The sequence below is a fragment of the Cavia porcellus genome, unplaced genomic scaffold (assembly GCF_034190915.1).
Source record: "Cavia porcellus strain 051 isolate PalLab524CR breed Dunkin Hartley unplaced genomic scaffold, mCavPor4.1 scaffold_18, whole genome shotgun sequence".
Lineage (NCBI taxonomy): Eukaryota > Metazoa > Chordata > Mammalia > Rodentia > Caviidae > Cavia > Cavia porcellus.
This window is the reverse complement of record NW_026947501.1, coordinates 37,965,127-38,500,790: the sequence shown is the minus strand read 5'-3', so window position 1 is coordinate 38,500,790 and position 535,664 is coordinate 37,965,127. Positions and strand designations below refer to the sequence as shown.

The following is a 535,664-nucleotide window of genomic DNA, read 5'->3' as shown; positions in this document are numbered from 1 at the left end:
ATCTCTTTGGATCTGTTTTATGTATTCTAGATTTTGTTTATATTCTTCATCAAAGGTTTCTCTTCCTTTTCTGAGTTCCTCCGTTCTTCCATCTGTGTTCTCTTGGGAGTGGCTTATCATTTCTTTAATTAATCTTTTTATATCTTGCCTCACTTGGATCAGAAGTACAGTTTTAAATTCATCTATGAGGTCATGAAGGTATTTCTTTGTGTCTGCTGATGCTGTGTCTAATATTGCATGATTACTACACTGGTTCTCTTCTGTATTTACCTCTCCTGGGCTTATTTTTCCAGGGTCAGTGGCTGGAGGTTTTTTAAAAATTTTTCTCTCGTGTCATATTTCTGGTTTCTTTCAGACAGGTGTGTCCGGGGGGGGGGGGTCTCTGGCCCTCTCTGTATTGCTCAGTGTCTTTCCAAAGCATGCTGACTGGGGTTTTGCTGCATTCCCGATTTGCTGTTATCTGAGGTATCTTAAACTCCCTCCCGGGGGCTTGGGATGGTGTGGGGACACTCACCCCAGGCCTCCCAGTCCAGAGTTCAGGGAGCAGGCAGGTAGACCCAATTCCCTGAAGCTGGTTGAGCACAGCAGGAAACTGGAAAGTTCTAGTTCTGTATTTTTGATTATTGTCTGAAGAGGTGTTTTCAGAAGCAGATTTTCTGGATTCCATTCATGGCTCCGTGGGGACCTGGCCGCAAGGGCCTTGTGGCAACGAAGACACTCACCCACCCAGGGACCTCGGGATGCTCTGGCAGCAGGGGCCTGATCAGCACCAGCACCGTCAGCTCGGGGTCTCATGCAAGCAGTGAGAGCAAAGGCAATGATGTGTTCCAGCAGGCCCAGTCCCATGCCCATGGTGCCACAACGTGCCCTCCTCCTCGTGTCCTTTGGGACGTGGCCCAAATCTGGGGAGGGAGCGGAGGTGGCGGTGGTGATGGTGGCAGCGGCAGTGGTGGCAGGGGCAGGGGCAGCCCGTGGGCATGGAGTCACTCCATTCTGTTGGGAGCTGCGTCTGTGATAGCTCGCCTTGCGCGGCGGACGTGCGGCCTGTGGTAAAGAGCAAAGCCTGAGGTAGATTACCCCTCCCATCGAATATGTTAGTTTCCTGCTTACCGCGTAAACAACCCGCTCAACAATATAGTCTGCCTGGCAACTGATGATGTTAGCCAATCAGCTTGCCTTGCTTACTTTAACATGATTGGACACTGTACCCGTATATATACCGGTGCCACCCCTGGGCGGAAGAAGAAGCCAGGTAGAAGCCCAGAAGTAAAAGCCCAAAAGGAGCCGCGGAGAGCGGACCGGTAGAGGCTTTGGGGCAGACTGAAGCACAAAAGGAGCCGCAGGGAGCGGACCAGAGGAGGCTTCAGCTGGGAGAACCCAGGGCAGGCTGTACGGAGAAGGAAAATAAAAAGAAAAGGTTGTCCACTACCAGACTTTGTCGTGTGTCCTTCCTGCCGGCCAGGAGCGGACATCGACACCATTCCCCCAGCCTCTGGCAGGCCCGTGGCAACAGAATCAGAGGCGGCAGCTAGAGCACAGTGGCCTGGGGATGGCCTGTCTCTGTGCACTGAGGCGCTCAGGGCTACATGGTGGTACTGCCAGTGAGGACTGAATGTTTGATTGGTTCTTCTACCTTAGTTTCTTCTTGGGATGAGAGAATTCCTCTCCCTCTGTTTGGGGCTCCCCATGCTGTATTATGTTGAATTCTAAGTTGACTATCTCAGGGAGCCTCTGTAGCCGGCTGTTATCTATCCGACTCTAGCATATTGTTTGAGGCTGTCAAAAGACAGTAAAAAGCAGGGAATATAGCTCGGTGGTAGAGTTCTTGCCTTGAATGCAGTAGGCCCTGGGTTCTATCCCCAGCACTACCAAAATAAACAAGACACCGTTCTTCATTCAAAAGACAGTGAAGACCTGGGTATCTGTTTCTACAATCTGAAGACCCTCCCCCTTCTCCCATTTTAAATTCCCTCAAGGTTCTGTGTTTATGTCTGGGAATTTCTTCTCCCTTTGGACTTATGGAATACTTTTCTTTTTACTGTATCATATGCCTTCCTTGAGACAGAAATTAACTTCCTTAACATCTTCAAGCCTTAGTTTCCTTATCTGCAAAATAGATCTAATAACAGCCTTGTTCTAAAAGATCTGGTATCAGATTGAAACATGAAGCCTTAGGACGATTCCTGGTACAGATATAGTAAACACATGAACCTAGCATGTCTTGCATGTATTTAAATGTTTGGGGGCTGGGATCAAAGGAGAATAACATGATAAGAAACAAAAGAAGCATGTGAATTCAAATTTCAATGCCCATAAATAAGGTTTTATTGGAACAAGGCCATTCACATTTACTAACAGTCTATGGCTGCTATCAGATTACATTAGGCAAAATGGGCACCTGTGACAGAGGTGCTACCGCCCACAAAGGCTAAACTATTTATTATCTGGTCTTGAATAGAAAGCTGGTCCCTATGTAGGCTGGTCCCTATGTAGACTGAGACTCGTAAAGGACTCTTTACGTCCAGATTGAACAACCTTACCTCAAAGGCAGACGAAAGGGGTTAGGCACAGTAATCCTCTTTCATTTAGCATGTTTTGAAGACTCATCCATTTTTAAAAGGTATGTCATTCCTTTTTATGTACAATTTTGCTTTGTATGGCCCAATAATTCATTTGTCCATTCATATGTTTTTAGAACTTTGGGTTATTTCTACCTGTGGTTATGATGAATAATGTGGTCATGAGCATTGTGTATAAGTTTTGGTCTAGATGTATATTTGTTTTTCTCTTGTGTACATATCTAGGTGTAGAATTTCTTGGTTAAATGTTAACTGTATGCATAATTGTTTGAGGAAATATAAGACAGTTTTCCAAAAAGATAGTATCATTTAACTTTCCTACGTACAGTAAATGAAGGTTCCAATTTCTTTTTTTAATTTTTACTTTTACTAGTACGTTTGCAATGCATAATGATTACATTCATTGTGGGGGGTTGGCTCATGTATATAACACACCTTAATTCTTTTTATGCTTCCTTTTCCTCTTGACCCTGCCTCTCTTCCTCCATCTCTTGATCTCCTTCTCATATACAAAAGATTTATCCTGCTATCTTCTATTATCTAACTTTTATTTTGTAAGGATAGACTAGGCTAGTGTTTTTGATCTCTAGTTTTCAAGGCTGGTTATTTCTTACTTAGGTCTTATTCTGAGAGAAACACAGTAATCTAAGATTAAATGGAGCTAGTGAGAAATCAGAAGACAGCACAAAAGGCATAAAAAAAGTTTTTACAGAAAAAAATAGAAAAAGCTTTCCTTCTATAGGGGAAGAATTGAACTTAAAGATAAATGAAACATATAAGAACCCCAAGGGCCATGCTCAATCACAAACACCCAGAAATCCAACACAGGGACCAACTCTTTAAAATTGTCAAGAAAAAGCAACAAATCACTTGTAAAGATAAACCCATTGGAATTACAGCAGACTTCTTAACACAAATGTTAAAATCCAGAAGAACTTGGAGTGAAGTTTTTCAAGCCATAAAGATAACAACTTTGAACCAGACTTATAAATAACTCACAAAGCTTTCAAAATTCATGGAGAAATAAGGTATTTTCATGGCAAACAGCACCTTAAGCTATGCAAAACCTCCAAACAGCAGGGATATACTAGAAAAAGACAATGAAACTAACAAAGCCAAAAATCTAATAGAATGGATATACCAGGCAGATGAGCATTTAAAGAGAAAGAAGAGGAGGAGAAAAGGAACTCTGCAACAGGAAGACAGTGAAATGATAAGAATAAGCCAATATCTTTCAGTAAATACTATCAATGTGAATCTAAAGACACACATTCTATAATGGATCAAGACATAAAACTCAGTGATACGCAGTATACAAGAAATATTTTTAGTTTAAACAATATACAAGTTAAAACTCAAAAGATGGAAAAAATATTCCATGTAACAGCAACCTAGAAAAATACAAGAGTAGCTATCCTAATTAAAGACAAGGTGGATTTCGAGTCAAAACCATCAGAAGAGTCAAAGAAGCTTATTATATGTTGGTTAAAGAAACAATTCAATACAAAGAGAAAACAATTATAAACATATGCAACAAACACACCAACTTTGAAAAACAAATACTACTGGATATTAAAGATGAGATAAACATCAAAACAATTATAATTGGGGTCTCTAATATACCACTGTAACAACTAGCTCGATTAGATTTAAAAAATCAAGAAAGAAATACTGGAGTAGACCAAATCTTCAAACAAATGAAGAAATATCAAAATTGACCAAATCTTAATAGATGTCTACAGAGCGTTCCACACAACAACAACTGATTACAGATCCTTTAAAGTAACACAGGGGACTTTCTCCAAAATAGACCACATACTAGCTCATAAAACATGCTTTAATAAATGCAAAAATATCAGAATTATTATATGCATAATAATTCTAGTAATACAATGAAACTAGAAATCAATGTCAAAAGAAACCACAGAAATTATGAAAACACATGGAGATTAATAATCAATAGATCACAGAAGAAATTAAACAGTTCCTAGAATAATGTCAACGTATAAGACCTATGGAACATAGTAAACTCAGTCATAAGAGGAAAATTAATAACTATGAATGCCCATGTCAGAAAACCAGAGCAAGCCCAAAAAGGTAATCTAATGATATACCTCAACATTCTAGAAAAATAAGAACAATCCCAATCCAAGCTTGAATAAGGAAGGAAATCATGAAGATCAGACAAGAAATTAATGAAATAGAATCTAAAAAAATACGAAGAACCAATGAATAATGAATTCAGTGTGAAAGAAATTAAGAAAACAATACCATTCACAATAGTATCAAGAAAAATTAAATAGGAGTTGACTTAAGGAAATGAAAGAACTCTACAATGAAAATTACATCACTCTTAAAAAGGAAATCCAGGGTGCTGGGGATTTAGCTCAACGGCATAAGTGCCTGCCTTGTAAGCAGGCAGTCGTGAGTTCGATCCCTGGTACCGATAAAAAAAAGAAAAAAGGAAAAAGACAAAAAAAAAAAAAAAAGGAAATCCAGATGGACATCAGAAAATGGAAACATATCCTCTGTTTCTGAATAGGCAACACCAAATAATCAAGATGGCTATACTTCTAAGACTGATATATAGTTTAACACAATTGCAATCAGAAATCAAATACCAACAATACTACTGTGGCTGCAGAGCAAATAGAAGCTCGTCTACTTCATTGGTGTAAACTAGTACAACCACTATGGAAATTGGTATGGAGGTTTCTCAAAAACCAAAACTGGAAATTTCACTTGACCCAGATTTTTCTCTTATAGATATTTTCCCAAAAGTTAAAGACATCATGTTACAATGATATACACATACTTGATATACACATACTCATGTTTATAGCAGTACAAGTTACAATATCTAAATCTTGGAAGCAGCCAATGTGTCTGTCAACAGATAAATGTATAAAGAAATTGTGTGTTTATACAGAATGGAGTACTATGTACTCTGCCATAAGGAAAGATAAACTTGAGTCTGTTGTAGGAAATTGAATGCACCTGGAGACCATAATGCTTTGTGAAATAAATCATAAATATTTCATGGTTTCTCTTATATGAGAAACTAATTATCTATCTATCTATCTATATCTCAAACTACAAGAAAAATAATTTGCATATGAGAAGGAGATCAAGAGATGGAGAAAGTGGGGAAGAATGGGAGAAGAAAGGGACACAAAAAGAATTGAGATGTGTTATGTAAATGTACCAATTGCCAACAGTGAGTGTAATCATTATGTATTGCAAACATGTACTAATAAAAATAATTTTAAAAGAAAGAAAGAAAGGTTTCTGCTTGTTTTTGGGTTCCCACTGAATGGACATTATTTTCCATCCTTTGATTTTTTTTTAACTAAATATTTTTCTTGTGTACCACATACCAGCTGGGTTTGTTTTTGGATCCAATCTACCAATCTATGTCTTTTGACTGGGGAGCTGAGACTGTTCGCATTGAGAAGTATTGTCGAACGGTATTGACTTATTCCTATCATTGCATTATTTCCCTGTTGCTGATTCTTTTTTTTTTTTTTTGAGGGTTCTGATTTTTTAAAAATCCTCAACAACACAAAATATTCATCTGCACTTTGATCCTAGCAATCCTAGTGAATGTGAAGTGGTATTTTACTGTAAGTTTGATTTGCATTTCTGTGATTACTGATTTTAGCTTGTTTTACTAATGCTGCTGGGACTTTTGTATCTTTTTTTAAAACATAAGATACATTTTGAAATTGCATTGTCTTCATTGTTGAGCTGTAAGAATTCTTTATACATTCTAGTATAAGTCAGCTATCAAGTATATGATTTACAAATATTTTCTTCAGTTCTGGGGTTTTAGTTTAATGTTTTTAATGGTGCCTTTTGAAACACATAAGCTTTTTCTCTTTAATGAGATTCAACTTACTTTTTATTAAGAATCCATTGCCAATTCACAAGTCATGAAGATCTACATCTACATTCTCTTCTAAGAGTTCTAAGATTTTTTTTTTTTTAGTTTCTTAAAGTCTTTACTCTTGCATTTGGGTCTTTGGTCCATTTGCAGGATTTTTGTTTTGTTTTGGTAAAGGACAGGCAGAAGCTGGATTAAACCTAGAGACTTGTGCTTTCTAGCCATGCACTCTACCACTCACTTATTCTCTCAGGTTGATTGAGTTAATTTTTATATATGGTGCAAGATTAGCAACCAGCTTTATTGTTTTTCATCTTGTCTGTAACCATTTGTTTAAAAGATTATTTTTTCTCCCGAAAATTGTTTTGCTAATTTTGTCAAAAATCAGTTGGCATTAAAGATATGGTTTTATTTATGAATGCTTGATTGTATTTCATCAATCTTTGCGTCAAACTACATTGTCTTGCTTAGTTTTGCTTTGTAGTGAGTTTTGAAATAGGAAACTTTGAGTCCTTCTTCCTCATTCCCTTTTTCAAGATTTATTTGACTATTTTAAGTCCCTTGTGATTCTACTTGAATTTGAGAATCAGGTTGTCAATTTTTACAAAAAATTACCCTGGGATTCTGCTAGTGATTGAATTGAATCTGTTGATAAATTTGAGTATTGTTGCAAACAATATTATCTTCCAATTCATGTACATGGCTGTTTTTCCATCTGTGTAAATCTTTTTTGATTTCTTTCAACAATGATATATAGTTTTCAGACTGTAAACACTGTGCATCTTTTGTTAAGTTTATCCCAAAGTGCTTTATTATTTTTCAATACTATGTTAAATAAATTGGTTTTTGTTTCATTTTGGATTGTTCACTGCCAGCATATTAAAGTACAGTTAATCTTTCTATTTATTTTATATCTTGCAGTCATGGTACATTTGATTATTCTAATAAACTTTTGATGGATGCTTTGGAATTTTTTTACATAAGATTATGTCCCTTGTAAACAGAAATAGTTTTATTTCTTTTCCAATTTGGATGACTTTTACATTAGTGACATTTCCTTCCCATCACAGAACATAATACCTGACACCACAATTTAAAGAAGGAGAGGTTTAATCTGGCTCACAATTTGAGGGTTCAGTCCATGACTGGCTCCAAGGCAGAAACATCATGATGAAAGGCATGGAAGAGGAAAGCCGTACACCTCATGACAGGCAGGAAGCTGAGAATGAAAGAGGAAGCCAGTAAAGGGGCACACACATACCTAGGGACACAGTCAGTTTTGGCACCTCTTCCAATCCACCTCCTAACAGTACATTCACCTACCAACTCATCAGTGGATGAATTCACTGATGAACATAGCAGCCGCATGAGCCAGTCACCTTCCAGAGCTCCACCCCAGAACCCATGAGAAGATGCGGTAGCTGCTTCCTAGACCCAGTCTGTGCCAGACCAGGATCCCTGCGTGAGGAGAGGGTGAAGCTGCCCACTGGGCCCACCATGCCCACCATGCCCACACACCTCCTCACTATGGCAACCACAGGGCTGCGGGACTCTGGTTACACTTCCTCAGCATGTCATCTTGGGGACACCAGGCTGTCTGGTCATGACCATCCAAGGATAATCATGTGAGAGTACAGGGCCAGGTGTCATTTGGCTCATCAGAGAAAATCTGTCTAAAAGAAGTCCATATAACCACCTCCTTTTCTTTATCAAATGGCTTCATGGATCCCTTTTGCTCTGATTCATACCAAAGCTGTCCTTCTCAACCAAAGCAAGAAAGGATCCTACATGACTCAGTCCCAGAACGCCATTTTTACATCACCAAAAGGTAAAGAAAACCTCATGAACGGCAATCATAGAGACTTGGAGAGCATCGCTGATGTCTGCTCTAATGGGGACCTCCCTGAAGTCAAACTGGTGAACCTTCTGGAGGAGCAGCTGCTCCAGTACAAGCTGAGGGTCGACTCACTCCTGTACAAGAACCAGGACGGGGTGCAGTCACCACTCAGCCACAGCATGCATCTGATACCCTCTCCCCAGTGCTTACTGAAGGGACTTTCTGATACGTGATTCTAGGCACAGACAGGGTTGAACAGGTGCCCAGAACATACAATGACATCTACACGGTTACACATCTCCTAGCAGAGAGAGATCATGACCTAGAGCTAGCTGCTCGAATTGGGCAAGTTGTCTTAAAGCAGAATCATGTCTTATCTAAGCAGAATGAACCCTGGAGGAGCAGTTGGGGCAAGACTTTGATCAAGTTAATCAGCTGCAGCTTGAGCTGTCCAAGAAAGAAGAGTTACTTTGAATCATCTCCATTGCTTCTGGAGAGTGAAATGGATTCCAGCTGTTCTACACCTCTTCGATTCAATGAGTTTATCTCACTGGTTTACTGCAGTTGGAAATGCTTCAAGATAAGCTCAAGGAACTGGAAGAAGAGAATAGGGCCCTTTGGTCCAAAGCTTGTAGTAGCAAGATGGAAAATTTTACCAGTGAAGAGTAGGAACAGCAGCTTGTCAGCAACTGTGTTAAAGAATTCCATGAAACAAATGCTCAGATGTGCAGAATGACTGAAGAATTGTCAGGGAAGAGTGATGAACTGACTTAATACCAAGAAGAGATCTCTCCACGATCTCAAATCATGGCTCTTCAGCACAAACTTAAAGAACATGTGATTGAGAAGGAAGAGCTAAGACTTCACCCACAAGCATCTAAAGATGCCCAGTGACCACTGACAATGGAGCTGCATGAGTTACAAGACAGGAACATGGAGTGTCTGGGGATGTTACACAAATCCCAGGAAGAAATAAAAGAACTTTGTAGTAGGTCTGGCCCTGATGCTTCTTTGTGCTTCTCCCAGTCCTATGGACTTTTTACTGGGGAATCTTTGCCAGCTGAGATTGAAAGAACAATGCATAACAAGTTGACTTTGGATGAGGAGTCTTCTCTCTTTAAACAAAGAGCCCAACAGAGGCATGTGTTTGATACCATCAAGGTTGCCACTGACACCCAAGGCCACTCTTTCCACTCCCAGCTCTGCTACCCATCCCAGAGTCCAACCATTCCAGTGTCATCACGACAACAAAACCTTTTGAATCTGGTGTACAGCAGTCAGAGGACGGAACACTGCCAGGCCATGGGAGTAACTACAGGAGGTTCCGATGGCTCTCAGCCCACGAGCTGACCAGGACCCACTGGAGACAGTGATCTGACTCACTGCGTTGTCTCAGCCTGCATCGGCAGAACTACTTCAGTGAGAAGCAGTTCTTTGCTGAAGAGTGGGAACGGAAGATCCAAGTTCTGGCTGACCAGAAAGAAAGGGTTAGTGGTTGTGACAGCCCCCCAGAGAGCCTTGCCACCCTGCCCGCTAACCAGTCAGAGACCACAGACCTCAGCAGTGCCAGTTGCCTTCAAGGATTTATGCTGGAAAAATTACAAATAGTCAAGCCCCTTGAAGAATCACAAACACTACTCCTTGCTCAACCAAATTTGGGGACCATTCTTGACACAAGACCAGGTGTCATTACTACAGGTGTTGCCCAGTTGCCCATGGATGCTACCATTTATCACATCTCAGATTTAGAGGAGGTTGAAGATGAAGGAACCACTTTTCAGGTTCAGCAGCCTATTCAGATGGAGCAGAAACCACAGGTTTTTAGCTCAGTGGCAGGGATCTTCCTGCCACCCACCAGTTCAGCAGATGAACCTGTTACAGTTGCAACCGCAAACCCAGGCAAGTGTCTGTCATGCATGAACTCGACATTCACCTTCACCACCTGTAGGATATTACTCAGGTTACCCATAGCTCAGGTTTCCTTCGCTGGCCTGTGGCAGCAGTGGCAGTGCCTTATCCAGCCCAGCTGGGCACTCCCCAGCCCTGTCCAACCGGCTCAGTGTGGGGGAGTCCATCACCAACTGACAAGACTCTATCACAACCTTCAGCAGTACTGTGAGCCTGGCTAGACTCCTGCAAGAGCAGGGCATCTCTGCTAAACTGTACCATAGCCCAGTTTCCAAGAAGCCCCTTCTCCAGCCACTCCCCAAAACTCTGGCCACACCTTCCACACCACCAAATTCCCTGTCTCACTCACCGTGCCCCTCTCCATACCCCTTGAGCTCCGAGTGCATCTGTCTGAAAACTTCTTGGCTTCTCAACCAGCTGAGACGTTCCTCCAAGAAATGTATGGTTTCAGACCTTCCCGAAACTCTCCTGATGTGGGGCAGCTGAAGATTAACCTGGTGGACAGGCTCAAGAGGCTAGGCATAGCCAGAATGGTCAAGGCACAGGAGAATGAGAAAAGCTGGGAGGCAGAAGTTCAGAAAGCAGACTCTGCTGTGTGTTTAAATTCACGTAGCACCTTATTGGGTGGGCTGAGGAGAAATCAGGGTCTCCCAGTCACAAGGGGAGCTTCGGTGTCCTACTGTGCATACTCTCACCCAGAGTGAGCATCATGAAGGAGGACTGAGGCTCTGTGTGAACTGACCTCCTGTACAGGGCAGCACAGGCAGGGCATTGTGGTCTGACTGGAGAGAAAGGGAATGTTGCAGAAGGTTGTGGATGTGGAGAGAAGAGTGGGGAGGGCCGGGAACACAGTCAGGATGAGGTCCTCAGGGACAGAGGCTGGAAAACTGAGAGTGTAAATGGATGGGCCCCGAGTGTCTGGAGGCAGAAAAACAAAAGGTTCAGCGCCCTCCTTCAGTCCTGCTTTCTTGTCTTGAAAATAAAAACTGAGCAGAGACTAAATTCCAAATATTGAAATCTAAAAAAAAAGAACCCATGAGACCGTTATAGCTCTAATCCATGACACTTTTAGTTTCTCATTCTTGCCTAATTGCCTGGCTAGAATCTCTGCTACAGAGCTGAACAGAAGTGATGAAAATAGGAATCCTTGCGCTGTTCCTGACATCAGGGGGAAACACGCAGTGTTTCACCAGAAAGTTCTCAAATTTTCTTCCATATGCTTTCCTTAGTAACTATGACATTAACTGTAGGTTGTTGTGAGGTGTTCTTTATCAGATTAAGTTCCCTTGTATTCTTAGTTTTTTGGTGTTTTTACCATGAAAAAGTTTTGAGACTTTAGTCAAATGCTTTTCTGTGTTTACCAAGATAACCAGGTTGCTTTTGCTTTTTGCTATTGATACAACATATTACAATAATTGATTTGGGGGTGTTAAACAACCTTTCCTTCCTGAGATAAATGTTACTTGCTCATGGCATAAAATTCTTCTTAGATGCTACTAGTTTATGTTGGATGGCATTTTGTTGAGCACTTTTTGTGCCCAAAATCATAAAAGATCAATAGTTTTCTTTCTTGTGGTATTTTTGTTTGGGTTAGAAATCAGGATAATACTGGTTTTATAAAACAAGTCAGGAATATTCTCTCCTCTTCTATTTTTGGGAAGGGTTTGAAGACAAGATGTTAATTTCTGTGCATGCATTTGTGAGTGCATGCTGCTAAGAATCAAACCCAAGGCCTAGTGCATGGAAGGCAAGCTTGCTAGCTTTAAGATGCACCCCTAATTTCTGATATTAAGTTTTAAAAAACATTTGGTAGAATTAAAAAGAGTAGTTATCTGGGCCTGGGCTTTTATGTGTAGTCTTGATTACTAATTCAATTTCTTGTTACAAGCCTATTAAAATCATCTAGTTTGGGGTTTTTTTTTTTTTTTTTTAGTCCATTTTGATAGCTTATTTTCCCAGAAATGTGTCCTTTTCATCTAAGTAATCTGAAATGTTGACATACAATAGTTTATAGAATCCCTTTTTTATTCTTTTTACTTATGAGTTGTCAGAAATAATCTCTCAGCCAGGTGTGCTGGTGCAAAATTATAATCTTAGCACTCGGGAGGTTGAAGGAGGAGGATCAGCGCAAGCTTGAAACCAGTCTGGGTTACAAAGTGAGCTCAAGGCCAGCCTGAAATGCATAGTGAGACCATCTCAGAAAAACTAATAACAACAATGACACTAATAATAATCTTTCATGTATGACATTAATCATTAGAGTCTTCTTTCTTTTTTCCTTGATTAATATAGCTGAAAGTTGTCAGTTTTCTTCATGTTTCAAACAACCAAATTAAGTCATGACTGTTTTTTCTATATTTTTTCTATTCCCTATGTCATTCATTTCTGTTCAAATTTTCAGTATTTTCCTCCTTACACTTTTAGGCCATTTTGGTCCTCTTTTTAGTATCTTAAGATAGAACATGAGGTTACAATTTTAGTTCTTTCTTACAACTATGCACTTCCTTCTAGGTACTATTTTAGTAACATCCCATAAGTTATGGGGTGCTGCTTCTTAGGGGATACATCTGTCAGGAATGAGAATTCAGGCAGGGCTCCTTGGTTCTCTCTTTTCATGACCATATCCTGATATTAGTTTCCTGAATTGTCAGCTGATATATCCTGGGGTAATTTTCTTCAAAACTAAGCCAAGAGCATTCAGCTCCTTCAAAGGAGAGTTCCTAAATTCTTTCACATCTGTTCTGATTTCAGGCAAGTTGCTCCCCACTGTTTCCCTCTACTATTCTTTCAGGAAAGCCGACTGGATTCTAGTTATACTATATGTCCAGTGGGTCAATAATCTTCCAAAACAATACTGTTTTTGAGATTGGCTTGCACTTCATACTTTATTACAAATAAATGCAGTTCCTTAAGAAGAAAACAGAGCTGGGCGTGGTGGCATGCTCCTGTAATCCCAGCACTCGGGAGATTGAGGCAATAGGATCTTTGCAAGTTCAAAACCAGCCTGGGCTACAAAGTGAGCTCAAGGCCAGTCTGAGCAGCACATCAAGTGCTTGTCTTAAGAAGAAGAAGAGGCTTCTGGTAAAGATGGCGGATAGATAAGAGCAAAATACAGAGGCTCCCTGAGGTAGACAACTCAGATGCCAAAATAACACAGCATGGGGAGTCCTGGACAGAGGGACGACATTTTTCCACAGGAAAGGGGCACCAACGGGACGACATTTTGGAATCGGGCAGGACTGGCAAGAACAAGGAACAGCAGTGATTTCAGTTAGTTGTCCCCTTCCCAAATGAGATTAGTGGGGTATGCTTGGCCTGGGTCACGCTTCTGGCTGAGACCCAATAATTTGTCCCAAACTAACTCCTTACACACGGTGCACACTAATGCAGTGAAGGCCTCTAATTAGGCACACTAATGCTGTGACTGACTCAGAGGGGAGGAGCCAGCATAGGCTGCCCCTGTTTGCACCTCAATAACACACTGGAGTGGGCAGGATCACCTAGCCAGCACACTTCAGAAGAACTGTAACCAACAAGGAAAGGGACTGGGACCACCCCTATGTGCCTGTATGGAAGAAACAAAAAATATGAGAAGAGGAAGCAACAAGAAAAAGTCCCCAGGCCCCAACCCTGAAAACATTGATCCAGGGGAGGTAAATGTTGGGAGCAGGAGCCAGGGGTCCGGCAGTAAACGGGTGTGGGCAACCACACACTGAAGCTGAACCTCAATCAGTTCCTCATCCTACAGTGACCTCAGCCTTCTAGACAAAGCATCGCGCTGATATTAACCTGGGAAAAGCTTCATAACATAAACAATAGAAGTTTCTCATGGGCCCAAGAACATGTTTACCTCCTGGGCTGCACAACATAGAAGTTTCTCACGGGCCCAGGAGCATGTTTACCTTTGCTGTGTGCACAAGAAAGTGTCCTAAAGTGACTTGTACTGCTCTTTGTTTTGAAACATTATAAAAACTCTGTAGTTCTTCAATAAATCGCCTTTTGCCTCCTGAGCAACTGGTCTCCCTGTGTCTTCAGTCTCTCGCCTGACTCCTTCCCCGCGCTGGCCGCGGCACCTGGCACTTGGCGCCCAACGTGGGGCTTGGCGCCCAAACTTGGGGCTTGGAATATAAGCATTCGGAGCGTTTTTCCAGTGGAAGGAAAATCGGGAGTTCCGAGAAGACCGCTGCTACTAGGACCCGGGTAAGTGAAAAGTAAAAGTAGCAGGGAGTGGCATATACACAGGGATTGAAAATGGGTAACTCCCCGTCATCAGAACGGGAACTTTTTAAACAAGTTATTTCCTCTTTGTTAAAGAGTAGGGGCATTCCTGTAGCTAAGCTTCAAATTCATCGGTTTGTTGATTTTGTGCATCAGGTTTGCCCCTGGTTTCCCGAACAGGGAACGGTTAATGTTGAGACTTAGAAAACAGTAGGAAAAAAGATTAAAGATTATTATTGTGCTTGGGGTCCTGAGAAGGTTCCTGTAGATGTGTTTCCGATTTGGACTCTAATTAAGGACTGTTTAAAAGGAGACTCTGAGTCTAGTAAATGGGAAAAAAGAACTCGAGACAAGTTTTATAAGAAAAACCAAATCTTCAGAAAATGTGGCATCCTCCTTATACCCCCACCCCCGCCCTCTGCTCTGCCAGACAACTTCATCTCCTCTCTCCCTTATCTTAGACCATTGGCCCGAGCTTTGAGAGTGAGCTCACAATCTTTCTCTCCAGGTTAAAAAGGACATGATTAATGATGGTACAGCTGAGAAAAAAAAAAAATGCCCTCTCCTTGGTTGCCTGTTTAAACTTGTTACTAACTTAGGGGCTTGTTGCCCATTTCTGTTGCAGGATCCATATGGCTTATTAGATTCAAGGTTCATAATAAGAAAAATTATTTCCTTTAGCTGACCAAACTATGCAAGAAGCTCCCTTTGTTTGTGTCTTTAATGTTGTGGCACCTTGTTTAATATATAAGTCTTCAACTGATTGCTTGCAACCTCAGCATGCCTTTTAAAAGGAGTATTTTTTTCTCTCTGATGAAAATGTAAACATGTACACATATATATGTATATCCATGGTTATTAAAAATCATATCAACTTTACCAAGTAAAAACCAGATGGTACTATATTTGAGCCTGTTAAAAGGTTACAGTTTTGTTTTTAAAACACAACATTTTTATGTGGTAAAAAGACATAAAATAATTAAATATGATTTAGGCTACTAAAAGGTGACTTTAAGGGTTTTGTTGTGAGTTTTAATGTTGTCTAAAAAGCGAGAGAAAAGGTAATTGACTGGTGATAGTAAAAAGGAGGGACAAAGAAAGTGATTCGTCTTCAAGTAAAATGTCTGGCTGTGCCAGAATATAAAAAAAGATAAAACTTAGAGATATATTGTAAGTTATAGAAAGCTCGAGATGATATAAATTTTATTTGTCTTGGTTATAGTACTGAAAACAGCAGGTTTGATAACAATACCGCATTTTGCTCATTATCCTTTTTTTGGGTCATTAAAACACCTACACGTCACCATAGACACCTTTTCTCATTACATGCTTGTTTCACCAATGACTGCAGAAACTGCCACCCATGTAATACAACACCTACTATATTGGTTCTCTATCCTGGGCATTCCTCAATCCATTAAAACTGATAATGGCCCAGCATATATTAGTAAACCCTTTGCCAAATTCTGTCAGACTTTCCATATTAAATATGTTACTGGACTGCCTTATAATCCTCAAGGACAAAGAATTGTTAAACGTGCTAATCTCTCACTAAAAAACACATTAAAGAAATTAAAAAGGGGGAGATGGTATAAGTATTCTCCCAAAACCCTTCTTAACCATGCTCTTTACGTTCTTAATTTTTTAACTTTTGATGCTTCCAATAGATCTGCAGCTGAGAGACATTGGTCTCCTGATTTGCCCTCCAAGCCAATGGTTTATTGGAAAGACCCGTTAACTAATCTATTACATGGCCCTGACCCAGTATTGATATGGGGAAGAGGGTATGTTTGTGTTTTTCCCACAGACGCTGATACACCCAGGTGGATCCCAAAACGCTGTGTATGACATGCCCAAGAGCAAGATAAAAAAATTGCGCAGGACGATGCTTCGACTAACTATGACCCCGAGGATGAGAACAACGACCAAAAGACCTCCTGCGACAAGAGATAAAACTGCTGTTTTTGGCTCAACTGTTAAGCATTATTTGGGTTTTGCATACATTTTGTATGCCTGTGTGGGCAGATAATTATTGGGCATTTGTACCTAATCCTCCTTTGTTGCACCCTATGTCATGGGGCGACAACGATGATATTACTGTTTATGTAAATAATACTCGTATCTTAAGTTTTCCTTCTTCCACTCATATACAACCTATCTCTATTGTATATAATTATACTGGAATGTCTGCTTCATTACCCCTATGTTTTTCTAAAACAAATAAGAAGTGTACATTAATAGAAAGATACTCTGATTGGGATGGAAACTTTACGAATGGAATGCACTGGGGAGTAGATATGATATATATATTTTGCAACAGCAGTGAAACTAGAGTGGGAAAACGTAATCCCCCTGAGCATATTCCAAAATGTAGACAAAAATACCCAAGCAAAAGTATATATGGACTCTCACGGCATTTGTGCCATCATAATTATACTATATGTTACAAAGATCTGTGTGATTAGAGCTCTAGCATTTATCACCATGATAACAATTTTTCCATACTTTGTGAAAACTGTTGTTGGGCAAATGAGAAATGTGCGTTTGGACTTAAAACGTTTTAAGTTAAAATCAACTGCTAATAAAATTCCCATGCGACGCTTTGTCTAAGAAATAAGGGGGATATGTTGGGAGCAGGAGCCAGGGGTCTGGCAGTAAACGGGTGTGGGCAACCACACACTGAAGCTGAACCTCAATCAGTTCCTCATCCTACAGTGACCTCAGCCTTCTAGACAAAGCATCGCGCTGATATTAACCTGGGAAAAGCTTCATAACATAAACAATAGAAGTTTCTCATGGGCCCAAGAACATGTTTACCTCCTGGGCTGCACAACATAGAAGTTTCTCACGGGCCCAGGAGCATGTTTACCTTTGCTGTGTGCACAAGAAAGTGTCCTAAAGTGACTTGTACTGCTCTTTGTTTTGAAACATTATAAAAACTCTGTAGTTCTTCAATAAATCGCCTTTTGCCTCCTGAGCAACTGGTCTCCCTGTGTCTTCAGTCTCTCGCCTGACTCCTTCCCCGCGCTGGCCGCGGCACCTGGCAGGTAAATACAAAAGAGATTGAGGACAGCAAACATGCAATATCAGACATGGCATCAATGAACATAAAGAGATATCTTCAGGACCTCATAGATGAGTTTAAAAGTGAAATATTTAACCAAATAAAGCAAAATATAAGTAGATTAATAAAAGAAATGCTAAGCACCTCTCAAAATGACACAGACAGAAGAATGGAGGAGCATAAAAAAAGAAGAGAAACATTTGATGAAGAATATAAAGAAAACATAGAATACATGAAGCAGGTTCAAAGAAATTACCAGGAAACAAAAAACTCCATTGAAAGCTGGCAAATGCTTGAAAGAAATTAAGGATAGACTATCAAAACTAGAAGACAGGTTTGCAATATGGGATCATGAAAGGAAAAATTTCTTAAAAATAACAAGGAAACGGGCAGTAATAATAGAAAGGCTAGAAGACAAGAGGATCTATAATTTAAGACTAAAGAGTGTGAATAAAAAAGCAGGGGTACAAATAAAGGAGCTACAAAGGCTATTCACAGAAATAATTAAGGAAAACTTCCCAAACATAGGAAAAGAAAATGATATTCAGATGTATGAGGCATACAGAACTCCAGCTACCTACAACCAAAACCGAGTTATACCCAGGCATATAATAATCAAGATCCCAGAAATTCAATATAAGAACAGAATATTAAAAGCCATCAGAGAAAAGAACCCGATCACCTATAAAGGAAAACACATCAAAATCATGGCAGACTTCTTGACACAGACCATCAAATTAAAGAAGAGCTTGGAGCAAAGTATTCCAAGCCCTGAAAGAAAATAACCTCCAGCCTAGATTGATACCCTGAAAAACTGTCTCTAGAAATTAATGGAGAAACAACATGCTTCCAAGACAAAGAGGAACTGGTGGAATTTGTGACCACCAATCCAACTCTACAGAGAATACTGAAGGACATTCTAGAGAGAGAGAAACATACCAGGATTCCAGGAACAGTGGCAGAGAGGCCTCAATGAATGGAGCAGAAAGTGGAATGAAGAAGAAAAGCAGACAACTAATGGCAGAAAAAGAGCACAACAGAAAAGAGCCAGAGAAGGTAGGCTATAATCTCTAATATAGATGGCCTTGATGCACTAAAATAAAAAAGAGAGAGAAACACAGGCAGAGTAGATCAGGAGGTCGGGTCCACCAAGATGATCTTTCTAGGAAATATAATTAACCTGAAAAAGGGTTTATGGACCGAAAATCAAATATGAGAAAACTGCTCTATGTGACAGGGAACCAGAGAGTAACAGGGGCAACTCGACCAGTATTTGTGGATAGGATGGAAAGACAGGCTTTAATAGGTAAAGGAATACAACTAGAGATCAAGTCCAGATGGAAGAAGGTTCAAAACCACTTAGGTAAATAGCAGATTGCCCCCCGCAATCTAAAAACTGAGGGTGTTGGTGAGACCCAAAAATGCACAGTGCACCCTGGGAGAGTGAAAGGGGAGGAATAGTTTTTAAAAAGATGGCAGAAGATATTGTTAATAGTGTATGAGGATTTAAAACCCACATTACTCGCACTGCTCTCCTTAGATAAATTTTATTCTGTTCCAGTTTGTTTATTTGCACTAGATCTGAAGGCACAGAAGCTATCCCAAAAATAACAGGATATAGTATAGTAATCATCTTTAATTTCCTATTAACTTAATCTGGAGCCCTGTATAACTTATACTGTTTTATCATGACTGATCTTAGTTAAATCTGGTTTGTCTGATTGCTATTTGGTATTGACAGATATTATTCAAAACTGTTATGATTGATAGTAGCAAGTCTGAGAGTATAGGCAACTATACTGAAGATGACAAGATTCACTACAATACCCATTCTGGTTTGATTACCAGTTTTTAAAGTTTTACACTATCTACAAAGTTGAGTTTTTATTAATATTATGAACTGCTATATTCAATTATACTATGTCTGATGATATAGACAATTCTATTGAAGATAACAAGAGACAACACAGTAACCATTGTAGTATATTCATTATGTGTTTATAGGAATATGTTTTGTTTTGTCTTGCTTTGTTTTGTTTCTCCCTCTAATATAGAAAGGATAGAAATACATGTTAAGACTCAAGCTTGCGTAAAACCTATAAACAATTTATGAGCGCTGATCTGATGACACATGATGAAATGAACAAATACTTTGAAGAAAAAAAAGACACTACAGTACCCAGTGCTGATCCCATAGTGTTATGATGTAAAATCCAGCAATACTATTATTCTTTGTTCGGAGTGATTTTAGCCTGCTTTGGTTTGCTGAATCTCAACATAAATAAAGATATGGATAACTGTATGTATGTTTAAGTGTATAAGATTGATAACCATATTATTAAGTTTTTGTTGTATAGTTGAACAGAACTGTTTGCAGTCTCGCTGTTTGAATCCCCACTTCGTATGTTTCACTTTTGTATCTTGAACAACTATTTGTAAGAGGACAATCATCAACTAGTGATTTCTTACTGTTTCTTTTTTCTTTGAAAGTATGTATTATTTGTGCCCATTTTCTGTTTTGGTTAGTCTTTCTTTAAATAAAATTTTAAAAATCCAAAGAAGAAGAGGAGAAGGAGGAGGAGGAGGAGGAAGAAGAAGAGGAGGAAGAAATAATGAGGAGCTATGTATCTTGTGGTTTGTTTTTCCTCCTGGCGTGGGGAGGATCTCTGGATCCTCCAGAGCTGGAGTTGGAGACAACACCGCTCTTCTTTCTGAGTGACATCCCATTTAGCAGCCAAGCTTTTGGAGGAGGTAAGCCAGTACTGCAGATATTCTTGGCTTATTTATCCTGTCGTGAAATTACTGCCATATAAATTGGGACAAGAACAAATGGCTTAGTTTGGTCCCAGTAGTCTCAGTGGTGTCACACCCAAGGCAAAACCTCCTCCCCATGAGTGGGAGGTGGGATAGAAGCTAAAACCCTCCACTGGCCAGCCATGTTTACCCGGGACAGGTAGCTAGAGCCAGATGAGAAGTGTTGATGTCCTGCCCGTCTTAGGAAGATATTGCTATAGTTGAGAGGTGGAGAGAGGAGCTGTGCCCTTGGATAAACAAGCCTAGAGTGGAGGATTCATCTCGTTGAGCTGAGAAAGTGGAGGCGTAGGGCCTGTGTGGACTTCAGTATACTCTTGTTCTTTGTGCTGAATTTTAATATTTTTCTTGAATAAATACTTCTTTATTTGCTATATGTCTTTGGGATCACTACCAGAGGTTTTAAGGTGTTGGGTTTTTAAAAAAATAATTTTCACCACTTTCACTGAGGAGCAGGTCCACAGAACTCCCCAGGCTCTCATGCCAGGAAGCCTCCTCTCCTGGCCTGTTTTTGTGTTCCCAGGCCAGTGAGCCATCTTGAGATAGAGAATGGGAAGGAGATATCAGACCCAAAGCCACACAGCTCCCATTGGCGGAGGGCCAGTCTCGAGAGAAAGAGTCAGCTGTGAGCTATTAGGAGTCAGCTCCACAGCAGCTGTGGGTTGGACATCTTTACCACTTAGCATCTGAGTGGGCAAGAACAGAGGTCCACTGAATTTTACTTAGAATCAACACTAAGGTGATCCAAGGTACCCACTCACAAGGTCATGGGAGCATAGGCTTCACATGGAAAATGTCTCCTTAAATTTTGTTCCTTAGGTGCCTGCTCTAGGTTGGATTTTAAGTATCCCCCAAGGATCATGTGCTAAAGGCTTGGGCCCTGGCATGGTGTTTTGAGAACATAGTGAATTTTTTAACTGGTCAGGCTTACTGGGAGACTTGTGGGCCACTGCGGACAACGAAGGGGATTGTGGGACCCTGGTTCCTTTCTTTCTTTCTTTTGCTCCATTCCCATAAAGTGAATACTGTAATTTTGCTCTGCGTGATGTACTGGCTTTGCAACAAATCCAAATGCATTATCCCATCTGATCATGGATAGGAAAGTTCCTAAAATAGGAGCCAAAATAAATCTTTTCTCTTCATATGTGGTCCAAGTGGTTGTTATAATGATGGAAAACTAGAGTGGTGGTAGTGATACAGGATGTGTGATATAACACTGCCAAATAATCCACATAATGTAAGGAAAATATTATAACTCCCAACCTGCTAGATGTCTAAAATCGTGTTCTCCAAAAGTGAGGGATGAGTTCTAGAAACACCAGAAGTTTAGAGTAGGAAGATTTTATGGAGAGAAAGAAGGCTTCTGTCTAAGAGTGACAGAAGGAGGCCTAGAAAGTGGGATGTCCACGTACCCTGCTTCTCAAGGGTATTTTATTGAGCAAATCCACAAAGTGAGGTGGTATCAAGGAGGGACAGAACTATAATCAATAGGATTACAATAAGATTAGTCACATAGGAAATATTAATCCAACGTAAAATCACACGATGGATCTGAGACGGGACAAAAGTACAATGAACCAATTAAGATTACGACAAGTATAGTCACTTAGGTAATAATGCTTAAATGGGGATCATATTGGGAAGCAAATCACACTGCAAGTGCACATGGGATGGACAAGGACCTTCTTAGAAGGGCTAGGTTAAGGAAATTTAGAATGTTTAGAATATCAATCACTACTGTAAGTCCCTAGAGGAAGTGTGGGGATGTAATCAGTCCTCTTCTTGAAGCCTGGCTTTCAGTGAATGTGCTTCCACAGTAGTCTCCAACACTGACCTTTTGAGGGCTCAGCCCTGTCTGACTGGCTACAATTTTTTTAAATAATTTAGCTGTTTATAATAGTAGCAAGGTAGAGAAGGACAAATGAGTCAAAAATGGTGAGGGAAATCCAACAGGTCTCAGTAAGTGCTTGGAAAAGGAGGACATAAAAGAAGGGCCTGAGGTGATTTAAGTAGGCTGGGGGACCTAGTCACAAAATGAGAGAACAGGGAGAGGAAGCAGTTTGGGGGCGAGCTCTAATCCAGACAGGAAAGGATGAGCTGCTGGGACTCTTTGGCCATCTAAGATGGAACTAGGGGAGAAGATGTGCTGGGGGGCCCATCATCCCTGGAGGTAATGCCTGGACAATAATGAGTGTGATCACCAAGTGCAAAAGTGCAAGTTTGAGAAACACTACACTAGATGCTCTTGAAGGCAGGCTGCAGTTGTGGCCTCTACCTTATAGACTTACTGTGAAAAGGAAGTTTGGCAATTGACTACATACACTCAACATAAATGCATTTACTCATTTGTTTAATTAGCATTTATTAAATGCCAAGTATGCCTGGGGGCTAAATATGCCAGCACAAGTCAGATCCTAACCCTGCTTTTGTGAAGTAATAGTCTGGGAAATAAGTAAGAGGTAAGAAAAAGTAGTCCATAAAGAAACCAGTGCAATGCCTCATGCATTATAATGGAGGTGTTTGCAGGGTGTTACTGATGCATGGGAGTTTGAGGAATTGGTTATCGGAGGAGTCACCAGTGGGATAAAAGGCATGGATATGGTTAATGGAGCAATCAAAGGATGTGTCATTTCAGGGCCAGAGCTAGGATGAGGTGAGGCTTTGTTAGTCAGCTCCCCATCACTGTAACAACTACCCGAGATGGGATCTTTCCCATTGTATCGTCACTTCAGTGTACTGAGGCCACATCTGCTTCTACTTGGTCTTGGGTCATCTGAGAATATAACAAAAGCCTAGGATCACAAATTTCTTCCTCTGAAAGCATCACTAGTGAACTTTTTGGCTGTTAGATTATATCTAGTAGATCTATATTATGGTATTAATATCAGCAGACATTAATACGAGCACTTACAGGCATTTCTTTCTTCCATTAGAATGAAAGAATCTCTCTGTACTCTGGAGTAGTCAGGAGACATGGCATAAGTTCTCTTAGTCCAAAACCCTGGCTAAAATTCTGTTAGTCCCCCTAAAGGGACTAAAGATTCAGCTCAGTGACACGAGTGCCTGCTTGGCAAGTATGAGGTTATGAATTTGATCCCTGGTACAAACAATCAACCAAAAAATTTTTGGTAGTCCCTCTTTACAAGGATAATATAAAATGAATGAGAAAAATGTTCATGACTTGGATGTTCATTAAGATGTAAAACCACCGCATTTGTTGAAAAGAATTGGATCAAACATTTTTTTGAAACTTCTAATTAAGCGATTTGTTTATACTATCAAAAGACAGACTGTTCTAATTGGCAAAAGACAACACAGTACTGAAACTATCATAATAAAATTCAAAACAAAATACTGACTTGCACCTGAATTATTTTGCTCACTTATGTTCATCTCACAGCAAACTCTAGAACGAAAGAATCCATATAGCAGATAATCATGTGCAACATTTGCCTGTAACAGCAGCTTCTTCACCTGGGAAACTGTTCCTGTTCCCCAGTACATAAGTCTGCATCTGTGGGGTTTGCACTCTGGTAATAGTCAAAGTGGGTGGCACAAATGGGGCATTAATTCTCAAAGGCATGGTGATTGGGCCAGGAATGGTCACATGACCTAAGCCTGGCCAATCAGAGTTTTGCTGTGGAATATTTCTCATTAAAATTTAGAAAAGAGCCCTATTTCTTGTCTGGTGGCACACTGTAGAGATGTACAGCTGAAACTTCCCATGTCATGACTCCTACCTCATAAAGGAACCAGTTTAAGAGGCAATGCTAGCAAAAAGACAGACACAGATTTACACACAGAAATAGTCTTGGCAGAGTATAGACCCTGGATCCAGCTGAACCTGAGGCCAAATTTATTCCTCCCCTTTCTGTGGTATTTCTCCCTGAGCCAAGACATTTCCTCTGTGTACCTATGCTAGTTTGAAGAGCCTTGACTGGTAAATCCTCAAGGGTAACCGCCATATTTTGTATTGATTTGTGCTTTGTGGCATCTAGAATGAGCAGAGTGTTTGATGACAACCTGCTGATGGATTAAAAACTAATATATAAAATGATTATCTGAATCAAATTTAACTGATTCATTTCCTTGAAATCTCTAACTGAATGCAAGTATACTTAGGTCACTCGCACACATAAACAGACTTACTTTGATAGTCTCCTTTCAGCAGACTGCAAGTGTGTGCACACACACTCACACACACACCCACTTACGTGCAGTCATGCAAATACAATATTCTGGGGACACAGAAAAATCTTTGAAAGTCAAATTACTCAAGGTCAAGTTATTTAGGGAATAGATTTAGTATTATCTGCAATATAGGGAAGAAAAGTGATACTTTTCAGCAGCTCTCTATGCTTTGTATTGTAATATACTTCCTTCCATGGCTTCTTGAAAAACCCCACCGGGTAGGCATTGTTAACCCCATTCCACAAATGAGGAAGTTGACTGTAGAAGTGAAACTCAAAGCTGACATCTGTTCCCTAGAACTGGAATTTAGAACCAAGCCTGGCCCCAGGCTCCTTAAACCATGCTGCCTCCTTGTGGACTACAGATTCCTCCTGGGGCAAAACAGAAAGCACAATAATCCATTTCTTGGAACACACCCAAGCTTTCTAGAATCAAGAGAGTTGTGCAAATCCAGGACATTCATCCATGTGGAGACAGATGATCACTTGTTCGTAAGTGGAAGATAGCATTGGTGACCTGGTGGCTGATTTGCTTTGTGAGGGCCCTGGGGGCACGGATAATGAGGGACACAGAAAAGAAGACAGTTGTCAAGGACGGCGGGAGGACTGTGGTCATAGGGCCAATGGGTGCAGGCAAAGAAGGAGAGATGGGGGACCAGGTCGTTTGCTGAAGCCCTAACCAGGTCCCAGGGCTCTTGGCTCACCTATTGATGGCAATTGTGCACTCAGACTGTCTCAATCCAATGCTTAGCACAAGACAACTTCTATGTTTCTGGGTGAACTATGAAACTAAGAGAGATGTATTAGATAGCATTGGAAGACTAGTAATCCCCTGACTGCCCCTTAAATTCTCCCAAAATCCATAGGAAGATGAAGGTAGCATCTCAGTGTTGCAACACCATGGAAAACTAAGAACAACATGTTTTCAGTAGACAGATGAATTGGGATCTGACTCCGAGGCAGGCAGGTTTGGCCTTTTACAGAAAAAACCCAGGCTATGGTATCTGACATTTACCCCAGCTGGGTCTCATGAATACTGTATTTAAGAAAGCAAGGTTGATCCTTCTATTCAGGTTATATCCTCTAGCACATCCACGCAAGGCAGAGGCAAACAAATCTAGCATTTACCCCTCTAAATCCCTTGAATATTTCTTAATATGCATTGCGCAGTTTGTTTATGTGTGCCCTGCCTTTGTGCTTCATTTCTATCATGCTTGCATTCCACATTTACGGAAGTAGGTGCTGCCAATCCCGGGGAGCTTGACAACAAGTGAGTGCGCTGTGTGTGTACGCCAGGAGGCTGGGAGGAAGCCCATACACACACAGACATTCAGGAAAGTTGATTCTGCGAGTTGAGAATCGTCTGTGGGAAAAACCCAAAGGAACCCACAGAAGCTCACATCAGGAATATTCCAGAGAACCAGAAAACCATGGAGAGGACTATGAGAAAGGTGTCACATCAGAAGCCCACAGTTTCCTTGGGAAAGAGGGGTACAGGCATGGAACTGAGAAATCAATGGGGTCCACACTGTGGAGATTGGGACCTCGAGCCACCTACTTTCACACACTGTGTGATCCCATCCTGCTTGTTTGATGTGGAGCAAAGAGAAAGACAACATTGGACCTAAAACAAAATAATGAATAGGGAAAAGGAGACAGCATTACAGAGAAGTCATAGGAAGGCAAAGACTAAGAAGCAGATCGTACGCATATATTGGTCACTGGTACGTGGTGTATACTGCATGTTAGAGGCCAATGCCATGGCCTCCTAGCTGAACAGAGTGACCATACACAAACCTTCTCACCCTTTAATGAATCCAGATAAATCTGGGTGATGTGTGGCGCATGATTCAACCAGCGAATTCTATAAACATAAGCCCTTGCTACATTCCCTGTACCACAGCATGAGTTCCATGATCAGAGACAAGTTAATGTGAGTTAGCAGAGTGCTGAGTAAGACAGTTTGTAGATCTATGTATAGAGATGCAGTCGAAAACATGTCATTAGACAAAAATGGTCCAATATAATCAACCCAAGACATAAGGGCTGGCTGCCCCTTCAAGGGAAAGTGTAATAATAAAGCCTGAAATCTGCTACTGAGACATCACTACAGATCCCTGCACATTAATGGAATAATAAAGGAAATGTTGTGAACTCTATACCCATAAACTGAATCAAAAGGACCAATTTTACCAATTTTTTGGGAAAGTACAATTGGGTGAAAATCACACAAGAGGAAATAGATGATCTGAACAGGCCTATAACAAGTTAAAAATTGAGCCAGGTGTGGTTGTGTACACCTATAATCTCAACAGCTAGGGGGCTGAGACAGGACAAGTGCCATGAGTTTGAGGCTAGGTTGGGGTACATAGTGAGCTCAGGTCTGAGCTACATGGGAGATCCTGTCTCAAAGCAAAACAAAACAAAACACACATGTGTACAAAATGAGTAAAAAGTGGGATCAATAATTAATGATCTTTCTTTTTATGCAAATGTGATGATTTAATGATTATTGTTATAGCCTAGTTCTAACCCTTGTGCCTCATTTCTGTTTTGTATGCACCGCTCAGCCCCCTCTTTCCCTTCCTATCTTTCTAGGTTGTTTCAGTTTCCTGAGAAAGCTGTAAAAGCCTTAGGTGTCAGTTTCCTGTAACCCCCTCCCCTACCCCTCATCCTGCTATCTGTAATAAAATGTGCTGTTGTTTAAGAAATGCTTAACTTCAAGGAAATTACAGGAAGTTCTATAAGGCCCAGATGCTATCTAACTGTGTCAGGGATTACAACATTCCTGTGGTTTTTAGCTTTAAAAGCTTAATCCCTCAGCTGTGAGGTGCACAGTCTCCAAATTGGCTCCAAATTGGCTCCCGGGGATTGCGTTGCCAAGGCCTGGCCTAAAATACAGCCTTTGCTCTCCAAATTTTAATTTCTTGCTTCTTTGGGTTTGATTCTGGGGTCCGAGCTATCACAACTATAAGCAAGACAAAGCAATAAAACTGTGCTTCGTTGCAGTCTGGGAACAATGAAATATTTAGCTACAATTTCCCATAGAAACATGGAACAATATTCATATAGAATAAACAGCCTCACAAGTAACTGATGGGTGATGAACACACACCAAGTCCAGCCAAAGCAGAACACAAACTGAGAATTGTTGGGGTTATTCATATTTTAAGTTAACATACTTGCTGTATTCAAAAATTCCTGAAGTAGGTCATGATAAATTGCTTCTAGTTATAGATATTACAAAGATGGCATATTCCATTAACTGTTGTGATTTTTTTTTTTTTGAGACAAGGTGTCGCTATGGAGTTCAGACTGTCCTGAGACTCTCTATGTAGCCCAGGATGGCCTCAAACTCCTGGCAATCCTCCTGCCTCAGCATCCTGAGTGCTAGGATTACAGGCATGAGCCACCAGGTCCGACTCCATTAACTGTTAAAATAATTCCTACATTTGAATTAATGATCTTTCAAAACAGAAATCATCAGTCTATGGGATTTATTGGTGAATTCTACCAAAGACTTAAAGGGAAAACATAATACCAATACTCTAAAGTCTCTCCTGGAAGACAGAATCAGAGGGAACACTTCCTTATTTAGCCTATGAGACCAGCAGCAACCTAATAATAAAGCCAGACAAAGACATTAAAAGAAAATAGGACTACAGATAACAATTTCTCATGAACATGGAGCAAAAGTTTTTAGCAGAATATTAACAAATTGAGCCTAACAATGTAGAACAGGATTATGTACCTTGACCAAGTAGGATTTATACAAGTATGCAAGGCTGGTTTAACATTCAAAAATCAATTAATATATTTTATTACTTCAGTAGGCTACAGGAGAAAAATACATGATTATATCAATAGATGCAGAAAAAACATTTGACAACCCTCAATACCTATTTCCTGATAAAAACTCAGGCTGGGTGTGGTGGCACATTCCTGTAATTCCAGCACTTGGGAAGCTGAGGCTGGAGGATTATTGCAAATTCCAGGCCAGCCTGGCTTACAAAGTGAGTTCAAGGCCTGCCTGGACTGCATCATGAAATTCCATCTCAAAACAAAACAAATGAAAAACACCTCAGCAAATTAGGAATAGAAGGGAATTTTCTCAATTTGATAAAGGATACCTACAAATATTGTAAAACTATCATACTTAAAACACTGTAAAACTGTCACATGTAAAACTATCATACTTAAAACACTGTAAAATTGTCACATCAAATGTAATGATGAATAAGGCAAGGATGTTGCCTTTTACCTCTCCTTTTTGACATTGTTTAGGAAGTTGAACCAGTCAATTCTTACTAGAGAAACAAATTGAATGTGAAATATATCAATACAACGCCAGGTGTGGCAGCGCACGCCTGTAATCCCAGCACTCAAGAAACTGAGGCAGGATTACCACGAGTTCAAGGCCAACCTGAGGTACATAGCTCAAACTACACACTGAGATCCTGTCTCAGAAAAACAAATGATACATAAATGTATGAGAATTTATAAGACAGACTTACCATAGCCATGTGTGGAAGTGTGCAAAAGGGCTGTTTGTGAGCTGTATATCTGAAGAACACAATCAAAGGTCCAAAGCCTGGAGCTCACCGTAACATCCTCACAAGTCCTTGTGAGGAGGCCAAAAAGTCTGCAAGGAAAGGCTTACAAATATGTGCCAGGGGGGCTGGGGATTTAATTCAGCGGCATAAGCACCTGCCTTGCAAGCAGGCGGTTGTGAGTTCGATCCCTGGTACCGGAAAAAAGGAAAAAAAAAAAAAAACACAAATATGGAAAGGTGAAGGCAAATCTCCGCCTTCCTTCCCTTTCATTCCATCCACCGGTGGGCCTATTGTTTGCAGCAACTCACATGCAGGGTGAGGCATCTGTCTTCAGTAAATCCCTTCAGCTACATCCAGAACTACGCTGATCCAATTTAGCTGAGCTTCTCTTACTCAAGGTGACACCACCTGTGGGTTATCACAGTATGCAACATCAACAGTGATCCCCGATGTAAACTATGGCCTTTGAAGGTAATGTGTTCATAAAGTTCACCAGTTGTGTCCCTGTCCCACTGTGGTATGGGTCGTCAGCAGTGAGAGATTCATAGGAAACACGTATGCGAGAAATCTCTGTACTTTCTGCTCAGTTTTGTATGAATCTAAAACTAACTTAAAAATAAAAGACTGCCTTCCACAAACAATAATCTACTTTTAAGAGGGGTCAGGTCGGAAACAGAGTTGTGTGATCAAATAAATACGTATCTGAAACAAAAATTAGTCCATGGCTATCAGTCTCAGCCTGCTAAACTTATTTTCCTAAAAGAAACTTAATTTTGGCTCCAAGACTTCATTCTTCCCACATAATCCATCTCAGATTCTCTTGGGTCTCTCTTCCTGCTGCCTCATAGGTGAGGCCAAGGAGCCCTGAAAACCAGACTGCGGGGGGTGTCGCTCTACTGCATGCCATCACAGTGGCCACTGTCTTCGTTTCCGTCCAGGCCAGCAGTATTTTTAAGTATGGTGACCTTTGGGTCTGAAGTCATGTGCGGAACTCAGAAATCTTTGCTGATTTTGAGAACGCCCTAGGGCTCCCCCTGCAGGACAGTGTGAGACAATGCTGTGAGATAACAGGAAGGAAAAGAGGCGGAGCTCCGGGGCTCTGGGGTGTCCAGATAGCTAAGTCCTTTTCCTCGTTGCTGAGATACAGTACCCGACCCTCGAAACTTGAAGGAGAGGTTTATTCTGGCTCACAGTTACAGGCTCCAAGGCAGAAACAGCGTGGCAGAGGGGCATCGCGGAGGGAAAGCTGCTCACACCATGGTGCACAGGAAACAGAGAGGGAAGGAAACCCCAGGGACGGAAACACCCTGCCAGGCCAGCTCCCAGTGACCCGCCACTTTCCACCACGCCCCACCTCTTAAGGTCACATCCATCAGTCTCACCCCTATGACTCAATAAATTTCAAAAAACCCTGCCTCCGAGCATATGAGGGTGTGGAGGGAGGGATCATTCTTGGTTTAAACCATGACACCAAATATCCCTGTCTGTTCTGTGCACGTTTAACCACTGTCAAATGGGATAATCAAATTAAGATTTTTACTTCCTCTCCAGTTGTCTTTTGCTCCGTAGCCAGAGAGAACATTCATGCCCTCTTACCCATGTGTGGTGGAGGCCACACTGGTTAATTTAAAATACCCCTCAATCAGCTTTCCCATTACTCTCACTGTTCATTATTTCCTCACTGACGTCTGCCATGAAGTCGCTGGTCTTGCACCTGATTCTTAAAAAGAGGAAGGATTTGAGCTGGATATGGTGGCACATGCCTGAAGTCCCAGCACTCTGGGAGGCTGAGGCAGGACAATTGTATTTTTGAGCCTAGCCTGGACAATTCAGCAAATTAGACCTTGTCTCAAAGCAAAAAATAAAAAATAACTGATTTGGTCATATAGGGACTTATTGAGACTTTCTTATAAAAATGCAATTCTTTTTTTGTTTTTGGTGGTCCTAAGGTTATACCCTAGACCTTGGGCCAAAGGTTTAGCTCAGCGGCATAAGCACCTGCCTGGCAAGTGTGAGGTAGTGAGTTTGATTCTTAGTACCAAAAAACAACAAAAACCCAAGGCCTTGCGTATACTAGGGAAGTGTTTGTCCACTGAGTTATATCCCTAGCCCTCTTTTATTTTAAGATAGGGTTTTATGAAGTTTCCCAGGCTGAGGGGCAGAACCTTGGGGGGACTCAAGTTGGCCTGACTGCTGGGTTCAAAGCCATTCAGACTAACTCATTCTGGTGGAGCAAGGCATCCCCATGGAAACCGATCCAGAGTCCCTGGAAGATCTGGATGCTAAACACAAATGGGCGGCCTGCTCTGCACCCCTGAAAACGCAGAGCTTGCATGACCAGCCGTGTGGTGCTCCCTGTTCCAGTGGACCTGGCTGCCAAGGCAAGCCCTGCGTTTTTAGGAAGATGACTCGATACTGAACTGGACCAGGATGCTCACTTGGAAATTTCACCGGGAAATGGCCAAGACATGTGCATCTCTTGAGTCTGTGCTCCCAGACAATGCGGGAGGACATTTGCAGTTAGGAGCGGGGCCTCACCTTCCCTAGTGCAGAGACTGAGATGAGAATGTGATGAAATGATCTGGAGTCACTTGGGGTTCGAATTGGAAGCCAGGCCTCTATAATTCAAAGCCTTTGTTTGTTGAAAGAGCAAAGAAACAAGATTCCCAGAGCCCACTAGACATCCCACTCAAGCTACCCTTGGAAGCAGTGTGCCCTGGCAAACCTGTATGACACCTAGAGGTCCCTCTGTAAGGAAGGAGGTTCTGTGGCAGTTTTTGACCCAGCCAACACTACTTGACAGCAGACAGCAATGTGCTTTAATTTTGGGGAACAGATTGGCTACAAGACCTTCTTGGTTGAACCCCTCAATGGGGCTTCCAAGGTTATAACTTACAAATATGTGCAAACAAAGCCAGGTAGCCCTGACCATGTCCACTGGGACAGTGACAGAGCCATGGAAGATTTCATTTAGTGCTGAGAGGAGTCAGATGAGCTGCTGAATGAGGACCCAGATGACAGCTGTCCTGTATCAAGATCATGGAGTGGGGCAGAGCTAAGCTGTGAACCGTGTAGCTGCCCACACGCAGAGCCAGATTGTTTATTACCTCATGAACATCTGCATGACGCCCACTTCATCACCCTCTGCCAGCCTGGGGAGAGACAGCGCACATCAAGAGCCAGATTGGCAGGAAGCCAGGTGTTCCCCGTGGGGTTGGGAGTTTGCCAGAAGTCTGGCTCTGTTCATGAGTGACCAGGACACCACAGCTCTGAAGAGCTGCACAAGCCAGATGCAGAAGACGCCCCTGATGGCTAAGGTGTGCCTTGTGGGCTGTGGAGGTCCTCGTCTGTGAGGAGATGAGAGGAAGCTCAGGCCCATTATCTGCTGGAGTCTGCTCTGCACTGCCTGCCCGGGCACCCCAAAAGGATTTGAGGATTTGGTGCAGTGACTGGAGTCTGTCATTGTGGAACTGCACAGGAAAAGGATGTGCTGATCATCTGTCACCAGGCCGTGACGTGCTGCGTCTCAGCCTGATGAGATGGCAGAACAGCTGCCCTACCTCAAGTGTCCTGAAGCACTCAGGCCTGAAGCTCACTTGTGGCTTAGCGTTCTAAAGTGAGGTCCATATTCCTGGATGTGGCAGCTGGGAACATGCCCGGAGACAGCCCTCAAAACGTGGACATCTGTCAGCCTTCAGAGGAGGCCCTTGTCACAGTTCCTACTCACCAGTAACCGTGTCTTGTCCACTGCTGTGCCTGGGCAGGTGTAGACCTCTGTGAACGAGGTCATCCCAACCCCCATGGTGGGTGCAGCTGCCACTGTGCAGGAACATTCTCAGACCCTCCAGCCCAGCCCACCTGCCTTCTTGTTGACAGCAACAGGTTTAGGTACAGCAGCTGACCTTGCACAAGGAACCACCACCCCAGACATCCCTGATCCACAGGGTGAAGTTGCCAGGCCCCCGGCCCCTCGGTTGCAGCTCTCAGATGGTCACTGTCTCCAGGCCAGCTGGCTTGTGATATGAGCAACTTAAATGTGAAATGGAAACTGAGATGCTGTGGCCCAGGTTGGACCAGGAGACCCCCATGCAGGGCCTGTCTTTTCTCTCCTCTTGACGGCTCTTTATTGAGTCAGTGACCAGGTCATCCTGAGACCCTGAGTTTCTGCCACCTTAATCAAGGAGGGAAGGACTGAAGAGTGGCAGCCACTGTCCAGCTTCTTGGGCTGTGTCACCCATTCTTGTGGACACTCATGAAAGCAGCATGCTGGCTTTGCTGAGGAAACCCATGGGAAGGGCAGCATTTGGGGTCTCTCCTCAGCTGTGTGTGCAGTGTAACTGGGAGCGCTGGTGGCCAATACCAACTGCTCTCACAGCAAAGCCATTCACAGACAGGGCATTTGTTACCTCCCTCGTGCACACTGTGAAGTATTCTGGGAGGCCAGGTCTCCCTTTCCCAGGAGAGATATGAGTTACCTTCCCAGCCGTACACCTTGGTGGCCAGGGAAAGGCTGCCACATGTCTATGGCTGCCTTTGTCCATGCAGGAGTGTTCACTGGTGGCAGACACATTCACTACGAGTGGTTCAGAGACACCTGCTGTGGTCTTGTAAACCATGTCCTGGAACTTGCTGGTCTCTATGTGTGGGACTGAGGAAGGGAGAGGACTGAATCCAGAAGTAGCCCCTGACTAAGAGAGGATCTCTCTAGCCATGCTGCAGCTTTGATTTGCATGCAGGGAAGCCAGGTAGAAACAGCTTTATGATGTCTACCGTCTGCCATGGCTCTGAGTTCTTTTGAGGCCAGGCTGTGGATTCACAGCTGGCCAACAGACTGACAGCCCATAGTGAAGCCAGAAAGTGTCTAGACCTGCAGTCAGTACCCTGCTGCCCACAAGTGGCCTTGCGGAAGTCAAGCCCCTGGATGCCAAGCCCACTGTGTCCCCAGCACAGTGCCTGTGCCTGGCAGAGCAGCCTGCCTCTTATAGCTTCCTGGGGTTTACAGTTTATAGGAGCCATCTGTCCCTGAGAAAAGCCAGTGTCCCTGCCACTGGCCAGTGGTCTCTCATCTTCCTGTGTTGTAGCAGCTGTGGACAGACACAGGCAGAGATGTCTGAGATGGGGCTGAGGCAGGACCCTCCTCCTGGACTCACCTTTTGTCGGGGTCCCAAGTCCTGACCCAGGCCCAGAGGACCATCCATTGCCTTTGGAATGTGAGGCCATAGCCTTTGTGGTCCTCAGTGTTTGGGTGCCACCTAGACATATTCACTTGTTGGCTATAGTGGGTCCCTTTGGTTAGTGGCTTTGCAAATACATCTAGATGTCACCTGAGGCAAGACACAGGCCCTTTTCGTCTGTGTACCCCAAGGAGCCAGGAGCTGCTGGATTCAGCTGTGAAACAGGACTGGAATAGGGCAAAGTCTGAGGGTAGGGGCAGTGCATTGCGGCAGACAGAGGAACTGTCTGCCCTGAGGCACATACCCTGCCGGATTCCATGTCTTAGCAAGGACAGGTGAAAGGATGGAAGGACAGGTAGCAAGGACAAGGAAAAGAGGTTTCCCTGCTTTTCCGGGAAGGAATGGCGTTGGTCATAGGCACACCCTGCACCATGTCCAACATTCTTTGCAATAATTTTTTTTTGTCTTTTTCATTTTTTATCGGTACCGGGGATCAAACTCACGACTGCCTGCTTGCAAGGCAGGTGCTTATGCCGCTGAGCTAAATCCCCAGCCCCGCGATAAATATTTTTTTTAAATTCCCTCTGCCCCCAAAATGTTCAGGCTGACCTTGAATTTGCAATCCTGCTTCAGCCTCACAAGTAGGTGTGTCACTATGCTCACCACCGCAATTCTTTTTTATATTTATTTTTATTTTGTTTTTGGTACCAGGGCTCAAACTCACGACCTCATGCTTGCCAGGCAGGTCCTTATGCTGCTGAGCTAAATCCCCAGCCCCAGTGCTTTTTTATTATATTAGAAGCTGTTGAAGTGGATATGGATTCATTTGCTTTAATATCAGGCATGAATTTATCTTTATGTAGCTTGTATATCTTTCCTATGACTGTGTTGTTTTTTTTTAATTTTTTTTTTTTTTTTTTTTTGTGTGTGTGTGTTCTGTTTTTAAAAAAAAAACAACAGGATTCTGCAATATTGATCTGGCAAGTGAAAAAGAATCTCTCCTTATTTCAGTGATTGTTTCAGATAGAACAGAGATTGAAATGAACTGCAGGTCTCTGGTGGAGGAGGAGGAGGGGGAGAGACACGGGCGGCCAGTAAATAAACTGTGGAATGCCCCGCTGTCTGCCGTCAGGAACAGGTTTTATGAAGACCTCGCTATCGCACGGCTGCCTGTTTTTTTCTCCAACTCCTCTTGCACAAAGGAAGGAAAGATTTGAGAGATACGGGAAGAGGAAATGAAACGGGCAGAAAAGACCCTGCCCTCCCCCCACTCCTGAGCGCTGTCGGTCCACAGTCAAAGGTCTGTGCGCCTAGCGAGGAATCATGTAAGCTTCCAGAATTTAAGCTTTGGAATTCCGGCGGTGCACGGGTCCCTTAAAATGGGCTTTTTCTTTTTCTTTGAATTATAACGGTAACCTATGTTGAGTGGAAAAAACTTAGAAAATATAGGCCAGTAGAGAAAAAAATTAATCACTACCCAGAGATATACATTATCACCATCATCTCCTATTTTATTGCCTACCCAAACATCCTTCTTTATTTTAACTGAATCAGGAGTATACCACAGGCACATTATTTGAATTCTTTTCACATTTGAATGTATCCCATTAAAATGATCTGAATTATCACAAAATACATAGTCCATCTTGTAAAGATGCCGTGATTTATTTCACTTCATGGTATCACACTTGCAAGCATTTTCTCTCCTTTCTTATAAACAACATGGCAAGAAAAAATTGTTTACATTTGCTTACCCTAGGTTCCTTGTAAGAATGGAATCTTACGTCAAAGAGCATAAATTTCTAGGAAATCTTTAGTACATGCAAGACTGGCTGCCCATAAAGCCTCTACTACCTGCCTGAACCCCAATTTTTAACAAATTTTAAGTTGTGCAAAGTGTCAGAGTTCCGAACATTCTAAGGTAGTCAGGGGGTGTGCTACTTATCAATTCGTCATTTTTCAGCTCCAAATTCACCCTTTTTGCCTGCTCCTTGAGAACTGGGCTGGGATCTTTATTTTTCCTTTCCCGGTGACGCTAAAGTTTGGCCAGTAGAGGACGCTAGAGAGACACACTGCAGGGGAAAGTTTATCTCCATGCCTTCTTCCAGTGAACTTCCTTTTGCAAGGGGTTCCTGCAGTAAGCAGAGCTCCCCCATCCCAGGCTCCCTGGCACCCCATTGTGGCAGTTTTACAGTGGCAGGCCTCCAGAGACACCTCTCCAAGAGCAGCTTGCCCCAGCACTCTAGAGAGAGTGCTATACCAGCAGCTTTCCAGCAGCTTCCGGAACAGACTCAGCAACTGCTAGTGATTGTATGTCACACTGCGTGTGAGCCACATGCGGTCACAGCTCAGGCTTTTGAAAGGCGATTGTTTTACGGTGATTGACTTTCGGCTGATTTGCTGTTAAGGGGTGTGGCCTGATGGAGGAGACTGGTCGTTGGGGGCATGGCCTGGAAGAGTGCATCTCTCTCTGGGCTGCACCCAAAGCCAGCTGCTTCCTGTTTGCCCTTAGTAAGCAGCTTTCCTCCGCTGTGCTCTCTGCCTTGCTGCTTCTGCCTTGGAGCCAGCCATGAACTGCACCTGAGCCACCGGGAGCCAAAATAAACCTCTCTTGCTTTAAAGTGTGAGGTAGGGTATTTTGTCCCAGAAATAAGGCAAGTGACTAAGACAACAACTCTGTCGTCCTGTTGGCTGTGATGGCCCTAGGAATATCAGATCTGCTATCTCTGTGTTCTGTCGAGTTCTCTTTGCTTTGCTAATCAATCTGTTGTCACTCCAATCCACTATCAGAGTTGGTTATTTATTTTATTTATTTATTTATTTATTTATTGTGGTGCAGGGGGTCAAATCCACAGCCTCTTCCTTTCTAGACAAGTGTTGTAGCACTGATATATAGTCCACAGTAAATTCTCTGTAGCTAACTTTCCCTATTCAGTTCACTGTGTAGTGTCTTCTGCTTGGGCCCTCACTGATCCATAGTCCTGAGCTCAGAGAAGATTGATTGAAAATTGATTAAACTGACCTCCCAAACCAGCCTGGATCTCAGCTTTAACCCAGACCCAAATATACTATGTTGCAGTGTTAAGTAATTGAAAGTCTGACAAGTTTTCCTTTAAGCATTCCATTTGCACAGCTTTTATTGACACTCATTTAGGAGGCACAGTATAGATGTTTCAGAGCGATCCCTTCTTCCTCTTTCCTGGGAGCCTCCCTTGAGCACCCACCAAGTTCAGTCGAGTTCTCCTGCATTTCCTCTCTCCCCTTGTTAATGTCTCTCCAGACCCCTCTTCTTATTTCAAGTGTCGGATATCCCCAAAAACACACAGCAACAATTCTTGCTGTCTCTGGATAATTCTCTTTTCTTGCTCCTCTACTCCATACCAGTGGCATTTGGATTAACAGTCCCCAGCCATGACCTCGGGTGGTTAGTGACCTAGTGAACTAATGAGGATCATTTATTTTGCCTTTCCTGTTATCACTGAGAACCACCAGCACATGAAGCTGCCCAATTTGTGTGGTAAATAAAGGCTATCAGTGGTAACAGCTGCTTGGATCTGCTGAGTATAAAAGAAAACCCTCAATTTAAGGAGTAGGATTGTTACTAAGTCCTAATAAATTCTCCTTCACCACTTGCTGGACTTTACCCACATCTTTCAAGATCCAAATCACACATCGCTGTTTCGGGGATTCTTCCTGCCAGCTTATCTGTGGGAATGAAGCTCTCTGTCTCTGCACCTTTGTTGTGTTTATCTCTTGGCTGTGGTGCAGCTCACAGTAGGCTGGGCTGACACTCTTTCCTGTTAGGAGTTTTGAACTCTTGTTACAAAGTTGCTATATCGTTTTCATTTTTGTGTTGATTCATAATAAGTTCTAGCTGATGAATGCTACGTTGTTATGTTCACAGCAATAAAATCAGTAGCATGCGATAAATATGTGGAGGAAAATAAGCAGATTAAACGAACACTAGATAAGTGGTTCTCAAACTTCCCCTGTTAGAGTTCTGAGGAGGGCTTATTAAAACATGCATTCCTAGGCCCCATCTGTACAGTTCTGATTCAGTACATCTGGTGTGGGAATCCTAAAATTAAATTCCTCCCTAGGACACAGGTGATGCTGAATTGGCTGATTGGGGCCACACTTTGAGATCCCTTAAGGTAGCCCCCACTTCCATCTCAAATTCCCTGCATTGTGCTTCTGCACCCCCAGGTCTGAGCAAACGTGCACAGATCACTTATACCTAGAGCAGCATCTGGGGTAGACTCAGATTGGTGGAAAGACATTCAATCATTCAAACTCCGTGTTTCTTTCATAATTTCAATTTTATACCCAAATTAGGACCCTGTTGGACACCAGTAGCCCCAAGAGGGCTCTTCCCCCCAAGTTTAACACTCTCAGAGCTGGACAGAAGCAATTTCACCTCTCCTGTTTGCCTCCGATGGGCCCAGGCCTGAACATGATACCAAGACGTCAGCTGGCCAGCACCAGGGACTTTCCTCCACAATGCCAGCTTCTGCGGGCACCTCCTTGGCTCTGAAATTGTTGCCGAGTCATTCTAGGTCCCTGCATGGGATCAGTGCTAGGTTTGAACTTGAGTTTCACTTGAGGGCATCACTGAGTTGCTATCTGTTCAGCAGGACCTGAAGGATAGACTTAGAAGGATATTCTAAGCCCCCTGCACCCTCTCCACCCCCAGCTACTTTTCTGTGTCTTCCCCATTGGTTCCCCCAGGGGGCGCACCCGCCCCAGCCCGGAATTCAAAGGAGTCCCCCTGAGGGCTTTCCCATGGCACCATGGCTCTCCAGGGGGGACATTGAGCAGCCCTGTCTGGCTTCTCAGTGGAATAGATGGACAGCAGGGTTCAGGGGCTTGGAAGAGGCTGCCTGCTGGAGTTGAATTGCTGGGTCCAAATCCTTTCTTGACTCCATACTCCTGTGTGATCTTGGGCAAAGGACTCAGTATCTCTGAGATCTTGGAGAAACTACAGGATTTGTGTGAAGATGTAGCGATAACATTCCTTTAAAGCACCTTCCACCAGCCTACTACATGATACTGTTCTGTTAGTTACTATCATTATGCTTGGATAGACCGACTTCCATTGCAGTTGTGTTTTCTCATCTGATGGAGGCACCTTGGCAGCGCCACTGCACAGGCTTTTGCAGTTAGAGGAAAGGTGGGGGCAGATGTGGAGGGGGCAGACTAATCTGAGAGCGGGCGAGGAAGAAAAGGAAGCGCAGTGCATTCTGTGTGCCACTTGCTTTAAGCACACTGCTTGACATGATTCTCAGATTTAAACAAAAGAAATACAAGAATCTTAAGGCTGATTTCCAGGTGGGGAAGGAGGTGAAGGGAGGTTAAATAACCTGCCGAAGGACTGAAGGTAGCAGAGCTGGGGTTGAACCTAGGAGCGGAAGGCTGGGCTGGTTTTCCCACTAGCTTGTTTGGAAGCCAGGAACCTGGAGAAGAACAGAGGGAGTTCAAAAAGGAGAGGCATTTGATCAGGAGTCTGCATCTCAGAGGACGCTGTCATCTGTCAGCTGTACCCCAGAGGTCCCTTACAGGCAGTGGCAAGGGCCAAGACTCCAAGATCATCACAGCCCCAGAAGCCACCTCCCTCTGGCCCTGAAATTATATTCCAGCCCTCCTGACTTTTGACCATTACCAAATCTCTCTTGGACTGGGCTACGAATGGACATGTCACTTGATTGGGGCAAAGTCTAATGGTCTGATGGCAGAATGTCTGTCTCTCTTCTAGGTCTGCCAATAAGCAGTTTTGAAGCTCTGAGCAAGTTGCTTACATGCGTGGGTCTCAGTGTCTTTATGTGTAAAACGAAGAAATAATAATCCCTCTGAGAATTCTTCTGCACTCAGATAGGCTGTGTTTGTGAGGTTCTCAGCATAGTATGTGGCATAAAGGAAGCGTAAAACTGGGGTCATGAGTGTGTATGCAACAGTGTCTTCTTGGCTTTGCCCTCCTGTGAGTCAGTCTGAAGCCTAGAAGAGTCCTTTCCTGTCTCTGGTCATCAGCGGCTTCCTCCTCTCTAAAGTCACAGAAGAGCGTTTGGCTGGCTCTCGTTGCCAGCAAGTTCTGTGCTCTTAGCATGCACTGAATGCTGTAACACTCCTGACCACCCTTGGAGACAGGTGCTGTGCTACACTATTCTTGTTTCTCAGGGATTCCAAAGAAGCTTAGAAAGGTAGAGATGTGCCTAATGTCACAAGGCTATAGGTGACAGAGCTGGGAATCAGAGTTATTTCTTCAGGCACAATCCCATGGTGAAGTCCTCTGGGTAAAAGAGCCCTATGAAGCTCAGCTCGGTTGGGCTCTGGGGAAGCAGGGACCTCCTGCTTTTTCTGTGTTCCACCCCCAGAATCCCTAAGGAGCCTCCAGTTCAGGAGACCATGGTGCACTTTCCCGATGCTTTTCACAGTATTTTATTGTATTACTCATACACAGTTGTCCCTCAGCCTCCATCAGGGCTTGGCTTGGGACTTCCTGTGGATACCCAAATCCATAGACACGCAAGTCTCTTAAATGCAATGTTGCAGTATCTGTGTATAACCCACACCCGGCCTCCTCTATATCTGAAATCATCTCTTGCTTACTTCTAGTATTCAATGCAGTGTAATGTTAGGGAGGTAACTGCTATAGTGTATTGCTTAAAGACAATGGCAAGGAAAAAAGACTGTGATGTTCACTACTGACGCAGTTTTTTTCCAAATATTTTTAAACCTGGGTTTAGCTGAGTCTCTGGATGCCAGGCTGTCACACAGATAACCCACACTGTGCTGTGGCCCCTAGCTCCACTCTCCCTGGCAGTCCCTGGCTGTAGAATAAACTATATCGGCTCCTGAATCTCTACTTTCTTTTTAGACAGTTATTCCATCTGCAAGGCTCTGGATCGCTGCTCCACTCATTTAAATAAGAATGGCAATATCTCATGTTTGCAGAGAGCTTACTGGAGGCTAGACACGTGAGGGAAAATCCTCTCACATTAGCTCATTTGGGCTTCAGAACAAATGTTTTTGAGATCAGAACTATGTTTGTCTGTTTTATAGATTTCTCTAGCACTGTATGTTGCTTCTACTATATCACATCCTAAGCACACACTATCTTAGCACGGTTGTTTTCACCCTTCTTTTTACATGCACGTGTCTCATCTGGCCTTCTCCTTTACTCAGCACCTTGACCTCGAACATGTTATTTAAGTCAAAAGGCCTGGTGTGAGATTTTAAAATGAGACTAAGTGCACAGCACAGCCTGATATGCAAAGTGCTCCATACATAGTACTTTTTAATATCACCTTATTAATAAGACCTGACATATAGCCTCCAAATGCTGTTTGTCTCCTGATTATCTCCCAAGCACCGACTTTGTATGCATTTTGCAGAATTCTTCCCTATAGTGCACGATAGCTGCATGTTTGGACTCGGGTCTTTTCTGCTCTAGAAATGTACAGGGCAGCCTGGCTGCCCATGCCTGGACTCTGTGTAGGGTTATTGTTAGGCAACTCTGTTATGTGAGTTTGCTTGGTCTGCCACAGCAAATTACTATGAGCTGTGTGGCTTAAACCACTGCGAGTGAGGAGGTCAGAAGTTCAAAATTAAGGTGCTGACAAAGTTGCACCTACAGGAGGCTCTGAAGGAGAAACTACCCCAGGCCTCGGTCCTAGATTCTGATGATTGCCTTCTCGGCTCTTACCTGTATTGCTCCAGTCTCTCTTGCCATCACCTCATGGCTGCCTCCCCCCACCAAGGACTGAATCCAGGGTCTACTGCATACTAGGCAAGCGCTACCCGGGAGCAAGTGTCCCCACCCTCCTCTGGCTTCTTACAAGACCAATTATGTGAATTAGGGCCCAGCCTGATCCAGTTATGAGCTCACCTCATTTTTGCTCACTGCATTTCAAAGACTTTATTTCTGTGTTAGGGCCCAGTCTGAGGTCCTGGGTAGGTATGGCCCCCTGGGGAGGTCATTCAGCCTGCTACTCCCTTAGCTCCCAGCCCACCAGAGGGGCCTTAGGGTTGCTACTGTCCCTAAAGTATGACCGTGCCCCTCTCTGGGGAAAGAGATATACAGTCTTCAAGGCTAAGCCTGGGCTTACATTCAAAGAAACACAGTTTCTCTCTCAATAGCATATCTTACTAGGCTAGAACACCATGTTCTAATTGAACTGAGTCTTTATCCACAGGGTAGAGAAGGAGAACAGAGTGTTATTAGGGAGAAGTATAAAAAAAACCACAGTACAATACATTTGGCCTTGGTTTGAGACATTCCTACCAAATCTCACAGTGCTGACCTGCAGGTCTCCCAATTTTTTCTGAGAAAACAATGGAGAGTGATATGGCTGGATCTAGACATCCCCTCAAAGTCATTGTGGGGCTTTGCAGAGGTGGCTGAAAAGTGTAACTCTGGGATTAAGGGGGTGATGCTGGGATTAAGGCTATGTAATCCCTAAGTCAGCCCACAGATTGGTTTGCATAGTTCTGGGAAGGCGCTCCCTGCGCATGAGTGCTATCTGCCCTAAGGGCGAGTAGCCTGGATAAAACACGAGAGACAGAAAGAGGGCTGCTGTACTTGCTTGTCACTTGTCACTTGTGCTGCTGCTTTGCTTCTTCAGTATTTTGCTGCCTTCTGCCCAGCCCAAGCTCTCTCCCCTCTGCCACTCCACCCTGCCAGGAAACCAGCGAACTATGGGCTGAACCATCTAACAACTGTGAGCCACATAAGCCTTTTCTCCTTTAACCTTGGGTTACTGGGTGTTTTGTCTCAGCAATGAGAAAAGCAACAAAGAGAGGTGGCACTCAGGGATATTTTTAAAGTTCACCAAGTCCCGCAATAGAGGCAGTCATTTTTAAATTCATTCAGATGCAGTATCTTAGTCTGTTCTGGCTGTGATAGCAAAACATCATAGCTTGTGTGGCTCACAAACAACAGAAATTTGTGTCACAATTCTGGAGGCTGAATCCAAGATCAAGGTGACATCAGATTCAGTGTCTGCAGAGAGCCAATTCTCAATTTTTTCACCATGTCTTCCCCACGTGGTGCAAGGGGCAGAGGGCATCCCTGGGCTTTCTTTTAAAGTGTCCTTGTCACTAATTACCTTCCAAAGGCCCTGCGTCCTATTACCTCAGCATAGGGGTTGCAGCATATGAACCGAGGCATGCAGCACTTGGGTAAAATGTAAAGCAGGGTGTCATGGCTGGAAAGATTCTAAAACTCTGGGGGAACAAATATTCCCCTCTGTTATCCAAAGCAGCATGATTATATTTGTGAGATTGTTGTTCTAGTTTTGGAGCATAGGAAACGAAACAAACCAGCTATGCCATCTTTAGCACACAGTCAGTCTTTTATTCTAAAAAACTGAGCTCCTGGTAGGTGCAGGTACTGGGGACACATTGTCCCACCTAGGGAGCTCAATATCACAAATGCATGACCATAGTGAGGCCTGCACCATGGGGCCTCAGAGGACAGACAGACACTACCCAGGGTTGGGGGTAGAGAGAGGTTTTCCAGAAGGGAAAATAGCTCACAAGGTGAATGGGTGGGGTATGTGAGCGGTCCCACGAGTGACACCGTTCTCCACTGACCAGACGCTGGCAGGGAGAGGGGCGATCTGACCCCTGGTAAACCAGAAGGCAGAACAATCATAGTCAAGTTGTAGCAGAAGCTGTTGGCGATTTTGTCCTGCAGCCCCCAGCCCACAGCCTCCAGGGCTGTGGACGCCTGGGACTAAGCTTTGGAGCTAAATCAGGAAGGAAGACTGGGGACAGAGAGAAGGGGTCAGACCGGTCTCCTCCTGTCTCTCAGGAATGCTTCTTAGTCTAGGACACTGCGGGTGTTAGATTGTTGTAAAGTTAACTGAGCCAGGCTGCAGAATGACCCAGAGTGTGGTCCCGAGGTAGCATGGAAGATGTAAAGATAGGTAGAACACAGATAAGAAAGTTGTAATTTTGAAATTGTACTTTCAAGAAAACTATAGTGACAGTTCTTTATTTTATTTTATTTTGACCTTGCCAGCTTTCTCTTCCAGGTTGCTCACTCCTGAATTCCTAGGAGTCTTAACGACACATCAAGTTGCCATTAAGTGCCAGTAGCTCAGCAGGACAGTGCCTGCCTGGCAAGCATGAGGTCTTGAGTTCAATTTCCAAAAAGAATTTTTTAATTAAAAAAATAAAAATATAGTAAGTCTATACATTGGGCCCCTGATTTCTCCTGTAAACTGGCCCCATTTTTAAAAAATAAATTTAGGCATGCATGAATATATAAACTCTCAAATTCCATAGATTTTCTGCCTCAGGGAAATAGCCCTATTCATTGGGTGCTGTATCTCTTAAACTTCAAACACGAGCACAGGGTTTGCATGCTGACCTGCCCCACTGAGGTCACCCCACTCGTGGGTGACCTGACAGACTCTAGGAGCACACATCTTAGATCAGCCATCTTGAGGGTACACCCAAAACTGTATAAACACCCCTGGCGGCAATCATGGTGTGTCTCAGTCCTGTCCACATGCTTTTCTGAGCCTGTGCTTATTTAATTCTGCCTAATAGATCTATTTATGCCTCGCACTGACATGTCCTGGAATCTCTTTCTGTGACAAACCACGAAACTACTCCATAGGGAGAGGGTGAGTTGTGGTTCCCATCCCATCTTTGGGGGACCTCCTCAGACCCCATCGGGTGACAATTCTATCTGTCTGCTCAGTTGCCCTACCATCACTCTCCACCTCCGTTACACAACCTCTCCTGCTCCCTGCCACTTGAACTTTGGTGGCAGAAGCACAGTTCATTGACATGACCTCAGAATCCCTTGCAGGGCTCAGTGGAACGTACCTTTCAGGTTACACCTCAGGATTACCTTTGAACTTCCATGAGTCCTGGGCATGTCTACTTTTTGTAGCCCCCTGTTTCCAATATTAAAAATTGTATTTTACTGCACTACTGTACCAAAACACAATTTGGGTTAGATTATGTTCATATTTCCCCTTCTCATTAAAAAATATTAAAACATTTTCATAGATCCCTAAAATAGAGCTGTGCCTCTGTGCCTGGTGCAAAGGTCAGCCCTTGCTACCTGTGGACAGCTGGGCCAAGAGGAGCTGGGGGATTTGCATTGAACAAATTGCAAATTGCTGATCACGCTTAGAGGAAGAAAGAGAGTTGTGTGTTCTGAAATCACCTCAAATATTAAAAAGCAAGTTCAGGTCTCAGGACACAGGAGTGGTTGACCTCAGACTTCCTCACCCTGAGTCATGGGGTGTGCTGTTGGGATGAGAGCTGCCAAGGGGGGTAAGTAGAGGCAGAACAGAAGGTGGAAGGAACCAGATACACACCGGCGATTTCAGAACATGAACAGGAGCAGGACTCCAAATATTGTTGGGGTTGTCTTTCAGAGGCTCATGAAGGCTTTGAGTTTACACCCCAAAATATGCACTGTGCATACCTTACCCAACACACAGAATTTTGGGTGCATGTATCCCAGGTTAATACCCTCAGGTCCACAGGGCTTCCTGTCCTCTTAGAAAAAAGAAATAATACACCATTACGGTATCCCTTGGACCCTATAAACTCCTGCCTCCTCGAATCCTGAATCAGGCTGCAATATGTAGCTGATATGAGGGTTCGCCAGAGGTTATTGGCGCCTGCTGGGACCTGACCGCTGTGGGCAGCCCAGTCTCCATGGAGAAATGCATTCCTGCATCCACAACAAGCTTCCGAAGGACTCTGGCAGCACAGCTGATTGTGTCATTGAGGTTGGTCGTCCTGATGGTAATCCACATTAATGAGTATGACTGTAAAAGCAGACAAAGCAGCCTTTTCTTATGGCCCTGGCTCTGGAGTAAGTGCTTCCTCCTCTGAATCCAAGTGTCCCGCAAGCCAGGCCCCAGGTCCTGGCCAGCCAGGACTCATCACAACAGCAGGCTCCGGGTGGATTATTTTTTGGGAGTTATTCACCAGCTTCCTCTGGGCAAATCTGTTTCTGTGTTAGGCTTTAATTAATTCTGAATCAAAATAACTAGGGAAAAAAATCTCTCCAGTTTACCAATTAGAGAAAACAAACTAGAAATTAAACTAATCATTAAAGCCAAAATTTCAAGTTACACACACAGCTGACTTAGAATATTACTCTTAATCTTGTCTTAACTAAATCAACCAAAAATATAAAAACAAATGAATATTTAGTTAAAAGAATAGTACCTGTCTATTGAATGAAAAGTACAGAAATAGCCAGTATAAATATTAACAAATGTATATGTAAATATTGGATACTTACATACAGTATTTCTATTACATAAAATATTTATATGTATTTATTTACATATGTTTTATGTAACACGTACAGTAAAACCTAGGATTACAAGTAACTTGTTCTGTGAGTGTTCCACAAGATAAGGAAATATTTCTACTAAACTTTAACTTTATAAAGGAGTGATACCTTACAATACAAATAGTATGCGGTGTCAAACATCACGTGATCACAGCTAAGCCAATGGTTCCTCTCCCTGCCCCTGTGGGATTACAGGTGATTATTTTCCCACAATGAGAGGTGATGGTGGAAAAAAAGGTGGAGGAATCCTTTACTTCAAATGAGATTGGGCAAAGGTGTAAAATGTGGCGAACAATGCAAAATTTTGTGGAAAAGCACCACCCAAATAAGACTATAGCAGTGTGAGTGAAGAATCTGTTTAGTGACAAAGAAAAATCACATTTTCCCACAGTCCTCAAAAGGAGGCAAAAGCAAGTGTCACTGGATAGGTTCCTTGTTAAATCTGCATGTGAAGAAAAAGATTCCGCTGAGCCAATAGATAGCAGTAATTCTGTTAGTGACAATGAAAGTCGCCCTACACAGTAGCCTGGCTCTCTCTTGTCTCCCTCACACTAACAACATAGGTTTTCAAAGGTAGTGCAGGTTAATTTCTTTACTCTTTGTATTTTTAACTTTCTGTATTCTTTGTATTATGTCACAGTACTGTAATTAGTCATTTTGTATGAATATTTTTGGGTTGTGGGACAAATCATCTGAGTTTCCATTATTTTTTTTATGGGGAAATTCACTTGGATGTACAAGTGCTTTGGATTACAAGCATGTTTCTGGAATGAATGATGCTTACTAGCCAAGGTTTTAATAGCATTAGATAGACATAGTTATAGATGTAGGTGTAGATAGAGACGAAGCTAGACATATCCTTGATATTTTGATTCTTCTTTGTTTTTGTTTTCTGTGGCTGTGGCAGGGAAGCAATCGGTATTTAATAGTGTTTCCTTTGTGCTCACTCTGGTGCTACCTGCCTTGTATCTGTTATACCCTCATGTTACTTCACTATGTTTTGTTTTGTCTTATAAATAACTTTGTGGGAGATCACTATTTGGTGGTCCAAAAGCTACAGTTTTGTACTGTAATTCTTCTGGGATGGACTGTTTTTCCTGAACAACCTACACTTCGTGTCGCTTGAAGTCAGGGCCATGAACCAGGCTTCCTCTAGACTGGGAATTCTTGGCTTGCACAAACAGCACAGTTTTCACATTTGGGGGGAGAATGACTTGTTTTTCCGGACTTCTCAGCCAGGTCTACAGGAACAATGTTGCTGTGGGGAAGTGTGAACTTCCGTCACGTTTCTCAGCGGGACATTGCCCATGAAATCTAATCAACATGCTCCAGGCTCTCAATCAGGACGCTGGGCCTTGGGACAGGTGGGGTGACAGTGAGTGCTGGTCCAGCCCCGCTTTGTGTAGTGAATGTAGAACTTAGATGGTCACCATCAAGATCGCAGATGCTCTTGAAGGATATCAGGAAGCTAAAAAGAGGTTGGGGCAGAATCTGGGGTTGGGGAAAAGAAGAGCCTCTTTTTAGGGCTTCATATGGGAGGAAGGTCTTCTCAGGGAGGCAGAAGTTCTGCTGAGGCTGCCTTAGCGGAAGGGGAGTCGGGCTGCTGGATCCATCTTACCTTCTATCCTCTATGTGGCCACCACTTCCATACAGATGTAAATATCAGAAAGGCAGAGGAAGAGAAAGAGCAGGACAGGTTGATTTGGGTAGAGAAATCCAGAGTAGTGAAGCAGGCATGATCTGGGAACTCATCACCTGTATTCGTTCATTCATTCATTCATTCAACAAGTCTATATGGAACTTCTGTTGCTATGGCAAACAGAAATACCAAAATGACACCCAGGATCTGGGGGCAGATTTCTTTTGTGTCAATGGGTGCTGATCAAGGTCATTCCCAAAATATCAGGCCCTGATCTCTGGGAGTCTAGTGCTTTTATATGCTGTATGAACAGGAAGTATAAAGGTGAGACAGAACACACTGGCATTTTTTCCAATTTAGCTAGCAGGGTGAGATCATTGGTAACAAGGTTAGTTTAACGGTCATATAATCATCAGTTACAGTCAGATGTACTGCATGTTCAGTTACACTCTCATGGTTACAGGGATCAAGAAAGTAATCGTGAAGCAGTTACAGAGCTGGGCAGTTTCGAAAGAACTAAGTTTTATTTAATTTTAAAAGTAGAATATATTTATTGAAAGAAAGAAAGTTTCTGTCTGAGAGACTGAAGGGGTCCCAAGTAGGTTGCTCAGAACTAAGTTTTAAAAAGAACAACTTCTCTTGTACAGTTTTTCCCTTTCACTGTCACCATAAAACCATAAACCCACAAGCCAGAAAACATCGATGATAAGCCTGGGCCCTAGGATTTTCCAGTATACTGAAAGATGTGTAACTAATACAAACCTTCCAACTGCACCCGAACTCCTGGAGAAGTGAAGTAGGGAATTGATTAGATTGGGTCTGGATAGGGTTTTGTGAGATGTTGAAGAAGCCAGGGAGATGAGGGAAGGATCTTTCTGACTCTGACCACTGCCCGAGTAAGCACAAGGTGGATACAGCTGAGCTGTATGACAGAGAGCAAGCTTTTTGTCTCAGTTACTTTTTTCCTCTGGTTATTGAGACAAAGTACCTGATGTCCAAAGTTAGGGAAGGGAAGGTTTATTTCTTACAATTTTGGAGGCTTCAGTCCGTACTCAGTTGGCTCCAAGTGGCAGGATGGCATGGTGGGCCACTGTTCATGGACACTGCAAACAGCAAATGGGAACCAGGCAAAAGAGAAAGACATGCCTTCTTCCTGCCATTACACTGTATGCTGGCTCCATCCCTGGGTAGGTGTAGCACTCATACTGCCAATCCAAGTGCTAGACAATGAGCCAATCACAAACACTAGATTTGGCCACATCCATGATTGCATGAGGTTGAGGGGGCCACTGATATAAACCATGACATATTAAAGGGTGTATGCTGTGGATTCCAGTTCCAATCTTCCCTTACTCTTTCTGTGTTCACCTACTGAGTGCTTACTCTGCTCAGGCACTCTTTAGGTATGAAGGACTCAGCAATGAACAAATAAAAAAAGGCAAAGGGCGGGCTGGGGATTTAGCTCAGCGGCATAAGCGCCTGCCTTGCAAGCATGCAGTCATGAGTTCAATCCCCGGTACCAAAGAAAAGAAAAAAGGAAAAAGGCAAAAATCTCTGTTCTTCTATGCTTATATTCTAGAAGGAGGACAAAAAGTAAATAAAATACATAAACAAAGTACATTCTCTTCTCCTTATTCTCAGTAATTAGTTCTAAGAAATCACTACAAACACTGAATTAACAAATATTAAGCCTCTGATTCTAGGGGAAACACAGAGTTATGTTGCTGTGAGCCTCTGATCATTATATTTTGCTCAATGGTTAACACAGCACCTTGCTTTATGAGTGTATCTGTTAGACACCTTGTTTAGTATGTATCACTGATTCATTAACAATTGAATTTGCCACATTGAATTTCAGTGTTTGTAGTGATGTCTGAGTGAAGCTCACCTAATAACACAAGGTTTCTCCATAAGGCACATTATGATCTTTTTTCACTTAGGAATAATTATATACACAGCACTTGGACACTAGACTCAGGACTGTCTTTAACAATAAAATTACCAACATAAAGCTCAGATATTCAGTAAAAGAAAGGGAGAAAGAGGATGCAAGGACAGTGGAAAAAACACCTAATTACAGTATAAGAAGTAAAGCAAAAAAGGTAGAACTTTATTTTGTTCAGTGTCAGCTACTAATGTATGCAACAGGGGACTCAAAATTTTCACAGCTCTGCACATGTCTGGGCCATTAGGCCAAACCTGAGGTTGGAGTGACTCCAAAAATAGGAACTGGAGAGTTCCCATATGGGAGTGGCCCCAACCATTCCAGAGATGGGTGCAGTTGGGATTCTGGAGAAAGAAGCATTAACCTCCAAAGATGACAGAGCCAAAATGTTAATTAGGCAAACTTAGTAGAGTGCTGCAGTGTGTCGTTAGGTGGACAAGCAGAGAAAGCGATGTCCTACCTAGGTATGTCTGCAGCCCGGGCCCAGAGCATGGCATTTATGTATGCATTGTAAGGAATTTGACCCAGAGCCAAGAGATAGTTTCTTCCAATGTTTGGGGCAACAGCCTGAACACCTGTAACCATGCCTGGGAATGTTCAAGGCTCCCACTTGGGTTCAAGCCTACAGCTATCAGGGTACTCTGTGGTCTTAGTTTAGATAAGAAAAAAAGTTGGGGGCTGGTTCTGGGAGACCTTAAAGTTTGCAAATAACTAAAAAGTTCTGCATGTGTGGCTTTTGGGGTTACAAATACATTTTAGCCAGTAGGCAAATTCTCAAATACAAAACCTGTGAACAATGAGAATTGACTATATGTAGCGTATCACTGGTGCCAAGTTAGGAAGGATGATAAGGCTTCCCCCAGAGGCTGTCAGAGCTGTGTGTGGTTTGGGGGTCTGTGCTGTGAGCATCTGGTTCCTCTCCCAGAGAATAAGCACCAGGGCTTTCTATGGCATCATGGGCTGTTGGTGAATACTCTTTCCCTCCAGGGGTCCCATCAGCCAAAAAGCCTTTGATGTGAGCAGCAGGCCTTTACACATCTCTCTACCCACATCTGTGATCCTAGTTTTTTTTTTCCCTAATTCAGGAATAAAGAAGCATTTCATGGGGAGGGTGATAACTGTATTGAGCACTTTTCAGAGCAGTCTCACACAAGCATCACTATAATATTACAAAGAAAGACACAGGTAGTTTTTATTTTACAAATGGAAAACAAAGCCCTGAAGTGCAGAGAGACTAACTTGCCATGAGGATACTGGAATGTTGGTTGATCTTTTGAAGCCTAGGCTGGAGGGCGGTGCAGGACACTGTCCTGTCTCAGACTAGTTGCTGTCTGGTTGGGTGAAGCAGTATTGTACCCACAGTTTTCATATGATCTGCAGAATACAGTCCTTTTTTGATTTCACTCAGAAGACATTTATGCATTCACTCAACAAGTATTTATCTAGTATTTTCTAGATTCCAGGGAGCATTCTAGGTTCTGAGGCTACAGTAGTGAACCAAACAAAAATATATCCTTGCCAGATAATAGCAAATTGGGGAGGGCAGCAAAAAACTCAAGTCAGCATGCTTCAGAAAGGCCCTAAGCAATAAGGAGAGGGCCAGAGACTCCCTGGACACTCCAGTCTGAAAGAAACCAGAAACACGACAAGAGATAGAAATAAAAAAAAAACTCTCCAGATGCCAAATGTGAGAAAATAAGCCCAGGAGAAGTAAACACAGAAGAGAATCAGCACAGTAACCATCCAATACTAGACACAGCATCAGCCAAAATAAAGAAATACCTTCATGACCTCATAGAAGAATTTAAAACTGTACTCCTGATCCAAGTGAGGCAAGATATAAAGAAGTTAATTAAAGAAATGATAAGCCCCGCCCAAGAGAACACAGATGGAAGAACTGAGGAAATCAGAAAAGAAAGAGAAACTTCTGAAGAAGAATTTAAACATAACCTAGAATACATGAAACAGATCCAAAGAGATTACCAGGAAACTAAAAACTCTCTTGAACATTGGCAAAATGCCTTGACAGAAACTAAAGTTAGCCTTTTGAAACTTGAAGAGAGATTTATGATATATGATCATGAAAGAAAAGACCTCTTAAAAATAATGAGGAACCAGAAAGAAATAATTCAAAGGCTAGAAGATGACAAACGGATACATAACTTAAGAATAAAGCACGTGAGCGAGGAAGCAGGAGCAACCAAAAATGAAATACAAAGAATATTCACAGATATATTAAAGGAAAACTTCCCAAGTATAGGAAAAAAAAATGATATCCAGATAAAAGAGGCATACAGAACACCAGCCACCTACAACCAAAACAGATCTACACCCTGACATATAATAATCAAGATTCCAGAAATCCACCAAAAGAACAGAATACTAAAAGCAGCCAGGGAAAAGAAGCAGATAATCTACAATGGAAAAATTATCAAAATAACATCAGACTTATCAACACAAACTCTCAAATCAAGAAGGGAATAGGGAGAAATATTCCAAGTCCTGAAAGAAAATAATTTACAACCAAGACTCATAAACCCAGAAAAACTCTCTCTCAAAATTAATGGAGAAATAAGATGCTTCCAAGACAAGGAGGAACTGTGGGAGTTCATGGCCACCAACCCAACCCTACAGAGAGTGTTGAAGGACATTCCAGAGAAAGAGAGGAAGGGATACCAGGATTCCAGCAACAGTGGCAGAGAGGCCTCAGTGAATGGGGCAGACAGTGGAATGAGGGAATAAGGTGGACAAATTATAGCAGTAAAGTGAGGTATCAGACATGAGGCAGAGATGGTAAGCTATAATCTCTTAGTATAGATAGCTTTGATACACTATAAAAAAGGCAGAGGTCATTGTTAATAGTGTACCAGGATTTAAAAGACACAGAATTTAATTTGTTCCAATCTTTCCACTCATATCAGATTTGAGGGCACAGACATCTGATCCAAAAATAGCAGGTTACACCATGGTAACTATCCTTAATTTCCTATTAACTTAAACTGAAATCCTGTATTGCTTACATTGTCTTACTATGACTGATCTTATTTGAATCTGATTTGTTAGACCATGGTTTTGGCTTGACTGATTTTATTTGAATTTGATATGCTTGATAGTATCAAGTCTTAAGAGTAGAGGCAACTACTTTGAAGATGAAAGATGTAAAAGATATCCATACTGGTTTTGATTAGTAACAGTTCTCAAGTCCTACAGTGTTTTCAAAGTTGTATTTTTATAAAAATAGCTATGTAATACTATGCTTTACTATATTAAGCTGATGATGTGCACAAGTCTATTGAAAATAACAAGAGAAAGCATAGTAACTACGGTAGATCACCTAATATTGTGGTCTTATGTGTCTTTTTCATTGCATGCTTTTCTAGGAATTTGTTTTGCTGTCTTGTTATGATTTTTCCCTATAATACAGAGAGGATAGATATACATGTAGAAATTCACACATGGTAAGATTTTTTAAAACTATTTACGGGAACAGATTATATAATGCAAGATGTAATGAACAGATACTCTGAAGAAGAGACACTAAGAAACCCAGTGCTAATTCTGTAGCATTATGATATAAAATCTAGCAATACTATTATTCACTGATCAGAGTGATATTAGTCTAGTCTCTTAAGTTCAATTTCAGCATATGTAAAAATAAGTACAGCTACTAAGAAGAGAATGAGAGACACTATGGTAGTTATTATTGTCTTCCCCAATGTCAGATCTTGAAGACCTAAAAAGCCTTCATCATCCTGTAATGATTTGATTAGTGCGGTATATATTTAATGTGCGTGAAGATGGGAACAACTCTTTGGAAGAAACTAGAGACAATTAGATAAACAGTGAAGATCTCCAGTGGACTTGCTTTGAAATCTGTATTTCTTTAAATTGTTTCTTTTTGAACTGTTAGGTTCCATTTTTATATGTTTAATCTTACCCTCTTTAAGATAAAAAAACGAGTGTATAGGACTGATAACCATATTACAAAGTTTTTTGAGACCATTGAGCAGAACTGTTCTCAGTGTCACTATTTGAATGTCACTTTACATACTTTAATTTTGTAATCTGAACAACTACTTCTAAGATGACAATATGTAACTTATAAACTGGTGATTTCTTACCATTTATTTTTCTGTAATTCTGTATTATTTCTACCCTTTTTTATCTCCATGTTTGTTTGTTTCTTTCTCTTTAAATAATACATATATCCTTGCTTTATGGAGTTTACTTTTTAGTGACAAGTGATAAATAAGACTATTAATTAAAAATGATGGCCCACTGTGGCAGCTGCCTCTTTGGGCTGCCTATGGTGGTAGCCTGGTCTAGAGGAAAGAACATGGAAGACTGTTGGGATCCACAACTGCCCCTGGCTGGCTAATTGACCATGGTCTGCATCATCACATTTATGATCCTAAATGTGTACAGGCCAAGGAAATTAGGGACAGGGTGTGACCAACATGTTCACAATTCCCTTTTTAAGTATTATGAAATATTTCACACATACCAAAAAATAGAGGAAAACATAATGAACTTGTGCTCCTACCTTCCAGCTTTAAGATAAGCAACTGCAAATTCAGAGCGGATTTATAATGTATCAACCTGGCTGGGCTAACTATGTTCCCGAGAACTCCCTTCCCTGTGTTTCTGCTTGAGGGAAGGGATGCAAAATGTTTTTTCTAAGGTTTGGGGAACAGAGCGGATGCAACAGTTGCTTTAATTTGATACGTGGAAGGCCAGGGCAGGTGCTTCTATTGCATACTCTTGTTTCTCTGCTCATCCTGTTGGTGGGGAAGCATCCAGGCCTGTAGCTGCCCCATCCTGCCCTGCTTTTACTGTCCGAGGTTATGACTGCTGAGCTAGGTGTGTGTCTAACTCTGTGACAAAGGCACCTGCTTCTTTTGGGCACCCTGTGTTAAATGCAGAGGTGGTGAGTGATGGACACAGCTTCCCATCCATCCTTGGGGGATTCGTTCCATGCTTGTGAATTCCACCTTGTCCTCATTCTTCCCCACTTCACACTTCTTTTCCTGCTCTGAAGACTTCTAGCTCCAGCATCAAAGAAAAGAAGACAATGGCATTCCTGAAATTGTTTAACCAGCTGCCATATTGTGTAAGGTCAAATCTTATAACAAAGAAATATAGAGATGAATGGATTGATTGATAATCTTCTAGTAGTGTTGCATCCCTAGCTGGTAGACCCTGTATTAGTCAGCTTTCCCACTGTTGAGACCAAATTCTTGACACACAATTTAAAGGAGGAGATGGTTTACTTGGCTCACGATTTGAGAGAAGTCAGTCCCGGGTCATGTGACTCCAAAGCAGAAATATTGTGATGGAAGAGAATGATGGAGCAAAGCTACTCACTTCCCTGCAATTGGGAAACGAGAGCAGGGAAAGAGGGAGGAACCAGGGGCTAAATATATTACCTAAGGTCACACCTCCATGATCCACCTAGACACACCCTGGTGTGCTTTACTAATCCCCTGGACAGCTCCCAAGGCAGCCAAGTTGGTGACCCAGTTTGACTGTCACATATCTTATGTGCTTTTATCTGATTACATATGCCTCCATCTCCTGCCCAGAGGTGAAGGATTAAAATTTAGTATTTCTCATTCCTGTATAAAGTATAGACAGTGTTGCTCATTATTAACTTAAAAGTTTGATAAACAATAACCTGAGCCTCTCTACTCCCTCAATTATTAATTCTCAGATCTAGTGCCCCAAAGTGTTTTCTTTTTTATTTTTAAGCATTTATATACAAGGTAAGCACATTTTTTTTTGACAGGGTCTCGCTGTATAGCCCAGGGAGGCCTCAAACTTGCAGTGATCCTCTGTCTCAGCTGCCTGAGTGCTGGGATTACAAATGTGCATGCCTATATCTGGCCTTAAGTAAACAATTTAAGTTTTATTGATCTACCAGTTTTTTAAGAAAGTTAAACTTTAAGATAATACCTCATTTATGTTTGACATATTGTATACAGATCATGCAGAATATGACTGTGAAGAGATACAATTAGTTCATGACCCCCAAAATGTGCTAATATACCAAATCATCTTGATAAATATATATAAAATTCTTGTGAAGATAATGAGGACCATCTGGTTCTTCGAGAACACTTCCTAGAGTGATTCAAGGCACAAAATGCAAACCCTGACATGAATATACTCATTTTATATTTTGTACCTCTGGTACAGCCCATCAGAGAACAGGCTTCATGACTGTGATAAAACTAAATGTTTTTATGAGATTTTATTTCTCAGGTGAATAAAAGCACAGACTTATAAATGTTGGGTTTCATTTCTTCAAAACAGAAGAATACAAACCAAGTACTTTATTTAAAAAAGCAAACACAAAAGATTGGTGTAAATCCAAAAGGGTGTTTTTTGGGGTTTTTGTTTTTTTTGGTTTTTTTTTTGGTACTGGGGATCGAACTCATGACTGTGTACTTGCAAGGCAGACACTTATGTCTCTGAGCTAGATCCCCATCCCAATCCAAAAGGTTTAAATGCTTTCATTTTAGATAATCCATTTAAGAACCTATCCAAGTTTGTTCCTAGGAGCTAACATATCACTTGTTTCTATGAAGGAAAATGAATTGTAAAAATTGGCATGGTTTTTTAGTATTTCAAATCTCACCTTATATAAAAATCTAGAAAGATCCATAATATTCAATAGCTTTAAAAGATAAACTAAAAGGCTGTTTGTTGTAATTAACTTTACGAATGTTGGCCAGGCCTGTTTAATATAAAACCACTCTGTAATTTCTTATAAAATAACAAATGAGGACTAGATGTAGGAGGTATAGAAGGGGAAAGAGAATTTTAAAAGCCCTCTTTGATAAACTTTCACTTCAGAATCATCAAAAAGCAACCACTTCTCTTCATACTCCTCTAACCTTGCACTACAGGAAATTTTGTTCTCAAAGCCATTCATGTCAATTCGTGTTCCAAAAGTGTTTTCTGCAGTTACCCCTGGTGACCCAAAGGAATACATGCACCCCCAAAACTCCCTGTCCACTAAAGTTCCCGTACAGCACTTGCAGTATCCTTCCCCTCTTGTCCTTAGGCCCTGAGAGAGCCGTACCATGCCCACTGCTAGTGATGTCATAGATCACTATGATGTCCCTAAAGATCACTAGGACTATGTCAAAAGAGCTGTCTCCTAAGCTTCTGGTTCGTTCAAACACGTGCTGAAGCAAAGCTGGTCCTGTCTGGGGATGTCAGAGAGGTCCTCTCATCAGTCCCCAACGCGGCATGTCATCTCATGCCCAGAGGAGTCCAACCTGTGCCCAGAATCCTCTAATAGTCTCATTAAATCAGAACCTTCCTCTTGTCTCTTCCAGCTCTCCGACCTTACAAACAATATTCCTCTCCCCACGAACCAATCCAAACCAGACAAAAGCTACTCCATCACTGTGCAAAGGCCATCTTTCAAGGACAGTGCCTTCTCGATCTATTCATAGCTAAATACCCTCATCCATCTTGACATTAAAGGCATCAAGAGAGACAGAAGGAAGGCGGCAGCTACAGGGGGTGAGAGTACCGTCCCAGCCAGGGCTCTTCATGCTGCATGTTACAGTAATGTTTACATCTTCCCTAAGAAGGGTGTGTGAAAATTTGCTCTTTCTTTAGGAAATGGAACAATCTATCCCTGTCATTTTTATCAAGCCAGTGAAAATATGCACCAAAATTCATTCATTCAACATGGACTGATCCCAACCAAGGTTCCCATCCTAATTGAGGTGCTAGGAATCCATCGTTGTGTAGAACCAACCCTTGTATGGGTTCTGTTCCAGACTTTCACATGGCCTTTCCCTGTGCCTTGGGGCTTCCTTAGAGCATGGTGACCATGGGAAAGCCACTTCTTTTGAGTCCAGCAGCTTACTGTTCAAAGGTCCAGAATACATCACTTCCTCTAAAATACTAATAGAACCAGTCACATCCGCTCCCCATTTCCACAGAATGGGATTCCACATCTTCATGGAAGGTGAGTCAAAGAACTTGCAGAATTTGGACTGGAGATGTAGCTTAGTGGCATAAGTGCCTGCATGGTGGGTGCAAGGTCTTGAGTTCAATCCCCTGAACAAAAAAATAAAAGAAAAAGAAAGAAAGAAAAAAGAATTTATAGCATTTGCATCAGTGGTGATATTGTATCACATTGAGTCTTCACAACATCATAAGATATGTGTCACTATCCCCATTTGACAAGTGAAAAAAATTAGATTTTAAAGATCAAGGAATTTATCATAGCAAAGTCCTGACCTGGATATCTACTTCCCTGCGTGTTCCTGAGCTCAAGGCCTTCCAACCTAAGTCAATGAAACAGTAGCCCACACCCTCCTTCCTGAGGTGAAGGAGGTCCAGAAGCCCAGCCCTGCTTGAAGAGAGGCCAGGTACCTGCTTTTCTCCATGGCTAACCCTTGCTAGGACCCCTGGCTTTGATTCCTGTTCCTGGACTCTTGCAGTTCCTCATGGGCTCAATCCTGAGTTCTACCTCTCTGAGTTTTAACATCAGTTTGCCTTCATGGACTTTGCCCTCCTTGTCCCTCTACCTTTTACAGGACAAGCAGGCTATCTAGATCTGCATCCCAATGTGGGCCCAATGTGTGAATCCTCCCAATGTGTGACCTACCTGGATCTATGCTGGTCTGGCCCATAGCTTGAGGGGTTTGGGCAACCTGTGACATTCAGGGAGGTGTCACTTGCTATCTGTTACTGCTTGGTGGTGTTTCCACTTGCCAGCACATTAGCAGAGACCCCAGGGAGCCAGAGACCCTAAAAGACCAAGAGGAACTCATTGCGAACACTCAGGAGTTTGATCTCCGAGTGACTAAGTTTGTTCCTCCTTCCTCTCCCCCAGACTTGAGACTGTCCCTGCCATCAGCGCTTGGATGAATTTTCTAAGTGTGGCCAGAAACCCATGGAAGGCCTGAGACTACTGTTTGAGGTTTGACTTTCTCTGGCACCGTTCCCTTTTCACTGTATGATTCTCCCACTCCTTTCCTCTCTCCTCTTCCTCCACCTCCTCCTTCTTTCTCTGCTTCTCCTTCTCTTTCTCTTTCTCCTTTTCCTTCTTTATGCTCATCTATACCATTTGATTTCTCCTCTCCCTTCCTCCTACCCTACCTACCTGCCTCCTTTGGTTTCTTCTATAGCTGCCAGTAGTTCTCAAAGAAGTTATTTTTCCTAACCACTTCTCTGAACTTGGAAGTGAGAACCGGCAGTGGGTTCCAGGGCATCAGAAGGAAGGGGTCAGCGCAGTTGTTGCAGGGGCTAAGGCCCAATATTGGGAAGCAGTCTTATTAGTATGAAGGTGGGTGCATTCTAGTCCTGAGGACGTGTGGCCTGATGCTGCTGGGTCCCCTCTTAGCCATGATACTTGTAGTCCCAAGGAGGTGGCCCAGCAATGTGTACCACTGAGCTGTTAAACCTTCAACTTCCACCTGGACTTATTGTTTATTTGCGTTTGTGGAGGTGGGGGTTGAACCCAGGCCTTGCACATGCTAAGCGCTGAGCTGTACCCCCACCTCCCGGACTTAGTGTACCATGAGAGAAGTGAATTCCTGTTGGCTGGGTGTGCTGATACACCAAAGGCAGTGATGACACGATCCATATTAAAAGTAATCGGACGAAACTAGAATGTGGCAATTGGCTCCCTAGAACTGTAACTTCGAAGTTAATTACGAATGCAAATATTTTCTGGGACAAGAAAGGAAAGCATAATCATATGTTTTAAAAGCTTGGGGAAAAAAGCTAAAAAGTATCATTAAAGCCAGAAAAAATTATCATAATATTTGTATTCACCATCAAATATTCCTTCATATTATTTTCCCCTACCTTTTCTATGTGCATGGTCTTTCATCTACAGTTGACCAAGTTTTTGCCTTGCCATGTAGTTATGCAGAGGATAGGGACGTGGGGCAGAATGCTAAATCCTAGCATGGCTGACTGAAATATGTTTCTCTTTACTTAGACTTGGAATTCATGAAACACCACCCCACGCATAGATACAGTGCACTTATGATGGTCTACACTGCATTACTGTGTATGTTGCTGAAAGAAGAGACCCATTTTGATGAGATATTGATAAGACTGAATCTTCTACCTAGAATTGTTCCTTTCTTTTTTTTTTTTTTTTTGTTTTTTGTTTTTTGTACTGGGGATTGAACTCACGACTTCACATTTACCAGGCAAGCACTTGTACCGCTGAGCTAAATCCACAGCCCTTAGAATTGCTCCTGCTGGTAAGTGGAAGAGCAGTTATAGACTAGATTTGACCCCAAGCATTTCAGCCCTTGTTTCTCTTCCACTTTCCAAAGAGTCCCAAGGCCAAGGCCACCCAACACAATCACAGCATGATACAATCTTTAGCCCTGTAGCTTTTGTTATGAAGCTGGGGGAGTTGGGCAATAGAAGTATTTTTAGAAGTCCTTCCTTCTCTGGGAGTAGCCATAGCTTAAATAGACACGGGAACCACCCCAACTCCACAGACACAGCCCACCAAACCCTAATAAACACAGTCCTAATTCAGTTTCTTTAACTAGCACCCTGAAAGGCCTTCAGACTCTTTGATAACATTCAACACAATGAGAAGTATAACCAGGTCAGAAAAAGCAGCTGCCTTAAACAGATTTTAGTTAAAATATGTTACCTTTCAAAATACAAGATAATAAGAAACAAGGAAATAGATCTTTACAAAAAGAAAGGGGACCATGCGATGGCCAGATGAGGGAGGAAGCAGGGGAAGAGGATGGGGAAAAAGGATTAAGATGTGATATGTTACTTGTACCAACTCCTTGTGTTGAATATAATCATATATTGCAAACGTACTGGTAAAAATAAAATTAAAAACTGTTTTACTTTTGGGTATTTCATATGCACATTTATGCATGTTGAGTTAGGATAAAAGAAATAAAGATAGGTAAAGGAAACAAAAAACAATTACGCTTTTCAAAATTGTACTTTTAAGGAAACTTAGCTTCAAGGCATGGTCAGAATTACCCAAGGCTACAGTGCCTTTTTTATCCTTAGGCCTGTTTTTCCCATCTAGATCTCCTGCTCCGCAATTCCTAAAAGTTTTAAGGATGCCATGGGTCTGTAAATTGAGCCTCTGCTTTCCTTTTAAATTCCTTAACTCTATGGGCTCCTCCCTCAGGGAAGGAGCACTATTAATTGTGTAGCAGACCTCTAAACTACAAACACATGCAAATGGTTTGCAACACACTGACAGAGACCTGGCAGATATTAAGAATCCTAGATTTATCTTGAGACCACTCCAACCCCTTTCTGGGCATAGGCTTCTATCTTGTGCCTCTCACTGTTTGATGACGGTTAATGAAGCTACTTTTTGTGGGGGTGTGAGTTTAGGACCCCATCTCTTTGAGGGGACCTCCCTAGGCCCCACCCAGTGACAGTATGACCATACTGCTCGCATCCTTGCCAGTGCATAGTTCAGTGCCTGAAAACTTAGCTTTATCTTCATGGTTAAATCACCTCTGGGTCCAGCGGGATCTTATGCTGAATCTCCTTATTAGCATCCATGTGGCAAGGCAAAAATTTGTTTCCAGTAAAAATTGTTGATATGCTCCCATGATGGCCTAAGACAATGCATTTTTCCTCAGGTGTAGATTAGATTAGTTTTATATTTTTGCTCATTTCCAGTTGAAACTTTGGAAATGATTTGATCATAGTATACAAAAAAATACAGACTGTGAACCCTAGAACCACACAGAGGGTGGCAGTGCTCACACTGTGAGTCCCAAAGGAACTGAGATCCACGGAGGACACAGTGGAGCTACATTTCCTGTATCAACCATGCGGGCCATTTCTCAAAGCCTAAAAGGAGGAAGGGCAGACAGAACCTGGAACCATACGCTATTTCCGTCTCCCTCTCCCCACTTTCTCTCCTTAGTATGCAGAACTGAATGAAATTATTCATCATGAGATGAGACATAGCTATACTATATGCAACCCATATAAGCTTTCAAAATTGGAATATAATTTAGCATTAAGCATCAAAACTTCTAAAACAATGTACAACCCTAAAAATTAAATTTCCAAGAATTTACCCTAACAAAATCATTGTGGATATATTAAAAATGTAGCTACCAATGTGTTCATTGCTGGATTTTTTTTTAATGAGTAAGAATTAGAGAAAGGGTTGAGGGGGTTGGTAGAATGCTCACCCAATATGCATAAGACCTGGGTTCAGTCTCTAACAATACAAGACACAAACACGTAAAAAAAAAAAAAAAGGAAATCATATAAATGTTCAATTAATTATTATACATTCACAAAATGGAATGGCATGTATTGATTAAAATGGCAATGTAAAGATATATGTAAGATCAGGGCTGTAGATAAAGCTGAGTATTATGAGCCTTCCCGAGCATGCACGAGACCCTGGATTCATTTTCCAGCACTGAAAAGCAAAATACAGAAAAGAAATGAGCCAAACCTACTTGAAGAAAAACATTTAAATTCTATCAAGAAGATAAAAGACAATTTGAGTAAATCAAAATAAATATCTTCCTTTTGGATAGAAAGATAAATATCCAAATGATGGAAATTCTTATTGAACTAAGTGACTAATTTAGTGTCATTCCAATTAAAAATACAATTAATTAGTGTAAATGACAAGAATAACCAGAAAAATTCTGAAGTGAAAAGACCAGCCCTGCTCAATAACAGAATATATCTTTAATGCCTGCAATAATAAAACTGCTAGATAGTAACTCATGATTGCATGTACAGAGCAAAGTCCAGAAATAGATTCTGATAGGATAAGGAACAGGGCACTGTACATAACCGAGATGGCCTTTCAAAGTAAGAAAGATGATGGTCAGTTGTTCAGTTAACATTGTTGGGCAACCAGCTCACCTGTACACTGAAATAAATCCTACATAGGCTGTGAACTAAGGGACATAAATTAAAACCACAAAAGCAGGAAACATGAGGGGATTTTTTAAATTTTTAAATTTTCTAAAACTAAAAAGTATACATTGTTAGTGCAGGGAACTCTTATTTTTCAATATATAAAGATTTAAAAGAAAATCAGTAAGAAAAAGACAAAAATGTGGTTATCTATAACTACAAAGTTTCACCTATCATTTTAGAAACATATTTTTAAACATTTTTACTTAGTTTTATTGAGTTGTAATTTACTTTTTTTGGGTCTTTTTGAGACAAGGTCTCACTGTGTGCTCAGGCTGGCCTTGAGCACTTTGTAGCTCAGGCTGGTCTTGAACTTGCAACAACCCACCCACCTCAGCCTCCTGAGTGCTGGGATTACAGGAGTGTGCCATCACTCTTGGCTACAATTTATGTTTTAAAATTCACCATTTTAAGTCTGAAGTTTGATGAGTTCAGTTAGGACACTACAGTTAGGACATAGAATGCTTCCATCACCCAGAAAAGTTCCCTCTTATCCTTTGTAGTCAATCCCTGTTTCACCTGTGACATCTGAGAACCACTGATATCCTTTTGGTTACTAAGACTTTGTCTTTTCCACATCAGGAGACAGGGCCTTACCTGACCTCAGCTTTCATCGCTACAAGTATCAGTAGTTTATTCCTTTTATTGCTATATAGTATTCCATTGCATGGACATACCACAACGTGTTTATCCACTCACCAATTGATGAATACTTGGATTGTTTCCAATTTAGGAGCCATTATGAATAAACAAGTTTGCATGGGAATGTGTTTTCATTTCTCTTGGGTGAATATCTAAAGGGTGGAATTTCTAAATCATGTATAAATATGTTTCATTATAAAGAAACTGCCAGACTATTTTTCCAAAGTAGGTGTATCATTTTGTATTCCTACTGTGTTAATTAGCTTTCCATCATGATGGCAACACTTGAGATAATCAATTTATAAAGAAAACAGGATTAGTTTGGCCCATAGATTGATTGTCCCCACTGCCTTTGTGCCTATATTAGGATAGCATATCATGGCAGGGAAAATGGTTGAACAAAGTCATTCACTGCATGATCAGGGAGCAAAAAAGAGAGAAGATAAGTGGGCATGGTGGCACACACCTTTAATTCCAGCACTCTGGGAGTCTGAGGCAGGAGGATTCCAAGTACAAGCCCAACCAGAGCAACTTACTTGATTTAGTGAGACCCTATCTCAAAATAAACACAAAAAGGTCTGGGGATGTAGCTCAGTGCAAAGGCCCTGCATTTAACCTCCAGAGCCACAAAGAAAAGAGGAGGTGGAACCCAGTGCTCTCCTTAAGAGCAAATACCCGGTGACCTGGGACGGCCCTTGAGGCCCTACCTGTTGACACCCCTCCCCACAGCTCCTTCCTCTCCGATTCTCTGCTTCACAAATCCTGGCCACTCTGGCTCTCCTGAGCTCAGACCTCTGCCTCCTGTGTTCTGTGGAGCTGCTGCGTCCTGTCTGGGTTCTGCATCCCTGCAGCGATGCCCAGAAATTGTTTTGGACCAAGAAGCTGGGACAGTCTTACGAGGTACCTCATTTGTTTCTCTTCTCTTCACAGTCTTGTGCTGCTTTTTATTTGATGCTTGAAATTAGTTTCTTAAAAAATTTTTTTTGTTCTTTCCAACATTCTTTTCAATGTTCAATATTCACCATAAGAAGCTATTTCCCATGACAATGTATGCTTTGTGGATCAAAGTGGAGCACTTTTTTTATTTTCAGGTTTTTGTTTTGTTTTGTTTGGAGATGGAGTCTCATTATGCAGTTCAGGCTGGCCTTGAACTCACTTTGTAGCACAGGCTGATCTCAAACTCACAACAATCCTCCTGCCTCAGCCTCCTGAGTGCTGGGATTAGAGGCATGTGCCACCACGCCCAGCTATTTTCAGTTTTTAAAATCCTGAGAAAAAGCTTTGGCCCAGCTTATGTCTGGTGATTGTCCATGAGGCAATCTAGGAAATGAAGACATGCAAGAAAAATCACGATCGCTAAGGTCGGAATGTATGAAATGTATTACCCAGTATGAAATGGAGCTGTTCTTCAGAGGAAGGAGACAAAAACAGAAGAGGCCTGGACTGTAACAGTTGTCATGGAAAAGACCTCCAGGCCAGCCAACTGATAGGGCTGTGAGAACCCCATTGTCTACAAGGCTGAGTTCATCCCTCCACAGTGTTCCCAGCCTCAAGGACAACCAGGGGGGTCCAGGATGGAGAGATTCACATGTATAACAGTTTCACTGACAGAGATAGCAGTAAAAAGCAACTTTCTCTTCTCCCTCTTCTTTTCCCTTCCCCGCCCATCCATCAATCCTGTTGTGTGGAACAAGTCCTTTGCCACCTCTGAGTGAAACCTAGAGTTGGTCCTAGTAGTATTTTAGCCCATCCTTCTAGACCTCCAAACATTTTAACCCCTTGGATTTCAGTAACTAGAATCCAATTCTGGCCAGGTATGGTGGTGCAAAACTGTAATTCTATCGAATTGGGAGGCTGAGGCAGGAAGATCACAATTTCAAGACCAGCCTGGCAACTTAGAGACTAAAATAAAGTGTAAAAGGGGGCTGCCAAGTATGTAACTCACTGGTAGAGCCCTCGCTTAGCATGCATGAGACCATGGGTTCAAGCCACAGAACAATGACAACAGTAATAATCTATAAAGTCTAGTTCTGTGCAATAGTCAAACCTGAGAATTTACAGGTAAAACTTAGCCTGCCTGTATGAGGCATGCCTCAGGAGGGACGTGGCACAGGGCCATTTATGCTTTGTCCCTTGCGGACCTTTCTGAACAACCAGGCAGCCACCCCCCTCTCCCCGCCCACCAGATGGCTAAATGTTTTCTGACCTCTCCAGGAACATAGTGGAAGCCATGGGGGAGTGGCAGGAGGTCTCAGGCCCCTCTTGCTCCCTGCAATCCTGACCTGGCTTCAGGGTTCTCTCTGCCGGGTGAATATTCCAAGACTTCCCTGCCAGCCTTGTTTTAGCTATGTTACTGTAAGCAGGGAGAGCCTGGAGAGAATCTGATGGGTTTTGTTTTGCTCACCATTCCCTGGGGATAGCACATCACATGCAGAGCCACTCAGGGGACCCACAAGGCAGATGGAGAGAGGATTTGGGGCAAGCATCAGCACTGTGGTTTCTGAGGGAAGAAAGGGATGAAGTCATGGAAGTGAGTCTGACTCGCAAATAAAGAGGTCTTAGAAATGTATTCTCCAAGACTTCCTGTTCCTTTTTGATATTTAGGAACACCTGTACTGTAGCTAAAATGCTCCATCAAAGTGGAGCTGTCAAGGCCTCTCCCTTAGGCCGCAGGCTCTTTAGATTTAAATAAGGGAACCTGTATGTTTTAACCTTTTGAGGAAAAATGTAACATTAGCTCAGGGAGGAAAGAATGATGACAAGGGGGGGGGGGGAGACTGGGCCTTCCTATGCAGTTCAGGCTGGCTTTGAACGCACTACCAGCCAAGGACGTTCTTGCATGCTCAGTGATCCTCCTGCCTCAGCTTCCCTAGCGCTGGTAGGATTATGGGCACATGCCATGGCGCCCAGCTGGTTTTCTTGTTAGTGCAGTATTTTATGACCGTCCAGCATGCATTGTGCAGAAGTGTGTTGTCAAAGAAGTTTGGGTGCTGAGAATTTTAAGCGCTGTGTAAGCACAGAGAAAACAAAGGCTTTCCAAGGTGGCAGAGGGGAGGGCTGTGCGGGAGAACACTTCAAGGGGAGCAAAGCTGAGTCCTTGGCTGGGGTGCACACTTTAAGGAGCCCCTAACATTCAGTCATCCGGATAAATACTAGTTAATCTGCTATTTTAAGAATACATCACAATGTTTGGCTGTACAAATATCCCATCGTCTTAGGCCCAGTATGGGGCAGCGGGGCACCTATGCAACAGGGGCTTCCAGCCCCGGCAGTTGAGTCAGGCCTGCAGGTGCAGGGCAGGAGGTGAGGTGTGGAGCATACTCAGGGGAGAGGAAAAGGCACAAAGTCCAAGATGCCCACATAGAGGAGGGCTGGAGGGATATGTGGGGAATGGGGTGCCGATGGGGTCGTAGGCAGAGACCAGACCGTGGAGAGGGCCTCCAAGGTTGTCAGTAGGGAGACGCCTGCCCCGCTTTCTTACACAGCCATGCTGGCTGAGGGGCGGACTGCAGAGGTCAGGTCTGGAGACAGGTAAGTCCCTCCGAGGCTAGCACATTATTTAAGTGAAGGTCGACAGCATACACTAAGGTCCAGACCTGGGTTTCCCCGCTGTCACATCCAGGGTGGGGCGCCACCCAGGTCACCGCCTGAACAACCGTGGCCCAGCAGGGTTCCGTTCCAAGGGCCAGGTCAGCAGCGAGCGCGGAGCACGCGCCCGGATTCCGGCGGGGGCCAGGGACGAGCCGGGCGGGGCGGGTCCCGCGGCCGCCCTGAGCCGCTCGCCGCCCAATCGCCGCGGGCCCGCCGGGCCCCGGGGGGCTGGGGCGCCGGAGCGAGCGCGACTGCGCCGACGCACGAGCGCGGGGCCGGGCGGCGGGCGCGCTCAGTCTGGCGGCGGCGGCCGTGCGCGGACGGACGTGCCCGGAGCCCGCACCGCCCGCACCGAGCCGCGCCGCCCGCCCCGGCCGCGCCCGCCCGCCCGCCCGCGCGCCATGGTGTCATGGATCATCTCCAGGCTGGTGGTGTAAGTGGCCTCGTCCCCGGGCCCCTCGGTCCCCTCTCCCCCCCGGCAGGGGCTGCGCGCCCCTCAGCGCCCTGCTCTGCGCTGGGCTATTAATACCCGGCGGCGGCGCTAAATTTAGCAGGTACAGTAGCCGCGGAGGACGCCGGCGGCGGGGCGCGGGGCGCGCGGCTGCCGGCCTGGGGCGTCGCGGGCGCGGGCGGCAGCTGGCGGTGACCCGGCCGGGGCGCGGGGGGCCCCGCGAGGGCTGGGGCGCACGGGGACCCAGCTGGGGGCTGCGCCTCGCCGCGCCCCGGCCGCTTTGTTCCCGGGTGGGACGGACCTGCCCAGGCCCCACGGGGCGCGCCGCGGGGACACGCGTCAGGCTCCTTGGGGAGAAGCGCTGGGGTCGCCCGTCGCCGCGCCGTGCCACCTCCCCTTTGTCAGGTGAAAACCACAGCCGAGCTCGGGGCGCTGCCTGGAGGGGTCAGCTCCCAGACTCGTGGAGGGAGCAATGGAGGCGGGGCTCCCGGTGGGGGTGGGCCACGAATACTCCTTTTTAGGTGTCTTAAATCTGCAGCGGCTGAGGCAGGTGGGGCAGAGGACGAGTGTGAACCTCGGGGTGGACACCTGGGGCCGCCAGGTCTGATTCCTTTTGAGGGGTTTGAGAGACCGGGCAGGTATCTCTGGGAATGCACGGGAAACGTCCAAGTGACAGACCCTGGGGCGGTGGCGGTGACATCTCCCGACCTGTGCAGGAGAGCAAAGTCATCCGGGGTGAGGCCCGTGGGAAGTCCTTGGGGATGGGCGCGGGGGACTTTTTTTGTCTTCCTTCCCAGCCTCACCCACCTGGATCAGGACAGACTTGCCACCGGCTGGGGAGGGCAGGGCTGAAATGGTCTGGGAGGCCGCGGTGAGGGGCACGTGCCTCGGCTTTTTCTTTGTCTGAGAAAGAGGGGCTGTGGACTCACTCCCGCGGATGGTGCGGCACCACTCCCCACGTTTTGACACATCGCTCTTCTCCTTCCCTTCTTTATGGGTTGTCTGAGAGCAGTCAGCATTGTCTCCAAGCCACCATTCTGGGCTTTCCTCCCAAAGCCTGTGTCTGTGCCTGTCAGCCCTGAGTCATTCCATGAAGTCCCCCTACCCCCAGCTGTTGCCAACTGCTGGGGGTTCGCACTGTACCTTGAGGTGACATCTTAAATATTTAGAAGACGCCTGCTGGCCAAGCTGGCAGGAGGCGTACAGGGAGCACTGCCACGCCCTGCCACGCCTCACACCTGACCAAAGACTGCCTTTTTTCAGGGTGGTATTTTCTCTCCTCAGTAGCTCTGTAATCTTTGAATTTGCCAGTGGCCTCTGGAGGTCTCTAAAGGTGGGCAGGAGAGGTCAGTTGTCCTGCCTGGTAGATTTTTCTCTATATAGGTTCTACTGGGCTGGGAGCAAGGCCTTCTGGTCCAGGATCATATGATCATCCTCAGTTCAATTAGCACCCCCTTTCTGTAGGAGATGTTGAAGGGTACAAGGGTGGAGGCATGTTTGAGAGGGATTTCAGCCACTTGCTGTTACTTTTTTATTTTTTATTTTTTTGTCTTTTGAAGACAGAGATTCACTATGCAGTCAGACTGGCCTTGAACTCACTTTGTAGCCCAAGCTGCCCTCAGAACTCAGGGTAAACCTCCTGTCTCAGCCTCTTGAGTGCTGGGATTACAGGTATACACCCCCATGCTCAGCCTCTGTTACTTCTGAAACAACCACACTGTAGAATACAGACTTCAGAGAATGCACATAAGAATTACCCTTGTGAGGCTGGGTGAGGTGGTACAAGCCTGTGATGCCAGTACTCAGAGGCTGAGGTAGGAGGATCACAGTGAGGTTGAGGCCAGGCTGGGCTACATAGTAAGTTCAAGGCTGAGGCCAGCCTGCACTATATAGTGAGACCCTGTTTCAACACAAACAACAATAACAACAAAAAAGAATTACCCTTCTGGTCAACCCAACACCCTCTGGCCTAAGGGAATGTTGGTGGGACTTGGGGTTGTTAGGTCCACTGTTCACTCCCAAAGGTCAAGAGTACCACCTATCCATCTAGTCCCAATTTGCTATAGAAACCTGGCACAGTTATGAATTTTTTTTTTGTCTTTTTCCTTTTTATCAGTACCGGGGATCGAACTCATGAGTGCCTGCTTGCAAGGCAGGCGCTTATGCCGCTGAGCTAAACCTCCAGCCCTCAGTTATGAATTATTAACATGGCTCTTAACAAGCAGTGCCTACTTCATATAAACAATGCCTGTTCATTTTAGGATACTTAGAGAATATAAATACAGATAGTCCTCATTTAACAACTCATCTGTTAAACAATTGTTAGGACTTATGACCCACATTTAGCCTTGTACCCCTAGGAACAAGAGTGGCAGTGTGGCCCTACACTGGCTTCGTCTACAGTTCAGCACTGTTATTTTTGCTGATTGTACTGTGCAGTATGGTACGATAGTTTTATGTTCTGTTATATATTACGGTACTACAGGTAAGAATTATGCAAATAAAAGCAAAGTCATGAAGTTAGAATTTCCTTTGATCCTTTCTTCCTTCTGAATATTATAATGTACATACAATGTGCTCATTTAGTAACCAATTCGCTTAACAACTAGTCCTAGGAAAGTGACTTTCATTAAATGAAGAATGTCTGTAGTCAGACTGGAAATCATCCCCATTATCAGCACACAGAGATACTTAGTTAATGATAATTTTGAGGGCTGTATTTTTTCAGGAAGTTTTCTTTTATGCATATATGCACATATATCAATCTTTACAATTCAGGGATATTATTGATTCAAAATTTAACCTAGTACCCAGGAATCCTCAGATCAGAGGACTATTTTGTGGAGGGGGGGATTATTGTGTTTGCAGTCAGAAAACCCTTGGTTCACATCCTCTATCTGCCTCTTGCCCATAGATCCCAGTTCATAACTGGGGTCACAAAGGATCTTGGTTCGCCTGCTAACTAACTTGGTGTTGGCTGTTGTGAAGATTTCAGTGACACAGAATGTGGGAATTACCAAGCACTGTGGAGGGCACTGTCACTGAAGACTCCTTTTTGTGCCCCCCGGGTACAATGCAGGAGGACATAAGCACTTAGGAAAGGGATCTCAGAGCTAATCTGCTCTCGTAGTTTTCCAAGAGGGTTCCCAGAGGGCCAGTAACCTGAGTGTGTGGGTTGTAGACTCCCAGCTATGTGTCACCATGGATGGCTTGTAGTTTGTTTTATATATTGAGTTCTAGATAAAATATAATTTGACAAATATGAGTTTTATTGCTAATAAAAACCACTGATCTAGTCACACCCTCCCATGTGTAAAACTGCAGAGAGCGTTTGCCTGGCCCAAGGACACCTATGAGCTGGCAAAGAAGTCTCTGGACTTCTCGTCCAATGTTCTTTCTACCTGTGAGACCGCTGACAGTTTATACTGCATCGACATCTCTCAGACTCCCAAGCCCTCCAGTATGAGAGCACCCTAGGATTTTGTCCATAGGTCCTGTTTCCTGTTAGCAACCCTTTCAAGCTCTTGTAAGCTTCTGGCACATCAAAGAATGTTTAAGGAAGACCTATTGCTGTGTTCTGAGGATGGGCAGGGAGTGTCTTCCTGTCTTTGTGGCCCCAGACATCCAAGCAGAGGCATTAGGGCAAGCTGCTGGCACCAGGGACAGCCAGCCAATGCTTGCAGGTGTTTCTGCTGCGACTGCTGTGTTTTTAGGGCAGCAGTGTGGCTTGATTGTTCCCCATCCCCTTGCTCCCTCCCAAGATTTTTTTTTAAAGCTACCTGCTACCTAAGTCCACTCAGTAAAAGTTGGTTACAGAGAAGATCAGAAACCCTCGGGTTGAGCAGAGAAACTGGCCAGTATTGCACCCTAGGGATAGCGATCTCTGGGGACCCCGACAGGCTTGGTAAAACTCAGAGATCCTCCTTACTTGCCAGCCAACCTCCTCCTAACTCTCTTGGCTCAGCCTGTGAAAAAGTAAGAGAGCATAGTAGCAAAGTAGACTTTGTTGGATGGAACCTAATTAATATCGGCACAGGGCACAAGGGCTCATTTAGGAACTGCCTTCTTGCCTCTTTTAAAATCTTTTTTTTTTCTGTACAAGTAAGTTAAAGCCTATGCATACATGAATTTCATCCTGGGGAGAATTTGTTTGTGTGCACTCCGAGGGAAGGGGGACACAGAGGTTTTCTATGACTTCTTGGGAGAAGAGGCCACTTATTTCAAGGAACAAGTGTTACCTCATTGTCGCCGAGCTGTTTTTGGCCCAGGTCCAGGGTGCTGTGTGAATGGATTCAGAGCTTCCCAAGCTTCAGTTCACTGTGAGGGAAAAAGAGAGTCTTAATTCAGTATAATTTTCTGGATAACTCCAAGGAAAAAAATAATTTCCACATGGCATGTCTTTTAAAAAGATGCTTCTGAGCACATGCGCATGGTGACAATGGCAAGTGAGTCTTAGTGGCGTGGCTGAGGATCTGGCTCTATCCCTGGAATGGGATTTGGAGCATGACGTCTCACCATCCTGGGTCAGGGACGTAAAAGTGGAGGAGACTGGAAGGAATGTGGATTGTCCTCAAGATGTTCCCTGACTCTTGCAAAACAAATGCAAAAAAAAAAAAAAAAAAAAACACCAAATGGAGAGACCATAAATCCTTAAACATAAGCTTGCCCTTCTTTGGGGCCTGCAGTGGAACTGGAGAAAACGACCCAGTTAATAGAGGGTTCAGGTAAGGTGAGGATTTATTTCCTAGCGCTGCAGCGTGTTACACTGTGAGAGCCACAGTCGAAGAGAATCATGAGAAGAAAGATGTTGCGGGGGAGGGGAGGGAGCAAGTGTGCTTGGATTCTAGTTCCAACACTGTTTTCCCACTGGCAGAGTCTGGGGCAACTCATGCTCCCCACCCACCCTGGGACCCCTGCTCCTGTCTGAGAGATAAGATGCTGGTGGGCATCACCTGTGAACTCTGTTGGCTCCGAGGGTTGGTGTTCCTGAGGTCCTGAGGTCCCTCCCTTCCCCACCTTTCTCTGAAAACCACATTTATTTATAAACAGGAGGAGTTGCCTCAAGGAAGTTGGATTTCACTACTGCTTAGCTGCTGTATTTCTTTGTTCGCTAATCCTGCCTGCCTGCTGAGAAGAAGCTTCTCCCCACTGTGTCTTATTTGAGGTTAGCTGAGAAGTGAGGGTCTCACCTGGTTATTATTGGGGCAGCCCCTCCTTCCTGCTGCAAAAAGCCATCTTCTTGGTGTCATTTGGGGGTGGAAGAGTTCTGGGAATTGAGAGAAAGAAAGAGAAAAGCCCTCATTTGCCACCTAAGGAGCTGGCATTTTGGATTGTGTGTGTGTGTGTGTGTGTGTGTGTGTGTGTGTTTCTAGGGGAACTCCTGGCCCTAGGGAAAGGGAAGATTTGCAAGTGCAGTAGCTGGAGCACATGGTGCCTTTGGAATTTCATGGCCAAGGAGGAGCCAGCTGGTTACCGAACCCCTCCAAGAGCAGAGAGGGTTGTATTGGGGCTCTAAGGATAGTTTCACTCTTCCTTCTGGGTCTTGGGAATCCCCTGAGGGACTGGAAGATAGGTAGTTCGGCATATGTTATTTGTTCTGGACTTCGGAATCTCATCTGTTTTCACACAGAACTACATTGTTTTCCTCTGAAGTTTTTCAGTTATGCCCTTTCCTGGGAATACACAGAAAAGGAACATGTAGATAAAGGACCAGATATTTGGTGTACTGTGAGGATGTTGGAAGGAATCTCGATAGATAATTTGGTTTAGCCTTTCAAGCGTGGTGGAGGCACCTAGAACAGGGATCACACATGAATTTCACTTCTTGTGACCCGGCTGAGGCTGCCTGGGACACTGGCCCCCACCCCATGAAGCTGGGTTAGGCTCAGTGAGGAAGATGTGGCGGGGCTCACCTGTCGGTTCTGTGTGTTCGCTCTCCCAGACTCAGCCCATTCCCAATCAGAAAAGGTGTGCCCCACTGTGAGACCAAGGAGATCAGTCCACAGAAAACACCCATCGCCCGTTAACATCTCCTCCCCTCTGTTAAGCTGGGATTCAGTCACCTGGCAGATCTATACCGGAGGTATCTCCTGCCGCCAGCACAGGGAGCTGTCCAGCCCAGGGGCTGTCTATTCCGAACCCTTTCCTTTTAGGATGGTCATACACTGCCTATAGCTTCCCTTTTCCTTTGTCCCCGGCCTGTCACAGCTCAGTTGAGTTCTGCAGCAGGCATTCTGTTGTGTACTCTTCTACACATCCCCGTGGAGGGGACGGTCCTGCCCACTTCCACGGGGCATTTCCCTGCACACACCTTGGCTCACCACGGCCCTCTCCAGCGTTGCTTCTTTTGGAGCTGAAAGAGAAAAGCTGCCTCTATGAGAAAGCTGTGGAAGTGGGGCTGCTGGTGGCTGCCAGCCTGCTGGCCCCTGGAGAAGGTTTATTGGCAGAAGTGGGGTCTGCAGAGACCGGTGATGGCAGAGAGCAGATGGCGTAAAGAGTCTGGATCCTAGTTACTCAGGCCCTAGTTCCTGCTGCTCCTCCTTTGATGCTCTGAACTATCCCATATCCTAGAATGAAAGTGCTATACTATTACTAATATTTGTTGTAGGGTTTTTATTTTGGAGGTGGTTTTTTTTTTTTTTTTTTTTGAGACAGGGTATCGCTATGTGGTTCAAACTGGCTTAAACTCATTATATAGCCCAGGCTGGCCTCAAACTTGTGCTGAACCTCCAGCCTCAGCCTCCCAAGTGCTATGTTGTACAGTTAAGATGAATTGGACATGCCATGACAACGCCCACTTCCATTGGCTTGGGACAACAAAGGTGTGTTTCTTATCTGATGTTCTTTCTCATTCACTCTGGTTTGGGAAGGGTCTCAGTTCAGCATAATTACTCAAAGTCTCAAACTGATACCATCTCCTTTCTCTTAGGGTGGTGTCACTGCAGGGTGTGACATCAGGATTGAAGTGTTAAGGAGAGAGAACTGGACAGCTACTCATTGGCTGTTAGTTACCAGAAATGATAATGAGATGTCCGCTCTGCTTCCTTTTGATTGGCTAGACCAGAACTCAAGTGGTGGAGTATTACCCTCCTCCCTGAGAGCCATAACAGCTACAACCTGTGCTGAACGAATGATTTCTGGTCATTTTGCCAATCTAGAAGTAAGTGGGATTCTTAGGTAAATAGCAGGTCCCCCCCCCCACAAACACACACAATTTAAAATCAAAGGTCTTGGTGAGACCCAAAAATGCACAGTGTACCCTGGGGAAGTGAAAGGGGAGGGAGAGTCTTAAAAAAGATGGCAGAAGATACTGTTAGTAGTGTTATCAGGATTTAAAATCCACATTACTTGCACCACTCTGCTTAGATAGATTTTGTTCTTTTTTGATAGATTTTATTCTGTCCCAGTTTGTCTACTTGCATTAGATTTGAGGTCACAGACAGCTATCCCCAAAGTATCAGGATATAGCACAGTAATCCTCTTTAATTTCCTATTATCTTAATCTGGATCCCTGTATGACTTATACTCTTTTATCATGACTGATATTAGTTAAATATGGTTTGTTTGATTGCTGTTTGGTATCGACAGATTTTATTCAAAACTGATATGATTGATAGTATCAAGTCTGAGAGTATAGGCAACTACACTGAAGATGACAAGACTCTACGATTCTGGTTTGATAACTGCCTTTTTTTGAAGTTTTATACTATATACAATTGTGTTTTTATTAATACTGATATATTCAATTATACTATGTCTGATGATACAGCCAACTCTATTGGAGATAACAAGAGACAACACAGGAACCATGGTAGAACTCTGTACAATGGTCTTATATGTTTTTTGTCTCATGTGTTTATAGGAATATGTTTTGTTTTGTCTCATTTTGTTTTGTTTCTCCCTCTAATATAGAAAGGATAGAAATAAATGGTAAGACTCATGCATGTGTAGAATCTATAAACAGTTTATGAGAACTGATCTTATGACACATGATGAAATGAACAGATACTCTGAAGAAAAAGAGACACTAAAATACCCAGTGCTGATCCTGGAGTGTCATAATGTGAAACCCAGCAATAGTATTATTCTTTGTTCAGAGTGATTTTAGCCTGCTTGGGCTTATTCAATGTCAACATAATTGAAGATGTGAATAACTGTATGTATGTTTAAGTGTATAGGATTCATAACCATATTTCTAAGTTTTTGTTGGATAGTTGAACAGAATGGGTTGCAGTCTCACTGTTTGAATCCCCACTTTATATGTTCCACTTTTGTATCTTGAGTAACTATTTATAAGGGGACAATCTGTAATCATCGACTAGTGATTTCTTACTGTTTATTTTTTTCTTTGAAAGTATGTATTATTTGTACCCATTTTCTGTTTTGTTTAGTCTTTCTTTAAATAAAAATTTTTAAAAAGTAAGTGGGATTATCCTCCCCAAATGCAAGATTCCTAACCTATTCTTTTACCGATTCACATTAGAAACATTTCTCACCGCCCTTTTATTTCCTTTTCTTTGTAAGCCAAAAGGAATGAGATCTTCAGTCTGAGGCATGGTTAGGGATTGTAAAGAACTGGTGCCGGTCCTTGGCTAACGTACCTGGCAGGGCCCTGTGATTTCCGTGGCCTCCAGCTGCATTCCTCCACAGAGCCACCCACAGGGCCCCTAATGTAAAGGTTTTTGTGGCATCATCCTATTGTGTCTTCTCATACTGTGGTGTGTGCTTTCACTGCTCCTTAAAGATCTTAGCTCTGCGTGTGCAGTAAGTGCTTACTGTGTGCATCCTGGATTGTGTATGAGTTAGGACCTCACTTCTACAAGAGCATGGGCATCCCTGGAATCCCTGCAGTCGGGAATGCAGAATTCTAGGCCCCATCCAAGTCCTATTAAATAGGCATTTTAACAAGATCCCTGTTAAGCTTGAGAAGGGGTGGGTTAGGAGACAGGGTAATCATTTCAATCTGAGCAGGTTCTGCCACTCAGAGGACAGTGGGTTACAACCTGCCTGGGGAAAAGGCTGATGAGAGCTGGCCTGGAGATACTGGGGTCTTGCAGTGGCTTCCCAAGAACATGGAAAGACTCTCTCATGTGTACATGAACTGAGAGCTACTAGTCCACATGTATCCCTCCTGAGGAGGTTACAGGATCCCATGGGATTGGCGAACATTTCAGGCCAGCCCCCATGAACTAGGCAATTCATGTAGAAGTCCTCTTAGCTCTGTCTTCAAAGTCCTGTCCCACCCAGCCATGACTTCCACCTTCATGACCACCACCTCCTCTGACCTAAAATTATGATTCATTTGGACCATTTCAAAACCCTCCTGTTTCCCCTGCTTCATTTCTGTCTTTTGATGTTTTATTTAAATGTCCTGTTTGGATGTGGCTTCTGTGGGTCCCCCAAAGGTTCGTGTGTGAGAATATGGTATGATAGTGTTGGGAGATGGAGAGCTAGGGCAGTTTGGGAAGTCCTCAAGTCAGAAGAAAGTGTTGGATTCCATTCCTCTCTGAGTTCCTTGGCAATGTGATCTCTTTTTCTCATTTTTCCACCATTGCTGTGCATCATGAGATGACACAGCCATGTGAATCCTTGCTAAAATCTGTGCAGTGCTGCTTGGACTTTCAGCCTCCAAACCTGTGAGCTAAATAAAATTCTTTTCTCTATATAGGTATCCTTCCTCAAGTAATTCATTATAGTAACAGTACACCAACTAATACAAAATATAAGATGTCACTTCTTTCCCTTGCTCTTTAAAACCTGCCCGAAGGCTCCCATCCCATGAAGGATGTAATTCAGATTCCTTACCATTCTCAACAAGGTTCAACAGCATTTGGTCACACTCTTGAGTCTCCCCTTTTTTTCCTTCTCTTCGACTCATCACTATTCCTGGAAGACAATAAGCTTGCCCCACACAAGAGCTTTTGCACTGGCTAGTGCCTCAGCTATGACATGTTCTTCCAGATTGTCCCTTCTTTCTGTTAGGTCTCTGCTCACATACCCCCTCTTCAGGAGAAGCCTTTTCCGAGCCCTTCTCCAAAACCCACCCCTCCCATCACTGCCTATTCCTTATTGTTCCCTGAAACGATGCTTTAATTTGTTAATTTGCTCATAGTCACTCTCTACTAGCATTTGGTTTCCATGACTTTTGACACTTGACTTGTTCCCTGCTGTTTTCCCAGGACCTAGAACAATTCTAAGTATGTAGTAATGGTTTAAAAATCTTTGTCGAATGAATGCATGATTTCATGTTCCCTTTGGAGTTAAAAGATAATTCCCCAAACCTCAATCTTGTAGAAACTTGTTAAATGGTGGTAATAAATAACCACCTTAAACCTCAATTTTCCTGTCCGTAAGATGAAAGACATAATCTTTGTCCTTGGAAATATGAAAAAATAGTCTGAAAACCTCCCTTAATAAAACTAAATTTTAAAAATTTCTGAGAATCTTGGATTTTTCAAGTAATTAAGTTACCAAGAAACAAAACAGGGAACCATTTTGCAAAAAAATAAGCTAGACTGTAGCAAACTGGAAATTTATCTTAAAACATAACCATTTTATGTTCTGTGGTGGATCTGACTTAATTATTCCTTCAATATGCATCATACAGAGTTGGCTCAGAAACCACGAATGCATACTTCAAAATTATAAAATGTATGAGGAAACAATTCCCGTAAGCAGGAACTCACAAGTAATACAGACAACACAATTAGCCTTCAGTTAATCAACCATGTGTGTTGTGTTGGTTGATTTTCCATCACGGTGACAAATACCAACATAATCAAGTCAAAAGGAGGAGGGGGATTATTTTGGCTTACAGTTTTGGAGGTTTCAGTCCATGGTCAGCCTGTTGCCTTCCAGCTGTTGGTGAAGAGCAAATTGTAATGGGGGTCTGTTCACCTCATGGTGGCCTGGAAGCAGAGAGAGGAATGGACCAGGATCCAGCCATCCTCCCCAAAGAGATACCCCCAGTGATCTAGTCCCCAACTCTTAAAGATTTTACCACCTTCCACTAACACTATAGCAAGAGCCCCAGCTTTTAACAGGTTCACAGCAGGGCCATAATTTGTAGGTCTCGCTGCCAGGCAGCTCTGAATCACTGGTGCTACATGTATGTCTATCCCATTGTGGTACTGCTGGGGGGGGGTGTCAAGCCACGGGAACATGTTAAAATGTGGGCTTTTGGGTAACATTCAAGATCCAAACTGTAGCAAGTAGTTAGTTAGGACTTCCATCCTTGCCCAAGAGTGATTTATTGATTCATCCATTACTTGATTGATTTATTCACTGAATCTCTACCCATTTACTCACCGTTTGCTTTATGCCAGGCACTAGTTTGGCACAATAAAGATGAATAAATTATGATTCCAACTTGGGAAGTTTATGAAGCCCTATAGCCAATGAGTGGAAAACTGGGATGTGAACTCAGGCATCGCTCCTGCCAAACCAGTGCTCTTCCCAGTGGGTGTGGGTTTCATGTGAGTTTGTGAATGACTTTTCTGGCTTCGCTTGGAAATTGCAAGAAGGAATCTTTTCACAGAGGAAGTGATGCATCTGACCTCGGAAGGGATTAAACCACTGCAGCGCCTCCCTACCAGGGAGCGTTGGGCAGAGGAGAGGATGCACTAATGGGAGCACAATCTGGAACAAATCGAGCACCTTTACTCACTGTTAGTCTCCTATCACTGTTGGAACAGTTACCGCTTCAGTCATTTAAAGTAACATAATGTGTTCTTTACGTTCAGTAAGCACAGAGTCTGAGATGACTCTGATGAGCCTAACATCAAGGTGTTGGCAAGGTTGATGATTACATCTAGAAAGTGTGGAGGGAGACTCTGTTACTTGCTTCCTCCAGCTTCTGGTGACTGTGGGTGTTCATGACTTGTAGCTGTATCACCCCAACTTCTGCTTCCACGGCCACATATCCCCTCTTCTAAGGACATTTATGGTCCCCATAAATTATCCAGGATAATTTCCCCCTCTTGAAATCCTTGATTTGGTCACATTTGCAGAGCCTCTCTTGCCATGGAAGAAACACTCACAGGTCCCAAGGATTTGCTGGCTGCTTTTGGAGGTCATTACTTAATCTTTCTGTGATTATAGGACCTGCAGACACAGGGGAGCAGAGTTTGTCAAAGAACAATCTAAAAAAAGGGAGGCTTAAGGGAACAATCCACTGTTCTTTTTTGTCTTCATATCTGGACTCTCTCTGATATACAAAAAATTTTTTTTAAGTCTTTATAAAAGACTAAGAAGAAAAAATGGTTAGAGGACAATAGATAATAATCCAATGAGTGGTCATTTATTTACTGCTCACCTTAAGAACTAGAACCTTACCATTCTTGTGTGTATATGCTACATTTATTTATGACTTGAACTCTTGGACATCTGGGCAGCTTCTGGACTTTTTTCCTTTTCTCTTCTGCTCTTGGAAAGCATGCTGCATTGAACACTTGTACATGTTACGTGGTGCAGTGTACACAGTGACTCCAGGATTGGAGTGACTCAGGCCTACGGTACCTTCGTCTTCAGTTTAATCAAATAACCTAAGTTAAGCTTCCGTGGACAGATGGCCCCCATTTGATTTTCACGAATTGTTTCCCAAAATGGCTTTCCTTCAGCAATGCATATGATTTCAGTTGCACTGTATCCTAACCATCACTTGATAGTGTCACACTAGCATTTTTACCAGCCTGGTGGGTAGGGAACAGAATCTCATTGTGGTTAATTTGCATTGCTCTGAATACTAATGAGGCTGAACATCTTTTCATGTGTTTATTGGCCATTCATGTTCTGTCTTCCATGGAATGCCTGTTTAGGTCTCGCCAACATTTCTCTCATTCTTATCTCACTGATTTGAGTAAGTCTTTCAATTTTCTAGATGCTACCCTGCTGTCCCTTATGTGTTACAAATGCCTTCTTCCATCTGCAGTTTATAGTCTCATTTTCTTTATAGTGTATTTTGATGAACAGAAGCCTTTAGTATTAATACAGTGATTTATCCATTTTTTTAAACTTATACTTTGTGCCGTTTGTGTCCTAAGAAGCCACTCCTCTTTGAAATCATAGAGTTTTTCTTCTGCATCACTCTTGGGAGTGTGACATTTTTCCAGTCACATTTAATTTCCTAATCCATCTTTAAATTGATTTTGGTATATGATATGAAGCAGCCATCCAAAAAATTTTTTTTCTTTTTCTCTGGTATGAAAACCTCAATTGTCCCAGCACCATTCATGAGAAAGTTCATCTTTCCTCCACAGCTCTGCAGTGCCCAGCCCTGTCAGAAACCCAGTATCCATACTGCATGATTCTGCTCTGGGCATGTCACCCCGTACTACTGAGCACTTAGCCAATCCTGAACTGTTTTAAGTTCCAAAACTTTAGCAACTGTCTTGATTCACTCTCTTGCTTGTTCTTAGTGTTTTAGGGGTTTCCCCTTCCACGTGTATGTTTAGGATCACCTTAGAATTGTGTTATGATACAAATACACACAAAGATTCATTGGAATAGCCCCGAATCTATGAAACGATAAAAAAAATTATACTGTTAAGCTACTGAGTGTGGCAGCCCATATGCATGGTATCTATTTCTCTTTACACAAGTCTTCTTGAATGACTTTCAATAAAATTTTATAAATTTTGCTCCAAACATCATGCACTTCGTTTGTTAGATTTATTACCAGATATTTGATACTGGTTGGTGCCAGTTTATTTAGTGTCTTAATACAAGTTTCCTCTTCTGTTTATGAAGGAATGCAGCCGGGTGAGTCTCCTAGGTTTCCAGTCATCGTGTCATCTGAGAACAGTGCAGCACTGTCTCTTACTATTCTGTATCCCTCCCGCTCCGCTAAGTACCCTACTGGGGCTCCCTGGGATCCCCATGCGTGATGAGTGAAAGTGGTAGGGGTAGAACATGTCAGCATTTCCCCCTGTGGGGCTTGCTGTGGGGTTTTCAGAAATGCACTTTATCACTTTGAAGTGATAGTTTGCTAATAGTTATATATATATATAAAATATATATATGGAAAGATATTGTATTTTATCTCCTGCTTCTAGTGAGATCCTCTTCAGTCTGTAAAGTGGCAAATTGCGTTAATTAATTTTGTTGTTAAATCCACCTTGCCTTCCTGGATTAACTCTAGAGTAGTTTGTGTAAGACTGAATTTCTTTCTTGAATGGATAATAACTCCCCAGTAAAATCAGCAGGCCCAGTTACTTTTTCTGAGGGAGGATTATCAACTACTGATTCCATTTAATCGTTACAGAGTTTCTCTCCTTCTGAGTCAATATTATTTTATGATTCACTCGTGGTTGAGCTTACTGACAGCTGACCCTATTGCTTCTGCACCCGACTCTTTTTCTCCTCCCTGCTCGCACTTAGCCGCTGTGTTAGATTTTTTTACTCTGTCTTCCATAGCTCTGCATTTATTCCTTCTTCTGTCACTTGCTGCATTATGGATAATTTTCTGCATTTCTGTCTCCTCAGTCGAATCTAATCAGCTGCTGAACATATCTGTTGGTTTTAAATTTTTAATTATTGTATTTTAGAAACTCTATTTAGTTCTATGCCAAAACAGCTTGGCCCATCTTATATGATATCTGTTCATTCTGTATATTTTAAATCCACTTTTAGTCCTTTCAAGATAAAATATTTATGTATTCTGATTCTGTGAGTCTGGTAATTCTAGCATCTAAAATATATTTTGAAGGACAGTTCAGCCATCTCTTGTTTCTCTTGTCTCTCAGTCAAGGTTCATTGTGTGTTTTGTAAATTTGTGTTTTCACTCGGAGCTTATATTCCTCAGGACATTATCTATAGGAATTCTTTGGGCCTGATTTTTAGGTGAGTTCTCCGAAGATTTGCCTGGTATGGTACCAAACCACTAGAAAGCAAATTCCTGAGGCCTGCCCCGGCCTTCCGTACTAGGGATTGAACCTTCACACTGAGCTTTATCACCAGATTCTTTTAAAATTTTGAGACAGGTCTTGCTATGTTGCCGAGGTGGGGCTTGAATTTGCAATCTTCCTGCCTCAGCCTCTAGAGTGCTGGGATTACAGGCATGTGCTATCACAATCTAGTGATAGATTTTTATTTGACCACTCAGATAATGTAAATTGGACTGTCAACTTACACGAGTAGAGCAGTTACAGATTCTCAAGAAATACTGTTTTCTTTCTATTTTGGTTTGTTTCCGATACCTTCAGGAACGCTTATCTACTTCCCCCTTTTACAGGTGGTGCAGTTCTTTTGCATCTTAAGACCAGTAGTAGTTCCCTAGGGTGGTTCTGATAAAGTACATCAGATGACAGAAGTTCCTGCTCAGTGAGGCGGCAGGCCAGCCTCAGTCTGGAGGCTCTAGCAGAGCGTCTGCCATGCCCTTCTCTGTGCTTCTGGTGGTTGCCTCCTCGCCCTTCCTTGGCTCGTAGATGTGTCACTGCTGTCTCTGCTACCATTGTCCCAAGGCAGTCTCCTTCTGTGCGTGTTCCTCTTCTAAGGACACCCATTCTTTGGGTGATGGCTCACCCTGATGACTTCATCTTGACTTGATTACATCTCCAAAGATCCTGTTTCCATGTAAGGTCACAGTCATAGATAGAGGGGTTAGGACTTCCACGTATCTTCTGGAGGGATGTTTAATGCATAACAAGGTCCAGGTTTTCTAGAAGGACACCCCAAGGTAATATTACTCAAAGCATGATCTGGGAACCTGCAATGTCACGTGGAAATGTATTAGGAATGTAAGTTCTCAGACCCCCAGATCTGCTGGATGAGAGCCCTTGATGGTGACGCATGAGAAGCTGTATATGAAAAATCTGTCCAGGCTTCTTATGCAGACTACCATTTAAGAAGCTTTGTTTTCACCCTTGATCCCCATTGTGAACCAAAGTTCAAAGTGTCAGTTTAGCAAGTACTCTTCAGTAACTTTTCTGGGGCTCTGCTTTGACTTGCTTTTGGCTTCGTGTTACCCTTACATTGACATTGTACATCAATATGTTAGAAAAATCTTTGCACTGATTCTATTCTCAAGTTTAAAAATCTTTGAAATTCACAGGCAAGTTGAAAGAACAGTATAATGAGTACCTACATTCCTCTGAGTGTGCCAACCTCCCTCTCTCTTTCTGTATAAATACACTCATTTCCCTCTTGCCAAACCATCTGCAAGTAGGCTGCAGACATCACACCACTGCACCCTGAATAGTTCAGAATGTCGTGCAAGGCCAAGATTATCCTCCTGTGCCAGTGGGTCTGAAATGAGTTTGCCTTGGATCCTTTTTAATTTTAATTAAAAAAATCAAAAGCCTCAACCATCTTTTATGTGGCTTATATCTTTCAGCATTTGCCATATTAAAAATAATGGAGACATTTCAGAATATGTACTTAGTAATTTAAAAATTACAATAAAAATCTATTATGTGTTAAATAACACATTTTTATGAAAAGAAACTCTTTCCAAGAATGACAACAAAAAAGCAGCCAGGAGAAGGCATCATGCATTTTTGTACTTTTAAAAAAAACTTTAATTCTATTGGTACATTTTAGATATACATAATGATAGCTTTCCTGATAGAGAATTTGTACCTGTATATGATATTGCTTCTTCTTTTTTTCCTATTCCCCTCCCCTTCCTTCAGTCCTCCTCCTCCTCTCCTTATTTACAAAAGCTTTGCTTCCATTTTTTTCTTTCTCAGATAAGATTCTTTCATGTCAAGGTTACTTATAATACCTGTCAAGGCTAAAGCAGGAGATCACAAGTTCAAGCCTAGCCTGGGCAACTTAGTGATTCATCAAGACCCTGTGTCAAACAAAACGAAACAAAACAAAACAAGACAAAAGTTCCTCCCCCCACAAAAAAAGGTTAATTATAATGTGACATCAGACACCTTATTAATAAACGTTGATTAATAAACTCCATTACAGTTAGTCATGCCTTTGGTGATGATTTTGTAACATCATGCATTGGTCATTTGGAAACTATCAGTTCTCTTGTGTTAAATGAAGATCTTATAAGTGTTGACATGTTTTGTTTTACGATATCAAAAGTAAAGTTTGTTCATATCGCTTCTAGTTTCCTCACAAACGTCTGAAGTGTGGGAACACTGTCACGTTCATGACAGTGGATACTAACATCATAAAATTTCAATTTTTGCTTGTAATCTCAAATCATTAGCCACAAACACCCTCTGGAGGTAGTGGGTTAATTTGCTCATTTTCTGGAAAACACTTGCCGTATACCCAAGTCTTTTGTCAGTCCTTCAGCGACAGCAGTGTTCCATGAAGGAAGGGCTAATGTGGCACACAGCTCGGCGATGCCAGTGCTGTCCTCAAGGTGGTCATCGTACCGTGTGTGCAGCAGCAGTGCTTTCTGTGTGTTTCCCCTGTCATTGCAGAATATTAAGAGCACCTGTAATCAAGTGTCATGGTTAATTAAGGTGATGCCTTGACTGCAGCATCCCTGAGATTCTTTAATGGAAAGGGACCTTTTCTCCTTCTGAGTCACAGTGACGAATACAGGAACTGCTGGTAGAGTTTGGAGCCCTGCTTTGTGCAAAGTAGCAGAAGCAGTTTTATCCTTCTCTGTTTTTGCACCATCAGAGCAAATGTAACAGAGTCAAAAGCAGATGTCTTAGTATTATTGAAGTTGTCCTGATCTCTTGGACCCTTTAAAAGGGTCCTGGGTGCCCCTGGGAGTTCATACTTTAGGAATCATTCACTATTATAAAACCATTTCAAAGTGAGCTCAAGGCCAGCCTGAATTGTATAGTGAGACCCTGTTTCAAACAAAGGGGAAAAAAAACCCCAAATACAATACCATTTCCACATTTAAGAAAACCAACTCTAACTCCACAACTTCATCCAATATATGGCCTGGAGGCAAACCATCCTTATATGAAAGGTATTTTGTTACCATTTTTTTCCTTGTCTCTGTTTGAATCTAGTTAAAGTTCATGCATAGACTTAGACTGTTACTACTTCTGACCAACTCAGAACAGTGGGTTTGGTGGAGAGCCGCAGGCTGACTGTAAGGCAGAAGGTTGTGGATTTGTCAGACTTGTCCTGGTGCCTAGACTCAGATGCAACTGTGGTGGCTAGAACATCACGTACATGATGAGGGGCTGTCAGGAAGACATTCTGAGTGTCAGGCCACCTCACATTGGTGACAAACACCTAGCAAAGATTTTTAAATACATAAGGGTAAGGTGTTTTCAGTAGGAGGTTTAGTCAGTGTATCTGATGCTGTTGGAAACCATGATCTTCTGAGTCTCCATTATTGAGATTTACAGTTATATCGTAACTCCTCTTTGCTGCATTATGTAACTTAATCATCTCAAATGGTACTGGCTTCAGATGAGGCTTGATCTAGCCACTTAGAATTGGCATCAGGGCAGCAGGTCCCCTGCTCTGTCCTCCACAACCCTTGGTGCCTGTTTTCTGTGAAGGTCTGCTCACCTTACAAATAAGAGAGATGGTTTCCAGCAGCTTCTGTGGGCTTGAATTCCTCATTTGTGTCTAGTCTGTAGAAGGCATGTAGAATGTAGCTCCTGTGGAAGATGAATAGCTTCTTGTGCTGAGTGTTTAGCAAGCATATTGTTTTTCTGCTTTTGGTCAGAAGCCTTTCACCAAGCCAGTTCCTCAGAGGGATGGGATTGCCATCTGACCTAAACCAGCCAGGACTAAGGCATAAATATATACAGCTTTTCCAAGCACAGGGGTTCTGTGGGACTAGAGAACATTTGGAAGCCAACTGGACGACCAAAGAAGGCTTTAGCACCTGTAATATCAGGTGCTACCCCTTTCCTGAGTGCCTACTTTGTGCTGGGTATTGTGCTATGCTGTTGCTTATTCACTCAGCATTAGGCTTTAGGCTTTAATGTCATTAGGCTTTAATGAGCTATTGCTGTGGGCCAAGTACAAGTCACCAGGGGAAGCAGAGGGAGTCATTGCTGTCATGGTGTTTTCCATGTGAAGTTCTGCAGTTTCTTCCATATTGCACTATGACAAGCCAGGCATGGCTGTCCTCTTCCCAGATGATAACACTGAAAGCCAGGCCTTTCTAGTAGCCATCCCCATGCCATCTAGTAAGTTAGTGGTGACCCCAGATGCAACATCACCTCCTGGCATAGGACTGGGTAGGGCCCAAGAGTGTCCCAACTCTATGCCTGGTGAACTGTGACACTGGCTCAGGCTGTGCTTAGGGCCTCCCAAAGGGAGCAGGGGTTGCACCTGCCAGTGGGCATGTTCCCAATGGCTTGCACCATCCTGGGCTCAGAGCTCAGTAGGCCTTCCAGAGATGCAGGAGCCTGCAGGGTCTCTAATCTTTATGGTGAGGAGCTGTTGAGGCACAGGAGCCCAAAGAGGATTCTTGGGACCTGCTTCCCTGTGCACAGGTGGGGGAAAGAGCAGGTAAGGAGTGCAGGATTGGCTGGGGAGTTGTTACCAGGGATTCTGCTTACACAGGGCCAAGAGGAAGAATTTCAGTTGCTGTTGGAGAAGCCCTTGCCTGACTTCCTTTGTGACAGTTTAGCCCTGTTGCTGGGTCTCTTGTCCTGGTCAGCTTGGCCCCAGCCAGCCTGCTTGGCCCCAGCCAGCCTGCTTAGCCACCTGGACCTGCCTCATCTCAGTAGAAGCTGGGATCCAAAGTCCTAAGTTCAGCCCGAGCCACCCCAGCCCTGCAGTGTCCTTGGAGACATGACAGGCTCAGCACTTCCCCAGGGCAGCTCATCCAGCTTAATGAGGTGCTGGGTGGGGAGGTGGTTTCCCTGTGGGGCCTGGGCAAATTCCCCAGCTGACATAGATGCCTAGGCAGCCGAGCTGCTGTCACTGGGCTGGGAGTAGATGAGGTCAGGTGCAGTTGGGCATGCAGGGCACCGGGCAAGGAGCTTCAAGGCTGGGTGAAGTCACTTGGGGTGGGGGCTCTGGTCCCAGGAGGGGAATTTGGAAAGGTTTCGTAGGTAGATTGACAGCACCAGTTGCTGTGGGTTAGTCTTTCCTTTATGCTACTTGGCAGTGTGCAAACTGCTTTCACCTGTAGTTTGGAATCCAAGGTCATGAATGTGGTGGCTCCTGTGCAAAACCAGCCTGTGGGTGCTTGTTGGGCTTGCAGTGTTTTAGATTTGAATGAGTTACCAGCTTTAAGGATGGCTCCATGGGGCATCCGAATCCAAATATTTGGATTCTTTTCAATCTGAAGATCTGGCACCACATGGTGATTGCAGCTGGATGGTATCAGCCAAGCTGTGAGGCGGCTGTCTCTGGGGCATACGTGCTCCCTGATCCATTCAGCCTCCCCCTGGCCCAGCTACTGAAGGCTGCTGGTGGCTACTGTGTCTCCTCTTACAACTGGTCTCTTCGTCGCTGGCCTGGCCCTTGATTCTGTATTTCCAGAGCAATCTGGAGAGGCAGGCGTCAGCATCCCTGTTTTGCAGTGAGGTTACCAAGGCTCAAACTGGTTTGAGCATGTTACACAGGGAAATAGTCACAGTCTGATTCCGTCATGGCCAAGCCACTTAAGAACTCGATGATGTGCCCTGGATGAGCCCAGTTTTTCCATTCATAAAATGAAGGGTTGGGGTTCTAGTAGTATGCGGCTCAGCATGAGAAGCAGATGGAGTCCAGAGGAGCTAGGAGAGAAGGAAAGAAAGGGAGGAGGATGGCTGAGCAACATAACTGCGAGGTACAGGAACCTTTAGAAGGATCTCTGATAGTTTGATTTAACCCCTTTATTTTTCTTTTCCTCCTCCTCCTCCTTCTTTTTACAGTACCAGAGATTGAACACAGCCCCTTCACAGTGAACTACAGCCCCAGCTCTTTTTATTTCGAGACAGGGTCACTCTAACTCACTAACTTTGCTAGGCTAGCCTTGAACTCATGATCTACCTGTCTCCTCAAGTAGCTGGAATTAGCAGCATGTGCCATCTCAGCTAGCTCCAGGTGCTTTTTGTGTGTGTGATATAAACTCTGTCTGTATCCTCGGATGTTCCATAAAATTGATTGTTCACATTAAGAAAAAAGTGAGGGGGAGTAGCTAAAAGCTCAGCGTTGTTCCCACCTGCAGTGACATCTGCCGTTCTGAGGAGTCCTTGGCAGTAGGCAGCAGAGGGACACAGTATCTGCCGCATAAACATAAAAATAAACACTTCTATCAGCACAGCTGTACTGTATGTCAGCTGTGGCATTAGCAGCGTGTGTACATTGTTTCACTTAACCCTGACAGTAGCCCCTTGGGGTAGCTTTTTCCATTTTTCAGGTAAGCATTCTGAGGTTTAGAAAGGTTACAGAATGTGCCCAGCTTTTAAACATCAGAGGGAGGACTCCAATTTGATTATCTGCCTTCTGTCTTTATGTTAGCTTGAGCTTTGCTACAAGATCTCTGTCAAAGGATCGTTCCCAGTGTAAGGGTGATAGATTTGCCCCTGCAAGCAAGAAGAATCATGAACGTGCAGAAGTCTATGGGCTAGATTAGTTGGTCTGGCTGTGTGGAGAACTAAATGATCTTCCAAGCGCATTTGGGATTTCCTTCTATGGGACAAGAGGCCCACTCCAGGCAGTTTGAGGTTAGATGCACAGATGAGAATGTGCCAGCTGCATTTGAAAGACTAGCGGCTTGGATGGAAAATTAGTGTAGCATCATCTTGGGATTTCAGTTTGAAGGTAGATCTTAAGACCAAAGTATAGAGCTTTGCTTTTGGACAAGGGCCAGCCAGTGAAGGTTTTTACAGGAGAGGGAATGGGAAAGCAGTGTGTCTGTTGTCAAGCTTGAAATAACAGGGACTGAACCAGTGTCTTGGCTGAGGGAATGAAAAAAGAGGGCTGAACTGGTAAAGTAGCAGAACGTAAATAATTGATGGTACTTGAACCCCCACGAGTGTAAATCGGAAGGGATTTTGGAAGTCGTGTGGTCCTGTCGTGTCCCCGTGTCAGGGCTCCTGTTGGGGGATGGGTTTTTCAGCTGTACATTAGGTCACTACAGCGCCCGAGCAGGGCAGAGCATCTCGTGGGCAGTTAGCCTCCAAAGCCAGCACCGAGGGAGGAGGTGCTCAGCGCCTGTACGGGGTTGCATCGGAGTCCCCTGACCCCCACAATTCATGTCTATCCAGAACCTCAGAACATGACCTTATATGGAAATAGGGTCTTTACGAACGTTCATCGGGTTAGGGTTAGTTCATATTGGATTAGGGCCAGCCCTATCTGAGTGACTGGTGTGCTTGTAAGCAGAAGGAAATTTGGGCACAGACTGAGTCCTGTAAGAGAACACCATGTGACAGCTGAGGCAGAGGCAGAGTGGTGCCTCCAGAGGCTAAGCAGTGCCAAGGGTTGCTGGCAACCTTGCAAGACTAGGGAGAGGCCAGGGAGGATGAGGGAGGCCCTGCCGAACTGTAGTTTCAGATTTGTAGCCTCTAGAACAGTAAGGGAATAAATGTCTTTGTTTTAAGCAGCGGGCTGTTGCTACTTTGTTATTGCAGCCTTTGGAAACTGCAGCATCCCTCACCTTGAAACACTGCAGACCCTGAAGACCGCCCTCTTGCAAGAGGAAATAAGAACAGCTTGGCACGATTTGTCCAGTACAGGCTCCCCACGCTTGTGTGTTTCCTTTTTAGTGCTCACACTCATTTTAATAATACGACCTAAAATTTGCACAGCTGTTCAGGCTCCTCCATAATGTAATCCTGTTTTTCACTTGTCTCCACCGTTTCACTGTTGAGTCATCGCTACTCCTTCCTGAATGCCAGCGCCTCTCCTTTTTCCTCAGCTGTGTGTAGTCTGTCTGTCTTTAATGCCAGCATTTTCTTCCCTGGACCATTTTACTCTAGTGTAGATTTTTTTTTTTAAGATAGTGTCTTGCTAAGTCACTTAGTCCCCAGGCTGGGCTGAAACTTATAACCCTCCTGTCTCTGTCTCCCAGAGAGCTGGGATTGCAGGCATGCATCACCACACCCGGCTCTAATGTGGATTCTTTGTTCTTCAACCTCAAAGCACACACTGCTAGTGCTCGTCTGTTATTGATCAGCATCCTACACAATGGCCTAGAGACATTTTATATGCTTTCATATTTCTTAATTCATTAATTTTTAAAAACTACCATTTCTGTCTTGCCTCTTAGATTCATGTCTCAGTTCCTTGAAGGCGGACAGCCTCGTTTCTGCTTCCTTTTCTCCTCTGTACATTTGCACATTGTTATTGAAAGAAGATGATCTTTCTGGTCTGAGAAAGATTACAAATAAAAAAGAAGGACTTGGAGGGCAATCTCCTGGACCTTTGCGGTGAATGGTGTTCTGCACCTAGAAGGGAACACTATGTTTACATATATCCTTGGAGTACAAGTTTTTTCCATTTTTGTTCTAGCAGTTTCAGCCTTATTTAAAGTCACAACTGAATCATGAGCACCGTCCAGGTGATGGGCTACGGAGGAAATCATGGCAAATGAGGCAGACAGGACCTTTATCTTCAATGTGTTCAGTTTTGTGGAAAATACTGACCAAGAAGTTACTATTTCTTGACCTGATTTTCTGTGACTTTACATTCAGATGGCAATGTACAAATGGACCTGCTGATCAGAATTGGCTCCTGGCAGCCGTGTTTATACCGCCTGACTCACCCTCTCCACTTTGGCTGTGACCGATTGGAGCAGAGGTGGACCACTGACACAAGCTGAACCAATCATATTTCTCCTCTCCTGGAAACATAGATGCAAGATTCAGAGGCAGCCAATTGCTGCAGACTGAATTGTGTTCTCCCCATTCCAGTTCACATTTTGGAGCCTTAACTCCGAACGTGCTGGTATTGGAGGTGGGAAATTTGGGAGATGTAGGAAGTTACAAGGGTGGGACCTCTATAATGGGATTAGTGTTTTGATAGGAAAAAATACCAGAGAACTTGCTCTCTACTCTTTTCCACCATGGGGGACACAGCAAAAGACTGCAATCTGCAAGCCAGGAAAAGAGCCCTCACTGGAACCTGACTGGGCCAGCAACCTGATCTCAATCTTCCAGCCTCTGGAAGTGTAGGGGAATGCATTTCTGCTGTTTAAGATTCTGGATCTGTAGTACTTTGTATGGCAGCTAGAGCTGGCTAATGTTGCAGTTATTCAAGAGGATGTGAGGTGTAAGAAGCAGGAGGCAGGAGACACGGAATCTGTGTGGACTGAAGAGCAATCCACATGGGGAGCATGTGGGCTGTGATTTCTTTCTCATCTGGCCTTGAAGTCTCTCTTGATAAGGTTATGAGCGGAGTCAGCCTCTGTAGGAGAGCCTTGACCCTGGGCAGCTTAGGTTTGTCAGTCAGGTAGGATGCAGTGAGGCGGTGAGGCCAAAATGCACAAAACAGAAGAAATTTATTACTGAAGTGAGGGGTGCCAGTGAGGGCTCAACAGGAAGTCTAGAGACTGCCAGAAATTTAAATGATGGGTGCAGGTAGAGGGCAGCACAGAGAGAAACCGCCTGTGGGACTGTGCCTTTAGTAAGGCCCATGGGGTTAGTCCGTATGCTTTCCTGTGGGGATTATGGTTGTTGGCTAAAGAAATTGCATGTCAAAGAGGAACTTACTTATCTGACTCTGGGGTTGACTCTCTTGGGTTTTAATCGTGGTCAGCAGCTCTTGGATCTGTTCAATTTGGGGATCAGTAAAATGAGGAGCCAAGCAGGCTGCCCAGTGCCACACAGGGAGGAGTTTTAATCGGGCCAAAGGTGAATGGGCACAACTGAGTTTCAAATACAGACAAGGCCTAAACATAGATGCCAAAGCAGCAACTCTGTTAATCAAATTTATTACAGTATGAAAAGTGGGTCAGCAGAGGAGGAGGAATAAGAGAGACCTGCAGAGAACGGTCAGCTGGCAGAAACGCTGCCTGGCTGCACTAGGACCCTCCAGGCCCTGGTTCTCCGTGCTTACGGGCCAGCGGCCCTTGCGTCCGTGCACTGGTTTGGTGGCCTCTCTCTTGCTTCCACAAGCTTAAGTCCATCTCTGTTACCTACAACCAAAATACCCTCAAGGAAGTGAGGACGACCTGGCTGTGACATCTGTCATTCCATTGGTGGCCAGGGTTGATTCGGCTGATCTGGCTGACTAGGTGGGCGTCCCCTTCCTCCCTCTCTGCTCCATGTGTTTCCCTCCCGAAGCTGTGTGCCTGGTCAGAGAGGATGACCACCCCCGACAGAGGAGGACCATTTTCTCTGTTAAGGGTATAGGAGCAGCTGTGCTCCCCGGCTAGAACCTCCAAACAAGCTCTCAAAAAAACTTCTACCAAGACCTTTGCCAGTGTAAAAGAGAGGAAGCCAGAGCACAGAAGCCAGGAGACGAAAGCCAGTGCTCACAAAGCAGCCAGGTCTTCCAACCAGTACGCTGCACTGTGGCCTAAGGCTGTCACTGTGAGCTGGGGAAACAGGCCCAGGGTAGCCTGGAACCACACGGGAAGTGGTGTCATTCCTCTCCCACCGGCCCTATAAAACGTGCTCTGCATTCTGTCATTCTTGAAAGTGCCTTTGCAACATCCAGTGTGTCTGTCCCTTTTCTCTGTAATCCTGCAGAGTAACAAGGCCACCACCACTTACATTGTTGCTTTTGGATCCTGCATCTAAGAGATTCTTAGCAGTGTCCCTTGGCCAGCAACCAAGACCTCCCCATGCCTTTGTGTGTTCTTTGCATCTGTCTTCCTTTTGTTCTTGTAATCAGACCCACGTTTATCTCTCGAGAACAGGTGTTCTCCCGTGAGTCCTGTGGCAGGGGTGCCTGCCACCCATGCCCGGTTTGGTTCCTATAGTTATTTTAAGATACGGTTTTAAAATGAGTTCATTGACTGAAAGATACATAAAAATAGAAGTTACCGGTATTTCCAGCCATCCTACCCTAACTGCCAGTAACATTATGGACAATCTTCCAAGCAGTTTTCTCCTTGTGAACTTAATTTGTGAACATATATAGTTGTAATGTCCATATTAAGAACTTTTTGTTCCACCTTCCCCCTTAACATGGTACTACAATTTTGTCCAGCTTCACATAGTTTGTAAGTAGCATCTTTAAGACTTTATTCATTTTTGTAAGTTGAACATGATTTAACATAAATCCCGCTGTGCAGGAAATAAGAATAGAAAGCATAAGCTCCGTGCCCCAATTTGTTAGACATTTAAGTTGTTTCTGATTTTCCTTTTTGTGACTGTAGGTGTTAGTACAGTCTTTACTGTGTTTCCTTTTGTGCGTGGGAGTTTTTCTGAATGGTAGGTTCTGTAAAGTAGAATTATGGACAATCAGGTGTGGCTCTTTTAGGGAACATTTTTGTATACTTCATCAGATTCCATTTCAGACAGGGAATGCTGATTTACCCCCACACCCTTGCCAGCAGTGAGAAACCTGTCAGAATTTCAGTCCTAACCTCTGAGTAAGTAACATGTGTGAGAACAGAGCACGAGTTCTATTAGTGTTCCCTGAGGTCTATTAGGAGAGCAACTCCCAGCCACCATTTGTAGATTAAGTAACACTCACCAGGGGGGAGGGAAATGTGTTTTGTTCTTACATTTGATAAGTAGCTCTTTGCTTCCAGTATATGGACACATATTGGTTGTGTGATACTACAGACAGTTCTGTGTAGAAATCCTTTGGTTATTGTCCCTAATTTTTTGGATGGATGAGAAAAGACAAGGTAAAGTTTAAGCAAACTGGAAAGGTTTCGCTGTGATCATGCTTTTCTAGTAAAAAGTGGGAAAGTGGGGAACTTAATTGTCTTCAGGAAAATGTTTTGTGTTCTCTGTGTTTGGGTTAAAGAGGCCTTTGTTTTTGAGCCGGGGGATGGGAAAAGGACTCTACTTGGGCACCGAGGAGATTTGGAAGGTTACGAGTGTACAGAATGAACACAGTGCTGACTAAGTTAGGATACATGTGGCCTCTGGATTGGTAGATATGAGCCAGATTGCAAGATCCTGGGAAATTAAGCCCAGGAGTCTAGAAAATATTTAGTAGATTGGTAAAATCATTCAAAAGCAGTGAGCAGGAGGAATGCAAAAGGGTAAAACAGTTAGTATAATAGTTGGGAGATTTTAAAGATTAAGTTTAAGTTAAATGTATACTTCTCATCTGTTGTAGCAATCCATTCCTAAGCATTTACCCAGGAGAAGCAAAAACATATCTACAGCAGCACAGATTTACACCGATGTTCTTTGCAGCCTTGGTCCTGACAGTCTCAGGTTCTGAGCAGGACGATGGCCTGAGGAGGAGGAAGACTGTACTGCAGGACTGGATCTGGCAGAAATGGGCAGGGTGGACCCAAAGAAGGTGCCTGTCTGGGACACCTTCACAGTCCCCCAGGCGTGAAACAAAGAGACCAGGGTTGTGGAAGGCTTTATGAAAGGGCTGGCTGACCAGAAAAGTTCCTACAGGGGAACAGAACGAGGCGCGAAACCTGCTTGATGGAGGTGCCAAGGGAGAGAAAGAAGAGACCAACAGACGAGCGGCAGATGGTGGTGTCACAGATGGACAGAGCGGGCTGGGGGCTCCACAGTGTGCTCCTTGGAGCTTTGTTATTCCCCAGCTCCCCTCAGACCTGCTGAAGTGCACACTCTGGGGATGGGCCCAACTGGCTGTGTCTTTGCAAGACCACCTGCTGATTCCCATGCACCCTCAAGTTTGAGAGATGTCAGAATAGGAAAATTAGTGTACGCTGAAGGTGTGTGATCCGAGAGGAAACATCCAGCGCGGGCTTTGGACATGGGGAACTGGAGTTCAGGGCCAGGAGTGGTTGGGCTGATGTGGGTGCCCGCATTTGCTCAGCCAGTGCAGAGCAGAGGGTAGGGGCAGTGCCCTGGTGAGGAAATGGGCACAGAGAAAGGTAAGGCCTTGAGGCTGTTGTGTGCGATCCCTCTGACTGAAAGTAATAGAAGCTCACGCCAGCAGCCCAGGCAGGAGAAGGCATTGTAGACATCGATCTCTTTGTGAGCTTTTGGCCAGATGTGGCCACTCTGCAGCTGCTTTCCCATTTGTGTTTTAAGTAACTTGCACATATCTCATCTCTGATTCTAAATTCCTGGGGCAGAAAATTTACAAGACCCAGATTGGCCCAATCTTGGTCTCCCAGGCAATGGAGGTGGGAGTAGCTGGCCCTTCTAAGAGAAGGACCTTGCTAGAATACAATGATTGCATCTTTGCTAGCATGAACTGTGGGAACAATAGTCTTTGTTTGCCTTTCATAATGAACTTGACAGAGGCCTCCAGCTCTGACACGGCTGCTTCCGGAGAGAAGGAGGTGCTGCTGCTGCGTGGGTTTGGGTGTGCTGATTACTAGAAAATCTTATTTTTAGGGAAGAGCTTGTTGGTGCAGAGAAGACCAAAGGAAACATTGCTTTTTTTCTTCTGGGGGTGGGAGGATAGAGGACCTTTGAAGTTGTCGCACACCGTGAGAGTTGGCAACTGCAAAGGAAACAGAGTTCGAGCCACTGAATCCAAAGAATATGTTCTTGGCTCAGGGGAAAGGGAGAATATTTCTCCTGTGTTCCTTCCTCTTAGCCAGAGTAAACTCATCTTTCACGAAGTTAGTGCTCAGCTGAATTTGTATGGACTCATCTTTCCTGGCCATGAAATCTGGGGCTTGGTTGCTAATGGTTTTACGGGAACTCTTCCTCTATTTTACTGGGATGTTTATGAGTCCTCAGAGACCACAAGAGCATATGTGTGAATGGACCTCCCTGCATTCCCTGAGGAGAACTCAGCTCATTGGTTTCCTTCAGTCTTGGTTGTAAACTGTTTCTCTAACCTCTTCTCTACATCTGAGCCACTCATTCTTTGTCCATATGTCCATCCATCCACCTGTCCATCCATGTTTACTACATACCTACTATGAGCCAGCCATTGTACTAAGAGGCAGTGTCCATCCTACTGCCTTTGCAGGCACCAGCTTACCACCTTCTCTCCCCGCTCCCTTTGGATGGATACTGGCAGAATGTGCTCTGGGGAGTGAGGGCCCCCAGGTAGAGGCCCGGCCTCTACCTACTCCTGCTGCAGGCAGCCACCTGTAGCCCAAAGCCAAGGTGCTCCATCAGGTCTCTGGATTTGCGCATGCTATTTTCGCTTCCCAGGAAGCCTCCCTACCCTCATTTTCTTCCTCAGTCAAAGCCCTAATTATGTTTTAAGATCTACCAAAGCATCACCTGCCTGGAAACATCACAGGTTTAGAAGTCTAGCTGCCTGAACTGTCAGGTCTGCTCATAGGTATGCAGCTGGACTTGGAGTCTGTGAGGCCCGGGACTGTCACATTCATCTGTGTACCACTCCAGTGATAGATAAAGGATCAGATGCCACTGTGGTCAAGAAGATAGAAAAGGAGAGATAAAAAGAAATCACTAATAATTCTATTATCCAAAAATGCATTTTGGAGGAGATCTTAAGGATATTTTGAGCACACAGACCCATACAAAAATCTGTGCAGTTAAGGTTACTGTGTATCTTGCTTTTCCAATTAACATTAATTTATTAACACTTTCTTATAGTCTGCAGGAGTGCTAAGGTAAGAGTTTAGTGACCATATCATGTTGCATAGCGAATTCCTTCTTTATTGTTAACCATTTATATTCTATTTGATTTTGCCATTTAAAAAAAAGCCCACCATGGAGCACATTTATGCCTTAATCTTTGTTTGCCTCTGATTTGTTTTGGATGTATTCCCAGGAGTACAATTACTGGGTCAGAGGAACTGTAATGTGTCAGACTTCATGGCAGTTTGCCCTCTCACAGATTGTGCCAGGCTCTGCTCCCATCCACACTGTTTTTGGGGAGGGGGAGTAATTCTGGGAATCGAACCTAGGCTGTTGTACATGCTAGGCAAATGTTCTATCACTGAGCTATATCCCCAACAAAAGCAAGCAAACAGAAACCCAAAAGAACAACAATAAACAAACAAAACCCCAAGCACCACTGGCCCCCTGCTTGGCAGTAGTTTCAAGACAGTCGCGAGGGTATGGAGAAAAAGACTTGTTGTGAGCACCCCAGGAGTGGACGGGAGGTTGCCCTTCAGGTCCCAGCCCCGCTGCCCTTTTCCAGGCAGGATGCTGGTGCCGGGAGCCTCCTGGAGTCACTGCACAGCTTGGTGGAGCAGGGAGGAAGCCGCTTGCTCGGAAGAGCACCCCATTAGCCACACATCCATTAATGAGGGACCAGGCTCAAAAGCCAGGCTGGTTTTATGAAGCCTCCTGGGAATTAGAGGAAAAGGTGATGTGGATGAAGCATTTGTTGCTGTCAAAATCAGGGGAGGTCACGGCTGTGCATTCATCTGCATAAGGCTGCTTGGCCACTTAAACCTAGAAGCAAATGTGGTGCTGAGAGATGAGTCATTTGCCTGAGAGCCCCTTGGATCTGTGCGTCTGTAGAAGCATTGCAAATGCTCTTGCTTATTTTTGCCAACACTGACATCTATGGAATGTCTATGGAAAGGTAAATGCAAAGTGTCATTTGGAGGACACTTTGGAAAATAAAGTATAACAGCACTAGTCACATTTTTATTTTCTAGGATGGATTTTGTTTTTTATTTTAAAAAATCAAAACAGAAAAAAAGGGGCTGGGGGTTTAGCTCAGCGGCATAAGAGCCTGCCTTGCAAGCAGGTAGTCGTGAGTTCAATCCCTGGTACCGATAAAAAGGAAAAAGACAAAACAAAAACAAACAAACAAAAAAAAAAAACCAGAAAAAAGGCTGGAAATGATACAGAATGTCAAAAAATAACATTAAGAAATCACTAGTTGATATATTACACATTGTTGTCTTAGAAGTAGTTGTTCAACTTACAAAATCAAAGCATAAAAAATGAACAGACAGGACTTGCGGAGAACATGGCAATAGATAACAACAGCTACAGACGCTCTTTGAGATAGCCAACTTAGAATCCAGGAATGGTGTGATGTGGGGAATCCTAAGCAGGGGGTGATATTCCCTGCTGACCCAGGAATGAACTAAGCTGAGAGAAACCAACTGGAAATGCAATCCCATTGCTATGACCAGAACAGATAAAATCTCAGCACTGAAGCTGGAACCCACGCCTCTGGAAACCATGGTTTGAATTTCCTGCCACTGCTGCTGCATCTGAATCCACACAGCAGGGATAGAGACTCGAAAGCTCTGAGAGCAGGAATTGGCGAACTGAATTGAGAGTGGAACTGGCGGGGAGCCCTGCATCGACCTGTGGTGAGTGAGAGGAGTGGGGACCTCTCCATAGATAAGGAGGCTCCAACAGAGGACATTCTGGGACCGGGCAGACTAGCCAGAACAGGACACTGCAGTGACTTCAGTCGCATATTCCCCTGTCAAGCAGGATTGGTGGGGAGCACCTGACCTGTGTGACACCGCGGACTAAGACCCAGTGGCTAGCCCAAACCAAGTCCCTGTGCCTGGCGTGCACCCTAGCAGTGAAGCCTTCAGTAGATTGACCTGGAGGGGCGGGCCCAGCAGAGGCTGCCCAGGTCTGTGTCTCCCTAGTACACTGCAGTGGGGGGGAACACCTAGCTGGCATGATTCAAACAAACTGTAACCCACAAAGAAAGAAACTGGGCCTCCTATATGTGCCTGTGTGGAAGGAACAAAAAATATGAGAAGAGGAGGCAACAAAGGGTCCTTGGTCCCCAATCCTGAGAACACTGATTCAGGAAAGGTAAATGCAAAGGAGAATGAGGACAGAAAACATGCAGTATCAGACATGGCACCAATACACATAAAGCAATATCTCTGGAGCCTCATAAACGAGTCCAAAGGGAAGTATTTAACGAAATAAAGCAAGGTATAAGTAGAATAATTAGAGAAATGCTAAGCACCTCACAAGAAAAAACAGATGGTGAAATGGAAGAACAGAAAAAAAGGAGAGAATTGTTTGATGGAGAAAATAGAGAAAACATAGAATACATGAAGCAGGTTCAAAGAGATTACCAGGAAACTAAAACTCTATTGAATGCTGGCATAACATCTTGAAAGAAACTAAGAATAGATTATCTCAACTTGAGGACAGATTTGTAAAGTGGGAGCATGAAATGAAAAACTTCTTAAAAATAACAAGGAAAAAACAGCAATAATACAAAGGCTAGAAGATAAGAGGATCTATAACTTAAGAATTAGGAAAAGGTAAAGATACTCAGATGTATGAGGCATACATAGAGGACTCCAGCCACCTACAACCCAAACAGAACTACACCCAGGCATATAATAATCAAAATTCCAGAAATCCAATATAAGAACAGAATATTAAAAGCCATCAGAGACAAGAAACATATCACTTACAAGGGAATACCCATCAGAATTACAGCAGACTTCTCAGCACAAACCATCAAATCACGAAGAGCATGGGGTGAAATAATTCAATCTTTGAAAGATAACCTCCAGCCAAGATTGATATATCCTGTACAACTGTCCCTAGAAATTAATGGAGAAACAAGGTGCTTCCAGGATAAAGAGGAACTAGTGGAATTTGCAACCACCAATTCAACTCTACAGAGAATACTGCAGGACATTGTAAAAGAGAAAAATACCAAGATTCCAAAAACAGTAACAGAGAGACCACAATGAATGGAGCAGAAAGCGAAATGAAGAAGACAAACTGACAACTAATGACAGAAAAAGAGCTCAACAAAAAGGAGGCAGAGAAGGTTGGACATAATTTCTAATATAGATGGTCTAGATACACTAACTTCAGGGAAAAAATAGAGAATAGCAGGCAGAGTGGATCAAGAGATAGGGTCCACCAAGAGGCTCTTTATAGGAAATGTAATTAGCTTGAAGAAGGTTATATGGACCAAAATCAAACATGAGAAAATGGAACTCGATGTGATAGGGAACCAGAGAGTAATAGGGGTAACTAGACCAGTATATATGGATAGGTTGAACAGACAGGCTTTAATAAATGAAGAAATATAACTAGAAATCCAGCCCAGGAGTGAGAAAGTTCAGAAACACAAGTAAATAGCAGGTTGTCCCCCCAATACAAAACTGTGAGTGTTGGGGAGACCCAAAAATACACAGTTCATTCTGGGGGAGTAAAAGGGAGGAACAGTCCTAAAAAAAAAATAGCTAATAGTGTATCAGGAATTAAAACCCCTATTACTCGCACCACTCTGCTTGGTTGGAACTCATTCTGTCCTAGTTTGTATACAAGCACTGGATCTGAGGGGCACAGACCGCTGTCCATAGCATAGGGGACATCTTTAATTCCCTATTAACTCAATCAGGATCCATGTATGACTTATACTGTTATTTCATGATTAATCTTAGTTAAATCTGATTTGTTTGATTGCTGCTTATTATTGACAGATTTTATTCAAAACCTGTAAGGTTGATGGCAACAAGTTGAGGAGTACAGACAACTATACTAAAAATGACAATGATTCACTACGATGTCCCTTTGATTTGATTACTACCTGTTTTTGTAGCTCTACACTATCTATAAAGTTGTATTTCTGTTAATTCTGTTATGTATTGATATGCTCAACTATACTTTATCTGATGATATAGCCAATTCTGTTGATAACAAGAAACAGCACAGTGACCAGGATAGAACTCCTTATACAGCAGATTTATCTGTCTTTTTAGTTTTATATGTCGATAGGAAAAAGTTTAGTTCTGTCCTGCTTTGTTATGTTTTTCCCTCTAACATAGAAAGGTTAGAAATACATGTTAAGACTCAAGCTTATATAAAACCTATAAACAGTTTATGAGCACTGAGCTGATGACACATGATGAAATGAACAAAAACTTTGAAAGAAAGAAGGTGGCACTGCAGTACCCAGCCCTGATTCCGGAGTGTTATGATGTGAAATCCAGCAATACTATTAATCTTTGTTCAGAAGGATTTTAATCTAATATGCTCTGTTAAGTCTCAACATAAATGAAGATATGGATAAACGCGTACATGTCTAAGTGTATAAGATTGATAGCCATAATACTTAGTTTTTGTTGGATAGTTGAATAGAACTGTTTGCTGTCTCCCTGGTTGAAATCCCATGTACATGTTCCACTTGTGTACCTTGAACACCTATTTATAGGGGGACAATATGTATACATCAGCTAGTGATTTATTACCATTTCTTTTCTTTGAAAATATGTACTATTTCTGCCCGTTTTCTATGTTGTTTTGTCTTTCTTTAAATGAAAAAAATCATAAAAAAAAATAAACAAACAGTGACAGCACAAACTATTCTGTTTCATGTGGAGTTTTTTTAAATTCTGTTTTGAAATTGATTTTACATCATTACTTAATAAATTAAAAAATGAATTAGATTAGATGGGAAATTACTCTCTGGTATTATCTTGCTGATCATTTTAAAATTTTGTTTCATTTCATTCTTGAAATGGTAATTGCTGTTACTTCTTATTTTTGTGGACAAGGAAACTGAAACTTAGAAGAGCTTCGTGACTTGACCAAAGTCATAAAGCCAACGTGTAGTCGAAGTGAGATGAGAATCTCTGTCTGTATCCAGGGCCCACATGCTGCCCAATATTCAGCATGCTGTTTCATTGCAGGTCTGGCAGGAGCTGCACAGAAGCTGGGTGCCATTTCCACGCCAAGGGGAGGGAGGACCATGTGTCCCTGGGAAAGCCTGTTGTGAACCTGCTGTGGTTTCTGCTATCCGTGGTGTGCTTGTGGTGTGCTTGGAGGGACTTTCCAGAGAATGTGGATTTAAAAGGTGGCCTGTTCTCAGCTTCTCTGGTCTTGGATGGTCTATAGGGAAATAGAGAAAAGGAGACCACTTTGGCTAAAGAGGTAGAGTTGGGCTGGACTGGGGAGTGGGAGCTCGCAGGTAACAGGTTCTGGTCAGTAGAATAAAGAGCTCCTTCGAGTAGTCACAGGAAGCCAGCCTTTTTTGGGTGACAGCGGGTTCATGTATATCACAGCACCCCAAAGCAAGCTGAGCTTTTGCTGGGCGGACCAGATTACCAGCAAGGTCCCTGTGCCCATGTCAGTCTGGCCCGAGGTGGCTGCCTCTGCTGCAGATACTACCTAGGGTTTTTAGGTACAAAGGTTGGAGGGACAGGCAATACTGTATTAATACACATTTTTTAAAAGACACATCCAGTATGCTAGTTTTTAAATTACTGTTATTGATAAATAATAGGATTGTGCATGATTTTGATTCTTGTTTTTCTTTTTTGTGTTTAACATTTTTTCTACAATAAACATACATAAGTTGTTTATGGTAACAGTAAGCAAGTTAAACCTGGGGTTTAACGAGGTCAGTATTTATTGATTGTCTACTCCAGATGGCATTGTCTATATAAGAGAAACAAAACATAGTCCCTGCCCTTAAGGAACTTAGTCTGTTGGGGAGGGGATGCGGTAGTCACACATGGTTTGGTCTGAGAGGAGGCTGTGTAAAGTGCCAGGTGCACAGAAGGTGCGTGTGCGCAGTAGAATCCTCCCCTTAGGGAGCTCAGGGAAGGGTTTCACGAAGAGTAGCCTTGGATCTAGGCATAAAACAAAGACTATTTGTCCAAGGTGGACATTCTCGGTATCCAGAGACATTTTGGGTTCTCACACCCAGGAGTAGGGGAAGTGCAACTGACACCCAGCGGGTAGAGCCCACTGCGTGGTGCTGAGCTCCCACAGTGCTCACGATGAGCAGTTCCCTGGTCTCGATGTCTCTAATGCTAGGGCTTTTGGTGCAGTGCTTACACAGGACTGCAGTAGACAGAAGCAGGGGTAGAACACTTCCTGCCCAGGCATGGAGGCTGAGCATGGTAGGGAAACACATGTGGACGTGGGAATTAGTAGAGGACGCATGTGCCTGGTGGAGCAGCTGCAATAAGATGCCAGAGGTCTTGGATCCCAAGGGAAGCTGTTTCTCTGTGGGCAGCAGAGAGCCATGGAAGTATCCTGAGCAGTGAAATTGCTCCATCAAGAAAGCTGTCAGTTCTTACTACTCTGGCTTTGTTTCCTTGCTTGCCCCTCTGCATAGCTACAGCGATTAAGAACACCTGCTGTTTTCCTGTGTGCCTTCCCCAGTCTCTCTACTCTTTGGCTCCCACCATTCAAAGGAAAGCTCTGTCAGCACTTTCCCTTGCTGACCCAGGATGCCCATCTGCCGGTGACAAAGGGATGCAGCAAAATCTATCGCCTTTGGACCCGTTACTTCCTGCTGCAGTTTCCAGGAAGCTAGTGTAGCAAGGGTGACTGTCCACGACTGCTCCCCTGGCCTTGTTTGGGTGTTTTCTGTCATCCTCCTGCTATCTCAGGATACAGAGTGAAATGTGGAGGGGCCAGGCATGCTCTACAATGTCCACACAGTGGAAAGAGCTGAGCAGAGGCCATAGCTGGACCCAGATCAGACGGAAGTGTTGGGGTAACAATGCCTGGGCTAGGAGGGGAAGGCGCCACAGATCTCAAACATGGTGCTTTCCTCTGTCAGTCATTGTAGGCTCCCCAGCAATGACATAGTGCTGGATACCTGCTGTGTTACAGGTTGAATGTCCCTCATCTGAAATGCATGGGATAAGAAGTATTTCAGATTTAGATTTTTTTCTTCAGATTTTGGAATATTTGCATATATATAATGAGATACCTTGGGGGTTGGACCCAAGTCTAAACACAAAACTTATTTATGTTCTATAGACATCTTATATAGAGACAGCCTGAGGATAATTTTATAGGTTATTTTTAGCCCCCTTGCAATTTGATTGTCACCTGTCACTTGAGATCCAGTGTGGAATTTTCTATTTGAGGCACTTAGAAAGTTTTCAGAAAGTTTTGAGTCTTGCATGATTTCAGACTTTTGGATTAGAGATGCTCAATCTGTAGTAAGCACTAAGTAAATGTTTTCTGAGTAAAAGAATGAAGAGACTTGGGGCTGAGGATATAACTCAATGTCACAAGTGCCTGCCTGGAAAGTGCAGGGTCCTGAGTTTGATTCCTGGTACCCACCCCCGACAAAAAAATGAGGAGATCCAGGTCTAGGGAGGAAGTGAGGTAGCCCACGATCATCCAGCCTCTTAAGGGTCAGAGCTGAGCCTAGAATCAGAGTTTCTGACCCCAGTGGCCTGTCCCAGTGTCACATCTCTCTTCCATGCCCAGGGACCCAGTGTCGCTATCCTAGGTTCTGGCCAGGTGCCTTTAGCCAACATTCTGCTCTCCAAATCCCTGGTGTTCCTTGGATTCACTGTTCCCCAATCAAGTAAACCGGTCAACCCTAAAAAATGGCTTTCCCTTCCTACCTGCTGCCAGTGGTCAAGGAGCCTTAAATTCCTCTGTACTAAATATTGGAGACTTCTGGTCATTTTCCTTATAGACCTGGGATATCTTTAGTGATGCCTTCACCTTGAGAGGCAAAGTGTGGTGGGGATGGGAAGGTGGAGGTCAGACCCTCCATAGGGCTGAAGTTTTACCAAATTATTCCATTTATAGCAAGTCCCCTTTTTTTTTTTTTTTGGTGAGATATATAAAGAGAGGGGGTATTGTGATAGTGTGTTATTTAGTTTCTCTCTTTATTTTGGGACGAACCCAGTCTGAACCTCAGGTGTCCTCTGAGACCACACCACTTCCATCAGAGCCTTTGAGAAGAGGCATTTCCCTGATGATGCAGTCCTAGAACCAGTGAATCTGGGGTAGGATACTCTTATAAGCCGCCAAGGAGGCCTCCACCCCGCAAAAAGCCACATCAGACCCCAGTGAGAATCTGCCTTGTAGACAGTGGTTGCTTTTGGTCTCACAGCCATGTAACATTCCTGGATTTTGTAGGAACAAGGGCTTGACACAACCTCCATCCCAGAGTGGTCGGATAACTCCCACATTGACTCCTGTGTCAACGTGGTAGGACACCATGGCCTGTATTCTCTCTCAAAGCCTCTTCATAGGAAGAACATTTTTTTAAGCATTTCTGTTTTCAAGGTCTTTTCTGATATCGTGTCCCATTTGACCCCCTGTTTTGCAGGGGGCTAAAACAACTCAGCCTCTTGGGTACCTGTCCAAGGACGCAGTTCTGCTCAGCAGTGCTGAGGTCCCTGAGGTTCAAGGGCTTCTATCTTTTTGTGGTGCTATAAATGCTTCTGGGACTTCACAGCCAGGCAAGATGAAGGCCACGTCAACTATTCACACATGTGGCCGGCTCATGGCAGGGAAAGACTCGGGATGTTGACAGAAGGAAATAGAGAGGGAGGTTTGTGATGCGGTGCTTACCAGCAGAGGGCCTTTGGTGAAGGCTGCACAAGGCACATGGTACACACAGCCACAAGAGACCCCAGCGCGCAGGTAGGACCACAACATAGCGGGATGGACATGGTCCTCATGTTTCTGTTTGTTTTTAGCAGAACCCCAGTTGTGCCACTGAGCGCACCTTGTCGAGTAAGCCTGTGTGGCAGGTGACCTTATTTTAAATAAACCAGTCCTCGAGGTGACTGAAGATTTCCTAGCAAAACTGAGGATTCACGCTTATAGGATAATACGTGCGTAGCCAGGCATGCATACCTGTGACCCCAGCTGCTGGAGAGGCAGTGGTAGAAGGTCATAAATTCAAGACCAGCCTGGGTAGTGTAGCAAGGCTTTGTCTCAAAGAAGAAAATGAAAGGAGCTGAGGGTGTAGCACAGTGATAATACACTGCTAGGTTCAATTCCCAGTACTATAAAACACAAACAATGACAGTGAAAGAGACAATGTATGGCCAAAATACTGAATTTTGTCCAATCAAAAAAGTTAACAAGAGGCTGGGGATTTAGCTCAGCGGCATAAGCGCCTGCCTTGCAAGCAGGCAGTCGTGAGTTCGATCCCGGGTACCGATAAAAAAGGAAAAAGACAAAAAAAAAAAAAAAAAAAAAAAAGTTAACACACCTGTGATTTTTGTCCCCACGCTTTGAAATCTCATATTCTAGTTCCAGGATTGGTTCATTATTATGTCCCCTGTGAAGCAGGGATCAGTGTTGTGCCCACTGTTGTGGAGGCTATATACGTGTTTTGTATGCCTGTAAATTGCTTAAAGCTGTGGTGAGCACTTGGCAATTGGCAATGGTTACTCTGTGGTCAAAAGCTGTTTTTTTCAAAATGGGATGGTTTTCTTCCTGGCGTTGATTCTCTGGAGAACAGGAAATGCCTGGTTACTCTCTTTCGCCTGCCCATGTTTTGGCCATTTAAGAGTCCCAATTGGAAAGAAGGCGTATTGTTATCATTCTAAAATTTCTTACATCCCTGTTCTCAAAGCCTGTTCTTTCTGATGTTCTGTGTTGAAGGTTTTCATTTTTCTCTCCTTTGTAATGTAGTCTTATCCTTGCTCTTCAGATCTGTAAATGCAAATGACATAATTGTTAATTTTTCCTCTGTAGTGGTCAGGAGGGATATCTGTTTTCTAAACAAGGCAAAGTGCTTATTATATGCCAACCTCTTATCTGCTAAGCAGTGCTCTGACACGCTTCATGGAGCATACTTTGTAGTCCCAAAGATTGCCCTTCAGAGCATCAAAAATAAAATTATTACCCAGATGGGGGCCTCTGCTTCTCTGACAGGGAAAGGGTTATGCATGGTGTAGGGGCCCTAGGACTTGTGTGGCCAGCATGGTGCAGACATTGGCTCCCTGGTGTCCTCCCAAGGAAGCAGGAAGTGGCAAGCCTCCTTCTACCTCCTTTGTAGGGCAGATGTGCCAGCCATGCTTAGGCAGCTGTCCCTGTGTTTGTCTGCTAACTGCTCTGCACTTGTTTATTATTAAGATGTGCTACAAACTCTCCTTGCAAAATTTGGATTTTGCTTCCTGAAGAAGCCCTGGCCGGTTTCCAGATTGTTTTTCATGGGGTTTTAGTCTAACCAGGGTGGCATTCTGGACACAGCCAAACTTCCTTTTCCTTCCGACAATCTTTGTTCTTCCATGAGCAGGTGAGACAGTCTGAGGTCTGGACATGATTTGCTTTCCGCTAATTCCTCCCTCCCCTTCGGGCTAGGTGACAGCAGTGCTTTTGTTAGCTGCCCTGAGCCTTTCTGCTAATTAACTCAGTGGCCTAGAGTCATGCATGGTAAGTTCTTACAAGCCACACAATTGTTTATGACCAAGTCCACCTCAGATCTGTTGTATAAAAAATAAATACATAAATATCGGTTGCTAGACCATTCCTTTCTTTTATGAAGGAGGGTTCCTGAGGTGTGAATGCATGCTCAGCAAATGCTCTATCACTGAGCCGCACGCTGGCCTCAACAGGCACATTTTAATTGGGTGCCTTCCGACTAGAACGGAATATGCAGCAAGTTCTTTTTCTCTAGCATCGGAACCATTTCAAAACTGTTTAAATTGCCTGTGAACTTGCACTCATCGTAAATGTCAGTGCAGTACTGTGTATTCACAGTGTTGCAGAATCAGTCTCCAGCATCTTTTCATTTTGTGAAATGGAAATTGAAAGTCTATACCTATTAATCAACTTCCTATTTTCCCTTTCCTGAAACGCCTAGCAGCCACCATTCCACTTTCTGTTTCTGTGAATTTGACTCACCTAGGTAGTTGGTGGACTTACCTGAAGTGATCCTTTCATAAATGGAATCACTCAAGGTTTGACTTTTGTGACTGGCTTATTTCACTTAGCATAATGTCTTGTAGTTCATCCATGTTGTTTCATGTGTCAGAATTTCCTTTATTTTTTAAAGCCTGGATAATAGTCATTCATGCATGTATTCTACATTTTCTTTATCCAGTCATCCACTGATGGACATTTAAAGTGCTTCCATCTTAACTGTTGTGAATAATGCTGATGTGAACATAATTGTGCAAATATCTCTTTGAGACAGAATCATTTTTACATTCAGTTACATCGCTGTATTAACCTGACTGGTTTTAAGAGATGAGGAAATCAGTAATGCTGCCTTCTGGAGGAGGCTCATGGAGCAGTATTTTTTTCATGTGGTACCATAGGACTGTAAGCAGGATGGATGCAGCCTCATGCAAAGGAGTGGAAAGATCTGGGCAGGTGTGTCTGGCTGATGGATACCGAGTCACAGATCCCTATCTCTGCTATAAGAGAAGCTGGGAAATTGAGCAGTGAACATTTTAGCTTCAGGTGCATAAGGTGAAAACTTCCCAACATGACACAATGAGGGTCACTGCTGTGCTGGGAGCCAGAAAGATGCCAAATGCCTGTCATACTTAGTTACTTTTCTCAGTGCTGAGACAATACCTGACATCCAAAGTTAAAGGAGGAAAGGTTTATTTAGCTCGGTTTGTAGCGGTTTAGTTCATAGTCAGCGGCTTCCAAGACAGGATGGCATGGTAGAGGGACATCACAGAGGAGAAACATTTCATGGCAGGCAGAAGGCAGCAGAGAGCTGAGGCGGCAGTAGCAGCAGCAGCAGCAGCAGCAGACACCTACCTCTCCCTTTTATCCCTTCCAGGCTACCTGCTCTTCAGGTGATGCCATCCACTCCTAGGATGGGCCTTTCCAATATCCACACCCAGAACTAAGCCAAACCAATCCGTGGACTGATTTAGTAATCACACCCCCTTGATCCCAGCATCACACACCCTAGATCAATCCACTTCTGAAAAGCCCCACCTGTGGCTGCATGAAGCTTTGGGGGCACATCAGCTTACCAGAATCTAGAATTTTCACGTTCCATGCCATCTCAGCTTCCTTGTCTGCCTATAATGGCTTGGCATACTGAAAGATCAGGCCATGACATGTGTGGGAGTGGTGGCTATATAGGTTACAAATTCCTGGTGCTCGTGTGGTTACTGGGAACCTCAGACAACCTCTGTGCTGTCATCCACGCTGGTTCCACTTCATGAGTCATCTTTACCTCTCTCTGCCAGAGCTCTAGGATTCTACTCCTTCAGAGGCCTCTATTCTTACTTCCTTGGTCTCTCTTATACTTGTGTTCAGGGTTCATGAACGAGGTTTCCAGGGGCATGAATTGGTGGTGGGAGTGGTGGTTCAAAAAAGGTCATTATTTTTTCTTTTCATGATGCTGGGGATCGAACCTTTGTACTTGCTAAGCAGGTGTGCATCTACACTCTCTATCCCCAATCCCAAATCATAGCAGTTTTAGTGAACACTTTGTTGGGACCCTTCTGAGGGCACATGCAGTTGAGGAGCCCTGTAGATGAAGCTTTATTTGCTTGTCTCACCCTCTGTGCCCAGCCTTGGAGATACCGAGGCAGAGAAGGCACAGGCCTGCCATCAGGGAGCTCAGAGTTTAACCACAGGCTCCTCGGGCTAATTGCCAAGGTCTTGCCTTCCGTACTTTGCCCACTCACCATTGCCCCACCACCCATCTTGTTCTGACGCACCCAGCATCCCTGCCACATCTAACTCCCTGAGGATCAAACCTCTGAGCTTCTTGATGTAACAGATTGGATTGGGAGGGACAAAGAGTCTGAAGTTGGCTCACCCCCTCAGCAGCTCAGTGGCCTTGTGTAGCATCTGGCTCAAAATAGGGTCTGGTTAAATGAATGTTGGATAAATGAATGAATGGGTAAATGAATGAATTTAACTTCCTGAAATCTCAAGTCTCTTCTATGTAACAGGCGATAACGGCCCTTTCATCTTCTGCTGTGGGGTCAGCGCCTGATACAGCAGCATGTCCTTGTGGGTAAGACTTGTCCTGTTCCTGTGGCCTTCCCTGGAGCTCCTTGCTACCGGCTCTGGATGGGCTCATGTACACTTTACAGACCTCGATCCACACAGAGTACAACACCAGCTCCTGCCATGAGGGAGGTATGGGGCACCCGCTGAGCACACAAGTCCCCAGAAACCGCTGTAGAAAACCTGCTTACCCACCCCGCACAGTCTAGTTCAGAGAGCTCCTCACACTCGTCCTCCACCACTTCCTTATGATGCCCTACGAAGGCCCACCAGACCCGTCCTCTCCCCAGACATTAACCTTGCGGGGGTTGTATTGGCCACATTTCCCCTGGCTAGATAAACTGTCACTGTAATTTAAGGGAAGACAGCTTTATTTTGGTTCACAGTTTCCGAGGTTTCAGTCCATGGTTGACTGATGCCAAAGCAGAGGGCATAGTGGAGCAGAGTTGCCCACTTCGTGGTGACTGGGAATCAGAACACAGGGGAACAGTGACAGAGAGGAAGGGTCCAGGGACCAGATCAAAGTCTATGACCCACTCAGACACAGGCAGAAGTGTGCTGTAGTGATCCCCTAGGTAGCCCTCAAGCCAATCAAATTGACACCAGATTAATTGTCATAGGGGCTCTAAAGGAAGTCTGTCAGAAGGAGAAAATCACAACTCTTTTAGCAAGAGACCCCCAGTTAGGCTTCTGGTTGTCAGTTTTCAAAAGGGAGCACAGACTAGAAGCTAGAAGGCCTCAGAGCAGTCAATAAAATGAATCTGTTCTTGTCTCTGAAACAGACTCAACAGAGCTCAGCATGATGAGTGTTCTGAGTTAGTTATTTGCCGAATTTCCTGTTCACTGGCTCCCTTTCCTACCACGGGACCCGAGACACACAGTTGGCACTCAACAGATACTTAATCCTTAAATTTTTTTTGGTTAAAAGAACTAATATTGGAAGCTACTATTTCTGTAGGAAAATAGTGGGGAAGGGAACTTAATAGTTGACAGTCATCTCAGATCTCTGGGATTTTACCTCTTTGTCTATAATCTCCTCTTTTAAATTACATGATGGGTTTTGAAAGTCGGTATTTTTGGTCTCCAAACTCACGAAAACTGATGATTGAACAGTTGAGAACCATGCCTGCCTTCCCACAGCCAATCACTGATAGACGTGAACTCAGACCAACCCTGACGTCTAAGCCCAGTCCCTTAAGTATGGAGCTTAGCAGCAGAAATTGAAAATTTACAGAATGTTGGTTTCCTGCTCACATCTGGTTTTTCTAAATTGGGTTTGGGAGCATTTCTGTAATGCAATTTAAATTGATTGTTTTGCAGTACACGTTGCACACAGCTCTCACTAAACACTAAAATCCCCTCTCTGTGCAGAGAAGCTGCCTGGGTGGAGAATGATCATACCTTGGAGGCAGGAGGACCGTGTTTGGTCTGGTTGGATGGGGCAAGGCCCTTGGCAGATCCAGTACTACTCATAGGCTCAGTGCCTTTTCATTTGTGGGTAGGGAAGATAACCCTCTGAAGGGTTGCCGCCAATCAAATGCACAAGTAAGTGAAGCGTTCATTAGCTCAGAAAGAGTTAGGAATGTGTTAATTGTCCCAGATCTGCCAAGAAGAGCAGAAATTTGAAACACAATGGGAAAAGAAAAACTACAGAGAGAGGCTGGAAGAATCACACTCCAAGGTGAGCAAAAAGGTTTGCAGTTTATTTCTGTTCTGTTAGGATCAGCTCTGACTGAAAAAGAAGCTTGTCTGAGTGAATGGCTTATGTTTCTGGAAGCCCATAATTATACTGTCACCTGGCGCCAGTAAATGCGTAATGCAGGGTCAGAGTGGAATTCTGCTGGGCAAAGAAGTTGGCAACGTTCTCTCTCGGTCTCTTCTATCCTCATTCATTCAGCAGCGGAGGCCATGCCCTGCAGAATCAGGAGGGCAGAGGATCACAGCAATGGAGTGACACCGAACTGGGCTTAAGTCTGGTCTCCTTGCCTATGTAATTGTGAAAGTCAGCTATATAATTTCACTAACCAGTTGCCTTGCCTGTGTTAGGAAGAAAACAATAATAAACTGTCTCCCATGAGGGTGAAAGATGATAATGCTATTAGATAAGTTTGTACACTATGAACAGTTCCTTGTTCATAGTGAGCACACAATAAATAGTAGGTTACCAGTCTGACATAATCTCCAGGGAGCCAAATACCGGTGGACCCGTTCGGCTGTTTTCCCTTTTTTCTCTGGTCATGCTGTAAACAGAAGCCCAAGAGCTGGACCCACAACAACCAAGGCCCAAGTGGTTTGCTGTGCCATGGGAACCTTGAGTATCTGAGCAGCTCTGCCCAGCTTCTGCTTCTGGGGACTCATCTTTTGAATGAGTCTCTTCCCTGTGGCAGCATGGCGAAGGGCAGTTTCTCTAGTATGCTCTGAACTCAGGCTCAGAAGTGCATCTGTGACCATCCTTTCAGGGCTCAAGTACTCTTGGGCCTTGGAGATGAACTATGGTTTTTGTGAATTCTTGTTTTGTTAAACCAGGGCCCTCTGACATCAGAATATACTGGTCGTCTCAGAGCTTGGAGTTGGAGAGTGAAGCCCAGGCCAGCTTTATCCCTTTTTGGAGATACATACAAAAACACAGCTCACTTAACAAGTATGAATTCCTCCAAGTGCTTCTGTATCATTAAAGACAAGATTTATTGAGATTAAATTCACACTTACTGGTTCAAGTTTTTGAGTTTGTTTTAATAGTGAGTTTGGCAAATACATGCTATTGTAGGACCACCACAATCAGAGCACAAGGCAGCCCCTCTGCTCTCCCAAATTCCCTCATACTCCTTTGTGGTCGGCCCCTCTTTCTACAACTAACCTTAGCAACTATGGGTATGGATTTTGTCTGTATGCAGTTTCCTTTTTCAGAATAGCTGCATTAGTTTTACTCCTGCTAGACACAGTATCCAGTATTCACAATTTAGAGGAGAAAGGTTTAGTGTAGTTCATGGTTTGGGAGGAATCAGTGCATTGTTGGCTGGTTCCAAGACAGGAACATCGTGGTGAAAGCATGTAACAAAACAAAGCTACTTAGTTTATGGTGGGCTGGGAGCACAGCCTCACCAGAGAGGAAGGGACCACATATAGTACCCAAGACCACACCTCTGTGACCCACCCAGGCACACTCAGGAGCTTGCTCTGCCAATGTGCTAAGAGTTTCTTCCTCTAATGAAGCTGACAAATCAAGATTAACAGTCACAATAACATGAAAATGAGTCATGTTACATGTTGTTGGGTATGATGCACACACCTGCTATGGGTTTTTGAGTTTGCTTTGTTTACTCACATGTAATGCATGTGAGACTCCAAATGCTTTTAATTGCAACAAGGTTAATAGTTCTGAGATGCTTGTGGAAAATCAGTAGCAGTTCTGTATACCATCAGTGATCAATAGAAATTTTTTTGAGACAGAGCCTCATTATGTAGTTCAGGCTGGCCTTGAACTCAAGATTATTCTCTACCTCAGCCTTCTGAGTGCTGTGATTACAATTATGCACCACCACATCTGGCTAAGGAATCAAATTTTTAAAACGCACAGTAACACCAAAAACAAAAACAAATTGAAGTTCCTAAAAATAAATAAGACAATATATAGTTATGGAAAAATTTACAACACATCATGAAAAGATGTTAGAGAAGACATAAAGGTACAGTGTCTCAAAAAAAAAAGAAAAAAAAAGAGGAAAGAAAAGAGGAGGAGTTGGGTGTGATGGCACACACCTGTAATCCCAGCAGTTGGGAGGCTGAGGCAGGAGGCTCACAGGAGTTTGAGGCCAGCCTGGGCTGTATAGTGAGACTTGTTTCAAAAAACAAAACAAAAAAAGAGGGAGAGAGGCAGTGTGAAAAAAAATGGAAGAGACAAAGTTCATGCAGAAAACCTGATGTTCCTATCAAATCTGAATAGATTTTTCACAGAATTTGGTGACTTGTCACTGAAAATCATATTGGAAAACAAAGGGCCCAAGAGAGTTTTAAGAATGTTAGGATTTATTGTAAACCTATGATCATCAATATGTTAGTTATTATTAAGGCATTATGACATGTATGTAGTTAGTAGATCAGCCAAATAGAGTTGAGAATAATACCTATGATGTCAGAAAAGTACACATGCAGGAGTAACCCTGCACACCGTGGGGAAGATTCACTATATACGCCTTCGACAATTGGGATGCATACGGAAGAGAATAAAATAAATTCCTAGCCTATATCATACAGAAAGATAAAGTAGAAGCATAATTTTGACCTACAAATTCAATTGTGCTTTAAAGAAGGCCTCAAGGGACCTTGAGTGGTGTGGTGGCACACACCCATAAACCCAGCATTTAGGAGGCTGAGGCAGGAGGATCACATCAAATTTGAGTTCAGACTGTGCTACATAGTGAGTTCAAAGACAGCCAGAACTCCATAGCAAGGCCCCGTCTCAAAAAACAAAATAAATAATAAGGCCTCAGATCACACAACGAGATATGTATAAGAGTGTTTGACATAGTCCTGTTTGTAATACAGGAAAATTGGAAGTAATCAAAACATATGCCAGCAGAGTAGATAAGTTATGATATATTCATATAGTGAAATGGAGCAGAGTGATTTATCAGGAACCCTGTCAAGAGTCCCGATTGGCTTAAGGGGATGGCGAGAAAAATAAAGAACAGGTAATTTTAGTAATTCATGATTGGCCGGGAAGTTAGTGGCTCCCAGTGGGTCCTCCCTTCACCCTCCAAACAGCCACTATTTATGCTGTGTGTACAGTGACAGGCGAGGCTAGTGAAAGACTCAATTCAGCGGAAGACTCAGACCCAAGAAGGCACAGATGATCGAAAGCTGAGAAGGATCTTGTCCTGGAATATAATCCTGGGATGACTGAAGAAGGTGTAAGTGATCTTATGCTTGGAAGAGTCAGTGGGGAATCTCAGATGGGTACCAGTAACCCCAAACTCCATTTTATACCATAGGGTAATATGCAAAATTAGCTGTTGGGTATTTGTGGTTCCCAACAGTGATTAAAAATGAACTGGCAGGCCAAATATCAACGTGAATCAAATTTTAACAACATAAGGTTGATGAGGTGCCAGGGATTTAGATCAGAGGTACAAGCACCTGCCTGGCAAGCGTGAGGTTGTGAGTTCAATCCCCAGTTCCCCATCTCCAAAAAAATGTGATGGAAAGAACATATTGCAGTGGAATCCATCTAGTGTGAGTCCTTTCAGCGGATGCTCAAACAGGTAAAGCTGTGCTTTTTTCTCTTTATGAATAGCTTATGTAATGAATGAAACATGATGAGAAGGGTAAATTCCACTTGTGGCAAGAGTGACTTTTGGGGAAGAGGGAAAAGACCTAAGGGACTTCAAATAGATCTGGCATGTTTTAAAGACCTTCCCTTATTTAACACAGTGACAGGCAAGGTGGGGTGGCACACACTTGTAATCCTGCACTCTGGGAGGCTGATGCAGTAAGACTGCGGTGAGCTCAGAGGCCACCTGGGGCTACATGGTGATTTCAAGACCAGCCTAAACTATATAGCAAGACCCTATTCCCCCACCCCAAAAAAAAAACACAAAATTCAACAAACAAGCCAAAACAAAACAATGGCACATGTTGTGGAATGCCAAAAGGAATGCAAGGGCAAGATAGCAGTCTGCTACTAGGATAGCAGGTCCCACAGTCTGTGATCAATTTTCATAAAAAGATGATACAGGACCAAAGATTTAGCTCAGCAGCATTAGTGCCTGTCTGGCAACTGCGAGGTTGTAAGTTTGAACCCTGGTACCAAAAAAAAAATTTACTTACAGCCTTTTAGAATAACTTCAAAAAGCAAAAATGCTAAATCGCACACACACACACACATTTGTACTAGGAATCAAACTCATGACTTGTTTGTGCCAGGCAGGCACTATCTCCCTGGCTAAATTACGTATTTTTATTATGAACAGAAAGCACAACGATATAGTTAGTGTAAATGTCAACACCTTTCAATGCTCAGAAGAAACACTGTGCCTTCAAAAATCTGAAGAATTTAAATTTTGAGTTCATTTTCTTGGATATAGCAAAATATTTTTTAAAAAACTGAAGCTGGGTGTGGTGGTGCACACCTATAACCACTATGAGTTCAAGACCATTCTGGGCTTCAACATAAGCTCAAGGCCATCCTGAATAGTGAGACCCTGTCTCAGAAAGACAAACCAAGCAAACAAACAAGCAAACAAAAAAACCCTGAAATGAAGCACACACATACTGAGAAGTTCACAGGACATATGTGTACACTTTAATATACATTTATAATTGCAGCACATGCCTGGGAAGACTCTGCCCAGGTCAAGAAGTTGAACATCCCAGAACCCTCCCAGAGAGCACTGTTCTTTCAGTGTAGTTTGTCATATAAGGATATAAAACACTGTGTAAATTAGGCTTGTTATTTCCACGGACATTTAAAAAATACTGCTAGCCTTGATTTTTTTCTTTTAAATTTCAACATAATTTGGACCTGGGAAGTGTTGATTTCACTCTCGGGTGCCTGAGAAGACTTGGAAAGTGCTGGTTTGTTTTGTGGTTTGCTGAAGCCTTGGCCACAGTTAGCAGCTGCAGCGCCAGAGCTTGTAGCTGAGCCCTTGCCCAGCGCTCACTGCCTGCAGCCCTCCTTGGCAAGGCGTGTGCTTAGCAAGCGGTCTCTCTCTTCTCTCGGTCAGAGCTCCAGGCACTTGCTTCAGAATGTTTTCCTGATCCTGGCCTGACATTTTAGACTGTCTTCCTCAGTGTGAGCATTTGCTGTATTTTCTGGGACATTGTGTCTTTGTTAAACTCTTAAGGCAAACTGTCCAGAGACATGCCCTGGCCCAAGGACCAGCATTTCTCCAGAGCGACGTTGTTAACTTTAGGGGTGGGATCATTCTTTGTTGTGAGGCTGTTTAGCAGTGTCCCTGGCCACTACCCACAGATGCCCATAGCACCCTCTCAGTTGTGACACCAGAGCATCTAGACACTGCCCAGATGTGTCATTGGGAGCCACCACACTGAAGCATGGTATTCATGTGAGCCTGGTGATCCCTTCTGGGTGCCACAGCAGGGAAAGAGGTTGGGTAGGGTGGCTGGATGAAGACCCCCTAATCAAGAAGAGTGAAGGACAAAAACACGAGGCACGGGGCAGGCTGATAAGAGTTTGGGGGGAGGGGTTCCGAGAACATATAAGGATATGGGGGTGCACAGTGCCCTGGGAGGCTGAGCTGGGAGGCAGCACTCGGCCTCCCTCTGCCCTGCAGTGTTCACTGACCTTGTTGCCCTCCTAACTATGTTACCACTTCCCCACTCTGCTCTGGAGAGGCTTGTGTGAGTCTAGCAGGTGGGTTAAGCTCTTCAAAAAGAAATCGCAATTTTTTGATTAATTACTGAACATACGTTTGCCAACCACTGCGCTGAGCAGGGACTGACCGGGGCACAGGTGCCCACTAAGTAACCAACACTCTGTGGTCTCCATGGGGAGACAGCCGCAGGGCGAGTGGGCAGGAAACCCTTGGAGGACTGAGAACTTCAGGTGGCCGGGCAGATCCACACTCAGGCTCCAGCTGGGGTGTCTTTTGAGCAAGTGAATGATGCCACTAAGCCTTGGTGTCCCAGGCTGTAAACAGGGTATTAAGATGATGGAAGAGGATTAGTACAAAGTGTATTAGCCTGTAAAACACTAATAATAGCATTTTTAAAGGTTTTATTACTCCTCTTTATGGGGGGGGGGACAGGGTCTAACTTTGTAATTCAGGCTGGCCTTAGCTCACTATGTAGCCGAGGCTGGCCTCAAACTCTTAAGTGATCACCCTGCCTCAGCCTCCTGGTGCTGGGATTGCAGCCACTGGACCTGGCATCACTGCTGCTTCTGCATAAAGGGTATGACAGACTTAAAGAACAGCCAGAGACGTCTAAGGAAGAAGTGATCAGAGATTTCATTGAAGTGGCTTTTTTCAGATGGGTCTTAAAGGATTAGTGAGGAAGGTTGTCAGCCTAGGGAGAGATCACCTGCCAGAGTCCAGCAGCAGAAAGAGCAGCCATAGGTCACTAGCAGTCATAGGTCACTAGCAGGCTGGCTCACGCGGGGCAGTCACTGGCCCTGTGAGCCGGTGTGAGGAGCAGGGGAGGCAGGCAGGTGGGGCAGCAAAGAAGGGCCCTGTGAGGGGCTTTTGGTCTGAGCTGGCCTACTACTAAGCCCCTCCGGCCAGGGCCTGCTTCATTCGTTATTTCTTTTCTCTGAGGTACATAAATAAAAACTAATCCTTTTAATCCTAATCTCTTCTCCAGGGAAGTGGATGCTAAGTGTTACTGAGTTTATTAGAGACTCCCGTCTTACAAGAGACTGACATGAATTGGAGACTGAAATGCAGATTTGTTTATAGTAGGACCCTGTGTAGTTTGGTTTGGTTTTTGTTTTGTTGTCTTGCGGATTGAACTCAGCTTTTGCACTGGGCTACATCCCCTACCCTTTTTATTTTTTTATTTGCTTATTTTGAGGTAGAGTCTAAATTGCTAAATTGCCCTGGATGGGCTTGAACTTGCCATCTGCCTGCCTCAGCCTCCCAGAGTGCTGGATTATAGGTATGTGCTGACCAGCTGAGCCTGTTTTTAAATAGGTGCCAGGTGGCGGGGACACTAGCAACCAGTTCGCTTCAGAAGAGTCCAGCAGATTGAGCCCAAGCTTCCCTGTCTGGATGCCCTGATGTTCACCAGCTGTGTGACATCAGGGAATGTCCTGGCCTATTAGGGTTCACAGGGGACCAATCAGTTGGCTGCCAGATTCCTCTTCAGCTGCTTGCAGGCTGCCTCCAGGTGGAGGCTGAAAACCAGTCTGCAGACTCGGTTAATAACCAGGGTGTCTGTGCCCAAGGAGTAGCGTGTTTATTTCCCTGGAGCTGACAACTTTGTTTCTGAGGCTTGGCAGATTCAGCCTGGTGCTGTCTGGCAACCACCACAGCCACGACTTCGGTCCCAAAGTCACGAGTGTTCCCGGGATGGCGCTGACTTAATGTCTCCACACCCCGCTGCTTTATGCAGCAAACTCGCACTTACTGAGCACTTCCTACGAATGAGACAGATGCCAGCCCTGCGCTGTGGAACTTGCTGTGTTGTGCGAGAGGCAGAGCCAAGACCATCAGTCGAAACGGAAGATGCAGGGCCCTGGGCTGGCAGGAAACAGGGAGAGAAGCCTAATCCAAGGCAGAGCAAAAGTCAGGAGGGGCCTCAGCCTGGAAGGAAGTCTCCCTGATTCAAGGATGCTCAGGTCTGGGCGGGCCGAGAGGCAGGCTGGAATGCCCAGGAGACGACCCTCACCACAGTGCTGGCACCTGAACCCACAGAACATCCTTAGCCCGTGCTCCCCAGCCTGCCTGCTGCCTTGGCACTGCTGTCTACCTCGCTTGCTTAAATTTCCTCCCTCCCACCCCCATCCTACTTTTCCCCTTTCCTTTCAGCCTGCCCTTGTCCCCTGTGCTGGCTTATCGTGATCACCTCTGCCTTCCTAGAGAACAGGCTTACTCTCTAAGGCAGTGGGCGATGGGGAAAGGAAGCCAGGCTTGGGGAAGGCCGATGTGGCACCTGCTTTACTTCTTCATGGTCATGAGTTAGACAAGTAGGTAGCTCTGAGCACGACGGTCCCATCTGTATAAGGGACTCCCTCTGTCGAGGCAGTCTGACTGGGGTGAGGCCTAGAAGGTGCTTAAGTCAGGCTTATGTGAACCAGGAGTTTGCATATTTCTTTCTCCCATGTCAAAACTGACTCGGTTCAGTTAATTTTGTTTTCTTGGTTAATTTGACTGTCAACTTGATTGGCTTAAGAGACACATAGGAGATTAGAAGAACATACTTCTGGGCATATTCAGGGGGTCAAGAGAGCATGATTTTGGGGGACTGTATCTGCTTCCTCTCTGCCCTTCCTCTCTGACTCTTCCCTTCTTCTGCTTCCTGGCTGCCATGAAGTGAACAGAGTTCCTTGACTGTGCCCTCTGCCATGATGTTTCTGCCCTGGAGCCTGCTCACCATGGACTGAAACCTCCAAAACCATTAGCCAAAATAAAGCATTCCTCCTTTAAGTGGTGGGTGTGAGGTATTTTGTCCCAGCAATGCAAACCTGGTGTTCCTGGCAACAGTGCTCATGGTAAAGGTGTTTTCCAGCTCTTGATAAAATTGCATGTGTAAAGAGAGTTCTCTGTTTGACTTCTAACAGCCCTGACTTTGGGCATCTTTGGTGTGATGTCTTTTTCTAACCAGGCAGGCAGACTCCTTGCTGGGACCCCAGAGGCACTCTGTGGCTTGTCTCAGGGGTGCAGGCTCCTGTGAGGCCTAGACCAGGGTGGCTCCTGCAGTGAACTGGTCAGCTGGTCAACTCAGTAACCTCATCAGTCAAGCAAAGGAATTAAGCCCTTCTGGGCACAGCATTCTGTCCATTCATTTAAAAATGCCTGTTGATGGCTACTACATGATGGGTGACTGGGAAGACCGATTGAGCAAAGAAGATCCATTCTCTGCACTTACAGCCTGTTACAAGAACCCATGATAAAATGCACCCTGTGCTTTGAAAGAGTAGTGGGGAGGTTTGCCTTGTCTGGGAGGTCAGGGAAGGCTTCTAAAGTGAAGGAGTCATTCTGGGAGTGGGAGCTGATGGCCAAACAAGCGCTAACTAAACAAAAAACAGGGACAGGAGATTCCAAAAGGGGACAAGATGGAGAGGAAGAGGGCAGGCAGAGCTATGTCATGCCATGTCCCTAGAGGCAGGTCTGAGAGTCCAGGTGTTTACTGGCCCTGTGTAGCACTGAGGAAGGTCACTAAGCTGATACTCTGGCTTCTGTGTTTGACGCAGAGAGGAGCAGGGTATGGATGTGTTGATGGGAGAGGGTGTTAGCTTGCCCAGATTTACAATTTGAGGAGTTTGTTCTGCTCGCAGGATGCTGAAGTTGCATCTGAGTGGGCAGGCTTGGTGGAGGACCAGCAGCTGGAGGGAAAGTTGACCTTTGACTTCGGGGTCTCTGCTGCTCAGCTGGGCTGGGCTAGGCTGCCCCTTTCACCTCAGTTTTGGTATCCGTGACACCAGGCACTGTTGGAAAGAAGTGGGGCGGTATCGGGAAATGGGGGTTGCCAAGGACAACCCAGGCATGAGCAGGAAACATTCAGAGTGTTCATAAAGATGAATCGTTCCCACAGCAGCGTTTTCTGCGGCTTGGAGAACCGCTCCTGGCGTCAGAGGCAGACATTTTCCACCAAACAGGATGAATGAAAATCACATTTCTCCTTTTTCCTGTCTCTCCTCTAGGCTTATATTTGGCACCCTTTACCCTGCGTATTACTCTTACAAGGCTGTGAAGTCGAAGGACATTAAAGAATATGTAAGTAGAGCTGTTTATCTTGGAGGGGGTGACAGATGGGGGGAGGAGCCAGCCCCACAAGGGGGGTGCCCTCCTTGGTGAGGACACTGGTAGCTGGCAGACTTCTTCCCATGAGGCTTTCCGGGAGTCCAGTCCTGTCTACATCCATCCTCTGTCTAGATCTTGAATGCTGAAGTGAGAAAAGCACTGAGGGCTACAGCGAGAGGAAATGGCATCTGGGATTGGGGGTCCCGCCCTGCCACATGCCATGTGTGTAGAACACTCTGCCAACCTGAAAGCGTTGTCCCTGGAGCAGCCTGGGCTCGTGGGTGGGTTCACAGGTCCTAGAGTCCAGCAGACCTGGGTTTGGTCCTGACCCTACTTACTCTGTGATTCCAGTTCTTTATGGTTCCAGCCCTGTTGCTGCTGAAGCTTTGAGAGCAGGGGCTGTTCTTCTGCAGCTCCTTACAGGGGGCTGAGCACAGGGAAGGGCCTGGGAGAGCTCCCTGGCTACCATGGGTGACAGCAGCCCCCAGCACCATCCTTGGATGTGCTGGCCACCTTCAGCAGGAGGTCCATAAGCCACCTGCGGTTGACAAAGCCATGCTGTAGTGAGGAATGAGAAGGGCGCCCTCCCCCATGCAGGACACTCACCCAGGAAAAAGGGCAAACGAGGTAGATTTTGGCATAAAGGGATTGAGGTCAAGCTGCGGCTCTGACATTGGAACCTCCAAGAGCCTTAGTGTCTTCATCTGAACAGTAGCAACAACCCATCTGTCTTATGCAGAAAGCAAGTCTGAGGTAGGTAAAGAAGTGATTCAAGTGGTGCATGATGGCTCCTGCCTGTAATCCCCAGCAATCAGAGAGCTGTGGTAGGAGGATCCCAAGTTCAAATCCACCCTGGGCAGCTTAATGACTTACTAAGACCCTGTCTCAAAATAAGACTTAAAAAAGCTGAAGTTGTAGCTTTGTGCAGAGGCCCTGCGTTCAGTTTCCAGTAATACACACAGACACACTCAGAGCGGGCTCTGAAAGTCTTCATTGTCTTAGACTTCCTAAGCAGCCTTGATGGCAGCACCAGACACCTGCAAACCACCTGCCTCTTCCTCCTGAGCTTCCTAGAACTAGGTGATTCAGCTTCATTCTTTTTTGTGCTTCTCAGCAGGGGCCAGAAGGGGTGATTTCTGCCCTAGAAACCCTGCCCCTGCATGAGCATCTGTGTGCACTATAAATAGCTGAAAGTTGCAATGCAGAACCTCCTGGGTCTCCATTGACTTGGCCCAGGGTAGTGCCTTAGGCCACTTCTTCCGGCCCTGCCTCAGGCAAGCCCTTCTGCCTCCAGCACAGGGCGAGGGCTGACCCTTCACTTTGCAGAGGCTGAAAATTCTCTTAGCTCGGGATCAAACCCTGGAGAATTATTTGTGCTGCCTAGACTCACAGGGGCCTGGTTCATGACTGGGTGGCAGTTGGTTAATTGAGAGCCAGCCTGTCGCTGACGAGCAGGGCAGCTGTTAGCGCTGGCTGGGGAGCCACTTGCTGGCTCTCCTGGGGGAAGCTGCAGAGTTGAGATTAGCAGGTTTCTGGGTGAAAATGGAATGGGAAGGAAGGAGCTGAGTAACAGCGGGGGTATTCTGTCTGTACTCACACTCCTGTCACACATGATCACACACAGTGCCACAGCACTTTCACACTGTCACGGTCATGCACTCACATGTGTTCACACTTACATGTTGTCACACACACTGTCTTACACACTCACACACTCCTGCTTGGTCTTGTTTTGTTTTGTTTTTTGTTTTTCTTTCAGTCTTTTTGACCTGTAGCCCCATTTGTCCAAGAGAGAAATCTAAGACTTTCCTTTGAATTTCCTCTCTCACCACCCAGCTCCACACACTGGGTTGGTGACTGTATCTCTTCACCTCTATCCCTTCATGATCTTTCACCTCAGGTCTCTTCCTGCTGTGTTGCTACTCTCTGAAATGTGCTCCTTCCACTATGGTGTCAGTCTTGTTTTGTTTTGTTTTGTTTGCACAGTGGCCTTTGTGCTGGGTGCATCTCCAGTCCTTTTTAAAATTCTTAAAAAATTTTTGGAGAGTCTCATTAAGTTGCTGGGTTATCCAGGCTAGGTTTCAACTAGCAATCCTCCTACTACAGCCTGCCAGAGTGCTGGGATTACCACCACATCTGGCTTGGTTTCTTACTGTCATTGTAATAATTTATCATGGTCTCGGTGGCATGTAAACAACACAAATGCATTGTCTTACAACTGTGCAGGTCAGAAGCCCACCGGGTCTCCCTGGGCTAACATCAGGTGGGGATGTGTTTCCTGTGGAGGCTCTGAAGTAGATTCCATTTTCTGCACTCCTGGGTATATATCCTGTCCTCTTTCTTCAAAGCCAGTGTAATTCCATCTCTCTAGCATATTTCCATTGTCACTTCTGGCTCTCACCCAGTTGGGAGAGATTCTTCCCTTTGAAGGATGCATGGGATTATGTTGGTCCAGGATGATCTCCCTACATGAAGGTCTTTAATTTATAAACTTTGCAAAGTTCCATTTACTTGTACCATATGAGAATTAGGACGTGGACGTCCTTAGAAACCATCATCGTCCTTAGAAACCATCATCACTATATCTAACTGGCCCCTGCCAGTCCCGCCTTTCCTACTGTGTTATCCATATAACATCCAGAGATCTTTTAAGGACAGAAATCAGTTAATCTCATTTCCTCTGGATCCTTTAATGGCCTAAAGATTGAGGCCAAAGTCCTTTATCCAGGATTTAACACCCTTCTTCATCTTATTTCTGCTTGCAAGCTGCTTCTCTGCGGGTTTTTAGTGATCTCGGTCTCGGTACCTAGGGAGTAGTCACTGGCCCAGCAGCAACATCACTGGCAGCTTCTTAGCCTCCACCCCCACACCCATGAAATGATATTTTTAGCAAGACCGCCAATTTAAAAAACATCTCTCTTAATATTAGTCTTAAGATTCTTGTATCTGTCTGGCGTTGTTGTGCATGTCAAGGTTTTGAGATGAAAACTTAAACAGAAAGGAGGTTACAGGGAATTGTAGAATTAGTTAGAAGACTGGAGAAAGACACTCAGAAATTGGAGAAGACCCCAGAAGGCTGAATGGGGTAAAAGCGACACTCAGGCCTCAGGAAGGATCTGGTTAGGCTGTTAGGGACAGCGGCTACTAGCTGCATCTACATCTTCCCAGAATATTCAAATCCTGGAGAAGAGCACCTGATTCTTCCAAACCCAGGTGACAGGTTTTGCCTCCTATTGAGACCCTCAGTGCTGGGAGGTTCCCTCAATCTAGAAGGCTCTACATGCTGACTATTCAAAGAAAAAAAACAACAATCACAGTTAACTTGCCTAAAACCTACATGTGCCATTTGAAGCTTTTACCTGTATTTTGGTTTTAAAAAACAAACTTCCAAACAAGAATTCTATAGGACTCACTCACTTGTTAAATTCAGATTTCTTTGGTTACTGAGCCTCACACCAGGTCCAGCATCTCTGGTTGTGACAGACTCCAGGCTCGGTGTTCAGCATTCTATACAAGAATTGTCAAGCAAACTGTTGTCACTAGCCTGTTATATCAAGGGAAAAGAGAATACATTAAGATACAATTACTGAAAATACTTAAGTTTACATACCACAGAAAAGAAGAAAATATGGATAAAAGGTAAAGTCTCTTCATAACAGTACTTACATCTTTTGTTGAGCTAATTTTGAGACAGGGTAAATCATAACTTACATAAGTAAAAAAATATGTTGAAGATTTACTTAACATATTAATGAACAAGGAAACCAGTAAGAAGTTAAAAGAATAGTTCAAAGGAAACTCCAAACAACAGACCCTTAGACAATCTAGAATGTTGAAATTAAGTTGTTAATTGATTTCTTGGTGAAATGGACCACGTGTTTTAGTTACTTGTTGCTGTGACAAAATACCTAACACCTAAAGTTATGGGGGAAAGGTTAATTTAGCTTGCAGTTTGTAGAGGTTTCAGTCCATATTGGCTGAGTCTAAGGCAGAGGTGCCTGCCAGGAGAGCCTCACAGAGGAGAAACAGTTTATTATGGCAGCAGAAGATAGCAAAAGTAATGAGACACAGAGAGACAGAGACAGAGAAAGACAGAACGAAAGAACAAACAAGCCTCTTTCAGTCCTTTATGTTGTATCAGGCCACCTACCGTAGGGCAGGTGTAGCACTCACACCTTTAATCCCGGCATTGGACCGTGGATGAATCACAAACTCTAGATTCAGCTACCTCTGAAAAGCCCGCCCACCCATGACTCCAGGAGACTTTGGTGCATAGGTGGAGAAACATCTAGACACAAGCCATAACAGGGTGTCAATTATACCTCCACTAGATAAACTCATTGCAGCTCTATGGACAAAACCATTTTCATTTCAGTCAGTTTTCTAAAACTTATAAGGTTGTAACGTAGCACAAGGACAGTGAAAAACAAGGCACCCATAGAATCAAGATAATTCAGAAGTCTGTGCTGGACACCTACCATTCCATAGATGCACATTTTTTAAAATTTTCCTGATACTTTCCTCTTTTACTACCCAATCCGTGCTCCTTCAGAAAGAGCTTTAGTGAGTGGGTTCCTTATTCAGTGATGTGGCCCAAATCTGGATTCTTTTTTTTTTTTTTTTTTGTCGTTTTCGTTTTTATTGGTACCAGGGATTGAACTCACGACTGTCTGCTTGCAAGGCAGGTCGTTATGCCGCTGAGCTAAATCTCCAGCCCCCTAAATCTGGATTCTTAAGGATCTGAGGCCTTGGCAGTCTTGTCTCTGTAGGGCTCTGGAACTGATCCATTGACTTCTACCTTTGTACACAACAGTGCTAGGACCCCCTGAAACCCACAGTTTCCATCTACCTTCCTTCTTGATACCTTGTGTGGCAGTAACCTTGGTTCCTCTTCATAATCATGATTATTCACCCCAACAAAGCAGATATGTCTGTTTATTATCTGTGCCCTAGTATGCGTATCTTGAATGGCCTTATCACAGCTTTCCTTTCGTTGAAACATTTTGTAGCCCTTGGGATACACACCCATTAGTAAGGTACTAAAATTCATTAAAAAGCAGAGATCAAAGATTTGGGAATGAGAAGCAGGAATGTTGTGTGTTAGGCCAGTGATTCTCAAATTAAAACATGTATTTGAATCAGGATCTCATTAAAATGCTGATTCGGATCCAGTAGGTCTGGGATGAGTCTGAATATTCTGCATTTCTAACACATTCCCAGGTGCTGTCCGTGCAGCGGGTCCATGGGCTGTACTTCGAGTTGCAAGGAACTGGCATTGAGTTTAATTTCCTTCATTCTTGTACCTTTAGATTCTAAGAAGCAGTGCTCTTTTTTGGTCACTAACTCAGAGGAGAAACTACATCTATCTGGTTCTCTTCCTGAGGGTGAGAAGCAGTGTAGTGTGAGATACATCAAGATGAGAATAGCAGTCCCGAGTCCCCAACTTACTGTGTGGCTCCAAGAACCCAGGGGATGGGAAAAAGCAAGTCCATATGCAGAACAGTGAATATTCTGGAGAAAAGCCATCTTTAGAGAAGGGGTCTGGTGTCACAGACCTTTTCCCAAAAGCTACCTGCTACTTTGAGTTATGGTAGCGTCTTAGACACACTTGGTGGCTGCTGCTGGCATCTTGGTCTCTTGGTGGTCAGGGCAAGGCCTGCAAGAGGGATTCCTCCTTGCTGAGCCCTTATGCTATCCCTGCCACTTCCACATGGCTGTTTGGTGCACGAGCAATTAAACACACACTGTTAAGCCTGAAGAAAGAGGCTGGCTGACATCCACGGGCCTGGTTGTCTCATCTGCCTGGTTACTGTGAGCCTCTGCTGTGAGACCTTTTGGCAAGCATGAGCTTGGGCCACAAATATCTTCATTCTCTGGGCCCGCTGGCGTCATTCCCAGGCTGTCTCCACACTATCTCAGCCTCAACCCTGTGCAAGCCTCACCCTCTGTCTGACTTTTGCTGGAGTTTTAAAGGTACCTGGATTTGTTTTACTCAGGAGAGGTAAGGCACAAACAACGAAAATGACATGAAGTATGCAGTTTGTGCTCAGTGCTCCCCAGGAAGCAGGGCCATGTGGGAAACAGCAAAGCCAGCCAAGAGGCAGAGCCCATGGGGCCCAGCTGTGGCTTCTGCGGGAAAGGTAAAGAGACAGCAGGCAGACAGATTTGGGGTCAGCTAGTTTGAATGATTTCAGCAGGCCCTGGCTACCTCCAACAGCTCTGTTCCTTGGCTGGGGAGATCCTGGCTGGGTAAAAATATTGGTTTGACCTGGACAGTCCCCCAAAGGGGTCGAAGCCTCCAGGCTGGCTATTTGCATATGAATGGGGTGCTTCTGCAGGAGTAGGAGAAATCTTGCCATCTCTAGGAACTGGCCAGCCCTGGGACCGGTGTCAGTCCCCTGTCAGTGAGGCTTCAGATGTCAGGGCATCAAGAATACAGAAAATAAGTCAGGGATACAGCTCCATGCACAGTGCCTACCTGGCAAGTGCAAGGTTATGAATTCAAGTCCTGGTACAGGAAAAAAAAAAAAAGAAGAAGAATACAGAAAATCAGTAAATGTAGTTACTCCACCTGGTGACAGTGTAAATGCATTACTGAGAGCATTTCTTCCCCTAGACTAAGTGCACTGCTCCTCCTCTTCACTCTCCCGGGAGACCCCAGCTGTATTACCAGCTATCCACTGTGCTCTCACCAGCAGTCGGTGCTCATCTGTGAACCAGGCTCGGAGCTCTTCTTTCTCAGTCATTTAGAACAGGGAAGTCCCTGTGAGTCCAAGCAGGGCCAGATGCGTGAGGAGTGTGAAAGGCTCAGGAAACGTTAGTGTGCCTGGTTAGAGGAGAGACTGGGAGGATGGTGAGGTTGCAGGCGTGGCTCAAAGTGCTCCATCCACAGCTCACAGTGCGGCATCTCACAGGCTCCACAAGCCCCAGAAGCAGGGTCTAATGGACCAAGGAGTCCGGCAGCCGCTGAGGTCCCTGGACGGCCTCCAGCTCTACTTCTCACCGTAATTCCCAGGGCCACAGCTCCTCCTGTCTCCTCAGTCTGGGATGCTGCCCCTGACTTGTCCAGAGGAACTTCCCAGGCCGCTGGCAACTTCCTGTTCCATACCCACCACTGAACCTGACCTCTCAAATAGTCCTAGCCCTCTCTTTGCCTCTCTTAATTCTCAGGGAAAGCACTGGGCTTCTCCTCCCCCATCCTGCAGTTTGCACAGAATTCCTCAAACTTGGACATGCTATTTCAAACCTTGGTAAAAATAGCTGTCATTTGGTTTCTATAAGGCCTGCCAGTGAAAAACATTTCCTGGTAATTTTAGATGAATATGGTTTCCATCTCCAAGTTGCCAGTATTCCATTTACCTTCTTAGGCTCCATGAGTCATCCTCAGATCGTTTTTTTTAGGGTGAAAGTATTTTAAAGTGAAGGAGTACAGGATGGAACCGTCTCTAGCCTAACACTTCAAGCTCTAGCTGTGCTGTGGCTCCATCTGTCTGTGGCCCCTCACTCCCTCCTGAGCCTTTCCAGGGAGCTTGGGCATTCTTCTCCCTTTGGCTGTCAGGCTGCCCTCATGGGCCCAAACTCTTCTTCCTAGATTGGCCCTTTCTTCTTTCTTCTTGTATCTATGCAGCCTTCTACTCCATGGGTACTTGGGAGCACTGCTTGCCTCTCGAGATATCCAACGCTGTCTTTGCTCCTCAAAAACCACCTGGACAGTAGTTTCAAAAGTATATTCCTTCTTGGCCCTTTTGAAACTACCTTTTCTTTCCCAGTTATTTTTTTTTAATTTTATTTAAGGAGAAAAGAAAAAAAAAACAGTGAAAGGGTACAAGTTATACAGATTTACAGAAGAAAAAAAATGAACAGTAGGAAATCACTAGTTAATGGATTACATATTGCCATCTTAGAAATAATTGTTCAAGTCACAAGATTAAAGCTTGTAGAGTGGACATTCCAACAGTGATACTGCAAACAGTTCTGTTCAATGATCCAATAAAACTCTGTGATATCATTTTCTATCTTATACACTTAAATATACATGCAGTTATATAGTTTAGAGCACTTTCTTTTCCTCTATTTTGTACAATGACTATTACACATTTTGGGTTTCATTGCTCACACGGTTCTTATTGCTTTTTTGGAAGAGAGTAAAACCAAATGTGACATAACAGAACAGAATCGGTCAAGTCAAAAGGGTGGACATAATAGATAATATAAAAACATAATACAAGGTGATCAACAATGGTTACCGTAATGCCTCCCGCTATCTCTAATAGAATTGCCTATATCGTTAGTTATAATACAATTGAACAAAACAGTAAAGAACAAAACCGACAAAACCAAAACATTGGAGACATTGTAGGTCTTCAAAAGTAGATAAAAGTTAATGAGAATGGGCGTTATAATGAATCTCATTATCTTCACAGCTGATGCCTAAACTTTCGAACCTGATACTATCCAGCAAAACAGAATAGGGGAACATTAGTCAAAAACAAGATGGTGAGAGTAATACAGGGCTTCAAATCGAGATAATAGAAAGTCAAAATGGGTTACTATATTATATCCTGCTATTTTTTTCCCTTTAATTAAACGGATAAAAATAAAAAAGTAAATAATGGAGTGGAGATTGAGAAAAAAAGAGGGCATAACAGCGAAACAGCGCAGATCAAAACATAACCATTTAAGCAGAATAGTGTTTCACCACCAGATAATTCCGACCCAAAAGTAGTTACCATATTGACTCTTTCCTTGAAGTCCTTGAGTACAACTTCGTATACTATAGCATTAAGTATATCAAAACAATGTAAAACCATTTAAGAGAATGACAGCATTACAGAGTATTTAGAATCGACTAACAGAAAATGAACAATGGTTTCTGTATATTCTCCTTGTCTTTAAAAGGTTTTTGCTTATACTATCGTACATAATAAAATCCAATAAGATACAACCTGTTTAGACCATTGGAGACAGAAGAACAAAAGCTAGATGAGACTTCAAAACAAGATGATACTAAATCAGTATTACCTATTAAGATGTCATTTTCTCCAAAATAGCTGTTCCTATCATCCAATCTTCTCTGTCTCATTTCTGTTGAGCTCTTTTTCTGTCAGTAGCTGTCAGTTTGTCTTCTTCATTTTGTTCTCTGCTCCATTCGTTGTGGCCTCCCCGCCACTATTTCTGGGTTCTTTGTATTTTTCTTTTTTTAGAATATCCTGCAATACTTTCTGTAGAGTTGAATTGGTGGTTGCAAATTTCCCCAGTTCCTCTTTATCCTGGAAGCACCTTGTTTTTCCGTCAATTTCCAGGGACAGTTGTGCAGGATATCTCAATCTTGGCTGGAGATTATTATCTTTCAAAGCTTGAATTATTTCCCCCCACGCTCTTCGTGATTTGATGGTTTGTGCAGAGAAATCTGCTGTAATTCTGATGGGTGTTCCCTTGTAAGTGGTCTGTTTCTTGTCTCTTACAGCTTTTAATATTCTGTTCTTGTATTGAATTTCTGGAATTTTTATTATTATATGCCTGGGTGTTTCTCTGTTTGGGTTGTAGGTGGCTGGGGTCCTGTATGCCTCATACATCTGAGTATCTTTACCTTTTGCTAAATTAGGAAAATTCTCCTGGGTTATTTCTGTGAGTAGCTTTTGTAGTTCACTTGTTTGTATCCCTACTTCTTCTTTTATGTTCTTAATCCTTAAGTTATGGCTCCTCTTATCATCTTCTTGTCTTTGTATTATTGCTGTTTGTTTCTTTGTTATTTTTAAGAAGTTTTTCATTTCATTCTCCCATATTACAAGTCTGCCCTCCAGTTCAGATAGTCTGTCCTTAGTTTCTTTCAAGCTGTTATGCCAGTCTTCCATAGACTTCTTAATTTCTTGATAGTCCCTTTGAACCTGCTTCACGTACTCTATGCTTTCTCTGTTTTCTCCATCAAACAATTCTCCCCTCTTTTTCTGTTCTTCCATTCCACCATCTGTTTTTTCCTGGGTGGTGCTTAGCATTTCTCTAACTATTCTGCATACTTCTAGCTTTAGGTCGTTGATAACTTCATTCCTGAATTGGTCTATGAGGCTCTCTATATGGCGCTTAATGTATATTGGTGCAGTGTCCACTATTGCCTGTTTCTCAGAATTGGGGGCCGAGGAGCCTTTCTTGTTGCTGCCTTTTCCCATATTCTCTGCTCCTTATATATGCAAGCTTACATAGGAGGCCCAGCTTCCCTGCCTGTCAGCCACAGCCTGATCGAATTGCGCTGGCTAGGTGTTCCCGCCCACCACTGCGCACCAGGGAGTTACAGATGAGGCAGCCTACGCAGGAGTCGCCCCTCTGGGCCACCGTCAGGCTCTGGGATCTGGGTTGGGCCAGCCTACCGAGTCCGCCAGCAGCGTCACGCAGGCCAGGCACTTTTCACCAATCCCGTCCGAGAGGGAATGTGTGGCTGGAGTCGCCACCGCGCCCTGCTCCTGCAGGACTGCCCGAGCCCAGAAAGTCCTCCGCTGGAGTCAAACTGTGGTAGGGGGTCAGTTTCTCTCACTCACCTCACCACAATTCAGTGCACGCCTCCCTGTCCGTCCTGTTTTCGACTCCGTTCGCAGACTCCCGTTCACAGAGCTTCTGCGCGTCTCTCTCCTTGCCGATCCGACGTAGAGGCAGCCAGCCGCGGCGCGACGGGAAACCCAAATCACGGCTTCCAATGGCGCGGGGTCCAGTCTCCACACCAAGGCTTTTCTGTTCCTGTTTTAGCACCAGGACTGCATTCCAAGTTGGTTTCTCTCAGCCCAGTTTGTTCCTGAGTCAGTAGAGCATATCTCTACCGGCTTATGTCTCCTTAGTCCGCACCATTCCTGACTTCTGAGCCGAGCCTTTCAGAGAGCCTCCGGTAGTTGCTGTTATCTGTCCGCCATGTTCTCCCGGAACTTCTTTCCCAGTTATAATGCCAACATTCTAATGCAGTCATTCTGGACGTGTTCATTCAGTACTTGCTATGTTAGTACTAGGAACTGGTCTGAGTCCTAGAGATACAATGATGTGCGAGAAGAACTGGTCTCCGCCCTGAAGGAGCTCATGATTTAGTCAGAAAAGCAGAGGAGTAAACAGGTACTTTTAAAGCAGTTTAGGGCCAAGGATATAGCTCAGTGGTACAGCACCTGCCTGCACATCCAAGGTCCTGAGTTCAAAAAAAGAAAATGTAGGGGCTGGGGATTTAGCTCAGAGGCATAAGCGCCTGCCTTGCAAGCAGGCAGTCGTGAGTTTGATCCCCGGTACCGAAAAAAAAGACAAAAAAAAAATGTGGTAGGTGTTAGGATAGGGACTATGTATGACATTGTTAGAGGAAGAAAAGGAGACGGTACTGACCTGAACTTTGGACACTTCCTGAGGAAGTGATGTTGATTTAGGCTGAGACCTGGCGGCTGAAATCTGGAGACAAGAGAAGACACTTTGTTCAGAAAACTGAAATCAGTTCATTATAGCTGGGGTGAAAAAATGAGAGAGAGTAGTTACACGGAGGTCACTTGGAGAGAATTAAAGGCTGGTTCCTACAAGGCTTTGGAAGCCAATTTAGGAAATTTCGGTTTTATCTTAACAACAGGGAAGTATTGAAGATTTTAACTAGGAAAGAGACTTTTTGCATTTGAAATAAGATCACTTTGACTGGAATAGGAAGGACAAATTGGGAGGGCGACAGAGGTCTGGGGCCCAAGATGAGGCAGTAGCTCTAATGTAGACAGGACATGTGGTGGAGACTGCTCTGTTTAAGTTTCCTTCTCTATAGGATTTTTTTCCCTCTCAATTTCCAGCAGTTCTCGAAAGTGTCCAAATCCACTCTCTAGTTTTCTCGGTGAATAAAGGTTAAATCCCTTCTGACCTGGGCCTGCTTTTTCATTGCTTTCTATTGCCTTCAAGCAATTGTTTGGAAATATTTTGTTGAGACTTTCCCATTACCAGCAAGAGGGTTTCTCCAGTACCAGCTATTACACCATTACTGGACGTGGAAGGAACACACTAAGGAACCTGGACTTTATTCTGCATGCTGGAAGATTTTAAATGGGGGAACAGTAGTCTGATGAGTTTGTAACTGGGGAGGGTAGAATGGGGATGACCCATAGCAGTGGTCACAAACCCCTGGCTCAGGGCCTCAGTGGGCTGTTTGTATCATTGAAGTCTCTGAAAGGTTTGCCATCACTGACCTGTAGGATAGGTCAACAAGGGAAAACCAGGAGCCACAGGAAGCAATTAGATCATTGCAGTGGCTCAAGAGAGATGGCACATAGAAGTGAGAGACATTGGAATGGAAGAAGAGGGTCACATAGGAGAAATTTAATGAAAGAATTCTCCTCCCAGTAGCCCTGGGGGCTTCCCACAAGAAACTGCCTGCCATTCCATCCCAGAGATTCTGGCCTGGTGAAAGGTCATCCCACGGTGTGTCTCTGTGGAAGCTCTGAGCACTTCTTAGATGTCAGTCTAGGAAAACGACTGAGTTTGTATCTCTCTGGACCTGCAGCTCTCCCTACCTCACCCAGAGCTGTGGAAAGCCATTCAGGGTCTGATTTGACCTTGAGCCTGATCATTTCTGAAAGGCCCAATTGTTGTCAGCCCCAAGGTGTGGGAAAGAGTAGAGAAAGGGTTACACACGCAGGTGACTCTGCCCAGACCTGCCTCAGCATCCGCTGCCTGGACCTGCTCTGCTTGATGTCAGGCAGCTGGTTGTCCTTGACTGTTTCCATCCACTAGCTGTGTGCTTTCTCCTTCCATAGGTCAAATGGATGATGTACTGGATTATATTTGCACTTTTCACCACAGCAGAGACATTCACAGACATCTTCCTTTGCTGGTAAGTACTCCAGGGTGATTTGGCCTAGTGTGAGGGGAGGGGAAGGGCTGAAGCCTCACACCACACCTCTGGCCACAGATGGAGGGATGTGATTTGAAGTATTTCTCATAAACCGTCTATAAAAGTTACTCTGCAAGTGTGGGCTGAATCCCTGCCTTCCTGACCCCTCACATGGATGCCTTGCTGCTCCCTTATCTGGTCCCCTTAGCCAGAGACAGTGAGGGTTTTATGGGTGTGGGTGGGTAAGCGTTCTTAACCCTTCCCCTATAGGCCTGAGCTTGGCCTCCTCTGAAGGGAGGGGGCTCTACAGGACCCTTCCCTGCCTGCTTCAGCTCCTAACTCTTCAGCCATCCCCATCCCCTACTTTTTACCCCTTCATAGGACAGTTCCCTCTTGTGGTCAGTTTTTAAAAAACATTGTACCCTGGTAGAAACAGAGATTAAATATGGCCATAGGCTAGATAGCGTGGTGACTTGCTTTGCAATTTAGGAAGGTGATTTTATTTAAATGACATTTTAAAACATTATAAAATAATATATACATGCAAAATGCAAGTGAAGCAATTTGCTAAAACTAAGACTAGGGGCTGGAGTAGCTCAGTTGTAAGAGAATGTGCTTTGTGGGGCCTGGGCTCGATCCCGAATTCCACCAAAAAAAAATCTTCCCCAGACCCAAAGTCCCCTTCCCATTGCCAGAAGTACCACCGTGGAAAGTTGCTTGTGCTTTTTTCTAGAAATGTTCTGTAAACATTAATCGTATGTATTGTGGATGGTATCATCCTATGAACAACTCGTAAAGGACAGAACGTTGAGGTGTTATATTGTCGGGGTGGGGACACTACAACTTCCCTGTGTCCCCTGATGCTGTGCATGTGCCCGGAAAGCTATGGAGGAAATGGGGGTGCCTGGGGCCTTTTCCCAGAGGAAATTCCTGGAGGTTGTGGTTCTTCAAGGATGGCTTAGTGTGGAATGAGCGGGCCCTGTGCCCCTCTCAGGTGAAGGCTGGCCTGTTTAGGTGGGCTGGAAGCAGATTTCATTGGTGGCAGTTGCTTTGGGAAAGCAAGAGCCCCAAGACCTGTAGGAAACATGGCTCTAAGGAGCTCAGTTTAGAACACCTTGGGATCCCTGGCAAGGGCCGGTCTAAGACACAAGATTTTCGCTCCCTAACATACATTTCAGTGAGAGATTTGGGGGCTTTAAATGGAGGAAATGGCTTTAAACCATTTAAACTTTCTGTCAAAGGTCACATAGTAACTATTTTTTTTTTTTTTTTTTTGTCTTTTTCGTTTTTATCGGTACCGGGGATCGAACTCACGACTGCCTGCTTGCAAGGCAGGCGCTTATGCTGCTGAGCTAAATCCCCAGCCCCACATAATAACTATTTTGAGCTCACAGGACCATGAATTTTTGTTGCAGCCAGTCTGCTATCATAGCATGAAAACAGCCATAGACAATACCTAAGTGTGTGGGTGTAGCAGTGTGCCAATAAAACTTTATTTATAAAAACAAGTAACAGACTGGGTTTGGCCTGTGGGCCATGGGTTATGAGGGCTCCTGGGTCCTTTCTAGCAAACAACAGACACTACCCCTGACTAACTTAAGGAAAAGAAGAGAAAGCAGTGAGGCTTTGTCAGGAGCTAGTTGGAGTAACTCAGAATGGAAAGAAAAGCCAAAAATATTAAACTCTGGAAGGGGAGAAGAAGGACACTTCAGGCCCCTTTCCACTGAAGCTTAAAGACTCTGCTTCTGCCCATTGGCAGTTGACCCCTCAATACTGTTTATGCTGAAGTTGTAGCCTTCCCAATTCCAAATTACTAATCTACAAATTGCTTAGTATCTACTACTTGATACTTCCTTAGTAGCACTAAGTACTTAGCTCTGATCTAGAGAACACATAGTATAAACAGGTTCAGCAGGGCTGCCCATTGCCCATTTGTATCTAGGAGGAAAGAAAGGGGCAGGGAGAAACTTCCAGAGAATGTGGCCTAAGAGATATCTTGTGTATATGCGCTTGCAGAACCTACATGCGCTGTTCTCCATAGACACTGGGTACCCAGTCAGGGCTGCATCTCTGAGTAGCATAGGAGAGAAAATCACCCAGGGCATTTCCAACATGTGTGAGGTGCAGGTGCTCGAGTGCCTCTGTCTCTCTTCCTGCATCTCATCCTTCCTTCTGTCCTGAAGTAGGTGGTCCCCATCTCTTCCTGTCCTGTCTTCTGTGCTGGTGACTGAACAGTGGTGTTCTCGTTTCTCAGGTGCTGTGTGCATGTCTTTCCTCCCTCCCCCTCTTTCACATCTTCCTGCTTCTCTGGTTTTGATGTAGACCTTTCCCTCCTGTGTAACCAAGAGCTCTCTTCCCACAATGCAGAGGTGAGGACACTTCCCACCTGTTCTCTGAGTCTTGAGATCTCAAGAGCAGATACCAGAGTCATTTACCCCGTACTCCAAGGAGAACTGGCTTCCCAGGGAGCTTCTCTCTTGGCCCACAAACGCATTCTACAGTCACTTCGACTTCCTCCTCTCTGAAGACCATTTCCTCATTTGACTGCAGAGGACTGGGGCTCTCACTGGCCAGTCTTGTTGAGGGCCTGCTGAGGTTTAAGTGATACCAGGCAAATGGTAACAAAGACCCTGAAGTTGATGTTTGCAAGCAGCCAAAAGAAAACTGAGGTAGAGGTAAAGCCCTTGTCACCTACTGGAACTTTTGTTCATGGGTCCATTGTAGCATGTGGCATTGTTCATGGGGTCAACACTGTTTGTCTAGGTCTCTCACTCCGTAAGGTCGAGGTCATATCTAACCCAGCTTGGGTATCCCTCCAGTCTTCAGCATGTACCTTTTAATTTGTAGTTCTTCAGCAGGATTTCCCAACAGAATCAATGAATTAATCAATGAACAATGGATAGATCAATAAGCCAAGTATCTAAGAGTAGGCAAGTGAAGAAGGAAGGAAGGAAAGGAAAAGAAAGAAAGATGAAATAGAAAATATAGTGATTGTTAATGGTAGGAGATTCCAGTTTTGCTTTCAAAAACCCTCAAAAGGATCCTGTTTTTGCCAGATTACTCATCTATAATCTTAGCACTATGTGAGGCAGAGTCAGGAGGATCACAAGTTCATGCCCAGCCTTAGGAATTTAGGAAGACCCTGTCTGATTTACTCACTTCCCTTGTTGCTGGAACAAAATACCCAACACTTGCAACTTGAAGGAGAGGTTTATTTTGGTTCAATTTTAGAAGTTTTGATCCCTGCGTGGTCACCTGGCTGCACGCAGAAGCAGCATGGTTGAAGGGTCTTCCTCATGGTGACCAGGAAGTAGACAGTGAAGGGAGGAGCCAGGAGAGAGATAAACCCTTGCAGGTCACAGTCCCAGGAACCTGCCTCTTCAGATGGGACCCCACCTCCTGACAGCAGGTCAGCTGGATCACCCTGTAGTCCAATCACCTTCCAAAAAGCCCCACTTCTGAGTGCATGAAGCTTTGGGGGGACATCCATATATGAACCATAATACTGTTTCAAAACTAAAACTAGTAAAGGACTGGACATACATCTCAATGTGAAGGCTATGGGTTCAATTCCTCATTGGGGGGGGGAATAAAAGAATCTATTTTTAACCAAAGGCCTGGAAAGGCTGGAAACTAGCAGGCTCTGATGGCTTATATGTTATGTTCTGGATATTTGTGCCACCTTTCCGGCTGATGAACAAATCAATTTTTTGGTGATTCTCCTATCACAAGGGTTGACATCTTCCACTTGAAATGCCTTCAGTGTAAGCTCCATTGTCTAGGGTAAACAGGGGGCAGGGAGTAGCACTCTCTCTTCCAGTCTAGAGCTATTCAGAGACGGCACCCAATGGCAGGCAGGCTGTTCACCCCAAATGAAGTCTGCCCTCAGAATTTGTCACTGGAGCATCTGGTAAGACATGGCTGGAGAAATGAACCCAGAAGATTGGCAGGCAGGAAGATTTTCCTGTCATCCTGACTAGGGCACACTGAAAGAAGCTCAGGGAACAGGATGGTCTATAGCAGACTTGCCAGAAAGGAAAGGGGGCCTGGGTGACCCGAAGAATCACTCAGAATGAATATGCAAGTGCACCCACAGCCCTCATTGCACAGCCTGGGCAGAGGCTCTTTCGGTAACCTGCCTCTTCAGATGGACCCCACCTCCTGAGAGCAGGTCAGCTGTATCATCCCTATAATCTCTATAAAGTCCCTATAAAGGGACTAGGGGCTCTTATTCATGTTTGCACAGAGGTTCCACCTCTGTCTATGTTTAAAATGCACACAGAATTTCTACTCCTGGGGCATTTATTTGGCAGATGCATTTGCACACATGTGTAAAGAAACACACTGAGAGTGTCTTTTGCAACTCAGCTTAGTTCCCAAAGATTGTGACCCTCATGAATATTCATGGAGCCCCGGGAGATGCCTACACACCCACGTGCAGCCATTAAGAGAGGAGGCAGCTCTGAGCGCTGGTGTGAGACAGTCCCTGAGGCCCACAGTGGATTGTGTGTGTTGGGGGAAGCAAAGGGCAGGAGGGGGTGAACAGAATGCTGCTGTGTCTCTGGGGGGCAGTTAGGGGAGTTGTATGCATCTAGATAATTGTATGTGCCTGGCTCCAGTCCATTCTGGAAGGGTGTAGCAACCACTGATAATATCTAGGCTTTTAGAAAAGGGCCCCATGGTCAGGGGTAGGAAGAAGACTCTGCTGTATGCATTTTTTAAAACTATGTGCATGCATGACCTTTTTTTAAAATGTAAAAATACCTCTTTTACATAATGAATGAAAGAACTGCAGTGCGACAGATGCCCCTGGAATTGTCAGTGTATCTTGTGCTGGTTTCTGAGCTTGCTAGATTCATCTGCTTTCCCCTCAGGACTGGCAAGCACTTGTTTTCAAAACAGAAGTTCCTCCATTATTAATCACCAGTGTTTCCCTGTGGGACAATCAAGCCTCTATTCTTCCAGCCCCTCTCTTTTCTGCCTGTGACACATTAAACAATCTTGCCACCAAAAGTGCCCCCTGGTTGCTGAGAAACCCTTAAGGACAGTCAGCCAGAGGCAGAAAGCTGAGGACTGAGACCTTCCTAAGGGAAGGAGGATTTGGTAGAGCTGCTGATTTGGGAGTCATGTGGGCATTCAAGGACCTGGAATTGCTGGCTAGAAATTGCTCCTTTTCATTTCTGGCTCCTTATCTGGAGAGGATAAATTTTTCTGATTTCTCTGATGTGCACAGGTGACCTTTTCTCTCATAGCATCGTGTTTTAAGGATGCCTGGGTTTGTTTGAGTCAGGTGTGGAAAGAGATGCAGCCATGGAAATACCTATCAAGAAGGAAGAAATTAAGCTTCATGTGATGGTTGATACCTGTAATCCCAGCACTTGGGAGGCTGAGACAGGAGGATCACTGCATGCTCAAGGCTACTCAGTACTACGTAGTGAATTTAGGGCCAGCCAGAACTATGTAGTGAGATTATCTTAAACAAAAAAAAAAAAAAAAAAGAAGAAGAGATTTTTTATATCTTCAGATTCCTAGAAACCAGAAGCAATTGCCACAGCATGCAAGGCCTTGGGGAAACCCCAGGGAGGGTCAGCAGGTAGAAGGAGGAAATGGGGCCAACAGGCTTTTTTGTGGTTTCCACAGGAAGGAATGGGCAAGGCAGGGTTGGCCGGCTTGGGGTTGACTGCTTATGGTAATTTTGAGGACTCTGGGATATAAGAGCTTGTCTGTGACTGTCTGTGACTGTCTGGTCCTGGTCCTGGGGTGACTGAAGTGCATGGATGGTGCCCTTGAGCATAAGATCCCAGAAGACAGTGACTGGAGTGTGGGCTATGGACTTTTAGGTTTGTGTAGGAAGCGTAGGCTTGAGGGTGAATTTTTCTGTCTCAAAGAATTGGCTCAATTGGCTGAGGAGGTGAATGGCGTTGGAATCCAGACCAAGCTCTGCTTGCCATGCTGTGTGCCTGTATTCACTGCGTTTAGTGCAAAGACTGACTTTAAAGTCTGTGCAAAGACACTCTGTGTGCCAGCAGAGCCCCACTACAACGCTGTCCTTGTAACACACAATGCATGGTGGGGAGGCCAGCTGAGACCACCAGGCTTGTGCAAAGGCAACATGGCATGAAATTTACTGAGTCTGGGTGCAGGCAGACAGAGAGCGATAAGGCCATCTTCAGGGATCAGAGAAGAGGACCCTTTTTATAAGGCTTGAAAGAAGATAGGGGACATTAGGCAGGAAGATTTTAATAAGCATCTGTGGTCAGAGTTCTCTGGAGGTATTGCATCTCAGCAGGCCAAGTCCTAGAAGTGGTCAGTGTAAATTTTCAAGGGCTCCAGATGTCCCCAGATGTCTGCAGACACACCAGGACCTGCAGAATTCCTTGTCCTGTCTTACCTTCTTTAACCAGTGCTTGTTGATGACAGCTTTGGTGCTGAGCTGAGTTCCCTCCTGGGAGTAGTGCTTCTGCTGGCAAGCAGGTTGGGGGCTGGGAGAGTCAGGTTGGATTGGAGGCCTGCAGTCCTCAGGTTGCTGTTCTACTCGGGTGTGATTATTGTATCAATCTGTTTCTGTGGCTGGAGCCCGAGGTTCAGGAATGTCAGAATCTTGTCTGTTTTTGGATGCTCTAAGAAGGAAGAGCATCACTGGCTCCACTGTTATCTGCCCAGCGCCTGGCACAAGCTGGCATGTATAGTTGCTGGGCGAATGTTCATGGTACAAAGAAATGACTGGGCTGAAGGATGCATAGGACTTTAGAATCGGATGTTACCTGCACCCTATATCCTTTTGGTAGCAAAAAAATCAAGATGTTTTTGCCTGACATTGACTTGAGTAGCGTGAAGAACGTTCTCCTTTGGGAAGAGGTGGTCTCATGTCCCTATCTGGGTCAGAAAGAGCCAAAAAGGACTGGCTTTTACTTTCAGATTGGAGATGGTTTGTCAACTCTTCCCTGTGTGACTCCCCTGGGTGCTTGAGCTTCTGGCCACAGGGAAGGGGTGAACAACTGGCTGGCAGCCTGGACCTGGCCTTCTGAGGCTGCAGGCTGCAGATGGAGCCAAGAATCAACCTCAGCCCAGCCCGCTGGACCTGCCAGCTGCTGCCAGGTCCACAGGGTGATGGATGGGCTGAACCTTTATTCCTGATGTGCTTGGGCAACAGAAGAAAACTCGAGCCAACTTTCAGGGAGAGGCCATGGTGGTGCTGTGTGTGCTCGTCTGCATGTGCGCCTGTGCACGCGCACAGCTTTCCCTGCTGGACAGGAGGAAGCTGGGAGCTCTGCGGTGGTGCGTGGGCAGGAGAGGCGTCTGTGCCAAGCCTGGGTCTTGTCCTTAAGGGAGCCAGGGTAATGTTGCTAAGGAGCTAATGGGATGCGTATTTTCTTATCTCTCCAGGTTTCCATTCTATTATGAACTAAAAATAGCGTTTGTAGCCTGGCTGCTATCTCCCTACACAAAAGGCTCCAGCCTCCTGTACAGGAAGTTTGTACACCCCACGCTGTCTTCAAAAGAAAAGGTAATTGATGTTGCTTTGCCTTTCATTCCTCGCAGCAAGTGAAAGATTAAAAAAAAAGTGATAAATAAAAATGATTGTTGTATCACAGGAGATCCTGGATTGGCCTTTATTATCTCAACAATTTGTTGCTTCTAATGTTTTTGTTCTTTTTAAGTGGTGCTGGGCCTCTCACATGCTGTGTGCATGCTCTATTACTGAAATAGATCCCCAGCCCTCGTTTGTGTGGCACTGAGGACCAAGTTCAGGGAATGCTGAGCTGCATCCCCAGTTCTTTTTTTATTTTGAGGCGAAGTCTCGCTAACTTGCATTAGTAGTCCTCTCATACCAGCTTCCCAGTAGCTGGGTTACAGGCATGTGCCATCATGTCTGGCCCTCAGCCACTTTTAACTGTATTTTTTTTAACACAATGTATTTTTTTTTAGAAATAGTGGTGAAATATGTATTATAAAATATTTATATAATTTCAACAAAGAAAAAATTCACTCAATTCAATTTCCAAAACTGGATTTCCTCTTACCATCCTTAGCCCCTATCCTTTTGTAGAGATGATTTTATGTAGGTCATTTAAAAGTTTACGTAGAATCTTTTTTAAAGTGTATTATAGGTATTGGTGTGCATTTGGTTTTGGTTTTCTTTTCTTTTTTTTTTTTGTCTTTTTCATTTTTATCGGTACCAGGGATCAAACTCACGACTGCCTACTTGCAACGCAGGTGCTTATGCGGCTGAGCTAAATCCCCAGCCCCTGAGCTAAATCCCCAGCCCCGGTTTTGGTTTTCTTGAGCCAGAGTTTCACTGTGTAGCCAGGCTGGCCTTAAACTCACTATGTACTTAAGGCAGGCCTCTGTTGAAGTTTTCTGGCTCAATAAAGGAGCAGAATATAAGAAAAAGTAAAAGTGCCTTTTTATTTAAAGACATGGAGAGGAGCCCACAACCAGTAAGGGTTTGGCTTTCTCCTCTGACCGGGTATGGGGGTGTGGGGTATATGCGACTTTTGACTGGATGTGGTATGTGGGGCAGGCATTGATGATGTGCAAGGAGCTAATTGGAGTTTTCTTCATGCACATGGGGAAAGGAAGGAGGAAGCTGTAATCAGGGAAGGAGGAGGAAGTGGCCATTGGGGTAAGCATCCCTGATTTGGCCTTCCACCATGTTGGACTACCAGCATAATGTCCTGTAATTTATTCTAGGGCACAACTCTTTCAGCCTTGAACTCATGATCCTCTTCCTTCAGCACCCTGTGTGTGCTGGAATTGCAGGCATATGCCACCAAGCCTGTCTACATAGGATCTTTTTTTAAAAAAACTTGACATAGCTGGGTGTAGTGGTGCATGCCTATAATCTCAGCACTTGGGAGGCTGAGGCAAGAGAATCCCCTTGAGTTCAAGGCCAACCTGGACAACATAGTGAGTTCAAGGCCAGCCTAAACTGAACAATAGGGTGAGACCCTGTTTCAAAAAACAAACCAACTTGACATCAATCACAAAGCCTAAAAAATAAATGAAAATCTGTCTTCTGAGATCTTAAACATGTTTGCACACAGTCCTTTCTACTTGTCTTCATAATAGCCTAAAAGAAAGACCATAGCAGCCTTACTGCTGTTTAGATTATCTACATTTTTTTCTGTCACAGGCAGTTCTGCAGCACACACCACCTTGCTTGGAGTTTAGTTCCTTCCTTTGATTATCTTAGAATAAATTTCCAAGAGTACAGTGATTGTGTCAAATGATTCCAACATTGTACAATTCATTATTTATATTATTTTCTATTCTGATTGTATAGCAGAATTCTTCAAAATAAAATGACAGTGTTATAGGTGACCCACAGCTCTCTCTGCCTCAGAGTGGGGAGCCAGAGGACAAACTTCTGTCTTGACCTGGTTATCAAATCCTGCTCTTCTTCCTCGCTCACCCCCAGTGCTGGCCTCCCCTGAAGCCTTTACTGTAACTTCCATTGAGGTGGAAGTGATCCCTCTTGAAAGCTGCCAAGAATCACTTCCGGAGTCAGGCAGGCATTAGAGGGCTTCCTGCTGCAGCTTCCCGCAGAGGCCTTGCACAGGGAACCCTGCACACCTCACCGTACAGGAAGTGCACCAGTGTGCTGACCCTCAGAGGAGACCGAGGCCAAATGCCTTTGTCTCACTGGACTCTGCAAAACAGCTGCTTTCCCAAAAAGATGAGGACAACAGAACAAACCCGCACAAGCCGAGTAAACCAGATTTGATCCCAAGTTGAACTAAGCCAGTACTGTGCTTGGTTGGTCCCCAAAAGTAGATCTCAATCTTGTTTTTCTTCTTCACCTTTACCTTGTTGTATGATACCGAGTGATTCTAATTTTATTTTAATATTGTTAAATGATTTCCTTTATCAACAAATTGAATGGCCATTTCTTTCTGCTTTCTAATCCCTACCACTGATATATATGTATATCAATGTGAGGCATGATATATGATTGATATATATACATTGATATATATGTGAGGCAATATTGAATTATAGAATTTAATAACCAAACTTTAGAGCTGCAAGGGTCCCAGTCCTTGAAGACTAGGAAGATGGCAGTGGTTATCACTGACTGAAACCAGCTATGATGTGAGATGCTTTCCTGAAATGACCTCCCTTAACTTGCATATGCTGCAAGTTAGTATCATCATTATCCTCATTATCTGGAAGATAAAACTGTGTAGAGAGGCCAGCAGTGCCAAGGTGTGATGGCCAGTTTGTGACAGACCTGAGCTAGAAGCTCGGTTCTTGGCATCTGTCGGCCCTAGGTTCTTTCAGTGTCTTACAGAGCAGCTGTGCACAGAATGCCAGGATTGTCTCTCTCCCTGCAAGTTAGAGGCTTTTAGAAATAATCCCAGTGCTTGCTGCTGGGTCATTAAATTGCTGTTTTTTTCAGAAGTCCTTTTCCACCCCACCCGCCATGTCTCTTCTGTCTCTCTCCACCCACCTCTCTACACACGCATACTCCAAGTGTCTGACTTTTCAGGCCCAGTGAGAATCTGAGATTAGGCCACCTGCCAAGGGCAGCACTCAGCAGAAGGGAAAGAGAACACAGATTCATTTGAACCTGCCAACTCAGTGTGCCTGTCCTGTTCCTTTGACAGGAAATCGATGATTGCTTGGTCCAAGCAAAAGACCGGAGTTATGATGCCCTTGTGCACTTCGGGAAGCGGGGCTTGAATGTGGCGGCCACAGCGGCTGTGATGGCTGCTTCCAAGGTACGGGGCTGGGCTCTGACTTCCCTGGCTGTGTGGGCACCTCCCTTCCTGCTGTGCACCCTGCTTGTCACCTGCGCAGCTCTCATGGGTTAGACTGGGGGCCACTCAGGGGCTCCTTATCTTTCTGGGAGTCTCTTTGAAAATGTGATGGATAAAATGGTGACACTTGCCCCCGAACATTCATGTCAGTTTCCCCTCCCTCTGTCTCATACCCGCACATGTGCGCACGATATGTACACCCACAGGTTCCCATGGCCCCTGAAGCTGCCGTGTGGGTTCAAGGCTAAAAACCTCTAAGCTACTTGGAGCAGAGGCCTGAGAGACAGAGAAGGACGTGGAGGGAGAGGAGGGCATCTCTATCTAGCTCTTTTTAGAAATCCTCCTAGTTTGTCCTTAGCTTCTTCTCACATCACACTGTCTTTGCCTCAGGCCTGAACAATTTAACTGGTCAACATTTCCTCTAGCATAAATTCAGTAGGTCGCCCTAGCGTTGCCTGGTGGCAGCACCCTCCCGGGAATCCAGCTGTGGGGTGGTGGTCTGCAGTCAGCTGGGAGTGGAAGAAGGCAGTTTCACTGGGAGAAGACAGTAATTGGAAGGTCAGACTTGTTGGCAAAGTGATAAGTCCTGGGTGGCGATGCCAGAGCTTGGGGACAGAAGTGGCAGAGCTGTGAAAGGGTTTGGAAGATGACAGTCAATACAGGTCTGGGCACACAGACCCTCAGAGGAGACCGAGGCCAAATGCCTTTGTCTCACTGGACTCTGCAAAACAGCTGCTTTCCCAAAAAGATGAGGACAACAGAACAAACCCGCACAAGCCGAGTAAACCAGATTTGATCCCAAGTTGAACTAAGCCAGTACTGTGCTTGGTTGGTCCCCAAAAGTAGATCTCAATCTTGTTTTTCTTCTTCACCTTTACCTTGTTGTATGATACCGAGTGGGCTTTGAGTGAATGTGAGATGGGGAGTGCTGGAAGCCAGCTGGAACAGGGAATCAAGCTGTGTTCCTGTACACTAAGTCAGGGTGCACGCTAGGAACATTTCTAGGACTCCCCACCCAGGGCTTTGCAGTTGTCTCAAAAGCACCTCTGCTTGAAGTCAGGGAGTGCTGCAGGCAGAGACAGGGAGGGAGGGGAGGAGAACCAAGGATTCAGCCACTGGATTCAGCCGGGTCTGCCCACCTTGGTGTAAGAGCTGCTGGCAAAATGCTGGATCTCAGCATCTTTAGGAGGGAAATTCCACTGTGTTTCCTGAGGAGATCTGTCAAGATTTATAAAGAGCAGTGAATCCCAAAAACCTCCTATTTCCAATGCAACTATTGTATGCTCTTATTTTTAAATGGAAAGAAAATGCCATTACATTCTAAATAGGGCCAACTATACAACATAAAGCTACAGAAACCAGCTTGGTGTCCCTCTCTCTGTCCTATCTTCGCTACCTCGGAAGCCTGCAGGATGATGAGTACTGCTCCTCCCTCCGTTGATGCAGGAATTTAAACGTGGTGTATTTGTCTGAGTGTGGTACCATCGCCTCACTGCTCAGCATGATGCGCAAGAAGTTCATTCTCCCTGTCACTTGGACAGGGTGTTGCTTTTCCAGGACAGCCTTGAGCTGGATCCTCCAGAGCCCCAGAGGGGCAGTTACTGCCTGCCCCTCTGCCCTCCTGGGAAAGCCCACGGGGCCAAGACTTCTCCACCTTGAAACAGCCAAAACCTGGAGGAAGCTCAGACAGCCTGAAACTCACCTCAGGAAGTAACAGCTCATTAGCTCTTCCATTTGGGCTAAAGTACCAAACCGTCTGCTTTCTGTTGAATTTGGTTTCAGATGAGAAAATTTTCTTCTTGTAGGCTTTGCTTTTTTTCTGGAGAGAAAAAAATCTTCCCTTCCAAAAATAATGCCATTTCCTTTGAAACAGACTTGTACTATTTAAAAAAAAGAAAAAAATGGTAAACCCAAAATTTTTAGCCAGGCCGATGGGGTGTGCATCAATGGTTTCCATAGCAACAGTAGATCACACCAAGCAGGATCAGACGATGATGACTCACCAGTGGATCCAGATCTGGTTTTCAAGGCCAAACCACCTGAGAAGCTTTGTATTTTTTTAAGAGATTCTCTGATGTGCTGAATCAGAATCTCAGGCAGTGAGCCCATGGGGTCTCTATTTTTAACAATTTTCCAGGTGATTTTTTTTAAATGGCCAGCTCTGTACTGTTCACTGCCAGAGGCCGCAGGCAGAGCCGAGAGCACAGGTCATTAGACTTTAAACTGTTAGTTTCAGTACCTTTCCTGGGATGCAGATTTAACGCCTCAGAAGCCAAGCCTTGAAAATAGTAAAAGCAGTTTGTGTGTGTATTGCCCTGAAACTGAATGCTAGTTGAAAAACACGCTCATGTATCACTTACTAAGGGGGAATAAGTTCTATAAATTTACTATTAGACAATTAATTGTGTCACTGCAGGAGCATCAGAGTAAATGTACACAGCCCACATGGTACGGCCTGCTATGTGCCTAGGCTGGGTGGCAGATCCTCTCGTGTGTGTCCATTGGTGACCAAAACATCTTTCGTGGCACATGACTGTCCTGTAGTGGAACTATAGATTCTTCTAGCAGACTTCATTCTTCCCTTACTCTTCTGCTTGCTTTTCCATCCTTTGATGGTTCTCAGGAAGATACATAGAGCTTAAATGGAAGGACCACACTAACAGTTAATCTTTTGAAAATTAAGATTGATCTCTGAGCTTCTTTCCCTAATAAATTATTTGCAGAGTTCATTTTGTTTTGTTTTGCTTTGCAGTACTGGGGATTGAAGCCTTACACATGCTAAGCAAGTGCCATACCACCGAGGTACATCCTCAGACTTTTAAAAATTTTATTTTGAGACAAAGTCTGGATAAATTGCCCAGGCTGGCCTCAAACTTGTGATCCTCTTGCCTCAGGCTTCTGGGTTGCTGAGATTAGAAGTGTGTGCTCCTGGTCAAATACAAATTCTTATTATTGTTTTATTTTAGAAACTGGAAAAACCAAAACTAAAAAATTAGACTTCAGAAATCTCTCCCCAGGGCAGTTTTCCTCATTCCACCTTTCCGGTTTCTCAAGGTCTCCATCTCTGTCCCCCGGAAGTGATCCACCTTTTATCTAGGGGCCCTGGTCACTTGGCTGTCTCTGCTCCTCCATGTTCCCTGTCTTCCAACCGGTGATTCCAACCAGAAGGAAAACAGCCCCAGGCCTGAGCGTGGCCTTGCAAATCTCACTCTTAACCTAACGCTCTTGAAGCCCATTTGTTCTGTCAAACACATTCTCACTTGAAAGAGAGACACTAGTCAGAAGTAACAACAAAGTATTACAACCCCAGGCCTGCAGGCCGCCTTCCTACCTGTGAAATTTCAACTTTGCACTAGGTCTCTTCCACTTCCTCATTCTTAGATCTGGCCCAAGCCAACCTTGCTTTATCTCATAACTCAAAAAGCAGTGTTGCTTTAATTCTGAAGATCCTACAACAGTTATAATAGTACCTACCTTATTACTAAAGGCACCGATTGAAGAGAGCTGCTCAAAATAAAACTGCAGTCTGTGAGTTATAGATCCTCTCCCACAGATGGATTTCAGGTGTGGGTATGCAGGGGCACTCTCCCCATCCAGTATTCCCCTATTTGATTGTTAGCTTCTTGAAATGATGGGCTCTGGCTTCTTTTCCTTTGTTTCTTGTTTAAAGATAAATAGAAACAGAACAGTGCTTAGTTGTATAATACTTTGCCACTCATAAACCTGAGTGATGTGAAGTGTACTCATTTTGGTTCCTTCAGTCTTGCTCTGTCCAGCATGGCAACCACTTGCTACTTGTGGCTAGATGCAACTTAATCAAAATCAAGTAGGTCCTAAAGTTCAGCTTTCTCTGTTATTCTAACCCCACTTCCAAGTCCTGAGCAGACATCGTGACTGGAAGTCGACACAGACAGCACACTGCCTACATTAGAAGAAAGTTCCATTGGCCAGCTCTGCCCTAAGTGCCTTGTTAACACTCAGGGCTTCTTCTTTGCCTTACTGTCATCCCTTCACCTGTAGCTGCTTAGCTTTGACTAGACATCTGCCCCATCACCGAGTTCCTTGGGAGCCCTTTTAAGGCTCACCAGGAAAACAGGGTACTACAAACTTATCACATAGCGGTGGCTATGCTGTGGCTCCCATTTCTTCACCAGTACCACAATGGCATGCATCTTAGTTGTTACTAAGTGACCTCACAACTTTTCTGACTTTCCCATATTCAGGCATTTTGCCTGCAATTATGGTGTGTTGCCACTAGAGGGTAGTCAAAACTTGGCAGTTACCAAATACAGTGTCTGAAAAGATAAGCACACTCTTAATGAGAGATAAATTGTTTTCCTGTTCATTATTTACTCCTACTCAATTTTGTCTTTAAGAGGAAAGGGCTATAAGATAGTTCAACATAAAATGTAAAAAAGGAAGTCCTGTCCCTCTTATCCTCATTGCTTATCCATCAGTGCTTTGCCTGAACATCTAGCTTCAGAATAACGCTGCTTTCAATCCACCATAAAACTTTATTTTTGGAGTCAGACACTCATTCCAGGAAGTACATAAACCCAGTCATTTGGAGGCTTCTAACCTGATTGAGATCACTTGCTTTGTCTTGGTTTCCTTTCTAGTAAAAACCCACCTGTTTATAATTCTGTGTAAATAAAGATAAATATTATTGTTTTGTTTTGTTTTTACCTATAAAACCTCTTGGAATGGGCTAGAGATGTTGCACTTGCCTAGCATGTGTGAGGCTCCAGGTTTAATCCCTAGCACCACAAAATGGTGATTATAGAAATACCTCCTTGATGAACAGTGCTTGGGAATTATCTCCATTTCTGAGGAAGAAGAGGACATGAATGTCTACTCCCTATGTCTTCTGAATCTATAGGGCTAAGGACTCCAAGAAGTCAGTGCTTGTCCCTCCACCCCAAGAGGCTACTTCCTGGCCACCATGCTACCTCAGTCCAGTCAGCCATTTTTACTTCTGTTTCAGTGAGACTGTGGGACCTAATATTAATCTTCAGAATTCACTACAGCAACCAGTTTTAAACACCAAGGTTGTGCAAGAGTGATGGCCAACCTGCTGAAAACTGGGAAAGTGATCCTCACCCTCCAGTCTCCCACGCAACTGCTCATATCCTGGCTGGGCTTTTCAAAACATGTCTAAAGCAGAGGGCTGGGGATTTAGCTCAGTGGCATAAACACTTGCCTGAGAAGTACAAAGTCATGAGTTCAATCCCCAGTACCAAAAAAAAAGTCTAAGCAAAACTGAGCAAGACTTTTCACCGGTGTGGTTTTCCACACTCTCCTTTATCATCCTGTGCCCTGCCATTCTGGAGTTGGCACTGCCTGGTGTCCCCTCATCTCTCTTGCAGGTGCTGGGCTATAGGCCTGTGCCACCATGCCTGGCTGTCCCACCTTCCGATACTAAGAAAATCTCCATCGTCTCAGATGCTCAAGCCACAAATCTCTGTCCCTCCTGATGCTCCAGATTTTCTCCTCGTACTCAACTCCTGACCACGTGGCATCCCATTCCTCCTCTCAGGCCTTCTTCCCCTCAGCCTTCCTTCTAGCTTAGACTGCTGCAGTCGCTATGCAAGCACCGACTGCTCTTCCCCTTCTTGTGTGAGGCCCGAGCAGTGCAGCCCTGATCCCAGCTTTCCGGTCTTGCCTCCCTTGCTTCCCAGCTCTTCAGGGACTATGCCCACAGTACCACTTTCTTGCTGCAACTTGGAGTACTATTTATGGAAATTTATCTTTCTGCACTCTGCCTTAGTTCTTGTCTTTGCTTCATTGGCCTCTGTTTTGACCTCTTTGGAATGCTGCTCACCCTCAAGGTCAATTGCTGCCTCTTCCATGAAGCCTTCTGTGATCCCAGATAGACCTGGTCCCTCTCCCACCGTGGCCTTCCAATGGCACTGTGTTGCTGCCATTTATATTTGTGTCATATGTGTCCCTAGTAGGTAAGTGCTCAATGAGTGTTAAAGGACTGGAGTACGTATTTTTAGCTGCCATCTGGTAGAGAGATGCTCAGCGTCAAATCTATCCTAAGCATGGGTTTGGAAATGAGCAGACCTGGTGGACAAGTGCAGCTCCTTTCTGTGGAACCTCAGCTCTCCCCTACACCACAGAGATGACAGTTGTACCTGCCACAGAATGGTTATCAAGTGATGCGCCTAAAGAATTTACTTTAGAAGCCAAGTGTGGTAGTATAGGCCTGCCATCCCAGCCACTCTGGAGGCTGAGGCAGGAGGATTGCAAGTTCAAGGCCAGACTATACACTTTAGCGAGACCCTGCCCCAAAATAAAAAGAGAAAAAAGGCTGGGGGATGTGGCTCAGTTGTAGAGCACTTAACTAGCATGCAGAGGCCCTGGGTTCAATCCCTAGTACTGCCTACCTCCAAAACAGCTCACAATAAATACTGCTTAAAGATCACCCACTCTAGTCCGACCTCAGTTTGCTTTTTAAGGGTGATTATGATCTTTTCACTGTCAGACAGAGAAAAACCAAGTCAGACGCTGGCACTTTGAGGCTGTTTACCAGCACACTGTTTGGGAGAGGAGGCTGAGTGTCCTCTCTCTTCTTGGTTCCCTCACATGGACTCTATGTGAGCCATTCTCTCACCCCAGGCTTCGGGTTCCTCACTGCTCTGTCCTGACTTTCCACATAATTCTTCTTCCTCCTCTTCAGCCCAGCAGTTGGGGTCCCTCAGGGTTAAACAGGTGAGCACCTCCCCCCAACCATCAAGAGAGCAGACAGGTCCTATGGGGCTGGAACCTCACCTTGTGGAGGAAACTGGGCCCAGGGATGTTGAGTGACTTGCCCAGGGTCACACAGCTGTCTGTTGCTGAGCTGAATTCAGAGTGAGGGTCTCTGGTTCACGTCCAGTGCTCCTTGCATCCCTCCAAGCATCCCACACACCTGTATATACCCTGGCAGGCACTTCTTCCTCTTTTCCACTTCAGTTACAAAACCAGGCCCCATGCTTGTTTGGCCACTTTGTGGCAAACCCTGTGGAAGTACAGTGGCACAAGAGACTCCTGGCTAATGCCACCAAGACAGGGTCTCTATTGACTTTAAAGCAAGGCGAGGACAACACTAAAAGGCAGATATCAAAAACACCATGAGTTAGAGTTTCTATATGATCTGGAGGCTGACTTGGGCTCATGAGCTGTTTTTACAAATAAAGTTTTATTGGAACACAGGAAAAAGTGTAGTTTCCTTAAAGCCCTACACATCTGATACCTTGGAGATGTTTGTGCATGTCAGGAGGACAGTGGCCCCTGACTCTTCACAGACTTGTCCTGTGCTCGCCCATCCCTAGTTTTTTCTCTTTTTGATTGTCCCTTTGCAGCAGGGCCTCTCCTGCATCCTGCTTCCCCCAGGAAGAGGGCTCTGCCACCATGTTATCCTCCCTTGGGGCCTCTGAAGGAGCAGATGCCGCTGCAGCGGAGCTTCCAGCAGGGGCATGGCCCTAACTTCTGCCACTGCTGTGTGTAGAAGATCTGTCCTAGTGAACCCAAAGCCCCATCTGTTGGGTGATGCCTGACTCAGATGCCCAGGCTGGCCTGGGTCACAGATCTGACCTCCCTGAGCGCTGTCACCATTCAGCAAGGCCCCCTCACTTCACAGCGCCTCCTCCTCCCTCCTCAGCAGCTTCCGGGGCGCCTCACCAGCCTGCTCCAGCCCTGATGCACCTAGCCAGCAGCCCTGACCCTGTCTCCCAGAAAGGGCCCTGCAGGGCAGGAGACCAGGGCAGTCTTCATTCCAGGCCGCCCTGCTGCCGACTGAGAAGACTGCCCAGTTCTCAGTGTGTGCCACAAAATGCTTCTAGAATGTTCTCCTTCTAAAATCCTGTTCTCCACATTGCTTATTACTCAGAAACTCTGTGAAGTACTGTTGTGTTTGCTGTTTGTTTTTGGTTTTTGTCAACAACCCCTAGGTTTCCCACCAAAGCCTCTTCCCCTCGGTGGCACTTACCCAAACACACCTTGAGTTTTCTGTGTTCACACCTTGCCTGAGCCACTCTCTGGCAGCCCTGAGCCTCCCTTTTCTCTGTGAGGCCTCCTCTGCCTGTTCAGCTAACCACGCTGTCCCCGACCTGCACTGTTGCACATTGTGTCGTCTTTGTCACTTGTTGCCTTGTACACATTTTTGCTTTGATGACCCAGCTAGGCTGTGAGCTCCACAGAAGCAGGAGCCATGTCATGCGTATCTCCGTTCTTCAGTGGGATGTCAGACAGAGCTTTGCAAGCATTTCATTGGGGTTTGTGAGTGAATAAAAATAAATACATGAGTAAGCTGGTGAAGGCAAGATGTGAGGACGCACGACTCCTTCAGTCCCCGATTGCTGGCTCGGTGCCCACAACTTGTTTTTCTCTTGTCCTCCTCTCCCTTTATCAGGTGGCTCGCCTCTTTCATTTTGCCTCCTCTTTGGACCTCAGAGAAGGGCAGGTAACCCCGCCGAGAGGCATGACTAACTCCAAACTGATCCAGAATGGTGGAGAGGCCAGGCAGCCGCTTCTACCCTGCAGCCCCGGGGGTGGCTCGGAGGCAGGTGTCTCTCCCACCTTGACCCCTGTGTGAGCGCATGTGTAGCCCCACGCGGGGCGCATGGAGCAGCTCCTACCTCCCCAGCCTTCCAGAGCCTCCTGGTGTCTCATCTGGAGCATCTAATGTGTGACTAACTGGGTGGGGCTTTTCCTTGTCTTTAGTGCCTGGAGCACGAACTGAACTTGATTGTCAATGCTGTCACGGGACAACTCTTGTCTTTCTCTCTGATTTGTTTGTTACTACAATTCCATTGCCATAAACATGGCCCCAGTCGGTCGTGTAGAGCATGTTGATAAGAAGCCTGCCTGGCCTTGGTGTGGAGCATGTGTGGCCGCTGAGGCTAACTGCCCGTGAGCTGGGGACGAGGAGGTGTTGAGACGGGACCACTAACTTGTGGATTTCTGGGGAAAAGTGGTTATGCTGGCGGCTTTGTTGTCAGGTGCCTGACTCACTAAAAATTTTGGCCTAGTGTACTGTCATTGTCAGCAGCAGCAGGCATTAGACAGTGTGCAAAGTGAGATGGGCTAAAATCCACGCCTCCCAACTCTTCCTGTGACTCATCAAGGGCTTACGATACTCTGCTTCTGGAAATTCCATATCTTCCCTCTCCATTCTGTTTGAGTTTTTGAAAACATCTCCAGTGTCATTTTTTGATTTAGATGGCATTTGTCAGCATCATACAACTCCTGTATTCACCCAATAGGGTCTTCAGGGTGACTTCAGAGAGTGCTGTGGTGTTACTGATAATTATATTGTCCTGACTTCTTAAGGTAACGTGCAGTCCTGGTGCAGCATGCTGAAAGAGCGACAGAGGGCCTATAGTGAAGAGCAAGGGTCACTCCTGCCTTCCAGGACACCCCGAGAAGGCAGGCACTTGGAGCAGATGCTAGCACACATGGCTGTACTCCATCTCCAGAGCTCGCTAAGATGCAGAGACCCGCTCTAGAGTGGAATGAGGTGGCAGCACCCGGTGGTGACAAATACTAAGAAAAACACTTTCCTTTTCACCTGGTCCCCGCCTTGACCCACCAGACCCTCCAAGGCCAGTTCAAGGGCAGTCGGTCTTCCCCGGGACACCTTGCTCCTCACATGAGTGCCCTCTGTCCTTGGCACCCTGTACCCCTCTGACATTTCTCACATACTCCTGTTGGACACATCCCAAGGCTCCATTCAGCAGGATGCTCCCTCAGGTCTGCAACTCTGGCTGAAGCATCTGGGTGGGTTGGATGAAGGTCTCCTGCTGCTGTTCTCAGGCAGCTGAGATGGTGACAGATTCATTTATCCAACTCTGTGAACCTCTAGTAGAGTGGTAGATCCCAGGCAGCAATGGTAAGGAAACAGGCTTCTGGGGAGACAAACCAAAAGCGAAGCCAACCGCTAAGGGTGACTGTGTGGAGCACCACAAAGACTCACAGGTGCACTGAGAGCATATTTCAGGAAGTCACGGTGGTTAGAGAAAGCTGCTCTGGGCTGTGCAGTCTTACTCAATTGAATCTAAATGCTGAGGTTTCTAAGGCATAATGGTCTTGTTTTAAACTGATACTGGGGATTGAACCCAAGGTCTTTGCATTGAGCTACATCTCCCCAGCACTTTTTAAAATTTATTTTGAGTCAGGATCTGCTAAGGCTGGGCTCAAACTTGTGATTCAGCTGCCTCAGCCTCCTGGGGTGGTGGGGTGATATCATTATCTTAAGTATCACTAAGGAAGAAGATATTGGCAGTGAAATTAGATCACCATGTGTTTTCACTTAGAGTGTTTACTACTTCTCATTGAAACGCTTAGTCGTGTGTGTGTGTGTGTGTGTGTGTGTGTGTGTCACTTTGGCACACACAATTAGAAAGAGCACAATAAGTGGGTTAAAGTCCTCCTAACCTCACTCTTCTCTGACAGAGTGGTCTTCTGAGCCACTTTTCAGCTCATCTTAACCATTTATAGCCATGCTGTACCATTCTCTGCTCCTTCCTGTGCCTTGCTAATGGGGAGCTATTTCTAGAACTTTCTTTTAAGGTGCTGAGACCCATCCTGTCAGTTCTGATGCTGCCATTTTCGTTGTTGTAACAGAAGGTGTCAGTGGAATGTGTTAGACAAGCAGGACTCATATTCCTTCCTCCTGTGGTTGCTAAGGGGTTTGTAGCCCCAGAGGCTTCCATTGCCCAGCCGTGCCATGGGGCATGACGGCCAGGTGCATTCTTGTGTGGACAGTGATGACCGGGGGGGGGGCGATGGTAGCAGTTGTAAGATCATCCAGTTGCAGAGATGAAAATGCATGTGTTCTTGGAGCATCATTTACAAGAAGTCTCAGGCTAAGCGGGAGGTGTCATTATTCCAGGGACCTAGTGATATCGAGGCTCTGTGTTTCTCTTGCTCAATAAATGTCAGTTCCAGGCCTCTGAGCCACACAGAAAGCAGAGAACAAGGTCAGGCCTTTCTCCTCCTACACATCAGGAAAGTAACTTTTCCAGAAATCTCTCTACAGATTTCCTCATACATCCCTTTAGCCAGAATTGCAACTAAGGCCTTCTGTAGTTGCATAGAAGGTTGGGAAATAATGTTTTTTTCATCATCATTCTAAGAATGGAGTTGGGAATGACTTTCTTTTTTTTTTTTTATTTAAGGAGAAAAGAAAAAAAAAACAGTGAAAGGGTACAAGTTATACAGATTTACAGAAGAAAAAAATGAACAGTAGGAAATCATTAGTTAATGGATTACATATTGCCATCTTAGAAATAATTATTCAAGTCACAAAATTAAAGCTTGTAGAGTGGACATTCCAACAATGATACTGCAATCAGTTCTGTTCAATGATCCAATAAAACTCTGTGATATCATTTTCTATGTTATACACTTAAATATACATGCAGTTATATAGTTTAGAGCACTTTCTTTTCCTCTCTTTTGTACAATGACTATTACACATTTTGGGTTTCATTGCTCCCACGGTTCTGGGAATGACTTTCCCAGTGGGTCCCATTGTGGTCAAGTACACTGGGGATACACGGAATTAAATAACCTGGAACACTGAAGGACTCTCAGAGCTTTGAGCAGTAGGCTCATTAATTTGAGGATATAGCATAGAGCTTTTCCAGACTTAGGGAACCCACTCCATGTTTATTTTCCCAAAGTAAGGATAACTAGGTTGATCCCAAAAGTCAGCGGTCCAGAATAAGTGAACGAAGGTTTTCTGGAGCAGAGCTGAAGAAGAGGGTAGACTGAGGTTTGCGGGAACTAAAATAGAATGAGCTTTCGAGTAGAGGCAGAGCGTGGCTGAGAGGTTTACCAATGAGGGAGACATATTGATTTTAAACATCTGCGACTGTTTTGACAGAGAAGGGCTAATTTGTTTGCAAGACTCTTTATTTCCATGCCACTGTGACTGACTCCGACACGGACTAGATGGGAAGTGAGCTATTATTATCTCCTCTTTCCTAACCCTGCCACTTCCAGTCTTCCTGATGCTAGTGATATTAGAACTGGGAGTGAAACAGAGCCCTTTGCTAATGCAGACGCCGTGATGCCCGCTGCTGCTTCCTCTCAGGCGCACTGCTGAGCGCTGGCAGGAACTGGCAGATGACACGGATGGACCGAGTCCCTGACCGTTTTATTTGTACTTGCAGTCATGAAGCCCCTCCTGGTCCTTTTGGATAAAAGCGATCTTTTCCGTTTTCTGATTTCAGCAGCCACTTAGTGGCAATATCCTCTTCGTCACCATGGTTGGCGTTTTTTGACATTCCTCTGTCTCTGGCTCTGTAATGGGTATTTATCTGAAGGGCATAATTTCACCGCATCCTCAGCACCATCCTGCCAGCTGGGTGATCTTCTGCAGATGAGTGTAGAGGTGCGAGAGGCTAAGGTCGCCTGGCTGCTAAATGACAGGAGCGGAATGTAAATCTAGGCCTGACTTGAGAGCCATAGTTCTTATGTTTATCTTCTGTAGCTTTCGGTATGGCACTTCTGTGTTGTCATTTATACTCTTGTCTTCTCGTGTTTTGTCAGAAATTGAGCCACGTGTTTCTGTTCCCTGATAACACCTAGTGCAATGCATTGCCCACAGGAAGTGCTTGATAAATCATTGTTGAACAGATTAGTAAACAAACGGGAAGACAAATAAAAGAACATGTCAGTGAATGGTTTGCCTGATTGTTAACCTCACGTTCAATTCCTCGGTTATAATAATCAGACTGTTTTCTCACACTTTTCAGCCTCATGGTTTGTTCTTCCAAATTCTAGATGTCAGGCTGGGCATGTGGCTCAGTGGTAGCATCTGCCTAGCACACAAAAGGCCCCAGATTCAATGCCCAGCACCACAAATATAGCTAGAGTCTAGATGTCTTGTAAAATGTTCCTGAGTAAGATGACCATGGGTAACTCACTGGCTGTTAGATTTAGAAGGGATACGATAGGGCGGGGCAGGGTGTGCGGCTGATCCAGCCTTCCTTTTCTTGGCAAAGACCCCCCACCTGGTGTTGATTTCTGGATGTGAGGCCTGGATGCTCACCTGGATGCTGGGGACTATTGCTCCCCAGCAATCTAGAGCAGTATCTGAGGCAATGAGGGTGATTTCTGTTTTTTTTTTTTTTTTTTTCACATAATGTCCTCCAAACACTCCTTTGCCTATGTTTATAATCATAATATATATATATGTATGTGTGTGTGATTATTTACTTTTCTCTTGTTATTGTTAGCTTCCTGGGGCATGGTTTATATCTTCGGAACATTGGGAACTTAGCTACTTCATATCAAAATGCTTCTTTGCTGCATCTGACTTTTCTTCTAATCCTTCTTGCGAGCCCCTTTTGTTTGGCCCTTTTCTCCAACTCCTTTCGCTTGAGCCTTTTCCCATCTGGAGCTGTCACTTTTGTGGATTGCTGTGCTTGTGAGTCTACCACTTCACTTTCATTACTATTATTATTAGGTAAAATGAGAAGCCTCTCCCAAGCCGGCTTCCCTCCTATGAAAGCCTCAGCCAAAGCCCTTTGGGTCCTTGCTTGTCTCATCATCCAACCCACCAGCCTGGATCCGGTTTCAGCTCCTCTGATCACCTCTGTGCTGATTTGCTGGTTCTGTTAAGTCACTGGGCCTTGTTGTCCCCAAGCCCTCCAGACTTCTAGGGCTACTCTTTCATTATCCAAACAAAACACGCCTCCCACTGCTGGTGTCCCCTGTGGCTGTGGTCCCCACTTCTGCCCCTGGTATCTGAGAGCAGGCTGCATCCTCCTCCCACCCCCAAATCTGAACATGCCAGAGTGCACAAATTCGTCTGGTGGTTACTTGCCTGTCACTTCTTGCTTCAAATCCCAGCCAGTTCTCAGGGATCCCAGCCTCCCGCCAGCCCCAGTTCCTATCCCCAAACGTGAGTCTCTCCCACCCTGAGGCACACTCAGACCTAGCTGCCTCCTAGGCTTTCCCTGTGATCCTTGCTGTTCGCCAGATTCTCCCCAGCAGGCAGCCAAGAGCTTCTCTTTCATGTGTACAGTGCATTTATCTTGCTTTCTTCAACAAAAGAGCAGCCCTCGCCCGCGATTAATCCTGTGCCCCACCCCCAAGAATATGACATGGTTAAATCTGCAGCAGGGATTTTTTTAAGTATCGTTTTTCCTTCCCTGATTCATTACCTTTTAGGTATTTTATGAAACCCAAATGTGCCAACATAAATGTGCCTTTATAAACAGGAACAGCTGTACAGATAGAAGAAAGGACAGCTAAAAGAAGGGACAGTCACACATTACAAAATACTGTCTATATTTTATATCCTTTGAAGAGTTAGGACTGAGCACAGAATGTTAGGTTTTGATTTTCTGACCAGATTCTTACATACTGGGGATGAGGAAAATGAAGCCATATATGGATTTTTACTTATGTAAAGCCAGGAAGCAGCCAGTGGTCTCTAGTGTAAGCTCAGCGGCAGTCACCCCCTGACCCTGGACCGCCTGGGGCTCCAGCTCATCATGGGGTGTCTGAAGGAGAAGCCTCGAGCCTGAGGAGCAGTGGCTGAGCTCCCTGCGGGGTGGGTTGGAAGCTCCAGGGCCTGGGTCCCCTCACTGTGTCCAGCAGTACCTCTAATCTTGATTTCCACCTCAGCAACCCTCAGAACAAGGGCTCCTCGGCCTTTGTCTGTCCCCACTGCTGTCCACAACCCTGTGCCAGGCCTCTGACGTGTGCCCTCCTGTGTTGTGTCCAGGGACAGGGTGCCTTATCAGAGAGACTCCGGAGCTTCAGCATGCAGGACCTCACTACCATCAGGGGAGACGGTGCCCCTGCTCCCACAGGTCCCCCTCCACCCGGGGCTGGGCGGGCCAGCGGCAAACACGGCCAGCCTAAGATGTCCAGGAGTGCTTCTGAGAGCGCTGGCAGCTCAGGTAGGTGTCTCTTCCCCTCCACTCACCTGCCCCTGTTCCTCGCTTTCATTGAGAGGCACTCAACTTGGCCCTTGCCCAGGGACCTGCCACTACCAGAGATGTCCATCAGATCCTGTCAGCTGAGGGGCAGAGTGTCACTCAGGCCAGGAAGCTGGCCTGGGGACTTCGAAGTGGAGGCTCCACCTGACTGCCTGGAGAATTGGGGTGCTTGAGTGGCAGTGCCTGGGCCAGCCCCTGAGGCACCAGGCACAGCTGGAGCTGGGCGGTGGGTGCCTTCTTTGTTCTCTTCCTCTCTGGCTCCACCTTCGGGGCCTTTCCTGTTTTGACTACCCCTAACAGGCCTTCTTCTGCCTAGCCATTCCCTGTCCTCTCTCTCACTCTTATGTCTGCTCCTCTTCCCTGACCACCCACTCATCGTGCACACCAACAGCCCCCACAGACCCTACAAGGGGTCTCTGAGGTTTAGGTCTGTGGGTGCCACACCTGTACCTCTAATGTCTAATTTCAATTTTTTCACACCTGTCATGAGGCTGTTCATGTGGGAACCAATCTGGGGGAAGCTCGTTCAACATACAGAGCTCCTGGGCCAATCCCCAGAGGCCTCAGTAAGTCTGGGATGAGACCTAGATGTGTGATGCTGTTAAGGTGCAGCTGTGTTGGGGACCCAGTAGCATCTGATTCTCAGCATGGGTTTTAGGCTCACAGCAAATTAGGGAGTGGACTTGAATTGGGAACAGGGACCAGGGAGTCACAGCTGAGCAGTGCTGCTGCTGACAGGGATGATGGAGGTGTGGAGGACACTGCTGGTCTGCTGCCGAGGGGGAGAGTGGGACATGGGCCAGCCTTTTGGGATCTGTGGATGTGTCCCTGCTGACCACCCTGCCTGGACTCTGACAGTATGCTCCGAGGTGCAGCTTGCAGGGGAACCTCTGCCCTGAGCCACAGGTCCCAAAAGACCCCACCTGACTTGGGGTGGGGGAGCATGACCCACGTCTCCCTGAGAATGGTGATGCACACTCAGAGCCAAGCACCCATGGTGTCTGTGTTCCTGCCCTTTTCAGGAATGTTCCTTTTGTCCTCCTGTAGGTTTGATAAGTATAGTTTTTAGTGGGAGTTGTTTTAACCCCAATAGGTAGGTAGGGCCAGGGAGGTAGAGGCTTGGCTGTGGGGGTGAGGCAGGGCTTGTCTCTCTTTTTCTTTTTTCTTCTTTTCTTTCTTTCTTTTTTTTTTTTTTTTTTTTTTTTTTTTTTTTTTTTTGAGACGGTCTTGCTATGTAGTCCAGGCTATTTTCAAATTCATGATGATATCCCTGCCTCAGCTTCCCAAGTGCTGGAATTACAGACATGTACCACTATGCTACTGAGCCTCAAATGAGAGCTGTCACTTGGAAGGAAAAAGGGCCCTATTCTGTGAGGCCCATAGGGCAGAGTAAGAACCAAGGGACAAAGTATGCACTCTGTAGTCCTGCGAGCTGGGCAAGCTCTTCTAGCTCAGATTCCTTATCAGTACCTAGGGTGTCATCATCTGTAGGGATCAGCTAGAATAAGCTGGATAAAAGTACTCAGTGTGGTGCCTGGCACCAGTATATAGTAGCTACTATTGGTCTTGTTGTTATTTATCACACCCAAGAAAGCACTTTGTGATACTGAAAGTGTCCAGGAGAAAAATGGACTGAGTTGTGAAATAGTGAGATCCCAGACATTTGAAGGGCCCAAGCCAAAGCTGAATGGCCGGGCTGCAGACAGGGACCCCTGCTTTGGCTGGGAAGTGACCTAGTGGCCCAGCAGTCACTTCTCTCTGAGAGTCTATCTTGCCATTGTAGAGGAGGTACTAGAAGGGGAGGCAGGCTCAGGGAAGTCATGCCCTAGGCCAAGGCCACAGAGGCCCAGAATCTAGGCCTGCTGCTGAGATTCCCCTTGGAAATTTATCTAGGGCAGCCTCAGAATCGGGAATGTGAGAGGCCTGGCAGGATGTTGGGAATGTCTCCTGGGCCTTGATAGCTTCCAGGCCCAGCACCAGGAAAGAAGTTCAGATGATTTGCTTTGGCATTCGCTATGCCACCTCTATTAGGAGAGGGGTGACATCTCTGCCACACTACTCCTTCCCTAGGCAACTGGAAGGGCTTCAGTGTGGGGCTGAGAGACCCAGCCATGTTGGAGTGTGGCCAGCCATGCTCGGCCCTTGCCCTTGACTTCAACACCTGTGAATTCTACAAGGTGGAGGAAGGAGGTGCTGGGCCAGCAGGGAGGCCAGGGGTGGGTCAGCACTCTCCCCAGCTGTTCTGAGGGCCAAAATAAAGGCGTCTCAGGAAGAAATACAGATGAAAGGTGGCCCAGGCCTCGGTGTGCAGAACAGAGTGCTGTCACTCCCTGAGCGAGGTCAGGGTGCCCAGGAAGAAGTCCATTAGAGGAGGCCCTGACATCCAGTGTTGCTGTGCCCTCCCCCACTCCAAGGCTGGCAGCGTGGACCTCAGGTGCCAGACTGGTCAGATCGGGGAGTGTCAGAGCAGGGGAGCGGCTGGGCTTCTGGCTTAGGGAGGTAACACTGGGCTGTGGAGATGCCATATTTGTCCTTCCTGGGCCTACACTCAGCTTCAGAACTTTTCTTAGGACAGTGTGCCCTAGACAGTCACCCCAGGGATTCAACCTTGATGTGGAGACTGTCCCAGTTCTCTTCAGTTTTTGCCTTTGGTTAAAGGATCCCATAATCCCTGTTCAGCCTATGTCTTGGGGTTGTGTGACAGCAAATGAGACCATTTACAAACTCTGGACAGGTGTCACACATTGAAGACAGCCCGGGAGTGACAGGTACAAGGTGGTGGCTGCAGCCCCAGAGTTCTGCACAGCTGTGAGAACCCACAGATTAAACTGGCACACAGATGCATCCCAAAGGCTGGTGCCTCCTGAGAAAAGTACAAAACAATGCAATTTTATGTGACAATTTATGTAAAATAAAAATCTATGACCATCATGCAAAGTAACACTGTGGATTCACAAGAACACATCTAAACAAAAATATGCACACTTGGATATTAAAATCGCTGCCCTTTGAGGAGGGAGGAAGCATGAGCCACAATGTGCCAGGATGAAAGTCACACATATGCACATCAGAAGGGAGGAGGTGCCCATGAAACGGGGAGGGCCATTTGCTGAGAGCTGAGAAGGAAGATCACTCAGCCCTCTGCCTCTTGGAGAAAGAAAGAAAGAAGCAAGCAGAGAAAGAAAGGAGAAAGCAAGCACATAAAGTATTCCTGCATGCTCCTAGCAAGTGGACGCAGGTCCTCTGCCCACCCTGCAGCTGCCCCAAAGCACACACACCTGGAACACAGAGGCCCCGGAGTGCAGTCTGAGGAGGATGCAAGGTCTGGGCATTGGAGTGGGGCTGGACATTGCCCCTGCCCCTGGCCCTCTCATCTGCTTGGAGTTTTCCCCGTGCCTCAAAGAGTGAGGGCAGGCAGGGAATGACATTGCCCTGCCTGCAGAGTGAACTGAGAGGGACATGCACACCATATACTGAATGTCTAGCATTGACCACCAGAAAGAGTTAAAAGATTGATTGTGGCCACGCATGGATCTGGAGTCACTCAGCCTGCATTTAGTGAACACCTACTACCTACCAAGGCCCAGGTGCACCACAACCAATAGTGTAGGCAGGAAGTAGCCAGTTAGGCCTTTGGCCCAACACCCTGACACTGGACATTTTCCTGTTTGGGGGTCCATGTGAGGCCTGAACCCAAAGGCCCAGAAAAGAAGCTTCTGGGAGGGGAGGTGTTGGAGCTGTTTCGTAGAGGAAACTCCTGTTCCATGCCCTACCCTCCCTTCAGCTGCACAATGCCAGGCCTGACCTTTGTGGACCAGAGGAGGGTATTTTCTAGATAGCACCTGAAAAGAAGTGGAAAATGAGATAATCCAGCCCCACCTTGGGGGTCTCTGCTGAGACCCACTTCCCTGGGAGCACTCTATCTAACATCCAGGGATTCCCACAGTGCCCAAGGACCTCCCTATTTACCAGGGCTGGGGGGATATCACTGATGGTGCCCCACCCCATTCCCACAGTGTGCACCTGCTGCTCCACCTGCCGGACCCGAAAAGGTGAGTAGGTAGCCAGCCTCTTCACGGCCTGCTGGACTTGCCACAGACTGAGGCTCTAACCCATAGCTATCACCTGACCTTGGGCTCCCTTTCAGCTGCATGGTTGGGTGGGAGGGCACAGGAGACTAATTCCTTAAAACAGCACACACAGTGCCTTCCAGGTCCTAGCTAGAAATCTGGGAGCGGCTTGACCTCTCAGAAGGCTGCAGTCAAGCTGTGCACCAGCGCTTGAGTGATCTTGGAGGATCCATTGCAAGGTGCCCCTCATTGTTCTTAGCTGAGGCCCTCAGTTCTTTTTTTTTTTTTTTTTTTTTGGTCTTTTTCGTTTTTATCGGTACCAGGGATCGAACTCAGGACTGCCTGCTGGCAAGGCAGGCGCTTATGCCGCTGAGCTAAATCCCCAGCCCCGAGGCCCTCAGTTCTTATCACAAGTGCCTCTCCTCGAATGCTTGAGCATCCTTGCAACATGGCAGGCAGCCTGGTCCAGAGTGATCTAGAAGACAGAGGGCAGGCAGGAAAGCACAGTATCTTTCATAAACTTGACTCTCAAGTCCTACCCACTGCTTCTCCATTACTCTTATTTGTTGGAAGCAAATTATCAATCCAGCCCACATTCAAAGGGAGGAGCATTATCTCCACCTCTTGAAGGAAAGAATATCAAAGGTTGTGTTCTGGACAATGAGAACAAAAACTTGCCAAGATCCTCTGAAGTCATGAAGCCCTGCGTTTCTAGAGGGTTCTGGCATTGGTGCAGCCGAGGGAGCCCTGGTTTTGCTTTGCCACTTATTAGCCGTGCAACTTCGTGTGAACCACTAACTATTCTGAGCTCAGGTTCTTCATCTAAAAATGGAGATAAAGGTTCCTGCTTTCCTGCCTCACTGCACTGTGGTGAAAATGACTGTGAAGGGCTTTCTGGAGGATTCCTGTTATTATCGCCTAGAGAAAGCAGGACAGCTCAGGGAGAGAGGTGGAGTGTGGGTTTTCCACTTTGGGACAGGGCCTCCTGCTGCTGTCCATTCAGCCTGTGTGAGGGATGGCGTGATGGGGCCATGGCACCCCTGATATTGGCCATGTTATTTTCTCATGACCTGTTTGTTTCTCCTGTGTGTCTGACCTCAATTGGGTCAATGAAACCATCCTCAGGGGACCTTTCCTGGCTCCCCTATGGAGGAGCTGCCTTTGGCTTGGAAGGTAGAGAGGTCATCTTGGTCTACAGCTTGCTGGTGATGTGAGGAAGAGAGGAAGCCCAGGATGGCCTGTAACCCTAGCTCTGTGCCACTGTGACATGGTATGTGTCTCTCACATGGCTGGCCAGCAGGGGGATTTAGACTCCATTAGAAGTGTCCTGTTTTCCCTCATACCTTCATTTTTAAAGCTTCTCAATGCTAAGCTTTTTAAGGTCACAGAAAACCCCGGGGTTTTGGAAGCTATAAGACTGAGGAGAGCCAACAGAGGAGCACTGTGCATGGTTGGAAACCAGTTCTAGCCTGGTGTGACTAGCTTGGTGTCCCTGGGGGCCTCCCAGCTCATATCAAAAACAGAGGGTCCTCATGCAGCTGTTTCCTGTGCCAGATGTGAGGACTGGGGTCTGAAGGACAGGCTGGTTCCCAGGAAACAACTGTGCCATCCCAGTGGTCCAAGTTGGGCCTGGTTGCTGTTGTCTGTTCACCCTTTAACATTTCAGATCTGAACTCTGTGCTTCTCTCATTCTGGGATATTGTCATCTGGGGGACCAGGAAGGGTAAAGGTGACCTCCACTCCACTCTCCTCCTGCACTTCAGGAAGCCCTCACCTGCCATAATACCTGGTGGTTTAGTAACCAGAGGCTTCCTTCAGGACATGGAGATATAATTGCAGGGATTTCCATTTTGAGGGGCTGCCACGGCAGGTTGCACGCACAGATTGTGTCTGGGAATTGTGGCCCCTTATTCCAGAGGGATAGAGGTTTGTTTAGGAGCAGGCAGCAGTGGGGCTCAGTGAAAGTCTTGGCCCCAGCCTCCCTTCTCTACCTGTCCACGGGCCCTCTTCATGCTCAACGCCCTGGGGTGCTTACTCCTTGCTCCCTAGTGTACCAATGCACAACAGCCTTTCCTTCTGTAGCCTTGGGACAGTCCCTCCTCTCTAGGCCTCGGGAAGGTGGCAGCGTTGGGCTGGATGCCTTCAGCATCCTTTGGACTCTGACAGCTTTTGTAGTGAAGAGTGCTGGACAGGGAGGAGGTGGCAGATGGTGTTGGGGAAGGTTCATCTGAGACCTGGGGCTGAAGCCCAACTCTCAATCAGCGATGCCACCAGGGAGGGTTTTAAGGAATCACAGCTGATCTCTTCCCGGGTACCTGAAATGGTATCACACGGTGGGGCTTCTCAGGCCAGATCGTATAGAAAGGTGGTCCCGGAACTGAAAGGGAAATTTCCCAGGGGTGTAAATCCAGGTCTTAATGCAGGATGGGGCTGATAAAAGGAAAAGTGGCCATCCTGGAGGCTAATGAGTGTGTCACAAGGCAGCACCCCCACCTCGTGGCAGTAGGAGCCGAGACTCCAAGGAGCAGCATGTGTTGGGCAGAGCCTCTGTCCTAAGCTGCATGTGTCAGATACCGGGAGAACACTCCGCCCACACACACACACACCTGTGCCCGGTTCCTGCTTGCCTATCCATGGATTCCGTTTTTGCCTGCATGTGTCTCTGCCTCACTTTCTCTGTGCTTCAGTTATTATCTGTCTCTACCACCTTTCCTCCTGTTTTCTCTCCTATCTTGATGGAACTTGGAACTGAACTTACAGTCACTGCCTATAATTAGTTAGAAGAGATGCTGCTCCTTTCAAAACCAAGGATGTGGAGCATAATTTTAAAAAATAGTTATCCAAGAGGTGAAGAGGATGATCAGAAATATGACTGTGAATTTGAATGAGCATGAGTAGCACTTTTTGAGCGTGGCCCTGGCAGTCCAGTCTCTGCTCTGAGCACAGCACACAGAGCAAAGCGCCATCTGAGGTTCAGCATGTGGGCAGCAGCAGCTATGTGTGTGTGTGTGTGTGTGTGTGTGTGTGTGTGTGTGTGTTAGTACATGAGTGCACTCACACACTCACATGTGTAGATTTCATCCTTGAGGACCCTTCCCTAACAGAATGTTCTCTCTTCTCTCCTCGGTGGCTGCTGGGGACACGGATGTAAGTGTTCCGGACAGGCATGCTCTTGTGACGCGCTTGCTGCCTTCTCTTACTAACTGGTGTGTGCTGTGATGGATCTGCTAACCCGGAGGTGTTGTGCTGCACTGTGGGGGGGTGCAGCCCAGGGCTTCAAGCAGGAGGCTCTGGTCAGTCCTTTAAAGGGCTTAGATGCTGTGGCTGTTTTCTCCTCCTCGGCCCACCCCGGAGAGAAGAGGAGGGGCCCTGCCTGGCCTGCTGTGCTGTGTAGACTGGTTTCTAACACACAGGCCGGCTCCCCTGCCCTTTCCTGGAACTTTCCAGCCTCAGGCCCCTTGCTGCCAGCTCTGTGGCCTCAAGGCTTTGGCTCCGGGCATCCAGTGTTTGAGAAGACCTGGGGCCCTGGCCTTGCGTGGGAGACCCTGCTCCATGCAGGTTGTCTCTGGGGCCACCAGGGAACTAGGATTCAGAGAGTAATGCCTCTCAGGCCTGTGGTCAGGGTCACACATTCTATGCAGATGTGCAGGGACAGGAGCATTGCTGTGTTTCCCACCCTGCTGTGCCTCATCCTGGTCTGGCACTGCCTCAGTGGGACTGAGTTCTGTGGGGTTTTTTCTCATTCATTTCTTCCCCATTCCAATAAATACTTACGTGTGTGTGTAAATACACACAAAACAGTGAATCAAAGTAAGGAAAATGAAGCCTGGTGCAGGGTGGTGAAGGTTAGAAGACAGTTTAAAATGCGGGCCATTGAGGTGTGGATGGTCAAAGATGCTGGGCTTCCCCCAACCTCTGCAGAGACAGAGATGCCATCAGTTAAGAGGCGCAGGCAACAACAGCTGCCCTGAGGCTCAGAGGCCAGGCTTGTCCAAAGCACTTAATACTCTCGAGGACCCTGAGTGTATTATAGGTAGTATTGGCAAAACGTTTAGGGGACACAGTGACCAGGGGGTTCATCCCTTTAGGACACTGTCTCTGTGGCTTCCATCCAAAGCCTCTTCTGATGAGATGGAAGTTACCCACACTAGCCCCCCTCCCCCCACTGGCCCCCAGCCGCTGTTCAAGTGAGTGCTAGTTTTCTATTCCTGCTTGGACATCTACTGCCCTTTGACTCCGAGGGGTCCCAAGGGTTACTTCGTTTTGATCCTGTCATCCTGGCTCAGGGACGCAGTAGAAGATACCCATGAGATCTTTGGGTTTCAGTTGGAGGCAGTGATAATTGTTTTGGTGATGTGTTAATTCACAGTTCAGCCTCAGTGTATCCAGACTGAGTACAGACCCCCTGAGGACTGTGTAGGGACTCAGGGCACCTCTGACCCACAGTGGTCATTGCAGGGAAAGCCCTGGAGCAGAATTTATGGGAACAGCGTGTGAAGGTGCAGAGGCACAGACCAGCTGGTTCCCCAGGATGTGGTTTTCTGCCTGGGGGAGAGAGGTCAGGCCACTTCTGCAGTTTCTACCTCAGTCTGGGAACCGTGGGTTCTGGGCAGTCCTGTCTCTTCTTGCTCTTGTCAGGCAGGGGCTCTTGTATCTGCATCCAGAGGAGTTTCCTGGTTGGTGTCAGGCTGTGACTTGGGGTGAGAGCTGAGGTCTCTGAGATGACCCTATGGTTCCCACTCAGTGCACCAAGGGAGTAGCCACTGTGTGCCCAGCCCTGAGTCAGGCACTCTGAGGGAGTCAGGGAGCCAGGGCCAATGATGATGCTTTCTGTTAGGCTGAGGCAGGAGACTGACAGGAGAACCGAGGCAGGTAACACAGGCCTTCCGCTACAGACTCCAAGGACGGTGGGGTCTCAGGGTGGGAGATCAGGGAGCGCGACAGTCTTGAGACATCTCCCTTGGGCTGCAGAGTTTGTGCTCAACAAAGTCCTAAAGTCTGCCAATTTTGCAAGAGAAGGGACTAGAGAGGAATCTAAACTTGGAGTAGGCAGGCCACGGGGTGCATGGAGTGCAAACAGTCCAAGGATTAATGGTATTAGGCCCTTACTAAGTTGCTGTCTGAGCTGAGCCCACCCCTGCCTGCTGCTCTGATTCAAAGGCTTGATTAAGGCAGCTGCGCTCTCATGCTTCCCCCTGCTGGCTGCCGGGGGGTAAGGCAGCATAAGCCGGTAAAGCCACTCAAAAGCAGGGTTTAATTGTCAGCTTGCTGCACACCCCTGGCTGTCAGGTCATGACAGAGCATGTTTGGTGACTGATCGTGTTTTCAGGGAATCCAGGAAACGCTGGAGTTTTTAATCTGCAGAGCTCAGGGTAGAGAGACCAGATGATCTGAGCTCTACTTTCTGTGATTCTACATAAAAACAATATGGGAAGCATTGAAAAATGTTTCTGTGGATGTCAGATAAGCTGGGCATAGCAGAGGATATTTTATATCTCTACTAAGATAGGGCTGCCTGGCCAGATAATATGCACTAGACTGTGTATTCAGCGAGAGGAATTAATTCTGGGAGCTTTTCCTGAGGTTTTATTCAAAGCAGACTGAAATGAATCTTGCTTTTATGTTCTTGGAAGGAGGGGCCACATTCGATTTCTGCTTCCACAGGCTCCCCTGCTTTTCTAGGACTGGCCTTTGAAAGGAGAAAATCTGCACAGCTCTGCTCAGTGTTATCCCTTAAGGCTTCCTTAAGCCCTCTTGTCTCTTAAAAGAGTGTTGGAGCTGACCTGGGGGTGGTGAAACCTCGCAGCGGGCATTGACAGGCACTGTCAGGGACCAGCTTTGGTGCCTCCCTTGCTGAGGATCAGCTCCAGCAAGGACCAGAGCCAGTGCTGTGCAGCTGCCTGGGATGTTGAAATCGGCCTTTGGTGGGATGGTGGGGTTTGGATCTCTCAGGTCTGATTCTTGCACCAACTCAGGAGGCAGAAGGCCAGGGCCAGTTCATATTTGTACACCACACACAGATTTGTGTGGGCTACTTTACTTTAGAAAGAAATGTGACTGGAAAGAAAAAGCGATGGGAGGTGAACACACAAATGTCACGCACTGTCAACATTGCTCTGTATGTATAATACAGAAAATCATGCACTTCGCCCCCTGAGATCTCCCTGCCCCCGGAGCATCCTGGTGTGGGGTCACAAGTCTAAGCTGCAGGGTTTGACCCTGATCAGTCAGGGCAGCTGCTTTTCCCAGGGAAGCGGTGCCCTACCCGCCTTGGTAGCTGTTTGGTGGGTTCCGAGCCTAAGGTACTGTGCATGGTGCCTGGTGAGTCTTACAGCTGCACTGGCACAACCCTGACCCCCTCCCTGCAGGAATCCCCAGACATGGGGGCTCGGCTGTCCTAACAGGCCTGGCTTCTTGTGCCGTGTGCCTAACCCTGCCTTTCCTGCCCTTCCTTGCTCCTTTCAACACTGAACCCCCCTTGCTGTACTTTGTTTCCTCTGTGTAGATTGTAAATGGACATTAAGTGGTTGAGGGAGATGTGAATGAGGGTGGTGTGAAGGCCTGGGAGCCCCACCAGGTCCAAAACCCATTGGCGTTTTCTGACGAGGAGGAGGAGGAAGACCTGCTGGATTTCATGTACAAGTATAAGGCACCGAGAAGAACGGAGTTTCCCCTGGAGGTACACAGTGTCTGGGGCTGTGGGCTGCGAAGCATGTATTTGCCTAGGGGCTTTGCCCTGGCGATCTGGGAGTCTCAGGTGGCACCTTTCAGGAGTACCCAACATCTCCTAAGTGCTGGGGTAAAAACTCCCTCCATCAAACAGGCAGGATAAACCAGGTAGCATCCAGCTACCTGCTGAGATGGAGGTCAGGCAGAGAGACTACAGATTTCATTTAGAAATAGAGTGGTATGGCATCTAGATTTTGATTTACTTCTCCAAGCGTGACACGTTTTTATAAATGAGGTTTGTTCACCACTGTTTCTCCAAAGGCATAGCACTGTGCCTGGTACAAAGCAGCTATTCACAAAATGTTATTGGAGGGCAAGGCCCTTTTAAATTGTCAAAAACAATAGACTTGACCTAGACACCACAGCCAGTTGTGGCTGTGGATGTGGTTTTGGCAGCAGGATGGCTAAGCCCCCTGATGCAAGTGGCGTCTCAGCTGACCCCAGGGACTTTTTCTCTGCTCCATTGGTCTTTTCTCCTGGTCCCCATTTGCAATCCTGCAGCCTGAAGGTCCATCTGAGCAAGCTAGGACTGACGTGTCCATAAAATTCAGGCCCCCATGAGGTCAGATGATGAGAGGGCAGCATTTTGTTCATAGCAGACTCTCAGTTCCAGTCAGCTGCCTGCGCAGCAGTCTTGTGTGAATCAGTTGTGGAGTTATTGGGAGCCCACCCGGGGTCTGGCCTCCTCACGGGGTGAGATCCCTGCATAAAACACCTAGGGCTTTGGGATTATGGTTTTGGCTTTGTTTTAAAGTTGCAGACTGCTTCACTGTTTACTGTAACTGCCACGAGGCAGATTACTAAAAAGCTGCTTCTAGTTTATGCTCAGACAGGGCTCCTAAACATTTCCCAGCAGTGAGGCTCCACCTGTGGGCTTGTTATCAGGGCCTGAGCTTGTTCTCTCATGCGTTCGCTTCTTTCCTTCTTTTTAAAAACAACTTTATTTTCATCTTTTGTACTTCTGGGGACTGAGCCTCCACACTGAGCTCCATTCCCAGCCCACTTTTTATTTTGAGACAGGGTCCCATTAATAAGTTGGGGACTTCCTACCTGAGCTTCCCAGAGTGCTGGGATTACAGGTGTGTATCACTGTACCTGCTGGCATTTCCCAGCTGTCACTGGGAGGCGTTAGTGGGTGGGACATGGGCCTGCTCTCTGGAAGTTCAGTGGAGTCAACCAAGAATCTTATGGGGAGACTGAGCAGAGGATCCCCCACCACACACACACACACACACCTGTGGGTGCAAAAGCTTCTGCTACATGGCACACATGCATGCTGCCAAAGGACAGAGTTGGTGAGGAGGCCTCACCTCAGTGTGGGAGTCCTGAGCAGAAGCCATTGTGAGCTAGGTGCTCAGGGGGACTGATGTTCAAGGCAAGAGGGAGCAAAGTGCTCCCAGTCAGAAGGAACAGCAGTGTGAAAGGACGGTGTGGAGAAGTTTTCCTTGCAGACTAACAGGGATGCCATGGAGGACAGGTCGAGGCTACCTGTGTGAACACCTTACAGTGCTATGCAAGGTTCCCCTATGACTATCGTAGCAATCCTCCTGTGATTTGGGTACCCCACAGAAGGAGGGATACCTTGCAAGTCATTTGTGGGAAAGGTGAGGGAACCCTTGATACTTACAAATGGTCTTGCCTTTGTGGTGTGGTTTGCTGTGCCCCCAGGGGTTCCTACCTCCTTCCTATATGGGGACTGGAAGTTTAAAGCACATACCATGAAACAGGAGGCCAGTTCCCAAAGAGAAGAACAGAGACCAGGGAAGAGGTGGCAGGCTCTTCTCTCTGCTGAGTCACTCCAGTTACTGACTCAGTAAGTGGAACAAGAAAGATGTGTCACTCTGCCACCCTTCCCTTAGGACACGAGGCAAGCAGAGGTTGTGTCGGCTTCTCAGTGGGCTCAGCTTCACAGTGTGCGTGGGGGATGCTGTGGAGACTCAGAGGAGCTCCAGTCCCTTGCTAAGTGCATCTGGCCAAAGGAGCTGAATGTCATCACACTGGATGACCCCTTCCCCCAGGTGCTGTCCTCAGCAGGCCACATTCATGGATGCCTTTTTCCTTTTTTTTTTTTCCTACCAGGCACCGCCTAGACTCCTTCGATCTCGCTTCAAGAAGAAAAGTACCTCATCCTCAGCCGCTGAAACCACGTGAGTGAGAATGAGCCAACAGCACCGGATCCACAGAATGTTCCTCCTCTGCCTTAAAGAGCTAGTCACTAATAACAAAATCCGCAGGCTGGGTGTGCTTTGAGTGTGTGCAGCCTCACAGACATGCCTTTTCTCGCTCCCCTCTTCCACCATTAAGAATTTGTTTGCCCCCTTCTCTTTAGTTTGCTGGGGAGAGGCTAAAGGGAAAGGTGGGGGTGGGGTGACCTTTGAGTCTTCTGAGGTTAGTGATGTTCCATAATTGGATCGTTATTACAGACAGCATTGTGTTTAGAAACGGAAGAGAAATCACTCCTTTGCTGCTGACATGTACATTTGTAATCTATATGTTGCATACTTAGTTTTTAGTCCTGTAAATGCAAACATTTTTTTAAAAAACATTTTTTGTTTTTGGTACTAATCCTTTGGACTATGGTGTACATATTTATGGCTTTTGGCTTAATATAATGAACTTGCAAGGGCTGCCAGAGGTTCTAAGTGAGAAAACTGCGAAAAAGAATGTGTGTATAAAAATTTTTTTGACTCTAGACAATGTCTCCAATGTGCTTATAAAGCTTCCAAATCCAGCTCCAGTAAAGCATCTGTTTTCCCGCAGGAAGATGGTGTCTGCATTTTTCTAATGGTTGAGTAGTAGACAGGCTGGAGGAGTCAGGAGTAGAGATATTTAGCATCAGGGGTGAGTGCTAGTGAGAGATCAGGAAGACATGCAAGCTCATCTCCCCCTTGGGGTCAGGGTTAGGAGCCGAGCCTTGCCAAGGGCGTTAACTCTGCTTTGGGCAGGTGGCTCACTATTGGCAAAACTTGGGAATGGGGACTCAGGGCTGTTAGCAGAATCTTGAGTATTTCAAGTCTTGCCACATGACTCTCCCTCAGCGTGATCCGTGCTGCGGCTAATTTCCTCAGGTAGAGAAGCCTGAAGTCTGAGCACCTTGTTTTATAGAACACTAAGCAAAAAGAAACAAAACACGCCTACAAAAAGCTAGAACTATGCTTTGTTCAGGTATGTTCTGAAAGACATGAGACACATTTAGAACAACCCAAAGGGTGGGTTCTGACAGGTATTAGAGGATGAGACTTTTAGAGATAACCAGCTGCTCAGCCCAAACCTTGTTCTCTCTCCATATGTGAATGGGATAGACGCATGCTCACGGGCGCTTGGGTCGTTGAATGTTTTCTATCAGCCAGGATTACTTAGCAGGGAAAGAAAGGGCTGAGGGGACCCCCTGCTATTAAGGGTTTTATTTAAGAACAGAATCTGGTTTAGATGGATCTGTAGTTTGAGGTAGCTCCCCTCCCTCTGAGAGCTGAGCCAAAAGGTAGGACTAGTGTATTGTGCTTAGAGTTGGTGTTTCCTTCCAGTGTACTGCATGCAGTGGTCACTACCCAGTACTCATATTGGATTGTGTTTGTTCGTAGATATGCCCCACCAACTGTAGAGAAGTAGTGTTATATACCACTTAGAACTCACCGTCCACTAAAAGCAGGCAGGCCCAATTAAAATTGTCCCATTACAGAGCTGAGTGAACATGCATTGGTGGCCTTTGCTCATGACACATTAGCTAGATCTCCGCCTTCTTACAAAGGGTTTTTATTGAAGTTGATAGTTGCCAGATAAAGATAGTGGAATCCCTTCTTCCCACACTTCCTGTTAAAATGATTTTGTAATTTACAAAAGGATTTAGGAAAAGAGATCTAAAAGCAAATTGAGAGGGCAAATATAGACTATCGGTTATCTATGCCCCATGCCAATACCTGAACCCGTTAGAGAGGACAGAAATCCTATTACTCTTCAAGCTCACTGAATAGTTCCAGAAAAAGAAAAACATGCTTCTTAAAATGTATTTACTATTAGTTGAGCATACCCAGAAACAAGTGCAAAAAAAGCTTAAGAGAAGCAGCTTTATAGTAAACTTTTGTTTTGCCAAAATAATGAATGCCTTTAATAGCAGAGTTCAAAATCCTGTATTTTTACTTCACAATGGAAAGTTGTAACAAGTCCATGCGAATCAAATTTGCACTCAACTATGCCAAAAGGAAAACACTCTATTCTCAGACATGCTGTATTAAGATTTAAAAACATAAGGTATATTCAAACTGCTGTCTTAATGTAAATGTAACTTTTTCATTCAAGTGTTGTCTAGGGGGTTGGTTTCTCTCCTGAAGACACTCACTGTACAACTGAAAGCAGCTGTCACATTTCTGGCAAAATGTGTTTACTTATCCAACCAGCTGTATATTTGTATATGGATAGACATAAAATGTGAATGCCTATCAGTGTACACATAGTGGTGTGGTGTTCTGTCTAGAGGATATAACTGAATTATTTTACTTTGCTCACTTACAGATACAGGCTGTTTACAAAATGCTAGCTCGAAAGTCTGTAATTTCCATGTTTAGTCCCTTGCCACGGAGCACCTGTTCATTTCTGACGAGGTGAGGCGTGGTCCTGGGCTGATCACCTGGAGCGCTTAGTCATGATCCCTCCTGGCTCTGTGTGAATAGCTTGCTTACTTGGCTGACCTGGGAAATGTGTGTCCTTTGTGGTAACCGTCCATGTGTTTGTGCTAAGAGTGCTTGTCAACCACGGCCGTCATTGTTCACCTCGCACAGTATTTGAAATGGCAAAGGATGGGTCTCCTCCTCTAACAGTGTACACTCTAGGAGCTGCTGTTCTTCTTGATCATGACTGTGCACATTTCCTCTAGTTTATTTCTGAAGTCTATAGAATGATCTGTTATCAAATAGTATACTGGACTGTGCATCAAAGGGATGTAAAACTACAGTATTCCAAAGGCTGAAGTTCTGCTGTTTTGTTATAATGCCTGATATACATCTTGAATAAAGTCTTAACATTTTTCTTTTAAAGAATCTTTGTTATGTTGGACTCATGAGAGAAAAGCAAATACTTTTTTCAGAAATGTAGGAGCTGGATATGGTGGTATACTCCTATAAACCCAGAACTCTGGGAGACTGAGGCCAGAAGATTGTAAGTATGAGCCCAGCAACAGTCTGTCTCAAAATATAATAATATAAATAAATAAGGAAGCTGGTACTGTGGCACACTGTTATAATCCCACCATTTAAGGAAGTTGAGGCAGGAGGTTTGCAGGTTCAAGCCCTGCCTGGGTAAATAAGTGAACACTGTCTCAAAACAAAACAAAACAACCACCACCACAACCAAAAAAGAGAAAAAGGACCAGCAATAGTAAGGATTAGAAATTAAATTCCCAGTGGCTAACCTGTCTGGAAATTCAACCCCATGCTTATTGCAAAGAATAATTGGGTGGCAAGGCCATCATAGGTGGCAGGAGTACCCTTCCCTTAACCCTACTGTAGCCCTTGCCTTTAAATACAAGCAGGGGACAGGAGTGGTGGTGCATGCCTGTGATCACTGTGAGTTCGATGCCAGCTTGGACTACATAGTGAGATCTTGTCTCAAAAAGACCAATAAGTAAATAAATAAATAAATAAAGCAAGCAGGTACACTTGGGCTCCATGGGGGGAGAAGGGAACAAAGACTTTGAAACATCAAAATTGGACACATTTCCTTTGCTTTCCTGCTCCTATATTCTAAATTTTTGACACAAGGACTATAAAATAAAGCAGCAGCAGAAAAAAAGCAGATTCAGAGGCTAGAAAGCAGGAAGAAATGGGGGAAAAGGCTTCAAATCCATTTTCTTAATTTACTGAGCCAGGCGCAGTGTCAACAGAGCTGAGATTAACAAGGTTGAGTCAGCAAATACCCGGACAGCTAAATTATACAATGTAAAAGCTGGATTGGTACAGTGTTATGAATTATTTAGAATCCACAGTGCTGGAGAGGGGAGGAGAAGAGAATGGAGATGTGTTGCGTGCATGTGCCAACGCCCCACCATGACTGTGATCACTGTGTGCTGCACGTGTGTACTAATAAAAATGACAAAATCATAGTGCGAAGTTACAGCCACTTGTAGGCGTAGGTATACTATTTTCATATGTTGTTAGAATACTGAAGGAAACACACAGGCTTGCAAGAGTTCTACTGGGATTCTGAGATGTAGTAGCTGTACTTTAAATTAGGTATAAATGGTATCTCCTTTTTAAAGTTAGTAAAAGGATTAGTATTTTGTAGCTATGTGTGTAGTTTTATAGATATGCTGGGGCAGAGTAAGTATTCAATAAATTATATACTTGGATAAACTATCCATCTACTTTTCAAATTATACATATACTTGAACATCATTTAGGTATTCTTTCACTTAATAAAAGCTATTTTATGGTCAAGCCCTCCTACCCACAAACAGGAATGAGTTATGCATGGAAGTCCTTTTCCCCTCTTGCCCATCAGCCTGTCTCTAGATGCCAAGGCCCTGGTTGCCAGCCCTCATCTCTGCCCTTTCTGGCCCTGGACTAGAAATCAGGGTGCTCTGAGGCCTCTGTAACAGGTCCTGTGGGAAAGTGTCCTCTTGTTCAGCTTCTACAGATGCAAGTTCATCCCATCACTACAGATGAGATGGAGGGCGGGAACCAGGCAAATGAGGAGAAACGTAGGAGCCTTACAAGTGGTGGCCTCTGCCATCCCAGAAGTGTGAAAAAAAGGAAAGCCCATCAAAAACAGAATGCCATTCCACATGCCAGGCTCCTACCTCATCTCAAATCAAATGCCATTCTGTATTAATGGGTGCCAGTAACAGACATGTACTCAGCTTTCTGGTTTTAGAACATTCTATTGTTTCTTCTTTTCCATTTAATGAACACACACTGCTTTCAAGGAATACCCTAATATTCATAAGCCACGGAATTTCACCTTGGTTATCTTATTCTATTAACAACAGAGGAATTTCATTTTACCCCCACCAACTATAAAATTAAATGACTTAAAGTAGAAATCGATATTCTGTTTAACAATGGTTTTCAACCAGGCAAAGTGCACCCGATTTCCCAGATGATTCTGATGGCACAACTGAGAACCACTGCCCTCGACTCTAAGCATTACTGCTCCTCTCCTCTTCAAATAAAAAGTGCTCAACTCTTGCATCATTTCTAAAATAACTGAAATGACTTTTCCCCTTTAGTTTCTATAATACATTTTTAGAAAATCTGATAAAGTCCTTACAAATGAAAATATGAAATCTCAAATGGATACATTAATATTTAAGAACTACAGTGTCTTTCAAAACTTGAGTATCTTTGTGTAGCCTCTTCTGTTTCAATGAAGAACATACTGTAAAGTTACTTCATTTACTCTTCTATTAAAAAAAAAATCCTGGGCCTGGGATTTAGCTCAATGGCATAAGCACCCACCTTGCAAGTGCGTGGTTGTGAGTTTGATCCATGGTACCAAAAAATAAAATAAAATAAAAAAAAAATCCTGTTCCAATCAACTAAATGAGAATTGCCATGAACACAGTGAATCTAGTTATACTGGATGCTAAGAGTATTCCTAGTCTGTGGTCACCTCTAAGCAAAACTGCTCACAGAACTATTTTTTGCTGCACATAAACCTGTTGAAGTGGGTCAGGGTGGGCTCCTGACCTAAGAACAGCCAATGTCCACGCTGGATGGTGGCACCTGGGGTAAAAATGGAAGCTGGTCCAGTTACAGACTCTTGCCACTTCAAAATAGGACACAGGACCTGAGGGTCATGATGGAGAAAAGAATCTCAATGGTGTAAACCAAACCTGTTATGATGGAACAGAAACTATGTAAACAAAAGCTGTGAAGTAGAGAGGCTGGTGAGTAGCCAATAGTCAATAATCTAAGAGAAGCTTGGTAGAACCTGAGCCTTAAAGATCCACGACCTCTTGCTGAGAAGCAACATCTGGTCTGGTCTGCTCTGAGGTCTGGGGCAAGGTGTGGCCAGGAGGCCAAGCTGGAGAGCTGGTTCCTGAGTTCCCAGGCACAATACTACAGTGTCACACTGTCTGAGCTAACTTTTCATGTTTCTCCTCACTTGAGATTTCTTGCACTAAATAAGTCTAACTGGGACAACTGTTTGTTAAAAATAACGTACAACTTCAAACCTCTAATTTCTTGACCAAATCTGGGATCCCAGAAAGTTAAAACTTTCGTAAGTCGAACATTAATACTCTATGTCTACATATCAGCTAGTAAAATTTATTGTTTTATACTTAGTCATTTTTGCAAAGACATCTTATACACAAAGATACAGATTCAATAACAATTAAAAACTTCTGATCTATACTTTCAGGTTTGTTCGATCGTGGTACTTCTGATAAGGATCATCAACATACCAGTTGCGCCTCTTCCAGAAGGATGTCGTCATTTTATCTAAGAGTTTACTCTGGGTTTTATTGCAGAACACAAATTCCCTCAAGCGTTTCTTTCTTGCAGCTGTCTTTTTCCATAATTTTTTCTTATAACCAGACTGTGAAATAATATTACAAACACATTTAAAACATGGTATTATGTGGGAAACAATAGATTACTATCATAACTCGTGGTTTACAGGCTCAATGGGAACAGGAACAAGACTTTGCAAACATCTCAATGAGTGGTTAGAAAAAGCATGCGTAGTTTGAAAAAGAAGTATTAATAGATAATTTAATATCTTGGAAAATAAAGCTAAATAAATCTGTGTGGTTAGTGAAGTAAAAGATGATATAATTAATCAGTAGCTAATTATGTATGTGTCATCTCTTCAGCAATTTTCCACAGCACTAGTCTCATTTTCTTTCTTTCTTTTTTTTTTTTTAGTCTCATTTTCTAGATTACCCAGCTATTCACTGTTATCTCTCCCAATGTGGAGGGCGGTCAAGGACGCACCAGCGAGGGTGGTAACATTCATTTCTTGTTAAGGGACTGAGTGTTACAAGGGCTGAGAGGCACAGTTCTCAAATGTATGGCTTCACTTATTCTTTTCACGCACTAGGGACTGGTATTTGTAGGAGATACTTGTCTAAGGAATAATGATTATATAAAACTATTATTAGGAATGGTAAAGGAAAGTTAACCCATTTAATTAGTCCTGAACTTCCATATACACTACCTATGATTATTAATTTTTATTTTGAAAGACAATTAAATATAAAAAGTATCATCAACCAGGCATGGTGGTACATGGCTATGATCCTAGTACTCTGGAGGCTGCAGTTGAAAGATCGCCATGAGTTCGAAGCCAGCCTGGACTATAAAATGAACTGAAGCCCAGATCAAGAGCAAGAACCTGTCTCAAAAAAAAAAAAAAAAAAAAAAAACAATAATCATAGCCTATTAAAACTAGAAGAGCCCTTAGGGGGCACCTCAGTAAATGCCTGGCTAAAACCACACAGTAAGTTATAGGGGAGGTGAGAATAGAAACCAGGTTACTGGTTAAAGCCCTTGGTTCCTCTCCAGCCAAGGCTCATTATGTTACAACAGCTGGATAAAATCACAGCTCTCCACTTCTAGCCTGCCAGCCAAACTAGGTCCCTGCAGATCTCTGACTCATAGATCTAATTTGCTGCCCAGGATCCTTTAAAGATTACTCTGTGGAATGGAAACACTGTGAAAACGCTGGAATGGTTTTAGATAATTCCTAGTTTCAAAAATGGAAGAAGGGAATAAATAAAAAAGTAAAAACATTTGGGTTAAACTATGCCTCAAAAAATATAGTACCTCTGGATTTTTCTACATTAGTATAAATTAACCGTTTTTTGCTTTTGTCTTAAGATCAGGTTGTGACGAAGGAAGCCATTTGGCATGTAGTATACTTTTGGGGGCACTAAACCAATGCAAGATGTAATGATTGGGGGAATGATCAAGTCCTTTAGGGGAACATGAGAGTTCCATGGGGCCCCAGGAAAGGGACATGGAAAGGATGGTAAAGAAAACTCCCCTTTTTATATAGGATCACACAAGAACCTGGAAATAAATGGTATGATACAAAGGGAGGATGTATTTCTTTTCTTTTGTACTGGGGATTAAACTCATGACCTTGCATTTGCCAAGCAGGCACTTACACCACTGAGCTAAACCCCCAGCCCCGAGGATGTATTTGTAATGGTCCAAAATACACAAATTCAAAAATACAACAATTATGACTTCAGTTCAACTGCTGTTGACTAGGGGAGGAAACAACAGGGTGCCATGTCAGTGGAGAACTGAAGGTCATTTACATGAGAGGTGATAATTCTTTCAATCTTGTAAAAAGTAAGTGAACCTGACTTAGAGTGAAGACATCTGCCACTGTAATATTTTGTTATGAACGCTTACAGGTTTTTTTTTTTCCCCTAGCAATACTGGGGACTGAACTCGGGGATCCCCTATCATCAAGCTATATCCCAGTCCTTTTTATTTTTTCAGACAGGGTCTCACTAAGTTGCCCAGTCTGGCCAATCATCCTGCCTCAGCCTCTGAGTGTAGGACTTACAGGCATGTGCCACCACATCCAACTTATATGGAGTCACTTACACAAAGAGATGCCTATCAAGCTGATAATTATGCACAGCTCTAAGAACTACTATACTGGTAAGATGAGGAGAAGACATACCATGAATTGGCTCACTGAATTGTACTGTATTTTCCTTATTTTTATATTTTAATAAACTAATGAGTTCTGGGCATTAAACCTAGGGCCTTGCACATGCTCAGGAAGCATTCTACTAAGCTATAGCCTGACCCTTTTTATTTTTGACGTGGGATGTCACTCAGTTGTTCAAGCTGGCCTTGAATGTGCAATCCTCCTGCCTCAGCCTCCTGAATAGATGGGATTTCAAGTTAATGCCATACTGCCCAGCTTCTGCTGCATTTTAATCTCCACTCATGGTGATTTTTTGATTAGGTAACAGTATGAAAACTCACCTTTCTCCTGAGCCAAAGGCCAGAGTGAAGTCGAAGAAACCGATAGATAACAGCTTTCACAGTCTTTCTCTTGCCTTTTCGTGCGCTGTAGTATGTTACAGTTCTGACTGGCACTGTCAGGACGCTGGGAAGCAAGGGAGCCACTCTGAAATGTATCGTAAGAATTAACCAGCAGTCCGACTGATTAAAGGAGAAGACCTATTTCTACACAGTACTTAGAATTGAATAAGGCTGCCCCACTGGAACACAGGTAACTTTTATAACACTGCTTCAAACGTCCTAAGATGCTATGCACACATGAGAGCAGCAACGGCGACCAACTGCAGGCCCTCTCAGAACCACCTGGTGCTCGTCCAGGGGCAGTTTCCAGGGTGTACAAAGAGCTGGTTCAACGTCCGCACTAACACATAAATAACTACACAAAACCCAACCCCCATCCCTATGGATTTATCTTATTGTTTTAATCATCTGATTTCTTATCTTTGTGTCTTTTCTACAACTACAGTGCTGGGCACCTGGGGTGCTTAACTGAGCATCTGGTGACTGACCAGAGACCACACACAGCCTCGCCTTGTAAGCTGAGCATGCTGTCCTTTCTCTACTTTGCCCGACAGCTTCCACTGAGGAAACCACATACACGACATCAGAAGTGTCCTCTGGGGCTGGGGGTGTAGCTCACTGGCACGGCACTTGCCTAGCAGGCACAACACCCTAGGTTCCATCCCAGTACTGCAAAATAAGACAAACAAACCAAAAAAAGAGCAAAGCTCTGTTTGGCAGTTCCTGCTAGTGGCATCCAGATACATGGATGTCGGTCTTACTTTCCCGTTCCGACAGCACCACTGCAGACAGACTAAGCTGTGTAACAACCTGCCAGGTGGGCAAAGAATATTACCTAAGATATCTTGTCTTGTAGGCATGAATATTTTATTTACTTAATTATTTATGGTTTCCTTAGCTAGATTGTTTCTCAGTATACAGGCTGGCCTGGAACTTGTTATATAGCTCAGCATTTTCTTAAATTTAGGATCCTCTTGCTTCACCCTCCCAGGTACTAGGATTAGAGGTGTGAACCACCACACTTGGCATGAATACTTTTATCTATGCTACGCTATTCCAATGCTGGGGAAGTTCTCTACCACTGAGTTACACCCTCATCCCAGGTATGAGTATTTTAGAATTTTATCTAAGCATCATATTTATTGAAAGGAACTCTACCTATTAAGGATTGTTGTGGTATATCCACATGTCAGATTTCTGACAGATGTGACAAACCGGGGAGCAGAAGAAACAACTGGTGTGTGAGTAAGACTAAAATGTCCAGTGGACAGCGTGGAATTAAGACAGACATTCTTGGCATAGTTTCGAAAGGCTGAAGATGCCAAAACATTCACAGATCGTAAGATTCCTGTAAAGATACAGAGAAACACATATATTTAATGATATTCCAAAATATGCATTGGCATTTAAAATTAATGTATGAAAGCAAACAAGTATTAAATATAATTAAAATGTCCTGAGCATGAGATTTCCCTATGGAGCTTTCTGCCATAGATAAACTTAATTGAGGTAAAGCTTACAAACCATAAAATTAATCATGTTATGAGGTTCAATTCAATGACATTTAAGATATTTAGAGATTATATAACTACCATCAAAATGCAGTCTGATGTGTCATGGCTCTATATCCAGGGCTGGGGGACAAGGTTTACACGTGTAAATTAATTCCCATGTCAGATCTTATACTCAGGGCAGTGGCAGGTCAGAGACCTAAAAGCACAAACCTTTCCTAGAAAGACAATCAAGGAGCAAGAGGAGGATCCACAAAGACAGCAGAAGAGGTATTCGAGTTCTCTTCTCGAATATGGACAGGCCCTTCGAGGAGAAAGAAGAGGAGGAAGAAGAGGAGGAGGAAGAGGAGGAGGAGGAAGACACTGGAGAGCATGAGCCACATTAACAAAGGTCTAGGACAGTGTTGGAGACTCTATAGCACACGTGCTGCAGTGGGCTGTTTGTTACCATTGAAAGCTCTAACCAGTTCACCATTACAGGTCCAGGGGCTGCCACTTGTGCATACATGGGGCAAGAGACAGAGGCTGTGCACTGCCTGCCTAACTGTAGCAGAGATGCCTAGGAAGGAGCAGGGAGACATGAGGCAGGGCAGGTGAAAGGCAGGGATGCGTAGACTGCATGTGGTCCTCTTTATCCGTCCTTCCTGCTGTGCACTGCTCAAGTCAGTCAGAACATGCAAGTAGACCCAGAGTTCCCTGAGTGATCTCGATTTTAGTGTAGGACTCAAGAATGCATGTTAGAAAAAAAAGTTGCAGCCTGAGTGTGGTGGTGCACATCTGTAATCCCAGCACTCAGGAGGCTGAGGCAGGAGGATCACCAAGCATTCAAGGCCAACCTGGGCTACAAAGTGAGTTCAAGGCCAGCCTGAATGGCACAGTGAAACCCTGTCTCAAAAAAAAAAAAAAAAGAAAAATCTATGAATGAAATGTCCTAAATCTGTAATGTGACGATGGTTGCCTATCTTGAACTGTACATACAAAATGAAGAACATTACGGCACATAAATTCTACCTCAATAAAACTGTATTTTATAAAAATAGCTGCACCCAAGTATGATGCATAGGCCAGAGGACTGTCCGCTGCATTGATTTCGCCTACCAACTGGGCAGTGTGGTGCTGATGTGATGGGCCAAGGGTCACACTGTTTAGGTTCACATTCTACCTCTACTACCCAGCAGTCTGTCTACAGGCAAGTTACTTAACTTCCCCATGCCCCAGTTTCCTCAAATTCAAGTTCAGTCAATTATGGAGAGTAAATGAGAGTTAATGAGATGAAACATTACAGTGCTTGAAGAGTCCTGGGCACAGGGAAAATATTTAATGAACTCTAACAGAGTTGAGGAATGCCTAGCAAACATGGCACAGGCAAGCACCACATAATACGGAGTATTTTTTAGACCAGGATCATTAGGTGACTTCTTCACCATGAGGACAGCTTAGAGTGTACCTGCACAAACTGAGGCAGCACAATCTACTACATGTGCAAGGCTATTTGTTAACAATCACAGCCGTGTGTGGTCCTTCCTCCACTGAAATGTCATCACTCAGCACATGACTGCGTGCGTTAGCAGGTGGCAGTGAAGACTGCAACTTTGCTTTGCTATTATCCATCAAAGACAATAATCTTCAAACTGAAAAGGTAGCAAAAACATTAGTGGGTTAGCTGAAATCCAACATTCAGAAAAATTGATGACAGCCCTTAATGTTGGCCCCTTGGAAATCGAATTCTCTATCCAATCCTGGAATTCAAGTAACTGGATGTAAATAACATATTTCAAAGAACTAAAAAGATTTGTAGATGTGATACAAGGCAGGAGATAATCTTTGAAAAAAATCAGTGAACTAAAGAGGAGGACTGTAGAAGAAAATATTTCAGTTTAGTATAGAACACACAAATCAGTAAACCACAGGTTCATGTATAGAAAGTAAGGTTAGAACACATAGTAATAAATCCACAGGGAAAAAGTCAAGTAAGTTTCTTTAAAAGAACCAATTTAGTTTCTTTTTCTTCCCTCCCTCCAAGTAGGAGCCAGTTGTTCTTTATTGTGTGCAGTGTGTGTTTGTTTGTTTGAGACATGGTCTCCTCATTCAGTTCAGGCTGGTCCTAAATACCCTCTATAGCCCAGGATGGCAATCCTTCTGCCTCAGCCTCTTCAGTGAGGGGATCACAGGCATGGACCACCTTGCCCAGCCCAGTTGTTCTTTTAAAAGAGCCAATTTGGGCTAATGTGCTATCTCAATATAAGTGGCTCTCTTGCACAGCATACTTCTTCTATTTTTTTTTCTTTCTTTTTTTTTTTTTTTGTCTTTTTCGTTTTTATCGGTACCAGGGATCGAACTCACAACTGCCTGCTTGCAAGGCAGGCGCTTATGCCGCTGAGCTAAATCCCCAGCCACAGCATACTTCTTTTCCTACTTTTATTTGTCCCAAATTCACTCTGGAGAGCCTATTTTTTTCCTGTCTTTCATAAACATAAAAGTCTTATTAAAAAATAAAAGAACAGTATGCTGGGATTACTGTGGTCCTTGTACTGTTCTGTATTGTACTGTACTGGAATCCCAGCATTTACAAGGCTGAGGCAGGGTTGCAAATTTGAGCACAGCCTGAGCTACATAGTGTGACCTTGTCTCAAAAAACAAAAGAAATTTCTTTCTCTGAATTAACTTTCTTCCCCGCTTTTTATAGAAATGGCATCTATGAGACTGACCTCAAAATCCTGTGTTCAAGCCATCCTCCTGCTTCAGCCTCCTGAATAGCTGGGACTACAGATTTGCACCATCATGCACGGTTCTGTTTCTTTTTTTTTTTAACAAGCACTATAGCCTATCCTAGCCATGTTACAGTCTGAGTTTTTAAAAAAGTCTCTTTATATTCTAAAGAAATAAAGAATTGCAGGCAGTATAATAGTACAGTGGGTAAATTCTACATTGGCCAAAAACTATCCCCAAATTAACTGTGACTCACCTGGTTAAACTCTTCCATTTTGTTCCCATTTTTATGAAGGTTCTGAAGCTGTTTGCAGCATGTTTATTAATCTGTACACACACAAAAAAATAAACTATGCCTCAAAACAAATTACAAGTGGAAAAAAATAAATAAATAAACTATGCCAGGTGTGGTGGTATACAGGCATAATCCCAGCACCCGAGAGGCTGAACCAGGAGGATCACAGTGAATTTGAGGCCAGCCTAGGCTACATGGTTAGTTTAAGGCCAGCCTGAATTGCACAGAGACTCTATCACAAAAAAGGGGCTGGGGATTTAGCTCAGCGGCATAAGCGCCTGCCTTGCAAGCAGGCAGTCCTGAGTTCGATTCCCGGTACCGATAAAAAGGAAAAAGACCAAAAAAAAAAAGATATTAAAAAAGAAAAAAATAATAAAACACACTGAGTCAATAAAATAATGATTACTTGAACAACAGGAAAGAGGAACCTGGCTTAGGAGCAGCAGTTCACGGGGAAATGACTTGGCCAGCTTTATCTTACCTGGTCTTCAGAAGAGTAACGAGTAACCATGCCAGTAACATGTCTGTTAAACCTAGTGCAGTCTAACTGTGAATAAAAGTGCCGTGTACAAGTTAAGAGAAGCAACTGACTGTTCTTTTACTTCTCTGACCCACTGGGGCATTTCACACAGACAGGTCATCACTAAACCACTCTTGCTATGGAGACATAGATGTTTTTGCAAAAAAAGCAATACAAAACCAGCTTTGAAGGAAAAAGAGGCAGAGGGAATTGAACATGTGAAGGTAAAAAGCCAAACCAGTTTAGCATACATAGAGGAATTACAAAAATCATTGCATGGCATAAATCACTGGACTGGAAGATGTGAGCTGCACTGGTTGGGAGTGGGAGGTGGGGGTAAGCTTGAAAGGAGCCAGGCCAGGGGTCTATAAGCTTTTGATTCTGTATACCCTAAAAGAACCTCCCAAGATTATACAGTATATCCTTTCTCAAATTCTTATATAAAATCTAAAATGCTAAGTGGTAGAGTGTAGGAGTAGCACTGTAAGGCAGTGGATTCTGTCCTAAGCACTAAACAGAAAGAACAAAAATGGTAAAATATTAAATAGCCTAAATTGCTTTAAAAAAAGTTTCTAATATATTTAAAATACTGTATTTAAAAAGCCATCAAAAAAACTACCACATCATTTTTTTAAAATGTGTTCATTCAATGGCATCTAAACATAGTGAGTGATATGATTTATATCACCTATATAAGAAATACGAGGGGCTGGGGATTTAGCTCAGCGGCATAAGCACCTGCCTGCCAAGTGTAAGGTCGAGAGTTCAATCCCCGGTACCAAAAATATATATGTATGTATATATATATGGATTATGAATAAAAATTTCTTTTCATTAAAAGATACAGGATGGTGGCACACATCTATAGTCCCAGCACTCTGGAGGCTGAAGCAGAAGAGAGAGTTTGAGGCCAGCCTGGGCAACACAGTGGTTCACGGCCAGTCTGAACAAAACAGACCTTGTTTCAAACAAAATAAAACAAACAAACATTCCAAATAAAATATAAAAGACAGGTCAGGGTGGGAGAAGATACTGGACATGCATGAACAAAAAACATACATATTCAGAATTTATAAGGAACTATAAATCAATAAAACCCAATAGAAACATAAGCAAAATATTTATGTAGATCTTTTATAGAAGAAATTCAAAACTAAGTGTGGTGGTGCATACCTGTAATCCTAGCACTCTGGAGGCTGAGGCAGGAGGGTTGCAAGTTTGAGCTCAGCCTAGGCAATTTAGCAAAACCCTGTCTCAAAATTAAAAGACGTGGAGGGAGAGGTGTTTAGAATGTACCTCAATGCAAAGCCCTGGGTTCAACCCCTAGTGCTGAAAATAAATCTCAAAAATGCTAATGCATACGTGTAAATGTACTAACACTCATTACTAATCAAAGAAACACGTATTTAAACCTCAATGAGATACCACTACATAACCATCAGACTGACAAAATCTTGTAGAAGTGATGATACTAAGTGTTGAATAACTAAACAAGTGCATCACTTTGGAAAACTTTAGCAGTATCAGGCAGTTCTAAATATACACATACTCTTTATCCCGCAACACCACAGTTAGTATTAATTTTTTTTTTGTACTGGGGATCGAACTCATGACGTCGAGCTTGCCAGGCAGGCCTTGGGTGTTTGTGCTGCGGAGCTAAACTCCCAGCCCCCACAGTTAGTTTTATACTGTATGCACTCCTTAGAAACACTCTTGTACTCAAGCACCACAAGCTCAATCAGCTATGTCCATAAGGACCCTCAAACTGGATACATCCACTTGTCTACCATTAATGGAGAATTACAGAATGGGCACATGAAAGTTTATACTATGGAATAAGAAAATATTACAGGTACAAGCAAAATGAATAAACCTCACGAAGTAAAACAAGCCATATAATTTAAAAAGTGAATATAGCATCCATATTTGGGGAAGTAGGAAATTTTGGAGAGACGTACAGGAGTGGGGAGAAACGGCGTGTTTTGTTTGGGTTTTAATTACATAGGTTTGCTTTCCAGTCGTTAAACCACTCATATACATTACATGCATTTTTCTTTATAGATATTATGTTTTGTGCACACAAAAATATCCCACATACAAAAGTTCTTCCCTTGAACACTAGGAAAAAATTACATGGTTGCTTTTTTTATTTCTTGACACTATTTACGTTAAAAATACTTTACTGATCACCTACCACACTGGATATTTTTAACTTTTGCCACAAATCCTGCTTTCACTTCTGTATCTCCCAATTAAGAAATCTTATACTCCCCCTTTTACTGAACGCTATAGTTACAAACCAGTAACGACTCTCAAGCTTACAATGTCCTAGGCAGTACGCAAGACATTTTTCGCGTCTGAGCTCTTTTAACCTCTAGCTAGGCGATACTGTGTCCATTTTACGGCTGCAGAATCTAAACTTCAATTAAAGAAATTAAATGACTCTGAGGGTCAAGAGTCACAAATGGCGGGTTTAATGTGAACGTTAGAAATTTGCCGCTTTGTGTGACTATCTCGCCTCCGCCACCCCCGTCTCTGGTCTGTTTGCTGGGGAGAGGGAGAGCTCATAAATAAGTGGAGAACGTGAGACAGTCACGGCCCCAAATGAAATTAGAAGCCCATTAACCCGATTATATTTTTCCTGTTATCTTCCAGACCAAACATTCCCTCCATTAAACACCACTTTTCCACCCCGTGAAGGCATACATGGAGCACATTGCTCTGCACTGACCTGTAGCTCTCGCGGCCCTCGCTAAAACGGAGGCTGCCATCTTGTGACCCTGACCTACGGTGGCCGCCGGGGGTGTAAAACCTCCGCAGCAAAAGAGACTAAAGAAAAAACAGCCGGGGCGGAGTCAGGGGTGGGGAAAAGAATAAAGGCGTGGTCAATTCAATCCTCACTGAATGCCTGCGTAGGCTTAGGTTATGTTCTGTCCTTGCCACTATCAAGCAGCTGCCCGGAACCCTAAGCATATAGGATGTGTGTGGGCCGGGCGAGTATCCTCCTGCCCCATCCCTCCAATTAGTCAGGATTGATTATAGGAATGCATCACACGCCCTGCTTTTTTTGTGTGCTAGCCTGGAACTCCTGGGCTCAAGCAATCTTTCTGCCTCAGCATCCTGAATGGTGGCCACTGCAAGTATCTGGTTCCTAAAATATTCATGATCATGTGCTTGAAAGGTCTATTTAAAGTACACAGAACATTGTTAAGATTTTTTGTTATTAAGCTTATTTCAGAAAATAATACTGCTTATCCTTTAAAAAGCTGGAAGATACTACGATAAATGAACAAGGGAAAAAATAGCAGTATTAAAAATCTTTTGTTGTCTTTGTTCTGTTGTTTGAGACAGGGTCTCTCTATGTAGTTCAGACTAGTCTTGAACTGAGTATATAGCCCAGGGTGGCCTCGAATTTATAACCTCCTGCCTCAACCTCCAGAGTGCTGGGATCACAGGCATTATGCCACCATGCCCAATGAAAAAGTTCGGAAAAAACCCTGCTTGCCAATAATAATCAAATGAATGGCAATAGAGTAAGGATCACACACACACACACACACACACACACACCCCACACATTTTTTACATTTTTTTCTAGTGTTGACTGAATCAAGGGCTTTGTGTGTGCTAAGCATGTTCTGTACCACTGAGCTATACTCGAAACTCTCTGTCTCTCTCTCTCTGTCTCTGTCTCTCTCTCTCTCTCTATATATATATATATATATATTCCTCATTCAGTAGGACAAAATCTCAACTCTACATGAATAATTATATATATATATATATATATATATATATATATATATACACATACACATTTTTTTTTGTCTTTTTGATTCAGGGTCTTGCCCTGAAGTTCAGGCTGGCCTCGGGCTTACTTTGTAATAGCCCAGGCTGGTCTTGAATTTGCAACAATCCTCTTGCCTCAGCCTCTCAAGTGCTGGGATTACAAGAGTGCACCACCACTCTCAGCCTAATTCTATATTCTTTATTTTATTCTTAGAATCAGTAATCACACATACTTTTTCTGATGTTCATTCAAATAGAGAAAAACAACAAAACACACTACCAATCATATTCTAAAATCTCTGTAAGGTCCACCCAGAGACAGTCCATGAATTACAATATACAACATTTATTTAATAGCTGAAATAAGTAAGCATCATTTTTCGGGGGCATGTTTTGGGGACTTTGAATTTTCCATATTCCTGTCTCAGCCTTTCAAGTGCTGGGATTACAGATGTGTGTCACCACAGCAGGAATTCACACTTAGGAAGATAAGTACAGAACAATTAAGACAAGACTGAAAAAGATTCTTTGGGGCAAATCAAAACTAAGGAGAAGAGGGCTGGTGGTGTTACCCCAATTCCAACTACACGGGAGGGTGAGGCAGGCTGAGACAGGTTGAGGCAGCAGGAATAGCAACTTCACTGCCAGCCTGGGCAATTTAGCAAGAACTTGCAAGAGAAAGAAATGAAGAGAGTCAAGATGTGGTTGTGACATACCTCGGTGTGAGAAATAAGAATGCTCGTTGGCATTGAGAAATTCAAGGATAATGTATTAGAAAAACCATCACCAGCATCATGGCAGGGATGGGACCAGATTGCTGAAATTATTATTATTTTTATTAAATTGTACTGGGGATCGAACTCACGACTGCCTGCTTGCAAGGCAGGCACTTATGCCGCTGAGCTAAATCCCCAGCTCCAAGATTGCTGAAATTAATTATTAGAGAGTAGATGGGAACGATAAGAAAGAGCACTATGTTACTACTAAAACACTCTGAAAAGCAAGGATATATACCAACACACTTATCTGATTTTAGATTTTCAAATACATTTCTTTATTTTACAAATGAGAATAGTAGTGCGGTCAACCTCTGGAGAGATTACAACATTGTGATAATCACCTAGTTAGGACTTGAAAGTACTTTGCAAACACAATAGACAACATACAATTTATCTGATCTCTATTATATTGCGATACGTTACTAACCATATTTATTCTGGAGTTTACATAGCATATGTTCGTTATCTTCGGGTTTTATTATAGATTCAGTAGATACTGTAAAGTGTTTCTGAATTGACTTCCATCTTTCTACTCATACCACAAATTGCGGTCAAATTTTTTCTAAAATAAAAGAGAGAGCCAGGGGTATGTATAGCTCAGTGGCACAGCGCCTGCCTGGCAAGTGCAACGTCCTGAGTTCGATTCCCAGGACCAAAAGATTAAAATAAAACAGAAAGCACGTGGTATAGTCGGGAAGGAATGTAAGTCGTGGAGCCTGAAAGATCTGGGTTCCTAACCACGCTCTAATGTCACTAGACACAGAAATGACACATTCCGCACAATGGTCCCTCCCTAACTCCAATAAGGGTAAATTCCCCTGAAAAAGGTCTGTCAAACAAAACATGCAGACGTCTCCACTGTTCACATAACTTGTCCCAATCGACTCCTTCCTACAAACTATCCAGCGGAAAGAGACGGGTAAGATGCCTTTTTGCTTTAATTCTCCTAACAATCACATTTAATGTAGTTTTTGTGTGATTGAAGCCCACATAGTCCCTTTTCTTTCAGTTCACCTACTAACCCCAATTCGAGTTAAGAGACCCGGAAGGCAACTCGGAAGAAGAATCCACCCTTCCGCTTCTTTCTAACCAATGGTCTCAGGTTTGAGAATCTACAGTCTGGGCGGGGCCCACTCTCTGGTACGCAGGGTCGGAGGCGAAAGATGGAGGTCGCGCGTGCGCAGTGGCATTGGCTTTCCTTCCGGTGCGCCCAGCGCAGAGGCCGTAAGGACGGGAGTACGTACTCACGCACGCACGTCCTTCTTTCGCGCCGGCCGTGGCAGTTCCCGTGTACGCCAGCAACGCTGTTCATTCTGTCAAGATGCTACGGGCTTGTCATTTGCAGGGCGTGACCGCTGCGGCCCAGGTGAGCGCGGGGATTCCTGATGAAAGTGCATGAAGAGGCTAACTGGGGACAGCCAAAAGAAAATGGGGACGATTTTGGCGCTGTCTAGGCCCAGGGGCAAAGATATATGTCTGAGGAGCCCGGGGCGGGCCAGGTTAGCTCCCCACTCGGAAGTTCGCTGAGCTGGGATACTTGCGGGTTACTGCTGGAGCCTGCTGAGGTATCGAGAGGTAGCGGGGAGGCGCGGCCTCGGTGACTTGTCATCCATTCAGCACGGCGATGCCCGCGGCGGGGACCAATCCTGGCTGCTGTCCTCCGAGCCGTTGGTTGGGCGCGAGTTGAATTTCCAATGGTGAAGGTCGTGGCGGGAGAACTACAATTCCCAGCAGGACGCACGGAGCCTCAGCCTGTTATATCTTTAATAAGGAGGTGCTCGGACTGCTTAAGAGAGTCCGCATTTTAGGGGTCAAGGTTGTAATTAACTAGGAGGGGCTTTCTTTTCATAGCTGAGCGCACTTTGCACCATCCTGACTCCAAAAAGCAAAATACTTTACGTTTATGGAGCTTAAACCCTTGGTACTTGAAGCAGGGCAAGAGTCATGACCTTGTGCTCATTCGTAAGATTAGCCTGAGACTCTGTCTCCTGGTGCTGGCACAGCTGTGGCTGACATTCAGGGAGGCCTCTAGACACCAGCTTTTTTGTTCATTTTAATCTTGCAGAACTGTCAAAATAACTTGCTAAATTTGACAAAAATCTATTTACTTTGCTCAAGATTTTTAGAAAATTTATATTTTGAGACACTGTTGTATTCCAAAACAGACAGAGACTAGAGTAGTATTCTCCCCACCCCCAGGTTTGCTTCTCTGCCATTTACTGGGGAAGGATAATGAGCCTTTTCTCTAAGGAAACCATATTGGAATCCATATTGATTTACTATTGTAATGTAAGGAATACCACACATCCAGCAGCTTAGAACAGTGCACACTGATTATTTTACAATTTCTGTAGGGTAGAAGTTTAGACCTGAATGTGTAGGTTCTCTGCTTAGAGTTACAACAAGGATACGAACATATTTGCCATGGTGTGGTTCTCGTTTGTAGATCAAGGTCTTTGTCCAAGCTCATACAGTTCTCGTAGGACTGACGTACCAGTTTTATTGCAGTCTATCGCCAGCCACTGCTGTCAGTTTCTGGTGGCTGCCAGCAGTTTCTTGCCCTAAGGCCCTCAGAGGTCATTTGTAGGACAAATAGTTGCTTTCTTGCGCTACTGGGAGCTTGTCTGTCACTTCAAAATCTCTTACTTTCCTGTCTCTGATCTCTAGACCCAAGAGGTAAATTATGCGATTATGTTACATTCAATTAATTAGAGTCACCTATTTTGGGATCCTCATTAGAAAATCTAAAAAACTAATTAAATAACACAGTATGAATTCTTTTCTAGCTCACAACCAAGCTTCCTGAAATTGTCTTACAGAATTCATTAGTCTGTTCTCACCATCTCAAATCATTTTATAGCATTTGATATTGCTACTTTATAAAATCTTTTACATTTTGGCTTTCCTCCAAAGTAGGAATCTATAGTATCTCAGACCTCATTTACCCTTTATTTCTCATTTTTTATTACTGAGTCTGCTTTTTTACCTCTAAATATTCCCCTTCTGATTTTTATATATACTTTTAGCTAGAATTATATCCACTCAAAATTTATTCCCTAGCCATATGACTCTTTAGCCTCCTCTTTTTAGCCTTGCACCTATATTTCTAGTCCAGTCTTTTTTTTTTTGAGACTGAGTATTGCTATGTGCCCTAGGTTGGCAGAGCCTTTTACTCTTTTACTTGCAGTCTTCCTGCCTCAGTGCTGCGATTAGACAATATGCCTGCCACCCTGACCAACTTGTACTTTTCTACATTCTTACTCAATTTTATTGTTATACAGATTATGTAATTTAGTCAAGTCCCATCTTAAATTTTTTCCTGCATTTACTATTTCTCAAAATTTTTCACATAGTGGTTAGTAAATGCTATTTATTTATTTATTCAAGGCAGGGTTTTGCTTATATAGTACACATTGGCCTTGAACTCACTATGTAGCCCCGGCTACCCTGGCTGTTGTGGTGATCCTCCTGCCTCAGCTCCAAGGTGTTGCAATTACAGGTGTGTGCCACCATGCCCACTTGTTTTTGGTTTTTGTGGTATTGGAAATCAGACTCAGGTGTTAGAAATCAAACTCAGGACCTTGCACTTGTCAAGCAGACACTGTGCCATTGAGCTATATCCCCAGCCATTTTTAAATTTTTTTGAGACAGGGTTTGTCTATGTAGATGTAGATCAGTCCTTTAAATCACTGTGTAGCCTAGGCTGTCTTGAACTTGTGGTGGATCCTCCTAACTCAGCCTTCAGAGTGCTGGAATTATAGGCATGTGCCACCACGCCTGGCTTTAATTAAATCTTAAATACATACATATCATGTCCTGCTCTTCAGTGACATCTCATCACATAAACTCTTGCCATACCCACCAGGTCTTTATAGTTTGACTCTTTAAGTTTTACTTTTCTTCCTTACTCTGTTCTTCTGGTATCTCCAGCATATGCCTCACTGCATTTTGATTTGGTGTTTAACTTCCTACACATTTTTGGTTAGTACATTCCCTTCCTGCTGGTGTTTTCTCAAATATTACTTTCTTGCCAGAGAGGCCTTATGAAACATAGACTTAAGGCCACTTTCTCCTTCCTTGCATCATTGTCTGTACATGGTATTAGTAGATTTTAGTACTACCTGACATTATAATGTCTATTTATTATGTTTCCCACATTTAAAATGTGTGCTTCAGAAGGAACGTGTCCATATTGTTCATTTCTGTATTTGCAGTACTGAAAGTCCCTTGCTCCTAGTAGATGCTCAACTAGGGGTATATTTGTGATGTGTTTGAGTGACAGAATGAGTGTGTTCTATGAATTAGGTGCATATGGCCTTCCTTTAGGCCCTTCATAGATTTTGGTACCTTTCTTATTGTATTACTCAGGATTCTCCAGAGAAACAGAATCAGTGGGATTTCTTTTAAGTTATGAAGTTGCCAAGTCCAAGATCTCCAGTGTGGGCCGGCACACTCAAGACCCAGGAGAGCCAGTGGTGCCGTTTTAGTTCAGAGGCGAGTAGCCTGGAGTCTTGGGAGAGCAGCTGGCATACTTCGCTTCTGAAGGCAATGTGCTGGAGAATTCCTTTCTCCTTTTTGTATTCAGTCCTTCAGCTGATTGGACGGATACCGGTTTAAATGTTAATCATATCCAAAACACCTGCCAGCTTGACACAAAATTAACCACAGAGATACTATCTATTTACTCTTTAAGTAGAGTAAAAATGTGTTATTCTTACTCTTTTTCCAGAAAGATGCTGCAGAACTTTGATCCTTTGGGTTTATTTTTTCCTAGACCCAGTGTAGTGTCACTGAACCCAATCTTTTGAGGCAGGCATTGGGTTTGGAGGACTTAGGCTTTCAGCCTTGCCTTGTCTTCTTCTGAACTGCAGACTTGGGAATAGTTATTTGCATATGTAGTAGACTTTCTGTTTTTACCTTCAAAGGAGAGGAAGAAACATTATTCTTAAAGGTCAACCAAACAAGCTTATTTAACTAAAGACCAAGTTCGATATCCTGGCTAATTTAGGATTGCCTCCTGCTGTAATAATGTGTGTGTGTGTGTGTGTGTGTGTGTGTGTGTGTGTGTGTGTGTTTGTGTACACTTGTGCACGTGCTGGCTTTTAACCACATATGCTAGTAATTTTGTAATTATACAGCCTGCTGTTTGTACCTACCACCTATGTAGAAACCCTTTTTTCCCCTCCCCCCTCCTAGAGATCTTTTCTTTATTCTCATTTTTGTATCTCTAGATCAGTGGCTTAGACACCATTTGGAAACACGTTTTATGTAATTCAGTATACTTAAGTGAGAATATATAAAATCTATTCACACATATTTACAGGAAAATCTAAAGTATCAAGTTGTCTCTTTTGTCATACTGATTAGCATCTGCCATTTCAATAACTGAAGAGCATTTTTTCTCTTTGATATAGAATATGATTATGTGGACAGATAATGCTGCATTAATATCAGATTTACTGAACTTTTGTGGGATATGCTTTTTAACCTAAATATGGGCTTCTTTTTTTTTTTTTTTTTTTTTTTGTCTTTTTGCTTTTTATTGGTACCAGGGATCGAACTCACGACTGCCTGCTTGCGAGGCAGGCGCTTATGCCGCTGAGCTAAATCCCCAGCCCCAATATGGGCTTCTTGTAAAAGATGTTAAGAGAAAAAGTTGTATTGTTGCATATTCTGTATTTCAAATGTGGAAATCACCATCGATTTTGAGTGTCTTTTGTTTATATTGAAGAAATCCTTATGATAAAATCCACCAAACCTTGTCAATTAGAGGAATCAGTAATCTAACTAAGAACCTCCAGATAAGGTTCATATGAGGAGACTTCCGTTACAGTCTGCATTTCTAGGTTGCAATGCTGGATTATGGTTTCTTTGTAAATGTTCACTTTAGTTTGGTAGAGCTAGAAAATGGATAGTCTGTATGAGAACATTACATGGGAATTTTATGTTTTTTCATGCTTTTTTGGTTGTTAAAATTGTTTCTGCAGGTTAGAAGCAGCAATGTACCTTATAACATTTATTGCAAGATAATATGACAAGACAAATTGTTTTGAAACAGTATTTTTCTTTCTATACCATAGTCATTTTTAAATAAAAAATGATTCCAGAACTAAGAAGTGGATAATATTTTATGCATTAAAGTTGGATATTTAGGTTATGTATAATTCAGAGGTATATAACTTGGTGCTTGAGAGAACTCTGGAAGCATGCTTCGTGTTTGGCAGTACTTCTTACATATAGCACCAGTATACAGGCAACAAAAGATAAAACTTCATTAAAATTTAACTTTTGTGCATCAAAGAATGCTCAGAAGAGTAAAACGAATGAGAGAAAATATTTTCAAATAATATATCTGACAAAGTTCTAGTATCTTGAATATGTCAGGAACTGTGATAACTCATAACTAAAAGACAACTCAAAAAATGGGAAAGGACTTGTAAGTGGCCAAGAAGCATATGGAAAAACTCTCAAAGTCCTTTGACATTAGGAAAATGCAAATCAAAAGTACAATGAGATTTCCAGTTCACACTCACTAGATGCTTATAATATAAACACAAAAAAGTGTTGATGAAGACAGAAATTGGAATCCTCCAACGTTGATGGGAATGTATAATTGTGCAACTGCTATGGAAAACAATTTGGCTGTTCTTCAGAAATTTAAATATAGAATTGCTGTATGATCCTGAAAGCCCTCTCCCCTACAAAGAATTGGAAATGAAAAACTGTTAGATGAATGTTCATAACAGCCCTATCAACAATAGCTGAATGGTGGACAATCCAAATGACCATCATCACATTAAAACATAGTATATCTATATAATAGAGTGTTACACTCAGTCATAAACATACAAACTTACATTCATTTACAAACCTGACTTACAAGGTATATTTGTTTATGTGTTCCAGTGTGGATGAACATGAACAAAAAGTAACTTGAGTTTTCTTTTTGGGTAGATGAAAATGTCCTAGAGTCAGTAATGAAGGTTGTATAGCACTGTGGAGTATTAAATAACAGTGAATGGTTAAATTGTGAGGTTTATGTTTAGGGATTTTTGGGGGGGGCGGGGCACTGGGATTGAACTCACAACCACGTGCTTGCAAGGCAGGCGCTTATACCGCTGAGCTAAATCCCCAGCCCATGTTTAGAGAATTTTGCCACACAAAGAAGAAAGCCTGCCATAGATATTTATAGATTGCCACAAATATACAGACAGAGCTTCTCTCTCTCTTTCTCTCTTTCTCTGTCTCTCTCTCTGTATCTCTCTCTCCCCCCTTTCTTCCCCCAAATTTGAACAGGTTTCCCTTAGCCAAAGACAGACACTAATGACTTTTCAAACACAGAGCAGTTGCACCTGATTTAAGTCTACTGAAAGTGTTTCTGTCTGTGAATTGAAGATACTAGTTTGATTAGCTATAGCTACCATGAGCTTAGGGTAAAGCAATATTACTTATTTCCTCACTTAGTTCTTGGGTTTGACTGGGTTCAGTTGGGCAACTCTTAACTTATTGGCCCTCATAGTTTGCATTCCGCTCTTGGCTGAAGCTAATGTCACCTCCAAGTCTTTGTTACTGTCATGCCTTGCAGTTGATACTGACTATAGCTGACACCTTAAGAATGACTGTTGGCTGAAAACCTTCATGTGGCATCTTTGTGTGTCTGGGCTTCCTCACAGTTTGCTAGTGGTTTCTGAGAGTATGTGTGATGAGAGGCAAGTAAATTATGAAAGTCTTTTTTGAGGATGCAGGATTCGAGATAGAGTCTCATTATGTAGTTCAGGCTAGTCTTGAACTTAGCGTGTAGCTTAGGCTGGCCTTGAGCTCAAGGTGATCCACCTGCCTTGGTGTCCTGAGTGCTGGAATTACAGGCATACACCACCATGCCTGGCCTAAAGCCTTGTTTAATACAAAAGTATATAGAACTCATTTTTGACGGAAGTGGCAAGTTTCTGAAAGACCATTTGGTACAGAAATATTGTTGCTGCTGATTTTTGTTCAGCCCTCCAACTGTAACAACTACAAACTTTCTCAGAACCCTCTGAAATTTTGTCTCATTACAGCATCAGGATTGGAACCAGGATCTTGCCATATAAATCACATCCTTGAATATGACCCATTGGGGATATCTTCTTAGGTCTTTCCTTTTTGATGGTGTTGCATTAAATTGAAAGCATTTTTTCCTTGAGTGGTACAAAAAAGTTTTTGTCTTATTATTTGATGAGAAAAGATAACATAAAATTTACACTTAATGTAGTAGTTAAAACATTGAGTTCTTAGTGTGTGAGTAAATAGATCAGTGGGTCAAAATAGGAAATTTAAGTTCATTTAAGAATTTACAGTTGAGCGTAACCTGAACTCACAGCAACATAGCAGCCCTAGGTGCCTTGGGCAGGCAGAAGGAGACTACATGACCAGCAGGGTATGCTGAGGACATTGAAGGTGCTACTGACCATGGTCATGGGATTGGCAGCTGTCTTACCCAGCAGTGGACCAACAGAGGCTTTGTGACAGTGATCAGAAACTTTGAGAGGCAAACTTAGAAAAAAAAAACATTCATCTGTTAGTCCAGATTTTCTTTTTTTTTTTTTCCAGAACCAGGGATCAAACTCTCAATCTTGCACTTGCCAGGCAGGCACTTACACTGCTGAGCTAAATCCCTGGCTCATTCATCTTTTGAGAGAACAGATTATTCTGATTGAACAACTTGAAGCAGGAAAAAAAAAATGATTAGAATGTGAATACTCATGGGATAAGCCACACAGAGATAGAGTGGCGAGTAGGTGTATTGATACAGAATAACTTAATGAGACCTGTAGGCTTCTTTTTATCACCATCTTTTTTTCATTTTCTTTCTTTCTTTTTTTTTTTTTTTTGTATCAGGCATCAAACTCATGACCTTGAGCTTGCTAGGCAAAAACCTGTGCTACTAAACTATATCCTCAGCCCTTGTCACTGTCCTTTTAAGCTTTACCAGATAAAAGGCAACAGGTCCTATATATTAAGTTATTTCAGAGAAAGGTGGAAAGGTGAAAGCAGGAGAGGGGGAGCGAAAAACCCTTGTATCTGAATAAAAAGGTGGGCAGATGCTGTTCTGAAGTTTTTGTCGATGTGATCCTGGTAGAGACCCCTTTAAACTCAGGGTGCAGAGTTTAGGATTGCTAACAAAAGTGCTTCTGAACTTGTGAGAAGGAAAAAATGGATAGTAAACATCCACTCAAACAGTTTGATAGACAGACACAATGATAAATCCGCAAAAACATCCACCGTAGAAGGATTAGGGAGAATGGAGGGAAAGTCTCCTGATTATTGGATCTGAGAATTGAGCATCAGTGGACCTAAAACCAGAGTGAGGATTCCATCAACTTTAAGGAAGAAGCTATGTTGTGAATGGAGGAGTAGCCCTCTTCTGTGACGAGTGCCAAAAATGGATACTGGCCAAGGAGCTTCTCAGTTTTTCTTTGATTTGTCAATTCTTACATGAGGAGTTCTTTTTCCAAACTGAAAGAAACCACAAATATAAAGGTGACCTAAATGAAATGATAATTAATATAGTTATTACTACTTCACTACAAATTTATATAAATTTACTATAAATTTATATAAAACACATTTGCATTGATAAAAATTGCTGACCTTTATCAAATTAAATTCTTGAGAGTAAAAATTCCCAATAAAAATGGAAAAAATGGAATAGATTTTAGTCTGTTAAAGGTAGCATTTCAAATTATTGGAAAAAATGGGTTGGTTTATAAGTTAGGGACAACCTAACACAACCGAAGACATATGGGGGGGAAAGTTGAATTTATACCTCACACTTTACACTAGTTTCAAAGATTTAAGTAGTTCTCCCTCTGTATTAAGTCCCTTATTTTTATGAAATGGTATACTGTTTATAATCTGTATATCCTCTTCTGTACTTTGTCACCTTTGGATACTAGTAATATGTAGTACAGTATAAGTAAGTGTTGTTATACTGTATTGATAAGGAAAAATGTCTGTGTTCAGTGTGGATGAAATTTTGTTTTTTCTTTTCAAATATTTTCAGTGTGCAGTCAACTGATTGAATCCATGGAGTTGGAAGCTGTAGAGATGGAGGGTATACTATAGTTTAAAAAAGTAAGCATAAGTCATGAAAGTAGAAGAAAAGATAGGCATGGTGGTGCATGTCTGTATCCCAAGTATCCGGGAGGCTGAGGTAGGAGGATTGTGGCAAGTTCAAGGCCAGTGTGGGCTACATAGTGACAGGTCCAGCCTGAACTACATAGTGAAACCATGTCTTAAAAGGAGAAAAAAAAGGAGAAAAGAAACCCATGAAAGATTGTTTTATAATCTGAATGTGACCCTGTAAAAACTGTAGAAGACAAATTTGACTGTGTTAAAGTACATTTGTCTTGCATGGCATAAGCTACTGTAAACAGAGGTAAAAAGAAGGTCACAAACTAGACAAAAACATTTGTAGTGTACAAACATATGGCTAATTTCATATGTAAATAGCACTTTGACCAAAGGATATGAACAAGATTAATCTAATTTTTAAAACTGAGCAATGGTTACACTTTTATTATATAAATGAAGTTATGATTAGAATGACTATTTTCAACTTTTAGATTGTCAGTGATAAAAACTTGGTAACTGTTGGAGAAAATAAAAAATATACTCTCATTACTATGGGACAGTATTTGGCAAATTTTACTTTTAAAGATTGACCTCAAGATCATATATTTACAGTATTATTGTAACAAAAATTTAGACAGAACCTCAGTGTTCATCAGTAGGGGCTGGTTATCACTACATTAAGAGCTATACAACAAGATACCGTATTGCTGTAAAATCTATGAAAAGGCCTTTCATATACTGGTATACAGTGATTTAAAATGTATTATTCTTAGGCGCTGGGGATTTAGCTCAGTGGCATAAGTACCTGCCTTGCAGGCAGGTGGTCATGAGTTCAATCCCCGGTACCAAAAAAAATTAAAATAAAATAAAATATATTATTCTTAGAGCTGGATGTGGTGGCACATACCTGAAGTCGTACATCTCAGGAGGCTGAGATAGAATGTTTACCATGAGTTTGAGGCCAGCCTGGGCTACATAGTTCAAGATCAACCTGAATTACATAGTGAAACCCACCTCAGAAACCAAAATAAAATAAAATATATTATTTTTGAATGAACCTTAGTGTTACATATTGTGACATCTGTGTAAAAGTGGGGAGGCTGAGGCCAGTGTGCTTCTTTAGTCTAGAGGGACTTTACACAAAGTCCCTCTGGATAAATAAACAGTATCATCAGTTGCCTTTGGAGAGGGGAACTGGGTTGCTGGGGAACAGACCTTTAATAGAGACTTTACTCTACTTGTATTTAAACCTTTTGAATATCGATTTTAAATTTCAAGTTTTAACTTTAATATTTCCCATCAGATAAAGTATATTTAATTCAAAGGAGCAAAGTCAAGAAAGTATAAGATGGATAATAAAACAGGCTAAAATTATTGATGTAAATTAGTGATCTGAAACTCTAGCACTGGATTTAACTTCATATATGGAATCGGTTATTAAGCTTACTCTTCCAGTTAGCTACTTATCCATTGTTAACAGTGCCTTTGCTTGTGCCCCAAAAACCTGTTTTTACTCTGAAATGTTTAAAAATATGACCTTCAGTGGCTGTGTGTGGTGGTGCATGCCTGTAATCCCAGCATTTGGTAGTCTGAGGCAGGAGGATTGCTGTGAGCTCAAAGCCAGCCTATGCTGCATAACATATAGTGAGTCCCTAGTTTTTCCTCCCTGAGTTACAAAGTAGACTTAAAACTAGATGCAGCTCTGTTTACAGTTTTATATCACCAGCATAGAATAGGAGTGAAACACCCTTTTTTGATAAACATAGTTCAGAAATGTTGAGAATTCTGCATGTTAGGTGATAATTGAAATAACTTAAAAAACAAGTATATCTACTTTATATGTTTTAAGATGTCTTTTTTTGTCCTTTTTAAAATGTTCTAATACATTCATTAGATATTTGCCTCTAGGTTTTGGCAAATGAGCCATAAATTGCAACTAACTCTACAGTAATTTCATGTGATCATATGATATTTTATTGAAGCTAAAAATATTTTTAAAAGGAAATTTATGATTTTGTGATATTTAGGTACTTTTTTTTCCTTTTTAACAGACAGGTACTCACCATGCGGTAGAGGCTTGTCTGGAGTTTTTAGACTGAAATAGTTTTCCTGCCTCAGTCTGCTGAGTAACTGGGACTGTGACACACCACTCAGCCTGGCTTTTAGATACAGTTTCATTAAGGAACATAGAGAAAGCATTTTTCCCCTTGATTTGCTGCAATCGAGTTTTCTAAATGGTATTAACATATTTTATGCCTAGGGGTGTAGCTCAGTGGGAGAATGCTTGTCTAGCATGCATGTGCAAGGCTCTGTATTTAATTCCTAACACACACAAAAGAAATTACTTATGGATTCAATAGTATGAGTTTTTAAATTGATATAAATAATTTTAAGTTTATCAAACCTTCCCCCAAATAGTATTTAAATGCTTATTTGTTTGCTTAATTTAAGAGACCATATATTGGTTAGAAACATTTGGGTTTGTGTTTCATTTTGATTAAAACAAATTGTGAAGCATATCCTCCCCCCCATCCCGGTCATTTTGCTTTAATCATAGACTTACGTGAAGATACTTTCTGTACTTGAGCATTTACAAGATCAGTTACATTTTTTTCTAAAAGTCTTGGTTTTTAGTCTGGTGATACACTAGCATAAACTAAAACTTGACTTTTAGATGAATACTGTAGGGTTCTCTGGCTACATAGTTTACAAATGGAATACTCAGTTTTCTAGTATTAAGCTAAGCTTAGATCTTTTTCATGAGTGGATTCATATGTATTCTATGCTATATTTTAGCTAGGTTCTGGGGGTGATTTTTCAGATGTCTAAATTGCATTTACAAAGTAAACTGCATAAAATAGATATTTTATGCTATTTATTTTTTTCTGGCCAATTAAGAAACCATATAGCAAATCTCAATGATTTCAAAGAAGTAACTGTCATACATAACACTAAAAAATTGACTACTAATTGGTCAGTCTGATATCCTCTTTTTAAAATATTAAAAGTAATTTTAATGTGAGTCTTAGGGTATAAGAAGCATAGCTGTTTTTAAGAATCTATAAATATGTTTCATAGTAAATTGATCCTGAAAGTAAAATATTATGTTTAATGATAACATTTATAATAAAAATATTATATTAGCATCTCTAAAAGCTTTCCAGATTTCTTTTAAGTGTTTTGTTCTGTTCGTTTGGTTTTTAGTACTAAAGATTGAACCCAAAGCATTTTTACTTTTTAAGGCAAGCTATCACTAAGTTACCTGGGCTGGACTCAAACTTGCAGTCATCCTACCTCAAACTTCAGTCATTGTCCCAACATGCTGGGATTACAGGTGAATCTCCATGCCCATCTAACTAAAATTGGTTTTTCTGTTTTCTGCTTCTTTAGAGTTGTTTCTGTGGGAAGTTTGTCCTCCGTCCATTGCGACCATGTCGTAGATACTCTACTTCAAGGAGTTCTGGGTATGTAGTATGATTTTGTGGAACCAAGCTTTTTACGAGTGCTGCTAAGGGTGTGTGTGTGTGTGTGTGTGTGTGTGTGTGTGTGTGTTCTTTGAATATGGAAATAGCTGCCTAAAACATTTTATTAAGGAATACAGCACTACTGCTTTATTCCTGGTATTCCTTTGTGGTCTGTACCAGTGATCAATTTGTGAGATATCTCACATCACAAGAAGCGATGTATAGTACAGTAAGGGACTTTGAGAGAAAAGAAAGCAAGTTCACATTCACATAACCTTCAGTATAATACATTGTTGTACTTGTTGTGTTTTATTAGTGATTGTTGTTAGTCTCTTAACTGTGCTTAATTTGTAAATTGAACTTTACTATAGATATGTATGCATAGAAAAACATAGCATATAGAGTTTGGTACTGTTTACACTTTTAGGCATCTAATTGGAGGTCTTGGAATATAGCCCCTTACATAAGGAGGAACTACTGTACATGTACAACAGTTTTGATATAATATCTTAGGAGCACCTTCTGGAGCATTATTTATCTGTCAGTACAAATCTGGTAATTTTTTTGCTTTTTGGTAATTGTATGGCATCCAAGGCAGAACCCTGGCTCCACCAAATGCTATCTTTTATTCTGTGACAATAGATTTATATCCAGGACTCAGCATGGTATGACTTTATAAAGCTTTTGTTCTGTTTGATATTTTATTATCTTTTGTAAAGGTTTACTTTATTTTACTTACGAAATGCTTACTTAAGGAAGAATAACCTAGAAAGTTAGTGATAGTTCTTTTTTTGGGATTCAGAGTGAATATAATTATAAACATTTTTGATTTATTATTTCTATCCTCGGTACTGTCTTTTAAAAAACATATCCATAAATATTTTCTTTTGCACACATGGTAAAAATACATCAGGGAAAAGGGAAAGGTGGTATGCAGCTGTGGTAGTAAACGTGGCAGTTGTGATCTGAGTCAGTAGTAAAAGTAGTAGAAACTCCAGACCTTTCAGAGTCTTTCATTGGTCCAGGAAAGTAGGTGACAGGAGAACCAAAAACTGTAAGTGTGTTTCTCCTTTCTTTCACTTAGGGTGACTGCTGGCAAAATTGCTGGAGCTGGCCTTCTGTTTGTTGGTGGCGGTATTGGTGGCACAATTCTGTACGCCAAATGGGATTCCCATTTCCGGGAAAGTGTAGAGAAAACTATACCTTACTCTGACAAACTCTTTGAGATGGTCCTTGGTTGTGCACCTTATAATGTTCCATCGCCAAAGAAGTCGGTAAGAGTTTTAAACAGTATTTTGGTTTATTCTGTGTAATACTTTTTTTTCCTTTTTTTTTTGGTACTGGGAATCAAACTCATGACCTCACCCCTGCCAGGCAGGCATTTAGGCTGCTGAGCTAAATCTCCAGTTGTGTAATACTTTTAAATGCAAGTTGTTTTCATCTTGAAAATACTATACATGTATAATTCAGTGCAACTTGGCAGATGTATGTTGTATTCTCTTCAAATCAAACTGACAGTAATCTGTATATGTAGACTCTTGAGTCTTTGTAGGATTTCTGTCACTCAGCAGTGGGTGCTGTCAGTTAAGGCTACCTTGTGTGTTACATGAAGTAAATGAAGGAAGCATGTTTGGCAGAGGTTATCATGGTTCCTTGTGGACTATGGAGCACAGATGTAGTGGTGTGTTAGCCCATACCACTGCAGCTATCAAGTTCTGACTCAGAACACTAAAAACATAACCCAATAGTTAGTAATGGCTCCTTTAGATCATAAAACAAAGTCAAAGAATTTGCAGCCACATGCTGATTGGCTGACAGGAATATCTCCTAAGATTCCTGGAACTTTATGGATGTTCTTCAGGGTTTTTTCCTCCTCACAAGGCTTGAATATTTTTTTTAACTCACGTTACATTTGTTTTTCATTTAAACATACCTCCTTGTGAAAAACACACACACATGCACAAAAGGGTATAGATTTTGTGCTTCTTGGCATTTCTTTATTCTATGAAGATGGTCATGACCAATCAGTTCATTCTTAGAAACTACGTCAATTTTTGCTTTCCAGTATCTAACATGACCTAGATAGCAAGACTATTACAAAGATAGTGTTTGGGAAACAATGTTCTCCGACTTCCTCTCACCTTTGTCTAGCCTAACCAGACTTTTTCAGAATGTTTCTGGCTTCTCTTCTATCTACATCATTTTTTAAAAATTTTTATTTTGAAGGTAGTAAAATACAACAGGACAAGATAGAATAAAGTCAAGTGTAGTGAAAGTCATATAGAACTTCACAGCAGGTTACCGGGATAACAGTAATACGATCACAGTGTATCTCATTATCTTCACGATAGTTGTTCTTTCAATCATGTATATCAAAATAAAGTTAAATACAGAACATTATAGAACTTATCAAAACAGAATATTGAATACAGCAGTGCCATTAATCAGAATAAAGCAAAACAATAATAAAAATATTTGCCTTCAAAGAGATGGTAGAAGGAAATCCCCCCTTATTGGCTATGGTCAACCTCCCAAGAGATGCTTAGATCTCTGGTTCCCATTTGCTAACAGGGGGCAGGGGAAGTAGGGTAGGGGAAATGGGATGTTTGACTCTCACCCTGTGCACCAGTAGGCTCACTATTGCTTAGCAGAGAGGCAGACTGGTTGCTTGGTTTCCCAGCATCCTAAGATCCAACATGGCGTGGATCTCAGGAGACACTGGTGGTTCTCCCCCTGGAGGGGCCGCAGCCTGCCACACCACAGCCGCTTACCAGGGAGGGGAGCTGCTTGCTTGGTTTCCCAGTGCCCTAAGTTCCAACATGGCGCAGATCTCAGGAGACACTGGTGGTTCTCCCCCTGGAGGGGCCACAGCTTGCCACACCACAGCAGCTTACCAGGGAGGGGAGCTGCTTGCTTGGTTTCCCAGCATCCTAAGTTCCAACATGGCGCAGCTCTCAGGAGACACTGGTGGTTCTCCCCCTGGGGCAGCTGCAGCCTGCCACAGCACAGCTGCTTACCAGGGAGGGGAGCTGCTTGCCTGGTTTCCCAGCATCCTAAGTTCCAACATGGCGTGGATCTCAGGAGTAGCTGGTGATTCTTCCCCTGGGGTGGCTGCTGTTTCCTATGTCATTTATTTTTGCAGATTTTTTTTTTTTTTTTTTTTTTTGGTACTGGGGATCGAATTCATGATCTAGTACTTACCAGGCATGCGCTTATGCCGCTGAGCTAAATCCCCAGCCCATCATTTATTTTTTTATATGAACTTTAAAATGTGTATAGTGGGGCTGGGGGTTTAGCTCAGCGGCATAAGCGCGTGCCTTGCAAGCAGGCAGTCATGACTTCGATCCCTGGTACCAATAAAAAGGAAAAAGACAAAAAAAAAAAATGTGTATAGTGACTGAGGGAAACTTTTTTTTTAATGAGACAGGGTTTTGTTATGCAGTTTAGGCTGGCTTGAACTCAAGGCAATCCGCCTGCCTCAGCCTCCCAAATGCTGGAATTATAGGTGTATATACTATGCCTGGCAAAAGAGACAATTTTGCAGTTGTGTCATCAAAGAGTAGAATTGTGTGGGTTCATTCTAAAATCTTAGGTCTATTTTAAGTTGTATGACCTATGGAAAATAGCTGGAAATTGTTCCAGGAGCATGGAATCTGGATGCAGTATAGAGCAATGTACTTTCCTTCCTCAACATTATTTCAAGTGAGGGTCTTTGTAGATGAATTCTTTATCTGAGATAGCTTTGGCCTCTCCTCACTTCATTGATATCTTGCAGAATACTTTCACTTGCATAACTCGATATACCTAGTCCCTCCTACCTCAAAATTTAATAGTCCTCACAATTTGCCTTTTGTGTGTGTTTGGGGGCGGGGGCTGTATGAATCCAGAATCCAGGATACTACACATGCTAAGCATGAGTTATACCAATGAGGTATACTCCCAGCTCCCTGAATTTGCTTGCTTTTTTAAAAAAAAATGGATCACTTCATAAATTTGCATGTTATCTTTGTGCAGAGGCAAGGCTAATCTCTATCATTCCCGTTTAGTATGTGTGCTACCAACTTGAGCAACAGATTTGCTATCTTCTAATCTAGACCCATTGTTTTCTTCTACCCCCAACCAAAGTCTTTCCCATCTTCCTCCCAGATCTCTTCTCCAAGTGAATTAAGCCATCTCCATAGCAGTACTAGAGAATATTGTAAAATCGGCACTGCATGTTTTCATGATACCACTTACTGGGAACTTCTAACCTTTTGCTATTGTTTAGCCATATAGTGGAAAAGATAGAGAGACTTTAAATATTGTCCTACATGCTGAATAAAGAAAGTAAATCCAGCAGTGGTTGAATGTCAGTCTAAGAACTTGCCACGGGGTTCCTTTATTGCTACAGTTTGTCTTTTTGCCAGTTCTTCAGTTGACACATGGTGCCTGTGGCAATCAAGCTTTTATTTACTTTTCCAGTCTTTTGTTTTAGCTTTATACCTGTGGTCTTTGTTACAGATATGCCTTGTATGTACCTTTCATTCAGTCAACAAGTAAATCAAGTGGTTACTATGTTCCAGGCACTGATTTAAGTGTCTTGGTTAGTGTGTAAGCCCAGTATTTGGGAGCTGGGGCAGGACTGTTGTGAGTTCGAGATCAGCTTGGGCTGCAAAGTAAGCTCAAGGCCAGCCTCAACTGCACAGTGAGATCCTGTCTCAAAAAAAGTCTTAATTAAAGCATGGAAATAACAAAGACTTGTACCACTTTCCCCATAGTGTTCTTTTTCACAGAAATGACTTACTTTTCTTTGCTTGCTGATGTTCTCTACCAAGGCCTGCATCCTTTTGGTACACAGATCTGTGTGAACGGTCTCACCTCTGAGTTTATAATAATAGTATTTTATTTAACATTTATTTAGCCTTCTCTACTTTAGCATATTATGACCAACTTTTTACTTTCAAAAGCTGTACATTTTATTTCATGGTAACTCTTTTAGTGCCAATATGATTACTTACCATAGTTTTTTTTGGCAGCCATGAAATAAGACTTCCCTAAATGAATGCAAATGTTATATTTTTATATGGAACTTAATAAGATATAAAATGTTATTTCTTTTAAATATATGTCCTTTTGCTCAGTTTCTACTAAATGCTTATATTTGAGAGAAATGATCTTTTTATGTATACACACATTTATAACTCTAGTTACAATACTAATGGATTTTTCTAGTGGGTGAAGAACCAGATAAGATGATTTTAAAGTTGATACTGAAGAATTAATGATGTGTAAAACTAGCCAAGATAATTTTGAAAAAGTGTTGGGATTGGGAGGGGTCACAAGAGACAACAGATACCAATTTTATAATAATGCTACTTTTAGTAAGATTTTGACAGAAATAAAAGAGAAAAACTGGATTTGGAAACGGATCATACATATATATTTTATGAGAATATAAATTGCTAGAACTTTATGTAAAAAATGATCTGTTAATGTCTGATAAAACTATACAACCCTAGGCTGTATAGTATAGCTCAGTAGTAGAGTGCTTGCCCCCCATGGGTGAGGTCCTGGATTCAGTCCTTACCATTGCAGAAAAAGGAAAGGAAGGAAGGAAAGAAAAAATGTAGTGCTAAAATATGGGTTCTTCCAGTAAAAATTTTGGACTTCATTTTTCTAGTAACAGTGGCTTCTCGTACTACAATTAGTAAAATGCATGTTGATAACTTTATGTTAAAAGTCCTAGCTTTTTTTTTTTGGTACCAGGGATTAAACTCATGACCTCACACTTGCCAGGCAGGTGCTTGTGCCACTGAGCTAAATTGGCCAAAGTCTGAGTTTTAAAAAGTATTACTGTATACTGCCTTTAAAAAAAATGTTATTGTGTCTTAATGTTACATGTTTTTATTTACAAAGATTCCGTCCGGTCCATTAAAAATCTCTAGTGTATCAGAGGTAATGAAAGAATCTAAACAGCCTGCCTCACAACTCCAAAAACAGAAAGGAGACACAACAGCTTCAACAACAGGTAATCATATCAGAACCATTCTTTTAACATCATAGGCAAGGAATCATTCTAATGCACTTGAACCCACAGTAAAGAGGAGGAGCTGTCTCTGTGAAGGACTGTTCTGGTCCTCAGCTCATCCCCTGGGGAAATAGTATTTTCACCTGTCCTTGTGGGTCTCGTTTTAGGGGTTGAGTGGGACACGGAGCTGGGCTTTTTGTAAGTAGCAGTTGAGGGTAGCAGCAAGACTTTCCCAGACTCTTTTTATTCCACCTTTTTTACTAGTTTTTTCCTCCTTTCTTCTTTCTTAATAGTGAAAGTGTTTTTGTATGTTCCTACCCTAGGTTATGGCACCTGCCTAACTGTTCAGGTTGAACTTGAACTTGTGTTTATCTTTTGTTATTTTTGTCTTTGATTAAATCTCCTGACTTGCATTCAGCACATATTCAGCCAATGTCTGTTACCTGTGTCAGACATTCACTGGGGACCTAACAATACAAAACAGTTTTTTAAAAACTGCTGCCCGGGGGTTTAGCTCAGCAGCGGAAGTGCCTGCGTGGCAAATGTGAGGTCATGAGTTCGGTCCCCGGCACCAAAAAACAAAACAAACAAAAAACTCTCTGCTAATACTCCTTGGTGGGACGAAGCAGGGACATCATGTAAAAATAAGTAAAATGAATATAGGATATCAGATGGTGTGGGAGGGAATATTGCAGTTTTACATGGAGTAGATAAGGAAACTTTGCCCAGCATTTGAACAAATCCTAGAAAGAGAGAATGGAGTAAGTCATGCAAAAGGCTGGTAGGACCGAGGATCCCAGCCGATGGATTACTTAGTGCAAAAGCGTAGGATGTTGGAGCAGAGTACAACTAAAGCTAGGGTGGAGTGAAGGAGGAGGAGAACAGTGGCAGATGTGGTCAGAGGGAGTGGAGAGCATGCCGTGGCAGTCCTTGAAAGAATTTTGTTTTATATTCTGAGTGGTACTGGGCCAAGAGAGGCAGCGGACTTTTGTTTTAATGAGATCACTGATTGTTGCCAGTAGATAAAAGACAAAAGGCAGAAGCAGGTAATGGGTGTTGTGATAATCCAAACTTGTCTCTTAAATGGCACCGTCAGTTTCCTTGTTACCTCCCCCCATTTCATCTCCACAGTTGTCTTTGTCTTCATCAACACTTGTGCTTATAAATTTGTAAGCTCTTGACTTTTAACCTTCTTTTTAAAAAGATGGTATTAAATGATTTTTTTAAAGCAAGTTCTAGTCTTTGTATATTTACCATCTTCACTGTGAACTTTGTTTTAAAGCTTTCATTTCTGCTCACATGTCTTCTTTCATCAGCACAATTAAAAATTTTTTAGTTTCTTTCTTTTGCATATCTTCTTACTGGTGCTGTTTTTCCTTTGTTATTCTTTTTCCATGTTATATAAATCTAATGTCTACTTCATGAACATTAAGATTAAGCACTGTTAACTTAAAGTCTTGCATGAGCTTAACAGGGGTTAAGATACAGAAGATGCTTATAACACTTCTTTTGCTTGTGCTTTCCCCACCATTGTTTATATGTGTTTGCAAATGCAGTGGACAGTGTTCTGTTTGTGTGCTTCTCAAACATGTCATGGTGCATGTATTTGTGTTTCTAAGTAGTCAGGTGTGAAGTGGACAGTACCTGTAGATTCTTGTGTTTTTGTTAACCAAGGAAAGTATCATACCATGAGTAACATATATTTGTAGCACCTACAGAGGCAGCTCAAATTATTTCTGCAGCAGGTGATACACTTTCGGTCCCAGCCCCTGTGGTTCAACATGAGGAGTCTATAAAAGCTGATCGCCCTGAAGTTGGAGGAAAACCCACACCTGTAACTTCAGGTAGTTGAATTACCGTATTTACATTTGTTGTATTACAGGTGGTATGCTCAGCCACACTAGTTAATGCCCAGGGCAGTGATGGCAAACCTTTGGAATGTGCGCCATATCAGACTGTATGTATCACTGAAACCTCTAAAAGATTTGCCGTCACTGGCCTAGGTAGTACTTAGATACAATGTGTAAGTACACATACATTTATTCTGGTTTTAAGTCTTCAGGTTTGCTTCAGAAGTTTATAAAATTTATGTCTGAGTAAATCTTTTCAAAGAGTTTAACAGCTGATCCTTTATTCCTTCATTTTGGAATCATTATGAGTGATGATGTGGTTTTAGAATCTTTAACAGCAGAATGATCTGTGTTGATGTAACAGATTATGTTCCTGTTAGCTGTTAAAATTTTGTGCTGAAATTTGATTTCCTCTTATTTATAGAGGAAGCATCCTCATCCTCTATAAGGGAACGACCGCCTGAAGAAGTTGCAGCTCGCCTTGCACAACAGGAAAAACAAGAACAAGTTAAGATTGAGTGTATGTAAATCAAACAGCTTCTTTAGTCCTTCTGGTCATCTCAGCTACTCCCTTAAACCATTAGGACAAGTGTCTGTCTTCTATCAGCTGACTGTTGCTCTTATTTCTTTAGTGTTGTCGCTCTGCTCATTATCATCACATCATTTTTATTCTTTCCATCTGAACTACTTTTACCTAGGTGACAAGCACTGCTCGTGCTGCACAGTTGATGAACATTCCACGTAATGCATACACTTTCTCTATTATTCTAATATGGTAGCACTGAAAAGTCTTTATGGGAAACAGAGTCTGTGGGGACAGAGATTGAGTTGTTTTCGTTTTAGTGTCTTACTCTTGTAAATTTATCTGTGCAAGTCCCATGGCGCACAGGCTGATTCACCACCAGCCTCTGGTTTCTCCTCTACTGGTGGTCTTATCTGACATTGGTGAGAGATTAAGTATTCCTCATCTTGCTGGTTTTCAGCTAACAAGCATATGCCTGTTCTAGAGATGGTGTAGTGTAGTGTATACTTTCTGTTTTAAATTATGAATGATTTGTCTTGTCTCTCAAAGGAACATTACTTATATTTGTCTGTCTTTTTGCCTTGAGTGGCTCCTGTGTCCTACAGTGTAATGGTTCTACCTACTCTGAGGGGCAACTGTTGCTAGAAAAGTATGAAAGGGTGTAGGGGACAGACTGCTGTAATTGAAGGGCACTATTTTCGCTCTAATTTGGGGTATCTTGTTTTTGGGGGGTTTTGAGTATCTTTCAATGTGTTTTTTTCTTTTTGTTTTTACTTTTCTCCCTTTATCATGTGCACACCTTGAATTAACTTACAACTTTGAGTTGGGTATGTCTGCTGGTTTATTTGCCCCTCTCTTCGGTACAGTTCTTTCATGTGATTTTGACTGTTTTCTTCTAAACTTTACTTTGAAAAGATACGTTTGTAGTAATTTTTATTGAATGTCAGAATCCAGTGACCAGACCTCTGGGGAGGTGAGGCAGCAGGTTGCCTGCCAGCGGTGCACTTTCAGTGGGCTCTGTAAAGTGGCTCTCTACTGTTTGCACTTGGATGTCCAGCATTGTCACAGCAAGTCACAGGACCCAAGTGTCATCACTCTCCCTTCTTTGCCTCTTGCTTTCTTTATACCCTTCTCTAAATCTCAGTCTCACCCTAATGACTTGGTATTTTGCTATTTTTAGCTTTCTCCTCACTGTGCCACAGGGCGCCAGGTGTGTTTCAGCAAGATTCCATTTTCTCATCTTTAATTTAGGCTTCTTGTGCTCAAACTCAACTTTTGTTTTTGTCTGACCTATTAAACATTCCCTGTTTTGGTCTTCTCTATAGCAATAATTTTTTAAATTGGTATTTCTATTTGCAGATTTTCTTCAAATGACAGTATTTTTCATTTTGGTATGCTATCCCAGAAATGATCGCTTTCTTAATTTTTAAAAACATTTTGATGTTTCTTTCTGTTATTTTTTAAATAGTATGGTGTAATGTAATCATAATAGGAGGCAACCCTTTAAACTTTGGCGTCTGTATTTCTTGAGTTCTTTTGTGGAAAAATTTTCCCCATTCAGTTGCCTTAGCATCTCTCTTGGTATGTTTTTTTGTTTGTTTGGGGTTTTTTGTCCTTTTCTTTCTTGATCCTTTATTCCCTGTTTCTGAGTATGACATTTTGCTGTGGGTTTTCTTTCTTACTAAAGAGTTAAAATTGGACACCTCTTTCTTTTTCCTAGAGTGAGTCTGTGTGATTATTACTTGAAATGAAAAAGTTCTATTTGAAATGTCTTCTTTAAGCGTTTTTGTTCTTTGAGAAACTGAAAACACTTCACTGGAAAAATTCAAATATTTATAAAAGTATTGTAATGAACCCTGACAGGTGAAACATCCAGATACAGCTATTATTAATATTTTACCAATCAGACCTTGGTTCCTGACGGCTCTTAAACTCAGCAAATTTGGCACTGAACAGTTTTTGGCACATTTCGTCCTGATGTTCACATTAAAGCTCAAGCTAGAAATTGTCTGTGTCAGTTGTTTCCTGACACAGACAATGCCCTTTCCATCCAAAACATGTGTGATACTCATGCCTCCTGGAACCACTTGACAATGAGTACTGAAGCCCCACTGGACTTTAAAGTGAACTTTGATTCCCTAATTTTGGGTTCGGTATACTTTTTATTTTAAGGTTTTAGGAAAATGCAGTGGAGGATTTGGTAAGAAAAGAAGTTTGAAGTATAAAATGTTCTTTTTTTTGTTTTCTAGCTCTAGCTAAGAGCTTAGAAGATGCCCTGAGCCAAACTGCTTCCATCACTCTGCAGGCTATTGCAGCTCAGAACACTGCAGTTCAGGCTGTCAATGCCCACTCCAATGTACTGAAAGAAGCCATGGACAATTCTGAGGTGAGCCAAGGAGGAATGAGACCATTTTTTAGGCTTTTAGTTTTTGTGATGCTGAAAATTGAACTCGGGGCCTCACACATGATAAATAGATGTTCTCCTACTTGGTCTGATGGAGAAATGATTATTTAAAGAAAGAATGCCAATGAGAATGCCAGTGTAATCATTGTTATTAGAGATGACCAAAGAGCAGACAACATATGGTAGGTGAGAAGAAGACAAAAGGCAAGTTTCAGCACAAACTACACTCTCAGCCCCTTTTTAAAATTTGAGACAGGGTCTCACTGAGTTGTCCAGATTGGTATTGAACAGAATCCCTGCCTCAGCCTCCCCAAAAGCTAGGATTAAAAGAATGCACCAACTGTTGTAGCTGCCTAGAAGCTGTAAGCTTTGAAAACTTAAAAGAAAATTCTATTGTATTTAAAATTCAAGAAAAAAAATGTTCATGGCAGAGTTCAGTCAGTCAACAAAGTGGAAACTGCACAGGATATTGAGGAGTGAGAATCAAACCCATAGACAGATGCCTTTCAGCAGGACATGGTTTGGAAGCTCTAAATGTCCATGAGAGTGTTTTGGTGTAGGCAACGTAATAAAAAGATATTTCCTTTTTCCAGTGGGTATATACTGTGTCATGCATGTCATGTGGATTAGATGATGCAAAATTTATTATAATCCAGATTTTACTACTAAAGGACAGTTTATGATAATTGTTAACTTACGATTAAGGAGCGTTAGTTAATGTTACAAAATAGAAAAATGTGTAAACACATTTACTAAATGTTAAAAATGGCTTCCAATTTCTGTTTTTTCTAGTAAAAAGCCAGGTGCACACAGAATCTGTAATAGAGTATGTATACCAAATTACTTTTTCAAACCATGTTTAGGTTTGTTTTTTGTGGAAGGACAGGTATGAAGGATGATGCTTATGGACTTCCTTGCGCATAATTGTGTGGCTTAGTTATGAATTCCTACTCTGGAAAAATAGCATACATAATTTTTTACCTTTGAATTTAATATCACACATTTCCACATTAATCTTGTTGGCCTATCTATGAAAATAATAGAGATTAGTCATGTTTACATAATTAAATTTATTTGTTTAGATTGCTGGTGAGAAGAAGTCTGCTCAGTGGCGCACAGTAGAGGGTGCCTTGAAGGAGCGCAGAAAGGCCGTAGATGAAGCTGCTGATGCCCTTCTCAAAGCCAAGTAATTACTCATGGACTTTAACAAGTAATTAGGGCTCCTGGTACTTTCTCTGGGCTGGGTTTTCTTTGTATACTACTCTTTGTGTAGAGTGAACACAAGAAACCCTTCCCTCTCTTTTCCACTTGTGCTCTGAACTGGTAGCAAGCAGGAGCACACAAGTTTAGAAAGAGAGGAAATGAAACAATTAAGCTAAAGTATATTTGGCCAAAATTAATGTAAAGATCTTATATACAAATCAGATCTGCTTTGGATATTGCTTCAGTGACATGTCCATACATGTTTCCTGCGATTCTACTATAATATCTAGATTTTATTTGGATGGTTTGGCAGTCTTATCAGAATTTAGAAAATGCCCCAATCTGTTTTCTTTATCTAGCCTGATGTAGTATCTTTAAGTACTGAATTTGTTTGTGCTAAATACAGTAGTGATTCTTAATCACAGTGCTCCCCAAGACCCAGGTATTTATTTTTCAGTGAGGTTCTTGACCCTGTCCCTTTCTTTTACCTTAAATTTTCTTTCAGTGGCAGGGGGATAAGCCTAATCCTTGCTATTAAGGGAGTGCTCAGCAAGTGGCAGGCATGGTGCCCAGTAACTTTCAAAAGATACGTTTGTCCTCGCATAGGCTGCTTGCAGCAAATGAGAGGCTGACCTAGGAGTTGGGTCCAGGTCTGTCTGGTTCTGAAGTACAGCCATTTTCACACACCACTGTGCCTCTCTGGTGCATTCTAGTAAGTCTAACTTCTCCTAATTGACCTGTTCTTACCATTCATAAGAAAAGCTTCTCTGCCTATTGACCAAAAAGCATTAATTTTTTCCAAGTTATATTTCTTTTGTATGCTTTTTACATGTTGTACTAATCTCACAACTCTTTAATAATGTTAGAAAGGAACAGTACTAAATATTTATTTCATTACTGGTTTTCAGAGAAGAGTTAGAGAAGATGAAGAATGTAATTGAAAATGCAAAGAAAAAAGAGATTGCTGGGTCCAAACCTTATATAACAGCTGCAGAGGGGACACTTCACGGCATGATAGTTGATCTGGATAATGTGGTCAAAAAGGTGCGTTCCTTAAGTGTTTACAGTGTTACCTATATATCTGTATATTCCTGTATATAGATGTACACATATACAAATAGATACTGTATGTGTGTGCATGTAGGTGACACATACCATACTGTGCAATGAACCCAGGATCTCAAGAGTTGTCCAGACTGGCCTCAAACCTGCAGTTCTCCTGCCTTAGCCTCAGGAGTAGCTGGATTACTGACCTGTACCACTGTACCTGGCTTAATATTGTACATTTTCAAATATTCTTCCATCAAAAAATTTCAAGAATTCAGGAAAAAGATTTCTACTGTCTCTTCCCTTTTCCCCTGCAAAGAATATTAGTTACTGTTTTTAAAAACTTACCTTGGATTCCAAATTGATTGTTTGGTATTGTTGATATTTCCTGTAATTGATAACATTTTTGTTCATGGTATTGTCATTTATGAAAATCCCTGCCAGGTACACACACTTATAATCCCGGCAGTCAGGAAGATGGGGGCAGAAGGTTTTCCGCAAGTTTGAGGTCGGTCTGGGCTACATAGTAAGTTTAGGGCAGTCAGTCTGGACTCCATATAGCAAGATCTGGACCAAAAAAAGAAAACCCAGAAACAAAAGGTAAATTTCTCTCTTGTAGCATATCTCAGTCTGTACTTGTGTGAACTATGTGGGTGATTTTTTGGGGCGCAGAGAAAAGGAAGTGGGACACAGTGAGACTAGAGAGGACCTGTCCCTGCCATTTGAATGGTAATGTGAAAGACAAGCTTTATGTTCCTTTTTTTGAGTTTCAGATTTTTCACAAATTTAATTTTAATTTTCTTTTATTGTAGTACTCAGGATTAAACTCCGGATTTCACACTGAGGGTTTTACTAGATTGCCCAGGCTGGACTCAAACTTGGGACACTTTTGCCTCAGCCTCCCAGAGTGATGGGATTATAGGTGTTTGCTACCATATCTGGCTTTTATTTTTAAATGAAATTGGAGCTTGGCTATAGTCTGTTAGCCTTTATTTTATTTGTGGTGTTAGGGCCAAATCCTAAGCCTTTGTGAATGAAGCTAGGTGAAAATGCTACCACTGAGTTATGCAATTGACTCCTGAGTTTCAGATTTGTATGTATTATTGACATCAATAAAGGAATATTCTGTTCTTGAAGTTTATAGTTAGTTTTGTTCAGTTTAACCATCTACTATTTGTATTTGGTCAGGTCCAAGCAGCTCAGTCTGAGGCTAAAGTTGTATCTCAGTATCACGAGTTAGTGGTGCAAGCCCGAGATGACTTTAAACGAGAATTGGATAGTATCACTCCAGAGGTCCTGCCTGGGTGGAAAGGAATGAGTAAGTACAATTCATGTGTTAGCATTTTCCTTTTGGCAGTTTTTAGCAATTAATCAGCTAATCTAAAATCTGCTTGAGATCCATTTATCATACCTAGATCCCCTCTGGCATTTATCATTTGTTTCAGAGTTTGATTTCCACCAGAGTTGTGTAGGTGATACACTTGTTACAGTACTCCTGTAGTTTGAAACATGGTGAACATAGTTGCAGCCGGTGTTTAATTCCATACTTCATAACTAATTCTGTAATCCTTGATTCTCATTGTAGTCTCTCCAGATGAGTGACAGTGACATTATAACTTTCATTATGTTAAACTATTTCATTCAGATATAAGATTATTCAAAACCTTTGGTTCTTACAAATCGTTGGTAGTGAATTACTTAGGACACACTTTTTGATTGCTCTCTGATAGTAACAGGTTAAGAATTCACCTAGGGATCCTGATTCTTCACAAGGATAGAAATCAGCTGTAGGATTCTCTCCTTGCAAAAATTCCCTGCAGGAAACATTGCTGGTGAAATAGTTACATGGTGTACTTGCAGGGAGAAAAGTGTGTGCTGTAAATTAAGAAATTATATTCTTACTGGCACACCTTGGAGACACAGCCTGGGTGGAAAGGGATGCAAGTAGCATGGGCCTGGGACAGAGGCCAGAGATGCTGCCAGGCATCCTGCAGTGCATAGCAAAGAACTATCTGGCTCAGAACGTCAGTACTACCAAGGAGAAGCCCTGTGGTAAAGAACTGTGTCATGTAGAAAGTGAAAATGTCCTGCAATGCAGTCTCTTGAATTGTTTTTTAAGCAACTGCTATTTAATTTTTCATTTTTTAAAGTAGAGGATACAGTCACATGATACAAATTAGAAAGGCGTAGATGATGTTGGTGCAGTTTCCGTTTCACTCCTGCCCATAGCTGTGCAGTTTTCCTCTCCAGGTTTGGTCACTGTTGCTGATTTGCTGTGTACCTCTGGAGATATTTTTTTAAATTGTCTTTGTTAGTATGTGTTTGTGATTAAGAAGTGTTATATACATGTCCTGACTCCACATACGGATTGTAAACATGTACCACAAACACATACTAACAAAGACAATTTAAAAATACGAATTTGCACAGAAAAAGATTAATTTCTTAGTATTTGAAATGTTAGAAAGTTGTCTGATAACAGCACTGTGACAGTGAAATACTCCATGAATTCATGCACATGAGAAGGATAAAAGAAAATTGTAATTTGTATAAGGAAAACTAAGTTGATTACTTTGGTGAAATAAAAATGAGCCACTTGTAGCCCAAATTTTAACACCAGTCATTCTTTTGGCTTCTAAAATGTTGCAATTTATCTTGGTATTATTGCCTTACAATCCTTCTACATGTTAGGAAATAAATTATTATTTTTGTTTTCAGTATTAAAATATCTCTTCCAGGTTTGTTTGTGGTTTCTTCTTGTTTACTTTTGGGTGTTTCTGTTTAATGATAAGTGACTTAAGTATGTACATTCCTTTTTTTCAAACTGTTCTTCTTTCTTTGTAGGTGTGTCTGACCTAGGTGAGTAATTAATTTACGTTTAAAGGATATGTTTTTGTTTCAAAATATCAGACTTTCACTGAGTGTGGTGTTTCAATGCCTGTTACCTCAGCTACTTCAGAGGCTGAGGCAAGAGGATCCCAAGTTCAAGGCCAGCCTGGGCATGTTAGGAGACTCTCGACTGTCTCAGAATGAAATAAGAAGGGCTGAGGATGTAGCTCAGTGGTAGATTATTTGTCTAGTGTATTTCTGACTTTTTTTTTCTGATTCTTACATTAAGTCACAATATCAAATAGAATTATGTGCAATGGGTTAAATCTGAATTGAATATTTGTGGTATACATATATTATCAGGAAATGTTTAAAGTGACTGGAAGCTTAACATGTGTGCCTCTGTGTGTATGTGTCTACATATGATTTTTTTTTCTTTTGAGACAGGTCTTGTTATGCAGTTCAGGCTGGCCTTGTATTCATTATGTATCTCAGAACTCCTGCCTCAGCCTCCTGAGTGCTGGGATAATAGGCATGTGCCACCATGCCTGGCTTTGTGATCTTTATTCAAGATATTATTTTGAAGAATTTCACACCATAAAAAATAGAGAAAAAACTATAATGAAAGCCCATGGACCCAGCAGTTACCAACTCACTTATTGTCAGTTTTGTCTACGCACCCTCTCCTACCTTAAGTTAAGACCTCAGATATACCCTTTCACTTGTAAATACTTTTAGGTTTTTCATTTGTTTTTGTTATTCTGGTGATTAAACCCAGTGGTGCTCTCTATGCTGTGAGAGAGTCTTGCTAAAACTCCCCAGGCTGCCTCCAAGTTTCAGTCCTCTTGCTTCAGCCTACCAAGAGTAGGTAGGATCATAGGTATGTAGCCATGCTTGGCTACTTTTTGTTGTTGTTGTTGTTCCAGGAATTGAACTCAGGATCTTGCAGTTGCCAGGCAGGTGGTGTGCAACTGAGCTATATCCCCAGCCCAGCTACTTTTTAATAATTCTTCAATCAAAATCTATTCAGCATTCCGATAACTCATTTGTTTCATAGAATGAGGTTTTACGTAAATCAGTATCTGGAGACTTTCCATACATCAAATTTATTCAAGGAATGTCTTGTGCTTTATGTTTGCTTTTCACCTTATTTATTGAAAAATAGAGCCATTTTATCATTAGAATTATATGTGCTATGTATTTTGCTGTTGAAACTGTAATTCTTAATTTGTGTTGTACATTAAAATACTTACAGACTATAAAATTTTAAAAGAAACAACAAAATTCCAGCTGGGTGTGATAACATATGTCTGTAATCCCAACACTCAGGAAACTGAGGCAGGAAGATTAAGAGGCCCATCTAAGCAACATAGGAAGGCCCTGTTTCAAACAACAAATCAATATAACATGGATTTAAGCCTAAATGAGAATCTTTAGGCAGGAATATTTTTAAAAACTATACAATTGGGTGGTTCTGGATGCTAATTACTATCCTAGATAGTATATATTTAAGAAAAGCAACAAACTTGTTAGGAAAGGCTTTGAGAAAATTTTAATTTGTTTCAGGTTTTAGCAGGAAATAATCCAAGTGGATGCCTGTTGTGACTAATCAGTTAGGCATGATGTAAAATATAGAAGTTTTTATATGCTTTGTCTTTAAGGCAAAAGTGCAGTAAATTAGAAAGGCAATTTAGAATATGTTTAGATTAGAAGTACTCATTTCAGTTCCTGGACAACAACTAATTATATGGTGCCTCAAGCCCACCTATATTACTTTGCTTGGGACTGAACAACCTTAGTCCTTAGATACTAGCTATTAATTTCTGATTGAACTAGAGAATTACAATCTTTCTTCATGTTAGGTACTTTTTGCTTTTATTTAACCATATAAATCACAATCCAGTGAAGCAGATTCTTTTGTAGGAGTATAATTTCAGGGAAGTCATTAACTTTTTGATGTGGTTATCTGTTTAGCGGACAAGCTGTCTACTGATGACCTGAACTCCCTGATTGCTCACGCACATCGCCGCATTGACCAGCTAAACAGAGAGCTAGCAGAACAGAAAGCCACAGAGAAGCAGCACATTGCATTAGCCTTGGAAAAACAAAAGCTGGAAGAAAAGCGGGCATTTGACTCTGCAGTGGCGAAAGCATTAGAACATCATAGAAGTGAAGTACAGGCTGAGCAGGACAGAAAGGTAGAAGAAACGAGAATCATCGCCTAACATTTAAAATGACTAACTTGATTGCCATCCTCTAGACATCTACTGTTATCTGCTGTTGGCCACTGACCTCAGAATACTAGCTGTACACTGTGCCAATCCTGTTTTCCTAGTCAGAACTTTTAGGGAAGTTGCAGATGCAAAGGTGTGAAAAGTCATAAGCTGGTAGTACCCAGGATTATCTAGCTCATCTTGCCCAGAACAACCTCTGTCTTCTAAAGCATGTTGAAATAATCTCTGCTGAATTCTGAACATATTTTATTTCTGCCAGCGTTTTTAAACAGTAGTCGTTAAACACGGTTGAAGTAGCTCTGTTACATATCTCTTTGGGCACGTCATATATTGAACGTGGCATCCACGGGCTGATTTAGGAAGGCGACTACTCATCTCACCTTCAAAGGCTCTTTTCAGACTCCCAGACCCTGCACATGCCTGACTTTTCTCTACGTTTGTGCCCACTCCTTTGCCTCCCCTGGCTTGCCTGGCATTGGTTCAGAAACATTTTCTCCATCTAAACTGTTTCCAAGTGTTCTTTTTCTGGTGCATTGGCTTTGGGATTTAAATACTAACTGTACCTGTTAAATTTTCTAGCTCTGTCCTCTGCTTTGACTTCAGGTTCCTAACGAGCAGCTTCTTTCATATTCCAGTTGGATATTTAGTACTCATTGTAAATTTAACATTTCTTGATTCTCCTATAATAGATTGTGGTTCATAATAGATAATGTATGCATGTGCATGACACATTGTAGGGGATCCACACTGCTGTCATTACGGTCTTACTAGACTTTTCCTTTTCCTACAATGTATGTGGAGGATTGAGGGCTAATCACTGGGGTGCTTGGTTTCACAGGTGGAGGAAGTCAGAGATGCCATGGAGAATGAGATGAGAACCCAGCTTCGCCGACAGGCAGCTGCCCACACTGATCACTTACGAGATGTCCTTAGAGTGCAAGAACAAGAGCTGAAGTATGAATTTGAACAGGTAAGGACTGGTTGTAAGCCTGAACCTCCCTGTTTTTAACAGGCTCTCCTTTCCTATCTTTTCTTTGTGGCCTGCTGAGAATCAATCCCAGGGTCTCTCACACATGCTCCATGGGTACTCTGCCACTGAGCTACATCCCGCTTTCTTTTGGTACATGTTTGTAGTACACAACGAATCTTGATTGTTTTTAGTCCCCCTTTCATCCTTCCCCCTCCCTTCTTCTCTAGGTCCCACTCTCATTTGCAAATGATTTTTCTTCTTGTTTCCTATAGTCTTTTACTTTGTTTTTCAATTTGTTTTTACTTTTAGGTTTCTCATATAAGAGAAGTCATGCAATATTTAAGCCTGTGTGTCTGATTTATTTCACTTAACAAATGTCTCAAGGTGCATCCCTTTTTTAAAAAATGACTCAGTTACTGATCTTCATAGCTATAAGTACTCCCTTGAATATAATACATTTTTTGTATCAGTTCATTTGTTGATGATATATAGGCCGCTTCCATGGTTTAGCTATTAAGAATTTTGGTGCTATAAACATGGGTGTGCATGTATTGCTGTAGTATAATGTCCTTAACTCTTTCAGAAGATACATAGAAAGGGAATAGCTGGGTTGAATGGAATTCTTAGTTTCAGTTTTTTGAGGAAAATGAATTTCCTACTTCCTTTCCACAAACTCCTATATATCATAGGTTAATTACTAAAGTTGTATAACTGGAGATTTCCCAGAGAAATTAAGTTGTGAAATCATAGCAATTCATCATGATGTCTTTCATCATAATTAGTTTCTGTGCAACAAATCATTTTATTATATTAGCTTATTATTTTTTCTTAATGGAATGAAGGCTGGCATGGTGCTGTAGGCCCAGCACTTTGGCGGCTGAGGCAAAAGAATCCTGAGTTTAGATGTCAGCCTGGGAAACCTAGCAAAACCTTGTCTCCCCCTTTAAAAAAAAGAAAAGAAAAGAAAAAACAAATTTTCTAAGTAAGGAAGTCTTCCAGAAAATTGAAATCTTACCAATATGAAAAAATACTTTATTTTAAATTGTATTTGCTGGGTATTTTTTCTGTGGAAAACCCATGCATAAGCTCTCAGAGTGAATATAATTTATCATGTTGCAATACATTTATTTTCTAAAGTTGCCAATTTGTTTCTGGTTTAAACAACCTTCTGTCTTCTGCTGGTTGGATTCCTCTAATACAGTATTAGGTCCATCAGAAATTTGCAGAGAATTATATATCAGATAGTCATAAAACTCAAGATCTTAGTTTCTTTACATACGGTGTTACAAAGTTCATGGCAACTCTTTTGAGATTAATTTATTTACTTATTAGCTTTTTGAGCAGAGGTTTTACTATATAGTTCAGGCTAGCATTGTACCCTCGGCTGGCCTCATACTAAGGCAATCCTCCTGCCTCAGTCTTCTGAGTGTTGGGATTACATGTGTATATCACAATGCCCTGCTGTTTTTGAAATTTTTAAATGCTCCTTTGATCCAGGAAATGACAGTTGCTAAAAAACTAGTATCCTGTTAAGTGATATGCATATAAGTAGCATTCTGTTTTTTTCATACACTATTCATGTTTTGTTTCAGAACCTGTCTGAGAAACTCTCTGAACAAGAGCTAGAGTTTCGCCGTCTCAGTCAAGAGCAAGTGGACAATTTTACTCTGGATATAAACACTGCCTATTCCCGACTAAGAGGAATTGAGCAGGCTGTTCAGAGTGAGCAGTCTTATGTTTCCTCATAATCTTAGTGCATCATCTCACAGTAATGGGGTACATGTACCAACATCAGGTCATGAGGATACTCAAGTCACTACTCCACTTGCATTCATTTCTTGGAAAGGTTGTCCCAGGCTTGATAGGTTTGGAACATAACAGCATTGTGAGCAGAAATCATTGGTGGGGGTATCAGTAACTCGTGTGACAAACGAGATCATTTTTTCAAGGCAGTCTACTCCGTATGCTTTTCCTGGGTCTGGTGTGTGTCTGTGTGTTTCCCTCCCCATGCACTGGAATTTTATCTAGAGTTGACAATTTGCTGAATCTACCCTCCAAGTGGATGGTAGTTATGCTGAGGCCTCTGTATCACATGGAAAGGGACAGTCCTGTGACAATGGCTATGTTGATAAAACAGGTCCCTTTGGCATGTTAAGGAGTGTTTTATCAGAACAGTAAAATTAAATAAGAACAATATAGGTACTCAGGAAGTTCAACTCAATCTAGCACAGTACTTCTTTGAAGTGTTCCCTTTTTTTTCTTTTTTCAGAAAATTTTAGTGGCTTTAACATAAATTTTAGCCAGATTTGTGTAACATGTTTTCTTCTCAACATCTGAGTTAGAGGTCCTGCAACTGGGAGTAACTTCTATGAACTGTATTTGGGCATGCATTGTCCCGAGTATCATAGGAAGAAAGGAGACTTCTGTGTTTGTGCGCGTGTATCCTCCCAGCTTTCTCTGTTAGGTCAGTGAAAGCAAAGCTTCATCAAAGTATGGCTTGCCTCAGTGTTAGAGACCAGTAGAAAGAACACAAGAAATAAGGGGTGGGGCGGATTGTAGGAGGCTCTCTCTAGCCGCGTCTTCCTCATGAGGATTCCGCTTGTTGAATGTGCTTCACTTCTGTGAATACAAGTGGTCAGGTGGAGAGAAAAAAACGTTGTTTAATCCTTGCTTTCTTCATAGGTCACGCAGTTGCGGAGGAAGAAGCCAGAAAAGCCCACCAGCTCTGGCTTTCAGTGGAGGCTCTAAAATACAGCATGAAGACCTCATCTGCAGATTCACCCACTGTCCCTTTAGGGGGTGCAGTTGAGGCCATCAGGGCCAGCTGTGCTGAGAATGAGTTTGCCCAAGCATTAACCGCAGCTCTCCCTCCAGAGTCCCTGACTCGGGGAGTGTACAGTGAAGAGACCCTGAGGGCTCGTTTCTATGCTGTCCAAAAACTAGCCCGACGGGTAGCGATGATCGATGAAACCAGAAATAGCTTGTACCAGTACTTCCTGTCCTACTTGCAGTCACTGCTGCTATTCCCACCTCAGCAACTGAAGCCACCAGCAGAGCTATACCCTGAGGATATCAACACATTTAAGTTACTCTCCTATGCCTCCTATTGCATTGAGCATGGTGACCTGGAGCTGGCAGCAAAGTTTGTCAATCAACTGAAAGGGGAGTCCAGACGCGTGGCACAGGACTGGCTGAAGGAAGCCCGAATGACCCTAGAAACTAAACAGATAGTGGACATCCTGACAGCATACGCTAGTGCTGTAGGAATAGGAACCACGCAGGTGCAGCAAGAGTAAGGTCCAGGAGAGGTGTAATGTCATCTCCCGTCAGAGGAGTCAGCAGTGACATATGAAGGGTTTGTTACAAGGATCCCAGAATTGTCCAGAAGTGAGCAGGTTCCAAATCTTGTGCTAAATGTTAACACCCGTTGCATTCATCGTCCCACTTGCTGTCATGTCAGTGAACTCCAGGAGTGTTTTCTTTGCAACTTGTGAGACATTTCCTGTTTTTCAGGTTTTACTGATCAGGTTTGTGAGCCACTCAAAATAATGTTTGTGATCCTTACTACTGGTTCTGCTCTTGGAGCAGACTGAATAAAGGAACATGATGAAATCAGTGTTATCCCTTTTTAAAAAGTGCCATTTCTACTTCACTGTATATGCAGAAAGCTTCTTTGAGCAGCAGCAGAAGTCTCTTAAGAACTCTGGTGTTCTCAGGCTGTGAACTGGGGATTAGCAGAAGTTTGAGACCTGCTTCTTGGCTTTGGTGAATTGATTCTTGCTAGTCAAACTCAAGAGTGATTGATGTTTGAGCCAAAATGCCAGGATATTTATAATTTTTGTTTTTGAACCAAGGATCACAGCCTTGCACTTGCCAGGCAGGTGTTTGTGCCACTGAGCTAAATCCCTGGCCCTAGGATATTTATACCTGAAGACTGATTATTCCAGTGGTCAGCATAAGAAAATGTATGCTTCCCAAACTAGATTGTGCTCCACAGGAGCAGGGCGTTTTGTTGGGATCCAGTATGCACACCTGTGCATCTGCACGAAGCAGTGCTCATACCACTGCTTGTCATCCCTACTAGTGTTGCACTGTTTTCCAGTATTTGAGTTATAAAATTCACTTGAGTGGAGGCAGTGAGCATGGAATCCTAGCGAATGGGTTAAATAACTTTGTATACTTCACATGTACTTCCCTAAGAACCCAGAGGATCATACTGGATAAACTATATTTCCTATCTTTTGACTTAATTTTTACTCCCTGAACAATTCTTCTTTATAAAAACACTGAGAACTTTATTTTACAGAATTAACAATTTCTTGTTGGGGTTTATGTGCCTAAGATTATGAAGGAGGTGCTTTTATCTGACAACTTATGTGTAAATCACAAGGACATTATTTCTCCAGGTAGTCTCTTTCTTAGATGTAGGTACTTGCATGCTATAGACCTTGTACTTTCGTTTGGGGATACATTAGCTTTTTTTTTTTTCTGGGGATCAAACTCATGACCTCACATTTGCCAGGCAAGCGCTTATGCTGCAGAGCTAAATCCCTGCAGCCCCACATTAGTCTTATCATTGGCGTGATGGTAGCATCCTTTATGTTCCCTACCACATGTAGCTTCCCTGCTTTGGGAAATGCCTTGGTTTCTGAAGGTAGTGGCACTCTGGGGCTCTTCTTGGGAATGATGCTTTCATGAGGAGAGAATGGGCAGTTCTAAATTAAGTCTTCCTCTTTGGAATGGCATGAAATGGTAGAATACTTGAACTTATAAGGCATAGAAAGACTAAGCAGAGAAGTGCTTAAAATTCCAATTTTACTCAGAAAAAAAATAGATTGTAAGGATCTTCAGATCAAGTAAGCGACCTGATTCCAGCTCCTCATTCCATAAAAATGACCACTGGCTTTCAGATCTTAGTACAAAGCTGCCTACTTCCATTGCTTACTGGGAAGTGATACAGTATTGAAAAGGGGGCCCTGCTGAGCCAGTCTAGTCTGTTTTTCCTCGGGCCCCACACAGCTTTCTGAGGTGAGGCTTGCCTGGATTCTCCATTGTACAAGGGATGGAATCTGAAGGCTTAGGGAGATGGGTACAGCTGTAGGCAGCTGGAGCAGGCCAGCTTCACATAGCATGTCACACCACTCCCACTTACTATGTTAAAGATCTCATAAAGCTAAGGGTCACTTCTCTTGCTTCCCATGTCTCAGTGTTTCAGCCTTGAATTAAGATTATATTCCTGCCTCCCACCAATTGCTGTTGCCAGGCAGTGGCACACACCTGCAATCCCAGTACTCAGGAAGCAGAGGCAGGAGCATCACTTCAAGTTTGTAGCCAGCCTGAACTGCACAGCAAGACTGTCTCAAAAAATAAGTACCACATTCTAAAACAAACCCTAAGCTTTAGTATTTAAAGCTGCAAAACCAAGTTAACAAATGAAGTCTTTTTGGTTTTGAGATTAGGGTTTTGCTGTGTGCCTAGGCTGGCTGTGAACTCATGGCAATCTTCCTGCTTCACCCTCCAAAGTGCTGGGATTACGGATGTGTACCACCACACCCAGATCATTAAGCGTAATTTTTGATACAGTAAGTCTGACACTTTCTCCACTCCCCATTTGTAAGCTGTACGTTCTTAAGCATACCTGTTAAAGATTGCACCTGGAATACTTGTGAGTCGACGAATTGTGTCATCTTCAGGCACACTACTGTTACAGCTCTTACCTATGTAAGGTGATTTCTTTAGCTTGCTGGTTTTTGTCGTTTTGTGAGACAGGTTCTATGTAGTTCTTACCGCCCTTGAAATGTGCTATGTACCCAGGCCCCTAAATTCTTGATCCTCCTCCTCCTCAGGCTCCTGTAGCTTGTTTGTTCTGTTGAAAGGGCTGGGAAGGAGCAAGTTTAGGCTGGGCTGGGAAGAAGTTCTGTCATAAACAAACTCTTGGCTGCCTTAGTTTTTAAGAATCCAGTCTTTCTGAGCTCCTCTTGGGCTTGATTCCCCAGCAGTCCTGAGTTCTCTCTATTCACAGCTAGGCAGGCTCAGCTTGACAGCACTTTCTGATGGGCTCTGCCCTATGATAGTGCAGACCAGTTCACTCCCCAGATGCTGCACACCTTATGTCATAGCCTAGCACATATCTTAGACCAGCTAAATCAACAGTCTTTCCCCTGGGAAAATCCCACTTAACCTTTCAAGTTTAACCTGAATGATTCTGTAAAACTGGTCTTATCCATCTATGTTCCAAAAGACCTCAGGTATTAGTGCTTTTCAAATCTTTTTGACCAAGGCCGGCGATAAAAAATTTACATCACTATTTGGTACACTTGGTACACACCCATGCTCAATTTAGAACTGCATGTGGTGTATTTTGTTTTTCAGGACTCAGGACTGAATCCTGCACCTTGCACTAGGTGTTAACCCCTAACCCTTTTTATTTGCCGGCAGGTGGCTTTATATTTGACTCCTCCTGCCTCAATCTCCTGAATAGCTGGGATTAAAGGCATACACCACCGTCTGGCTTTTACTTGGATTTTCTGATCTTAAAAATTCTCATCACCGCCCACCGAAACTGACTTCAGACTCTGCAATCAAAAATCACCTTATTTTACAGAATAGGGGTGCACAACCAGTGACAACACAATATGATTATGGTTTTAACCCTCTGCAAAGGCTGAAGCATTTATTAAGTCCATTCGGCATTTATCAATACCTAAGTGCTAGATTTGAGTTTAATTCTAAATCCATTTAAGGTCATTTGATCCTTTTAAATTTTTTGCTTGAATACTCCAATACAACTGTAGCGAAACATTAAAGAGTTCTTAATGTTTTGAAATGTTCTGTTGTATAGTTTAAAAGTTCTACACATTGATAAGTGAAGTCTGAGGTAGCGCTGAAGCTTATCCTGTCTTACCTTTTGTCACTGAAACAAAATACCTGATGCCTAAAGTTGGAAAGGAAAGGTTTATTTTTTATAGTTTTTGGAGATTTTAGTATATATTTAGTTGGCTCCAAGGCAAGGTGGCATGGCAGGCTGCAGTTTATGGTAGCTGTAAACAACAAAATGGAAACCAGCAAAAGAGACAGACACATCTTCTTCCTGCCATTACATTATATGTTGGCTCTACCGCTAGGTGGATATAACACTGACACCATCAATCTAAGTGCTAGACAATGAATCAATCACAAATACACAATGCAAACCCAATGCAAACCCAACACAAACCGTAACATTCCCCATAAATAACTTCTCCTTTTCCCATTCTCTCACTTCCATTGCTGTTAGAAAAGTTCCTCTCAAGGTTTCACTATCCACAGCCCACACTTTATAGTATGCTGTTGTTGGTTTTGCAGTACCGAGGATTGACCTTTGCCCTGAATCACACCCCCAGCTTCTGCCTGCCCATTTTTTTAGACAGAGTCCCTAACTAGGCTTCAATTTAAAACCCTCCTGCCTTAGCCTCCCTCAGTGCTGGGATTATAGGTGTGTATCATCGTGCCTAGCTTACAGAGAACTGTAAAGACTATCAGAATTAAACATTAGATATAATGGAAGCTGGACATGATAACAAACTGTAATCCTAGCACTTGGGAGGCTGAGGCAGAAGGACTGCCATGAGTTTGAGGCCAGCCCTACACAGTGAAAACCAATTTCCAATTCCCAAAAAAGGACATATATAGATTAATTACATTTATTTACAGTCTCCATTTTATCAGCAGTGCAGCCTACAAGTACCATTATCCTGTTTAAACAAGTCTTAACATGCACAACTATTCACATCTATATATTCCTCAATTTGAGATACTACTAATTTCAAGAAAACCTTTAAGTTCAAAGCAGCAGCAGCATTCAAGCCAACAAAGGCTGGCGAGCAACAGCATGCCACCCCTGGCAGGGTGGACACGCCATGGATATGGAGGGTGCGTCGTAAGTGCCACGATGTGCACTGATGTCCGAAGAGTGGAGATGGCAGTGCTGCTGCTTAAATGTATCTCTTGAGCGATGCACTGATCAGTGGTTTAGTCAACAGCATATTAGAAGATGGATCTAAAGTCAGTGCTGTGTCCACTGCTGCTTCACAGTACCAAATTCAGCAAATCCATATCCTGTCTTTTTTGTATACTAGTTAAATGTTTCATTTGTCACTGTCACTATCACTGTCGCTGTCGCTGTCACCATCACTGTCACTAGCCAATGCAGTTAGGTTGCCCAGGGCATTCCTGTAAGGAAAAGTCATTGCACGTTACACTGTAGCTCGTCAGGGGCTGGGCCTCAGTGTCTCAACACTCATCCCATCAGGCTGCATGCAAAGAAGGAATTTCCCACAGCCCCTGACTCAGAGCATTTAATCACTAAACCTGTGGCTGGGGATTTAGCTCAGCAGGATAAGCACCTGCCTTGCAAGCAGGCAGTCGAGTTCGGTCCCCGGCACCGATTTAAAAAAAAAAAAAAAAAAAAAAAAAAAAATCACTAAACCACTCCATTTTATAAGGGAAAAATGGACCACAGCAGAGATCTGCATCTGACTGGGAGGAAAACATGCCCTATTCTTTCACTGTTAAGATTCGAGTGCTGCTTACTTTTGTTCTGGGTCCATTGCAAAGTCCGTCATTGCTCTCTGGATGAGATTCTCACAGACAGGCAAGCTGAAGGCGTTTGCCAGCTTCACAACCTCAATGGCCTGGGCAGGACTGTTGCATACTTTTGCACTGTCCATAAATTCATTCAGCAGTTCACCTCTGTTTTTTAAAAAAAGCAAAACATGAACAGTCTCCAACAGAAACCCTCCAAGCAAAGATTTACACATAAAATTCAGACTAGTCTCATTAATAAAACCCTCAAGTAGCTTTGGAGTCAAATTATATGACATCTAAAGACTCAAAGGAATAATGAATATTCATTGACTCAGGGTATTTTAAGGATCTACCTATGCCCAGTGTGTCACGATCACTGATCACAGGTGAAAACTGCTCGCCTCTGGAGGCCTTGGATGGGAGAGGGTTTGCTTCCTAAGCAGTGCACCAAAATTCAGTGGCAAACATATGTGAACAAAATGCAATCGCCCACAAGAGCTGAGCTCATCTAATTCCAGCCTGTACCACGTGAGGCCTGTTACATTCAACTTACCTGGGGATTTTATTATGCTTCCGAAAAAGCCCGAACATCTTCCTGCGCAAGAGAAGACAGGAGAATGACTATAAAACTAGGTCATCAGATGAAGCTGTGCTCCCTAGCCTCAGAGACTAAACAGCCTTTTCACACTGGAAACGCTGCATGATGTCCATCTGGGCCACACTGTTACATGTTTCACAGCCAAATGTGAACATGGTCAGTGCAGAGCACTGGAGCACATGCTACACCCCTTTGCAGGCGAAAGCAGCACGAGGCAGAGCCTGGCCTCCTCCCTCCTGTAACAGCGTGGGTCTGTCCCTAAACTCTGCTATGAAGAGCAGGCTCAGATTGAGGCAAGTCTCATGTAAGTGCCCGCCATCAACCTGCCACATGCAGGACAAAGACGGAACACATACATTCAGCTCCCATGATTCAGCTGAGGTCCGTACCCCTGCGCCATTCATCACAGCCTGAGTCACAGCAAGTGTGTTAATTAACCTACCTGAGCAAACCAACATACGCAAATACTACGCTCCTCTGAAGCAGTGAAGGTGCTAACCAGGCCATGTGTAGTGAGCCACACTAGTAAGACAAGTTGCAGCACTTTACCTGGAGACAATTTAACAGCCAGGTGTGAAGTTATTAGGCAAGAAGCCATGCATTATGCACCTCAGGCCCCTCAACCAACACATTTCCGTCCAACTCAAACTAAAAGCAGAACTGTGACTACCCCCTTATGGTATCCTTTCATTGATTCTTATGCGAATGAATATACATAAGGTTCCCATTCATAAAACTAATGGCTGAAAATAGTATGTGAGTGAAGTATTGATGAAAAACATAACTTACAGAATGGCATAAACTCAAAATGGCTTCTAGTCAAAGCCACAATTAGTAAATGCTGGTTTCTAAGAAATCTAACTTAAAGGTTAGGGAGTGGAGATGCGAGTGGTACTCAAATAACAAATCCAGTAAGCAGCACAGTAAAGAAAATGTTTCTTTGCTCACTTTATTCTATTTCCATGGGCTGACAAGTGAGGGAAACGACACGGGAAAGACAACATGCAGCCCACCTAAACTACGCATGCCCTGTTTTCAAACACTGTACATCACATACAATGACCTTCTTCTAAAAATCTGCGTTTTAGCTGATAATTTCTAAGTTCCACTGAAAATTCACTATGCATTGAAGTTTGGCTCTTGATAACAGATCTTACAACGACATTAGAGAACATATATGCGTTTATACTCATAGAAATGCTTTGAAGTGTACTCATGGTCTGTACTCACCAGGCGTCCTGGGCTCTCTCAGCCCTTAAAAAGAGGATGGCTATACAGTTGAGAACACTGGCTGGCCAACTAGGAGCAGCCTGTTTGGCTTCTTGGCTTTCATAAGTAGATTTGATGTCAGCAGCACAATCAGCAAACGCCATCTGCAGCTGAGAAGCTCTAAGAGTCAGCAGAACTGCAGAGCTGGTATGATGGTCATTTAAGTTCAGAAGAGAACATTGCACCACATGAACATGTGATGTATATGGTTTATAAAAGAGTAAAAAGAACAAAAGGCCCTGTTCTATGATAAATAATTGGATTATATCTAGTTTCAAATGCAACTATGAATTTTCTTTCCATGTGGCAACTTTTTAAAATCAAGCTATGTTCAGCATAGGGAGGAGTTATTCTCCTGTAGTTTGCTTTGAACCACAGGAAACAGAGTGACTTCAGGATGTGCATTCGTACAGCTAAATGTTTAGTAGATGTATCATAACCTAAATCTAGGTCTGGAGGCTGAACCCTCCACAATGACAGATTAAGCCAGAAAAACTACCCTGTAAAAAGTCTGCAGTGTCAGAGGATTACTGATGAGTGCAAATCTAAAAATGACTATGAAACAGCCCTACCTGTGGTGGGTGTTTATCCCTTGCCATGAGCATCAGGATTTCTTCTCTTAGGTCATTGCGAAATGTATGACCATATTCTTTACTATCTTAAAAAAAAAAAAAAAGAAACATAAAAATGATCACCAAAATGCTAAACTTTTGGCATTGTTCAATGTTGGTTGTTAACTTTATTGTTTTCATTCATAAAAACAAGTTGCTGCCAGGCATGGTTGTGCACACCTGTAATTCCAGCACTTGGAAGGCTGAGGCAGAAGAATTCTCACAAGTTCGAAGGCAGCCTAGATTACACAGTAAGTTTAAGGCTAGCCTGAGCTACATAGCAAGAACCTGTCTAAAAAAAAAAAAAAAGAGGGAACCCATGTACGACATTTCGGCAGCCCCCAGCTCCATCTACTTATTTGGAAACTTTTCAGTGTTCTCTTCCACACAGTCTTTAGAGCAATCTTGTGCAGGGAAGGTCTGTATTCCAGTTTCATAGAAGCTAATAGACATTTGGAGTATCTGTGTCTCACCTTGCACTCTTATTTATACTCACAGATCAGATCAACACACGTCCATGCCATGGCTGTCACTGAGAAACATGGTTATCACAGACCAAAATGATCCAACAGTGTACAGAGGAGCAGCTGGGGCTTTAAGGTCACGGCCCTGCACTCAGAATCTGCCACACAATTAGCACTAATCTTCCCTGGGTCACATCACACAAGAGCTACACAAAACTGAACTAACTAAAATGTCACAAAGGGAGAAACAGGTCATTTTCAATAAAGTGTTACTCACACAGTTCTATACGTGACATGAGCAAGTGATCAAAGTGATGTCAACTAATGTATTTAACCCAGCCCCAAAAGGAAGTTGTGTCCCACTAGTCAGTCAAGCTATCAGATGCTGAAGGAATGCAGGCCTGACACTAACCTTTCCAAATCTGAGGAATCATTTCTAGCCGGTTGGCCACATCCAAAGCTTGGAGAAGGTCTATCAGCATTTGGGAATGGGGAAAGAGCACCTGATTAGGAGACACACAGATCTAGTTTTAAATCACTGGAAGAATACTCCAAATTCACGTACAATGATAAATGAGAAGTCATGAGCGAGCTTACCGAAGGCATCAGGTCTTTATACCATTTTAATGTGACATCAATTTGTTCCATTAGACAAAGCAAACTGAAAAACTTTGTACTGTAATATAGAGAAAAAGCATATTTAACATCTGTACATCTAACAAGGTTAGGCTTAGTGAAACTGAATGTACTGATATTTACAATTTTAATTCACACAAGCCAATACTCGACCCAAGATGGGCTAACTGTGCCTAACGTCACAATTAATATCTTCCCTCCCTTCAGCAGGCCATTTATCCGGTCCTAGCAAGCAGGTACTGAGTATCCCAAGCACATGAAAAACAGTGTGAGCAAGGATTCAGACACACAGAAGACAATCGTCATAACATTTTCCAGGCTATGTCCTTAAATTCACGTTTTTATCTGCCTAGATGCAAACTCACTGATGGAACAAACTTCCTAGTCTCATGGACACTAATCTTCAAATACTTTTTAAAAAGCAAGGGACTGGGAAAAAATCTTTAGGGATTCTCTCTGGCTTAATAATTTGAAAATATATTAAGGGGAAAGAAAAAAAAAAAAAGATACAGAGATTTTAAAGTTACAAAGAAAAAATTCAAAGCACACACACTACCCTGTTCAGTAATTTTACTAATTCTTTACTTTCAATGTGCTCACTTGTTAAATAACAGGCATGCTTAAGGCATGTTTAAGGGATGAGAGGGAGAACCACCAAAAACTTTTCACTTTCAAAATCTACTACTTAGAACAAAAGGATACGTTTCCAAGCACACTTACTAATAGAAATTACGTTGAGAATCAGATCCGATGAATTTCCAGTTGTCTCCTGTGTTTAAAAGGCCATGCACTTGGTAAGCAAGGTCTAGATCTCTGAGGGATGAGCACTGAAAATATGCAAGTAGCATTACTCTGACACTCTTCAAAGCTGCACAGTGGCTTATTACATAAAAAATATAGTTTCTCGGGGAAGTTTGAACTGGGGAAAAAATAAGCTTTAAAAATTTACAGCAAAATCATTATGAGTTAATATTATACCTCTAGAAATAAATCCTACAAAAAAACACATGGTGTGCTCACAGGCTGGTATCACATTAACTCCATGAACTCTCTCCCCCAAATCACCCACACTATACAGTTCTTTCCTCCTGTGAAATACTGATCCTTATCAACAATTACATCACCACAGAAGGATGTCTGACTGTGTGTACTTTTCAGTGCAGAAAGGAAAAATCCTGGAAAATATACATGGAAGTGCAAAGCAATTATCCTTCTATCCAAGATCTACTTTATTCATACTGAAACAGCCTGATACTTTTCTTATGATAAAATTAAAAGCCAAAGTCAAAAGTAATGATTATCAATTTAAAATTAACCAGTCAGGCATTGTGCTACACACCTCTAATCCCAGTTCTTGGGAAGCTGAATCAGGAAAAGGATGAGTTTAAGGCCAACCAGGCTACATACTAACATTCTGTCTTTAAAAAAAAAAATCTTTTTTGTAAAAGATAAAAGCAAATGTAAAATACTTCAGAAGCTTTCTGAATAGAAGCATAAAAAAAGCAATGTTTATAATAATTGCAGGGCAGGCGTGTTACATAATTTACAAGCAGATTTTAGACACGCAAAACCAACAGTGAAGACATGAACAAAAGTTAACAGGTAGGAAGTCAAAGAACATAATTACAGTTAAATTCAAGAAATGAAAATTATCTTTAAAATCAAGACTATGAAATTAAATGAGAAATGATACTTACAACATTCATAGCCGACTGAAAAAACTTATCTGGAAATCAAAGTGGTAAGAGTTTATATTATTAAAAGTGAAGTATGTTTTATAATAAAAACCCTGCAAAGACTGGTACAACCACTGTGGAAATCAGTGTGGAGATTCCTCAAAACACTTGGACTAGCAGTCCCGTTCAACCCAGCTATTCCCCTTCTGGATATCTTCCCAAAAGAACTAAGACATAGTACCACAGTGATATATGTGCACCCATGTTTACAGCAGCATAATTTGTAACAGCTAAATCTTGGAAACAACCTAAATGCCCATCAACTGAAGAATGGATAAAAAAGTTATATTTTTACACGACAGAGTACTACTCAGTCATAAAGGATAAACTGCAGACTTTTATAGGTAAATGGATGAAACTTGAGACCATACTAACTAGTGAAATAAAAAAAACACGTATGTGGTAAACATCGTATTGACTCACTAGTGTGAGAAGCTGAAAGAAACGATATATGTATATGTATACAAAAAACAGTTAAGGTAGTTATACTACTGATTTCTCCAAGTTCACGAAAGAGAAAGATTTGTGTTGGTATTGTTCGGACAATTGGCTGTAGATGTCTTGTGCTCTGGGTGAATGATTTGGGGATGATAATGCATGTACTGTTGTTGCCCCCTGGTTGATGTGTTTTGAAATTTTGCTGTTAAGTTTTTTCTTTTGTTTTTCTTTTGAAATACAATGTATATGAAAAAACAAACAAACAAACAAACCCTGCAAACTGAATAGGTAACCTTTTTTAACAACAAGGAATAAAGCTAAAGAAATAAAAATAAGACAGAAATTTTGTCTTCATACTAACCACCCAAAAGATTGCTAAGATAAGTAAACCCTTCTCACTGCCAGAGCTCTAATTGCTGGTACTCAGTCAGACAAATGGTCTTGGTCTTTTAATGAGAAAAACTCAAGCAATTTCTGTACATACCATCATCCAGGTCCAATGGAGAAAATTTCTTTCCCTCTAGTTCTTTCATTATACTATAGATGAGGAGGAGAGAATGCCCCTTTACAGGGCTTCCTGTAGAATAAGAAAAGCAAAAGGGGTTTACCAGGGGTCCACTTCTTGCACCACTACCAAATTCACAACACCTAGTGAAACTCATACCTCCTGAGACTAAGGGCTGGCAGAGTGTTGAGCAGGGGCGGTACTTATTAAAGGAAGCACTGTACGCCACAGTGCCACTCTAAGAGCTGAGCACTCACAGGGCTCTGTCCATGTATCCCAGTCCCCTGCTGTTTCTTCAGGAGAAGCTTGACTTTCACTGGAGTAGGGGCAAACAGCAGCACATGACACATACTCAGTCCTCAGAAACCCACATACTTAGAAAAAGGGAACTGTATGAGCTGAGTACTAACAGGTCCAGAAAAATCATATACAGTGTATCTAGCCAAATATTAACTTCCTTTACCTGCCTTTTTCTAAACCTTAGTGATAAGATGGTTGTAGTAACTGCAGATTATCTTGTTATAATTTCCTGAAGCATGTATGTTTTCTAACTGCCTATTATATTAGATTCATTAAATTCTATTATATATGCATTTCTTTGTTATTGTAGGCACTCTCCTTTGGGAGAAATTTTAGAAATTATCACTGCCAACAGTCAACTGATACAAAGAAACTGGAACTCCTCTGCCTCCCAGCCACCACTGTCATAGCTGCTACTTAGGATGGCTAATGTGCTCTGCCTGTTTAACAACTGAACCAAAGTAGCAACGTAACGGCACAGAGAAAAGCAACACATTCTGCTCAGAAACACCAGCGTGGCTACAATCCCACCATGTTTAAAAGCATAAAAATTTACAGAATATAATTGCTGTGGAAGTCATTTATCTATTATCAAGATAGTCAACACTGGATTTTTTTTTAAAGCAAATGAGTATAGGTGAAGGTGCGGCTCTTGCAAATTTAGCCCTCTAAATCAGAGAACTGGGCTTCCCTACTATCGTTTTTATAAAACCTAGCACAGGAAGGAGTAAGTTCTACTGTATCACTCAGGGTTTTATTTTTTTCTCAGATTGGAGGCAAATGAACAAGGTTCTTAAGTGCCTACTGCTGTACATGCCTTCCAAGCATAACTCAAGACTGTGTAATTCATTTCAGCACCACACCCATCCCAGTCCCTTATAACATAACTGGTAGTGGGCAGAGCGGAAATGTCACCTCAGATGCGCCTGGCTCCAAAGTCCACAGCTCCCATAGGAACTAACTGACCTATAGGTAGGAGACAAACATGGTCTAAAGGTCCTCCTCCCAGAGGCTTCAAACTTTTACTGGAGCAACTCTGTCCACTAGCTTTCTACAAAGACGGAAATGTCCTGTATCTACATCACTGAATATGTAGCCACACAGCGCTGCTGGGCTCTAACATCACAATGTCTTTGTTTTACTCATGCATGTTTACATGCAGTTAGTGGCTCCTGTAGTGGACAACAGAGCTCAAGAGACCAAAATAACTGCAAACTAAAACACTTGTGTCCATTCTTATTTGCCCAGCAATTCCAGTACATTTAGTAACTCTCTCCTCTCCAGCTCATCTTTTCCATCACAAACAGGGCCACAACACTCAAGGATAACTTTTTGCTCAGGTTGCAAATGTTAGTTGAGAATTTTCCATTCTTAATTCAGATGCAGATAAGATAACCTGCAAAAAATCATACAAATTCAAAGGAGGTCAATTTTCTACAAAAATTAAAACATAAATTAAAATGATACTCACCATGCTGATAAAACACGTGGATAAGATGATGATATGTTGCAAGTGAGGGTTCTCAAATTACCAGATGAATAGAAAAAAATAACAAATTAAAAATACAGCTACCCAAAATTCAGCTGAGGCACACTGAACTATAAAATACTGATATTCATATTTAAGCAAAAGATGTATTTGTATTCCTCAAAACAGACATTTGCAGCCATCTTGTTATTGTAAATAATGTTATTATATGGTTCTCTTCATTGAAAACAATAAAGCGTAATGAAGTGAACTTATCTCCAAGCAACCTTCTAAATAACTAAGTATTGAAACAGACACACGTTTGGGTTGAAATACATAGCTATGTCAGAAACATGTCATGGAACTTTAAAACATCTAACCGAAAGGGATCAACTGTCTTCAGGATCAAGATCTGGAACTCCAGGGGCATAACTGGTTAGCACACAGCACTTTTACAGAATCAAGATTTACAAAAAGGATGTAAAATACTTAAATAACATTGCAATTTGCTGTAAACAACATGAAGATGATAAAAGTGCTCTCCACGACAGCAAGTGTAATTATCCCTGGCTTCTAGAAATCTTCACATTCTCAAGTCTTTAAAGTAGCATATAACTCGTATCACCTACTTAAAAATCATCTTCAGATTACCTGTAATACCTAATACAAATGCTATGCATACACTTGGCATATAATATCATTCAGAAACTGACAAAAACTGTTTTTTCCAAATACTTTTGATCTGTGGTGGAATCCATGGACACAAAGAGTCAACTGTACATGTAACTAACTGTGCCAAACAGTGGAAAGCATACTACAGCATACACACAAGCATCTTCAGTGTTTATATTGTCCTGAAATCTTTGATCAGCAGTCTCTTGTCTTTCTGAGGTCTCTGAGATGCACCCTTACCTATTCCAAAGGCTTTCATTTCACGTAAGGTCTGTAAGGCTGGCAATTTCCCAAACGCATAAAATCTTCGCAGGTTTTTTAGAATAGTATTAAAAGTCTGTAAATTTGGTTTCACCTTCTGTGCAACCATATCTTTTAGCAGACTCTAGGTGAATCAAAAGCAAGAAGTATTTTTTATTCATTGGAAGTTAATTTACCAAAACTTTATTTCATGTACAAGAAGAAAAATTTAGCTTTCTAGCTATGTTTGAAGCAGGGTGATAACTACAGTGTATTCCTAATTCAAGAATTATCTGCTAATTAGCAAGACCAGTGATTCTGCTTGAGAAGTCTAAGCTATTCATACCACCTAATTAAGGTGCCTGTCTACAGGTTTCTACATATTTTCTAAACAAAGGAAAAAATAAAATGTGTAATACTAAACCAGTGTGTTGTAAAAACGTATTTATATTCCTAAGTTACTAGACAACAATCAATCTAGTGACTTCAATTTAACTTACCCGACAGAAATTGGTCGGGTTGTAAAAAACCCCATGACACAGAATGAAAAAAGTAACCCAGGTCTTCCTGAATTCTAACAGTAGACTCTAGGTCAGGCACCCTCTTCTCAGGGATCAGACACAGCTGCTGAAAGTCAGTAAACAGGTTAACTGCTATCTGCGAGCAGTAACTGCCATCCAGATGCTCAATGTATGCTATCTCCATTCTGCACAAAGGAGAGTTAAGGTCTACCAAGAAGACAAATGAGGGTTCCTCCTTACCAATATATTATTCCATCTTTCCTCATATTTCTCACTCATTATCAATGCTGTTGCTTCGATCAATGCATTAAAAGTGTGTACATCAGCTATAAAAGAAGAAAAATCAAAATGTGGCCAATGACTAAGACAAGACCCAAAACTTTCTACTCTTGAGACAAAAAAGAGGGATAAAGAAGACATCTCAAACTCACCATGGAGTCTGTTATTTAATAATTCAGTGTACATGCTGAGTGCCTGTGCAAAGGCTCGATGCTGAAGAGGGGAAGGAAAAACAATCAACATCAAATTTATTCATCACAGCAAGGTATACACAACCTACAGGGCCAAGGACGGGAATATAGCAGTAAACAAAACAGACCAGGCCCCCACTCTCAGCTTATTTTCTGGTGCAGTGGTTTTCTACCAGGAGGTACTGGGAGATATAAACGAAGATATGTATAGTGGTCACAACTGAGGGTGAGGGAGGAGAGTACCACTCACACTCAGAGAAGAAGCCAGCAAGCTACTAAAACACTCTAAATGCACAGGCCAATCTCCCAACAATTCATTGGACACAACAGATTTGTAAAGGCTGAACATTCCTAATCCAAAAATTGTAAGATCTGAAATGGTACGAAGTGTGAAAGTACTGAGCAATGATACAATGCTGCCAAGTGGAAAAACTCCACACGTGCCTTATGATATAAAATTATTTTTGCTTGATGTGTAATGTATATGAAATTTAAACATGTTTTATGTTGAAAGTTGCCTACACCTCTCATTATATATACGCAAATACCCCAAATCCTTAATCTGAAACCTACTTCTGGTTCCAAGTGTTTTTGTGACAGGGCACTCAACTTAATCGCTGTGAGGTTGAAAAACTCTGATTTAGTGGACCTTAAGTATAATAGAAAGTAAAACAAGTATACCTTCACCATTCCCCGGATCATTGTGCAGTAGGAATGTTCATTCTTCTCTGGCATTAAAGCAAAGATTCGTTCAGCATTGTTATTTGCCCTAGATATTAATAGAATAAACATGAACCACAGAAATAGGGAAAACCAATAAACAGCCTGAGTTTCCAACACTCCTGGCAATCTGTCAAGCACTTTAGGCACAGAATCTCAGGTAACTCTTACTGTGCAGAGAGGGAGATATGGTTATCGTTATCTTGAAAATGGGAAAGATCAAGGTTAAAAGACTAAGTTGCCGGCAGTATTGCAAATAGGAGACATAGAAATAAAAGCAATATGCTTTTGAATAAGCAAAAGCTTATGAACAAGCAATAAATTCTCACAGTAATAACAAAATGCAAATGGTACAAATCCTTAGACAGAACTCCACAGAGGCAGCTGCTAGGAACAGTTCTTTCTAAACTCTTCCTCTCATATTCTAGCCTAAGTGCATGTATCTCTCTTATAAAAAAAAAAAAAAAAAAAAACCTACTCCAAAGCCCACACATGCCCTTAACTACTGTTCAGAATTACTACAATCAACCAAGATATTTAATGTACCCTTCCATGACATTCATGCCTTCAAAATGAGTTTTAGATATTAACGTATTTTCCTTCTCTAAATGCACTTGAAGTATTTGTTTTTACTATTTAGATACTCCTACTCAGTTAAATTGTCAATGTATTTAATCATTTGTTCAGAACTACCAAATTTTTCTTATCAAGTCTTTTTTTTCCTCAGTGCTGATGTCTGAACCCAGGACCTCTTGCATATTAGGCAACTTTCCCAACTGAGCTACATTCCCAAACTAATCGTCTTAATTTGGAAGCACAGTCCAATGTCTATTTTTAGTAAATTATCAAAAATTTCAGAATTAAGAGTATGTATTTCAAGGTAACACTAGTGATCGAATTATCAAAGGTCATACCACGCAAAGGATACACCAAGTTAAAAAAGTAAAAACAAATTATGTGAACCCTAAAAAAAGTTTTGTACTGTTGAATGAAGGTAAAGACTTTATGACAACAAAAAGGAAAAAAACAAAAAAAGAATTCAGCTGGGTGTGGTGGCTCACACCTGTAATTCCAGCACTCAAGAGGCTGAGGCAGAAGGATCTTTTCAAGTTTGATACCAGCCTGGGCTACAAAGTGAGCCCAAATTCAACCTGAATTGCATAGTGAGACCCTGTCTCAAAAAGACAAAGACAAAAGAAGAAAAAAAAAAGACTTCATGATGAAAGGTCCAAATCATATAGTGAAATTTATATTCCAGAATAAAAGCAAGCACTATTTTTTGTTTACTTTTTGAGACAGGGTTTCAATAGGGTTCCAGGCTGACCTCTAGCTTGCTGCAACCTTCCTGTGTCAACCTGTTGAGTGTTGGAATACAGATGCCCCAATGCAAGTTCTATTTCAGAACATTACAGGAGCACATCTCCTTTAGGAGGTGGTGGGGCCTATTCTGCACATTGAACAACACTAACGCAAAGCTCTAATTATGTGTAACTTACTTCCAAGTACAGGACAACTGATGAGCAGTCTTCCCTTTAGATTTTTCATTATTTTCCTCTGAGGACTCTTCCTGGATTATCATGAGAAAGAGAAGAAAAGACAACGGAACACGTTCTCCAGTTAGACTACTTTTACAAAGCAAAAAAACACTGAGAAAAATAAGTTAAGACTTCTTTTTAACACTAAGCCCTGTTCTTTGATTTACAAGTCAGGCTCTGGGATGAGGCCACCCTGCAGACCTGGCTGGCACTGCAGAGACCAGAGCTGGCTCCAGCCTGCTGCCTCAGGTGCTGCAGCTGGAGGGGCAGAGAGCAGGCTGGGAGCAGCTTCAGGAGATGCTCTGGAAAGGGAGATGACTTACGACCACTGCACATGCACTTTAGAAGACTTACATTACTCTGTGTATAAACAGCCCATGTTAGTGGGGAAAAAATAGAAGAAAAATATCAATCTAAAAATAGCATCTAAAAAAAGAATCTTTTCTTCTTTTTGGCAGTACACTGAGATACAGCCCCAGCCCCTTTCTGAGACAGGGTCTTGCGAAGTTGCTAAAATGCCCAGACTAAGCCTAAACTTGTGGTCCCTCTGCCTCAGTATCCCAGAATGTGGCAATTTTGTACATGTCACCAAGCCTAAGAGGTACTTTTAATGACTTTTTTCTTATACACATAAAAAGCTGTGGTTTTTTTTTAAGAACAAAAGTGGAATATACACAAGTTGTATTCCTTATCTGAAATGAGTGCTTCAGGCTTTTGATTCTGAAACATGTAGATACATGAGATATCTTGGAAATGGGAAACTCATGTTTCACACACCTCGGACACAATATACAGTATTTCCAGTGTCTAAATTTTGATGGTGAACAATCGCATGATATCATGTGGAATTTTCCACTAATGGTGCTCAAAAAGCTTGAATATTTGAGGAATCTGATTTCAAAAATTTTTATGAGGGATTTCAGATCAAGGATGGTCAAGGTGGGTGCTGTTGTACAGACTGCTTCCCATTATACAATGGAATCTCTCTATAGTCAGACAGATATATACCTAGTGTTCTCAATGGCTACTCAAAACATCTTGCCATAATTTGATCATCAACCACTGGACATCTACAGTTTTCAGTATCTTCATAACTATAAGTAAAAAATCCGCATTATAAAAATGCTACATGTATCTCCATTCACCCAACTCAAAGGATTCCCTGTAATCTAGTCTATAAATAAAATTCTTCAGTTTTGAGACATACGATATGACTCCATATTCCAGCACAGTGTCTCCAGCCTGGTATGTTCCCTCCTCCCTACACACATGTATGTAAGAATTTCTGAAGAGGTCCAGCCCTGAAGTCTTTCTGTATACGACTATTACAATTACACTGTCACCATGACAGAAGGGTTGCTCCAAACTCTGGTCAAAGTTTTACATAAATACATGACAGGTTAGGACAAAATATTCTAATAACAAGACTATGGTTAAAGTAACTGTTTAAAGCTCTCTTCCTCCAGCACCACTTTTTATAACGGCTACTGTATTGCATTTCATTACAGCTGTCTCACAATGACACACAGCACAAGGACATGTTCTGTTTTGAAAAGGTATTAAACTCAAAAAAGCCGAAAGTCATTACCAAGTCTTCTGACTGCTCGGTTTGTTGAAAATGATATTCATTTGGGGGCTCTTGGTCACCATAGTAACACAACAAATCCAAGAGACTATTAGTTGTTTCAAGAGAGACAGGGGTTCCTATGGGTAGAAGAAAGAAAAAATCTTCAAACTGTCAACAACCAAAGCCGGTTAAATTAAAAATCCTTCACTTTTTCAGGTGGCATTCTGGCTACATATTTAACATCATTTACCATTTTGTTAATGACCATGCACTCCACATCAACCCAAATACAAAAGCAACAAGGACCGGGACAAATCTTCACGGTATACTTTGACACAGTAGTTTAACAGAAAAGATTAAAATGTAACATGATGTTTGACTCATTTATTTTATGTACTCCTATCCTTAGAGAAACAACCTCAAGGTTTTAACCATCAACTGCAAAACAACTATTCTGCAAACTATTTTGACTTAAGTTTCCCTTGCCTAGATCGTGTGAATAAACACAATCTTTCACTTGGATCCAGACCACCACTAAATCTTGTCTAAAAACACTGGCATACTTGCTTAATTATAGTAACCTTTAAAAGCTATTGTTCACTTCAAGCTGCAGCACTAGAAAACAACAACAAAAAAAAGCCCTGCTGTTCAAAACATGCTCCAGGTGGGTCCGTAATCCCAGCACTCAGGAAGCTGTGGCAGAAGGATTACTGTGAGTTCAAGGCCAGCTGAGCAACCCAGTGAGACTCTGTATCCCACCACCCCCCAAAAAAGCTCCCATCTTGGCACTCATTAAAAGGACAGAGGGTCAAAAGAAGATAAGAAACACAATTTATTACTTTAAAAGAATCAATTGAATCCTTCTCAACAAAACACACTGATAGTAAAAGTGCTCATCAGAAAACTTTTAAGTTTCTTTAAGGAAAGCCCAGAAAAGAAGGAAAGCAGAGTAATTCAGGACACAACTGAATCTTACATCTCAGAGCTGTGCAAGTTTAAAAAAATGGCCCAGAGTCAGTTTCCCTTACAAAATGATTACGAAAAACATCAACTTATATAGTGTGAAGTGGCTAGCAAGGCACGTGGCTCTTACCAGGTACTTGCTAATGTACCTCTCCAGCATGCCTCCCCTAGTGAGCTGGCTCACTGTCCCAAGCTAGGGTTCTGCCACACTTTAAAAAATATTCACTGGATAACAGCACAAAACAAAATCACTGCAGGTAAAAACTGTAAAATGATATATGGGATTAAGAACTATAATGTAGACTGATACCAGACTTTGAACACATTTGATAATCTGTTGTCGTGACTCAGTTGTACAACTGAGGCTGTAACAGCTACACAGTGAAATTCTCAAATGCAACTTTATGCAAATGTGTTCAAGCATACATTCAGTGGTCTAGTCCAGTTTCATCATTTGCATGTTTATCAGATTTTCATCCCAAATCACAAAACATATTCCAAATTTCAAAATTTAAATAATTCCAGCTGACTCTGTTTTTTTAATGAACATTCTCATAGCAGTGAATCAGCCGTGCTATTTAGATGTTTATCCCTGGAGGGTCAGCCAGATCTAACTCAAGAGTACACAGGATTTCAGAGCCAGAGGCGGAGAAATTAAGTGACTTTTTAAAAGGCCACAGAACAAATCAATGCCAGAGCCATCAACTACCTAAGATGCAACTTTTTTTTATTGACACAGTGATCAAATTTAAGGCCTCTCACATGTTAGGCAAATGCTATGACACTGAGCTATACTCAATGCAATCCACAAATGCAATTCAATCTCACTTGTAATTTTTAAAACAGAAGCAGAGCAAGACACAAAAGATTGCTGACTAAATTTAATAGAAACTGCAGTTCACAAGCACAGTAGTATTTTCTGGATCATGTAACTGTGGCCTATGAGGAGAGAGGCTTTAATCAAAATGAGTCACCTGCTTGCAAGAGCTGATCAAACATGTCCACAGAAGCTTTGACTTTTCTGAGACTGATTCGCTCCTTCAGGGCAGCTTCACTTACATCTTCTATCTGGGGTTCAAAGTACTCAGGCATTAAACACTAGGAAGACAGGATGGTTAAGTTTAGACAACAGGGAAAGGTGGCAAGGTGAGCAAGGACAGAACTTCCATCACCAACGCCCTAAGGTAAAATCTCACGGCTCCGTTTCAGTTTTCTTGCACCAGTTATTATTCATCACCTTAATGTGAGTGCTAAGAAAGAAAACATTAAAAAAAAGAGAACTCTCAAGTTGAAACAAATGAGCTGTTTAGCCATTTCCAACCTTAACAGTATTTAATCTAAAGATCACTTTCAATTAAACTTAAATTCAAGCTGACCTTACTTTTCCACCTGCTAAAAACTTTTCCTTCCTTACTCCCAATCTTAAACATATCAGAGCACCCCACTTTTTAAAGGCTGGAAATTTTTATCCTGGACAGTGCTTTTCCTCTAAACATTCTCAATACCATGAAGGCATGATTATACCTCATTCACTAATTTTTAAAATTTGTCAGTATACACTTGCAGAACATAAGAATTATATTCGTCATGGGAAGCGAACCTACGTATATAACACACTTTGAGCCTCTTCACTTCTCTTTCTTCTCCCTTCCTTCCATCCCTTGGTCCTTCTCATTCACTAATTTACTCAAATTACTTTTGAGTGGGTATAGCTTTACCCTAGGCATTAAGTTAACTGGGGACACAGATGAAAGAAAAGTACTCTCTACCCTCAAAGTACTTCCAGTCTAAGGGAGAAAGCAGATAAAGAAAGCTGGGAGAGTAGCTCAGTAATGAGTTTCTGATGATTCCCTAGAATCACCCCCAAATTTACAGTACAATATGAAAGGTGTTGGCCACCATAAAAGCAGGAGACCTTTGGAGACTTCAAACAAGAGTGGCCTTGGAGCTAAGCACAGGACAGTAAATGTCAAAAACATAAAAGGGACAGGGTAGGGCTGGGGATTTAGCTTAGGGGCATAAGCGCTTGCCTGGCAAGCGTAAGGTCCTGAGTTCGATCCCTGGAACCAAAAAAAAAAAGGGACAGGGTAGACCAACAAATATTCTTCTATAGCTGCCACTGTCCTAGTTTAGGAATTTAAAGAGAAAGTTAGCAAGAGAACCTAAGGAAGACATTGGGCAAGAGTAGACAGACAGCTATAAGAGAGACTGAGGAGGAAAAGTCATGGAGACCAAGATCCACGAGTATAGTGCCATGGAAGCCAAAAAGGCAAACAGGAGGAAGAGCAATTAGATTAAAAAAGATTTTAAAAGGTTAGTGCTTTTTATTTAAAAATTTTTTTTAAATTTTGAGACAAGGTCTTGTTATGAAGCCCAGGCTGGCCTTGTACTCACAGCCATCGTTCTGTCTCTGGCTCCCAAGTGTGCAGGCATGTGCCTTAAGAGAATTCAAATGGCTACTGAAATGTAACCATAAAAACTGGATTTCATTTATATTTCGATAGGATTATGTAAAAAAGTGAAACTATTTCTTACCGGTATATGAGGCTCAGCTATGTCCTTCTGAAAATATTTGGGATGTGAATTAACAATAAACTTTGCTGCATTTTCCCCAGACTTCTTTGCCAATAAAAATGACCGCTATTAAAAAAAAAGATTTAGATACAAATAGTCATTTAAGTGTAATTTAGGTTCAAGCAAAGTTAAAATTTAAATCTAAATTATTCTTCCTCTTTAAAGAAATGTAGCACAAAATGCAATCCCAACTAGAAATCACTGTATGTCACATATCCAGCTCTTGAGTGACATAATTCCAGGTCACATATGGATCAAAGTATACAAAAATACATTTAATTGAATAATTTTTTACAGTGTGAAGAAGCCCTAATATTAAAAGCCAAAACCAAAAACTCTAGAGACAATCTCTAAATCTGTTAAAAGCAGTAAAGGAGTCACAACGTCTACCAATGTCATCATTTATAAACTTTTCAAAGGCTTTCACAATTAAATTGTGTGTATTCTCATAGTCAAACCAGTAAGATAAACAAATCCTAGAAAATGTACATGAAAACACTTACAGATTCCATAGCAGACGCTGGTATGAGGTATGGATCATCTTGAAACCCGTAAGGGACAGCTGTGGGATCCTGTGGAGAGAAGAAACATCTTTTAGGTTATATTTGTATTAAGACCTTATGAGTTTTGGTAAATTATCACAAATTCTGTACAATAGTTTAATTATGCATTTTACATTCAAGAACATATAGATTTATGTGTACATATAAATGACAGACACATGTGAGAGAAAGATATAGAAGGTATGAATACTGATACCATATGTCATCCTGCAAGACTTGCCTATGACTGTGCACAACTGAACTAAGTAACACTTGACACTCCTGTGCCCGATTCGTAAGACTTCAGTCTCCTTTCAGTGATGACTATTGCTATTTTCAACTCTAGGTAAAGAGTCTCTAAATTAATCCTGGCAGTAGTTTCTAGTAGATTTCCTTCAAAGCCTGACCACTGCCCATCCATGCTCCATTTTATCTAAGAGTCCTTCCTAAAAATAGAGGAAATACTGGGCCCTCTAGGTGCAAACAGCAAACATTCCTCCACTTCTTAAAACTGTACATGAAGGGCATGGAGGTACATGCTTATAATCCCAGCTCCCAGGGAGGCTGAGGCAGCAGGAGCAAAAGGTGAAGCCCAAACTGGCTGCATCACTAGCTATGGGGATGTAGCAGATAAAAAAAAAAGCAAGCCAGACACAGCAGTTCTACATTAACTGCCCTTGATTATTCCTGCATGCTTCTCAACCTATTCAAGTCTGGCTCTGATCTTCAACAGTTACTTAATACGACACCAGCTTGAGCCTCTGCTCTGGGTGACATGCTCACCTCCTTCTGACTTACTACACTCACTCTTCCTCTCAGTCTCCCAATTTTTCTCTCAGTGACTCCTAAATCCTCTGTGGGGACCCATAGCTCAGATGCTCCAACTGAACTTCCCTGGCATAGACAAGAGTCTACCATCAGTCACTGTCTCAATGAACTGCAGAGACCTCTTTTCAGGTTCAGCCAATCCTTGCTCCTCAATACACTTCACCTGTTCCATTCTCTCCTACTGCGATCATCACTGCTCACTGACTCATTTACCACTAAATGCGTTGTGTATACCACCATATTCTAGTTACCAGAGACAAGAGACAGAAGTCTTCACTCCCTCAGAGCTTACAATGCTAGTGGCAAATCTCAAAAAATGAATACTTATAGAGATTAGGTAACAATACACAAGTATATCTAAGGAATCTGCCTGCTGAGAAATAGCAGGGAATGGGCCAGGTATATAACTCAGTCACAAGCATAAGGTTGTGAATTTGATTCCTCGTACCAAAACAAGAAAGAAGGAAAGAAGAAGCAAAGAAAAGGAAAGAAGGAAGGAAGGAAAGGAAAGGAAGAAAAAAGGAAAAGAAAAGGAAAGGAAAGGAAAGAAAAGAAAAAGAGCAAACAGAAGCCAGTGTGGATAGGGCAGAGTAAGCAAGTGATCCAAGAGGGCACATGGTCAGAGGTAATGGGGGTATAGATCATACAGATTCTAGAAGCCCTGGTAAGAGTGCTTCAGTTTTTACTCTAGTTACAGTAACTAGAAGCCACTCTTCTATTGAATTCTAGAGAGAATAATGAGCTACAGGACCACCACAGGTGCTAAACCAAGAGTACTCTGCAAGAGGCTGAAGCAGGAGAGGACAGGCATTATTACAAATAACTGTGAATACCAAAGATGTACAAGTATTAAATGTGTTATGAGCCGAGTTAAAAACTAAGAACAAAATCCTACTTACTCTGTTTACCGTGGATGCAAGAGCCTGAAGAACAGCCACCTTATCCCTAGGAATAGCAATCACAAGTTAACTTTGTCAGGGATCTTCATCCTCACCAATTGAAGAGGTGATTCTACCCTCAATGCCTCAGGCGGAAACAGCTCAGACTCACCTTCGGCTGGTACCGATTCTCTCAGGCCCACTAGACTAGTAACAAGTTAGAAAACCAAAAGTGTCTAGTTTTAGCCCGAAGGTGGTTACTATTCACTTGTGCACCTGTGTGCTTTGCCTGCACTCTTTGGCCTGGTCCTTAGTAGCATCACTCTAGGCGAGTGATTCCTGCCCTCTCTTCAAAAAAACTACCTAGCTGCCCTCTTCCTATCCACTTTCCTGTATCTTCTTACTGTGGGTTCTGGATTACTCTTGCCAAATTATAGACACTTAAATCAGACACAGATGAAAACACTCAGGCTCCACTTTCAGATCTACTCAATCGGCCTCCAGGATCCATGAAAGACTATCACATGCATCTTTCTTGATTTCCCAAGACTCTAGTACACCTTCCTGGTGTAGAGCCCTTCAACGGAATATAACTCACTGGGAAGCACTACAGGTCAGCTATCCAACTGTAACTTAACCAAAAGAGTATAAATAACAAATGAGGTATCTGGCTTAAAATCTGTTTTTACCCTTTTGTTAAGACTTAACGTGTTATACCACAGTGATATATGTGCACCCATGTTTATAGCTGCATAATTCATAGTAGTCAGATCTTGGAAACAACCTAAGTGTCCATCAACTGAGGCATGGATAAAAAAGTTGTGGTATTTTTATACAACTGAGTACTACTCAGCTATAAAGAAGGATCACATTGAGGTATTTATAAATGGGCGCAGCTTAAGACCATACTCATAAGTGAAATAAATCAAACTCATATGTATAAATACCAAATAGTTTCCCTAGTGTAAGAAATGGTAATACATAAAAGTATGTGGTAAACATGATTCCCAATCATATTGGTTTGAAGAAATATGTTTTCACTCATCAATAGTTTTAATCTAGGTTGTTTGATTTTATTGTCTGTGTATGAATAGCTATTTTGCTAGTGCTGATTTAGTATCATCTTGTTTTGAAGTCCCATCAAGCTGTTGTTCGTCTGTTTCCATTGGGTTTAACATGTTGTATCTTAATTTTAATATATGTGATAGTATAAACAAAATTTTTTTATAGGCAAAGAGATAATATAGAAACTGTTGTTCGTTTTCTGTTAGCTGGTTCTAAATACCCTGTAATACTTTCATTCTCTTGAATGGTTTCACACTGTCTTGATATGTTTGATGCTATAGTATATAAAGTTATACTCAAATATTTCAAGGAAAGAGACACTATGGTAACTACTATTATGTCAGGTTATCTGGTGGTGAAACACTATGATGCTTAAATTGTTCTAATCTGTGTTGTTCTGCTGTTATGTCTTCTGCTATCTCAATCTCCCCTTTTTCCCTTTTTTTAAAAATTAATTTTTTAAAATTATTTTTAAGGGAAAAAATAAATTTAAAAAATAGCAGGATATATTATAGTAACTTTCTTGTTTTCCTATTAACCTGATTTGAACCCCTCTGTTGCTCTCCCCATCTTGTTTTGACTGATTTTACTCTATTCTGTTTTGTTTGATAGTAGCAAGTTTGAAGGTACAGGCAACCACTTTGAAGGCAATAAGGTTCACTATGATGACCATTATGGTTTGACTATTATGTTCTTTTGAAGTCTTGTAAGGTCTCCAATGTTTAGGTTTCATTGGTTTTGTTCTGTAGTGTTTTGTTCAATTCTATTATACCTGATGATATAGGCAACTTTTTTTAAGATAGCAAGAGACATAATGGTAAACATTGTTGATCACCTGGTATTGTTTTTACATCATGTACTATGTCCATCCTTCTATTCTAACTGACTCTGTTTTGCTTTGTCACATTTGGTTTTATTCTCTTCAAAAAAATAAGAACTGTGGGAGTAATAAAACCCAAAATGTATAATTGTTATTATAAAAGAGTGGAAAAGAAAGTAATCTAAACCATATAACTGCATGTATATTTAAGTGTGTAAGATAGAAAACCATATTACTAAGTTTTTGTTGGATCATTGAACAGAACTTTTTGCAATCTCAGTTTGAATGTCCACTTTGTATGCTTTAATTTTGTGATATGAACTATTTCTAAGATGATAATATGTAATCTATTAACTAGTGATTTCTTACTGTGTATTTTTTTCTTGAAATTCTGTATTACTTGTACCCTTTTACTGTTTTGTTTTCTCTTTAAATAAAAATTAAAAAAAAAAGACGTGTTGCCATTTCCAAGACAGCTATAACTCTTACCAAGTTAGCATATCTTCCTAACATAAACAAATGCCCGTGAAAAAACTGCATATTATGTCAGTTTTTTAAAAAGAAATCATAATGAATATATTATCTTTAAAAAAACCTAGGTTTAAGGGATTAAGCTAAAAGTATCAGCTGTGACCTGACCTTACTCTGAGTTTGGTGCTCTTTTAACAGTATTTTTTCACACACTTACTGCCATAAAAAGTGTCACTCGATATTTACTTAAGTCCAACTATACCATCAACATCACTACACATAAGACTTACTCATACGTTACATTGTAACATAACCATTTATTTTTACTATTTATTCACTGATGAGTATTTAGGCTATTTTAAATTGTTATTATTTCTAAATTATGAAGAACATTTTCATCTACGTCTCTTTGGGTTTATTGCAAGTGTTCCTCTTATGTAGCTTAGCAGTAAGCACATGCATTTTAAATTCTCACTAAGTCCAATTTCCCTCTAGTTTTAATGATTTACTGCCGCAGCAATAAATGTATTTAAGCCACTCAACATCTCCTTCTTGCTAATCTGGTAGTCTTTAATCTGCATTTTTGAGTCCAATGCCTAATGTACTGACCAAAATTGCGCTCCCCCATTTCCCTAAAATAACTCAACAGTTTACTCAATCAAAATACTGCCTTTTTCAAGTCATATCTGTACTGCAAAACTTAGACTATGGACAAATTATTAAAATCTTTTATGGCATCTGTGTGATCTAGCAAACCAGAACCTATGCTTGTTTTAAACCAGGTGTGGTGGTGCACACCTATATTCCTGGCACCCTGAGATGGCAAGGAAAGAGGTTTGGGCCCAGCATAGGCCCTTGGTGAGACCTACTTTCAAAAAGTAAAAAATTAAAAAGGGCCGAGATTTATAGCTCAGGGCAGAAGCCCTGAGTACTGGGGGCGGGGAGGGGGTGTTTGATCTCTAAGGAGGAATTTGTGACCCACAAGACTTCTTCCAGATCTGAAAGCAGATTCCTTAGTTTGGTAATAAGAGGCACTGTACCAGTGACCAATGTACCTTTTTTTGGTAAAAGGACAGATAACAGTTTGGGCTTGTAAGTAACAATGCTAATGAAATACTAAGTATTAAAAGTATAATATACCTGACAAATCAATTCTGACTTAAACATGTATGCGTACTTTATATAAAAATAGGTAAGGTTATACCACAAAGACTAAAAATAGTAAATATAATCACTTAAGCTATAATGTGATATTGTTCATAACGCTGATATAGCCCTTTGAGGTAAGTGCTCTCATCAGTCATACTTTACACTACCACTGAAACCAAGCAATTTACTTTTGAGTGATGGGACTGTCAGTAATTTTGTTTCCTTTTTTCATATTAGATTTACCCCACCTCCTTTTCTTTTTTTTTTTTTTTTTGTCTTCTTCCTTTTTATCGGTACCAGGGATCGAACTCAGGCGCTTATGCCGCTGAGCTAAATCTCCATCCCCCACCCCACCTCCTTTTCGACAATAAGCATTAATTTCTTCTAAAACTTTAAAAAGTTTTTGAAAAAGAATGTGCATGTTCAGGTTATAGTCAGAATTCTAAGACTTGACTTTTTTTATTTAAAAGGCCTTAGTATTCACTAACATCATTTAGCCAGCACTTCAATGAGGTTTTACTTCTTATACACTCAACAAACATTGAGTAAGTAAGACAAGGCAATTGTTCAAGCAAACCAATGAGTGAAAAGATAAATTTTGAGAACCATAGGCTTTTTTGGAGACGGGGCTCTCTATGTACTTCAGTCTGGCCTCAAACTCACCGTGTAGCCCAGGCTGGATTTGAAACTTGCAGGGATCCTCCTGCCTCAGCCTCCCAAGTGCTGGGATTACAGGCAATGTGCCACCATGCCTGATTCTTTTCACATAAATCTTATTCCTTACACTCTCCACCTTCCTCCATTTTGCCCTTGAAATTCCTCAGCACCCACCTTTCACCTCCTCCCTCTTCCCATTCCTTTTCTTCTCAATGATTCCTGCCAGACCAGACCACCATGTTTTGCTTAATAAGCACTCAACCACTTGCTGAATGAATCCAATCGAATACTTACCAAGTTTTCTTTCTTGGAATGATTATATCTTCAATTCCTTAATGAGAAAAAACAAATCAGCTTCCTATTATTACTACTACATACAAAATCTTGATAAAAATAGAATTATATCACCAGAGTTAACGTACCTGTTATATCAGTTCCTTCAACCTTTGGATGAGCTGTATTCCCAGAATAAAATCTGCAAAACATAAAAGCTTTAGCTAGTGTTCATTAGTGAACTTACCAGTTCACCTCTACTCACATGCATTTCGAGTACAAATGTTCCAATCAATATCAATCAAACAGGCTGGATAACTCAGGTCAGTGCATGGGATGCCCTACAGTAAAGACCAGCTTTCTTCACTTAAAGCATCAGTACAATTGAGAAGACTGACATGTCATTATACAGAAAAATACGTCCCGGCATATTCTAGCCTCAGGTATCATTTATTTTATTATTGTCTGGTATCAAAAATCTAACTCGGGACCTTGTGCTTGCAGTCAGGTGATGTGCTGCCAAGCAATAATCCCAGCCTCAGGCATCATTTCATTTGTTTGTTTTTTGCTACCAGGACTTTACTCACGTTGCCGCACTTGCCAGGCAGATGCTTTTGCAGCTGAACTAAGTCCCTGGCTGTTCTGGCATCATTTAAAAACAATTAATACTATGTGGGAAGCAGAGGCAGAAATATCACTACAAATTGGAAGCCAGCCTGGGCTAACACAGTGAGACCTTGTCTCAAAAAGAAAAAAACAAAACAAAAAAACCACATAAAAACAATTAATACTTCTCTTGGGGCTGGGGATTTAGCTCAGCGGCATAAGCACCTGCCTTGCAAGCAGGTGGTCCCTGAGTTTGATCCCTGGTACCGATTAAAAAACAAAACAAAACAAAACTTCTCTTTAAGGGTATTTCAGAAAGGAAACAATTCTTCCATAACATGCTATGTATGTCTTATAACATTAGGGCTTAAAACACCATTATTTTGAAAAAAAAAAAATGCTGAGGAAGGGATGTTGCCTTCAGACAAAGAAAGTGGGTAGATAAATGGCAATTCTAAGCACAACCAGGAACAAGACGACTGGAATTGAACTGCATAAAGGCTTCTGCAGCCAGGTGTGGTGGCTAACATCTGTAATCCCAGCACTCAAGAGGCTGAGGCAAGAGCACCATCATAAATTCAAGGGCAGCCTGGGCTACAATAGAGTTCAAGTTCAGCCTGAACTATTTATGTAGCAAGACTGTCCCAAAAAATGAAAAAAGGAAGAAACTTCTGCAGTACCAGGTCAAATGTTTTCTTGTGAGGGGAACTGAAAGTAAGATAAATTATTTTGAACCATACATCTTTCCTATTCCCTACGATTTTCTCACATGGTTATCCACTGAAAACTATTTACTAGCATCCAACTGAGGAAAAGGCAAACACTACCAACAGTGAATTTAAAATCAGGTTTTCATTGGGCTGGGATTTTGCTCAGTGGTAGAGTGTGTAATTAGCATGCATGAGAACCTGGGTTCAATTCCCAGCACCAAAAACTTGATAAACAAAAGCTGATGTAGCGGCTCACACCTGTAGTTCTAAGCACTCTGGGTGGATATCCAGTTTGACTCAACCTGGGTAACTTAACAATTTAGGGAGACCCTGTCTTTTAATAAAACAAAACTTTAAAAGAGGCTGAGGGAGCTGGGGATTTAGCTCAGTGGCATAAATGCCTGCCTTGCAAGCAGGCAGTCTTGAGTTCATTCCCGGTACCAATAAAAAGGAAAAAGAAAAAGAAAAAAAAAAGAGGCTGCAGATGTAACTCATTGCAAAAGTCATGTATCCAATCCTCAATATTAAAAACATAAAAATGGAAATAAACTTTAAAAAGTAAGGTTTCCCTCAAGTTAAAAAAAAAACAAAAAACAAAAAACTACATGCTGCTCTCTTACCTCCACAAGGACCCTGCAGTGATAAAAATTACTCAGATGATACAAGTTCCAAGCACAGATTTAAAGTTCCTACCACAGATTTAAAGGATATGGAGGGGAGCGGAGGTCATACTTCCGCTTTTATGAGAATCTGATTATTTACCCGACCCAAATTACCCACAACACTCGCCACAGTGACAGACAAGGGCTACCTTAATTTGGGAAAAATCTTTGGTGTTTCCTTCTTCCTCCCGACTGGGTTAAAATGAGAAGGGCGGATTTTTTTTTTTTTTTTTTTTTTTTGAGATGCAATTGTCGCATTCACTAGAATGTAAGCTTCACTTGAGCAGGGTTGACAGCCTGAGCAGGGTCCTAGTTTTGCAAGCAATTCTAACTCAAGGGTATCCCTACATACATTTGTGACTACATACCTGTGGGTTTTTTTATTTTTCTGAGACAGTCTCGCTACGTAGTGCAGGCGGCCTTGAACTCACAGCGGCCCTCCTGCCTCAGTCTCAGTCTCCTGAGTGCTGGGATTACAGGCCTATGTCGCCACACCCGGCCTAACATATGCATTTTGTTCTCAAGTGTTTCAAGCCCCTAGTCCCATGTGCTCGCCCTTGAGGACACGCGGCCGCGAGGTCTCCCATACGCACACTGTATCATCCGGCCTAAATCCGTAGTTCTCAGGATAGAAAGTAAATTAATCCCTACGTCTTCCTTATGGGTTCCCGAAATTTCTCTTACCTGTAACTATGTGACTGTTCACACACAGCTACCCGCCGACCCGTGATCTGAAGTCCCCTGCGGAACCTCAACCATCGGCCGAACGCTGCAGCCGCCATCTTTCAATTCTTCGCAGAGCACATTGGGAAAGTACACCCCCGACTTTTAGGGTCATTGAGGGAAAAGTGGGCGGGGAACACGCGGCTAGAAATGGAAGGTTGCAACATCATAGTTGGAAAGACTGTTACAGCAGTTAAAGTTCACTACTCCTTTCATTTGTCTTGAAGAAATTTTCTAAAACTATTATTTTAATGTCTCATATATCTTTAAATAGTTTTAAAATAAAAGGGAGCAAAAATTCTGAAAAGCAATTTTTCCCCCCCTAGAGAAAAGTGGTCTAGCCCACGTAAATACTCCAGCCTGCGTTTCCTGCGCGCAGGCGCAGTTTGAATCACATGGTTCCGGGCTTGCGGCTGAGTTAGTAGAGAGCTTGTGGTGAGTGCAAGGTTTCTTTCCGCGTGTCTGCTCTCAAAACGGATCTGGAGAATGTTAGGCTCCAAGAACATTCCCTGGCGGCGGCTGCAGGGCATTTCCTTCGGAATGTATTCGGCTGAAGAGCTCAGGTAAGGAGTTGGTGGGAAGCGTGGAACTCTTTAGGTGGGCACTGCAAACTACTATTCCCAGAAAGCCTGCGCCCAGCCTATCGCCAGATGGCATGATTGTTGGTCGTGTGTCTCCCCCTGGGTTAAGCTGTCCAGGCCGTGTTCCCGAGCCCGTGGGTCCTCCCTGTGGTGCGACGCAGTGGGACTGGGTATGTCCCACAGGACTGCGTTATTATCTGCTCATCTCTTTAATTAACTAGCTTTGCGGAATTTCCATATTTAAACGTGGCGATTGAAGAGTAGTTTCCTCTTGTTTGTATATTGAGTATAAGCTTCAGAGCGATAGATAGAGCAGGCTGCCTGCTCTATTTTTACCTACTTACTAAATCACGGAACTCTTGTTAGTCCTCATTTTGATCACGGTATCATTTGACACTCTGAATCATACCCTCCTGAAACTTCACTGTCTTCCAGGATATACTATTCCTTGACAATTACTTTCGATCTGGCAGGCTGTTTGTTGAGCATCCGCTTTTTTGCCCAGTGGTAAATAAGCTAGATGTTCACATAGCAGGAAACATGGTCCGTGTTCCTGGAGGTCCTATTCTATTTTCATCTCTCGCTATGTACCATATTTGTTTTATACCCTCTTTTTCATCCCTACTGCCACTGCCTTAGAGCAGGCCCTTACATGTTTAAATTGCCCACTCCTGTCTTGTCTTTCCTATTCACTGCTATCAAAATGAGTCTTCCAAAATGTGTACGTATTTAAATATCACTCTTGGCTTTTTTTCTCCACTATAGTTTTTTGACACAGGCTCTCACTAAATAGTTCAGGCTACTCTTGAATTCACGGTGTAGCACAGGCTGGCCTCAAATTCACAGGGAGCCTATGAGTTCTTCCTTAGTTTCTCTGAGTGCTGGGGTTACCGTTATGTGCCATCACGCCGAGTTTCATCTGCCACTCTTAAAACTCTCCAAAGGTTTTGTTTTCCTTGGATAAAGGATACCTTCTTAATATAGTTGGTAAAGACTTCAATGATGAGGCCAATCCTGATTTTAGCTGTAACAGTATCCCTGCCCTAACTCTACTAAACAACTTGCATATTGCAGAAATTGTTACCATATTAGATTATGTGACCATTCCTCAACTATTTCTTCTGCTTCGGTGTCCTTTCTGCCAGAGTGACCTACTTCTCTCTGTCCCCCACCAAACATACACTTAAAGGCTCAGTTCAGTGTCCCTCTTTCTCTGAGAGATTTCTGTACCTAATACAATGTGCTTTAATTGCTTTTGTTCCTGTTTGTATGTGTCCATTAGCCTTGAAGTTCCTCTATGTCTTGTCCCTTTTCTCTTTGTGTCTGACTGAATAAACTCCTGAGCTGTAGGTACCAATTGTAACAGTGTGCTAGCTTATCATCACTAGCCATAAGTAGATAGTGTTGTCCAAAAGTAAAAATGTCTTAGGTTGCTTGAAATTTTAAAAGATAATTGTAACAGGTGCACACTTGTAATCCCAGCACTCTGGAGGCTGAGACAGGAGGATTGCCATGAGTTTGAGGCCAGCCTGAAATACAGAGCAAGACCCTGTCTCAAAAAAAACAAAAAGATAATTCTAGTTTTCAAATAGGAAACAGCATGAACAAATTTATATCCATCACTAACACTACAGACTTTTTTTGGTAAAAGCTTGAGAAATTTAAATAATGGTCCATTTGATGATATTAGACTCTAATAGTTTTCTGCCTCCGATTAAAAGCCGGGTGATCTAGTAGGACCATTTTGGCCCCAGTCACCCTGGCCTCTTGCTGACCCAGAACACAAATGGTACACACCCACCCTGGCTGTTTGCACTACCTGTTGCTGCTGCTTATGAACCCTTTGGCCAGGTTTTTGGAGGGTTTGCTCCCTCGTGTTCTGTAAGCCTTTGCCCCAACTGTCTCCTTAGTGACAACTTCTCTGGTCACTGGTCCACATCATTCGTTCCCTTCCTTGCAGCATTTGTCTCCATAGCCATCTAAAACCTGTATACCTAATTTAGTGGGGCAGGGCGGTATTTGTTTTGTTTTCCTTCTCTTCCTCCAGTGGAATGTAAAGCCTAAGCATAGAGATCTTTATTTCCCCAGCACCCAAAACTCTGTTACATAGTAAGTAAGCAAGCAGGCAATACATATTTGTGCATGAGTAGATATGTACAGGAACCATGTACTCAGCACTTGGCACTTTGAATCCTTACTACAACTGTGTATGATGCTGCTGCTGGTTATAGGAAAAGTAATTCAGACCCAGAGAATAACATGTCTCTCTAGAACTGACAGAGGTCATCCTCAAACCCAAGTCTGTTGGTCTTAAACTGTGTATCCTGCAATAGAATCCTTACTGGTATCCTTCCCTCCATCCCACTTACAATGTTAAGGACAGCAAAGAGAGCAAGTTTTTCCAGGGACTATGTTTTTCACATGTTATTTTCTAGCACATTCACGACAGACCATCTGTTTTGCTATCTGGAAGCTCTGATTTAAATGTGTTGCCTTCCTACCCCCTTGAGCTCACTGGTGTGGCACATATGTAATCGACCGGCATGGAACAGTCCCATCCGGTGTTGTTAGGTGTACACTGGAAGATTAGCCCTAAAAAGCAAGAACACTCTGATACATGCCATCTACAATGTGGGTGAACCTTGCGGACATTAGGTTGCATGAAATCCACTAACAAAAGGACAGTCATACATGATTCCACTTAACGTGAGGTACCTAGAAGATTAACTGAAACAACAAAATGGTAGTTTCAGGGATTGGGAATTTAGCTCAGCGGCACAAGCACCTGCCTGGCAAGCATGAGGTCATGAGTTCGATCCCAGTTCCAAAAAAAAATGATGGTTTCTGGGTGATGAGGATCAAGGAATGAGGAATTAATGGGAATTAATTGTATAACGAATATAGATTTCAGTTTTACAAGATGAAAAGAATTGTGCAGATTGATGATAGGGTAGCACAGTATAAATGTACTTAGTAGCACACAATTGTATTTTTAAAAGTCATTAACATGTAAGTTCTATGTATACTTAATTACGATTTCAAAAATTAAGAGGGAAAAACAAGAAAGCTAAATAGTGTTATGCAGTTCAGGATTGCGTGAACTGCAAGTTGGTGTGAAGAGACCAAATATAATGTCAGGTTAAAGTTTCTGATAAAATTTACTTACTATCACCAAGTAACCATATGGAGAGCCATTGCAATCCATTGGCTAAAGGTAGCCTGGGTTTCAGACTGGCACAGACTGTGCAGTGTTAATGTCCAAGGTTTGAGCAGCTTAATTGGTGGACCCTCATCACTTTATACTCCAGTGTATACGTTACCTTCATGGAAACTTTATACTTTTTATACTGGTTTCCAATAGGATGTGAGATTGGAATGATTTCTTTGTCCTTATCTTTATTTTCTAAATTAGAAAAGTGTTTAAAAAACAAAGTAGGTTTTGTAGTAATACAGTCCTGTGTCATTTAGTGATAAGGATGCCTTCTGAGAAGTGCATCAAAGATTTTGTCTTGTGAAACATCATAGATTGTACATACACGAACCTAAATAGCCTAGTATCCAGCTGGGCTCTATGGTAAGTATCATTTAATATGCAACCTGTTTTTGACAGAAATATCTGCAGGCCGTACATGACTGTTCAGCTGTAAATAGGAGCCCCTGTTAAACTAACATAAAATACGATGAAACCTTTTGTAAAGCAAGTTCCATTTCTTAAATTGAATATCTGTATTCATTTTTTTGAATTTGCTATTTCTGATGACAAGAGTTGTTGCACATCTCTTTCACTGAACTGAGTTAGGTCTGGTTTATGTTGTGCTTCCTTCACATTCTGGCTGTGTCACTGCAACAAAATCACCCAACTACTCTAACCCTTCTTTTCCCCATCTAAAAAAATACATCTAAGAGTGCACTTGATCTTAGTCAAAAGTCCAAGAACTAATTTCAAGACCAAGTAAATAATGCTACTTGTAAAGCATTCCATGTGTAATATATGCTCAAGCCGTTTTTTATAAAATGTTGATCAACGTACTTGATGTAAATTTTGCTCATTTTTTAAAAATTTTACCATTTTTATTTAACATATACTTAGGAAGTATTATAGTTTAGATCTAAAATGTATTCTACAAGTGTCATGTGTTTGAAGGATAATTAGGTCATGTGGGTGCTGTACCCATCAGTGGGTTCATCCATTGATAATTTTAGTAGCTGATGTGGTGTTGGGGGGGGGTGCTGGTTGGAGGTAGGTCACTAGAGACATCACCTGGAAAGGCATATTCTTATTCCTGGGCTCTTCTTTCAATGCTTTCTGGGTACCATGGCATGAGTGGCATCTACCATGGCCTCTGCCATGTCATTTCTGCCTTGGAGCCTACTGATCATGGATTGAATTCTCTAAAAATTGTAAGCCAAAATAAATCTCTCCTCTGTGAAATTGTGGATGTTGGGTATTTTATGCCAGCAATGGGAATGTGATGATACACTGAGCAACCATTGTGTGCTAGCCCTGCGTAGGTGTCTTGATGTGGTAAGGACTATGAGAGATTCTGTCCCATACTGTTAGTATGTCAGAGGAAACCATTAATCTTTGAGTACAGTTTTGTAAATGCTGGAAACAGAATGTTAGAAAAGATTGGTAACCTGAGTTGTTTCTTGTTCTTTTTTTATCTCTTTAGGAAATTAAGTGTTAAATCCATCACAAATCCACAGTACTTGGACAGCCTGGGAAACCCATCAGCAAATGGTCTCTATGATTTAGCATTGGGCCCTGCGGATTCCAAAGAAGTGTGCTCCACCTGTGTACAAGATTTCAACAATTGTTCTGGGCATCTGGGCCACATTGAACTCCCACTCACAGTATACAACCCTCTCCTCTTTGATGTACGTACCGCCTGGGTTGTGTGGGTCCCAGGGCTGCTAGTGGGATCGTGAGGGCCATGTATCTTCCTGCAAATAGGAGTCTGAGAAGGCTAAGCTCTAGATGCTTTGTGTTAAAGCATTCTTTCAAACAAAAAAGCCTGTAAGAGTCAAATACAGGTTGAATTATCTGAAGTGCATGGGACTAGAAATGTTTTTGGTTTCAGAATTTTGTAGACTTTGGAATAATTGCATGTAATAGTGAAATATCTTGGTGTTGGAACACAAGTTTAAACAAGAAATTCATGTTTTATATATACATATACATCCAGTCTGAAGATAATTTTATATATTTCTCATGTACCTGCATTTGTGTTATGATCCATCACATGAGGTCTGGTGTTGAATGTTCCCCCATGTGGTACCATATTGGTGCTCAAAAAATTCTGTATTCTGGAACTTTCTGGATTAGTGATGCCCTTTCTATTATTTTGACTTTCCTTATCCCGCTGATTAGGCAAATTTCAATTTGATTGCAGTTGAGAAGAGCTCCAGTTTGATTCTATTCACATGAGGACAAATGTTCAGATTTATACCCTGTGTCTTTTGTTTCACAGGCTTTTTTTTTTTTTTTTTAATCTGTACCAGGGATCGAACTCACGCCTGACTGTTGCAAGGCCCCCTGACCTAATTTCCAGCTCCTTGTTCCACAGGCTTCATTTCTTAAACCTAGTGGTAACTTCCTGAAAACAGAATCTGAATGTTCGTAAGACCTCAGAGCTCTTGAAATAGATCTGTAGAGTTTTCCTTGGTAGCAGGAAAAGCCCCAGAAAGCCCAACAATCAGATAAAAAAAAAAAAAAACTATTTGCTAAAGTCCTGCTTGTGCATGTTTAATTTTTAATGTCAGTGAATGTAGCCTCAGAGAGCTACTTGTTGATGTACATGCACTTGATTTGTCTGATGAACCTGTTAAAGGTTACTGCCATAGTTTAGTAGCTGGTACAAGAGAAAAGTAACACTCTGTCTCATTATAAGTAAAAACAAAATTTTTTTTTTCTTTTTTGGGCTTTTTGAGACAGGGTCTCGTTGTATAGTTCAGGCTGGCCTTGAGCTCACTTTGTAACCCAGACTGGTCTCGAACTCACAATGATCCTTCTGCCTCAGCCTCCTAAATGCTGGTATTACAGGCCTGTGCCACCATGCCTGGCTGTTAAATTTTACATTTTAATGGATTAAAATGAAGCCATAGAAGAATATTTCTAATTCTTAGGTCATCTAAACGTAGAGGCTGAGTGCATTTTTGTTTTGTTTTGTTTCTGTCTTTTTGAGGTAGGGTCTCACTATGTGGTTCAGTTTGGCCTTCTGCTCACTTTATAGCCTAGGCAGTCCCAAATTTGCAAGGATCCTCCCACCTCAGCCTCTCCAGTGCTGGGACTACAAGAATGTGCTACTACGCCTGGCCCTGGAGTGGCATTCTTAAAACTGACTACAGAAAAAAAAAGTTTCAGGAGTTCACAGAATCATTAGGAGTGCTGTATCTCTTTGTAATGTCCTGTTTCTTTTTATCCTTCTCTTTAGAAACTCTACCTGCTGCTCCGAGGTTCCTGTTTAAACTGCCACATGCTGACCTGTCCCCGGGCTGTGATTCACCTCCTTGTTTGCCAGTTGAGGGTTCTGGAAATTGGGGCCCTACAAGCAGTCTATGAGCTGGAACGAATTTTGACCACGGTAAGTGGATGATGGTGGTCATAGAAATTAGAAATGCCACGTAGCAGGGAGTAAGAGATGCTTGTGTGTTGTTCCTAATTATCATCCTAATAGTCACCAGAGTATGACTCAAGTGAAAGGTATACCTGTGCAGGTAGTCCTTGTGGGGTGTAACTGCAGTGTCAAGCAGAAACACCAGAATGACACCCAGGATTTGAGGCAGATTTATTTAACATCAGACAGGCACTGACAGGGAATCAATTGTCTCTCAAAATGTCTGGCCTCAAAGGCCCAGGGAGGGAGGTTTTCATAGGGTTACAAAGGGGAGGTACAGAGCTCGTGTACTTGGCTGTTTTTGATTAGTTCTTATAATATGCATCACAGCAACCAGCTGTTTCTAAGAAACAGAAGCAACCAGAACTGTAACAGGAACTATCACCTAGGTAACTGAAGTATCCTAATTGGGGAGTGGGGGCATTTTTGCTACATTTGCTCCCTTTCAGTTTCCCAGGCAAATCTTTGCATATTATATGTGATCTTTTGAGTCAGCCTAACTAGAAGCAGTAACATTAAGGTTGTCAGTGATCCTAGGATGAGCCCTAGCCAAGGTCCCCAGTATTGTTTTGAGTTTTTTTCTAAGTTGCTTTTAGAAAGAGGCATAATTTAGACTTGCTGTGATATTACTCTGGCAAGGACAAAAATCTCAGCTACAGGAGGGCAGAGAAGTAAAGACTGGGGTAAGTAGCCTGAAAAGGCACAAAAATCAAGGTGAGTCATATATTGATGTATGGAGCAATCCTGTGGGTGGCATCCTCAGGCTTCAGCCATGCGTGGACTGGTCAGCATATGCAGTGACCAGAGCAAGGCTTTGAGTGCATTGTCTCTTCAGATTGAGCTTCAGAAGAGCTGTCTGGTCCATATCTATAGGGCTGGATTTCTAAAACTTTAAGAGCTATTAATATGATGTGTGCAGGGGTATTCACAGGTATAGCTGGTCTTTCAGCTAGATTTTTATGGAGCTGGTTACAAGCCGGTTTTTAATCTTTGTAGAGCTTTGTGGCCTGTATGCTGTATGTAGTTTTTATTTAATGTAGTTTTTGAGTTGCCTCTGGTACAAATACAGGCCTGTCATCACTGCCAGTGGTCAAAGGTAGGCCATTATCTAGGGGTAATTTTTTTTTTTTAATAGCAGGACTCTACAAACTTTTGTTGCCCTCTCACCTCAAGTAGGGAATGCCTGAGGCCAGCCTGAATAGGTACAGACGAGCACTGTCTGTATATCCAGGCAGAAGTCAGAGCCTATGACACAGACATCAAAGCCTGAGTTTGCTGCAGGGATATGGTGGGGGCAGGTCTGGCTCTGATTGAGATGGATTTTCCAGGAGTACTGGGTAAAGTTTTTCTGGCTAGGGTTGATGTTTCAGTCAATAAGATTCCCATAAGGGATTTAGGAGCATCGGTTTGGCATTATTGGTGGCAGGTTTCCAAACAGCAGCAGGAGGCAGTGGCAGGAGAGCTTTGGCCAAGGAGACCACAGCATATAATAGCCTGTCAGACACCATTCCTAACGGAGCTACTTCCAGCCATATTCAGCCTCTGTCAGGGGGTTCATTTTTAAATCTGGTTGGTTTAAAAACAGTTTGTCAGTTAGTGGCAGGCAGTCATGGTCTGGTGGGCCCAACTTGGTGGGAGGATTGGGTGGTCCTCAGTTATTCAGGAGGTCCAATACGGCATGTGGTACCCGGACAGTAGGGTCTTGGCCTGAGGTGACCTTGTCAGCTTTCTTGATCAGAAGGAGAGTGACTGTTAGAGTGCAAAGGCAGAGTATAGAGGCAGCCCTTAGTGACTGGATCCAGATTTTTACTGGATTTCACAGCATGACAATAGGAAATCAGCAATGGATACCATAATGTCTCTTTTTCTAGAAGAAGGTATTCTTTAGGTCCAGGCAGGTGTACCAACAGGCCGTGGGTGGCAGAACCCTGAGACAACATTCATGGAGGGCAGTTGCAGCAGCATTGGCAGCTCGGAGATCTGGAACTGCTTTATGAGCAGGAGAGGAGTATTTTAGCAGTGTAATAGGCTGTAGACATCGTGTGGTTTTGAGACCTCTGGAAGTATGGTGCAATTTCTAGTTGAATCTCTCATGGCATGGAATAATGTTTGCTGGGGGGACTGTGACAGAGCTAAAAGAGACAGAGAAACCCACTCCCCCAGAGAGAAGGTGGATGGGAACTTGGCCTAATCTGTTGTCAGAGCCTCTCCAAATAGTGAGAGAGTTTTTAATGCCTTGTGGCAATGGAGTCCAAGTGAGCTGGCTTTTTTTTTTTTAATTTTTATTTTAAGGAGAATAAAATCAATCAAAATAAAACAGAATAAAGCCAATCAAAACAAAACAGTGTAAGATCATAGGAAATCAATAATAGCTACTATAGTGCTTCTTGTTGTCTTTAAAATAGTTGCCCATACCTTCAGACATAGGAAAATCAAACAGAACAGAATGAAAACAATACCGGACTTCAGAACAAGATAATAGTAAATCCAAAGTAGCTACTATAATACATCTTGCTATCTTTGAAATGGCTGCCCATGCCATTAGATATAATAAAATCACACAAGACAAAACAGAATAAAACCAAACCAAACAACGAAAACTACACAAGACTCTCATCTCTGCCTGTGTTTCTCCAGATCAGCTGGTCACTCATAGGGACAGAGCAGGAGGACTTGACTCTTCTTGTCCCCCAGCCCGTCTGCCAGGAGGGGCTGGCGTCTGGTTGTCCTACCTATGGCCCATGAGCAGCACCAACTAACAGGAAGGCACTGGTGTCAGCTTGTCCTCCCCACATCAAGCTGGCCTCAGTTATTCAGGAGGCCCATGGTAGCTATTAAAGTAAAATATACCTTACTGCTTGTAGTGTTTAGTGTTTCATTGACTTTGCAGACCTAAAGCTGGTAATATGGTCATCTGTTTACAAGATAACTGTGTGCAGTACAGCATCTATGGGGTATCTCCTTTTAAAGTCTTGTTTGAGCTTGTTTCAAAGTAAAAATAAATTATTCCCCCAAATTAGGGAAACGTTTCAATATTTTACCATGAAGTATGGTGTTTGTTGAACTTACGTAGAATCTTCTATTGTGTTAAAGAAGCTCCTTCTATTTTTTATTCTGATTGCTGAATGTTAATTTTTATTATTTTTTCTATATTTATTGAAATTTTAGCTAACCCGTCTCCTTTTTAAGTAGGTTCGCATGATGACATTACTTGATTCCTTTCTGATGTTAAGCCGATTCTTAGTATAAATCCAATTCTTTGTGTTTCTGTGTTGGTACCCTGTTATATTCCTATCCTGGCAGTATAACTTTGGCTATAACTCCTGACTACAACTCATTTGAGGGCTTTGAAATGAAAACTTGAAAATTGCTCAATTGTAAAGTGTACCCAAGGCCAGGGCTGCCATGTCCCAGAGCTCTAGGGAGCCTTACGGACATCTGTGCCAGTATCCACAGAGGCACATAGTGTACTGAATGGTGCCCTGCACTGTCCAGCTGCAGTCCACGAACTCTTTGACCTTGAGAGACTTCTCTTTGATCTCCAGTTTGGCACGGGTTTTTCCTGTCTATCACAAGCATTAAATTTTTAAAATATTCATCCCATTTTGTTTCTTTCCACTCTCGGATTCGGTGTGAGTAATGTGGGGCACATCACTGAAGCAGTCTGCTTTTCTCCCTTCCTACTGATTTCCTTCCCCCTTGGGAAGGCGGCCTCGGGGGTGGTGCTTATCAGTCATGTACTGACTTTATTGGTCTAACAGTTTTCTTCTTTGTTTTCAGTTTTTGGAAGAAAATGCTGATCCTTCTTCCTTTGAAATTCAAGAAGAATTAGAGCAATACACAACCAAAATTCTGCAGAACAACCTCTTGGGAGCGCAAGGTGCACACGTGAGTTCTCACCATCTGTTTTCCTGTAACCCTGTCTTTCGTGTAATTATCACAGTTCTCCAATAGTATCATTTGCATATGATTTTGGCTCCTGAAGGTAAATCCTGAGTGTAAATCCAGATTCTGCCTCTGAGGAGTTTGTGACCTTTCAAGCTATGTGCCTTCTCCTGAGCGACTTTTTACTCTTCTCTGCTACAGAACCAGTGAGGCAAGTTGGTGATGTCAGGTTATCTAGGTGTAGCAACTGCTTTGAGAATGGTGTCTGTCCTTTTGTTTTTCCTCTAACACTCTTTAAACCACTGGTACCTCAGTTTCCCCCATCCCATAGCACCTGTGTGATGAACAGGGTTGATAATCAGCCACAGTACTGATCTTGAGGTGAGATTCACCTCCTGCCTAGTTTACTCCAGAGGTTCTGATTCAGTTGGTCTAGGGTGCCACCCATGCTGAGTTCCAAAAGCTCCCAGGTGAAACCTGTTTACAACCATCCACAGAACCACTGTGAATGTGCTTTCCTCAGCCCTAGGTCCATCTGAGGGAGGCAGCATGCTGGGCCCCAACTGTACCCGAGAGGTTTGTTTTACAATTAATGGTAACCAGCAGTTACTGAGAGTTTACTGTGTTCCCAGACCTGTACTACTACATTCACGATCTCTTTATCTTAGTAGCAGCTTTATGAGGTAGTCACTATTATTATGCTTTACTGTGAATGAGAAGTGAAGCTGTGAAGAAGACATTCAGTAATTGACACAGCTAGGCTATATGAGAGGACTGTGGGGTTTTGCTTTGTTTTGTTTTACTGGTGCCAGGGCCTCTCCCACTGTCACCCCAGGCTCTGTGGGAAATTTCATATAGGAAAGTAAGGGTAGTTTCTACTAGTTAAAAATAAAACTTAAAAGCCACAGAATGAATACACATTGGGTTTTCTTCAAAATGGCACTCCAGGGTCCTCTGACTTTTTGCAGGTGAAGAATGTGTGTGAGAGCAGGAGCAAACTCATCACTTACTTCTGGAAGGCACATATGACAGCTAAGAGATGTCCCCACTGCAAGTGAGTATCAGGTGCCACCGTTCTCTTTCACTAAGAATGCTCTGGCCAGTCACTCAGAGCTACATGTCACACTGGGATTTGTTTCTCTCCTCAATCGCCACTGTGTTATGTGCAGGACTGGGCGGTCAATTGTCCGAAAGGAGCACAACAGCAAGCTGACAGTCACATATCCAACCATGGTGCACAAGAAGCCTGACCAGAAGGACACAGAAGGCCTGGGTAAGCAGCCTGGGGGCTGGCAGGTACATGTTGGCCATATCTCAGGCATGGCCTTCAGATGTGCCTTGAGCCTTGGGAATATGGGTCCTCTCTAGCACGTGTTCCCAAGTTGTGTGTTTGGGTCAACACAGGGACAGTGTCCAGGCTTCTCACCCCAGAGCACTGGTGGGCAGGGCTGTTGAATGATGCAGTACTCCTTGAGTGATGTTTCTCTGCAAGATGTTTGAATAAAAAATACAGAATTTTATCAGACAAATACGTTACAATTTTAAGAGTTCCAAACAGTCAGTAAAACGTTAGTGCCATCTACTGGTTGCTCCTGGATGTTCACTGAGGCTCCTATAGGTAGTCTAGACTGCTGTACCTTTCGGGGTACTGAGGAAAAAAGTTTGAAACTGACCATTCTGCCTTTTGGTGTAATTGGTAGTAAGCTTGGTTCTCTTGACTTTTGTTCTAAAGGGGTGAAGATTAAATAAAGTACTTGTGTAGTGTACTGAGTACTGAGACGTGTAAGTATCTGCCATGTAGTATGTATTCTGTAGATGTTAACTATTGGTTTTTAGATCATTAATCAACATGCCAGAATAGAAAAAGCACAGTCCAGAGTTGATAGGTGGCCCTGCTGGATACTCTGCATGGCTTGGAGAAAGTTACTTCCTGAAGCTGAAGCTTCTTACTCATACCCTGGCAGTATCACAACCTCCTGCACAGAGCAGAGGAGAGTATGTTATACATGAACATCCATAGCAGATAAGGGATTCCCCCCGCGCCCTCTTCCCAGGGCTTGAGTATATGAAACAAGCAAGAGAATAAGTTCCCTTCTTAGAGATGGCATTTGTGTCTTTTGTGCTAAAGTCTCTGCCAAGAGTGAAGTAACATCCAAATTTTTTTGTGTGTTTTTGTTTTTTGTTCTTTTTCAAAGACTGAACCCAGAGGCTTTCATGCAGTGTTATATCTCCAACTCTTTTTTATTTTTTATTTGGAGACAAGAATTTCACTAAGTTGCTTAGGATTGACCAGAACTTTTTTTTTTTTTTTTTGTACCAGTGATCAAACTCACAACCTTGTGCTTGGCAGGCAGGCGGTTAAGCCACTGAGCTAAATCCCCAACCCCAGCCTGAACTTTTTGATCCTCTCTTAGTCTCCCAGAGTATGGGAATTTTAGGCCTGTGCTACCTGGTGTGAGTAAACCTTTTTTTCCCTTTCAGTTTGTTTTGTTTGTTTTTAAGACAGTGTCTCACTGTGTAGTTCCAGCCTTGAATGCACTCTGTAGTCCAGAGTAGTCTTAAACTTGCAATGATTCTCGTGCCTCAACCTCCCAAGGCATGTACCACCATGTTTGGTCCTGTTATTATTATTATTTTGGAATAATTTCAGACTTATCTGCAGAGAAGTAGCAAACATACTAAACTCCCTATCCACTCAATTGACCTAATGTAGCATTTTAGGGACATAGATCAAAACTTAACAAAATTTAACATTGGCATGGTATTATGAATTAACTTACAGATTTTATTAGAGGTATGTGAGTTTTTTTCATTAATAACCTTTTTGTGTTTTAGGATCCAATCAAAGATACCTCACTGCATTTAGAAAGCCTTCCTACAAGCAGGGGCTATAATTAATTCAGTGGGAGAGCACTTACCTAGCACGTGCAGGGCTCTCTGGCTTATATCCCTGGTATCACAAAACAAAGAAATCCTGCTTTGTTTTCTTTAATAAACAGTAAATAGCACAAGATTGTATATTTCCTTACCTATAAATTGCTTACCTATAAATTGCTCGTAACACATTTTCCCTTAAAACAAGTTGAAAATTGCTCCTGCAGCCCTTAGGATGCCCTTGGAACATGCTAGTAGAATGAAAACAAAGACAGTCAGAATGCTAGAATGTAACTCTTTCTGTGGGGCGGATGTCCAGCAGTTAAGTAGTCTTTGGTACCTTTGCCAAATGCATTCTTCTGATGTGACTTTTCCCTGCAGCCATAAGAATAAGATGTTATACCCAGAAATCTGCACAGTGGAAATGTGTAGACTATACTGTTCATCAGCTCCAGGGTTAGGGTTTTGCGTTTAACAAACATTTGTTTGTTGCACATTTGGCATTATGCAAAGGCCATGTGTGTGGGTGACCCATGGTTCCAAGATGGAGACTTGACCATATGGCCTCTGCTCTCTACAGAGACTGCGTGACAGACATTAATTGAGAGTAACTCAGTTGAGCCATGTTCCTCACACCAGAAAGAGCAGAGCAGTGATGTCTCTTAAACAGTCCCCAAGGACCGGTGATCCCAGGAGGAGGAGGAGAGCCATAAGCTTATGAAAAGCTATGTAGCTCCAGGGAGATTCCCCAAGACCCTGGAGTACATTAGCATTTAGAATAAGAATTCTGGCAGCCAAGATACTTCCACCTGTGGAAATCCAGCTTTCCCAGGTTATGTAACCTCCAAACCCTCTTTTCAGTAGCAGCTGTTACAATTGAAATAAGTATGTATTTATACTGTGTGTGATGGCACACGCCGATAATCCTAGCCCTTGGGAAGCAGGAGGATTGCTGTGAGTTAGAGGCCAGCCTGAGCTACAAAGTGAGTTCAAGGCCAGCCTGAACTGGCATAGTGAGATATTATCTCAAAAAACAAAATAAAATAAAAGCATATTTGAGATACTTTAAAATTCAAGCCAGGTAGATTTCATTGTTGCATGCAGTTGAAGAGCCTTGTTAGGTACAGGTATGGCTCCTCTGAGAAGGTGCCTCTTGTAGATCTCTTCTGACTGCTAAGATCCCATGACTGAGCAACCTCCATGTGCCTTCAAGGTAACCTAAACTGCAATGAGGGTCCTTCTGGGACTGGAGCTGGGGAGAGCCAACCAATGTTCCACAGCCCTTCAGACGTGGTTAGTAGGAAAGTTGAAGTATTCAGTTCCAGAAATGCTCACAAAATTGTTTAGGTTAATATGGTCTGATTAATTTTACCCACTGCCCGTACGTAGCTTTCTAATGTGACTCTCAAAGGTCAATGCTACTCTTCTTTGCATAGCCACACTCTCTTCTTTTGCAATAACTAGTTGAAATATTTTGCTGTTAAAAGACATTAAAACTCTAAATGTACAAATCCCTTTACCTAGTAATTTCATTTTTGTCACTTTATACTAAGGAATTTGAGTATCTACGGCATTGCTTAAATAGCTTAAAATTGGACATAGTTAGGGCCGGGGATTTAGCTTAGTGGTGTAAGCACCTACCTGGCAAGTACAAGGTCATGAGTTCAATTTCCGCTACCAAAAAAAAAAAAAGGGGACATGCTTCCACAGCCTGTTAATAGAAATTGATTAAAAAATTGATGGTGTATCTATTGTTAACCAAACTAGAGATTTCTATAGAATAGAAGACCCCAATTTTTTTGACACCAAGGACTGGTTTCATGAAAGAGAGTTTTTCCACAGATTAGGTGGTGGTAGTGGCAGCAGTGGCATTCTGGAATAAGGTTCTCATAAGAGTGTGCAGCCCGGATCTCTCGCATGTAGAATTCACAGTAGGGTTCGTGTTCCTAGGGGAATCTCATGCCCCTGGTGATGGCGAGCAGCTGTAATACAGATGAGGGTTTGCTTGCTCGCCGCTCACCTCTATGTGCAGCCCAGTTCCTAACAGGCCTCAGGCCTGTCGCAGGCCATGACCCTGGGGTTGAGGACCGTGCTCTAGACAAAATTCCAGTGCAGTCTTGCCTAGTGTGAGAAACCAACTCAATCCATTTCTCACATCCTAGGGTAGTATTTGTGAAAAGAATATATGTAATATATTTATTCATAGACATGTTTGTACTCATTTATCCATAGTTCCAGGTCTTACAGGTATGTAGTATAATGTTACTTACAGCAGCAAAAAACAAGAAAAAGAATCAATCCAAATATCCAAATGTGAGAGTATGGTTAAATAAGGTAACAGTGGTAACATGTCATCCTGCCATTAAAAATGATAGGCAGAATGTTCGTATGATACCAAATGAACAGAATGGTGTTCAAAATAAATACACATTTAAGATTGCAACTATGTAAAGCACTTGCATAACTAAAAGACTGGAAAAAACATAGAAAAGTGATAGGGCTTGAGGTGTAGCTTAGTGGTAGAGTGCTCACCTAGGGTACAAACGGCCCTGGTTCAATGCCTAGAACAGCAAAACACAAACAGAAAAGTGGACAGTTATGTTAATGCAGTGGGACAGTGATAACATTTTCTTTTGTTCTACTTTCCAGGTTTTATATGCTAACTACTGTGTTTTCTTTACTCTAGATATTAGGTCAAGGGGGAAACCAGAACTGAGAATATGGGTTCTAGAGATTGGTTTTTGTAGTCAAGTTTGGGCTTTGCTGGATGCAGACAAAGAGTTGGTAAATACTACTCAGAGTGCTTGTTACTGACTTACTGTGCTTTGATTTGCCAGCTCCAGGAATTGAGGAAGCTCAGATGGGAAAAAGAGGATACCTGACACCCAGCAGTGCCCGGGAACATCTTGGTGCCATTTGGAAGAATGAAGGTGCTGTACCAGGCTAAAAGAAGGACCCTCTTCCAGGCTTTAATTTCCATGATTTACTACACTTTGCCTTATTACTTTAATTTTTTTAAGAAGCTGTGATTATTGTGGCTGTCTCCCGAAGTCAGCTCTAGCTTTGGGGCAGGCATTAGGGTTCGGTGAACTCGAGGTGGCACAGATCCAGCACTAAGGCCTTGCCAGCATTGTAGCTGACCTGATTATATGACAGCCATGTGTTACTTGCTTATATAGTTTGACATGTTTCTAGAAGGCTCATTGTAGCTCACCTTCTTTTAGATGTCCAGAGATAAAAAGCTTTTGGAATATTTCTGTGGGAATGCCTTCCGTGAATCAAACATTGAAGTCTTTTTCTTTATTAGAATCTGTATCCATTTTAAGTCTGTACAACTGAGGAAATCCTCCCTTCCCTTTTGAGTCTATAACAGAACCTATGTATTATATTCAAGTTCTCATGCTGATGCTCTGAGAGTGTTATGGGGCACCACCTCTGATCTCTATAGAATGATAGGCATTCACAGATGAACATGTTTGGGCCAGGCATGGTGGTGCACATCTGTAATCCTAGCCCTGGGGAGGCTGAGGCAAGAGGATCGTTGGGAGTTCGAGGTCAGCCTGAATTGCATGCATAACCCTGTCAAAAAAGACAAAAAATTTTAAAAAACCAAACAAACAAATAAACATGTTCTTAAAGGCTATCAAAAAAAAAAAAAAAAAAAAAAAAACATACGTGGTTGTTTCTGTGACAGGTCCCTGGCACATTTTTTTGTTTTTCTCTGTGATTGTTTTTGTGACAGTTTCACTGTATAGTCCAGGCTGACCTTGAACTTGCCATCCCCCCGCCTCAGTGTGCTTCACCATGCCTGGCTTTACGTGCACAATTTGAGGTTGCCAGAAACCTAAAATACATCTCTGATCCACAGGCGATCCCCTCTTAGCATATGTTCTAAAGGATGTTTTGTTCTGTTTTGTTTTAAGAATGCTAACTTTATTTTGGGTTGATTTTTTTTGAACAATTTTTTATATAAATGTCAAAGTAGTAAATACTTTGATATGTGTGTTTCAGGCCCGATAGTATAGAAAAGTAATTGAAAACAAGGGAAGGCTTGTTTTGTTTTGTTTCCCCTCCATTCCTGCCCATCCGTCAGTGCCCGGTTTAACCACTGTTCCTGCAGTGCCACCTTTGTATCGTAACCTTGACTGCAGGTACACTTCTATACACAAAAGGGTTTTTTTTTTCAAGGAAAATGTGATTGTACTTTGCATATTATCCTCTATCATGATGTTCTTCTCAGTCAGTAATGTTTTTGTGGCTGTCCTCCCATACCCTTAGATAGAGATTTCAGTGGTCTCTTTGGTTCTTTTCAAACACAGGATTCTTTCTAAATTACCTCTTTTTGGGACTGGATGATGTTGGCATGAAGTCCAGATTCAACCCCAGTGTGTTCTTTCTGGATTTCCTAGTGGTGCCGCCCTCCAGGTAATGCACTTTACTTAATTTCCCCTGAAAAGGATTGGCCGCAGAATTATTGAAGGACCTTTAGAAGTAGGTGGGAAAGAGAAACCAAGCGGCTCTGGGCTGCATATGGTGGGAGTCCTTGCCTCTCCTATTGTTGTGAACACAAGAGGAAGGTTGATTGTGGTTTTCAACGTGGGAAGATGTATTGCTTACAAGTTGGCAAGAGAGGAGGCTGAAGAACTCGACCCTTCCTTCATGCTAAACATTCCCTGATTCTGTGTGTGCCCTGTAGGTATCGCCCTGTCAATCGCCTTGGGGACCAGATGTTTACCAATGGCCAGACAGTGAACTTGCAAGCTGTCATGAAGGACATAGTTCTGATCCGGAAGCTTCTGGCACTGATGGCCCAAGAACAACAGCTTCCCACTGACGTGGAAGCACTCACAGATGAGGTCAGTGCTGCCTGGGTGCTAATGCCACAAACTGCACACTCGGTTCTGACCCCATGGACACAGGGACAGTGTAGACACAGACACTGCGTGACACAGGGATGCTGACCAGATGTTTTTGACATTCTTGTGGGAGCCAAGAATTTAGTGTGGATCTAGTTAAAATTGGAGTGACATATATGGGGCTGAGCATGGAAAAGTCTCAGCTCAGGTCTCAGTTTTTCCCCTAACAACTGCTGTGGCAGAGCCTTGGTTGAGTCATTTTAATTTCTTGGATTCTTTCTTACTCTATGATATATAAGGCTTATGGTGATGTCTCACATGGAAGCTGCTCCGCCACCAGCAGCTAGCAGCTCTGAAAAGAAATAGCCTGACTTCCTCTGGGCTGTAAGAACATGTACCATCAGTCACAAGGCTAGAACTCACATCAGCTGGCTTTGTTTTGGGTTCTGTGAAGTCTCTGACATTGGGGCTCGGAAAGCAATGTTGTAATGTGGAAATTTCCCAGGATAAAACTGTCTCACCTGACCGCTGAACCTCTTCAGTTCTGTAGTCCTGTGCTAGGTCTTTAGTGATTCTTTTTTTCCACAAAGATTCGCCTCTATTTTCAAGGGATATCAAAATAGGATTGGATCTGTCGTACAGTCTTCCCTCCGAATTGGACTACCCTCACAGCATATGTGGGAATCTGTTGCATGCATACTGATGCTAGCCACTCAGAAAACTAAGCTTTCTCTGGACTTGCTTTAGTGGGTCTTTGTACTTTGGAATATAAAGACGAATTGGGTACTCAGAAAACTTGCTCAGGTCGCCGAGACCCTTCCCAGCCCAATGATACTCTGGTTGCAGATAGAAATAGCTGTCTCCATTCTTGGTTAGAAAAAGGGCAGCTTGGTCTGTGAATAAACAAACAATGTTGTCTCTGGTCTCTGTCACCTTCAACACATTGGTAGGTTTCTTTTCTCAGGTGACAAACCCTGGAGGACATGGGACAGCTGTTTCCTAGGTCAGATGGAGCCAGTAGGTGGCGCTTTACAGCAGGCTAAGCCCTCTATTTCTCTCCCTAGGCAGGTGGGGAGAGAAGCAAAGACGGGGTTGGGGCAGAAATATTAAATGGTTACTCAGGCTTGGGGATCAGCAGGTAACTTGACATAGACCACCTGGGTCCCACATCATAATTGATGACATATAGCAGACATTTGTCCTTTGAAAAAATTGTTCTACATTTTTGTAAGTAAGTTGGGTCAAGTTTTTCTAAAACCATAAGTAAAACTGAAATTCCAGATGAGATTTGGTTATCTGGCAGGATGTCAGAGCTTCAGAAGTAAAGTGTGGGTCCTAAATAGTAGCGGACTTGAGCTGTGTCTTAAGAAAGGAGGCTGCTTATAAATTTTGAGTTCATTTGACCTCCAAAAAGAGATAGGCTGGTATACATGTAATGGGCCTGCTGTCTCATTGGCACATACTTACATGACTTATTTATTAGCACTTTGCCATCCATCTGATCTGTCAGATTCAGGGCTCATTTTTTATCAGAGCTAGCAAGGGAACCAAGACAGAATGTTTGGATTTTTTTTTTTTCCTGCCAACCTGTTTTCTTGGTTTTATTTTTCCAGCAAAAAGACCCTTTAGTTGCTGTGGATCGGTCGTTTTTAAGTATGCTTCCAGGCCAGTCTCTCACAGACAAACTTTACAACATTTGGATTCGCCTTCAGAGCCACGTTAATATTGTGTTCGATAGTGAGATGGACAAACTAATGATGGAAAAGTTCCCTGGCATTAGACAGGTGAGCAGTACATTGGTTCTGCATTGTCACAGAGGGTGAATAATAAACCTGTATTAAAACAGTAAACGTAACTGAGCCTCTAAAAAATGTTTTGTGTGGATCTTTTTGCCCCATACAGATCCTGGAGAAGAAAGAAGGCCTGTTTCGAAAGCACATGATGGGGAAGCGAGTAGACTATGCGGCCCGCTCGGTCATTTGCCCGGACATGTACATCAACACCAATGAAATCGGGATTCCCATGGTGCGTGTTTGCAGAGGGGCTCGTTTGCTGCCTGTGGGCTGTGGAGGAGAGTGCCAGAGAGGGCTGATGACTGGGTGTGCGGTCTGTGGGAGTGGCTGGGATGTTAGATAGCTTCTGCCCCTTCCTCACACAGGAAGAGCCCAAGAGGGAGCTGCTTGGGCTGCAGCATGGTGTAGCTCTCCGCGCCGGGCCTTGACACCTACACACGGGAGATTCTGTTTCACACCTCTGCCTATCTCCCTGCCCCGCTCAGCTTAGTCTTTAAATCTCCCTCATTCAGTTGAGTATGTGACCAAGGACAGGAGCTGGGCAGGAACATGTGACCTTAGTTACCTGGCAGGCTAAAGGGTTAGAGAGTTGCCCCAGAGCGGAGGTGCGTGCGTGTCGTTGGGCACTGCCCGTCTCCCAGCTCCCCCATTAGTGTTCCCTTGGTGAGCCAGCTTCCTTTCCTCCCCCTGCAGTTCAGGCTGTGGTGTTCATTAGCAGCAGCCCTTCAAGCAGCTTCTCCCTTAATGGGCCTTGAGGTCAATATTGCGAAGATGGTTTAATTCCCTCTGTGAGTCTCATTTCCTCCCACACCACCCTCCAGCCTCTCTCGGGATTACTGGTAATGAGCGGAGCCGTGGTGTTCTGAGTCTCTCTCTCAGATACTTGGGGCTGCTCCTGCTGACTGGCTTCATGGTGCCTCAGCCTCAGGAGAGAACTTTAGTGCATCCTTTCTTTCTGCCATCAAAGAATTCTTTCTAGACTTCTCTTGAGTCTGGATTCAGTTGGTGGTGGCTTGGCCTCTGAGGAGACCCCCTAAAGTCACCCTCCTCTGCCTGCCTCTAACCTGCCCCAGATCTCAGGGTCACAGAAGCCTTGAGATTTTACCCACAGGATGGCTGGGAAAAGCAGAACCAGTGAAACCACCTCTTAGACCCTCAAAGCACATGCTTCCCATATAGAACTGTAGGATGTGTCTCTCGAGCCGGGAGATGAGGTAAGCCTGGGCAATGAGCTTGAGCCCGGCATTGAGTCAGATCACAAACCCATGTTCCGGTGGTAGAGACAGTGAACAAACAAGTGTGCATCAGCACTCTGTGAGACAGTCAGTGAATTAGCAAAAGTTAGAATAGGCGGGAATGGAGGTGTGGGAAAGACGGTAGCCAGGGAGAGGCCTCTTAGAAACTGCCATTGCATAGAGCTGTGTGGAAAGTTGGGCATGTTCCTTCATGGAGGACTTTCTGAAGCCTTTGATGGGTTTGCATGTACTTTTGAGGCATCAGAGGGGTTTACAGTATTCAGTAGCTTAGAATCTTAACCAGGGGACTCATTTTTCTTGGAGAGTGTTGTAGGCCTTCCTTCAACTGACTACACTGCACTTTCTTAGATACCAGAATTACAAATCTGTTTCATCTCTGGGCAGCACCTCGATGGCAGTGGCTGCCAGAATTCTTAAGGGAAGGGCTTCTGATACCACATTTGGGCTCAAGGTGGTTGCCATAATCAGCCAGCGATGTCTGCTAGCATGGGAAGGAAAGTGGTTGGTAGTGTTTGACGACAGGTATGACCACCTGTCCTAAACACATGTCCCACACTGTGTTCCCTTCTTTGGGGCCTTTGAACTTACTGACTTGGAAGGAAAGGATGATGTTTTAGAATGAGTTTTTAAAAAAAGGCCAATGCATTAACCACAACACTTCAGATGCTTAGCCTGACTGCTGGGTGTTACATTACTAACCAAAGGGCCTTCATCCTCAGGCAGACAACTTGATAGAAAAAAAAGTCATGCATCCTGTTGACTCAGATTTTGGATCCCTGTAATCTTTTTGTGGCCACCCTAAATGTCTATATGCACTCCTCACTTGTAGGTGTTTGCCACAAAACTGACCTACCCTCAGCCAGTGACCCCCTGGAACGTCCAGGAACTGAGGCAGGCAGTCATCAATGGCCCAAATGTACACCCCGGAGCCTCCATGGTCATCAACGAGGATGGCAGCCGCACAGCCCTGAGCACCGGGGACATAGCCCAGCGCGAAGCAGTGGCCAAACAGCTCCTGACACCAGCCACAGGGGCACCTAAGCCCCAGGGGACAAAAATTGTGAGTAGCAGACAGGTCGGGTCGGGGGCCCAGGCAGCTGCTGTATGGTTCCTCAGTGCTGCCACTCAAAGGGTGGTTCTCAGATCAAAAGAGGCAGCATCCTAAGAGCTTGTGAGTTTTACCATGCTCCCACTCCTCAGATGAGTTAGTGTTTCTGAAGGTGATACGTGGTGCCAGTGATAGGCAATACCTGGAAATTCTAACTAATGCTTCAGTTTAGGTGGTTGTGAACTCCTGCTCTTAGGGCCGTGTTATGAAACTTTTTGTAAGTTTCTCTAGAAAAAGTACATGACTGATTAGCTGTGTTGCTAAGGGCCTGAGATCAACACATGACAGCATTTGTGGCTATGTCCCATAATAGCGTGCATGCCCACTAAGGGGAACTAGCAGAATCCCTCTAACTGGAGCAGACATCATCACAGTGAAATGGATTTGAGTGTAATTTAGCAGTGACTACCCAGAGGCAAGAGGTGACTGAGTGTGTTTTCCTACCTCTGTGCAGCTCTGAGATCTCTCCTTGTTTGCTGACCTATTGTGTCCGCTGACTAAGTAGCTCTTCTTTAGTAATGGGTTCAAGCTATACAGAGTCTCCAACAGCCTCGAAGGAGCTTTGGAGGAACAGAGGAAATGAGACACCCTTGACCTTGTTGTGGAACCCACTGGTCCCTGCTGTTCCGAGCAGGCAGGGAGGCAGCCTCCTCTCCCGAGCTGGCCTCTGCCCCTTGCACCCTTAACCTAAGTTCCCTTGGGCCTGTGCTTCATCCTCACACCCCAATAATTTCAAAACCCCCATATCCTCTCAACCCAGCCTTCAAGTTCTTCATTTACCAGTCCCTATCAGTGAGCTCATTCTCCCTTTGGTTTTGGTTTTTAGTTCTTCCCACGCTTGGGATGCTTGCTTCTTCCCCAACCCCCACAGCTAGCATCACTGTTCCTTCAGGTCTCAGCAAAGTTGTCCTTCCCCTATGGTCAGGTAGTAAATACTTCAGGCATTCTGGCCAGATAGGGACCCTGTTGTAACTACTCAGCTCTTTGGTGTCATGTGAAAGCATGTGTAGGCAAATGGGAATTGTGTGCCAATAAAACTTTATTTACAAATAAAAATGGGTAATCTGAAGACTGGGTCTGCCACCCTCTCCTTAGTGTGCACCCTCATCTCTCTGTGGTTTGTGGCCTTCATTGTGTTATGTCATCACTGTGTGTGCACCCACCTCTCAGCCCTAGAGTCCCTAAATTCCAGGAATTCAAGGACAGGCTGTTCTCTGCACGGCAGCCCAAGGTAAGAGGCATCCTGAGCTCCAGTGAGGTGTGAAGGGCTGTGTTGGACCTGATGACAGTGACTGAGAGGCAAAGATAGGAAGGACTTCTAAAAAGAAGAAGTGATCCTCACGTCAGGATCTGGCGATGCAAAGCAGCTAATTTCGTTTTCCAAAATCTAGTGGCATTGTATAAGATGCTTCGACATGTAATGAATTAACATAGGTGCTTCCACTTTTTGTTATTTTTGAAGACTTTGGTCAATTTGTTGCATATAGATCAGGATAGGGCTGAAGTGCTAGGAGGTAGTGACTAGGAAGAAGAAATTGAGTTTCGGTCAGGGTGATTCCAGATGAGACGGGTTGCAGGGAGGTTGGCCAAAGGTCCTATTCCCCTGTGCGGTGGGAAACCTCTGGCTCCTCCCCTGGGCCTTGTAAAGAAGACAGGAAATGGCTGGGACAGCCTCTGCTCATTTCCCTGCCCAGCAGCTGCCCCAGGCCTGGTTCTGGAAACTCTGACCTAGGCACTAGGGCACGCTAATTTTCACTGTGGCATTTATTTAGAGACAAGAAAAAGGAAGGACCTTGGGTTTGGGTTGGCAAGGGGAAAGCCCTGTGCTCCAGGGCTTCTGTTTGGATTGGCTGGTGCCTGCCAGACTGGTCTGTGTACCTTCTCAGCTGTGATGAATTTGCTTATGCTGGAGCATGTTGTGAATTTGCTAGGCTCAGATCCTAGGCCCAGCCTGGGATTTTGGGCCTGGGCCACAGGTCTGGGCAGCTTCTCCCCTGAGAGGCTAAAGAAAGAAAACTTTCGGCTGTGTGACGCAGGCAGCAGCCAGTGTCCTAGGCAGGGACACATGCTCATGGGAATCCTCAGAGTTAGGTCTCCTTGGAAACATGCAATTTAGAGATGGGGTGGGTTTGACTTCCTTAGAGAATAAAAAGACTCCATAGTAGGTGTTTTTCAGACTGCCTTTATTTAAGAAATAAACACTGGAAGGAACTTTTAGCCCAGCTGTAAGAAGATACTAGATTTGGAGTCAAATGTTGCTTATGCTAATCCTGTAGCTTAGAGGATATTTGGGGTGGGATAAAATATCACTAAGTCTCAGTAATTCTTTTGAGCTGCTAGGGAAGGAGGTGCTGTCAACATGTTTGAGGTGAGCGGCACACATCTGTAATCCCAGCGATGGAGAGGATGAGGCAGGAGGATTGCAAATTTGCAGCCAGACTGTGCCTTTAAATAAATGAAAAGGCTGTGGATGTAGTTCAGTTGTAGGTGCTTGCATAAAATCAGCAAGGCTTTGGGTTCAATCTCTATTACTGAAAAAACAAAATAACAAAAACTTGAAGTGTTACTAGCTTCATTACATAGGAAGCCCGATGTTTATATGAGATGGGAAGAGGCTTAACAAACCTATGGTAACAGCTTCATTGAAGAGGTGTTCTGTCAGGATGTGACTGACTGCAGATTTGTTAGGGGAAAAAGTGGACAGTGATTGTCTTTGAAGGGTAAAGTAACTTGTGATTTTTTTGTATTTTTTTCTCTTATTCTTTTAGTTTATCTGTAACTTCTGGGTTTCCCCCCCCCCCCCAAAATTAGCTTATCCCTTTTTTTCTTTAAAAATAATTGAAGATTTTTTTAAAACTTTCATAGAAATTTATGTTCGTTTTTAAGAGGAACAATACTGAGATGTATAAAACTTAAGGGGCCTTACTATTTTCTCATGGGCCTGTGCTCCAGAGATTGCAGTATTAGCTTAAGGACCCAAGCTCTTTTTTTCCACTTACAGAGTTGAGATGGATTTTAAGTTGCTTATCCTATCTCCTTACATATCACCTAGATTGGCGGTAGGGGGATGGGGTCTCACTTTGTGGTCCTGGCTGACCTTGAACTCAGTATGTGTAGCCCCTGGCTGACCTGTAACTTTTCATCATCTTTCTTCCTTAGCCTCCAGAGTACAGGAGTCACAGGCATGCACCGTCCTGCCTGGCTTGAATTTCTTTTTCTTTGCTACAATAATTTATTATTATTTCAGACATGTATATAGTTAACTTATTAACCTGTTCATCATTGTATAATATTCTGTAGTATAGATATACTGATGTATTGCCCCTTCTGTAAGGTAATCAGGTTATTTCTACTTTTTGCTACTATAAATACTGCTGCATAAACATATATTCATAAAATCTTGCTCTAGTGCTTTCCCCCCTCCTGGAAAGCTAAAAAGGAAATGTGTTTCAGATGATCCAATGGATATTTTCAAACTACTTTCCAAAGTACAATTGCAGTTTATACTTCTTACAAATTTTTGAAATGCATAGGAGTATTTTCAGGGAGCATGTTTTCTACTCTGGCTGTGCTATGTGAACATAGTCTAATTATTTCTGAAACACGGACTTGATATTTAGAATTACCTGCTCACGTGTGGCCATGGGAAAATTTGCTGTTTCTGCCAAGTTCTTTCAAACCCAAGGGCTTTGTGGTTACACACAGGTGTTCAGCTCTCCAGAAATTGTTTCCATTTCATTCTTAAGGCTAATTCTCAGAAGAATCAAGGCCTCTCTGCATCTCTGATGCAGACAGTAATTACTAGACAGAGACCTGTGACCTTCTCTGTTCCTTGTACCTGAGGCCAGAGTGAGGATTGGGGCTCTGTAGATAGGTCCCGGACCATAGGGGCTTGGGAAGCATTTCCCAGAGATTTCTAAGGTTTTACTGCAATCTAAAAATCCCCTGGCATTTAGTTGATTAGGACATGAGATGAGCAGAACCCAGTCTGGCCACGGTTCAGTGAGCCTTCAGAAGTAATACTGGGACTCCCGCTGATCATCCACCTGCTCTCCACTCTGGCCCCAGGTGTGCCGCCACGTGAAGAATGGGGACATTCTCCTGCTAAACCGACAACCCACCCTGCACAGACCTTCCATCCAGGCCCATCTTGCCCGTATCCTGCCTGAAGAAAAAGTCCTACGGCTGCACTATGCCAACTGCAAGGCCTACAACGCTGACTTCGATGGAGACGAGATGAATGCCCATTTCCCCCAGAGTGAGCTGGGCCGGGCAGAGGCCTATGTTTTGGCCTGCACTGATCAGCAGTACCTTGTTCCCAAGGTAGGTCTGAATAGGCATGGGGGTACATGCCTAGCACTCAGGATGCGGAGGCGAGAGGATTGCTGTGAGTTTGAGGCCAGCGTAGACTACAGAGTAAACCCAGCTAGAGCAATGTAGTGAGAACCTATCTCGAAAAACAAAAAATCGGGGCTGGGGATTTAGCTCAGCAGCATAAGCGCCTGCCTTGTAAGCAGGCAGTCGTGAGTTCAATCCCCGGTACCGATAAAAAGGAAAAAGACAAAAAAAAAAAAAAAAAAATAGATCTGATCTTGAAGCCCTGCCATGGTCATTGCAGTATGTCTTGGCACCTTGAACACAAGCCTTCAACAGCTCCTGAGGTTACTGGGCAGTGCCAAAGCAAGGGGCACATGGATCTGAGGGTCCTAATTTCTTCCAGGTAAGTGTTAAACCCTCTAGTTGCCTAAAAGTCAGGGAAATGTTTCTGTCTTTCTGTGTCTTAAAATTTTAAGTCAGGAGGAAAATTGTGATGGCCATCCCAGAAAGTCAAGTTCTGCGTGAGGTTTGTGTTGCAGACTTACATGTGGATTATATAACTGATTGGCACCTGGCCGATATTAGCATCCAAAATAATCCCATTTGACTTTGGTCCTTTGAGTTCTGACAAGCATGAGTTTTAGGAGGTAACTTAACTCCACAGGGCCAGAGCCAACACCTTAGGCTATGAAGGGCGTCCTTTTTACATCCTTTTTTTCTTTCTCCAGCAGCTCCATGTAGTCACTGCAGTTCAAACCAACACTCAGGAAGAGTGTGACTTCCTTCCGCCTCACCTGGCCAGCTGCCTTGCTCCAGGGGCCCCAGCTGACCTGTACTCATGGAGGGCTGAGCAGGAAAAGGGCCAGGCTGCAGGAGAAAGGGTGGAAAATGTCCCAGTCCCTAATGAGCCTTCACCACTTGCCCGAAGGTGCCAGGCCAGGGATGGCTGACTTTTTAGAATTCCCAGTCATACAAATAGCCCACCATGGCATGCATAGCTTAGGTTTGTCACCACTGTCCTGTGTCTTTTCAGGTTTCAGCTATTTACATTATAGTGCCTCACAGTTAACACATAATTCATTTGAATTGCCATGGTATCTGAAAGAACAAGGAGTAATGATATAAACCCATGGTTTTTTACCAAGCAGTGTTTCAGTGCCAGGCAGCGCGTTAAAAACTTCAGATATTTCTCATTTTACCTTGTCCACAGTTCTTAGAGGTAGGTGCTGTTAATGTCCTCATTTCACAATTAAAAAATCCTCCTGGAGTTGGATCTGCTGCAGAGATTGATAGCTCCGCACCCAGGGAGCACTGGGGGCTTCTCAGATGTTCAATGCCAATTAACACCCCGTACTCCTTGGAACTTCTTTGCCCCCGTTAGCCACCTGCCACCAGGGTGTTAGGCAGGAGCCCAAAGTCCCACCAGGACCTTTCACACCAGATGCTCCACTGTAGCTCCAGGCAGGAGCCAGTTTGAGTAGAACTGCCCCTTCTCTATCCATCTTAGTGGTCTGTTAACTATGTAAGGATTAAGAAGCAGAAAGAAAGAGTTACAGACCCACAAGATCACTTGGGAATTAGAAAAAATAATTTTGCTACTGTGAAAATTGGCTTTTCAGCTTTTTATATTAATAATAACAGCAGTAGGAGTGGTGCCAGTAGAATCCACCACCTACCTCAGCAAGGCCTGTGGTCCTGGGGGTCAAATGCAGGGACACAATCACACTGGGTATTTTGGTCATTTGTATTTTTGTAGCTTTATTTCTATTTGTTCTCCATTTCTGAATTCTCTTCCTTAACTATGATACCAGATTAAAGTGTATTTTATTGTTGGCTATATATAGCAAGTAAAGTTTTGGGTTTATCACCTACAGTATGAGGTGAACTGTAGCTATTTCTTTTCTAAGAAAACATGTTTTCATTTATATTTCCTTGAGAATTTTCCCCCTTATGTTTGTTGCACTGATTGAGAACTGATGCTTTGTGGAAAGTTTTTAAATAAAGCTTGAGACATAGTTTCCTAACTTCTACTTAGCTAGAGAATTCAAGACACAAATATTCTCTAAACATTCTGACAGAAAACATTAATTTTAATGTCATTTCACTGTAACATTAAGTGAAATAGGATAGCTGACAATTTTTTAGGAATTTTGATTCAGAGATTTTTTTTTTTATACCCCGAAACATAATTTAGGAAATTGAGAATTATAAGTAGACCCCTAATAATTGCTTCAATCCACATTCGTCCCTGGAATTCATAGTTATTGCATTGAAAGCAGTTTAGCCCTTTAATTGGTTTTCTAGTCATGGGAGAATCTGGACACAGAAAGTGCTGAATATATCATATAACTGGTCATTATGCTCTTTAAAGGAAGAAAACAAAGGGAGAAAAAATTGTATCTGCCTCTGAAGACTGTGGGATGAATCAAATGCATAATACTGGTTTAGATTTTTCCCGCAAGCAAAACAGACTGTCTTTGGAACAAAACGTAGAATATAATTTTTTTGAGTTTTATTAATAATTTAGAACCTTCATACGAAGGTGTGCCATCTGATCGTGTCTTCTATCTTTGTGCCCATCTATAACAATTATCTTTGAGTTTACATAGAGCCATGTATTAGACCATTGCTGTGTATTTGACCATTTGAATTGACACATGGCTAAATTCCTGCCACTTCTCCATGGCTGCTTTTGTGAGTTCCTTTAGCCTTAGTTATGAGACACGGCCATAGTATTGGCTAGTATTTAACAAATAATCAAGGATGACAATCTTTGATCTATGCCCAGGTTTTTCTCAAATTCCTATAAACTTAGAAAAAAGTTTGCAAGACTGCCTCTTCCAGAAGGTCAGTGATCCAGTTATTTTTGCTTCAGTGTGCCTGTGGTTGCCATGAGCACAGACTTGACAGAAAAGGCCCAAGATTCTGGGAATCACAAAGGCCATGAAAATGTCATATGAAATGAATGTGTCCGCCAAATCGAGTTTTTGTAAAACCCTTTGTTTTGGCATTCAGTAGATAAGAGTCTTTTGGAAGGCACACATGCAGTATTGTGAAGAGATACTAATAGTGGACATTCTTTCCTTCCACAGTCATGAGCATCAAGGTCCCCTGATAGCTCAGTCCAAGAAGCTGTGCCCAACCCCTCCCTCCCTGAGCTGGCTGACTCCAGGTCACCCCTCGGGCCCCAGCTGTGCTGTTGCCCCTCAGACCTATCCTGACCACCACCTTGCCAGTTTATTTTATGGCCCAGCCTGTGATTTTCTTGTCAGCATTTAAAGTGCTTTGTGCTTGTGTTTATCTAATCATGTGTTTACTGTTTGGCTCATCTTCAGCAGAAAGGTCTTCCCAGTGCCTAAGCATAGAGAAGGCTTTCAATAAATATTTGTTGAATGGATGACTGATTTACAGGAGAACCAGGCCAGAGATGTGTGAAAAACACTAAAGCGTAAAACCAAAGTATAAAAACAAGAACACAGCTAACAGCAGCCAGACCAAATTTATGCATAAATGCCAAAAATCTGCAGAAGTAACTGGAACCAGATGGGACTAAGCAGAGAAGACTTAGGGAGCTCGATGAGTGTAAAGCAGTTAGACCCAGGACAGTGGGCAAGTGGCAAAAGTAGAAGCCAGTGGTGACCCGGTCACGCGATTTGGGAGGCAGTTTGTTTCCAAGAAAGGGCCTGGTGTGGGTATGCATGGGACAATACGGGATATATGGGAAGGCTCTTGCTGAAAGGTGGCTTCCAGGCAGATGATTAGGAATTAAAGTGTGACTTAAAGTCTGTCCTTTTTTTCTTTTCTTGTGTGTTTTGATTTGTAGGATGGGCAACCGTTGGCAGGACTGATCCAAGACCACATGGTTTCAGGTGCAAACATGACAATTCGAGGTTGCTTTTTCAACCGGGAGCAGTATATGGAGCTCGTGTACCGAGGACTCACGGACAAAGTGGGGCGCGTGAAGCTCTTTCCTCCTGCCATCCTGAAGCCTTTTCCACTGTGGACAGGAAAGCAGGTAATTAGGAAGTAAAAGAAAAGAGCTGGTGTCCATAAAAAAGGGAAGTGAGCTGCTAATTGAAGAGTTGTCTGGGAGGCTAATGCCGCAAGATTGCAAGTGTGGGAAACTTGGTGACTTCGCAAGACCTTGTTTCAAAATTTGAAAAAGCAGGAGAGTGCAGGGCTACAGCTTAGAGTGAAGGCCCTGGGTTCACTCTCCAGTACACACACGGACACATACCCACACACAGAATCTGACTTTCCCTTTATTTGGAGTCCCTAGGTCTGTGTAGCTTCAAGGAAGGGTCTACTAGAGTAATAGGTTGCATGGTTTCTGTTCTTTGCTTGTAATATAAACTTGATGTTTATATTCATAAATAGAATCACTCATAATTGAAATGTGGTACCTAATAGGAGTAGTAATGTTTGCTGGGATACACCAAGTGCTTTGCTGAATACACTGAATACTTTATCTGATTTAATCAAACAGTAATACTGAGACTTAGAAAAGTTAAACTAGATACCCAAAGCTATTGGAGACAGAATTGGGGTTCAAACCAGACTTTTTCAACTCCCAAATTCTGATGCTGTACTTGCTCAGAGTAACCAAATAGGAGTTACTTGGTAATCAGATAATGAAATACAACAGAATATGTTGTTCTGCTGTGGCCAGCCTTCAAGTTCAGCCTTAAGGGTCAGTTTCTAGTTAGCTATGTGAATCTCAGTTCCTCATCTATAGTAACAGGAGTTCAAGTTGATCAGCTCTAAAGTCTTTTCAGAACTGCAGTTTTTAAAATCTGTAGACCTGGGATTTGACTGGTTTTGAATTGTTAAGATTTATTGTAGGATAAATCTTAATCTGCTCATTGGTTTTTGTTTTTGAATTCTATTTGCTAATGTCTGTTTTGAATGGTTTTGTATTTGAGTTCCTGAAGGATGTTGGTCTATAGTTTTCTTGTGATATGTTTTGTTTTATCAGGGCATCACATATTAGAATGAGTTGAGAAGTATTTCCCCTATTTCGATTTTCTTTAAAGAATTTGTATAATATGGGTATTATTTTTTCCCTAAATGTTTGCCAGAATTTAGCAATGAAGGCATCTAGGCCTAGTGTTAAGAGTTTCTTTATGAGACAGTTTTTGAGGTTTTTGCTTGTTTTTTGTTTTGTTTTGTTACTTTACAAAGAGTTTTACTTTGTTTATAAAATTTTAGATGTTTAGCTAAATTTCACTTTAATAGATTGCTGTGGTTTGAATGGGTTTCCCCGAGTTCATATGTTGGAAACTTAATCCACGCTGAAGTGAGACCTTGGGCTGGGTTATAGCTAAGAGTGTAGAGTACTTGCCTAGCATGTATCAGTTTGATCCCAGCACTCAGAAAAAGAAAAGCATAAGGGGGAAATAAGTAGGCCCATTAAGAAGCAGTTAGAAAAGATTGAGTTTATATACTTCCACCGTGGAATTATGCAGCAGGAAGGTACCACCTGCATTGTTCCCACTCAAAGTCTGGACTTCAGCCACCAAAACTAGAAAAAAATAAATTTCTGTTCTTTATAAACTGCCAGCCTGTGGAACAATATTTTATTACAGTAACAAAATGGACCCAAATGTAGATAGAGGACTATTCATGTTTTGATTTTTTTTTTAATGGTATCAAAGTTGTATTAAAGGTAGGAAAAGAAACAGGCTCTACAGAGGAAAAGAAATATACCCTATAGTTTGAGGGCAGGCCATCCATGCAAGGAAGAACACAGTGACTAGTTTGCCACTCGTGACTTAGGTTGCTGTTTATATTTGTCTACTTTTATCCCAATGTATATGTGTTTATTTCATAAGCCATTTCAAGTTATCTAGAAAGTTAACAGATTATAAATATTACGTTAAATATCTAGAATTTAACAGTACTTTAAGTAGAAAGTAGGATGTTCAAAATAACCAAATAGTGGCCAAGAACATATAATATATCCAGAAATGATCTAAATAAAAGCTACTATATGATGGTTTATAGTGGCTGAATGTTTTTTTTTTTTCTTTTTCTTTTTTTAAATTTTATTTAAAAGGAAAAAGAGAAAAAAACAAAACAAAACAAAGCGGTGTAAGGGTACAAGTGATACAGAACTACAAAAAAAAAACAGTAAGAAATCACCAGTTAATAGATTACATATTATCATCTTAGAGATAGTTGCTCAAGTCATAGTATCAAAGCATACAAAGTGGACATTCAAACAGTGAGACTGCAAACAGTTGTGTTCAATAATCCAACCAAAAACATTAATATGGTCAGCTATTTAACACCCCTAAACACACTTGCTGTTGTATGTTTTAGAGCACTTTTTTCCCTTCTCTTTTTTACAACAAAATGTACACATTTTGGGTTTTATTACTCTTTAGTTCTTATTACTTTTTTGGGGGGGAGAGAATAAAGTCAAATATGGCAAAACAAAGCTGTCAGTCAAAACCAAGGATAAACATAGCACATGGTGTAGAACAGAGTACAAGGTTATCAACAATGGTTACCATAATGTCTCTTGTTTCCTTAAAAAGAATTGTCTATTTCATTAGATATTATAAAGTTGAACAAAACAGTAGAGAACAAGACCAATAAAACTTAAGCATTGTAAATATTACAGGACTTCCAAAGGAGACAATAGTCAAACCAGAATGGGCATCTTAGTGAATCTTATTGCCTTCAAAGTAGTTGCTTATACCCTCAAACTTGATACTATCATACAGAATGGAACAGAGTCTAATCAGTCAAAACAAGATAGTGGGAGTATTACAGGTCTTCAAAACAAGTTAATAGGAAATCAAAAAAAGTTACTATTATATATCCTGCTAATTTTTAAAATTTTTCCCCTTAATTAAAAAAAACCATAAAAAATAACTAATTTTTTTAATGAATAAGGGAGAGATTGAGATAAAAGAGGACATAACAATATAACAATGCAGATCAAAGCATGACTGTTTCAGCAACCTAGTGCTTCACCACCAAATAACCTGACTTAATAGTAGTTACCATAGTGTCTGTCTTTTTCCTTGAAATATTTGAATAAAACTTCATATACTATAGCTTCAAATATTTCCATATCAAGAAGCCCAGAATAAAGCCTTTCCAATTAATAAGTGAAAACTTTACAAGGCTTCAAGGAAGTGGCTGAATATTTTAAAAGGTTACTCAGCATCGAGGCAAAGTAAATTTTGGCACATTGGTTTCCTGAGATATCACATAACAATTAAAAATGATGTTTTCACGAGGCCAAGTGACAGTGTGGGGCAGTGCTGTGACACAGCACTGAAAGAGAAGTAGACGTACAATTCTATTCAGTCAGAGCTGTACCCATATTAAAGTGTATGTGAGAAGTTTGGTATAAAACATCAAAATAAGATAATTTTAAGCATGTTAAGGTTCGTTTGGATTTTCATTTTTACTATTTCTGGGCTAACTAAAATTAGAAAAGAGACTCAAGTTTTACTTCTGGCAGTGTTGACATTTTTCAGTGTTTTCCAAACCTTGGTATAGGCTGTTTTTTTGCAAACAGGTGAATGGCTATACTGCCAAGAATTTGTTTAGTGGTTCAGTCTAGTTCTACAGAGAAAAGTCATGTTTAGAATCAGGAAAGGAAGAACTTAGAAAGTTTATTTCCGCTACTCCAGAAATGAAAGTCTCTCTCTTCAGGACGTATCATACTTTGCCTTCTTTATAGGAATCAGGGTCTCCCGTCATCTGTAGAAAGAGGAAGCAGAGAAAGGGCTTGTCTGCCAGTGCAGATCTCAAGCATACAGCTCACTAAATGTTCATAAGGTGAATATATCTTTGAAAACTCTCCCCCAGCCCGGAAAGTAGAATGTCACCAGCACTCCTTCCATGCTATCTTAGTTACTTTTCTTATCACTGAGACAAAATTCCTGACACCCAAAGTTAAAAGTTTATTTAGCTCACAGTTTGTAGAGGTTTCAGTCCATAACTGACTGGCTCCTAGGCAGGTGGCTTCAGAGGAGAGCAGTTCATGGCAGACAGAAGACAACAAAAGCAACAAGAACAGGACCTTAGCAGCGTCTTTTCGCCCCTTTTGTATTTACTATTTAGGGTGGCGCCAAACCAATTGGTGAAGTGATTTAGTAACCACACACCCATAATCCAGCCACTTTTCATTCTTCTGCCTAATGCCACTTTCTAATGATTTGTTCTTTATTTTTATGTAACACAGTCCTTACCTGTTGTCTTTTACACTTTACTCCTATATATAAGAACTATTTCCCTACCCCTGGATCTTGAAGGTTTGCCTTCCATTATTGTCTGGTAACTTTATTTTAGCTTTCTTACTTAGGTCTTTTCTCTGCCTGGGGATGTTTTTGTGGATGTGGTGAAGGGTGAAGATTCTCTGACTATTCAGTTAACAGTGTCATCTGTTTAACAGCCCACTTCTCCACTGCCCTTTGGTGTCTCCTGTGTCATAAATCAAGTAGCTATTATATATATGGTTCTATTTTGGGACTCCATTCTGTTGGTCTTTTTGGTTCCATTGTACCAGTGCTGGCTGCACTGTGTTAATTACTGTAGCCTTATATTAAATTGGACTTCTTAAAGAAAAAGTCTCCAGCTTTGTTGTTCAAAACTGTCTTGAAATGTATCTGCTAGGATTGTTATTAGATTATATAATGCTATGGTTTGAATATAGATAGTATCTCCGAAGGTCTATGTATTAAATCCTGGTATAGGAGGTATAATCTGCGTTTAAGAGGTGCAGCCCAGTGGGAAGTCCTTGAGTCATTAGAGACATCCTCAAAGAAGGTCGTGGGACCTCAAAGGAGTCTCTCAGGGTATTCATTCATTCTTCATTCAGTCATTCACTCATTCGTTTGCTTCTAGACATGTGGTGTAATTAGTTTGCTCTACCACACTCCCTGCCGTTTCCATCTGGGGCCTTCCCCAGTCCAAAGTAAAGGGGCTGCCCAAGCCTTGGGCTGGACATCTCATATGCAAAGGGTAATGGAAAAATATGAATGTTCTAAAACATTTATTACAGTAAAAGACACTTTGCCCTTTATCCCCTCAAAATACTCTCCCTTTCTTTGAACATACTTATTCCACACTTACCCTGCCACTTTCTAAAACACTTCTGAAAGGAAAATTTTCTTTTGTGTCTTTACAAGGTGTGATCAAAAAATGGTGACTATAGCTGTTGAGTTCCATCCAGTGGAAAGGCAGGCTCATAAAAACAGTAAAATGTATCCCCGTTGGCCTGAGTCACTGGATCTGCACCATGCAGCTTCTGCTCTTCCACGACGTCAAAAAGACCATAAAAGGTAGACAATTTGAATCAATTCAGAACATTAAAGCACTATAATAGCACAACAAAAGATGTTCACAAAAGAGGATTTCCAAAACTGCTTCAAAGAGTGGCAAGAAAAATGCAGTAAGTGTGTTTGAAGCAGATTTGGAGGGTATCTTGAAGAGGATTAATGGCAATGTGTCTTTTACTCTAATTTTTTTAAATTTAAGTACACACTATTTTTCAGTCACATCTCAGCTTCACTGGTTTCACTAATAGGTATTATCTTTGGAAGTGATATTGTCTGCTAAAATTTCTAGTTGTTTATAGTTGGCATATGTAGAAGTACAGTTAATTTTTGCGTATTGTCTTTGACAGATTTAGCCATTAGATCTCTGCCCTTTACATTTTTTAAATGATGCAAGTAATACAAGCTCGTTGTTAAATAAAAATGCAAAGATGTAAGAGAAAATTTCTCCATCCCCAGCTCTATTATGTGTGTGTATGTATAGAAAATAAATAAGAATGGAATCATTATACCATCCTCTGCTCTGAAGCACCATGAACCAAAATTTATTTTTAAATTTGTATTAAAAAATCACCATGGCATCCTAGTCCCTGAGACATGCATTTTTCTCATTACCAGGCACATGGGCTTCGGTTTTGTCTAGTTCTTTAGGTAGCTTACTTTAAATAAACTACCAGCTCCTCCAAAAAGAATTATATCAGGCTGATTTTGGCTTTTTTTTTTTATTCTAGTCAGTTGGTCTCCATTGTTTTTAGGGTTTTTTTCAATTGACACACAGTAATTACTTACATTTATGGGATGCAGTAGAGTGGTTATGTTCATGTATACAGTTGCCCAATCAGATAAGGGTAATAGGAATGTCCATCACCTCAAATATTTATAATTTCTTTGTGATGGGAAAATTCAGAATTCTTCCTAGCAGCTATTTTGAAATATATAATTAATGTACAGTTAATTATTGCCAGCCATAGTCACCCTACCATGCCATGGAACATTAAGTTATTCCTCCTAGGGGCTGGAGATTTAGCTCAGCGGCATAAGCTCCTGCCTTGCAAGCAGGCAGTCGTGAGTTCGATCCCCGGTACCGATAAAAAGGAAAAAGACAAAAAAAAAAAGTTATTCCTCCTGTCCAGCTGCACCCCTGTACCCATTAATCATTTTCTATCTGCCTTCCTCACCCTTCCCAGCTTCTGGCATCTTCTATTCTACTCCTTGTTTCTAGGAAATCAACTTTTGTCGGTTTCCACAAATCTGTAAGAAATGTGGCATTTGCCTGACTTATTTCAGTTTATGTGAAATGCCATCCAGACTCCAATTTTGCCGCAGAGGACTTTCATTCTGCCATATACTGAGTGCTGTTCTCTTGTGTATATGCACATTTTCTTGACCCGCTCATTTGTCTGTGGACATCTGGATTGATTCTGTATCTTGTCCTTTGTCAGTACTGCTGCAGTAAACACAGGAGTGCAGATAGCTCTTTGGCATACTGATTTCTTTGCCTCTGGATATACCACATAATGGGGTTGCTGACTTGCATGATAATTCCATTTGTAGTTTATTTTTTCAGGAACATCTATGCTATTTTTTATAATGGATGTACTAATTTAAATTCTAACCAATAGTGTATGAAAAGTTCCCTTTTCTTGCAGAAAAATAAACAGCAGACCACCACCCCATAGCATTGCCAGTGGGAAAAAAGCTGAGTCCAGTTACGCCTCTGCATCTAGTTGCCAGTTTTCAGAAAACCCAGGGCAGGGAGGAATACATTAAAGTGCACCAGCGATACAGTCCAAAAGGCCCTGGGTTTAATCCTTGGTACCACAAAACAGAACCCCCAGACCAGAAGAAACAGTATAGGACAAATGTACTGGGTTCTTCAGAAGATAGATCTGGAAGAGGTGAAGCGGGAGGCTGTAAATGGAGACCTGAGAGACATACTAACTTGTTCTAAATGGGCAAAGTCAGACTAGACTGTTTTGGATGCACGTTTACATGGTAAAACCATTGAGGGCAAGGATATAATTACCTTAAAGGTCCAACATAGTGGTTACTTCTAGAGGAAAGAGAGGGCTATAATTGGGATGGGACAAGTGAAGAAAAAAATATTGGGATGGGTGTTTTTGTTTGGTTCTTGGGGGTTTTTTTGGTTTGTTTGTACCAGGAATTGAACTCATGACATCGCACTTGCCAGACAGGCACAGCGCTGCTGAGCTATATCCCCAGCACTGGTAAATAATTATCTTTCTATTTCTTTGTTCAAATCAGGATTCAGGTAAATTCCATAGTTACAGAGAGAGAAAGATTCCCTTTCTCCTCATCCTTGAAAAGCAGTGTATTTTAACATCCCAAATATGATAAGAAGTTAACCTAACTGTTCTCATGTGCTGGGTAGAGAAAAACTTTTTTTTTTTGTACCAGGAATTGAACTCAGGACCTTGCAATTGATTGATGTATAATGGTCACATTGTGTGTCTGTATGTGTAGATCCACCTTATTCCTGTCACCCTTCCTGTATTGTATATTCAGTGGTGTAGATGCATTGCAGTTGATTTAACTATCCATTAGCAGACATTAAACCTTTACCTGGCATTTTCTGTGCTAACCTATTTATATGTATACTGTCTTACTTTTATGGGTATATCTTTTTAAATGAATTCAGAAAGTATCATTGCTGGTCAAAAGAGTCATATTTCAAAACTTTTTTAAAAGATGTATTAGTACATGTTTGTAGCTCATAATGCTTATGTTATTATAGGAGTTGGTACATGTACATAACACATCTTTTTTTTTTTTTAATCTGGGGATCAAATTCAACACCTCGCACTTGCTGAGCAAGTGCTGTGCTGCTGGGCTATATCCCCAGCCCCACGTAACACATCTTAGTTCTTATTTTATTCTGTCCCCTCTTTCATCTCTTGATCCCCTTCCCTTTTGCAAAAGATCTGTCTCCCTGTATCCTAATACCTGTCTTTGATTTTGCGTGTTATTTGTACTTTGAATTTCTCATATAAAAGAAACCATGTGCTCTTTATAATCAGCTCTGTATGTGATTGTACTTAACATTATAGTCTTGAGGTACATCCATTTTCCAGCAAATTACTGAAATTTAGTTTTTTTGGTTTTTGGTTTTTGGTTTGTTTTTTTTTAATACTGGAATCTGCGCTTGACAGGCAGGTGCTTGTGCTGCTAAGCTGTATTCCCAGCCCTAAGGTTATCCTTCTTTATGACAGAATAGTATTTCATTGTGTATAGATAGCTCATTTTTGTTATCCACTGATTTGTTACTGAATAGGCCACTTTCAAGATGTAGCTATTATGAGTTGAGCTGCTTGCTACAAATGTGGGTATGGATTTATCACTGTAATATAATGCCTTTAATTCTTTCGGAAAGATATTTAGAAGGGGAATAGCTGGGTCAAATGGAATTTCTAGTTTTAGTTTTTGAAGAGTCTTCATACTGATTTCCATAGTGGTTGTACTAGTTTACATTCCCACCAACAATATAAGAGTTCCTTTTTCCCCACAGCCTGGCCAGTTACTATTTGCTTTTTTGATGAGAGCATTCTTCCTGAGTAAGATGGAATCTTATTGTTTTAATTTGCAATCACTTTTTTTTTTTTTTTTGTCTTTTTCTTTTTTATCGGTAAGGGATCGAACTCACGACCACACACTTGCAAGGCAGACACTTACGCCACTGAGCTAAATCCCCAACCCCTCATTGTTTTAATTTGTTTCTTGTTTTTTGTTTTGTTTTGTTTTGTTTTATTTGAGACAGGGTCTTGCTATGCAGTTCAGGCTACTCTTGAGCTCACTTTGTAGCTCAGTCTGGTCTTGAACTCGCAATGAGCACTCCTTCTGAGTGCTGGGATTACGGGCTTACAGGTGTGTGCCACCACACCCGTCTAACTTGCATTTTTTTAACTGCCAAAGATGTTGAACATTTTTTCATATATTTATTGGTCACTTGTACTTCATCTGAGAAGTGTCTGTTCAATTGTCGATTTTTTTTGTTTGGATTTTTTATTTTAGAGGAGTAAATTCTTTTGAGTTCTAGGTATTAGTCCCCTGTCCGAAGAGTAGCTCCCAAAATCTGTTCCCATTGTTTAGGTTGTCTCTTTCACTCTGTTTGTTGTTTCCTTTGCAACACAGCTTTTTAATTTGATGTCATTCCATTTGTTGATTCTTGGTGTTATTTCTAACACAATTGGGGTTCTGTTCAGAAAGTCTTTGCCTATGTAAAGGTATACCTGTAAAATTCAAGAATTTTACCTATTTTATCTTCCAGCAGATCGTTTTTGTTTTAATAATTATGTCTTCGATCCATTTTGGTTTTGCTTTAGATCACGGTGAGGTGTGTGGCACTAGCTTCAGTCTTCTGCATGTGGATAGACTGTTTTCCCAGCACCATTTATTAAAGAAACTGTCTTTCCTTCAGCGTGTTTTTGGCTTTGTCCAAGAACAGAAAGCTGAATGTGTCTGAGGTTGTTTCTGCATCCTCTAACCTGTTGCACTGATCCACATGTGTATCTCTATGCCAGTGCTATGCCTGTATTTATCACTGTTGTTTTGTAATATAATTTGAAATCTGCTATTGTGGTGTCACTCACTTTTGCTCTTGTTCCCTGCAATTGCTGTTGCTATTCTGGGTTTCTTCTGGTGCCATATGTATTTGAGTACTGTTTTCTCTAGTTCTGCAAGGAATGCTGTTGCTATTGTGATTGGGATTATATTGTTTATATATCACTTTGGTAGTGCTGTTATTTTGACGATACTGATTTTTTTTTTCTATCCAGGAAAAAGATGTTTTCCATTTTTTAATGTCCTCCTTGATCTCTTTTTTTGAGTGTTGTAGTGGACTCTTCCTTCCCTGATTAGATTAATTTCTAAGTATTTATTTTTTCTTGATGCTATTTAGAATAGTATTGTTTTCCTAATGTCTTTCTCCATGAGTTCATTATTAGTATACAGAAATGCTATTGATTTTTGTGTGCTGATTTTTTTTTTTCATCCTGCTATATTGCTGAATTTGGCTATTAATTCTAGGAGTCTTCTGGCAGAATTTTTTGGAGGCCTTCTGTGTAGATGGTTATGTCATCTGCAAAAAATGACAATTTGACTTCTTTTCCTGTAACATATTCCTTTTATTTCTTTCTCTTGCCTAATTGTCCTGACTGATGATTTGAACAGGAGTAGCGATAATGATTTAAACAGAAGTGGTGTTTCTGATTTTGGAGGAAAGCTTCAATTTTTCCATATTTCACAGAAGGTTTGTCATAATTTTATTAGATTGAGATAAGGTCCCTCTGTACCTGTTTTGTTTGCGATTTTTATAATAAATGGATGTTGGATTTTGTCAGAAGCCTTTTCTGTATCTATTGAGATGATTGTATGACTTTCATCCTTGCTTCTGGGTATGTGATGTATTACATTTATCAGTTTGCTTACATTTACTGGTGTGTGCATGTTGAACCATCTTTGCATCCCCGGGATTGAAGTATACTTGGTCATGCTGTATGATCTTTTTGGTGATTTGTTGCATTGTTTGCCTTTTGTGATTTCTTATTTAGTATAATTTTTCAAGGCTTATTTGTGCTATAGCATATAATGATAGTTAATTCCTTTTTATAGCTGAATAATTCTCTATTCTATGGATATACCATATTTTGTTCATCTCTTTCCAACTAATAAAGGGAATATTGGGAATGTTTCTACTTTGAGACTATTACAGATAAACCTCAACAAACCTTTGTCTGACATTTTCTGTGTGAACCTGTGATTTCTGTTCTCTTAGCTGTATAGGTAAGAATGGAGTTGCTGGCTCATATTGTAATTCTGTGTTTAACTTTTTCGAGGATCCTGCGAAGTTGTTCAGAGTATCCATACCATTTTACATTCCTACCAGCTATATGTGGGTTCCAATTTCTCCATACCTTCACCAGCATGTATTTTTTTGTTTTGTTTTGTTCTGTTTTATGGCATATTAGTCAGTGTGAAGGTTCTAGTTCCATTTGCATTTTCCTAATGACTGACAGTATTGAGCATTTTTCATGTGCTACCTGGCCATTTGTAATTTCTTCTTTAGAGAAACATTTGTTCAAGTCTTTTGCCCATTTGTTAGTTGTTTTTTGTTGAGTTGTAAGAGTTCTTGGGGCTAGGGATTTAGCTCAGCAGCATAAGTACCTGCCTTGCAAGCAGGCGGTGGTGAGTTCAATCCCCGGTACCGATAAAAAGGAAAAAGAAAAAGAAACTCATACAAGAGTTCTTTATATGTATTCTGGCTACTCAGATTATATCACATAATTGATATATATGACTTATCTTCTCCAGTTCTGTGGCTTTTACTTTCATATCATTTGACACACAAAAGCTTAACTTACTTACCTTTTATTTTGTTGCTCTTGATTTTGTTGTCATATCTAAGAAACCATATCATGACACTGTTGACATTTCTGTGGGCCTATAGTAATGAATTTTAGGATCAACTTTTTCATTTCTGCAGAACTAGCAGTTGGAGTAGTAATAGGATTGTCTCGAATCTACAGATCAGTTGGGTAATTTGCCACAGTAACAATGTAAGTCTTCAAATCCACATCCTCTCATTTACTTAGATCTTTGATTTCCTTCAACAGTATTCTATAGTTTTCAGTGTAAGTTTTCTATATCTTTGGTTATATTTATTACTGAATTTTGGTTAAGCTTTTTTTGATGCTCTTATGTGTAGATTTTTTCTTAGTTTCATTGTCAGCCTGGTTTTTTTGTTGTTGTTGTTGTTGTTGTTTGTTTGGTTTTTTTGTCTTTTTCATTTTTATCGGTACCAGGGATCAAACTCACGACTGCCTGCTTACAAGGGAGGTGTTTATGCCACTGAGCTAAATCCCCAGCCCCTTGTTTATTGTTAATATGTAAGAGTTCTATTGATTGCTTTATGTTGATCTTGTATCCTTCAGCTTTGTTGAAGTCATTTTTTGGCTAATTTGTTTAGGGCCCTTAGGGATTTTCTGCATCTGATTATTTCACCTGTAAATAAAGGTAGTTTTACTTTTTTGCTGAGTAGACCAGATGCCTTTTATTTCTTTTCTTGCTTGATTTCCCTGGCAAGAACTTCCAAGTACATTGTTGAATAGAAGTAGCCAGAGTAAGCCTGGGTATGGTGGTACACACCTGGAATCTCAACACTCAGGAGAGTGAAGGAAGAATATTGCCATAAGTTCAAGGTCAGCCTGGACTGCAGAACAAGATCCTGTCTCAAAAAAAAGGCAAGAGCAGGCATCCATATCTTATCCTGCTTTGAGGTAGAAGACATTTTGTCTTTCACTGTAAATGAGGTGGCAGGCGTTATCTCCCTATGTTTGCAAGGATAGATATCACCTCTCAGACTTCTGGTTGAGATCAAGTGTGGAAGTTAGATATATGTCTTGTTTGTTGTTACTTTTCACTCCAAATTCTAATCCAGACTGTCCAAGCCTCATGGCCCCCACTGTACATGTGGTGTTTTTGCTGTCATGCAGTCCCTTGAGGTCTCATCTCCTGTCCCACTCGCCCTGTAGTGCTGACCTTCTGCTGAACAGAGGTATAAAGAGGGTGAACTTTCTGATCATTTTCTGCTGAGAAAACAGTGATTGTCTGTTTGCCCTAAAGATGTCCCCCTGCTCAGGCATACATGAATGAAAAGACAGCAGCTTTCTAACTGTCCTGCCCCACTGTGCTTTCATGGAGATGCTACTTTGTGCGCAGGTAGAGATACACAAAGAGCTGTTGATGCCAGTTCATGTCCGCTGGTGCCTGTTATACCAGCCTGGCTGCTCCTAACCCGGCTCATCTGTGGAAACTGCACATTTTGTCATTCTGAAGCCAACCCATGGTTACTTCTGGTACAGCTGCCTGCCTCTGGGCCTGGTGTGCAGCAGCTGCTTGAAAAAGTGTCCCTCCCAGCCTTCTGTTAGCAGCAAGTTGGGAGATACATGACCTATCTGCCCATTGACCCAGTTAGGGCAGGGAAGGACTCCCTGGCCTTTCATTATTTCCAGTCAAATAAATTTACTTCTGGTATTTGGCTTTGTAAAAGTTAATTGTACCATGTTAGTGAAAAGTCAACTAAATGTACCCAGAAAAGTGCTTTGCTATAGAGCCTCTGGCATAATGTGATCACTTAGGCAATTTTAATAAACACTTGAAAAGTAAGTCCTTCTTGTCAGTGTCACTTAGGAGGTCTGTGTTCCAAACCATTTATTTTGACCCAGAGTCTAATCTAGGAATGTACCTGGAACAATTGGCCTATTAAGAGTTAAGTCAGAACATTCTATAGCCTGAGTGTGTCTGTCATAAATTCATGTTGAGTCCTAACCCCCAAGCTTTTAGGAGGTAGGGCCCTGAAGGTGAGGAGGTCATAGAGGGGATCTTCATAAATGGGATTAATGCCTTTGTAAAGGAAGCCTCAGAGAGCTCCTTGACACCTTCCTCCAAGTGAGGATGCAGTAGGATGTCTGTATGAGTTGACAATGGGGCCCCCACCACATACTGAATCTGCCTTGTTCTCATCATTTGCAGCCTACAGAACTGTATAAACTTCTGTTGTTTATGAACTATGCAGTTTAGAGTATTTTATTGTAACCCAGATTGACTAAAGCAGAATCCTGAGATCAAAACCTGCCAAGTACTTTGTGTCTCACTCAAGGTAAAGCTTTTTGTCTTTCCTGTCTCTGTCTGAGAAACCTGATCCAGCCTCTACATGGCTGTCTTCCTTAATGTTTCCTTGCTGAGATCTTCCCGACCCATCTTTTTAAAAATCCCAATTGCTGCCTCCCCAACTTTACTCTGAGCTCACTCTCTTTCACTCTCTCACTCTCTTCTCTTTTTCTCTTTTTCTCTCTTCCTCCCTCCCTCCGCTTTTTTCCCCAAAATATGGAATGAAGGCTACATGGAGAGTTGAGACTGTTTGTTCACAACTATCTTTTTCTCATCATACCTGGCTCACAGTAATCATCCTGTATATAATTGCCAAATGAATGAGTAAATCTGCCTGAAATTTACAAGTAAACAACACTAAGATGAGAATGTGCCCCACAGGGCAAGGTCAGAGGTGATGGCACAGACACTGGGCCACTCCTGGCCCCGAGCATCTCTGCAGCTTGTATCTCAGTTGGGCACCCGAGACCTTGTGCATGAAGCCCCTCACTAGAACAGCTCTCAAGTTGTAGTATTTGCATCCTTGTCTTCCTTGGTTACCTCCAGAAGCTCAGAGCTGTTCTAAAGAGTGAAAGCTATGGAACACATGAAATAATCCTCACTCGTTTTGAGGTGACCTGAAGGTGAGCAGGTAGATGCCTCTAGGGCGTGGTTTTCAGCCTTCCACTTCACTTAGCGACTGGTCAGTTAGGCTCACTGTGGGCAGATCCCAGTGTTGATGAACCCCACCATTTCTCCCAACCTTGCTTATGCTTTGCTTTTTTAACCATATACTCACATTTCTGTATTTTGACCCCACAGCAGTTTGCTTGTTTTCTCACTTTCTTTTGGAATATTTCAGGAATTCAAGTCTGGGGGATTGTGTACTTTAAGGTGCACTAATTTAGGGAGTGAACATCTCAGTGTGTAGTTCTCATTAGTATGTCTTCCTTTCCACTGCTAAGTCATTTAACTAGAAGCCAGGATTGACTTGTCCCTTATAGGTGAACCTGTCTCTTCTACCTGAAATCATCAGGAATGGTGTACAACAGGAGGTCCTAAGGGAAGTTCTCAGCTTTTCTTCCTGATGTGAGTTTTTCTGGTTTTTTTCTTCAGGTTGTGTCTACACTGCTGATAAACATAATCCCAGAGGACTATATCCCACTGAACTTAATCGGAAAAGCAAAAATCCCCGGGAAAGCCTGGGTGCAGGAAACTCCGCGACCTGTTCCCAACTTTAACCCGGACTCAATGTGCGAGTCTCAGGTCGGGCTGCACGGCTGTGTGGATGGAGACTTCGAACCCTACTGCAGATAGATAGGTTTAAAACAGAGACCAAAACGGAGATGGCTCACAGAAGCTGGTCTGTACCTCCGGAGAGGCGCGGTTGTGCTTAGATGGAGTCCACTTGTGTCTTGGAAAGGTCACAGTTGTTCTCCCATCTGAGCCCTGTTACCCGGTCTTAATGCTGCATTCAGACCTAGACCTGAAGCTGCCACTTTCTTTCCCTTCAAGATCATATGCTTGATGTTTGCTACATTATGTTACTAGAAATTCTTCTTACGCAATTAGCTTCTAGTTAGTGCTTTTCTGTTAAAATACAAATTCAAGCCTTACAGAATATTAAAAAGATTTTATTTTACTACAGAGTGCAGTGGAGGGAGTCGTGGGCCACAGTCACAAAGTCATACTATGTTCTCATCCCAAGGGTCTTAATCGAGGGTAATTGACCTCCATTATGGATAGAAGAGTGGGGGTGGGAGAGACACAGGAGAGAGATGTGTAGTCCCCAAAAACTAAATTAGGAACCGCTGGGCTGTGTGCGTTCATCTCCTTTACTTAAAAAATAAATGTTTAATTAGTTCCATATGTTCCGTGCTTCTCTCCGTGAAGGACGGAGGTAGGTCTCAGTAGAGGGACAGAGCGAGGATAATGCAGAGCTGAGGAAGGCAGTGTGCTCCCTGGGAGGTCTCTCCTGCAGCCTGGTGTTGGCGGCCTTTCCCACAGGTGATCATCAGGGAGGGGGAGCTGCTGTGTGGAGTGCTGGACAAGGCGCACTATGGGAGCTCCGCCTATGGCCTGGTCCACTGCTGCTATGAGATCTACGGGGGCGAGACCAGCGGCAGGGTCCTCACCTGCCTAGCTCGCCTGTTCACGGCCTATCTGCAGCTCTACAGAGGCTTCACCTTGGGTGAGTGCAGGCGCTTAGCCCCTGCTCTGCTGATCTTTGGGGGAGCAACCAGATTTCTTCTGTCAGGGCATCGGGCCTCGCTCCTTCTCAGTGCTGTCCACTCACCCCTCCAGCCAGGGTTTCCTCTCTCAGCGGTGCAGAGCTGCCTTGTCCATCCCCATTTCTGTCCTGTCCATCTCGACATCCCCCTGGGTTTTCTGTCCTTCACACTGATTTCTTATCCTCGCATATATCCCTTTCTCTCTTGCAAGCACCCTCTGGAATTCCCTGGACCCTCCCTACCCCGTTTTCAGAGGCACCCATACTTCTGTCACATGGCAAGTAGCTTCAGCACTTTTGAAAACATTGCTGGGACAGAGCAGATAGGGCACTCTAAGGTGGGAAGAGAAGACCCCTTGTTTGCTCCCTGGAGGTGAGAACACACCATTTAGTTGTGATTGATACTGTTTTTCTGTGCTGGGTGAGACTACCACTGGAAAATTTGCCTTGGGCCCAGTCTCCTGGGTATGTGGGTACCTGGAGCGGGGTCTAGGCCCTTCTGCAGTGGTCCTGTGAGGGACACAGATGTTGCTTGTTGAGCACTCACCACAGTGCATGGGGAGATTGCCTGATCTGTGGGATGGTGAATAACAGAAATGAGGCTCTGATTGATGGACTTGCTTGCTCATGGACATAGTATCCCATCGTGCAGTCATAGGCCTGCCACAGTGGAAGCTGTGTTCATTTTTTTTTTTATTGATGGTGGTGGTGATATTGGGGATTGAACCCAGGGCCTTAACATTGAGCTACATCCCTAGTCCTTTTTATTTTTATTTTTTATTTTGAGACAAGGTTCCACTAAGGTGCCCTGATTGTATTTGAACTTGTGATCCACCTGTCATAGCCTCCCAGAGTGCTAGGATCACAGGCCTGCACCTCCACACCCAGCTGTTACATTTTATTCTACTTTTAATTGCCTAGTATTTTTAATTCTGGGAAAGTTAAAAAATACAGACAATTTTTAACCCAGTAGCCAGTTGCCAGACATACCATCCACTAGTATCAATTTGATGTGCATATTTCTTGACATTTTTAGTGTAGATACATTCAGGAAAAACGGAATTCTTTTACTGTGTACTGTTTTGTTTTCCTCCATGCACTCTATTTTCAAATTTATTTAGGTATGTCTTTGCATTTAGCTAGTACAAATCTACGTCCCATGTCTGGTGATGACAGTTTATTCCATTTAAGAGGATTTTCAGTTGTTTCTCGTTATTAGAGGGAACTGACTGCAGCTCCCCAACACACACATGCACACAGAGGTAACAAAATCCAAAGATGCTCAAACCCCTTCTATAAAATACTGTATAATATTTGTGTAGAACCTGCATGCATCTTCCCGTATACTTTAAATTGTCTCTAAATTACAATACCAAACGCAGTGTAAATGCTGTGAAGTAGTTGCTATATTGTGTTTAGGGAATAATGACAAGGAAAAAAGTATATATATGTTCAGAAGAGAGCCAAATTTTTTTCAAATATTTTAGATTACAGTTGGTAAAGTCTGTAGGTACAGGGCACTAGCTGTATTGTAGTTTATTTAACTAGTTCTTAGAATTAAACAGGCTGCTTGTAAGTTTTCACATTATTACTGAAATAAATACCCTTGAACAAAAATCTTAACATATAAATATTTTATTAGGATAAGAATTAATATATTCGTATGTTTGGGGCTGAAGCTCACCTTCCCCATCCTGATTTAGTGGAATGGGCATGATCACCCACTTCTGTTGGGAACTATAGTAGGGTCCCCACAGAGTAACCAAAGAGGGTGAAGTGTGAAGACTTAGAACCTCACACCTGTAATTCAGTTTCAGATGGTGACCTGGAATAAACACAAACACCTCTGCTAACTAGAGAAAGCTCAGAGAGCTCTACTGTGCTCGCAGTGGGGTATCAAACCTAACAAGAGCGATGCATGCAGCTCTGCGTAGCCTGTGGCACAGGGTGCAGTGACCCCTGAGTGCAGTGATACTCTGGTGTGGTGTGGCGTGGCTGGGGTAGACAGCAAGGCCAAGCCGGGAGCAGACTCCAGGGGAGGCAGGCTAGCCCTTCATTCCAGCCCTTCTTAGAGCACAGCAGGCAGCCTAGAGCGGAGCCCACGGCTGGGTCTGTTCTGGTGCTTGTGACTTCCTGGCAGAGGAAATGCTTCTTTGTCCTCCCATGTGCACATATTCTGCAGAAGCCCTCAGGCTTCCCGGCCACTGCAGTGGATATTTAATTTGATAGCATACGCTTCTGAATGTCAGTTTGCCTTCCTGCCTAGATCTTGGTTGAAGGACTCTTGAGTTCTGTAGCACTCACAGATAGAGACAGAAGTACCTGGATAAAATAGTTAGACATGCTACTGCCCAAGGTGAGCAGTTCTTCAATCCTTAGAGCCAGGGAACGGGCTTAACCGAAGCAACCCAAGCTTTCAGCCTCCCGAGGCACCACCGAAAAGCCTGCAGTAATGGTCCCTGTCACCCACGCTCCAGAATGTTTGTGGGTCTATACACACATCCAACTACACAGGGGCCCCTGGCGACTCACAGCCTCTGGGAGTCTAAAATGGGGTACTGTCTCTCTCCCTCTTATTCCTTACCCCAGCATTATCCCAAATCTCTTGTGCCTCTCAACCTTTTCACTGAACACAGGTTTATTGGGTCGCTAAGAGCACCTGTTTGGGACTCTGGCCTGAGCTTACTTTCCATCTATATAACCTCAAGCAGTAGCTCAATTTTGAGCCTTAATTTTATCACTTGTAAAATGGGATTGTAGTGTTAGTGCTGTGGTCAGCACTAAGGACTTGTATTAGTAATGATGTCAGCATCATCCCTCTCATTCTAGCGCTTCCATACCTGCGTGTGGCTCTGTACACTGAGCCCTCACGTCACGGAGCTTACAGTCCAGTGAAGGCAGGCCTAGTTCTTTCTGAACTTATCTGTTTCACCTCACAGGCATGGAAGACATTTTGGTGAAGCCAAAGGCAGATGAGAAGAGACATCAGATCATTGAAGAATCCACCCAGTGTGGGCCCCAAGTAAGGAGAGGCTGGGAGCCAAGGCCTGCCATTTGGCACCAGGAGTCCTTCAGGAGACCCACCCCTCTTCATTTCGCTGCAGGCTGTGATACATTCTTTCATTCTAGGCTGTCAGGGCTGCATTAAACCTGCCAGACACTGCATCATGTGATGAGGTCCGCGACAAATGGCAGGATGCCCATCTGGGCAAAGACCAGAGGGATTTTAATGTGATTGATATGAAGTTCAAGGAGGAAGTGAACCATTACAGCAATGAGATTAACAAGGTTAGCCTGGAAGTGCACGCACTTATCTCCACCTTTTGAATGCAGATTTTTTAAAAGATTTATATTTTGATTCTCACTCAAGACCTTTTGGAGCACTGTGGCTTTATAACAGATTACTAGATTTGATTTGGGGTGGGGTGGGTAGCTCTATCATTTTAAATAGCTTTCAAGGGCCCAATTAGAGTCTAGAAAGACCTCTCTGTTAATGCCAAGAGAAAATGCTTTGTGCTGTTTTTCTTTTTAAACATTTTTGTTTTGGAACGACTGTATGAAAGGACTGAAGAAAGCCATCTTCCCGTGGGACTGCTCTAGATGGACAAGGAGAACGAAGGGCCAAAAACACCACTGTTGTTTGCATAGCTGAGCCAGGAGTGAACCCGCTTCAGCTCTTGCTTGTGCTTTATATACTTGATGGATGACCTTGGGCAAGTGATATAATCCACCAGTCTATGCGTTGGTTTCCTCACCTGGGAGCAGACATAATGGGCTCATTGTCCTGTGGTGTAGAGAAGCCATCTGGGCCCTCACCTGTCTCCTAGGCCTTTAGGTCCAGCCTGAGGAGAAAGCAAGGCCAAAGGTCAACAGAAGTCATTTGGTCCCTGGGGGGCCTCTCACATGGCTTACAGTGTCCCTTTGGCTGCTAAGAAGACAGACCTGTGCGTGGTGGGCATCTTGTTCCCGGAGGCTTTTGTCCTGAGGAGTGTCCCCAGCACCATGGGGCTGACTGAAATTTTAAGAGGTGGCGTGTTGTCCTCAGAATGGTTTCATGTCCCGCAGCTCTCCGCTTCCTGCCACCTCTTTCCACCCAGGATCTGCCCTGCTGTATGTGGCCTGGCTCTCTAGAACTCTAGGCAAAGGCAGAAACAGACCCAGAAGCCAGGGCTGCCTCGGCCTCTTTCCAGGCTGCCCCCGCCCACCTAGAGCTAGTCCTGGAACCAAGGCAAGGCTTCCCGCCTAGTATTCGGCAGCATGCTGGTAAATGTGGGCATGCTGCAGATATTGGTGAGCTGCTGGCTGTGTCCTGGTTCACCAGGCTGTTGCCTTTGTTTTTTTCTTTCCAGCTCCTGTCTAGACTTACAGGTGGCATATGCCAGCCCCTCCCCCCACCCCTTTTCCTTTTCCATCTCACTTTTTTCCACAGTTTAGGCAGGCTGAGGCTCCTGGCACCCATTTGACTTCTTTGTAGGGGTTCTAGCAAAATAATTGATACCAGATGAAGTCTTTTTCACCTTGAATGGGATGTAGCCCTTACCCTCTGAATAATATCCTCACTTTGTGTCTGCTTGCTGGATTTACCTTCTGAACCTGGAATTTGCGAAGGGGTGAAGTCATTGACCAGTTTGTTGATTTCATCTGCAGGCATGCATGCCTTTCGGCCTGCACAGACAGTTCCCAGAGAACAACCTGCAGATGATGGTGCAGTCGGGAGCCAAAGGTTCAACTGTAAACACAATGCAGGTGTGAACACAAGTGGCAGGGCTGGTTTGCGGGGTGGTGGGACATTGGCAGGAAATGGTTTTCAGATTCATTGCTGATTTTATAAAGGCTCTGCATCTATGTACAATGTGACAAGGACTGAAAACCCTAAAAGCTTATAACTCACTATAGCACTACCCACTGTTAAAGACAGAAGTAGTAGAATGTGCATAAGTAGAGACACAGTTACATAGTTTCACTGTATTCATATATTCCAGTGATAAGTGCACAGTGTTTAAAATCTCAACTGATCTTTCGGTTTTGCTTCATCTAATTCTCCCCCCTAATGCCACATTATAAGGGTTTATTTAATCTCAGAGGTGGCTTAACCTTTTGTCATTTCAGATTTCCAGAGTGCTAGGGAGGAGTTTTCACAAATCTCAAAGCCTGTTGTGTTTTTCATTCTTTATGACCTTCAGAAGAACTTAAGAACTACCCTATTGTTTGAAAGGCTGGAGGCCCTCAGGAAGCCCCCTAATGCAAAGGAAATCTAGACCCACTGCCCCTACCTTCACACCCCAAGAGTTGTCATAGACAGTTGACTAAGCAAATGGCTCAATTGCTTGAGTTCTCTTTTAGCTCTAGAATATAACAGTCACAATGAATTACTTTTTCTTATGGGCGTCCATTTCCTTGTTAGGACCCTCAAGTCCCTTCTAAGTATATACCGTGATGGCTCAGGGACGTGGCTTCTTTTCAAACCAAGCTAATTTTCAACTGACCTCAAAGTGAAAATCCAGATCAGTAATGCAGTTACTTTTTCTTGAAATGCAAGCTTCCCTGGTTTATTTAAAATTTAGTTTGGCCAGGCGTGATGGCACACACTTATACTCCAGCATTCGGGAGCCTGAGGCAGGAGGATTGCTGTGAGTTCAGTACCAGCCTGGGCTACATAGCGAGTTCAGGGACACCCTGAACTACATAGCGAGACCCTGTCTCAGAAAAAAAAAAAATCTTGTTTAGCCTAGAACTCAGTTCCCATGTAGCTTTCCTTGAAGAGCCAGAGTCTGCCTTCCTTGACAGGACAAAGGGGTGGGGTTGGGGGTGGGGTATTGTTGTCCTTACTTTGAACACACACACATGGATCTTGTACCTTTGGGTTTCCTTTCCCCAGATTTCATGCCTGCTGGGCCAGATTGAACTGGAAGGTCGGAGACCCCCACTGATGGCATCTGGCAAGTCACTGCCCTGCTTCGAGCCTTATGAATTCACTCCTAGGGCTGGTGGCTTCGTCACTGGAAGGTTTCTCACCGGCATTAAGCCTCCTGTATGTGTATTTCAGTATTTCCATTTGGCTGTTTTCTTTATTTCTCCTTCCTAGGCTCAATGATAGATGACTTACGACCCCCAGCAATAACTTTGACAAGAACAATCAAGTGATAAATGCGAAGCCACTCACGGCCATAACCTGGGTCCCAGCAAGACACCACCATGTTATGTATGCCAGTGTTATGCCAGAGCCAATGTGCTGGCATGTAGCAGGCACTCAGAGTGCTGAGAAACGGCTGGATGAGTAGAAGCAATCTTGTCCCTGCCTTTTTCTCCTTGTGACCTTTCTAAACCTGGTTAGGTTCCTCTGAAGCAGTTTAGAAAGGGAGAGTCACTCCCTGGGGGTGTTTATGTTGCCAAAAGGAACATTCTGGAGATTTGTTTCAAGGTCATCCCTTGTCCCCCAGGTCCCTCCCATGACTTCTCCCCCACTGTAGGAGAGTTGACCCCCGCTACAGCAAAAGTGTACACTAGAATTCTCCCTAAGATGAGGCTTTCTTCTCACTCTCATCAGCAGTAGCTTTTTTGATGTTCACGTGTTTTGTTCCTTAGTGCAGTGCATATCTGAAAGGCCACTGAGTCCAGATTATAAATTATTCCAGTGCCACTGACTGACCCGCAGCTCCTCCCTCCACCCTACACAGATTCTCTCAAGGTCATCCATGGCCTCTGGCATGGGAGAGTGGAGACCTGATGCAGACAAGAAGTTTTCAGTTTCTGACTGTGACCCCTTAGTGGGTTAAGGAATCATAGTAGTGGGTTGTGACCAGCATCCCTTTATGTAATGAAACAGCATGGAGAGAGAGAAAACATCAGTTTATCCTACTGAGGGATAGGCTAGTGCCATAAAAGGTTTTGGTTTGCGTTTTATTGTCTTTACCTTGTGTGTATATGTCTACATTTGTTGACTATTTTAATAAATGTATCCTTATTGTGAGCTGCACTAACAATTTTTAGAAGACACCATGTAGTTCTGCTCAACTTGTTGGAAGCAGAATGTAGCTATAGAGACTGAATGGACAGTTGAGAGGCACCAGTGCTGTTTCTCTTTGGAAAGAAGGCATGGTGTATGGTTCTGAGGATGTACAGACGGATACAAAGGGCACTGGACTCCTGTAGACAGGACATATTGCCTCTGATCCACTCTACCCTCGGGCAGGGAAAGACCCAGAACTGCAGGGGACAGCAAAAGTCACTGAGGGCCATTATTGCCTTTAGAGGCAGGGGCCCCGGCGATGGGGGGAAGGAGTGGGCCAGCTGGTCAGGAGAAGCTGCTGAGGGGGTCAGCTGGAGTGGCCCTCCAGGAAGAGCAGAGTGCTCACTGTCACTTTGGGGACCTGGGTCCCCCTCTTTCCACAGGAGTTCTTCTTTCACTGCATGGCAGGGCGAGAAGGCCTGGTGGACACAGCCGTGAAAACCAGCCGCTCTGGCTATCTTCAAAGGTAAAAGTACCAGTGTCCTGTTAGATGCAGTTACTGTGTCAGGGCCCTGTACCTGTCATCGTTTGCTGAAGAGCCTTTGGCAGATAAAAACTTCATTAAAGCATTCACGTGTAGCTGAGGCAAAAAGCAGCAGGGATTCCTCCCCTTCCAAAGATCTGGCAGAGTGCACGCTCAGAGGCTTACACATAAACCTGACCTCTCTGAGATCCCCTCGGGGGCTGTGGATGCAGGGACACTCAGACAGTGGTTTGTCCTCATCTCAGAACTTGGTGGCCTAGGGCAGTGCAGGGACCCTGCCTGTAGTCTGATTAATGTTCCCTCAGTTACAGGTATCACCCTGGGGCCCCCCAACCCTGACACTTGTTTCTCTCCTTATTGTAGGGAAAAGGGAGCAAGCAATGCTATAACCAGTATTAATTCAGCAGGGAGGACCAAAGTTTAAACATGAGCCAGGCATGACTCTGGAGCTCGTAGGATGGGGCTACAGATCTTTGCATTCCAGTCTCTCCCCTGCGGTGCAGTGTGGGAGGTTGATTTTGGGGACTTTTTGGTCATGACTCATCCTGAGCCCACAGAACCCATGATGTTAGAAATAATGATAGGAAATGGAAGAGATGTTAAAAATAAATTGTCTCAGGCCTAGCTGCAAGTTAGGTCCTCAGCTACATTTCTGCCCTTTTCTGGCTTCTGTTTCTGAGCTCAGATTCCCCACACCTGCATACCGTGCTCTGGCCCTTTCCCCCTTGGGTCCCATGCTGCAGTCCGTGGGCATCAGGGTGGTAAGGGAAGAGTGGGATTCAGGCAGACACACACCTGGGCGGCCGTTGCTGAGGAGCCTGTCTGTGGGGCTGGCAGTGCCCAGCAGGGAGTCACACTCAGTGCAGCCAGGCCTGGCTCTCCTTGCCAGGCACTTGGGTAACATGGCCCATTTGCTTACGTGAGCAGAGGCTGTTCCTCCACTTCCCGTAAATTATTCATGAATGCATGTGCAATATAGAAAAATACTAGTAAACAGATAGTAGATAAGGAGGGGTAGAGATTCCACGTGTAGGACAGGAGGCCCCATTGGAAACAGGTTGAGCTAAAAGAGGATGTCAGGGTTTCTGGGTGGAATAGAAAAAGCAGCAGCCTTTGGGGCAAAGGCACAGACCTCTGCAGGCTCCACTTCCAGCTGGGAGGACATGGAGGCTCTCGAGTGGGGCTAGCACAGTGCAGGACCTCAGGTAGCTTGTGTTGCAGAGGCCTGGGCTGGAGGTAGAGGCAGTAGAAGGAAGAAGCAGGTATACAGAGGGCAGGGGGCCCAAGCCTGAGTGGCAGCATGGCACAGTCAATGGAGCAGGACGCTGAGGGACAGAGAGGAGGTGTGGGTGGGTAGAGGGTAGGAGAGCAGCAGGGTATTTAAGCACATGAGTGGACTCCAGAGCTGAGGCCTGAAACTCAGTGAGACCTGGAGTCATGGCCACGACAGACAGTTGTTGGAGCCTCATAAGGTCAGTGGAGAAAGGGCTGAGGATGGACATGTCAGCCTGGGCAGCAAAAGGACAGGTGAGTGGCACCGGCCTGGCCAGATTCGTAGCAAGGCACCATGAGCACTGTGGTGACTAACACTGTCCTCCCTCAGAGTGGGTGTCAGCAGAGAGGAACTGGACTCCCAGAAACTCCCCCCAGGGTGACACAAGTAACTGAGGCAGAGTGACCAGGGGGATAAGCAAAGGCCAGGGCACAGTGCAAGAGAGGTTAGGCAAAGCAGCCAAAGAGGAAGGTGAGGACAGAGGCCACCAGTTTAGGGATATTATGTCAGCGTTTAGTTCTGGATGGCCTTTAGTATCCCTGACAATCACTGGACTGACAGAGTGCCAGAATCCTTGCCAGCTCCCTGTCTTTCCTGCCCTATGGCTCTAAGGATACTGGTCCCCTGGGGAGCTCTGTGGAGCAAGTGGACAAAGGACCAGGCCATAGCCCCAGCAGCTGGGCTATGTGGGAACCAGTTCTGGCAGTGACAGTCAAGCCACCCAGCCATACTGCTATGGCACCTTATGGAAAGCTGTCAGGAAACGTAGCCCCTAGCGTAGGGCTCTGGAGCTGGAGACATACTTGGCTGCAGAGCAGAGCTGTCCATCCATCCACCCCTCCAACCCCCATGCCCGCCTTCCCCTGTATTGTCACCTACTGGAGCTGCACCTCCGGGGACTGAGCCAGTGGTCTTCTTACAGGTGCATCATCAAGCATCTGGAGGGGCTGGTTGTCCAGTATGATCTGACGGTCCGAGACAGTGACGGCAGTGTGGTGCAGTTCCTGTATGGGGAGGACGGCCTGGACATCCCCAAGACACCGTTCCTACAGCCCAAGCAGTTCCCCTTCCTGGCCAGCAACTATGAGGTGGTGCCAGCCCTGGGCCTTGGGGGTTGGGGACTTCCATTTAGGGCTAGAGGAGCTCTGAGCTCTTCCACCCCATCTGCTGTCCATCAAAAAGTCAAATGAAACATGCCATTTCCAAAGCCCCTTAATCCCTCAGAGGTCATAGGACCCCGGCACCTCTGGAGTAACAGCCACTGTAAGGAACACTTTCCCTCTGCTTGGGTTCATCCTCACCACAATGAGGGAGGTGGGCAGCACTCTGCCCATTTTATAGTTGAGGCACCTGAGGATCAGAACTGAAGTAGCCGGCTGGTAAGTCAGCATCTGAACCCAGGCCTGCCTGACACACACAGTGGTGGTATTTCATACCATCCTACATCCTTGGCAGTGACAGGATTGACTGAGCAGTCCCCCCAGTTTTCATATAGTAAGTCCCCGCCCTAACAAGTTCCATTCCAGGAGAGCATTCCAGTTGGTATCATTTGGAAGTCTGACAAAGTGAGTCTTGCACACCTTTGACACAGATACACAATAGAGAGCCTAAAAAAAAAAAGTACACCCACAAAAATAAGGTAAATAAACTTAATAACAGTTACCTTAAAATGGTACGGTAGACACACGAGCTATTTCCACATTTTAGTCACGTCTATGAATGTTCATAATGCAAGGTCTGTTCATATCTGTGTAAGTTTGCAACTCAAACATGTAAGTCAGAGACTTAGTGTATTGAGAAAGTAAAATTTGCAGTTTGTCCAAGGTCACCTAGCTGATGGCAAATTTGGGGGTCCTTTGTTTCTGGCACTACCTCAGTTCTATGGCACCTTCCTTCCTGGAACACTGTTTCTGGAGGGACTTATGTGCTAGTCTGCCTGCCATGACTACTTTAGCTCCAGCTCCCAAGTCTGGTTTGCCCTGATCAGCAGGAATGCTCAGTCCCTCTGTGAGGCTTGAGGAGGGCTCCTCAGGGGTCCCCTGGGTCCTGCAAGGTTGTGCAACATGGCCTTTCTGTCACTGTCATCTCTCATCTTTCGTGCACTTGGTTTATTTAGGTAATAGTGAAATCCAAGCATCTCCATGAAGTTCTGTCCAGAGGAGAATCCCAGAAAGCTCTCCGCCACTTCAGAGCCATCAAAAAATGGCATAGCAAGCATTCCAGTGCCCTGCCGAGGAGAGGTGCCTTCCTGAGTTATTCCCAGAAGATTCAGGCAGCAGTGAGAGCCCTAAACCTTGAGGGCAACAACCAGAATGGGCGCAGCCCAGAGACTCAGCAGGTAACACGGAGAGGCTGTGTCCCCAGTGCCTGGCCTGTTTGGGCCTGAGCTGGGTGAAGGCTGAGGGCTCCCTCAAAGAGTGTGATCGTGAAAACCATCAGAACACACATAGCACTCAAATAGCAGTGTTAAGAAGCGACTTGGCCAGAGTATGTAGGGTCTGGGAGAGTTACTGGGGCTGGTGACTTTGGGGTTCCTCACCACCCCAGGCATGAAGGAATGGGAAGAACAATTGCCAGAATTGAAGAGCATGGCTGTGGGCAGAGCACCAAGTGGAGCCCCATTAGAGAGAGGTCAGGGATAAAGCCCAGCACCACTCTCCTACCTTCCCGTTAGCCAGACCCAGCTTGGGGCTGGAAGACAGGAGCTCTGGGAAGCAGTCAAGAGGCCACTTGTGGAACGTGGAGCCCGTGGTGGAGCCTGCATCTGGAGCTAACAGGGATCCAGCACATTCACATAACTGCCCTGGTTGGCCTGGGACAGGTCTGGCTTTGCCCCTTGTCCTGGCATAATCATTAACACGCCTCTGTTTGACTCCAGAAGAGTCCCAGTTGGACAGTCAATTATGTGGTCACCCTAGCTATGCTGGAGTGGCCCAAAATGAGGGGCTGACAGTCCTGGAGGGAAGCAGGGTACCCTGGGACATGCTTACCTTCCCCACTTTAGTTGTAGAGGTGGTTTCTCATCATAGTCAGGCTCCTGTCGTACTCGGCTCCATGTTTTCATCTGGAGCCAATGCCTTTGAATCTCCACACACACTCAGAGTCCAAGGAGAGGAAGCGACTCCTGATCCTCTCCTGTGTAGCTGAGACCCCTCCTGCCCTTCATTCAGATGTTGCAGATGTGGTATGAGTTGGATGAGCAGAGCCGTCGGAAATATGAGAAGAAAGCAGCCTCTTGTCCTGACCCCAGTCTGTCTGTCTGGCGTCCAGACATCTACTTAGCCTCTGTGTCAGAAACATTTGAAAAAAAAGTTGATGACTACTGCCAAGAGTGGGCAGCCGGAGCAGAGAAGAGTTACAAATCAGAGCTTTCTCTAGACAGGTGAGAACTCTCTGAGTTGTTTCCCAGTGTGTACAAGTAGGAGAGCCCCCCCAGCGGTGAGGCTCAAGCAGGAGGGAGATAGGAGACAGCAGGGGGTGCTTTGCAGGTCTGAGAGCTCCGAGACAGACCAGAGCAGGTAGGCAGGAGCGGCTGCTCTTCTCATTTGGGCCGAGACTCTGAAGAGCTTCCGCTGGGACAGAGGCTTACAGAAATGGCCTCTGTTGAGTTTGGTGTGACAGCCATGGCAGAATGAGTCAAGGTCACCATTGAGGTGCTGCCAACTCTGACCCAGGACAGATCATGCACTGTCCTGGGACATCATGTGTCAGCTTTTCTGAGGGCTTGGAGCTGATGACTCATGATCCTTGGAGCTTTGGGTTTCCAGCCTCAAGGAGGAAAGTCCACATGGAGGCCTCAGCTTGGACCACTTCAGTCTGTCTGTCTGTCTGTCTGTCTGTCTCTCTCTCTCCTCTCATATACACACACTTCAGTAATGAACTGAACCCCACAGTCTAGGCAGGTGAGAAGCCACACTTGAGCCAGCACAAAATGTCAGAGTATTACAAAGCCACCCAGGTTGCTGCTCAGCATCAGCCCTGGTTGCTGCTCAGCTGTCCCACACAGCTCACTGCAAGTTGAAGACCTTGGGACTATCTGCTCTAGTGTGCACCTTGTGCTGGCCCCAGTGACACCAGGTAAGGCACTGGGAGGGTGCTGGGGTATGGCTGAGAGCAGACACCACGCTGAGTGGGTGAACTGGAAGAGGCTAGGATTCTCTTCCTTTCATACGATTTCTCCAGCCCGAACTCAGATTCCCGTCCAGCTGCAGCTGGGCGTTCCTGAAAGAGCAAGATCCTGACTCAGCCCAGCCCCACGTCACCACTGTAGCTCAGGAGTTGCATTCACCTTCAGAAGGACCTGGAAAAACTTACAGAGCATTGCAGCCTTCCGGTGCTGCCCTGCCCCAATGTGGTGACTCCCCTCATCTGCCTTTTTCAAGCCTCTTCTTTGTTCTGTGTGCCAAATAGTGTTCTTGGAAGCTCTCCTACAAGGCCAGCTGTCATAGGAAGAGTGGTTAGTGCATTGCAGAGTTGTGTAGCGTGGGTGCTTTTGTGTGGTACTATACCATGTCTTTCACTGCTTAGTGAACCTGAACCTCTATAATTTGTGCAAAGGTTTAAGCCCTCTCCAAACTGTCACAGCTTCGGGTAGGGGTGTAAAGGCGAACAAAGAAAAGTGTGAGTAATAAGCCCAGAAACTCACTGCCCTGGGGAACTGTAGGAACTGGCCCAGAGTGGATACGTGATGTGCTTGGGGCGTGTGTGAACAATGGGAGCGTAAAAGTTTAGTGCTGCCCTGCCTGGCTGGAGTCTATACTGTATAATTTTAGGGTCATAGCATCGTTAGCAAGAATCCAGAGGTTAAAGGGATCATCTGCCTAGAGAAACAAGCCCAGGAAGAGCCCGAGAGCTGGCTTCTGGATTTGGGTGGGCATGGTAGGCAGTCTGGTACCTGCTCCTGACCCCCACTCCGACTTGCCATCTCCAGGCTGAGGACCCTGCTGCAGCTGAAGTGGCAGCGCTCACTGTGTGACCCAGGCGAGGCTGTGGGTCTACTGGCTGCCCAGAGCATCGGGGAGCCCTCCACACAGATGACCCTGAACACCTTCCACTTTGCAGGCAGAGGCGAGATGAATGTCACTCTGGGCATTCCCAGGTAGGGGCTTCGAGGGGTCATGACGGGAGGGGTGACCTGCTGTACCCTCCCGTGGGCAAGGAGCTATGAATGAGGAGAATTGTCCTGTGACTGAGCAAGACAGGGTCTCATCAGAGTGGGCAGGCAACAGGGTTGGAATTTCAAGAGCTGACTGATTTCTGTGACCAGAGCATTCCTCAGGTCTTGCAGGACCTCCATTTATCCCTCTGCTGAGCCTGCATCAAAGGTACCTAGAATGGTTGTGAGACTCCACCCAGGAACATTGCCAACAAGCCCCACACAGGGCCATTTGGTTGCCCGGCTCCTGACCATGACCTCTGTGGCCCTGACCCATTCAGTCTGTAGTCCTGTCCCTTTCAAGCAGATGGACTGCAGGTAGCTTCCTGAACTTCTCGACCGCAGGGTGCCTGCCTGTTGAATGCAGGAGGCCAGACCCTCAGGCAGGTGGTTGGGAGGGCCAATGCGTAGTTGGATGAGGCTTCTCTGTATCTCATTCGGTAAACACCTACTGTGTGCAATGCCTAGAAATCAGCCACTGCCCTGCATTAGGGAGAGGGTACTTCAGGGCAGTGTGTGTGGCAGAGTCCCTCACTGTCTCAAGGGGCCAGAGCCAGGACTCTGATCCAGCATATTTCCCTGCAAGACCAAAGGACCCTCTCATGTCTCAGAGAGCTGACACCTTTAGAAGAGGCTTTGTGCAGACAGGGATTCTGCTTGCCTCATAATCTGACATGCCTTTGTCTTGGGGCAGGTTGAGGGAGATTCTCATGGTGGCCAGTGCCAACATCAAGACACCTATGATGAGTGTGCCTGTGTTCAACACCAGGAGGGCCCTGAAGAGAGTGAAGACCCTGAAGAAGCAGCTCACTAGAGTGTGCCTGGGAGAGGTAACTTGCACCCAAGCTGCATGCTTTGGGGAGGGTGAACCCGTAGCCTCCCATTGGTGCAGAGCAGCTTCGCTCACTGCTCAGATCTTCTCAGGCTCCCATAGGGAAGGAGAAGCTGTCTTTGCCCCATACTGAGCAAGGATGGATTTAAAGATAATCATCCTTTTGTGCCTAAAATTTGCAGTGAGCTCTTCCTGGATTAGTTTACCAGCTCCACAGAAGCCCACTCCTCCCAAGCTCTGGCCAATCTGGTGGAGGTTTCCAGCTATTGGACCCTTCCCCCAAGGAGTCCTGCCAGCAGAGCACACAGGAATTTCTTTGGAGTTTGGGGCCCATCTGCTGTCTCCTAAACCCTTGATTTCCCATAACCCACTTGTGCCGTTTCCTGGGACTTGGACAAACCAAGTTTTCCTCATCTGTCTGATTCTAGGTGTTGCAGAAAATTGATGTTGAGGAGTCCTTCTCTATGGGGGAAAAGCAGAACAAATTCCGGGTGTACCAGCTGCAGTTTCACTTCCTGCCACATGCATATTACCAGCAGGAGAAGTGTCTAAGACCCGAAGACATCCTGCACTTCATGGAAACAAGGTCAGGATGTGGGCCGTGTTTGTCATTAACCCTGACTCACACAGCACGCTGCTGGTCACAGGGCTCCTGTGTTTGCTCAGTGAGCCTTACAGGGGAAACTTTTTGGAAAACAGCAGGCCCTGACCCCTAATCTGAAAACCTCACCACTAGTCATTTGTGAGTGTGACCTTGCAGGCCAGACATCACACCCTGAACCATTTCTTTTTGGTTGATGGTTCAAAATGACTGCATCACAGGTTTGCAGTATTCAGATGTGAAAACAGGAGTAAGAGAAAGAGCCCCACCACTGTGGAGCCTCTCTGAGTCAGACCAGCTCGGATGTTAATATGTGACAGGATGTGATTCTGGGCAGCAGCACACGGTTTAAAGTCTGCTAATAAGCGGCAGAGAGCTGATGACATGCTGCTTCTCAAGCTCGCTTCTGAGACTAGGGTACCAGCTCCTCTTTGGGATTTTTGTCTGGTGAGGAAAATGAACTTCTTTTTTCTCTCAAGTCAAGTTACTGTTGTGTATTTGGAAAGTGTAGGCCATAGTGCTGCACAGGATCAGGAAGATGGGCTCCAGAACAAGTCAGAAGGAGCCAACAAAGTACTTTCAGCTCCCCCGCTGTAGAGCCCTGAGGTAGAGGAACCTGTGACCCAGCTCCTGCACGCTCCAGAGTATGGAACCTGTCACTCTGCAGGAGCGTGGGCCAGGGCAGCCAGATGTTCTGATTTTTTGTTTTTTAATTCCATTGGTTATCTGGCCATATGCTTTTGCTTTTATTTAAAAAGAAAAAAGTCTTGTAACATAAATGCCAGCAACCTACTCTATTTTTAAAAGCCTGGTAAGCAAAATTGATCCCATCTGTTGGTGGGATTCACCTCAGGCCACTCAGCACTGCCTCTGATCTAAACCAGCTCCCAGGTCTCCCCAGAGCTGCTGCATGTGGAGAACCAAGACAGTGCGGAGGAGGAAGCTCCCCTGCCCACACTCATCCCACAAGAGTCAGCCACTGAGGCAGGCGGGGCCAGGAGAGGGTGACTCCTGCCTTCTGCCTCCCTGAAAATGAGGCCTGGCTGCAGGGCAGCCCTCTGCAGGTGGAGGTAGGATGATAGAGGAACCTAGGTCTGAACTCAGCCTTTTTTACGCGGATCACTTGTCAGGCAGTATCCTGCCCCAGGAGACACAGGTGCTGGGCAAGGTTGCTAGCCACGCCTTGGGGAGCACCTTCCGGAAATGTTCATTCCATCCCGAGGTCTTCCATGCACTCTGGGTTGCTGGGCAGAGTGACAGGAGAGCAGTGTGTGCTTCAGCCTGCCAGCTTGTTAATTAAGAGAGGAGCATGACTCCAGGTATGGCAGATGTTCATGGGGGCCCAGCATCCCTCCCCTGAGAAGTGGGAATTAGGATCACTGGCCTCTGGAGAACAGCGGAGAGGGGTGGAGTCTGTGGTCTGCTCCATGTCTCTGCACCTGAAGTCTTCCAAGCAGGTAGGTCTGCACGAGGCCTGCCCGGGCCATGTTCAGGGCTCTCTGCTGACATACCCCATGGAATTGAAAACAGTAAATCACTTTTTAAAACTTCCTGATCGGTGAAAGCCCTGGCTTGTTCCCAGCAGTGAAGTACTTCTCAACCTCCTAGTTTGGATTTCCTTTTGCTCATGAGCAGCTGCAGTCAGCAAGGCCATATCAGGCACTTGGGTGGAGTTGACTCCAGCAGAAGGGCTCTGAGGTTTCCGGCAAAGATAAAAGAAGGAGCAGGCTCTGAACAGGGCTGAGATTAGAGTCCCAGTGTGGGCCCGGAAGTGGTACATCCATATTAAGGCCTCTGCGTATCCACAGGAAGTGGAAGTGGGCAGGGTGTGCTTTTAGAAGAGCCCTCTCCTCCCCACAGCACTTGGTCCTCCTTCCTCTCCTTCTCTCATTTCTGCCTGTTTTCTCCACCACCCTCTTCTCTCTCTCTCCTCCCTTCATTCCCTGTTGTGGGATCATAAGAATTTTTTGACATAAAGTGGAGCAAAACAGAAAAGAAACAGCTGCATCTGGGTGGCGATGCGTAAGCACTAAAGCTGCCTTGCTGTCTGTATGAACCCTTGTTGCTGAGTATTTGCACTAACATGAAAGATGGACGGGAAATGAAGACGAGCACTGCTCTGGGAGCTGGGGGGCTGTAAGTCCTGGCCTCCTGTCCTGATCATGAGCTGACCCAGCTGGCCATCCCTGCAGTTTGAGTGTCAGTGACTCTTCACTGCACCTAGCAGGTGGTGGAGCTGTTAACAGGTACTTTTGGAAATAAGCAAGAGTCAAGTTCCCTGGTTGTAATTACTTATGTAATTACTTACTGTGGCTGAGGAGGAGGAGGATGAAGAGGTTCCTCTGTCCTCCTCCCCAGTGGCTGCGTGCCCCAGTGGCTGCCTTTCATTTGCACTCTGACAGCAGCACCCTCAGAGAGCAGTCCTTGTGGCCTGGCACATCACTTCCCTTGCTTTTGGCAGAATCCCAGAAAAGCAATTGGCCACACCTCTCAGGAAACACTGGTGTGTCGTCACACGTTTGCTGCACACCAACCAGTGTTTGTTCTGCTCCCTCATTGCCCCCGCACTGTGTTCGCCTGTGCTGGTCACTAGAGAGGCAGGCAGAGGCAGTGCATGTTAGTGCAAATACTCCTGGGAGATCAGGGAGGGCTTCTTGGAGTTGCGTCTTCATTTGGACCCAGCCTTGAAGGATAGGTACAGATTTAGGCTGTGGTTGGGAGCTGGGGGTGCAGCAGGAAAGACAGCTGCAGCGGAGGCCTGAGGGTGACAGCAGATGGGCAGTTAGGGTGACACCAGTTGTGAGTGCTGGGGAAGAGCCTTAGCTATCACACTGCCACACACTGGTCCAGCTGAGGGTGTCTGACAAGCTGGGGCAGTGGTTGGCAGAGGGGACCCCCCCTCGTTTCACTCCGTGTGTCCTCTGCATGGTGGCCTTGTGTGCGAGGAGAGCAGCCCTGTGTCACACAGGTCCAGGCTGCCACAGAAGCTCCCTGCCCCTCTCCAGTGAGACCCAGCCTTCTCTCCTCCTCCTGTCCCCATCCTCAGCACCACACTAGATTAGTGGGTGAGGAGCCTTCTTTCTGCCAAGAGCGAAGCTTCAGCAAAACCATGTACCTCTTTCAGAAGTCACCCAAAACACCAGAAGGAGTTGTTTTCAGTGAACAGAACAGTAAACATTTAGCCCAGCTACCTTTCAGGTGAAGGCTCAGCTCGTTGGGGGCCCCCAGGGGTAACACACCAGCCTAGGATGGGTGTGCAAGGCCCCAGGCTTTTGTAGCTGAGGCAGTCCAGGTCGGTCAGCTCTTCCAGCCCGATGAAGAAGTAGCCAGAGGTCGTCAGAGCGGCGCAGTGTGGGGTAGCCCTGACTCAGGAAGAGGAGCGGGAGTCAGGAAAGCCTCTCTGCTTGGGTTCTTCCCAGCTGGTTTGGGTCTAACCCATCAACATGACTTATTGCCACAAAGTAACTTGTCGCTGACCTTTGAAATTCTGATGAGCTTTTCTGAACTCTTCATTCTCTGCCCCAAGTGAGGGACTTCCTAGACCAAGAGGAAGGATTCTCTGGCCCAAGCAGCTCGACTTTCTGGACATGCTGTGAGTGGCAGGCAGAGTACTTCTCCCCATCCTGTTTGGGTGATAACAGTGCCACCAATAGCTGTCATGGTCATGCACATGCCCTGCCAACCCTTGGCAAAGGTATCAAACACAGGGTCATGTCTGATTGTTAAGATTATTCCACATTAATACCACATTGCATAAGCAAGCAATTTATAGAAAGGAAGCTACATAGGCTCAGAGACACACAGTGCAGAAGTGTGGTATCAAACCAGGCATTCATGCTCAGAGAGGAGAGGGGAACACGTGGACAGGAGAGACTGGCCTCTGTCTCATGCGTTGGTCTCCTGTGGCACTCCCTTAGCACCCTGCCCCACCACAGGTAAAGGGTGAGCCAAGCCAGTACTGACCCCAGGGCATGACCTTCTCGCTTCAGGTTCTTTAAACTTCTGATGGAATCCATCAGGAAGAAGCAGAGTAAAGCATCAGCCCTCCGAAGCGTGAACACTCGGAGAGCTACACAGCGAGATCTCGATGATGCTGGAGAATCGCGGAGGACCCGGGTAAGCGAGGCCCCTGGGCCACTTGGGGCTGCATAGGGACAGTCCCAAGGCTGGGAGGGAGGAGGGGTCCCGTAGCCTTCCTTCTGGGGAAGGCTCTGTGACTGTTCTCAGCACTCTGCAGGCTCCTTCCTGGTAGTGTGCATCTCCTCAAGGGTTGTGGGCTGACTGGGGAGGCCTCAGGTACCATGGTCTGCCTGGCCGTGGATCAGGGCCTGGGGATGTCCATCCATCCCCTCAAGGACCTCCCTAAAGGAAAGTTTCATCCTGAAGATGGGCTTTCAGTAATGGTGTACAGTGAGCCTTGAAGATTCTTTTTCTGACTTCATTTGGCTTCTCCAGACCAGATGAACCAAGGCCCACCAAAGAATTGGCAGGGACCAGAGAGACATTTTGTAATAAAGAAGGCAAGCCATGGTGACAAAAAGGGATGGAAAAGGATTGTCTTGATGGAATATTTAAAAACATCTAGAACAGTATTTTGCACCATCTTTTAAGGACTCAAAAAGTCCTAGCACTTTTCTTTTTCCAAATGAAAGACTTTACAGGTGGTGCATATAAAGTCTGAAGGAAAGAAGGCCTGGAATCCAGCGCCAGCAGTGCTGTGGGCTTGAGGAGTAGATGCACTGGTGGGTCTGTGCATAGACACATGGCTTTGTGGAGCGCTGAGTATTGGAACTAATCGTGTCCCTCGTCCTCAACCCGCAGGGAGAGCAGGAAGGCGATGAGGAAGATGAGGAGAACATCGTGGATGCCGAAGCTGACGAGGGGGATGCCGATGCCTCTGACACAAAATGCAAGGCGAAGCAAGAGGAAGAGGTGAGGGGGCTGGCTGAGGCAAAGGGTCTGTGGTCGTGTCCCTCCTCTGGCACAAAGGCCATGCCTCAGTGTCTGCTGGGAGCCCACAAGACCCTGGGGGCCGGCTCAGACGTGGCCTTCGTAGGGTGTTTGTTCTGGACACAAGTGCAGGTCGTTGTAGGGCCCTGAGCAGCAGTCTGCACTCCATTTCCTACCAGGTGGACTACGAGAGTGAAGAAGAGGAGGAGAAGGAGGAAGAGGAAGATGATGATGCACAGGAAGATGGGAACATCCATCCTGAAGATGCCAACCAGGTCCAAGAACCAGATGAGGAGGAGGGCTCGGGCCCCGAGGAGGACTTACCCCAGAAACCTCCCTGCCGCCGCCGGGAGCCCCAGGGAGCCGAGGCTGTGGAGCGCCGAGTCCAGGTTGTGCGTGAGGCCCACTCGTTCATTGAGGACTACCAGTATGACACCGAGGAGGGCCTGTGGTGCCAGGTCAGTGCAGTGCACAGCTGGGCCCGGGGCAGCCATGCTAGGTCAGTGTGTGGGCTGTGACAGTGCAGAACCTGGTGACGGCTGGGCTCTCTGCTCCACAGCACAGCCCCACAAGTGTCCCTTTGAAGCCCCTAGTGAGCCAGGGCCCTCTGGTTACTCAGGAATGGGATGAGTCTCATTTGCCAGGCCCTGCAGTGTCTCCTTACTCAGTCCTCAGCATGCTGGCATTGTCTGTTAACTCACCTCACTGCCAGCAAACAGGAACCTGAAAGCTCCCACACATGGCCCTGGGCCTTCATGGTTCCCTTCAGGGCTGGCTGCATAGAAGCCTCGGGATCTCACGGGCTCACCTTTCATCTCCTCCCTGGGCCTAAGTCAGTGGTTCCCACGTGGTGGTGTGACCAAGAGGACTCACGGACGCAGCGTGCGCTGTGCTCGTCATTTGAAGGACAGTAGGGTAAGGTTGAGTGAGCAGCAGTGCCCGCATCGTCACTGATGTCTGTGCAGTGCAGCTCTGCTGTTCCCACCTTGAATGTGAGTGAGTGGGGATCAGCAAAGCCACCCAGCGTTCAGGCCCCTGGCAGCTCACACAGCAGGCTCTGCTCACTAGCCAGCATGTCACCAAGCGGCTTTTAGGGCACCCAGGAGCCTGGCACCTCCAACCCCCCAACTCTCACTCCTCTTGTAGGTGACGCTGAAGCTCCCTCTGATGAAAATTAACTTTGACATGAGTTCCCTCGTCGTGTCCTTGGCCCACAGCGCTGTCGTCTACACGACCAAGGGCATCACTCGGTGCCTGCTGAATGAGACCACCAACAGTAAGAACGAGAAGGAGCTCGTGCTGAACACAGAAGGAATCAACCTCCCAGAGCTGTTCAAGTATTCCGAGGTGCGTGTGCACATTACGTCCCCCAGACCAAATGCACGGGTCCCCTCCTGCCTCCTGGACTCTCAAGGTGGACATGGGACTCTTCTTGGACTTGTGGTGCCAAAACCTAGTGAACTTTAACCCGGTTTCCAGATTTTTAATACAATTTTTTTCTTTAAAATTAAGACCTTCCCAAGGTCAGTCATAAGAAGTATGTTTATTGCTGGCCTAGATCTGCTCACTTTATCCAGTAAAGGGGTCCCTGCCTAACCCAGCATGCCCCACACAGTACTGGCCAAGGCCTCACTCTCCTGTCCCTCATCCTTGCGAAGTTGCTCTCAGCCTTGGACACGGGGGTCCCCTAACAGGATAGTAAGGAACTTGGGCCCCGCCCCTTTTTCCCTTAGTCCCCCACCATCAGCTGTTCTTCTGTGCCTCCTGTGAATCGCTCCCGTCTCCCCAGGGAGTGCTCTGGATTGTACAAGTGCATGGGGTTTGTTTTTGCACAGACCAGGCAGGTAGGCCATCTGCTTCTGTGGAACGTCCCAGTCACAATGCAGAGCCACCGAGGGCCACTCTAGGATGGCTCATGTAACCACCTCCGGTGAGGCCTGACAGACGCCTGTGGCCTGTCCTTGGCTGTGTGTCCTGAAGAGAGATTTGGGGCATCCCTGCTGAGGGCCGTCCTAGTGAACAGCTCTCTGTGTGTAGAGTTTTCTTCTTATGAGTCTGAGTCATCCCTGGACTCTGGTCACAGCAGTAAGAGGCCTGGCACCTGGCCAGGCCAGTGTGTCGGTACCCTCCCTCAAATTCGTGCTGGCCACCTCCATAGTTTATCGTCAGCTGCGCTCAGTTATCAGGCACATGGAGAGATTGTGGTGGGGGTGGAGGGTGCAGACAGAGGGAGCAGGAGGCTGGACACCAAGTTTCTCTTCCTCTCCCAGGTGCTGGACCTGCGCCGACTCTATTCCAATGACATCCACGCCATGGCCAGCACATACGGCATCGAGGCCGCTCTGCGGGTGATCGAGAAGGAGATCAAGGATGTGTTCGCCGTGTACGGTAAGAGGGACGCCCAGAATAGACTCCGCTTGGCTCTGTGCCGAGGTGGAGCTGCAATGTGGGTGTGACCACTGAGTCTGAGAGGGAAGGTGAGGAGACAGGCGGCAGCTCCATCAGTGAGCCACTCAGTGCTTTCTCGGCAGCTGGTGTGTTTGGGAAGCTCCCAGAAGTTCAGGGACTCGGCCCATCTTGCCTGCAGGATTCCAGTTCCCCAGGGAAAACAGGACAGATGGCTCATCACTTTAGACACTGTGGGGTGGGCATGGAAAGCAGGATGCAGGGCCAGGGTGGTCCCAGACCAGGCACAGAAGTGACACCAGTGAGGGGGGAGCTCCAGGGTGTGAGCTGGAGGCAGCCAGATTTGTGTCTGGTGACGCTTCCCAGCTGTCCCCTTCATCACTGCTTAAACCTTCCCAATGTTACCACTCCTATGACAGGCATTGCAGTGGATCCTCGCCATCTGTCCCTGGTTGCCGATTATATGTGCTTTGAGGGTGTTTACAAGCCACTGAATCGCTTTGGGATCAAGTCAAGCTCCTCTCCTCTGCAGCAGATGACGTTTGAGACCAGCTTCCAGTTTCTGAAGCAGGCCACCATGATGGGTCAGTGTGGGGCTTGCCTCTCCTGACTCCTCCTGAGCCATGGGCACCTTTCTGCAGTGCCTTGCATTCATAGGAGAGCTTAGCGTGGTGGGCCTGGGGTGGGGCAACAGATGAGAAGCTGCCTGTGACACTGCCTGTGCCTTTGAAAGAAGGGAGGGCCTCCCCTCTTTTTTTTTTTTTTGAGACAGGGTCTTGCTCTGTAGTTCATGCTGGCCTTGAACTCACTACGTAGTCCAGGCTGGCTTTGGACTCACAGCAGTCCTCCTGCCTCAGCCTCCCAGGTGCTGGGATTACACACATGTGTCACCATGCCTAGCCCCGCCCTTTTCAAAGGTGGGAGCAGCACTGCAGCGTGGTCTGTCAGCCACGGGGACTCAGGACTGAGCCTCAGGGCCTCGCGCACCTCAGCATTGAGCATGGCCCATCCCCCATCCCCTCGTAGCACTCTCAGCTTTCCCTACAAACCCCTGACGTAGACTCTCGTGTCTCTCACAGGATCCCACGATGAGCTGAAGTCCCCTTCAGCCTGCCTCATGGTCGGGAAGGTCGTCAAGGGCGGAACAGGACTGTTTGAGCTCAAGCAGCCCCTGAGATAGCAGCTGGTCTGCCCAGCCTGGAGGACCTGGGTGCAGGTGTGGCCATCACAGGAGAGAGCCAGAAGGTCAGACTGCACAGGGCCTCGGAGTGACAGTTCAGAGCACAGCAGCGACCTCAGGCTCCAAAAGGCACCTGGTCTTCGGCCAAAGTGGAAAGTGGCAGTGTTGCTCTTCCGTGGCTCATTTCAGGATGGCAACAGTGCTCTCTGAGTCCCTCCAAGGCTGCTGGGGCACTGCACAGTCCTGGAGAAGCTCTGGGCCATTTCCTGGAGGACCAAGGACACATGGACTTGGGTTCTGCTGTGGGGACCCACGGCGCCTCCAGTGTATGGAAGAGAGGTCCTGTTGGCATGAGTGCCAGTGACGGCACGCAGGATTCCTGGGGTCTCCAGTGAGTGGAAACAATCTGCCACCCCTGACCTGCTCTTCAGCTACACCTCGGGGCCGAGTAGCTGGAGTCCCCAGCCCAGGGCTTCTTCCATGGGCCAGGGGCGGGGCGCACAGTCCACCAGCCCAGCTTCATACCTGCACTGCGGCAGGGCCAGGAGGCCACACTCGGTCTCTCCAGAGCCCCAGCAGCTCACCTCACGCAGAAATCCCCACAGGGCCACTGGGTCATGCTGTCTGGCTTCCCTGGTTCTGCTCTCAGATCTTTCAAGGCCTGAGGTATCCATGCAGGCCCTGCCGTGTCCAGGGTCATCCAGGCCTCTCCACGCCCAACACAGCACCAGGTGCCCCGGTTTGAAGAGAAGAGGCAGAGAGGCCTTCTATAGAGGCTTTGTGGAAGCAGAGGCTGTTTCTATTTTGGTCTGATGTTATTCCAACTCAGGCGGAGTAATAAACATCACTGGAACTAGCTGTTGGGAGGCAGGGGAAACCCTGACTTGTGTTTTTTAGTTTTTCCTCTGGTTTGTGGGTTTCTGCATTTAGAGTTGAAAACCCAAAACTGGGATTTTCTTGACACAGTTAGACCTCAGTCCCTCTTTTCACTTCCATCTGAGACTGGGCCCCCTCACCACTCCCAGCCGCAGCCCACACCCCTGTCTGTCCCACCAGTGTTCCCTTCCAGCCATGGCCCTGTGGATAGAAGCCAGCGGGAAGGAGCTGTGCTGCGGTGGGTGGGGGGGCTGCAGTACCCTCAAGTGGGGTCGGAGTTAGAAGGAGGCTTCCTGGGGGGGACCACGCTGCCCACTCCAGACATGGGCAGGACCAGCCTGCGCTCCCCATACCTGCACAGGACAGGATCTGCCAGGCTGCCACTTTCGGGCACGGGGAATACAGAAGCTTCCAAGGGAGGAAAGGCCGGTCCCTGTGGAGCGCTGTGGTATAGAGGCCCAGCCTGCCGGGGTCAGTATTCGTTCTTTGGTGATTTCCACTCATGCTACAAGTGTGCAGGAACCCTCCAACGAAACCATAAGGTACCCGGATGCATCAGGTACCCCAGATGCTAGTGGGTCCATAGTTCCGTGGGCCAGCCCCACCCAGGCATGGAGGGCACAAAGATGGAAGAGCAGCCCCAAGCACTGGCAGGGCTCCGGACCCCCACGTGAGCCCTCGCCACCCATCCACACAGCTCCTTTTACACTTTTTCATCCCCCACGGTGGATGAGTAGAAAACAGCACATCCAGCTGTGACAGGGTTCCTCTGAAGGTGTTCTTGAGTTTTGGAAAGAGCCACAAGTAAGCCAGTGCCAACTTTGATGAAGAAAATAGAATAGTTGCAAAATCTCTGGTTTTTTTATTTATTCGTCTATTTTTTTGGCAGTACTGACTCAAGGTTCGGGCCAGAGTCTCCCACATGATAGGCTACTGCAAATAAAATGGTGTGAACAAGGCATGGTGGCACACACCTGTAATCCAGCACTCGGGAGGCCGAGGCAGGACTGCGGTGAGTGTAAGGCCAGCCTGAGCTGCATGCTACATAGTGTGACCCTGTCTTTTAAAAAAAGCTATGAAGAAAGACCGCTTTGGGGTGTGTACCTAGAAGAGGAATTCTTGGGTCCTAAGGCAATGCCTCCTAAAGTTTTCCTGAGAAACCTAGTATCTTTCCCACAGCAGCTTCACTGTGTATACATTCCCCCTGGGTCCCAGTTTCTCCACACCCCTGTGACTTTCCACTTGCATGTTCCTGTTTTAAGTAGCACCAATGCTGGTAGGGAGCAGGTAGTTTCCCCCTTTGGGTGTGGTGGTACACTCAAACGGGGGACCCCTAGGTGGTTCGCATCTACAGGCCGGCTAAGGTTAGGTACCACTTGTAAAGTGTTTGCTGCTTGCCAGAGTTTTTTGAGCTTATGATTGAAAAGGCTGCTCATTTTTGAAGCTCCAGAGATTAACCGTTAAGGCTGGTTGGGGGAGCAACTCCCCCTGCAGTCTCTCATGGAGCAACCATGCCACAGGCCCATGTGAGATCACAGCTCAGGGAGCACAACACCCCAAGCCTAATATGGTTCTGACCCCTATGCAATTTATACTTCAATTGCATCCACTCGAATAGCTACCGTCAAAATTTCACATATCCTAAACCGTTAACCCCTACTATCCTTTAGCCAGAGTCCGCTTCGATCAGAAGTTCTCATTCTGCATGTTGGAAAAACGTGGGGAGCTTACAGAGACATTTCAGTGCCACATCCCGATATTCTAATTGAATCCCCTTGGGTGTGGCCTAATGTTGAACCATCTCCAGGGGCTCTGGGGTGGCGCAGAGCAGAGAATCACAGGATAAGCCCATCCATTGTGGAAATTCACAGCCACTGTCCTCAGCAAGTGAGGCAGTGGTCCTAGGTTCTACCTTAACCTCATCAGAGCTGGCTCCTGCTCTCAAGGCATGCACAAGAGTGGGAGGCAGGGAGAAGCCACCTGGTGCCCCCCAGCTGTCTGCAGGGCTTTATGGTGCGCTTCAGTGGAGCCACCACCAGCTCTAGGGGCTCAGGAAGCTGGCGAGACAGGCACGCTGCCACTGACAGCAGATGCAGTGCCTGCATTGCCTTCCAGCCTGCAGTGAGGCTTTGCTTATCCTTAAGTTCCTGCCAGTGTGACACCAGCAAGACCAGAAGGTGGGGACACTTGTGCAGTCCGGACTTTCCCAAAACAACTCCATGAGATGTTTCTATTCAGGAAGTCGAGTCTCAAATACCTCATGAAAGTCAGGCCCAAGTCCTTTAAGCAGCTGTTCTGTGCTCCAGTGAGTCACAGCCTTGGCTGTCCCTGGAGCTGCACTCCTCCACCCTACTTAATGTTCTCTAGCCAGATTGTGACCCCTGTCCCAGTGGAACTTGAGTCCAGTGCCCCAAACATGCAAGCCAACAGGAAACTCAACTTGATGGTTACCAGGGCAACAGTCAGGTGCTCAGAGCACCAGTGAACCTGCAGACCACCTGTCCCAGGTAGGACTGGGGCTGCCTGCTCGCCCTGTGAGGCGAGGGAAGAGGCACCTGGGTGCTCAGAGGCCAAAGGGGGGAAAATAAATCCTGAGTCCTGCAAGTGTGGCAGCTCGTGTTTAGTGCTGGTAATCCCAGCACCTGGGAGGCTGATACAGGAGAATCATCTGAGTTCCTGAAATATGCAGCATGACTGTGACCAAAAAAAAAAAAAAAATTAGGTTTCAGTCCTTGCCCTCCGACTTCATCCCCCAACTAGATGGGCAACCCAGCCTTCACCCTGGAATACATGCAGTAATATATGTGAGTTCTTTATGATCCAGCCACATTCAGCTATCTGGTCTTTGACAAAGAAAGATAGCCTCTTAATAAATGGTGCTGGAAAAAATTAATCACATGCACAAGTCTGACTTCAGTATTTCCCACTAACTTACTCTTGAAGGTGTAAGTGTAGGTATGAACAGAGCCCTAGTTACATAATAAGTAGCACCAACAATTAACAAAGGAATCATATCAGATTAAAAACCTGCACGGTGCAGGAAACAATGAGTGAAGAGACAACCTGCCAGTGAGGATGTTGAGGTAAAAGTGAGATAAAGGTCTTACTATGGGGTAAAAGGAAATTAATTGAGGAAGATAATTGAAAAGAACAAACAAAAATAGGAAAAAGTGGAGAAAACAAAAGGAAAAACTACAGAGCTAAAAACAATGAAGAGTAAAAAAAAAAAAAAACAAAAAAAACAACTTTTTTTTTTTTTTAGACAGAGTCTCAATATGAGTTTAAAGTGGCCTTGAACTCACCATGTAGCTCAGGCTGGCCTCACATTCACAGCAGTTCTCCTGCCTCAGCCTCCCTGATGCTAGGATTACATGTGTTTGCCGCCATGTTTAACTTGAAGAAACAAGTTTTTAAAAAAATTTTTCTCTGTGTTTTTTAATAGTTTCTTTCTAAGATCTGAAGTTAGGAAATCCAGCAAGTCATGGTTTTCTCTCCCTACCTTTACAGTCTGTGAGTTTATGAGGTGCCCTCTTTGTTTCAGAAATCCTGTCCCTACACCCCAGGTTATGACAGCCATCCAAGCCTAGACACATCCTTGCTCATGTCAATCGCTGTGGGAGGCAATCAGATCTGTGATCTCTGCTGGATGTATTCGGGGCCGGGGGAGGCTTCAAGCAGCCCCCAGTCCCTTCTAATAGCCACCCCTGCTGAGCCTGACTTCTCACCGGGCAGATGGGATCTCATGTCCTTCCCAGGCAGAGCTTTAACTTCCCTGGTGAGGGAGGGGCTCTGTGTCCAGCTTGGTCTTGCTCCACGACTGTCTGCTATGACTGCCTTTCACCCAGTCACTGTTGGAAGGTAACTGTTATGGCTTTATCCAGATGCCCACCCCCCAAGCCTCATACAGTCCTAGGTGGGGCTTTGCAGAGGTCACTGACTAGAGTGTGTGACCCTGGGATTGATTCATAGTGCAATGGTAGGATTAAGGGAGCTAGGATGGAGGATGTGTGTGCTACCCACCCCAAGAGCAGGTAGCTAGACTAAGATACAAGGGACAGAAAGAGGCTTCTCTCTTCCTTGCTTTTGCTGTCTGCTTCCTGGCATGCACTGTTCCTCATCCGTGATGCCCCTCTGCCATGCCACCTGCCTTGGCGGCAGCCATCTGTACACTGAAACCTCTACAAACTGTGACCCAAATAAACTTTTCCTCCTTTAACTTTGGGTATCAGGTATTTCGTCTCAGCAATGAGAGAAGTAACTAGACCCTGTGGTAGGGTTCTTTTGTAGTTGTTCAATGGCTTAGTTTTTAGCAACCAACCCCTTCCCAAAGTGGCTCCTGACTAAGAGCTGCTGGTTTATATTTTTTGTCTGTTTTTCTATTGGAGTATGTCTGTTGCTTTTATTACCAATTTTAAGGAATTTCTATTTGCCTTTTATCATCTGCTTTGAATACTTTTTCTCTCACATGAGTGAGACAATGCAGGTGAAGAATTTAGCACAAACTTTGCACTGTGATAAAAACCTTGAATAAGAAGATCCCCTCTGAACCAATGGGCTACATCTGTAGTCGGAGCTACTTGGAAGGCTGAATCCAAAAAATCACTTGAGCCTAGGAGTTCTAGGCCAGCGTGGGCAAGATAGAAAATCTCTGAATTAATTAAATAATTAAGTAACTCACACACAAAAAAGAGGTCAGTTCTTGGTTGTCCTGGCAGTGGTCATGCTTAGACTTTAGAACAGCGGAAGCATTTTCGGAGTTATGCACAGATTGACTGAAAAAGCAAATTATCCATTTGTGAGGGCCTAATAATACATACGTGTGTTGGAGAGATGGAGGCAAGAATGGAAAATTACCAGGTTAGGAGCAAAATGAAGCCAGACCTGCCTTCCTCTGTGGCTTCTGCTGAGCTCAGAAACAGACATGGATCCCCCGTCTACCTGGCACATGCCGTGCGTGGGGCCAGCCCCGGTCCTCCCCACGTGCTGATTCATCCAGCCCTGATGACCAGCTGTCGAGGGGGTACAGTTACTTCCTCAGCTTGCAGCTGCTGGCCAAGGACAGTCAATAAGAACACAGTGAGCAAGGCAATGATTCTTCAGCTCCATGTGCCACCTCCTCCACTTGGGCAGAGGAAGGAGCTGTCCTGATCAGGCGTGCACCATGGGGGCATGGCAGGGATGTGGGCACTGCCGGTCCACACCGTCTTTTCTAGGGATTGTCTCTCGGAGGCACAGACAGGATTCCCAAGAACCAGGGCCAGGAGTGTCTACACTTCATCTAGTTGGGGAGCTGTGAGTTCACAAGAGATGAAACTAGAAGAAATAAGCGATAAATGATCACCTTCAGGAAGTAGGATCCCCAAGCCACGGCCCCAGGGACAATTTTGAAGTTTGAGAAAATTACCAATCCTTGGAGTTAACCACGCCCCTCGGAGTGCTGCACCAGGTACAGAGGATTTCTGTGATACCACATTATTGAACCCCCACAACCCTGCAGCACTCACCCTACTGGCCCCATTTCACAGTCAAAAAAACAGATCCAGAGGAAGCAAAAGTAATACCCTGGGGTCAGCTCACATCTAGTGCCCTCTTAGATGCCACCTCCCAGCAGCAGCATCAGGGACCAGTTGCACCTCCTAGGTTCTGTTTGGTCAGAGTGGCTGGCTCTCGCCTCTGAAAACAAACAGGGAGCCTGAGGAGCGAGTCCTGCATTGCTGTGGCGAAGAGAGAAGGGAAGGTCTGCAGAAGCGTCCTGCGGGGCTCCTGTGGGTGTCAAGCAGAGCACTGAAAAGGAGGATGTAACATCTTGAGGGGCCAGAGGCCTTCTGGCCCCTGCTACCGCCCTACCCCTGGCAGGCACTTTGGGGCGGGCTGGCGGGGTCTGGTGCAGCCCTTCCTGCTGCCGAAGAACCACCTGACCCAGAGGAAGAGCTAGCCTGGCTCCCTCCTGCGCTGGCCCAGTCCTCCCCGGTCCTCACAGGATGCTGATCCCCAGCCAGCACCTTGACTGACTCTGTGGGATGTGCTCCTCGAGGCCGGCACCGGGACAGGGTCATCTTGGGACTGTCACTGGGCGTGCTTGAGTCAGGGTAGAGGCAGACAGACAGGCCTTGTGGGCCAAACAACAGTGAGGGGTGCGGGGGTGTGTGAGCGTGTCTAGGCCAGTGTGTCCTGTGCACCTGAAGCGGGGGTTGAAAAGCAGAAGTAGGTGGTTAGGGCTGGACTGGGCAGGCAAGAGAGCAGCTCGAGAAAGGAACAAAGACTTCCCACAACGGGCACACACACCATGGGTGCACCGTGGGTGCTGCCTCCTCACATATCAGCACCATCTCCTAGAGGAAGAGAGAGCTCAGGGCCCAAGGGGACCCAGGATTCAGCACTCATGCTGGGATCTGCCCTCCTGTGAGTTTGCAAGGAGGAGGAAGACCAGGAAAAGCCTGTGATCTTTTCCCAGGCCCCGCCCAGGAGACCCACCCAGCAGCCTGGCTTCTCTACTTCCCTGGAAGCCCCACTTGCACGGCCAAGAAGAACTGGTGTCTGGCTCTGCCCAGACACACACCTGTGGCGTCCGGGAGATCAGCCTCCCCAGGCAGAGGCGGCCAGGTCTCTCAACACTCAAAGCCTCTCTGCGCTTAGACAAGCCTGGTCCTGTGAGAAGGAGCCCAGTGGCTCACTCTGTGTGACTCCTTACTCCCTAACAACCGTTTAATGTTTATTGCATTGTCGGCAATGAGCTTTGTCACCGTTAGTTTCTGTCCATCGCATCTTTTATATGGGCTCTCAGAAGGGCAACCAGAGCTGTGCAGATGACAAGAGAACAACAGCAAAGCAGCTTTGTGAAATATTACCCTGTTATCCACAATCCTTCTGCCCCTCTTACAAACAGATCCAGGCTGCCACATGTCCAGCCATGACTGGCTTAAGCCAATCAAAGCAACTTCAGCCACTTTGCTCTTGAGCCAGTGGACTCCAGCCAATGATGCTTAAGTAGCTGCATATCTGTAGGGGGAGGGCCGTTCTCTTTCCCCTGCTGCCGTGCATTCATATTCTGTAACCCTGTGCAGGGAGGCAGCCCCTTTGTTGCCACATGAAACACCAGAGACCAGCAGAGGGAAGACCTAGGGCCAGGAATGGATTAGCCTATGGGTGGCTACAAGCAAAAGAAAACCCAAATGACTGGGTTTGATGCTAATGACGTGAAATTATCACACAGCAGGCACCTGCAGGTGAAAGTTTCAAGGTTGGATCAGTAGTTTGTGGACACAAAATTATGAGCCATATATTTTTTTAATTTCTTTCTGGGTGAGAAAAGTGTAATGCAAGTTCAAGGCTGCAAGCCTGAACCAAACCTAATGAAGGTGTGTTGACACAGGTGCTTCAGGAAGAACAGCCTTGAACCAGGCCACTGTCGGACAAAAAGTAGCAAATGTTTGTAGACTTCCTATTACACAATGCCAGTTAAAACTACCTTTTCTCAAATGTTCAACATCTCTGGCCATTAGAGAAGTGCAAATTAAACCCACCCAAAGATTCCACCTTCCTCTAGAAAGAATGGCCATCTTTGGGAAATCAAATAGTAACAAATGCCAGCACAACTGTGGTGAAAAAAGAACCCTCCCTGCTGCACTGCTGGTGGGAACACGAACTAGTGCAACCTTCATGAAAATCATTACAGAGATTTCTCAAAGAACTGGACATGCCATGTGACCCAGCCATGCCCCAGCTAGGTGTCTTTCCCGCAGAATTGAAATCATCCTACACAGTGATACTTGCATACCAGTGTTAGAGCAGCATAATTCACAGTAGCTGAATCCTAAAGCAGCCTGTATACCCATCAATACATGATCGATAAAGAAAATGTGGAATCTAAACATAATGGAATACTACTCAGCTATAAAGAATGACAAATTGGAGTCACCTGTAGAAAAATGGAATGCACCTGGAAAATATAATAATGAGTGAAATACAAGTTTAAATACTGCACGGTATTTTGCACCTGAGTGAGGCAAAGTACAAACAAAATGAGAAAGGATGGATAGAAAAGGACCAGGGGATGGGTCTCTAACAATACACTTGATCTTAGCCAAAAGACCAAAAAGCAATCAAATCTCTAGCAATAAGGATGTGAGGGGGAGAGGAAGGGCATATAAGAAGAATAAAGATACACAACGTACACAAACCCCAACTAATGCAGGCACAGTATCAACAAGTATGAAAAGGGGTAGGGGAGGGGCAGGGAAGGGGAAGGAGCCAGGAAAAATAAAGAAACAGGCTGTGACATGCACATGTATGCATTCCCAAGGCGACTGTAAACTGCATGAATTGCAAAGGTATCTCACAACATTGAAAAAACCCCTGCCTTTTCTCTGAACAGAACGGTTGTAACTCAGTTTGCAAGCCTGAGGCAAAATACCTCTTGGATTTCCCCCGTCAGTTGCTTGAGCACCTGCATGGCTGTATAAGAAGAGGTCTGGCTTCTCTTCTTTGGGGCTTTCCGTCGCTGCCTCTCCACTCCATCTGTTAGGGCTTGTATCTAAATGTCCCTCCAAAGCCTTGCGTGCTCATACTGGGGCTTCTGGGAAATAACCGGATCATGGATGTGTGATACTGGGTTAAAAGAGTGGGATAGCTGAATTAGTCCATTGGTTGGTTAAGCACAGTGCTGGGTGTAGATAATGGGAAACCTCACCCTGGGTGTGGGTGGCACCAGCCAATAGGCTTGTAGCCTAAATGGAATAAAAAGGGAAAGAAGGAGGAAGCCTCACTTCTGGCTGTTTCCTGCCTGCCACTCTAGGAAACTTTCTCCTCTGCCATTCTGCCCCGCCTTGGAGCCAGCTGACTGTGGACTGAAACCTCCACAAATTGTGAGCTAAAATAAATCCTTCCTCTTTTAACTTGTGAGTGTTGGGTATTTTGTCCCAGCATGAGAAAGTAACTAAGACACCAGCCCCACCACCAATGTCCCAGGACCCCTAGGGGCTGACTCAGTCCCAAAGGTCCAGTCTTGCTTTTAAAGTAACTCCATGTAGTGCCTATCTAGCAGAATTCTGACTTTCTCCGCCCTGCCTATCTTATCTCTAATGGTGATTTCAAACCCTCAGCATCTGGCTCTTTATCTAGCATCCTCTGGGTGTGGAGTGAGACAAACCAAAGCTTCTGCCCCCTCATCTTCTTATCTCAGCCACAGTCCCAGCAGCAGAGGGACAGAAACTCAAAGTTACCAGTCAGCTGCAGGAGAGAATAGAATAAATGGATTATTTATAAAGATGTGGGCAAGATGAAAGGAAACCACAGCAGGTGCAGACTAGTGACAATAAAGAGCTGTCACCACCCAAAGGGTGAGGAAAAGGGGAAGGAAGTGGTGACAAGAATCCAGAGATGGCCAGAGCAGAAGGAGGGGCTGCCGGCTGTGGCCTCCAACCCCTCCCACAGGCAAAGAGCTGGAACCGGTGGGCCCTGCGGGCTCTTCGTCCTGCCCTCTGGTTTCCTGCTGGTGCCCACTGTGGGCTGAGCTGACCGCAGCCCAGAAGGTGAGGGAGCTCCAGAGACAGGGTTCCTACAGATCAGTCCCCAGGAACGGGGCAGAGTGGACAGAAAGGAGAACAAGCACATTCGGAGGGACAAGGAGAATATTCAGTGCACTGCATGGATTACAAAGCTAAGCATCAGCAGAGAACTAGTCTGGTTTCCTGAGGTCTCACCCTGGCCCTGCAACACGGGCCACAGGCGACTGGCCCTGGGTGTTGTACTCTAAGAAAATAGCTTCGTTATATGTGTATTATAGCAAACCTGCAACGTGGCTTACCAAATGTGTTTTTTTATCCTTTTTCCCTAACTGATATGTTAAGTGACCTAATTGATATGTTGAGCAACACTCTCCTCTGTAAAGGATTGCAAGAATCTCACCTAATTGATATGTTAACCATTGTTGCCCTCTACAAACTACAGAAGTTGTGCTAAAACAAGCTAACAAGGGTTGTTAATCACTGTTAGGCACCTCTATTCTCCGCTAAAGAGCTAAAGAAAACTAGAATGGCCCATTAATTTACACTTGTTTAAAGTAACCTGCTTGTGTGCAGAAAGATTTGCGTATGAGTTTAACCCTTTACCCTGACCTTGACACATAACCGCCGTGTTCTGTTCTGTATGGCGCCTTATTGCCTCCCTCTCCCCTCACCTATCTATCTAGGCCATAAAGAATTTGCATTTCTGGTGACCTCTTCCCGACCCGGTGATGATCTGTCATAAAATGAGCCTGCCCCAATTTTAAGAACTGAGAACTGTTTAGGTTAAAAAAAAAAAAAAAAAGAACTGTTTAGGTTCAAAGAAATTACCGGGAAATACTATGGCCCAAACCCCAATCGGTGCTTTCCTTTTGTTCTGTATGCATCAAATGAGTTATATATCAGATCTTTGTAAAACTTAAGTTTCAGCTTCTTGTAACTCTTGACCCCTTCGCACCCACTAGCGAAAACGAGCTGTCCTGGGATAATTAACTCTCCACTTTCTTCCCTAAATATTGCTGCAGATGTGCCACTCCGAGATAATGTCAGTCTGTAGGTGGGAGTAATTTGAGAAACACCAGGAACTCCCGAGATTGTCAGAGCTAAGTGGACAGCAATACAGTTTCCAGACTCGGGTCAACAAGTTTGATGGCTCTGCAGGTTTCTTTGTTTCTCCCTCCACCCTTTTCCTCCAGCCTCTTTTTAAAGTCCTCCCTTCAGTCTCTGGCACACAGTCTCCAAATTGGCTCCCGGAGACTTGTCACCAGGCCTGGAAATAAAGCCTTTGCCACCTAAATTTTCCGTCTCTTGTTTCCTTGGATTTTATACCGGGGCACGAGTTATAACACTGGGGCCCAGAAAAAGCAAACACCCAAAATGCATGGACACAGAACAAAACAAGAGGACTGCGCATTCCTCCCTGGTTCCTAGTGCCTGTTCTCCACAAAGCATGCATATGGCTTGTCTTTATGAAAATCTCCTGATCCCATACAAAACAGTCGCTCTTTTGCATAGGCAGCTTGAGGCAGTTTCTGTTTGTTGCACCCGAAGAACTTTGGGTATACTTCATTTGAACAAAAAGACCCTGGATCTCACTGAATTTTAGCCCATTCACCAATCCAGAAATTAAGCACCCTTTCCCTCTGTTTTACAGACGAGGCCACTCGGGACCCTTGCAAGACTAGATACCCTCTGTCAAGGGAGCTGGCACTTACACGAGCCCGCCTGACTCCAACGCTGCAGGATTTCCTAGCTGGCCTGCTGGCCAAAAACAACTTCCCCCACCAGAAGGGAACTCCACCCTCAGCCCAGGCCTCCAGTGGGGAAATCAGCCCCTCCACCAGCTTTTGAGCTGAAGCATGCTGGCATTCTGCTGAGGTGCTGGCAGGCATCACCACCTGAAACCTACTTGTGGGGCAGTGGACAAGAAAGGGACTGACCTTGGACTTGTAAAACTGCAGACTTTTTCAACCCTGTGCCTTTGACAATGTTGTAAATCCTGTGCTAAAGACCGAGGCCAGGACTGGCTGTGCCCAGGGTCCCCACACGGCCCCTGCACCCAGCCATTCACAGCTGAGCTCTGGGAGCCTGGATGGCCCTGGTCACCTCTGAGGCCCACACCTTGCCTGCTTCTCCACCTCAGAGCAGGACAGTAAGGAGAGGTAATGTCTCCGGAACCCGCAGTGGCAGGAAGATGAAAAGAATCTCAGAAATGCTGTGTTTAATTTAAAGCAGACCTAGCCGGCCTCCGCCAGGCTGCAATTTCACTCAGAATAACCAGTTTGTTTCTCTTGGACATTCCAGGAACCAACTGGCCGTCCCCTGTTGGGACCCAGCAGGAATGTTAGGGGGCCGCTCTCTGGGGGCCACTTGCCGTCCCCACTCTCCCTCAGTCCTGCCTGTTTTGAGGTGGAGTCAGGGTATCTGGGTGGTCACCTAAGGCTCCCCTTGGCCTCATGCACCCAACTTGGTACCCAGAGTTCTGGAGATGAGGAGTGGTCACAGACAACAAAAGCGACATGGTCTCTATCAACATCATAGGCGCGTGGCCCGCTGGGTACCGCGCTCAGTACTTTCTGTTCCGTATATTGTCAAACCCTTCCAACCATCCAGTGAGACAGGCGGATTTTTATTACTCCTTCCGCAGAGGGTGAGGTGGAGGGCACGGAAGCTTACACAACTTGTTTGCTCTCCCTGGCTTGCTCACCCTCCTCCTATGCCCACCCTCCCCAGCCTACTCAGCTTTGGGGTCCACCCGCTTCAAGACTGGGGGCCTTCTTGGCCATTTTCCTACCTGCGAAGGGAATGGTTTAGGGGACAGCAGGTGGCTGCTTATGGGACAGAGAGCCATAGTCACAGCCTTTCCTCCCCGGGGCTGCCACCCCCACCTGGGGTTGGGTTGGGCTGAGGGTTTCCAAGCCCTGTGGGTTTGGTGCTTCCAAGGCTCTGCTGGACTCTAGGGGGTCCCGGGTTCCGGGTCCCAGGCCTGGCCTTGATTTTGAGCAAACACCTTCCCCTTGCCCTGCATTTCCTCTGAGAATGGCAAGTAGGGCAGGAATGGGACTGTGACACAGGGCTCCGAGGTCCCCGGCCCCTTCTGACCCTGACAGTCTCTGGTTTTATTCCGTCAGGATTTAAGCAGCTCACCCTTAGTCCGGGGAGATGTCGGGGAGAGAGTGGGGGGCAGGCAGGGGAGTCACTTCTGGGGACGTTTCCAGGACTTGGGAGAGGAGAAAAGAATGGGGCGGAGCCTGCAGCCAGCGCCAGGCGCTAGGTGGCCCCAGTGGATTTATTCCAGTCCTCACCCAGAGCCTGCCTGGCCTTCACAGTGCTGGCCAGCTCAGGACATAAGGCCGCCCAGCCAGACAGTGGAGCTTCCGCTTTTCATCCTCTCAAGGAACTGCTGTGCGTGGGGCACCTTTGGGATCCCTCCCTCCCTGTGCCTCCTCCACATCAGCGCTCTGGGCAACTGAGAAATGAGCTGTTAGCCTGGTGCGCTGGCGCACACTCTGGGAGGCTGAGGCAGGAAGATCACATGTTCCAGTGAGCCTGGGCAACGTAGTGAGACTGTATCTCAAAATACAAAATAAAAACGGGCTGGTGATATAGCTTAGTGTAAAGGCCCTGGGTTTAATAACTACCCTACCCCTAAATAGGAAAAAGAAAAGAAAATAAGAAGTTAAGCGCTCTCTGCCTCATTGCTGTGGTTGCCTTTGATTTCCTGGGGAACACGGTCCAGGTGCAGATCCTGCCCCAGCTGAGAACTGTGGCCTCCCTAGCCTGGGCAGCAAGCCTTGCTTCGTGCCAGGGAAGCTGCTGGCAAGGGGGTTTCTCAGGGAGAGGCTGGCTCAGTGGACAATGGGCTCAGTGTGGGAGCCTGGGCTCCCGAGAGAGGTTTCCATGGCACCCAGAAGCTGACTTGGCCGCAGGGTCAATGGTCAATGGGCACATTGTGTGGGAGTCTTGCGTGCCTCTCTCCCCTGGTGTGGGGGAGGATGAGTATGAGGGAGCCGATCTCTCTGACTCCACAAACGCACCCCCCACCGACCTGCACTGTACTGTGGATGGCTTGTGGGTCCAGGCAGCTTGCCAGCCTCCTCTCCTACCCTGCAGGAAGAGTGGGGCTGGGTGAGGTCTGATTCAGGCACAGTCTTCAGGGCTGTTCCTCTGGAGAACGGAGCAGAGAGACGAAACAAGCCCATGGCTCTGTCATGCAGTTATCACTAGCTGTGACAGCAGAAGTCTACCTGTGTCCCTCGTAAAGTCTTTGTAACAGGCTGGTGGGTGCAAGTGGGTGATGTGTCATGGTGGGTGGAGTGGGGAGGAGAGACCAGGTGAGGGATGACAGAAGCAGGGGCCGTGGAGGGAGACATGTGGGTGGAAGCGACACACAGGGTGGAGGGACCTTAGCAAGGACCCAGAGAGCTGGGGGGAGGAAGGGAGGACTAATCCAGGAGTCCTGAGGAGTCCACCCACAGCTGGCTGGAAAGTGTGCAGACCCAGGCCACGAAAACAATAGTCCCTACTCACCCTGATTTGCAGCCTTTGCTGGTTTTCGTGAGGTGAGTAGTCTTACTTTGGTTACCATTGTGAAGGTGCTGGGTGTGGGGAGAGAGCTGACCCCTCTGCCCACCTCGAACTCCGTTTGCAGTGGGAATAGACGTGAGAGCAGTGATCCCAGACAAACACCACCTTGGCGCTCAGGAAGCACAGAGCAGGGTGACTGGCTTCGTGGTGTTCCGGCTGTGCCACCCAGAGTAAGTCACATAACCTCTCTGAACTCCAGTTCTTCCTCTGTGATAAGAAGGGGCACAGTGAGGATTAGGCAGGCTTGGTGCAGCACCTGGCATGGGCTCTGCCATCTGTCAAAGTGAGTGCCTGGCAGTGTCAGAGTCTTTACTCTGCTGGGAGAAACTGAGAGTGAGTAGTCTTTCTCCTGGGACTCTCAGGAACTCTACATGAAAGTCATAGGGTCTTTGTTTCTCTAGTTCATCGGTGACCGACATGAGATGGGCAGAATAAGAAAAACTTAAATTAGTGCTGTACACTAGCAAAAAGAGCTTCGTTATGTTTATATGACCAAAGTACCTATAAGGCTGCCATACTGTTCTGTATGCGTTTTTTTCCTCTCTGGGTGACCTAATTGATATGTTAATCAATGTTCCCCTCCATAAAGAATTGTAGATCCCTAGAAACCTAACCTAATTGATATGTTAACCATTGTTGCACTCTACGAATAACAGATGTGGTGCTAAAATAAGCTGACAAAAGATTGTTAATTACTGCTAGATTTCTCTGTTCCCTGCTAAGAGAAACAAAGTTCTTCCTCATTAGCAAATTTCCTGATCCATGCCCATAACCCCTTACTTTGTAAACTGTGATATGTACATAAAGGCTGCAAGTATAGAGGAGCAACATACAGCTTTTGCAAACTCTAACTGCACTGTGTGGCTGGGCCCAGGATAAAATAAATCAGTGTTGCTTTTTAAAATATATTTTTGCCCCATTTTTTTGAACTCGAGTTTGGGGGCTCATTTGTGGATTATAAGAATCATTAGCTTTGCATTCTCTCTCTGATTCTCCAAGTTCCTGGGAGATGGGTAGCTGCGGCCTATTTAACAGATGAAGAAACTGAGGCTCAGAGAAACCGACCTCTCCTCAACTTACCTGATGTTTCCTTTGCAGACCCTGAGTGCTGAGTAACCCATTCTCCAGAACAAATGTGCAGACTGTCAGAGGGCAGGGTAGGGGGTGGTGGGGAGGAGTTGCCAACCCGACACCCTGCAAAAGATGCAGGACTCAGTGGGGTCAAAAAGGGAAGATGTGTGAGCTGTTGCCAGGATGATTAGTTCCTCTTTCCTGTTCTCCCTGGGCCACTTTGGTCCTGCAAGGAACAGACTCTGAGATAAAGATGAGAGAACAGGAAGTCTATTGCGCACTCCAAAGTCCATCCCTATTATTAGGGTGGGGGTTGGAGCCCGCCAGAAAAAACAGGAGTGGACAGCGGGAGAAAATGGGCTTCCACATGGGCTCAACTAAGGTCTCAGTCATCCATCGAGATGCCTGGAGCAGGGTGGCTTCTGAGGGAAGCCCTGAGTTGGGACAAGTGACTCCCACATCAGCAGCTCATTGCCTTTGAGCTGCCCTGGGTGAGGGGGGATGAGTCATCCCCAGACTTCTGGCCACTTCCTGTCTGTCTTGGAACAAGTGGGACTAGCGTCTCCACCAAACTCAGCTTCCCTCTGAGTCTCAGAGGATGCACTCCTGAGAGAGGCAATGCGTCTGGCCTGACTTATTTTTCTGGGCCAGGCTACAAGGTCAAAGGCCAGGGGCTGACCCCTGAGTGGCTGCATGCAGGCAAATTCTACAAGATTCTCAAAGCTAAGGATGTTGTTTTTGTTTTTATAGTGGGCCTGTGTAACTTTTGTACTGGGGTAAAAATTATGAGTACTTCAAAACTGGCATTTGTTCACTTTCCTGTCTATGTGTTGTGAGGAAAGGTGAGAGATGATACTCTGGTGACACACAGGAGGACCGTGGGACAGAAATCTAGGGGCCTGGCCATGGGTGAGTCTGTCACTGCTAACACTGGAAGGTAGGTGGGTGGGGACTCACAGGTGCCACGTGGAGCAAGAGAAGTCGGGCACAACTGAGTACAAATCCGTTTCTACGGTGTTCAGTAGCAGGCAACTCCAGCCTTACTTAGGGGCCCTGAACGGCTGTGGCCTCGGGGTGCGGAGAGTTTCCCTACGGGGGAGCAGAGGGCTCTGCTGGGGTGATGGTGACATTGTACAGGTCAGTCTGGGGCTGCTAACTTGGGGGTATACAGTCGTGCAAAGTCACTTAGTGATACACAGTCGTATGTGTGTTAGTACATAGGTGAGACTTTAATTTTTGGGTTTTTTTTTGGTACTGGGGATCGAACTCATAACCTTGCACTTGCTAGGCAGGCACTTGTGCCACTGAGCTAAATCCCCAGCGTAAGACTTTAATATTTTTAAAATGCAATTTTCAATGGAAGTGATTTGCATTTTAATGGGCATCTAAGCCAGTAGTGGCTGTCATGACAGTGTTTTTGGCTCACTTATAACGTTTTTCTAAAAGGCCAAGGGGAGCCATGAAGACATTCGGAATAGGCTTTCCATTTCGGTAGGCTCTCAAAGTTCCATCTGCCTCTGATTCTCCTGCTTCCCAGACCCATTAATATCCTGTTCCATGTGCTGGGGGCTATTTTTAGAGCTCATTCGAGAAGAACTTCCTCTCAACTCAGCATGATGCCTACTTCTGTCTGCAGAAGGAGATGCTGCAGGATTCTTTGGGCTGTCTGATCCGAGAGGCTGAGGGTCTTGAAGATTCTCACATCAAACACAACCGCTACAGAATATTAGGAACATGCACATATACAAATAGACACATGCCCATATATGTCTACAAGGGATAGACTCTAGGACACTCAAGTGTACCCAGATCTGTGCATACTTCAGTCCCTTATATAAAATTGCATCTCATGTGCATATAACCTGTGCACATCATCCTTTGTACTTTAAATCATCTCTGGGTGACTTGTAATATCTATTACCATGTAAAAGCTATGTAAATAGTTATTCAGTGCACAGTTGGCTGAATCTTCAGCTGTGAATCCTACAGGTATGGAGGGCTGACTGTATATGTGTGTGTACCTGTATGTCTTTGCATTTCAAAAAAAAATTTTTTTTGGTGGTACCAGGGATAAAACTCATGGCCATGCACTTGCAAGGCAGGTGCTTATGTCGCTGAGCTAAATCCCCAGCCCCATTTCAAAATATTTTAAAATGATTTTAACAATTAAGAAAATAGGATATGAGCAGCCTATATTATTTCTTGACAATTCCTATGTATGCCTTAAGAACTTTGCAAAAGAAGGAAATGTTACTTTCAAATTCTTTTGTAAATATAATGAAATTTTCCACCTACTAAATGTATCATTTAATGAAGTTGACATTATGATCGACTTTATAGGCACTTAGTTAAAAGTACATTCATTTTGATTATGCAGTTCTCTTTTTATATTTTGGAGTAAATTAATCTTCTTTCCCAGAACTCAGACTTTTCTCAGGAGGACAGTGGTCATCCTGTAAACAAGAGTGGGCTAAGGAGTAACCTTGGTGGCCAGATGGACAGGCCACGACCTTTGGAAGGCACAGAAGAATGCAGCTGGGCTATGCAGCACAGGTTGTAGGTTGGGGACAATGAGGATGGATGGTTTTGGAAGAAACAGGCCATTTCCCCAGGAAGTGGCAAACATAGTGCTTATTTCCAGTTGTGGTGATGAGGAAGAAGTCTTTTAACTCAAAAGACGCTGTAATCAAGCTCTACTGTCTGATCAATGATCTTGAAAAGTCTTCCCATAGGACAGACTTGATGAGCTGACCTGGAAAGATGTTCTAGATCAAGTCATGTGAAAGAGGCAAATCTCACAGCACAGAAAATAGTAAAATGCATGCTGTGATCAAAACTCCAGTGAGGGGATTTAGCTCAGTGGCATAAGCGCCTGACTTGCAAGTGCGCAGTCGTGAGTTCAATCCCTGGTCCCGATAAAAAAAAACACAAACCTCCTGTGAGTAGTTAAATTTTTAAAATGTATTACAGTAAAAGACACATTGCTATTAAACCCCCTCAAATACTTTCCCTCTTTTCAAGCACACTTATCCCACTATTCTTGCCATTTTCCGAAGCAGTTCTGGATTCCTCTTTCATGAGTGTCTTGGTATCCCGAATTGTTTACTCTTCCTGGTCATTTTGACTTTGGAGAAGAGCCAGAAGTTGTGCGGTACCAATCTGGTGAATAAGATGGGTGGGGACACGTTGTCCCTCATGCGTGCTGAACAGCAGCATTCAGTGTACTTTTGATCACACCTTGTAAAGACACTCACAAAAGAGGACTTCCAGAGCTACTTCAGAAAGTGCTAAGAAAAATGGGCAAAGTGCATGCAAAGTGAGGGGGATTAATGGCGATATGTCTTTTACCGCAATGCTTTTTAAAATTTAAATATTCACTGTATATTTTGATCACACCTCATATAGTATGTATGAACACACACACACACATCATGTTCACCTATGCCAAAAACACAGATAAAAACCTGGAAGATTGATCTGGAGACCCTGACAACATCCAGGAACCTTCAGCTTCTTCAATGAGTGTGTACATCCATCTCTTGATCTATTTAATCAGTCTTAAAATGGGTCAGCCCATTCCAAATGCTCACCTCACAATTTCAAAACAAAGTTTCTCATAAGAAAATAAGAAAACTGTTCTAATCTAGTTCTAACCAATGCCTCCAGGCCCACTGGAAGCCCTGACCGGCTGAGGGGACCATGTACATCCGGTGAATTCACCCTACCCAGCCAGGGATTTAGCTCAGTGGCATGGCATAAGTGCATGCCTGGCAAGCATGAGGTCACAAGTTCAATCCCTGGTACCAAAAATAAAAAATAAAAAAATTCACCCTGCCTCCAGCCACAATTCTGAACTTCTGGATCAGGGAAGGGGCCCCCAAAAGGCAGGCAGGCATATCACTCCACAATAGGCTTCTGTGTGTTTTCAAAGAATTAATTTTTTTCCCTTTTTTTTCTAAAAGTGTATAATTTTTTTTTTTTTTTTTTTTTTTGGTATCAGGGATCAAACTTACAACCACACACTTGCAAAGCAGGTGCATATGCTGTTGAGCTAAATCCCCAGCAAAATGTATAAATTAATCCTGAATAAATGAAATAATCAAAAGCCATGCTAGCTACTGTAAAGAGAGGCTCATGGCATCCCTGTTCTCATTAGCTGCTTCATTGATCCATCCATTCATTCACTCAGCTTGGACTCATTTCTAGCTGGGGTGTTCCTAGCCCCTGTCCTGGGGTGGCGGCAGAAGGCAGTGTAACTTGGGCCAAGGTTCCAGGTTACCAGCACATTCTTCACGGCCACAAAACACAGACTCAGAGATACAATCATTAAACATGCAAAGACAGTGAACCTGGAGCGCTAAGCCCCAGCTTTGGGGCCCAGTTTCCTGTGTGGTCTGCATGAGTGTGCTTGTCTCTTGCCATGGGGCCGGTTCTCCACCATTGGTGTTTTCCACAAGGCTCCCCCCTCCCCACTCTCCCCATGAGAAGCATTTTTTTAAAATACGGATTGAGATTTTTAAATATTTTAATAGTTTAGTATTTATTTTAATGTGTATTAAAATATATGATATAATAAATCTATAATATTACACCGATAAGTAGACTCTCAGGAACAAATTTTTGAAGGGACTCATTGGTTCCTTTAAGGAAAAAGGCAGTAAATACATAACAATGCGTGTGGTACTTAGCTACAGCTCGGTAAGAGGAGCTGATGCTTAGAGTGTAGGAGGTGCCACTTTACTACGTGGCAAGTTCCTCAAGGCTATAGATGGTGCAGGGCAGCTTGACAGTACCACGCTTGGTGACTCACTCAGCAGGAGCAAACCTCCTACCCATTGTGATCCAGATACCCAGCGCTTGGTGACTCACTCAGCAGGAGCAAACCTCCTACCCATTGTGATCCAGATACCCAGCACATCCAAGCGTGAAGTGATAATCCTTGGGGATCACCTGTCCACCATGGGTGGGGTGACAGACCTGCGGGAAAGGGTGATGGCTGTTTCACAGGCCAACGCAGGAGAGCAGAAGCTGGTGGTCACAGATCTGTGTCGTGTTGTGGAGGACAGGGTGGCCAGGTACCCTCCCATCAGCATCTGTCCAATGTACATAATACTAAACAGAGAACAAAGACCAATTGGAGAAGTTGACCGAGAGCTCAGTAAAGGAAAAAGTGTTGTGATTTAGAATTTTGGAGACACTTTTTTCTTTCTTTTTGAGCAAGAAGCCCACGTTTTGTGTTTTTTTTTTTACACTGAGCCCCACAATCATGTAGTGGGCATCCCTAAGACTGTCCAGGTAAGGCTCCTGGAAGGCACTGATAGATACTTCTCCTGGCATTCGAGGATCTAGAGAAGTTTCAGGGTGGACCTGGCCTCTGCTGTGGGCTTTGGAGTCAGATGAGATTAAGACCTGCAGTGAGGGGATGTTCAGGGCCAGCCCAGGGGACAGCAAAGGTATGGTCTGGTTGCAGCACAGGTGGGAAATAGGAGCCCAGAGGAGGTGCAGGAAAGAGAACTGGAGGGTTGGGATTGTCATGGTGCTTATATAGTAACAAGCAGCAGATTCCTTAGAAGCTTTTAGAGGCCAGGGGCTGAACTTCAGCAAGATGGATTCTATGAGAAGAGGCTGAGACACCAGGAAAGGTGGAAAGAATCCCAAGCAGGAGAGATGCCAGGCATGAGTTACCCAGGCCAAGAGAAAAGGCTCAATTGCAGTCATTTCTCCAGTATTTTGATCACATATCCATAAATCATTTTTGAGCACACACTCTAGTGTATGTATCTATTTCCACATTAAGCACTTGCATAACTTCTGCTTCGAATGGATGCTAAAAAAATCACAACAAGCTGGGCATGGTGGCTCACGCCTGTAATCCCAGAACTTGGGAAGCTGAAGCAGAAGGATCATTGCGAGTTTGAGACCAGCCTGAGCTACAAAGTGAGCTCAAGGCCAGCCTGAACTGCGTAGAGAGACTCCGTCTCAAAAAAGAAAAAAAAAAAAAAAAAAAAAAAAAACACAACAAAGGGCCAGGGATGTAGCTAAGAGGCACAGTGCTTGCCTGGCAAGTGTGAGGTGGTGAATTAAATTCCTGATACCAGAATACAAAAACAAACAAAAAATCAAAACTTTTGAAAAGATTAAAAATATAAGCTAAAAAGAAAAGTACCAATATTTTCCTCCTGCCACCGCAAACTGCCATGAGACACACCAGAGATTCAAAGCCTGGCTTTATGCCCCGAGGCCCCTCTCCTTTATATGGCCAGGCCATCTCCCCAGACTCCTCAGGCAATCAGAGGCTAGGTTCCACATATGTGGGGGAGGGCAGAGCTGCCCAGACTCTGGGAGGGTAGACTGGGGGCAGTAAATGCTGAATGAGTTTAATCTCCGAGGGGAAGTATCAGAGAATCCTCACGAAAAGTCATGTGGCAAAATTGTCACCTGGAGATTACCAGGAGGATGCTGAGAAATCGAGTAACTTCCTGTGTGGCCAACTTCAGTGCCCATGTGTGTCCTACTGGACCCCACTCATCACCTTGGGGTTGGGCCTGCTTTTTCCAGAGGAATGAGTTGCTGGTATTGAGTGCCACTGTCAGAGCAGGACCAGTGTCCTTTTATGCAGGGGGACACTGGAGCACATGCAGTAGGTCTGTCCATGGGCATCCTCCATCTGAGGGCCAGAGGTCTGGGAGTAATGGCGGATACGGGCCCCTCCTTTCCCACTGGCTGGATAGCTCCCAGGCCCCTGCCAGACGTCTCCCCAGAGGTATCCTCAAGTACTGTTGGTGGTAACTCTTGTAATCCACAAACAAGCCCCCCAGAGTCCCCAACCTTGAGTCCAAAAATGGGGCAAAACATGTTTTTTTAAAAAAGTAGCGCTGATTTATTTTATCCTGGGCCCAGCGACACAGTGCAGTTGGAGTTTGCAAAAGCTGTGTATCTCCCTCAAAACTTTCCAGACTTTTTGTAGAAAACATAGTTTACAAAGTAAGGGGTTATGGGCGTGGATCAGGAAATCTGCTAAGGAATGCGGAAGACCTTTGCTTCCCTTAGCAGAGGACAGAGAAGTCTAGCAGGAATTAACAATCCTTTATCAACTTATTTTAGCACAACATCTGTTATTTATAGAGGGCAACAATGGTTAACATATCAACTAGGTCAGGTTCCCAGAGATTTACAATTCTTTACAGGGGAGAGCATTGACTAACATATCAATTAAGTCACCCAGAAAAAAAAAAACGCATACAGAACAGTATGGCGGCATTACAGGTACTTTGGTCGTATAACTTAGGCATAACACAAACATAACGAAGCTCTTTTTGCTAGTGTACAGCAGTAACCACTTACTAGCACACCCTATACTGGGCTCCTTTTTTCTCTTCTTCGTCTCATTCCCTTCTCCTCATATAGCTTGTTGAATAAACTACTTGCACTCCAATTCTTGTCTGGAGTCAAGGCAGCTCCTGGCAGGTGGTATGACTTATGCGGGGTACCTGTACTAGTCCCTCCTCCTGGGTCCTGGCAGACATCACCAATCAGTCACCAGAGGCTTTTCTGGAAGCCTAGAGTTCTCAGGTCAGGAGTTGGCAGGTGAGCTAACACCTGTCACCAGCCACAGAACCTAACTGGGATCACTGTCCCCTGGCTTCCAGCCCTTAGCGCAGAGTGAGCCAATGCCCAGGTGAACCAGGTGAAGTGGGTGAGGTGGAAAGGGAAGAAGAGGATCCCTTTCACAGGATTCACAGAACAGAAAGAGAGAGAGAGAGAGAGAGAAAGAGAGAGAGAGATAGCTTAGTGACAACACTCAATCATCAGGCCCTAGATATGGAAGATAACAGATTAAACTGACATTGTTTAAGTGCCTGGGAACAATCTCCATGCCAAGGTCTTTGAAGGCATCTCCACCCTCCTCTTGGGCCCTTACCAATGACTTGTCCAGTGCCTGCACTAGGCAGTGACAGCGTCAGCTACAAATAGAGGACTGGGACGCCAAAGCCTGGGCTCTTCCTCTGCCCTGTGCTACCCTGCACATGATATGGGGCCTCAAAGGTGAGCCCCGAATGCACTATGCCTGTCGTTATTCAGCATTCTGTGTCCTAGAGTGGCCAAGGTGTTCTGACCATCACCGAACTATATTCTTCTTGGTTAAGTATTAGGGCGACAGTGGGGAGCCAGGAGGGTTTGCTAGCTTTTTCCATATGAACATGGTTGCAAACCAAAACAATACAATTTGTCAGACTATGTGTTCTGATTTTTTTTTTAACTGACAACAAATGGTTAACAAATTGTTATCTGTGGTGTACAACTGTAAAGCTGTAATATATATGCTTTTTTTTTTGAACTACTGAAGGTAGAAGGCAAGACTTTGCACATGCCAGGCAAGCTCTTGACCATCAGAGCTACAGCCCCAAGTCTTTTTGTTCTATTCTATTCTACTTCATTCTATGCTACTTTATTTTATTCTATTTTACTTTATTTTGAGTTAAGGTGTCGCTAAATTACCCAAGCTAAGTTCAGACTTCCAAACCTCCTGCCTCAGCTTCTTGAGTAGCTGGAATTAGCAGAGTCTATGCTGCACATACATACGGTGAAATGGCTTCATTGAGCTAATTAGGATACCCATTAACTCACGCACTTAGCAGTTTTGTGATAAGAACATTTAAGATCCACATTTCTGGCAATTTCAAAGTACACTCCACATTTCAAGTAGTCACCACACTGTACGAGGTGCTGTTGCAGAACATGGTGAACATGGTGATTGCTGCTACCAAGGGACATCCAGAAGCAAGGCGGGGGCCTTTGAGGTAAGAAGTGCTGTGTCAAACCGTAGCAACAGTATGTGACAAGTTTCATCTCCAGCAGTGCAGTCGGTTGTGAGCTATGATTGTGAGGAAGTGGGTTTTTTTTTCTTGTCTTTTTGAGACAGGGTTTTGCTATGCAGTTCAGGCTGGCCTTGAGCTCACTTTGCAGCTCAGGCTGGCCTTGAACTCACTTTGCAGTTCAGGCTGGCCTTGAGCTCACTTTGCAGTTCAGGCTGGCCTTGAGCTCACTTTGCAGCTCAGGCTGGTCTTGAACTCCCAATTATCCTCCTGCCTCAGTCTCCAGAGTGCTGGGATTACAGGCATGAGGCACCACGCCCAGCGGAAGTATGTTTTAAGTTGTACCGTAAATCATGAATTGTGAGCAATACATTAGCAGAAAATTTGGGGGGAAAAACATGAAAATGTGTCAGTTTCATTGGAGTTGTGAGTTCCTGTCACATCAGAGTCTAGCTTTTTAAGAAACATTATCATGGGAGGTGAAACCTGGGTCTATGGTTATGATCCTGAGACTGAGGTTCAGAGTTCTCAATGGAACTCATCCAGTTCTCCTTCTACAGTAGAAGGAGGAGGAGGAGGAAGAGAGGAGGAAGAGGAGGAGGAGGAAGAAGACTTGGTAATCAAGATTCAATATCAAAATGGTAATCAATGGTAATCAAGATTCAATATCAAAATGATGTTTTTTGGCCCTGAAAGTATTATACAAGCTGAATTTGTCTCTGGAACATTATGGAGAATGCTGAATAGTATATGGGCTTATTAAAGCATTTCACAAACTACGTGGGTAGAAAACACCCTGAGAAATGGGCAGTTTCACCCTTCATCACGACAGTGCTCCAAGTCACGTATCACTTCGGGTACAGCAATCTCTGTCAAAAACACATGGTGACCCTCATCCACCTTATTCACAGGATCTGGCATGATGTGATTGGTAGCTCTTCCCCAAAGTCAAAATGACCAGGAAAGGCAAACGTTTGAATTGATCCAAGTCTTCAAGTCTGCCATGACAGAGCAACTAAAGCTACTCATGAAAGAGGACTTGCAGAACTGCTTCAGAAAGTGGCAAGAACAATGGGATACATCTGTCTGAAGAGATAGGGAATATTTTTTAGGGGGATTAATGTCAATATGTCTTAGGGTAATACATTTTTTAAATTTTTATTTATTTATTTTTTTTTTGGTACTGGGGATCGAACTCACAACCTTGTGCTTGCCAAGCAGACACTTACGCCACTGAGCTAAATCCTGGGCCCTGTAATACATTTTTGTTTGTTTGTTTTTTGTTTTTTTTGTTTTTGGTACCAGGGTTCAAACTCACGATCTTACGCTTGCCAGGCACGGACTTACACCACTGAGCTAAATCCCCAGCCCTCTCTAATACATTTTTAAAATTTAAACATTCCCCATATTTTTATCAGAGCTCATATAATAGCTCTCCAGAACTTACTCTTCCTGTCTAAATGATACTTTAAGCCCTTTGACCAATCTCTCTCCACCCTCAAGAATACCACAGTCTATGCTTCTGTGAGTCTGATTTCTCTCTCTCTCTCTCTCTCTCTCTCTTACTTTAGATTCTACATCCAAGTGAGGTCATGCAGCATTTTGTGTTTCAGTGCCTGGCTTGTTTGATTTAGCACAGTGTCTTCCAGGTCCATCCATGTTGCTACAAATGACAGGCTCTCCTTTTTAAATAAGGCTGAATACGATTCCACTGTGAACATATACCAGCTTTTCGTTATTCATCCATCCACACTGTGTTCTGATTTTTAGATCTGGAGACTGCAATCATCTCTGGAGAGACTGGGAGGGGAAATAGAGACGCAATGAGGTCCCGACCCCAGGAGACTCCAGGAATCCTCATTCCCCTGTGGGTACTGCTGAGCTGCTGGTTCTGAAAGTATTTTCTTTGGAAACTACTTCTTTGGAGGGTTGGGACATCCAGATAGTCCTGGGGAATAGAAAACTTGTTCTTTGCTAGAATATATTTAAAAACAAGACAATTGCATGCTTCTTCTGGCATCTAAAGCATTTTTGGAAAGTGCTAAAATCTTACTTAAAAAAATTGAAGACCAAGAAGCAAGCTCTCCCTGAGAACCAGCACTATTCATGGGCCACTGCCAGTGGGGAAGACAGCCAGACCCCAGCCTTTTCCTGTGAGTCACCACCACTTGCAGACTGCGGGGAAGAGAACAAGAATTCACAAAGAAGCAAGCCCTCCCTGTAAACCAGCATCATGCATGGGCCCCTGCCTCCTGGGGACAGCCAGACCCCAGCACCTTCCAGCACACAGGGTGGGAAACAAGCAGAGCCAATCTCTGCAGCCCCTTCCCCCACCGCCCTAAGTGACCGGCAGATCCTGAGAAACAGACAGTGACCGTAGCTATTGTGGTGAAATGCAATCTGATGCTTGTGGTGTTTAGTGTTCAACTGACTTTGCAGATCGAGGGCCAGTGGTCTGATCATCCATTCAGAGGAGAAGAGGATGCAATGTGGCATCTGTGGGGTCTCTCCTTCTGAAGGTGATAGCCATTGTTAATTCGCTATTATCTTGTTTTGAAGTCCTGTATCATTTTCATTGTTTTGTTGGGTTGGGTTTTATTCTGTGTCATTTTGTTTGATTTTATTATATTCAATGGCATGGACAGCTATTTCAAAGATAGTAAGATATATCATGATAGCCATTTTGGATTTACTATTGTCTTACTTTGAAGTCCTTTATTGCATTCATTGTTTTGTTTTTACTGTGTATTCTGTTCTGTTTTGTTTGATTTTTACTATGTCTGAAGATATCTGCAGCTATTTTGAAAACAAAATTGTTGATTTCGTATTGTTTTGAAGTCCTGTGTCACATTGCTTTGTTTTGATTAGCTTTATTCTGTTTTATGTTGCTTGGTTTTATTCTCTTTAAAATAAAAAAAAAATTAAAAGTGTCTCTAAAATCAAGCAGTTGGGCCTCTGCATTTCCATATTGTTTTCATTTATTTGCCTTCTACCCTGCATGTAGGGTAGGAGGAGGCTCTGCTTCCTTTGAATGGGGCTATTCCAGCCGGGCAGGGGAGTCTCCGGGAGAAGCTGCACGTGTCCACCACACACCCAAGTTCACCAGCATGGCTCAGTCTCCTTGCCTGTCCCGCAGCTGGCAATTCCCCCAGCCCAGCTCTGCTAGGCGTGGCTTTGATTTTCGATGCTAGATTTTAGATTTTAGGAAGTCTGTCCCCACCACCCCAGGTCAAAGATGCATCCTTGAAAAGCCCTTGAGCTTTGACAACAAGGTCAAGCAATGTGGCCTTGTTTGAAGCCCAGGCTGTGCCATAGGGAAGTCTTGCTTAATTTTGTGTGTAAAATGGGATCCCTGCCCCTTCCTCTTAGAGTTGATGGAGTAAATGAAGTGAGAGAACAACATAGGCTCCCCAGGAGGGAGTGGCCTGCCCCACGGGGAGGCCAAGTGTGTGAGTTAACCGCCTCAAAGCCCCATCTGTGAATGCAGATGACTGTATTTTCTCTTCACAAATCCTTCTTGGGAAATGCAAATAAATATTCAGAGTAGGGCCAAATAAATACAGTAGTGGCACTTACAGTCACATATCACTTAACAGCATGGAGACATTCTGAGAAAAGCTTCCTTAGGTGACTTAATTCCTGTACAAACATCTCAGTGTATCGTTACACAAGCCGAGAGCTATGATGCTGGGAAGCCATATAACCTTTTGGGACCACTGTGGTATTAATCCGTCCTTTGTTGATTGAAATATTGTTATGCAGTGCATGGCTGTGGGTTTTGACAATGCTCTCTGTCATTTATTCATTTACAGTGTTCATTAATGCAGAATTTTCTCATTTAACACCCCCCCCCCAATGACTATTAACGCTTACAACTAGGGTACACTGTTCAGACTTGTAAGCTGCTGCTCAGATGTATCACCTAGGTTTGGACTTGACGCAGAAATGAGCAGCAGTGCAACATTTTGGTGGCTTTGTCTTCTACTGTAACTTTGCTGATGTACTATGCAGTATAGTAGCTTTGGGTTTTGTGGTACAATGCTACCTGTGAGATTAATGCAAATCGAAGCAAAGTCATCAACTTGGAGTCTCCTTTGACCCTTTCTTTGTTCTGAATATTGCAATGTACATACTATATATAGTATGTAAGACAGGATGAGGGAGAGGTTTTCTTTTTAAATGAGAGGGAAGCTTGTGGAGGGTTTGAGCAAGGGAATAATATGATTTGAGTCCAGCTTTGAAAACTCCAGCTCCCCCGGTAGCTGCCAACTGGACAGCAGAGGTGAGAACAGAGGCAGGGAGACAGAAGGCCCAGCAGGCATCTGATGAGAAACGCTGACTCTGTTAGAAGGAGCAGTCAGAAGTACCCATTTGGGGTTGCTGATGTAGCTTTAAGCTGAGGCGGCATGATTTCCTGATTGATGGCACCCAGGGCAGGACAGGAACAAGGGAAGCAAGGTGGACACCAGGGTTTTAAGGAGCCATCAGTGTTCCCCTTCCCTGAGACAGAAAAGACAAAGAGAGGCATGTCAGAAGGCCAGGAAATGTCAGGTTTAGGGTGCTGTCAGACTCTCGGGCAGAGAGGCCGTGGAGCAGGGTGGTCAGCGTAAAAGTCTAGAGCTGGGAGTGGTGGTCTGGGCTTGAGTCGAGACTGTGTCATATCAGCAAGAAGTGACCGGAAGGGTCGAAGGCCTGACTTTGGGGCGCTCGCCTAAGGCAGAGAGAGGCTGGAGGGGAGTGTGTTCAAATCAGGAGTGTGTGGGAGGTGCTGCGATCTGCGGTCCAACGAGGTGGGTCACGTGGCAGGAAGTCCTAGCACCGCAGAAGTGCAGGGCCCGCAGGTGCCTTCCACGAGGAAAAGCAGCAGTGCAGTTGGATGGGACCCCAAGGGACCCCAGCAGGTGTGGTTTAGGCTGGCTCAGGAACAGCAGTGCCGGTGAAAGAGGGCGACAGCCCTGCCCAGGGCTGAAAAATGGGCACAGCAAGAGCCCAGCTGCCCCTGGAGAGGCTGCAGAGGATGCTTCGCTCCAGCTGTGTGAGCTGGGCTCTGTCTCCGGAAGAGACCGCAATGCTTTCACTTTACCCCCAAGTTAAAGGAGGAAAGGTTTATTTCAACTCACAGTTCACAGAGGTTTCAGTTCATAGCCAGGTGGCTCCAAGGCAGAGTGGCATGGCAGCGGGCATTGTGGAGGAGAAACAGTCCTTGGCAGAGCCGGCAGGGAGCAGCCAGCCTGCCTTCCATCTTTCTCTTTATATTCTATCCAAAACCAGACATCGTGACATATTCCTGTAATCCCAGCACTTGGGAGCCTGGGGCGGGAGGATTGTTGTGAGTTCAAAACCACCCAAAACTACATAATGAATCCCTGTCTCCGAAAACAAACAAAAAAGAAAAATCATTCCAAGCTATGAGCCTGGTGGTTGGTGCCACGCACACTCAGGATGGGGCTTCCCACCACCCACACCCAGAACAATGTTAAACCAATCAGTAGACAAACCTAATCATCACACCCTTAATCCACATTTCTTTACCCTCCATCCAGCTGCCCAACCGAGGGTTTTTGGGGGACATCTAGATATAAATCATAACTGTTTATTCACCATTACTTAAAAAGGTGAATAAAGGAAGGGAGAAAGGGAAAGGAAGAAAGAAAGAAAAAGAAAGAAAGAAAGAAAGAAAGGCAAAGAAAAAGCAAAAATACCAGCACTAGAGAGGCTGAGGCGGGAAGATCATTGAAGTTCAAGACAAGCGTGGGCTATGAAATGAACTCAAGTCCAGCATGAACTGCATAGTCTCTGTTATACTAAGATGCTGAAAAATTAAAATAATTGGGCTGGGGATTTAGCTCAGCAGCATAAGCGCCTGCCTTGCAAGCAGGCAGTTGTGAGTTTGATCCCCGGTACCGATAAAAGAGAAACAGACATTTTTCCCTATAATACAGAGAGAGTAGATATATATGTAGAAATTCACACATGAGATTTTTTTAAAAAATTATTTACAGGGAGCAGATTATATAATGCAAGATGTAATGAACAGATACTCTGAAGAAGAGACACTAAGAAACCCAATGCTAATTTTGTAGCATTATGATTTAAATTCTAGCAATACTATTATTCACTGACCAGAATGATTTTAGTCTAGTCTCTTGAGTTCAATTTCAGCATATGTAAAGGTGGGGATGGCTATCACGAAGAGAATGTGAGATGCGATAGTAGTTATTATTGTCTTCCCCAATGTTAGATCTTGAAGACCTAAAAAGCCTTCATCATCCTGTAATGATTTGATTAGTTCTATAATATGCAATATGTATATAATGTGGGTGAAGATGGGGACAACTATTTGTAAGAAACTAGAGACAGTTAGATAGACAGTGAAGATCTCCAGTGGACTTGCTCTGAAATCTGTATTTCTTTAAATTGTTTTATTAACTGTTTTGTTCTGTTTTGATATGTTTAATCTTACCCTCTTTGACATGTAAAACAAGTGTGTAGGACTGATAACCATATTACTGAGTTTTTGTTCCATCATTGAGCAGAACTGTTTGCAGTGTCACTTTTTGAATGTCATTTTAAATACATTAATTTTGTAACCTAAACAGCTATTTCTAAGATGACAGTATGTAACTTATCAACCAGCGATTTCTTACCATTTATTTTTCTGTAATTTTGTATTATTTCTACCCTTTTTTATCTGTGTATTTTTTTGTTTCCTTTTCTTTAAATAAAAAAAGAAAAAGACAAAAAATTTAAAATAATTGATTAAAAGATAATTAGCAAAAATAGTTAGTTAAAAAGATAGTTATCAGCAGTATTGTCATTCTGTACTGAGCTCATTACCCTAGTAACCAAAAACCAACCACAGTTATACATTAACTGACAGTTGTTATGCTGTTCTGTACATGTCGCCCCCCCAAATAACCTGTGTGCTATGTCAACCTTTGTTCCCCTTGTAAGAGAAAAATGATGCTGTGTCAACCATTGTTCCCTTGATGAGAGACAAATGTTCCTGGAATTGGCAGACCAAGGGGTATGAATTGCCTAACCACCCACCGTGAAATGCCTCTGAGCTCAAGCAAAGGGGAACAAAGGCCCAGCTTGTTTCTGTTTCTCATCACTATGTACTTAATGATCAATGAGCTAATCATAAATGAACTATAAAAATCAGTCGAAATTCTGACCCAGTTGCACGGCTTTGCAAATTCCATCTGCACTGTGTCACTGGGGCAGCTAAAATAAAAGCGCTTCTTGTAAAAAAGACGTCTTGCCCCGTGTATCATTTCGGGGGTCTTGCCTGTTTTTCATCATGGGGTCTTTTTGTGGGTGGGTTACAACAGTCTCAAAAAGACAAAAAAAGAAAGAAGAGAAAACAAAAGTGAAAAAATAAAAGAGAGTAGAAAAAAGGAAGAAAGGAAGGGAGATAGGAAGAGAGAAAGGTGGAGTGAAGGAAGGAAAAATGGAAGGGTTGGATGGAAGAAAGAGAAAGAGAAAGAAAGAAAGGAAGGAAGAAAGGAAGGAAGAAAGAAAGGAATTCCAAATGGCCTTAGGATTAGTCTTCTCTGAGGATTTTTTTTTTTCGTCTTTTTGAAACAGGGTCTCGCTATGCAGTTCAGGCTGGCCTTGAGCTCACTTTGTAGCCCAGGCTGGTCTCGAACTCACAGTGATCCTCCTGCCTCAGCCTCCCGAGTGCTGGGATTACAGGCGTGAGCCACCACACCTGGCACGAGGATTAATTTTTGAAAGAATCCTTGTCTTATCTTCAGCCACCTCTAGTAATCATCTTGGTAGCTTCGGTGTCTAGAATGAGCCAATAATGCTTGCGGGATGAATGAACTGGGCGCTCCACCTTCTAGTCAGGTGAAGATTCCTCCACTGGTTAAGACTTTGAACTCCTGAGAGAAACAACAGCCCCCAGCTCCTGCTCTGCTCCCTCTCTGCTCCCCTTCTGCTTGTTTACTGAGCTCTTACTTCCTTCCTCCCCCCGCCCCACTCAACATGTGTATTTGGAAGCTCTTTGGCTTTTATTAAATGCAACTCTACTGCTAATCCATTACAGATTTAATCCTGAGCCAGCCACATGCTGGCACTGGACCTGGGTGGGCAGGGGCCAGATTCAGAATGAAGTTCTCCCTGCCAGTGATCAAGTTTGGTTAAGAACTGAGATATACCTTGCCAGATGTCAAAAATTTCAGAATGTTTTTCCAGCTGCATTTAGGATTCTGGTAGCTTCTCTTCTGGTGCTGGAGTCTGGGGAATCATCGGAACTAACAATGCTGAGAGGAAGAGCTGTAACAGAAAGATGTCAGAGCTCAGAGATGAGGGCGGTAGCTGAGGCTGGGCTGGCCTAGAGGATGTGAAGATGAACTAGAAACCTGTCCAGAATTTACACCTTTGACTCCATCTCTGTGATAACTCGGACCCCGGTATAAAATCTAAGGAAGCAAGAAATTAAAATTTGGGAAGCAAAGGCTTTATTTTCAGGCTTGGTGACACAGCCTCCAGGAGCCAATTTGGAGACTGCGCACCTCACAGCTAAAAGTCAGGACTTTTTATCTTGTAAATCCACAAACAGCTGCTGGTCACACAATGTAAGGAGGGGGATGGGGGTGTGATGCACTACAAAGCAGAAACCGCAATTGCAAGTCTCCCTGCATACTAGCAAGTTTAGATAAGAAGAAATCTTGTTTTTCTTAGCAAAGAATAGAAAAGTCTAACAGCAATTAACAACCTTAGTTACCTTACTTTAGCACCACAACTGTTATTTGTATAGGGCAACAATGGTTAACATATCAATTAGGTAAGATTTTACAGTTCTTTACAGAGGAGAGCATTGATTAACATATCAATCCTTTACTCAGAGGGAAAAGGAAAACACACATTTACAGTAAGGCCAAGTTACAGGTATTGCTATGATATAAACAAAGCTATTTTTGTGAAGAATGTACAATCTAATGTAATTAACACAATTTGTGACAGGCCACCGGCTTCGGCACGATAGTTAGAGGGGCTTAGGTTATAACAATCTCCTTCCCACAAATGATTACTGGGACTTGGAATAGGCTTTGAGAATTCTAGCAGGGTGTGTTTTGATAACATGTGATCATACCAGAGCTCGCCAAAGCCATGAAAGCGACAGCCTTCCATTGGGCCAGGAGTACCTGGGCTCCACCAACCCCTGCGCCTCAGTCACTGGAACACAGGGCAATGTTCATCCTCTTGTTTCACAAGTATCTGATGGAATCATCCTGCCATGACCTAGTTCCTCATGAACAGGAGGAAAAGCTCTGAGAGTGACACTGTACGAGTGACTTTGAGGGTTTCCTTGGTGAAATACCTATTGCAGAAGAAAATGATGAAATGTCAAGTGTTTTCTAGGTCTCCAGCTGCTTCCCCAGAGCCTGGGAACTACTGAGGTTTTTGCAGAAAAACTCACAGCTGGGGAGGAGGCAAATACGTCTGTATATGAACGTATACAAAAGTATAGTGTGGCTGTTAGGGGGAAGTTTACTCTTCACAGGTTGACCATTTAATGGTGAAACTACAGCCCTAATGCTGTTTGCTGGGGATCACATATCAATGCAGGAGGCCAAAGAGAGAGACTGGGGATCAGGCTGAGGTTTCTATGAAAACTTGCTTTCACAAGAACTCTCTCGAGTGTCCTTTCCAGGAAGCCTTCCTGATGACATTAGCAGCCCCTGCTAGGTCCTACTTCTTAGAGGTCTTATCAGCAACCCAATCAACACACTGGGGACCAAGCTTCCAACACATGAACCTTTGGAGACACTCAAGCCACGTCGAAACCACTGCAGCAACAGCACTAGAAGCCAGGCCTGTCTGAATCTGGTCCGTGGACTTCTCAGGATACAGGAGAATGACGGCAACTGACAGGCATTTCCCCTCCACCAGCTGGGTTCCTTCTCCAGTCTGCAGCCACACTGTCGTCCCCACATAGCTGTTTCCTGCCTGGATGGATCACAGCAGGTGTGAATCCATTTCACATTCCTCTCGTTTGTTTCATGCAGCCGGATACATCACATCCATCATTTTTACTTAGGCATTTTGTCAGAGGGAACAAAGATATACCAGGAGAGCCATGAAAGGAACAAAAACGAGGAAACATATTTTTCATGGGACTTCCCCTGGTGAGTCCTGCTGTGTCTTTGGAAAAGACTCTTAACACAGATAAGTGGTTCTGTTTTGAAGAAAGATAAGATTCCAGAAACTGCTCCACTCTTAGGTCATCTAGTGGGTCCCCTGGAAATGTACTTCTCAGTTTTTACAGTGCAGAAGATTGCCTCCTGCAGAGCTTCTCAACACCCATGTGCTTGGGCCCCACCCAGAAAACAGGAGGCAGAGTGGCCCTGGGTAAGTGGAGGACAGAACTCCCACTTCTGATAAGCAGACGATGCATGTATTGGACGTCCCACCTTGAGGATGTCACAAAGGAATCTCTGTGTTCACTGGATTTGTCTGTCAGGGCTGGAAGAAGGGGGAGCTCCTTGCCTTGGGAGTTCCCCTGGGTGTTCCTGTCACTCAGGAATATCAGGCTGTTCCCAGCCTGCTCCTCCCCACACCAACTTGGAACAAAGGACAAAAGAGGGAGAAAAGATGAAAGAGGCAATAAAATGAAGTTTATCTAGGGGCCTTTTTTCCTCAAACAATCCCTACCAAGAGAATTACTAGCAAACAACATTTGCGTTTGATCCAAATTTGAAGTTGGCTATGCATATCAGTTCTCTTATTTGTAAAACGTAGAAAATACCACTACCTTGGGGTTTGCTGGAGGATTAAAGCTAGCATTAGTGAAAGTAGGCTTAGAGCCAAAATCTGCCTTCTCAGAAGCTCAGGTCAGAGTACAAGTGATGACTTATGAATGATGCCAGCAATAGCTGTTACGGTGGAATGAACACTTAGTAAGTCAGGCATGTTGCAAAGTGCTCCATTGGTGGTATGGCACTTAAACTTCAAATTAAAGCAGAAGATATAGGATGTGTGAGGCCCTGAGTATTGATACAAACAATAAACAGACTACTCCAAAAAGAAAGATAACATTGCTCCTACATTACCCCTGAGCAAACTAAATTTTAGAGATTGTATAACTTGCCCAGGGTCACAGAGCTAGGAGTGGAAAGCAGGTTTAACCCAGGATGAGGCTGTTACTGCCTTACGAACTAAAGGATCCTCTCAAGAAACATCAGACAGACTTTAGCCCATACTGGACTGAGAGTAAGGTAGAACCATCTCTGCATCCCTGAGCTGTGTGGACTTCAGCAAACCACTTTGTGATGTAGACCTCAGTTTCTTTATCTGTAATATGGTGTCTAAAGCCCCTTCCAATGCCAACATATCAGGACTTTACTACTTTCTCGGTAGGACATTGGTTCTGAGTTGAGTTCTAGAAGTTTCTCAGGTTACCAGAGTGCCATCTCCAGGGATTCCAGCAATAAATTAGTTCAGAGGGCCGTTTAGTCTCCGCAATTTTCTCAGCCTCGAGAGGAAGGATGCCTGAGATGTGGGCAGGAACAACTGGGCCTCAGCAAACAGGAAGGGCCAGGGGAGCTGGTGGGCCTCACAAAGCAAATGTGCCTTCCAGGCTGCGGACGAAAGGAAAGGGAGTGAAGCAGGTCTGTGCCCAGATACAAGCACAGTATTTTAACATTATTTGAAGAGATTGAGTCCTTGGTGTCAGGCCAAAGGCATACAACCAGTTCACGTCAACACAAATCTCTTACATAACAGTTATTTTGATTTAACCACATTGACGATATGCACCACTGAGATTCTAGTTTGAGTGGTTTACTATACTTGCTCTGTTGCATATTGATCCATCTAGCCATTTATTAATTAATCTTATTTTATGCTTTTCAAACTAAATTGCAAGCTCAGTACATTTCTCCCTACGTTTTGAAGCATGTAGATCATTAACTAGAGTTTGATAATTGCTGCAGTCTCTTTGATATAAAATTCATGGATGATGGAATGCACAAATTTTAAACGTGCTTTAGTTAAATTTTGCCACATGCATTAAACCTGAATAATGTAAACCCTGGTCAAGACATAGACTATGACTATCTCCTCTGAAATTCTCTTGTGCCTTTTCTCCACTTGATATTTTTCCCACTAATGATTGGTTTTGCCCAGAACATATTTTTAAATTAGATTTACTGAGTTACAATTTACAAGAAATAAAACTCATGAATTTTAATTTTTGAATGAGTTTACCAAATGCATACAGTTGTAACCATTTCCACAATCACACTGCAGCATACTTCCACTACCCTAAAGAATTCCCTAGTGCTTGTGGGCAGCCAGTCACTTGTCTCCCACTGTGCCCCTGGGAACTACTGATCTGCTTTCTGTCACTGTCATTTTGCCTTCTCTGAAATGTCATCACATAGTAAGTGATCTTTCGCATCTAGCTGATTCCACTTAGCAGCCCGCCCCTATTGCTGAATACAGTAGTTCAGTCTTTACTCCTTGATGAGCATCCATTTGCCCACTGACAGACATTTGGGTTGTTTCCAATTTCAGAAGCTAAAACCTCAAATAATACAACACAGGAGTGGTGTAAAGTAAGGGTTAGTTGGGAGGAACAACTAACCACCGCATGAATTTTTATTTTGTTTGGAACAGGAAGCAAGAAATAATATATATCTAGGTCAAGAATCCACAGACTTATTCAGTAAAGTGCCAGATGGCAAATACATTAGGCTTTGTGGCTCACACAGTCCTTGTGTCAATTCTCAGCTCCCCCGTGGTAGCAAAGGAACATCTGCAGACAATATACAAACAACTCTGTGTGGCTGTATGCCAAGAAAACTTCATTTATGAACACTGAAATTTTTTTTATCAGTACTGGGGATCAAACTCATGACCACGCGCTTGCAAGGTAGGCATTTATGCCGCTGAGCTAAATCCCAAGCCCCAAGCACTAAAATTTGAATCCTAGATACTTTTCGCATTTTGTGAAGTAATGTTTTTTTAAATTTTCTTAACTGTTTAAAAATAGTATGTTTGCAGGTTGAGCAAAAAATGTGGGGTAGACTGGATTTAAGCCACAGGCTGTGGGCTGTTGACTTCTGATTTAGATAACTCAAAATGTTCTAAAAAATTATGTTTTAGTATGTGTCTGTAATATTTAATTATAACCACTAAAATACAACACAGAAGAGGAAAAGCAAGGACATTTAAAAGATTGAGTAAGTGAAAATAATTTAAAAAAAAAGAAAAAGGAGGAAGGAGAGGAGGAGCAAGTAGAAGAGAATGAGAGAAAGAAAAAAGAGGGAGGCAAGGAAAGAAGACAGAAGTATGATAAATAGGAAACATAAAATAGCATGACAAAGATAAATCTAACCATAACAGTATCCATGAGTTAGGTCACACTAGTCATTATGAGACAAAATTTTGATTTCAATTTTAAAAAAAAATAGAGGGATGTAGGGTGTGGTGGTACATGTCTATCATCCTAGCACTTGGGAAGCTGAGGCAGGAGGATCAATGTGAATTCAAGGCCAGCCTGAACTGCATAGCATAGTGAAGCCTTGTCTCAAAAACACCAAAGAGAGAGAGAGAGAGAGAGAGAGAACAATGGAAGAATGAGTTGTATTCTTTTGAAGTTATATATAAAACAAAATTATGTAAATATTTGAAAATAAAGGTATACAAATATATACCACCTAAATTTGTAATAGGTATCAAATAATGGGTAATTGCTGCAACAAAAGGCAACCTGTTATATTAATATCAGATATTGCTATATTAGATAATTTGCTATTAAAAACAGAGATAGTATATTGTCAGAAAATGAAAATTACCAAGACAAATAGGGAGATTTTATATGATAAAAGTTGCATTGAGTCATAAAGATATATACTTGTCATATGCCTGAATGTACCTACCAATAGAATTCTGAACTATATCTACTTAATATGCACATATATATTTATATATGTATTATGGTTACCCTACAAAAAGGAGTTCTCATTTGCCAACCTCTCATAATCCTTTTACAGAACTAGTCAGAACTAGTATTTGACCACAAGGCTAATTCTAACACATTTGAAAAGGAAATCGTGCAAACATCAGTCTCAAACCACAATGTAATAAAACTAGAGATTAGAAAGCAAAACAGGACATAGAACTGGTAACACACAGACAAAGAGCGAGAAACATGAAACTTTCCACTGAAGTTTTACAGCAGCTCTCAGGGAACTCTGAGATTAAAAAGAAAAGTATAGAAGAAGAAGGAGAAGGAGAAGAAGAAGAAGAAGAAGAAGAAGAAGAAGAAGAAGAAGAAGAAGAAGAAGAAGAAGAAAGAAGAAGGAGGAGGAGGAGGAGGAGAAGGAGGAGAAGGAGAAGGAGAAGAAGAAGAAAAAGGAGGAGGAGAAGGAGAAGGAGAAGGAGAAGGAGAAGGAGAAGAAGAAGAAGAAGAAGAAGAAGAAGAAGAAGAAGAAGAAGAAGAAGAAGAAGGGGAAGAAGAAGAAGGGGAAGGGGAAGAGGAAAAAGGAGAAGAGGAGGAGGAGGAAGAAGAAGAAACTACAAAGTAGAAACAAGCTACATTGGGGTGCTATGTTTCAGGGGCTTTTTGGACAGGGTCTAAGTAGGACTCAAGAGAAGCTTATTAGGAACAAGAAGGGCCAAGATTAAATGAAAGAAGTGCTAAAATCAATAAGTTGGAATGAAAAAGCAGCAAAGCACACCCCCACGATGTTTCTGCATTGAAGCCAGCCAAACACAGATGGAATCCCCTGAAACTCTGAAACAAATTAAATCTCTCCTCCTCTAAATTGCAAGTGTTGAGTACTATGTCCCAGCCATGGAAAAGCAGAGTAACACAAAAAATTGGTACCAGAAAAGTGAAGTCTTTGCTGTGACTATTCAAAACCTTTTAGAACTGGTTTGTGGAGAAAGTTTGGAAAGGTTTGGAAATGTAGACTAGAAAAACCTTAGCATGATGTAAGCACGTTGATGGATGGTTTTGTCCAAAGCTTAGAAAACCAGAATGCAGATAAGAATGAAGACACTAACGGCCAGGCTCTTGAGTTTTAGTTTGGAAAAAAGACTGCTGAAAGTGGTCTTGAGACCATCCATATCACACTCTGGCAGAAAAAAATTTGTCCACATTTGGTCCATGTCCTGAGACTTTTCAGAAGGCTGAAATTAAGGATGATAAACTTGTATCTGATGAAGGAAATTTCAAAGCAGTCCATCATTCAGGTTGGGGTGTGGTTACTTCTGTTTGATTCATAGTGAGAATCAGGAGCAGAAAAATGAACAGAAAAGTGTGAAGAACTTAAATTTTGGCCCCAAAGGAAACACATATAAATTTGGGGCAAAGGAAGTATAGTTGTTGGAAAGATTAGGGCCATTAAAGGAAACCTAATACATTATACAAGAAAAAATATGGCTGGAGGCCATCTCAGAAATTAGCAGAATCCCATCCATCACAGGCTCAAGTATATAAAAGTGTCAAACTTTCATTTGAGAAGAGAGTCCCTGAGACCCCTGCTTGAGAAGAGCCTCCTAGGGATTGGATCCCCAGGATTTATTTCTCTGTGCCCAGGCATTCAGGCACTTAGAGGCCACTGCAGCAGCCATGGTCTAAAGGCCGGATAGTGTAGCCCACATGATGCTGGGTTTACAACATGCAGAATGCAACAGTTGTGGGGTTAGGGAAGTTTCCACCCAGATTTCAGGAAAGCCTGGGAGGTCAAGAAAATACCCTTGACAGGGCAAAGGAGATGAAGCCAAAGGTACAATGGATGCCCCAGGAAGTCAGAGATGCCAGGAATGTAGAAAGTCTGCCAAGACAAACTGCAGGTCATGAGTAGAGCCAACCCAAAAGAGAGGCCATGTGCACTGCAACCAATAAGACCACAGGAGTGGGTTTCTCAAACCCTCTGGAACTCACATCCTGCAATCATGTGCTCCAGATGCTGAACATGGAGCTATAGGACTCAATATTTGCTCTGCTGGCTTTCAGTCTTGCTTTGGTTCTATTCTTTTCTATCCTCCTTTTTATGATTTATATCTAGATGTCATCCCTCCCCTCAAAGCCTCATGCACTCAAAGCAGGGCTTTCAAAAGGTCGTTGGGTTAAGGAGGATACAGCTGTCCTGCTGCTAATTAGGTGGGGCCTGATGGAAGAGGGGTTCACTGGGGACATGTCCTGGAAGGCTTTCTCTCCTTCTCTAGCATCTCTCTTTATGCTCTGCCTTTTTGTCTACCATCCCATGAGCAGCTATTCATTCACCTCACCTCTCCCATGCCACCCTGCTTAGGAACCAGCTGACTATGAACTGAAACCTTAAGAAACTGTGGGTCAAAATAACCTCATCTCTTTTAAATTGTGGGTGTCAGGTTACTGTGTCCCAGCAATGAAGAAAGTTACTAAAAGACTCCCTATTTCTCCATTTTGGAGTAGAAATGTTTACTCTTGTACCTTGGGATTATTTAACTTGCTTTTTGTTTTTTTCAGGAGTTCATAGTAAGAGTTTGCCTTAAGTCTCAGAGGAGACTTTGACTTGAACGTTTTAGCCAGGCTGGAACTGTTAAGACTTTGGGTAAGAGATTATTGTGTTTGGGTCATATTTAGGGTAGTTGGGTCACGTTAGGCCAAATGATGACCTTGTATTCATTTGTAAATTAATTATGATCTAAGGAGATGGGCTTTTTTTTTTTTTTGTCTTTTTCATTTTTATCGGTACTGGGGATCGAACTCACGACTGCCTGCTTGCAAGGCAGGTGCTTATGCCGCTGAGCTAAATCCCCAACCCCAAGGAGATGTGCTTTGATGTCAAGTTGATAAGGAGTGGACTGTGGCAGTTAAGGTAGAACATCAAACTGACCAGCTTTGAGGATTAGTGAAGTACACTTCTGGGTGTGTCTAAGTGAGTCATAAAGATGGTACCTCTGGGTCTATATCTGGCTCTTCTCCTCTTCCTCTCTGGCTCTATTCTCCTGCCCTGCTTTCTGGCCAAAATGAGCTAAGCATGTTCCACCATCCCCTTCTGCCATGATATTTACACCTTGAGCCTGCTAACCATGTACTGAATCCCCTGAAACCATGACCCAAAGTAAATTTCTCCTCCTTCAAGTGGCAATTTTTGAATTGCATCCCAGACATGGAAAAACCGACCAATAGCAAGGGTATTGTGAAAGAATTGGAAGCTGACCTGGAAGTGACATATATCATTTCTGTAGAAAAGAGTCTGGGAAAGCCATCAACCCAAAGAGAAGAGCTTATGGTCTTCAAGGTCAGCTAATCCACCTCTGCACCATGCTTGTACAATATTAGTTATTAAATAATTTGGATTCCATTCCTGGTCAGAGAACAGGGACTTGAGACTTGATTCTGCTTCTTAAGAGTCAAGAGAATTTGAGCAGGAGTTTTAATCTCTTTGAACCTCTATTTTTCCATCTGGAATTAAAATCACAACGCTGGAGGTTTAGCTCAGCGGCATAAGCGCCTGCCTTGCAAGCAGGCAGTCATGAGTTTGATCCCCAGAACCGATAAAAAAGGAAAAAGACAAAAAAAAAAAAAAAAAAAAAAACCACACACACACACACACAATACCTTCAGGATAATTTGTAATTATACAAAAGATTATGTTTGTAAAAGATCTCCTAAGCTATTAAGTCCTTCTTCATGCACTCTACCTGGAGTGAACTTATTTCCTTCTTTCCTTTATCCAATTTCTATCCATCTTTCAAATCCTGGGTCTAATTCCCTGTTAAGAGTGAGTCTCCTCCTACTCTAGTAAGTGTGGCCCTTTGGGGTTCTGACATACTGAAAAGCAGACAAAACCAGGTTGCTTTGAATGAGCTTAGGGATTTTATTACCTCAAGGAACATATGGGCAATTCCAACTACTCCAACATTTACTCCTAATGCAGAATTTGTTTCCTCTCCTCGTGAGGAGAGAATTTTTGAGAATTTGTGTCGTTTCTTCCAAAACAGCTGAGGATTCAGGATCTTCTTGGCCAATGAGTATCCAGACCCAGCAACCAAAAAGGTAAAAAACAGCTTCAGAGATGTGGAAAGCAGTAGAAACCTATAATATTGTTTCATTCTCAAGCAGTTATGGCATCATTTCCTCCAAGATGTAATTGGGGAACCCAGAGTACTAGACTGCTTCTCATTAAAGTCTTCCTCTCTTTTATTATTTTTTGAGATAGTTTCACTATGCAGTTCAGGCTGGACTTGAACTCACTTTGTAGCCCAGGCTGCCTTCAAACTTATGGCAATTCTCCTGCCTCAGCCTCCTAAGTTCTAGGATTACAGGTGTATGCCACCATGCTCAGTTCTCTCCTCTGTTTTTTTCTCTTTTCATGAAGTGCAACCTGTCTAGGCAAGTGTTTTACTACTGAGCTGTTCATGTAGCCCTGCTAAAGTCCCATTAGGAATCACCTCTTTCACATGCCATTTTTAGTTTTTCATCCCACATCATGCTTCACTTTTCCCAAAGGATTGCATTTCATAAATGCCACTTGATACAGCTCCTGGTTAAACCCCAAATCCCTCTTTTGTTAGTTTCGCCTCTCACATAGATGCTGTCACTTGAAATCAGTCCTTTGATTCTATTCTAGAGATATGGCAGATTACTAGCAAAATTTGATTCATCCAGGACATTCCAGGGGGAGTATCATTTCCTAAAATAGGACAGTCACATCCCTAACCCTAAGCATCCAGCATAACTACTGGTAGAATATTGAGATCTCAATATTGATGTCCTCGAGCGTTCACCTAGGTAGACTTAGCAGTAGTCCAACTAGGGCACCACTTAGAACTAAACAGAAAATGAGCAGATACCCAAAAAGTTTCATTCATTCATTTAACCAATAATAACTGGCTTCTAAAACTATTCTCGACAGCAGGAAGGAATTTAAAGAGAAAAGGGATAAACAAAATAAAGATTGTCACTGGGTAGCTGAATCCCATTGCACCAAGAAACTGGTCCCTTGCTACCTTGGTCCTTGGTTCTTTGTGCACTTGATGAAAGAATTCAGTCAAGACACGGGTTAAAAAAAAAAACAGACAAAAAGATAGGCATGCAGAAGTACAGGTAGATATGAATAAAGAGAGTTGTACCTTCAAGTGAGAAGCCAGGTGATGCCATGTAGGTATCTGCACTAAATGTGTATTTGAATACCTTTTTATGCACACAAAAGTTACTCTTGGGATCCAGGGAACCATGGTGATTATGACGTTTATTAAAATTTTACTTATAAATTACATTGAAATTGCAAGATATCTCCATACCCTTTATAGATGATCAATGTTTCCTCAGGGGCTTTAATCAGGTAAGTAACATGAAATAAATTTATGAAAGAAGTCATGCCTATAATCCCAGCACTCGAGAGGCTGAGGCAGGAGGATTGTTACGAGTTTGAGACCATTCTGGGCTACAAAGTGAGCTCAAGGCCAGCCTGAACAGCATAATGAGGTCCTGTCTTAAAAAGAGAAAAAAAAACCAAAATAATTATGAAAGAAAGTTCTTAATTTAAATAAGATCCAACCCAAGGCAGGAGGATCTTTAAAGAACATTTCGTTGGACTGATATCATTGGGTTAGAGGCTATGGTCGCCAGGAACTCTGTAGACATTATTCTACAACTACATGGCCAGGGGGCTAGGTGTCAAAGGCAAGACCCACAGTGTATAACTTCAAAGCATCATCGCGCTCTGTGGGATTTCTTTAGGCCTGAGATCTCACAACTTACTATAGATGTATAATACTTTACATTGAAGTCTTTGTTTTGTAACTGGCAGTGCATGCTATTTTGGACCCCTTTGTGCCTCAGTCCTGCTAATGTCTAAGTATCTGCCTACTTAGCAGTCTAGAATAGCGAGACACATTACAAGCAGACTGATAAAACTGGATGAAGAATCACTTAAAGAATTTAGAAACAAGAGCAAGGGACGGGCACAGAGGAACATGACCCAAAAGGAAACCCAGAGTTGGGAACAGATTCCAGCAGCTGTCCTCACTTATCAAGCTGGCAGACATGTAAAGACTGACAACAGCAGGTGTTGCAAATCTGTGCAAAGCAGATTTTCACATCGTACTGGGATGACGCACATTCATGTCTACTTTTGCATAGAGCAATCTCATGAGATGAGCTGATATTTAAAATGGAACTTCATGGGATACAGCAGTTCCAAACAAGGCATTTCTTTTGTGGGAATAATTAGACAAATGAAAAAGGGTTTGTGGTTACACTAGCATATTCATTTATCATTGCTTGGAGGGGGAAATTATAATAATTGGGTCACATGCTCATCCCTGAACCAATCACAATGGCCAGAGGGATCAGGCCCTTTGATTGACCAGGCTTCGGTCGAACATCTCAGCTTGGTTGCCAGGAGATGAAGGAGGACCTTGATTGACAGTTGAGCCATATGAATTAGGATTAGAGAAGGGGCAATTCTCTCCAGAACTACAAAAGAAGTTCTATCAGAAGAATGAGCATGGGAGAACTTGTCAGGTGAGCACAATCCATAGCTAGTCCTGTTCAGGCAGGAGTAGCTGATACGATGGAATATTTCAGGCAGAGGGAATAAACTCCCCTTTACAGAGCCACTCTTTATAGAACTGTAGAAAAGCCTGGGACAGAATCTTAGCAAGGTGAAGGGCAGGCCAGGGTCACATTCACAGTTTACGGAGAAGAAAAAAGGAGATTGAAATAGCAAAGATTGATTACACGGGCCAGGAACTCGGAAAGCTGAAGCTCTGTGCTGAGGGCCTCAGGACCCCGGAAGCCAAGTTGGGGCTGCTCATGAGGGTTACAACTGACTCGAAGCTGTCAGTAACCCAGAACTTCCCTCTCCACCCAGGTTCTTAACTGCACTTGAATGGAGCAAGTGTTTAAGTTTTATGTTTTTATTCTTTATGATGCACTTTCAAAGGCAAGTGAAATACTTCCAAGCAGGAACTATTAAGCTTTCCAAGGAAAGATCAGAGCACGCCACCACCACCACCCCATTACTCAACTTTGCCCTGTACCAGGAACATCAAAGGTGTGCCTGTCTTAAATGATGCCCTTCCTTGGGCTGGGTGGGTATGAGGGTAGGTGGGTATGAACACTGACAGCCTTGAATGTTCTCTCTTCAAAAATTAAAACCTAGTGAGACTTGCGCCAACTGGTAACAGGTGCATGCTGAGATGTCCAGGAAGGAAGGAGGGCGTTGGTGCCAAGAGAGAACACCTCCCTAATCCTGTCTGGTCCAGTCAGGTGGTCGGGGACACCTGACAGAAATCCCAGAGGTGCGCATGGAACAAGAGGAGGCAGCTCAGATGTGAGGGGTCTATGGGTTGTGGAAGGAAGCAGAGGGACAGGAAACAGGAAATAACCACGAGAGGGACCTCCTTTCCCTCCCTTGGCTCCTTGTCATGTGTCCAGGGGCTCGACCCGCCCCCTCAGAGCCTAGTTGCCACTAGCAGTCCACTCCCTTAGCCCCATCCCCATGACTACTCCTAGAGGCGAGATAAGGGTTCTGCCGAAAAGATGGTACTAGTTGAGGATCCCTCATCCAAAATGCTTGGAACTTCGTTTTGGATTTTTTTGATTTTTAAACATTTGTATACCCATAGTGAGATATCTTGGGGATGGGACCAAGTCTGGATATAAAATTCATTACGTTTCTTTTTCCTTCTTCCCTTCTTTCTCTCCTTCCTTCCTTCTTTCCTTCTCTTCTCCTCTTTGCTCTTTTCTTTTTAGTTGTGGTGACTGAACACACCTTCGCACACACTATTCATAGCCTCCCCTCTTCTTGGTGGAGACGGAGACAGGGTCTTGCTAAGTTACCCAGGCTGGGCTCGAACCTGTGTTCTTCCTACCTCTGGCCCTCACATTGCTGCAATAACAGGCTAGTACCACCAACCCTGGCTTCATTATGTTCCATCTTAGACACCCTGGCTTGAAGGTAATTTTGTACACTATCTTGACTGTGCCAGTGTTTTTATAGTGACTTCTTGTCACATAAGGTCAGGTGTGGAATTTCCTACTTGTAGTCTCATGTCAGCATTGAGAACTTTTCAGATTTTGGAATATCTCAGATTTTTGGGTTACAGATGTCCAGTGTTTACTGTTCTGTGGCAAGCACAGCAGTTCCATATGAGACAAATCCTACCTGCCAGACTGCGATTGATGCTTTGGGGGGAAAAAATCGCCAAACACATGAAAGACAGGATCCACTCCCACAAGCTGCTCAAAATAAACAGCTGTATTTGCACAGCCTGTCCTTTAGAGAAATGTTCCCAAATACTGTAGGTGCTACTATGGTTCATCTTCAGCTCAACCTTGGTCACTGATGCTGGTGTCCAGAGGGATAACCTGAGTGATAAGAACTCGGGGTTACAGGGTGTTGCATGGACCCCAGCACGTGGAGGGGCACCGTGGCCACAAGCTGCTCAGCTAGAGAGAAAACAGCGAATCAGGCCAAGATCCAACAAGAGGACAGCTGTGTCAGGAACCTGTGAGGCCAGGTCAGGTGAGCCCAGGGGCACTGAAGCCCGGGTCAGGCAGAGGGTACAAGCGGTGAGGAGGGGCCAGCTGCTCACATAAGGCCCCTGGGGATGAAGCTGCCTCTTTTTCTTCCTCCTCCCACTGACTTAGCAGCCTTTCACTGGGTCATTTCCAAAGAGCAAGATTTCTGGGACCTTCACTATTCCAAAGTACACTTGACTACTGTTGCCCTTCAGCATTACTTGGTTGTCAGGAAAACACTCCTGGGGGCTGGGGATTTAGCTCAGCGGCATAAGCACCTGCCTTGCAAGCAGGCAGTTGTGAGTTCGATCCCCGGTACCGATAAAAATGAAAAAGACAAAAAAAAAAAAAAAAAAAAAAAAAAGGAAAACACTCCTGCCTGCAGGACAGGAGCAGCTGCGCATTCCAGCACAGGGCTGGTCTAGTTAATGTCCACCCCAGTCAAGGTCAGGGTGTCACTCCCCTGCTGTGACAGGAATGCTCTCAGCAGCAGCAGCTAGGTGGCCATCTCCCAGCAGGTAGTACATCCAGTCCAGACGTGGGGCCACTCTCCTGCGCAGTGTGCAGACCTCACCCTATAAGCTGTCTCTGGAGGATTACACCTCCTCTCAGTAAACCAAGGTCAGGAAGACCTGTGAATACAGGTGGCATCTGATGTCACCATCAACTCTCTAACTTGAACACCTATTTTCCTGCTCCAATAAACCACTCAGCCCGTCATATACCTACATCCCACGACCCATTCCCCAGTACCGTTTGCCAGTGCTATGCCTCTCTTGGAAATCATTATTCGTCCTCCTTATCTGGAGTAGATGTCACAGGCCTCTGTACTTTGGCTCTCCCAGGCAGTGTGCTGTTTGTGCCCTAGCCTGTGTGATGGCCCTGGCCACCTGCACTGGGGTCTTGGAACCGCCGCACACATATTGGATGCAGGCTGTAGGCAGTGGTGCAGGTAGCTCTGCCCCCACGTCAAGTTCAGAGGATGCCCTCCAGCCAAGCACAAGGCAACAGGGGCAGCTCTTATTAAGAAGCAGATGCCACGAGGACAAGTTCAGATCAAGGAGTTTGATGAGGAATACTCACTGATTAACAAAATCTGTCAAAGTGAGATGGAACAGCAGTTTGAGGATATGGGGAAACCATATTCTCAGAGAACTGCAAGCTGGCAAACAGAGTCTGCGATTGGCCCCACACCCTGCAGTTACAGGGGAAGTGGCCCTTATAGCAGCCCTCCCACACGGTGCCTTTGAACTTTGCAGGAGAGGGTGAGGGGCAACTGGGTTGGCTGACCAAGGGATAGGGTCCTTCCTGCCCAGGACCATACCAGCTCCTGCCCGTGCTTAAAGCACCCAGTCATGTTTCCCTTCTTGCCAACAGGAGATTTTACTGCAGTCTTTCTGTTTTTCTTTTGTCACTGAGCCCTGGATAAGTTGAGTGGGAGGCATGGTTATATTTATCTTTTAGCTATAGTCAGCCAAATTCGTGTAAGGCTGTTCTGGAATCTGATGGAGGAGGAAAACAAGACTGATTCAGGGCTTAGAACTGGATGTGGCAACTACACAGCATCTTGGTTTTGTTAAGTTTTTGTTTATATTTAGTCACTGTCGCGTGCTAGGCAGGAGCATTTATAGGCTTGCCTCTATCAGCAAGAAGTGTGATTTTGTCTGTCTAGCTTGCCTCCCAGAAGGGTCCTCTTCTCTGACTCCAGGTGAGTTTGGAGGTTCCGGGGGTCATTACCCCACACATTGTCACCTCCATAACCAGAAGTAAGATTTAACCCCGCTAAATGTCAGAGGACCCCACCACCACCTTTCTCTCTAAGCTCAGCAATGCGTGTAGCGATGGGCATGGGATCTCGGGGAGGCCCAGCAGGTTGATGTGTAGAGCGCAGAGCGGTCTCCTTCACCCACGAAGACAGGACAAAGACAAGAAAACAGCTTTACGACAGTCATCAGAGCACAGAGACTTTCCTCCAGCTGTATCAACTCATGGAAGTTGGCCATTCAGATCATCAGTTTCCCTTTTGTTCTAGGCAGCTAAGTTAGATAAAAATGTTTTAGGCAGTCAGACAGGGTTAGATCCTCGAAGGAGCCAGTGCAGAAGACCAGATACCTTGCAACTGTGGGGGAGACAGACATCTCCCACTCTGGGCCAGATCTGAAGACAAAAGATAAAACAAATGAGCCCACACACTTCCCAAGGATAAACATCAGGGATTGATATTCTAAATAGATACAGATCACTTTGAAGAAGCCAGAAGGAGCCACTAGCCTAACCCTACAGGAAAAGGCCCTGTTCTGTATTCATGCTCGCTTGCTCTGGAACTCTCTTCCCCATCTGATCCCTATTTAATCAATCTTACCTGAGCAATTATACTCATAATTTTATTGGTTGACCATAGTTCTGTCCTACCTCATGCCCAAGTTGCGAGTTCCCATTTTTCCCCACCTTGGACCTGCCTCGCTTTGTGGTTTTGTTCTGTAAAATCCCCAGAGAAGGCAGGGTCTTTGGCAACCCACTCAAGACCCCTTCTGTCTCTCTTTCAGACAGAAGCTTTCTTTCCTTCAATAAATATATTCTGCTCTTAAACCTCCATTGTGCCAGGGGTTTAACTCAGCTGCATAAGCACCTGCCAGGCAAGCACAAGGTTATGAGTTTCATCCCCAGTACCAAAACCAAAAAAAAAAAAAACAACAACAACAACAAAAAAAACCCCTCCATTGTTCCTAGAATTAATTTCTTCAATTTTAGAGAACATGAAGTCGTACTGGACATCTAGCAGGTTGGGAGTTTCTTTCCCCTATATCACTTTGACCCATCATATGAGTTATTTGGACAGTGGTTTAATCTTCAAGCCTATATATAGTTTTGTTTATTTGGTTTGGTTTTTTTGAGGCAGAGTCTGTGCTGCCAGGCTGCCCTTCCAACTTACAATCCTCCTGCCTCAGCCTCCTGAAGGCTGGAATTATAGGCCTGTACCACCACACCCAACTAAGTTCATAGATATTTTTTGCTATTACTGATGATCCTTATTATTTTTGTTGAAAGATATGACCTATATAATTGCTAATTCTTTCAATTTTATTTATATTTGCCTTATGTACTACTCCTTGGCCAATTTTTATGATATGCATCTTGGGTTTTTGAAAAGAAGGTTTTCCTAAATTGATTGATGAAGAATTCTATGTAAGTCAAAAAGTATTTTAACTGTTCAAATAATTGATAGTTGTATTGTTCTTTTTAAAATATTTATTTATTTACTTATTTACATATTTATTTGAGGCAGGATCTTACTATGTAGTGCAGGCTGCCCTTGAGCTCTCTTATGTAGCCCAGGTTGATGTTGAACACACAGTGATCCTCCTGTTTCAGCTTCCTGGCTTCTGGGATTATAGGCATGCACCCTATCCCCAGCCTAATTGTATTTTTTGTTGAGGAATCAGCTATCAGTTTGTCGTTCTTTAGTAAGTTGTCTTTTTCTTTCTGTCAGTCCTTAATATGCCTTTGTCTCTGGTACGTTGCAATTTTCTCATGAAATGTCTAGAAACAAATTTCCTTTTATATGGACTTGTTGGGCTCTCTGAGCCTGGCAATGTATATTTAAATTAAGCACATGTGTCAGGAAATTTAAAATAAAAATAGTCTGTAAAAGATAGGTGATTGTTTCTCTCTCACACACACACACACAAGTAGTCAGCTGTCAGGCAATCCCATGCTCTCATGGGATTTCCAGCTTTTTGCTCTCTAGTCCAGTTGACTTCTTGAGCTCCAGCCCTCACATCTGCATCCCAGTCCATAAGGTCCAAGGAAGAAGAGTGCCAGTCCCTTTTCTCCAAGACTTCCTGGAAGTCTTATATGTTTCTGCTTCTGACTTCAGTGTCCAGAACTTAAGTCACATGACCACAACCAGCAATAAACAAAGCTGGAAATCATAGCATTTTGGAAGGAGTACTGCCTTTCCCCCAAATTTGTGGTTCTGACAAGAAGAGGAGGGCAAGGGCTTTCAGAAGACGCAGTTGCTCTATAGGCTTCCTTTAGACTCCATTTTCCAATCCCTTCCCATCTATGGAACACACTCGACCTCCAAAAGAGAAAAACAAACCAAAATTCCCACCCAGTCACCGTATCTTCGTCAAAGTTCAGTACCTTTGGGTGACATAGGGTTCTTCCCTATGGGTTCAGATTCCAATAACCGATAAAACAATAGATAATCCATCCAGCATGCAAGGATTTAGAAGGCCCAGTTAATATGATTACAGGTTTCATTCAGAAAAGGGGAGCTGGAATCAGGCAGTGCTCCACGGTTGTAGCACAGGTCCAGCTGGGTTGGACTAATGGTCACATCCAGCCCTGGTAGTAGGGTCAGCTGCTGGCCGGCCTTTTTGGTAGCCCCCAGAATTCTCATCTTGGAACATGTTGGTCTTTCATCCTTTGTGGTGTTGGTTCTGACTTCTCTGAAATCACTGCTTCTGGCTGGTGCAGATTTAGGACCCAGAGTATGTTTGGGAGCTTGACTGTCACAGGTCGTGGCAGGCCAGTCCTGGGCTTTCTGTGGAGTACAGTTTCCTTGACAGGTTTCCATGCTTTTTGTGTTCATTTGGGGCCCAGATTCTGTTTTATGCCTGGAGACCCTCACCTGGCAGTGACTGTCACCACTTATTGTGGTTACTCTGCCCAATCTCCATTTGACTTATTTCTTCTGGGATATGACTTTCTTCACTTTTTAGCTGAAGTGTGACTTTAACATATTTATATAAAAAAGGCACAAATCCAGCCAGGTGCAGGAGTGCATGGCTGTGATCCCAGCACTCAGGCTGTGGCAGGAAGACTGCCATGAATTTGAGGCCAGGCTGGGGTACGTAAGCAAGTTCAAAGCCAGCCTGCACTCTATAGCAAGACTGTCTCAAAAAAAAAAAAAAAAAACAAAAAACAAAAACAAAAAACACAGATCTTAGAATAAATCTTGATACATTTTCACAAAATGATCACACCTTTGTGACACAGATCTATTCCCAGACGTGATTCATTTTCCTGACCTGCAACAGCCAGTATTAGTTTTGCCTGTTTTGAAATTCTGTAAACAGAACAATCCATATGTTCTGTGTTTGGATTCTGTTGTCCAATGTCGTTTTCAGGAGCATTACTCTCACTGTAGTGTGTGGCTGTGATTTCTTTACTTTACTGTTGTGTAGTCATCCGTCACGTGAGCACGCCACAAGTGACCGTCCACTCCACTGTTCGACGAGTGTTCTGGGCGGTTAGCAGTGCAGGCTTAGGACAAGCAGTGCTGCCACAAATATTCTTAGATTTCTCACTTGATTAATTTCAGTGTGGCCCCAGTTACCTATTGTTGCATAGAAACTACCCCAAAACTCAGTGGCATAAGAAACATCCATTGGATGATACTCAGGGGTTTTGTAGGTGAGGAAATTGGAGGAGCACAGAAGGTACAGTTTGTTTCTGCTTCACCTCGTTTGAGCCTTCACGTGGGAAAATGCAGATGGCTGGGGCGATTTGAATAACTAGGAACTGGAAGGATACGGAGACTTCTTTATTTCCAGTCTTCTGTCTGGGCTGGGATACCTCAAAGGATCAGGCCCCTCTTTGAATGGCTCTGTGGGGTTCTGTCTGCCTTGTTTACCTATGTATTAAGTTATTTTCTCATACTTGGAATGATTTCTGTAAGCAGGTTTTCAATGTCATTTGTACCATCTTCAGATTTTTCACTAATTTCAGTTAATCTTCATATAATCTTCTTTACCTCATCTAGCAGTTGTTGGACCTATTTCCCATAGTCTTGTCGTTTTTAAGGTATACGGTCCCCTGCGTCAGCCCCATCCTCTGCTCCTGACACTCCCTCCTCACCTGGGTCGTTTTAGCTACCATCATTTCAACAGGATATTTTACCTCCCAAATTTCTGCTGGTTCCCTTTTGTGGATCCCGACTCTTTGCTAAACTGGTCATTTATGTTTTAAATCATTTTGTTCAATTCAGGTAACTTTTTATTAGTGTCTGCTTTAAACTCACTGATCATTTTATTACTATTTATTTGAGCTCGCCTGCCTCTTCAAACTCATCAAGCATCTTATTAATCTATTTTTCTGTTTCTTCTTTTATCCCTGCTTATAATTCAAACATTTTATTTTTTATTTCTTCCCCATCAATGCCCCATGGATCGGCTTTGGGGAAGTTGGGAGGTTTGGGAGGCATTTTGTTGCCTTGTTTCCTAATGTTTCTTTTCTTTTTCTTTTGTGTGCTTGCTTGCTGCTGAGGGCTGATTGGAGTGGAAAGACTTCATTGCTAGTGTAGCGATCTCTTTGGTCAGTGTCTGCTTTCTAGTGGATGATCTGGCTTTGCATTTTGGTATTTACCTCTTCAGCTTACTCAGTTTAAGAAGATCAGAGCTGGTCACTTATGTTTGCAGAGGCAGGTCCCCCTCCGTGGGAGCAGGTATTACACGCCGCTTCCTTCTTTCCTTTGCACTGTCATAAGTTTCTCTAATTTCTCTGTGATTTCTAACTTTCTTGTTGGCTCTTTCTCAATTCTCAGAGCTTTTCTCCCTTTTCTCTTTGCTAAATTGCTGTTTGCCACAGACGGTGAGTCTGCATCCCACAGAGGCTGTGATATACTGTCAGAATTTATGCTGACACCGTCCCTCTGATCTTAGAGCCATGTTTTAAAGCTGTCACACTCCTAGGACTTGAATTTCTACATCATAGGTTATGTACATGCTCACCTATAGTACAGCCAACCAAGTCCGCAAGGTAATTACAATATATCAACCTGATGCCCATGAGCAGTGTATGACAATTCTGCTTGGTCCATATTCCCAACAAATCTCCATGTTGCCTTTTTAATTTTATCTAGTCTGGTGCGTGTGAAGTAATGGAACACTGAGACACTAACTTTTATTCCCTTTGCATTTTCCTGATAACGAATGATATAAAATGTGGTGAATTAATTGTGTGTCCTAAAGAGAGCAGGTACAAATTCTTGGAACCCATAAATGTTATATTACTTTATGAAGTTTCTGTAGACTATGATTCAACATGGGATTTTGAGATGAGATGGTCCCGAATTGCCTGATAGCCTTAATTGCTGTCATAAAGTATTTTTATGAGAGAGGGGAATTAAACACACACAGGAAATTGTAGTGCAAGCAGTGTTAAGCCAAACACCAGCAGCCACTATGATCTAGGAAAGGCAAGGAACAGATTTTCTTCTAGAGCTTCTAAGGGAGCGTGGCCTTGACAACACCTGACTTCAGACTCCTTGCCTCCAAAAAATGTTTTTTGTTTGTTTTTGGTACCGAGGATTGAACTCATGACCTCGCGCTTGCCAAGCAGGTGCTTACACTGCTGAGCTAAATCCCCGGCCCCTTTTTTATTTGCTTTCTTTTGTTTTTGTTTTTGTTTTTGGTAACCTCCAAAATTTTGAGAGAATAATTATCTATCGTTTTAAGTCACCTTGATTGTGACAATTTGTTATGTCAGCCCCAAGAAACTATTAAAAGCCGGTGTTGTTTTTTATGGCCATTTGTGTATATTCTTTAAAGAAGTGTTTATTCATATAGATATTGCCACAGCTTTTGGGTTGTCTGCCATTTAACTTATTGATTTTTTAGGGATCCTTTTCATACATTCTAAACACAAATTGGACTGGGACCAGAGATTCAGGTGGAGCTAGAAGTGGTGTGAAAGTCTTGATGTGGAACCACATCAATCAAATAAAAGGAAAGCAAGTTAGCTATGGTGGTGATCAGCACAGTGAGACGCGGAGGTGTCTGACAGGCAAAGACGTCCCGTGGCTGCGGTCCCACACTGGGTATAAACAGGCAGGCCTGTACTGGTGCTTTATTTGCTTATCATCTTCACCCACTACGCAGCAACCATGCTGGGCTCACTGCCTTTCTGATCATTGGCCTAGGCCTCCTCCAAAAGGCAGGACCTTGGCTCAAAAGCTGACCTGGATCAGAAGAAACTAACAATAAAAAGTTGTGAGTTTACCACACCCTTCGCGGTTAGGCAATGCGGCCTCTCTTACAGGGAACCTGAGTGTCCCCTCTGTGTTGTCACACTGCCCAGTCCATGCTCGTCCCCTTTATAGTTAGTTTTTTTGTAAATGTCATTTGCCTATCTTGCTTTCTTCTAAAAGATATTTTGAAAACTTTCCACATTTATACTCATAGCCATCAGGAACTGGTTCCTGTGAATGATGTGAACCTGAAGTACGGGTCAACACTGATTTTGCCCATTTGGCTATTCAAACACCCTTGAAAAGACACCTCTTTCCTCTTCCCACAATACTGCAGTTGCTATTCTTGCTAGTAGTTAGGTGAACATTTATGTACTGATTTCCACATTACCGGTGGCTAGTGATTTTGAATATATTTCATGTGCTTATTGCCCATTTGTTTATCATCTTTGGGGAACTATTTGGGTTCCTAACTCTTTTAAAAAAGATAGGTTTGAGTAGGAATTCTTGATATATTCTAAATATAAGCCCTTTATCAGATATATGATTTACCAAAATTTTCTCTAATTTTGTAAGTTGTCTTTGCACTTTCTTGATCATGTCCTTTGAATCATAAATGTTTTTAATTTTGAGGAAGTCTAAATGATATATACTTTATTTTGTACTTTTAATGTCATATCTAATTGAAGATCATAGCAATGTATGTCTGTTTCCTTCTAAAAGCTTTACAGTTGTAGCCCTGGTAGCCCTGATATTTAGTTCTTTAATGCTTTTTGAGTAATTTTTGTACATGGTATAAGTGAGCTGTTCAACTTCATCCCTTTGAATATAGCTGTCTACTTGTCTGGGCACCATTTGTTCAAAAGACATTTTCCTCTCCACGGAGTAGCTTTGACACCCTTGATGAAAAACAAGTGATTATAAATGTGCGGATGTGTTTCTGGTTCTCAATTCTGTTCCACTGATCTGTGTACCCCATTCTGTGTACCTTTATTCTAGTACCCCATTTCTTCATTATTGCAGTTTTGTAGTAAGAATCTTTTTTTTTTTCTTTTTTTTTTTTTTTTGAGACAAGATCTCACTGTGTAGTTCAGGCTAACTTTGTACTCACTATGTAGCTCAGGCTGGCCTTGAACTCAAAGTGATCCTCCTGTCTGAGTCTCCTGAGTGCTGGGATTACAGGCATGCACCACCACACCTGGCCTGTAGTAAGATTTGAAATTGGGAACTTTGAGTCCTCCAACTTTGTTTTACTTTTTTCTTTTCCAAGGTTGTTTTTGATATGCTACGTTAGAGATGAACAAAATGTCCTATTGCATAAGAGTTTCCATTTATAAAGACACTTATGGTTAACCATATAATTTATTCCCTTCATTACTTCAAATACAAACATATTTGACAATGGCCAGTGGCTCTCAGCCAGGGACTGCTTTCCACCCCTTCCCCCTCCTGGGGACATTTGGCAATGTCTGTAGAAAATTTTGGTCAATTGAGAAGAAACTGCTATTAGCATTCAGTAGGTAGAGGCCAAGGATGCTGCTAACCATTCACTAGTATGCAAGACAGTCCCACGACAAGAGCCCCCCTCGCCGTTCCCCAGCCTGGATGGTCAGTGGAGCCAGTCTGAGCAAACCTGAACAATCACCATGTCCTTTAAAAATTTCCCACAGGAGCCCAGAGGCACAGGTGTGACTGCTTTGACTACTATTTATTTGGCTTAGAGATATATTTTGAAAATGTTTTTTAAAAATGAATTAGGAAGAATGAACACTGTTCCACTTATTAAGCCCATTTTCCCTTCAGTCCTACTGCTAATTGTGCCCATGAATGTTCACTTCACCGTTTTCTCCAGATCTTTACCTCTTGGGGGGCCAGAGTGAACACAGGCACACAGCAATTTTCAAGTAGGTGGTATAATTTAAAACAGAAACCTTTTAGGTTGACTTTCTGGGCAGGAGGCTATGTAATATTTTTGTTTAATTTTGTCAGAGATCGGTAAGACTAGAATGACCTTTCTACTGACTTTAGAAAAAACTAGAGTCCCAGACACAAGCTCCACATTCACTTTCCAGCACCATGACTCAGGGTGCTGGTTAGAAACATGCCCACAGTCATCCCCAGCCTCCAGTACAGCCCTACCTGCCTCAATAACTTCCCTGCAGAACCCCCTTTAGGGAAGGAGGAATTACCCAAGACTTGAAAGTTTGCTAAATAGTGTCAAGCTCACTTGACTGACTTCAGGAAAAGGAGATGAAAATCTTTACACAGGTCTATTTGACTTGAGGACTTTCAGTGTTGTCCAAGGATTGGGGCAGTGCCAGAGGTCAGAGAGGCAGCTGAAAAGCAGTTAGACTGAGGGTTTTCTCTTGCTTAGCGAGGAGTGTAGAGTGCTGTCACTACGTCTGAGGCACTGTCGGAACCCACGGGCAAGAACACAGCTGTCACCTCCTGATAATCGATGTATGTATGACACATTGCTATTCATGGCTGTAAAGTGACAGAGCCGGATCACTTATGCACTCTTTCCCCAGGGACTTGGTTTTGACTTACCTGCCCCAAGGCCTGGAAAGCCAGCCTTTCTGGGTGAGTCTTGACCTGCCTTTTGCAGGCCCCCCCACTACTTCCCACCCCCTTCCCTCTAGTGCTCTAAACATTCAGGGACAACCAGTTCCTTTCTAATCTTGGAATTGCTTTGTCTCTTGTCTCTGGTCTCTGCACCTGCTCTTTCCTCCTCTAGGACATTTCCCTCCTCACCTTGTACTTGAAGAACTCCTCTCTCCTCTCTCTCTCCTCCTCTTCCTCCCTCTGGGAAGTGTTCTAAGTTCGTCCCAGCTCTGTGAGCTCCCTGACAGCACTTGTGCGCTTGCCCTGTAGTGGAATTCATCACTCTGCACTGTTTTCTTCTTTGCATTCTGTGTGACTGTCAGCCGTGTAATGCTGCCCGAGAGCTACCCAGAGGAGGAGGCCTAACCACTGCTCCACATATCCCTTCACATTCTGCTCACCTGCCCTATCTCCCCTTTGCACTCTGTACATTAAATCTTAATTCCTGAATCCCAGGGAGGCCAGGAGGAGGGCTAAAGCAGCAGGAAATGTGTTCCTTGAGAGGTTCAAGATGGCAAGGTTTACCAGCCAGTCCAGGAGTATTTCAATGTTTTGACAAATTGGTCTGTTCTAGCTCTGAGTATTGTTTATTCCACCAAGAACTTTCTGGAAGTGACTGGAGTCCAAGGTCACTAGAGAGACAATACAGAATTTTATAAGAAACTTGGGTTTTGTGCCGCCTTCTTGAAAGGATATGTTAGAAAAATAAACTCATTTCTAAGCTGTGCAAAAAAAGCTGGGAGTGCAGAGAACAACCATAGCTCTTACGGGAAACAACTGTGTCACTGGCGTCAGGTCACCAGCTCCTGTGTAGGTTTTCCACTTGGTGCTGAAGTTGGGTTATATCCAACAAAATGCTTCTTTACATCCTAAGAGAAGTGAATGAAGAAAAATGGCAATTCTGAAGGCTGTTTATGCCAAAAGATTTCACCAAATCTTTTTGGAAATTTGCCTGACGCTCAACTGATTCTAGTTTAGCCGAGGACTTTTTGAGAATGTAAACTCTGGAAAGGTCACCTTTGAAAAGCTAATCTGCATTCCGAGTTTTCACTGCTATAAACTCAGTTTTACCCCAGCAAAAATAAATAGGACTTTCTGGGAGCTGAAGGCCTGTGTCTGAGAATGAGGGCCCTTGTTCTCTCGTGATGATTGTCAAGCCACACCTGTAATGAAAAGTGGTTTGATAAAGACTTCATATTAGGGGCAGAGGGATGAGGCGGAGATGGGGGAGTCTGCCCCTGGCTGGACCTTTGGAAACTGCAGGAAAAGAAGATGACTGCTGGTTTCCATGTGGAAGAATCCTGGGAGGTCATGTTTCTCTTGGCCTACAGGGTGGCTGATGGGGCTGTAATAGGAATTGTGGCCTAGAAAGTTCTTAGAAAAGCCAAACTGTCTTAGACCGTCATCTGGGAAATGGGATCAATAGAACCGGGAGGCCAGCCCAGACATGGAAATAGCAGCAGCTGTGGGCTTCTGGGTGGTCACATGTGACACACACAGGTTTGCTGCACTGCTCTGTAGTAAAATGCATCATTTGTCACCATTCTTCAGGTGCTTCCTGTGTTCGAATTTTATACTCACACCCTCTGCCACATGACTTTGCATGGTTATTGTTGTGACTGAAATACAAAGTTTCCCCAGTGCAGCAATGTTCAGGGGCCTAAAAGGCGACTGGGTCACACGGGCTCTAACTTCATCAATGGGTTTGTCCACCATGAGCTCATAGCTTAAAAAGCTATATATACCTATTGCTGTATTTTCCTTGGATGAGCGTTATTAGGGCCTCTGCCTTTCATGGCACATGGCGGGAAATGAAGCCTAGTGGGAAGAAGCATACCATGGGGTGGGAGGGTAGCTCTGAAAGGCATAGCTTGTCCTTGGCTGCTCCCCTTCTCTCTCCCACCTTCCTGGCTGCCACACAGTAAACAGCTCTGCCCTGCCACACCCTTTCAGCACGATGCTGTGGCCTCGCCATAGGTGTAAAGTAATGGAGGCAGCTTACCATGGACTGGAACCTCGGAAACCGTGAGGCAACATAAATCTTTCCTCCTTTAATTGCACATGTCAAGGTTTTGTCCCTGCAGTGTAAAGGTGACTGACGCAGTTAGGTCTTAGCAAGAGTGGAGGACACCTCCTGTCTTTGATGTTAGCATGCATTGGTCAGTAGAATGTGGGAAAAATGATGCAGGAGGACTTCAAAGATAGCTGCTTCATTTCCTGCCATGTGCCCTGAAAGGAACAGGCCCTAATAATGCTGATCCAAGGAAAACACAGCAGTGGATATATATAAGCCATCTTGAAGGCTGAACCCAAGCCACTGGCCCTGTAACCTGCTGCACATCTCCCCAGACAAACTGTAGAACTAACAGGGAGAAAAATAAACAAACAAATACTCATTGTGGTACTGATACCTTTGCTCCTTTTCTTTCTAAAATTTTTTAAATTTTTCTGCAGTACCAGAGATCAAACTCACAACCTTGCACTTGCCAGGCAGGTGCTTATGCCACTGAGCTAAATCCCCAGCCCTCCATTTCTTTCTTTTCTTTTCTTTTTTTTAGACAGTCTCACTATGTAGCCTAGGCTGGCCTCAAACTTACATCGATCCTCCTGCCTCAGCTTCCCAAGTGCTGGGATTACAGGCGTGCACCACCACACCTGGCTGTCCTTTTCTTTCATAGTAACGCAAACCCTAGCTGTTAACAGGCTGTTTCAAATAAGGTGAACTTCTCTGGCCTTCCTTGTAGTTAGATGTGGTTCTGGTTAATGCAATGTTAGTAAGCATGTTGTGGCAGCCTCTAAAATTCTTCCCTAAAAGCCGGTGGCATGCAGCCTTAATCCCGTCCTCTTCTGTGCTACCCGGAACAAGGATACAACAGCTGGAACTGAGGCTAGCAGTTTGGATCCTGAGAAGGAAAGTTGTACTTAGGGAAGTTGCTGCTACAAGCTGCCTGGAGAATTCTACAAGAGAAAAACAAATTGTGCTCTTCTAAGATTCACCATCCCTGATGCAGTATTCAAGCCAGGTTTTCAGTAGCCCTGGAAGAGAACTGTGATATTCCTGATCAGCAGACTGTTGACCATGTAGTGGGGACAGCCAGACCCAAGCCTCTCTCCGTGAGCCAGCACCATTCACAGACTGTAGGAGGGAAGAACCAGGCCTCACCCACCAGGAAGCGATCTCTGCCTGGAAACCGTACCATTTTCATTGCTTTGTTGGGTTGGGTTTCATTCTCTTTTGTTTTATTTGATTCTGTTAAATCTGATGGCAGGAGAAGCTATTTAAAGGTTAACAAGACATATTACAGTAGCTATTTTGGATTTACTATTGGCTTGTTTTGAAGTCCTTTATTGCATTGCTGTTTTTATTATCTCTATTGTACTCTGTTTTATTCAATTTTTACTATGTCCAAAGGTATCTGCAGCTATTTTGAAGACAACAAAAGGCATTATGGTAACTATTGTTGATTTCATAAGGTTTTGAAATCCTGTATCACTTACACTGGTTTATTTTGATTGGTTTTATTCTTTTTTATTTTCCCTGGTTTCATCTTCTTTAAAATAAAATTTTAAAAAATGAAAAAAAAAGATATTTGAGCTTGGTATGTTGTCACACACCTGTAATTCCAGCACACTAGGAAACTGAGGCAGGAGGATTACAAATTCAAGCCCAGCTTGGACATGTTGAAATTTAGCAAGCCTATCTCTCTCTCTCTGTCTCTCTGTCTCTGTCTCTCTGTCTCTCTCTCTCTCTCTCTCTCTCTCTCTCTCTCTCTCTCTTTCTCTCTCTGTTTTTTGGTTTGGTTTGGTTGTTTGTCTGTTTGTTTTATGGTGGATTGAACCCAGGTCCTTGCACTGAGCTATATGCTCAGCACTTTTTATTTTGAGATGGTCTTGCTAAATTGCCCAGACTGGACTTGAACTTGTGATCCTCCTGCCTCAGCTTTCTACCGTAAGTAGCTAAGATTATTAGGTGCGTGCCAGCGTGCCCAGCAGATGGATGCTTTTAGCTGAACTTTTTTAGCTGAACTTTCTCTTACACTTCCCAAGGACACATGGAACATGAGCTCTGCTAAGCCCAATTTACAAAAGGAGACAGAAGCATCTGGGTTTTGCCAAGTGAGTGACCAAGCTGGGGTTCCAGCCAGGCCTCTGCATTCTGCTAACGCCACGTCTAACTTCGTTTTTCCTTTTTGGTACACGCATTGATGTCCCCTGTGAGGCTGGATGCAGGTGAGGAGTAAGGGAGGAGCTCCAGAAGGGGATGAACAACAAACAAAAGAAAGCCAGCCTTTGCCAACTTGCCCAAAGGGTTTTTTCTTCAACAAGATTTATGAATCAGCCTTCAACCCAAAGAGCATGAGTGTGTGTGCTGGGGGCGGGCAGCAGAAGGACGTGCACTGGGGTGTTCCGTTCCCAGAGAAGGGTCAGCTGTCCTGCACTGGTATTGTTTGGGCATAAAATGGGCATAAAGAAGATGAAGGAAGAACTCAGAAGAGGCTTCTTGCCTTCTTTTTAGCAGCAACTTGAGTGCTGAGCGGGTGGCGCCAAGCATCCAGAGAGAGGCAGCCAGGGCAACCCGGAAGTTTTTTCTTTTTTTTCCTAAAAAGTCTATTTATTTACTTACTAATTTATTTTGACAGCACTGGGGATCAAACCCAGGGCCTTTACACTGAGCTGTATTTCTAGTTCCAGTCCTTTTTTATACATTATCTTGAGACAGGGTCTTTCGAGGTTACTAAATTGCCCAGGCTGGGCTCCAACTTGCAATCCTCCTGCCTCAGCTTCCCAGTGCTGGCAGTCATGTACCACATCACACCTGGCTGCACTGGGCAACTGTGAAGGAAATCAAGTCTCAAAGCAACTTCCAAACTGCTGAAGGACAAGGAAGAGTTGAAGTCATACACGGGCTGGTAGATTCAGTGTCACAACTCTTGCAAAACTATTGTCATATAATGTCATCCATAGTACCTTCTTGCAGAATGGTTCACAGGTAGCTGGCCGCTAAGCCTCTGCTAGCATTGTGGTCATTCCTTAGACCTGGTATATTCCAGTGCCACCAATGCTACAAGACCCTGCAAACCTTTGCCACCAGCCAGTCTAGATTTAAAAGTCTCAGTGACGATATGACCAACTATTTAGTTCCTATGTCTGTGCTCCTGCTGCTAGAGGAGCTTTTCACCTTCTCAGCTCCAGGGGATGGAACCCTCACACAAGGGCAGCTTCTTCACAACCAGGAAGCAATCTCAGACACCGCACAATCACAACAACAAACAAACAACATGTACTGTAACTGAATGAGTATGGTCTATGGTAGAACTGTGGGGGAGGACCGGCGGCAGCTGAAAAGATAAGAAGTATGAACTATAAATGACCTTTATTTTGAGAATGCGGGGAGAGGACCCCCCACCCCGGGTGCAGCATCTCCACCCCGGGTCGGTGATCTCTCTGTGGAACACGTGGAGTGAGGCACATAAGTAGCCTCGGCTTGGGGTGGACCCTAAGGGGGGCATTAGGGATGCACAGGTAGCCCATTGGTCTTAGTTTGGCACCAGAGGTAGATTCCTAAGGGTAGGGGAGATAGGAGCTCCTTGGCTTTACTGGCTACAGTGTCTAGCCTGGGCCAAAACCTTTTCATATCCCATCTTATGATTATTATGAAAAGGGGCGAAGATTTCTCTCTTTAACTGCTTCCTGCTGGCTGAGGGCGCTGTACTGGGGTCTAGGGGAATTGACAGGATGACAGTTGATGCCCAGGTAGAAGCTGGTGCCAGGTGTTTTAGCCAGGACAACTTCACTGGTGAATGCACGTATGTTAGACTGGAAAAAGAAAGAGACAAGATGTTATGAGGAGACATGGCACTGTCATGTTTAAGGACCCAGGTGAGATAGAAGGAAAGGTGCCTTTGATTTAGACATGTCATTCTATCAGGACCATGTTGAGGTAGGAACATTTCCATGGTAAGGCAGAATTCTGAAAATTAAACGTGGGATTAAGAGGAGTGAAGTTATGAGAGGTGCTTACTCCCCCATCTGAAAGGGTAAAAGTTAAAATGTAGGTCGGTAAGGCTTGTCTCTGGTATGCATGACGTTGGAGTCTGTAGGCAATACTGTTAAAGAGTCCTGCTGTAAAAATGATCATTAATAGAGTGTAAGAAATTAGGAACCAAAGTGGATAACAAAACAGAACAACCTGTGAGTCGTGGCCGTGAGGCCTTGGTAAGGCAGAGATAAGTAGGAAAAGTACGGTCAGATCTAGGGCCTGAGTGATGTGACACCAGAATGGCAGTCTAGCGACTTAGTCCTTAGACTAGAATGATTTGCTGTAACAGAACTTTAGCAAGTATATCAGCAGTTTCCCTGGTTGTGGGAAAGGCTTTTATGTATCCTGAAAAAGTATAAACAAAGTGAGAAGACAAAATGTATCTGTCAGCCTGTATGAAAGGGAATAAAAGCATTTTAAGGTTTAGGACTGGGACCTGCATAAAATAGGGCCTGTTTGTAAATGGCATAGGTTGACCTCCAATATCCCATCATAGAGATTGAGGATTTAATATAGCAGCCTGAAAATCCAGGAAGAACTCTGTATATATGGGCTCTATGTCCGTAAATACAGAGAACATTTTTGAAAGTGTTTTGACCCAGGCCGGATACTGTAGCCAGTAAAGCCAAGGAGCTCCTATCTCCCCCACCCTTAGGAATTATCTCTGGCGCCAAACTAAGACCAATGGGCTACCTGTGCATCCCTAATGCCCCCCTTAGGTTCCACCCCAGGCAGAGGCCACTTATGTGCCTCATTCCACGTGTTCCACAGAGAGATCGCGTACCCAGGGGTGGAGATGCCGCGCCCCTAGGGGGGTCTCTCCCTGCATTCTCAAAATAAAGGTCATTTATATTTCATACTTCTTATCTTTTCAGCTGCCGCCGGTCCTCCCCCCACAGTTCTATCAGTCTACTTCTCGTGGTTGCTGGGAATGCAGAATCAGATCATTTAGGCCAGGGGTTGGCTATTAATCACCGTAAAAGAAGCTCTGAGTGGCAGAAGAAAGAAGTGCAGGAGGTTGTATCAGTCACCGCTCACTAGAGAAACAGATTTAACCTATGATGTATAAATATAAGGATTTGCAAAGGAGGCTTACAATGTCCGCCCACAGAGTTAGGGCAAAAGGCTCTGTCTGCGTGCTACAGAGCCAAAGGATCCGCCCAAAGGTCAAAGGCCTGGAGCTCACTGCAGAGGAAGCAGAAAGGTCCTTGCTGGAAGCTGCTAATCCAATTTAGGTGGGTGTCTCTTACTCAACTTGATGCAACCCACTAGCTACCACGGAGATATTCTTTGTTGAATGGTCAGTTGAGCTCTGACTTCTGAGATGACTAAAAGCCAAGAGGAATAATTCTAACAACAATAGCCATAAATATCTAGTTTACTGGGTACTTCTCCTGTCCCAGGGGCTGTGCTAACCACTGTATGTATACTGTCTCCAAACTCAGGATAACTCTGTAAAATGGATATTATTATTATTTCCTACTTTCCTGATGACAAAGAAAAGTCTGGCATAGTTAAGATATGGTTCAAGATCAGCCAGCTAGGAAACGATGGGACTAGGATTTGAACTCATGTCTGTTTGATCCCAGAACCCAAACTGTTAATGACTGCTCTATAATTATCTCTGGCACCACACATCTGGAATAAACTACTGAGAGCTTCCAGCCACGAGCCAAGTCTTCTTGAAGCTCCAAGGTCAGTTCATAAAAGCTGCAAAGGCACACGCTAACTTATTCCTTGCCATCTTTTCCATGTTGTCATCTCCTGGGCTGGATTGCATTTTAAAAAGTGATTTAAAATTTCCTTCTTTTGCTCTCCTAGGAATAGGGGCAGAAGCAAGTGAGAAGTAAGTGAGAAGGTGCCGAGGACGGATGTGGAGCACAACTATTGACCCGGTCATGGTAGATTTGCCATGGCAGGGAGCCTGGCGGGACAGGGGTCTTCAGTCAGCAGTTTCTCATTCATTCTTGGAACCAAAACCTCCCTGGCACAATGGTGAGGAAGACAAGGCTGATTTTATACTCAGAAATGTCAGAGTTGGAAGGGAACTTAGAATCTCCTAGTCTGGTCATTCTTGAGCACTTTTAAGTGATGGAATGCATTCTTTAAAGCAGTCTGACCCCTGGAAATCAAGCAAGAAAACTGAAACTTGAAAGAGAGAGACCTGTCCCCGCCTCATGCTTGTCTGGTGGCAGAGTCAGTTCCCAGACCCAGGATCCAACCCCTCAGGGCAATGCCCTCTGCCACAGCACAGCTCCTGGGCTCCTTCCCACACTGTACCACTCCTTTAAGATTCCTCCCCCAGCCTTAGGCAGGTAAAAGAGAAGGCGCCATTGTACTCAGAATCCCAGGAGACAGTGAGATGCAGATTGGCTGAGCTCCTGCAACCCTCCAACAGAGCAGGAAGCGTGGTCACTCCCACATTGCCTGGGTGCTATGCCGTGGAGGCGCTGTGTTGGTTCTGCTTCAGTAGGACCTGGTGGAATCACCAAGGGGACACCGGGTGGTCGGTCTGAGGATGTGTATCCAGTGGAAAACCCAACCACATCCAGGTTTGAAGTTCTAATGGGAAACAAATGACACCCCAAGCAAAGTGTCTGAGGCCCTTATGGAATGAAGGGCCATTTATTAAGGTGTGAGCAGGGCTGAGGGAGCTTGGCAAACATTGGCACAGCATCACAAGCTCACCTTAGGGTGGCATGGAAGAGGTTAGAAGATGGGCTGCTTGCTAAGGGCTGCAGTGTCTGGGAGGAGAATGCAGCCATTCGCTGCAGGGAGGGAACAGAAACAGGTACCTGTCCTCACTCTCCTCCAGCTGCACCTCTATGCAGGCCAGGAGCCAGGGCAAAGTATCCTGGACCATGTTGTTCATCTGGACGGGAGTCAGCATCACAGGAAAAGGCGTATGGCGGCAGAGGGTAGCGAGAACAGCTGCAGGATGGCTCAGTCTCTTTCATGCTGCTGCAACACAGTTCCAGAGCCTCTTCGTTTCTAAGGAGGAGGAAATTATTCAGAGTCTGGAGACTACGAAATCCAATGTTTAGGTGCCAGCATCTGGTGAGGGTTTCTTAAGGGCTTCTTTCTACATCATCACATGGTGGAAGGCAGAGGGTAGAAACCCACCCACAGGACAATGATTATGATACCTTCTGATCCGAACACCTTTTAAAAGTCCCAGCTAATTACACAATTACAAGGGCAATTAAATCAAATTTCAACATGCGTTTGGGAGGAAACCATAGAAACACGTCTAAGACATGTTACCCAGAGGAAGCAGGAGGCCTGAGAAATACCTGATTCTGCAACCCTGAGCACACTCCAACCACTCCCAGAAGTTCTCATGGGACACAGGGACTTTGCAAGAGCCGATGAAGGAAAGAATTTGGAAAATAAGGTCACGAATGTGACCTCATTTTTACCTATTAATGCCTGGGGAAACTCAGTACACTTTCTTCCTAGAATCCTGCTCATGTGGGGTTGACAGTAGAGGGAGAATGTGATGGTTGGAAAGGCAGGGGAGGTCCCCGCATGTCCCTTTGCCCTTGGAGTACTCTTTACCCGCAGCACTCTGGCTACCAAGGCAGCCTTTCACGCTGTTATTACAGCATGAATCTCAAAACCAGCTACACCCTGAGTGACAACAGACTCCACACAGTAAGGACACAGTGCCCCAAAGATCGCCCTCACACGAGATGCTAGCCCAACTTTGGGGGTTCCCCCCAGCCATTTGCACTTCTCATCACCTAATTATAATCATCACCTAATTATAAATGAAAAGTCTCCTCCTATCCCCCTTATCCCATTTAATTTGCTAAAATGGCTCATAGAATTCAGGAAAGTACTAAACTAGTGATTTCGATTTTATTATAAACCAAGATTAGTTAGATGAAGAGAACTTTAGAATGTAGAGAGCCTTAACATAGAGTTTCTGGGTCTTCTCCACGTGGACCCAGGAAATGTCACCTCCCAGCACATGAGTGCTATTCACCAGCTGAGAGGTTTACCTGAGCCTTAGCATCCAGTGTTTTTATCAGGCCTAAGTGAGCAAATCATTGGCTGCTTTATTGCATCCCATCTCCAGCTCCCCACCCTCGAGGCCGATATCACATAGTTCAAAGTCCCAGCTTTCTGATTTTTTTTTTAGTCTGTACTGGGGATCGAACTCACAACCCTGCGCTTGCAAGGCAGGCACTTAGGCCGCTGAGCTAATTCCCAGGTGGTCCCCAGCCCAGCTTTCTAATGATTTATCTTTCTGGCATGCCAACTGCTGTCCTCAAAGTATCTAGAGGCTCTCTATGAGCCACCTCTTCAGTACAAACTCAGAAGTGGTCTCAGAGACCAACTGTGAATAATAAAGCTACTCCCACCGCTGGGTGAATCCCAAGGGTGTAGAAGGTTTGTCCCAGGAATCCAGGATAAAGACCACACAGATTCTTAGCCTGGCTGTCACAGGCTGAAACATTTCAGCTGGACCCAACAAAAAGGCCTGCACTGGGGTGGCTGGAGGTCTCCTAGGTCCCAAGTGACTGTCCTTGTAGTGACTGTTGGGACTGCTGTGCAGAGGATTCCGAGGCTATTTCCAGGATCAGCATGAAGTACTGACCGAGTCACAGGAGAGGCTAAGACGGAGCATGCGTGTTCTGCACTTGCTAAACCTGGCCTAAGGGATTTTAAAGAAGGAAGTAAAATGTTATTGCCAGGCTATTTACAAATCAGGGCATGCGCATTATGAAGTGTATGGTCCTTGCCATTTTAGCCCCAATCCTAATGTCATGAACCAGGCTCCATATTTAACCCCCATCACCCGGGAAGTCATAACTCTGTATTTGCCCTCCACCAATCCAGACTCAGAGAGGGAGCATCTGAGCATCTCACTGCCTGGCTCAAACCTGCCCTGTAGGTTCTAATTTCCTACCTGAATGATTGTTTTGGTGAATGTGACTACCAAGTCAACCTGTCCCTGTGCAGGGCTGATATTGGCTGCTGTGTTCTGGTTCTTACACCAGTTGTTAAAGGATTAAAACACTTTAGACCACATGTTGATAGATTTCTGCTGTGTAGAGAGGCCACACTGACTCCATCTTGCCCCGGACACATCTGGTTGACAGTGGTATGGGAAAAAGTGCAGGCCTTGAAACATCGCTCCCACCCCAAGGTAAAAACATGAGGTCCTGTAAGGATAAGAAGCCAATAAGTTATATAATCTGAGCTTGGGCAATTTGAGTTTCTTTGTTCTTTATCTCAATGAAAGCTGCTTGCTTAGGCTGGCCGGGTGGCAGCCATTTTGCTGACCCTTAGCGTGTGCGACCCTTTATTTTCCCTTTGCTTGCAGAACCCCAACATCTGGCACGTGAACTGGGAACTCACAGCGGAGATGTCTGCTGTGGTGTGTGATTTAGCCTTGCTGTGTTCCTGGGGTGGAATACAGCAGCCAACTGGCATCCACTTCATTTTCTTCAGAAAATCCCCAGGTAAATCATGGGGAATTCCCTGTCCAAAGAGTAGCGGGAACATAAGGCAGAATTTCTTTTTCTCCTTAAGAAGGTGGGCCATGGGCTCCCTGAGCATAATTTAGTACAACTTTTGTGAGAAACTCATGACTACTGTCCTTGGTATCCTGAGGGAGGAACACTCCTTATGGAGGATTGGGAAAAGAGGCCAACTGCTGCATGCGGAGCCTCGAGCCCCTGTCTCTGTCCTGCACACCTGGCAGCTCTGCCCAGAAGCTGCTGCAACTTTTGGCCAGGGAACAGACGAACACTGCGTGGCTGACTTCCAGGAGCTCCCATCTGCTGCCCCTAACTTGATTGGTAAGGCCTTATTTTCTTTTGACCACTCAACAGTTAGCTCCTCTATTCCATGCCTTATGGGGTCACACAGACCCTGCTGTGATCTCTGACTCTCTCCTCCTTTACAGCAGGCCCTTCCGAGCATTGCTCACACACTCCCACAGTTATGGTGGTTCAGGGCCCGAAGGGCTGCCCTCTCTCCTTACTCATTTTTCATCAGCCCCTTTGCCCAGTGGGGCTCTTGTTGCCATCCAGAGCAGCAAGGTATTTATTGTTGAATGGTTACATTTACCTCACTCGCCCGGTAGTACTTTATTTCCCATTATCAATGCTATTTCTGCTCTTATCTCTCAAGGACTACTGGTACACCGACACTCCTTGGAATTTATCTCACTGATAATGTTTTACTACTTACCAAGGCTGGCCTCTGCTTTCTTCTGTCCTCTACTGTTTCTCTTCAACTCTCTTTGCCTATGTTGGTTCCATTTCTTTCAAAACACCCCCAGACCCAGGCTGGCAGGGGCCAGCACCCCTGCTGACCTGGGGAGGAGGGGATGCTTCTGTGTTTTCTCCAACAGGTCCTATGTGGATTCCTGCTCACTGCGTTTGCCATGCACAGAATGAATTGGTACCATGGTTTCGCCTCTCCCTGAGTCAAGCCCGGCTGCCTCAGAAGCAACCCAGTATGACAACTGCTCAGCCAGGAACCTGGGGCAATATAAAGGCACTGATCCAGTCTGCACAAGACTTGCCCCATACATCTGAAGAGGAACCCACTGCTGCAAGAAGCGGTGTTTACTAAATTGACAGTGAACTCTTTAATGCTTGTTTGTATTCTATTGCTTTATGTTTTGCAACCCATCATGGGGATATTAGAGTCCCACAACTTCCAGGAAAGATTGGAATACAATATTTGGGTTCAACTGGCAAAAATAGCTAATGTCTCTCATTTCTGTCTGGCTCAAAAGACAGAAATAAAATACATTCTTGGATCCTGTCTGATTCTGATATGCAAAGACCCTGCCTCTCTAAGTATTTACACCGTTTTCTCCACTGTTCCAAACAAAATTGTAACATACGGTGACTATCCAAATTGGGGAACTCACACCCTTAACAAACCTGACAATGCTGTTAAATGCCTCATGTGCTCCTAATGAAAATTGTACTACTCAATGTCTGCCTTCCTAATAGTCCTGGGAATTGTTCTAGTTATGAGCCAATATTGTATAGATATGGACATGTTCCTCTCCCTGCTGGATGCTTTATGCAATGAAATAGCTCAAATGTGCTATCTTAATTTGTCTGATGAGAGTAACCCCATCAATGGGAAACTTCATGATTTACAAGAACTTACCAAACAGATCCATATGTCCCAAGGGCTCAATACTGGATTCCGGAATTTCTTTACAGGATGGTTACCAATCAATTGGCTAAAACAAGTTTTTCTTTATGGTGTTACTGTCCTTATCTGTTTAAATGGTATGGGTACAATGCATCCCATCCCTATACAAAATGTTCATACCTAAAATGCTGGCTTCTAATATGTAAGAAAGCCTAAACTGAAAAAAGAAGGGGGAGATGTAGAGAGGCCACACTGACTCCACTTTGTCCCGGACACATCCGGTTGACAACATTATGGGAAAAATGCAGGCCTTGAAACACTGCCCCCACCCCAAGGTAAAACATGAGGTTCTGTAGGGTCAAGAAGCAAACAAGTTATATAACCTAAGCATGCGCAATTTGAGTTTCTTTGTTCTTTATCTCAATGAAAGCTGCTTGCTTAGGCTGGCCGGAAGGAAGCCATTTTGCTGACTCTTAGTGTGTGCGACCCTTTATTTTCCTGTTGTTGCACAACCCCAGCACTGTTGCCTCTGGAACGCCCTCCCACCATCCTGGCTTTACTAGCCTTGCCCTAGATCAGGATGGCTAAGTATGCAATTAGCAGAGCACAGTGCAAAATAAAAGCATGGGGCCCCATTCAAAAATAAGACTTTCAAGACAGTGAGAGAAACGCATCCAACCAAGAGAATACGGTGTCCTTTTGAGTGTGAGACCCTCTATCTCGTGGGGCCAGACCAAACTGTACAACTCACAAGCCTGGTGACGCCAGCCCATGGCCAGTGTATTTCTGATTAATACGAGGTAGCAGAACAGTCCTAGTGCCCACTCTTTGCTCTCTCAAATGCAGGAGAAACTTGCAGTGCGATAAAGAAATCTCTCTGTCTTCAGACCCTGCTGGGCCAGGATTGTCACCACACCGTCCCTAACTCAGTGCATCCTGACAAGTGTTCCCTAGGGCCCTTCAGTCCTTAAAGAGTGTGCCAATCTCCTCCCCATCCAGTTGTGTCCTTGCAGCCCTCACAGGGCAACCAGGGTTGATTTTTGGAAGGGACAGGATGGGACTCCGTTATTGGAAACTTTTTCTCAGAATGCACACAGTCTTCCCAAACCTTATTATTAACAGCTGTCCTTCATCAGCAGCATAAAGAAACAGATGCTTTCTACCAGCGTTGTGGTAAAACAGTAAAACGCTTATTTATAAACAGGGCTGAAGACATCGCCGTTGCAGATGAAAGGACTCTGGTATTCACTGGATGTGAGGAGAAAAGTGCGCTGGGTTTCCTTGTTCTGACTTACCGAGCTGAGCTCCTGTCTGAGGGGAACTGGGTGAGCAGCAGAGCAAACGGCTGAGGACAGCGGCCACCAAGTGGGGCTCGCAGGACTCCTGGGTCCTCCCCACGCCTCCCTTTCTTGCTCAGGCCGGGAGGAGAAGCACTGAGGTGCATTGAGAATGACACGGGGTAGAGCCATCAGCATCAGAAAGTCACTGCGAGCAGGGCCAGAGGAGGTTAGGGAAGGGGGAGAGATGAATGGGAGGCGAGGGGGCTCTGGGGCGGTGAACAAATCTGTGTGACGCTCTGGCAGTGGCTGCACGGTATTCTAGGCTTGTCCACAACTCCCAGAGTGAGCCCCTGCGGAAGGCAATGACTCGAATTAATGGTGATACGCTAGCGTTGGTTCACTGACTGTAACCAAAGGACTAGCACCAGCTGCTAAGAAAGAGGCTACTTATAAGGCTATCTGGGGACTCTGAATTTTCTGCCCAGCTTTTCTGTAAATCCAGAAGTGCCCTCCCAGCAAATTCTATGAATTAAAAATCATAAGCATTTATTAGAATCTGAACACAGTGGCACATGCCTATAATCCCACCATATATAGGTATCTTTGTGTTCATTGCTTGTTATGATTCTCTCTCTTTCAGGTCTTTCCTAACCAACAAGATGGGGGAAAAAAGAATGGCCAGAGTTGGCCACAAGCACAGATGAATCCACACTGTGGCGTCGGACCTGAGGCCACCACGTACAACTGCCCAGGTGGTGCACTGCACAAGGGCACTACATCCATGAAAACATGTTCTCCTTACAGACCGTAGAGCTCGGTGTTTATTCTCTGAATTCCAAGTGGTGCTTATTCCTAACGGTTTCCAAAGTTAGCGTGGGTGGCTCTGTTTAGACTGCAATACTTTGAGAGGCTGGGAGACTTCATGGGGCCCAGCCTTGTTCACCTGGAAGCAGATTTGGGATTTGTGGTAAAACCTGTGTATGTGTCACTCTCCAGAACCTTGATGGGGTGAACCCTATGCATTGGAAGCTTGGAGAGGGACATAAATGGGAACTTGAAGCCCAGCCGTAGAGAAGGCCAGGAGGCTGACGGCTATCTCAGACGCGCTCAGGGTGCAGAGCCTGTGCACAGCGCAGAGGGCGTGGCGTAACGCCATCGCGTAGTGTGTGGGCGCTCATGAGAACTGCGGTGCTGAAGGCTCCAGTATAGATGGCTGGGAGCCTGCAGCCCGACCTCCTCCATATTTTGCAGATCCCATCTCAGACCTTGCGTGCCCACTGCTTGGAGAAGGAACCCAGATAAGAGAGAGCACTCAATGTTCGCACAGGCTGACCCCCTCCACGGGACCGGTCTGGGTGTGGTCTTGAGGAGGGGTGAGGCCTGAAGAGTTGGCCGAGGCAGCCCAGAGGGTTGGCCACACTGTCTTTAAACCTCCTTTAGCCATGAATCTGATTTCCAAGAGGAGGTATGTGGGGAGTGACCTTAGGAGGTGACCTTGCCCATAGCATTGTGGAACAGGAGAGCGAACAGGTGAAAAAGGCCAACTGAGCAGATTCCAAAAAGCCAATGCCGGGGCCGCCTGAGGAAAGCCAGGTATGCTTTCCTACCACAGCTTCTGGAAGTCGGAGCAGAGCCTCAGGACCTGCAGGCCTGGCAGGTGGCTGACAGGTACTTAACATGGAGAGAAGCCAGGGCAGTGGTGACACAGAGGAAGGAAACTCCCAACCTGCTAGGTGGCCGATAGGAGATCGTGTTCTCTAAAACTGAAGGAAGAATTTTAGGAACAACAGAGGTTAACAGCAGACTGTGTTTACTGAGAGAAGAAAGCTTCTGTCTGAGACAGAGACAGAAGGGGTCCCAAGTGGGTTGTCAAAGACTCTTTTCTAGGGAGTTTTATAGAGCAAAACCACAAAGTGAGGCAGGTCCAAGGTGGGGGAAGCATCAGAACTCAGCAAGGTGGGCATGAGGTGGGACCGAACTACGGCCAACAGTAAGATTAATTGCTCAGGTAACATTGATTAAATTGGGGACAAATGGGGAAGTGAGTCATAGGGAACTGGGTTAGTGACTCCTGGCTTCCTCAGGGTGATGGAGACCTATTTAGAATATCAGTTCCTGGTGTTTATCCTTAGGAATATATGGGTACATTTGTTTTATCTTTTGTCTTGAGGTCTGGCCCACAGTGAAGGTGTGTCTCCCCCAATGCGTGCAAGGTATCTCGTCTTCTGCACCCGCTCCTTCCAGGGCCTAGCCCTGTCTGACTGCTTCTAATATTTCTATCTAACTCAGCTGCCTGTAACAATGGTACATGCCTATAATACCAGCACTCAGTAGGCTGAAGGAGGAGGATCACTGCAAGGTCCAGGTTAGCCTGGGTTACAGAATGAGTTCAATATCAGCCTGAATTGCATAGTGAAACCCTATCTCAAAAAGACAACACAAACCACACACACACACACACACACACACACACACACACACACACACACGGAGAGGATACCAGGGGAACGCAGACTGAGAAGGCGCTGCAGTCACATCTCAAGGTTATAGCGATCTTAAGAGTAAGCTTCGTAAGCAACATGAGAATCTTCTGGGACTGAAGGCCTCTCCGACTCCTGCGGCATGCATGCCTCCTTTCAGCTCAGCAGATGTCTGCATCTCCCTCTCTGAAGAGGCTGACGCCCTGTCTGGACAGGAAGGCAATGGAATGTGGGCATGTGGGTGGCAGGTTAAAGAGAGACATCACTGGTTTCCGTGCTCTGCAACTCCCAGCCCTTTTCCAATCCGAGGACTCTTTCCAACGGGACAAAACTAACGATGCCACTGCACACTCTTGGTAAAGAGCCCACACAGATCCCTTACGACATGATCAGAATAGTCACTGATCTGATGAGAAAGTGCCATCTGAAGGGACCTTGGTGATTTGAAGAGGAAAAGTAAAGAATCACTTGTGCGATAAACAGTAAGGTTTTGGGCCAGTTACCAGGTGGGGGGAAAAGCAAGAGTGGGGGATGCAGTTGGAAAGGCCAGGCTGGGATTAGCGTGTCTGATCAAAGCACTGGACTGGTGGGCACAACGGGGCTCATACCAGGGTCATACCTTTCCTGAGGGCCTGAGGCTGCATCCGTCAGCACAGTCACCGAGTCTGCCCTGGGTCTGACCGGCTGTCACCCTGGAGACCAGATAGAGGAAGCCCTCTCAAGCTGGGCTCCAGAGATGGGAGTTAATTCAGAAGATAATGGGGGAGACTGCTGGGGGTTTGAAGACAGGAGAGTGCTGTGTGCAATTGAGTTAGATTTAAAGACGAATCCATGTATGAGACTCACACTGTGAGAGGTGATTACGGGCTGCACCAAGGTTGCCTGGGAAATTCCAATGAATCACATTTATTCAGTGTCTGAGGAGGCAATGGGAGACTAAAAAAACAGGAACTGCACAAACAGTATCACGCCCTTTGGATGGGAAACAAGAAGCTGACAGAAAGTGTGAATCAGGATTCCAAGACTGGTAGAAAGCAGCTACAGACCGCTGGGAACTGAAAGCAGCACCTTAGCACCTTAACCTGACGAATGTCACAAATCCACTAGCACCCCTTTACCTGGCCTCACTCCAGAATGCAAGGAAAGAATGTCTTTCTTTTCCTGCTGCTGAGCTGTTTTGGCTAAAAACAGCCTCGTGTCAAAGTGCCAATTGTGTGCCAAGGACCAAAAGATGAAAGACGGTATAAAACTGGGTTTCCTGGTAAATGTTTTGTTCTGGAAACCCTACCCCACGCCCGAATCCCCAACCTTCTGCACAAGGGTATCCCTGACAGAGTAACCAAGGAAGAGACATAGCCATGCCAAGTGATACCTTGTGTCAACTTGAGAAGTTTGGGGATTTAAATGAGAGACTCAGCAGGGAGCCAGGGCCCTTACTTTGTAAGGAAGCAGAAGAGGCTTGCTCTGGCTGCTTTTGCTGGCTGCTGCCTTGAAGTGTTGCCCCTGTGCCATGCCACCCTGCCTTGCAGCCAGCTGATTATAGGCTGAAATCTCCACAGACAGTGGGCTAAATAAACCTTTCCTTCCTTCATGTTGAGTGACAGGTATTTTGTCCCAGCAACAAGACAAAAATCACCAAGACACCAGGCAACTAACTGTCTGATGAAAGAAACAGAGCTGCCTGTTAGGAAGCTGCTCTCCCTTCAGCCAGCCTGAGAAAGTGGGATTTATCTCCTGCCTTCCTCTCTGACTAAAGGTCTTGGTTTCAAGTGCAAATAACAGTCTGGAAGAGAAGGCAGAAGGCTCATTACTAGCCATTCACACCTTGGTTCTTTTAGCAGGGCCCAAAGGAAGGCGGAGGCTCCAAGGTGAAGCCTGACAAACATTAATCATACTTCAGAGTAAACTGAGAAGTCATGCTCTTGTTATCTTGGCCCTCACTGCAACCCTGAGCCCCTCATAGGAGTACTGCGAGGACCCGGAGATGTCCGGTGACTTGCTGAAGGACACAGATGGTTGTGGATGGAGTGGGGACTTGAACCCGGGGCCTCTGACCCCATTGGAGCGCCTGTCCTAGTTGTGGATCGTTGGTAGCCGCTGAGGACTGTGGGATGCTGCACCAGGGTTATGCATGGTGTAGCCCTGAGAAGACCAGAGTTGAGGGCTCCTTGGAGCACATCACCTGTCTCCTCCACAAGGTCCCATTCCTGAGCTCAGAGTGAGATGAAAGAATGGTGGGCAGTAATCTCCGGCCACCTGTCCACCCTAAAACTCACCTCTCCATCCTAGTGGTTGGCTCCTCAGGCCACCCCTGCCCTGGAGAGCCTGCCCACAGTCAGTCTGGGCTGGCACTTTTTCTGTCAGAGGCAAAATTGCTGTATATGGGCTTGGCCCCTCCCACGTGATGCTGTCTACCTGACAAGAGAGCATGTTTACAGCAGAGGTGTCTGAGGTACTCAGAGCTCGAAGCTGATTTCCTGTGAGTAAGCTACAGTCGGAGGTAGACAGGACAACTCTGAACTTTGCCTGTTGCACCCACTGAAAGGTTTGCCTGCTGCATCGGGAGATTAATAGATTCCAGGCTGCCCATCTGAAGGACCCCCAATTCCAAATGTGACTCAATAACCATTCCTCCTCCCTAAGGCCTCAGAGGGGATGACCAGCAGACTTGCGGGGGGGGGGGATCTCATGCTCTGTTCCTGATTCAATCATGTCTCCAGCATATACTATAATTTAAAAATAAGTAAATATAATAAAACACTACCAGGATAAACCTCCATTACAACATCCTCCAGAATGACCCAATCACAACATCTTTCATGCTTTGATCTTTTTCATGGACTAATAAATGTAGCTCATTGAATGTAGCATTCAGGAAGGGGTCCCAGAGTCAGGCTCAGTGGTGGGTGCTGATGATACAAAAATGAATTCAGTGTGATTAGGGGAACAATGTGGGGTAGCCAGGAAAATGCACACAATGAGTTCTTTCAAACTAGGGCTAAGTTCAAATTATGGGAGATGGGGAGGCAATGATTATATTTAGATAGAGGGGAAATGTTAAGCCATGGGCTTATCAAGGTGACGTTGGATTGAGCTTTGGACTTTCATCAGGATTCCTGATGAGGAAAAGAGGCAAACTACAAGTGTGTCTGAGAAAGGAAAGGCTGTGGCAGAGATGAATCATGACATGATGTGACACGGAGTACCGGGAGAGGAGAAGGAGGAGAGGAGAGGAGAGGAGAGGAGAGGAGAGGAGAGGAGAGGAGAGAGGAAATGGTTCATTATCTCCATTACATTTGGTGTCCAGCAAAACATAATTTAAGATGTGGAAGGAAGCACAGAAAAAGGGTTGCCATACTGAACACTTGGGCATGGCCACCAGAACTAGCCAGCTTCTCCTTTAGAAGTAGCATCTGCAGGAGAAATGCTGTGAACCAGGGAAGCCACTCCCAGCTCTAACAGGCTGGGGGATATTGGATGAGTACTCAGCCCATCAGCTGATACCTGTACAAGTACAATGTTCATTCCTCCCAGCAGAACACGCATGGCTTCTAAAGAGGGCAGTAAAGCAAGGCTTAATAAAGGGACTGTTTGTAAAAGGACGGACAACAAGTGAGGAGGAAATGCTAGGATCTGCAACAGCTGGAAGCTGTTATTACTCTTGGACTTCCAGGGACAAGAGGATGAAAATAGTAGCTGTGAAAGAGAAGCATGACCAGACATGTGGTCATTGCTAGGGAATGCAGCCACTGCCAATTGTGGCAGGGCAGGTGGAGCCTCGATAATGAATACCCCATCCTGAAACTACCCGCCAGTGCCTCTTACTGAGCACACACAAAAAGCCAGAAGACGAAGGGGCTGGCTGAGGCAGTCTGTACACACCATCTTCCCATATAGAGGGAGGACACAGAGTGGACCAGAAGGAGGCAATGGGGAATATCTCCATGGGTGGTAGGCTGACAAATTTATTTCAATAGTTAATTATATGCTTGTTGTAGTCAGGGATTACTAGGAAAACAATTATAGGACACATAGTTTACAGTATTATTTGTAATGGTCACCCAAGGAGTCAACTACAAAGAAAGTGCAGGAAATTTGTCCACACACTAAAGACCTAGACAATCCAGCTAACGGCCTGGGTCCTATGGAAATAACCTGCATGAATTCAGCTGAAGACTTACAGCCCATGACAGTGCTTCCCCAGAGTCCAGCGGCAGGTCTAGAGCCCACAACAATGACTCATGCAAGTTTGTTTCCACACATCTGCGCTGGGAAGGTCCCAAAGTCAGCGGTGGGAGCTATGCCAGAGGGATGAAGGATCCATGCCAGTATGCTGAGGGACTTGCACTGGAGCTAGAAAGCAACACGTAAAGTAAGGACCAGAGCTCCCCCAAAGTGAACTGTAGCCATTCTCAGCAACAAGGTCCGGAGCGCCTCCAATGAAAACAGACAAGTTCCTATCAGGGAAGTCGGCAGGCAACTCCTCCAGCAGAGCCAACAGCTGCCAAAGAGAACAACACTTAGAAGAACCCACAATGCCACCCTTTTGCTTTCTACTTCTCCTTTTCATGCTGGCAACAGTCCACAGGTGGACCATCTACACTCAGCACCACGCTGATTCAGTTTAGCTGACCATCTGTTTTCAATCCACCACAACGCTTATTTTCACGTATAATATACAGAATATCTATAGCTTTTATTGCCTAAGATAAGGCTAACACAGACATCTAAGTTATAAAAAGAAAATTTAAAAGACAATATTATATAATACAATGGGTGGTAGGAGGATATGATAAAAACCACAAAGATGGCATTTGTAATCCAGAAGTGTGGGGAATTTTAGGCTGGATGACCTAAGATTTGTTTCAGTTCTGCTAATGATTCTCACTCAGCACTTGTAGGTCTCTACAGAAACCAGAAGTGCAAAAATGTAGTTTCAGATAATTTTATATCAGTAAAATGGTATGACCACTCCACTACCCTTTTTTTTAGATTATCCTTCTTCCTAAACGCTAAGAAGAACAAAATGCTACCAAAGACTGGATCAAGAACATCTCCAATTGAAGACAACTCAAACATTTATCAAGGGGTTGAAAGAAATTATGTTATACCCATAGCTCATGGTTTGAATCTAAACTGTCCCCCAAATATCTGATGTGTTCAGAAATAGAACTTTTGTAAGGTAATTGGATTACGGGACCCTATGCTTGTGATGGGATCATAGCTGAACATGTTGTTAGGGCAGGCTTATGAGGGTGTGGCACGGAGGAGTGTGTTTTTGCCCACAGTTCCTCTTTGTTCTCTGCTTACTGGCTGTCATGAGTTGAACAGCTTTCTTTCATTATGTTTCTTCCTTGGAGTCAACCAGCCATAGACTGAGCCATCTGAAACTGTGAGCCAAAATAAACCTTTCCCCGTATAGGTTGTAAGCATCAGGTATTTTGTCTCAGCAATGGGACTGTGACTAACACACCATACTATGCAGCAACAAGAATGAATTACGTACAGACAGAATTACAAAACCAGTGTTGAGTGAAATAAATGAGGCACAGTCTCTACCACAGGATTTCTTTTACACAAAAGTCAATAATAGGGGCTGGGGATTTAGCTCAGCGGCATAAGCACCTGCCTTGCAAGCAGGTGGTAGTGAGTTCGATCCCCGGTACCGATAAAAATGAAAAAGACAACAAAAAAAAGTCAATAATATGCTAATAACCAATCGAGTGGAGGTCAAGAGTGATTACCATGGTGGCAAGAGGGTAAAAGTGGCAATGAAAGGGAGCCGGATGATCTTTGAGAAGGCAGGCTTTGTTTTGTTTCACCCTGTATGGCCACATGCTATGTCCACCGAGATAATTCAAAATGCATAGTGATGATATTAAAACTGTTTAGTTGGTCTCAAATTTCAATTTAAAAATGCATCAATTAAAGTATAAAGAAAAATGAAAAGCTGTGATTTTTCATTGTTGATCCTAGTAAAGTGGTCACAAAAGATGAAATTCCCTCTGGGACAAGCAGACATAAAATGTCCTACCTGGTCAAAGGCTCGGTTACTTCTCCCATGCCCACCAACGCTCTTCTCCAGGCCCTCTCAGCCCCCATTCTTGCTGAGCTGCTGCCATTCACAAGTGTTTCACAAATGTTCGTATGATTGGCATCCACGTTCCTCTTACTTCTAAATCAAATTTTCTAAATCTAGTTTTCCCTGATTGACCAGATGACTGATATTAGTATCTAGTCTTCCATGGTGCCAGAAAAATAGATCGGAGGGGCTGCCATGGAGTCCTCGGGAAGTCAGAGACTCCAGGAATGTGGAACATCTGTTGAGGAAAGCTGCAGGCCACGAGTGGAGCCGGCCCACAAGAAAGGCCACGTGGCTGACAAGGTCTTAGGTGTGGGGCTGCCCAAGCCCTCTGAAACTCACATTTCACCAACAGGCACCCAGGATGCTGGATATGGAGCTACAAGACTTGGTCTGCTGCATTTTAGTCTGATTCTTTTTTATTGCTCTGTTTCCCTCTTTGGGAATGCAAATGTTTGCCCTGTGCCTTGGGATTTTATGAACCTAGTTTTTATTTTTACAAGGATTCACAGCTAGGAGTTTGCTTTAAGTCTCAGGAGAGACTTGGGCTTGGATTTTTCGAAAAGCGTTGGAACTGTTGAGACTCTGGGGAAGAGATTATTATGTTTTCAATTGTGTACAAGGTAGTTGCACCATGTTAGGCAGAATTATGACTTTGTGTTTATTTGGAGAAGAAGGGTGGAGATGGGGTTGGCCCCATCACATTAATGTGATGGCTAAGCTTCACTGTGTTGCCTTATCTCAGAAATTGTCCAAGGGATTGGTAGACCATACTTCCACGTGGGTCATGGAGTGTGACTTTGGGTACCATATCTGATTCCTCACACCTTTCTCTCTGGCACTGTTCCTCTATTCTTCCTCCTGGCCACCAAGACCTGAGCAGCTCTGCTCCTCCATTCCCTTCCACCATGATGTTTCTGCCTTGGAGCCAGTTGGCCACGAACTGAATCCCCCTACACCTTGAGTCAAATTAAATCTCTCCTCCTTTAGATTGTATCCAGGGACAGGAAAGCTGACTAGTATAGTGACATATTACCTTATGTGGATTGTGGTATTTTAAATTGCCAACTCATACCTCTTGGAACTTTGAAGGAATTGTCTTGGGCTTAGGTCGAGAGTGTGCCTCGAGAAGTAATTTGCTTTTTAAAATGAAACCATTTATATAAGCATTTAGCACACAGCCTGGAACATACTAGGCACTCACCAGTCATCGTGTGATGACTGGGTGAAGATGAATAGAATAAGGGCTTTCAGAAGTGCCTGAACCTATTGATAAAATCTGCATAAGGATTCCGTTCCTGTGGGGCCATTTCCTCAATCCAGGTCTCCCTCTGCCAACAACCAGCTTTTCCATGATGTTTTTATCACTGTTTATTTCTGCTTCTCCTGTGATTGCTCACAGGAAACATTTCTAGAAAAACCTCAACAAACTGACTTCCTTTGTGTTTCAGGACAGCACACAAAGTCTATTCTGTGGGCCACCACTGAGCTCCAGCTCCTGCAGATTTGAGGAAGGAACAATGGTTCAGGAGGACAAGGAGTTACACAAGAGAGGAAGCCCTTCTAGGGACGCTGCTGCAGTAGGTAACCCAGGCCTAACCTGGCCACAGGGTCCTGTGAGAGGGGAGAGATTGCTGCTTGCATCCTCTACATCACACACATCCTCACTTGAGCTGAGGCACCCTCCTTCTGGCAGCTTCAGAGGCTCCAGGCCCTGGGAGAAGGCACAATTTCTGCCCATTCAACAAGAGCCATTTGGCAGGCAGAGAGAAACAGGCCATCTGGAGGGGCCTCAGGCCTCATGATTTGTACTTCACCTTTATCTACTATTAAACGGCAACAATGGCATTATAACAACGTAAAGGAATTTTTTTTTTAAGGAAAAAAGATTATTTATGATTCCACTGTCTCAGTGTTACAAACCACAACTGTTTTTCTTCTCATGTTTGGCAACCAAATAGGAAGTTATTTGGGGATCTGTATTCTTTCTCTTTTTTTATTCTTATCACTTAACATTCATTCATTCACTCATATTCATATTCTCTCTCTCTCTCTCTCTCAGCAAATATTCCAGCCAATTTAATTTGGACATGATTAATGATTCCTTAATCTCTGTGCATTCTTGCCCATGACCCCATAACCTTGGATCCTTGAAGTTGGGTTTTGGCAAAACTGTAAATGCAAAGGTTTTTGTGGGGATCCATCTGCATCCTTTACAGATCTTCTTTCTTCTCTAATAGGTATCCTCATCCCCACTCTGCTCCTTAAAATTGTGCCCCCATTCAGGGGGCCATTTAAAAAGTAATAGTATAGGTTCTATTTGTGCCGCAGTATAAAAAATTACATGTTCATGTTTCTAAATTGGAAAATATAGAAAAGCAAAAGAAAATAAACATCTGTCATTTATTTTTACTCCGCCTCTTATGTCCCAGTTTTGACCCCATGTGTTTGTTCTAGGTCCCTCTTCCCCCATACCCTGTGGTGCCTTTCAGTTTCATTTCAGAAGCTAACTTGAGTTGCACTGATGATGGCTGGATGAGCAAATCCTAGAAAGTTTATGATCTTAAAGTGTTAGGCACTTGTTTAAGTAAAAATATGAGCAAGCAGATAAATAGAGCATTACTTGTAGCAACTGAGGTTGACTAGTTTAACCTAAAAGGCTTTGTCTCATATAACTGGATAAAGGAAGAATGGGTTCAGAGCTGGCTTGATCTAGTAAATACAAATGTCATAAAGGTACTGGGTATGCTGATGCTCACCTGTTATCTCAGTACTTGGGAAGCTAAGACAAAAGAACTGCTCCAAATCTGAGGCCAGCCTGGGCTACACAGCAAGATCCTGTCTCTAAATAAATACATAATAAAAATAAAATTAAAGTGTTACAAAGGAAATGGTTTCTAATCCCTTTCCTCTGCTTCTCACAGCATGACTTTCTTCCTAAGGTCAGCTCTTTCTATAGTCCATATGCAAGCATTGTGCTATATATATCAGGCTGGATTTGAACCAGGCTGACTTCAAACTCTTGACAATCTTTCTGCCTCAGCTCCCCAAGTGCTGGGGTTATAGACTACCCGGACTGTCAGTGGTTATCTTAGCAGCAGCTTTGGAGGCTGCTCACTGGCTAGTTCTCATCTGGTGGGAAATGAAAGCATCTCTTCTCCATCATTCTGTAAATTCCTGAGATTTCCTTTCATTGGGTCATATGGTCTGGTTCAAATGGCCACTAATAGGACTACCGTGGGTAGCTTAGATCAGAGGGTCTCAAAGCCTATTTGTATTCTGAGAACTTCTAGAAATGACCAAGGTTTCCAATTAGCAATTAAAACACAGAATTTTAAATATTGTTAATTACTAAAATAATAGTGGTACAACACTAGCCTAGCCTGAGTAAATCCTTGGGTTTGATCCCCAGTGCAGAAAAAAATTAATAAACCCCATTATATGTTAACGCATTTCAAAAATTGTTTTCCAAAGGGAAAACACTGGTGATAAGAATGTATTGTTTTCTTTTTAGATATTTTTACAAATCTCTTTTAAGTCATACCTCACATATTACAGCTGACTATATTACTCTGCCTTTAGTCTGTTGCAAATTGTTTTGGGTGAAGTACATGAAGATAACTTGATTTCACAGTGATAAGAAACTGGAAAGGACAAAGCATATCAGTATATATTTTTTTCTTGTTCTGGGCATTGAACCCATGCCTCACATATGCTATGTAAGCACTCTACCACTGTAGATATTTGTGGATGTTCTTTGACACAACACCTCTACCAAAACCACACATCTACTACAAAATTCTGTGAGAGTTTCTTAAAGCTGTATTGCATTGTGGAATCTGAAGCTTGACTATGAACTTGTCATACTATTAAATTAAAATCCATTGCCTGCCTATGCTTTAAGACGTTTAACTGCCCATTAACCATTTAGAAGTAATAATTCAGAGTAAACATAAATCTTTCAAACAATAACACTATATACTGTCGAAAAATCATATATCTCAATATCAGAAAACTTTATCAACAGGCTGTCAAGCTCTTCATGGTTCAAGTTTTGCAAAATTCTAAATTTCTCTTCAAAATTGGAATTTTAAAAATCACTAGCAACAAATAGTCAATTGTTTTCCCTAAAGATTCAGGCTTTCTTAGTTCATTTTCAAGAAAGTATATCCCCAATACCCAAGTGGGCACAACTTTAGTTTGTCAGGTGTTTCTTAGGTAAAACTGGTGCTCCACAGAGATACAACTAATCAGAGTGAGAGTGGTGGCACACGTCTGTAATTCCAGCACTTGAGAAGCTGAAGCAGGAGGATGGTGAGCTCAAAGACACCCTGGGAGATCTAGTGAGACCCTTCTCAAAAAAAGACTGTGAGATCTATGCACTATCTGAGAATCTTTGGGGCAGGGTCATTTTGTGACTTGAGGAAATTAACATCACTGTCCACCAAATATGGACTGAGTTAATGGCTAGTGACTGCTTCTTAACAGATGCAGAACAGAAGACAGCTTCAAATTCCCTTTTTTTTTTTTTTTTTGTCTTTTTCCTTTTTATCAGTACCAGGGATCGAACTCATGACTGCCTGCTTGCAAGGCAGACGCTTATGCCGCTGAGCTAAATCCCCAGCCCCCAAGTTCCCTTTCTTCCTTACACCCACCTGACACACACACACCCTTTCAAGCCAGGGTGCTGCTGGCTCTCAAGGCCACTTATAAGGCTATCAGAACAGGACGGAAAGCAAGGGAAGGACCAACAGTCACAGAGAAGCACGTCTGGCCAAGCAAGCAGGCCTTGGGCTGGTCTCCAAGAGGAAAAGCAGGCTCCTTGCAGCTGTTGCCACCTCAGACAGCTGCTCTGTCCCCCGAGCCTTGGCCACTGGCTTGAAGTTTGTAACAGGTTTTCTTCCATTTTTTGCCCCAAAATGCTTTCAGGATCCTCAGCTTACACTGATTGAGGTACTGTGTTTTTCTGGCAAAACCTCTTGCAGAGGAGTAAACGCAAAGCTCTCCCATCCCTTTTTTTCCAATGCTTTTACTCTTGATCTTGACTACCCAGCATTCCTTGTTCCCACCAAGGGAAGAAAAGGCTTCCCCAAACCAACAGCTCTGCGCAAGGTGCTTCCAAGAAGAATGGCGAAGCTTCTGGCTTATATCAATGTATTTGGCTCAGGATCTAGATCTTTTTCAAACCGAAAAGCGGTATCATTCACAAGGCCCCAATGCTTTGTGTTTGATCTGATGTCACCCTGAAAGTAATTTCTGAACAGCTACAGTGACTTCACCTAAGCATCAGCAAAGTCCTGAGCACAATAACACTGCTGGGGCATAAGGTGCACATTCAACTCTACGTTAAACAAATAAAACACTGCTGCTTTTAAAAAAATTTTAAGCCTTGAATTTTGAGATTCACTACTATTTATATTTTTAAAGATTGTATGCCATTTCCTCTACAGAATAGGGGCGGGGAGGTGGCATCCGGAAGGATGGAAGTGCTGGCTTCAAGCCCAGCTTCTGGCACTGGTTTCGTGCTAATTACTCCAATAACTGCAAGTTGCGGTTCTCCGGGCTCCAGTGACCCCTTGCGTAAAACTAATGGATTGTCTTGGATAATTAGCGCGATCCCTGTTTCCTCCACCACGTGAGGACCAGAAAGGCAGTTCTGCAAGTCCCAGGACACGTGCAGCCTACCCTCGCGCAGGCCTCGCGGGCCCTCGGGGCAGAGGACCAGTAACAGGACCCGAAGGAAGCTGGCGAGCCGGCACGTGATCTCGTAAAGCCCCTTCATTCACTGGCTCCGCAATAACCCTTCTTGTGCGCCACAAAAAAACCCCACAACCGGCCTAAACTTTGCCTCCCACCATCCAATCGCGTACAGCGGTAGAACGAGCAGCGAGCACACGGAACCCCAGCCTCGCCTCCGCCAGCCCACGCGCATCCCAGCGGCGTGAGCCGGATTCCTCCAGCACCGCCCCACCGAGGGGCGCGCGCCTTGGGGGCGGGGCCGCCGGGATCCCTCGCGCGCCTCGATTGGCCTCCAGCATCCACGTGACCCAGGCCCCGCCCACGACCCTCCTCCGCAGCGCGGGCTGGGGGCTAGCGAACGGTCCCGGGCTGAATGGGCGCGGGCGCGAGCGCGACGCCGGAGCCGGGTGGGGGCGCAGAGCGCGGGGCTCGGGGCCAGCCAGCGCCCCCTCCTTAGTATGCGCACGAAGGCGGCGGGCGGCGTGGAGCGGCGGCCCCTGCAGCCGCAAACGCAGGCGGCGGCGGCGGCACCTGCCGGCCGAGGTACGTGGCGCAGCCCCCTCGGCGGAGCGGGGACCCGCAGGCTGGGTCCCCTGCGCCTGCTCCAGCTTGACCGGGCGGATGGCCCCGCCCCGACCCCGGCGGGCAGCGCCCTGGGCTCTGCGCCCCCAGACGAGCCAGGCGCGGGACTGGGCGGAGCGTGGTGGTCCCGGGCCTGGCCGACGGGGCGGGGGCGCGGCGGCTGTCGCAGGTGCGGACGCGGCGGAGGGGCCGGGGCCGGGCCGGGGCCGGTGGCAGGTCCGCCGCAGTGGCCCCTGGGCTCCACGCGTTCCGCCGCGGCTCGGGATTTAATTCATTGCTGGAAGCTTCCAAGCCCGCAGGGCCGGGTTCAGTCTTCTCTCCAGGACGGGGTCGGGGGATCCTCTGCGGGATCTCGGGCAGCTCTGCAGCCGCTGTCCACATCCATCGCGGAGGCGCGAGGTGCGGCGGCGGCCGGTGCCCTTCCCCGCCCCCTCTCTGCTAGCAACCCCGCGGAGCAGACGCCTTGGGCGACCTTTCGGTGGTGGCTTGGGTATTGTGAGCGCCGCTTGACACAGGCATGTCTGCATTATGCGTGTTTTCGAAAGGTTTTTAAAGCACATCGCTTATGAGCCGGATAAACAGAGAGGGGCGGCTTCCAGCCCAGACCCCTCACCAGCTGGGTCACCTTGGCAGACACTGATCTCGCGGGTGGGGAGCCTGGTCTCTCAGTCTGTGTTGGAGGCTTAACCTGCTGATGGCTGTGGTTCTGACTGTTAAACATTTGTCAGTGAAGAGGGCTCTAGAGAATCATTAACTGACTTGGAAGAGAAATTATTTTATATCTTGCTGTCTTAATTCATATATGTGACCTTTTACTTTGTTTTTTTTTTTTTTTTTCAAAACGGGGTGAAGTTTTATGTGTTGCATTCATTCCTGCGCCCATGTTTTTTGCTGGGAATTGGGGATATCAAAAAGACAGAAGATTACTCTTCTGTCCTCCGGTGTTTAGCCAAACTTTCCCCTTGGTTTATGATTGCTAATCCTCTTGGCAAAAAAATTAGGAATCCTGAGAGCAGCAAGAGGGATCCATTTCTTTTGAATAAAGGGGTGCAGGACAGGTTATGGCATCACTTGTGTGACTCTGAAGGCTTCACAACTCAGAATGGTACCTAACATTTCCAGTTAGAGAGCCAGGAAGCATCTCACTTCCAACCCTTGCTTGGACAAGGAGGAATTAATCTGAACCGCAAGCACTGTAATCAGAATGCTGGGGGTCTTTGTACATGGACGTCTGTTCCATTGGTGCTGCTCTTCCTGTGAGATAAAATCACCCTTGGAAGATTCTTGGGTCGGATTCGTAATGTTTTGTCCTCTAGGCAAGAAAACAAATGGGTGAGACAAGAAGACACGGAAGAATTTATGAAAAATGGGGGACTGGCATGAAAAATTCTAAAAATTACAACTATTTGGGGGATTGTGTGTGTGTGTGTGTGTTATGTGTTACTAGGGATTGAATGCAGAGCCATCACACTGATCTATATCCCTCAGCCCTTTTTAATTTTTTGAGATACAGTTTCACTAAATTCCCCAGGCTGAACTCAAATTTGCAACCCTCCTGTCTCAGGCTTCCAGGGATTGCAGGCATACTGAAAATTCTTAACCTGTTTTACACATGTTGCAAACTGTCCCATATAATAGATTGATGGATGTGAAGGATTTAGTGCAGAATAAGAACAAATTGCTTGTTCTTTGGTTTGCAGTTGCAGTAAGTGGAGGTTAGCTGGCTGGCTTTTGGAAGGTAGGTGGAAATGGAAAGAGATTCACCTTCCACACCTCCTGGCTCCTGGAGACAGATTTAATCCTTGCCGCCTGTGGAGACAGGATTGAGGTATTCAAGCTGGGGAGGTTTGACGGAAGTAAACTGTGGAGGACCACCTGCACTGTTCTTGTTGTACAGTTACCTCCACCTCAGCTAATCCTGGCCCTGTCTCCATTTACTGATCTATGCGGAGCTGGCTAAACCATTTCCTTCCCCCTTCAATTGGCTCTAAGCAATGTAAATACGGCTAGCTGAGGTGCTGATGCATACATAATCTTTGAAGCCGGGCAGCTGTGCTGTTTCTCCGTGCAGTAACCCCCAAAACATGGTTGAACCTGGTGGGATGAACAGCCATAGCTCCAGGGCTGTCACCTGGGTTCAAGTCTGGAGATAAGAGAGCAGAAAAGTTTGCATATCAGAGCTGAAGCATCAGTTCTGTAGACACTAAATGCTACCTCTGTTGTGTTATGCAGGTCAGTCTGTCTGCATATTGCAAAGGTGCTTGCAGCCCTCCTACCTAGCCCAGCCCAAAGTACTCACATATTTCCCACCATTCTCACAGGCACTCATCCTCTAGCCAGTCCCTTCCTCAAGAATTAATAAAATCTGGGTTAGGCCTGGGTTAATGCCTTTGTTTCAGTGATCCACTATCTAGGTTGACTTAGAACCTCCTCGGTTCCCCATAATTACAAAGTCTGCCTTAGTGTCTTTATTCTTGCTGTGGGTTGCACTAGAAGTGGTAAGGGTGGAATTAACTTGCCAGAATTCCAATTAACATTTCCATGGGATTACAAATGTAAATTTCCTGGACCATACTGAGGCCTGGAAAGGCTCTCTGTAAAACAACTGGGAATACATACACTTTAATAATGATGACAACTACCCCACAACTGCAGAGGAAAGAAAAGCAGGGGCAGGATCCGTGTGATTGGCAGAAGTCAGTGAAAGCATCCGCAGGAAATGGGTGGAGTGAATCACAGGATTGGCGTGGCGGGAAGCCATAAATATGCATGGTGCCACTCACCTTTCCCTGGCAGAGAGGCCCAGCATGCACAGAGAAAGGTGTTACAGAAGCAAGAGAAGAATGAGCTTGGAAAGATTCAAGGACAGTGCCATTGGACATTAGACATGTGACTCATTCCTTTTTAAAAAATACAGATACTAGACAAGTAATGGACCCTGTGGCTATTACTGAGTGATAATGCTTTCCTGATTTGCACACGGCATGGATTCAGTCCCAGCAGCAGATCAGGGGGCACAAACAGACGTATGGGAAGTGTACTGTTTTTCATAATCTATATACCCATACACTCAACCCTTTGATTAAGAAAGGGCAAGCCTGATGGGATGGCACACACCTGTAATCCCAGCTACTTGGGGGCTAAAACAGGAGGATCATAAGTTCAAGTCCAGCCTGGGTAATTTACCAAGACCCTGCTGTCCACCAAAGGACTAGGGATGCAGTAGTGGTAGAGCAGAAAAGAAAGGAAAATAGAAAGAGAAGGGAAAGGAAAGGAAAACCATGCTTGGACCACAGGACCTCACTGTGTTGTTGCTTCCAGTCACCACTTCTCCTAATTCTACCCTATCCTGACTTCCTTCTTTGATACTCTATATAAACAAAATTTTAAAATGTCTGTCTTCTTCCCATAAGCACTTGATGTCTGAGGCTCTCTTATGATGCTACGCGTGGTTGTGTGTTCATTGTCGTTGCTGTTAGTGGCCATATTTATCCCTGTACTGTCGTTTGGGCAGCTTCCGGCGTTCGTCTGGTGGTGGTGTTAATGTGTGCCTTTCTCATGTCTGTAACCAGGTGTGTCCAACATGCAGTCCATAAGTTGAACCTGCCTTGCTGCCTGGGCCACATGAGTGAAGAGTTGTTGTTTTGGGCTGCATACACAATATATAATGTAACTAATGTATATAACCCACAGAATTTCCTTTAAGTATTTTTTTTTATTATTGCACAGATGCACAGATGGGTGTCCAATCCCCAAGCCACAGGATGAACATATTTGGTCTATGGTAAGCAGTGGGGTTAATTGTGCAGGAAATAAGTGAACCACTTTATTCCAGCTTTGGGGTAACTGCATTGGTAGTTTCTTACTGCTGAGTGTTAAAGGTGACAGTTTTGAGGAGACCAAAGCAGGAATAGTTCCAACAGTCAGGATCATTTTTGCCAGGCTTGTGTCCCAGATGGTCTCAGGAGGTGCAATCACCTCTAAGCTCCAGGGTCTCTGAGTCCCACAGCAAGGCAGACAGAGCTATGGGGAACCTTTCACTCCCTGACTCTGACATTAGAGAAGAAGTTCTTGGGCCAAACTACTTAACATGATCTCAGCTTCCACCCCTCTTGCAGCAAACAAACCTGTCACCTGAGCCTTGTGACACTGCACTTCATCCTTTGTGTCTGTTTCTTTGTTCTCCCTGGCTTGACAGCCTCTGAATTTCTGTTCAAGAATCTCCCTTATCCAGGGATCTGGAGGAAAAGCCCATTTCTCATTGGAGCTTTTGAGCCATACAAGACATTTTTGTTCTCCTATTACAGCATGGAAAAGTATCAAGGATTAAGTTTTTGGATGGCTCCCCACTCCTACACCCATGAAGTCTTTTCTTTCAGGTTTTCACATCTGGAATTATGCAAGTTAAGTGTCGTGTGATAGGATTTGGTAGGCTTGATAAAAATAACAAATTTAAAAGGTCCCCTTTGATGAGATGGTACTTAAGTCTTTTGAACTGTGAAGGCTATTTTTAAGACTGTGTGGTTTTTGTAAGTAAAAGCTTATGTGTTCTGAGATCTGGGTTTTTCTGTTAAACACATAGAGTTTCTTTTTCCCTGGCCACCTTTGCTTCTCAGCCTCTGCTTTTTGATCTTCTCCAGTCTTGTTCTAAATGCCTTTTCTATTTTTCATAAACAGCGTGTCCTCTGTTCTTATCTACCCTCCAGCAGTAAAAATGTTAGGAGGACAGAGTCAGAGTGTGGCCTCCAATATCCTCGTCTTCTGCTTGTCATTTTCTCCGGTCAAGTTCCTCGTCACGTCACCCAGGGCTTAGTGGCTGGTGTGCTTTTCCTCCTCCTACCTCGGTGCTGCTGTTCAGTAGAAAGATAGCCTGAGCCGTGCCTATAATTTTAAATTTTCTAGTAGCTACATTTTAAAAATTAAAAAGAAACCTTTGGATTCAGGTCTCAGTCCCTGGAAAGATGAAGATACACATTTCTAATCTCTTAGGCACCAAATAACACCTGTTCAGACTACATAAAATAAATTATTAATGAGCTGCTTTATAGTCTTCTGTTCATACTGTCTTCAAAGCCTGCTCCTGGTCTGCTGTGTCCCCATCTGTCGTCGACATGTATGTTAGGTCATTTAATCTTCACTATTGCCCCAGGAGTTTGATACCAGTCTTACTCCCATTTTACCAAGGCACAGAAAGGTTTAAGAACCCGAGCTGGGGTTCAGACACAGGCCTGGAGGTAGGAAACTAGGCCATCGCGTCTGTCTTTGCAGCGTACAGTACGCTCCCGACCCCCACCCTGCGAGATCTAACCCTGTGGGCGGCTCTGTTGCCTGTCCTGCCCCAGGAGAGATGTCTTCAGGATCCAGTGCTACTTAAAAACCCCCCAGCTGGGTGAAACACAATGATACTTAAATTGTTTGGTTCTGACCTGTGTTGTTCTGTTACAATGTCCTCTTTTATCTCAATCTCCACCCTTTTTTAAAATTAATCTATTTTTTCTTCTTTTTTTCAATTAAGGGAAAACTAAATTAAAAAGTAGCGGAATATATTATAGTAACTTTTTTGTTTTCGTATTAACCTGATTTGAACCCTATATTGCTTTCCCCATCTTGTTCTGTCTGATTCTACTATGTTCTATTTCGTTTGATAATATCAAGTTTGAGGATATAGGCAACCACTTTGAAAGCAATAAGATTTACTATGATGCCCATTATGGTTTGACTATTATCTTCTTTTGAAGTCCTGTAAGGTCTCCAGTGTAGGTTTTATTGGTCTTGTACTGTACTGTTTTGATCAATTTTATTATACCTGATGATATAGGCAACTCTTTAAAAATAGCAAGAGGCACAGCGGTAACCATTTTTGATCACCTGGTATTCTATTTTTACATCATGTACTATGCCCATCCTTCTGTTCTAACTGACTCTGTTCTGTTTAGTCATGTTAGGTTTTATTCTCTTCAAAAAAAGTAATAAGAACTGTGAGAGTAAAAAAAAACCAAAAAATGTAATTGTTATTTTAAAAAAGAGAGGAAAGGAAGGTGGTCTAAGGGATATAACTGTATGTATGTTTGAGTGTGAAGGATGGAAAACCATATTACTGAGCTTTTGTTGATCATTGAACGGAACTATCTGCAATCTCACTGTATGAATGTCCACTTTATATCATCTTAAGAACCTCACCTTTAGGGGCTGGGGATTTAGCTCAGCGGCATAAGTACCTGCCTTGCATGCAGGCGGTCGTGAGTTCAATCCCCGGTACCAATAAAAATGAAAAAGACAAAAAAAAAAAAAAAAAAGAACCTCACCTTTGCCTGCCCTTTGTGGGCCCGTGGGATCTTGGTTCCTTTAAGATTGCCTGCAGGACCCCCATCACTTCGTGCCTTTATGCTTCTCCTTGGGGGAAGCCCATTTATGCTGGTCCCAGTTGTGAACTGTCCATTCTGCAGACTGAGCCTCACTTTTTATTTATTCAGTCCAATGACTTGTCTTGCCTTTAGTCTAACAGAGGAATCTTCTTTTAAAAGTGTAGCTTCTGGAGCTTACTTGGGGTGCTCACAGAGTGATCACAGACTCTGGAAACAGACTCTGCATGACAATGTGCTGTCACTAGCAGCTCCAGCAGCAGGCTTTGTTGAAGGCCAGAGGAACCCCACTGGAGAGAGGTGGGGTCCAATGGGCGGCTGTCTTCTCTTGGCCCCAGTCCTGTCCTGCTCCCTCTGGCCTCAGTCTCTCCGTGGGACACCCCTGCCTCTGTCACTAAGTCATGAGCTGTAGCAGCATGTGAAGCCTTCTTGCCTGCCTGCCATTGGTGACCTGAATTTGTTCTGCAGTTAGAACTTTGGCCCGCCTGCTGTTAGCAGAGCAGGCTTCTAGGGCTCTTCCTCCTCCCTGTCCTCTGCGTGGTCCCTTGCTTGCCTTCTTGGCTCCAATCAGCTCCTCCGTCACCCTGCATTGCCTTGGTGTCAGTGGCCTCTGACCAGCACTCCCTTGGCGTGATCCATCCTGGTATGATCTCACCACTGTCCTGCTTATAATCACTATTTGGAGGCTTTGGTTTCCTTACACTGCATCTTTTTTTTTTTTTTTTTTTTTGTCTTTTTCTTTTTTATCGGTACCGGGGATTGAACTCATGACTGCACACTTGCAAGGCAGGCACTTATGCCGCTGAGCTAAATCCCCAGCCCCCTACACTGTATCTTTTGACCACTCTCCCCACAGACCCTGTGGCCTGCCCCTCTCCCCTTTATCTCTCTGAAATCTTGCTTACCCTTCGGGACCCGTTCATACATCCCTGCCTCAGGAAAGCCTCCCAGATTTCCTTGGTGGACCTGTGGTTTCCAGCCCAGGACGCTCAGGCCAATGGCAGCTCCTCAGTTATATCATTTACTTCTTTGAGTATTTGGATCTTTCTAGCTTTCCTTGTAGATCCTTCATTTGAAAAAGAGTCAGTGTGCTGTTTATTTTTATAACCTCAGTCTTTAGTATGGGGAAGTACATTGTGTTTATTTAAAGGATTATCAAATGAGCAAAGCAGATTATAAAGCAACAAAGGCCACTCCTCACCTGAGGCTTTATGACAAAGCCCTAATAAAAGGCAGCCACTGTGTCAAAAGTTAACATCCTGCTCTGGAATTATTCTAGTTGTAGAGCATCCTTAGGAGAAGTGAGAAAAATGTGCACCCCAGCTCTTCGCTGCTGTGGGGCTTCATCCCCCGCAGAAGTCGGGTCCAGGTAGGCTGCTGTAGACAGTAAGATATGCATGTGCAAAGGGCTGAGGCTGGTGGGTTGAGTTGAGTGTCGGCATGGGCTTCCCTCTGATGAGTGTCTGGTGAGTGTCTTCTCTGTTCTTCCTGCTTTCGAGTATTTTCTGAAGTTCCCAACTGTATGATGATAGAGCTTTTAATAATGTTTCCTGGACAAGGCAAATCGGCCTTCGCAAGCCTGGTCACACTGTACTGTGAGGTGGAGGGGAGTCGATTTTTGCCACAGTGGACCAGGTATCACTGTGTCGCGCCCTGTCAGCTTTGCCCCTGGGCGCGAGGCAGTGGTGTGACTCTGGCTCTCAGCTTTGGACGTGGCGTCTCTGCTTGCTGCCATGGCCACCTAGCAATGGATGGGTTCCGAACAGGTCTGGAGTTTAAGGGGAGAAGCCAGCACGCTCCCATCACAAGTGTTCTCCCCTGAGCTAATCTAAAGTAGTCTTTCTGGATTTTCTCTTCTCAGTAGCTAAATAAATCAGAGTTATTCAAATTAAGTCTGATAAGAACCTCATATGCTCATTCTTCCTTATCCAGTACTGCTTTATCCAGCTGTGGTTTTATTCTTCAGATTTGAATTTGTGACCTCACACAAATTTTATCCTTCTCCCTGTAAGAAGCCCTTAGTGAGTTCTGAAAGGAGATTTGATGATTCATTTATTTATTTATTCAGACTGAGTATTTCCCATCCAGTTACTTACTAGTTACAAACCTGACAGTAAAGAAACCTGGCGTACATTGCCTTTAACCAACTGATCCAGTTAAATGTCACCAGCCCAACTTCATGTGGCCCTAAGAAAATACTGTGAGAAGCCTCACGTCTTGTGATATTTCAACTAAAAATGCATGGCTTGAATTTAATTGTGAAGAAACATCAGACAAATCCAAACTTGAGATACAGCCTACAAATGCAACTATATTTTTCAAAAATGTCAAGGTCATGAAAAATAAAGGAACCAGTCCAGATTAAAGGAGCCTAAGGGGACACTGCAGGGAATTCTGCCGGTAACCCTGGACTAGACCCTGGAACAGAAAAACTTGTTTTTGTTCTAAGGTCATCATTAGAACTACTGGAGAAATTTGTATAAGGTCTTTTTATTATTCCAGTATCTGATCAATGTTAATTTCTTGATTTTTATTGAAAATTTTAAATGAAAGCCTGCCCAGACTGGAACATGTCTGGACCTACCTGGTAATGAAATATTCCTTCCTTTGTGTAAACTTGTCTTATACGATGTTGACCGGAGCCGCGGGAGACAGGAGACCAAACTCGAGCAGGATCAGCTCTCAAACTTTATTGCGTACAGCGAACCGGACCTAACAAGGTCCGCCACCCTCAACGTTGGTTCCTCTTCCGCCCGTTGGGGGCAGGAACAACCTCTTATAAGGAGAAGCAGTATCCAATCACAGAGAAGCGCACCTAACAAGCTGATAGGCTAGCGTCACGGGTAACTGGGCAGACCTGACAATTTGGCGGGCTTGTTCAGGCCGGGAAGAACCCGGAAGCAGGAAATGGGCGCCATCATAGGCGGCTTCCCACATCTCCCCCTTTTTTATTTATTAAAATAGGATGGTCTGTGGGTCCCTCCAAGGTGTCTATGACCTTGTTGCTGTTAGACACCTAGGAGTGGGCCTACCTTGTAGGCCGAGGCATGAGAGAATGTAGAGGTCTATACCCTGCTGTGCATCACCCTGTTTTGTGCATATCCTTGCGCCAGGACCATGCTCAAGGTGAGTGGTTCATTTTTTCGCAGGGCCAGGCTTTTGTGAACCGAACCTGGATGCATATAGACATTCATTCCTGCCTTCCCCCCAACCTTTGGGGCGGATGGCACTGCAGTACCCTTGGTCTCGCATCTCAATGCCAATAATTTGACTCCAGAAGGGACCCCTGGCCTTATAGGCCATGTATATCTGAGTGGAGCCTGTCTTAGGTTGACCGGGAGGGCTTTTCCCGTCTTACCCGTCATTGGCTTGCCCACTCAGCTCTTATAGCTGATGTTCTGCAATGTGAAGGAGATATGCGGCGGCCTGCTGGCCTGATGGGCCACCTGCTGCCATTTGCATGGCTGCCATAGCTGTGATCTTAACCTGCTGCTGAGTTTGTATGAGGCGATCTAACAAGCATTTAATAACCACAAGCCCTACTAGGATAGCCATGGCAATTAGCATAATCAAGGACTGTTTGATTGATGGTGTAAACCCTGGGTGAGGCGGGCGAGGCCGCCGAAAAAGGTGCCAATGTGGGCGGGTGGTGCCAAGGACCCCAAAGATATTGTGGTGGTTCTGTGGAATCTGAGCATATCACAGGGGTGATTAATAGGAACCCACAGAATAGAAAAAACTCCAAACCAGACATTTTAGTTTGTAGATGGTCTCGGGCGCTGAGCGTCGGTCCCAGAAGGGTCGAGTTGACTTGTGTCCGCGGGCTTATCCTCCTGTGCTTTATCAGGAACTGGTGGGGAGTTTACTGCTCGCGTCAATCTTTCCGGGACCCACAGCGGTTCGCAGCCTGGTTCCTGTGGGAAGACACAAACCGCACCTCGGGTCCAACTAACCACTGGATCCGGGCCCATCCATTGTCCTGTAAGGACATCTTTCCATCTCACCAGCCCTTTGTCGGCCGGGGACGGGTTATTGTGCTCCATGGCAGGGGAATGATTATTATGATTAAGGTTTAAAAAATTTATGGTAAAGAGTGCCAATAATATTCTTCCTTTGGGCGTTAGGCTGTGGCCTATCCCCTCTTTTTGCTTTTGTAAGACACCCTTGAGTGTCCGATGTGCCCGTTCAATGATGCCTTGTCCTTGAGGGTTATATGGAATGCCATGCTTAAGGACAACATCCATTTGTTGACAGAATGTTACAAAAGTTTTGCTGGTGTAAGCAAGACCATTGTCTGTTTTTAATATATTGGGCTTTCCCCAAGCAGCCCAGGCTGCAACACAATGATTAATAGCATGGGTGGCCCTTTCTCTAGGTTCTGCCTAAATATTGTCCGGGGGAGAGGCAGGCGCGTGCCAGCTGGGTCCAATCTCCAGGAGTTAAAAGCAGACCTGCCAATGCCTCTAAAAGCGCCATGGTAAATGGCGCATTGGGCCCATAAGCTGAAACTGCGTCCTTGATAGTTTTAAGTTGTTTAATTTCTAAGGGCTCATAATATCCTCTTCCTCCCCTGCCTCCTACTTGTACCGGGAATGCATGGAGACCGGAACACTCAAAGGAAAGCCGCGACCATACCCTCTGGTGGAAGGAACGTGAACTTGCCAAAGGGCGGAAGGGCTTAAGCTCCTCCCGTAAGGCGGAGTAGCTCGAGCAGGGTGGTGTTTGGTTCCCCTTTTTATCTTCCCGAGCCCTGAATTCCTCTTTAAGCTGTGCAGGAGGGTCCTGTTTAGCGAAGACAACCTCCTCTTCTGAACCTTCCGAATCAGAATCAGAATTAGAGCCCTGAGGGTCCTCCGGAGACCCACAATCGGCAGTGGCTCCGGGCTCCTCTGAGCATTCCGATCGAGCTCTATCAAAAGCCTGTCGGGCTGTATTAGCGAAGCAAAAGCAAAACAGATGCAAAGGGAAAAGAAAAGAAAAAAAAACCCAGCGTCCACTCGTGTGGCGCTCAAAATCTGTTAGGTGCGTCCACCCAACCCAGGTGACCCAGTACTCACCTGTCCCGGGAACCGCTGTATCTCACGTAGCTGATCAGGGTGAAGAGAAGAGGCGCTCGCGGCCTTCCGTTGTTATTGGGCCAGGTCCTCCGTCATACCGCAGGCGACAGCAATCACACCTCCCGGCCAAAGAGGCACGTCGCTGAGTCTTTTACCTTTTTCCCCGTACGGGCCACCAGATGACCGGAGCCGCGGGAGACAGGAGACCAAACTCGAGCAGGATCAGCTCTCAAACTTTATTGCGTACAGCGAACCGGACCTAACAAGGTCCGCCACCCTCAACGTTGGTTCCTCTTCCGCCCGTTGGGGGCAGGAACAACCTCTTATAAGGGGAAGCAGTATCCAATCACAGAGAAGCGCGCCTAACAAGCTGATAGGCTAGCGTCACGGGTAACTGGGCAGACCTGACAATTTGGCGGGCTTGTTCAGGCCGGGAAGAACCCGGAAGCAGGAAATGGGCGCCATCATAGGCGGCTTCCCACACGATGTAACTTAAAATGTAACACAGCCTTTCTTCTTTTGTATAACCCTTGCTTTGTATAGCGGATGGCTTTACAATGTAATCTAAAATGTTTAAACTCCCTTAGGAACCCAGGGTGTCACAGCAACCCTCCAATCACAGGGCCCTGAATCTGCCTTTGTACTTCACCTTGCTTGCCCATAAAGGCCCTGGAACCCCCACCTCCCACCCCCCACTTCTACCAAAGGGGCTCTGGCTCTTTGGGAGAGATCCTAGTCAAAAGCCCACCTATGTAATAAACTGCCTCCTAAACCTCGGCACTGGCACGGTTTTTTCCCATGTTTGTTTTGGTCTGCTTCTGTAACATTATCATTTTACTGTATTTGTATAAAGAATGTCCTGGTTTTTAGGAAATACTAAAATTTTCAGGGTAAGCATCATATCTTTTAAACTTACTTTTCAGTGGGTTAAATAAGTAGACATGCCTCATACTAATAGGAAGACAGCGAAATGTGATAAAATGTTAACAGTGGGGAGGAGTCAGGACAAGGGGTAGATGGGAATGCTTTATACAGTATTTACAACTTTTCTGTAAATCTGACATGATACTAAAAGGTAGGTATAACAGTGCATCCCTGGGGCTGCAGCTCACTGATAGCAAGCTTGCCTACAATGTGCAAGGCCTTGAGTTCCATCCCCAGTACTAGAAAAAATTGAGGGAAAAAAATATTTGGAAAAAACCCAGCCCTAGCACTGTAGCAGCCTCACTGAGAAGCGGTGATGGGGCTTCCCCACGTCTGCCCTTCTAGGGCCTGTTATGGAAGTCATTTCCCTTGTTGTTGAACTCTTCTCGTAATTTGCTTTGCCTCCTCTGGCCACAGCAGAAAACAAGGTGGAAGACAGTGTGCAAAAAGTATGGCTTTAATAGATCTGAAGACCCCCCCACCCCCCGCTGCTGCTGTTTAAGGAGCTTCATGAGTCTAGCTGTCCACAAGCATCTGGTCAACTAGCTCAGAGCCACACATTTCCCTGATTCGCATACAGCTGTTCCAAGAACAAGACTCCCCAGGCAGGATATGATCTGTAAAGAATATTTAAACACAGTTGAAGGGTTTGTGCACAGGGCTCAGTGTCCATCATTGTGTTTTGGTTGAGCCCTTGGGAGAAAATACGGGACAAGCCCTCAAGAGTGTACATCTTATTCAAAGTCAGCATTTGCCGTTTACAGATGGGTCTGTCCCTCATCTTGATAGCACCTCAGGATGTGTTTGGCCAGCAGCTGCACACATCTTTTCTCTTCTGCATGGAGACAACCCCCACCTTTTCAAACCAGTTTGGGCAAGCCTCTATGCTTCTGGCTAGATTCTCTTGGATTCAGAGGAGATCTCCAAGCTGGAGCCTGCAACTAGGTTTGTGGGTGAATCTCCTTTTTAGTGTTTGCAGGTTCCCCAGCAGCCTAGCCCAGGGTGCAGTGGGGCAAGAACAGTGATGAGGCTTCTGTCCGTTTTCGTGTCTTCCTAATTCTGCCTTCCAGAATTTCCTGTCTTCACCCTGTTTCTGTACTCTGTGTCCCTCTGCTTTCTCCCCGTTCATGTTCTTCCATCCATCTTTTCCCACTTACTCCCACTGCCTTTCTCTAAGTGGTCCTCAGGGTTAGCACCTGCTGAACAGGCTATGCTGTTTCTGGTTCTTACTTTGAAAAGTAAATCAGTGGAAATCATAGCAACATATTTGTGGAGGAAGGACACTAGAAATGTTCTTACGCAAGGCGGCTTTTTACAGATTGCAAACATTCAAGAGATTAAGTAACTGGGTCACTATCAAATTACCAAATGATTGAGCACTTTATCTCTTCTGTTCTAAAATAAAAATAAGCAAACAGATCCTGTTGCTGTTTTTCTTCTGGGGCTGGGTGAGGCCACTAGATTCTGTTTATCTTCCCTACACACACTTGCAACAATCTTATTTGGAAAAGCACTTTAACAAGTGCTCAGTAGTTAATATTGGGTCACCGGGAAGGCCACATCAGCCTCTTGTTAGGACCACATGGTTTTGGGTTACCTTTCTGCAAGAATCGATTGCAGACCACTGATGGGTGTCCTCCTGTGCGTCCTTCATTCACTGCACAGGTGCCTGCTGAACACCTTTCACACGCTAGGCATTATGATAGGTGCTTGAGTACAGCAGTGAGCAAACGGGCAATCGTTACTCTAGAGACCTCATGTTTGGGAGCAGAGGTTGGTTGTGGGGCATGCAGACATGAGAGCTGCAAGAGGCTGGTGTGCCTAAAGTGGAGTGGAGTGAGGAGGAGAGGGGGCAAAGACCCAAAGACAGGAGCTGCCCTGGTGGCACCTTTGCCACTATGGTAAAATCTTGGAAAAATACAATTTGGAGTTGGTGAGCATGTTCTAGTTTGGAAGGCTCCGAATCCACTGCTTTATCACGTTTAGACTGATGAAAAGCCGCGGGCTGAGTGATAGTAATAATGGCTTCTCTGTGTGGAGGGATACTGCACACCGCAGAATCACTGCAGTGCTTGCGTCTTGGTTGACAGACAGAATTAGTAGTGTAGATTGTGCACTTACACAGAAATGTTTTTTAACTTTTCACTGTAGAAGACCCTGATATCTTTGTTCAGTTTGTAGGAGAATCTAAAGCCCTTTAGGTTAAAAACTGTTGGTAGTTCCATGTTCTTTTCTCCAGCTGTGAAAAACTTGTTGGAGAGCAAGATTTTTCGAAGTGTGACACTCACCCACATAAGTCAAAGGAACTTCCTTTAAAGTACACATTGGGCCTCCTCACCTGGTCCTACTAGGTTTATGTTCTGTGTGAAGTGTGAGGGGCTGTATATGTTCGATTGGAGAATCTCTGGCAAAGACATTGGTGGAGATCTTTCTAATTTAAACTGAATAAATATTAGACTCTCCTGGGAGATGGTTGGGTTGAAGTCTCAGCACCAGTGTCCTCATCCGTATTTTTTCTGTGGTTTTGGTATCATGGTGTCACACTGCTAAAGATCAAGTGAGACACTGCCCTAGTAGCAATAGAAAAGGATGATAGAGTGACTTCCTGGGAAGGGGTAATGTCCCTGAGGAGGGTGATGGTGGGGGAGAAGTGAGGTGCTATGTTGGTCATCTTTCCTGTTGTTGGGACAAAATACCTGACACCCACCCCTTAAAAGAGGAATGGTTTGCTTTGGCTCACGGTTTCAAAGAGCTCAGTCCATGGTTGGCTGGCTCTGAGGCGGAAACATCATGGTGGAAGGGTATGCCAGAATAAAGCTGCTCATTTCATGGCAGCCCACTCAGATGCCAAAAATGTACCGAACTAATCCTCTGAATGGTTCTCAAGGCAATCAAGTTGTCTATCAAGATCAATAGTGACTTAACTAAGAAAATAAAAGAAGTTAGACTTTAAGAGATAGGAAGGCAAGGAGATAATGAAATGAAAAGAATCAAAATGTAGATAGTCATGTACCAATTACCAACAAAAATCTCATTCTGTATTACTAATACGTGCCAATAAAAACTGATAAACATTAATCATCACAGAAGTTTACGTCAAGGTGCTTGACTCATGTGGGTCCAGGAACGGGAACTCGCCTTCCACCTCTCTCTTGCAACAGCTCTGCCCTGCTGTGAGCACCTCACCTGGCTCTGTGTGGGCTCAGGCCCCGCCTGTCTGTTGATTTCCATGCTTTTGCACAAGTAAGGATAGAACTACCAGCCTTGATGAATCAAGAGTTCTTGAGCTTATGCAACCCAAACAAGACAGAAAAATATTAGGTATGAAACTCAAGTGTCATTAGTTTCAGTCGTTCAGATGTTTACATTGTCATTAAGTCTTATTACCTAGATACCCTTAGTGACTTTTGAAAATAAAGCAGCGTTGAAAATGTAATGTATATGGAGATTATACCAGTGATTAGAAAGAACAGGGGTCATTGTGTCCCTCGGGATATTTGGCAATATCTGGAGATATTTTCAGTTGATATGACTGGAGAGTAGGAGGAAGACCAGAGTTGCTTTTGGCATCTAGAAGTCAGAGTTGTTTTTTAAAAAAATCCTGCAGTGAACAGGACAGCCCCTCACCCACTCCCACCCAAAAGTGTTACCTAGCCTAAAAGGTCACTCGTACTGAGTTTGAAAAACCTGCCGAGATCAATTGAATACTTCCCACTTGTGTTGTTATATGTGAAGAGTTCCACTACTGAAACTGGTTTGCAGTCAGCTACATACACTGTACATGGATGGAAGTCTGAGGGCAGGTCATCTAAAAGCCTAAGAAAGTAGTAGCCTCATCAACATGAGTCCACAAGCCACAGGTGTAGTAGGGGCTTGTGTGCTCTTGAGATGTTTATTGTGTACATTTGATGTTTAGGAATACATGCAGATTATAAAATGGTTACCACAGATTGATATATTTCTCATTCTACGTTTTGGAGACAAGCTGAAAGATGCTTATTTAACAAAAATCCCTAATAAAATTTGTTCTCTTTAGTTCTCGTGCTGTATATTAGCTCTAAACACGCTGATGTTTATCCTATGATTGAGAGTTCTCCATTTCCTCCCTACCCACCCCACTTACACTGCAGTTATTGCCACTGTCTCATTTTCTAGCTGTTTTGAGCTTTTGTCTTTTAATATAAGTGGAAATAGGCACTGCTTGTCTTCTTGTGTCTGACTTCTATGACTTAGCATAATGTCCTCTGGGTCCAAGTGGCAAATGGCAGGATCATAATGTCGCCACCTCAAACTGTCCATCTTGGCCTTGTGCCTGTACCCCTCCTCTCTCAAAAACCACATTAAGGACAAAAGAAATAAAAGCAGGGCAGGTGGCATAGAGATGATCATGGCTTTCCATTAATAAACTGTCAGTCAATTTTCTGTACTGTAATGAAATGCCTGAGGCAATAAAAGAGATAGGGTTTATTTTGATTCCCAATTCTAGAGACTCCAGTCCAAGATGGAGTGGCGGTAGAAGCATCTGGGGGCTCAGTCCCCTCCAGGGGTATCCTCCAGTGAGGCTGTTGGCAGGGTCCTGAAGTGCTGTGCTCTTCCCAAAGGTCCCTTTTAGACTCTTGTCCTGAACAAAGAATTGAACAGGAAATGAAATAGCAAGGTTTTACATGAACTGAAGGTTAAAAAATTTTTTAAAAAAGCAGGCAGAAGTGCTCTGAAGTGCTCTGCAGTGTGGGTAAAGTAGGACAGGAAATAAACTCTGTGTGTAGTTTGGGCCAGGGAGAAGGCTCACAGTGGCCGTGCGGTTAATAGCCACAGCCTTTTATGTGTTCCATTCTGACGTCAGATCTAGGCCATCCTGTCAAAACCCCACTCGATCATGTGCCAGAAGAGCTGAAGATAGCATTCTCTGATTGGTACCAGGTATAGGGCTTCTGCCTGTGTCCTGGGTCTCCATAATGACGGTCACAGCTGCGTCACACCCTAGTCTCATGCCCAAGGTCCCACTCTCAAATGTTCCAGCACCTCCCCAAAGTGCCATCCTGGGAATCAAGCTTTGTAGCACTCAGGCCTTTGGAGGACACTGACGCAAACCATACTATAAACCCTGAGTTCTCCAATGGCAAGTCTTAGGCCACCTCGCTGTTCATCAGTTGTTTATCAGTTGTACGTCTGTGAAGAGAACTGTCTGGGTCACTTTCTTCATCACTGAGACACAATACATAACACTTAAAGCTACTCTTAGAGATTCACACATTGGTTACGTGTATCCCTCATAGTAATCCACTGAGGCAGATAATGTTATACCCAGGCTGCAGATGAGCACACTGAGCCACAGAGAGAGTAACTTCCCCAAGCCTTATTGTGGGATGGGGGAAAGCAGAGGAGCTGAACCAGATGTGGGAATGCAGGTGTGTGTTCCTGTAGCCTTTCTGAGCCCTGCCCCTGCCACCCTGGTGACTGGGAACCACTGCCAGTGCCACTCCCATTCTTGCTTGAAGCCACTTGTCTGTGTGGCAAAAGAACATCGTCAGAACATCATCAGTGCCCAGCAGGAAAACACAAGCCACGGTACTTAATTCAGCCAGAGCGCCCTTTCGTACAGGAGTTGCCTGGAAAGCTGTTAGAAGGCTGGAAGACACCGAAGTCTGAAGGGAGTGTTCCCCAAAGATCAGGAAGCCTCTGTAAGTCTTGGGCTGAAACATGTTTTATTTGTTGCAAAGTCGTGGACATGCCATGTAGAAACGTGGGATCCTGGACACCCACTGCTGCTCCTGGTGTCACTTGTAGACACATTCGACACCCTCCATTGCCTGCTGCCATGGCTGCTGTTAGAAGCTCATCCAACTCAGGGGAACAGTTTCCCCTGCCAGTCTCCCAGCACGTCCCAGGAGCCCACCTTCACAGGAAGCCATCTGGGAAGAGAGTCTGGAAAATGTAGTTCACAGGCTCATAGTCCAAGGGGCAGAGCAGGACCAAGAGCCATCAGTACTACCCAGCAGAGCGTGCAGAGCCCAAAGCCCGGATTCTCACCATGCCAGCCTTGCCCTATGGAGGCCCATCTTGGTGTGGTTAGAGTATCAGTCTATAAAAACTGACATCTCAGAAACTTCAATTTTATGTACACCAGCAGCCTGCTGTCCCCGCCGCCCTGGGCTAGCATCCGCTAGGTAACCACGGAGCTGTGGTGTCTGGAAAGCTTCCCTGTCTCTCTTGTCCTAATGCTCACTTGAGAATCCAGTAGATTCTCCAGCAAGAGTTTCCTAATAAGGTCTTTGGCACTATTTTTTAAAACTACTCAAACAGTATGATACATAGGGGCAAAAATTCCTGCACTCTAGAATTGGTAAAAAATCTTGCTTCACAGCTAGAATTGGAGTTCGGAGAAACAGAACTGTTTCAGAAACAAGGAAAAAAGGAGGAAAAGAAAAAATATGTGTTGCCTTGTTTTGGTTTTTGGTATTTGGTTTTGTTTTGTTTTTAATGTTTTGGTGCTGAGGACCGAATCTAAGGCCTTATGCTTGCTAGGTAAGGTCTCTACCACTGAAGACCCCTGAAATTCTTAAGTATTAGTTTAGTTTATGATAACAAGACTTTTTTCCAAAGGAAATGACAAAATTCTAAGGGGCAAAAATAAGCAATGGAATGTAACCTACTATTCAGTCTTTTTTTTTTTTTTAAATCGGTACCAGGGATCAAACTCGAGACTGCGGGCTTGCAAGGCAGGTGCCTATACCGCTGGGCTAAATCCCCAGCACTATTCAGTCTTTTCAGTCAAGGAAAGCTAAATACAGTAAATACATTTCTTAGTATATAAATTGATCATCCTGGAAACTGGTGCCTGCGTTCGCTGGGGTATAACTATGCCTTTCAGTAACAATCTCTACGGAAGGTCTGTTCTTTTCCCCTACTGAGATGGATTAGCAGCTTTGCCCCCGAGGACGTCTGGGCTCCTGCATGCTGACCATTCTGCCCTCTTTGGCGCTGTCCTTGCCCTCCATGGGTTCCCAAGTGGCTCATCCTGTCTCTGTATTCAGTCCAATGGAAGGAGGTAGACAGTGCCAAAGAGTGCACCCTGAGAGTTGCAAATGGAGTTCTGCTTGGGTCCCTCTGGCTAGAGGTTAGCCCTGGGGCCACCCCCAGCCCCCAGAGAGTCTGTTGTCCGAATCTGTGTGCCCCTCTAAAAATCCTGAGTTCTGGGAGAAAGAGGGAATAGTTAAAGGGGGAAATGCACCAATTCCTACTGCAGTCTCTTTGGAATATCATTTAGATCTTGAAAAATTGAGGCTAAAACTAATTCAGAAGCATAAGTAGGAGCCAGAGGTATAGCCCATTGCAAAGGCTGGGCCTAGCTTTTGGGAGACCTTGGGTTTGATCCCTTCCCCTGCAAAAAGAAAATAAAAATTTAAAAAGTAGCTGAGAATACCCATGAATATATAGTTTAAAGGAAGTTTTGGGTTTTTGGAAGGACAGAGTCTCAATATGTATTTCAGGCTGGTCTTGAACTTGGTAGGCCCAGACTAACCTCTTAACTTGTGGCAATCCTCCTGCCTCAGCTTCCTAAGTGCTGGGATGACAGGTGTGCACCACCATGCCCAGCTGTCTTTAATGTAACTCTTTGTAAACCTTTTTATTATGGAAAATTTCAATTATAGACAAAAATGAAGCACATCATTGAGTAAACCCCATGTGCCCATCTCCTGGATTTGAGTTGCCAAGTGAAACCTAGTCTTGTCTCAGCTCTGTGCTCTGAATTTCTCTTTTCCCTTCCTGATTGTTTTGAAGTAGATTTCACATGTGCAGTTTCATCTATATACAGTTCTGAATGTATCTCTAAAAGGTAAAGGGTGGTTCAAAAAATTGAAGAGTCACATGCAATTGTAAGAAATAACCTAGAGAGGGGCTGGGGATTTAGCTCACTGGCATAAGCGCCTGCCTTGCAAGTGTACAGTCATGAGTTCGATCTCTGGTACCGATTAAAAAAAAAAAAAGAAAAAAATAACCTAGAAAAGTCTTGTGTACCCCTTAATCAATTTCCTACAAGAGTAGCCTCCTGCAAAAATATCTAGTCCCATATCACAACTGAAATGCAGCCATGGGTACAATCAAGATATGGGGAATGTTCTGACACCACAGAGCTCTCGTGATGTCCTTCTGTGGCCACACTAACCCCTGCCACCTACTAGCCTGCTCTCCATTTCCATGATTTTGTCATTTCAAGAATGTTAGAGATCAGAAAGATCATGTATCATAGATGAGCTTCTACATTAAGTCACCATAATTTAGTTTCATCCAAGGTTGTGTGTTTCAGTTCATTCCTTGGCTGGGGATGTGGCTCAGTGGTAGTGTTTGCCTAGCATGTGCTAGACACTGAATGAGATGACCAGTATCACAAAAAGCAAAACGAAAGAAGTGTCATTTGCAAGTAGTGGTCCACCCTATAGTTGTATCATATTGAGTCTCTCTTTCAAGAAGCATGATCACCTAAGGCTTCCCTCTTTTCTCACTCCCCTCTCCTGCTCTGTTCACAGCAATGCCAAATGATTACAACTCTGTGAGACTGAAAAACAGTTGCTCAAGGCCTTCCCTGGAATGGTACACCTGTGCTGAGAACAAAATGAGAAGACCCAGCTTGCTGCTAAAAAACATCCTCAAGTACGTACCGCCTTGGAGCCCTAAGATCACCCCTGGTTAGGTCAGGGGTACAGAATCCCAAGAAAAGTTCACTGTGAGCCCGGCAGATGGCAGATGCTGGAGAGGTGAAATGGGGCGAAGGTTCATCTGAAGGTCCAGCCAGGAAAAGATTGAGTGCACAGAGGAAAGCGTGTCCGTGCCCAGCCGCTGTACCTGGGCCAGGATCCTCGGGAGAACAACTTACAGCTCTGTTGCTTCTATTTAGCAAAAGAGAGCTTTCTCCCTTAACTGATTTAAACTAATCTATAAACACAGTTAAAGTCCCTAAGGACACTTGACTACCATTAAATAGTGAAGAAAGATGGACATTTCAGCCAGGTCACCTTCATATCCTAATAAATTGTGGAATTAGTAGAGGAACATGTTGGGCTTTTGTTTTTAACCGGCCAAACTAAGTTGAAAATTCTAAGGATGTCTCAATATAGAAAATCTTTATATAGAAAAGATAGAAATCCAATCCTTACATCTAGTCCCTGACTTAACATTACTAATTCAAGAGACACAGAAGGAAAAGATCAAGAAACACACGTGAATAAAGGCCTCCCTGTAGCGTCCGGCCAGTGTTCATGGAGGCCTGCAGCCTGCCTGACCCTGTGTCCGGTGCCAGCCGCGTGGCTGCAGATAAACTCGACCTGGGCCCTGTCTGCAGCTGGTGTGGACAAAGCGGACTCACGCCAGGGTACACGAGTGCGATACCCGGGCTGTGGACGCCGGGCTTGCTTTTAACACTTTTTCTTTTAACTTCCCATGAAGAATCCAGACAAGGGAAGCATTCCATGCACCAAATCGAAACACCCTGGGCTGGAGAGGTGAAAAGGTGCTGCTAAGCTTTCCAGATTCAGAATTGCAGAGATGTTTAAGGGACTTAGTACCCACATTTTCCTTCTACGTTTCTGGGGAGTATTTTTGTGGGAGTGTTACTGGGAATTGAACCCAAGGCCTTTGCACTGAGCTGCATCCCCAGCTTTATTTTTATTTGAGGCAGTCTTGCTAAGTTGCTGTAGGCTAGACTTGAACTTGTGGTGCTCCTGCCTCAGCCTCCAAGAGTGCTTGGATTACAGGTGTGTGCCACCACACCCACGTATCCTTTCTGCTCTTTTTTATTTCTTGCTTTATTTAATTTTTTATTTTATTCTATTTTGTTTTTTGAGACAAAGTCATAGCTTAGGCTGGCCTTGAACTCACTGTGTAGTCGAGATGGGTCTCGAACTTGCAGTGATCTTCCTGCCTCTGCCTTTGAGTGCTGGGAACACAGGTGTGCGCAGCCATAACCAGATGTCCCTTTCACTCTTAAAGATGACCAGTGTTACTAGTTTCTTGTGTATATGAGAAATATTGTGAGTATGCATGTGCAGGTATGTCTTCCGCACTCAACCAACCCATTTTTATATATAAATGGTAACATTCTGTTCACTTTAGCAGTATGATATAATCAACCCCAGAGAAAAATTAAGGTGTACGCCCAGGTTTTTATGGAGAGCCTAGTGAAATGGGAATTCAAACATCTTTTTATGGGGGAGTTGGGGTTGAGAACAAGGTCTGCTGTGAAACCAGGCTAGCCTCAGACTCCCAGCAATCCTCCTGCCTCAGCCTCCTGAGTACCAGGATTACAGCTGTGCCCCACCAGGCACAACCAGAAGTTATGAGAATATTCCTACCCCCAGTCTCTGACATCCTCCTCCTCATACTTAATATTCAGTATTAAGTATGAATCATGGGCAGTATATTATGCTAGCTGTTTTATTTTTAAAACTGCCTCTTTAGAAAAAAATAGTCTTCTCCTTACAATTATTTCCTACCTTTTTGATTTCCAAAAACACAGGATATTTAAAACAATGGTTCTGAAACTGTGCCTTACACTTTTTTTAAAAAAATATGTAATTTGTATCACCGGGGAGCTTAATAAAAATGAGAGTCCTAGAAACACATTGGCCGCAGCTGTTTTCCCCAAATCCCATGTGCACATGTGTGTGTTGAATGGTGTAAGTGTCAATTAGCAGATGTTTAACGAGTGTTTTTTCAGATGGTCTTCGGAACTAGTAGCACTGTCTCCCTCTACTCAGTCCCATTTCTAGGCAGAATTTGTTAGAAATACTACAAGTAGATTGTTTCTTTTGTATGTTATTTTTTTAAATGAGAACTGGTAAAGGAAGCAAAACGAGTTTTAAAGAAGCAAAAAACCTGAGATTCTGTAGTTCAAATCTATTACTTGTCCTTTTTCAATCCAGTAAGCTACAGTGTGATTTAGATTTTTTTGTGATACTTTTAGCAAATGAAAGTTGCCAGGAAATCTTGCCAGGAAGCAGCACCTTCTTTTTAAGCCGAGGCGACCTTAACAATTGTACTTCTGTGCCACGCAGTAGGCTAGCCCTGTTTGGTTTGTTTTCCACTTATTTCACCTTTTTTTTGTCCTATTGTCACATGACTGCATTATTATATCTGATTGATATTTCTTCCAGATGTACGTTGCTTGTGTTTGGAGTATGGATCCTTTATATCCTCAAGTTAAATTACGTCTCTGAAGAATGTGACATGAAAAAAAAGCATTACGTGGACCCTGACCGCATAAAGGTTAGATGTTCCATTGATGTGGTTTAAATTAAAACATTTCCACGCATACACTTAAGCTTAGTAATATCACTAATGCGACAAAGACACATTAATGAAAGTTTGAAACTGAAGGGAAGATACCATACTTAATCTTTGCATTCCCAAGTCAAAAGCATCCTTTTCCCCAAAACAGACCAACCAACTCATCTTCCCCATAGCACCGCCCGCCCATTCACCCCGCTGAAGCTCGGGGTGACCCACACACCGGGGCACCTGCCATTGAGATCATGTACCTGGATGCCGCTTGTCCAGTTCGGAGGGAATGAAGAAAGTCTCTTTGTACCACTTGTGATTCCTGGGTTGTGTTTTCAGTTCTAATGATTTCACATTGTGTTCTCAAGATTTTTCTTTCAGTCAGCATTCGTTTTTCTAAACTGACTGACATGTGAAATGCAGATTTCACGGATGACTGCGCAGCAACAATTAGCTCAAGGTGAAAGAAGAGATGGCTGTAAATAAGACAGTGTGTTAGGAGTGATAGCTGCCATGTGCGTGAGCTCTCCTAATCACCATGGTGCCCAGGGACATCCAGTGTCATCTCTGTCCTACAGACGATGGCCTGCAAAGTTGAGCACTTGCTCAAGTCCACACCTAGTTTAGCTAACTGTTTTGGTTCACCTACCTTAGTGCTTACTGTGTGCCAGAACCGTATTAGAAGTGCGTTAGTGACGGTAAGCCATTTGACTCTCTTGGTTGTCCAGAGTTAAAGGTGAGGAATTACCTGTACCTCGAAGCTGAGGCTCCTGAGGGTGACGTAAGGGGCTCAGGGCTCCATGGTGGGGTCAGGGCCAGAGACAGTCAGTGGTGTGATTTCAGAGGCTGAGCTCCTGATCCCTCTGCTTGGAGAAGCCAGAGGCTGCTAAAGCCGCCGGAGGAGGGCTTCAGTGGCTCAACCATGAAACCGTGCATGATGGCAGACTTCCTTGGAGACCCAGTTCTGTCCGCTGTGAGTTGCAGACAACGATCTCAGGTGTAACAGGGTATTAGCCCTCAAAGTGGGATAAGATAATGTACACAGAGCTCCTTTCCTCATTCCAAATCATTTCCACTTTAAATGCCTCAATCCTTTGCGGTACAGAGAGATGCAAAGGCGTCAGTGAAGAGCTCAGCCAGTACCTGCACCGGGCTCCTGCTGGTGGCAAGGCTTCAGGCTTCCTCTCGCTCTGTAACTCGGTCCCCAGATGTTCACCGCCTGTCTCGCTTCTCTGCCTTAGCGCATCTGCTCTGGTGCAGCAAGCTGTGTCCAGGGTCTTCTGCTTGGCTTTCCCTCTTCCTCCAATCTGCCTGGACTTGAGGCACCTGCCACCCCTTTCAGATCCAAGGCCCTTCGCCCCTCTCCTGGATCGTGTTTTTAGTCATCCTGCCTCTGGCTTCTGTTTTGGTTTTGGCTCCAGGGAAAGGCCTCGAATAATGGCATTCATCCTGACTTACAGATACGCTGTGAATCCTTCCATTTGTGTCTCTGCTGTACTTTTCTCCATTCTCCATGGGTCTTACCTTCCTTGTACTTGAGATTGAGCTGCTGACCATCTGACCGATGGCAAAACTGCGGTAGAGTCTGTGTTAGATGATAAGAGAGTGGGCCTCTCTTGGGCAAGGGGTGAGCACCCCACTGCACACGCACAGGATGGAAGTGTTTTCGCAGTGCCCTTCCTAGGTGAAATGCACACGGCAGTTTTAGAGACCTGGAAACCTGCAATCGTCTTTTCCTCTGAGTTACCACAATAGACCAGGGATGGTCTTCTTGGCCCAGCTGTGGTCAGGCAAGGGCTCTGGTTAAGATGCCCATTACTCTTAAAGGTGGTCTGGAAGAATCCTAGTAGACATCTGAGAAAGACTCAAGACCACATCCCAGAGCAACCTCCGAAGGGGTGGGAGCATTTCTGTGTCCTGAGAGAAGACCTGGTCCAGGGCACACAGTGACCAGTGTTAGCAAGCTAGCAGATGTAGTAGTGCACGCCTATGATCCCAGCACTTAGGAGGCCAAGGCAGGAGTATTGCCACTAACTTGAGGCCGGCCTGGGCTACAGAGTGATTTGAAGGCCACCCTGAGCTACATAATAAGATTCTGTCTCCAAAAAAAATTTTTTTTAAATGCCAACAATCTGGACTTCTGGCTTGTGGAATAATGGGACCCGCCCAGGTGGCTTTAACGACATAGATGTGTATTGGGATAGCAGCCAAACTCAAGGGAGAGAGGTTTGATGGTCTGTGCTTTGCAGCTCCTCTGTCACTTGCCGGTCTCCCTCAGGTGTTATAATTCATGTGAGCGTCTCTTCACTCAGCATGAATTGTGAGTTACTTGAGAGCCAGGGCTGTGTTTGTAAGAGCATGTGGTTCCTGAGTTTCCTAGAAAAGGACTTGGTGAGTCAAGGTTGCACTTATGAATCCTCTGCTCTCGCCCATGGCCCTGTCCCACGCCTCCGCTGCCTCCGCCTCCTTCCCCTCCTTCCCAACCGCCTGTCCTCAGGCACACCCCAACGGTCTCCTTGCAGTGTCCTGCGTTGATTCCCTCCTGGAGACTCTGCTTTCTTCTCTTTGGCTCCTTATCTGGCCCGTAAGACTCTGACTTGGTTCCTACCTTTCTTTCTAACCTGTTTTTGCCACCTGCTGGTGCCCGCCCTGCCTGTCTATTGACATAAAATTCACACCTCATAAAATTCACGCCTTGCAGCAGAGGGTGTAGTCACTGTAGTTTATTTACAGACCTGTGCAGCCATCACCACAAGCTAAGTTTAGAACATTTTCCTCGCCCCAAAGAGGAGCTCCTTTCCATCAGCAGTCACGTCCTATTCAAGTCACGCCCATGCCCAGCAAGTCCTAGGCAGCCACCTCTTGTCTTTCTATGGCTTTGCCTATTCTAGATATTTCATATAAAAGTAGTCCTACATTATGTGGACTTTTTGTCACTAGCTTGTTTGACTTAGCATAATGCTTTCAGGGTTCACCCGTGTTGTAACATACATTCGTACCTCATTCCTTTTTATATCTGGATGGCATACCATCGTGTGGATGGACCATTCCAATTATCCCGTCCTCACTGGTGGATGTTGAGGTTAATTCCACTTTGGGTCACTTGGAATAATATCGCTCTGAACATGTATATAAATATTTGTTTGAACACCTATTTTCAGCTTTTTGGTATAGGCCAGTGAGTATAATTGCTGGGTCACATAGTAATTCTATGTTTAACTTTTTGAGAAAATTCCAACATGTTTTCTAAACTGGTTAACTCAGTGTCTTCAGCATTTACTGCAACCGTCCTAGGAAGTGGTAGCTCCTTGGGTTTGGATTTACGTTTCCCAGATAGATAATGATGTTGAACATTTGTTCCTGTACTCATTGGACATTTGTGTATCTTCTCTGGAAAAATATTTACTCAATTTACTCCTTTGGCCATTTTCACTTGAATTATTTCCTTTTTTTATTACTGACTTGTAAACATTCTTTGTGTATTCTAGGTGGTAGTCCCATGCATCAAGTTTGTGATTTGCAAATAATTTTACCTATTCTCTGGATGATTTTTTCACTTGCTTAATGAGATCATTTTCAGCATGAGTATAATTTTGAAGAAATCCAACCTATCTTTTTTCTTTTGTCATTTGTGCTTTTAGTGTCTTATCTAAGAAATCACTGTCTAACTTGTTTTCTTCTTAGAGTTTTATACATTTATGTCTTTGAGCCATATATAGTGTGAGGCTGGGATTCAGTTTCATGTCTTGGCATGGATTCTCCAGTTGTCCCAGCACCTTTTGTTAAAAAGACTGTCCTTTATTGCTATGTTATTTCTTCTGTGCCTGGAATCACTTCCTACCCTTTGTCTTTGTTACGCATCTTTGACATCAAATCTAGCTCAGGACTTACCTTCCTGGATCGTCTCCTGGTCTGGATTCTTGAAACCTATTCAAACCTTAATTCTAACTTTTGTCATATTTTAACTTTTTCTTCTCCACCCACCTTCCTGGCAGGATCTTGTGAGAGAGGAGTTGTGTGCTAAAGTTTCACATTCGTTAGTATATACTTCTGTATATTAAGTTACAGAGAAGAGGGAAGGTATCAAGTTTAACCACAGTATAATCTCTATCTTTGAACTATCCACAGTTAACAGCAAACTCTTTGAGTACATTCAGTACTCAAATGTACATTGAGTACATTCCTATCCTTTTGAGGTATAGGACTGATTCTTCTGTTCAACTGTAAATGACTGAAATAAAGCTTTCCTTCCCCTTCTTCCCAAAGGATGGAATGTAAATTCTTCATTTTTGACTGATTATCTAAGTTCACTGATTACCTTCAGGTTAGACTGATCATTTTAGACAGTTATCTAAGTTCACAGCTGGACCAACAGCAGCCCTTCACAGGTACCAGTGCCCTGTCTTGATTGGCTTAAGCCAAGACTCCTGACCAATCACTGGCTAGAGGGGTGGGAATATCCAGTGGGCAGGGTAAACTGCCCAGATCCCATTTCCTGTCTAGAGAAAGGAGGTAGTACCTGAACCAAGCTGAGCAGCCCTAGAACCATGTTCCACCACATAAACCAACCCAGCCCTAAAGGGTTTCTAAAAGGTTTACTTCCTCCAGTTAAAAAATAGCACTAGGCGCTGGAGGTTTAGCTCAGCGGCATAAGCGCCTGCCTTGGAAGCAGGCAGTCGTGAGTTCGATCCCCGGTACTGATGAAAAGGAAAAAGACAAAAAAAAAAAAAAAACAAAGCACTAAAGATTCAAGTGATACATAAGGAATAAAGGGACAGTTTCTTGTCCCTTTTTTTTTTTTTTTTTTTTTTGTGGGGAAAGAGGAAAGAATAGGGGAAGAGTTACAGAATTTTAATATGTAAAAACTTCCATAACCATGGCAAGAGCGGTGTGTTTTATTCTATAACTTTAGATACTTTTAAATTGGCTTTTTAAAAAAATCCCACCCCCCCCCCTAGTTCTACAGGATTGAACCCAGAGGTACTTTACTACTGAACTACATCTCAAGTTCTTTTTAAATTTTTTTAAAATTTTGAGACAGAGTCTTGCTAAGTTGCCAAGGTGGAACTCAAATTTGCAAGTCTCCTGCCTCAGTCTCCATTAGTAGTAGCCATGCCCAACTACTTTTTGATATATTTGACCCTTTCAAAATGCTCTAATTTTCAGAGAGTCTTGACAGAACGTTTCACTTCTTTCTGAATTGTGCAAGGTGATAGAAATGGCAAGAACTGCCTATAATTGTCAGACACAGTGGTGCATGCCTGTAACCTTAGCTACTCAGGAGCTGAAGCAGGAGGATTGCAAATCTGAGCCCAGCCGGGGAACTTAGCAAGACCCTGTCTCAAGGTCAAGTTTTTAAAAAGGGTTGGGAATATAAGTCAGTGAGCCCTATGTTCTATCTCTAGTACCACAAAAAAAAAATTTTTTTTAAAGGAAGAGTTGCCTGTTACTATTTAGAGCAGAGCACACAGCAGAATATGAGGCTGAAAGTGGGACCAGGCAGGGAAGGAAAGAAGGAAGGAAGGTCTTAGAATCCACACTAAAAGGTTGTTTAATCTACACATCTGCTCATAAGTTCAGATGCAGATACTGAAACCATCTCTCACTTTCCCTGGCTGGAGGGATTGGTTGGTGTGGCCCTCACATCCTGCATAGCAGAGAGATGGAGTTCAGTACAAGTTCCCTACAAAGAAAACTCTGGCTCCTGGCTACCAGCAGAGATCTGATGCTTACCACCCTCCACACATGGGCCCATTTGAATGATCCTGCAGGGATATTGGCAGAAGAAAGTCTCAGAGCCAGGAGAGTGGGGCCCTGTTGGCTTTACCATTTATGCTCTGCATCCTGTGTTTCTTTGCAGCAAGTGAGGTACGCCCAGCTGAACCAGTCAGTAAGTGGGGCTCCGGCACCCACATCAGTTTTTTCTGTCCTTGGTGCCACCTCCCCTGATCCCCTGGGTGCCCTAGAACGTCCCAGAGTGAGAGATGGAGATGACCCTTGCCCAGGGTCCAGTGCTTTCCCCAAGATGACACTGCTAGTTAAACAGGTGTGGGAATGTCCAGCCTCTAGTATCATTTTACCTCTGGTGACACTTTCTGAACAGATAGCATCTGTGATACCATAGCATTTACTCCTCTGAAGCATGTAAGAGCAATTCAGTTACCGTAGAGGGTCACACCACCAGGGCCTCAGTCTCAGCACAGTTTGGGGACCTTTCAGTCCCCCAGGTTTATTCCCCTGAGCCCCTTTGTGGTCAGACCTCAACTTGACCCCAGCCCCAGGCAACTGCTGATTCTAACTCCTTGAGGTTACTATGGAATTCTTTTCATGGTTTTGTTATTTTGGTTTTAACAGAGTTTAAATAGCGGGTAACTTAAATGTGAATTAATTCTATGAATAGCTTAATCCTTGCCTCTGCCAAGCACTGGGCAGAATGCTTTGGGCATCAGGGCAAAGCCAGGTGGAAGAGACCAGAATCCATGTTTACAGAAGTGGAAGTGGAAATTAAACTTTAAAAGGTAACCAAAGCCCAGATCACGTGTGCTGTGGCAGCCGGCTCTTTCCCATATTTGGTTACCTCCAGACCCAAAGTCTACTCACTTGGGTGTCAATGCTCTGCCCTCGCCTGAATTCATTGTATTTTTATTTACTTTGCAGGGCCTCACGTACACCAGACAGTGCTCTACCTCTGAGCTACCTTCCCAGCCCATGTCCCAAGTTTAAAAATAAATAAATAGAACATTGTCTCTTGCTAAAAAGAATTATGCCACTGACCTATATTTTCGAGAAGGATGATTCGTAAAGTTATGGAATAAAAATGAAAGGGTAGCTTTTGCTAAGGAAAATGACTTAGGCTTTTTTAGTTCCTGTCAGTGAATTTTTACAGTGTGGTTTTCCATGGCAAATCGCCACACATTGACAACTGGAACTGCCAGACATCTATTTATTCCTTAATTGTGGGCAGCCTGCAAGCTCAGCCTGGAAGACTTTTAAGAACTGAAACCTTTCTTTGTATTCCTGGATTTGAGACAAATGTCGTTTAGAACATCGCCAGTTCCTGCATCCCAGGCATCTGGGTGACACCATCACATTCCCGTCAGTCCTCCTGGGCTGCTTTAGCTCCCAGTGTGGAGCTCTGTAGGCGGAGAGGGGGACATCAAACCACTTCCTGGCCCATCCCAGGGTCAGGCCACCACAATCTCAGGCTCGGCACAGCTTAGGGATCTTTCAGTCACCCAAGTTTGTTCCCTAGAGCCCCTTTTGTGATCAGGCTTCAACTTACCGGAAGTCCCAGGGTTACTGCTGACTGGGGTGCTTTACCCTTGAATGCTTTCCATGGCTTAGTTATTTAAATTTTGTCTGCTTTTAAGTGGGTTAGCGCGTTTTCCTTTCTAGGAAGCTTTGCTCCCAGGGGAGCAGTGAGGGGGCTAATGAAGATTCCATTTAGAAGAGTGTCCAAGGGACGTGCTCACAGCTTGTCGTGTGTCTTGAAGCCAGCTGAAACAAGAGGAGAAAAGGTTTTAGACATTTCCGGTGGCATTTAGAGCTCTGTTCACTCAGGTTTCGTTTCCAGCTTTAGCTGTGAATCAGGCACCAGAGGGGTTACAGCTGGAGGATGGCTTCAGAGCCTCACGCTGCTCACTGTCTAGAAAATTAAATTTGAAGCCTGAAATCCAGCTCTTTGCCAGAACAGAAATGGAATGAAATTTCACTCCTTTCCAAATACAATTTCTAAAGGGAAGGTCTGGTCATCCTGGAGCTGGGCACACATGACCGGCTTGCTCCTGGCCTCTTTCCAGTCAAGAGTTGATGGGACCACTTCTCTGGGTCTTATCTGGCACTTCTCATGCATCCCTTTCTATCTGAGGAGAGCTGTAGAAGTGAGCATTTTGGATGCCATTCTAGAGGAAAGACATGGGCTCTTTGGTCTCTCAAAATTGCTGTTTGTGACCTGTAGGGCTGGAGTCTGGAGATTAACGCATGTAGTCCAGGTGGCCCTGCCATTTCTCCTGCTTCTGCCCATCGGTGCCACGCATCACCTGCTTGACTGAGCCTTCCCCTGGGCACAGGCTCATGGCGCACATTTGCTTGGTTTCTGACTGATTCCTCACCGTGATGCCAATCGACGTGCAAACTGTTCTCCATATAGTGGCCTCCTGTGGGAAAGAGCTGTTGTTTTAGGGCAGGGAGAGACAGTCGGCAGGCTGGTGACATCAGCTCAGGTCTCCTGTGTGATGCCACCTGGAGCCCACAGAGTGAAGATGCGGGGGACCGACTTGCGAGGTGCTGCAGGAGTCAGCAGGGAAGCTGAGACTGGGAACATGCACAGGTTTGCAGCATATCTGAGGCTCCAGGAATACGGGTTTCCCTCGCAGAATGGAGGTGCAGGCAGTGGGCTCTTCACGGGTATTATTTCTTTTCTGAAGCTATGTTTGTTAAGTATTTGCACCGTGATAAGATAGGCGTGTGCCTAAAAAGGATCAGACAATGAAAATAATAAGACTGGCTGGCCATGGTGGCACTCTGGAGGCCCAGGCAATTTAGTGACTTAGTGAAACCCTGTCTCAAAAATAAAAATGGGGGGGTTGTTTAACAGTGATGGAGTTCAGTGCAGAGGACCTGGTTCAACCCCCTGTAAGGAAAAAAATAAAAATAAAAGACTAGATGGGAGAAAACACATAGTTGGTGCAACATTTGAAACTATAATGGTAAGAGTCCTCATCGTGTGGTACTAATGGAGTTCAAAACACCTGATAAATCCCTAAAAATAAGTACCCCAGACACATAGGACTTCACACCGTACATACACATATAGCGCACGCGCGGTCACCCAATGGGAAGAGGCGTGTGTGAGGCAGGACAGGCAGCGCGGAGCTGAGTCCTGCATGCTGAGTGACAGGGCGGTGGTGCCCGCTGGCTGGTGCCCAGAGGGAGGTGGGTGGGCGGCCAGGCATTTGCAGCTTGTTCTGAGTTCCTTGCCCTCAGCATGGCGTTCAGCAGCTGGCCTTGCCTATTGACACAAATCACTGACCTGTGAGAACATGCATCACAAGCCAGGCAATATCCACGTTAATAGGGCACTGATGGGACTGAAGGTGATTTGCCTATCCTGCTAGTGAAGATTCTGAAATATGAAGCCCCCTTTTTAAAAAAATTGTAGTAAAAAAATAGCATAACATAAAATTTATCATCTTAAGCATATTGACACATGCTACTCTGTGTTAAGGATATTCACACTGTTGTGAAAGAAATCTCTGGAACTTTTTAATCTTGAAAAACCAGAGCTCTATACCCATAAAGCAACTCCCTCCCAGGCTTAGTTCCTAGCCATTACTAGTGTGCGTTTGTATGAGTCTGAGGTACTTTGGGGACCTCATGTAAGTGAAATCATGCACTGCTTTTTGTTTGTGACTGATTTGTTTCAGTTGGTATAATGTGTTTAGACATCATCTAGTTTGGGTTAGAAATTTATGAAACCTAAAACACTTCAAAGTGTTTTTTCACTCCAAATTTCTTTGTGCAGTGTCAAACCAGAAGTAGCAGGTGGGAGTCCTGGCTGCTCTGCTTGTGCAGTGAAATAAATAAAATTTTAAAAACCTGTGGAATTTATCTCCTTCCCTGTGATTCTGCCAGGTTGCTTTGTTTCTTCATGTCCTTGAACATAAGTTAACACTAAAAGGCCAGTGTTCCTCTGTTAAACATAAGAGTCAACTCAGGAGCTACATCAGACATCATAGGACATGTCATCTACAAAATTCTGGAGAGATGTTAAAACTCAGATCGGTGTGATTCCATTCCAGAGAGCTCAAAGATACGCTCAGCAAATCCTGCAAAAGGAATGTCGGCCCAGATTTGTGAAGACGGCCATGGCACGGCTATTTGCACACAGGTATAGCGTAGACCTGCCGCCCTTCGTGGAGAAGGTCTCCGGAGCCAGTAAGGCTGAGGACAAGTATGATCCGCCCTTTGGATTCCACACTCTCTCCAATAAAGTCCAGTCCCTCCTGGAATTACTGCCCGAGCACGACTTCCCTAAACACTTGAAAGCCAAGCACTGTCGGCGCTGTGTGGTGATCGGAAGCGGGGGAGTCCTGTACGGACTAGAGCTGGGCCAGGCCCTGAACCAGTTCGACACTGTGATAAGGTACTTTGCTCTCAAACCGGGCTTTCTCCTGCAGAATCCAGCCCAGTGTGCTGGTTTAGTGTTTCTTCAGGGAGAGGAAAGGGCCCCAGAAGCGTTTGGGGCCACTACCCTCCAGAGACTCACTATTTAAGAAGTTCAAAGAAAAACAAAAAGTGATCAGATACTCCATCCAGACTCTGCCTAAATTCTGCATATGGGCAAAAGCTTTGGGCCGGAGGTTTGGAAGGATGGGTAGAAGTGGGAGAGTCAGCAGTGGAGGAAGACTGCTGGGTAGGGGCAAGTGGGGGACGTAGACAGGGACGATGTTGGGGGCACCAGGCTTTCAGGATGGGGGTTAGGGCTGGTGGTCTTAGAAGGCAGGACTGGCCAGGACAGAAAGTCCACAGGGAGCTGGGACTCACCACGCCAGGCAGCGGCAGTCATCCTAGATTCTTTCTTATTTAGCTGTTTAAACATTGTTTTTCAGAATGAGAGTGTAGCTTTGAGTAGTGCATTTACCTGGCATGTGTGAGGCCTTGCATTCCACCCCAGCACTGAAAAAAAAAAGCTTTTCTAATTGTAAAGGTAAAGTAAATGTATTCATTATTAAAGATCAGAAAAATGTAAGGGAAAGAATAAAATTCAGCACCAAGAACCACAACCACTGCTAATTTACTGGTTTTCCACTTTTGTTCTCTATGCATACTTCTGATTGCATTTGCATTTTTGTAAGGTTTTTTTTGGGGGGGGACTGGGAGTCAAACTTGGGATCTCATGCTTGCCAGACAGGCGCTGTGCCTCTGAGCTAAATCCCTGGCCTGTAAGCTTAGTATTATGAATAGTTTCTGAAGTCATTAAATATACTTAGTATTTGTTCACATAAGAGTATTGTAAGTTATTAATGATTCTGCAGCAGGACATTTGGAATGTTTTCATTTTTCTTGGTTGTTGTGAAAATGCTTTGCATATTCTTACCCATATGTATACCTCTGATTATTTCCCTGGAGAAGTTCTTTAAAATACACTCTTGGCCTGGTGTGATAGTGCATGCTTGTAATTCCAGCACTTAGGAGACTGAGGCAGGATCACTGCAAGTTCCAGGCCAGCCTGGGCTACAAAGTGAGTGTAAGCCAGCCTGAACTGCTTAGCAAAACTCTGTCTCAAAAAAGACCAAAAGGGGAAAAAAAAAAAAAAATGTTTGTCTTGAGAGTGGGTGGATTTTTTTCAGGCTCCTGATAACTCTGTAGTAGGTTACTTGTCTCCATCATAGGGATGAGTTGGGTCCTAACCAGTTTGTCCAGCAGTAGTACATAGGTGGACTGACAGAGAGTCTGTCAGTCTGTCAGTCCAGGCTCAGAGGCCTGGATTTAGAGGGCACTGCAGTTGGGGTGCGAAGTGTGTGGGGTGATACACGGGGAGGGAGTAATGGCTGATGACAGTCAGTCTGAGAGGTACATTGAAAAAGGAGACCACAAGACTTTCTGCTGGTTTTACAGCAAGTGTCCCCAGACAGCAGGATTTCTAGCTTGGGGTCTAAGGCATTAATAGATTTGCTGTCAAATGGAGAACAGAGAAATGTCTCTGATTAGAAGACAATGATGACAAGATCCATTTTGAACATTTTGAGTGTAAAAGTGATGATGTCTTCACATATTACCTTTGTGATTTGGAATGGACTCCTGTTGCTCTGTTTCTTCATCTGTGAGATAAAAGAGAGGAGGAGCAGTCCCCCCTCCAGGGTTCCCTTGGAGACCAAATGCTTTGACAGGTGTAAAGCACTCAGAGGGGGAGCAGATTGCAGAGGAGGAGGCTCAGCTGTGCCTGCAGCCATTCCTGAAGAATGTGCAGGCAGCTGAGAGTTCAGCCAGGAGCAGAAGGAGAGTGCAAGGTGTTCTGAAGAGAGAACCAGGCATTGGGAAGTGATAAGCCCTAGGCCACAGATCAGGAGTGGAGCCCAGGGTCCATGTGGGCCGGGACTACAGGGCCGGGGAGGTCGGGTGGCAGCTGTGGCAGCTGCCTTGCGTGGGTGTTGCTGTGTGGAGCAGGAAGTGCTTTCTCATCCCTGTCCCTGGGAATAACCCGGTGACACCCACGTGTTAGCTGGCCAGTGTCATAAACAAAGGCAGGGACCAGTGGATAAAAAAGAAACGTTACTCCGAGAGTGGTAATGTCAAGGAACAAACACACTTTCTTGAGATTTCAAGAGTGTAACTGGGTGAGTGGTGCTACTTTGGGGAGAGCTCTTAAGAGTCTCTTAACACTGCCACCGCTGCGAAGCCTTCACCACAATGCCCCAAGTCTTTGCCTTAAAACTGAGTCACCCACCTGAGGCTCAGCGCCATCACCCCACCCCAGCCCCGCAACCCCTAAGGACTGCAGTTAGTATCCGCCTCGCTCTGGCTTCAGATTTTTCATTCCCATTACCTTTTTGAAATCCTAACCAGAACCACTGATTGTCTGAGCACAGTGAGATTTCCAAGGAAACTTCACTGGCACTGAGAATAGCTGAGGTGTAACATGTTTGCATTGACTTAAATGTCGGGGCAAGTCAGAGCCGCTTGCCATTCCACAGGTAGCTCTGAGCACTGCGCGTGGACAGAGCCGCATTCACCAAATACCTGGAAAGGACAGAGCCGGGTGACAAGACTGATGGGAAAGTCGGCTACCCCAACCACGTCCTAGTTCCTGGTCCTAAAGAATGGGAGAGCATGCATGGGATACTGTGGGGTGCGGTGAGAAGGCGGGTGGCTGGCTTTGTCAGTGTGTCTTTTCCCTGTTTGTTTAAATAGGTTAAACAGTGCGCCAGTGGAGGGATATTCCGAGCATGTTGGAAATAAAACTACTATAAGGATGACCTATCCAGAGGGGGCACCGCTGTCCGACGCTGAGTATTATGCGAACGACTTGTTTGTCACTGTTCTATTTAAGAGTGTTGATTTCAGTTGGCTTCAAGCAATGCTAAAACGTGAAACCCTGGTAAGCACTAGAGATTCATCCATCAAGTGTGTCTTTGTAAAATGAAGGGGTTTTTAATTATGTTTACAGACTTTTGTTTTTAAATGCACAATGGGAAGCATACTTTTTTTTTTTTTTTTTTTTGAAGAATGGAACTCAGGACCTTGCACTTGCCAGGCAGGTGCTGTGCCACTGAGCTATACCCCTGGCCCAGGAGGCACACTTTTGTGTTGTTTTTTCTGATGATAACCACCCTCATTTTAGAAATCTCTCAGAACTCTTTGCTGTGAATTAGTTTCAGAACCTTAGAGCCCTATGTAAAAATAGTGATCACTACTTAATGGGATTATCAACTTTGGTACCAAAATTCCTATTATTGAGGTTGGACACCACCTTACCCTCCAGACCTAGAATTGCATGGCTTTTGGTTAGTTGCAGAAATGAGATTTACTTTGATAAATGTAAGTAATTTTTAAGATATTCAGAAGAAAATACATCAAATCCCAAAGACCTTCTCCAAAATACTTTAGTCAGTGGTCCCTGTTGGACTAAACACACAGTGTTCCAGTGGGGCAGATGTGGAGGTGATGGCCCTCACTGGGTCAACTTCCTTCTGTTAGTCTTTGCAGTAATTGGTTACATTGCTTCACCCAATCAGCACTCAGCTCTGGAAGCGCATGTGTGCATTTGTAGGCCTGGACACCAATTAGCTGCCTGAGAAACTCCTGGGGCACACTATAGACTTTTCACATACTCTCTGTGTGATGGCAAATTGACATCTCAAAGCTTGATTCTGTACAGGTTATGGTCTTCTGGGTTTTCTACTGAGCAGACATTGTAGTAGGAAAATGAGGTACATACGCAGTGATTTATAGCCAGTTGCCTAGCAACCTTACAGGATTAGAAAATAAAGTCAATGTAGAAAGGATGCAAGGCGGCCTCCTCTGGGAGGGCACTCAATACTGAACACCCTAAATTGGATTTATTCATTGGGCAAAATAATAGCTGTAGACCTTGAAAAGTCTTCCTAGGGGCTGGGGATCTAGGTCAGCGGCATAAGCACCTGCCTTGCAAGCAGGCGGTTGTGAGTTCGATTGCTGGTACCGATAAAAATGGAAAAAAAAAAAAAAAAGAAAAGAAAAGTCTTCCTGAGGAATTTCTTCCACAAATAAACTGAGTATATAATTTCTTTCCTTGTCCAGGGCCACCTCTGTAAATTGTATCTTTCAGGGTTACTTTTTTGAGCTAAGGTGCTGGATTTCCACAGATCTTAAAGACTATGTTGCAAAATACTGGGCACAGGGCTACGTGGGGTTGTGCCCATGACCTTGATCTTATTAGCAGGGAATACTTTCTAATCCTCTGCTGAGGGGTGAATTTTATTAACTCTCCCAAATGATTGTGTGCGCTCTCTCTCCTTAGCCATTTTGGATCCGACTCTTCTTTTGGAAGCAGGTGGCTGAAAAAATCCCACTACAGCCAAAACACTTCAGGATTTTGAATCCAGTTATTATCAAAGAGACTGCCTTTGACATCCTTCAGTACTCAGAGCCTCAGTCAAGGTTCTGGGGCCGAGATAAGGTATTTTTGTCACTATTCAAAGTTAACTGTATTCTCCTTTTTCCTCCAAAGGGAGTCATGTTCAGAATTCAAGGGGGCTCAACTGTAGAGCCACAGCATCTGCAGTGAGAAAGTTAGTTATCAGTTAGACACCCCATGTGTGTTTATCCTTCTGCACCTTGGCTTCCTGGCTCCTCATGGTTTAATTCTCCCCTACCTCTGCCCTTTGGTATAGTTGGTATGTAGACACTTAGATCACGAAGATGTTAAGGTATTCTTACTCCAGGACTGCTTAACTGTAGGACAATAAAAGGCATTTTGTTGGTCTGAAAAGTTATTTACATTTTAACTCTGTGGTTTTTCTCCGATAAGACTTGATGTTTATGGTTACTTTATAAATAATGCTACTAAAGTCAGTGTACTGTGGTCTATATACTGGGATTTTTTTTTTTTTTTAAGGCAATTTCACTGTGTAGCTCGGGTGGCCTCAAACTCACTGGACTTCCTGCCTCAGCCTCCCAAGTGCTAATATTACAGGCATGCACCACCAATTTCAAAATTACCCACATAATTTTATTTTGTGGCTGTATATGTAAATCGTTATGCTTTGGGTTGTCCGGTTCTTTAGATTATTAACCTGCAATTAGCCGTGCGGCCACCAGGGGGCAGAGTGGTGATGCCTTTATTATATAATTGGCTTCCTGGTCTAAATACCATAGTTAGGCCTGTGAATTTAAAAAGAAAAAAGTTTGGTGTCAGTGGGTAGAAGAAGCTTTAGAAAAAACACCTTAAAATGCTAACGCTTAGCATAAGAACACACCTTCTTGAGGTGTTTGTTAAAATTATTCACATGTCAGACCACATTGAGAGATTCCTGACTTGTATGCAGTGGTAAGCTTTAAAATTCTGATAGGCAAAATACATGATGTATAAAATTGGATTTATGACTGCATAACATACCCAGTACCTGCAAAGCAGCAAATTCTTTTAAAATGTTTTTTTTTCTTTCTAATGTTGGTCTCTGTGTTCTTTTTCAGAACATCCCCACGATTGGCATTATTGCCGTGGTGTTAGCCACACATCTGTGTGATGAGGTCAGCTTGGCGGGTTTTGGCTACGACCTCAGTCAACCCAGAACACCTTTGCACTACTTTGACAATCTGTGCATGGCTGCTATGAACTGGCAGACGATGCACAATGTGACAACGGAGACCAAGTTCCTCCAGAAGCTGGTCAAAGAGGGCGTGGTGACAGACCTCAGCGGGGGCATCCACTGTGAATTCTGAACAAGGCAGAACTCTCCGGAAACTGCAGTGGGGACTGAGGACTGTTCTGAATCGTCTTCTGGATGTATTTCATCCTGCAAATACTTTAAAGTGCAGCTAGTATTTTTAACTTTTAATTTAAAGAAAACAAAGACAAAGTTTAGCTCTTCCCACTTTTTTTCTATTTATTTGAAGACAGCACTTGTTTTTTGCACAACATTTTATAGACTACATTTAAGAACGGAGTTGAAAAGACTTTCCCAAGAGAACCATGTGAGATGATGTTCATTTTAAGAAAATAATTTAACCAGTGAGAACTCTGTCCATGCAGCATTCACATCGAATGCCAGGTAATGAAGTGGGAGGAGAGGGGGCCTCACCCCCTCCTTTGTTGATGCCCCTGAATGCCTGATTGGCCCTTGCTGCTCTTTCTGGTGGAACCCAAGGGGGCAGTGTTTCCAGTCACTAAACCACTGGCAGCTGTAGGAGGCCTGGGGCCAGTTGGACAAGTTCAGGGTCCTCGCCTGTTAGTCCCCCCTCCACCAGAAGACTTGCAGAATCAATCAGGGAGCTGTCCTGGTAACCCCTTATCCCCAAGTGTCCTCCGAGTACTGTGAAGCTGTTCCAGGATGCAGAAGCCACAGTCTTCCCAGCAATTGCGAAGGCATTTGAATTTCTTGAGAATTTTTTTATTGCCTTTCCAAAATATTTAAGTGTTATCTAAGATGTTCCACTGTCTGTCTGAGGTGGTTTAAAAGATGAGGACAAAGCCTCGCTTTGCAGAGTCAAGGGAAATAAACCCTTTCCAGGAATAATCAGAGTTTCTGAAACACTGAAATCCAATCCCCACAGTGTTACAAATTGCTGATTTTTAAAAACCCCAGAATCTTGAATGCCCACCTGGCAGTGTGTGCCAGATAATATGCTGGTACAAGAAACAAAATAGAAAAACAACAATAAAAGCTTTGAGGAGTTTGTGGTCTGGTTAATTTGAGTGTTTGTGTATTTTATGAAAAGTTTCTAAGTCTACCTAAAACATTCTCCTTGGATGCTGCTGCTAAGTAGAGCCCTCCCTGCAGCCTCCTGAACCCAGACAGCTACAGATGTAGTTATATGGATCCACACCAGCTATATGACTTCATTTTGAAAACTGAGACTCAGGAAGATGGACCACGGTTTCCCAGGGGCTCAGACGGGGGCCTGGCTGATTCCATTCAGCCCTTGGGGGTTAACTGGAGAAGCTCACATGTTTTTAATAATAACAGCAGCAGTTGAAACTTCCTCAGAAAACTTTCTTAATGTGATAGCTGCTCTTCACTGGTACCCACAGACTCAGGTCCCTTGTCCCCAGCTCTGTCTGTCCCAACTTTCTGTTGTTTAGTGCACATCTCCCAACTTCTACCTCTTCACAAATAGTAAGTACATGCCCTAAATAAGTAAACACAGCAGAGACGTTTAGACCTTTGTTGGAGCTCCCTAGCCTATAGAGGTTGACCCAAGATCACCTTTCAAGACTTCTAACACTTTGGTATTTTTGCTGGGAATACCTACTTTGTTTCCCCCTTGCCTAGTCCGACACCTACTTTTCTGAGAACAGACTTCTCCTGCCGCCTCAGGCTGTCCTGAAGCTGGGCTGCAGTAACAGGTCCCACTGTCACCCTAACAGCATTCCACCACCCTCCTACACAGATGGAATTGCTGGTGTCGAGGCGCCTTGGGAGACTGCAGGCACCTGCTCTGCGTTCTAGGCTATTGCTGGACTTTGAGCCACAGAGAAGTTGGATGAGTTTTAGTTTGTTGGTTTTTCCTTTAGAGGCTGTACTCTCTCAGGGAACCTAAGCTGACTTTAGGAAATGCTGCTGGAACTGGGATAAATGTATCCTTATAAAATATCCGTGTATTTAGACTGAGGTGAACTGGGGTCTTATAAAACAACTTCAGTAGCCTAGCTCTTGCCTTGCTTTCCGCATGGATCCTTTTGTATCACATGCTGACTTTTTATTTCCCAAAAACATGCAAATAAGGCATTGGCGGTGTCTGCTTCCACAGATTGTAGGGGGTCCCCTCATTTGTTGGAACTGTTACTTAAAATAAGCTGCCAAACCAGTTTTTATGACTGAACTTTCCTTGTAGAATAATGACTTGGTCACTAATGGGTTGAGTGGCAAAAGTGGCCTTAGTTATAACAGATTTTTAAAAAAGCAATGGTCAGTCTAGCCTAACTTTTTCACAGCCTAACAAATCATTTTGATTTGCTATATTTTAACCCAAGCACTCTGGTCTCTTGCTACATATATGGACCACTTTTCATTGCTTGGACAAAAGTACCTGATGTGTACAACTAAAGGAAAAGAGTTTATTTGGGCTTACAGTTTTGGAGGGTTCAGTCCGTAGTCAGCTGGCTCCAAGTCAGAAATGGAATAGTGGGAGGCAGAGAAAAATCCATGGAAGCCAGGAAGCAGAACAGGAAGACCCAAAGAAATGTGCTATCTCCTTACAGCACATCAGACCATGAACTCATCTATGGATTGATCTACTGATGACTACAGTACTCCATGACTCAGTCACCTTCTGAAAGCCCCCACCTCTCAACACAGATTTTTGGGGGACCCTAAACCATAAGACTACATAAGAGGGGATTATAAAAATTGCCCTTTGAGGGGGGGGTCCCAGGACTTGAACTCAGGGCCTCATACTTGCCAAGTGAGCACTGTGCTGCTGAACTACCTCCCTGTCCCAAGACTGCCTTTTTAACTGTCTCAAGATCAGCATTATAGGAAGATTACAGGATAGCAGTTTATAATCTCCTCTTTGTTAGGTTTAAGTATACAAGGGTAGGTTACATTTTCATCCATTCTTTGGGACACATCAGTAAGTCCATTGAGACTGAGAAAGAATTTAACAGAATTCCCTTTGGGAAGAAATAAGCCATTAGGACACTTGCGCATAGCAATTAACTGTGGTCCCTTGAGCCTTCCCTTCATACAAACATGGAACAAGGAACCCTGAGTTGTTACTCACAGGACAAGTTCCCTCTTCCAGAGCACCAGCCCTGTGCGGAGGGCCAACCTGAGGAACACGCACTCAGCTATCAGATGAGAGGAACGCAGATGCCGCTCCAGCAGGGGCACTCACAAACACGTGCCGCTTCCCACCTCTGCCTTTGAGGGCACAGCTCCCAACCTTCTGATTGTTCTCTGATTTCCTGTATTCCTTGCTGTTTTTGCACAGCATGGATTTGCATTTATGAAGCAAGTTATTCCTCTGGGTTGGGTAACCAACACTAAATAGAAGACAACTAAATTGGGCAGGAGGACTATTCATTAGCACATAAACACACACATGCATCTTATTGACTAACAGTTAATGTTCTCCAAGATGAAACTGCAGTCTTAGTAGCTTAACTTTCATTATCTGAATAATTAGATTTGACTAATTCCCAACATTCAATTGCAATCCATTTAGCAAGGAACAAATACGACCATATCCAAGTGGTACAGTGGAACGAATATGCAATGTACTTTAAGTGATAACTTTTTCAAAAGCAAATTTTTAAAATTTGCAAATAAACCATGTAGGAAAGAAAAGTTTAGATTTTTCTTCCGTCTGGAAGAGGTGAGATATCAAGTCTCATACTGTACCAGGCTACCATCCACAACTTGGCAGTGGTTATAGCCTTTGTAGAGCTGCAAATGTCAAAGAAATGAATTTCCAGAAAACATCAAGAGACTGACTACTCAGTAGATACTCCCCAGCAGTTATTCTAATAGCTGTACAAAAGCCCCCTAATCTGTTAGGGTTGCAACCCAAGACCCCAGCAGAGGTCTGAAATCATTTAAGAGTAATAATCCCTATATATACACGTTTTTCCTGTACCTACAATACAATAAAGTTTAATTTATAAACTAGACACTAAAACTTAATAATTCTGACAGTACACTGTGATAAAACATTTAAAATATATAAATGGTTTAATTTCTGGAATTTTCCATTTCATGTTTTCCAACCACGATGGATCACAGGCAGTGAGTGTGGATGAGGAAGACATTGCTGTGGGCTAAAAACCTGGAAGTTCTACAGGAACAATGCATTTCCACTCTGCCCTGTCTTACCAGGCTTACGCTTCACTTAGGAAGAAAGTTCCAGGAAAGCTGACATTAGTGACAAGTTCATTTAAGATGTTAGATCCACGATAAGAAAGCTTAAATTTTTACAGCTTAAATTGCCAGGCAGTAAGTAGCGTGGCAGGGCTAGATGAGCATGTGTGACGAGGGCCTGGTAAGGCTGATCGAGAACAGCAGGCAAAGGAAAAAGTGGTTTTGTTATAATCACCCATGATTACTCATCAGATATCAGACTGCCCACTGAATTGAGAAAAAACTGTCAGCCCTGAGGAGATGATTAAGTTACAAACTCTTGGTTGGCAGCTTTACCCTTCACCCCATCTACAGCACTGTAACAAGGCCTCGCCTTGTCAAAATGTTTTGATTTTATGTCTCCAATGGAATTTATAGAAGGACTGAGATCAAACATAATGAATCTTGAACCTAGATTCTCTATTGAAGGAGACCTTTATGCTAAGAGTAACAGATGCAATCACTTTTTCTGTATGTGATTTTCCTAGTTAAATGATATTCTTATTAAAGAATATGCCAAAAACTACACATTTAAAGCTGTACACATATTGATACATTTTGGAAAACTGACTTACTGCTGAAGTTCATAAAATGGGTGTGCGGCCCTCCTAATGCTCGACAGACCTGCCCCAAGTGGCCTCTCTGTTCCTAGGAGTGCAACATAGCTTCTGGTCTGGGGGTGGGAAAATAAAATAAAATAAAATGGGTGTGCAACCCCCCCTTACCTGAGCATTCCCAGGTGGACCAGAGTATAAGTCAGAGTTTTGGACTTTAACAGGGAAACTCCTGAATAAGAACCTCTGTTCTACGAGCCATTGTAATGAGTTTATTATATGGGATCTGGAAACCAACAGAATATACCTTCATTGAATTACATGTTGGTCGGCTTTTTTTTTTTTTTTTTCTTTTTTGCTGCCACCCATGGCTTTTTAAAAATTTTTTTTAAAAAATGGTAATTACAGGGCCTGGGGGTTTAGCTCAGCGGCATAAGCGCCTGCCTTGCAAGCAGGCAGTCGTGAGTTCGATCCCTGGTACTGATAAAAAGGAAAAAGACAAAAAATAAATAAATAAATAAATAAATAAAAATGGTAATTACTGGGCCAGGGATATAGCTCAGCAGCACAGCACCTGCCTGGTAAGCTCAAGGTCCAGAGCTTGATTCCTAGTACCAAAAAAAAATGGTAATAACTAAAGATCTGATGATTTTTAATTATGCATCACTCTTTTTAAAGTGTGATGAACAAGTCTTCTACTTTTTTTTTTTTTTTTTTTTTTTTGGTACCAGGGATTGAACTAAAGACCTCACGCTTGCCAGGCAGGCACTTATGCTGTTGAGCTAAATCCCTGATCTGAACAAAAGTCTCTTAAGACTGGGTTTCATTGTGCAGCTGTCTGGTCCCCCTGTATGATCTTCAGGATGAGGAATAAGTAAGTTCAAAATCACACACACACACGAAGTTCAGTTCATTCAAGCTGCTATAACAGGTAACAGAGGCTAGCTGGCTTATAAACAACAGAAATTTATTTCTCCCTCTTCTGGAGACTGAGAAGTTCAAGATCAAGGACTGGCAGACTGGGTGTCTGGTAAGGACCCACTCCATGGCTGTCTTTTTGCTGTATTCTCATGTGGTGGCAGGGACATAGGCAACAGGGAGCATGTCACGTGCACGCACACACACGTGAAACTAGGTTCTAACCTAAAGCAAGAGTCTTGGACTCAGTCAAGTGGAATGTTTTATCAGTGGCCTTTTCCTCTCTGTCTTGTGCCTGTGGCTTTTGTCTGCATACTTATCATCTCTTCAAGAACATCATGAGTGCTGCGATCCCAGGGGCCAGCTAAGGATTGGTCAAAAGGTTCAAGGTCTTTGTCCCCTTGCTAAACTTCCCAGCTCTGCCACGGTGGCCACTGTTCATCTCATGATAGGAGAGGAATGGAGAAACCAACTGGCCCGGCCCCTTGCTTCCAGACAAATACTGCTTTTTGGGTCCAAGCACATTAACTTGGTGTTGCTCATCTGGAACAGGAGCCAGCAAGCCAACCAAAAGGCCCTGATTTTGCCTTTGGACGTACGCTCACCATAGCCATTGTTTATGTATTTGTTCTTCATGATCTATGTTTTTATCCCAAGACATTTGGAGTCACCGTTACTGGTGTCTTGAACACTTCTATCTCGGCCTAAAGCAGACTGTCTCCAGAATTTTCCCCAGACCTCTGCACGGACAGCCAGTCCTGTCCTTCTTTTCCTCTCCTTTCTCCTGACCCCATTCACTTCCTGTCCTGTACGTGGGCTCAGCTTTCCCCCAATAGAAAGGACGCTCACTCTTCAGGAGGACAGGAGGTTTCAATAATGGTTCTGAGATTATGAAGGTCACCACAGCCTTGTTCTTTTTTATTGGAGTCACTCCTTCTTGCAGAAATGAAGGGTCATCCTTATCACCCAAGCAAATAATCCTGAAAAAAAGAAGGCCAAATTTTATATATTACTTAACTCTGAAACAGGAAATAAAAAGAAGAAACATGTTTAGGTCATCTTTTCATTCCCATGGCTTTTCTGACAATTTCTATCAGAATAAAGAGATCGGCAACCTCCTTTGGGTAACAAACTTGCATTCCAAGAGCCAACAGCTGTCCCCAGGACACCTTGGGAAAATGCAGACCCCCTGTCAAGAGGACACAACGTGCTGCAAGAGAGAAGGAGCCAGAGAAGTATTTTGAAGCCACAACCCAAAGTTGGGTGTCCAAGGAGTAGCACACTGGCTACTTGTCCCCCATCAGGTCATGGGTCCCTGTGTGTTACCATCATCTGGCTCGGGGTCTGCAGAGGACAAGACAGAGGCCCTGTGAGACCATCTACTGTGGGCAGACGCCACACTTCCCAAAACTGAGAAATGAAATCAGCGCAGGGATGGCTTTACTTTCTACACACTAAACATACCGAGTCCTGGAATATGGGCCCTTCTGCAGGAGCTCAGTTCTGCAGTTCTGGCAGGGCGTTCTGTTCTGAACATCACTTGTGCAAACTCTGCCCACAGCTCTAGACAAACACTCTTTGTTGTATCTTAGATACTGCTAAGCCCAGCTCCCGGCGCTTTGACCCTAAGACAGTGCTAGCTCCTCCCTGCTCCTCCAGTACGGCCACCATTACTTATTTGTTTGTTTGTTTTTGTGGTATTGAGGATCAAATCCAGGGGCACTCCACCGCTGAGCCCTTTTCTATTTTATCATGGGATAGGCTCTTGCTAAATTGTCCAAAGGGGTCTTGAATTTGCAATCCTCCTGCCTCGGCCTCCCAAAGTATTGGAATTACAGGTGTACACCAATGTCCCCAGCTTGTAAGGCCAATTTGAATCCTGACGCCTTCAGAAAGTCCCAGCTAGAGCCTGATGACAGGCTGCAAATGATATGGGCAGAAAAATGATGGATTCCAAAAAATTTTAAAAACCGTTTTATTAGCTGAGCTCAGCGACAACACTGTCCCAAATGGCAGGCAGGAAAGTGTGTGAGCCAGGGGCTGCAGGGAGTTGTAAAGTAGCAAGCCGCAAGGGGCGGGGTCAGGGTCTTAGGATCAGTTTGTCCCCATAAAAGAAACCAGGGAGGCGGAACAAACAGTTACAGAAACCAGGCAGGCAGGGAGCGGTTACAAGGGGTGTTTGTTACAAGGTTGCAACTTAACTGGCAATTAAACAAGTTTTACAGGAAGATAACAAGTTATAATAAGTACAGCACATTTGGGGTTTTTGAGCTTATAACAGAAAACAAATGGACTCCAGCTGGGCCTGGTGGCACACACTTGTAATCCCAACACTCAAGAGACTGAGGCAGGATTATGGCAAGTTCCAGGCCAGTCTGGGCTACATAGTGAGATCCTATCTCAAAAGAAAAGAAAGAAAAATAAAGAACTGCAGTTACATCGTCCTGGAGTTTCAGAATACAGGGGAAAGAAGCCTAGCAAACTTGACAAAATTAGATGTTAGGATGGCAGAGAACGGAGGGGGAAACTAAGGAAGACCTGCCAGCCACTATTCCAGATGCTTCTTTGGAAGGGGGGGGGGGGACAGGCGCAGGGGCCAGGAGCCAGCTCTATCCCTGCCTCCTCGCTCCTGCATGGTTGGGACCAGGCACAATCCTTCGGTTTCTGTTAAATAAGGCTTCAGTAGGCCCTCAGTTCACATTTTCTTTTCAATGAAAAGCAGAAAAGCCGAGTGGCTGTCAGACGGTCCGCAGCGCCACCTGCTGTGAAGAAGCTGTGTGTGCAGCTCTCTGGCCTGCCGCTCTGCAGGGCGCAGCCCGCTGACACCACAGCCTGGCCAGCAGGTGGGGCTGGGGCTTCTCTCCTCCTGCACCAGCCGGAGCTGCTCCTTCTCAGCCCACTGCTCCTTGGGCTCCTCCCCGCGATGTCTCTGACCTTAATCCTTTCTTTTCTCCCGCTCCCTATGAGCATTTCCTGGGAGAGCCATACCCCTGATAAGGCCTTTTCTTATTCTTACACCCCGATCTGTAGTGAGGCTTCCCGTTAAGTCTCCAGAGCCTCCGCCAGCATGTCCACTTCCTTCGGGATGTTGCCTCCTTCGTGCTCACCAAGCTGCCGGAACCCTTCCAATGAAGACCTCCATTTCCTCATCCAGATAAACGGCACCTGGGAAGAGTCCACAGCTAACAGGATTTCACTGAAGAGTGAAACACTAAATGCTTTTTTTCCGAAGTTCAGAAACAAGACAAGGACATCTGTTCCTACCACAACGAGTCAGCATAGTACTAGAGTCTGGCCAGGGCAACTAGGCAAGAAAATAACAAGAAAAGCCAACCCAATTGGGAAGGGAATGTAATGGTCCCATTCTCAGTTAACTCGATCTCGTACGTTGAAAATACTGAGGAATCCACTAAAAATTATTAAGCTAATAAAAATTCAGGTTTGCAGGATACAAGGTCAATGTACAAAAATCAATTATATTTCTAAACAGTAGAAATGTAATTTTGGTTGCTGTGAACAAACTAAAATGAAATTGAGGCACTGTTCCATTTGCAATAACGTCAAGATAAATACAATAGTTTAAAATGTTTAACAAAAGAAGTACAAAATTTATACTCAAAATTATAAAATATTGTTGAAACTTAAAAAGACAAACAGGACTTTCTCATGCTCATAGATCAAAAAACGATATTACGATGATGGTAATCCAAAATTGATCTATAAACTCAGTGTAATTCCTATAAAAATTCTGACTGCCTGTTTGCAATAATGGACAAGCTCCTCAAAAAATACATCTGGAAATACAAGAAAATCCCATTAGCCAGAGCAATCTTGAAAAAGAAAATTCCAGCTGGGGATTTACTTCAGCAGCGTAAGCGTCTGCCTGGCAAGTGCAAGGCTGTGAGTTCAATCCCCAGTACCAAAAAAAAAAGAAAGAAAAATCCAGTAGAGGATTCACCTTTCCCAATTTAAAAGCTTTGCTGGCCAAAGAATGAATATATATACACCAAGCAATAGGGCTGCAACGGGTCCCACCCCACCCCACCTCCCCGTGTGAAACAGCACAGCGCCTGCCCAACACGGCGCCAGGCCCTGCAGCCACAGCTGTCCCTCCTATACTGACCTCCGCATTCTTCTTCCAACCCAAAACTGTTTTTGAGCACTCACCAGCATTCTGCCAATCAACCGTCAATACGTCATTCTGCCCGCCCCTTCAAATGCCACCCCCCAATAAAAACCCTCCACTGCTTAGTTTGCCTCCCAGGCATTCTGCATTTTTCTGTGTCCTTCCGAGAGCCTGCAAAAAGACGTTTTTCTTTTTTCCTGCTTTGTTTCTCTGCCGCATCAATAATTAGCACCTATCAGGCTGAGAGTCTGAAAGTAAACCTACTCACGTGTGGCCAATGAAATTTCAGCAGGCTCCAAGTGCACCCAGTGAGATAGTTCCTTAGCACATGGCGCAGGGACAGTTGGGTTTCCACAAGTAAAAGGACCAAGACAGGTATCGATCTGATGCTTAAAAAACTAACAAAAACAAACTCAAAATGGGTCAATGACCTATACAAAAGTTAAGACCATAAAACTCACAGGAAAAAGCTTCCTAGCAAATCATGACCTTGGATTTGGTTTTGTGTCCTTAGATATGACCTTAAGAGCCTAAGCAACAAAAGGAAAAAATAGAGAAATTTGCCCTCATAATTTAAACCTTCTGTGCTTCAAAGGATGCCATCAAAAAAGTAAAAAGACATTTCATAGAACCAGAGACATTTTTTTTTACAAATTATGTATTTGATAAAGAATTTGTACTGGGAATATATACAGAACAATTACAATTTTTCAATAATAAAAAGAAAAATAGCTTAATTTAAGAATAGTCAAAGGGCCCGCCTGGAAAGCAACACCATGCACCGGTTGCACGATTCCTGCCTGGAAACCACATCATTTCATTGTTCTGTTGGGTTGGGTTTTATTCTCTTTCGTTTTGTTTGATTCTGTTAAACCTGATGGCAGAAGCAGCTATTTGAAAGATGACAAGACATATTGACAGCCATTTTGGATTTACCAGTAGCTTGTTTTGGAATCCTTTATTGCATTCACTGTTTTAGCTGTATTATTTCTATTCTATTTTGTTCTGTTCATTTTTTACTATGTCCAAAGGTATCTGTAGCGGGGCTGGGGATTTAGCTCAGCAGCATAAGCGCCTGCCTTGCAAGCAGGCAGTCGTGAGTTTGATCCCTGGTACCGATAAAAATGAAAAAGACAAAAAAAAAAAAAAAAAAAAACAAGAAAAAAAGATATCTGTAGCTATTTTGAAGACAACAAAAGGCATTATGGTAACTGTTGTTGGTTTCTTAAGATTTTGAAGTCCTGTATCACTTATACTGGTTTATTTCTGATTGGTTTTATTGTTTTGTTTTCCTTGGTTTTTATCCTCATTAAAATAAAAGAATAATTTTAAAAAGTGATCAAAGGATCTGAATAGATAATTCTCCAAAGAAGATATAGAAATGGCCAAAAAGCATATTAAAGAGATATTGACATCATTAGTCATGAGAGAATTGTAAATCAAAACCACTGTGAGGTACCCCTTCACATCCACAGGATGGCTTTACTAGGAAAGACAGACAATAACAAGTGTTAACAGTGCTTGAGGGGCAGAGACATAAAAACAGTGTAATCACCCTTATATAGCAGTTCCACAAATGTTTAAATATAGATTAACTGGGCCAGGGATTTAGCTCAGTGACATAAGCACCTGCCTGGCAAGCGCAAGGTCTTGAGCTTGATCCCCAGTACCAAAAAAAAAAAAAAGGAAAGAAAACAAATAAATATAGATTAACCACATCAGCAATTCCTCTCCAAGGTGTATAACCAAGAAAAATGAAAAATATGTCTACACCAAATCCTTGTATATATTTATAGTGACATTATTTATAGTAGGCAAATAATGTACAAGTAATCCAAATGTCTATCAACCAATGAATGGATAAGTAAAATGTGGTTTGGACACATGGTAGAATATTATATGGCAAGAAAGTGGATTAAAATGGCATGGCATCCTGACATGGTAGGGTGAACTTAGAAAGCATTATGCTAAGTGAAAGAAGGACCACATATGTCACAAGATTCAATTGATATGAGATATACAGGAGGACATATAGAGACAAAAAGGAGATTAATGGTTGCCTAGGACTGAAGATGGGGTAGCTGGGGAGGTGCTGGGTTTGCTTTTGAATAAGGGAAGTATTCTATAGTAATGATGCTTACCTCTATGAGTATACTAGAAACCACTGAATTGTTGGGATGAATTATATCTTGATGGAACTGTTAAAAAACATAGTTCATTGTTCTCTTCATCCTCCCGAACATACTGAAGTAGTGTGTACCTTCGCAGAACATCTCTCTGTGGTCACATAGGTGCCGCAGGCCAGGTGTCAATGACGTTCAGCCTCCTTTGCATCAAACTATGGGCGACTTCCCTGCCACTCACCTTCCCGCCCTTTCTGCTGTGTGGACTGAACCCCACTCCCAGCAAGCATCCTGGGACCTTGGCAGCCACGTGCAGTTAGTCCTGCTGCTGTGATGGGCCAGCACAGCTGCCAATGAAAGACGCTGGAAACATCCTCCAGTGCAGCCAGGTGTGGTGCTCACTCTGAGGCTGCGGACACTCCCCTGCAGACTCTAAGACACGCACACAGTCGACAGAAGGAGCATCATCTGTTAAACCCGAAGAAAGTCTCCATGGGGCTGCCCACCTGGGGCCCTGCAAGGCCAAAAGGAAGCTCTGGTGTCCTCAAGACCACGCCTCGAGCCACTTTCCCAGTTCCCTCTCTCCCGGGTCTAGAAATCACCCATTTCTGAGTTGGTGAATAGTGACAGGGGTTGGCCAACTTTTCCTTGGAGGGCTGCACTCTAAAGACTGGCTCCACTGCTTTGCTGATCCCTACAACTACAGCATTTCCTGCGCACACACTCACACACACACACACACACACACACACACACACACACACACACACCGGGGTCCTCTGTGGGCTGGGATCATACTCTGTGCGGTTTCTATTGTTTTAATTTTGTTAAAATGTGTTTCCTTGCCCAGAATGTGGTCTTTCTTGGTGCCTTAAGCTGTTCAGCCTGCTATAATAAAATAGCATAGGCTGGTGGCTTCACGACAGAAATTTGTTTTCTAATGGTTCTGGAGTCTGAGAGTCCAAGGGCAAGGTTCCGGAGGCTGGAGTCTGGAGAGCTTTGGGCTGCAGTGGCTGCCCTGCCGCCCGGTGCTCTCGGGACCTCTTCTCTGCGCGTCCACACAACTGGAGAGGGAGCGAAGGACATGCACAGTGCTCTGCTGCCTCTTCTCAGAAAGGGGATCCAGGTCCCCACCCTGATGGCCTCATTTAGCCACAATCACTTCCTTAGAGCTATAAGAACTCCGATGCATGAATTTTTGGGAGACACAAATAGCCAGGCCATGACGTCGTGAGTGGTCTGTGTGAATTTGGGTAGAATGTATGTTGTTGAAGGAAGCAGTCTACAGGTGTCAGTTGGATACAGTCAATTAGTGGTGGCCTGGGGGCTTGGCTCAGAGGCATAGGCACCTGCCAGACAAGTGCAAGGTCGTGAGTTCGATCCCCGGTATCAAAAACAGACAATTGACGGTGATGTGCAGTTCTGCTGTGCGGTCACTATTTTCTGCCTTCTGAATCAGTCAGTTACTGAGAGACACTGACCTAAGTATAACATAGATTTGTCTATTTCTCCGTACGGTTCTATTTTTGCTTAGTCTGACACTCTTGCTAGAAGCCTTTGTGTTAAGGATTACTATGTTTTCTTGTCGTTATGTATTACTGCTCTTTAGCTCTGATGATTTCTCTTGTTTTGAAATCTAGTTTTTCTGAAATTAATATAGCTATGCGATTCAGAATCCAGAACCATTAGAAAATAAATTTCTGTTGTTAATATTTTATTAATATCAGCATTGTACTGTTTATCTTTCTCCACTGCTTTACTGTTGATCTGTCTTTATATTTAAAGTACGTTTCTCAGCCGGATGTGGTGACACACACCTATATTCCAGCACTTGGACGGCTGAGGCAGGAGGATCAGTATGAATTCCAGGCCAGCCTGGGCTACAAAGTGAGTCCAAGGCCAGCCTCAACTGTGTAATGAAACCCTCCCTCAAAAAGATAAATAAATACATTTCTCATAAACGGCATATTATCTACTTTGTTTCACCTACTCTAATAATAGCCTTTTTTAATTGGTATACTGAAATTATCCCCATTTAGTGATTCCCGATGCGGTTGAATTGGTGCCTACCATGTTTTCAACTGTTTTCTCCTTTCTGCACTGTTCTTCCTTATTTTTCAAAATCTTCCTCTTTTTCTGCCTTGTCAAGGTTTAATTGGCCATTTTATGACCCCATTTTCTCCCCTCTCCTAACACATCATTTATACATTGTCTTTAAAGTTTGTATCAGTTGCCCTGGAGTTTGCAGTGCGCGTTAACACCTAATTTAAGTCCCCTTCTGATTCCCCCTCCCATCCCTTACAGCAGCGTCATTGACGTCACTTAGCTTTGTGTAGTGGTCACTAAACATATTGTTACTATTGTTACTGTGACATAGTGATCTATTTAATTAATTAAGATTAAGAATAATGAGATCTTAATTCATTTTCACAGTTTTCCTTCTCTAGCATGCTTCCTTTTTTATTTAGTCCAAATTTCTGATCTGTTGTCATTTTGGTTTCATCTGAAAAATTACATTTAGGATTTCTTGCAAATCAATTCCCCTGGCTACATCCTCAGATGCTGAGAAATCATATTTCGTCTTCACTTTTGAAGGATAATTTCATTGGATAAAGAATCTAATGTTTGTTTTTTCTTTCAATACTTTAACTGTTTTACTTCGGGCTCTTCTCTCTTGCTTGGTCTCAGATGAAAAGTTCAGCATGATTAACATCTCTTCTTCAGCAGACAAGGTGACATCCTCTGCCCTCTAGCTTCTCTTAAGGTTTTCTATTTGTCTGTGCTTTCTGAAGTTTAACTACAATAAGCCTAGATATAAGTTTTTTGGATTTCATTCACCTGGGGGGTTTTGTTTTTTTGTTTGTTTGTTTGTTTTCTGTCATCTGAGCTTCCTGTATGTGTGATTTGATGTTTGTCATTAACTTTTTTTTTTTTTTTTTTGGTGTTTTTCCTTTTTACAGGTACCGGGGATCGAACTCACGACTACCTGCTTGCAAGGCAGGCGCTTATGCCGCTGAGCTAAATCCCCAGGCCCTTGTCATTAGCTTTTGAAAAGTCTCAGCCATTATTATGATCAAATATTTCTTCTGCTGCTTTCTCTCCTGTGGTGTTGGTGATCGAACCCTAAACCCAGGACATACTAATCAGACGTTCTGCACTGAGCTCTATATCCCTAGCCCTTTTATTTTTTCTTTTGAGACATGACCTCATTAAGTTACCCAGATTAGCCTCAAACTAGCAATCCTCCTGCCTCAGCCTCACAAATAGCACCTTTTGATTCTTTATTAGAATTTCCATTTCTGTGTTTACATTATTCATCTCTTTAATATGTTGTCTCCTTTTTCCATTGGAGTCTATGGTGGTTAATTTCATATGTCACCTTGAGTAGCCCATAGAATGCTCACATTAAACATTATTTTTGAGTGTTTTTTGGAAGATGTTTCTGGATGAGGTAAGCATTTGACTCAGCACAGTAAACTGCCTGCCCACACGGTTGGTCCAAGAGCCCTGAACAGACAAAAGGTGGAAAAAGAAAGAATTCACTTTTTTTTTCCTGCCTCACTGCTTGACCTGAACATATTATCTCATCTTTTTCTGCTCTTAGCCTAGGATTTACATCATCTGCTTCCCTCATTAAGAGTCTTTCAGACTTGGACTGAACTATACCCCTGGATTTCTTGGGGCTCCAGGTTGCAGACAGCAGATTGTAGGACTCAGCCTCCAGAACTACGTAAACCAACTCTGCATCATACATAAGTGCTATTGATTCTGTGTCACCAGAAAACCCTAATACAGAGCCCTTAATACATTCATCATAATTATTTTAAACTTCCTACCTGCCAGTTCCAACGTCTGTGACAGACTGGTCTGTTTGGTCTGGTGCTTGCTTTATGTCTCCACACTGATTTTCCTTGCCTTTAAGCAGATCTTGTAAGTCTTTCATTTAGTATCAAGCCTGATGATCTGTGTATGGTTCCAGTACCTTCTGCTCCTGGTTGGAGCTGGGATTCATTTTTTTTCCTGCCTCTCCAGTGACGGGGGCAAATCAGCCTGTGACTTCAGTTCTCTTGATGCGTTTATGAAAAAGCACCTGATTTCCCTTGTTCAGCTTTTGTGAGAATGGAAATGATGATTTCTAAGGGTGCCCCTCCCCCTGCTGTGTTGTCTCTAGGAAGTGGGGAGCTGTAGCCTGTGCCCCTCCTCGGGGGGTCCCTTGGGAATGTATGAAGGTGAAGCATTTTTCTTCATCCATGTATTTTGGAGAAAAAAAGAGTTCTTGGAGTGTGGAAAATAAAGATGACACAGAAATGGGGTCTTTGGTCCTAGTACCAGGGACAGGAGACAGTGTGGTACTCCACAGGGCACTCTAGGATTTCTGAATTCAAAGAGATCTTGGAGAATGATCAGAGGGTTTTCTGGGGGATCACATTTTCTGTGTGCAGGTTGGATGCCAACCAGTCTGAATTTCTAGAGCCTTTCAGTGGCTTATAGGCTCAGGAAGACACAGTTAGTATTGAAACTCTGCCAACTACTCATAAAATCTCCACCAGGCACTGTGCCACGCACTTTGCAAACATTACATCTAACTCCTACAGTGAATCTATAAAGGGATGTTACAGCCCCACTCAGACAGGAAAACTAAATTCTCAGAGAAAAAGACCACTTACCCAGGCCACAGTTTCCAAGCCCCACCCTCTATTCTGTCATCATATGGACACCATTGGCCAGATGAAGGACAGGAAAAGGATGCTACTGGCCCCTGACAAGGACCACTCCATGGGCAGCAGGGTCTGGACATGCAGTCCTGGTCAGCGCCCTGACAATAATATTGCTGAGAAGAGTACAAAATATGAGCAGAAGAAGTAACAATACAGAAAGCAAAAGAAAATAAGTATAAATAAAGCCATAAATGGAAGTAAGGAAATATAAATACAACAATAAGCGTAAGAAGTTTGAGGAGTCAGCATGAAGGAGAAAGTGTAAACTTAATGAGAGGGTTCCCTTCATAGTGACTTCATAGTTCCCTTCATAATCCCAAGAGTAGAGGAACCAACAGGAGGACTACCAGTGCCAAGTGTACAGCCAGGTGTTTTAAATTGTGCTATAATCTCAATGTTTGCACCCTCAGCGACTCACACGTTGAGATCCTGACCCCTGAGATGATGTATCAGGAAGTGGGATCTTTGGCCAATGGTTAGGTCCTAAAAGTAGAGCCCTTATGAATGGGATTGATGTCTCCCCACTACACGTGCATGCAGGTAGAAGGTGCCATCCATAAACAGCAGGCAGGGCCCTCACCGACACTGCACCTTCCAGGGACTTGATCTTGGACTTCCTAGCCTCCAGAAAAGTTAAAAACAAGTTTCTGTTGTTTATAAGTCACTCAGTCTGTGCTATTTTGTGATAGCAGCCTGACTGGGCTAAGACACATGGTCATTCTACACTCACCCGACACCACCATGGGATGCAGTCACCCCCACTGCACAGAGGAAGCCGCGGTGATCAGAAAGATGACATCCTTTGCCATGAGACAGGGGTTTGACTCAAGACTGTCCCTTCCTGTCACACTTCCTATCCCAGAGCCTTGCATGGACATCCTCCTGCCAGCCCCAAGCCTACGCTATGCAGTCTCACCCGTCCCAGGGATTCAGGTGGCCTCTTACAGGGACATTGGCTGTGAAGAAACTGGGAAACCCCAAAGGGATTTCCCTGCTACAGGCTTTGATGATGCAGCAGTGGGGCCAACAGTCTGGACAGTAACCATCACGATTAAAGCATCCAAGTGTCCCAAGCGAAGAGCTGAAAACCTCAGGCTGGCGGTGTGAGTCCTTAACAGACAGTTAAGGATCTAGAATCCTTAAGGTAAATTCAATATTAAGTATTTTTATCAATTTTTTTTAAAATTCTGAACTTAGTTGCAGCATTGATGAGAAATGCAAAAACAGGAAAAAATATTAGGTGGAGGGATTACCTAAATATTCACCAATATAGCCAGTATTCATTGAGCTCTTGCTGTGTACCAGGCAATATTCTGAACTGTGTACATTAACTTTTTATTCTCATAACATCCTAGTGATCCTAACGATATTACTATCTCCATTTGACTAATGGAAAAACAAGCAGGCCAGGAAGGTTGAGCAACTACCATTAGATCACACAGCGATAAGTGGTAAAGCTGGGATTTCTAACCTGATTCCTGAAGCTGTATCCAAAATACAGTTTTGGTTTTTCAACAGTTGATTATGGTTTGCATAAGCTTCCCAGTTGAAACTGTTTAAATTGTTGCCATAGAAAACATTAGGAAAATCCAGTCATATAATAGTATCATATACATACTAGACGGAGGGTAACAGCTATGTTGGAACACAGGTCAGAATACAGATATAGTTGTGATTATAACAAAGCAATTTCACCCCTAGGTATATATTTTTATCTCAGAGAAATTCTTACACAGTCCAAAAAGAGGACCCACAGAAGAATCACAAGACACTGGCAGCAACCTGGGTGAGCGATCCCCGGAAGAGTAGATGGGTACATCGTGGCCAATACAGGCTCTGTGCAGTAGTCAGACACAATAGACCAGGGGCATAGACTGCAAAATAGATCTAATTTAAAATCAAAATGTTGAGCACAACAAGCAAACAAGAGGACAAGGTCTGTGTGGTGCCTAACCAGCAACATGGAGCTTACCATAAACGTTTTAAACACAGGTGATTCAATACTGACCATTAGGGATGCAGTGTTAGAATTGCTGTAAGAAGAAAAATGGAGGTAAGGCTACCTGTGGGTTGCACGTCTCAAAAGCAAAGCAAATCCAGTGTTACCCACGCTCCCCAACTTCTGTGTCACTAATACCATTGCTGTTAGGGAAGTTACTGCAAGATGTCTCACCCCAAAAAAAGGCATCTTCCATCTTTCTTTGCTAATCTCCTGAGGTGGTCTCTCATTAGCAGACCCAATAGGCAGAAAGTACTGAAATGCATCCAGTCCCAGCAGTAGAGAGAACAGTACAGAAAAGTGAGAGATAGCACAGTCCACCCCTCGGGCTCCTGAGCATTCATCCATGCTTCGGCTTCTACATGACCACGAGCCCGTAGGAAGATGTAAGTGTTACTTAAATAAATGAGTAACACTTCCCCTATCCACAAAAAAATAAAATAGATCCACAATCCCACTGGCCACTGCCTCCACTTCTGGGCTACCTTAATTCTTCTTCTAGTTCAGTCATCAGTTGCACTTGAACTTTCTGTAACCTAAAAATTATATTAAAATACTAAACACTAGTGACTTAAAGTATATTTTTAAATTTTTCATTAGTATATGGCTGCAGTACATAATGATTACATTCATCACGGAGAGTTGGTACCTGTACAAAGCACATTTTAGTTCTTTTTCCTGCCATCCCCCTGCCACTCAGTTCCTCCCATCTCTTGATTCCCTCCCCATTTGCAAAAGGAACACAAGCAACTTTTAAAGTGTAAGTTATTAACGAAAAGATAGCAAGAGAAAATGATGCATGTATACAACAAGGAAATGTAGGTGGCTCCCACAGATCACACCTGGAACTGGTTGCAAGGCCTTACCTGATAATAGAACGCCTGATTCAGAGGTCATTTCGGGGTTCAGATCTGGGCACCCAGGGTCATGACCACCCTTCCTACTGAGTGCCAGAGGCTAAGCAGCCAGAAGTGTTGAGATTGCATCCATGGGTACAGTCAGCACCCACATCCACTGATTCAACCAAACATGATCAAAAACATCTTTTTCTAATTCCAGAAAGTTCTAAAAGCAAAGCTTGACTTTATAGTGTGTCAAGTGCTATGTCGAATCATTTACATGCAGTGCTGTGTAGGCAAGCCCTGCCATAGCGCCCCGCCCCCCCCGCCCCCCCCCCCCCCCGTTTCTCAGGCCCTCCCTCACACTCCTTGTTTACCTCATGTCTTGATTATGTACCATGTTGTTGATGGTCACGAATGTACTAAAAAAGTCCAGGCCTTTTTTTTTGTCTTGTCATTATTCCCCAACCAATGCAGGATAGAACTATTTACACAGCATTCACATTGCATTGGGTATTGCAAATAATCTAGACATAATTTAAGGTACCCAAGAGGATATGAATCAGTTGTATGCAAATATTATAATAGTTTATCTAACGGGTTTGAACTTCTGCGAGCTCAGTATCCACAGGGGTCCTAGAACCAACCCTCAACGGATACCCAAGGGTGACTATGTGTGTCCAGGAAGTGCTGGCTTATTTTCCAAGGATCTCAGTGTGAATGCAAGAAACCAGAACCCACAGATCATCCAGCACTGTGGTTAGGAGTGGCCCCAAAGCCTCTGGGGCCATCCACCTCCTGGATGTGTGACTTTGCACAAGGTACTAACCTCAGAATTTCTCATCTGCAGTGGAAATAAATGAGACCATCAGTGTAAACAGCCATCTGAATGGTAGCTGTTCGAATTATTAGCTGTCACTGTGAACTGTTTTCTTACATCTGAGGGCAGTCCAGAAAGGACTATGAACAGTGTCCTTGGGCTTTAAGTTAGTGTTTTTTGTTGTTTTTGTTTGTATTGGTATCGGGGATCGAACTCATGACCTTGCGCTTGCCAAGCAGGTGCTTATGTCACTGAGCTAAATCCCCAGCTAAGTTAATGTTCTTTTCATTAAGATAGAAGTAACCTAGTTATCCATAAACTGTATGTGCAGTCTACAAATCTCGTTAGTCTGTTTATAAATAAAGAAAGAAAGAACAATGACCTCCAATTTATTTTGGCTAATGAGCTATTAATTCAGCTTGAAAACACTAAGCTCCCTTAACAATCATTTGCAAATGTAATTAAATTCCCTTAAACATTTTGAACTCTATTATAAATGTAATATGTTGCATTTCCCTTATAAGCAATTTAATTGTTGAACAAAGCAAACTCATAACCTTAACCAGCACAGTACCTTCAACTAATCAATTTTCAAAAGCCTAAGAAACAAAATCCATCAATTTAGTAAAGCACTAGTTTTCTTTAAAGTCACAATAATATTCACAAAAAGAGAGTCACATTTTGTTTCCCCTTTCAACTTAAAAATCATGAGTTTAAATTCTATTATCTATTTAAGGCTGAACATGATGGCACTTGCCTGTAATCCCAGTACTCAGGAGGCAGAGACAGGAGGATCGCTGTGAGTTCAAGAGCAGCCTGGGCTACACAGTGAATTCAAAGCCAGCCTGAACTGTATAGCGAGACCCTATCTCCAAAATAAATAAATAAATAAATTTATCTATTTAAGACTGTAAGCTTTGGGCTAACCTTTCCATCTTTAATATCTTAGATTCTCTTGCTTATTAAAAGATTTTAAAGAAATTAACATACAGACAATCCTTATTTAATGACCAAGTTAGGGTCATGCAACTAGGTCATTACATGGGTAGGTTGAAAAATGAAGAATTGCATATAGTATGTACATTACCACGCTCGGAACAAATAAATAGTGAAAGGAAATTCCAACTTGATAGCTTTGCTTTTATCTGTATAACTCTTACATGCATATAATGAAACTACAGTAGTGTACTTTGCATTACAATCAGCAAGAACTGTTTAAATGAGATGCACTGTACAATCAAAGCTCTATAAATAAGATATGCAGGACTGTACAAAACAAATGATAGTCGTAAGCCTGAGAGCAGTGGGTTGTAAACCCAAACAGCACCCCTTGATCCTAAGTCCAAACAGTGTCCTAAGTCCAGACATTGAGTAGGAATGTCTGCACACAGACATTAGTTGCTCCTAAACTTAACAGGAAAGCTTTGATCCTCACGACTTGTTCATGCCATTTCAGTTAAACCTAAAGTGCCCTCCCAGGGTGGAAAGTGCTCTTAAAGAACTGGATGCACCATTTCCAGCAAGCTGAGTGCCGCCCTCTGGGAACTGTGACACTGTGCTTGCAGTGTAGAGCCACAGGATGGCCCTTTGGGGACAGAGTCAAGACTGTGGATTGTAGGTGTGGTTGCCACCGAGTCCAGAGAGTCCTGGTTTCATCCACTTTCCCTGTGACAGTTGTGGTGACATTAGTGGGCCTCAAGTCCGTGCCTCCCTGATAGACTTAGTTTCACAAGCCAGGCTTGCTGGAAATGCAGCTCCATCCTCCGGCTTCCGCCACTTCTCTCTAACTTTCCGCTGATTCTGTCTGGGAGGTGGCCTGCCACATACTCCGAGACCAATCCCTGGCCCCAATTTCTTCAGCTGGAATCAGCCAGCCCGCTCCCTGTCTGAGCTGTGACTTGACTTCTGCCACAGCATGAAGGTCATTCCAAGGAACCACACTTTCCCAAAGGTACACACTCAGAGTTCAGAGGGGCGGGAACTTTTCCTCAGGTGAACCTGATTGTCTTAGTCACCTCCATGTTGCTTGGACACAATACCTGACACCCATATTTTAAAGGAGGACAACACTATTTTGGCTCACCATTTCAGAAGGCTTAGTCCATGGCTGGTGGGTTCGAATGCAGAAGTGGCATGGCAGAAAGGCCTACCATGGAGGAAAGCTCCTCACTTCAAGGTGCCAGGAAGCAGAGAGACAGGAGCACCCGGGGAGAGAGATACCCCATGACCTGCCTCTAATCAGGTCCCACCTCCTAACAAGAAGTCTGTTGTAGCACCCCATATGCCAATCACCTGCCGAAAGTCTGTGCTCTGAGCACATGAGGCTTTGGAGAGAATTATAGATCTAAATTGTAGCCCTGATAGATTTCCCTCTATCTCCTCTGGCTCTTTCTTGCTCTTCTTATTCAGAACCTTGAACAATTTATACCTTTGTACTCAACTGCTTTGAATCTCATGGAATTTGGTACTGGACACATTTTAACAAGTAAATTTTATCTTGGCTACTTGTCATTTGTTTCATCATCCACACACAACTTTGTAAATGCTACCCTTTCCAGACAAAACAATCTGTTTGGTATTTATTGTTTTTGATACTCATGAGGCCTCCTGGAACCAACCAATGATGAATGCCAGGGTATACAGTACTGGCATTGGGTTAGGGCTGGTAGAGGAGGAGGCCTGAGAGAGAGGCCCTGAGGGTGTTCAGGACCCAGGATCAGCAGTGCCCACCAGCGAGGCAGGCGTGAGGTGGCAGGGCCAGACTGTGTAGCAGGGCCTGATGTGTGGGTGGTGTACACGCCCTGGCCTGCCCTCACTCTGTGGCATCATGCTGGGCTCCTGGGCAGTTGCACAGCCTAGGGAAGAAGGTTTCCATCCCTACCTCCCAATGCCAGAACCAAGGACCTTTTCCACAGCCTTGCACAGGTGGAATCAGGTGCACTTTGAAAAATGCTATTTCTAGATCAGTGTGCGGTGTTATGTTCTCATAAATGATTCTATGTGGCGAAGCTCTGCAGTCAGGTTAAGCCAACCTGATAGCTGTGGGACCCTGCACCACTTCCTTCACTTCTCTGAGCCTCATGCTTCTTGTCTGTAAAGTGGGAGCGGGTTTTTCACCTGCCAGCACAGGTGAGCTGAGGACTGTGGAGCTCTGTGACCTCAGCTAGGGCCCTCATTTCCACATCTGTAAAATGGATACGAAAATGGTAGGGTACTTGGGGTTTTCCTGTGAAGGTTACAGACATGAAGTAGGTACAGGACCAGCCCTTGAGTTTAGGGGCACTGGAAGGTCCCAGCTCTTTGGGGCTGCTCAGGCACCACCCACCCAGGAAAACCAATTAGGATCACCTAACTTCGTCCTGTGCGCAAAAGTGCCTTACTGGCCAGCAGAGGGCGCTGCCACACCATGCAGTCTCTTCCCCTCCAAAGAGGCCAGCTGTCAAAGCCATAGAAATAACCTGTGGAGTGTCCAGCAACTGCCCTCCTTTTCAAAAAAGCAGTCCAGACTCCCAGACCCTGGGATTCACCAACTCGTAGGCACCAGGGACATGTCCCGAGGTCCCCTGTCTCTCTTGAGCTCCTACCAACAGATTATCAGCTCTCTCACCACTGTGCCCTACTGGAAGCCCCGACAAAACAGCCTGCATCCACCCAGCATCGCTGCAGCTCTTTCATGTATCTGAGGCATCCCTTGAGGCACCTGAGGGACCCCAAACTCTGAGAAGCCTACACCTAGACATGGAGCCTGTCTCCAGGGTCAAAGCTACAAAGCGGTCTAAGTGGGCAAAGAAAACTGTGTTCTACAAAAGCTCGGGACTCAGTTACAAGTTCTGTAGAGGCCAGATCAGGGTGCTGGTGTCCCCCGAATCATTAATTCTTCCCTTCTCATTGCTGGGGCCACTGCACTGGGTCACCCCCTCACCATTCAAGCACAGCTCCCCAGCCTACTTAGAACAGCTAGGTCACCCCAAGTATGACTCCCATGGAAACAAACTCTACCTCTTATGTCTCTCGGTCCCAAGAAATGTAGACACACTCAGTCTCATGGGGGAAACCGAGGCTGAGAAAGGGGTTAAGTGATTGTCAAGGCTCCACGCAGGGCAGGGCCAGGACTCATACCAAGATCCCTGGATTCCAAAAGTCCTGTTATTTCTGCAACACTGTTGAGCCTCCTGAGTGTGGGCACTGAGATTCAGGCTGTTTGAGGGAAGCAGGCAGTGGTTGTAGCTGTGTGCCCAAGTTCTGGGTGGGTCCACTGTGGTCACAGGATGCTGTCAGGTCGCAGGCAGTTCTGGGGTTCTTGCCTCCCAGAAATGGTGCCCACTGCAGGCTACTGGCTTGAGGCAGCCCTGTTAGAGGGAACTCAGATACCTGACAGGTATCTGCCCCTAGCTGTGACTGCACCCAGGCTCCTGGGAGGCCCTGGTGACAGGACAGTTGCAGGAAGTAAGCAAGGGAACCCTGGCCATGCTCTCACTGGCTTGGCTGATTCCTGGTGGCAGCAGGTGTCGGGGACGCAGGGTGATGTTACCTTGTCTCCCTCCTCCCTATACAGGTTGGCTTCTTCCCACAGGCCCCCAGAGAGAGCAACGTCATCAACTGCCCCAAATTTGCCACCACAGACAATTCATTGCCCCAGTGGGAGATGATGCTCTGCACAAAATACTGGGCCAGACCTACAGGGATTCTGGTGAGTGGCTAGAGCCAGGAAGACTAACCCAAGTGCAGAGAGACAGGAGGCAGGAAGCCAGGTGGGAGTCTCTTTGGAGGGCGTCAGCAGAGGAGCTTCGGGGTAGGCAAGGGCAGAGCCCAGGCTGGGAGGCAGGAGGAGATCTTGGGAGCCCGGTGGGCTGAAGCAGGAGGTGCTTGACAGCACTTGGCGGGGATGGAACTGGCACAGCAGGACAGTGTGCGCAGGTGTGCAGAGCTTCACGCCAGGGTGAGCACATGGACACACACAGCTGACCAGCAGCTCTGGCCATCAGCTCCTCCTCTGTGACAGCTTTAAAGTGGTCTTAAACACCTGGACTATTTAATTTTTTTTTTTAAAAGGGCCTGGGTGCAATTATTCAATTGATTCACAGCCAGTCAGCAGCTGTGTGACCTTGGCTGAGCCATTGGGTTGCAGCAGGGTGGGTTAGGCGTAGGGTTAGGTTGGTGGGATGGGTGGGGAATGGGTTGTCTAGCTCCTCAGTGGAGTTAAAGGATGCCTCACCAGCTTGCTGTGAGGATTAACCAAACTACACAGTGCTCAGCATGTGCTAATACTATTACTTCATATAAATAATAACTGCAGTGAGCACTTTACTATGTGCCTGGCTCTGTAGCTCTGTGGCTAATTCCCTACCTTTAAAGCCCCATTTTTGCACCCATTGAACAAATGAGGAAATGGGGACCCTGACCGAAGTCACACAGCTTCCAGGTGGAGAGCACTGCCCTGGACTGTAGGATGGGGAGGGGGGCTGGGCCCTGCTGAGCCTGTGGCTATGAATGGCTCAGGGGATTTCTGGACCCAGCTTTCAGGATGTGAGCTCTGGGATGTGCAGGACCAGCCCCGCAGCTCCTCCCCGCCGGCGGCCACCCCGGGGTCGGGCTCCGGGCGATGCCTGGTGAAAAGCAGAGCCGGGGAGGCGCCTTCCACAGAGCGCAAATGTGTCCCTCGCCGCGCCCGCTTCTGCTGGAGTCCCGGCGCGCACAGACAGAAGTTGTGTACACAGGATTTTAGTATTTCCTCTCCGGCTCCAGCCCCAATTTGAGCGCCTGTAAAAGCTTGAACGACGTCCAGTGCGGCGTGGTTTGCCTGAGCTCGGCTCCCGGCGCTGAGTCAAAGCAGCCCACACAGGGACCGGGGCGCCTGCGGGGGGCGGGGGCGCGCGGCGCCAGCACGAGGGGGACGTGGGGGGGCCACGGGCCCGGGACGGGGAGTCCAGGGCGCCCACACCCAGAGCCGGGCCCGCCGCCTTCCAGCCGCCCCAGCTGGCCTTGCTGCCGCTGAGCCAACTTTGGGGACCAGGGTGCACACGTAGGGTGAAGCGAGGCGTGAATGTGTCACCCCTTTCTTCCCTCTGAGCCTGGGAACCTCTCCTGATCTCAGGGTAGCGGTGGGCACCTCCCGTGGCGGAGAGGCCAGGCCAGATAGTTTCTCTGGGGCTGGAGGGTCCTTGTCCCTGATTCTTGAGTACAGTGTGCCCCAGTGCCACCCTCCCTGCCTGAGATCAGCCAGGGGCTCCTGACCAGCTGCGCAGGTCTGCAGCCCACCACCCTCTGTAGGCCTGGAACTGCTGTGAACCCAGGGCGCCCTGGGGGCTCTTCTGAGGCTCTAGCTGCAGTATCTCTGAGCCTGAGTTTCCGGATACCGGACATCTAGTATCTCCGACCTGTGCAGGTCAGGCAGGCCTGGCCTGGTCCTAGGATGTGCATGACCAGCTGGTGAGGGGAGCCCTGTGTTTCAAGCCCGAGGAGATGTGTGTGGCAGGCTGGACAAAACCATCTGGGCTGGGTCATGTGGGGAGCTGCTGGGGCAGCCCTGAGCACACCTCTCTCTAGGACTGGTCAAGGGTCTTCAGAGGTGCCTCACATCCTGAATCCCGGGGCCCCTGTGGGCCCAACCAGGTCAGACAGGGCCTGGGGCTCACATAGTCACTGTGGACACGGTCGGCTGCAGTCCACGGACAGCACTGGGCAGCTTTGATTCCAGACTCTCTGAAATCAGCCTTGTGCATGTATGAATTCGTGCATGATGTTTGGGACTAGATCTGGCCTGAACCAAACTCACTTGATGACTCAAAGCTACACAAAACATTTTAGTCTGTCTTTATCCTCCTCAATAGGAATAATCGTACATTGCACTAAAGAATATTAATATTGACGTGTTTCATAACAGAGGCTGCCCAAGACCCCGTTGGAGGGAGGGAAGGGAGGTTATTTGAGAAACATCATAACATTGTATGACTTTTCCAATGCTCCTTTAAGTAAAACTCATCTTCAAAACTTCCTGGCCCCAAGAGTATCTGATAAAAAAGATGTCTCAATGAAAGCCATAAGAGTGGCAATGCTCCCAGTGTTTCTGCACAGCGTTCCACATGGTGACACGTTGGACAGAGGGACCTGCTGGCCCCTCAGCCCATCTGGATGCCCAGATGCAACTATATGCAAGCATCTTGTAGAACTAAGAGTGATTTTAGTGGTTAAGTATGTAGACGCTTATGTGCAATGTGATCCTCAAAGCACAGTCTTTATGTGTGGTTGAAGGAATCTTTTTGTTCTCTTATTTTGAAATAATTATAGATTCACAGGAAGGTGTAAAGACATGTACAGAGAGGGCTGCGTACCTTGCCCAGGCCTCTTTAACAGGGTCTTTTGCAAAATAAAAGTTTGCCACCTTAGTGAGATCCAGATTGTCAAGAAATCCTTTTGTGACTTATTCTTTTGGCACCAAGACCTCTTTGCCCAACCATGGACCTCAAAGACTTTCTTTTATGCTTTTTTGAGCTGCATAGTTTTGCATTTAAGCCCATTTAAGCCCATGATCCATTTGGAGTTAATTTGTGTATAATGTTAATTGAGGTGTTTTTTTGTTTTGTTTTGTTTTTTTTGTTTTTTTTTTTTTGTTTTTTTTTGCCTGTGGGAAGGGATCCTATGGAGGTGCTTTGATTGTACCCAGTTTTTACCTTAGATGAAGTAAGAGAGGCCCGGAGACATTAGATGTTTCCCCCAAAGCTACTCTGTTCTTCACAAGTGCTACTAAGGATCCGGCTGTGTCTTCCGGGCCCAGAGCAGGATCACACTCCGGGTTCCTCTGAACTTGGGTCGGGCCACATGACTGGCTCTGCCCATGAGTCGTGAGCAAAAATTGTGTGTATCTTTTCCAAACTGGAACATTTATTAATGACAGTGTGCAACCCTCCAGAAGTCTCCTTTCCCTGTGTCTTGGTTAGCCACGGTGGCTGCTCCATCAGCCTGAGTCCCAGAGTTAGGGGTGGACACCACCCCACTCCGCCACTGACTCTGAATGGAGATTTTAAATGAGTAAGAGGTAGACATTTGAGTTGAAACCATTATGCCTTTAATGCCTTTTTAGAATAGGCAAAAATCAATGTGTTTTTCTGATTCTTGCAAACCACTCACCACAGTTCTGACATCTGGTAGAGAGTTTTCCCCAAACACTCACTTCAGTGTGTTTCAATACTGACACTGTCCACATGGAGGGAGCATCAGCTCCCATGGGGCAGGGATCAGTGCCAAGCACAAGCCCCAGGTGCTCTGACTGAGGCTATCTACTGAGGCTCCCATGGCACCCTCTCGAGTTTCAATCATTAGTTAGAATGGCTCACAGAACTCAGGGAGACATTTTATCCACATTAACCCACTTATTACAGATGATACTACAAAAGATATGATGAATAGCCAGATGCAAGAGGCACACAGGGCAGGGCCCATGGGAGGGGACAAGGAGGGCCTGTGTCCAATCCAGGGGTGCTGTCCTCTGGAGCTGCTGTGTTCTGGTATCCCAGAGCTCTCCGAATGTCATCTCACTGGCATATAAAAGATGTTTCCCATCGCAGAGATTCCAGGGGTTTTAGGTGCTGGGTACCAGAAAACAGGAGGAAGAATGAACACATGTTTTACAATATCACCAGGCCATTTGTTATCACAGCATGACTCAGCCTTTCCTGACTGATACAGCCATCAAGCTGGATTTTTTTTTTTTTTTTTGGGTAGGGTAAGTGTGCTATGCTAGGCATTTTCATTTATTTTCCTGAGTTCCCAAAGATCTCCTTGACTTGTGATCTCTCCCCATAAAAGGAGACCAGCAGGAGGTTAGATGGCCCTGTCTGAGCTCACTGGGCTACCAGCACCCCTGGCTCTGAGCAGTAGCTGTCCCAGGTCCCTGCGAACACTGAACTCAGAAAGACAAGCAGAGGGGAACTCCAGAGGCCTTGAGTCCTGCGTTCTCAAATGACTGTAGTTGCTGGAGGCCTCCTGCAGTAAGAAGGCCTTGGTGGCTTTACCCTGGAGTCCCCAGGAGGTGGCTGCAGCCGGTCTTCTCTCCTCCCCCGCCAGGCCTCTTCAGGGCAATAGACCAGTGACTCAGCTTAGCTCCAAGTGAGCCGCAGCTGAGGATACGGCCCCATCCGTTTGTCCATTCTACATTCAGTTATTACATCCATCCTCCTCAAGGTGGGGAACAGGACAACAACAGAAGAAAGAGCCTCAAACTTCTGCCACTTTCCTGAGGCCTCAAGGCAAGGAAGTCCTGGACAGGAATGCCCTCTGGTCCTCAGGTCCTACTTGCCAGTGATCCCCAGGAGGGCGATACCTGTCACTCCCAGGGTCTCAGCTTCTTTAAAGGAGTGGCTGACATTGAGCCTACATCACAGAGCTTGAATTAAATCAAGTATGAAACTGAAACAATGTTGAACAAAACCAAACCTGTGCCCACTGTGAGCACAGCTTACAGAACACAAGAATGGCATGAGTCGTCACCAAAGCGAGGGGTGCCCCATGGGTGCCATTTCGTGAGCATCTGCTTCCAGCACAGACCCCCAGCTGGGAGCCCCTCTTCTCCTCCTAGAGAGCGGAAGGGAACAGCCTGCCCGGCGCTGCCAGATGTCAGGCAGACACTGTGTAGACGATCCAGAGAACAAAGATGCAGGAAAGAGAAAAGTTGGTTGCAGGCTCAATAACCATCTGTGGGAATCCTACAGAATGTGCTAGAGACATCAAACTTTGACAAAAGCTTCAAGCTCAGTCATGAGGAAGGAGACTCTGACACATGGCTGGGGGAACCTTGGGGGCCCTAGGTGAGTGAAACAAGCTGTCATGCAAGGACAAGGACTGTGATTCTACGTGGATGAGGGACCTGGAGGAGGCAAAGTCATAGAGAAGAAAGTAAAAAGCTACCAGGAGCTGGGGCAAGGGATGAGGAGCAATTACTTAACGGGCAGTTAATTCTGAGTTGCAATGTGGGGGTCACAAAAATACTGGAAATGGATGGTGATCCTTGGTCCACACTGTGAATGCACTTAATGCCACTGAAATACAAACTTGAAAGAGGTTAAAGTGGTAAAATCGTGTGTTATTGCCTGTTTTACCCAGATACTAAAAATGGAGGGAAGACAAGGACCACAGGGCTGGAGATGGCGCAGGGTTTGCAGGAGAGGAGCCCCCAGTCCAAACCAGCGCCACCTCCTGGCTGTGCTGCTTGGGGTTTCACCAGGAGGTGATGTCAGATGTTACGCAGCGTGGTTACAGTCACATAGATTTAAAGTCTGTGCTTGAATAAGTGCTATCTTAAAACATAGGTGGTTGGGCCAGGGATTTAGCTCACTGGTGTAAGCATCTGCCTGGCAAGTGCAAGGTCATGAGTTTGATCCCCGGTACAAAAAAATAATATATATATAGTTCTCGTGTCATAGTGTGAGGTCATTCACACCACCACAAGTCCTTGTGACTCTCTGGAGTCCTGAGTTTAAACAGAGGGGAGGTGGCCTTCAGCTAATGATCTGGTGTGTGAACCCTATTGTCTTAGTCCTTTTGAGCTGCTATACAAAGTATTATAACCCAAATAGTTTACAAGCAACAGAAATGTATTTCCCACACCCCTGGAGCCTGGAAGTCTGCGGTCAGCATGGTCAGGGTCTGGTGAGGGCCCCCTTCTGGGCTGGAAGGTTGAAGACCCTGCTCTCCTGGTTATGGCCTCACGTGGTGGAAAAGGGCACAGAGCTGCCTGAGGCCCTTCACAAGGCCACTGGTCCCATTCAAAAGGGCTCCAGCCTCATGACCCAATCTCTTCTCCAGATCCCCACCGTTGAGTACCATTACATTTGCAGTTGGGATGTCAAATATGAATTTTAGGAGGATGCAAACATTTTGTCTACATCTATTAAAATTGAGATTCTATCCCCACTTCATAAGCTCCACTTTAGTATCTTAAATAACTATTTGTAAGAAAACTATCTGTAATCATCAACTAGTGATTTCTTACTGTTTTTTTTTGAAATTATGTTTTGTCTTCTGTTTTCTGTTTTGTTTAGTCTTTCTTTAAATTAAATTTTTTTAAAAAAGACACTACAGTACCTAGTGCTTAACACGGGAGTGTCATGATGTGAAATCCAGCAATACTATTATTCTTTGTTCAGAATGACTTTATCCTACTTTAGTTTGTTTAATCTAAACATAAATGAAGATATGGATAACTGCATGTATGTTTAAGTGTTTAGGATTGACAACCATGTTACTAAGTTTTTGTTGGACAGTTGAACAGAACTGTTTGCAGTCTCGCTGTTTGAATTCCTACTTTACATGTTCCATTTTTGTATCTTGAACAACTATTTGTAAAACGACAATTTGTAAACATCAACTAGTGATTTCTTACTGTTTATTTTTTTTCTCTGAACGTATGTGTTATTTCTACCTATTTTCTGTTTTGTTTAGTCTTTCTTTAAATAAAATTTAAAAAATAAAATAAAATTGAGATTCTACTGTCTGGAGTAAATAAAATCAGGAAAACCTCAGCCCATTGCCACCCTTCCTAAATGCATCTGTCCAAACAAGGCTTGGGCGTATCTGGTGTGTGACCCAGGGCTGTCATCAGAGAATGATTATTAGTAAGTCATCAGAGAATTATTAGTAAGCAGCATATAGGAAGCTGGAGGGTGTTCACCCCAGCTGTGTTCTGGAACAGAAGTGGTTGGAGGCTGAGAAGAGAGAGCAGGTCAGGGTACAGACACATCTGAAGGAGAGGAGATGGAGTCACAGGCAGAGTCTTCACGCTGGGGGCAGAGCTGGTTCTGCTTAGTTGCAGCTGTTCCCCTGGGAAAACAAAGTGCCCACCTACCAGCACCTGGGGCCTTTTGGACCAGGGAAAGCCTGACCACCTGTCACACCTGCCAGCCTCACCTGAGCATGATTACCCTTTGGCCTGATTAGGGGAAATAGCACCAATGCAATATGCCAAATCACACCTCACTCTGGAGAGTATATTTGTTAGGAGAAAATTTGGCTGCTGTGACAGAGCTTCCCGGATTTTATTGCCATCACAGCACACAGAGAAAATGACAACTGTAGCTCACTAGGACAAAAGAATACAGCTGCAAGGTTGTCTGGCTGTGCTGCTAGAACAAAATTCCTTAACTGAAATTTGCTACTGACAATCAGGGAGGCCGGGAAATCCAAACTCAGAGCACCTGCAGATTTGGTGTCTGGTGAAGTCAGCTTTCTAGATCATGTGCCCTCAGATGGTAGAACAGTGGACCCTGTTCCCTTCCTCTTTCGTGAGGGCACTAACTCCATCCAAGGGGGCTCCATCCTCCTAAGGCTGTCACACTGAGGCTTGGTTTCAGCATATGAATGGAGGGGCAGACACAGTCCACAGCAGGCTGCTGTGTGCAGAGGTAACTGGTCCTAGGTCAGAGGCCATCGGTGGCTTCACACACCTATATCATGCAACATTGGTTAGAAGTGATGGTTTAATAAATGTAGATGTCTGTTCCTCTCCCATATCGGAGTCTGAGTCATTGTGCTGATTCTTCTGGAAGAAACCATCAAAGGCCCAGGCTCTGCCTCTGCCGCTGCTCCTCCAGCCCTAGTATGTTGCCCCCATCAACAAGATCCACGCACCGTCCCTCCAGAGACAGGGTAAAGGGAAAGGGAAGGCCAGCCCCTCCTTTATGAGCACGTATCAGCCATCTTGTGACATAACGAATCAGCCATCTTGTGACATACCGAATCAGCCCAAAACTTGGTTCCTTTAAACCATAAGCACAGCCAGCCCTGCTGGCACAGACCTTTATCCCAGCCCTCCGGAAGGCTGAGGCAGGAGAAGTGCAAGTTCAAAGACACTCTGGGCTACATGGCAAGACCTGCCCTAAAGGGAGAAAGGAAGAAGGAAGGAACAAAGGAGGGAGGGAAAGAAGGAAGGAAGGGAGGAAGGAGGGAAGGGAGGAAGAAGAAAAGAATAATAAGCATGTATTCGCTTCATTCTGTAAGACAGGAACTCAGTGCAATCAAAGTGTCATCCAGATGACCACAGCCATCTGAAGGCTCCATCAGGGGTTCAGGATTTGATCCCCAAGTGGCTGACTCAGGTGTCCGTGGACAGAAAGCTGAGCTTGGTCCCTTGCCACACGGACCTCTCTGTAGCCCTGCTTCATTGTCCTCCCAGCTTGGCAACTGGCCCTTCCCACAGTGCAGGACCAGGAGGAAGAGCAGGGAGGAAGACGGCCACCACTTCAGCCCTAACCTCAAACATCGTGGCTTCTACCACATTCTATCCACGCGGAGCAAGTCACTGAGGACCCCTGCGCTCGCGGGGGCTGAGGCCCACGTTAATGAAGGAATTTATGGGTGTACATTAAACTACCATGAGGGGACTGCAGGGCACATCCAGGGGCCCTGCACATAGCTGCTTTTCTGGTCCCCAGTGTGGATTCCAGTTCCGGCACCACACACGGACCGGAAGGAATGAAGTCCTGTGGCCTTTAAGGCACTGGCTGTGCACCCAGCTAAAACTCCTTTCCCACGGCAAAGAAATGGGGAGTGAAGTTTGCACCTCAGAAGAAGCAAAAATGCAAATCTGCTAGGAGGGAAAAGGGGAGACAGAGAAAATCCCACAGCATACAGAGGTTACCTGCCAGGAGGAGAAGCACGTTGCTCAGCACTGACAAACTTTAAGATGCTCATGGCATATGGTCAAGTGGAAGAATCAGGCCGAACCACAGCACTGTCCTGTTAGTGACAACCTACATGCACTACCTCAGTGGGACCGGAGGCCCAAAGGTACCTGAGGGCGGTCACCAGCACAATCCCTGGCTGTCTCCCTGCACTTGCATTACTGGTGATTTCCCCATCCATTTCAATGTCATTTGCTTGAATCATTTACTGTTTTCCCAAAACACAAATATTTTTTCCTCCTTTTTCTAATCAGTTCATTTCTCCACATTGGTCTGGGGAGGAGGGTGGTGGGCATTCCCAGTGGTATGTGGTATGTCTTGCTGCTGAATGTCAGCTCTGAGGTCTTTAGGCGCTTGCGATGTGACAGGGACACAGCAGTGGGGCATAGCCTCACAGCTGGGACCACAGCAGGGGGAATCGGCCATGTAAGAATCACGAGAGCAAGGTCAGAGGCTGGCGAGTCCATCCAAAAAGCAGAGTGAAGCTGGGGGTGATGGTGTACCCCTGTAATCTCAGCACTTGGGAAGGTGAGGCAGGAGGATCATTGCAAGTTTGAGACCAGCCTGGGCTTAGGGCCAGCCTGAATTGCGTAGGAAGACCTTGTCTCAAAAAGACAAAAAAAAAAAAAAAAAAGGCAGCATGGTCACAGGTTGGTGGCTAAACGGTCTGAGCAAAGACACATCCAGACTTTATTCCTGCTTCCAATGATCCTTAAGTTTCAGGAGGAAAAGATTCCAGAAATTGATGCCCAGTCTCCACAGTGCAGATTTAAAATGTGCTGGTGACACTGCACCTGCTAGACAGGAGCAGCCAAAGACTATAGCCTCAGTGAAGCCCTGAAGTCCATCAGAGTGGCCTTAAAGGCCTTAGCTGGAGCTCATGCTGCCATCATGGCCTCCTGCCCAGGCCAGAATGATAGCTGGTTTCATCTTGCCTGCCAGCTTACTCTAATGCTGAGCAACAGTTTAAGAGGAACTACTGATTGATTAGTGATGTCTGTTCAGGGCACAGAAGGAGAATGTGGTGACTTGAGTGCCATCATTCCAGCTGCTCATCCTTCTTCATTCTCACCTCCTCTTCCCCCACCTGGCTGCCTCCCAGAGCAAGAAAAAATTATGCACAACCCCACCCTTCTTCCTTTGGCCAATTTACTGCTATTTTCAATAGTTGTAATCAGAAGGTACATGCTAATTATAAATGCTTTTTCCATTTGTCATTATAGCACAAGGATTTTCCTATGATTGTTTTTAAATATCCTTTTCAAAACAGAGTAATGCAATTTTATTGTAAGAAGTACAGAGAACCAACAAGAAAAAGTCTTTAAAGCACCTTTAATTCCAAAACCCATCAGGGACCTCAGGGAGTAGCAAACCACGGAAGCCCTCACACCAGTGTCACGACCCTGGAACTTGCTTTAGTGCCAGAATTACCCAAGATGCTGTTTTTAAAATGCTAATTCCTTCCTGTAAACTCATTAGGAAAGGTCAGCCCTGCCCCACTCTCAAAAAACCAAAAATGGGCAAAGACTAAAAAAGGCCATTCATAGAAATAAAAATTCAAGTGGTCAATAAATGTGAAAAATGTTCTCTGCTGGTCAGGAAAATGAAAATTGGAACAATAAGAAACCCCCGCCCCTCCCAGAAGTCTGGCAAAAACTCAAGTGTGATAACATTCAACACAGGCAAGGAAATGGGCATGGATCGAGGCGGCCTCTTGGGAAAGTAATCTAGCGTTGTTTGTTAAAATTAAAAACACTCCACAGGTACATTTGACAGTACAATCTCCCTTCCAGAAGTGTATAAAACATCTGAACATAAGATGCACATATAAGGATATTTACTAAAGCACCCATTCATTGGATATTTCCAGTCTGGGTTGAGAACTGTGTGGACACTAGGAATAGAGGTGAACAAAACCAGCATGAATCGCCATTCCCCTCAAGTTCACCTGGTAGAAAGAAACAGTCAAGCCGTTTACAGTACAATGTGTTCCTTGGTGATAAATACTATGGAGAAGATGAATCAGAAGAGATAGAATGCAGGGGAAAGTGTGTGTGTGTATATGTGTGTGTGTGTGTGTGTGTGTGTGTGACGTGTGATTTAAAATAGTGATCAGCCAGGTGTAGTAGTGCACACCTGTAATCCTAGCAGTTGGGAGGTTGAGGCAGGTGGGTCCCTATGAGTTCAAAGCCAGCTTGGACTACATAGCAAGACCCTGTCTCAAAAAATTAATTAATCAATTAATTAGCATGACCAGGAAGATGTTGAGGAGAAGCTGGCATCCAGTCAAAGAAATGAAAGCAAAAGTACAAGCCATGGAGAAATTCGAACAGCATATGCCAAGATTCAGAAGCAGCTGGTTCTGGTGTGTCCACGCAGGCGCAGAGGACAGGAGCAGGAGAGAAGGTCAGGGAGACACTAGGAGCAGGTGGCTCCGGGCCTCGGAGGTCACCCTCAGGACTTGGCTTCACGCTGAGTAGTTGTTAGCCATGTCCAGGCTGCATGTAGAAATTTGGAAGTCATCAGCATCCCAAGAGCTGATGCCTGAGGGAGGGAGGATCCCAGAGAGCCTGGCAAGGCCCACAAGCAAGGGGGTCGAGGGGAAGCATCCAGAAGCATTGGAGGCAGAGCAGAGCAGGGTTCTGGAGCCCTCAGGAAGGAGCCTGGACTGTGTCAAACGTCTGAGGAGAACTAGGGCGTGGCAGATGGCTGTCCTGAAGGGCAAGGCGGGAAGATGCTGACTCCGGGGAAGGACCCCAATTGTTGGGGGTGCCTTGGCCAAGCCCTTCACTGGAGCCGTGGAGAGGACCTCGAGCACAGGGGAGCAGGAGGGCAGCAGCTGACCGGGCTGTGAGCAGCTGCAGCGGGCAGCTGTGCTGCTCCAGGGAACAATGGGGCGCCCTATGTCCTTGAGCTCCTGGGCGGGTGCTTCTTCCCAGGGCCAGGAAAGCAGATCCCTGCGCTAATTAACTCTCATCAACAGCAGCAGGGCTTGCCAAGGTCTGCTCCAAGGAAGCCCTGCACAGGAGGGACAAGCACGGGCTCCCTGGACCAGTGCTCAGGCCCAAGGAGGAAACAAGCCCCTGGCGAAGAGCCGGTCAGAGAAAGGCCACAGCCCTGGGAGAGGCCTGGGGTCCAGAGAGGAAGGGATGACTAAGGCCAGAGCTGAGAGAAAAGCAGATGGAAAGAGAGGGCTTCCCCTTGCTACGTGGGGGATGCTGGGCTGGGCAGGCTTGATGCAGTGAACTATGGCATGAATGACTTAGATTTGTAACCTGGCCTGGTGCTGAGTGGGCAGATACTATCCAGTGGGCTAGAAGTGTGCGCCTAGAGAGACTTTGACAGCCTCTCTTCCAGCTGTTTATTTTACAAAGGGAGGAACTGAGGCTCAGAGAGGAAACAGTTTGAGCCATGTGACTCTGCAGGGCTGAGAGCCCCTGGCACCTGTGACGATCCCTGTGCACCGTGGATGTTACTGCCACCAGAATCCACAGGCAGAGATGAGGTCACCCTGTCCTCCCTTCTCTGAACCTGTGGTGTGCTGTGCAGGACACGGCAGGGACAGTGTGGAGTGGACAGGACACCATGGGCTCACCCTGCAAGCCCCTCTTCAGGGCAGGGATGGCTCAGAAGACACTCTCCTGCTCTGGAGAAGCAAGCCAGGCCTGCTGCTACCTGCCAGGAGAGTACAACTGAGTCAGAAAGACAGACAGGGGCCCAAGTAACCAGGAGGGTGAGGGGACATGACAGGGAAGTACATGGGCCCTGGAGAAGTGAACATTGCCCAGATTGGAAGGGTGAGCATGCATCTATTTGAAATTCTTTGTCTTCTTTTGATTTATTTAAAAACTCTGGAAGGTCTTTGGTCCTTCCAGTAGTTCTCTGGCTCAAAAGCTAATCTCTCAGGAGAATTAGAGTCCTTGTGGCGGGAACAATGTGGCCTTTAGCTCAGTGTAGCTGTCTCATCTGGGTGGGGACTTCTAGTCAGAGTCCAGAAATTCAAATACTCAAGCAGGACAGGGAGCTTGAGAGCCCAGAGGGACACTGCTTAGCTAAGAGGGACCTTGGAGGTCACACGGTCGCTGTCAGCTTGTACTCGGAAGGGTCACCCACGGGGTTGAAGGTCTGGCCAGGATGGAGCCCAGGCCCTGCAGTTCACAGGAGGGGCCACACTCTCCATGGGACACAGGAGGCCTTGTTCCGGTTGTTTCCTCCCGTGCCAGAGCACTGTGCTGTCCACCCAAGGGCGCACTTCCGGGACCCCTTAGTACCCCCATCAGTCAGCCAGAACTGGTGTCCATGAGAGAGGCTGACAGCGAGGGGGTGAGGGTAGGGCCCAGAACAGCCCATCCAGCTCCTCCTTGTCAGACTGTGAGCTGTGGGCCTGCCAAAAGGGGCCAGAGCCTCCTGGCCAACTGCTCCCCTCAAGCTTGGCTCCCATCCAGTCCTGTCCTCAAAGCCAGGGAGGCAGCCCTGACAGATGGCACCAGCGCTGAGCTGTCAGTCTTCCCAGCAGGTCCCCGCAGGCCAGCAGGACCAAGTGTCCTGTGGGATTTGAAGGACAAAGCTCTTCCTCACTCTCGCCTCAGGGCTGGCCAGCAGCCTCCCTTTGGGATACCCTCTCAGGGCTTTGACCTCTGCTTTGAGTTTGGAGACATGACCAAACCAACTGTGTGGGTGAGAAAATCCTGACCCACCCTTAATCTAAATATTCTAGAGGCTTCATAAACCCTCGGTCCCCAAACTGTGTTCCAGGAGCCCCTGCTGGGGTTCCGTAAAAAGTCAGAGCATGAAATAAAAAGTAAATGCTGTGCATCCGCAGGATAAACGGTCCACGTGTGGTCTGTGCACACAACGGAACATTATTTAGCTCCATAAGAGGAGGAAGTTTTACCACATGCTGCCACATGCATAGTCCTTGACAGTGTTATGCCCAATGCAATAAGCTCAGCAGAGGACACAAATATTATCTACTCCATTTCTATGAGAGTCCCAGCATAGGCAGATTCATGCAGACAGAAGTCTCCATGAGCATGGGGAGGTTTATAATAAAAAGGAGTCCACATACTAGTGATGGTTCTGAGCTTATGAATGTACTATTGCTACCCAACTGTACACTTACAAATAGCTAAAGTGGTTCATATTTTATGCATATTTTATCACAATAGAAAAATTTAAATATGCATTCATGTATTTAAATAAGTTTGAGAGGCCCTGAGTTCACAAGGTTAAATGCCAGAGCCTTTACAGTGGCACGGACCATCAAACTCAGCGTTCTTAAAAGGCCTCACCTTATTCATCTTAGAGCTGTGCCTCGAATTACAATGTTTGCTCCTTAGACAGCTTCTCACCCTGGAAGAGACATTGAAATCTCTGTCAAACCCCTGGCCCTGATTTTTGTTTTTTAAAACAAAGGTCAGTGTAGCATTCCTGGAGTGTTCTATTTTCATCTCCAAAAATGGAAATTTCTCCATTTGGGGACCTCAAAGCATTTTTAGTTCTTTATTTAGAAAAAAGAAAGTGTGTGTTGCATGCATGTGTGTGTGCATGTAAGGGGGGAATTCTCTAGAAACTTCTGGTTGTGGGTCTGGAATTGCAGTCCCACGGATAAAAGCGTGTCGTCTGTGAGCCAGATGGCTTTGAAGGTGGTTTGGGCATGGTTTTAGCTCTGCCTGCCTGTCAGGCGGGGCAGGCTCTGTCCTGTCCTCCCCTCCCAGTCACTGTCCATCTGCTGCCTCTGGACAAGCCTGGGGGCAGGGGGGGCGAGACGCAAAAGTGGCTGCTCCAGACCTACACGTCAGTCATCCCAGAGACATGACCCTACTGGGTGGGTGGCCTGGCCAGCCGCCGTGGGGGTTTCTAACCCATCCACCACCACCATACCCTAATAATCACATATTCTCAGGCCTAGGTTTGGTGGGGACCCAGGAACCAGTGGGCAGGGGGTGTTGTGGGAGGGGGGCTGTCAAAATAAAAGACTAGATTTAAACAACAGCTGGGGGACAACTTTGGGTGAGTCATTGCCCAGAAATGTATCAGGGAGTAAAGCCAGATTGGGGAGAAATTTATGACTGCCGGAAACACAGTGAACCTATCAAAAATAAATGAAATTAGCTACAAAGTTAGGAAGTCAAAGGCAAAGTCCTGTTTGTTTTGTGAATATAAACAGTTTTAAAATGTAGCAAGAATAGGAAAAACAACTCTACACCAGTACCTGGTGTAAGTGATGCTTTGGGGACACAGAGGAAGTGGCCGTGTTCCTGGACCGGATGCAGGCCAGAGGGAAGGACCCGTCACAGGAGGTGGGTGAGGGCGGGATGCGGAATCCTGCAGACCCAGGAGATCTGGAATGTGAGCTCCTGGGATTCCATAGGGATCTCGATGGCTGCCAGGCCTAATTCCCACTGGATGGGGGAGGGATATTTTTATTTATAGGTGAAAGGGAAAGGTGAGCAGGACGGAAGGGCAGGCACCAGGTCACTGCCATTGGTTAAGCAGGGCCCCTCTGTGTGTCCCAGGGACTCGGGCTGGGAACCCAAATCCCCAGAGAGGCCAAGGGTCAGGCGGGAAGTAATGCAGAGCAAAGTTAAGTCACAAGGCAAACCCACAGGTCCAGAAACAACCTGGCTTCCAGGCAGCTAGGGGAGAGGAAGTGGACATGATCTAGAAAGAGGAGCTGCTGACGTCTGAGGATGGGATTGGGACAGCACCCCTAGAAGGCCAAGTTGGAGTCACAGCCAGGATTAGGGGAAAGAGGGAGGCCTTGGAGAGGAGTGGACAGACTGCCCATCATAGGCAGCAAAGAAGCCTGGACTTCAGTCTGCAGGCCACAGACCTTCGAGGAGACTTGGGAGGTAAACCTGTATCAGCCATGCAGAGGAAGAGCAGAAGAAAGACCAGAGACCTGTGAGCAAGAACAAACACAGCCTCAGCCATGTTGTCCTCATGGTCCCCCAGGACAGGGGGTGGCTCCAGGGAGTCTGTGAGACCAGGTGGAAAAGACAGCTCCTTGGCTGATTGACAGTAGCTGCTGGAATTCTGGACCTTTGAGAAAAAGCTACCGCTGGTCAGTGACACAGCAGATGGGCTGGATCGGGTGTTGGGGAGCGAAGACATTCATCTACACATTTGATCAGTGTTTATCCAGCATCCAGTGGGTGTCACCCTGGTCGTGGCCCCACCTCCCTTTGACCTTGTCAAAGGTCACCTGGTCTTGGTCTCATTCTATCTGGGTCTTACACAAATAGATGCTTGGTAGTTATTTGTGGAGGGAAGAAAACCAAAATATCAAACAGGAATGAATTACTTTTATTCCCCCAGTACTGAGAATTGAACCCAGGGCTTCCACACTGAGCTGCATACCCAGTCCTATTTTATTTTATTTTATTTTATTTTATTTTGAGAAAAGGTCTCACTGAGTTGCCCAGTTTGGTTTTGAATTTGTGCTCCTCCTACCTCAGCCTCCCAGAGTACAGGGATTATTCATGAGTGACACCACACCCAGCTCAATTTTCCATTTTTTTTTCATTCATTCATTCCACTGAAAGACTGGTATATCCAAATTGCGGTGCCCTTTCGAGGATTTGAAGATGAATTATACCCGATGTTTGCCCTCTAGGAATTTTATAGTGCCATCTGGAGATGAGACTCTGCCCATGGATATCACAGCCGATATTTATCTGTCTGGATTCCTTGGCATGCCTGGCTTCAGGGAGGGGTCCTGGGGACAGAAGGCAGATGCTTGGAAAATCCACGAGGCAGGGGGAGCCAGCCTCTTCTGTGAAGCAGGGCTCAGACCTCAATGTCCTCCCTGGGCCTGGAAGCAAAAGCTGGGAAGGGGCACAGCAGGAGGACAGAGGAGAGTGGCAGCTCACAGCCACTGAGCCTGGCTCTGACAAGGCCAGGCTGCTTGTCATCTGGCTGCTGGCAGTGACCACTGTGGGGTCAGGAAGCAGCCCAGGAAGAAGCCAAATTCCACCCCTGCCCACCCCAGGCAGGCATGGCAAGGCCGACCACAACAGGTGCCGGGGCCCAACCTGAGTAGCTGCCCCTTGCAGGCAAGGCCTTGGACTGGGAGTGTAGGCACGCCTAACCTGCAGGGCCCAGTGCAGCCTGCCAGAGCTCAGCTACCAGTGTGGCCTGGGACCCTCACTCGAGCCCCACGGCCCACAAATGGGGCATCCTTGACTCCCTAGGCTTTGTCTAAGAGAGGGCAGGAGCTGTCATGGACACACACAGATGTGTACACAGGAGGGCTCCATGTCACATACCCACATGGCTCCCCTGGGCTTCCGCAATGCCTGTTCTGTCCCTCTGTGGCTTGTGCCCAATGACCCACAGCAAACACATCCTCAGGTGTCTCTGTGACCTCACACCCTGGGCCCCAGCAGGGGCTCTCTGTTGTTCACACTTTGGTGAGGATCTTCTTGCTTGGCTGTTGGCAGAATGGATAAGACCTGCAGCTGTCCTCAGGAAGGTACAGTATGTGTGGCAGACACACAAGAGAGGGAATGTGTATGTGTGCACACGCACGTGCAAAGAACACGTCACTGTAGGGGGTGGAAGTTAAAAAGGAGAGCACGGACTTCAGCTCTCTGCTCAGAAGACTTTTATTCACCCTTCAAGACCCAACTTACACAGCCTCTTTCCAGGAAAGCTATTTCCAGTACCCCCTACACCCTGTAAGATCTATCACAGGCCTCACCTGACATCTGCCACACAGCTGGTGGCAGCCGATGCTTCAGAGTTACAGACAGACAGGAAGAGAGATGCAGGTGATGGAGGCTGTAAGGGAGAGGGGTGAGGAGCGGACGCCCTGGGTCTGCCCCGCAGCAGCAGAAGTGCCCTGCCCCTCACAGAAAGAGCCCGGGTGAATGGCTGGGCAGAGAAGATGCTGCTGGACTTGCCAGAGGACCATAAGGAGCACCTGCCTTTCCTGCAGCAAGCGGACAGCTCAGCGGTTGCCGAGTTTGGGTGGATAGCAGTGGAGTTCCTGAGGCGAGGACTGAACCCTAAGATCTAAGAAGGCGCCATCGGAAGACTCCTCGTGAGCAGTGACACCACCCAGCGTGGCGTAGGAGGAGTGACCTGTCCCCTCGCTCAGAGCTCCAAGCTCATGATCTCTGAATTTCCAAGACTCTCTTTCTGTTTGGGGATTCTCTGAAGAATTAAACGAATTACTGCTTCTGCTTTATCTGGACAACAGAAAGGAAATCAGAACTATTCTAAGCAAACAGGCACCTGGCCTTCCCACTTACCATAGCCTTGATGTCCAGTTGGCAAGGGGTCTCCGGCAACAGCTTAAACCTGAGGCGTAATCACGATGAAGATCACAGCACCGAAGTTCTGTGCAGACAGAACAGAAGCCACCCTGCTTCTTTTAGAGCAGCAACAGGAGCGAGCATTGGAGATGAAAAGAAACCACTCTAGGACAGCAGGCCACAGGTAGGGTCTGCTTTACTCCTTCAGGTCGTCTGCGAATTGCTGATACACAGGAGTTGAATTTTCAAAGTTAAGTTTCTGTTAACCGATGTGATGGGTACTGAGATTCCGTCCTTCACCGTTCCTGGGGGCTGAGGTCATGATCTGGAGCTAAGCCACAGTGCTCTCCTGGGGCTAACTGCGGTCAGCTTCTTGACAGACTGTAATGGCCTTTGTATTCTAAATGTATGAGGGGGATGGAATTGGCTAGAAATGTACCTATACTGTTCCTGGCTTGTGTACCTATGAATGACTATATTGTTTTTGGTAATATCAGATTTTTAGACAACTTTTATGACTTTTAAAAGCACCCCATGTAATCCCAGAACTTGGGAGGCTGAGGCAGGAGAATTGTTTGCAAGTTCAAGACCAGCCTGCGCTACAAAATAAGCCTGAACTGCATAATGAGACCTTGTCTCAAAAAGACAAAAAAAGAAAGAAAGAAAGCATCCCATGATGTTAAAAGCCACAGAATAAAGTAAATATGATCTTTATTTTAAAAAAGAAAAAACAAAGAAGAAGAAAAGAAAGAGCCCATGGTCAACAGTCTGATGCTACTAGGCCACATTTCCTGCTTCTCCAGGAAGTGGCACCAGGGTTTCAACGGAGTGCCTGGGTGGCTGCCCTTCCACAGCATCCCTCGTGGTCCCGCCATGCCACCTTGTCCAGCCGCTTTCCAGCACCTTTGCTCTGACCCCTGCTTCTGTGCCACTAGGGTCCCTGGCCGAAGGCCACACCTGAGAGCCTCGCACAAGAGGAGGCTCCCTGCAGCTGGCTCCTCGGCCAACTCCAGCTGGGCCCAGGCGTCAGGCAGCAGAGAAGAGGCTGTGACACTGGCTGACGCTGGGACAAACTGTATATCCACCGTGACTGCAATTACCAGCCCCAACTCTGTCCTCTTTCCCCGGGTGGCCCTGTTCCTAATACCCTGACTTTCTTTTCCTGTTTCTTACCTTCTTCCCCCTTCCCTATCTCCCACGGCCTTTTATGTCTTAGGTTCATATAACTGATGTGATAGAGCTACAAAGACTCTGGACTGGCACCAGTGTTGGGGCTGGAGAAGGTTCAGGGGTACAATGTTTGGAGTGAACCTATCTTGATTCAAGAACTGTCTCTGTCACTGACTGGCCCTGTCTCCTTGGGCCTCAGTTTCCTCATCTGTGTTATGGGATTAATAGCCCTCCTTGTCCCCTAAGCTTGTGAGGGATGAAGAAGACCAGGTTCCTCAAGAATTCAGGATGAGGCTTCCTGGTCTCTGGCCCAAGTTGAGTCCATGGTGGGAACCCCCTGATCCCCTCACACACGCACTGCCTGCCTAAGTAGCTCACAACCTCTAGAGACCAGCCTCTCCCTCACAACACCCCTTCCGATGCCCACAGAGTCCACTCAACACAACCGAGTATTTCATTACATGATGAGGCTTTTACTTCAATTTGAAGCAGATGGTTGAGCACAGACATGAACAGCTTTGGCCTTTTGAGCACAAGGAAAGAGCAGGCCTTGGCTTTGAACTACCCCCCACCCCGCATCCTGGCCCGCTCCCCTGGTCCCTTCCCCCCTCTGCCCTCCTGCCCACCTGTGATAATCACTGCCTTCCCATGGGGTGCCGCCTTGCTTTCCCCAGCCCAAGGGGACCACTGGCTGGGAGAGCAAAGACCTGGGCAAGTCCCAGGGTGGGGCACGGGGTACAATGGCTTCTCTTCTTCTCCTCACCCTGACTCCCTTCTCAGGCTACTCAGGCCCTCTGAAGGACCCTGGGCCCAGAGGACACTGAGAATCTGGGTCTGAGGCCTGGGCAGTTGATGGACGAAAAAGAAGGGTGCAGGGATGTCAGACACTCTTCTCCATCCCCCAGGCACCCCCAGAAGGTTTCGCTTGCACCCAGCCAGCTCAGGTGCCAGTGTAGACAGAGCAACAGTTCAGAGGGTCACGTGCTTCCCACGGTCACCAAATGCCCATGTCTCGCAGGAGCTCCTGGTAGCCCTGCCGGTTCATCTTTGGCTTGAGATAGGACTCAGGAGACAGGAGGAACAGTCACAGAGCCACGGCGTGGCTTCCCGCTGGCAGGTTTAGACCCTCCCCCATCTTGTTCAGCGTCTCTGTCAAATCTTTGGCAGTGAATTTCCACGGCCTCAGGGCCTAAGGCTGCGCCTTAAGAGGAGGGCTGAGCTCTCCCTCTCGACCAAGGAGCAGCAAAGTGCGAAACCACCACATGGCCATTGCCGCAGCTAGGGGAGGACAGGAGGTGACGGGGAGGCCGGCTTGCTCCTGCCCCAGGTGACCCGGCAGTGGCAGCAGCGGGTGGAAGGCTGATAGCATCTTGGAGAAGATGGAGACTGGGGCTGGTGTGGCACACGGTCCTCATTCCTCGGCCTGGCTGAAGAGAGGCCACTGCAGCGTCCTCCGTCGGCCCATGGCCACTCACTCCTGAAAGAGATGACCAGCCGTGAGAAGCAGCCCTTGCTCACCCCAAGGCCAGTGGCTGGCACCCACAGAGCCTCCTCCCACTTCATCCTCCAGCCGCCCTCCATCTGCAGAGGACAGCACCTTGCAGAGGTCCTGGCCAAGGACAGGCCACCTCCATGTGGTTCCTCCCCCTTAGCCTCTGCCCTTCAGAGCCCCTGCTGTTTTGTGGTTTGCGTGGAAGAAGCCAAGAGACCAAGTATCCCAAGAATTCAGGGACACCATGGTCCATAGGGCCACATCACCAGGCTGGCGAGGCTCCTCTGCAGGCTGGTGGCGCCCCCTGCAAGGCTGCCCATTGCTCCTCTGTCTCCCACACCATTCAAAAACAGCGTCGCACCAGTAGTCACAAGGTCCACTCTTGCCAGGTGCGTGGACACATGCCTGTAATCCAGTCCTCAGTAGGCTGAGGCAGGAGGACTTCTATGAGTTTGAGGCCAGCCTGGGTTACGCAGTGAGTTCAAGGCCAGCCCCCACTACACAGTGAGACCCTGTCTCATCAACAAAACAAACAAGGCCCATTCTGGTTGAAGCCGTCACCTGCCGGCTAAGTGCCGTAACACAAGTCGCTTAACTTCCTTGGCCCTGTTTCCTGTCCGCGCAATGGCACTGCTGAAGCAGATCAATATACTTCACACTTTCTTTTTAGCAGCACAAATGGAGGCCATCCTGTGCCGCTCCAAAACAGGTAACATCACTACATCTACTTGGAGCACCGGGGAGACACAGGCAAAGGGATTCAGAGTAGGACTCTGTTCCCTCCACTAAGGAGCCTGAGACACCCTGAGATTCCAGAGAGCTCACCTAGGTTCTACCCCAAACGGGGTCAGATCGACTGTACCTCTCCAAAGCCTGAGCTCTGGACTCTCCCTCAGGCGGCTGAACTGGCGCCTGCTCTCAAGACCAGAAGGTGTCTCAATTGGTAGTTCAGATGGCCCTGAACTCACTACATAGCCCATGCTGGCCTCCAGCTCTCAGCAACCCTCCTGTCTCAGCTTCCCAGAATCTGGAGATTACAAGAGGGTGCCACCACGCCCAGCGCCTCTCAAGTCTTGCAACAACCCAGACCCAACCGAGAAGTTCTTTCTCATTGTTAAAGCAGAACATCTGTCATCCCCTTCACATGCAGGGAGCTTTCCTGCATTCCACTAGGCTGAGCAATCGTGGCTCTGAGAAGGCAGCGCAAGCCGTTGGCGGCACCAGGATTTGAATCCAGATCATCAGTGTTTATCCTACCACACCGAGGCAGCCCTAGCGGAGTCAGGGCCTGGAGAGGCGTGAGGGAGCCAAACCACGAGGCTAGAGGGCCACTAACCACAGCCCTGGCGAGCCTCGAGGGGCAGGGCGGCCGCTGGGGCTGCAGCCAAGCTGTGCTCGCTTGACTGCAGGAGCGGAGGCTGGGGCCAGGCTGGAGGTGGAGACACAGGGGGGTGAGGGCGCCGTGCCAGGGGGAGGCCGAGCTCTGCAGCCAGCAGCCGCTATGTGGCGAAGAAAGGAAAAGTGAGGGCCCCGCAGGATCTTGATGTGGTGACTCCCAGGCTCCCCTCTCCTAGCCCACTGTGCAGGGCTGGCCCCAGCAGGAATCTGCTTTCTGTTACTGAGTCTGAGGAGGAGGATTAAGAAGCGGAAAGGAAACCCGTGGGGATGGCACTGGGGCTGTGGTCCGCTGCTGATTTACAGCCCATGTCTCTCCGGCGCTGCTGCCCGGGCGGCCCCACTGTGCTCTAGGCCCAGAGCCACCCTGCCGGCCAGGCAACCCAGGCCCAGGCCCAGGCCCGGCCACAAGCCCTCTGTAGGCTCTCAGACCCTCTGAAACCACAACGGCCACCCCAGAGTCAGGAGACAGGCCACTCTTACTGAGGCTGGACCTTCAGTTCCTGACCCCTCTCTCTTCCCTGGGTGCATACACTGGACCTCAGTCCACCACTCCCCGACCCAGGAACCCGGCACATGTCCTGTCCATTCGAGAAAGCCTTGTATCAACAGAAGCAAGAACGCTGCAACCAGGACCTTCTCTGAATTAACAGTGTATTAAAGGCTCTACAAAGTCCTGCAGTGAAGAAATTCGCCTGGCTTCACTTACCCACCGTTTGCCCAACATCTCTGACCAAGCCATTCCACTACTGTATGTAGAAACTGCCTCCAACCCTGCCCTAGGAGCACAGAAGTATGGGGTGGCTACCTGCAAGGGCTGTGTTCCCTCCCACCGAGCATCTGCAAGCGGCCTTCAGAGCCAGCGGAAGAAACCTCGTGGTGCAACCTCGGGGAGATTTCCCCACAGTCGCTCAGCTGTGCCTGACCACCCAGCCGGTGCCACCCCACTGCATGGGGCTGGGCCTCTGTGGGAGGGGCTGTGTAGCTGTGATTCTGGGGGAGAAAGCATCCCCCATGATGACAGCCACACCGCAGACCCCCTCTTGTGGAAACATACAATGTCCTGCACCATGGCTGGGAGGGGTGGAGAGGACTCCGGTGGGTACTGGGCGGGCCTCTGGGGACCTTACTTCCCGGTGCCCGGCCCCCAAATCTCTCCAGCACAGTCTCACTTTGGAGGGCGCCCTTTACACAGCAGAGTCTGCAGCTGCTGAAATAAACTTGGATGACAACCCACCAGGTTCCCGGTCAGGCGAGTCTGTCAGTGTGGCCAAGCGAAGACAGCTGTGGCGATCAGAAGCCCCTCTCTCCTCCGGGATGCCCTCCGTACCCAGTGCGGCTTCTGATCCACAGCTGCACCCCAAAATATGCTACTTGTTGAACAAGGGAAGAAGTCTTTCCAGGAACAGCCATTTAATTGGCTGGAGCTATGATCTACCAAGGGAGTCTTCCTGTTTCCAACTAAACGCTGAGCATTTCTGTCAAAGAATCTGTCCCTTGGGGGAGTTCGGGGTAATTGCTGTGAAGGCTGGAATAGTCTTGATTGTTTTGCTTTTGTTCACTTGCAGTTTCTTTGTAATCACCTCTCAAGTTGTTTGTCCCTGGCCTTAGGTGCATTGTTCTCCTCCCTTAATCACTTCTGTGTCCTACATGGTAATTATACCATCATGGGGACATTTAAAACATTATATGGTCAGGCATGGTGGTACACACTCAGGAGGATGAGGCAGGAGGGTCACTGCGAGTTCCAGGCCAGTGTGAGCCACTTAAGAGAGATCAAGGTCAGCCTGCACTACAAAAACAGAGCCCTTGCCTCAAAAAATAAAATAAAATAAAAGCAAGTAAAGAAAAGAAAAACCTATTTTACCTGTCTAATAAGTTACTTTACCTTTTAAATTTATTGTTAGTCTACAATGTCCACTTCACCTATTCAACTTTTTTTTTAATATTTTCAAACTGTATGCTATATTAAAGCAACTTAGATACAACCTTTCACATGCAGGGGGGGAAATCCAGTGGACTTGAAATCTTTTTTTTAAAATTAGTCCTAAAAAGAGTTGTCAGATTTCATATGTTGTTTTAAAACTAAAATATGACATAAATATAGGGGAAAAAAATGGGAGAAGTACCTACAAGAATCACATTATTGCCGGACATAGTGGCGCACACTTGTAATCCCAGCACTTGGGAGGCTGAGGCAGGAGGACCGTTGCAAGTTTGAGACCAGCCTGGGCTACACGGTGAGCCCAAGGCTTGCTCAAAATGCATGGTGAGGGTCTGGGGATTTAGCTCAGTGGCATAAGCGCCTGCCTTGTAAGCAGGCAGTCGTGAGTTCGATCCCTGGTACCGATAAAAACGAAAAAGACAAAAAAAAAAAAAAAAAATGCATGGTGAGATCCTATCTCAAGAAGACAAAAATAAATAATAATAATAAAACATCAACACATAGGACCAAAAAGCTAATAAAGTGATTGTTTTTTGTTTTTTGGGGTTTTTTTGTCTTTTTCTTTTTTATCGGTACCAGGGATCAAATTCACAACCACATATTTGCAAGGCAGGCATTTATGCCGCTGAGCTAAATCCCCAACCCCTTGTTTTTGTTTTTTGTACCAGGGATCAAACTCATGACCTTGCACTTACCAGGCAAGTGCTTGAGCTACTGAGCTAAATCCCCAGCCCTAAAGTGATTATCTTTAAGAAAATAAATTTTAAAATCACATTATTAAGCATTATTGTCTTTCCACTTCCAAGTATACTAATGGGTAGGAAAAAAAGGTTGTCCACATTCATCTTGGCCCTAAGTCAGTTTGGGGCCTTGAGCATATTAGTTAACTTCACCAACCAAACCTCAGTTTTCTCATCTTTAAAATGGGTATTTTATATAGACCGGGGTTATAGCTCAGCAGCATAAGTACCTATCTAACAAGCACAAGGTCCTGAGTTTGATTCCCAGTAGCCAATAAAATAAAATAAATAGGTACAATAATAGTATATACTCTCTAGGTTGGTTGCAAAACATCAGTAAGACAACCTAGCCACACCCCTGGCAGCGGCTGGCTTATGGTTCCATAGATATGTGTCCTGAGTTCCACTAAGGAGCATCTGAAAATGTAAAATGACATCACAGGCTGAAAAGTCTCAAAATAGGTAACCACTATTAGTCACTGTAAACCAACTGTCATTTTGACCAATTTACTTTCAATCAATTCTTTCTTTCAAAAAATACACACAATTGTAAAAATTACATAGTGTCCATCATCTCAGGAATGGATAAATGAAATATGGCATAAGCACACAATGGAGTATTACTCAGGCATGAAAAGGAACGAAGTAGGGATACTCTCACAGTACAGGGTGGCTGAGCGTTGTAAGCGATGTGCCATGAGACAGCAGTCAGTGGTAACAGACCACACAGCACACTGCACACCATCAATGTGACACGTCTGGGGTTGGGAAATAGGGACACACACGTTGGCAGGGCCAAAGTCTGGAGGGCAGGAGTCATAGCTAAGGTACACACAGGTACGAGGGCAGTGAAGGTTCTAACCGGAGGGGAAAACGTTCTCAAACCAGCTACGGTGATGGCTGCTCCTGTCTGTGAATATGCTCAGAGCCATGGCTTCTATTTTTGTTGTTGTTTGATCAAAGCTCTGTCTTAACAAAGCTGTTAAAATGCGTTGATACGGTAGTACCCCAGTTATAGAAAACACAGATGCACGAGCAGGGAAAATTTAAGTCAGGCCCGTCTCTCCCCCAGGGGACCCCAGTACATGGGGTGACGGCCGCTGTGTGTTCTGTTCCCGTGCCTCCATTCGCACACCGCACTTAGCGCCTGCAGACCAAGGTGCACATGGCAGCCTCTGCACGCCCCTGCTTCCCTATGCCACAGCCCGTGCCCCTCTGTGCCCACATCTCCGCTCTGTCCTGGGCCCGGGTAGCAGCCTGGGCCTCTGCCTCTCTATTTCCCAGGGTGCTGGAAGCAGGTATGGACCCACGGGTCCCCAGGGGTCCCCACCCCTCCTGGCCTGCACACCAGGGTGACAGGCAGGGAATTTACAAGCAGCTGGAGTTGGCTGCTGTTGGCCGAGAGCCGGGGCATGGTGTGAATCAAGGATCACACCGTGACTGGGCTGGGAGGGTTCTCAGAGACCCTGAGAGTTTCAGGGTCGTGGCCAGGGCCTGTGTGAGCCACGAGTCTGCCTGGGGACAACTCACCCACTTAACTGTGACTTACTGAGATGTTGTCACCAGCACTAGGATCCAGGCACGGCCCTCGGGCAACTCAGGCTCAACCTGAGAGAAAAGCCGGGACCCACTGCACTGGCCAGGCCGGCCACTGCCCTGTCCTCTTTGTCCCTTGAGGCTGCTCCCTGGAGAGAGGGACACTGTTGGAGTTCCCAGCACCTGAACAGGAGTGACTGTATCCGTGCTCAGCACGTCTGTTTTCCAAGGACAGCGACCTGCCCAGCTCCTTGTCACACCCCACAGCTGCCAATCACAGCAGCCACTTTTCAGAAGGGAAACGAAGAGCTGAGTGGTCAGCTCACTGGCTGAGGCCACTCGGCAAGGATGCATCCGAGCACAGTGACCCCGTGGCCCTGGGGCCCTGTTTATTCACTAGTGAACAAGGCCTACTGGACCCCAAGCCCTCGGCCTAGCTGCACCCTCTCAGTTCTAAGAAGATCCTGGCCTCGGAGCCCGAGAGGCGGTAGTGGGCACAGGGGGGCCCGGCTTGCCCAGAGCCAGGAGCACAGCCGTGAGGAGCCCACAGACCCGTGGGGGCAGCTGCCTGTGCCAGCGCCTTTCCGGGCTGCAGGCCACGCGCACTCTGGCTGCCACTCGGCTCCTCTCTTCACGCTCTGCCTGTGTGACTCTGTGCCAACTCTTTCTTGGCCTCTTTCTTTGCCCCTCCACATCCATCAGGGTTCCTGTCTCTCCTGGTCCAGCGACTGTGAGGGTCCAGCAGGCCAGAGCCAGGCCTCCCATCTGTTTGCTGTCCAGTGAGGTTGCCCGGGCCGACCACTCGCCTGCAGGAGACCCATCTAGACCTCAGCAGCTCTGAGGCCTGAAAGCTTCACCCACAGTGGGGGCGGGGGCAGCACCCGGGCTGGAGGGGAGCAGAGCTGCAGGGCAGCAGAGCTGGGTGGGCGGGAGGAGCCCTGACGCCTCCCCTCATCCATGTGCACACACCCCTCAACCCGGTGTCAAGGGGGCCACCAGGCAAACCAATTCACACCGGCACCAGCCTTTGCAAAAGACCACCTGTGTCCCCATGCAAGCCCACTGTGGAGGCTGCAGCCCCAGGGGAGGTGCCAATGGGGTAAAGAGGACAGGCCACGACCCCTCTCTCGCCGAGCTGCCAAATAATCAAGAAACTTCTACTAAAACAGGGTGCGTTCCAGCTAAACATGGTTTTAATTGAAGAAAACACCTGCCCATGTCTCTCTCCTCAGACTTGGCCACTGTGGGATCCAGGGCACTAGGCACCCTGTGCATCGGTGACACCACAAAAGGAGCTTCCAGCTACATGAAGGAAAAGCCCTTCACACTCACACACACTCACGTATAGCACACCTCCAGCCAGCAACACTGCACAGTGATTAAATGACCAGCTATGGCACCAGACTGAACTCTGACGACCCCATTATTCTACCAGCTGTGTGACCTCAAGCAAGTGACTTCTCTGTGCCTCAGTTTATCTATAGAATAAGGCTGTCTGGGAGATGAAAGAATCCAACAACTGCAAAGCCACGCTCTCGGCACCTGGAAGCTGCATTTCCTGGCGCGTACACCACCAGCCTGACCCCGGCCCCTTTGCATGTCCACCAGGAGCTGCAGCTCCAGGTCACACTGCCAGAGCCTCCCTCAGGAGCCAGCAGAGCGGCCCATTCCAGGTTTGTGGGAGACACTGGAAACCCCCCTCGCCCTGTGCTTGCATCTCCTGGGAGGAGGAGCCCGGCCCAAAGCAAACTTCCCGAGGAGGAAGCCCTCGGCTTCGATGCCAGAACAGAACAGCCTGCGGGCCTTTCCTGATCACAGGGCGCTGCCCTGCGTCCGCAGGCTGCCACTCCTGGATGCGCTCCAGCTTCCCCTCGACCCCTCAAGGTCAAAGCTGTAAACCTTAGTATGCCAAGGGCCCGAGGGGACGAGGGGACGGCAGCCTGGCCCAGCCACCGACCGGTCCCTGCCTCTTGGCTCTTCTGTGCTCCTGGCTTTACATTTTACTGCATTTTTCTTTGCCCCATGATGAAGCTACCAGCTACAATCTGGGGGCCACCCCGCACTGCTCCTGAGCTGGCCTCCCTCCAGCGGTCACCTCTCGGCCCCACTTCCCCCATCCCAGACATGGGAGGATTAAGCGCTTCGGAGGGGCCCCACCACGGCATGGGGAGCTCACAGCCAGGCCTCCTCCGGATTCCTGCGCCCGGCCGCTGCCCTTTAACTTGAGTCTCACAGAGTGGGCCTGCTTGCCCTTCAAAGTGACCCCAGCACCTACAACGCTGTGGCCAAGCGTTGTGAACCAACGTGGCCAAGCAGCGTGAACCCTAAAAGAACGTATTCTGGAATAAACTCGGGGGGCCCTGGGGGTTGACAAACACAGGACAGGTGAAAACTCATTGCGTGCAGGTGTGGAGGGGCAGCAGGCCACACTCTGCAGGCAGCCAGGTCCTCCGTGGGCCGAAGGATCTGTGGCATCGATTCTCTAAGTCACCAGCAGGGAGGCAACACTTGTGTCCCCCTGCCCACCTTGCTCGTGGACCACACATGCTCCAGGAACCTGACCACCAGGGCTCCCGGCTGACAACACCCAGCCACGCCATGGCCTCTGCAGCCCCTCACCGCTGGGAGCCCTGAGCCCCAGGCGGCCCCCCGCCGCTCACAGCGTGGGACAGAGGGCTGGGGCGGCCTGATGGATGAGCCCCACCCAGCCCTGGCCTCCTGTGCAACCCGGATGACCACCTCAGGCCCACGGCACATAATGGGGACCCCAGGAAGTTGCTGTAGGACCGAAGCAAACCGCACTGTGAAGCACTGTGCAGAGCTGCAAGGTCACCACGACCCAGGCACCGGGCCCTGCAAACCTCAAGGTCATTGAGTGAAGACAGTCAGTTGTGCCCACTCGGTGGGGCCATGGTGAGGACTGAGTGAGCTGTGGAAGTGGGTTTCAACACCATGATGAAGGTTATGACACTCGGAAGAAAACCACCTGTCTCGAGCCAGGGTCGGCCCTGCAGGGATGAGCTTGTGGCTGCCTTCCCTATGGTCCTCTCAGATGACACACCTGTTTTTCTGTTTCGAGGGGAGCAGCCCCTATTCAGGGAAGGCAGGGATACCTAGGTAGGACTGACTGCCCTGGTGAGAAAAATACTCTTCCTGGCACAGCTCCCTCCCTGACTTGGGGTAAAACAGCAAGATGAAATGTTGGTGCTGTGGCAGCCACTGTGGACTCATGAGGCAGGCAGCAAAAGAAGCCTGCTACCTTGGAGCCCAGAGAGCAGCTGCGTCCGTTTAGTCTTTGAACTATGAGAACAGGGGCCTCTGTTAGTTTCAGCAGCTGTTTGAGCGGCTTCTGATCTCTGAAATGCAAAGCCTTTCTTGCTAATTCAAGGAAGCAACAGTATGAGCTGGGGGAATCTGAGGACATCTAATGGCTAATAGCTCCCTGAAGTCCTTGTTGGGTGGCTGTGGTAGGAGGTGGCACACCCTGACTCTGTGCTAGGAAGCTCTCGGGGGCTCACGTCTCCCCTACCGGAGCAATAGGTGCCAACCCACAATGTACAGCAGGAATTTCCCATCATGCAGTGCTGTGTAACACACCATGGAGAAATCCCACGCAATGGGATGCAGTGAGGAGAAATGGGACCCTCACGGGTCACTCGGTGGACGTCATGAGGCACAGCACAGAACATCGAACTTTGATGGACACCGCAAGATGCTCTCCCAGACCAGACCATGCACGTCCGCTGCTCGAGGCTGGTGGTGTCTGGACCTCAGTGCCAGAGTAGGAAGCCGTGGGAGGGGGCCTGCTTCCAGAACAGCAGGACGGGGCAGACAGACAGGGCATCCCAGGCAGGCACTGGCATGAACATATGCGCCCAAAATAGTCCCATCGGGCAAGGAGCTCCGCACAGCCTGTGTGTGAACTGCGACCTAAGGAGGGCCTGTGGGGCCGGGTCCCTGGGTTACAGTCGGGTGTCCCATGGGGTCAGGCCCTGTCCCCTAGCTGTGGGTAACACCCGAGGGGTTCCATCCAGGCAGAGGTGCAGGGCAGTCAGACCTGCTTTCAGCACAGCTGCTGGGAGGGCGCCGGTGGCCTGACAGAGCCCAGAGCTGGGCGGCTGGGCCAGGCCCCAGGGGGCCGTGAGTTATGGGCTGACAGCAGAATGTCTGAGGCAGGGAACGGGTCTCTGCTTTGCAGTCTAGAAACATTTGTACCTGGAGCTTGAGGAAGGCAGGGTTTAGGTTTGTGACTGCTGCAGAAGACAGAGAGGAACAACCTGTTTGAGGACAGTGGGGGCACCTGTGGGACCCCCGCCCCGCCCAAGGCCTGGCACCAATGAGGTGCAGCAGGGCTCCAGGCCACCACCCTCCCCACTGCATACCACCTTGTCCCCTGGACACCTCAGGGGCCCCGGGGCAGAGGCCACTCCGCTGTCCCCTGGTGTGTGCCTCATCTTTAGCCCAATGAAAGCCAACTCCTCAGGCAGGGGACACGGAAGAAGCCAGAAACACTCTCCTGTCTGGGAGCCCTTGATCTCTGGCAAGCTGGCCAACAAGCCCCATGAGGCTTGCAACACTTGAGCAAGGCCACCCAGCCTCCTGGCCCCGGGGACACTACCCGGGATCCAGAGACCCGCCCGGCACCGCAGCTCAGAGGGAGGAGGCTCCCACAGCCCAGGCTGAGCCCTGTAGGCAGTCAGATGAAGACCGACAGGCCTGAAATCGTGATGAACATAAATATGTGGTCCAACCAGAGCCACTGTCTCTCCAGCAGAAACTGAGAGGGACACAGACTGGGGGGCAGGAGGAATGACAGGGGGCCCGATGTAGGCAGAATGCAAAATGCCCTTCAAAGACGCAGGACTGGGAAGAGTGGCCACCCACAGTAGCCTGGTCCCCTCCCGGCCGAGTGACTGACGGGACAGTGGCAAAGAGGGACAGGGAGCAAACAAAAGGGACACCCCAGCCCCCCTGTGCCCGCCATGTCCCCACCGCACCCTAGCACAGCCATGTGACACCAGGAGCATCCCTTCCCTGCTCCAGAGCGGACAGGAGGCGGCCAAGACCTGCCCTTCTCACCTTTCGTCCCCAGGGCCAGCCTCCCAGCTGCTGGCCCTGCCCCAGGACCCACGGCCGGCCGGGACAGGCCACCGGGTGGCTCCCGGGAGGTACCCAGATTCCAGGCAGACGTCTCCCAGAAGCCTCTGGTGGCGGTGGCGGCAGCCGGTTCTTAAAAAAGGCTCCGTGTCATGCCATAATCAGCTGCGGGCCCAGGCAGCCGGTGTTTATGGGTTCAATGCCCTGTGTAACACACCGTGGCCCTTTGTGGGGCTCTCTGATGAGCCAGTGGGGGGCTCTGCTCTCCACCCTCCCTCCAAGGTGAAGACAATCCGTCCCTGGGCTCAGGGTTAGTCAGGGTGACTGTGGGACAGCTTTCCACAGTCAAACAGCTTGGCCAGGACCTCAGCCTTGATGGGTGGGGGCCCTGGCCACCCCTAGTCCTCCAAGCACCTTGGTGCCCCCACCCCGACCCCTCCAGCCTGGCTGGGAGGAAAACAGCCCCTCCCAATCATGCCTTGTGTTAACAGCTTTGGGGGGAAAAAGATACATATATATCTATATACACACAGCATCCTGGGGGAGAGCTAATTAGGTGGCCTTCAGACACCCCAGAGGGGGAAGAAGTCACACCTGGTGCAAAAAGAGGAAGAAACATTAAAGGCAAACAAGGGGAAAAAATAAAAACCAGAGATAAAAAGTCGAGAGAAAACAGCGGCGCCTGAGAAACAAGCATTCCAGCCGCCAACTTTTACTGCGTCCAGCACTGTTATTCATAAGCGAGTTTCCTCCCTCACAAAGAACCTTTTGCACGGTTTTCCCTGCTGCCTCCAAGCCAGCTGCTCGCGCTGTTGTATCCTGAGTGATGATGAGGCTCTGAAAGGGCTTTTTGGGAACAGATGGCTAGGGGAGAGCTGGGGAATGTGCCAGCGAGGGCCGGGCGGGCTGCCAAGGCCTGCGGTGACGGAGCGCTCGGGCTTCCAGCTCGCGTGCTTTCCCTGCCCTCTGCCCTCCGTGGCGCCAGCAGGCCTTCCCAGCAAGCGCTCGGAACATCTGGAGTCTGGGGCTGCCAGGAGGGGGGGCCGGCGGCAGGCGGGGACCCGCTGTTCCCGCGGAGCTCCCAGGGCCGCGCCAGCAGGCCCGCCTCGCAGAGCAGCTAATCAAAACCACAGCGGCCGAATGGGAACCAGGCGAGCTCCCAGCTGCAGCCCGAGGCCGCCAGGCGACTTAACCCGGTGTCAGGCCTCTCTGGGGCGGTGCAGCCCTGGGGGGTGCTCAGGGCTGATGACACCCCGCCCCCACCCTGCGCCACCACCAGGGCCACCACCAGCGGGCTATTGGCTCCCCACAGCTAAATGGAGCCTCTGTGCTGCAGCCTAGCTGCTTACATAAGAGCTGTTGCAGGGGGCGGGCAGGGGACAGGGGAAGGGGGACAGGCATGTGCTGGGACCTCCGGGGTGGGCACAGGCCACCATGCTGGATAGCAGGCAAGCTTTGAGCAGGGATAAGGCCCCGAAGCTGCAGAGCTCAGAGTTTAGAACCAGAGAGACAAACGGGATCCAAACTGAGCTCTGCCCCATGGTGGTACTCCTGTGGGCCAGTACCACACTTCTTGTGGCCTCAGTTTCCCTTTTGTGCAATAGGGATGAGAGTCCTAACTTGCAAAGTGGTACATGGGGCCTTATGCAAGGGATGGGGTGGCAGGGGCACTCGGTGAGCGGCTGAGTGTCTGTCACTGCTCAATGGCATCACTGGACAGCCAAACGTTAAGAGAAGGAATTGGGAGGTTCAGGATTGGCTGACTCTACTTTCGGACAGCAGGGCCAGAGATGGAAGGTCCCCGGGAACTGCTGGTCCTCATTTGCCCTTTGCTGATCAGTGGTTCACCTCCCCCAGGGATCTGCTCTCATCTGAGAGCTCCCTTCCCGGGGTTCCACATAAAGGGATTAGCAATATATTCATGAGATCTCCTTTCTGGCAACCTTTTCCTTCTGTGACTTTCATGCTTGTGGCAAAGGGGGAAGGCGGGTGCGTGTGCTCTCACTTTACAAATGGGGACTGGGGGTCAGAGCAGTTCAGTCACATACCCAAGGTCACACAGCGTGAAGCGGCAGCGCCAGGACTAAAATGCAGGCCTCTAACCCCGAACCCCGACATCTTGCCTACTTCCCAGTTTTGTAGTGGGGCTCCTAGCAAGAGGTCATGTGTCTTAAGTGACAACACTCCAGGAAAATGAAAAGGGCTCTCTACCGCCCTCGCCCTTTACAGAACTTTCCTCCAGAGTCCTTAATCAAATGCCTCTGAGCCCCTGCAGGAGCTTCCAGAGGAGAACCCTGCCTCCAGGAGGAACTGTGGGGGTTTCGGTGGGGTGCAGCAGAGGGTGTTCCCCTGTTTGAGCACCAACAGTTGGGTCTTTCTCATTGTATCCAAGATTCTGAGTTTTCACTGGAACCCAGCTGTGGTGGAGAAAGGTCAAGACAGGATCTGTGGGCAACCAGGACCCCCACACACTGCAGACCACCCAGGGACCAGAGAGGCACATTCAGCTCACCTGGGAGGCTCCCCAGCTAACGATTCCCCCAGCCCAGGCCCTGCCAGACTTACGGCCTAACGTGTCAAATGTGAGAGGACCAGCGGCAGCTGGGAACACTCCGAGTCAGAACAAACAGCTGGCGACAAACGTCTGTGTAATTGGAATGCCAGAAAAAATAAATTGCATCCATTTTTATGACTGGAAGGGAATTTGATGGTGGTTTCCCACCCACCCCTAGTTTTCCCAGCACTGCCGACTCTGAGGACTTCGAGAGCAAACGGTATTTCATGCAATCATGTGGCCCGCAGGACTGACATGAGAACCATCTCCCACCCACCCTGCTCGATGAGGGAGGCAGGGCAGCGGAGGGGCAGGAGCCGGGCACCTCACTGGCTAAGTGACCGGGAGAAAACTCCTCAGCTCTCGGCCTCAGTTCATCACCTGTGCTTGGGAGGCTGGCGACACATTACGAGAGACACCCAGCTAGCACCTGGCATGTGATCTAGGCTCTTGGAATAGCAGGTAAATGAATTCTCAGTGGTCCTCAAATGGCCTTCACATCAGTGTGACATGACCTCGGTGAACAGAAGGGACACAGCACGGGAGCCAGTCACTAAGGCTGACAGAGTGCAGACCTTTGGTGGCCTGTGGTGAATGCCCCAAGGGCCACACAGCAGGACAGGGCTCTGCCTCACCTGGAGCTCTGGGGACAAGAGAAGGGGCAGTCTGGTCCAGGCTCAGCTATCCACACAGCAAGGGGCCCCTCTGACACCCTTGGCCCACACCAACCCCAAACCACCCACCCCAAACCAATTTGCCACCCCAGCCTGTTCCTGCCCTGAAGCTGCAGAAGCCTGTGCCCAAGACATTCTTGCAGAGGACTCAGGCCATCTCGGGCCGCCTTTGCCACCAAAAGCATCCTGTCTCCAGAAAGCAGCAGGGAACAGAGGGAAGACACAGAAGTCACCGAGTTATACCTGTTCAACACCACCCTGCCAGGGTCTCTGTCCACCAGCCCACACCTCAGTGCATCGCTATGGACCCCATCCTCAACCCTGGGACCTGAGTGAGAGCAGGGACCCTGTGGCCTTGCAAGTGCAAGGCTCTCAGGACAGCACCAACTTCACTCATAGCTATTGTTACTCAGAGGGTCCCCTAGACTGTGGGACACTAGTCTGCTCCTATGCCATGGGCCCAAGTACGGAGGTGCAGAGCTGCTCCTCCTCCCTCATCCTCCTCTCTCCCCTACCTCCTCCCTCTCCTCCTCCTCTCCCATGCCCACCTCCCTCGTCCTCAGGGGACATCCTCAGAGCTCCCAGGAGCTCTAAAATCAGAAGCAGCAGAAACGTGGCCCAGCACCAGTGCTTCACTGCTCGGTCTCCAGAGCCTTGTACTGCCGGCCTCTGCTGGGCAGCCTGGGACTTCCAGACTCACTGTCCTGTGAGCCCAGCAGGGTGGACCCCCCACCCCGGCCGACGCTGCGGGTCTCCCACCTAGCTGGGAAGGCTGAGGGGGCAAAAGGGTACAGCTGGGAAGAAACCAAGTCCTGCTCAGTCCTGTTCTTCATGCAGACCTGGAGAGACACGGTGGCTCCGTGCTCCACCAGGAGTCCTGCAGGAGGGAGGCCCAGCCCCTCCCAGGCAGCAGTCCTGAGTAGGGCACTCTGTCTGCCGTCCGTCACCCTGGGGACGGCCATCGGCAGCACAGCAGCCATCTGTCCACAGCCTGACAGCCCCGACCTCTGCCCCAGCCTTTGCAATCCTGCCTGGTGGCCTGTCCCTGTCACCAGAGCTTTGGGACCCCAGTGAGAAGAGGCTGAGCTGTGGAGGGCGCCACTGTTTGAAGGTGCCCCCAGTTGGGCTGGAACCTTAATCCCTCAGTGAACACATGATTGGTGTTTGCAGGTGAGGCTTTCCGAAGCGGGATTAGTGAAGCCATCAGGCGGCTCTCCGTGCTGGCAAGAGGAACTTTGTAAAAGAAAAAGAAGAGACCTGGGCTGGCACATTTGCTGTCCACTGTCACTCAGGGCCAAGCTGAGCACAAGCACCCTGTCTCAAGGCCTTCAGGAAGGGGACACCAACGGAAGGGGAAGGGCAACAGCACACAGTCTGCGCTCCTCTGGAGCCAGCAAGGGCAGGGCAGACTCTGCGGGAAGGTTCAGGGGCTCAGCCTCTCCCAGCCCCCCACACCCCAGCTGAGCACAGGGCCACTCTCACCCCACATCCTCCACCCCATCCCCAGCTCCCTGGCGGAGAAGCTGCCACCCCAAGTTCCCCCCTGCTTTTCCCGCCTGGTGCTCCTAGTTCCGAAGGCTCTGGTCCAGCCCAGAGTGTGTGGCTGCCAGGCTACGAGATGGACCACGTTGTACCTGCACTGTTGTACCTGCACTGCGTCTGGCACGAGTAGGGTACTTTATAGCTGGCACAGAGGGGAGAGATGGGAAGGAGAGAAGGAGAAAGCCAGGAGGAAAGGAGGGAGGGAAGGACTGTGGCTGAGGAGACCCTCGGGCCCCCGGCCTCCAGCCCGGACCACCTGGGCTAGGCTGTGGTGCAGCAGAGCTGGTCCTGCAGGCAGAGGATGAGCCATCTCGCTTCTCCGTGTCACCACCCAGGTGCCACCTACTGTCCCAGGGAAATACACACGGCTCCTCCAACAGAATCTCGGTAAACAGAGCTGGGCTGCGAGGTCCCAAAGAGAGGCCGAAGAGCCAGTGAGGTTCAAGTGCGAACTTGACAGCCCGAGGGCTCTGGAAATGTGCTCCTGGCCCAGGCATCCACAAGCCCTGGAAGGAAAGGGCCGCTCCCCCAAGCCCGCCCAGCCCGGCTGACTCCAGGCAGAACATCTGAGGCCCCTGCTGTCTGGCAGGCTTCACATTGGTGCTACAGGTCCCAACAAAGGGATGAGGACGGACGGGACAGCCAAGCCAGACCGCAACAGACAAGGAGGGAGGGAGAATGACAAACAGCAATAAGCATTCAGGAGCCCAGAAGATGGGTGATAAGGGCCAAAGGCTCCAGGAGACGCAGGAGGTCAAGATGGGAAGGAACGGTTGTCCACGCAAAATTCCTGAACCCCGACCAAGGATGGAGGCTTTGAATAGCAAACGCTGGTCCCTGAGGGGAGACCCAGGATTGTCGGGGTATCCTGAGCTCTTTCACAGAGGAAATGTGTCACTGAGGCTATGATTTAAGTCTATGAGAAGAGGGGGGGTCCTTAGGGCAAAGAGAGAGGGACCCCGCTTTCCACAATCCCTGCTCAGTGACCTCACAGCCTGTGGCTGGAAGACAGACCCGAGACAGGAAAGACAGACCCTCAGACCTGGTCCATCTCCAGTCCCCAAAGCAGGCTGGGGTGGGCAGAAGCAGGGGTGGGGAGGCGAGGGGGAGGGGCAGGGACCCGTTTCTGCCTGGATTCCCAGGGCCACCCCAAAGCCCCTGGAAGGCAGTTCAAGTTCAGGGTGCAGACATCAGGGGATCACTACTCAAGGGAGAGAGCAGCCAGAGGCAAGGGCACCTGGGCCCCCTTCCTGCCCGACACCTGCCCAGCTGCTCTCACCACGCCTCCCGATCTGCACGGCGCAGCACCACTGAGGTTTCTCAGAAGCCAGGTGACTTCAGAGGACGCTCTTGTTTGCATCCTGGATTCCTCCCTCACCTCTAGGCTGGCGGCCTGGCATCCCCCTCCCCTCTGTCTAGGATGCTGTCAACTCCAATCAAGCACCAGTGGCGGGAGGGGCGGCACCCGCAACCTTGGTGGGTGGAGAGGGGTGGCAGGCAGGGGACCCAGTGCGCCTGCCCATACTGCCCGGCCGCCTCCGCGGGCTAGATGCCAAGGAGTTCTCTCACGGAGCACAGCAGGGAGCCATCAATCTTGCCCTTCATTTACGGAGCTGTCACTTTCCCGAGGAAAGCTGCCCCAGCTTCCTCTCTGGCCCACTTGATGAGGATTTCTTCTAATTGGTCCACGTGAAATCACCCCCAGGAATGCAGCATGCAATTACCACAGAGGCGGTGGCCTGCGCTGGGAAGGGCCTTCGAGCCCATGCAGGGCCAAGCCTGATGGGGGCCCAGAAGCCTGGGGAGCCACAGAAGGGCATGGGGGATGGGCGGGCCAGGAAGGACCAGATGGAAGATGGCAGAGTCCCTGCAAGTTGGGTTCCCAGGACTGTGGGGCATCTCCATGCACACACAGGCCAAGTCCCATTCTCTGCCTTCTCCAGTGACCAGCAACCAGAGACCCAGACAGTTGCCATAATCTGTGCTCGGCACTGACCCTTGATGGGAAATGCCCAGAGCGTTGTCATCTAACAAATGATGGTTGTATGCAGCCTCCATCCTCCTGCAACAATTTCCTCCAAACACATCAGGCTCTGTACAAGCTGTTCCCTCTGCCTCAGATGCTGTTCCCTGCTTTGTCTGCCTGGTGGCCTCCTAGTTATTCTTCCTGTCCCAGTTCAAACACCACTTTCCACTGAGACATCTTTCTGGAACTTGCTGGGGCAGGAGAGTTTAGTCTCCACCTCCTCTACCTGGCCTTCTCCCACCCCCAAAACAAGCCACACCACACCCCTTATGCATTTGTGGAGGGGCTTTCTGACCATCTTGTGAGCCGCATGGGAACCAGGACCACACAGCTGTCATCTTTATACCCCCGCCCAGATTGCCCAGCTGACAGCCAGGGTTCAGCGGATCTCTAGGATGCACGAATGAATCAGTAACTATCATGCTAATTAAGGCAGTGTCAAACAATCCCTGGGCCTAATCACATCCCCAGACCCTGCTAAGGCTCATCCCGGGCTGTTGCCCTGTTCAGGGGACCCTCACCATGACACAACAGCTGTCAGGGGCCACTTAGGGAACTCAGCACCAGAACTCATAGGGCCAGAAAGGGCTTCAGGGATAAAAAGTCCTCCCCTCCTAAATGACAAGGAGCCCCAGAGATGCCAGGCACCTGTCCAAAGTGACTCAGAAACTCCATGACTGGGGTAGCATCCCACCCAGGACCCCAAGGCTCTGAGAAGCCCTGAAGCTGGGAACCCCCAGCAAATTCCAAGACTGATCTCTCTGGCTCTGTGGAAGTCCTGGGCATATGTGGTGTCCCTAAACTCCTATTCCTACCTTCCGCACTCCCAGCGGCTGCCGCCTGCACGCTGGTGCGTACCTTGCGCTTCTTGGCACGTCCCTCGGCCTGCAGGGTGCGGGTGCAGCGCTGCACACACTCGGAGAAGCTGAGGTTGCTGTGGTCGGCGCTGTAGTCGAGGTCGGCCAGCCGCGCCAGGGACAAGATGTAGTTACAGGCGATCCTCAGGATGGCCAGTTTGGACAGCTTCTGCCCGTACGAGTAGCACGGCACCTGGGGAGGTGGGGAGAGTGTCAGAGGGGCTGCAGGGGCCTCCGTGCTGAGCACATGTGTCCCCCACACACACACACAACACCCACCTGGGCGTACCTGCCTGAGGTTTATCTGGGTGCTTGCCCTGGTTTTATGATCTGTACTAAGCACCCGTGTTCACACACACGCACACACGTCTCAGCTCACCCACACACTCAGGGATGTACCCGCATCCTCACAGAGCAGGGAAAGACACAGCTCATCCTGACAGTCAGCCTGAAAGGAAGCTCCGTCAGCCTCCACCCTGATAGCTCTGTCCACCTCCCTCCCTGAGAAGGCGCCTCTCGGAGGGAACGGTTTATGCTTTAGCTCTCATGTTCCATTCATTCGTTCATTCAGTGACATTTACTTTGCCGAGCGCTTCTGTCACAACCCAGTGTGGCTTCTGAGGTTCTTGGGGTTGAGGATGAGAAAAATAAAGAAAAGACAAAGCTGGGGTCGGGTGAGCCCTTATCCTCCTGAGGGGAGGAAAGGAACTGCTCAACCCTCTAACACTTCCATTTACACCCTCCAAAGAAGAATGTCAATTTCAGCCCTGATACCTGGCAACTTGTTTGCCTGGCAGGCCTGGCCCCTGGCCTTCTTGGTGGTGGAACAACTTGTTTACCCAGCTTGTTTTGTTCTTTCTGTTTTTTCTGGGCTGGCCTTGCTTTAGCCCCACACATGTGATCAATCTCCAGCTTCCAGGGCTCTCAACACACTTGGGGATCTCAAAAACTTGATTCCTGCTTTCAAAGAACTTAAACTTGAGCATGAAATCATAATATTATATCAGAGACAGGTGCATGGGGACAGCCAGAGGGTCAGGTCTTTCTCCAGCCAAAAAGACAAAAAGGATGTGATTACTCCTTTTCCTGTATGTACTCTGGACCCAGTGTATGGGATGCGGCAGGTGCATCATAAATACCAACAGACCGGGCCAGCCTTGACACACTTGTCAGTCTCCCCCTTTCTGAGGCTCCTGGGATCCATATGCAGCACCCACATCTCTGACTCAACCTCATCCCCGAGTAAGGAACACATGGGTGTTTTGGGAGCACCACGTATTCCAGCCCCAGGGAAGATCTCTCTAAGGGACACTGCTCAGTGTCTGGACACACTCTTGATGGTCACCAGAGGGGAGCAGGGTGATCAGAGAGGCGGCTTCTGAACACCCTACAACGTGTGAGTTCCTACAATGCCTCCATAGGAATCAAAGTTTAGGTCTTCAAAGAATTACTGGCCCAGAATCCCAATGATGGTGAACCCTTCTATTCCAGGTCCTGGGGATTACGCATGAGCAAGATTGTCACCTCGGACTGGGAACCCCAATTGTATCACCCACTTTGATCCCACTGTCCATCTCACTTGGTGCTGCTTTTGCTGACCTGCCCCTACCAGGCCTACACCAAGAGGCCAGTCTGCCCTTCACGGTACTCTAAAGGCACCCTCTGTCCTTAACACCCCATTCCTGGGGCTCCCTTGGTGGTCAGCATCCCTGTGAGCTGGGGGAAAGCTGGCACAGGCTGGACAAGGAAAGGAGTGAATACATGGGTCACCTCCCTCGACAGTCACCAGGTGACTCTGGGATGATCTGAACCAGGTTCCACAATCTCTGGTTCTCTGAGGATGCAGACCCAAAGCACACACACCTTTCTGTCATCCAGATCCAAGCTCTGGCACTAGCTCGCCTGAGCTGGAAGACCTTGGGCAAGGGACCAAACCTTGCTGAGCCTCAGTTTCTTTGTCCTATGGCACAGAAGAACATAGCTGTAGAAGTCAGCAAAATTGGGACAGTGGTGTAGGAGCAGGTCCCCAAAGCGGGGCTCCAGGGAGGGGTGAGAAGGTCTGCAGCCAGGACACGTGCCGCCAGCTACCCCTCACCAGGTGGGGGCTCTCAGACTAGGAAACACAGGGTAGGGCAGGAGGTGGCAAGAGAGAGCCAAGGCCCCTGCATCCCCCTCCTCGTCCTGGCTGCAGCCACAAATCCATCCTAGAAAAGCTGGCAGAAGAGTGCGCTTTGCCTGTTCCTAGCCAGAGTCCAGCAAACTCTTGCTTTATCAGCCTGAACAAATAAACAAGACCTGGCAGTCCTGGGGCAGGAAAGGAGTCTCCAGTGCCAGCCAGCACCTCTGCCTGTGCCTCACCCAGGGAAGGTAATGCCTGCCTTTAGGGGTGAGGGTAGGGACCTAGTACCACACAGCGCCATCGTACCCAGGGGTCACTTTGGGGGTCTCCCTTAAACAGCCAGCCCTGTGTGCCTGGGCCCGGAACAGCTGGGCTCCGGGCAAGAGCAGGCACCTTGGGAGCCCGATATGTGTGACCCGCGGTCACTGCCCAAATGCCAAGCAAGTGAGGCAAAGGCTGACCCAGGAACCTCATGCCAAATTCCAGGCCAGCTCTGTCCCAGATTTGTCATTCTGTCCTGATGCTTCTGCCAAGCTCCAGGTCTAACCAGAAAAAAAGTGTTGATTGAGCTCCTGTCTCTCTGGCACCGTGATAGCTGCTCACAGGTGGTATTATCCCATTTCAAGTCTCCCCCAGATAAAGATGAATGTCCCATCTGCACAGGAGGAAACAGGTGACATATTGGGCTCTGGATCGCTCCACCGAGACCTGGTTGGAGCCAGAAGCTCCTCTGACTGACACACAAGGAAGGTACATGCCACAGGGCTCTCTGGCTCCCACTCCCACATACGGGGACAGTGAGGCCACCATCTGGGTAGCTCACCTCTCCTTCTCTGTCCCCAGGGGCTTGCTCGTCTGCTCAGCTGGGCCACTCCAGGTCCACCTGGTGCCTGTGCCCTGCAATGCCCCGGAATGCAACTGGGCTTCAGACAGCCCTGCCCAGAGGCTGCCCCAGCCAGGGCTGCCCTGCAACATGAGGGTCACTGACTAGCAAGTCAATGCTTCTAGAAGGCGAAGGGAGGCAGAAAGGGCTGCTCTGAATCCAGGCACTTTCCAGGGCTGGGGCTCAGGACAAATACATTCTGAGCCTCGGTTTCCTCCACCGAAGGAGCGGGGCAAGCAATGTCAGTGTATCTCATTGAGCTGCAGGGACTGCACGGAATGGCCAGGGTCCACGCAGCAAGGGTACCTCCCAACTGTGCACCCAGGTCCCCTTGTGGGACAGGCCCAGGCAGGGGGTGCTGTCTCAACACACTGTTGATGTTCACCCCATAAGCGGCCCAGCTGAGGTGCAAATGATCACTTCTACTCAGCGCGGCAGCTCTTGACCTCCAAGGGGGTGGGAACTGCCTGGTCTCAGCTGGTTCTGACCTGGTGGCTTATCAGGGCTCCTTCCATTCAGCCAGCAGAGAATTCCGGGGGACTCGGCACAGCAACTGTAACCTAGAGCAGGGTGGCAGGCAGCCCACCATCAGAGCTAGGGATGGAGGGTTCATTCAGCCAGGGGACCCAGCTGTGTGCCTGGTTTCTTTGGATATCCCCAGGGAGGCTGCAGCACCCCCTTCCCTCCCAATCCTCAGCCTGCAGAGGACCCCATGGCTGTCATCTCTTACCCCAGTCAGAGGACACTGGCCCAAGGAGGAGGCAGGATACGTTCCTGCTCATCCCACAGGAAGTTTAAACTGCAGAAGAGCAGGTCTGAACATTTGCAGAAGGTCCCATGTGAACCAAAGATTCCATCCCACTCTACCCACTAAGCTGGACCCTCTCCTGGCTCCAGCAAACAGGAAAACACAGGAAAAGTGCTGGCCTGTCAGCATGAGGGTCTGGCCCTACCCCTGGCCATCCTTCGGATTCAGGCAGGACCCTAACTGTAGAGGTCTCAGTTTCCTCACCAATAAAATGGGCAGCAGAATACCTCCTGCCTCCAAATGGCATCATGATCGGCAATGGGAAAGCATTATCCAAAGTAAAGCCAAGAACCTACCAGAGAATATGAGAAGCCTCAAAGACTTTTTGCTTCTGTGCCAACCCTGACCTGCTATTCAAGGGGACCACCCACCCTGACACCATGATTCCCAGGCCAATAGGGCTCCAAAAGCACTGGGTTCTATATGAAACTGTCCTCTAATCGTCTGAGTGCGGCATTTCTGGGGCAAAACCGCTCTACTGCAGCCCGTTCAGGATCCTTGTCAAGGTCTATTGAAAACGCTAACCTCCTACAAAGCCACAAGACTCAGCTATTAGCCTGGGTCTCCATAGTTAAGAGCCATGGCCCCAGGGCCAGACAGGCCTGGGGACAGAGCCTGGTCACTCTGTAACCTTGAGCAATTTGCAGACCCTCTCTCTGAGTGTCATCCACTGTCAAATGGAAAGACAGCCATACAGACACACAAAACAGGTCCCCGAAAGAGACCCTGCAATGAGGCTCACCAGGCAGCAACCCTGGTGACTGTGACATGGGGCAGGGGACAGCCCTCCGTCACCCTCTCCTACCTGTGTGGAGTCTCCAGAGCAAGCAGACCTGTCCCTCCTGGCCTGAGGGGATGGGCACAGACTGCTGAGGGTCTCCTGTGTCCCTCTTTTACCCCAGGGAATTTGGAAGTGAGGGAGGTCCTGAGCTGGGGCCACCAACCCTGTCCCTTCTGGAAGCACCAAGTTCTCTGGGCATGGACCCTCTGGGAGAGTCCAGAGACATCAGAGGAAATTACTTGGGTCCACTTATAGGTCCCCACAGGCAATCCCTGAGGTCCTTCAATGCCTTATCTATTACCTCCTCCATTGTCACTGAGGGGCTCTGGGGACACGGGAAATCCATGGTAGGCCAGGTAACCAAGGCTGGGCACAGCTGAGGAGCCCTAAGGTACTGCCAAGAGACTGAGGCCCCCACCCAGTCCCTGGATCAGGCCCTCCCTTCCCCCTCCCAGCCAGACGAGCCTTTCCCTGGACCCCTCCCACCTGGAGGGGGTAAGCTCTGCATGGCCAGCCCAGCTGTGCACACATGGCCTTCACATGAGCAGCGGGGAGAGCTCTAGTGCAGCTGGACCAGCGGCATGTGCTACGGCCTGACCATCTGCCCCGCACACTCCGCCCCCAGTCCAGTCGCCTCTCCCCCACCTGCAGCCACACAGCCGGTTCCTCTTGATCCACGCATAGTGAATTTGACAAAACAGGGGCCTGGTGGGTCCCCACGTATTGCAAGAGGATAGCGCCCACTTTCCAGATGGGTTAAAGAGCACAGCTGCTCAGAGCCCAGGCACTGGAGCAGCTCACTAACCCTGATTCAACTGAGGCTCTGTGTAGGCAACAGCACTAAGCCTGCAGCCCTCTGCGGCACCACCACACTGGAACCTGAAGGATGGCAGTGTGCAGAACAGAGCCTGTGAGGCCACACGCAGTGACACAAGGCCACAAGACCTACATGTGCACATAGGTGTGTGCAGCCCCAAGTGGGGAGCAAGCCACGAGAGGCTTGCTCCTGCTCACACACCGAGCTTGACCCTTTTACAGACAACTTTCCATGAAGGGAAGGCAATAGGAAACCAGGACTAACGCTTTCATCTGAGTCCGCAGAGGGCAGCGGCCCAGCCCGGGTTACCGAGAACGCTGCAGGCCACGGTGGGCCAGCGCCCAGGACACTGACCCAGCTGCTGTTACAGGAGACGCTGGTCAGACCATGCATTCTAGAAAACACGGTCATCCTCCCCAGCCACTGGATCATCTCAGATAAATCCCCTCCTCCAGGCCTCAGTTTTGCATTCCACAACATAGGTTCATCCAATGCTAACAGCATGTTGTTCCGATCCAGAAGAATTTACTGGTGAGAGAAGCAAAAACCTTGGGAAAGATGATATGCAGCAGACACACAGAAAGCATCAGCATTCTCTTTCAAAGCACTCAAAGAAGCAGCTAGCTGGAGAGCAGGGAGGGCACTGCCATGGCCAGCCAAGGACTCAGCTGCCAGCCCTGCCGCTTCTCACCAGCCGCCTAACCGAGGGGCTTTCCCAGAGGCCAGGTGAGCAGGTGGCCAGCCACCACCCCGCCCTTCTGTCATCTTTCTGCCCTGTGCACCAGACTATAGGGCGCCTCACAAGCTGCCGCCCCCACCAGGCATTCAGACACAGAGCTGCCAGCCCAGGGTGGGACCCATGGCTCCAATGCCCGGGGTCCCAGCTGGTGTGGCTGTAGGCAATGGCCCAGCCTGGTCTATGACAGCCACCTGACTCCCACCCCATCTCACAGACCAAACAGCTCTCCTCCTGAACTCAAACAAGGCTTTGACTCAGAAGATATTGGGCTCTTTTTCCCCAGGGATTCAAAGTCCTTCACCAAGATGCACACAAACACCACTGCTTGTCCCTACTCTCCAACAGAAGAGAGTGCGTTCTAAAAAGAAGATCCTGTTTTCTGAAACGTGTTGTGGTTGGCTAAAGCCCAGAGTGGCTGAGTAACTTTCCAGGAGTTAAACAGCAAATCAGCTGCACAGCAAGCAAAAACCTTCACCCAAGGAACCATCGCACCCATTGCAGCCCTCTCCATGATTTGGACGGAAGGGTTCACTTTATTAACTTCCTCTCTTTCACGGCAAATAAAGAGCTTAGACCTCCAAGGCAGTGTCAAGTTTGTCTAAAGTGAAATTGCAAACTGTGAGTTCTGCAGTGAAGTCCCACCAGCCCCAAACTGAGAAGCTCCCACCTCACCCAACCTAGCTGAGGATCCTAGAAAGAAACCCCCACCGGCAGCAGCACCAGGAGTTCCCACCAGCCAACTCCAGAAGCTGCCCTCGGGGAGGGGGTGCGGGCTTGGCGGCTCCTCAAGGCCACCAGAGCTCAGAGACAAGCTGAGTGGCTCAGGGCTGTCCCTTAACCTCCAGCAACCACAGGTCCGCACCTCCACAGTGCTCTCCTCCCCACAACCAACAGAGGGCCAAGACCCCAACCATTCCAAAAGCCCGGAGGAGAAGGGTCGTCGGCCCCTCCCCCCTGCCCGAGGCAGAGTCCCCACATTCCCCCTCTCCTCCTGTTCCCCACCGCGCCGAGGCATTCCGGGAGACAAATACTGCCATAAAAGTGAATGAGGAGGGCTGAAGTCAGGCGCGCACACTGGGTTTCCTGGTGACAGCCTGGTGACAGAGTGCTGGGATCTGGGGTGGGCCGGAGATCTCCGACCCTGACCACACTTAGCAAACCCAAATGCGCTCCAGCGCTGACTGCCCATAATAGTCTGAACCCAAGCTAGACAGCTTGTCCCTTAAACGTCCCCTTACCCAACCTACGGTCCCTGGCCCTGCACCTAACCACCCATTTCGCCACCGTGCGGAGACGCCAGCGATACCTGCTTCCTGAGTGCCTCAAAAGCCGCGCTGATGGTGTGCACGCGCGTCCGCTCCCGAGCATTCGCCAGGAGCCTCCGGGTCTGCTGCAGGGCTTTGATCTCCGATGAGGCGGCTGTAGCTTCGCCCGGCCGTCTCCTAGGCGACGCCGAAGAATCCGGGTGGTTATTGTAAATTACGTGTGAAATTGACGAGTAGGAACTTTCCCCCGGGCGCGTGGGGGGCGAGGGGCGCACGGAGGACTCGGTCGGTGCATCGGATGCTGGAGGCGCGGACAGCGTGGGACGCGCGGGCGGTGCGCACAGCAAGATGCGAGGACGCACGCCCGGCTCCCGAAAAGGCTGCGTCTCCGGACGTCCGGGAGCCAGGCACGGGGGCGCTGGAGGGGGCGGCGGTGGTGTGGGGAGTCCAGGTCCCACTGCGCCCAGGGCGAAGCCGCGTCGCTGGGCGTCCGGCACTTCGGGCGCCCGGGCACCCCTGCGCTCCCCAGCCAGGTCCGCGCCCGCGGCTGCGGGAGCTGCCGGCGCCACGGGGGCTGGCACTGGGGCCGGGGCCGGCTGCAGCCGCTGGGTTCTGTCCCGCAGCCCGTTGGTGGCGGCGGCGGTGGCGCTGGGCTCGGGAGCTTCCAAGTCCAATCGGAAAGTTTTATAGCCATTCGCGCGCCGCGCCGGCTCCTTGGCTTTCCGCTTGAGCTTCTTGAGCCCGTGCAACTCCTGCACGCACACGGGCTTCCACGACCGGTCCTCGAGCGCCGGAAGGGGCTTCATGGCGTCCCCGGCTCGCCCTTTCCCTCCCCACTGCACCCCTCGCCCCGGGCAGCTGCGCCCCGGGCTCCGCGCGAAGCCACGGGCTGTGCGTCCCCGAGCGCTCAGAGTGTCATCTGAAGTCGCGGCCGCCTCGCCAGCATTTCTGCAGCACGCCCGCTGCGCTCCATCTGTGTTTGTTTAGCCTCAGTTTACACAGAAGCCGGGTTGGCGAGATCAGTAAGCGCCGCCGCCCGGAGAGGAGGCAGCTCCCGCCTCCACCGCCTCCCCAGCCCGGCCGCCCGAGCCGCTGCGAGCGCCTTTAAAGAAACAGGAAGCATTTTTCAAAACAGCTGGGCCGGCGGCCGCCTCCTTTGTCCGCGTGCTCCCTGCCTCCCCCTGCCCCCACCCCCTGCCTGCTCCCGCGCTCCCTCCCCGCCCCCTACTCAAGTCGGGGGCGCCTCGCTTTCCCCGGAGGACAGTCGGCTCCCTGCACAACGCCCGGAGCACGTGGCTGCTGGGTCCTCTGCCGGTCCCCAAAGCACAGTGGGGTTCCTTCCCACTCGCGACAAGAAGCGGCGCTGACCTTCCCCACCCAGCACCTTGGCTGCCTCCTGCCCAGACTCGCCAAGGTAGAAAGAGATCGGCAGGGAGGCCAGGGGGACAGGAATGGCCCCAGAGTTGCTAGCAACCCTCACATCCTCAGCGAGACAACAGCCCCCTCCCTTCTGCTTGCCGGAGGAGGGGGAAACTGAGGCTCAAAAGCAATGTATTTTCCCAAGGTGACACTAGAGTCAGAGACAGGGGAAGGTAGAGGCTTCAGATGCTGCACAGATAGCATCTGTGAGAATCTGAAGTCATCTCACCCCGGGCATCCTGCCAGGCCCGATTTACTCACCTGTGAGATGAGAAATTTGGAGAACTAATGGGCCTGTCAGCCTTGCTGAGGTCTAAAAGCACCAGAGACAGGAAAGGTGCCAGTTCAGTGGTTATTTTGCTGATTGTCATTAATAACTGAGGCAGAGTCGCTCCTCAAGGCAGATTTCCCAGGTTCAAACCCAGCTCTGCCACTTGCTGAGTGACCTTGGGGAAGTCACTCAATCTCTCTGAGCCAGGCTCTCCCACTCAGAGAACAAGGGTCATCACTGTCCTACCTTCCTCCTGAAGTGTCAGGAAGATTAACTGAGCACCTCTGTGTGAAGGACTCAGCCCTTTGCCAGGGCTCTGTAGCTGGCAAGGGGCGCAGACTGATTCCTAGAACCCCAGTCCTCTGCCACCTCCTGGGAGATGCTGGAAAGAACCCAGAGGCCAGCACAAGGCCTCTCCCTGGCTGGTCTTTTCTCCTGGGCACTTCCTGCTAGAGGCAGGCACACTAAAAACCCAAAAGGAAGAACCCTGGGACCCTGGTCTTAAACTCTGGTGAAAAATGCAAGGACTCACGCTGAGACGGGCACCCAGGGGTCAGGAAGAGACGGACACAGGGTGACCTGCAGCATGAGGGTCCTGAGAGGTATGCCAAGGGTCTGCCAGACAGTCCCAAGGTGGGGATGTGGAGTTGGAGCTGGGGGCCTGGATTGACCTTGTCTTTTGACCTATCAAGCCCAGTGACTAAGCGAGGCAGTTCATCCTGCTGGGGCTGTTTTCTGTCTTTGAGGATGATAATCCTGCCCCACCAATTGTCACGGTAATTGGGAAAGAAAAAAGAGATCATGACCATAACAGGACTTGAACTTGAGGCTTCAAATACACACACACACACACACACACACACACACACACTTCAATTCGTGTACTCTCTTGACATAAATGCAGAAGGTGCCACCATGTGCTCCTTGGAGAACCTCTCCCCCCTTTATGTCCACGTCCACCTGCACCCCATCTCTGTCCTGAAGATCAGGGTCCTAGGGAGGAGCCCTCAAATCTCCTGCTGCTTCCCCAGCCCTGGACCCCAGAGTCCTGGCCTTGCTGCCAGGCTGGACCTCCCTCTGTTGACTGGAGGCTTCTCCATGACCACCTTCCATAAGCCTTTGCTCACCACTAGAGCTGCAGCTTGCCGCGATGTCCACCTGCAGGCTCCCTGGGTGAGCTCTGGAGACACTGGCTCTCTCCTTGCTTTCTTCCCTGTCCCCATGAGTCAGAACCCAGAAAAAACTTTGAAAAAGACAATCATATCCTTTGCATACTTCTGTCTGGAGACTCAGTCCTTTAGGACAAGGTTCCAGCTGCCCCACTCCTTGTTCGCCCAGCCAATCAGTGGCAGAAATGGAGAAGCCAGTCAAGTCCTTCTTTCTGGACCTGTTAAGGCTCTGTGCACCTCAGTGTTTTCTGTAAGATGGAACACAGAGACAGCGTACTTCTGAGGGCTGGTGCGAAGTTTAACTGAGACTGCGCACACAGGGCTCATAAGGGTGTCTAACGTCACCACACGGTGGCTCCAGGCATCCTGGGTCAGTGCAGCAGTCCTGGCTACCTGTATCCCAGGACCTGCACGGGGCTCAGGTGCAGTCATAGACTGGGGTTCCCATGGCTATGTGGGGCACATTAGGAAGCCTTCGCAGGACTGAATGCTGTTTCTAAAGAGGCCAGGCTGCTCTGAGGGAAACAGCATCTTGGTTAAGTAGCAAAGGCTCCTCCCAAGCTGATGCTAAGCGATTTCCTAATCCTCTCCATACCAGGAAGAAGGCAGTGACTTCCCAGGGGGTGGGGGAAAAGGACCAGCTAGGAACCATGAGCCATGGGGGGGGGGGGGCAGGGCTCCCTCCCTCACCTTGCTGCCTCTCCCACTGGACACAGGCAGCACCCTAAAGTTGGTGGCAGGCAAGCCTAAAAGAGACCTTCACTTTGCCACTTACCAGCTGGGTGGTCTTACGCAGCCCCGCCTCTCCTCTCCCCCTACTGTCCCCACATTCACAACCTCTCTACGCCTGGTCGTCAGGATGTGGGAACAAACAGAAAACTGTAAACGGCTCAGGTGGGAAGGGTCCTTGTTGCTGCTGTTCCTAGCCCGCGAGGTCGCTGTCCTTTAAGGTGCACATTCCCTGGCCTAGGAGCCAAACCTGCCTCTCTACCAAGGAATTCTGCCTTCTCTCTTTGAGAAGCCGGCAGAGACCAGCTGGGCAGCGCCCTCTGGTGGTGAAATGCTGCCTGGCCTGCGCTGGAGGCTGCTGTTTCCTCCCCAAGGAACTTTGTGCTGATTTTGGCCCTGTAATGACAGGAACGTGGATTTCACAAATTCCTAGAGATGCCAGGGGTAAAAAAGCTCTCACGGCTCCAGATGTCTTTTCATGGGACAAGGCAGCTATCCCCCGAGAAAACATGTTTCATTAAAAGGATCCCCCACTGTAGGTTTTCTGGAATGGTGCTACTGGAAGGTTCCATAGCCCCTGGACAGCTGGTGCAGGATGCAAGAATGAAGCTAGAAAGGGAAGGCAAGGCAGAGACTTAGCGCTAACACCTTGGGGACAATGCTGGACAGCCAGGCCATGGTAATTTCCACTCCTCGGGGAATGACCTCTGCTACCCATTTCACTCATCCTCCCAACAATCCAGGGAGGGAAACCCATTCTACAGATAAGAAAACCAAGGCTTGTGGAGAAAAAAGTTGTCAATAGAACGGAAGTAACAGAAGTCAGATTTAAACCCAGGCCAACCTACTCCCCCCAAAAATATCTTTGAACCATTGGGCTTCACTGCCTCCTGAAAATTACGCAATCAGCAACTGCAGGCAAGTGCAGGGCCACCTATGGGACTGGGCTCTTTGGCCGCCAGCTCACCTTTTGTGCCACCAGCCTGAGCGGACCTTTCACTGTCCTACTGTCAGGCTCAGGCCCTTTGGTTCAGCCTGATGTCCTCCGGCTCTTTCCAGGTAGGGGTCAGGTGGCAGCAGCACTCTTAGTGACAGTCTAGATACCCAGACATGTGCTGTACAGTTGGTTGGTACACAGGCACCCCCGAGAGGGAGGACCAGGCTGCAGGGCCACGTTCTGTGTCACCCTCCCGGATGATGCGGAAGCTGCGTGCGCATGCGTGAAGCTCTCCATTCCTACTCTCAGGCTCTCCGAGTGTCCCAAATGAGTGTGTGACAGGAGAGTGGGTGTGAGCCTGGAAGGAGGACCCTGGCACCCTGTGCAGAACCAGCCGGTGGAATCTGAAGAATACAGTCACCCTGAGCCCCTCCTTGCCTCCAGCCACAGTGCCAGTGCTGCCACCGTGAACCCACAAAATTTTGCGTCCTGTAATGAGATTTCCATCTTCCTGCACCCAAGACAGTGTCCCAGCTGTGAAGATTGGAGAGAGCCTGCGGGCTGGGACAGAGGCTCTGCAGGAGGGAGAGGTGGTCCGGCTGGGGTGGTGCACATCCCTCCATGAGCAGGTGACGAGGACCCTCTCTGTGGGTGGGACCCATCCTGGCCCTTGCGGGTCAGAGGGTGAGGGGAACAGAAAAAAGCAAGAGAAGGAGCCTGGCGTAACAGGGGCTTGCTAAGCCACAGGCCTGTACCCAAGGAGAGGTGGGTGGACCTGCGCTCAGCTGCAACTGCTTCAGCTAATGGAGCCCTGCAGCTGTGGTGCCCTGCTTTTCCTGGACTCACTGCTAAAGCCCTCAGTCATCGCGTGACAGGTCCAGATGACTGCAGGAGAGAGGCCCTGTGGAGTGCACCATGGTGCCATCTGTACCTCCAGCGCCTCCTCCAAGCCTGGGAAATCAAGCAGGAGACCTGGGTTTGAATCAATAATCATTCACATGGAAAAGTGTGAGAACCAGGATAGGGCAGAGCAGCTGGCGGACTTCCTGGAAGAAGGAGCATTTGGACCAGGCTGGAAGGAAGTGAGATTTGCTCAGGCTGAACTCTGCTCACCGCTGGTTCCCTCCCCTCCTCCAAGCCTTCCCTGTGCTGTCATCTTATCAGGGCCTCCCCTTGCCATCATTTGCAATCAGAGCCACCAGCCCTTTTCTGCTTGGGACCCCTATGGCATAAGTTTAACTTGTGCATCATGTTCAGTCTGCTCCCCACTTGAAGGAGGTAGGAAGAAGGTGGCGCTGTGTCCTGGGGTGGGCAGATCCAGTGAGGGTCTCATTGGCAGATAGCATGGGACTGCCTCAGTTTCAGAAGTCTGCCAAGCAGTGAGAGGAGCCCTGCCCGTGCTGGGAGCCATGCGGGCTGCTGAGAAGCAGCTAAATCGGAGGCTTCCTGGGACTTCGGTCTGAGGTGGTCCTAGTCCTCTTCCCTCCCCTGACAGCAGGCAGGTTTTCCTTTTTAACAGACAGGGAAAGGTGAGATATGGGCACGGGGGCAGGACGATCCTGGGTCTCTGCGAACTCTCTGCTCCTCTACCTTATGGAATTCTGTTTCAGCACCAGAGACCGTCGACTGGATCGTGTCCATGGGAATTTTGATCACCTTTGTTCATACTCCTTTATGAGTAGGTTTTGGGTTTGTAGTTAGACAAGAATGCAAAGCACAAAGCCTGAGCATATTATTGAACACTGGGACTTGGACAGTGCTTTCTTTCAAGACATTTGCATTTATTCCCCAAGCCCAAGGAGCACTGGGCTGGACACCAAGTGTTCTGCAGCTCTGAGCTTGTGATCTGGAAGTCAGAGATGCATTCTTTCTGCAGGACCAGCTTTGTAACCCTGGGCACTGGCCTCCACCTAACCCTGTTTCCAATCCC

The 535,664-nt window shown here is 45.0% G+C and overlaps 7 protein-coding genes, 4 long non-coding RNA genes, 2 other non-coding genes and 3 pseudogenes across 38 annotated transcripts; 9 read left to right on the top strand and 7 right to left on the bottom strand.

Moving 5' to 3' along the window:
- Positions 1-8,164: 8,164 nt before the first annotated feature.
- On the top strand, positions 8,165-10,931 carry LOC100727582 (trafficking kinesin-binding protein 2-like; annotated as a pseudogene).
- Positions 10,932-67,584: 56,653 nt separating this feature from the next.
- Positions 67,585-176,011, top strand: Reep1 (receptor accessory protein 1). Of its 3 annotated transcripts, XM_063229685.1 has the most exons (10): positions 67,585-67,728; positions 121,549-121,621; positions 134,398-134,474; positions 141,861-141,981; positions 145,085-145,198; positions 153,633-153,782; positions 159,963-160,140; positions 164,196-164,231; positions 170,774-170,928; positions 173,058-176,011. In XM_063229685.1, exons 1-10 carry the CDS (start codon positions 67,697-67,699, stop codon positions 173,127-173,129), a joined length of 1,008 nt encoding a protein of 335 aa, XP_063085755.1. In that variant the 5' UTR covers positions 67,585-67,696; the 3' UTR covers positions 173,130-176,011. The 3 variants fall into 3 exon arrangements, with proteins under 3 accessions (XP_063085755.1, XP_063085756.1, XP_063085757.1); XM_063229686.1 differs by lacking the exon at positions 153,633-153,782; XM_063229687.1 differs by lacking the exons at positions 164,196-164,231; positions 170,774-170,928.
- A 3,208-nt stretch (positions 176,012-179,219) lies between these two features.
- On the bottom strand, positions 179,220-189,902 carry Mrpl35 (mitochondrial ribosomal protein L35). Its single transcript, XM_003468950.5, has 4 exons — positions 189,751-189,902; positions 183,143-183,332; positions 181,925-182,069; positions 179,220-179,510 (listed from the first exon to the last, which is right to left on the bottom strand). The coding sequence occupies exons 1-4, from the start codon at positions 189,788-189,790 to the stop codon at positions 179,322-179,324; spliced, it is 564 nt and encodes a 187-aa protein (XP_003468998.1). The 5' UTR covers positions 189,791-189,902; the 3' UTR covers positions 179,220-179,321.
- Positions 189,903-192,777: 2,875 nt separating this feature from the next.
- On the top strand, positions 192,778-227,843 carry Immt (inner membrane mitochondrial protein). Of its 15 annotated transcripts, XM_063229679.1 has the most exons (16): positions 192,809-192,953; positions 201,630-201,700; positions 205,091-205,164; positions 206,249-206,438; positions 211,060-211,171; positions 212,881-213,015; positions 213,446-213,541; positions 215,794-215,930; positions 217,031-217,134; positions 218,060-218,195; positions 219,387-219,516; positions 221,043-221,057; positions 223,002-223,225; positions 224,100-224,231; positions 225,824-225,953; positions 226,914-227,843. In XM_063229679.1, the coding sequence occupies exons 4-16, from the start codon at positions 206,391-206,393 to the stop codon at positions 227,525-227,527; spliced, it is 2,013 nt and encodes a 670-aa protein (XP_063085749.1). In that variant the 5' UTR covers positions 192,809-192,953; positions 201,630-201,700; positions 205,091-205,164; positions 206,249-206,390; the 3' UTR covers positions 227,528-227,843. The 15 variants fall into 15 exon arrangements, with proteins under 15 accessions (XP_063085751.1, XP_063085750.1, XP_063085740.1 ...); XM_063229670.1 differs by lacking the exon at positions 201,630-201,700 and having other exon boundaries at positions 192,779-192,953; positions 212,917-213,015; XM_063229669.1 differs by lacking the exon at positions 201,630-201,700 and having other exon boundaries at positions 192,779-192,953; positions 212,914-213,015.
- Positions 209,134-209,234, bottom strand: LOC111756582 (U6 spliceosomal RNA; annotated as a pseudogene).
- A 3,328-nt stretch (positions 227,844-231,171) lies between the features above and the next one.
- Ptcd3 (pentatricopeptide repeat domain 3) lies at positions 231,172-259,588 on the bottom strand. Of its 4 annotated transcripts, XM_003468892.5 has the most exons (24): positions 259,429-259,586; positions 256,916-256,968; positions 256,788-256,824; positions 252,353-252,398; positions 250,587-250,655; positions 250,045-250,149; positions 248,484-248,607; positions 246,568-246,683; positions 244,941-245,011; positions 243,406-243,493; positions 242,686-242,746; positions 242,495-242,580; positions 241,734-241,878; positions 240,825-240,875; positions 239,033-239,125; positions 238,072-238,100; positions 237,095-237,201; positions 236,336-236,414; positions 236,151-236,241; positions 235,236-235,321; positions 234,625-234,773; positions 233,350-233,391; positions 232,803-232,961; positions 231,172-232,442 (listed from the first exon to the last, which is right to left on the bottom strand). In XM_003468892.5, the coding sequence occupies exons 1-24, from the start codon at positions 259,524-259,526 to the stop codon at positions 232,358-232,360; spliced, it is 2,070 nt and encodes a 689-aa protein (XP_003468940.3). In that variant the 5' UTR covers positions 259,527-259,586; the 3' UTR covers positions 231,172-232,357. The 4 variants fall into 4 exon arrangements, with proteins under 4 accessions (XP_003468940.3, XP_063085753.1, XP_063085752.1 ...); XM_063229683.1 differs by lacking the exon at positions 256,788-256,824 and having other exon boundaries at positions 259,429-259,485; XM_063229682.1 differs by lacking the exons at positions 231,172-232,442; positions 232,803-232,961; positions 233,350-233,391 and adding an exon at positions 233,398-233,943 and having other exon boundaries at positions 259,429-259,588.
- Positions 233,673-233,807, bottom strand: LOC111756590 (small nucleolar RNA SNORD94). The gene has a single exon (XR_002791016.1). It is a non-coding gene; the product is annotated as a small nucleolar RNA SNORD94 (small nucleolar RNA).
- Positions 259,589-259,846: 258 nt separating the features above from the next.
- On the top strand, positions 259,847-331,692 carry Polr1a (RNA polymerase I subunit A). Of its 2 annotated transcripts, none has more exons than XM_013151514.3 (34): positions 259,847-260,030; positions 264,722-264,926; positions 266,483-266,632; positions 270,446-270,553; positions 271,519-271,604; positions 271,720-271,823; positions 276,262-276,354; positions 277,744-277,849; positions 278,121-278,280; positions 279,894-280,064; positions 280,183-280,305; positions 282,159-282,389; positions 286,506-286,760; positions 290,578-290,769; positions 305,831-305,980; positions 306,722-306,905; positions 309,884-309,966; positions 310,074-310,232; positions 311,592-311,690; positions 312,823-312,975; positions 314,337-314,419; positions 316,633-316,798; positions 317,827-318,048; positions 318,881-319,092; positions 320,641-320,808; positions 321,560-321,695; positions 322,126-322,283; positions 326,288-326,414; positions 327,120-327,230; positions 327,428-327,706; positions 328,395-328,595; positions 329,519-329,636; positions 330,074-330,238; positions 330,734-331,692. In XM_013151514.3, exons 1-34 carry the CDS (start codon positions 259,954-259,956, stop codon positions 330,832-330,834), a joined length of 5,136 nt encoding a protein of 1,711 aa, XP_013006968.2. In that variant the 5' UTR covers positions 259,847-259,953; the 3' UTR covers positions 330,835-331,692. The 2 variants fall into 2 exon arrangements, with proteins under 2 accessions (XP_013006968.2, XP_063085736.1); XM_063229666.1 differs by lacking the exon at positions 259,847-260,030 and adding an exon at positions 260,136-260,218.
- A 13,408-nt stretch (positions 331,693-345,100) lies between these two features.
- On the top strand, positions 345,101-358,630 carry LOC111756567 (uncharacterized). The gene is made up of 3 exons (XR_002790995.2): positions 345,101-345,775; positions 345,865-345,970; positions 357,458-358,630. It is a non-coding gene; the product is annotated as an uncharacterized LOC111756567 (long non-coding RNA).
- Positions 358,631-395,220: 36,590 nt separating this feature from the next.
- Positions 395,221-401,823, top strand: LOC134471319 (uncharacterized). Its single transcript, XR_010040696.1, has 6 exons — positions 395,221-396,024; positions 396,379-396,484; positions 396,611-396,784; positions 400,122-400,260; positions 400,503-400,599; positions 401,157-401,823. It is a non-coding gene; the product is annotated as an uncharacterized LOC134471319 (long non-coding RNA).
- LOC134471318 (uncharacterized) lies at positions 397,383-406,496 on the bottom strand. Its single transcript, XR_010040695.1, has 4 exons — positions 406,300-406,496; positions 405,701-405,887; positions 403,216-403,550; positions 397,383-397,780 (listed from the first exon to the last, which is right to left on the bottom strand). It is a non-coding gene; the product is annotated as an uncharacterized LOC134471318 (long non-coding RNA).
- An 11,321-nt stretch (positions 406,497-417,817) lies between these two features.
- St3gal5 (ST3 beta-galactoside alpha-2,3-sialyltransferase 5) lies at positions 417,818-458,592 on the top strand. Of its 4 annotated transcripts, none has more exons than XM_003468893.5 (7): positions 417,818-418,044; positions 438,955-439,078; positions 441,577-441,688; positions 451,501-451,844; positions 454,613-454,799; positions 456,201-456,359; positions 457,376-458,592. In XM_003468893.5, the coding sequence occupies exons 1-7, from the start codon at positions 417,960-417,962 to the stop codon at positions 457,622-457,624; spliced, it is 1,260 nt and encodes a 419-aa protein (XP_003468941.1). In that variant the 5' UTR covers positions 417,818-417,959; the 3' UTR covers positions 457,625-458,592. The 4 variants fall into 4 exon arrangements, with proteins under 4 accessions (XP_003468941.1, XP_063085734.1, XP_063085733.1 ...); XM_063229664.1 differs by lacking the exon at positions 417,818-418,044 and adding an exon at positions 421,847-421,867; XM_063229663.1 differs by lacking the exon at positions 417,818-418,044 and adding an exon at positions 425,667-425,814.
- Positions 458,593-462,278: 3,686 nt separating this feature from the next.
- On the top strand, positions 462,279-462,404 carry LOC111756584 (small nucleolar RNA SNORA64/SNORA10 family). Its single transcript, XR_002791011.1, has one exon. It is a non-coding gene; the product is annotated as a small nucleolar RNA SNORA64/SNORA10 family (small nucleolar RNA).
- An 835-nt stretch (positions 462,405-463,239) lies between these two features.
- LOC134471499 (uncharacterized) lies at positions 463,240-466,649 on the bottom strand. 2 transcript variants are annotated; one of them, XR_010040949.1, is made up of 2 exons: positions 466,200-466,649; positions 463,240-464,191 (listed from the first exon to the last, which is right to left on the bottom strand). It is a non-coding gene; the product is annotated as an uncharacterized LOC134471499 (long non-coding RNA). The 2 variants fall into 2 exon arrangements; XR_010040948.1 differs by having other exon boundaries at positions 466,228-466,649.
- A 33,225-nt stretch (positions 466,650-499,874) lies between these two features.
- LOC100728884 (COMM domain-containing protein 2-like) lies at positions 499,875-501,000 on the top strand (annotated as a pseudogene).
- Positions 501,001-502,391: 1,391 nt separating this feature from the next.
- Atoh8 (atonal bHLH transcription factor 8) lies at positions 502,392-530,341 on the bottom strand. 2 transcript variants are annotated; one of them, XM_013151534.3, is made up of 3 exons: positions 529,251-530,341; positions 521,756-521,990; positions 502,392-503,416 (listed from the first exon to the last, which is right to left on the bottom strand). In XM_013151534.3, the coding sequence occupies exons 1-3, from the start codon at positions 530,013-530,015 to the stop codon at positions 503,142-503,144; spliced, it is 1,275 nt and encodes a 424-aa protein (XP_013006988.2). In that variant the 5' UTR covers positions 530,016-530,341; the 3' UTR covers positions 502,392-503,141. The 2 variants fall into 2 exon arrangements, with proteins under 2 accessions (XP_013006988.2, XP_003468942.3); XM_003468894.5 differs by having other exon boundaries at positions 503,227-503,416; positions 521,799-521,990; positions 529,251-530,338.
- Between the last annotated feature and the right edge of the window lie 5,323 nt (positions 530,342-535,664).

Excerpts from the sequence above, each read along its gene's own strand:
- Immt (XM_063229667.1), top strand. The coding sequence starts at position 192,909 with ATGCTACGGGCTTGTCATTTGCAGGGCGTGACCGCTGCGGCCCAG. Across the intron at positions 211,172-212,880 it reads CACAACAGCTTCAACAACAG|CACCTACAGAGGCAGCTCAA; the intron begins GTAATCATATCA and ends ATATATTTGTAG. Across the intron at positions 213,016-213,445 it reads ACCCACACCTGTAACTTCAG|AGGAAGCATCCTCATCCTCT; the intron begins GTAGTTGAATTA and ends TCTTATTTATAG.
- Reep1 (XM_063229685.1), top strand. The coding sequence starts at position 67,697 with ATGGTGTCATGGATCATCTCCAGGCTGGTGGT. Across the intron at positions 67,729-121,548 it reads ATCATCTCCAGGCTGGTGGT|GCTTATATTTGGCACCCTTT; the intron begins GTAAGTGGCCTC and ends TCTCTCCTCTAG. Across the intron at positions 121,622-134,397 it reads CGAAGGACATTAAAGAATAT|GTCAAATGGATGATGTACTG; the intron begins GTAAGTAGAGCT and ends CTCCTTCCATAG.
- Atoh8 (XM_013151534.3), bottom strand. The coding sequence starts at position 530,015 with ATGAAGCCCCTTCCGGCGCTCGAGGACCGGTCGTGGAAGCCCGTGTGC. Across the intron at positions 521,991-529,250 it reads TTGAGGCACTCAGGAAGCAG|GTGCCGTGCTACTCGTACGG; the intron begins GTATCGCTGGCG and ends CCACCTCCCCAG. Across the intron at positions 503,417-521,755 it reads AGCCGCTGGGAGTGCGGAAG|GAGTGAGTGGCCATGGGCCG; the intron begins GTAGGAATAGGA and ends CATCTCTTTCAG.
- Polr1a (XM_013151514.3), top strand. The coding sequence starts at position 259,954 with ATGTTAGGCTCCAAGAACATTCCCTGGCGGCGGCTGCAGGGCATTTCC. Across the intron at positions 305,981-306,721 it reads ACTCAATGTGCGAGTCTCAG|GTGATCATCAGGGAGGGGGA; the intron begins GTCGGGCTGCAC and ends CCTTTCCCACAG. Across the intron at positions 310,233-311,591 it reads ACAGCAATGAGATTAACAAG|GCATGCATGCCTTTCGGCCT; the intron begins GTTAGCCTGGAA and ends TTTCATCTGCAG.
- Mrpl35 (XM_003468950.5), bottom strand. The coding sequence starts at position 189,790 with ATGGCAGCCTCCGTTTTAGCGAGGGCCGCGAGAGCTACAG. Across the intron at positions 183,333-189,750 it reads GAGGGCCGCGAGAGCTACAG|GAATCTTACGATCTGTGAAT; the intron begins GTCAGTGCAGAG and ends GTATCTTTACAG. Across the intron at positions 182,070-183,142 it reads ACCACAACAATCCTTAATAG|AGTGGCTCCCTTGCTTCCCA; the intron begins GTAGAGTTCCTT and ends GATACATTTCAG.
- St3gal5 (XM_003468893.5), top strand. The coding sequence starts at position 417,960 with ATGCGCACGAAGGCGGCGGGCGGCGTGGAGCGGCGGCCCCTGCAGCCG. Across the intron at positions 451,845-454,612 it reads CAGTTCGACACTGTGATAAG|GTTAAACAGTGCGCCAGTGG; the intron begins GTACTTTGCTCT and ends TTGTTTAAATAG. Across the intron at positions 454,800-456,200 it reads TGCTAAAACGTGAAACCCTG|CCATTTTGGATCCGACTCTT; the intron begins GTAAGCACTAGA and ends CTCTCTCCTTAG.
- Ptcd3 (XM_003468892.5), bottom strand. The coding sequence starts at position 259,526 with ATGGCGGCTGCAGCGTTCGGCCGATGGTTGAGGTTCCGCAGGGGACTT. Across the intron at positions 252,399-256,787 it reads ATTCCAAGAAAGAAAACTTG|GGATAAGGTGGCTGTTCTTC; the intron begins GTAAGTATTCGA and ends TGCTATTCCTAG. Across the intron at positions 235,322-236,150 it reads GATTCCTCAGATTTGGAAAG|ATAGTAAAGAATATGGTCAT; the intron begins GTTAGTGTCAGG and ends TTTTTTTTTAAG.